The following is a 498,109-nucleotide window of genomic DNA, read 5'->3' as shown; positions in this document are numbered from 1 at the left end:
GTGCTGCCTTTCCTCAGCATCCTCATCCACCACAGATGAAATGGATACCTTGGCCACAGCATCTATAGAAAACCCACCCACACCAATCTGTACTTGCATGCCATCAGCCATCCTCATCCAGCACAGAAGCACTCTGTTTTACAGACATTGGTGCATCGTGCAAGAATGATAACAGGTGCTGATAACCTGCCCCTTGAGCTGAGCCACCCACGCAAGGTCTTCAGGGACATTGGCTATAACGTCCATCATATAAATGAAGCTATTTCAAGCAAGACACAATAAGATCACTGAGCCATTCTGTGGCTCTGTGTCTGGTAAGATAAGCCACCTGCTGAATCTTCAGGCCCCCATTGAAAATCCGTCAATTACTGAGCCCAGTTAAAGACATAGGCGGTCTCAGAACACCTGTTGTCTACAAGATACATTGCGAGTGTGGCCAGTCTTATGTTGGACAAACACTATTGACTGTGGAACAACAAAAGAAGGAGCCTGGGAGGTCTTACAGCATACACTACCCCAAGAAATCTGCTTTAGGTGAGCATGCTTCAGAAAATGGACACCAGATAAAATTTGACAAAACATCCATTGTGGCTCACACTATGGCTTCTGGGATTGTGTAATTAAAGAAGCCATTGAAATAAAAATCACCAATAACACCTGCAGCAAAGCACACCGTGGGATCCAGCAATCATGCAGGTGAAGCAGGTGCATTGAACGCAGAGTCAACATATGGCAATGCTATGGGCACCAGTGACATCACAGCTGGGAGCTAGTGTATATAATGTGCATACAAGCAGCCACTGACAGTCATACCATTTGACAATGGCCAAGGAGTGTTTGGCCAAAGGCTCGTGTAATTTAAATCATTTGACATGGCTGGAAATGAGAGAATTTTTTATTCTATCCACTACTGAGTAATGTAACATATTCTTCGGGAAATAATACATAACAAGATATTGTTAAATGTGTAAGGGAAGCAGTTAAGGAAGTTTTAGGAGTATTACAGAGCAACTCATGAATTCGAAAGAGAAATTAATGCTAAAATGAGAACATTGAGAAACTGGTACAGGAAAAGAAGAGAGCATACAATATATTGTTAATGTCAGAGAGCAAATAAAACAGGAATGAATATGTAAAATATAGAAAAAGGTGAAGAGAGCAGTCAGGAATACAAAGAATGAAGTGTGGGATGATAGATGTAGACACATTGATCAGTGTACTGGAGGGGGCCAAGCAATGAACCATGGAGAGCTCAGAAATCTCTATGATGCAAAAGAATAGAAGTGATTCCATTTGCCTTAATTCCACAGGAAAAATGGAGGAAACATTATGAGAATCTGTTTACAAAACGCTATCCAGAATTCTTTGTAAAAGTTGACAACAATTTATCTCAGATGCATTCTACGAAGAAAATGAAATAATTATGGCTGCAGAAAGGATGAGCTTCATGTCCAAATGGATTGCCCATCAAATTGTTCAAAAGTGGACCATATAAACTTCTGGAATGAATGACATATGTTTTCAACTGCTTCCTAAGGGAGGAAGAATTGCCAGAGGAATGGAAAGCAGCATACATATCCAACAGACATAAAAAGGGTGTAAAGAAAAATATAAATGCTCAAACTATAGGGGAGTAAGTGTAACATATTCAGTCTCTAGATATGTAGATATGGGAATACAATAAGAGGAGAGAACTGAATCGCAGGTTTTGGACAAAGAAGAAAAAATGAGTTCTGTCCCAGAAGATCATGTGCAGACAATATGTTTGGCCTAAAACATCTCATTGAAAAAAGACTGACCAGAAGTGGCCCATATGATCTTAAGGAATCCTGTGATAACAACCCCCCCCAGTAAATTGTGTACTGCAATGTTAGAGAATGGAGTGAGTAATTTATATGTTAATTCGAGTAGCACAACTTGTAGAATAAAAGTAGATACAAAAATATTTGGAGAGATTCCACTGTGACAAAAGGACTATGACGATGATGCACAATAGGACCTACATTATTTAAAATATGAGGTCTGTTCATAAAATTCTGGAACTTGGTCCTCAAAAGTTTTCCACTCTTACCTTTTACTTGTGCATGGTCTCCTTCAAAATACCCTGTTCCATGACTGATTCACCGCTCCCAACGCTGTTTCCACTTCTGGAAGCTGTCTTGGTAAGCCACTTGCTGGATTGTGTGAAGTGCCATCCACAAATTTTCTTTTATCTCATCTACCATTACAAATCTTCGTCCTTTTAAAGGGATTTCCAACTTTGGAAATAAAAACAGTAGTCTGCAGGGGCCAAGTCTGAGAAGTATGGAGAATGAGGCAGCACAGTGATTCAGCTTTTTGTGCAATAGTCATGCACCAATAGGGATGAATGCATGGGTGCATTATTGTGATGTAAGAGCCATAAACTGTCGTGGCAAATTTCAGACTGTTTCCTTCTAACATTTCCTCGCAGGCATCGCAACACGTCCCATTAGTACCACCGATTAGCAGTTTGTCCTTGTGGCAGAAATTCATGATGAACCAATCCTTCAAAGTAAAAAAACAAAAAAAAACTATCAGCATGGCTTTGACATTTGACATGAGCCGATGAACTGTTTTTGGTCTTGGAGAACCTTCCCCGGCCCATTGTGAAGTTCAAACCTTTGTCTCAACACCGTAACCGTAGACCAACGTCTCATCACCAGTTAAGATTCTCTTAAGGAACATCTCATTGTCATTTGTGTGATCCAAAAGCTCTTCACAGATTGCAGTGTGAATGTCTTTCTGATCTTGATTTGTGAGCCTTGGGACAAACTTGGCAACAACACGATGCATTCCAAGATCCTGTGTCAGGGTTTTATGACATGATCCAACTGAAATGCTACATTCTTCTTCAATCTCTGGAACAGTCAATCTTCAATTGGCATGCACAGTTTCGTTGACATTCCTGACATGAGTGTGGTCGGTAGACATTGCAGGGCGTCCTGAATTAACCTCAGTCTGATCATTTTTAAACCATGTGAACCATTCGTAGCACTGAGTATGGCTTAAGCACTCATCACCGTAGGCTTCATGCATCATTTGGTGTGTCTGTGTAATGGTTTTCTTGAGTTTCATGCAAAATTTAATGCAGACGCATTGCTCCTTTAACTCTGCCATCTCAAAATTCGCAAACTGTGCGACACAATGTTCTACTCAATACAGCACTGAAAAATAACTAACAAACATACAACAATGACACTTCTGGCCAGTACACATTAAACACAGGTGTGTGCAGGGATGCAAACTGCATTTTGCTGCAGCACACTGTTGGTGTGAAATTATGAATGGACAGACCTCGTATACTTTAATTCTACCTTAAGGTTATAGAAATATTCCTGTCATAGTACGGGTATGTGTGTAAATAATTAAAAGCTATTCACTTTGCATTTTGCTGATGAGGATGCCATGAAGTACATGGTTAGAAAGTTGTGGAGAAAATGTTGTAAATGGGGTGTAACCATGAATTTAGAGGAAATGGAATATTTTGTTACTGGCAGTGTGAGTCAAGACCTGACATTAGATTTTGACATAGTAAGGTCTGTGGACTCTTATAAATATTTGAGAGTCATTATGAACAAAGATAGATCCAATAAAAGTGAAATTAAGGACCACATTGGCCAAGGCAGACAAACAACCAATTAAATGAAGTTTTATAAGGCACACATGTTAGATCAGAAACATCGATTAGGATATTTAAAACTATCATGGTAAGTATAATAACATAATATGGAGCAGAAACATGGGAAATAACTGATAGATGGGGATGAGATTTTGGAAGTGTTGCTGTAGGTTGACACTATGGAATAAAAATTAAAATGAAGGTATACATAAGAGGATGGACCTGGGCACCATTATCACAAATACAATCGAAGAAAAACAACTGAAATGCTGCAGGTGTGTGTGCCATTTGGGTGAGGATGGAATGGATTGCAACTAATAGAAGATGAAAACACCCAAAGCAACACAAAAAGAGGGAGTCAGAAGAGTTACTTTAGAGAGGAATTTACAAAGAGAAAATTGGAAAGATGAGAGGCTTTGGAAGCTAAGATAAGAGAAACAATTATAATACTGTATCAAATCCCAGTTAAAAGTAATAGTTTTCACCTGTTTCACAATACAAGGGATGTAAGTCACATACAGCTGGATGTAAATCCCAGTGCCACATTTGTGAGAAGTTTCAACAAAAATTTGCAATAAATATGTGGCAAGCACACTGGGTGATTTCTCAATATGCTAGTATCTTCTTTCACATTAACCCAGAAGATGGTCTAATCTTCAGCTGTTCTGCACATCCCCCCTACTAACCTCCAACAGCCAATAAGATTTATTCTCTTTTCGAGCACCTAGTTGTGAGTTACACCAGACAGCAATAACTGCTCTCCTCCAGTCTGCACTGTTGCTTTGCTTCAGCAGCAATAAAATTTCATTCATAGAGCATTCTTATTATTCTTTGCAGCTAAATTATCATAGATATTTTATGGTAGAAGTGTTTGTTAATCACACCAGTGCAATCTGTAAATAAGTCTGTCAGGTGAAATGTGAAATACTTCATGGTCAGGCAAGGGGAATTATTTTGTGTGTCTTTCAGATGTGAATCAGAATGTAGGCTTCCTGTTGTTAGCATTTTGAAGACATGAGAACAAACTACTGAAGCATGTGGTGATAGTACAAGAATTGTACAACAAATTTAAAAGGCAACCAACAAAGCTGTAGAAATGTTTGGAAAAGTTCAGATCACTTGAAAAGCAACCAAACCGCAAGAATACTGTAACACTAATGGATGATTTTGAGGAGGTCATCGCATAATGTTGTAAGAAGGATGCATGAGAAAATTGGCTTCTAAGTTAGTGCTTCTTGAATGTAAAGAATTTTAAAAGGCATATTTAAATGCGTTAAAAGTAACAATTGAAAAACTTTCTTGTGGAACCAAGTGACAAGGCTGCAGTAGAAAAACAGTCTTGTGGAAGGTGCATGAAATAACATACACTATACAGGGTGAGTCACCTAATGTTACCGTTGGATATATTTTGTAAACCACATCAAATACTGACGAATCGATTCCATAGACCGATCGTGAGGAGAGGGGCTAGTGTAATTGTTTAATACAAACCATACAAAAATGCACGGAAGTATGTTTTTTAACACAAACCTACATTTTTTTTAATGGAACTACGTTAGTTTTGTTAGCACATCTGAACATATAAACAAATACGTAATCAGTGCCGTTTGTTGCATTGTAAAATGTTAATTACATCCGGAGATATTGTAACCTAAAGTTGACGCTTGAAACCTCCGACATTCAGTTGCGTGTTGTAACAAACACGGGCCACGGTCGGCGAGCACCATCTGCAGGGACATGTTTACGATGACGACCGTGTTTATGAGTGTGGCTGTAGTGCACTGTTGTGGTTTGGCCTAGCTGTCGCAGTGTCCACATGTAGCGCTTGCTGCTATTGTTATTCTGCATTCGTCTCCGCACGCAGACCAACTGTAGTACACCGTGTTACCAGACGTCTGTGATAGTATAGTCTTGTAGGAACTGTGACCATGGTGTATTTGAACTCTGAAAAGGCGGAGATGATACTCATCTATGGCGAGTGTTGACGAAATGCAGCTGAAGCCTGCAGGGTGTATGCAGAACGGTACCCGGACAGAGAGCATTCAACATGCCGCACATTGCAAAACATCTACCGCCAACTGTATGCCACAGGTATGGTCGTAGCACGCAAACAGGTCCATAACAGGCCCGTCACACGAGAAGCGGGTGCAATTGGTGTGTTAGCTGCTATTGCCATGAACCCACACATGAGTACACGGGACATTGCGAGAGCCGGTGGACTGAGTCAAAGTAGTGTCATGCGCATACTGCATCGTCACCGTTTTCATCTGTTTCATGTGTCGCTACATCAGCAATTACATTGTGATGACTTTAATCATCGAGTGCAATTCTGTCAATGGGCATTAACAAAGAATGCGTTGCAGTTCTACCTGTTTACCGATGAAGCGGGTTTCACAAACCACGGGGCATTGTAGGCTTTGATCGTGTTTCTATGATGCAGGGATTAACATATGCAGAAGCAGTTTTTGCAGGATTGTTTACATTTATTGAAGTCAATGAGCAGAAAGAAGGGAGAGAGAGGAAAATGTTTACCAACTGCTGTAAATATAAATAGAAGCCTGCTCTGGTTGTCCAAAAAGTACTATCAATAATGCTAATTGCCAGAAACTACAGTATTTTGTCACTGTTGTGCATCTATGTCATCTCTAAAGAAGTCTTTATGAAACGCCCTGTATTTATTCAAAACAAATTGCTGCAATCATGTAATAAATAGAAAGCTCAGGAACTGTTAGAGATAACAGCTGTTATTATTGCCAAAACAATGTGGAGTAATCTAAAATTTCCAACTGAAGGGGGTTTCACCCAAAAATCAAAGGCTAGCTGTGACATCAAATTTTTAAACCTAAATTGGAAAAAAAAGTTAAATCCTCTGGGTTGTTCGGCCACATCATGTTTCTTCTGCGTGGTCGACATCTCGACCCCTTTGCTGGGATCTTCTGCAGGATCTTGTGGTGTTCACTGTCAAAGATGAGTGGCATGTTCTCTTATAAAAGGGGTTATGCTGAAAAAGTGTTGTTATTGAGTAAAATTCCTGTGGTTACCTTTGGTAGGCCATTGCCATTGGGTAGAAAGGGAGTTTTCCCATTCTTATTCTGAAAAAGTGGGGTTACTGAGTAAAATTCCTATGACTCCCATTGTCATTGGATAGAAAAGGCAGTTCCCCCATCCCTATGTTGATGAAGAGTTATAGGTTAAAATTATTTCTGTTACTACTGATGGGCCATCATCATTGAATAGAAATGAAACAAACAGAGCAAGAGAGGGGGAACGTTTATCAAAAATATTATTGTCCACAGAGTTGGTTTCTTGGACATTGTTTGTATTGCTCATATGCAACAGCCGTATATTCACTTTGTTGTAGGTGGGAAGCCACAAAACCAGAAGCTTATAGCCATCCTCTCTACTGCAGTTACATTCATTCTCAGACATCTCAGTTACTTTGCAGACTTTTCTTTTATAAATATTGGATTCCTTGGCAAGCACTCATACATTGTTGAAATCAATTTCATGGCTGAAGTTCTCCTGATGTTCTACCACTGCAGATTTCACACTTAGTTGTAACTGCATGTGGCATTCATGTTCCTTAATACATTATTTTACAGTCTTTCCCCTTTTGCCTGTATACATTCTGCCACAGGTATCTTGTCGTAGACCCCCACTGTCCCCCTCCCCTCCCCATAGTATGGAGGTAATCAAGTGTATCCATTTTGTGTCAGAAAAGGTCTTGAATTTTGTTTTGCCTGAAAAATAGATGTATTTACACCATTTTCCAAAGAATTCCCCTGTTGTGGCCAGTAACCCCAGAAACAAATGGTGAACTGACAGTGAGAAAGCAGTTTCCCATCCTTTCTATTAGTGTAATTAATATTTATTTCAAAAGCCTTGTGTATGGACAAACTGTCATAGCCTTTGGCTTTCGTTGTTGCCAATGGTAGTCACAGGAATTTTACCTAATAAATCCACTTCTTCAGCACAAGTGAGGGAAACCCCCCTACCCTTTTATAAGAGAACATAACAGTTGTCTTTGATAGTGTACAATTAACTATGAACACCACAAGAACCTGAAGAAGTTCCCAGCAGAGGGGTCGAAACATTGATCTTGTAGAAGAAATATGATGTGGCCTCATAGCCCATCAGTGACAACCACCATGCTACTCTGCAAATAAATATTTATATCAAAAATGTTTGTTGCAAAATATTCCCTCGTGTTCAGCAATAATCTATGTACTTTGTTTAGTTCTGCACACTGGGACTGCAGCTGAGTAAAATAAATTGTGGCATTTTACTAAGCTGCTATGCTTGAAAAGTGTGAACACTGTCTGGTAACCTCATTTACTGTATCTTTTGCAAATCATTTGTATAATAGCTAATTAAGCATGGACATGATTAAAACAGTCCATTAGTCCTGTTAATGACTAGCATTAGTGTTATAACATACTCACTCTATATGTGGTGCAAACATCTGACATAACTTAACCTATATACACAAAGTTACATATGTAGCACAAATCTCAGGTGGTAGCTAAACCTCAGATCAGAGAGAAGACAACTCACTCAATATGTGTTTACCCCAGCCTTCTCTGCCATTTATGGGGATTGCCAGAAATTTTCTATTGGTCTTGTGTGTCCATTTGATTTAATTTTATAACTGTAATTAACTAATTGATTGCAGTCCCCTGTAAACACAAATTTAACAACTCATCTATTATTTGGATTAATTATTAAATTAAAGATTCCTCTTTACAGATTATACACTACTATTAACATTTCTGTGGAAATTTAAAGTCATATCATGGACTAGAACTCTAATTCTGGACCCCTATCTTTCTGAGAAATGTTAAATGTAACATATTCTTCACACCAAAAAAAATGAAAAACATTATCTCACCAACACTAACAATCTTCAGGTTACTAGACAAACTCTTCACTATTTGCTTTCTCTCAGAAGTGCTAGTCCAGCAAAATAGCAGGAGAACCTCTTTGGGCTTGGAAGGTAAAGAAGGAAACGAGTTACACATCAAAACTTTGAGGCAGTCAATAAGTGTGCATGGATAGCATAATTGGTAGAAAACACTGTGGGAAAAGGCATGGGTTCCAGCTTCAAGTCCTGGTTTAGTACACAATTTTAATTTATCACTAAAATGTTAACTTTTAAATCATTTTTGTGATACCAGATTAGAATGTTTTAGATAACTATGCAATCGTGCATGTGTTGTAAGTTTAGGTCCATTGATTGTCAACTTTTCATCACATACATATAAAATTAAATTTGCTCACTGGACGCAACAGATGATATCAAATACAAGTATGAAGATATAAACTGCATCCAATAAAAAACCGTTATGTGTTCTCATATTGAATACCTGCACCAACTGTGTTAGTTTTCTCAAATAAGATTTAGGACTAAAATTTACTATGCTTCTAACTCCAATCTTTTGTAATTTATGGTAACTAGTGTCATACAGCTGTCATAACTTGATCACATTATCACCATTATCAACTACATTATTTACATTTTGTGTAAATTCAGTAATGTTAGGCTCATTACTTATGTCGAGTTTGTATCCATCTTAAAAATGGCATAATGTGATTTATTCAACAATAAAGCTAATCTTGTAGTTATTTATTGCCCATTCAATCGTTTCCAAGTGTACAGACAATACTGACCTAGGATGACAGTTGTTTAAATAAAACACAGAAGCATTTTTGAAAACTGCTTCATATTTGAAAATTTTTAGTAGATAAGAACAACATCCAGTCATTAATAATTCATTGATAAGGAAGGCCAAGAGTTCAATTAGGTAGTAAATAAGCACTTACCTTTTATGTGTGCAAGAGGCACTTTGTGTATTCCGCTGAATGGTTTGTGTTTCTGAAACTACATTATACAGTCTCAAGCGTTGTAACTGAAGAAAGTTCTGAAACTCTTGAAGCTTTTATGGCTACTTCTTTATGTCATACTTTTTGATAATCATCTCAAATTCTTCAATAAACTATTTTTTAAATATTTCTGGCTTTTGGCAGCACAAGTGATGACAAAATTCAGCTTACAGCATTGTTAGCGGACTGGAATTGAAGTCAGAAATAACCTCAAAATGAGAGGTTATTTGTACCCACAGCAGAATCAGTGGGAGAATGGTCTGTAGGCACTGACACTGTGTGTGCATATAGCCTCCAACCACAGTCCCAATTCCAACCTGCTATCTGAAATCAAGCCCCTCATGTGGGCATATGTGAGAAAAACAAGCCATCAGCTGTTCACCAAGGAACCTAAGAATAAAGCCAACAGGTAGCAATCCAAGCTTATTTGCATCACTGATGATATCACTTTCTTCACCCTCGATCTACATCTACATGCTCCTCAAGCTACTGTATGGTGCAGATTGGAGGGTACCTTGTACCAGTACTACTCATTCCCTTTCCTGTTCCACTCACAAAAGGAGCAAAGGAAAAATGACTATCTATAACCTCAATATGAGTCATCATTGCTCTCATTTTATCTTTGTGGTCCTTACATGAAATGTATGTTTGCGGCAACAGAATGATCTGCAGTCAGCCTCCAATGCTGGTTCTCTAGTTTACTTTGTTTGTGACTTTTGGGTTTAATTCAGAAGTTTTTTTCAATGTTTTTTCCTGTACTGATATAACCTTTGACATTTTTAGGGAGATAAAATTCTTGTTTGTTTGACTTGTTTCTGTAACATCTTGAATTTAGATATGAAGTTTCATATGTTACTTGTAACCCATTTTTACCTTCATCATTAGTTTTCAGTGATTCCATATTATTTTGCTGCAATATCTCATATAATCTGCTGTGTTTATAATAAATTATTATGAGCAACATATTACATGATACACATTCATATTGACTGCTCTGATTTTGTGTGTGACATTATAATTGAACATGCATGCACTTACACTATATTGCTGTATAATACAAAGTTGTGTTTTCATTGTATGGACACTTGGATGACATCAGTAGTTTCAGTTTTGACAGAGAACTATATAATAATCAATATATAATTTTACTCAAGTGTTCTGAACCATAAACACATTTTACAGTCTTTGTAGAACTAAATTTAAAATTCATCAGAAATTTTGACATGTGTACAGTTTCTATATACAAGATTTTATTTGGACTCATTACATTAGACAATACTAACTACAATTAAACAGCAGTTTTAAAATTTTGTTTTCAGGCTTGGAAATTAAAATTACAACTTAGTGACAACAATGAAGTAAATTCATATTTACAGTGTTGGCACATACATTTTAAATTTATTTAAAAAATAGGTCTTGGCTACTACATTATATCAATTATATTCAATTCATTATTCTTTGGTCTTTTCTTCCTCTTCTTTTTCTTGTAGTCTGTGTCCAGTGGCTCCAGTCGAAGCTGCTCCTGCACTGATAAATTTACTATTCCTCTTGGACGGCTCCCTACAATGGAATCAAGATAGTCCTCTGTGAAGACAAAACTTTACTTTTTTGTGAAATTTGTGTGCAATATTTTTTGTGGATTGTTAACATACAGCATGTTTTAAATTTTATAATAGTTTCAGCCATCTTAAAGCATTTCTAAGATTATGTTTTATCAGTAATGAAACGTGGGCACTACCAATATTTCTAATACTTGCAAAATGGTTGCAGTAGTCATATTTTACAGCTAAATTAAAGTGTTCATGTTAGTAAGTCTTTGAAGTCTTGCGCAGTTAATTTATGTTGCGATGGGAGCTAGATTCAGTAGTCTGTTTTCAGTGTAAATTTTATATTAAATAGATAGAAGTATTACACACTTATTATCTCACCCATTTTTTCACTGGTATTAGTTGAAAAGTCAAGATGAAATATTTATTATGTTAATAAGTTCTAAAACATTATGAGAGGACTGAGTGATAAAGAATTCTACAGATGTTGTACAGACACTTTTTTAATTATATGGAAATGAATTGCATTTTTAATGCCTTTGCTGCTTGTGCCATAACAGCGCACATTATCATTCAATTTGACTTAGTAAACAGGATTTTGATGAAACAATATGTATTGAAAGATATGTTGCTCCTCATTGAGCCAATACAGCAAACCCTTGCACTCAGCTGAGTGAAAATATCAAGCATTTAAACTCAAAATTTTGAGAAATTCTGACAAAGTTTATGCATTTATTTTATTCTGGCATGTTAGACCCTCAGCTACTTCAGGGCTTCTCAGTATCATCACTTGCATCTGAGTCAATACTAAACTAGGCGATAAAGTTTCCCTCAACATCTAATCTGCCCACCCACTACCAACATGTGTTTGTAGATTTTTGCATTATGTGAAGTATTTAAATACATTCAGTATTGTAAGATTATAATAGGATACTGAGCTACCTCAAATGTGCAAGAGATAGTACCACAATTTGGCCTTTCCCATGTCTTTATATTGAAAAGTTCTAGATGCTACATACTCTAGGTACCGTAGCAAAGACAGTGCCTAGAGGAAGTTTTTATTCCTGCAGTCAAGGAAGTGTCTAGCAGCAGGGCTAAGTCTGCAGTGATGTGTGCCTTTTAAGAAGTACACACGTGTTCTGACAAATATTCAGCAGGTCTTCTAATATCATTAAATTAGACAAACAAAGATAATGATATATGTGTCACTGATAAAAATTTCCTTGTCAAGGGTCCCAACTCTAAAACACAAGAAATAAGTGAAACAGTAATGAACTTCATATACAAAAGACTGAATTCCAGTGGTTTTAGGCTAGTGATAATTGAGCTATCCAGTGAGTGCAAGTGCAGTCATTCTGAAAAAGTGTTGTATAAATCCAGGGTCACCACACAGATAGGGAGTACAGCATAGTTTCTGTTTAGAAGAGTGAAAAAGAAAACATAAGGAAGGAAGTGCTTGTATAAAGACAAAAATCCAACATAGACACAGGAACAGAGCATGGATTACAGAATGGAAGGAAGCCACAGTAATAAATTGTATGTGATAGTGGAATCGTTTGTGAGAAATACTAGCAATAAATGAGAAAAGATAACCTCTCACAGTGCTGGCACAATGTAGTGATCTGTGTATGTGTGTGTCCATAGGCTCTGAAGAATAATGTAGACTTGTAAGTTAAGTTATTGTTTTCAAGGTCCTATTTCTGTGCCTTTCCACTGGTCAATTCAAACATACAAAAAGTTTGAAACAAATATTATGATCCTAAGTCTTTCAAAAGCAACTTTATCCACTTTTAGGCGGTGAAAAATAACCTGAAAGTCTCAGAAACAGACATTAATGTTTGAATATTGACACCATTCATACAAAATTCATAGACTAATGGATCCACAGGCAGTGGATTCCTTTTAACCTAGGACCTAAGCGACCTCTCCTAGCTTTCTAATTTTGCCCAGCTAATTTTTCTTTCATGCTTGAAGAAGGAACATATTGTTCCAAAAGCTAGTAGAATTACTTTCTATTTTTTGTGTTTGTATAGGTAGTACTGGAAGTTGTATGTCATGATGGTTAGCTCTCGGCAGTCTTACTCTCTCTCTGTAATTTTTATAAAAGGTAAACTATAGCTGAAGATGATAATACCTTTGGCTGTTGAAAGTTGATGACTGAATGTTAAAACTGAACAGCATACGCTTATAATAGTGAATCACAAGTGGAACAATTTTGTCCAAATTTGTGATGTATGCCGGGCTTGACCAGAAATGAAAGTGAGGAAAGCAGGAGCTCCAGATGCCAAAGCATATAGAAAAAATTGAATTTTTGGTGTGGGTCAGGCGAGGTATGTGTCATTTATGGTAGCATAGTTTCTAGGCAGCAATTGGCGGAGAGGAAATGGTACAGAACTGTAATCTGGGGGCTGTGGGGTGGAGTCCCCACTTGGAAACTTTTTCTTTATCTTCAGTTTTTACATGACATATATTACAAATAAATTGAAATAATGGCAAATATTTTATTTATTAATATTTCCATAAAATGTATGAAAAGGAAAGGCAAAGGCAAATTTCGGAGTCCAAATAAATTTACAGGAAGGTATTGTAAGACATACATGAGAATTTCTTGTATAAAATTAAATACTGCTTTTGCTTTACAGTTGATGGTATACGCATGCTGGGGTGATATTCATCATAAAACTGGGTCGGGGGGTAATAATTTTGTTGACACCTTGCACTCATTATAAACACTGCATATTTACAATTTCATGGTTGTTTTAAAGTTTCTACATGTTACTTGGCCAAGAGCTAACAAGCAAATAAGCTCCAAAGCCACAGATAGCATTGTTACCTGCACCGGGTACCTACTGTTCACATGCAACTGGTGAGGGGTTCTCGACGGCCAAAATGAAACTAACAGTGTATAAAGTTATGTACACATTAATTACAACCCCTTTTTGCCAAGTTATTAGCAGAGCCCTCATAGGTGCTGCAAGTATAAGCCTTACTTCCGAATTTATTTGATATCCAAAATTTTCCTTTGCCTTTTCTTTTCAAACTTTTTATGAAATTTTTACTAAGTACAATTATTGAACATCTTTCGGTTTATGTGCAGTATAAGTAAAGTAAAAATTGAAAATAAAAAAGGTTTCTGCATAGGGGCTCAACCCCATGACCCTCGGACTATCATTCTGTACACTTTCCACTTCGCCAACCACTGCCTGGAAAATATGCTAATGTAAATGCCTCGTGACTCACTCAACCTGTGCCAAAAAGTGCTATTTTTTCTAAACACTTTGCCATCTGGAGCTCCCACTTCTATCACTTTCATTTGTGGTCAAGTAATGCAGATACCATAAATTAAAAAAAAAAAAAAAGGCAGTGATGAGGAGTACACCTTGTCATCCTCATTCACATACTGTTTTCTGAGGAAAAACCCTTCAGAACGTGAAACATGTTAAAATATACATTGCTGCAGTGATGCTGCTATGACGAAATGTTTCTCCAGATGATATTAATATTTTACTAATAATAAAGCTAGTTGGGTTATTTAATGTTTATCACACACACTTGTTTTAGCATATTTATACTAGAAAATTCTAAACTTGGTGTTTTACATAATCAGTAAAGAAGCTGCTGCTTTACAATGTGCTGCAGCTTTTCTGGATATATGTTGATGAGCTGGTGTTCATCTACTATGCGGGGTGGTCATAAAAGTTTAATTATCACCTTCAAAAAAATAAAGTTAAATGATTATTTTTTTGTTTGTTTGTCTGCAGTTTCACTAGAGGAACTGTAACAAAACAGCACAGACTGTTGATAAAGTCAAGGTGGACTGTGCCAATTTGTGCTACAGTATTGTGATGTGGGGATTTCAGTGTGTACCAGGGCTGCAGATATGTACCAGGAAACAGATGAAAAATTAATTATGTAACTCTATTTTTCAAGGTGATAATTAAATACACACAACAATTATGTGGGTATACTGATTAATAATGATCATGGCATCCTCTGTGGTAAAATATTCTGAAAGTAAAACAGTCCCACATTCAGATCTCCAGATGGGGACTACTAGGGAGAATACATCAGAAGGAAAAAATATCTAGCCTTCTCCAGACTGGCATGCTGATGGCATACCTTAATGTTATTGGTACATTAAGGAACTTAAAAAGAGAAATCGAGAGGTTGAAGTTAGGTATAGTGGGAATTTGGGAGTTAGTGAAATGCAGTGTAAAAAAGAATCTGTTTCTGATCAAATGAGTATAAGGTTATCAAAACTAAGTCAAATAAGGGTCATTCAGGAGCATAACTAATAATGAACAATGAAATGGGAAGGCAGCATTATTAATAATAACAGCATAGTGAATGGATTATCATAACCAAGAAAAACATAAATCCACAACATACTACAGCAGTACAGGTGTACACACATACAATAATTTCAGTATTCCTAACAGAAACACGAGAAAAAGATTTGACAGCTAAAGGGAAATGGAAGAAAAATGAAAAATATAAATACTCAGTGAGGAATGGGATCATGTAGAACATAAAATTCAGCTGATTACAATCTCTCACTGGACTTTTCAGAGTTCCTCGCAATCTAATGTTTTCATAAAACTATTCATTTTACCTTGGATGGTAATAAATAAATATACACTAGAGGATTCAAGACATTAGACAAAAATCAAATTATGTTACCATGAATTACCACTCATTTATTATACTAATATCCATTATGAACTTGAGGTTATTTAATCAATGTTACTCAGACACAGAAGTGATCATTAAAACTGACATGCCATAACCTGATGACAATTTGTGCACATCTTAAGTAATGCAATTAGTAATCCCTCTTCTCAGCACTACATTAGCTTAGCGTAAGAAACAGTATTTGTCCACAAGTTCAAAGTAAATTAAGAATATCCATTCTAAACATCTTTTTAGAAAACAGAAAGTAATTTAGAGCATAAACTAGTAACCTGGTGACTTAGAATATCCATTATAGTATTGTACTCAACTACACGAGCTGCTCCCTCATTACTGTGAAATATACAATTCTTCATCTGCAGCTACATACATATCCCACAAGCGACCATATGGTGTGTGGCAGAGGGTGCCCTGTACCACAACTAGCCATAAGTAATTCTGGTATCACAGCGAACATGTTAACGACACAACTATAGGTATTAGATTAGCCATTGATTACTGGGAACATTAATGATTACTTACACCATTCTATGTTCTGCACTTACTAAAATTTATAACTTACAATAAATCTTCTCACAAACAAAGCCAAAGGAATTGTACATCTTCAAAATTATTTAACTTTATTCTCAGTTTTACAAAAAAGTCTTGTAATATAGTAAGTTTCCTTGAAAAAACACACTAAGTAATTACAGCTTGTGATACTCTTACAAGTCACTTTTATGGTCCAGGTGGGCACTGACAGACAATATAATGTTTCTCTGTGTGGAACATTTATGGGGCAGCATTTTCCATCAGAACAGAGCTCACTATAGCAACTGACTACAGTAATAATAGTTTTTATTCATCTATATGTTTGTCACATATGTACTTATTTTGCATTCAGAACAACTTTGAACAAAAAGTGCTCTTCCACAGCACAGTGAGAAACATGCAGTATAGGTAAGGGGAATGTTTAACAGAATATCACTTCATTTTCAGTTTTGTTCCAGTATTATTTCAAGCACATCCATATTAAAAGTACTAAAATAAAATGTGAGGCAATCACCAAAAATTATAAACAACAGAGTACGAAAATCTGGTCACAAATATGGACAATATTTAGCAAACACTAAACATAATTTTGCACTGCTGCATTGTGCATCTGTGTCATGTGTATTCAATCATTTTTGTGAGTACATTCTACATCACCTCACTACATGTGAACAGAAGTTGTGTAAGGTCTGAGTGTGTTACTAACACAATGTACTTAATCAAGTCTGTGGAAGCGAAAGCAGTGCATAACTATCTGACAGGTAAAATGGACTCATTTGTAATGTTTATAAGAGTAAAGTGAAACATCCAATTGTCAAAATATATCCCCAACTTTCAGAGCTGCTTTGATACCAAGAATATCTCTATATCCCAACATTAGATATCTGCCTGATTTGCTCAAGCATGAGGCACATTTCAAACCCAAGTCATGTGTCCAACATGAAACTACACAGACCATTTCTGTTATCTGGTTTATAGCAGTTGCTTAAATCCACTAAGATCTCGTTGTATTCCCAATCAGATCCTCATTGTAATTAATTACAGTTTGTTATTCTTATCTGGTCCTTTCATTACAATGTTGTATTCTTCTATTTGTTTTATCAGTAAATACTTTTTGTATCTCTTTCTAAAAGTACTTCACCATCTTCATTGTAACTTTTTTCGCTCTCATAAAGCTACATTTTATCTTATAGCTCTGCTATCTGTGTGCAGGTTCAGTAAGCCACATTAAAAATATAGTTATCTAGCTTATAAATCAATCAATGTGTCAACTCACACCTCCATTTTCCCTTTCAGTTCATTTATCCCTAAAAAAAGTAGCTACAAGCTCCATAAACAAAATAGCACCTCGGGCTGGCTGCTTCTTTATATATTCTTTATTTATCATGCCACAAATAACAAGTGTAGAATAAATTGCACACATCTTTCAAATGTTAACATTTTGTACAAAGTCCATGAATTGCTTTAATATCTGTCTCATTAAATTCTAAGAATATTTACACATTTCTACATAATTCATTTTCAAAGGTATGAAAATAAATTCTGTATACTGATGGAATTTCTTCACACAATATGAGCAATGAGTTTCAAACAAATAAAATTAGAGCCATTCAAAATACAAAAATAAATTTTCAACTATTTTTTTATGTCGCGTGTGTGTCCCACTTCACTAGTGGTTATTCCACCAGACCATGAATTATTTAATGATGTATTCCCTTTCACAGGTGAAAGAAATGAAAGGTCACCCACCGAAGAATGCAAACAACTTTTGCTGAGATTCAAGTTTGAAATGCCATTCACCTCACTTGCCTGGTTAGCTTTGCGTTTATTTTTGTAACCTGCAATAGAAAGCAAAATTTATATTTGCTACAGAATTTGAATTTCAGTTTTATTTATAAATTTTGTCCAAGTCATTTAAATGCATTAGATAATAAGTGATGGATGAGGAGAGAATTATAATGTAGAAATGTAATAAATAAATATGCAGTTTTTATGGAAACCCTGAGACATGCTTCAAAGATGAAAAAAATTATTTTAGCATAATGATTTTGATTTGTTTTTGGAATAAACAATGTTAGTGACCACTATCAGACCAAAGCCTGGAAAAAGGGGAAAAAAGGAGGGGGGGGGGGGGGGGGAGGTGATATTACCACCTTGAAATGGGACTACATCAGTGTCAGGTAAAAGAAGCAGAATATGTACTCTAGTCAATAGATGACTTTGGATAGGATATGCATCACCCTCCAAACTTCCAGCTATGTGGAAATAATTGGATAATATATGCTTACTCTATTTACAGTACTGGAGATTTGCAGTACGGACAGAGCTTCCGTAGTGGAACTGAGAAATATAATTATGATGATGAAGGGAGATGAAGTGTCATTGAAAGTAGTCTGCAATCATTTATGAAAAAGAGCAAATGAGACACATTTATAGACAACAACAAAGATGCAACAGATGTACGAGAGGAAATAAAAGGTGATATGAGGATTGAATGAAGACGTCAAAGTTTTGAAGAAAATGTATATCAAACCAAGAGATGGTAGAATTCACTGATATCCACTGAAAATATGACAGTTAATTCCTTTCTAGAAATTTTTATATGTCAGTTGGATATCAGTCTTCTTAGATGGATAACACCAGCAAATGTTAACAGAATTGAAACTTCCTAGCAGATTGAAACTGTGTGCCGGGCTGTGACTCGAACTCGGGACCTTTGCCTTTCACGGGCAAGTGCTCGCAAAAGGCAAAGTCCCGAGTTTGAGTCTCGGCCCGGCACTCAGTTTTAATCTGCTAGGAAGTTTCATATCAGCGCACACTCCACTGCAGAGTGAAAATCTCATTCTATTAACAGAATTTATGGAATATATGATAAGTTAAAGACAAGACAACCCTGTACCTAGAATAAAAGGTTTGAGAGAATGAGAAAAATATGTTACAGGCATCTGTAAAACATTGATAAGTACATTTACAATTAAAACATTTCACAGTATGCAATATGTGCTACAAAAAATATTGCCAGCTCTGACAAACAGTGAAAATTGTGTGGCATCTTACCAAGCAAGAAACAAATTAAAAACACACTTCAAAATAAATTGTTGATATTTCCATAAGTTACAAAATTCTGTTATATTTTCATCATGGGAACATACAGCCAGCGAGCACTCTACTTGGCAAAGTATCTTGTGCAAAGCATGCAAATATTGGTAACCTAACATTTGTTCAATGTAATAAAGTGACAAAAATAGACACTGACAAGTATTAACCCTCAGCTTCTGTGGTAATCATTATATACCAGTAGGTGAAACAAAAGCAAAGAAAAGTTATGTGAACACACAAAATATTCTTGGCCATCTTTTCAAAGATTACCTACACCAAAATCATCAGGAGCAGCTGACTGCCATAACTGCTAGTGTAGTGGTCTTTTATAACACATTGTCATCCTATGATTGGTTGACATCCATGTGATGATGTACTACCACATTGTATTGATGTCTCCAGTGGGAGGATGCTAGGGGTACCACTACTCCGTTTGTACTCTACACAGTTTTGTGAATTTCTTGTAATCTTTCAATGTTGTGACCTTGCTTCTGTGCAACATTAAAGTTAGAGCTTTTTTCTCATGTAAAGTAATTGTTTGTCCATTATGACCCCGATGGCTCCTTTGATAACAGAGTCCTAGTGAGAAGATGCGTGGACATGATTTTTTTATCAGTCATAATTTTATGTTTATTTGTGAGACTGTACAGATGGTCTGAGTGACATAGTATTTTCTTCCATAGTAATAAAGAATGTTACAAATTCCAGGGATCCAGGGAACAAGACTATCCTTTAACTGTGGACACCATTAGCTTCTTGAGTATTTAGAAAATATGTCTTAATGTCTTGACTGCCCAGGACCCTACCTACTGTACTATATGTAGACCTGCAGAAAGGAACATATCTGCATTTTGTTTCTTACAGTGTGCCAACTTCATTTCTTGATCATCATAACTGTTCATCAGATCATATGTTCCTGTGCTACACACAGAGCTTGCAACAGTCAGTCCATAAGAGAGTGGTTTTATAATGTTACTTAAAATCCGTCTTGATTGCAAATTTTTTTTTATTCATAAAAATAAAAAAAATAAAAAATAATTGCAATCAAGACGGATTTTAAGTAACATTATAAAATCACTGATTGCTGTTATCCCATAAGACATTATGTCTATTTTTGCAAAGAGTGGTTTTAAATACACTGATACAAAAAGCTGCTGATTGTTTCTGACAAAAAGCACTTGTATTCTGTGATTAAACATCTGAAGCACATGTTCCAAAAGAATGGCTATATGGATCAACACATCAAATGACACTCTATAACAAACAAAAAAAGAAAGACATTTAACAATCATGAGATAACCCACATGTTGTGTTCCTTGTTTTCTTTGAAGTTACATAGAGTAAAATAGGTATGGTCCTAGGTAAAGTGCACTTCATGCAGAAAATTGGTGGCACATTAAAAATAGAAATTAGAAAAAGTCAGAAGTTGCAGATCACAGTCCCACAAATAAATGTTAAATTATATTTGATGAAACACTCATCTTAATCTATCTGACATCAAAGAAGCTGTATGGATCACAATCTGTGACAGTAGCTTCAACAGGAACAGTGACTATAACCTTGGTGATGCATGGAGGCAGGCTCTCAGTGTTGAGAGACTAGAGAGAAGTGCCAACACAAGTGATGATGCCACTGGCATCCCTCTACTGCAGACAACCTCACATTCTCTGGCAGCTCGATGTCACATAGATGTAGCTTAACTAATCATAATCACTACTGATTATAAAATGGCACAATAGCAGCAGCAATCCTGACAAAGCTCATGGAGGTAATAGCTGATACACAAAGTTTTTACTTTCATTAAACATAGAATATTTTAATAAATTGGTCCTTCTTTGACCTATCTTTTTCCCAATCATTGTTTGGTTTTATACATGAATGCAAACTCTCCTGGCATATACTGCTGACAATACTTCTTGGGTTGGCTTCACACACACACACAACAGGCTGGGAAGCACTACAAATTATACTGTAGTGTTCTAAAGAGCGTGATTTTAAAAAATCCAAGAGCATATTTATTAAATCTAATATTAACAATTCAAATAATAAAATAAAAATGGTTTGGATGGTGGTCAAAAGGAAGACAGGAAAAATTAAGGAAGGTACAGACAGTATCGACTCCCATAACGGGAGCATGGTATATGAAGGTGATACTGTTGCTAATATCTTCGACAAGCATTTTTTGACAGTAGCAGATCAAATTGGCTGTAAAGGGTCTAGAGCTGAAGCCATGAGTCTTGTGCAAAAAACAGTGCAGAACAAAATTAGTCAGATGCATGTACCCTATATTACAACCAAAGAGATTGAGAAGGAACTAAGAAAATGAAAAATAAAAATTCCATTGGTGTGGATAACATATCTATCAAAATACTGAAGTGCTGCTGCAAATTTATTCTTGAAATTCTCTGTCACATATTTAATGAGTCCATAAACCAAGGTACTGTCCCTAATAGACTCAAATATGCAATTGTGAAACTGATGTTTGAAAAAGGTGATGAAGCTGATGTTTCCAACTACCAGCCAATTTCATTGTTAACAAGTCTCTAAAAAACTAGGGAAACTAATGTTCAAGAGAATCATGGATCATCGAATAAAAATAAAATCCTTAATAAAAATCAGTGTGGATATCAAAAGGGTACTTCAGCTGAACACACCATTTTCTCATTTGTCAACCAACTCCTTGAATCCATAAACAACAAAATATCACCTGTTGGAAACGTCTGTTGATGATGATGATGATGTTTAGTTTGTGGGATGCTCAACTGTGCAGTCATCAGTGCCAGTACAAAGTCCCAGTTTTCACACAGTTCAATTTTTCACATTCCAATCTGACCACTGTCATGAATGATGATGATGATGATGATGATGATGATATGATGAGGACAACACAAACACCCAGTCCCCAGGCAGAGAAAATTCCCAACCCGGCCGGGAATTGAACCCAGGTCCCTGTGATCCAAAGGCAGCAATGCTAGCGACTAGACCATGAGCTGCGGACAGAATCTTTTGTGATCTGTCTAAAACATTCAACTGTAGGATGAGAACTATGGATTAAATGGTAAAGTAAGGATGTTTCTCAAGTCATATCTAGATGACAGAAAGCAGAAGGTAGTATTGAACAATTCTGCAATGCCACCTACCTGCTCTGACTGGGACACAGTAAAATGTGGAGTGCCACAGGGCTCAGTGATCAATGATCTGCCATGCTGTATGACACAAAAATCACACTTCTCCATTTGCTGTTGACACAACCATTATGATTGACAAAACACCCAACTGCACCAACTGCAGTCTAGAGAACACTGTGACCACTGTATTCAGAGAAGCTCTAGAATGGTTCACTTCAAATGGTCTGTTACTCATTTTTAAAAAGACTCAATTCATTCAGTTTCAAACAGCAAATAAAACCAGGAAAATATTTAAATAAAATGTGATGACAGAGAAGTATTGAGAGTTGAGTCTTCCAAATTTCTGGAATTACACATAAACAACAGTCTAAATTGGTCAGTTCACATCAACAACCTATGTTAAAGACGGAATTCAGCAGCATTTGCCATTCGCTAAATTTCATCTGCTTGTGACTTGGAAACGATTAAAGCTGCATACGTAGGATATTTCCATTCACTTTGACATATGGAATCATATTGTGGGGTAACCAGTCATGAGTAAGCAAAGTCTTTATTGCATGGAAGAGAGTCATCAGAATTACGGCTAAAGCACACCCCAGATGCTCTTGCAGAAATTTATTCAAACAGCTCAGGATCCTCACCATGCCACCTCACTACATATTTCAGTAATGTGCTTTCTGAACAATAATTATACTGTTTACCAAATAAACAGTGAATATCATGATCATGATACAAGAAGTAAACATGATCTTCACAAAAGAAATCTCAGAATGGTGCGGAAAGAAGTACATTATTCAAGCATAAAAGTATACAATAAACTTCCATTTCATGTTAAATCAGTCATTTGAGATATGACCAAATTCAAAAAACAGCTGAAACTTTATCTTTTGAATTCTTTACAGCAATTTTTTGACAGTGTGTAAAAATTAGTAGAATGTGTTTAATTGTAAGCATTCCTATAAGAACTGACTATATAGCACTGGCATATCAATTGATGACAGAATGCTTTTAATATGTATTAGAATGTAAGACTTATAATTTGTTTGTGTAATCATTATTACTGTTATAATCTGTGTTGTTGTTTGAACACTTGAACATCATATATCTGTTTGTATATTATTTAGTTTGTAAGCCTCATGACCATTTAGATATGGTTATTACTGTAATAACCTGACACGTTCTTCATCGTAGTGACACACTTGCATCAAGGATGTATGGAACACAAAAATAATTAAGTAAATAGAAGTGCAGCAGATTCTTATTTTAAGGCAGTGGCTTCTTTTATGATTATCTAAGACAATAAACTGCTGTCTTTTCAAATGTAAACAAACAATGACAAGTGCCTCTGTTAAGCAAAATAATACATCAGTTTTTAACGACAATTACATATTAACAATCTACAGCAGCAGTTCATCATAGCCTATCTGTGATAGTGACCAAATGCTTATAGTTGTTTCACATGGTGGAATATGTAGAGCCAAGTATGTAAATTAAATGAATGAAGGAATGAATGAATGAATTTAGTAACACCACTTTGTTTTTCTTTGTAACAATATGGGGAAAAACTACAGAAAAATGCAGAAAGTTTAATTTGACTTTGAATGTAATACAGAATAGTGGCAATATAGTGGAAAGAGAGAGGGCTGACTGCAAGTCTGTATTTGGATCAGATGGCAAGGGTGCAAATAGGAAATGAGACCTTGGAAGACAGCAATATCAGGACTGGTGTCTCTCGTTGATACTATTTAATATTTATTTTGAGGAAATAATGAAAAGTTGTTTGGTTGGGAAAAGATGCATCAAGATAGATGGATGGAAAATAGAATGCATAAGATACACAGGTGACATGGTGAGTCTTTCAGAAAATGGAGAAATGCTGACTAAAATACTAAATGAACTGAATGAACATAGTATAAAAATAAACAAGAAGAAAATAAAAGTCATGGTTACAGGCTTAAAGAAAAGAAGAGTGAGGTATAAGTTATATGATAGCACTCAATTATTTAGGAGTTGGAGTACGGCAGATATTCATTGTGAACAGGACATCAAAGTCAGGCACTGCTGAAAGAGGCATTTCAAAAGCGAAAAAACTCTTAGCTAATGGTTTGTACACATAATTAAGAAAGCAATTAGTGAAATACCTGATATGGAGCATGGTCATTTACAAAGCAAAAACGTGCTCATTGAGAAAGCAAGATAAGAAATGAAGCTTGTGAAGTGTGGATATGGCACAGAATGGAGATCAGCTGGATTGATAGTCTGGAATGAGGAGTACTGAGAAGAGTTGGACAAGATCAAGCATGGGGGGAGGGGGGGGGGGCTATGAAGCCTAAACCTGGTGATGATTGAATATGATATCATCATTGATCGTGATTGAATATGATATCATCAATAATGAAGAGAGCACAAAGAATAGATCCTAATGACACAAGGCTTCTTTACTTAACTCACTAGAAACTAAGGAAATGAAGGCTTTGCACATTTTGAAACTTCATGCTAGATTAAAATGGTGTGCCATACTTAGAGTCAAAACCAGAATTTTGCCTCTCTCACATGATGCATTTGCCAAATGGACTGTCCTGGATAGAAGAGTCAGTAAGAGCAATTCCCATGGAAAGCAAGGACATGGGTTCAAGATTTAATCTGCCACAAAGTTTCAAAACAACAGACACTCCACTGCAGAGTAGAAGGATTCTGGATACACACATATTACCTCTGTGCCAAACTATTAGTCTAGAAACAAGAGGTAAAAAATGTCAACAATTTTATATTCTGTAGAAAACTCATAAAGAATTTATTGTTTTACGTTGAAGGAACGATAATGTCAGAGAAACAAATATTTCAGCAGAATTGTGGAAATTAGCAACACTGTACAGAGTATCTTTTCTATGAGTTACCAGACAAATTTCTGTGGTGTTTCTGAAGATACTTTCAGTATTGTCCTTGTGATGCATATGTGGAGTCTGTGCACACAGAAACTGTTTCTGTGGTATTTTTTGTGAGTGCTAGTGTACATAAAATATTATTTTTGCTCCAGTTAAAACCAAAGTATTGTCTAAAATACAATTCTATTCATTAAGTAAATAGAGAAATTTAAGGATATTTATTGAAGGTGACAGAAAAAAATAAATAATTCAGTGCAGATTCTGTGTTGTCTTCACAGTCCTATCAAGCGGCAGTCTTATTCAGTGTCACCCATTATAGGGGGATAGAGAGGGCTCAAGCCTCCCCCCCACCCCCACCCCCACCCAAAAAAAAATCGCAGTTGTTGGCATTGTCATTGCCAAGTGTCTAATCAATACATAAAGCAGTGTGTGTGTTTGTGGGGAGGGGGGTGGGGTGTTATAATCTCAGATATGGGGAAAAACATGTTTTTTCAGTCCATGCTGTATAGGGTTCCCTGCACAACAGATGAGTTGTGTGAGAATAGCATTGGCCTATCTTATTGTCCTACTCTGCAGGGCAGTTCACACGTCAGAGCTGTGGAACAGTTTTCCAGCCCCATATGTGTAAGCTGACCTGCACGGTAGGTGTGTTGTGTTAGAGTAGTATCGACCTGGATTGCATGGCAGCCCACACGTCAGGGACAACCAATGAGTTTTCAAGCCCCTGACATGTAGGCTGCCCAGCATGACATGCACGTGTTGGGAGTAGTACTGGCATGCTTCGTGAACCTGTTGTGCAGCAACTGCACATGTGGATGGGGATGACAGGGGAAAGGTTGGGATGGATAAGGGAGAGTAGGGAAGACAAGATGGACAGAGAAAGGAAGTGGAGAACTAGATGGACACAGAGAGATGGGAGAATAGTAGTAGATGGACAGAGATGTTAAAGAAGAGAAGATGGACAGAGTGTGGAGAAGGGTATCAACAGAGAGATGGGGGAAGGAGAGGATGGCCAGACAAAGGTGGAGGAGGAGATGATGGGCAGAAGGGATGTGTGAGAGGAGGAGACAGAAAAGAGGGGGGGGGGGGGGGGGGGTAGGAGATGACTTACACACATGAAGCCATGGGGAAAAGCCTAAAATAAACCTTATCCATGTACATATTACCACCACTGCACTTCATTCTACATCTACATCTCCATGAATACTCTGCATTTCACAGCAAAGTACCTGGCAAAGTGTTCATCAAACCACCTTCAGGCTATTTCTCTCTCTTGCACTCTTGAACAGAGCACAGTAAAAATGAAGATTATGTCTTTCCATGAGAGCTCTGATTTCTCTTATTTTATTATGCTGATCATTTCTCCTTATGTAGGTTGGCATCAATAAAATACTTTCACATTCAGAGTAGAAAGTTGGTGACTGAAATTTTGTGAAAATATATTGCCACAATGAAAAACAGCATTGTCTTAGTGATTGCCACCTCAACTTGCTTATCATATCTGTGATTCTCTCTCCCCTATTTCATGATAATACAAATCAAGCCACTGCCCTTTGAACTTTTTCAATGTCCTCCATCAATCCTACTGGTGAGGATACCATTCCACACAGTAACTCTCTAGCAGGGGATGGAAAAGCATAGGGTAGGCAGTCTCTTTAGTAGACCTATTGCACAGTCTAACTGTTCTGTCAATAAAACACAGTCTTTGGTTTGCCTCCCCACAACATTATCTATTTGATCATTCCAATTTAAGGTGATTGTTATTGTAATTCCTAGGCACTTAGGTGAATTAAAAGCCTTTATACTTGTATTATTTATCATGTAATCAAAATTTAGCAGATTCCATTTAGCACTCATTTGGATGGCCCCTCATCTTTCATTATTTAGTCAAAATTGCTGCTTTACCATACAGATATCTTAGCTAAGTAATTTTGCAATTGGTTTTGCTTTTCTGATGAGTTTACTAGATGGTAAGTTACAGCATCATTTACAAATAATTTAGAAGGGATGCTTAGATTATCTCCTAAATCAGTTATGTAGGTTAGGAACAGCAGAGTCCTATAACACTTCTCAGGGGAATGCCACATGGTACTTGTGTTATTGGATGACTTTTGTTGATTATTATGAACTGTGACCTTTCTGACAGGAAATCATGGATCCAGTTGCACAATTGAGACTATATCCCATGTGCAGACAATACTATTAGAAGTCTCTGTTGAGGAACGGTCTCAAAAGCCTTCTGGAAATCTAGAAATATGGAATCAATCTGAGATCTCCTGTCCATGTGAATACAGAGCTAGTTGTGTTCCACAAGAATGATATTTTATGATCTGTGGTGACTATTTGTCAATAGATCATTTTGTTCAAAGTAATTCATAATTTTCGAACACAGTATGTGTTCCAAAATCCTACTGGAAATCAACATCAGTTATAAGGATCTGTAATTCAGTGGATTATTCTGATTTCCTTTCTTGAGTATTAGTGTGACATGGGCAACTTTCCAATCTTTAGGTACAAATCTCTTGTTAAGCAAATGGTTACACATGATTGCTAAGTATGGAACTATTGTATTGGCATACTCTCAAAAGAACCTAATTGGTGTACAATCTGGGCCATAGGACTTGCCTTTATTAGATGATTCAAACTGCTTCATATTCAAATACACTCCTGGAAACTGAAATAAGAACACGGTGAATTCATTGTCCCAGGAAGGGGAAACTTTATTGACACATTCCTGGGGTCAGATACATCACATGATCACACTGACAGAACCACAGGCACATAGACACAGGCAACAGAGCATGCACAATGTCGGCACTAGTACAGTGTATATCCACCTTTCGCAGCAATGCAGGCTGCTATTCTCCCATGGAGACGATCGTAGAGATGCTGGATGTAGTCCTGTGGAACGGCTTGCCATGCCATTTCCACCTGGCGCCTCAGTTGGACCAGCGTTCGTGCTGGACGTGCAGACCGCGTGAGACGACGCTTCATCCAGTCCCAAACATGCTCAATGGGGGACAGATCCGGAGATCTTGCTGGCCAGGGTAGTTGACTTACACCTTCTAGAGCACGTTGGGTGGCACGGGATACATGCGGACGTGCATTGTCCTGTTGGAACAGCAAGTTCCCTTGCTGGTCTAGGAATGGTAGAACGATGGGTTCGATGACGGTTTGGATGTACCGTGCACTATTCAGTGTCCCCTCGACGATCACCAGTGGTGTACGGCCAGTGTAGGAGATCGCTCCCCACACCATGATGCCGGGTGTTGGCCCTGTGTGCCTCGGTCGTATGCAGTCCTGATTGTGGCGCTCACCTGCACGGCGCCAAACACGCAGACGACCATCATTGGCACCAAGGCAGAAGCGACTCTCATCGCTGAAGACGACACGTCTCCATTCGTCCCTCCATTCACGCCTGTCGCGACACCACTGGAGGCGGGCTGCATGATGTTGGGGCGTGAGCGAAAGATGGCCTAACGGTGTGCGGGACCGTAGCCCAGCTTCATGGAGACGGTTGCGAATGGTCCTCGCCGATACCCCAGGAGCAACAGTGTCCCTAATTTGCTGGGAAGTGGCGGTGCGGTCCCCTACGGCACTGCGTAGGATCCTACGGTCTTGGCGTGCATCCGTGCGTCGCTGCGGTCCGGTCCCAGGTCAACGGGCACGTGCACCTTCCGCCGACCACTGGCGACAACATCGATGTACTGTGGAGACCTCACACCCCACGTGTTGAGCAATTCGGCGGTACGTCCACCCGGGTTCCGCATGCCCACTATACGCCCTCGCTCAAAGTCCGTCAACTGCACATACGGTTCACGTCCACGCTGTCGCGGCATGCTACCAGTGTTAAAGACTGCGATGGAGCTCCGTATGCCACGGCAAACTGGCTGACACTGACGGCGGCGGTGCACAAATGCTGCGCAGCTAGCGCCATTCGACGGCCAACACCGCGGTTCCTGGTGTGTCCGCTGTGCCATGCGTGTGGTCATTGCTTGTACAGCCCTCTCGCAGTGTCCGGAGCAAGTATGGTGGGTCTGACACACTGGCGTCAATGTGTTCTTTTTTCCATTTCCAGGAGTGTACATCAAAGGGCAATACAGAACAGATTTGACAGCTACCTTGGGGAAGTGTTTCACCATTGACAGGAGCATAAATTTCAAGATGATGTGCTAACCAACACAAAACCAGAAAAGAATCACAGTTTTAAATACATATCTGCAAATTGACATTCAAATGCCAACAACTTTTGTTACACAAATTCATCATTTGAACATTCCTGTGGCTGCTGCACTTACCTGATACAGATCACCATTCATAGACTCTCTGAATGTGAATGTGTAACATGAACAGAGATTTTCAGAATACAATAATACTCCTGTCAAAGCAGTTTTCATTTATCCCAATTTAAAAAAATACATATAACTAAAGCTACTCTTTTCAAAACTATGAAGGGACTATTTTTTTATGGCACTGTACATCTTGAAGCAGAAGTGGAAAACAGAATTTTGTGTGCTTTAAGGAGAAGTAAGGAGTGTGATGTAAAAATTTAGTAACCCGTTTTAGGCTCTGCAGAATTATATGACATTTCCACTAACAAAATGTACTGCTGACAAAACATTTAACACCCACAGGCATTTGAACATGTGGCAGAGAAGCACAATTAGTGAAAAGCATATTTAAAATATGTGCTTATTAATTTGTCACAGAGAGATGATAAAAGATTGTAATGGGGCATACTTTGGGAAGATGTGGGGAAGCAGCCCTCTTCTGGAGGTGAGTGGAAGTGTAGACAATTCAGGTGGCCAGTCAGTTGCCAAAACTCGTTATTAACAATTACACATGAACGTAGTGTAATGCACCTGTGGCAAGCAGACAACAGGTGGTAAGCAGTGTTCCTCAGATGCAAGCATGCCGGCACGGATGTGCCTGCAGTGTGAGACAGCACGGTAGGACAGCGATGGGGCAAATGGTTGACAAGGCTAGGCAAGCTAACTCAGAAGAATTATGCAGCTGATGAACACAGAACTACAGGCTGGATAGCAGCTATGGTTGGTGGTGGTGCCCAAGGGTGCGAAACTGCCTGGAACTAACTGCATGGCCCGGACCAAGAGGCACGGCAGACTTCTGGCTGCCTGAGCTGAGGCAGTCAGATGACAGTTGTTGGTTCACAGTCCAATGATGGCAGCTGGAGTTGCCACAGATGTTCGATGACAACTGACTCTGTCTTTCAATGACTGGGGTCCTGCTGTTTTCATGTGGCAGTGTGTCAAACAACAGAAGCTACCTGAAAACTGTTCCATTCCCAGGACAATGGCATGCAAGAACATTGGTACCAGAGTGGTGGTGTCTGCCAAATTGCTGTATTGGCAGAGGTGTTGTCTGGCTAGCAGGCTGCGACTGTGGCCTGATTATGATTCTGGGCTGCTTTTCATACTGCTAAAGTTCTATATCACTACATTTCCTCTCTGCTTAGATTAATCCAGACTACTCGATTACTGCTTAAGAGAGTGGCTGCAGCAGAGATGCTGATCTGTCCAGCATTGTTTCTATACTTTACATTCATCTGCATGAATTCAGAGTAAACACTTATTGCTTAACTTCTCCCCTTTGCATGTCTTTTTTTCCTTTTTATATCATGCTCTACACACGATATCACTCTTAGGATGCTCAAATGTGGAGTTTCTAGGTCCCTTGTTTTGTTTTCACCACTTTGCTTTACTCAGTGGGGTTGAGTCACTGGTCATGACATGACTACTATGGATCTGCAGGTTAAAGGAAGGTAAAGATTGGATTTGGGCAACTCTGCATCTGAGGTGGCAGTACACAGTACTTACTATCATCAGAATTATGCAGGCAGCCAATGTGCTGGATCCTATGGTGATGAATCGGCGGCAGTGTTGGGTTCAATATTTTTTCACATGATCATTCAGATGTTCCATCATTGAGCAACTGCTTTGTGCTGCTTTCATCTGATCCAGGGAAGCCACTTAAGTAGATTAGGTTTTCCTCAGGCAGGATCTCAAATGGTAGGTCTAGCAGGTAGATTGATAAGTAGTTGGTGTTTAGTGTTGTGGTTCTGGTGATTGTGGGGGGCAATTGGAAAGTAGGCCCTGAGACATTGCATCATGTACCATTTATCAACAATTCCTTCCCCTGCAGTTTTATTTGCTGTGTGTTGCCAAAATGACCTCGTTCATAGTGGGTACAAATGATAACTACCAATTTTGGTACTGAGAATAGCCTTAGATTTTGGAAGAAATCAGTTCCACTTGTAATAACCTTATTGGGCACTCTGTCGCAGGCTTCTCAGAGTGAAACAGTGTGTACTCGTGAGACTCAGGAACTCTGTGTATTCTTTTTGTGAGGTAGACAGATTTGCCTAGCTCAGCACTGCAGTAACTCTGCAATCGAGAGTAGTACTTCCTCAGATCTCCCATCACCTTAAATGACTAGACTGACTTAGAAAATGTCCATCATAATGAATCCTTAAATCTAGAGCTAAACACCAAAATGTATCACAAACAAACATACTCAGTCTCATTAACTGGCAATATACTTCTTGTTGCAAGTCTACTGATCTACTTCTACACAAACTAAATAACTTACTTAGCACAACAGTACATGTACTGCACCATATAACATTGGTATTTCCTTTCAAAATTAAATTAGACATGCTAAGGTTCTACTAACATTGTGAATCAATTTTCACCTGAAAATTCTCTTAACCTATTACCTAAACAAAAATGTTTCCTGTGAGCTTCTCTCATAAAAGCAATGCAAGCATTAGCATAGCAACAATATATACTAACAAATATCCCTGATAACTAATTATAAAACACAAAAATTAGTTCCCCAGGTCACTTCGTGGTCTTAGGCATACAGCTGTGTTGGGCCAGCTGTTGGCACATACTGCTTCACTTGCTTAGTTTTACCTTTCTTTCTCATCTTTTCTCCTTTCTAATGGGATTTGCTGATGACTCACCTTGGCTTTTTGAGTGCAAGGAATACAGTTCTTTACACAAAGCGCTACATCTTGTATCCCCATTGGTCACAATAATTTTCCACAATGCAGCAATCTGTGGCACATCATCCACGATGCCCTGCTAATATGTAATCATGAGCCTGCCTCAGTATGTCATATATCAAGCTTGTTGGCATAACTATGTGTCACCCACATCATGTTTGCTTGTACAGCGCCCCATTGAGTTGTGCTTACCTTGTGAACTGCTGACAAACTGGGTTGGGAGCATGAGCTCTGTGGCATTCTTCCACACTTACTCCAATACACTCTATGGAGTCCACCAACAGAATATCACAGCTATGTGTATTCTATACTGAAATCCCTGTTAAATTCCTCTTCCTCCTGTACCTGTAGCTATTGGTGCACCTTTTGATAGCCTCACCTCTTCCAAACCAAAATTGTCTCCACTGTCTGGCACTACACATCTTCCATCAACTTCGCATATAAAAAATAAAGTATGTTGTATGAAAAATCGTTGATCCAATTCCTCTTTCTATAGCAACAACTCTACTACATACAAAGTATTAATTGGTAGATCATCTACTACATTTATTCAGAGTGGCCTTCCTGAACTTTTTGGTATTGTATCTCACAAGCTGAGTCTAACAGACCATGTATGCAGTTTAATTGGCTTATCCAATGTCTCACGTGTTTGTTGTGACAGTTCAGTTCTTTCAGCAGTAATATCAAGATGGAACGATGTTCCACCCAGCTCCACTGTGCTCAACTGTAGATCAGCTTTGATGTGATGTTTAACTAGGAAGTCTAGCTCAAGAATGATGCAACTTATGCATACACTAGGGAGAACATCCACACACACCCTGACATCCCCCCCCCCCCCCCAATTCAGAAACCCAACAATGCCAAACCAAATGAGTGAAGACCATTACCACCGTCACTGCTTAGTATACAATGTGAGGGGTTCAAATTCATGGTGCCAAACACAATCTGGCTAGCCGTAGATATCTATGATCCTGTATCCACCAAGAACTTACAAAAACTGAGCTGAGGCAGTCAGATGGCCTGAAGATGGTGGATGTGGCTGCATCATAAATTCAGTAACGACTGTCATGGTCTATGCATCATAGTATGGTCCAACTGTACCAATGATGATGGACTACACTTGGTGGTTTAAATACACCACTGGCCATTAAAATTGCTACACCAAGAAGAAATGCAGATGATAAACGGTATTCATAGGACAAATATATTATACTATAACTGACATGTGATTACATTTTCAATTTGAGTGTATAGATCCTGAGAAATCAGTACCCAGAACAACCACCTCTGGCCGTAATAACGGCCTTTATACGCCTGGGCATTGAGTCAAACAAAGCTTGGATGGCGTGTACAGGTACAGCTGCCCATGCAGCTTCAACACGATACCACATTTCATCAAGAGTAGTGACTGGTGTATTGTGATGAGCCAGTTGCTCGGCCACCATTGACCAGACATTTACAGTTGCTGAGAGATCTGGAGAATGTGCTGGCCAGGGTAGCAGTCGAACATTTTCTGTATGCAGAAAGGCCCATACAGGACCTGCAACATGCGGTCGTGCATTATCCTCCTGAAATGTAGGGTTTCGCAGGAATCGAATGAAGGGTAGAGCCACGGGTCGTAACACATCTGAAATGTAACGTCCACTGTTCAAAGTGCTGTCAATGCGAACAAGAGGTGATCGAGACGTGTAAGCAATGGCACCCCATACAATCATGCCGGGTGATACGCCAGTATGGCGATGACGAATACTCACTTCCACTGTGCGTTCACTGCAATGTTGCCAAATACGGATGCAACCATCATGATGCTGTAAACAGAGACCGGATTCATCCGAAAAAATGACGTTTTGCCATTCGTGCACCCAGGTTCGTCGTTGAGTACATCATCTCTGGCACTCCTGTCTGTGATGCAGCATCAAGGGTAACCACAGCCACGGTCTCCGAGCTGATAGTCGATGACGCTGCAAACGTCGTCGAAATGTTCATGCAGATGTTGGTTGTCTTGCAAACGTCCCCATCTGTTGACTCAGGGATCGAGACATGGCTGCACGATCCGTTACAGCCATGCAGATAAGATGCCTGTCATCTCGACTGCTAGTGATATGAGGCCATTGGGATCCAGCATGGTGTTCCGTGTTACCCTCCTGAACCCACCAATTCCATATTCTGCTAACAGTCATTGGATCTCTACCAACGCGAGCAACAATGTCATGATACGATAAACCGCAATCGCAGTAGGCTACAATTCGACCTTTATCAAAGTCGGAAACGTGATGGTACGCATTTCTCCTCCTTACACGAGGAATCACAACAGCATTTCACCAGGCAACACTGGTAAACTGCTGTTTGTGTATGAGAAATCGGTTGGAAACTTTCCTCATGTCAGCACGTTGTAGGTGTCGCCACCGGCGCCAACCTTGGGTGAATGCTCTGAAAAGCTAATCATTTGCATATCACAGCATCTTCTTCCTGTCGGTTAAATTTAGCGTCTGTAGCATGTTATCTTCATGGTGCAGCAATTTTGATGGCCACTAGTGTATCACTGCCCAGGGCTAAGTTTCGTGGAAGTGCTGTGTTTCCATCTTACTTGGAAACATAAAAGTCTTGACTGAGTCAAGAACAATTCATAGGCAACCCTCATCACCTCCACCTCCCCTTGCACCTCAAATGTAATCATATTAATCACTTGGGTGCCCCTGGTCCTACTCAGTCTTTGCAGGAAGTAGCATACATAAATACCACTGAACTAAATGTTGCATCAATATAACTTGAGATTATTCTGTTTGTTGGGTACATAAAAGTAAAATTTAGTTTTTAGTGTAGTGCGTGAATAATGTATGCCAAGTGTAGAGAATTCTTTATAGCAGAATTTGGTCACTTTTGTTATCATGGTCTTCTGTTGCGTCAAAGATAATTACAACCTGGTATAGAAGACTGGTAACTACTGTATATGTTTTATCACAAAGGAAAATAAGAAGGTGGACAACAAAAGAAATTATTTGTACATAACTTGTTTGCTAGAAATAGTAGTCATCAATGCGAATGCAAAAAGATGGGTAAGCATTGGGCACAGTTGCTTTATTACCACGAAGAGTTTAAGGAAAGACTTTATCTGAAAACAGTGTTAGACACGAAATGATTGCAGATCAGAGGCATAATAACCTATATCAAATGTTAGACGCTGAAGATGGCACTGACTGAACAGTGTAATGACACATTGCACGTGTACAAAAATAGTAAAAACAACAATTCATTGTGTAAACAGTGTATAAAGCGTGTTATGAAAGGAATCTTATGTGTAAAGTGCAACTATTGGCGTCATGAAAAGTGCACTAGAGTGAACCTAAAATTCGTAAGTGACGATCTGCCATGGTCTTGCTCTGATTGTTTGCAACTGTGAAACAGCCGAACTTGTAAGAGATAATAGATAAATAAACTGCATACTCAGTGTTAAATACTGAAGCATGTACCTTTCCTACAATGAAGGCTTTTAATTGTTCATACATTCTATTTAAATCCTTGAAGATATTTCTTGAGCTTGGAATCTACTGCATATCAAAAGTGCGTCAGTCAGTGTACAAACTATATGTAAAATAAATCTATAGTCAGTAGCAACATAACAGTCTCCAGAGTGAATTTGATTTTCAATGCTTTATTGGGCATGGTCATGTTGAATGAGGAACACACTTGCCTTTCTCTGACAAAATAGTAGTCCAATTTACCAATGTTGGAAGGATCTGCAGTTTAATATGTAACAAAATGATGATGTTGAGTGGCTTGTTTCACATACACAGAAAACATTCAGAGATAACAGCAAATGACAGAAAAAAAATCCTGATAAACAGGGAATATAGCCCTTTCCATTTAAATTTTTAACCTATCACTTAACCAACAGAGCTATTAAACTACATGATAAATAGTGTGAAAACAAAAATAGAAAAAAAGAGTGAGATGCATTAAACTCTGCATAAAAATAACAAAACAGCGATAAAAGAAAATTTAAAAGCTTATAAATTCTAAAAATTGTTTACTACTTTGATGGGAAGTGAGAAGTATATCAGACAATAAATTACATAACTTAGTCAATATTTTAAATGAATGTTTGTAGAACAACCCACATTTATGAACAGAAGACCTAGCACTATTATTGGGACAGTTGGCAAAGCCTGGCAGGCCCAATTCATGAACCATCATTACTTTGAAGTTATGGAAATTCAAAATTTGAATCAAAATGCATATTACTCCTCAAATTATGGTCTGTAATCTTCAATGAAACAGGGTGCCTTCGAGCAGAATGTCTTGGTGGTTGTTCAACTGCTGCTCTTATCAGCTACACATTTTCTAGTGTTCTGATGGATCTGCATTGGCCATGTGTATCTCTTCTTTGTGTACTACCATTTTCCTCAAACTGCCATACCCAGAAGTGCATCATGTTCACATTAGGAACAGCATTGTTGTGCTGTTGCCAAAAAGCTCTTTGTGTAATGATCACAGATTGATCATTTTCAAAATATGCATGCATGACAAAGCCCAATGTGCTCTGGTCCAAACCACATTGGCTACTGAAACAGGGTCACTGATGGAACAAAAGGAGACCATGTGCAACTTCCTACCCCAGCACTGATCAAGCAGTTATCCCTCAAAACTGCTTAGTCAGTTCTACCGCAGCTTGTATGTGTGGTTGCACTGAAACACAAATTTATTTATTTTTTATTTATCTGTCAGGTTCCGTGGGACCATGCAAGACAATGCTACTTGATCATGGAATAAGGCAGTACATAGTTTACAAGACTGATAAGAAAATTTATAAACCAATTTGAGAGAGTGTATGTATAAATAACACGTTACAGAGAAAAATTCTTAACTACTATGAGGAACTTCTGTACAGAAAAGGAGTAGTGTGCCATAAGGAAACCTTCAACTTGGATCTGAATACTTGAGGTTAATTGCTCAATTGTTTCAGTTATCTTGCAAGTCTATTGAAAATAAAACCTGCTGAATAGCACAAATCTTTCTGTACAGAGCTTAAGGAAGTATTATCCAAGTGCATATCTTTCTTTGTCTAGTGTACAATGAATGAATGTTGTAGTTTCTTCTGAATAAATACATGTTTTCAACAACAACAAGTCCCTTGATGCAATCTGTATACAGGGACAGCAGATTACAATTTTGAGACACCTGAACAAGAGCCAAAATGAAGTTCGTGGACTGACACCATGGATCAGTCAGACAACCCTTTTCTGGGCCTTGAATATTCTTGGTGAGTGCCTCAGAATATGACATCATATGAGATAATAGAGCGAAGGTAAATAGAGTAAACAAGTATTTGTGTTTCAGCATCAGAGACAGTGGAGATCATTCTTATAGTGAAGAGAGCAGCATTTAGCTTCACCAACTGATCTTGAACATGATACTTCCAAGAAACTCTTCCATCAACCCTCAGTTCTAACAATTTAAAATGGTCAACTTCACTGACTGTTTGACCAACTTTGGACACTAAAATTTCTCTTTTACAAGAGTTCCATGCCATAAACTGTAAGCATTACAATTTTTTTATTTATTTCTGTTCTCTGGAAGCCACATGCTGTTACTGACTACTCTGTTAGTTACATCATTTATATTATATCCCATGTCTTTCACAATAATGCTTGTGTTATCCGCAAACAGAAATTTTTTTGAGTCATCATTGATATACAGGGTGAACCGTAACTCAACAGACTAACTTTCAATGGTTGTTTAAAGACACATTCTGAGTATTTTGCTACAAGGGACCAATGGTCTCCAGCAGTTCATTACTGATTTATTGGTTTTCATTTAGTTTTTAAATCCAGTTATCTTTCTATCTGTACTGCACTGAAAATAGCACACAACAGTGCAGATGTCAACAGCATGTGATGTGTGTTTTGTTTCTTTTCACTCACGGTACATGTTGTTGACACCAGTAGTACCCATTTTATACTTTGTCTTCAACCCTGCATTCAGTATTATTCAATTCTGCTTGGGTTTGTTTTTCTAGCAGTGGTAGTTATGCATTAACAGTGATATACATCTTAACTTTAGTATCTTGTATGTAGGTACCATTTAGTTAGACGTGTATATATTGAAAACTGTATGATAGTAGCCATCAGTAAAAGAAACCATTTACTTACTGTAGAGGTGTGTGTTCGAAAACTGATGATTCAGTATTTAACTTAAATTCTGTTGTTTGCATAAAACTTATAACACAAAATTCACTGTGGGTCATATGACAGATGATAGATTAACACTACTGACTAACAGTTTTGCTATTCCATTCATGAAATAAGCATCACAAAATTTATGCTTGATGTGTCTACAAACACAGTAATTATTTACAAGTTGTTTGCACAACCCCCACATGAGATCTGTTTGGGTGGCAGTATGATGTTTCCATCCTGATGACAGGCTCCTGAAATTGTATGTTTGTCCAAAGTCTTTATCCCATTATCTACCATTTAGTTTTTTAGTTAACCTCTCAGTTTAATAAGTCAAATGAATCACTAGTAGTTTTGCTAAGTTTAGAATGTGAAATTATACAAGTTGCATTGCTAGTTGGCAAAAAATTATAATTTGTTATGATCTATGAAACAAATACAATAAGGATGTCTTCAGCTGAGGTAGTGGCAGTGTTTGGTGTTTTTTTTTTTACTTTTAGGCAGACACAAATGCATCCATGTCTTTCCACATGAAAGAGTGATTGCATAGCTCAAGTGAGATGACGTTGATGCTTATATTCATCCTTATGCTGGTACAACAGGTGACCGTTTAAGCATGAAACACAAAAATGCTCACCTACATAGAGCTCATTTTCTGCATGAATATCCTGAACAGCAAACAATTCATCCAATTTAGTGAACAGCTTACTGCAGCATGGATGAGAGTAACTATCACCACCTGATGATGATGAACAGCTGTTTCAATGAAGCATTGTAGGACACACAATGTTATCCCACTGCAAACCTGAGAAGTGTATTCGCATACTGTCTGCAGTTCAGGTCAGGAGACGCACTGAGTGTGGCTGAGCATCACTCTCTCTCTCTCTCTCTCTTTTATGAAATCATCACCTGTTGTATTAGCATAGTTGTGGTGGTTGCTGTTGTCACTGCAGCAGCTTGCTACTACCACCCACTGACATCAAGTGGTTGTTTCAATGAAATATTGTAGGACTTGCACAAAGTTATCCAGTGCCAAACCCAAGAAGTGTATTTGCAACAGATCTGTCAGGGAAGCCTCAAAAGTCACATCTGCAAATAGTGTGTCTAGTACCCTCACTGTATGATGGTGTTTTCACATTTTACTTATGCCTTTGCATGTGCTCAACACTTAAATTAAGTTTAATCATGTTTGACACATTGTTTTTCAATTTACAAAATTAAATGTAAGAATCTGTTGTGGAGTGTTGAGGGAAAACATAAAAGGAATGAGAGTGACATACACAAATAACACAGTCAAAAACATGTTATAAGGAAATTCAAAATAATAGTGATACACACATCTGTGAGGAGACCAACCCTTTTAAAGCATGTCCAACTGCTGCGCGTCATGCACCTGCAAAATTTGACAGTTTTGTCACTAACTTGGACAAAATCAGTTAAGTGTTTACTGGTTCAGCTGTCTTGCAGTACACATGCTACCAATCTATTTATACTCTGCTGCTTTACTCGGAAGTGGTGAAAAGAATAGAATGTGGTTTAATGATCAGAATTTTTAAAAAGTGTTCCATGCCTTCACTGTCAAACGAAAGTGTCCATTTGGATTATAACATGACATCTGTAAAAGTTTTAATGTCTGTTGGTGTTAAGAAAGAAGGTACCAAGCAGTTTGTCAACTGTATAATTTGTAAGGATATGAAATGGAATGATCACACAGGCTCAATGGTAGGTAAAGTGGGTGGCAGACTTCAGGTCGTTGGTAGAATACTCGGGAGTCATTCCACATCAAATCAACACACTTATTTTACCTCACCCTCTTAGATTTTGCTGAAAGTTGGTATACTTATAGTGGGCACTGAGACTAACAAAAATACCAAATTTCAATTTTTTGTCTCAAACCGTTTCTGAAATATGGCTATGTAAACTTTTCAAAAACCAGCCAAAAATGTGTGAATGGACTTTTTTTAAATTGTCCTAGGAGCTGCCCTAATTGAGCTAGAGAACTGGGAAAGGTGTCATTTTGTAGCATTTTCCATGCTCTTTCAAGGGATGTACAACAAAACATAGCTTCTAATTAATAACCTTTTTCAAAATGGTAATTAATATTTTGACTTAATTTTTTTTACAAAAAGTACATAATTGAAAATTTTCAAAATATTTCCATAACTACTTCATACTATTGTAAATCACAAGGCAAAATATAAATCTGGGATGATGATGGGTTAATTGTTAAAAAAAAACTATTCTGGACTTTTGTTTTTCACTAACGGCCCTAGTTTGACCAAATTGACGTTTAACAAACAGGAATTTCTTTGAAATATACTGAAAGGTAAGTAAAAAAGTATTAGAAATATCAAAACATCACCTTATTAAACCAAAACTAATCAGCATATTTTATAATTAAGTTGATTGCTTATTTTAATTTCATACAACTTCACTAACAATATATTAACCGATATAACAAAAACAAGAAATTGAGCATTTAACTACAGACTGAAATAAAGTATGAATAAGTACAAGTATTTACATAATAGTTCTGGTCCATGATGTTTGAAATGGAACTATTAAACAAATTAAATACGTAATGTTTGTTTTTGAGTAACAGGTACATAGCAAAAATTTAACAGAATAGGTACTAACAATAATTTTGAAACAACTTTCTATAAAATATACATTAACACTAACCTGAGACAAAAATTAAGTTTTGAGTTGAAAGCAGTTTCCCAATAAATTGTCTTGGAACTTCACATACTACATTTTAATAAAGCTGACTGGGTTTGGTTTACATCACTTTCATTATGAATGTATGTTCTCCCTGTCAGAGTAAATGGATTCACTTTTGTGAGAACATCCACAACTGACACCCACAGGACATCAGCATGTGCAGGATAAGAGAATGACTTAGCTGGTCCACATGGATGAAGAAAAGTTATTTTCACTTCATCAAGTTCTTCGTTTTTTTCTAAAATGTACCCAAGCCACCAGTTTCTGCCATATACAGTGGTGACATAGCCTGATACATCTTGTAACTTCAGTTTGTCTGGTGATGTAGATACTTCCCTCTCTCAACCCTGCATATCACCTGAGAAGTATTTGACTATTAATTTTGATGTAGTGTTGGGAATGAAAGCGTGAAATTTCTGTGTTCCTTTGATTGTCAATGCCTCTTCAAGTTGGCTTTTTAAGAATATTTTGGAAGCAGCATAGTCTTCTTGAGTGGAATATGCAAAATCAACATTTGTGATATTATCTACTGCCCACTCAAATAGATCTCGTGCGGTTTGGATCTGATTTTGGTATGGCCTTTGCAAACTTGCACGAGCTGCCAGTCTCTTTACTGCACCCCCTACTCCATCACAAGGCCCTTTCCCATGTGCTGTGGCTGAAAAGTGCCACTCAGCTTTTATGTTGAAGTCTTCCTCATGAAGGCAAAGGTTCAGGAAGTTTTTCTTATTTGTATACTGAGTGGCAGAACTATCAGAATAATAGTATATCTTTTTTGGAATCTCTTGAAATTTATTTGTTAGATATGAAATTAGCTTCTTTTGAAAGGTGTAAACCACAGCTGTATTGTGCTCCATGCAATCAGAAACAATGACAAAGCTCATACGCTCAATTTTGTCTTCCTGTTTGTAATATATAACAAAAGGATGAATGGTAATCTGTTGTCTTGTCCAGTGGAAACTCTGAGCTTCATCCTGTAGAACTATACTATAATTTTCTGAAAAATCACATATGACAACAAATTCAGATTCCATAAGGTTTTCTCTTGTGGAGTTAAGGGATGTTCGTTGTTGCTTGGAAATGAAGTCATGTCGAATCAAAGTCGACATCTTACTACAAAATAAATCTATGAATTCTTCAGAAGTTTTCTAAACAATTTCCAGATTACATCGGTCAACTGACATCCACTGTCGGAACTGAACTTGTTCAATTAAGTTTTCATGAAAAGAGTCTTTTAAAATTTTATGTATGCCAGTTTCTCCTGGGCAGTATTCACAGTTTCCCATGTTGCAATCAACTGATGATGGGTTGCAAAGCATTTTTGCAATGCACTGCTTATAATTGTTTAAGCTGCTGTTTGTTACTGTATTTAGTTTGGCATTTTCTATCATTAATTTTATGTTTTGGTGAGTTGTGCGCCCGCAGACAGTGTGTATGCCACTCCAGCCAGCTAATACACAATGTTTTGGTCTCAACTCAGCAAATTTAGAGAAACCTATTTTTATGTTAGGAAACTTGTCTTTAAAATGTTTGTAAGCTTCTTTAAGGTTACACAAAATAAGTCTTTTTGATATTTTTGTTTTATTTCCACTTGTTTCTGTAATTGTCACACAATCTTTAATACCTGGCATTGCCCTGCTAACTTCATCATTTTCATAAAATGTGTGGTGTCACCGCCAGACACCACACTTGCTAGGTGGTAGCTTTAAATCGGCCGCGGTTCATTAGTACATGTCGGACCCGCGTGTCGCCACTGTGTGATCGCAGACCGAGCGCCACCACAAGGCAGGTCTCGAGATACGGGATAGCTCTCGCCCCAGATGTACGGACGACTTTGCTAGCGACTACACTGACGAAGCCTCGCTCCTTTGCCGAGCAGATAGTTAGAATAGCCTTCAGCTAAGTCAATGGCTACGACCTAGCAAGGCGCCATTAGTAACATTGCATGTATCTAAAGAGTCTCACTTGTATCGCCACAATCTCCAGATGTACCAAAAGGATGGATTAAAGTTAAGTATTACAGAAGCTACGTACTTTTCTTTATAGCAATCATTACGTATCCTGTTTCAGACCTCACGCACCCTCTTTGGCTTAGTGCGTGCCTGTCGGCTTCCTCTCATTGTGTCTAGGCTGTCTTGTCTAGACACAACAAAATGAATGTACAGTTTTGACAGTTTCTGTTGGTGAACACTTCCCTGGTTTTGGGTTTGGACCTTCCATGAATCCTCTCTCTTTCAAAATTTTTTTGGACTGCCGAACAATGTAATTAGGAGCATTAAATTCCCTCATTATTTTCCCGACACTCCACTTTTCAGGTAAACTTGTAAGAATCACTAGCTTTTTTGCTCTACTTACAGAATTTTTAAAGTTTCTTTTGAGATTTTCAAGAACGGATTCATCAGTATCAGTATCTGACGAAGTTTCAGGAGTAACAAAAAGTTTACATGTCATTGATGAGATTTTCTTCACTTCTGATGCCTAGATGTTAGTTTTCTCTTGTCAATTGGGGACTCACCTAGTTCTTGAAGTGTTGTGTTAAATGTTTTAACAGCTCCTGAAGTTGGAGTGAAGTCAGGGTCTTGGTCTCGGATGATTGTCTCTGATCCAGAAGATTCTTCTTCAGCACTTTCATCACTGATGGGCTCTGGTGTATTTTTCAATTTGGTTACATCTTTCCTACATTTATCACAAATCTTAGCACCACTTGGTATTTGAGGAAATAATTTGGGCATCCATGTTGTGACATTTCTCAGTTTTTTTCTGTCTCTAATAAAATGATTTGACTTCTTCAATGGATTACAACACTGCACGCTTACAGCACTGCACTTTTTACTTGGTTCCATATTTATACAAAAACCACTTATAAACTGCCCTTCAATGTATAGATTTACTTGAAAATGAACTATTAAATATAATAGATACAGACTGGTCAACACAGAGGTAACAATTGATTTGCACTAAAACCACAGTGGACAATAATGCTGTTGGCACACATAGCCTTAGAAGGTAACAATGCAGACTACATCATTTCAACAATGGCTCCAGTCTCTGAATTATTGTAGAGACATCAAGCCCTATGTATACGGTCCTCTACTGATGTACTACCTTAAAGGTCAGTTTGGTCAAACTAGGGCTGTTAGTGAAAAACAAGAGTCCGGAATAATTTTTTTTTAACAATGAACCCATCATCATCCCAAATTTGTATTTTGCCATGTGATTTACAACAGTATGAAGTAGTTATGGAAATATTTTGAAAATTTTCAATTATGTACTTTTTCCAGAATGAGATTTTCACTGTGCAGCGGAGTGTGCGCTGATATGAAACTTCCTGGCAGATTAAAACTGTGTGCCTGACCGAGACTCGAACTCGGGACCTTTGCCTTTCGCGGGCAAGTGCTCTACCATCTGAGCTACCGAAGCACGACTCACGCCCGGTACTCACAGCTTTACTTCTGCCAGTTTCTCGTCTCCTACCTTCCAAACTTTACAGAAGCTCTCCTGCGAACCTTGCAGAACTAGCACTCCTGAAAGAAAGGATATAGCGGAGACATGGCTTAGCCACAGCCTGGGGGATGTTTCCAGAATGAGATTTTCACTCTGCAGCGGAGTGTGCGCTGATATGAAACTTCCTGGCGGATTAAAACTGTGTGCTCGACCGAGACTCGAACTCGGGACCTTTGCCTTGGTTTGGAAGGTAGGAGACGAGAAACTGGCAGAAGTAAAGCTGTGAGTACCGGGCGTGAGTCGTGCTTTGGTAGCTCAGATGGTAGAGCACTTGCCCGCGAAAGGCAAAGGTCCCGAGTTCGAGTCTCGGTCGGGCACACAGTTTTAATCTGCCAGCAAGTTTCATATCAGCGCACATTCCACTGCAGAGTGAAAATCTCATTCTGGAAACATCCCCCAGGCTGTGGCTAAGCCATGTCTCTGCTATATCCTTTCTTTCAGGAGTGCTAGTTCTGCAAGGTTCGCAGGAGAGCTTCTGTAAAGTTTGGAAGGTAGGAGACAAGAAACTGGCAGAAGTAAAGCTGTGAGTACCGGGCGTGAATCGTGCTTCGGTAGCTCAGATAGTAGAGCACTTGCCCGCGAAAGGCAAAGGTCCCGTGTTCGAGTCTTGGTCGGGCACACAGTTTTAATCTGCCAGGAAGTTTCATATGTACTTTTTGTAAAAAAATTAAATCAAAATATTAATTACCATTTTGAAAAAAGGTTATTAATTAGAAGCTATGTTTTTTGTCTATCACTGGAAAGAGCATGAAAAATGCTGCAAAATGACACCTTTCGCAGTTCTCTAGCTCAATTAGGGCAGCTCCTATGGCAATTTAAAAAAAGTCCGCTCACACATTTTTGGCCAGTTTTTGAAAAGTTTACATGACCATATTTCAGGAATGGTTTGAGGTAAAAAATTGAAATTTGGTGTTTTTCTTAGTTTCAGCACCCACTATAAGTATACCAACTTCCAGCAAAATCTAAGATGGTGAGGTAAAATTTTTATTTAAAGTGTGTTGATTTGACATGGAATGACTCACGAGGGAAATGTAGTCAATCTACAAAAGAGACTGCTTACAAATTGCTTGTGTCATCAACCCTAAGAATGTTGTTCATGTGTGTGGGACCTGTTTCAAATAGGACTGACAGGGGATATTGAGCATATACAGAGAAGGATAGCATTAATGGTGACAGGTTTGTTTGACCTGTGGGAGTCACAGAGATGCTAAAAAAACTGAACTGATAGACACATGAACATAGATGCAAATTACTTATGGATGTAGATGTGGAAGACTGTATGGTCTGTGACAGGCATAATCAAACACACTATTTCCCCCTACATCAAACCATTGCACTGCGCTTGGTAATTCAGACTGGAATTGGAAAATATAAATGACAGCAACAAAAGTATGCTCAATATTTTCAAAGAAAAACTTCCCAGTATGAATGTACTCACGGGTATACGTGAGGAAATGGTGGTGCAGACAGTTGGATGATACACTGAGGGATCCACTGTACAGGAACAACAGAAGTGGCATAGTGGTTAAGGCAACGGTCTCATATTCTGAAGAAGTGGAGTCTAAATCCTAATCAGGCAATCCATAGTTACGTTTCCTGTGGTTCGCAAAAATCAGGTTACACAAATGCCAGGATATTTAATTTAACAAAATTCCAAGTAATATTAGTCTCGATTTTACTCCAATTTAAGGTTGTTATCTAGTTCTAGTGACGTTAAATTTGAAAATGGATACGACTTAAGATGGCGGCAAGTAGAAGTGCAACGTTCCTTAGTCCACGTAAAAACCCTAATTAGGCGATGAAAAGTGTGGAAAATGCGAATAATTGTTGAAAACCGGCATCAGGTGTATGAAATGTAAACATCCTTTCCATATTCGATGTGCTAGAATTGATCCATCAGTGAAAGAAAGCAACGAATTCATGACAGGTGGGAACTGTATTAAAAGCTGCCTCAGAAACACGGGTAAAATAACAAACACGAATAATTGTGCCTGTAAGTGCGAATTTTCAGCATTAGTTGAAAACTTAATAAGATAAATTCAGTGTCTAAAGGCTGAGGTTTCTCTACTAAATAAAAAGGGGAACGAAATAGATCAACAGTGCCTGCTCGACAACTGTAGTCCTAAATTAAAAACAAAAGAAATCTTTTCGGCCGTTATTACTAAAAGCAAGTATCAGATTATTGATGAAATAGTGGAACATATAGCATTTAAATATGTGCAAACAAAGAGCAACAATCCGAAATGCAAAAGAAAAAAACAACAAAAACTGCTCGTTACGTTCAAAAAACAAGCCCTAACCTCGTGTGCTAACCAAAGTGAACGTAAACAAACTGTCTCAGAAAACGACAGTGAAACCTGTAAAGCGAGGTGAACCAGAAACACAAGAAGGGACGGATTCTAATATATGGAGACAACCATGGTCGTGGAATAGCGTAAAACATCGCAAGTATCCAGAACGACTTTGCAGCTGTGGCCCACATTCAACCTAGAACACCTCTTTCTGCTGTGGTGAAGCCGTGTGTGCAATATAGTGAGTCTTTTTCATCAAATTATTGTGTCGTAATCATAGGAGGTACCGTACAAATGATGTACCAAAAAATGAAGCGAATGACGCTATAAGGCACATGAAAGTGGCAGTGGTAAGCTGATTAACAATAAAGTAATTATCGTTAATATTCCACAGAGACACGATCTAATGGAACAATCAATAGTGAACTTGGAAGTGCACAAGACGAATGATAGGCTGAAAACAATATGTAATAAATTTCACAATGTGTCCCTGGTTAATGCCAGCAATCTAGAAAGAGACCTGCATACAACTCACGGTATGCACATGAATAAAAGAGGCAAAAAGACTGTCAGCAAATTAACCGTCGAGGAAATTAGATGAAATTCTCCACAAAGCGGTGTAAATCAGTGCTTTGCCATGTAATGGCTCAACCCACCAAATCAGAATCTGCCACACAAAGAGCTACTGCAGGCAAGCCTGGAAACGTGTAAAGCCTCCTGGACATTTTGACAGCCCTAAATCATCCTGTATAGTCCAGCAGGAGAAACTCAGACTTAATGTAATACACCAGAATTTTGGTAATCTTAAAAACAAGCACAATGATCCGGATATTATTACATGCCTTGATATTTTAGTCATAACTGAACACTGGTACACAGAAGACCAAATTAGCATTAGTCAACCACTCTCCATGAAATTTTGTTGTGCCTTTAGTAGGAAAAACAAGGCTGGGGGTGGCCTAGTAATCTTCACTGTTAAAGCAAGTAATTTCAGTGTCATTGATGTAAGTACATTCTGCGTAGAAGGAATCACAGAATTTGCTGCAATAAATTTAAAATGGGGTAGAGAAAATGTAGCAATTATCGGTGTGTATAGGCCACCTGGGGCATGCACGGGTACATTTTTCAAAAATCTATCTGACTTGCTGATAAATATAGACAGTGCATTTCCTAGGTTAAATGGTCATGTAAATACTATAACAACAGGGGATATAAATATAGGCTTATTAACCATTGATAGAACACCAAAAAGCTACATCTCTTACTCAATGAATTCAATCTGACGCCACTTACCCCTGAGCTAATTAGAGAGACTGGCAACAGCAAAACCTGTCTGGATAATATAATAACAAACAACAGCAAAACTTGTCTGGATAATATAATAACAACATGACCCATCTTTCCTACAGTACAGTTCTTCTAAAACTAGCCATCTCTGATCACCATGCAGTACAGCTTCAATTGGAGGCAAATGAGATATTCTTTGCTGCTAAAAAGAAACTATATGTAAGCAAAAGAATTATGTATAATGATAACATCAATAGACTGAACTGCATGTTAGCACACGTACCGTGGTTTGAGAATGATAGGTTTTCCTGCTATTGCTTTGCTGCTGACTTCTACTATTGTTTTGATGCCACATGCCCAGTTGTAGCCACAAAAGTTAAATAAACTAAAAATATAAACAAAAGTATCTGGATAAATAATGATGTCATTGAAGCAAGGGAAAATTAAAATTGTTCTATAGTGCAATAGTAGACAAAATCTCAAGCTAAAGGAGGCCTTCAAAACTTATCAAGAATACTATAAAGGATTATTAATAAAGACCAGGAGCAGCTACATTGCAAACAACCATCAGGCGTCACACAGTATTACTTCTGGTGTCTGGGGAGTGATAAACAGTTTTAGAACAGACAGACACAAATGCTGTATGGACTTTAATATTGACCACAATGGGATGATAGTAAAAGATCAACTTGAAATTGCTTATTTATTCAATGAATATTTTTCTTCAGTAGGGGAAGCTATCAATGACAAACATAATAACCTGCAGTATAATTTTAAAGGCAATCCATCTAAGCATAGGATATATCTAGCCCCCACAAATTGCAAAGAAATAATTAACATCATGAGCTTTGTAAAATCTTACAGTTCTGCAGGGCATGATGGCCTCAGTATTAATGTATTAAAAGTGTGCAGAGAAAGTGTGTCTGTACCTCTGTCTGTAGCAGTAAATAATATAATAGAGTCAGGCACCTTCCCAGACAGACTAAAAATAGCTCAGGTAACACCAATCTTTAAGAAAGGAGACAAACTTAAAATTTAAAAGTACAGACCCATCTCAATACTTCCAGTCTTTTCCAAAATAGCTGAAAAAGTATTATACAGCAGAATTATAAACTTACTCCAGATGCACAACCTAATGTTTGCAAATCAAAATGGATCCTTAAAATGTAAATCAACCAGCACAGTAGCTGTTCATTTAATTGAAGAGATAATAAGTGGAATCGAGAACAGGCAACATGTTGCAGGTACATACCTCGATCATGAGAGGGCTTTTGACAGTGTGAACATCACAATCCTATTAGAAAAGGTATGGAATATTGGTATCAGGGGCACTGCTCATGACCTAATAAAATCTTATATGAGTAACCGAAAACAGTTTGTACTGCTTAAAGCTGAAAGTGGTGTTCACAAATCTAAAATAACTAATATAAAATATCTAATGTAAAATATGGAGTGCCCCAGGGCTCAGTATTGGTTCCTCTTCTGTTTTTGATTTATGTAAGTGACATAAGATATTGCAACTCAGAGTTCCAAAATTGTTCTGTATGTGGATGATACATCCATTGTTTGTAAAAGGGAATCATTTAATGAACTAGAAACACACTGTAATATCGTGACAAATGAAATTGTACAGAACTTTAATGAAAGCCACTTAAATGTAAGCAGTCGTCTCATGGAGTTTAACAACAGTAGTTTTAATGATGAAATGAAACTATACATAGGCAATGAATTAGTAAAAAGAAAATTTAGTGTAAAATTTCTCAGTTTAACAATTCAAAGCAATCTGAAGTGGGACACACATGTTGACACCCTAGCATATAAGTTGTCTAAGAATATATTTGCAGTTAATATGATTAGCAAGTTCTGCAAAGACACTGTTGTCCCTAAGGACTGCATACCATGCTCTATTTTACTCTCACCTAAATTATGGAATAGAAATATGGGGAGCAACAATCAAAGCAAATCTAAATAAGCTATTGCTACTTCAGAAAAGGGCTATAAAAATCATCTGTGACGCAAAATATAAGCAATCATGCTGTGGCTTGTTTCCAAAAACTAGTGTACTAACCGCAGTAAACGTGTGCATTCTAAAAGCCATTTTACTTGTTAAAAGACTGCAACCCAACATTTGCTCCAATTTTTATCAGCACAATAGCAGAAATAAAAAAAAATTATATTAGCATCCACAGTACAGCACTCTATGAAAAGGGTCCGCAATATGCAGGTATAAAGATAGCCAATGCACTGCCCAGTAAAGTTATGACCCTACCCACAGTGAAGCTTATATTTTGAGCTAAAGAAATTCCTGTTACAAAATCCAATTTACACATTAGGAGAATACCATATTTATCATATTTTCAGGATGAAAAGTCAGAGGAGGAGAAGGTGACTGACATGGCTCATACTCTACCAATTATCAGTGTCTGCAAAGTAGTTTCCAACATTCTGCATATGTCATACTTCTGTGGTTGAGGAGATTCTCTATAATACCAAGCAAACTTTCTGCACAACATATCAGTAGTGGACCTGATGTTTAATTGGTATAGTATTCTCGTGAAGCATTTGGAACACAACGGCTTGCTTGAATTTAAAACAGTTATTGTGTTGTTCTAGCTTTAGTAAAATATGGTATCTATTAAACTGAGTATAAAGAATGGAAAAATAAAAAAAGTTGGCTTTTAAGTTTAATAATGGAACTTGTTAGTTATATAATTTAGAAATTATTTCAGTTACCACGAAAAAAATGGGATAAAAACATTTCATCTAATTTTAAACTGACTTTTTAATTGTAAGACGTTGTGTAACTGAATAGGTTGTAGGGTACATGTGAAGGAAATTCTCGAGTGAGTAGTTAAACTGTAGAAAATCAACAATGAAAGCAGTTGAAAATTGATGAATATGGTCAAACTTCCTATGCATGCAACTGAAAATGAAAACACTATAACGAAATTTTGCTAGCCTTTAACGTAGCAAATTATCTCAAAGTATAATCTAACTTTATTGACTTCAAGGTATTGCTCATAACCACACAGTCACAATTATCTCGCATGTCTCATTTGTGGACCCATGCTTGCTGGAACATTTTTGTTTCTATAGTTGTATATTTTCAACCATGCAATTATTTTCTACTATGTATGATATACCACATATACAGATTTTTTACATCCGCACCTCTGGCACCCCTCGCAGCTCGGTGCCCCATGTGGTTGCTTGTGTCAGTTGGGCCTTAAACTGGCCCTGCCTACCAGTATGAAAGGAGGGGAATATTGTCTTGTCAGTTGAGAAGCAGTAACAGCAGAATGAGTCAGTCAGGAGAGCTCAGTGTCTTCAAATGTGGGCTACTCATTGTATATCACCTGAGGAACAATCCATCAGGAACATTTCAACCTTTCTAAAACTACCTGACTCAACAGTTGGTGAAGGTGACTGTGAAGTGGAAATGTGAAAGAATGACCACAACTAAACCCAGACCAGGCAGACCTCATGTAGTGACAGACAGGGACAGTTGAGCATTGTGGATGGTGGTTGTAAAAAATCACATGACATCATCAGAAGAAATCGCTCGTAAGTTCCAAAGTATTACCAGCAGTTCAGCTAGCACAATGGCTGTGCACAAAGAGTTAAAAAGAATGTAGTATGATGGTTGAGCAGCTCCTCATAAGCCAGACATAACTGTAGTCAGTGGCAAACGACATTTGAGGTGAGTTAAGAAGCAATGCCACTGGACAGTGGATGACTGGAAATGAGTTATTTGGAGTGATGAATCATACTATACTGTGTGGAAATCTGATAGAAGTGTTTGTGCTTGGTGAATGCCTGGCGAATGTTATCTGCCATCATGTGTAGTGCCAGTACTAAAGTACAGAGGAGGTAATGTTGCAGTATGGGGATGTTTTTCATGATTAGGTTGTGGTCGCCTTATTGCTCATAAAAAACACTAAATGTGGATGGGTATAACAACATTTTACAGCAATGTGTGCAGCATCCAGAAGAGCAACACTTCGACCTGAACCTAATGGAACACCTTTGGGATCAGTTAGAACATCGATTTCGCCCCAGACCCCAGCAGCCAACATCACTACTGTCTCTGGTTTCTTCCCCTTGAGGAAGAATGGGCCGCCATTCCTCCATAGATTAGATTAGATTTTTTTAGACTAGATTAGATTAGATTAATACTAGTTCCATGGATCATGAATACGATATTTCGTAATGATGATAGAGAACCAGATATTTCGTAATGATGATAGAGAACCAGAAACCTCATTGAAAGTGTCCCCAGCAGAGTTCAAGCCATCATAAATGCGAAGGGGTCATAACCCATATTAATGTTCGCTAATAGGTGCCGGCTACTTTAGGTTAGATATAAGTGGTGCACTAACAATGTATTTTCTATCTAATGTGTTGTGATTTTATGTACTGTGCTATACGTGTACATTCACATACAATCGCTGACACGAACATGCTGTGGTTAACAGTGTTGACTTCCTAGCTTTGGTACCCTCGACTGCAGGACAGCAATTTCTACAGGAACTCAGAAAATTATGTAGTGGAAGATTTTTGGCTAGTGATGCTGCAGCTATGTCAGTGATGGAGTGACGTGGTGACTGAGCACATTTAGAGCTAACTTTTTGTGCTGCTACAAGTAGAATGAATAAGTCCTGAGCATATAACATCAACAACAAGCCTCCACACACGAGTATACTGCTTCGCTGCTTTCATGCTGTTGTACATTTATCTGAAGCATCGACAGAAGGTAATGGAATGTTCATGAACTATAGTCCAACATCAGTTTAAGGAATTTAGATTTTGTTGTAAATAACCCTTTTGTTTTCATATGTTTGTGTTTGGCAGTAAATGAAAATACTTCTGTTTTGTTGAGCAGAGGGGAAACAAAGCCCTCAGCTTAACAACCCGCAAGAAGAGTCTTGCAGCCGCATCAAAACTTCAGGATTTGGCCTTATATAAGCTGTAATTTAGGCTACATTAAACACACTATTTTTAAATGATGACTGACAGACAACCTCAGCTGCCGACAGCTGTTGTTGATATTCCTCGATGTGGACAGCTGAAAATGTGTGCCCCGACCGGGACCCGAACCCGGCATCTCCTGCTTACATGGAAGACGCTCTATCCATCTGAGCCACCGAGGACACAGATGAATAGCGCGACTGCAGGGACTTCTCCCTTGCACGCTACCCGCGAGACTCACATTCCCAACTGTCCACAATTGTATATCAACAACACCTGTCGGCAGCTGAGGTTGTCAGTCAGTCATCCTTTATTCCAGGGACAGGCTGCACGGTCATCAACAGTAACTGTTCTTTCGAGAACAAGTTACTGTCTTCGTATACACACTATTTTTGTCTGCGTAGCGCAATACATAGAGTGCGAAAGTATGAAGCTAAGATTTGAGGCTTGAGTTTTGTTCGATCATACCATTTTTTTCTGGTACTTATCGCGTTTCAGTTTAATGCTTTGTGCATATGAAAAATTCTAACTTGCACCGTGTTTCGGAATCCACTTTCGTGCATAGGTCCCCTACAAGAGGTTAGTACACCTATACACAGGAGAACAAAAAAGGAGGTTAATGTTTACCGTTTACTCTACGATCACGGCATTAGGGATGCTCCATACGCTAGCACTGAACAAGGATGGAGGAAGGACACCGGGTGCAACCTTTCCAAAGGAGCCACCGTGACATTGGTCCTGAGCGAAAAAGTCAAACGACGAGGGACCAGAATCTACATAGTGAGAGGCGGATTTCGGGCTCGCTTCTCTTGAATGTGTCTTAAACCACTGCTCTGCTGCGTAGGAAAAGAACCACCTGAAAGATGTATAAAGAGGGGACAGTTAATATTTGTACGGAGGGTAATGGCACACCATCTTCTGCAGAACCCTGACTACAGAAGCGCTAATGTACCCAAACCAATCTTCAGATTTATGACTGCTTCACAGTTTATATCATTCAAACAATCGTACGTACTTCACAGCATACCGCAACAGTGTGGTAGAGTCAAATTCTTCCATTTTGTGTTTAGGCAGTCACTCTCAAAAGCATTAAAACCACCAAATTTGAATATTCCTCAGTTAGACGAAGCCATGCTCATAGAAACTACAGATCTATCTTCCGCCACTTATGGGGAGTTACAGATCTATGTAGCACAAAGCATTTAACATGCAGAAATGTCGTAAATACTGCTTCGTTGTTCGTTGCGTGTCACCTTCCAGACAGTGGGCGTTGCCATAGCATGGCTTCCCGCGCAGAATGCTGTCGAAACGGCGTGACGTCATTCGGAAGGAAGCGAGAAGCGGGAGGCGAGAATGCTAGACGTGCATTGAAATGTGAAATGTGTACTGTGTTTTACTCATCACATAACGTACACATTTCAGAACATATGTCTGATGTACAGGAGATATGTCAACGTTACAATTTGCTTATCTGAAATTTTGTTATACTTACAATAATACTTTGGGAAGAATCTACTTATTTAAAATTTATCAAACTTACAGTATTTACATCTACTATAACTATCATAAATTTTTATTCCATTTTAGGGATCCAGCTCAAAGTATCACTTCATCCTTCATGAAATCTTCCACAGAGTAGTAGCATCGCTCAATTAGAAAATCACGTAACTTGCTTTTTAAAATACTTATCTTCATATTCATTATGTCACACCGTTTTATTGTGTTGTGAATTTTCATGGCTGTACACTGAGGAGTCTGAGCACGTAGTTTTAAGCGATGTGAGGTGAGCATAAATTTTTTTTATGCCTTGTGTTGTATGAGTGTCCAAAATGATTTTTTTTAACAGATCAGCTCTGCTGCGTAGGAAAGGAACCACCTCAAAGATGTATAAAGAGGGGACAGTTATTATTTTTAAGACTTTAAATAATGGTCGACATGATGCCCTCGGCTGTGCAGTGCACATATTGCGAACGATTCTTTTTTTGCAACTTTAACATTCGTGTAACGTTCCCTGAGTCCACCAAAAACTTATGCCATATCGAATAACAGATTCAAAGTAGCTATAGTATGCTATTTTCCTGGTGTCAAGACCGATGACCACGCTGTCTGGTCTCCTTCCCCAAAACAACCAACCAACCTGGTGTCCATATCAGTGGCACAGGCTAAAATTTCCATTGGAAATGCAAGACTGTTTAATTTATTTGCTAGATATTCTATACAAGAATTCAACTGGAAGTTCTGTCTAAGTTTATTCCCAGGAACCTGACTGAGTCAAGTTATTCCATTTTTTGATTGTTGTGAGTGATACAGATTCTTTGGTTTTTGACTGTTTGGTTTTAAAACCCATCATGTGGGTTTTTGAAATGTTTAGCCACTTAGATTGAACCATGTTTCCAAGTTACTCTTAACGTATTCATGACACTCTGTGGTATATTGCCAGAATTTTCATTTTTAATTAGGACAGAAGTATCATCTGCAAACAAGGTTAAATAAGTACGGTATTTATATTGAGAGGCAAGTCATTTACATAGAACAGGAATAAAACTGGTCCAAGAATTGAGCCTTGAGAAACACCTTGTGATACAGTTTTCCATTCTGAGAAGTAATCTGCTCCATTTGACGTGATTACTACCCTTTGTATCGTCTGCAAGAGATATGATTCAAACCATTTCAAAGCAATATTCCTTATTCCATACCTGTTGAGTTTGAAAGCACGAGAGCATGGTTTACAGAGTCAAATACTTTTGTAAGATCACAGAGTATTCCTGCAACCTTAGCTTTCCTATCTAGTGATGAGGTAATTTTTTCAGTAAACTCATTTTTCGCATCTACTGCCTTTTGCCTTGTTGGAAGCCAAATTGGTTATGTGAATTTATATTATTCTGTGTGATGAAGCTTTGTATCTGTAAAGCAGCAATTTTTTCAAATATTTTTGATAAGACAGGGAGTATAGAAGTGGGGCGACAGTTTCCCATATCATATTTTGAACCTTTTTTAAACAGTGGTTTTACTTCAGTATATTTCAAGAGATTAGGAAAGGAACCTTCCTTAAAGGATTTGTTTATTATGAGAGAGAGAGAGAGAGAGGATGAGCTATTATGTTGTAAGCGTTTTTAATTGCTTTGGTGGGTATCCCATCCCAGCCAGCAGAGTTTTTGTCTTTTAAAGAGAGTATGACATTTTCAACAAATTTGTTGAGACTGTGTTGAATTTTTTAAGATACTCACTGGTATTTCCGTTTAATCCCAAACTATTTACTTTCTGCTCATAATTTGCTATGTCTAAATCTGATTTTGCTACATTTATGAAGTGCTCATTGAAGCACTCAGATATTTGAGCTGGATTTACAACAGATTTTTCCTTACGTCTGATTTTTGAAATGTCTCGTTTGTGATTTTGGACACCTAATTCAGACTTAACTACAGACCATACTGCCCTTGTTTTATTCTTCTACCCTAGAATGAATCTGTTATTTGCCATTTGTTTTGAAGCTTTCACAACTTTTTTAAAAATAGTTTTGTAATTCCTAACATATTTTACGAAATCAGGATCTTTCTTGTACTTCAGCTGATTGTGTAGTTTCCTTTTCCTTTCACTGGAAATATTTATTCCTGGTGTGATCGATGTTATCTTACTTGGTGTTTTGTTGCAATATGATCTTGGTGGGAAAGTTTCATTAAATACTTCAAGAAACTCTTTAAGAATGTACTGAAGTTTTCATTTGTTGAGTCACCATCCCCAAAACGCCACTTAGTTTCTCGTAGAATATTTCAATGTTTCAATATATTATGTTTATCAGTTTTTGGCAGTGAGACAAACAAGGCTGAGTGATCAGAAAGTCCTAAGTGTAGACAGAATTTATGTCCATCATCAGAGTCGTCATTTGTTACAATGTTGTCAATGCATGTTGCTGAGTGAATATTTTCTCTGATGAACACCGAAAAATTTAGTTTAAAACCAGACTTTTTAATTGTATCAATAAATTTTGTTGATTCTTTATTGTCATTTCCAGTGTTTATATTAAAATCAGCAGCTATTACAATTTTCTTCTTCTTTTCTTTCTTTAGTTTATGTTTACTGGAATTTAGAGAGGAATGGTGTGACTAAAGACCTTTCTGGAATTGTATAAATTGAAACGATTAACATATTAAGGTCTTTAAGCTATACGTGACAGCTTTCGAATATACAATCTTCATTTAAACAATTAAAATGTGTTTTCACTTCATACCTTATAGAAGAGTCCAGGAGTATGCAGCAACCTCTGTGAGATTTTCTCTCCCTGCAATAGCTGTTTGCAACGTTGAACATTTCAATTTTATTTAAAATATTTATTGTATCAGAGCTAAGACAGTGTTCATTTAAACAAATAATTTTATGTTTTTATGTTCTGAGAGAAGAATTTGTAACTCATCAAGCTCGTAGCTTAGGCTGCTGGAAGATTTCGAATTTAAGCCATTTATATTCCAGTGCATCAAATAAGAATTTTCGCTTGTTTTAATGGTGTTAAGCATTCGTTTTCGTAAACACTCTTTAGCAGTTTTCTTTTCAACTAATAGGCATTTTTCTTTTACTTCCCCTCCAGTAAATATTAGTTTCCCTTATTTTTAGTGATTTTACAGAGATCCATAAACATTTTGCTGAAGGTCATCGATCCCAGTCTGTTTAGATGCAATCCATCCTTGGCTAGACATTCCTTGCCCAAAAACTTATATGAGTTTATAAATATAGCACCTAGTCTGTCGCCGGCCGCGGTGGCCGTGCGGTTCTAGGCGCTTCAGTCCGGAACCGCGGGACTGCTACGGTCGCAGGTTCGAATCCTGCCTCGGCCATGGATGTGTGTGATGTCCTTAGGTTAGTTAGGTTTAAGTAGTTCTAAGTTCTAGGGGACTGATGACCTAAGATGTTAAGTCCCATGGTGCTCAGAGCCATTTGAACCATTTTTGAACCCAGTCTGTCAATACTCATTAATTCTGCCATTGATTCGATCGATATAACTGTCACCCAACAAACTCCTGTTTATTATTCTGCTGATCACTATCCTGGAAACAGGCTAAATTTTTCTGGCTGATCGGATTAAATTTTTTGATTCGTTTATAATTTCCTCTTCGCTATATCCTCGGAGGGAATTCGTCCCAACATGGATGAAACCGGCTTTGTAATTTTTGTTCGCTTCTTTTTCGATGTTCTCTCTTGAATTTCCTGTCCGGACTTCAGCTTCACAGGTAGGCACTACGACATTTTTCAACATGGAATCGCCAATTACGAGAAATTCATTTTCAGCTACACTTGTAATACGATGACGTCTTTTATTCTCGATCTTTTCACTTGTCCATTTATACGTAGTATTTATGCCTAGTGAGTCTGCACTTTGTTCTAATTCACGTGAAGTGATACGCTCGTCTTGCAGTGAGTTCATATTTATATCCCTCCGCAAATGGCGAACTTCCTTGTCTGCAGCGATAATTTTTTGGGATTTGTGTGAGTCACAGTTTTCTTCGCGAATCCACATATTCATTGCTAGGCGGCAATACTTCTGATCGTCGTTTTATTGCTTCACAGGACGCCTCATTACCGTTTGTGGAACACAGCTCCTATCACTTCGCATCCGCAGATTCTCATCGTTTCTGGCGATGTAGTCTCCGTAGTCACAGTCTTTTAGGCGCATAAGCTCGCTGTTTTCGTTCTGTAACGTTAACAAGTCATCTTTGAGGGATTCAATTTCTTTTTGCGGCATTTGAATAACAGTTTCTTTTGCATTCACTTCAATTTGGAGATCACATAAACAAGTCTGTAAACAATCCTGGCAGCACCACAAAAAAATCATCATTTATGAATTTTTAATAATGCACGCAAATTCTCAAATCCCTTCGATGAAATTAATAGAATGCAGTTGCTTATCAGTTATTCTTCTTGCTGGTAGAATTTTAGTACTACGAGCAAAATTAGAAATTATTGTGCTATTGCTGAATGCAAAAGTGTTTCATATAAAACTGCGGATGTCGCTTACCGTCGATTTCGTAAAGATAAGAGAACTGCAGCGCAAATGAGTGTCACGTGTAAAAGAACTGACCTGTTAGTGCGAATAATACAAGGATTTATTGAGATCATTTCCGTTCCGAAGATAATGAACGGGAATGAGCTGTCGCGGTTTCCTTTGACAGATAATTAAAGGGTTAGTTTTTGCATTCCAAATTGGCATTGAGATGCATCCAAGGTTGTCACAAGCACCAGCATGGAAAACGTACATATAACTGCCAGATATCCACCCCCTTTAGAAACACGTTTCTATGTGCTGTCGTATTAGGAATTATTCGCGCATATATATATATATATATATATATATATATATATATATATATATATATATAGAGAGAGAGAGAGAGAGAGAGAGAGAGATCGCCAATGTGAAAAGAGAAGAGTACGCTGTCTGCTTTAGAAGCTTTATCTCCGAAGAAAATTAAATTCGAACAGTCGACCACCACAGATGTAGTTCTTGACGTAGACGTTACTACTAAATACGAAACAGACAGATCAAAAATTGAGATACAACTGCTGAGGAGAGAAAACTACGCACTGAAAAGAAGTAACAGGGTCCTGTAAGCCAAGTATTCGAAATACGTTATGGAAGTAAATATATGTGCGTCTTCTACATCCACACGACTACTATACATTTCGCAATTAAGTGCCCAGCAGAGGGTTCATCGAACCAACTTCAAGCTATTTCTCTATCATTGCAAACACAAACAGCGCGCGTGAATAACAAAATTTAAATCTATGCGTGCGAGCTCTGGTGTCTCTTATTTTATTACGACGATCATTTCTCCCTACGTAGGTGGGCACCAAAATAAATAAATTAATAAATAAATAATCGCTTTCGAAGGAGAAAGATGGTGATTAAAATTTCATGAAAAGATTCTAACGCAACGAAGAACGTCTTTGTTTTAATGATTGCCATCCTAATTCGCGTGTCATATTCGTGGCACTCTCTCCCCTATTTCGCGATAATACAAAACGAGCTGCCCTTCCTTGAACATTTTCGATGTCCGCCGTCAATCCTATCTGATGCGGATCGCACACCACACAGCAATACTCCAGAACAGGACGTACAAGCGTAGTGCATGCAGTCTCCCTCAGTAGACCTGTTGCATTTCCTAGGCGTTCCGCCAATATAACGCAGTGTTTGGTACGTTTTACTGACAACATTATTATGTGATCGTTGCACTTGAAGTTGGGTAACGGCCTTACCGCAGTGGATACACCGGTTCCCGTAAGATCACCGATGTTAAGCGCTGTCGGGCGTGGTCGGCACTTGGGTGGGTGACAATCCAGGCCGCCATGCGCTGTTGCCATTTTTTTCGAGGTGCACTCAGCCTCGTGATGCCAATTGAGGAGCTACTCGACCGAATAGTAGCGGCTTCGGTCAAGAATCCCATCATAACGACCGGGAGAGCGGTGTGCTGACCCCACGCCCCTCCTATCCGCATCCTCCACTGACGATGACACGGTGGTCGGATGGTCCCGGTAGGCCACTCGTGGCCTGAAGACGGAGTGCTTTTTTGAGTGAGTGACTTTAATCCCTAAATATTTAGCTGATTTTACAGCCTTTAGATTTGTGTAATTTTATCGTGTAACCTAAATTTAGCGGGTCCCTTTTAGTATTGATGTGAATGACTTCACATTCTCATTATTTAGAGTCAATTGCCAGTTTTCTTCAGCAATAAAACAACGAATTAGACAGTGTTTCGCACCAAGTCAGATTCTGTCTTACATTGACAGTTCCTTGGGTTCAGTCTTAGAGAAACTACTTCTCGTTTCAGATCGCATCACCAGTAGTGACTGCATCCCCGTAATCTCCAGAGGAGAGCTCACTTCTCCTTCAATTGACAGGTTCAATAAAATAGATGAGTTTGAAGTGATGTTTTGCAGTTTTCATGGGCAACATGTTGCTACGCGTTGTCCGCAGCTCGTGGTCGTGCGGTAGCGTTCTCGCTTCCCACGCCCGGGTTCCCGGGTTCGATTCCTGGCGGGGTCAGGGATTTTCTCTGCCTCGTGATGACTGGGTGTTGTGTGCTGTCCTTAGGTTCGTTAGGGTTAAGTAGTTCTAAGTTCTAGGGGACTGATGACCTCAGATGTTAAGTCCCATAGTGCTCAGAGCCATTTGCTACGCGTTACAGAGTGATGCAAAAGATAAGTTCTACAATAACGTCAAAGTTTCCTGAAATGCGTCACAAAGGGGATTCTCTCTACGTTAGGCGAAGTACGTTCATTAAAACAAGGCATCTGAATAAACAAGATAAAACAGGAAACATAAAAAAAAACTTGCCGTGAAGAAAAATCTTCAGTGGGATGTCTCGTGAACTTTCTGATATACGGTGAGTATTTATGAACGCAGTAAGATGTTCTAAACATACAAGTGTTTATTTAATAATTTTAGATTGAAGTCATGTTTAATAATGGGCAGCAGCACTTTACAACATACAGTTCACGAGACTGGTGTTAAAACGTTTACGGATCGCGGAGACAGTATTCCAAGGCCCACGAGTGGGAGCCCCGAACAGTATTGCCACTGACGTCATATGCTTTAGCCAGTAACAGCGCGATTCCCAGGAATGGCCTACCTGATTGTTTCTAGCTACCTTGGGGAGTTGCAGCAAAAGTTTTCGACCCCGATGCTGAAAATCGAACCGTGCATATGTAACTACGCTGACCACACGACGGACCCGGGCGGGCTCTGAAATCAATAACGAACCTATACCACAACCCTTTCCTGGGGGTGCTGCATGTAGCTGTCTGACTTAAATACTACGGTAATCGTAAACAGTGTTGTGTATACTCCTTCATTTGACTAGAAACGTAACAATGTCTACCTAAAAAAGAAGTGTAGTGTTTAATACAGGTTTTCAAGGCAAGCTTTGTGAACGTTAAAAGTGCTGTTTTTGTGAGTGATTAACAGCCATCTATTGCATGTCATAAGATTATTTATGTTTCGTCAGAGAATTACGTATTTTGTTTAGTTCTGAAATTAAATAAGTCTCAGTCGTTGTTTTTTGAATGCAGGGGACAGAAATGTACTGTTTTTCGCAGCGCCTTTTCTGTGAGAACATTATGTCTTGGCTTTTCTTATCCTGGTATAAAAGTAATTCTTCGACAACATAAATGTTCTAGTCACGTGTTTTTAGGGGACTGATTTCAATTATTTGCTTAAGAATCCCATCTTATCTTTTGATTCCCTGCAAGGAACTTAATTAGTAGCATTTCCCTTTTCTCTCGGAAAACGTATCGGTAATCTAAAAAAATTCCTGTTCGTTAAGCTGAATTTGGCTTAGTCAATGAGATAAGTGTGTGAAATGTAGAGTTGTGGCTTTGCTTCTTACACTGTTATTATATTGACTATGCAGTGAGATCCAAACCATAGCGGCAAGTCACTGGATAAAGTTAGCCGTATCCTGCTGATAAAAACAAATAATTTTCGGAAGAATTTCAGTACAGCACGTTTGTGAACCGTAGTCATTGACTTTGGAACACATACAACAGACATTCACAACTACAAATTCTGTTACTCTTATTTAAGCGCAACGGTACGTCTTTGGCATTTTCAGACTTCACCCAATGATCATGTCTTACACTTACTGGACAATGTTTTCAGAATACATTATTCACGCATTGAAACCTATCTTTCTCACTCGTATAGCCGTTTCTTTTCTGAAAAAAAAAATTTCAGCTGCCACAGTTTCGCCTCCATTTAGCGAAGAAAATTGTATTTGAATTAACCATCTGAAAATATATTTACAGACGAAAGAACATCTGTATAGTCAAAAGGAATCCAGGCTCTTGCTTATGGAAGGCAGAGATTAAAACTGATGTTTTTGCACTAACGAGGCTATTTTGATAAAAATACATGAACCAACTAGATCATGATGGGACGTTTGCTACTGGGTACCTCAATTCGTAGTTTTTTCATCTCTCAAAGAATAATCGTTTCTATAAGATATTCCCCAAAGTCCGTCGACAGAAATACAGGTTCTTAGGATACGAAATGAAGGTGTCCTCCAGTGCCGAGGAAGAGCCTATCAATAGAGAAAGGGAGTGGCTCGAACGTTCCTGTTCAGTATTATTTACACAAGACATGCGGAATACCTTCAGATTCTTTGTCGATTATGTGGTTAACAGTTCCATATCTGTCACTGAGTAATCTGCAGGTAGAATACAGGCCGGCAACCTGGGGCTGCTGTCTTTGCTTCAGGGCCAACTAATTTGTGAAGCAACCAAGCTACTTTCGAAATTTAGGTACATATTGTTCTGTCATATTCTTCGAGCATGACCTAACGACATCGCCTACGAATATACGATATTAATTGTTCGGATGTTCATGGTTAACAATGAACGTATTGACTTGAAGCTCTTAATGAGCACGAGGATAAGAAACGCTAGTTTTAGAATAATTTTTGAAATTATGTTCTCCATTTTTGAGTTACATAGATCGTGTACAGCTGCAGTTACAAATAGCTATACAGGGTGTCCATAAATAATATATACACTCTTTGAAACTGAATCTTTCTTCAGTTAATAAGATTACGGCCGCAAGGCTGCCGAAGGTCACAGTAGAGGTTCAGGCCTGAGTAGAGTTGCGCTATACCAAAACTACGATTTGGACGTTGTAGTACCATACATAAACGAGGTAGTAAATGGTAGGATTACAGGTGGTACTGATAGATTTGGTAGAGAAACAAACCTAAATGAAAGTGAGAAGGAGAAACTGGGAGTCGACGACTTCTCTTTGATTTTTGTTTGTTTTATACGTAATTAGCACCGTACATCGTTCAGTGTTAGTCCATTGCGTATTCTCTAGCCTTACAAAATACACTGAAGAGCCAAAGAAAGTGGTACACCTGCCTAATATCGTGTAGGGCCCCCGCGAGCACGAAAAAGTGCCGCAACACGATGTGGCATGGACTCGACTAATGTCTGAAGTAATGCTGGAGGGAACTGACACCACGAATACTGTAGGGCTGTCCATAAATACGTAAGATCAAATGGTGCAAATGAGTCTGAGCACTATGGGACTTAACATCTGAGGTCATCAGTCCCCTAGAACTTAGAACTACTTAAACCTAACTAACCTAAGGACATCACACACATCCATGCCCGAGGCAGGATTCGAACCTGCAACCGTGGCGGTGACGCACTTCCAGACTGAAGCGCCTAGAATCGCTGGGCCACATCGGCCGGCAAATACGTAAGAGTACGAGGGGTTGGGGATCTCTTCTGAACAGCACATTGCAGGGCATCCAAGATATGCTCAATAATGTTCATGTTTGGGGAGTTTGGTTTTTAAACTCAGAAGGGTGTTTCTGGAGCCACTCTGTAGCACTTCTGGACGTGTGGGGTGTCGCATTGTCCTGCTGTAACTGCCCAAGTCCGTCGGAGTGCACAATGGACATGAATGGATGCAGGCGATCAGACAGGATGCTTACGTAAGTGTCACCTGTCAGAGTCGTACGTAGACGTTTGAGGGGTCCCATATCACTCCAACTGACATGCAGGGTCTATGGATTCATGAGCTTGTCTCCATACCCGTACACGTCCATCCGCTCAATACAATTTGAAACGAGACTCGTTCGACCAGGCAACATGCTTCCAATAATCAACAGTCCAATGTCGGTGTTAACGGACCCAGGCAAGGCGTAAAGCTTTGTGTCATGCAGTCATCTAGGGTACACGAGTGGGCCTTCGGCTCCGAAAGCCCATATCGACGAAGTTTCATTGAATGGTTCGCACGCTGACGCTTGTTGATGGCCCAGCACTGAAATCTGCAGCAATTTGCGGAAGGGTTGTACTTCTGTCACGCTGAACGATTCTCTTCAGTCGTCGTTGGTCCAGTTCTTGCAAGATCTTTTTTCGGCCGCAGCGATGTCGGAGATTTGAAGTTCCCCCTGAATCCTGATATTCACGGTACACTCGTGAAATGGTCGTACGGGAATATCCCCACTTCATCGCTAACTTGGAGATGCTGTGTCCCATCACCCGTGCGCCGACTATAACACCACGTTCAAACTCACTTAAATCTTGATAACCAGCAATTGTAGCAGCAGTAACCGACCTAACAACTGCGCGAGACACTTGTTGTCTTATATAGGCATTGCCGACAGCAGTGCCGTATTCTACCTGTTTACATATCTCTGTATTTGAATACACATGCCTATACCAGGCTCTTTGGTGCTTCAGTGTATAAATTGCATTTTATAAAAAATGGTTCAAATGGCTCTGAGCGCTATGGAACTTAACATCTAGGGTCATCAGTCCTCTAGAACTTAGAACTACTTAAACCTAATGAATCTAAAGACATCACACACATCCCATCCATGCCCGAGGCAGGTTTCGAACCGGCGACCGTAGCAGTCGCGCGGCTCCGGACTGAAGCGCCTAGAACCGCTCAGCCACCGCGGCCGGCTGCATTTTATAAGTAATAAAAATTAATTGATCGCGTAACGTGTATGATCTTATGTAACAAAAGCGATTACTTTTGATGCAAGTACTGTTTACAGGCACAAACATAAGAAAACGATATTATTGCTGTTTTTGTTTTTACTCAATAGAACGCTCTTCATTATGATCAAAGTCAAGAGTTTCATGTTAATACTGATAAGTGCGAAAGTGGTTTATGAATAACAGGAGCATGTTTTATATAAGTTCTACGAAGTGTTGAAGTGAAGTTTGACATGTTTTCGTTTTGCGTTTTTTTTAATTTCACCTTTCTTTTTTGCGTTATCTAGCGCTATATGATAAATCTGTATGTTGTCTTTATTTTTACTATAACATTCTTCTGCTTCAAGTTGCAAATCAACAATTTCCAAACAAAACTTGAATTAAATATTGACGGTTTCAATTTTGCAATAAATGCTGTTTTTTTAAGTAACAGGCAAGAGGATAAGCATGTAGAACAAAAATGTTCCGCAGGTTACACGGTTTTTTATATAGCCTCACTCAGTTTCTAGACCGTTCACTGCTTCCGGTTCTAATGGTTCAAATGGCTCTGAGCACTATGGGACTTAACATCTATGATCATCAGTCCCCTAGAACTTAGAACTACTTAAACCTAACTAACCTAAGGACAGCACACAACACCCAGTCATCACGAGGCAGAGAAAATCCCTGACCCCGCCGGGAATCGAACCCGGGCGTGGGAAGTGAGAACGCTACCGCTCTTCCGGTTGCTTGGGGAATTTAGTAAAACTCTGATCTCTTACACAGACAGAGCGATTGAAATGAGGTAATGACCGATAGGTATCCAAAACGCCTAATATACTTGAAACGTGTTACGATCTTAACTGACCAAAGCCACTAGAACTATTATAGCCTAAGCTTACTGGTGATAGTCTACGGTAGTTTTACAACGTTCGACTCAATTTAGACGGCGAACAAGATATTTTACCCGACTTACTCAAGAAATTCAAATTAATGAACAATTCTGCATTTTATTACGAGCTGAACAGAGTGTAGCGTGTGGCCGCCGGTAGGCACACGGCGTCAGATGTGAACGAACCTCTGCTGTGTCTGACGGCGGTCTCGCAGCAGTCAACGTGTTACAGCAGACAGAAATAATTTTTTTGTGGGTAATAATTCAGAAGGCAGTGAAAAACTTAGCAGCGTTTCTATTTGTTGCAGGACTGGAAATAAATATAGAGTTTTAGTTTGAAGAACGGAAGGGGGACCAAAGTGTTACTGGAAAACGGAGAGTGTAAGTGAGGTTCGATGACGTTGGAAATTTGTATTTGGAAAACCACCATTTCGTCAGTTGACACATACAAGAATATGAGGCAAATTAGAAAGAAAATGTAATGGTTCACGATGTGATGAAGGAACGTAGCTGAATCCCTGAAAAAGTCTGTGAGGCAATGCTGTCGTGTGACTGGGTTCAGCAAGACCAACGTTGACAGAATTTTTCGTACTCACTTGGGACGCTGCCCCACGATCTGAACACCGATGATTCCAACAGCCGAAGTGGATTGTGTGAGTGGTTTATCAACTTGTGTGAAGAAGATGAACGTTTCAAATATCGAATTCTTTGGTCGGATGAAGCTACTTTTAAACTTGACGGAACAATTAACGGCCAGAATTCCGTGTACTGGGCTAATGAAAATCCATAAATATCTGAAGAAAGGTATGTTAATCTACCAAGAGTATCAGTTTGGTGAGGTGTGTCGTCTACAGTGTTAATCGGGCCGTACTTTTTTTGAAGAGTCTGTCAGATGTGTTCATAGCTAGTAGTAATAGTAGTAGTAGTAGCAGTAGTAGTAGTCGTGATGGTGGTTGTATACTTTTGTAGATCTCTTTAACAAGGATACTGGATGTGTCTTGAAATTACAATTTAAGAACAACAAGCTTAGAGTAATTCGCATATAGCTACGTTTACATTCTTATAATTCCAATGCGACAAGGATGAGCCAGGTAATCGGCCGTGGGGTTACAGTAGGAGCCATCGCAGTATTTACCTGAAGTAATGTAGGGAAACCACGGAAAACCTAAGTCAGGATGGCTGGATGAAAACTGGAGGCTCCACCCTCCCGAATACAAGGACACTGTTTAAAACAGTTCTGCCTCATTCGGTTTATCTCTAGTGTACAAAGCTGCTTTACAAATAAGTTATTTAATAATATAAAACGTTAATGCTACACTGTTCATTAATTTCTCATTCCCAGTCACTGCAAACACTATACAAACATCGTTTTATAACACGACGCACACTGTTAGCTAACGTCAGGACCATTTCGTTTACCGCAACGTCACATTTGCTAGCACGAAAAGGTAATTCAGCATCCCTCTGTAAAGAGTGCGTGTTGAGCTCAGAATGAGGATAAGGTGTTAGTATAATACACTGCATAACTTTGAAAGTGGGTTTGACCAGAGACGTTTCCCCCAGAAAGGTTGCACATGATAATTCTAGGTCTTAAAGACATTTTTGACAGAGTAGATTACTTTGCATATGATGTGGCGCCATCTCACTTTCAGCTTGATGTGAAGAAATTTCTGAATTGCACATCCCCTTCGAGATGGTTAGGACGAAGAAGAAATGCTGTGGAGTATCCAGATCGATTACCGGAATAACCCCTTTAGGCTTCCATCTTTGGAGTACTATCAAGAGCGCAGACAAAAAATTGAAGAGAACAACTTGAGCAAGTTCGTGATGATGCTGTTCCATTACATTTGATATGTTCCTTCGTTCTAAACCGTTTTCGACGATGCATTGAAATGGAAGGTGGTCATTTTGAACACATACCAACCTAAGTATACACCTTAATGTATACAATACTAAAACCTTTTCATTTATATGCACTTTATTTATAGAGACATTGCGGGACACCTTGTAATACAGCAAGCAAGAGCGTAGGTAATCTGTATACAGGGAAAGAAGCATTACATTGTACAATTAAGCTGAAATATACCTGCAGTAGCGCACTTTACGTTCTCTTCTATCTGTTTACCTTTCAGCAACGAAGACGAAGTAAACGCTCCAGAATTAGAATCAAGAAAAATTACAGACTTGAGAAACTTTGAAGTCAATATCCTCGGTATAGTGAAACAACTTAAACCACTTAATAAAGGTAAGTCTCCCGGTTTAGATTGTAGACCAATTAGGTTTTTTTCAGAGTATGCTGATATAATAGCTCCATACTTGGCAACCATACACAACCGCCCTCTCAACGAAAAATCCATACCTAAAGACTAGAAAATTGCGCACATCACATCAATTCCACTGAATTACTGACGTCGATTCGCGGTAGGATTTTGGAATACATACTACATTAGAAAATTACGAACTGCCTCTAACTAAACGATCTGCTTGCACATAGTCAGAACGGATTAAAAAAATATAAATCTTGTGAAAAACAACTAGCTCTCTATTCACACGAAGTCATTAGCACTACCGACAGGGGATCTCAGATTAATTCCATATTTCTAGATATCCAAAAGGCTGTGGACACCGTTCCTCACAAGCTGCTTCTAATCAAATTACGTGCCAATTGAGTATCGTCTCAGTTGTGCGACTGGATTCGTAATTTCCTGACAGAAAGGTCACAGTTCTAAGTAACTGATAGAAAGTCATCGAGAAAAGGTGAAGTGATATCTGGCGTCCCCCAAGGAAGTGTTACAGGTCCCCTGCTGTTCTTAAACTATGTAAACGATTTTGGAGACAGTCTGAGCAGCCCACTTAGGCTGTTTGTCGATGATGCTGTCGTTTACCGCCTAGCAAACTCATCAGAAGATCAAAACCAATTGCATAATGATTTAGGCAAGATGTCTGCATGGTGTGAAAAGCGAGAATTGACTCTAAATAATGAAAAGTGTGAGGTCATCCATACGAGTACTAAAAGGGATCCGTTAAATTTCGGTTACACGATAAATCACACAAATTCAAATGTTGTAAGTTCAACAAAATACGTAGGGATTACAATTACGACCAACTTAAATTGGGAAGATCACATGGAAAATGTTGTGGGGAAGGTGAACGAAAGACGCCGCTTTATTGACAGAACACTTGGAAGATGCGACAGATCTACTAAAGAGACTACTTACACTACGCTTGTCCGTCCTCTTCTCGAGTATTGCTGCGCGATATGGGATCCATATCAGACAGGATTGACGAAGTATATCGAAAAAGTTCAAAGAAGGGCAGCTCGTTTTTTTATTACCACAAAATAGGGATGAGAATTTCACGGATATGATACATGAGTTGGGATGGCAATCTTTAAAACGAAGGCGTTTTTCGTTGCGATAAGATCATTTAACGAAATTTTAATGATCAGCTTTCTCCTCCAAGTGCGAAACTGTTTTGTTGACGCCCACCAACAAACGGAGGCAAGAGCATTATAATAAAATAAGAGAAATTTTGGAAATTTGTGGTAAGTTCCTATGGGACAGAACTGCTGAGGTCTTCGGTCCCTAGGCTTAGGGGGAGCTGCGTGAACCGTGGCAAGACGCCCTAGACCCCGCGGCTAACCCGCGTGGCATAAGAGAAATCCGAGCTCGCAAGGAAAGATTTAAGTGTTCGTTTTTCCGGTACGCTGTTCGAGAGTGGAACGGTAGACTAGTAGCCTGAAGATGCTGAAATCTCTGCCAGGCTCTTAAGTATGAACTGCAGAGTATTCATGTAGTTGTAGATGAATATTCATTTATTATCTATTGGTACCCGAAATTTCTACAGAAGTATTTTAATACCTTTGTCGACCACACTAAATACACTCCTGGAAATGGAAAAAAGAACACATTGACACCGGTGTGTCAGACCCACCATACTTGCTCCGGACACTGCGAGAGGGCTGTACAAGCAATGATCACACGCACGGCACAGCGGACACACCAGGAACCGCGGTGTTGGCCGTCGAATGGCGCTAGCTGCGCAGCATTTGTGCACCGCCGCCGTCAGTGTCAGCCAGTTTGCCGTGGCATACGGAGCTCCATCGCAGTCTTTAACACTGGTAGCATGCCGCGACAGCGTGGACGTGAACCGTATGTGCAGTTGACGGACTTTGAGCGAGGGCGGGCGTGAGGTCTCCACAGTACATCGATGTTGTCGCCAGTGGTCGGCGGAAGGTGCACGTGCCCGTCGACCAGGGACCGGACCGCAGCGTCGCACGGATGCACGCCAAGACCGTAGGATCCTACGCAGTGCCGTAGGGGACCGCACCGCCACTTCCCAGCAAATTAGGGACACTGTTGCTCCTGGGGTATCGGCGAGGACCATTCGCAACCGTCTCCATGAAGCTGGGCTACGGTCCCGCACACCGTTAGGCCGTCTTCCGTTCACGCCCCAACATCGTGCAGCCCGCCTCCAGTGGTGTCGCGACAGGCGTGAATGGAGGGACGAATGGAGACGTGTCGTCTTCAGCGATGAGAGTCGCTTCTGCCTTGGTGCCAATGATGGTCGTATGCGTGTTTGGCGCCGTGCAGGTGAGCGCCACAATCAGGACTGCATACGACCGAGGTACACAGGGCCAACACCCGGCATCATGGTGTGGGGAGCGATCTCCTACACTGGCCGTACACCACTGGTGATCGTCGAGGGGACACTGAATAGTGCACGGTACATCCAAACTGTCATCGAACCCATCGTTCTACCATTCCTAGACCGGCAAGGGAACTTCCTGTTCCAACAGGACAATGCACGTCCGCATGTATCCCGTGCCACCCAACGTGCTCTAGAAGGTGTAAGTCAACTACCCTGGCCAGCAAGATCTCCGGATCTGTCCCCCATTGAGCATGTTTGGGACTGGATGAAGCGTCGTCTCACGCGGTCTGCACGTCCAGCACGAACGCTGGTCCAACTGAGGCGCCAGGTGGAAAGGGCATGGCAAGCCGTTCCACAGGACTACATCCAGCATCTCTACGATCGTCTCCATGGGAGAATAGCAGCCTGCATTGCTGCGAAAGGTGGATATACACTGTACTAGTGCCGACATGGTGCATGCTCTGTTGCCTGTGTCTATGAGCCTGTGGTTCTGTCAGTGTGATCATGTGATGTATCTGACCCCAGGAATGTGTCAATAAAGTTTCCCCTTCCTGGGACAATGAATTCACGGTGTTCTTATTTCAATTTCCAGGAGTGTAATTAGCCAACAGCGTGTTTCTATTGCACTGGGACTAGCAATGCGCATTGTCGCCACTAGAAGACAAGATAGTACACTGTACAGACGGAGGACTGCCAAATTACAAACGAAGCGGGATATCGTTTAGGTTTTCCATGATTTCCCTGGGATGGTTTCTTCGAAAGGGCACAGCCACTTTCCTTCTCCATCCTTCCCTAATCCGAGCTTGTGCTCCGTCTCTAATGACCTCATTGTCGACGGAACGTTAAACACTAATCTCGTCGTCCTCCTCCCAAATTACAATCCGCATGCAATCAGGCGGCGAAACTAATGGGCGACCAATTAATTTCCTGTCCGCCTCGGTAGCTGCGCGGTCAGCGCAGCAAACTGTTAACTGGAGTGGCGCGGGTTCGATTCGGAGATTATTTCCCTACTAGGGGACTGAATGTTGTGTTTTCCTTACGTTCTCGTCATAATTGACATTCCACTACTGAGATGACTGTATGAGCCTGTCCCGAAAGCCAATTAAAAAAAAAAAAAAAAAACCTATTTTCCGGCAGTTCGCCATAGAGAGAAAGGCTGCTTCAGCAAGCTGTGCGAAGTGCAAATGTAGTTGCAGGGATAGTGGCAGCATTGTAGCGACAGGTACCATAAAAACACTGAAAACATCACACAAATGGTGGCAACGTTATAGGTTTGGCGTCGAAAGAGATTAACCGTCAAATACCATAGTGTAGACAACATGGTAAGATATTGATAAAACTTTGTTATTGAGTGAAAGAAGAAAACTTAGGTTTAAGTCATTAGAGACGAAGCACAAGCTCGAGTTGTGGAAGGGAATAGACCGCATCCATTTCTAAGGAAACACCCACATGTACCTGAAAAATTTAGGGCAATCATGTGAAACCAAAAGTTAAATGGCCAACTGGCGATTTGAGCCACTGTCCTCCCGAATGCGAGTCCAGCGTCTTACCACTTCGCCAACTCGCAGTTACGTTCAAAGTTCGAACAGATTTCAAAAATAAAAAATGGATATGTCATTTTAGTACAGAACAATTAAAGTTAGTGCAGAGTGTGATTGCGTTGCGGAGCTATTCGAAGCAGTGTATGATGATGTTAACCAAGATGTGTATGAGCTCTATAAGAAATGGATGCAGTTCTTATTGTAACAGAGAGAGCATCCATAATATGCTCAGTGGAATTCAGGTTGAGGCATTGAGTTGCCGTTCAGTGTGCTGAATTTTCTTGCTGTGTCGTAGTAAAAGCGTGTGGCATTGTTTGTTGCGGATCCCTCAGGGGTTGTTGAGCCACGCAATTATTGGAAAAGCTTCCGTCCCTTGCGCACAGTGGCTTCCTTCTCCAGCGAAATGCCAGGGTTGTACCGTTCGTGCACCTACCCACCCCAGGTAGCTGTGATAAGTTCGTGTAGAATTTATTGTCATGATTGTGTTGTTGGTGACGATGAGTGAGGAGGTAGGGGGTGAGACCTAGTGCCGACACAAAGCCTGTTCTCCTCGAACGGAACCCAACCTCACGTCGAACCTGAAGTCCCCATCCGACGGAGCAAGGACGCACATACCCGGGAGCAAGGGGGCACCGCCCCCCTCCTCCCCCCCTTTCACTAGCTCTTAGGGAAAGGAAAAAAATGCAGTGTAGTCAGGTGTTTTTCTTTGAAGAAAAATTTTAAAAGTCGGTATTACACAGGTTTTTAACAGCATAGGAACTGGAACTTTTTCATGGTTACTTACAAGTCAGCATACGATATTTCCTGGCAGATTTAAACTGTGTGCCGAATCGAGACTAGAAACTCGGGACCTTAGCCTTTAGTGGGAAAGTGCTTGGAAGGTAGGAGACGAGGTACTGGCAGAACTGAGCTGTGAGTAGGAGTCGCGAGTCGTGCTTGGGTACATCAGTCGGTAGAGCACTTGCCCGCGAAAGGTAAAGGTCCCGAGTTCGAGTCTCGATCCGGCACACAGTTTTAAGCTGCCAGGAAGTTTCAAATCAGCGCACACTCCGCTGCAGAATGAATATCTGATTCAAGTCGGCATTCGTCTTCCAAAGTATTAAAATTACTGCAGACTCCCAGGTCTAACCCTCCGCCCGCCTTCTCCCGTACAAACTATCATATGGATGCCCTTGCGACGGAGAGGTTCTCAACAGCAACATTTTAATTATTTTTATTTTCGTATTTATTTATTCATTATTCACAATTGTAGCCTATTATCTGAAAAGCTAAAATAGGCCATACAACTCATATTTTTGCGTCTAATAAAAAGAGTATATAATAATTATTTCTGCTTGGTAATTACAAATACTGCAAAGAAAAAAGTCCTAATAGCACAAAACAACCTAATACTACAACAAAGAAACATAAAAAGGGAAAAAACCTACTTTCTACCACTACAAAACTACTATTAACCCCTAAACTAATTACTTAACTACCGTTGTTACTGTTTGTACTACTGCTTCTGTGAGTAAAATCGGTAACTTGTTTTTGTTCATTCATTACGGCACATCAAAACTGTAGAAGGTCGTTTCCTCTACTGTGTCCGCGTTCCAACTACCCCGGTCAACAGCCATTGCCTGCTGGATTCCTTGGGCGTAAGGGAACACGTCAGCAGCATTTTCACTGTGACGATCGATTCCACGATTCAGTGCAACTTCTTAGAATCTACAGTTCCGAAATCACGCGCACCAACTCCTTGAATTGTCTTGAAAACTGTTTTGTTTAGTGTTCGGTGACCTCAGTTGCCTTCCCTCCATCTGTACAGAATGTTGCGATTCTGGAATGGCAGCGTGCTGACATGTGGTTCTATGCTTACTGAACAGTGTCTCGTGGACACGCCAGCATGCTGCTATCCCGCATGTAACGCTGTGGAGAGGCGCAAAAAGTCTGGTGATCAAGAACTGTATTCCATCACCTCTGCTCCCCTTGCCGGACAAATACTGGCAATGTAATTTTCGTTCACCATCAGGTTTCGAACCTGATACCTTCGAGGCATGGCCTAGTACTGGTTAACGCGCTCTGCTACTTTTTTCATGTGTTTTTGGGTTTATTAACTGTTAATGTGTTACTATCTTGCAAAACGTATAGGGTTTCAAGCGTGTGTCGTTACTGTATTGTAAGTTGGCTATTTTAGCTCAAATTTTTGCCAACATTGTGGCCATCAGTAGCCCTTGGGATTGACTGTTTGTGTTGTAGAGCGTTACTTTCTTGTAGGACGAAATGATCAACTACTGTACGGATATTAAGATGCATATAAGCTTCTTTCTTTTCCCTAGCGTTTATCCCAACTAAAACAGGGTCCGCTTTTTCAAGATTTGACAAATTTTATTTTTTTATTTAACTTCCTGGCTGGAAGCCCTTCCTGACATCACAGTCGTCAAGGTAACCTAAGGGAGGGAAATGTTGTGTGCCATCCTTCTGTGAATCACGTAAATTTTGTTCTGTGTTTTATCGTTTTTTAAGTGTTTGCATTCGTATTACTGGAGGAGGAATTTGGGGACCAGCTCAGAATTTGCCTATACGGACGTGAAAATCGCCTAAAACCCACACTCAGGCTGGCCAGTGTACCAGCCTATGATCCTTAATCCACTGTTTGGATTCGATCCGGGTTTGGCTACCCACCCTGTCTCGTAAGCCCGCTTGCTGCATGTTAAACCATCATGACACGGGACGAGGCATCTAACGTTGACGTCACGAGGAGAGGAAATCCAGCTCACGAGACATAGCACCGTCTGCTCATGGGACGGGCTGGTTAACGTGATTTTGCGCTCTCCTGTGGCGGTTGTGGGCTTTATTTGGCTCGCAATCCACACAGTTTGTTTACGAAAATGGATGTGTATGTAGCCCGCATCTCGTGGTCGTGCGGTAGCGTTCTCGCTTCCCACTCCCGGGTTCCCGGGTTCGATTCCCGGCGGGGTCAGGGATTTTCTCTGCCTCGTGATTGCTGTGTGTTGTGTGCTGTCCTTAGGTTAGTTAGGTTTAAGTAGTTCTAAGTTCTAGGGGACTTACGACCACAGCAATTGAGTCCCATAGTGCTCAGAGCCATTTGAACCATTTTTGATGTGTATGTAATTTCTACATTTGCTCTGTTAAAACGTACATTCCTTCGCTTGTCCATACGTTAATCATGTTGTTCTGTCTGTAGTATACATAAATAAAAGCTTCAGTATCCATGACCGTGTAATAAGACAAAAAAGAAAGTCAGCAAGGACATCAGCTTATATAAGTTCATAACATCGAACAGATTCCTGACAGAGAGTGCACTTATATTTACATAACCTCAAATATTACAGAAAATATTTCCATTAACTTAATAGGAAAGTGTCATAAACTTTTAGAAAACACGAAGGTGAAAAACAGTCATGATACAGCAGGATGTGGACCCACTGTCGACTTTTTTGTAATGTGGTGCCTCGACCAACTATGCTACACTGAAATTCTGCAATGGGTAGCCTTGTATTTCACATTACAGTCTTCCAAAGGCTTTAATCGTTGATATGTTATTAAGTGACATGCAGTAATAAGAAATACTATCAAGAACGAAATGTTTCCGATAAATCTTCATTATGCCATTGCCTTAAAATGGCGTACTTTCGTAACATGCGAGTTATAACACTAAATACTAAAATTCTTTAACCACCAATATGATGTTTCCCGTCATTTTATTACAGCAAATCGTGCCAACACGTCATGTTTTCGATAGATTACATGCGCTGGTGCTTAGAAGCAGCATATATTCGAGGGTGTAAATTATAACATAAAACCCACCAAATGTGGGCTGCAGCTGAACATGACAAATACAATATGACATTTCGCAAGTTTTGCTAGTGGTGAAGAACACGTTCTTGCTTCTTGGTTTTACTTTACGTGGCACGTTGCCGAAATATCGCAGAACATATTTTGTATTTTGTGTGACAAAATGGATCCTCAACGTGCAACAGTGACACCATAAAACTCGTAGAGTCTCACGTCAACGTTAGCTAACAGAGGCCCATGAAGGCTCACGAGAAAGACAGGCCATGGCGTGTACATCACAGCACGTGAAACTGCAGACTTTTGAGTGCCAGCAGATGTCTCTGGCGGGGAGTGAGTAACTATTTCAGACGAGTTTAATAAATCTTGACTGCGTGTTTAAATGCATGCAAGCTCTCGACAGCACACGACAAAGTTAAGACTTTTAGTGGATACCTTTTTAATTACATATTGATTTCCCGAGGGCCCTGCGCGGAAACGAGTGTTTCCGAAGTGTAGTGGATAGGACGACTAGTGTGACGTCACAAGTTCGTTGCACATCCTGCATTTCTCGAGGGCTCCGTCGCTAACTCGTCCTGTGTGACGACAGCTTTATGTTATACGAGCAGGTCTAGGATGTATATACGCTTCAACGACGTCATTTCCATAGAACTATACACTCACATTTCGATAATAAAGCACACTGAGTGTCCATATAAAGGAGCTGCCCATTTCGAACGCACCCTTTCACTCATGGTTCATGTTTGATGGACTTCTCGCCTAATGAGAGTACGTATACTGTCACTTTGCAAGGTAAACTGGAATTCTTCTGCCAAGATAATGGTTCTCCACGGTCCGAAAACGCTGACTGCTGCAACGAATGGTGAGCCATAAACAAGTGGATGGTTGTGTTGCAGCATACCTTCATAACAATCTTAATCGCAGAATATTCGATAGTATTATTTTTTTCAGCAATGGCAGTCCGTGGTTGGGTTGGAGACATGATATACACTGAAGAGCCAAAGACACTAGTACACGTGCCTAATATCTCGTAGGCCCCCCCCCCCCCCCCGAGCATGCAGAAATGCCGCAACGACGTGGTATGCCTTCGGCTAATGTCAGCGGTAGTGCTGGAGGGAATTTACGGCATGAATCCTGCAGGGATGTCTATAAATCCGCAAGAGTACGAGGGGGCGGAGATCTCTTCTGAACAGTACGTTGCAAGGCATCCCAGATATACTCAATAATGTTCATATCTGGGGAGTTCGGTGGCCAGCGGAAGTGTATAGAGTGAGAAGACTGTTCCTGGAGCCACTCTGTAGCAATTCTGGACATGTGGGGTGTAGCATTATCCTTCTGGAATTGCCCAAGTCCGTCGGAGTGCACAATGGACATGTGTGGATGCAGGGGATCAAATGGTTCAAATGACTCTGAGCACTATGGGACTAAACTGCTGAGGTCATCAGTCCCCGAGAACTTAGAACTACTTAAACCTAATTAGCCTAAGTACACCACACACATCCATGCCCGAGGCAGGATTCGAACCTGCGACCGTAGCGGTCGCGCGGTTCCAGACTGTAGCGCCTAGAACCGCTCGGCCACACCGGCCGGCGCAGGGGATCAGATCGGATGCTTACGTACGTGTCACCTCTCAAAGAGTCGTATCTAGACGTATCAGTGGTCCCATATCACTCCAACTGCACACGCCCCACACCATTACAGAGCCTCCACCAGCTTGAACAGCCCCCTGCTGACATGCAGGGTGCAAGAATTCATGAGCTTGTCTTCATACCCGTACACGTCCATCCGCTCAATACAACTGGAAACGAGACTCGTCCAACCAGGCAACATGTTTCCAGTCATCAACAGTCCAATGTCGGTGTTGTCGGGCCCAGGCCAGGCGTAAAGCTGTGTGCCGTGCAGTCATCGAGGGTACGCGAGTGGGCCTTCGGCTCCAAAAGCCCACATCAATGATGTTTCGTTGAATGGTTCGCGCCGGCCGCTGTGGCCGAGCGGTTCTAGGCGCATCAATCCGGAACCGCGCTGCTACGGTCGCAGGTTCGAATCCTGCCTCGCGCATGGATGTGTGTGATGTCCTTAGGTTAGTTAGGTTTAAGTAGTTCAAAGTTCTAGGGGACTGATGACCTCAGATGTTAAGTCCCATAGTGCTTAGAGCCATTTTTGAATGGTTTGCACGCTGACACTTGTTGATGGTCCAGCACTGAAATCTGCAGCAATTTGCGGAAGAGTTGTACTTCTGTCACGACGAACAATTATCTTCAGTCGTCGTTGGTCGCGTTCTTGGAGGATTTTGTTCCGGCCGCAGCGATGTCGGAGATTTGATGTTTTACCGGATTCCTGATATTCACGGCACACTCGTGAAATGGTCATATGGGAGAATCCTCGCTTCATCGCTACCTCGGAGATGCTGTGTCCCATAGCTTGTGGCCGACTATAGCACTTAAATCTCGATAAGCTGCCATTGTAGCAGCAGTAGCCGGTCTAATAACTGTGCATGCCTATACCAGTTTCTTTGGCGCTTCAGTGTGTAACATGATTATTGTTCTCCAGTTCATGTCATAGTTATTGCCTGGCTAAGCGTTCTGGATGCTGAACTATTACTCAGAAATTGTTTCCACATTTTAGAAATCACAATAGGACGAATATTTAACCACTCAGTCATCTAACTTTGTGTTTGGACTGCCGGCCGGTGTGGGCCAGCGGTTCTAGGCGCTTCAGTCTGGAACCGCGCTACTGCAACGGTCGCAGGTTAGAATCCTGCCTCGGGCATGGATGTGTGTGATATCCTTAGGTTACCGGAAGCGGCTACGAGGGTAGCGGAGTACGTGTGGAGTGCACATGGGGGTTTTTTAGGTTAGAGAATTCCCTCCCTAGGCCCGACAAGACGCCTCCAGAGACGCGGCAAGGTAGGAGTAGACAAAATGCAACAGGGAATAACAATATTAATGTTCTAATAGTAAACTGCAGGAGCGTCTATAGAAAGGTCCCAGAACTGCTCTCATTAATAAACGGTCACAACGCCCGTATAGTACTAGAGACAGAAAGTTGGCTGAAACCAGACGTAAACAGTAATGAAATCCTAAACTCAGATTGGAATGTATACCGCAGAGACAGGCTGGACAGTGAAGGGGAGGCGTGTTTATAGCGATAAGAAGTGCAATAGTATCGAAGGAAATTGACGGAGATCCGAAATGTGAAATGATTTGGGTGAAGGTCACGGTTAAAGCAGGCTCAGACATGGTAATTGGATGTCTCTATAGGCCCCCTGGCTCAGCAGCTGTTGTGGCTGAGCACCTGAAGGATAATTTGAAAAATATTTCGAGTAGATTTCCCCACCATGTTATAGTTCTGGGTGGAGATTTTAATTTGCCGGATATAGACTGGGAGACTCAAACGTTCATAACGGGTGGCAGGGACAAAGAATCCAGTGAAATTTTTTTAAGTGCTTTATCTGAAAACTACCTTGAGCAGTTAAACAGAGAACCGACTCGTGGCGATAACATATTAGACCTTCTGGTGACAAACAAACCCGAACTATTTGAAACAGTTAACGCAGAACAGGGAATCAGCGATCATAAAGCGGTTACGGCATTGATGATTTCAGCCGTAAATAGAAATATTAAAAAGGGTAGGAAGATTTTTCTGTTTAGCAAAAGTGACAAAAAGCAGATTTCAGGGTACCTGATGGCTCAACACAAAAGTTTTGTCTCAAGTACAGATAGTGTTGAGGATCAGTGGACAAAGTTCAAAACCATCGTACATTATGCGTTAGATGAGTATGTGCCAAGCAAGATCGTAAGAGATGGAAAAGAGCCACCGTGGTACAACAACCGAGTTAGAAAACTGGGAAAGCAAAGGGAACTTCACAGCAAACATAAACATAGCCAAAGCCTTGCAGACAACCAAAAATTACGCGAAGCGAAATGTAGTGTGAGGAGGGCTATGCGAGAGGCGTTCAATGAATTCGAAAGTAAAGTTCTATGTGCTGACTTGGCAGAAAATCCTAAGAAATTTTGGTCTTATGTCAAAGCGGTAGGTGGATCAAAACAAAATGTCCAGACACTCTGTGACCAAAATGGTACTGAAACAGAGGATGACAGACTAAAGGCCGAAATACTAAATGTCTTTTTCCAAAGTTGTTTCACAGAGGAAGACTGCACTGTAGTTCCTTCTCTAGATTGTCGCACAGATGACAAAATGGTAGATATCGAAATAGACGACAGAGGGATAGAGAAACAATTAAAATCGCTCAAAAGAGGAAAGGCCTCTGGACCTGATGGGATACCAGTTCGACTTTACACAGAGTACGTGAAGGAACTTGCCCCCCCCCCCCCCCCCCCTTCTTGCAGCGGTGTACCGTAGGTCTCTAGAAGAGCGTAGCGTTCCAAAGGATTGGAAAAGGGCACAGGTCATCCCCGTTTTCAAGAAGGGACGTCGAACAGGCGTGCAGAACTATAGACCTATATCTCCAACGTCGATCAGTTGTAGAATTTTGGAACACGTATTATGTTCGAGTATAATGACTTTTCTGGAGACTAGAAATCTACTCTGTAGGAATCAGCATGGGTTTCGAAAAAGAAGGTCATGTGAAACCCAGCTCGCGCTATTCGTCCACGAGACTCAGAGGGCCATAGACACGGGTTCACAGCTAGCTGCCGTGTTTCTTGACTTCCGCAAGGCGTTCGATACAGTTCCCCACAGTCGTTTAATGAACAAAGTAAGAGCATATGGACTATCAGACCAATTGTGTTATTGGATTGAGGAGTTCCTAGATAACAGAACGCAGCATGTTATTCTCAATGGAGAGAAGTCTTCCGAAGTAAGAGTGATATCGGGTGTGCCGCAGGGGAGTGTCATAGGACCGTTACTATTCACAATATACATAAATGACCTGGTGGATGACATCGGAAGTTCACTGAGGCATTTTGCAGATGATGCTGTGGTGTATCGAGAGGTTGTAACAATGGAAAATTGTACTGAAATGCAGGAGGATCTACAGCGAATTGACGCATGGTGCAGGGAATGGCAATTGAATCTCAATGTAAACAAGTGTAATGTGCTGCGAATACATAGAAAGATAGATCCCTTATCATTTAGCTACAAAATAGCAGGTCAGCAACTGGAAGCAGTTAATTCCATAAATTATCTGGGAGTACGCATTAGGAGTGATTTAAAATGGAATGATCATATAAACTGATCGTCGGTAAAGCAGATGGCAGACTGAGATTCATTGGAAGAATCCTAAGGAAATGCAATCCGAAAACAAAGAAGTAGGTTACAGTACGCTTGTTCGCCCACTGCTTGAATACTGCTCAGCAGTGTGGGATCCGTACCAGATAGGGTTGATAGAAGAGATAGAGAAGATCGAACGGAGAGCAGCGCGCTTCGTTACAGGATCATTTAGTAATCGCGAAAGCGTTTCGGAGATGATAGATAAACTCCAGTGGAAGACTCTGCATGAGAGACGCTCAGTAGCTCGGTACGGGCTTTTGTTAAAGTTTCGAGAACATACCTTCACCGAAGAGTCAAGCAGTATATTGCTCCCTCCTAAGTATATCTCGCGAAGAGACCATGAGGATAAAATCAGAGAGATTAGAGCCCACACAGACGCATACCGACAATCCTTCTTTCCACGAACAATACGAGACTGGAATAGAAGGGAGAACCGATAGAGGTACTCAAGGTACCCTCCGCCACACACCGTCAGGTGGCTTGCGGAGTATGGATGTAAATGTAGATGTAGATGTAGTAATGTTTAAATAGTTCTAAGTCTAGGGGACTGATGACCTCAGATGTTAAGTCACATAGTGCTCAGAGCCATTTGAACCATTTGTGTTTGGACTACCTCTAAATCTTTATGTTAGGGTGTGACCCCGACGACCGGAAAAGGAAACACATTTCGCCAGACAATGACGCTCTAGACGTCTTTAAGAGAAGTAATTATTATCTCGAAGAAAAGTAATTAATTTTTTGTTTGTTTGCAGGTACGTGGCTGCAGCCCAGATAGATGCACCGAAATAACGTAGTTCGCCGCTGGAAGAGCTAAAGCAAAATGAGGCAGCTCATTGATCAAGTGAAGTATCGTGCAGTAGTTTGTTTTCTGCATCTGAAGGCGAAAATAGCTGCAACAAACCATGCTGACTTGGTGAAACTGTACGGTAACAATGCACCATCATGTAACAATGGTTATTTTGCGCATATCCTTCCACTGCGATCAAAGAAGTCTGAATGACAAAGAACGAAATGGTAGAACATAGCTCTGTGAAGAACTGGAACCGTAAGAGAAATGAAAGCCCTGGTGCTCGAAGACCGGCGTAAGACAGTCGAGGTAATGTTGGAGAAAGCTGCCCCATGAACCACAGACATTGTCGAGGCGGGCTGGCTAGTGTGCATCGACGATACAGATAGGATCACCATGGGTACAACCATAACGTAGGCGTATCTGTGGAGAGGCAAGACAAACTTGTGGTTCCTGAAGAGGGGTAGCAGCCTTTTACTAATAGTAAGGCCAACATTCTGAATGATCGACTGGTCTGGCCTTGTAACATCAGACAAAATGGCCTTGCCGTGCTGTTGCTGCGAATGCTGAAAGCTAGGGAAACTACAGCCATTATGCTTCCCGAGGACATTCAGCTCTGCTGCATGGTGAAATGATGATGGCATCCTTTTGGGTAAAATATTCCAGAGGTAAAATAGTCCCCCATCCCGATCTCCAGGCGGGGACTATCCAGAAGAATGTTGTCATCAGGAAAAATAAAACTGGCGTTCTACGGATGGAAGCGTGGAATTACATATCTTAATGCGGTAGGTAAGTCAGAAAATTTAAAAAGGGAACGGATATGTTGAAGTTAGATATAGTGGGAACTAGTGAAGTTCGGTGGCACAATGAACAAAATGGTTCAAATGGCTCTGAGCACTATGGGACTTAACATCTGAGGTCATCAGTCCCCTAGAATTTAGAACTACTTAAACCTAACCAACTTAAGTACATCACACACATCCATGCCCGAGGCAGGATTCGAACCTGCGACCGTAGCAGTCGCTCGGTTCCCGACTGAATTGCCTAGAACCGCTCGACCACAACGGCCGGCGCAGAATGAACAGGACTTCTGCTCAGGTGAGTGCAGGTTTATAAACAGAGGTAATGCATGGGTAGAGCTAATAATAAATGAGAAAATGAGAATGGTGGTAAGCTGCCATAAGTAGCATAGTGAAAGCATTATCGGAGCCAAGATACACACAAAGTCAACACCCACTACAGTAGTACGAGTTTATATGCCAAATAGCTTCGAAGATGATGAAGGGAGTGAAAAATGTGTTATGAAATTATAGAAATTGCTTAGGTAGTTAAGGATGAGAAAAATTTAATTGTGAAGGGTGACTGGAATTTCGTAGTAGGAAGAGCAACAGAAGTAGAAATAGTAGGAGAATATGGACTGGAGGAAATGAAAGAAAGAGGAATCTGCCCGGTCGCATTTTACGCAGAGCATAATCATCGATAAGTCTTGGTTTAAGGATCATGAAAGAGGTTGCATATGCGGAAGAGACCTGGCGTCACTGGAAAGATGCAGATTGATTATATAATGGTCATACAGAAATTTCGGAACGAAATTTTAAACTGTAAGATATTTCCAGGGGCAGATGTGGACTCTGACTATGAACTGTAGATTAAAACTGAAGAATTTCGCAAAAAAGATGGGAAATTAAGGAGATGGGTCCAGGACAAGTTCAAAGAACCAGAGGTTGCTGACAGTTTCAAAGCGGGCATTATACGATGATTGGCTGAAATGGGGGAAAGGAATACAGTAAGACACGAATGGGTAGCTTTGAGAATTCAAATAATAAAGGCAGCAGAGGATCAAATAAGTACAAATACAAGGTCTAGTAGAAATCAAATGGCTCTGAGCACTATGCGACGTAACTTCTGGGGTCATCAGTCGCCTAGAATTTAGAACTAATTAAACCTAACTAACCTAAGGACATCACACACATCCATGCTCGAGGCAGGATTCGAACCTGCGACCGTAGCGATCGCTCGGCTCCAGACTGTTGCGCCTAAAACCGCACGCCCACTCCGGCCGGCCTACTAGAAATCCTTGGATATTACAAGGAATACTGATGATGAAAGAAGAAAATACAAAAATGCGCCAAATGAAGTAGGCAAAAGAGAATTTAGACGTAAAAAAATTGAGATTGACAGAAAGTGTAAAATAGCTAAGCAGGAATGGCTAGAGAATAGCTAGGCCACGTATAGCTAGGAGAATGATAGATATCACCTGCAGGAAGGTTAAAGAGACCTTTGGAGAAAAGAAAAGTAGCTGTATTAATATCGGAAGAGTAAACCAGTACTAGTCAAAGAAGGGAAAGCTGAAAGGTGGAAGGAATGCATAGAGGAGCTGTACAAGGGAAATGAACTTTAAGATAACATTATAAAAAGGGAAGAGAAGCTTACAGATGAAGATGAGATGGGAGATACGATACTACGAGAGGCTTTGATAGCGCACTGAAATACCTAAGACGAAACAAGGTTCCTGGAATAGACATTTCCTCAGAACTACTGATAGCCTTGGGAGAACCAGCCGTGACAAAACTATTCCATCTGGTGTGCATCATATGTGAGACAGGCGAAATACCTTCAGGATTCAAGAAGAATGTAGTAACTCCACTTTCAAAGAAACCAGGTGCTGGCAAGTGTAAATATTACCGAACTATCAGTTTAATAAAGCATGGTGACAAAAATGGCCGGCCAGAGTGGCCGAGCGGTTCTAGGTGCTTCAGTCTAGAACCGCACGACCGCTACGGTCGCAGGTTCGAATCCTCCCTTGGGCATGGATGTGTGTGATGTCCTTAGGTTAGTTAGGTTTAAGTAGTCCTAAGTTCTAGGGACTGATGACCTCAGAAGTTAAGTCCCATAGTACTCAGAGCCATTTGAACCACTTGACAAAGATGCTGAAGCAAATTATTTACAGAAGAATGGAAAAACTGGTAGAAGCCGACCTCTAAGAAGATCAGGTTGCATTCCGGAGAAATGAAGGATCACGCGAGGCAATACTGACCCTATAATTTCTCTTAGAAGATAGGACAAGGAAATGTAAACCTGCGTCTATGGTATTTGTAGATTTAGAGAAAGCTTTTGACAATATTGACTGGAACGCACTCTTTGAAATTCTGAACGTAGCAGGGGTAAAATACACAGCAGTTTTAAGAATCGAAGGTTATGAAAGTGGCTGGGAAAGGAGTGATACATGTTTGTAGGCTATCGCCGAGTTTATTCAACCTGTGATAGGAGGGCACAAGACGGAAATTAACAAAAGCGAAACAAGAGTAGCCGGCCGGTGTGGCCGAGCGGTTCTATGCGTTTCAGTCTGGAACCGCGCGACTGCTACGGTGGCAGGTTCGAATCCTGCCACTGATATGGGTGTGTGTGATGTCCGTAGGTTAGATAGGTTTAAGTAGTTCTAAGTTCTAGGGCACTGATGACCTCAGATGTTAAGTCCCATAGCGCTCAGAGCCATTTGAACCATTTGAAACAAGAGTATTGGAACGTAGTCGAATTAAATCAGGCGATGCTGTGAAAATTAGATTAGGAAATGAAGCAGTAAAAGTAATAGATGAGTTTTGATATTTGTGCAGTAAAATAACTGATGATGGTAGAAGCAGAGAGGATATAAAATGTAGACTGGTAATGACAAAAAAAGCGTTTCTGAAAAACAGAACTTTTTTAACGCCAAATATAAATTTAAGTAATAGGATGTCTTCCTGAAGGCATTTTTCTGGAGTGCAGCCTTGTGCCAAAGTGAAACTCGTATGATAAGCAGTCCAGACAAGAAGGTAATCGAAGATTTTGGAATATGGTACGACGGAAGAATGCTGAAGATTAGATGGGTCGATCACGTAACTAATGAGGAAGAACTGAATGGAATTAGGGAGAAAAGAAATTTGTGACACAACTTGACTAAAAGAAGAAATCAGTCGATAGGACACAGTCTGAAACATCAAGAAATCGTCAATTCATTATTGGTGGGAAGTGTTGGGGGTAAAGACTGGAGAGGGAAATCAAGAGATGAGTACAGTACGAAGGTTCACATGGATGGGGGTTGCAGTATTTATTCGAAGATCAAGAGGCTTGCACAGGATAGAGTAGTGTGGACAGCCGCATCAAACCAGTCTTCGGAGTGAAGACTACAGCAATAATGGAAAAAGTGAAGATCAATTTAGAACCAGTTTCCAACATGTTTCACTACATTTTGATCATAAGAAAGGTAGTCGTCCGCTGAGTTCCGCGGCTGCTCACACTCATTCCAAAAGCTCGCCGACTGTAGGCGGCATCAGGAATTTTGCAGTAGTGTCAGGCCAGTCGAGAAGATTCTTTAGCCACCTAATCTCCACGGACGAGCGCTGGATAGACGCTATGACTACGAGGTAAAAGAGAAAAGCAGGTAGTGAAAAATGTGGATTCACCAGCGTCGAAAGAGGCGAAGATCGTACCACCATCGCGCAAGGTGATGCTGAATATTTTTTGGGATTGTCATGGTGTGTTGCTAACAGATTATGCTCTTAACGGGCAAACCATCACAAGGATATACTATCAAAATCTGTTGAAGAGGGTTCTGGAGGCCGTCAAGACGAAGTATCATGTGTAATAGTAGGAGGGAGTGCTTTCGCTCCACGACAGTGCCTCATCATTCTGCAGAGCACACAGTCTTACGTGCCGCTTTTTTTTTTTTTTTTTTTTTTTTTTGGGCGTGTTAGACTTTTACCTCAACCTCCAGATTCTCCTTACATGGCACCATGTGTCCCAATAACTTATTCCGCTTGACTCGTATAAAGAAATAATTGTGTGGCAGGCATTTCAGGGACTATGTCGAACTGATTGTCGAGGTGGAACGTTTCCTAAACAGCCACAATGCAGACTTGTACAACCAAGATATCTGCGGAGCGGACATGTAGACAAGAACTAATACCATCAACAAGTTTCATGGTCACAGGTTAACTTTTGTGGTAATAGTTGAATCATCTACATCTGCATGGATATTCTGCAAATCACATTTCTATTACTCCAATCTCGTATAGCGCGCGGAAAGAACGAACACCTATATCATTCTGTACGAGCTCTGATTTCCCTTATTTTATCGTGGTGATCGTTCCTCCCTATGTGGGTCGGTGTCAACAAAATATTTTCGCATTCGGAGGAGAAAGTTGGTGATTGGAATTTCGTGAGAAGATTTCGTCACAACGAAAAACGCATTTCTTTTGATGATGTCCAGCCCAAACCCTGTATCACTTCTGTGACAGTCTCTCCCATATTTCGCGATAATACAAAAACTGCTGCCTTTCTTTGAACTTTTTCGATGTACTCCGTCAGTCCCATCTAGTAAGGATCCCACACCGCGCAGCAGTATTCTTAAAGAGGACGGACAAGTGTAGTGTAGGCAGTCTCTTTGGTAGGTCTGTTACATTTTCTAAGTGTCCTGCCAATAAAACGCAGTCTTTGGTTAGCCTTCCCCACAAAATTTTCTATGTGTTCCTTCCAATTTAAGTTGTTCGTAATTGTAATACATAGGTATTTAGTTGAATTTACGGCTTTTAGATTAGACTGATTTCTTGCGTAACCGAAGTTTAACGAGTTCCTTTTAGCACTCATGTGGATGATCTCACACTTTTCTTTTTTTTTGGTCAACTGCCACTTTTAGAACCATTCAGATATCTTTTCTAAATCGTTTTGCAGTTTGTTTTGATCTTCTGATGACTTTATTAGTCGATAAACGACAGCGTCATCTGAAAACAACCGAAGACGGCTAATCAGATTGTCTCCCAAATCGTTTATACTGATAGATCACTACCCATCGCATTGCACGTGCAAGAGGGACCTCAGGCTTGCTATTGGTCTGCGGGTGACCTACAGTACACAGCTGAAAAACTAGAGATCAATGGAGGAACCATTGAACTTCAAGAGTGTTTGGGATCCGTACCAGATCGGTTTAAAGGAGAACATCGACGCAGTTCAGAGGCGGACTGCTAGATTTATTACCGATAGGTTCGAACAACAAGTAGGTATTACGGAGATGCTTCGTTGTTTTCGAGGAGCACTGGTGAGAAGGTTTGGAGAACCGACATTTGAGGCTGACTGCAGAATGCCTCTTCTGCCACCAACGTACATTTCACCTAAGGACAACGAAGATAAGATTAGAGATATTGGCGTTCGTACGGAGGCATATAGATTGTTGTTTTTCCTTCGCTCTGTTTGCCAGTGGAAGAGGAAAGCGAATGACTGGTAGTGGTAAAGGGTACCCTCCGTCCCGCACCATACGGAGACTTACGGAGTATGTATGTAGATGTAGAAGATCCGCATCTACTTCCATATTGTGAAAAACACTGTGAAGTGCGTAGAATAGGACACTTCCCATTCTCTCGGTTATTAGGGCTTATTCCCAGATTCACGTATGGAATGCAGAAAGAATGATAGCTTAAACGCCTCTATGTGCTCTTTAATTAGTTTCATCTTGTACTCGCAATCCGTACGGAATACGTATGTCGTAGGAGTTGTAGTATACTCCTAGATACATCAATTAAAGCTGGTGCTTGAAACTTTGTATGTAGGCTTTCTCGGGATTGTTCGCGTCTATCTTCCAGTCTGCCAAAGGTCCTAGCGGACATAATGATTTGTAAAAGCGCAGATTTTGAAAGAAATATCAGCAAACAGTTACACTTGAATTTCTCAGAAGAAGAATTTTTTGCAAAATGTGTGATTTTAGTGTGGGAAAAGAGGCCTTATTCAAGAGTAAAGAAATTTGCTAGCATATAATCAGATTGGTGGCTGAAAAGTCCAAGCTGTACATGCCCTGAGTAAATTTTTTTCCAGAAACTTGGAAATTCTGCTACTGAGGGACACCATGGTCTGTATCTGATGTGAGAGACTTGACTTCATCTGGAAGAGTACTCAACACTAAGTGATGACAATAGTCGTAGTACTTGCTGACTGACCCCAGGTCTACTAAAACATAACAACTGCCTCGTGCAAACGCTGCCTGTTCCTCCATACAATGCCCGCATCTCGTGGTCGTGCGGTAGCGTTCTCGCTTCCCACGCCCGGGTTCCCGGGTTCGATTCCCGGCGGGGTCAGGGATTTTCTCTGCCTCGTGATGGCTGGGTGTTGTGTGCTGTCCTTAGGTTAGTTAGGTTTAAGTAGTTCTAAGTTCTAGGGGACTTATGACCACAGCAGTTGAGTCCCATAGTGCTCAGAGCCATTTGAACCATTTTGAACCTCCATACAATGTAAAATTCATGGTGGCCTGATGTCGTCAACAAACCGATCGCTGTTGATACTGAAATGCGTTAACATACCTAAGTTAAAGTCTGTCAGTGAATGTTCCATTTGTCTCAAAGTCGTAATATTTTACGCGCGGGAAAGTCACCCTAATATTGTTATTAACAGAGTGGACATTGTATTTTTCAAAAGTTTGGTTTGTAATACAAAGGTGCTGCTTTTTTGGTTCAAGCGCTTCAGAATAAGGTAGTAATTAACTTAGTAAAGAATCACCTCCATCATCATCTGTGGTTCAAAACGAACGATTTTTATGGACATAAAATCAACTGTAAAGTACCTTCATTCAAAATGTTCAAATGTGTGTGAAATCTTATGAGACTTAACTGCTAAGGTCATCAGTCCGTATGCTTACACACTACTTAACCTAAAGTATCCTAAGGACAAACACACACACCCATACCCGATGGAGGACTCGAACCTCCTCCGGGACCAGCAGCACAGTCCATGACTGCAGCGCATGAGACCGCTCGGCTAATCCCGCGCGGCGTACCTTCATTACATTTATGCAGCTGGCGCACCTGATTTTTTATTCTACACTTAAATGAATTACTCAGATTAGTATATCTAATTGCTATTTTAAATAACAAATGTAATTAATGTAAATTATCTCTCCAAGATGGGTAAGGGTAATAAATCTATGACCACACAAATAGCTTGTCTAGTGTGAGTAACTGAAAGCATACCACAAAAGTTTCTTCAGTTTCCTTAAATCAATTAAAGCAAATGCCAGGAAGGTTCCTTTAAAAAATGCACGACCGATTTGCTTCCCAATCCTTCTCCTGTCCGAGCTTTCATTCCGTCTCTAATGACCATATCGTTGTTGACCGTCAAACCCTAGTCATCTAACTATAGTAAGTATGGAGGAGCTGTGCGCGCTTCTGGAAAGTTCTTTGTACCTAGAAAACGGTAGCTACCGTTAAGTGTTTTCACTAAGCACATGCATATTAAACTATTTATGTGTAATAGTCTACAAGCATCTTGTCAGCCAGGAATTTTTTTCCCAAATGCGGAGAGAGGTGGCATACTAACGAATGTGACTACCCGTTATTGCAGTAAAGAAGTGGGAACTCACCTCTCCACGTATTGAACGCGTGGCTCGCCTCTTCTTTCACTCTGTTCAGACGCTCTGCAGCTCTCTTTGGCTTGAAATAGTCGGTTACAATACTCTGTTCGTCACTTCGATGGAACCTCTGAAAAATAAAAAACAGAAATTCGTTTGATATAAATCAATAATTACTAACAGGAGTTCACTTTCTTTGCAGTTGGAGTACGGACCATATGTTTCAAAGCTGCCTGATCATGCTAGCGACCGTGTAATCTTCAGGGATATGGTTACTGATAATGAGAATTATAACATACCTGAGAATTCACAGAGTAATTCTGACGATAAATTCATTGCAGTGGCAATTATAAAAGCAATACAATTTTCCAAAGTAAGATTTCCTTTCTATGGTTCTAAAGAGTAAGTTCACGTGAAATATTTCTTAAAATTGCGACAGATATTCACTCTAAAAGTTTAATGACGTTTGCGACTTTTCATTATTATTTTTAATTTTTAATTTTGTTTGTTGTTTTTGGAAATGTAGTGGTGACATTTCACTTTGAGACAGTTCAGCGGAAATGGTTTTTGGAAGTACATATCTCAATTGTCAGCTTAAGGCAGCAACAAGCAGATGATTTCTTATATTATTCAATAGAATTATCGGAAATATTTTAGACTGTATATAGAATAGTATAAAACAATTTTTGGCAACTAGGTATGTTACCAAATCTACCTTTATTTTCCGTAGATAAAGTGTGGAACAAAACATCACTGGATTATCAGAATCCAGCGAAATGTACAAATAGTGTCGAAAACGAAGTGACAACACCCGTTCATTTACGTATTGAGGGTGATATTCATCAGAATATATGCCCTCCGTGAGCGTTATCACGGTCTGCCAACACTTGTACCGTGGACCATAATAAGCCCACGGAGGTTAATCTGTCGTTTTGTTTCTATTTTTCAACAACCACGAGAGAAAGTTCTTGGAGAGTCTGTTGTGGGATGAATGCATCTGTCATGCATGTCCCATACGTGGTCAATGGAGTAGAGATTGAAAATAACAGCTGTCCATTCCATCACTTGAACTTTCGGTCGGACTACATCCATGGTGACACCCGTTAGAGGTTCCCTGACACAATCATGCTTGAGTTCACACCAAAACTAAGTCATATTAAAGGCTTTTGGACTCGGCGATTGAATTTATTGCAACTAGTAATCCTAAGAATTTACCACTGCCAATCTCTTCTAACTTTTTATCGTCATAATTTAGAGAGATACTGGGAGGAAATCTGTTATAAGTTGTGAACTGCACGTGGTCTGTCTTTTCAAAGTTTAATCATAATGGGCAAGGAAAATCAATTAATGTCCATGAAAATTTCATTAATTGCTCCTTCTAAAACTATACTTGATTTGCTATTTGTTACAATTTGTGTATCTGCAAACAAAACGAACTTGACATCGAGGAATGTTACAAATGAAAGTTCTTTAATATACACAAGAAAAGTAAGGACCCACGATAGAACCTTGTGGGACAACACGTGTAATTAGTTTCTGTTACGCAATTCTACTTCCATCGCACATGCTTCCATATGCTGCTCCAAGCGAAATTTATTAGTGTTTATGTTCTTAAATGTTTGGCAGTTCCTCAAGAATGTTGCACCCTTCCTTTCTCCGTTTCTGCTCTACACAAGTGAGATTCTAACCTAAGTCCTGTAACACTTAACATATCTATGCCATTGGTCACATGATAAGAAAGACAGATTGTCAAGTAGGAGTGATGACTGTAATTTATCAAGTCAATACTCATAAGAAGTTCATTAAATTTAATCTTTGGTCCCCGAATGTTCTGATGCAATAAGGATACCTGGTATTTTACACTGATTGAAATATAAATGAAGGGAAATAAAATTTCTGTTTCTTCCTGTCCTCCTCACAATAAAAGGATGTGACACCCGTAACTCATGGCAGAGTTTACTGACAGAACCAACAAGAACCACACTAGACCCACAATAAGCATTCTTTCCAAATCCAAATTGACTCTCTTGACAGAAGAGTTGAAACGAGGTCGATCATAGGGCCTAAGAACAGATGAATTCGGCACTGGTATGTCTCGATACTGACGCTATCTTTACCAGGCAACACTCTGTACTCTACCGCATCAAGCACTATTGCCTGGTCCACCCACTAAACCGCGGTATCTTGTTTTCTCAGAATTGGGGATACTAAATACTGCTTCCCACTACAATTATAACAATATGTCTATATTATATCAATAGTGCAGTTCATAGAATCAATACTAGATGTAAGCATAATTCACATAAAGATTTAAAGTCACTTACTTTGACACAGAAAGGTGTCTATTATTCAGGAACACACATTTTCAATAACTTGTCAGCAGACATAAAAAGTTTAGCTACTTATAGAGTTTAGTTTAAGAAGAGCCTAGAGAAGTTATTGGTGGTCATCTTCTTCCACTCCACTGACGAATTTCTTAGTAGACCCAACTGACAGAAGTACTATTTATAATACCAGGTGATTGTAATTAAAGTGTACCTATTCACGGAGGTGCAGTATGGGCTCTAATTATCGCTTGACATCGACACTTGTTAGATATACTAATGCGTTAATGCGGAACCGATTTACACTAGAGAAAACATTAGTTCCATTTGTGGCTACCATATGCTAATCTGGCGCTACACACTGTTTGCATGACGGTATGACATCCACGCTGCCATTTGACAAGCCATAACGTGAGTGAACAATACAGGGTGGTCCATTGATCGTGACCGGGCCAAATATCTGACGAAATAAGCGTCAAACGAAAAAACTACAAAGAACGAAACTTGTCTAGCTTGAAGGGGGAAACCAGATGGCGCTGTGTTTGGCTCGCTAGATAGCGCTGCCATAGGTCAAACGGATATCAACTGCGTTTTTTAAAAATAGGAACCCCCATTTTTTATTACATATTCGTGTAGTACGTAAAGAAATATGAATGTTTTAGTTAGACCACATTTATCGCTTTGTGATAGATGGCGCTGTAATAGTCACAAACATATGGCTCACTATTTTAGACGAACAGGTGGTAACAGGTAGGTTTTTTAAATTAAAATACAGAACGTAGGTACGTTTGAACATTTTATTTCGGTAGTTCCAATGTGATACATGTACGTTTGTGAACTCATCATTTCTGAGAACGTATGCTGTTATAGCGTGATTACCTGTAAATACCACATTAATGCAATAAATGCTCAAAATGATGTCCGTCAACCTCAATGCATTTGGCAATACATGTAACGACATTCCTCTCAACACCGTGTAGTTCGCCTTCCGTAATGTTCGCACATGCATTGACAATGCGCTGACGCATGTTGTCAGGCGTTGTCGGTGGATCACGATAGCAAATATCCTTCATCTTTCCCCGCAGAAAGAAATCCGGAGACGTCAGATCCGGTGAACGTGCGGGCCATGGGATGGTGCTTCGACGACCAATCCACCTGTCATGGAATATGCTATTCAATACCGCTTCAACCGGACGCGAGCTATGTGCCCGACATTCATCATGTTGGAAGTACATCATCATTCTGCCATGCAGTGAAACATCTTGTAGTAACATTGGTAGAACATTACGTAGGAAATCAGCATACATTGCACCATTTAGATTGCCATCGATAAAATGGGGGCCTATTATCCTTCCTCCCATAATGCTGCATCATACATTAACCCGCAAAGGTCGCTGATGTTCCACTTGTCGCAGCCATCGTGGATTTTCCGTTGCCCAATAGTGCATATTATGCCGGTTTACGTTACCACTGTTGGTGAATGACGCTTCGTCGCTAAACAGAACGCGTGCAAAAAATCTGTCATCGTCCCGTAATTTCTCTTGGACCCAGTGGCAGAACTGTACATGACGTTCAAGTCGTCGCCATGCAGAGGCAGGGGAAACCGTCCGTAATTGAGACACAACGGCGCAGAGAGAACAGCTGACACCTCTGCTACAATTTGACGTGATTTCTGGCTTTAAATACTCCTGTTTCAGACATCTCGTCCTCAGCGTTTACATAACCGATCCCGACGGAATGACAGTCTCGTTAGTTACTGGCGACCCGTGATGTGCTGCCTTTTCGAAGACTTCAGCTAAGAGACAGCAGCCTTCACCGATCCACGCTGCCGTTACTGATGGGTCACAGCCGTGACTGATCGAAGACGCGGGCATACTGGGCCTTTCTCTGGTGAAGGGTCAAACAAACTGACTGCAAGCTTCCATCTTCTACTTGCTGGGTGGGCAACTGAGTGTCGCATACAGGGCTGTACGTGTACCGTCTTCCTGGTGATACACTGTGTGTGCCGAGGGAGCCCTGCGCTTCCGACTTCGCAACAACCGTCGTCCGGAAGATGATGTGGTCAGATCTAAGGGCGCATCCTTCTGATGATGCTATGGTGCATGGTAAGATGTCGAAGTTGAGTGACTGTAGGAACGTACAGGTAGGAAAGATGAATGGTCGACTTCGGTTTATTGGGAGAATTTTAGGAAAGTGTAGTTCGCCTGTAAAGGAGACCACATGTAGGTGGCTGGTATGATCTATTCTTGAATACTGCTCGAGTGTTTGGGATCTGTACCAGGTTGGATTGAAGGAAGATATCGAAGCAATTCAGAGGCGGACAGCGAGATTTGTGACTGGTAGGGTCGAACAACACGTAAGTGTTACAGAGATGCTTCGGAAACTCAAATTGGAATCCCTGGAGGAAAGGCGACGTTCTAATAAGAGAACCGGCATTTGAAGCTGACTGTCGAACGATTCTACTGCCGCCAACATACATTGCGCGTAAGGACCACGAAGATAAGACACGAGAAATTAGGGCTCATACGGAGGCATATAGATGGTCGTTTTTCCCTTGCTCTATTTGCGAGTGGAATAGGAAAGGAAATGACTCATAGTGGTTCAGGGTACCCTCCTCCGAGCACCCTACGGTGGCTTGTGGAGCATTTACACTACTGGCCATTAAAATTGCTACACCATGAAGATGACGCGCTAGAGATGCGCTGTGATATGCAAATGATTAGCTTTTCAGAGCATTCACACAAGGTTGGCGCCGGTGGCGACACCTACAACGTGCTGACATGAGGAAAGTTTCCAACCGATTTCTCATACACAAACAGCAGTTGACCGGCGTTGCCTGGTGAAACGTTGTTGTGATACCTCCTGTAAGGAGGAGAAATGCGTACCATCACGTTTCCGACTTTGATACAGGTCGCATTGTAGCCTATCGCGATTGCGGTTTATCGTATCGCGACATTGCTGCTCGCGTTGGTCGAGACCCAATGACTGTTAGCAGAATATGGAATCGGTGGGTTCAGGAGGGTAATACGGAACGCCGTGCTGGATCCCAACGGCCTCGTATCACTAGCAGTCGAGATGACAGGCATCTTATCCGCATGGCTGTAACGGATCGTGCTGACACGTCTCGATCCCTGAGTCAACAGATGGGGACGTTTGCAAGACAACAACGATCTGCACGAACAGATCGACGACATTTGCTGCAGCATGGACTATCAGCTCAGAGACCGTGGCTGCGGTTACCCTTGACGCAACATCACAGACAGGGGCGCCTGCAATGGTGTAATCAACGACGAACCTGAGTGCACGAATGGCAAAACGTCATTTTTTCGGATGAATCCAGGTTCTGTTTACAGCATCACGATGGTCGCATCCGTGTTTGGCGACATCGCGGTGAACGCACATTGGAAGCGTGTATTCGTCATCGCCATACTGTCGTATCACCCGGCGTGATGGTATGGGGTGCTATTGGTTACACGTCTCGGTCACCTCTTGTTCGCATTGACGGCACTTTGAACAGTGGACGTTACATTTCAGATGTGTTACGACCCGTGGCTCTACTCTTCATTCGATCCCTGCGAAACCCTACACTTCAGCAGGATAATGCACGACCGAATGTTGCAGGTCCTGTACGGGCCTTTCTGGATACAGAAAATGTTCGACTGCTGCCCTGGCCAGCACATTCTCCAGATCTCTCACCAATTGAAAACGTCTGGTCAATGGTGGCCGAGCAACTGGCTCGTCACAACACGCCAGTCACTACTCTTGATGAAATGTGGTATCGTGTTGAAGCTGCATGGGTAGCTGTACCTGTACATACCATCCAAGCTCTGTTTGACTCAATGCCCAGGCGTATGAAGGCCGTTATTACGGCCAGAGGTGGTTGTTCTGGGTACTGATTTCTCAGGATCTATTCACCCAAATTGCGTGAAAATGTAATCAGATGTCAGTTCTAGTATAACATATTTGTCCAATGAATACTCGTTTATCATCTGCATTTCTTCTTGGTGTAGCACTTTTAATGGCCATTGGTATATGTGGATGTACAGCCTCCAGAGTGCTTGAGGCACATCCTATTCAAAGAGTTGCTTCCGCCGGCCTCCTCGCAGGCCCCCTCTACTGCACCCTGTGGAGGCAGCGTGCCTGATCTGCTGCAAGCTGCGTCAGCTGCCGGAGATGTGTGTCCAGCATTCCACGCCGGCGCCTGAGAGAGCTGCCCGGCCCGTTTCACACACGCCGGTGAAGAAAAACAAACGGTTCTAAGCACTATGGGACTTAACATCTGAGGTCATCAGTCCCCTAGACTTAGAACTACTTAAACCTAACTAACCTAATGACATCACACACATCAATGCCCGAGGCAGGATTCGAACCTGCGACCGTAGCAGTAGCGCGGTTCCAGACTGAAGCGCCTAGAACCGCTCGTCACAGCGGCCGGCGTCGTCGGTGAAGACATTATTCATTTTAGCAGTCACGTTAATAAAATTTACAGGTACCGCTGTTTCAATGATGACTTTGGGCGTAAGACTGGATCACTCATCAGCCCTCGGAGCTTACAAGGAACCCCTTGAATGGGAGGTCGCAAGTTCCGTCTTTAGTAAGACTGAAAGTTCAAAATGATTGGAAAAGTGCATAGGTAGTTCCAGTTTTCAAAAAGGGTCGTCGAGCAGACGCGAAAAACTATAGGCCTATATCTCTGACATCGATCTGTTGTAGAATATTAGAACATGTTTTTTGCTGGCGTATCATGTCATTTCTGGAAACCCAGAATCTACTCTGTAGGAATCAACATGGATTCCGGAAACAGCGATCGTGTGAGACCCAACTCGCTTTATTTGTTCATGAGACCCAGAAAATATTAGATACAGGCTCCCAGGTAGATGCCATTTTCCTTGACTTCCGGAAGGCGTTCGATACAGTTCCGCACTGTCGCCTGATAAACAAAGTAAGAGCCTACGGAATATCAGACCAGCTGTGAGTTTGGGTTTAAGAGTTTTTAGCAAACAGAACACAGCATGTTGTTCTCAATGGAGAGACCTCTACAGACGTTAAAGTAACCTCTGGCGTGCTCAGGGGAGTGTTATGGGACCATTGATTTACACAATATATATAAATGACCTAGTAGATAGTGTCGGAAGTTCCATGCGGCTTTTCGCGGATGATGCTGTAGTATACAGAGAAGTTGCAGCATTAGAAAATTGCAGCGAAATGCAGAAAGATCTGCAGCGGATAGGCACTTGTTGCAGCGAGTGGCAACTGACCCTTAACATAGACAAATGTAATGTATTGCGAATACATAGAAAGAAGGATCCTTTATTGTATGATTATATGATAGCAGAACAAACACTGGTAGCAGTTACTTCTGTGAAATATCTGGGAGTATGCGTACGGAACGATTTGAAGTGGAATGATCATATAAAATTAATTGTTGGTAGGGCGGGTACCAGGTTGAGATTCATTGGGAGAGTCCTTAGAAAATGTAGTCCATCAACAAAGGAGGTGGCTTACAAAATACTCGTTCGAGCTATACTTGAGCGTTGCTCATCAGTGTGGGATCCGTACCAGGTCGGGTTGACAGAGGAGATAGAGAAGATCCAAAGAAGAGCGGCGCGTTTCGTCACATGGTTATTTGGTACGCGTGATCGCGTTACGGAGATGTTTAGCAAACTCAAGTGGCAGACTCTGCAAGAGAGGCGCTCTGCATGGCGGTGTAGCTTGCTGTCCAGGTTTCGAGAGGGTGCGTTTCTGGATGAGGTATCAAATATATTGCTTCCCCCTGCTTATACCTCCCGAGGAGATCACCAATGTAAAATTAGAGAGATTCGAGTGCGCACGGAGGCTTTCCGGCAGTCGTTCTTCCCGCGAACCATACGCGACTGGAACAGGAAAGGGAGGTAATGCAGTGGCACGTAAAGTTCCCTCCGCCACACACCGTTGGGTGGCTTGCGGAGTATAAATGTAGATGTAGACCGCTAGAAAGTGTTGTGTTAACAGTTGCGACAGGAAAAATATTTGCTGCTAGTGATATACCGTGTGCATCAGGAGGGCGACAGAAAATGAGTGTGCGGGAGGTGCAGAGATCAAAGTTCTATGGGATGCATGTATTACACTTCACAAAATAGACATCGATTCACGAAATGTTCGAAACAAACCATTAACTTGTACCATAAACACCGAATGAAAAATGGCGCGCCATAGTCATCGCAAAGGCTCGAACTATCCCGGTCGAAGGCAAACTCCTTGGGAATCACAAACCTTGCAGGACGTGCAACTAGGTATCCCCTATTACTGCATATAGAATCACATTAGCGTAACGGTGTAATGAAATCTGATGGAATGTGATGGCATGCAAACGAATACGAAACAGTCTGTCGTGGAGCTTTTCGTGAAACTGACTATCCTTTAAGGTGTAGCTGCAGATAGTGCGATAATATGTTTTATAGGCACAGGAAAACAAACATCCTGATGTTGAATTTGTCCGGTAGTTCCAATTGGTATGAATTGCAACGTCACACACTTTTCAGGACGGATAGTTTGCCCTAAAGGAGCGTGATTTTTATGCACGAAACAGGAATCAAGCAAAAGCAAGGCATTTTTGACCAGCTATTGGCCAAAAGCTGTGCTCAGACTTTAGCTGTAGTTCTCCTAAGACCATTTTCCCACTCTTGCTTAGTGTGACGTAAATATTCCCTACTGCCCTTGGAAGATCACACACACGAGAAAGAATCATAGGGGGCAAAGCACCCCCAACTTTCCGTGGCACAATAAATAAGTTTCCATCCAATTTACTATCCAGATTAACAGTCGGCATAATTGTATACGAGTGCGTTAAGGCATTGATGTTAGTTGATGTTGACAAAACTCTCTCGGTACCTCTGATTATCGGGGTTCCTTTCATATGCATTTCCTCTTCAAATTCCTATTGGTCGTATTTGAAAACAAATTCCCTAATGAGCGATGGGATAAGTTTATTTATCTCATTTACAAATTTTCGGGCCGATTCTGCAGTTTTCTGTGCATCGTCAAGTTACGTTTTATTTGAAATTTCGCTGTCTTACGTCTTCCAATACTGTAGCACTGTTTGAAGTTATGCAACCATCCATAGCTTCCCTTGAAATCACTTTAATCTATGTCGCACGCAATTTGATGTGCATAACGTAGTAGGTCACTATCATGCACATCCTGTAGATTGTATCGAGCATCTTTGAAACGCGCAAACACCAGTTTTTGTAACAAGTGCGCCTTGTCCTCCCTTGAATATCTGTAGCTTTTCTTATGTACTACAGGGTCATATTGCTCTGGACTTATTCGTAATCTGTTGACAATTGTTTCTTTAATGTGCTGTGGATGATCTTCCATGTACGTAATTATGTTTAGTAGCTGCTCCTTGGACAACAATTGTTCTTTACTACGTTTCACTGGAGACGGGATTTCTGGCTCCTTGTCCGACAAGGATGATGAACTACATCGGTCGAGACCTGTTTCAGTACCACTTTCACTTGTTAAGCTCGTATCGTCATCGTTGTATACGACACCATACATTCCACTAACTCATCTTGCAGAAACCCTAATACTTCATCTGCCACTTCCTTTTCACTCTGCGAAATTCCTTGGGTTCCTTTCTGACGAAATGTCAACTTCGGCAACTGTTGTTGTAGATATAATGCAATGTTTGCTTCGTTTACCAGCCGGCCGTTGTGACCGAGCGGTTCTAGGCGTTTTAGTCCGGAACCGCGCGACTGCTACAGTCGCAGGTTCGAACCCTGCCTCGGGCATAGATGTGTGTGATGTCCTTACGTTAGTTAGGTTTAAGTAGTTCTAAGTTCTAGGGGACTGATGACCTCAGATGTTAAGTCCCGTAGTGCTCAGAGCCATTTGAAATTCGTTTACCGTTGCTCTTGCTCTGCTTTGTATCAACACCATCAGCACTGTAACACTGATGTGAGTTACTCGTCGACTAAGCAGTTCAAATACGCTCCGTAGCCTCATGCTGTGCTCACGATTGGATACCTCCAGTCCCACCCCCTGTTGCCATTAGCAGCCAATATTGTGGTTGCATGGGAGAAAATATGTGGGGCGTCGAATGCCGTAAAAATCATTAACCTTTTGATACGTCACACTCAGCCTTATAGCGTCACTGCCTCTCGTGTCCAACCTCGACGCCGACTGACCTCTTCACCTGAGAGGTGACCTATCTCAGAAGCGGGAGGGTGAAATCCAGTGCCGGCACATAGCCTACTCATCGCGAAGAATACCCGAGGCGCCGCAGAGAATAATGTTCCCATCTGATGGGTCGATCACTAATAATAGTGTTACATACCTTCACTCTATGAGACACTGCGCTGATGTTTTTGAATTTAAACCAGGAATTCGGCCTAGAGTGTTATCATGAACTGTACAGTACCACCTCTTCTCCCCTCACCGGCCAAATACCGGCTATCAAAATTTATTTATCACGAGTGTTCAAAGTGAACTAGCCTGGGTCATGGAGTTCCACTATGGAGGCTGGATGATTCAATTTCCTACACGCCCCGGAGGAGGAAGAATTAAGATTGACATTTGAATTACATCCAGGAGAAATGGGGTTCAAATTCTCTTCGGATAATCTGAATTTAGGTTTTCAATGATTTTCCTGAATCAGCTACAGTGGCTGTCAGGCGGACTCTTCAGCAAGGCCACGCTCACTTCGTCCCGCATCCCTATCCAGTCCAAGCTAGTATCGGGTAACTAAGGACCTCTATGTCAACAGAACGTTCAACTCTGACCTTACGTGTGAGAATCAATAATAGGCACTGCCACGCGAATCCATAAGACAACAAGAGCTAGTGCGCTGGAGACAATGAGTGTTAAACTCTCCTTCAGAATCACTAACATGGCAGATTGTCATACGATTCAAATCGTGTAGTTTGAATGGGGACGAACAGTAAGCATTCGTGCATATGGTAATTTGTTGTCATATTGTGGAGCTGCAAGCTGTGTGGCAAGTAATGTCATTACAGTTATGTTGACGACAACGAAATAAAACGATCAGAAATAATCAAGTCTTGAATGGACCACTTAATTTGACGACCTGCTATGAAATTAATTATAAATAGCATAATTATTAGTGACATTTGCGTCTCAAGTTAGCCACGATTTTGTGCTGGGAATGGCTGTTAAGAAATACGATGTTTTAATTATTCATGTGAATTTAATAATCTCTGTGATGTGCCATGTCACAAACGGATAGAGATGCGACCAGGAGATATCTGTTCGGAAAGAGCAAACTGGAGCAGTCCAACTGCAGTTCCCTCCATGAGACGAACGAGAATATTTTAATTCAACAGGACTTCCATTTGCATCGAGCTGTTATGTAAACAATTATTTTTTTCAGTGTTGTATTGTTGTAAGAGAGGAAGAGGCATTATTTGCATTTTTAATTCAGTACCTGCCATAGACCAGATTCAGATGGGAAACACTTTGGGTGGCAGGTACTCCGCTCAACCTCTCCTCTAAAAGCGCTTCGTCCTTCGAGGTCGATGGTGAACAGATATCAAGTCATTATGTTGTATTAATTTCAGGAATAAGATAGAGATAATGTAGTCCTAATATAATGCTTGAAATAGCTTCATTTATTTTGTTTCATGACAAAAAGTGGCAGTATCAAAGTAGGGAGACACTTTTGTTTTGTCCATTTTATTAAATAACTTAAGCGGCGAGAGATTTAGGAAAGATGATGGGGTTCGAAATCTGGAAGTGGCTTATTACGCTATGTTATTTTATCCATGTTGGATTTCGCCGACTGTTGATACTCTATGTCATGACTAGAATTTTCTGTACAAATAGTGATTAGTGTCCGGATTTTAACGAACATATGGTGTATTCCTTATCAGAACATAATATCACCTTAAAAATCACACGAATTTCTTGAAAGACTTAAACACTAATTTCGAATAAATAAATCCAGCAGAGTTCATAATTTCTTTCAAAGGGGAACTAGAGTCAGCGGATACAGAATTAATAGCTGCGAGAGCTAAACGGTAGCAGTACCTAGCCTAGCTGACAGATAGTTCAGGTTTTCCGGCATTTCCGTGACGCTCTCCTGTGAGTCAAACAAACCCGTGACCATTCCTGCCGCCCATCTCCATACGCTTCCAATACACTGTGTTATTCCTATTTTGTATGAATCCCACACGTATGAGCAATATAAGATCGATCGAATGAATGTTTCGTAACAGTCTCCCTAGAGTAGCCTAAACAATGATGAGCAGTTAGAGCCATGCGAGCGTTCGTGTTGCCAGACGAATGGACAAGTTTAGCGTGTCATACGACTTGGAGGAGCGTTACATGTTCATTTTATACTGGGCCAGATCGTGGATGCTCCACCTCTTAGGCAATTCATCATGATAACTGTAGCAACGAATAGACGGACCACGTTGTACCAAATTAGTCGTAAATTCAACGCTGAACAACATCAACTGGTCACAGAGACGCCATCCAGAGTCATTTCCTTCTTGCAGAGTACAGGATACGCCGCATTACAAGGTTATCTCTGCTCACTGCGCGTCTAATAAATGCAGGAACACCGCAGTAGAACGCTCGATGCATGGAACAACGTCGCTTGAATTGTTAAGGCACGATACCCGCTGATAGCAGGGAGTAAGAAGGTTGAAAACTACATGTAGCAATGCATGACGCTCATTAACAGGGGATGGTTCAGGAAATTGGTCGACGTATTCTCGTGTAAGAGATGTTTACTCGAGGTGAAATTATGCTCATCCACTGGAAACTGGGTGGGTATATTTCACACCATCAACTATGCCAATGATCAATTTTGCACAGTCAGCCACACATGCAGGGAGCGTGAGTGGGACCATGACGTCATTTTCCCATCGGTTGATGCAAGAGGCCTCCAAATTGCGGTGCTGGCCAGTATGACAGTGGGTAGCATCGCAAGAGCGTCACGTGAATGTCCACGCATTTGATAGCAGGTTGCCCAGCTGCACGAGTTCGAGAGCGGCCTGGCGCATCGTGAAGCTGCGGGAGGCTGGGAGGTCCTATCATCGTATGCGTGCCACACCAGTTGCACGGACACCACCATTGCCCGTTGTTGGCGGGATTGAATGCAGGAAGGCTTGCATGCACAACTTGTAGGATCTGGAGGTCTGACACGCACCACGAGGAGGAGTTCCGGCGCTGTCGGCACGAGAGGCGTTCTCGTAGTGCGGAGTGTCCCGACGTCATGCTCGTTTGTAATGACCGTCTGCCATGTGTGATGAGATCCAATGGCAATGATAGGGGCCATTCAGTCTTATATGTATCATCGCGTAAGTTCTGTAGGCGCCCCGGTGGTCCCGGTCGCCTACGGTGGACTGGAGGCCGAGCGGTGACCTCTCCAGTTGTCAGGATGCTAGGAAATGACTGTGGACGCGTCAGAAACGCCAAAGAAACATTATCAATTCATAACACCTTTATTCCTGCCGAGTACAATGTGGCTTGGTGATATCAACGACCTTCCCTGAGTCCGCGCTGACTCGTAGCAATGACAACAGCTCCGGGCCGCACAGTCTTGCTAGCGTAGTCCCGCGTGCTGTGACGTAGCGAAGGAATGTCCTTACTTCGTACTTCGGCCGCGCGTGGCTGGTGGCGCTCGATTGGCTCAAATGGCTCTGAGCACTATGGGACTCAACTGCTGAGGTCATTAGACCCCTAGAACTTAGAACTAGTTAAACCTAACTAACCTAAGGACATCACAAACATCCATGCCCGAGGCAGGATTCGAACCTGCGACCGTAGCGGTCTTGCGGTTCCAGACTGCAGCGCCTTTAACCGCACGGCCACTTCGGCCGGCTGGTGGCGCTCGGCTGGCCGGCTGGCTTGGCTATGGACGGCAAGCCGCTGCACGTAGGAGGCTCCGGGTTAGAGTCCCAGCGCTGTCAGCACGAGAGGCGTTCTCGTAGTGCGGAGTGTACTCTATCCCACTCTGTCCTGACGTTATGCTCGTTTGTAATGAACGCATTCGTTCCACTTATACTGCTGATTCATCTGTCGTACTCGCCCCTTAGGTGTTCTTGCGACAGAGTTACGTGTTGTTACGGCAGACTTACGCGAAGTTGTGAAATGCAGTACAGCTGACGCTATACCTCTGTCTTGCACTCTACGAAAGTCTCTGTCTAACACAAACACGCGTGCTAAGCAATTATCTCTAGCCTGTTGTGTGTAACCAGGCCATTGCCCCTGCGTGGCGACGCATTCCGATATATGTGCAATCCTCCTACCTCTTGGCTAACCTACTGCCTCAGGAAACGAAACTTTGACAATATTCCACGTTTCCAACTCTTTACTATTCCGCGACACTACAGTTCTAATACTATTGGCAGATGGCTGCATGTTGCAGGGATCGCTGCACGCCGACCGTTACGATGCCTTCCACTCACACCCTCGCAGCGTCGCCTCCGACTCTCCTGGTGTCGGCAACGACGGACATGGAGTCCTGCAGTCTGATAGTGGGTCATATTTAGTGACCAGTTCTGCTTTCGCCTTGGAGGCGACGAGCACTGGGTGTATCTCTGGACGCACAGTGGAGAGCTTCTTGAAGAGCGGTTTGTGGTCTCCCATCATAAGCCCGCGAGCCTGGCGTGGTGTGGGAAACTATATCCTATGGCACCCATTCACTGTTAGTGTTCCTAACGGTCTCCGTGGCAGTCACATGATACCTGAATGGGATCCTGCATCCGGTGGCTCTTCAGTTTTTGGACGCCCACGCCCATGCGCTATTTCAACAGGATGATACTCATCGTCATACCGCTGCCACCTCCAGAGTCTGCCTTGTAGCTGTGGATACTTTGCCATGGCCAGTGGCATCACCTGATCTCTCCCTGATCAAGAATGTGTGGGGTCCCACGGAGCGTATCATCAGGACTCCCTCTCCATCCACCAATCTGCGAGAACTGCGTCCTCAGATGCAAGCAGCATGGGATGGAGGAATATCAGAGGACTACATGCGAGACCTGTTCAACTCCATGACGCGATGTCTGCAATCTTGTATTCACAACCATGTAGACCCGACGCCATACTTTCACTGAGGTGACAAACGTCATTGGATAGAGATATGCACATATACAGATGGTGGTAGTATCGTGTACAAAAGGTATAAAACGGCAGTGCATAGGTGGAGCTTTCATTTGCACTCAGGTAATTCCTGTGAAAAGATTTCCGACGTGATTATAGCTGCAAGGCGGGAATGAACAGACTTTGAACGCGGAATGGTAGTTGGAGCTAGATGCATGGGACATTCTGTGGTGTCACCGCCAGACACCACACTTGCTAGGTGGTAGCCTTTAAATCGGCCGCGGTCCATTAGTATACGTCGGACCCGCCTGTCGCCACTGTCAGTGATTGCAGACCGAGCGCCGCCACACGGCAGGTCTAGAGAGACGTCCTAGCACTCGCCCCAGTTGTACAGCAGACTTTGCCAGATATGGATCAATGACAAATACGCTCTCATTTGCCGAGACGATAGTTAGCATAGCCTTCAGCTACGTCATTTGCTACGACCTAGCAAGGCGCCATTACCAGTTTATATTGAGATTGTTATTAATGTATCAACAAGAGCGATATTCTCCAATTATGGATTAAAGTTAAGTATTACATCAACTACGTACTTTATTTGATACTATAAATTCCCTTAACTGTTCCAGACCTCACGCCAGTCTGCGTGAGCTTAACGCGTGCCTTTCGGCATCCTCGCATAGTGACTTGGCTGTCTTGCCAAGTCACAACACATTCCATTTCGGAATTCAATATTCTGATATCCACAGTGTCAAGAGTATTCCGAAAATACCACATTTTAAGGCATTACCTCTCACCACGGACAACGGAATCGCCGAGCGCCTTCACTTAAAGACCGAGAGCAGTCGTGTTTGCGTAGAGTTGTTAATGCTAACAGATAACCAATACTGCGTGAGATAACTGCAGAAGTTAATATGGGACGTACGACGAACGTATCCGTTAGGACAGCGTGGCGAAATTTGGCGTCAATGGGATATTACAGCAGACGACAGGCTCTAGTGTCTTTGCTAACAGTACGACATCGCCTGCAGCGCCTCTCCTGGGCTCGTGACAACATCTATTGGACTCTAGAAGTCTGGAAAACGTGGTCTGATCAGATGCGTCCCGATTTCACTTGGTAAGAGCTGATGGTGGGGTTCAACTATGGCGCAGACACCACTCAAGTTGTCAACAAGGCATTGTGCAAGCTAGTGGTTAGTGTGGGCTGTGTTTACATGCAACTGATTGGGTCTACTGGTCCAACTGAACCGATACTTAATTGGAAATGGTTATGTTTGGCGATTTGGAGACTATTTGCAGCCATTCATGGTTGGTTCAAATGGCTCTGAGCACTGTGGGACTTAACTTCTGAGGTCATCAGTCCCCTATAACTTAGAACTACTTATACCTAACTAACCTAAGGACATCACACACATCCATGCCCGAGGCAGGATTCGAACCTGCGACTGTAGCGGTCGCGCGGTTCCAGACTGTAGCGCCTAGAACCGCTCGGGCAGCCTTTCATGGATTTCATTTTTGTGGGGAACAATGCACCATTTCACTGGGCCACAGTTGTTCGCGAGTGGTTTGAAGAACATTCTGGACAATGAGAGAGAATGATTTGGCTACACAGATAGCCCGAAATGAATCCCAACGAACTTTTGTGAGACATAATCGAGAGATCAGTTAGAGCACAAAATCCTGCATGGGCAACACTTTCGCAATTATAGATAGCTACAGAGGCAACATGAGTCAGTATTTCTGCAGGAGCTTGCAACGACTTGCTCAGTCCATGCCACGTAGCGTTGCGAACTACACCGGGCAAAAGCAGGTCCGGCACGATATTGGGAGGTATCCCATGACTTTTATGACCTCAGCGTATACGTACGATTTTTAGTCAGTTAGAACAATAAATGTTGGTCTTTCAAAATTGAAAATGTAATCATTTGGTACGTGTAGCTTCACCTACCTGCCTGCCAACGATGATCAAAATCCGCCTTGTCCTCTGGATGCAGCTTTTTTTATGACGATCAGTGTAATTGCTCACGAGTGTATATTTTGAAACCTGAGTCGCATCAAACACACATAGAACACTGTCATACGCGTCCCTCGCAGTAGATGCTAGCATTTCGGATTATTTGGTACATACAAATACGTAGCATAAAGAGAGGAATGGGCAACATGACTAATGAGATTCTGAACAGACTCGTGTAGACTGAATCCCAAACAGATGGACACTGTACATTACTGTCTGCATTGGACATATTACTCACTGATCTGTTTATGCGTATAATATAATGACAGTTCTTGTCATCACTGATACTATTTCAGATGTAGCTACCTATTTTTTTTTTTTTTTTTTTTTTTTTTTTGTAATAGAGTGCCTGTCCATAGTAGGGAACTTATGCGACCATAAAAATAAGGGACAGGAAGACTAGTGTTTAACGTCCCGTCAACCACTGTATTTTGAAAGGCATCATGCTGTCATTTACCTCAAGCAATTTATGGAAAGTGTATAAAACAGTTCTGGATGACCAGATAGAGATTTTAGTACTATGGGAACCAAATACATGTCCACTGTAATAACCGCTGCGCCCCTTTGTTCAGGCTTGAAAACGGAGTCGAAATATTAGTTACTTGCTCATATATTCCTGATATCATATTACCTAGGTTAAAAAATTTTGTAATACAATACATGGTCATTCATTAGTAGTGTTAGTACCTGTCATACGACATATTTCTTGCTTGTGTGAAACAGATAGAAACATGTTTAGTGTTTTTTCACACGCTTTTTGAACATCTGACAAAAATGTGGTTTTCTTAGAGCACAGCCATACCTCGGGACACAATTTCTCTTATTTCTACCAAGTATACTGAAGAGCCAAAGAAAGTGGTACACCTGCCAAATATCGTGTTGGACCCCCGCGAGCACGCAGAAGTGCCGCAACACGACGTGACACGGACTTGATTAATGTCTGGAGGGAACTGACGCCATGAATCCTGCAGGGCTGTCCATAAATCCGTAAGTGTACGAGGGGGTGGGGACCTCTTCTGAACAGCACCTTGCAAGGCATCCCAGATATGCTCAATAATGTTCATGTCTGTGGAGTTTGGTGGCCAGCGGAAGTTTAGACTTAGAAAAGTGTTCCTGGAGCCACTCTGTATCAATTCTGGACGTGTGGGGTGTCGTATTATCCTGCTGGAATTTCCCACGTCCGTCGGAATGCATAATGGACATGAATGGATTCAGGTGACCGGACAGGCTCTGAGCACTATGGGACTCAACTGCTGAGGTCATTAGTCCCCTAGAACTTAGAACTAGTTACACCTAACTAACCTAAGGACATCACAAACATCCATGCCCGAGGCAGGATTCGAACCTGCGACCGTAGCGGTCTTGCGGTTCCAGACTGCAGCGCCTTTAACCGCACGGCCACTTCGGCCGGCTTGACCGGACAGGATGCTTACGTACATGTCACCTGACTCAGTCGTATCTGACGTATCAGGGGTCCCATACCGCTCCTACTGCCCACGCCCCACACCATTACAGAGCCTCCACCAGCTTGAACAGTCCCCTGCTGATATGCGGGATCCATGGATTCATGTGGTTGTCTCCATACCCGTACTAGTGCATCCGCTCGATACAATTTGAAACGAGACTCGTCCGAGCAGGAAACATGTTTCCAGTCATCAACAGTCCAATGTCGGTGTTGACGGGCACAGGCGAGGCGTAAAGCTATGTGTCGTGCAGTCATCAAGGGTACACGAGTGTGTCTTCGGCTCCTAAAGCCCATATCGATGATGTTTCTTTGAATGGTTCGCACACTGAGACTTGCTGATGGTCAAGCATTGAAATGTTCAGCAATTTGCGGAAGGGTTTCACTTGTCATGTTGAAGGGTACTCTTCAGTCGTCGTTGGTCCCGTTCTTGCAGGATCTTTTTCCGGCCGCAGCGATGTCAGAGATCTGATGTTTTATCGGATTCCTGATATTCACGGTACACTCGTGAAATGGTCGTACGGGAAAATCCCCACTTCATCGTTACCTCGGAGATTCTGCGCCCCGTCGCTCGTGTGCTGACTAGAACACAACGTTCAAACTCACTTAACTCTTGATAACCTGCCATTGTAGCAACAGTAACCGATATAACCACTGGGCCAGACACTTGTTGTCTTATTTTGGCGTTGCCGACCGCAGCGCCGTATGCCTGTTTACATATATCAGTATTTGAATACGCACGCCTATACCAGTTGCTTTGGCACTTCAGTGTAATTTGTGTTTAGACTTTTAAGCTGTTATAGTGCGACGTACCTGCAAGACAACCTTGTTGTCCGGCTCGACGAACTCGGGCGACCTGGTGAGGATGGGAGGCGACGTGGAGTGGCTGGACTCGTTGGCCGTGGAGCTGCCTCTGGACGAGCCGCTGGGCGACCACGCCGCCGACGACGTCCGCAGGCTGATGCCGTTCGGCTGCAGACCTGTCACCAACATATCTCAGTCTGACGCTCTCACTCTCAGTACTGACGAGACGAACGCTACTGATATATATTATTCGACAAAGCTGCGGAGCTGGCAGTAGTGGTGTAAGTGGGCTGTTTAGGTTTTTATGTTGGTAACGTCACGTAGCGCTCTGTATGAAAATCACTGGCTGTGCTGTGTGCAGTCTGTGGATGGTTGACATTGTTGGAATATTCGCTATTGTAGTGTTGAGCAGTTGGATGTGAACAGCGTGTAGCGTTGCGCAGTTGCAGGTGAGCCGCCAGCAGTGGTGGATGTGGGGAGAGAGATGGCAGAAATCTGGACGTGTGTCCGTCAGAAAATCTTTAATTTAGCTGGCAGTATTGGCGCTCGCTGTATTGCAGTAGTTCGAGTAACGAAGATTTTTGTGAGGTAAGTGATTCATGAAAGGTATAGGTTATTGTTAGTCACGGCCACTCCTTTGTAGGGATTATTGAAAGTCAGATTACGTTGCGCTAGTATTATTGTGTATCAGTTTAGTGTTGATCAGAATAAGTATAGAGAGAAATGTCTGAGTACGTTCAGTTTTGTTCAGCTGTTTAAAAATCGAATAACGTGGAAGTTTTTTTTCCTTTATTGTATTTCAATTCCCCATCGGGGCAGCAGCATATGCGCTGCTCTTCAGCCGAAAGACATAGAACAAACAATAGAAGACATTTAAAAATATACAAAGGAGAAAATGTGGTGAACATAGATATAAAAAAGGGGGAACAACATGGAAGGCAATAGACAAAAAAGGGGCGACTGTAAAATGGAGATAAAAACCGGAAAAAAGTAGCGCACACAGAAAACCACACACTGGGACAGTTAAAAGAACACAAGGCACAGTATGATCAGAGCATAAAAGTATCGACGGATGGCGTAGCACATAACAAACACTGACAGTAAACCTCAAGGCAGCACGCAATTAAAATCACACCTCTTGACGCACAGGAGAAACAGCACTAAACACAACACTGATGTGGCACACTGACGGCGATCAAAACGGCGCAAGCAGATCAGGGAGACCAGAAGAAGGGCGGGAGGGAGGGAGGGGAAGAGAGGGGGGGAGATGGCGGGGGGCGCGCTGAAGAGGGCCAGGTAGGGAGGGATGTGGGGAGGAAAGAGGCAAGGATGGGGTGCCGGGTCTCAGTGGGGGGGGGGGGGGAGAAGGAGCAAAATCCGCTCTGGGAGAAGGAGGGGAGAGGAAAAAGGAGGCCCTGGGGAGGGGGGGGGGGACAAGGCCAGGTTATAGTTCAAAATGGTTCAAATGGCTCTGAGCACTATGGGACTCAACTGCTGAGGTCATTAGTCCCCTAGAACTTAGAACTAGTTAAACCGAACTAACCTAAGGACATCACAAACATCCATGCCCGAGGCAGGATTTGAACCTGTGACCGTAGTGGTCTTGCGGTTCCAGACTGCAGCGCCTTTAACCGCACGGCCACTCCGGCCGGCCCAGGTTATAGGTGGAAGGAAGGGTAGATGTCACGGCATCCGGGAGGGGGAGGCGCTGGAAATTGCCCTGATGAAGGAGATGGAGGGTGTGGAGGTGGAGAGAGGGGGGGATACAGCGATAGAGGCGCTGCAATGGGCAGGGGGTAGAGAGGAAGGAAGAAACGAGAGGGTGGGGGGGATCAAGCCTGTGGACAATGTAAAGGATGCGGAGATGTTGGAGGAACAGGAGGAGGTGGGGGAAAGGGATGAGTTCATACAGGAGCCGCATGGGGGAAGGAAGGCAGATACGGAAAGCAAGGCGGAGCGCATGGTGTTCGAGGATTTGGAGGGCCTTGTAATAGCGGGAGGGTGCGGAGATTCAGGCAACGCTGGCATAACAGAGGATAGGACGGATGAGGGATTTGTAGGTGTGGAGGATGGCAGAAGGATGCAATCCCCATGTCCGGCCAGACAGGAGTTTCAGAAGACGGAGGCGGGAATGGTCTTTCTGCTGGATGGTCTGGAGGTGAGGGGCCCAGGTGAGGTGTCGGTCGAGGGTGAGGCCAAGGTATCTCAGGTTAGGGGCGAGCTGGATGGGACGACCATAAAGGGTGAGGTAGAAATCATGGAGACGAAAGGAGCAGGTGGTGCGGCTTATGATGATTGCCTGGGTTTTGGAGGGGTTGAGATGGAGAAACCACTGGTTACACCAAGTGGTGAACTGGTTAAGGTGGGTTTGGAGGGTATGTTGGGACTGTTGAAGGGTAGGATAGAGAGCCAGGAAGGCAATGTCATCAGCATACTAGAGAAGGTGGATAGGTCGTGGTGGCTTGGGCATATCAGCCGTATACAAGAGATAAAGGAGAGGGGAGAGTATAGAGCCCTGAGGGATGCCAGCAGTGGGATAAAAGATACGGGAGTTGGTGTTGTGGAGGGTGACATAGGAAGGATGGTGCAAGAGGAAGGAGGAGACCAGATGGACAAAATTGATAGGCAGGGCGTAGGTTTCGAGTTTAAAGAGGAGACCGGGATGCCATACACAGTCATAGGCATTTTGGAGGTCAAGGGAAACAAAAATGGCAGAGCGACGGGAGTTGAGCTGGAGGGACAGAAGGTGAACGAGGTTAAGGAGTTGGTCTTCAGCGGAGAAGGAGGGTCGGAAGCCACACTGCGTAAGGGGGAGGAGGTGGTGTTGAGTAAGGTGCTGATGGATATGGTGGGAGAGGATGGATTCGAAGACCTTACTGAAGACGGAGGTGAGGCAGATGGGACGATAGGAAGAGGCGGCAGAAGGGGGTTTGTTGGGTTTGAGGACTAAGAGGACACGGGAGGTCTTCCACAGGTCAGGGTAGAAGCCAGTAGAGAGGATGACGTTATAGAGATGGGCGAGGACAGTCAGGAAGGGATAGGGGCTTTCTCGAAGGTGGTGGTAGGTGACACAGTTGTGACCAGGGGCTGTGTTGCATTTAGACCAGAGGATAAGTTTAATGTCTTGTGCTGTGATGGGAGTGTTTATGTCGGAGGGGGGCAACTGTCCCAAGTACTGGAGACTAGGAGCAAGTGGAGCGACCGAGGTGTCGACACGTTCCATGACGCTGGGGAAAAGAGAATAATCGAAGTGGGGATCATCTGGGATGGAGAAGACCTCAGAAAGGTGGGAAGCGAAATGGTTGGCCTTACTGAGGTTGTCAGGAAGGGGTAGTGGGGAGCAGAAAGGGAACCAGTAAGATGATGGAAGACAGACCAGTACGTAGAAGTTTACCAGCACATTCATTTATAATTTTCCAAAGGGGACGTTTCAATGGGAACAAACTTGGTCACGTGAAAAGGCACAGCCACTTTCGAGTTCCAGCGCTCTTAACTAACAGTCCAAGTAGAGATAGCGTTCGCGGAAAATGCCTTCTACGTCTAAAAATTAATGCCTCTGTATTTTTTATTCTGTTCTCAGTATCAGCTGGGGTTTTAAATGTCACGCATATTACTCTGTCGGCTTTCCTGCTTCGCTGATGCAAGTTGCAATCCTCTACCGTTAGAGGAATCGGAATTGCAGCGTGTAAAATGGCGATATGTAACGTAACTATGTCGATGAGTGAGAAACAGCGTACTGTCATCAAGTTTCTAACTGCAGAAAGCGTGCCTCCAATTGAAAACCATAGAAGAATGAAAGCTGTGAATCGTGATTATTGTATCGACATCAGTATTGTGTGACGTTGGGTTGTTCGTGCTCGTAATGATGGAAACGGTGGTGCTAACCTCAATATGTATGACAGAGCTCGGAGTGGACAACAGCGTAAGGCAGCCGACGAAAGTAATCAGAGTCGTGTTAATGAATTCATCACAGAAAATCATCGGGTAACACACTCTCAGTAAGTGTGGGTATCACGAGGACATCTTTACACATTTGCGGCACAGAAAGCTTTGTGCACTTTGGGTGCCTCGAATGCCCACTCTGATATGAAACAGAAGATATTCGACATCTGTCAGTAACTTCTTTAGCGTCTTGAGGGTGAAGGTGATGGGTTCCTTAACAACATTGTGATAGGTGATGAAAGCTACGTTCGCCATTTTGCTCCCAAAAACAAGATAGCAAACTTAACAAACACCTTCGAGGACTTCACTTTGATAGTTATGAAGGGATGCAAACAGAGGTGACGTTGCGGCTCCATAAAGAAAGTCAAACATTCTACAGTGACGGTATCAACAAACCGGTGTTTCGGTGGGAAAATTGTGTTCGTCGCCAGGGTGGTTATGCTGAAAAATAAATATGTAGACATGATGGATAAATATGCAGAATTTTAATAAGGTTTTTTTTAAAAAAAACTTTACGAGCTTTTGCATAAAAAAATTGGGAGGCATTACTTTTCGGCACGTCCTTGTACATCCATACTGTGAAAACCATTGCAACGTGCATGGCAGATGGTACATCCCCTTGTGCCAGTTACTAGGACTTCTTTCCGTTTCATACACCAACAGCCTTGCCGCAGTGGTAACACCAGTTCCCGTCAGATCACCAAAGTTAAACGCTGTCGGGCTTGGCTGGCATTTGTATGGATCACCGTCCGGGCCTGCCGAGTACTGTCAGCAAGTGGGGTGCACTCAGCCCTTGTGAGCCCAATTGAGGATCTATTCGTTTGAGAGGTAGCGGCACCGGTCACGAACACTGACAACAGCCAGGAGAGCGGTGTGCTGTCTACATGCCCCTCTGTATCTACATACAATGGTGTCTCAGGGCTGAGGATGACACGGTGGCCAGTTGGTACTGTTGGGCCTCCAAGTCCTGTTCAGACGATTTCGTTTTCCGTTTCATACACCTATGCAATGCGGAAGGAACGATTGCTAGAACGCCTCTGTGCGGCCTGCAATTAGTCTAATCTTGCCCCACGATCCCTAAGGGAGCAGTACACAGGGAATTGAAGTATAGCTGTTCATTCATCACTTAAAGCTGGTTCTTGAAACTTTGTAAGTAGGTTCTCTTCGGACAGTGTGCATCTATCTTCAGCGACTACCAGTTTAATTTCTTCAGCATCACCGTGACTCTTCCATGGGTCAAACAAACTTGTGACCTTTCTTGATGCTCTTCTTTGTGTACGTTCAAATTCCCCGTTAGTCTTATTTGGTAAGGCCCCCATATTCTTGAGCAATATTCTAGAATGGGTCGCATGAGTGTTTTGTAAAGGATCTCTTTTGCAGACTGGTTTGCATTTCTCTAGAATTCTAGCAACGAAGCTGCTTTACTGGAGCCCATGTGATCGGTCCACTTAACATCCCTACAGATTATTACACTCAGGTATTTGGATTAGTTGACCAATTCGAATTATGTCTCATTGATATTGCAGTCACAGGGTACTACGTGTTTTCGTTTTGTGAACAGCACAATTTTACATTTCTGAACATTTAAGGTAAGTGGCCATTTTGAAATCTTGTCATCATCCTACTGAATATTTGTGTAACTTTTCTCAGAGGGTACTTCATTATAGATAACCGCACCATCTGCAAAAAGTTTGAAGCTGCATTTAATATCGTCCTCAAGCTTATGAATATACAACTTGAACGGGAAGGGTTTTCGCACACCTCCCTGAGACATACCTGAACTTATTTCTACTTCTATCAATAACTCTCCATCCAAGATAACTTGATACGTCCTGCCTATCAATAAATTGTCAAACCAGTGACAAATTTCGTTTGCTACACCATACGATCGTCCTTTCAATAATAATGCACAGCTCTCCCCAATTGAGAACTTTTGGAGCATTATGGGCAGGACTTTCGAACCATCTCGGGATTCTGACGATCTAACGCGCCAGCTGGACAGAATTTGGCACGTCATCCCTCAAGAGGATATCCAGCAACTCTATCAATAAACGCCATGCATAAGGGAGAGAAGTGGACCAACGAGTTATTGACTTTCTCAATTTGTGAAATTCTTTCTCTTGAAAAAAGCATCCAATTTTTGTGAAACTGTTATCATTTGTTTGCCAATATGTGTACATCATATCTACCGATTTCCGTCCCATTCGGACAATTCCTCCTTGGTCCATTGTCTTTTTTCTGTCTTAGAGTGTATAATCACCTGTAATGCGGCCATATCAATACGTGGAATTATGCGTTATCTTTGGTTGAAAGTAAATAGCGCAATGTGCATGTAGTATGTGGTTAACATAGTGCTACATGAAGCATAATCGGAGAGAAAAACAGGTCCCCATTACCTGTTGGAGGCAGTCTGGTCCGCGTGATGACGAGGTCAGGTAACTTCCATTGCTCCGTGTCTTCGTTCCACGATGCTTCCTTTTTTATTGCTTCCAAATCACTGTCAACAAAGAAGTACTCTATTATTCTCACTGAACGAGACAGTCCAGTATTCCGCACGGTTCATTTGAAAAAAAGCCAATTTTAAAGGACGTACTGCACTCAAAGAAAAATCATTATGGGAAACTTTTCATTATCTTTACAGTCATATTATTTTGGGTTATACGGATGCGGATATGTAAAAGGAAACAGTTCAGCAATGGCATAAGTAATATACACCAGAGAAAATAATATTGCACAATGTAAAACTGAATAATACGAAGTGCTAATTGCACACCTGCTGTTTTTAAACTTAGGAAATTGTAAGTCGCTTGGAAGTGAAGGAGCAGTGTACGGATTACACCTACCCGGTGCAGTCTGGGACTCACAGTCGCCGATGTTCTAATCTAGAACCAAGATCGAAGTGCGTATCCAAACAATGACTGTTTATCTCTGCACACGAATAGTGCAGTTATCAGGATGCGTCCAATAGGTGTTTATTCGTTGTGATCATTTAGTCAGTTATTAACATGTGTAATCTCGAGGAAATGATTGCTCGGCGAATGCACTATCCATCAAACGTCTTCGGAGACTCCTCTGTAATGCAGAATTGACCGCCAGATGCCACGAAAGACGGACCTTCAAGTAGAAAAGGAGGTGGGAAGTATTTTGTTGTTAATAGAGAAGCAACGACAGCAGAATGGCTACGTCAGCAGAGCTCTGTAATTTCGAACATGGCCTAATCATTGGATGTCACTGAATAATTAACCGAAAAATTGGTTCAAATGGCTCTGAGCACTATGGGACATAACATCTGAGGTCATCAGTCCCCTAGAACTTAGAACTACTTAAACCACCTAACCTAAGGACATCACACACATCCATGCCCGAGGCAGGATTCGAAACTGCGACCGTAACGGTCGCGCGATTCCAGCCTGAAGCGCCTAGAACCGCTCGGCCACTAATTAACCGTGCGACATAGGGCAGTGATTAGTACACTGGACTAGCATTCGGGAAGAAGACGGTTCAAAACCCAATCTGGCCATTGAGTTTTGGGTTTTCCGTGATTTTTCCTAAATCGCTACAAGTTAAATGCTGAGATGGTTCGCTTGAAAATGGCACGGCTGATATCCTTCTCCATCCGTTAGTAACTGGAGGTTTTGCTCCGTCTCTAATGATCACGCTGCCGACGGGATGTTAAACTCAAATCTTCCTTCCCTCCTTCCTGAGTAACAAATACATCAGGGTCACTTCAACTACACTCCTGGAAATGGAAAAAAGAACACATTGACACCGGTGTGTCAGACCCACCATACTTGCTCCGGACACTGCGAGAGGGCTGTACAAGCAATGATCGCACGCACGACACAGCGGACACACCAGGAACCGCGGTGTTGGCCGTCGAATGGCGCTAGCTGCGCAGCATTTGTGCACCGCCGCCGTCAGTGTCAGCCAGTTTGCCGTGGCATACGGAGCTCCATCGCAGTCTTTAACACTGGTAGCATGCCGCGACAGCGTGGACGTGAACCGTATGTGCAGTTGACGGACTTTGAGCGAGGGCGTATAGTGGGCATGCGGGAGGCTGGGTGGACGTACCGCTGAATTGCTCAACACGTGGGGCGTGAGGTCTCCACAGTACATCGATGTTGTCGCCAGTGGTCGGCGGAAGGTGCACGTGCCCGTCGACCTGAGACCGGACCGCAGCGACGCACGGATGCACGCCAAGACCGTAGGATCCTACGCAGTGCCGTAGGGGACCGCACCGCCACTTCCCAGCAAATTAGGGACACTGTTGCTCCTGGGGTATCGGCGAGGACCATTCGCAACCGTCTCCATGAAGCTGGGCTACGGTCCCGCACACCGTTAGGCCGTCTTCCGCTCACGCCCCAACATCGTGCAGCCCGCCTCCAGTGGTGTCGCGACAGGCGTGAATGGAGGGACGAATGGAGACGTGTCGTCTTCAGCGATGAGAGTCGCTTCTGCCTTGGTGCCAATGATGGTCGTATGCGTGTTTGGCGCCGTGCAGGTGAGCGCCACAATCAGGACTGCATACGACCGAGGCACACAGGGCCAACACCCGGCATCATGGTGTGGGGAGCGATCTCCTACACTGGCCGTACACCACTGGTGATCGTCGAGGGGACACTGAATAGTGCACAGTACATCCAAACCGTCATCGAACCCATCGTTCTACCATTCCTAGACCGGCAAGGGAACTTGCTGTTCCAACAGGACAATGCACGTCCGCATGTATCCCGTGCCACCCAACGTGCTCTAGAAGGTGTAAGTCAACTACCCTGGCCAGCAAGATCTCCGGATCTGTCCCCCATTGAGCATGTTTGGGACTGGATGAAGCGTCGTCTCACGCGGTCTGCACGTCCAGCACGAACGCTGGTCCAACTGAGGCGCCAGGTGGAAATGGCATGGCAAGCCGTTCCACAGGACTACATCCAGCATCTCTACGATCGTCTCCATGGGAGAATAGCAGCCTGCATTGCTGCGAAAGGTGGATATACTCTGTACTAGCGCCGACATTGTGCATGCTCTGTTGCCTGTGTCTATGTGCCTGTGGTTCTGTCAGTGTGATCATGTGATGTATCTGACCCCAGGAATGTGTCAATAAAGTTTCCCCTTCCTGGGACAATGAATTCACGGTGTTCTTATTTCAATTTCCAGGAGTGTATTATAGAGCTGTCCAAGTAGACTGTTGGTATTGTGATTGTGAAGTGCAAACGCAAAGGAACAACCACAGCTAAACCAAAACTATGCATACCTCATGTATTGAAGCACAGGAACCTCGAGCATTGAGGAGAGCGATTGGTCAAAGTTAAACGACCCTTGAGGTGGTGTAAAGAGAGACGATACTGGACATCGGATGAACAGAAACGAGTCATTTGGAGTGATTAATCACGCTACACTCTGTGGCAGTCTGATGGAAGGATTTGGGTTGGGCGAATGCTTGGAGAACTTTACTTGAAGTGATGTACAGTCCAAATATGTACACCATTGGCCATTAAAATTGGTACACCACGAAGATGACGTGCTACAGACGCGAAATTTAACCGACAGGAAGAAGGTGCTGTGATACGCAAATGATTAGCTTTTCAGAGCATTCGCACAACGTTGGCGCCGGTGGCGACACCTACAACGTGCTGACATGAGGAAAGTTTCCAACCGATTTCTCATACACAAACAACAGTTGACGGGCGTTGCTTGGTGAAACGTTGTTGTGATGCCTCGTGCAAGGAGGAGAAATGCGTACCATCACGTTTCCGACTTTGATACAGGTCGCATTGTAGCCTATCGCGATTGCGGTTTATCGTATCGCGACATTCCTGCTCGCGTTGATCGAGATCCAATGACTGTTAGCAGAATATGGAATCGGTGGGTTCAGGAGGGTAATACGGAACGCCGTGCTGTATCCCAACGGCCTCGTATCACTAGCAGTCGAGATGACAGGCATCTTATCCGCATGGCTGTAACGGATCGTGCAGCCACGTCTCGGTCCCTGAGTCAACAGATGGGGACGTTTGCAAGACAACAACAATCTGCACGAACAGTTCGACGGCATTTGCTGCAGCATGGACTATCAGCTCGGAGACCGTGGCTGCCGTTACCCTTGACGCAACATCGCAGACAGGAGCGCCTGCAATGGTGTAATCAACGACGAACCTGGGTGCACGAATGGCAAAACGTCATTTTTTCGGATGAATCCAGGTTCTGTTTACAGCATCACGATGGTCGCATCCGTGTTTGGCGCCATCGCGGTGAACGCACATTGGAAGCGTGTATTCGTCATCGCCATACTGGCGTATCACCCGGCGTGATGGTATGGGGTGCCATTGGTTACACGTCTCGGTCACCTCTTGTTCACATTGACGGCACTTTGAACAGTGGACGTTATATTTCAGATGTGTTACGACCCGTGGCTCTACACTGCGAAACCCCACATTTCAGGAGGATAATGCACGACCGCATGTTGCAGGTCCTGTACGAGCCTTTCTGGATGCAGAAAATGTTCGACTGCTGCCCTGGCCAGCGTATTCTCCAGATCTCTCACCAATTGAAAACGTCTGGTCAATGGTGACAGAGCAACTGGCTCATCACAATACGCCAGTCACTACTCTTGATGAACTGTGATATAATGTTGAAGCTGCGTGGGCAACTGTACCTGTACACCCCAACCAAGCTCTGTCTGACTGAATGCCCAGGCGTATCAAGGCCGTTGTTACGGCCAGAAGTGGTTGTTCTGGGTAGATTTCTCAGGATCTATGCACCCAAATTGCGTGAAAATGTAATCACATGTCAGTTCTAGTATAATATATTTGTCCAATTAAAACCCGTTTATCATCTGCATTTCTTCTTGGTGTAGCAATTTTAATGGCCAGTAGTGTAAGTACAGAGGAGGTAGATTTACGGTACGGGAGTGTTTTTCGTGGTTAGGATGTGGTCTGCTTATTCGAATTAAGAAAATGCTAAATGTGGAAGGATATGAGGTCATTTTACAGCCTTGTGTGCTGCGTATAGTTGAAGAACAGTTTATAGATGATGAGTGTTTGTATCAGCAGGACCATCCATCCTCCCATAAAGCATCATCTGTGAGGCAACGGTTTGTTGCCTATAAGATCTCTGAAGTGGCCTGTTCCGTCGCGAATCCCGTCCTGAACCCAATGGAACAGCACTGGGATAAGTTAGAACTTCGACTTCGCTCCAGACCCCAGGGTCCAATATCACTATCTTCTCTGGTTTCGGATCGTGAGGAAGATTGGGCTGCCATTCCTCCACAGACATCCAGACAGCTCATGGGAAGTGTCGCCAGCAGAGATAGCGCCATCATCAAGGCGAAGGAGGGATACCCTATATTAATGGTCACTAACAGGTGTGCTAGTATTTTTCATCGGATAATCTAGGCCAGCATTTGTGACGCTCCCGGTAAATGGTGGGTCGCACAAGTGACAACGCACGGCTTCCGGTGCCACAGCAAAACCTCCAGCACCATTCCGTATCGTTAAAATCACAACTACTTTATGCAAAACCCGGTTTGGTCTGTGCAGTATTTCGCATTGCATGCTGAGGACGAGTAGGCGTACTCACATGCTTTCACCACTGGGCCAGTAATTTAGTCAAGTGGTGAGCGATTTAGCAGCTCTGCTTAATGAGGAAACGACAAGTGGGCGAGCTACGATCTTACATTGTGTAGCTGGTGGTCAACTGTCGACTGATTTAGAACGTGGTCTGCAAGGTTCTTTGGCGAACGAGGGCAAATGAAACAATATATGCTGTAGCGAAGCTTATCCTGTAAGAGGTGGGACTCTCAGAGTTTATCCAGTCGTACAGGGACAGCTGTTTTCATGGTTGCGAAAAAGTATTTTAACTTTGTGGATAGATGTTGTTCCTCTCGCCAGAGCTATCGATTAAGCCATTAACTACCAAATATTTTTCTTCAATCTACATTTATTTGTGAGTTGCCTGATTGATATAGAGACTGGGAAAAGGAAAGTAAAATGAAAAAAAGGAAATAACCTTGAAATAAACGCTATGTTTTAGTCGATCTCTAAATGGGGGCCATGGCACATGCTACTCTCTTTCTACATTTTCCTTTATTTTCTGTCAGACAACAAAGCATACAATACGGAGTCCCACAATGTACACAGAGTACTGCTTCTTTGCATTTTCCTTGCAAATTCCACATTTTATTTGCTTCCCCAATGTCGTACGTTCGATCACGTATCCAGTTCCGGAAGTCCTGAATTCATATGAAAAACGTGAAGTGGATGCCATTGGGTATGATGGAATGACGGATCAGAAGCAATGAATGATTGAGCAACATATACCTTTGCCACCATCCTTCTGAATTGGAGCAGTGAAACAGGAGGCAGTAGATAATGTGGACGTTGACCAATACTAGATCTATTACGTAGGCGAACAATGGAAATTGCCATTTCTTACCTCGAATTCTCAACTGTTACTTCTGTACATTCCAGTCCAATTTGTCCACTGATTACATATGCCTGTTGTAGTCTGCCATCGTTCATGGCTGTTTATTTTTTGATTCTCAGCTTTGCTCCATCTCTTTACTTGACTTACTGCATGCACTGTCTCGTGGTTTGACAAGAATTTTGCACAATTGTTATCTTTCCGCATTACTGCTATTATCTTTGTGTTCTTTTCAAATCTAGTCATATGCTCTTCTTTGTTTCTTTTTCGTGCTGTTCTCACTTTCTATGGTACAATTACTCATCTGGTTCATTCAGGCAGTTCCATTTGCCATTCTCTCATTTCTGAGAACTCATTCATCAAAAACAAATTAGTGAAAAAGTTGTCAAAATAGTTTTTGTGAAGTTCAGGAGATTGCAGAACAGAAATCACATCCAGTAAAACGGATTAGCCAAGTCTAAAAACTGAAACATCACTTGAATCCTTAACGGACTGACATAAGATGACAGTAACTGCTTCGGGAACGGCAGATAGCCCACTGTTTGAATCCGAGTCTCACTGGTTTCCCTAGAATGAATATTTTTAGATAATGCTGTCCATAATGTCGAACCATTTGCTCATAAATGCTCAGACCACCCGAAAAAATTTTAAATTTCCTGAAATTATTATCCGGCAAGTCCATCAAGGGACGAATTTTGAAAAGTCATCCATTTTGTCACTTGGAATTCTGTTCAGATGAAGACACATCGAAATGAAGGTGGCACTTGACATCTAAACACCTGTTTCGGCTCATACACCTTCCATCAAAGTCCTCATCCTAATTCCAATATAACTGTTCCTGTGGGGGACCATGGTATCCAGTGAAGAGCAGTACACTTTAGAACTGTTTTATGCATTCATTGAATAACTCAAAGCTATGGTTATTCTCCTGTGCAGGATATCGGACGGTTTCACAAACAATCAGTGCCAGTATTTGTACATCAAAAAATTCTACAAAGCACTCAGCTACAGATTTTCCTTTTCTGCTGCTACTAAATTGCGTTTGCGCTGTTCAGTTTCTGCTAGATCGGAGTAGGTTTTACTGTAAGTTGCATCTTCTGTTGTACAACTAGAAGTAATATTAGCTTTCATTTTCTTGTTGTAATGGACTGCGTTTTCTTCGTCCTTCCTTTCTTCAGTAGTATGAACTTCCACAGTATCCGGCATATCATCTGGAAGAGTGAAACTTCCTGGCATATTAAAACTGTGTGCCGGACCGAGACGCGAACTCGGGACCTTTGCCTTTCGCGGCAAGTGCTCTACCAACTGAGCTACCCAAGCACGACTCACGCCCCGTCCTCACAGCTTTACTTCCGCCAGTACCTCGTCTCCTACCTTCCAAACTTTACAGAAGCTTTCTTGCGAACCTTGCAGGACTAGCACTCCTGAAAGAAAAGATATTGCGGAGACATGGCTTAGCCACAGCCTGGGGGATGTTTCCAGAATGAGATTTTCACTCTGCAGCGGAGTGTGCACTGATATGAAACTTCCTGGTAGATTAAAACTGTGTGCCGCACCGAGACTCGAACTTGGGACCTTTGCCTTTCGCGGGCAAGCGCTCTACCATCTAAGCTACCCAAGCACGAGTTCAAGTCTCGGTCCGACACACAGTTTTAATCTGCCACGAAGTTTCACATCAGCGCACACTCCGCTGCAGAGTGAAAATCTCAATCTGGAAGAGTATTTTCGTTTATATCATCACAGTCAGACATATGTGCGCGATGTGGAAAGAGCTCGACAATGCCAATGGTCTGATTTACTTCACCCTGATCAGAAGAAGCAATGAAATTGGAGTCATTTAGAACTTCTTGAATTTCCATTGCAGGAAGTGCTTTATAGTGACTTATTGTGCCTGGGGGAAAAGAATAACAAAATGATTTAGTCGGAACCTCCAAAGAGTTCCAAATGGGAATCGAAATTCACAGAGCCGTCATGGGAAAATAAAAGGCCTGGAAAGAAAAACAATCGATGAACATCATCTAAAACCAAATTTGCTGGAATTTGTTTACGCAGCAATATAACTTACACTGTTTTGGAAATGTTCAACTTTGCAACTCTGAAAATTTTACCTCTTCACACAAATAATGACTAACAATCAATGCACAAGCTTGACAAGGATCTAGACAATGAAAGATAGTAATTGCTGCCAACGCAATCATACAAAATTTCCGTTAGAAAGACAAATCCCGAAATGGGAATCTTGGCAGTTAAGGGGTCGACCTAAGAGGAAAATCGTGTGCATCATCTGTCTGTGAATCGTGTAAGCCTCTGTCTGTATTTGTACCGTATTTTCTGTGGTGGAGATAGGGGGACTACACCAGCATTTGGCTAAACGAGCGTGGAATACTGCCAAAAAGCCACACTCAATCTGGACGGTCTACCAGACCAACTGTCGTTAATGTGCTGCGTAGATTCGATCTGGATCCGGTTCGCCCCCTTTCTTGCCCGTCGAGTTATTCTACAGGTGAAAAATGGGTTTGAAAAAAAAATGGACAAGGATGAGAAGAAGTCGCGCTCCGACAGTTCCGTACAAATTTAATTGTGGCTGTAGACAACAAAAATAATTTCGTGTGGCTCAGCGCTCTGGTGAAAGTTTTTCTGGGGGCCGACAATTCGGTGACTATCGTGTCCCTATACTACACCAGTTGTCCAACCAGGCAAAAGGGCCCTACAGTTTAACACGGAATCCGAACCACGTGTTGTTCTGGCGACTCATCACATTTTTGAGAGGTGAAAGCTAGATAGAACGAAGACTGAAAAGTTCGTGGTCCGATCGAAATTTTATTCCTCGACCTCTCGGTTTCCAGTCTTGCGCTTCACCGTTTTTTTTGGTCTCATTTTGTTCGTTGCATTTGTTTGGGGCGGACGTCCCATGACACCCATTCAAGTTCATCGTTGATCCATTCACTCAGTTTATTTATTTATTTATTACAGAGGCAGCTAACCTTACCGCTAAACCAACAGGCCCAACATGTATGTAGATAGATTATCTATAGGTTTGATGAGTGAGTTCGCGAGTATCAAAATATGTAACATATATGGCCGTATCTTTCGAATGCATTGATTTGGAAGATCCAATTTCTTTCATCGCTAAGGGCTGTAGACTTCAGTATTTGACATAATTTTCAACTTCATACCTGTACCCGTTCCTGCGAAAAAGATGTCTTCATAGACAGACGGACGCACGGACAACAAATGGTAAAAATATTTTTTAACGTGATACAGTTACAAATTAACATTTTTCGGATTTTTTTCATTTACTTGTACTCTGAAACCTTGCTTCTTGCGAAAGTTTATGATTCTAGGTCAACAGGAAGAACCCTATAGGTTTTGAGGAGTGGGTTTGCGAGAATCAAAATTCGTGACGTAAATGGTCGTATCTTTTGATTGCACTGACTTAGAAGCATAAATTTTTCATAATGCCAAGGGACCGTAGACCTTAGTATCTGACATACAGTTCAACTTGATACCTATATCCTGAGAAAAGGGGTCTTAACATTCGGACATACCAATCCGTATCATATAAGGGTTCCGTTTTTACCGACTGAGGTACGGAATCCTAAAAAGAAGAAATGGGCACGAAAATGGATTGATCTAAGTGATTTGCAAAGAGCATGGAGCCCCCAGTATTCTCCTTACAGAACTAGTTGTTAAAGACCCAGAAGAATGCCGGCAAGTTGCTTGAATTTTCTAATAGAAAAAGTTTGAGGTAAAATCCAGCGTACTGATTCTCATGTGAGAACCACATGAAAAATTACAGACTGTGTTGACTTGGATGTAGTTTAAGGACTTTGGCACACTTCTTTCGAGCAGGGAAGCCAACTCTTTCAGTATTCATAACCTGGTGCCTTTAATTACCTGCTCTTGAAACCACAGTATTCCTTTCGCCTTTTCCAAATCGTTGATTTCTGCTGCCTTGGCTCTTTTATTTTTTCACGGGCGACATTTCATGTTCCACAAGCACTCCTGTTATACGTCAGCATTAACCAAATTGACTCCAAAATACCGTGGCACTGATCCACGAGAATAAGATGACCGAAGAAAAGAGAGCACAACAAACACGGACAACTACTGTGTTCTACGGATGGCGTCCATATCAGTACAATGATGCTCCAGTGATGTTTGAGTTCGGGTGGGGGGAAGCTACTTGACCGACTACTACACATGGAGTGAAATAATTTTGTGATTGACGTTTCAGCATGTCTAGGGGCCAAACATCAGCCAGCCACAGCTCCACACGGTTGCTGTATTGCCTACTTTGCACGAAAATTAATTGTAACCATCACATCACACGTCTGTTTACTAAATCACTCGCCACCTGAGTAAATTACTAGCCTAGTGTGAAGCAGCGCATAGCGCTCTGTTTACTTTTTCAATATTTTGTGAGCATTGATGTATCTGAAATTAGTTTGTTGTTGTTGTTTATAGCCTTATAAAAAACGAGATTCATTTACCTGTAGGCTTCTGAGGTGAAAAGAGAGTGTGGAAGCCTGTTCTTTGTGTTTAGTATGAAATCTAGATGAACCAAAGACCATTTTTGATTACAATATATTTTATTACATAAGTCACTTTTCTACAATTTTTGCTCTTAAAAAACAAACTGTAGCGCGGTAACAGGCAGAGAATTTCACACAGTTTTTTAAATGATATATAAATAAAACGAGTGAAAATACAATTTGGAACTGCTTGAGATAAATACTTTACTTTTTAGTGACTACATTTTTGTGTGCTCTCACATCGCTCCCCCCTCAGTGTGGGTGTCACTCAGTGATGTCTGAGAACTTTGCAGAAAATTTCAACAAATGACTCGATCTTGCAACTTTCTGGGACACTTGGAAACACTTCGTGTAATGCCCAGGTGGGAGGTGATTCGACGGATTTGAATGATTTTTGTCATCAGGAGGGAAACAGGCTGGCTGCAGTCGATCAGTAGAAATGCTGATTAATTTATCTTTAATCTAGGTGGTGAACTTTGTATAAACGTTGAACCACTTCATAAGAACCTTCATATAGTAGTCTGAGGCCACTGTCTAACTCGTCAATTTCAACAAGCACGTGACTTGTACTTTTTATATCCTTGTGGATGAAACGAGTTTTCTTTGGCGTTGTGAGAATACTCTGTAAGTTTCAGATCATTCATCCCTTTCATTTCGATGACTTAAGCTGAAAGGTCAATATCCATTGAGATATGAGGTTCCTGGAGAATTCTCCAGGTGGTTTCAGTGTATGATTTTTGATAACACATTTGGGATGCGGCAGTTTATAGTCAGTTGCAATGAAAAAAAATTAACGTTGATCGCAAAACAGAAGATAATTTATTAGTGCCCGGTTTCAATCTATACAGATCATTTTCAGGCAACAAGGCATTTCCTTCTGCGTTGAGCGGAGCTGACCTGTATGCCAGAAGGCACATTTATAATGAGGACTTGACGGATCACTGAAGCAGAAGCCTCGTGGTCTGAAGATTGTCTGTATCGATTGAAACCGGTCACCATTAACAAATTATCTTTTATTTTGCAAAAAAACTTATTTTTTTCATTATAGTTTCAGTGAAGTACCATACAACATTGCTGCTGTTGTAGTACTGATTTCATTCCAGAAAGTACAACGAAATATTGTGGGTAATATAGCACTCCATATAGTTGTGGCATAGGCTCCTATGGCACTCTTCAGTGTACAGGGAAACCTTTCAATTTTTCCATTAGTGTGTTAGTGTTATGCAGTAGGTCTAGTCAATTTACAGCTACAAATCTTTGCTAAGGCTTGCCGTATGCCAGTTAGAAACAGCATTCTTTGATCTATTACTGTATGTTGTGATGTTCCTAATTGGTAACTCAGGAATTAAAAAATTCTTTTGCTACAGTCTCTGGTAAACTTGTCGAAACAATTTAAACAACGAGTAAAATCCATCGGAGAGTGATGGAAGAACCACTAGGTCAATATGTACCACCTCTAAACGTTCATCGACAATGGGGAATTTTCCAATAGATGATACAGTAAGCGTTGTTATTTTTCTCTTCTGGCATTCTATACATACCTTAGTCCTTTGTTGTACATGCTTCAAGTTTCGCCAGACAAATGTGAATGATATGAATTTTACTGACGACTTCACACTTGGATGAGCCATGATGTGATAATGCTTAAAAAATGTGTTCCTAAATTGGTTGGGAATATGTGGACAAACGATTCCAGTTGATATGTCACACCACAGTCTTAATCAATTAGGGGTTTAAAACTGTTTAGATGTTTAGTGAAACGCTGCAACTTGATTTGAGATTTTGAAGTTCTTCATCTTCTCTTGTGAAATAACTATTTCATCATAGTCTATAATTTCTAATTCTTCTAGCCGGCCGGAGTGGCCGAGCGGTTCTAGTCGCTACAGTCTGGAACCGAGCGACCGCTACGGTCGCAGGTTGGAATCCTGCCTCGGGCATGGATGTGTGTGATGTCCTTAGGTTAGTTAGGTTTAATTAGTTCTAAGTTATAGGCGACTGATAACCTCAGAAGTTAAGTCGCATAGTCCTCAGAGCCATTCTAATTCTTCTAACCTTTATGGATGACTAACCACTATATTTCCTGAGCCAGGCACATAACGCAAATCAGTTGCGAATTGGAAATATACTGGCGATAACGGAGTTGCAACGGTGAAGCCTTCTCATTGTTCTGTGTAAATGTACATTTGAAATACTTTGTTACTAAATGAATATTGAGAAATTCCCTGTCAAAAGTTAGGTAATTCTTCTGACCAACGGAAAATTTCTTTGAAATTAAACGAACAGGCTTCCAAATTCCACCTTGAATGTGCTGCAAGGCTGCTACTCAACGAAGTATGATGCAGCCACAAACAATGCAATTTCATGCTCCACACTTGGGAATGTTAGTAATCCAGCTTGCGCCAGATTTTCATAGTATTTTTCAAATAACTCTGTTGTTTCTGGAGTTATTTCACTGTACCTTTTGTCATTTTTCGTACTTTCCTTCAGATAGTAACTTACAAGTGTTTGGTTTTGTGCAGCTTGTTCTAGATGATAGCAATAGAAGTTGACCATGCCAAGAAATTCTCGCAACTGTTTCACTGTTTCTGGACGAGATGTCATTAAGCTCTGCAAGTCTGGTTTGGTGCCTTCTGGCACAGCGATTTGTCCCAAAAAGCTTATTTTCTGAGTGACCAAACATAGGCTTTCTAACATTAATCCTCAGACTATATTTATCAAGACGTTTGAAAGGTTTTGTTAGACGTTTCAAGGGGTCTCCTTCTGAGCTAGACAAAGTCAGACTGGCATCTCCTTAGGCGAAACAGACACGTAATCCTTGCAGTACCTCATTGATAAACCTCGGATGGTTCTAGGTGCATTCCTTAATCCGAATGGTGTCAAATTAAATTCCTAAAGGCCGATTGGAGTGAAAGTTGTCGTTTTTGGTTTATTTTCTTTTGCAAGTGGGATTTGATAACACTCTCTCAAGAGACATACCTTCAAAAATATTTTCTCTGCATGAAGGATTAAATTGACTCATCTGTTCGGTTTAGCTCCAAGTAACTAAATATGACGCGCCACTTGCGTTCATATGGACATGAACATTTATTTATACCGAAGAGAAAAAGATCACATGAGTTATACAAAGAAATTTTACTACATAATTCCAATTAGCGGGCCGTGACATCCTTCACAATCTGGACAACCTCCAACGGTATAGCCAGTTGGATTGGCCAGGTAATCTCTCTTCACTCTGGATCGAGGATACGTTCGATAAACTCCGTTTCACCCAATTTATAAGTCCTTTATCCTCACTATTTTCCACATCTGTTGTGTCAAGTCGTCTTCTTGGAAAAGGAGGATACCGCCGATTCTGATCACCTGGCTTTTACCGACGTTCTGAACTGACGAAAAACGGGTAGCAGTAAGCAGTTCTTTCTCCAGGGATTCCAGAAGTCTTATGTCAGTTTCTGCTGGAGCTTTGCTAAGTCAGTTGACGCTGAGGGCTTGGTACCTCGCGGTAAGATAGGAAGCTTTCCCCTACCAGGAATTACGCCGGCGTGAGCGCTGCGTAATCTGAGAGGTAAGACTCGAAGTGAGTGCGGCTTCGATGCTTACAAGAACAGTTTGAAGTCTCTCCTCGTCCAGACTGCTTCGTCAGAGTATCGTTTTACCAGACCAACCATTCTTTCCCACCAGCATCCCCACCAAGCCTCACATGGGGCGATTAACTTCCTGGTGCCAGGGTTTGCTCGTATCCACCCTTGCTAGGGTCATGGAGGAGTCAGTCCAAAGCATTGCATTGCCAATATCACAGCTGGTAGCATTGCAGCAATAACGCCAGTCTCGTACCCAACAGTGTATAATGGGCAGTCAAATCAAAACGAGACTGATGGACAAAAAGTAAGTAAACTGTTAATACATTTATCCAACTGGGAGATTAGATGAACAGTGAGTGCCTTCATGGGAGCATGTTGGTGGTTGGCTGCAGACCTGTGATTGTACCCAGGTGTGCGCTTCTTCGCCGAATAGATACTGCAGCATGGGACGCGCTCAGCCAGTGTCATAATGTTGGCAAGCAACAGTCACACTCGTGGCAGTGAGACGTTACAATCTTAATGTTACCAAGAAGACGCCAAACACACACATACACACCCACGCAAACGCAATTCACACACACATGACTAATTTAAACTAATATATCTCTTTCCTAAAATGCATTTCAATGCATCCGATTTAGTTTTACGGAGAATGCCTACGACCATATTTCTGACTATGAATCAACCCGTTGCAAACTGTGCTCGGCCAACGACAAAAAATGGTTCAAATGGCTCTGAGCACTATGGGACTTAACATCTGAGGTCATCACTCCCCTAGAACTTAGAACTACTTAAACCTAACTAACCTAAGGACATCACACACATCCATGCCCGAGACAGGATTCGAACCTGCGACCGCAGTGGTCGCGCGGTTCCAGACTGTAGCGCCTAGAACCGCTCGGCCACCCCGGCCGGCGGCCAACGACATATAGTGGCTACGCACCTTCAGTTACTTGTGCCGTAGTTGTAAGAATAGTACGACCCGACATTGCGAGTAATTAGTGTTTACCATTTTATCATGATTTTACTCTACGTTGCTATTTATGGCTAGATGTTAGTTACTATTCACGATATAGCGGAGATGCTGTGTCATAGATAGGCACAACAAAAGACTGTCACAAATGTAGCTTTCGGCCAGGAAGGCCATCGTCAAAATTAGACGACAAACACACACATACATAAACACTCACGCAAACGCAACTCACACACACATGACTGCCAGTTATATATTAGTTTAAATTATAAACGGTAGCTGCAAATAAATGTCTGAGAAATATGCAGTGCAATAAAGTTAATTCACAGGAGCAAGTCAAAGGATAAAGAGTGCCACAGGAAGAGCGGACATGCCGAAAATGGATCTGAAAACTAGCGGCTGGCGCAGGGACACGACAGAATGCAAATGGACAAAATGAAATACAACTAATAAAAGCTGTAAAGCTTAAATTAAAGTATAATAATGAAATGTCATTTAAAATTATAGGAGCTAGTTACTAGTGGCTGTCTGTGACATGTACAGTGCATAATTAAACTAATTCAAATCAGAATATGAAAACACGATAAAAAGGCTGCGGGCACAGCAGGCTCGCGGAATTCAATACAAGCAAACGTGGGCAGCACAGGGCCGGGGAGAAACAGAGCTTCACCAGTATAGAAGACCTACAGATTTTACTTTATGTGACGATGACATTAAAGGCTATATATTTTATTTGCTTACTCTGTTAACTTAATGAAGACAGGTATGTTTGCTAACCTGCCAGACTATGTATATTACGATACTGCTTGTAATAGTTGGTAGCCTACTATTACGTACAGTTTTTTCATAAAAATGCAGGTTTTTTAAAATTTTAGATCAATCTGAAGATGATCACGATGATTGAAACCGGTAACTGAAAAATAAACATTTGCGATTAGAGATTGTTGTGGTATTTAATAAATTCCATAATACTGGATCACTGTCACCTCCGTACTGACTATGTCAGCCCTCATCATCAAAAATAGGTACTAAAGTTATATAGTTTTTAAAAGTGCACATAAAATACTTATTTCAATATTTAAAACCACAAACATAATCGTTATTTTACGATTAACTGTATATTGGACAATTTTCTTGACGTTTTAAATTAAAATTAATTGTTAAGGGGCTCTGCAACAGCGATAGAGAGGTTACTAGAAAAACAGAGCATATGGCGGACAGATGCAAAATACGGAGCGTTAGTCACGCCGGTGGACGCTATTGGAATTATAGACGCTACGGTGCTGGCCCTTACAACTGCAACTTCGTGAAGGAGGTATACGACAAATTTTAAACTGGCGAGAACTGTACAACATGCTCGGATACGCAAGTGATTAGCATTTCATGGCAACTGCACAAAGAAATAGGAGTAAGGCCATATGGATTACGTACAAAACGAAACATTGCGCACCAGCTTTCTCATTCACAAATTTTATTTGATCTTTGGTTGTTTGTGAGAAGCTCGTATTATGATTAATGTAAGAAGGAGGAATGTCTACAAGCATGTGTCGGAATTCGGCATCGGCAGGACTCTGGCCTATCGAAACTACGGTTTATAGTCCCGGGATACTGCTGCTGCTGCTGCTCTAGATGCCGCGACCATCACGAGAATACAGCGCGTATCATAATTAATGGAATAAACACATACAGCTGAAAGAACACAGTTGAGGCATCATGTCACGGATTGCGTGGCCCCTCCCGCCGGAGGTTCGAGTCCTCCCTCGGGCATGGATGTGTGTATGTGTGTGTTGTTCTTAGCATAAGTTAGTTTAAGTAGTGTGTAAGTTTAGGGACCGATGACCTCAGGAGTTTGGTCCCTTAGGAATTCACACACATTTGAACATTTTTGAAAAAAAACTTTCGATGAACATGGGCTCTAAAACGCATACATTAAGAGCTATGAGCACTTCTTCATCTTCGATACTGAAAAATAAATCTCTTGTACTGCAAGCTCTCTACATTCCATATCTTGCGAAGTGGTAGAATGGACCAAAACAAAAAAAGTCCAGTAAACATAGGATCTAAAACGCATACCTTAAGAGCTATAAGCACTTGTTCATCTTCACTACTATGAAACACGTCTCTTCTAGTGAACAAGTACTCTTAGATCTTAAGGTAAACACTTTAGAACCATATTTAACAGACTTTTTTTTCTTGTATTGGTCCATACTGCCTCCTCCAAAAATATGGAAAGCAAAGAGATTGCAGTGGGAGATATTTGTTTCACAGTATCGAAGACAGTCAAGTTCTCATAGCTCTTAAGGTTTGCGTTTTAGCACTCCAGGTTAACTGAGACTTTTTTGCTTCTAGTATCGTGTACTGTCAACTGTATGCGCTTACGCCATTGATTATGGTACACCACGTATGAAAGCAGTAGGTTCAGGAGGGTCATACTGTACGCCATTCAGGATCCTAACGGGCCCACGCGGCTAGCGCCCGAGTGGATGGACATATTTTTCTCTCACCCATGCTGGTCGTACAGCAACGTCATGTACTTTGAACCAGGAAATTACTTGTTTGTAGCAAGACAAGTATCCACGCGGACGGTGCGACACTTCTGGAGCACCACGGATTTTTAGCGTGGCGACCATTCTCGTGTCTTCAAATGGTTCAAATGGCTCTGAGCACTATGGGACTTAACATCTGAGGTCATCAGTCCCCTAGACTTTGAACTACTTAAACCTAACTAACCTAAGGACATCACACACATCCATGCCCGAGGCAGGATTCGAACCTGCGACCGTAGCGGTCGCGCGGTTCCTGACTGAAGCGCCTAGAACCGCTCGGCCACCCCGGCCGGCACTCGTGTCTTGCCTGGACGCGACAACAGATGGCGAGGTGCCGATACCGTTGCGTCCAGTGACAGTAATTGACAAGGAAGTGGCATCACGTCGTGTCTCCATAGGGGAACCAGAGGAGACTGCAAGGAGAACGAACGTTTACAGGTTTGCATTCCTCATCTCCATACAAGTCCAGTAGCTAGCGTGATAGTATGGAGTTTTACGCAACAGATTATACGAACAGCAGGCGTTATATTTCTGACGTGTTAAGGCCGGTAGCTGTATCCTTTCTTGGAAGTCTCGATGGCATTATCTTTCAACAAGATAACGCAAGAACGCATGTTTTCAGCGCTGTTCTGACCTAGGTCGATACAGCTGTTGTTCGACCGTTTCTTTGGCCAGCATAATCTCCAGGTGTCTCTTTGTAAACGTATGGTTAACGGTTGCTGAGAGACAAGAATGCCACCGCTCGCCAGTCGCTACGACTGATGAAGACTGGCATAGAGTTAAAGCAGCATGGAGTGACGTACAAGAATTAGTCAATGAAGGTGAGTTCGAGTCGGAGCCCGGCCGTGCAGAGCCATTTTTGCAACCAGAGATGACAGCTCTGTGTACTAAATTTCGCACACTGAATATTCACAAATCGCATACAAATTTAATAACGTCTTTTTCCTACTATACGTTAGACGCACAATAAGGAAAATATCATTGTTTGCTATCCTTCCTGATACTGAATTTGTAAGGACCAGCTGCGTAAATAAACGACAAAATAGGCGGGAGAAGGGCAGTTAATTGTGTTAAGAAAGACGGCGATGAGAGAAGATCTGCTGTTGGATGTAAAAGGAACGGCCTTGACTCGTTTAGCAGTTCGGATACATACCAACCCATATTTCATGATTTAAGAGTTGGACGTGTTTAAAGTATCGCCGGGAAATAGTTCTTAGAGTGTGTAGATCTAAGGTTGAGGAGAATAGGTGATAAAGATGAAGAACAGAAGGTTACTGATGGTGACAGTACATTTTCATGTCACTGATTATACTTAATGCAAATGAAAATTGAGTAAAACAAATAACACTGTTTTGCTTGTACGGTAGTGTATCAACAGCTATTTATTTCTCCTGGCGTTGTCCTATTACTGCACTGTCCGTACTTCAGAAGCGTCTGCTCATTGTATCTGGTACGCAACGACCAAAGAACGCCGTCATAAATTAAGCGGAGAATTTAGAGTACGCTATGTGTACGCGAATCGTGTAAACTACGTTTCTGTACAGAACTATCCTCGTATTATGTTTCTGAGATGGAGATGAGTTGCCAGTCGTGCAGTCACCTGAGCTGGTCTGGGGAACAGCCTGGAACCTACGCCCGGGCTAGCTGGCGTACTAGACCAACGATCAATAGTTCAATCCGGGCCCGACTCTCTCCCCTGTCACGCTCCACGTGTGCTGCTACACGCATTCGAGGCAACTAGCGAGATCAAATCGACACTGTGAATTATTTAACGGGTACCTGAAGCCAACATGGATCAATACATAACAGAATCTTTTCAGTCAGTGACTACACGGGCCGTGTCGAAAATAGTAGGCAGTTCCTTTGTATTGGATTTCTAATGCAAACATAAGAAGAAACGTTAGTTCTAGTGTGGTTTCAGAAATGCATAGTTCACAAGCAAGGACACAATCGACTATGGTTACCGTCTCTTTTGCACGTGAGTTTCAATACTAGACACTACACGTGGCGTATCTAAAACGATGAACAGCATTTACATGTTGGATTGCATACGCAGAAATGAGAATAAATGTTAATATCAATATGGGTTTGGAAAGTCTTATTTACGAAGCTAATGAATTGTTGAAACAGTTGTACTGCTGTTGGCGCTAAGTTGGCGAGGCTTGAAATGCAATGGAGACATGCCGTTTCTGTCAGGGAAGATAACCAGAAAGTCGGTGTTAGGATACAAAACATTCGTTAAAAAGCAAAACGTTTTGTTTCATAGATTTATGAATTGTAGACCTCTGAGTGGAAAAAAGTTTTGCGATACATTCCACACAACTACGCTAGACAGTGAAACTTCGCGAACCACTGCCTGGGAGACCACGACCAATGAACAGTACGATATTCGGCTGGAGAGAACAGCACACTGGTACATTTGAATGGGTTAAACATTAAATTACACATGTTAATCTTAGAGACATCTACATACATTCTCCGCAAGCCACCGTATGGTGCGCGGCGGAGGGTACTCTCTACTACTACTAGGCATTTCCTTTTCTGTTCCACTCTCAAATAGGGCAAGGGGAAAACGACTATCTACATACCTCCGTACGAGCCCTAATCTCTTCATTGTCCTTAAGCGAAATGTAAGTTGGTGGCAGTAGAATCGCTCAGCAGTCAGCCTGGAATGCCGGTTCTCCAAAATTATCTTCGCAGTGCTCCCCGTAACGTACGTCGCCTTCCCTCCAGGGATTCCCTTTTGAGTTCCCGAAGCATCTCCGTAATACTTGCGGCTTGTTCAAACTCCCGGTAACAAATCCAGCATCCCACCTCTGAGTAGCTTAGATGTCTTCCTTTAATCCGATCTGTTGCGAATACCAAACACTTGAATATTACTCAACAATTGGTCGTACTTATATACTATTTATGGTCCCCTTTACAGATGAACCGCACTTTCGCAAAACTCTCCAAATAACCCGAAGTCGACCATTCACCTTCCCTATTACTGTCTTTACAAGCTCAATTTTATACTGCCTTGCAACGTTACCCCTAGATATTTAATCGACGTGACGGTGTGAAGCAGAACACTGCTAATACCTTATTCGAACCTTATGGGTTTGTTTTTCCTTCTCATCTGCATTAACTTGTATTTTTTCTACATTTAGAGCTAGCTGCCATTCATCACACCAATTAGAAATTTTTTTCTAAATCATCTTGTATCCTCCTAGAGTCACTCAACGACGAAACCTTCCCCTACATCACGGCATTATCAGCAAACAGCTGCAAACTCCTGCTTCCCCGTCCACCAGATAATTTAAGTATATGGAAAATAACAGTGGTCCTATAACATTTCCCTGGGGCACTCCTGACGATACTCTTGTCTCTGGTGAACACTAATAGTCGAGGACAACATACTGGGTTTTGTTAATTAAGAAGTTTTCAAGCCACTCACGTACCTGAGAACTTATTCCGCATGCTTGTACCTTCCTTAACAGTCGGCAGTGTGGCATCGTGTCAAATGCTTTATGTAAATCTAGAAATATCGAATCCGCCTGTTGCCCTTCATCCATGGGTCGCAAGATCTCATGTAAGAAAAGGGCAAGCTTTCTAAAACCATGCTGATTTGTGGACAAAAGCTTTTTCCATTCAAGGAAATTTATTATATTCAAACTTCTAATATGTTCAAGGATCCTGCAGCAAACCGATGTTAAAGATATTGGTCTGTAATTTTGTGGGTCTGTTCGTTTACCCTTCTTATATCCAGGAGTCACCTGCGCTTTTTTCCAGTCGCTTGGGACTTTGGCCTGGGAGAGATTCGCGATAAATGCAAGCTAAGTAAGGGACCAATGCTGTACAGTACCCTTTGTAAAAACGGCTTGGGATTCCATCAGTACCTGGCGATTTATTTTCTTTCAATTCCTTTAGTTGTTTCTCTAAACCAGCAATGCTTATTACTATCTCCTCCATGCGGGAGTCTGTGCGCTGGTCAAACTACAGTATGTTTGTACGATTCTCCTGCGTGAACAATTCCTTAAATGTGATACTTAAAACTTCGGCTTTACTTTTGCTACCGTCTACTGCCACACTAAACTGGTCAACAAGTGATTGAGTAGAAGCCTTAGACCCACTTAGCGATGTTACGTAGGACCAGAATTTTCTCGGGTTCTTGACAAGATATATTGCCAAGCTATGATGGTGGTAGTTGTAAGCTTCGCGCACCGACCTTTTTACAGACGCACGAGTTTCTATTAACTTTTCCTGTCGTCATTTGTGCGTACTCTTTTAAACCGAGAGTGCAACAGTCTTACCTTCCTCACCCTTTTTCGAATTTCGTTGTTAAACCACGGTGGGTCTCAAAAATGGCTCTGAGCACTATGGGACTCAACTGCTAAGGTCATTAGTCCCCTAGAACTTAGAACTAGTTTAACCTAACTAACCTAAGGACATCACAAACATCCATGCCCGAGGCAGGATTCGAACCTGCGACCGTTGCGGTCTTGCGGTTCCAGACTGCAGCGCCTTTAACCGCACGGCCACTTCGGCCGGCCACGGTGGGTCTTTTCCGTCCTTAATCCACTTATTCGTTACGTACTTCTGCAGAGTATGATTTACATTCCGTGTAAACTTTGCTCATAATTCCTCCACGTCCATCGTACTGGAATTAGATGATACCAATACATTGTCTAAGTGAGATGCTAACAACTGTCTATCTGTTCTTTTTAGCAGAAATATTCTCCTAGCCTTCTAGACTGATTTAATAACGTTAGTAACCAAAGCCGCTTTGATGGCATCATGGTCACTAATCCCTGGCTCTACGCTGACACCGTCCAGGCCTGTTTGTAGCTACGATGTCTAAAATATTTCCCTTGCGTGTGGACTGTCGAACTAGCTGCTCAAGACAGTTTTCGGAAGATGTGCTCAAAAAAACTTCGCAAGACTGTCTGTTTGTATTCCCTGCAATGAATCCATAGACATCCCAGTGCATACTTGATAGGTTAAAGTCACCTCCAGCTAATATTGTATGATCTGGGTATTTCTGCACTGTCAATGACTCTAAAATAGTCACAACGGAATCGGGTGGGTTGTAAAAACATCCAACAATTAAGCTGATTTCACCTAGACCTGTTATAGCGACCAGATAACATTACTGTCACACTCAAATTCGACCTCAATAGTGAATTGAAACATGATAGACAAAACTAATGCAAAGATTCTTTGGCTGAACAAGGAACGTAAAATAGGATCGCAAAAACAGTACTAAGTGAGCTAGATTATCACTAACCTTAATTCAAAGGAATTCTGATGGCGAGACTGTTTCGCTTAGCAGCCTACGGCGTTTGGTACAACGCTATATCAACAAATTAATTTTAGTTGAGTTCTGTTCATAACGTAATGCAAACCATCTCTGCCGACAATATTCTGATGTTAGTTAGTAATACGTAAATAAAATTATTATACCAGTTGGGTAATAAGTAAAATGTGATTTAATGAAGGAGAAATATATCCAGTGTATTCATCTAACGTCATAAAAAACAATTTCTTATTACTTCCGGTGCTGCACAAATATGTGCTCACAATATTTCACAGTATTAGCATTTTCAGCTCAAAACTGCTAACGTTTAAGTTTCCCTGAAACACCGCACAGTGCGGCTTCGGGGTCCGTGAAAGTGCGGGACCCGTTGCATATGTTGCATAGACAACCCGCCTCTGTATCTAATTAAAGATGTTCTGTGATACAACAATGCTTCGAATTATCTAATTTCATACCAGGCATCTACGAGTATCACTAGAAATCTAAGAACGCCGTATTGGAAACACCGACTAGGTGTTGCTGGAAATGATTTGACATGGTCTTACTTCCACTCACAGAATTGGTCCTCTCTTTCAGAACTGGCACCTGAATGGTGAAGGTTACTATGACCTACTCATGGAATTAAATGTTGCCTACCATCGCAACCTGTCTCATCTCGTCATCTGAATCATGCCATCATTAACTAATTATCTGTTTTCTGCTTGCACCAGTCGGAAACTGATCTATTACATGCTCTATTTTATTTTTGAAGTAAGTTCTCTTAAGACAAATAGTTCTATCACCGATGCTTAGGGCAGGCTTTGTTGCACGGGACACATTTCCGCAAAACCTTGTCAGATTTTGTATTGTATGCATGTGTCAAGCAGCTTCTAATTATAGCTACGTCTTCTTGCGTAACGAAATGCTGGAATTAGAGTGAGCGTGACCGATATCGAGAGATGGAACCGCTTCGCCTGCCTTTGAACATGCGCCAATTCTTGTTGGACTCATTATAGATCGTTTTGCGTTATATCTTAGCGAGCGGATAAATACCGCATGCATCGATGCCTTTTGCCTTTGTAATGGAAAATACCAAGGCATTATCGTTTGTGTATGAATTGAATCAACCAGCGTCACAATTAAAAGCTGCTGAACAAGCTTTGTTTTCTCAGGAAATACTCATCATGCTTGGAACCAGATGATATCTCAGGGGAGCACGGTATTTATTTAAATGGTTCAAATGGCTCTGAGCACTATGGGACTTAACTTCTGAGGTCATCAGTCCCCTAGAACATAGAACTACTTAAACCTAACTAACCTAAGGACATCACACACATCCATGCCCGAGGCAGGATTCGAACCTGCGACCGTAGCGGTCGCGCGGTTCCAGACTGTAGCGCCTAGAACCACACGACCACCCCGGCCGGCGATATTTCTTCACACGACCTTTACGACTTGGGGATGTGCTGCAGAGACACTCCAGGTAACTTGAAACTGAACGTATCATTTGGATTGAACTGTCGTGCATACGGAATTCTTCATTAGCATAGACTATACACTATTGACAATCGGGTGGCTGGTAGCCTGAACTACAGGTGAGATCGACCGTGATTGTACCTCACGGTGTACTCGACCCACTGAGATTAAGTTATTCACACCTTCTTAAGTTAGAACCACTGTCCATGGTAGATGATACTTTCATCCAACTGAATTTCATTCACTTCTTTCATGATGGAAAAAAGTTTGAGGCCACAATCGTAGAGAGATCTGATTTTCGAGGACTTAGTTTATGACAGAATTAAGTTGCGCCTAGGCGTTTGTTAGCGGACAAAACTCGCATTTTAGTTGCTATTATTTTCATGGTTCTTTAAATATTTAAGGAAGAGTGGCCCACATACGGAAAACAGGCCGTGATTTTCTTTTAGCCTCCTTTGTTTGCAGGCTGTGATTAAGGCGGTGCTCCAAGCAATGTTTCATTGCTCTATTAGCTGCGATATCCGTTCCTTTTAAGTAATGGCAGTTAAGTGGACCTCTCCAGACTGAACGCTGTCGGTTTTGAGGCTGACCCCGCTCTAACTGTGAAGCACACACACTGTCTGTCAGGTATGATGAGAGATTTACACATAAAAAATTGTCAATCCATGTGTTCCAAAGGTTATTTGGCTAAATACTGTGCGCTTTTACCGAGGCCATCACGTAGTTACCATCATGCAGCTACTAATCCGAGAAGAGCCATATGTTTTCTCCCCATCTTCACGTCACAGTGCCTCCATATTAAAGTGATGTACTTGGAATGAGCAATTGTACATAATGTTGGTTAGTAAAATTAGTAATGTATCCAGCAGAAATTAGCACATTGCTGGCCGCCGACATTTCCTCCGCTTCACTCCACTTAGATTTGCCACTCTGTAGCATATTCCGTAGTTTTGTGTGTCCCTGATAAATCCATTTATGACCCATGTCTACACTCCGAAACCCACGTTATGGTGTGTAGCGAAGCTCATTTAGTGTCCCTCTGCCACTTTCCTGCTTTCCTATTTTAATCGCGATTTCTACGCCCCCAAACGGCTGTTGGTAAGCCTCTGGGAGAGCTCGAATCACAAATTTTATCTTCAAAGTCTTCTCGTGAGATACGTGTAACAACAGGCTGTATATTGGTTAATTCTTCTGGCAACGTATGCTCTCGGAATTTTAACAACAAGCCACACCGTAATGCACAACGCCACTCTTCTAGCATCTGTCACTGCACATGGAAGAGTATTTACTCCGTGGTACTTTCGCTCATACTAAGCGAACCCATCACTGAACATGAAGCTCTTCTTTGGATCCTATTCTATCAAGAATAGTTGGTAAGGGTCTCAGAATGAGGAGAAATGCTTAATTATCGGCCGAACGAGTGTTTTGTAAGCTACTTCCTTTGTGGGTGGGCGTCACTACCTAAAAATTCTTCCAATGAATCTCAGTCTGGCATCTGTTTTCTCAGTGATTAGTTTTCTGTGGTTGTGGTCTTTCCACATTAAATAGCCAGTACACATACTTCTAGATATTTAATGGATGTTATTGTTTCCACTGAATGTTAAAAATCGCGTAATCAAATGATAACGGGTATTTCCAAAAATTCATGGGCAATGCATTATGTTGAGAGTCAACTGCCAATCACTGCACCAAGCGTCTATGCTCTTCAGGTTTTTCAACACTCCGCTACAAATTTATAATGTTGAGTCTTTGCTGTATATAAGAGCATTGCCCGCAAACAGCCCCATGGTGGTTCAAACGTTATTCACCAGGTTATTTATATTTATTGAAATAGTAGTGGTCTAGTAATATTGCCTTCAGACACTGACAAAGTTTTCACGTTTTAAAATTTCTCCCCGTTGAGAAAAATATCCTGTGTTCTACTTGAGGCATTCAATAAGTAATGCAACACATTTTTTTCTCACCGAATTTCGGTTGAAAACTTGCGGAATTTGTTGTGGGTCATCGCGGAATGTTCTCACTTCAGCAGCTGTAATTTCATGAAGTTCGGGTTAAGCGGTGCGCTATACTTAGCCTTCAAAATGACTGCTGTAACGGTGGTAAGTTCCAAGCAGAGAGCTGTCCTTGAGTTTCTTTTGGCGGAAAACCAGAGCATCGTAGATATTCGTAAGCGCATGCAGAATATATACGGACACCTGGCAGTGAACAAAAGCACGACGAATCGTTTGGCAAAGCGTCTGTCACCATCGCAACGCTCGCGCAAAAACGTCCTATTGACCGTGTGCCGATCGGCCGCAAACAGCCGTTACTGCTGCAATGTCGGAGCGTGCGGACACTCTCATTAGAGGTGATCAACGGATCTGATCACAATCACACACCTCACTCCTCAGCTGGACGTCTGTGTTAGTAGTGGTGGAACAGTCGTCCACCAGCTGAGGTACTCAAAGGGGCGTTCCCACTGGATTCCTCGCCGCCTAGCAGATCATAAAGAACAATAAAGGACCATCTGTGCGGAACTGCTTGCACTTTACGAGGCTGATCGTGACAATTTTCTGTCGAACATCGGTGAAACATGGGTTCACCGATTAGTACCGGAAACAAAACGCCAACCCATGGAATGACGTCACACTACTTCTCCTCCTCAGCCGGTAAAGTGATGGAGATGGTCTTCTGGGACTCTCAAGGTGTTATTCTGTTTGATATTCTCCCTTGTGGTGCAAAGATCAACTCTGAAGTGTATTATGCCACCATCAGGAAATTGAGTGAATGACTTCAGTGTGTTCATCACCACAAAAATGTAAACGAGCTTCTCCTTCTCCATGACAACGAAAGGTCTCACACAAGTCCGCGCGCCCGAGAGGAGCGCAAAAATCTTCAGTGGACTGTTTTTACTCATCCATTCTACAACCCGGATCTCGGGCCTTCAGATTTCCAACTGTCTGGCACAATAAAGGATGCACTCTGCGCGTAGCAGTACGAGGAAGATGGGGAGATTCAGCAAGACGTTAGCTCCGACGTAAGCCAGTAGAGTGCTACCATGAGAGCATTCAGGCTCTCCAACTAAGGTGGCGTAAGGTCGTCGCAATGGATCCATCCTGCTGAAAAATAGAGTTTTTGTAGCGAGAAGAGTGGGGAATAAATTGGCGTACTGGTATCTTGAGAAACATCCGCCAGGTTAGCCGAGAGCGCTAACGCGCTGCTTCCTGGACTCGGGTAGGCGCGGCGGATTAACGACGAGGGCCTGTGTGCCGACCAGCCTGGATGTGGTTTTTAGGTGGTTTTCCACATCCCGCTAGGAGAATACCGGGCTGGTCCCCACGTTCCGCCTCAGTTACGCGCGTCGCAGACATTTGACACATGTTCGCACTTTTTCACGATTTACACTAGACGCAGACAGATGGGGTACACTGATTCTGTCCCAGGGGGATGCGGGGTGGCGGCAGGAAGGGCATCCGGCCACCCCTTCAAATTAACATGCCAAATCCGATTTAACCACGCCGACCTTGCGCAAATTGCGGGACAAAGGCGCAAGTGAAAGAAAGAAAGAACGACTGGTACACTGAGAAAACCAACATGTTTTAGAAAACAATATGTTGCATTACTTGTTGAACGCCCCTGGTACAAGGGGCACGCTCCAACATTGCAGGAATCACTGCGGCCGGTCAACACGCAGGAGATCGGACAGGTTGACGCAAACTTGATGCCCTGATGTCAGACGGTTCGCCCAACGACTCACCGTGCCAGGACTCCGTAGACATTCTGCAAGCGCCTATGAATATTTGCGATGCTCTGGTTTTCGTCCAAACGACACAAACGCACCTCCTTTACAGAAGTCATTTTGAAGGCTACGTATAGCGCCACCACCTGCCGGAACTTCATGAAACTATAGGGCCTGAAGCAAGAATATTCCACGATATCCAACAACAAATTCCACATTTTTCAACCGAAACTGGCCGTGAAAAAAATGTGTTGCGTTACTAACTGAACCACCCTCGTACGTATGCTCATTTCTGTTTATATGACGACAGTAAAGATCTGTGTGGAACGCCTTCCATATTTCAAGGAACGCGACATCAACCTAGAAACCTGTATCTTCTGTCTTCTGGATTTCGTGGACGAACGGTGTGAGACGGTTAACACACGATCGTTTTCTGTGGGATCCATGTTTCACAGTTTAGTGTTTCCGACGTTTGGTGCAATACACAAAACACTGATTTGATACAGTAATTTGTATTATTTGAAAATTAAAAAGTTCATCTAAGAAGCAATAAATAAATAACCAGAACATCAAGTAAAAAGCACAGCCTTAACAGATATTTTCTTACCTATAGTTGCACTCCTTTCTTAATGTTGGCACTATTTTCTCGGTTATTTGCTGATACAGTTTCAATTCGCGGCTAAGTTTCCTTATTGTTTCAAGGTAGTCAGTTCTTTCTTTTTGAAATTCGCCTTGCAGGTCGGAGTTCTCACATTCCAGCTCTCTTATCTGTAATAGAAAACAAACATATTGACTTTGCACTATTTTACAAAAAAAAATACGGATTGTAAGACTTCCTCTTTGAAATAAATAAAAGCACAAATATTGATATTTAAAGCTTTTACTTCTTCTAAATGAGACCAAACGATTTCAGATATGTCATCTTGCTTAGCAGAATGCGTATACCCACATGAATTCTATATATTTTCCTATAATATCCGTGTTACATAACTCAAAAAATAGAAAACGTGCCGGCTTGTTTCAGCACGATAGAGTAATATACTAAAATAGAACAACAGTTATTTTAATTATGTAAACGAACTCACTGCACTTCTAACAAAAAAGGTGAGCACCCAGAAGATGTCGTCGAATGTCAATGTAACTTCCTACACGCACACATCATCGGCCGGTATGTACAAAGTGTGCAACTTTGCTTCCGCCGTTTTTTCCCCAACATTTGAGGCTTTAATGAAACAAATTGGTTACCCATGTATCATTCAAAGTAAAAAAATGGTTCAAATGGTTCTGAGCACTATGGGACTCAACATCTGAGGTCATCAGTCCCTTAGAACTTACAACTACTTAAACCTAACTAACCTAAGGACATCACATACATCCATGCCCGAGGCAGGATTCGAACCTGCGACCGTAGCGGTCGCGCGGCTCCAGACTGAAGCGCCTAGAACCGCTCAGCCACACTGGCCGGCCATTCAAAGTATTTTCCATCGCTGGCCACTACTTTGTCCCACCTTTCGGGCAGTGTACGAATCCCGCCTCGAAAAAACTGTTCATCTTTTGAAGCGATCCACGAATCGATCCAATTTGTGACTTCATCATGAGATCGGAAGTATTGGTCAGCCAGGCCATTCAAATGGTTCAAATGGCTCTGAGCACTATGGGACTCAACTGCTGTGGTCATAAGTCCCCTAGAACTTAGAACTACTTAAACCTAACTAACCTAAGTACATCACACACATCCATGCCCGGGGCAGGATTCGAACCTGCGACCGTAGCAGTCGCACGGTTCCGGACTGCGCGCCTAGAACCGCGAGACCACCGCGGCCGGCCCAGGCCATTCGCCATTGATCTAAACAGGTGATAGTCAGAGGGAGCAATGTCTGGAGAATACGGCGAGTGGGTTAGGACTTCCCATTTTAACGTTTCCAAGTCCCACTTTATCGTGCCTCTCGCTGTATTGCGGCCGTTTGTCTTTTAATGCTCTGCTCAAACGCATTAATTGCATTCGATAACGAGCACCTGTGATTGTTTCACTTGGTTTTAACACCTCATAGTAGACGACACCGAGCTGGTCCCACCAAATGCAGAGCATGATCTTGAAGCCGTGAATATTCGGTTTGGTCATCGAAGTGGAAGCATAGCTGGGATATCCCTATAATTTTTTGCGTTTAGGGTTATCGTAATAAACCCATTTTTCGTCCTCTGTCACAATGCGATGCAGAAATCCCTTCCGTTTTGGCTTCTGAAGCAACTGTTCACAAACACACAAACGCCGTTCAACGTCTCTTGGTTTCAGCTCACACAGGACCCAAGTTCCTTCTATCTGAATCATGCCCATAGCCTTGAGACGTTTTGAAATGGCTTGCTGTGTCACTCCCACTAAACGTGCCAATTCTTCTTGAGTTTGACGCCAGTCTTCACTCAGCAATGTCACCAATTCCGCATCTTCGAAAACATTCTCTCTTCCACCACTATGCCAGTCTACGACGTTAAAATCACTATTCTTGAAGCGTTGAAACCACTCACGACACGTTCTTTCACCAATAGCGTCCTTACCATACGTACTTGAGAGCATTCGATGAGACTCAGCCGCTCTTTTCTTCATACTGAAACAAAACAGTAACATCTCCCGCAAATGACGAGAATTAGGCTCTTAAACTGACATTTTCAATCAAGAACAACTTTATGATGTAGACACAAATCGACTAAAGTTTGAATGAGGTTATGTTGAGCGAGGTCCAAGCTAACTGTCCTACATCTGCGATCTGTTTCTTTCGACCGCTACTTATCGTTGTCGCCACCTATCGGCAATCGGCGGACGCAAAGTTGTACTCCCTATAAGTAATGGAGTCCCAGTTCTCTGTGACACACTGAACGGCCACCAGAGTGAACTGGTGTTGTTCGTGTCTAGTTGCTATCAGGCCTGGTAGAGCGTAGTACGAGCGTGAACAGCGCCAGATGTTGAGTGATCATTGACAGACACAGGTATGCGCGTACGTGTATGAAGCAGCGTTATCAGCAACTGGCAGAGTTGGAAAGGAGCCTCAATGTGGACCTCCATTTTGCTGGCTGGCCGGAAGCCACCGTGCGGTGCGTGGCGGAGGGTACTCTGTACCACTATTTCTCATTTCCTTTCCTGTTCCACTCGCAGACAGAGCGAGGGAAAAACGACTATCTATATGCCTCCGTCTTTCTTTCTTTCACTGGTGCCATGTCCCGCGCTGACGCAGGGTGGGCATTGTTAGGAACGGATTTGGCAAGGTTAGTATAAAGGTGTGGCCGGATGCCCTTCCTGCCGCCACCCCGTACCCCCCGGGACGGAATTAGTGTACCCCTGCTGGCTGCGTCTAGCGTAATTCATGGAATAGTGCGAACTTGGTCAGATGTCTGCGAGTCGTGTAACTGAGGCGGGACGTGGGGACCCGTCCGGGATTCACCTAGCGGAATGTGGAAAACCGCCTAAAAACCACATCCAGGCTGGCCGGCACACCGGCCGACGTCGGTAATCCGCCGGGAGGATTCGATCCGGGGCTGGTGCGCCTATCCGAGTCCAGCAAGCACTGCATTAGCGCTCTCGGCTAACCTGGCGGGTTATCTATATGCCTACGTATGAGCCCTAATTTCTCGTATCTTGCCTTCACGGTCCTTACGCGGAATGTATATTGGAGGCAGTAGAATCGTTCGGCAGTCAGCTTCAAATGCCGGTTCTCTAAATTTTCGCAATAGCGTTTCTCGAAAAGAACGTCGCAATATCCAGATTTATGGGGCATTCGGATGTGACACTGGCATGGGAATTGGATGGCAGCCATACTCGTCGTCAAAGTTCCGGTCCATAAGATCTGACCACAAGGGTTGTGCAGCAAGCACGTCGTCACTCCATCACATCTGGACCTGCCCTCCGACAACGGTTAATGGATTCTCTGCAATATTCAGTGTTATCCCGCACCATTAGATGGAGAATAGCAGCTGCCGGAGTGGGAAATTACTGTTCCAGGCGAATTCTGCCGTTTACACAGCAACACAAACGTCTATGTTTGGAGTGGTACGAAGGCCAGGAAACAAGGACTGCTGATGAATGGCGTATTGTGTTCAGCGATGAATCACGGTTCTGCACTACCGCAGATGACCATCTTCGGTAAGTATAGTGCCTACCTAAGGAGAGATCCCATCGTTCCAATGTTTTGGAGAGGCACAGCGTTGTTACTCTTGACAACATGCTGCGGAGAGCCATCGGGCATAACGTCATGTGATGGCTAGTAGTGACTGAGGGAACTCTGACGTCCTTCGGCATCATCATGTGTTACCTCTCATGCGACAATATCGTGGTGCCATTTTTCAACTGGGCTATCCCAGTCTCTGTGAACTGTGATGCTGAGGGCCACGTGGGTCAGCGAGATCCAAAAAATGGTTCAAATGGCTTTGAGCACTATGGGACTCAACTTCTGAGGTCATCAGTCCCCTAGAACTTAGAACTACTTAAACCTAACTAACCTAAGGACATCACACACATCCATGCCCGAGGCAGGATTCGAACCTGCGACCGTAGCGGTCACGCGGTTCCAGACTGTAGCGCCTAGAACTGCTCGGCCACTCCGGCCGGCTCAGCGAGATCCACAGGTCTGTCTTCGATAGATGATGTATGGAACCAGCAGTTACAACAGTTGTTGGCCAGAATGAGATTTTCACTCTGCAGCGGAGTGTGCGCTGACATGAAACGTCCTGGCAGATTAAAACTGTGTGCCCGACCGAGACTCGAACTCGGGACCTTTGCCTTTCGCGGGCAAGTGCTCTACCACTTGTTGCCCGCGAAAGGCAAAGGTCCCGAGTTCGAGTCTCGGTCGGGCACACAGTTTTAATCTGCCAGGACGTTTCAGTTGTTGGCCAGTTTGCCTCAGGAGGAGATGCAGCAGCTTTATGAAACCCTTCCCAACGGAATTCAGCATGCATCCATGCCAGAAGTGGTGTTACGTCATACCGAGAAGTGAGGCCATATTGCCAAGTTTTATGTGAATGTGATTCGATTTTGTAGTCACTGAAATAACATCACGTACCCTGCCAACTCGTGAAATTCCACTTCGTTTCCTCCTCCCCTTCTAGGTGCTTTACTTTTTTTGTCTGGCTGTGTATATTAGTTTTTATGGATCTCCTTTCTACTACATAGGATCGCAATGATAACAGACTACAAATTTATTAATTGTGTCTTACATCAGAGCTGATATGATCAACTTTATGAAATTTTCTGAACTAGCTAACAAAATGACCCGTTAGATGGACATAAAAAAATAGACACATAGAACAATCGTTTTGTTGAGTAGTGATACTTCGTATTTCTGTGCCAAACATGACGCTTTTCAATTTGAAAATGAAACTATATCAATTTAACAGGAAGTCCACACTAACCTTCATTTTGTACTTCTTCAGCAATTCTGTTTTTGTACGGAGCTCTTGGTCTATATCATCATAAACCTGCAACAATAAGAATTAATCGGTTTACATTTTACTCATTATTGTCTCTAAAACAAGTTAGAAATTTAATCATATGGTTGAAGGCCATTTGCAGAAGGTGTTCATACAAGTTAATCAGATTAAAGTGTACAAGCTCTCATCTTTCCGATGAAGAAGAAAATTCTGAAATGGTGGAACGTAAGAATTTGGAAAATATTTCTGTTAGATTACATAGCAGTGAGAGGATATTTACTTTAGTTATCACAACTTATACTAACGTTGGAAACACATCCTCAGCTTTTGACAGGTATTTATCTCCAGATACACAAAAGAAAAGTTTTATTAATGAAACATTAGTTAATTCATCACTAATGAAACATTATTTGGGCAGATGTGCTGAAAGACGTAATGCAGTCTTTTCCTCAGATGATTATTCGTCAAAAAATGGAAAGCAAGTTTAGGATTTAACGTCCCGTCGGCATCGAACTCATCAGAGACGGAGGAAAAGAGCCACGCGGAAACGTGAAGGGGCACGTACAGCACAAAAGCGTACAGGCCGACCTCGTCTCTTGATTGACAGAGACCGCCGATAGTTGAAGAGGGTCGTGATGTGTAATAGGCAGACATCTATCCAGAACATCACACAGGAATTCCAAACTGCATCAGGATCCACTGCAAGTACTATGACAGACAGGAGGTGAGAAAACTTGGATATGAGCGGCTGCTCATAAGCCACACATGACGCCAGTAAATGCCAAACGACGCTTCGCTTGGTGTAAGGAGCGTAAACACTGGACGATTGAACAGTGGAAAAACGTTGTGTGGAGTGACGAATCACGGTACACAATGTGCCGATCCGACGGCGGGGTGTGGGTATGACGAATGCCCGGTGAACGTCATCTGCCAGCGTGTGTAGTGCCAACAGTAAAATTAGGAGGCGGTGGTGTTATGGTGTGGTCGTGTTTTTCATGGAGGGGGCTTGTACCCCTTGTTGTTTTGCGTGGCACTATCACAGCACAGCCCTACACTGATTTTTTAAGCACCTTCATACTTCCCACTGTTGAAGAGCAACTCGGGGATGGCTATTGCATCTTTCAACACGATCGAGCACATGTTCATAATGCACGGCTTGTGGTGGAGTTATTATACGACAATAACATCCCTGTAATGGGCTGGCCTACACCGAGTCCTGACCTTAATGCTATAGAATATATTTGAGATATTTGGGAACGCCGACTTCGTGCCAGGCCTCAACGACCGACATCGATACCTCTCTTCAATGCAGTACTCCGTGAAGAATGGGCTGCCATTCCCCAAGAAGTCTACCAGCACGTGATTGAACGTATGCCTACGAGAGTGGAAGCTGTCGTCAAGGCTAACGGTGGGCCGACACCATATTGAATTCCAGCATTACAGATGGAGGGCACCACAAACTTGTAAGTCATTTTCAGTCGGGTGTCCGGATACTTTTGATCACATAATGTACTTCCTCGTATCTAATGATCTCTCTGGCGAAGGGACATTAAGCGGTATGAAAACAGAAGTTGCTCTTCTTATCTTGCAGGTTATACGTGGGTAGACACAGTTGTAACACAAAGCTTGCGCAGTTACCTGGTTAACAAGGAAAGACAATGTCTTCAATGCGTTTGCAGTAATCAAAAATAAAACAAAACTTTATTAAAGAACAGCGTCAAATGTCTTAGGATACCGCCACATGAACGCGCCATAGGCGAACTGTGCATTCCGTTCAGCTGATCTTGCAAGTCATTTACCGTTTCTAATAGAATTACGTCCTCGTCGGGAAACCTCGTAAGTTTTTATTTCTTCTCTCTGATCTTTAAGTCTCCTTCCCAGATTTTTCTTTTGTTTTCTTTACTGTTTCCATTTGACTCATCTTCGTACATATACACACAAAATGTATGCCAGTCAAGTGATGTCATTTTATATAAGAATGTTTCCAAAAATGTTTTTGTATTTGTTTTAGTTATATTAAAGTTCACAGCAGGCTGCTGAAGTAAGCTTTGCAGAGTGATTGAAGTCGGTAAATGACAAATGAGGAAAGAGATGTATGTGGGATGGTATGCAAATGTATCTGTATGTATTTCGAGGGAAAGGTAGAATAATATTGCGATACAACTACGGTTTAATCTTGTTTCGATATATATTCTGCATTTTTTGTCGTTTAAAGTGTCAAATACCATGTGTTAAAATAATTAAAGAACAATAAATACTTCTTCTACTGCCAGTAATATTACTAGTATTACAACTACTGTGTACCTTCCGATATATGCTCTGCGATGGCTTGAGGCACGTGTAGATGTAGTATCTTTTTCAAGCAATGAAATGGAGCTGTTATTGATAATGCCATTCACAACGAGATATAAATTCTTAATGTATCTGTGAGCGTTTACAAGTAGAAATACTCTGCGAATAACTAATAAAATAACTGACAATAAAGTTTAACACTAATTTACTAAGGTTAAATGATTGTTTAAAACTACGTCAGTAGATAAAATCAGTGGTTAGAAAGACGTAAGCTGCGCGAGAGGTCCGTACGATAGTGTGTTAAAATGAATGGTACCAGTTCCTGAATTTGTCAGTCGGCACAGACATTCGATCAGGGGACGTGTGGTCACGCAACCACACCTGTTACTGGCGGGCCAATCACCTATCGATCCACTGCATAAAGTTTAGCTGCGCTTGAACCGGGCAACCGTAGCAGACTAACTGATTATCCTACGTTCGCCGTGAGTACGTCGGCTACATAAAATGCAGGTAGAAAACTAGTGTGACAGCGCAGTTCTTACTTCTCTTACGTTATTGACTCTGCGTGTACTATTACCTGTAATATCAGATTATTGGCAAATGATGCAGTTACCTATGAGGACAATTTATATGATAAAAACTGTATTCACAATAAAATGAATGCCCCTAGGTGCATACAGGCCTTGATATAAGTCAACGAGGGAAGTTGAAACTGTGTGCCCCGACCGGGACTCGAACCCGAGATCTCCTGCTTAAATGGCAGACGCTCTATCCATCTGAGCCACCGAGGACGCAGAGGATAAGGCGACTGCAGGGACTTATCTCTGGCACGCCTCCTGTGAGACCCACATTCACAACTTATTGTCCCGCACTATATTCGTAGTGCCCCTGCCCATTATACTCATTACTCGTGGCTTTACTGCCGATTCCCGTAAGAGATCGGACATTGTTTGTGCATCTGCACAGAAGAAGATGGTCAAATGACCGGTGAGCCTTATATATATATATATATATATATATATATATATATATATATATATATATATGAAGATGGTATCTGTTCTTTCGGACATGTCCGGAAGAAAAGATACCATCTTCATATATTCATATAAAAACTGTGTTGTTGTCCAGTCGGATCATAACAAAATATTTACCTCTTACGAAGATAGGCAGATAGCTCTTAACGTAAAGAAATTTGAACTTAAGGATTTCACAAAATGTCAAAACGTGGTAGCTTTTTACTGAACAGTTAATAACATACAGTCGAGGAAAGTCGTCACCCACAAATATCTGAGAGTAACAAATCATGGGGATAGGAACGGAGATGGATCACAAGGACTCAATTGTAGGTAAAGAAAATGGATGGAACAGATTTATTGTTAAGGTACCGGGGAACTTCAGTTCATCTAGCGGAGAGATTGCTTTAACCCGCAAACTACAGTACGGTGCGTGACGAAGGATACCTTGTACCACTGCTAATCACTTCAGTTTATCTAGCGTAGAGATTGCACTACATCTACATCCGCTTACATACCCCGCAACTTGTACCACCACTAGTCAGTTCCTTTCCTGTTCCAGTCGCAGTAGAACGAAGGAAAAATGACTATCTACATGTCTCCGTACGGTCCCTGATTTCACTTATCTTCGTGGTCCTAAAAGCGAAATGTACGTTGTCGCCAGTAGAATCGTTCTGCAGTCAGCTTCAAATACCGGTCCTCTAGATTTTCTCAATAGTATTCCTCGAATAGAATGTCACCTTACCTCCAAGGATTCCCATTTGAGTTCCAGAAGTACATCCGTAACACTTGAGTGTTGTTCGAACCTACCAGTAACAAATCTAGCAGCCCGCTGCTAAAAAGCTTCGATATCATCCTTAAATCAGACCTGGCAAGAACCCCAAGCACTCTAGCAGTGTGTTCTATACGCGGTCTTCTATGCAGATGAACCACACTTTCCTAAACTCCCAATAAGCCAGAGTCGACCATTCCCCGTCCCTCCTATCGTACTGAAGTGCTCTTTCCATTTCATATCGCTTTGCAACGTTGCACCCAGATACACTACTAGCCATTAAAATTGCTACACCACGAAGATAACGTGCTACAGACGCTAAATTTCACCGACAGGAAGAAGATGCTGTGATATGCAAATGATTAGCTTTTCAGACCATTCACACAAGGGTGGCGCCGGTGGCGACACCTACAACGTGCTCACATGAGGAAAGTTTCCAACCGATTTCTCAGTCACAAGCAGCAGTTGACCGGCGTTGCCTGGTGAAACGTTGTTGTGATGCCTCGTGTAAGGATGAGAAATGCGTACCATCACCTTTCCGACTTTCATAAAGGTCGGATTGTAGCCTATCGCGATTACGGTTTATCGTATCGCGACATTGCTGCTCGCGTTGGTCGAGATCCAATGACTGTTACCAGAATATGAAATCGGTGGGTTCAGGAGGGTAATACGGAACCCCGTAATGGATCCCAACGACCTCGTATCACTAACAGTCGAGATGACAGCCATCTTTTCCGCACGGCTGTAACGGATAAATGGTCCAAATGGCTCTGAGCACTATGGGACTTAACATCTGTGGTCATCAGTCCCCTAGAACTTAGAACTACTTAAACCTAACTAACATAAGGACACCACACACATCCATGCCCGAGGCAGGATTAGAACCTGCGACCGTAGCAGTCGCGCGGTTCCGGACTGAGCGCCTAGAACCGCTAGACCACCGCGACCGGCTGTAACGGATCGTGCAGCCACGTCTCGATCCCTGAGTCAACAGATGGGGACGTTTGCAAGACAACAACCATCTGCACGAACAATTCGACGACGTTTGCAGCAGCATGGACTATCAGCTCGGAGACCATGGCTGCGCTTACCATTGATGCTGTATCACAGACAGGAGCGCCTGCGATGGTGTACTCAACGACGAAACTGGGTGCACGAATGGCAAAACATCATTTTTTCGGATGAATCCAGGTTCTGTTAACAGCATCACGATGGTCGCATCCGTGTTTGGCGACATCGCGGTGAACGCACATTGGAAGCGTGTATTGGTCATCGCCATACTGGCGTATCACCCGGCGTGATGGTATGGGGTGTCATTGGTTACACGTCTCGGTCACCTCTTGTTCGCATTGACGGTACTTTGAACAGTGGACGTTACATTTCAGATGTGTTACGACCCATGGCTCTACCCTTCATTCGATCCCTGCGAAACCCTACATTTCAGCAGGATAATGCGTGTTGCAGGTCCTGTACGGACCTTTCTGGATACAGAAATTGTTCGACTGCTGCCCTGGCCAGCACATTCTCCAGATCTCTCACCAATTGAAAACGTCTGGTCAATGGTGGCCGAGCAACTGGCTCGTCACAATACACCAGTCACTACTCTTGATGAACTGTGGTATCGTGTTGAAGCTGCATATGTAGCTGTACCTGTACACGCCATCCAAGCTGTGTTTGACTCAATGCCCAGGCGGATCAAGGCCGTTATTACTGCCAGAGGTGGTTGTTCTGGGTAGTGATTTCTCAGGATCTATGCACCCAAATTGCGTGAAAATGTAATCAGTTCTAGCATAATATATTTGTCCAATGAATACTCGTTTATCATCTGCATTTCTTCTTGGTGTAGCAATTTTAATGGCCAGTAGTGTATCTAATCTATGTGACTGTATCACGCAGTAAACATTGTGGTATTGTTTTTCCTACTCATCTACATATCTTATATTTCTCCATATTTAAGGTAAGCTGCGATTCACCAACTAGAAATTTTGTCTAAGGCGTCTTGCATTCTCCTGCATACTTCTGCAGTATGCTTGATCCGCATCAGATAGAACTGGCAGTGGATAACGAGTACATAGAACAAAACACAACACGAGTGGCCAGAGTCGTATTTGCCTTAGTGGGCTGTGTAACAGAAATTCTGAGATATCACAACTGGCATACACTCTGAAGAAAAGACCCCTAGTACGACGCGAGAACCTGCTTAAAAAGCTGTGAGAATTGGTTTTCATTAATGGTTGCATTTACATTGTTTAACTCATTAAGATCGCTCCGAAGGTGAAATAAAGATAACATTTGACCAACACCGTGCCGCACAGGTGCGGGCCGAGTAGCTGATGTTCAAACCCTTGAATGGAACGGGAAGAAATGTTGCAGTACAGTGTAATGTAATGAAGCGTCTAGCGCACACTGGGTACTGAGTTACACACCTTGAGCATGAGCCCGTCGTCGTCGCTGACCTTGGACAGGACCTGTGCGAGGGCTCTGAGGCGACGCTCGGACGCGCGCTTCTTCCGCAGCCGCTTCTCCTTCAGTTCCTCGTCGTTGGCGCACTCACCGCCTATCATGCTCTTCTGCAGCCTTTCTAACCTACAACAGAAACATACTCACTTTTCTAGAAACGAGACCCGAATGCTGCCCTGGAACTGGAACAAGAGCTAGGCTGAACTTAAATTTACCAATAAAGATTAAATATAAAATTCAAAATACGAGGGTCATTCCAAAAGAAATGCACACTATTTTTGTAAAAATACAGCTTTCACTCTGCATGTGTGAAAGTCTTACAGTGTGTAGATACATCCTTTCCGCTTGTTTTCAAACTTAGTTCAACCTGTTCCCGTGAGTGGCGCTGTCACAGCATGTCTTCAAGATGGCTGCCACACTTGACGTTCGTCAGAAGCAACGTGCTGTCATAGAATTCCTGTGCTGTGGAAACGAGACAGTCGGAAACATCCACAAGATGTTGAAAAAGGTGTATGGAGATGCTGCTGTCGATCGCAGTACATTTAGTCGATGGGCAAGCAGGTTACGTGATGAAAGCGGGCACAGCAATATTGAGGATTGTCCTTACAGCGAAAGGCCTCGTACTGCACACACTCCAGACAATGTGCAGATTGTTAAAGAATTGGTGACTGCTGACAGTGAACGAATTGTCACGCTACGTTGGGATAGGGGAAGGAAGTGTTTGCAGAATACTGAAAGTGTTGGCGTTAAAAAAGGTTTGTTCCAGGTGGGTTCCTAAGATGTTGACAGTGGCTCACAAAGAAACAAGAAAAACGGTATGCAGCGAACTTTTGGAACAGTACGACAATGGTGGAGATGAATTTCTTGGAAGAATTGTGAAAGGTGATGAAACATGCAAATTCACCCAAGAAAAAAAATTCAAAACCACACCTGCTGGAAAAGTTATGGCTACGGTGTTTTTCGATTCCGAAGGACTCCTGCTTGTGGACATAATGCCAAGTGGAACCACCATAAATTGTGATGCATATGTGACGACACTGAAGAAACTTCAAGCTCGACTGAGTCGTGTTCGACCACATCGGCAAAAGAAGAATGTTTCGCTGTTGCACGACAATGCACTGCCATATGTCAGTCAAAAAACCATGGAAGCGATCACAAAACTCGGATGGACAACACTGAAACACACGCCTTACAGTCCTGACCTGGCTCCATGTGACTATCATCTCTTTGGGAAACTGGAAGACTCTCTTAGTGGAACAAGGTTTGATGATAATGACTCCCTTGTGCACGCTGCCAAACAGTGGCTCCAACAGGTTGGTCCAGAATTTTACCGTGCGGGTGTACAGGCGCTGGTTTCAAGGTGGCCTAAGGCAGTTGAGAGGGATGGAAATTATGTGGAGAAATGAAAATATTGTTCCTAAAGGATCTATCTACACACCGTAAAACTTTCAAACGTGTAGAATGAAATATGGATTTTTTTTAAAAAAATAGTGAGCATTTCTTTTGGTGTCTCCCTCGTCTCATTCTCTACCGAGAAATAAAACTGTACAATAACCTGCTGAAGGATGAGATTACTAAAACGAAATTACCTAAAACGATGTTAAAAAGTACCTGTTAAGCAACACGCTCTACACGATGAAGGATTATTTTGTTAACACTAAGTAGGGGCTTGGTAAGAAATGTAACATCATCATTATTGTACAGTTCTAGTTTCCCAGGGACTGTTAATGAGCCTCTTCCACTTCTTTCAGTCCACGTAAGCTCACCAGAAAAAATAGAAATCACCTCCTTAAAACAGCACATTGGTCGCTTAAGAGCGCTGTAGACGGTGCAAAACTGGTACTAGGCGCTCATATGGCCCTCCAATACCGACTTAAGTCATTGCAATGATGTGGTCTGTATGTGTCAGTCGGTTGTATGGAATCAGAGCTGTAAGGTGGGCCGACGTGGAGATGTGACTGAATGGCAGATAGGAGTTATTGTGTTCGGCGTGTCCATGGCCACGCCGAGGATGAAGTTGTCAGATTTGTTGGTTCATCAACGCACGGTGCAGCGTGGCTACAAGGAATGGTGTATTACTCGCAACCATGCAAGACGGCGTAAGAACAGTAACCGGTTAACGATTTTATCTGACAGGAACCGGAGACGAGTGTCACATGCAACAATCGGTTTCAATCCCGACAGGAATTATTCAAATTTTGGATTTTCAGCTTTTGTATTTTTTCTATCTTTGCAGTTACAATTATGCAAAAACACTGTTTTTTCTCTTGTTACCCAAACATGTTTCGACACCTTTGTGCCATCATCAGAGGGTTTTGTTTATTGAAATTCGTAAGAAGTGAACCTATTTTAGATTGTAGCTGATCTAACAAAGTGATTGTACATTATAAGGTTTTGCGGAGCCATCTGTATGGCGTCCTATACTGATAGCTTGTCATTTGCAACACAGATAATGTAAATGTGAGTTTTATCAGGGAGTTAACACAGCCCTTGATTTAAAAAGAAACGTGATTTTGGTTCAAATGGGTGTGAAATCCTAAGGGACCAAACTGCCGAGGTCATCGGTCCCTAGACTTACACACTACTTAAACTAACGTAAACTAACTTATACTAAAAACAACAAACACAGACCCATGCCCGAGGGCGGACTCGAACCTCCCGCGCATTCCGTGACACGGCGCCCAAGACCTCGCGGCCTCTCCGTGGGGCGTGATTTTGGTGTGGCAAAATGTTTTGCGTATATATTTGTTATTACTCACGTTTTATTGTGGCTGATCCTTCTTATTTTGCGTTCTGAGGGCACTGCACGCACATGTTAATGTACTTTGTGTAATGTCGGGCCGCGCGGGATTAGCCGAGCGGTCTCATGCGCTGCAGTCATGGACTGTGCGGCTGGTCCCGGCGGAGGTTCGAGTTCTCCCTCGGGCATGGGTGTGTGTGTATGACCCTAGGATAATTTAGGTTAAGTAGTGCGTAACCTTAGGGACTGATGACCTTAGCAGTTAAGTCCCATAAGATCTCACACACATTTCAACATTTTTTTGTAATTTCGGTTTTACGAACGCCTTTTCACTCCGCAAAACGCGGTGAGCACTATGTTGTTGTGAGTTCTAACCCCGTCGGCGTTCATTTGTCCCCGAGAGAGAGTTCGGCGCTGAATTTGAATTTTGTTTACTTTTATCTCTCTTTTTCCGTGTGTGAGTGTGTGTGTTTGTGTGTCAACTAGAGTAGCAACAGATTTAAAAATTCACATTTACATCATTGGTTTGTAGAAGACAAGCTTTCACTGCAGGACAGCATGGTTTTCCAAATTTAATCGGGCTGTTCTTGTAGGCTCCAACCTTATTAAATGTCCTTACCACCGTACTCTGGACGTGCTGATGCTGTCTAAATGGGATGCCAGCTTTCTTTCTCACCTCTTCGTTCCTTAATACATTCATCTTTGTCTTCTGGGTGGTAGATCTAAGGAATTTCATTTCTGATGCATGGAGTGTCGATGTTACTCTCTTTGTGAGAGTGTATGCCTTCCATATGAAATAGCTGTCGAACAGCAATCATTTCACTGGTTTTGGAATCATGACGTCCAATAAAAGGATTCTCACTTGTTTTTAGAATTCCGAACCCTTCTTCACTCTGCTGTTAATCTCCTGTAGAATCAAATTATACGTGGAGATTATGCTTCCGACGCACGGGAAGGCGTCTCCACACTCTGGCTAGTGCTCTCCTAGTTTATCACTTTCAGGATGCCCCTCTTTGTTAACTGCCATCACCACTGCCTTGGTATCGGTGGTGTGGAGGTTGTATTCCTGGAACAGGGATTTCCACACGTTGAAAATCTGCTCTGAAAGTCCTTTTCTCTTTCAAGTTTACCAAAACTTTTCTTGAGTTTCTTTATTATATCATTTGTAACAGTGATGAACAGTAGTGGCGGCAGTGTACTTTGTTACTGAACTCCACAATTAGTCTGAAACCATGAAGATCGTCCCTCTCCAATTTGTATACATAACAGTTTCACACAGTGTTTTTTGTTTTCTTCTCTGGAAAATTTTACTTCCAAAGCTGTGTAATATAATACTGAAGGCTTATGTTCTTTCTGAGCTCAACATCACACTCATTATAGAGAGCTGCTAACTCATTAAGTACTGTCCAATCAGTATTATTCCACCCAGATTTTTCTCTAGCAGGTTGCGTACCGATTTTAACAGAACTATAAAAATGGTTCAAATGGCTCTGAGCACTATGGGACTTAACATCTGTGGCCATCAGTCCCCTAGAACTTAGAACTACTTAAACCTAACTAACCTAAGGACAACACACACATCCATGCCCGAGGCAGGATTCGAACCTGCGACCGTAGCAGTCGCGCGGCTCCGGACTGAGCGCCTAGAACCGCGAGACCACCGCGGCCGCCAACAGAACTATACTAATCATGGGTAAGAGAGGTGTGAGGAAAATCATTCCGCTGCTTAGCGTTTTTGACTGGAGTGTTTGTTCCATCTACTTAGAGTGCTATGTATAAATTCGAATTGAAACTTTAAAAATTCAGATACTGTTGCTCGATGTCGTCAACGGCATAACCGCAGTGGTAACACCGGTTCCAGTCAGATACCGAACTTAAGCGCTGTCGGTCTTCGTTAGCACTTGGATGGTTCACCGTCCATGTATGAAGAGCGCTGTTGGCAAGCGGGGTGCACTCAGCCCTTGTGAGGCCAATTGAGGAGCTACTTGAGAGACAAGTATCTGTTCCGGTCACGAAAACTAACAACGGGTGGGAGAGCGGTGGCTGACCACATGCCCCTCCATATACGCATCAAGTGACACCTATCGGCTGAGAATGACACGGCGGCTGGTCGATACCGCTGGGCTTTCCGAAGCCTGAGCGAACGGACTTGCTCGATGTCGCTGCTACACCTGGCTATTGCAGTCTGTGGAGCGTGAAAATTTTCAGAACTCCGACATCGATTGTTCTGTGAGTTCACTTGCTCCGACAAATGCAGTCATGCTTCATCATTAAAATAGAGCATTTCAGGATCAGCCTCTCCGCCGTGCACAGAATGCAATAGCCCCTTGCGGTACTGACGTCGGGCAACATCATCTAAATTGGTCTTCCGATGCACTATCGTTAAATGATAATTAATTGAAACCCTCAGATGCCGACAGGTGTTGTTGATATGCCTCGATGGGGACAGCTGAAAATGTGTGCCCCGACCGGGATCTCCTGCTTACATGGCAGACGCTCTATCCATCTGAGCCACCGAGGAAACAAAGGAATAACGCGACTAATTCCTTACACGCTTCCCGTGGGACCCACATTCACAACTGTCCACAATCTACATACGTTGTGTGATGTGCCGACACAGTGTGGTTTGAGGGGACCGCAATGCACGCTATAAGCTCACGAAGGATGGAGTGAGGTCTGAAACAGGATACGTAATGAATGCTATAAAGAAAAGTAAGTAGCTTCTGGAATACTTAACTTTAATCCATCCTTGTGGTACATCTGGAGATTGTGGCGATAAAAGTGAGACTCTTTAGATACAAGCTATCTAAGGCTAATGGCGCCTTGCTAGGTCGTAGCCATTGAATTAGCTGAAGGCTATTCTAACTATCTGCTCTGCAAATGAGCGAGGCTTCGTCAGTGTGCATCGCTAGCTGCGTCGTCCGTACAACTGGGGCGAGTGCTAGTACGTCTCTCTCGACCTGCCGTGTGGTGGCGCTCGGTCTGCTATCACTGAAAGTGGCGACACGCGGGTCCGACATGTACTAATGGGCCGCGGCCGATTTAAAGCTACCATCTAGCAAGTGTGGTGTCTGGCGGTGACACCACATTATGTACCTAATAGATATCGTTACTTTGCGAAGTTTCAATTTGAGATGGTGCACAGCATTGTGAGTAGGTGCTACTGGCACATCCGTCTAAAGCGCTAAATGACAAAGATACACTCTAAGACAAAAAAAAAAGACGCGCCACGAAGGAAATATCCTAATGGGACAGAGAACGGTAGATGTGACGTACATGTACAGACAAACAAATGATTACAACTTCAGAAAAATTGGACGGTTTATTCAAGAGAAAGATCTTCACAATTTGAGCAAGTCAATAACGCGTTGGTTCACCTCTTCCTCTTATGCAAGCAGTTATTCGGATTGCCATTGATTGACAGAGTTGTTGGATGTCCTCCTGAAGTATGTCGTGCCAAATTCTATCCAACTGGTAATAAACAAAAGTAAGAAATATGACTACATCTTAATATGGTATCAAATGTACAAGTCTTAATTTTGGTAACAGGTTATAAATAAAGTATGCACGCGATAGTGTACTTCGCGTGGTTATTACCTTTGAAGAACTTCCTGGTGTGCTGCATTCAGCTTCATTTTAGTCCTGTAAAAGGAGAACGTGAAATTAATGCTTCCCATAATCAACGTATCTTGTCTGCGTTTTGTGGGATGTTTTATGTCGTCTTTATACATTGTCCTAAAGCAGATAACACAATCACAAAGAACTGACGTACACAACTTATAACTAGACAGTTGAAAGTTACATCTCGCATGAAACCTTGAGCCTTAGTATTACTGAAACTCTCTCCAAAATAAAATGCCCAAAAAACGTTTTGTACTGTTCTCGTACCTTGCACAATCTGTATGTGTATGTGTGAGTGCGTGCTTTTTTTTAACAGGAACCTCTTCCGCAACACTCTTTTTACCATGTGAGTCATTATGTTTATAAAAATTGCAAACTTCAGGAAGAATGTTACGAATCACACCAAAGTCGGAGGATGTATAGAACAGTGACCCATGACAAGTGATTAAGATTGTAGAGAGATGGCGTGCACGCAGGCCCAGCAGCGTCCTTTCTTGTATGTCCGGACAGGTTACTTGTTAAGCCACGCTTAGGCGGCGCAGAGCCGTCAAACGAAGTGAAAACATGCAAGCAAGTTTCAGTATGTCATGTCGACGTAAAACTGCGCAGAGTGAGTTCGAACGGGGCAGAGTGGTTGGTCTCCAGGAAACGGATTGGTTGTACAAGTCACCGTGTTTTGACAGCGATGCGAGTCAGGAACCAATAGACAGAAAAGGGTTGTACATCGCGAAGGGCGGATACCCGATTATATGGCCGTAGCCGACAGAACAGTTTCGTCCACAGCGTTGACGCGTCGTTGAAGTACTGCAATGGGTTTAGACATGTCTCCGTCGATGGTTCGATGCTTTCTCCTGAGGCTTGTGCTGGTGGCACGCATGCCATTGCGCCGGCTTCATCAACGCCTCAGACTGCTATGGGCACATGAACGTCATCACCGTGCTGAGGCAATACATACTGTTTCCGGACAAGTCACGCGTCAACTTACCCTACACTGATGGTAGCGTACGTGTTAGACGCTACCGTGGTGACTGGCAGACTGCACTGTTGAGCAGCATAGCTGACAAATGCTAAGTGTGATGAATTGGGAGGCAGGGCAATCTGAACAGCAGTCGCTGCATCAGGGACGTCTTAGAGTCCGAGGCACTGGCCTCACGTGCTATACTTCAGCAGGACAATGCCTGGCCACATGTTACGAGGAATGTGCAAGCATTATTCAAATATCTACGGGTACCATTGCTTCTCTGGACTGCACGTTCACCTTGCATATCACCCATGGAACAGTCCGGGATATGATCCTCCTGCAACCACTGTCGATGCTATGTGGACGCGCCTACATTGCGGGTGGCGGTATGTTCCCAAGCTTCATGCCTTCTTTGATTCCATGTTACGATATCTGAAGGCTCTGACTCCAGCACACGGAGGCTTCGCACCGCAGAGTATCCTCAAGGTAGTTCCAATCATTTGTATGTCATGTCCCTCATCTGTGGAACAAATTTCATTGTAAATACTTGTCTTCTTCTGGATCTTGCAATTTTTACAAACCCCAGTGTACGTCCACTTGTATAATTCAAGTAAAAGTAGATCTGCGGTTCAGTAGATTGCGCTGTTTCTTCAACTGTGAGCAAGACTGTACGGATTGTGTACACTGTTCTGTCTGCCAAAATGATTAGAATGTTCATTTCAAGCTTAGCTCGTTTTCGCATTGTCACTTTAGGGGAAGAAGTGTTGTCAGAATGGGACGTTACTCGCCGAATTGACGTAAGTCATAAAGATGTAATTTGAACATGCAACATTGAAAATCTGCCTCGCAGTGGTCGCCCACGTCGGAAACACCAGCTGAGGGCCGTGATCTACAAATTATGTCTCATAACTGCCCCAGCATGACCCAACAGAACTGCGGATTGCATTTTTGGAGGCAACTGAGAGGGCTCCGTCGACCCAGACAGTATACAACCGTCTCCACACTCTAGGAGTCATTATGAACAACAGCATGAGGAGACATTACTGTGAAGTGCGAAGAAGGTGGGTAAGGGAATATCTGCAATTCAGCTTTGATCAGTGACAACGGGTTCTCTATATTGGCAAAAGCAGAATTTGCCTGAAGCCTAATGATCATCGTAGAAGTAAGTGGAGGCATCTATGTACGAATGCACGTGTCATACATTCAGTCCCACGGACTCAGCAGGGCAGAGGGTAAGTCATGGTTTGGACAGCGTCATGTACATATCTTGGACAGCTCTCATCGCTATCGAGCGTAATGTGTGGGTTGTGCAATATCAGCCAGCCTACTGTCGAGCCTTATAGTAACCAACCAAATGAAATGACCTGTCATATCTGCTAGCATGAACCAACACGCTTGGGAACCAACACTGCCTTGTCTCAGTAACTCTCCTTACATACTGGGCCACCTCAGGAGGTCTGCCGTCGAAATGTGGGGCAGGCATGGACAGTAACATCTCGACATCTTTGCGGACACCTTATCAAAGACAAACTATGTCACAAGGCATGGGGTAGAACAACAGAGCACTGAATGTAAACAAGCGGCAGATTTTGCTTTCAAAACTGTGAAGTTTCGTACGCTTTGAACAGGCTGTCTTTATTCCGTTTTATCTTCTGGTTTCTCTTTCACAGTGCAGTTAGGTATTTGGTTTCGTAGAGCTTATTCTCTCATTTCCTGCTTCCCATAAATCTAATCTCACTCACATTCGCAGATGTGTTGGTGCTGAAAACTTTTTTGAACAATTTGTATTTAAGAATTTAATATGAGCCGAATTCGAGTACAGATAAAACAAAGAAACGCATTACTACAATTCACACATTTGCGTTCACACCCAGTAGGCCACTGGTCGGTCCAGAATACGGGTAAATTTATGCCATTTTTACTATTTTATTTTCCTGTTTCACTCGCTGAAAGCCTGTAATCTTACCTGTCGTTTGTTAGTCTTCCATCTTTATGGGAAAGTTAAGTTAGAAAGAGTATTGCATATGTTTGTTTTACAGACTAAACAGACTAGTTGAAAAATAATAGCTACTGGATTCGTTCAGCCTCGACGCGCCACAGTTCCAATATTTATTTTATTTTCAGTTTTGTGTTTCGATTTTTTAACTCATTTCACGTGTAAAAAATTATCCATCGCAATATATACAACGAAAGCCCCTGTGGCATTTGTTGATGCTGGTTCTTCTGGTACTGTTATTACCCCCCTCCCCCCCTTCCCCCCCTTCTCTCCCCCCCCCCCCCCCCCCGTTTCCCGTCTACATAAGCAAATGATGAGCGTCCAGAACGTCTGTTGGTATGATTACTATTACATGAAATTTCTCTGTTTTTCCAATTATGGTTGTTTCGCGAGAGGTACGTGGGAGGAAGCAGCATGTCAGCCAACTGTTCTTGGAATTTTAGCATGAAACTCCTCCGTTACGCACAAAAGTCCCTGGTAGCGCCTGCCAGTGGACTGACAGGCACCTCCATCACGCTCTTGCGCTTCCGAAACGAACCGGTGACTAGTAGTGCAGCTCTGCTGTCAGTCTTTCTAAATTCTCTGTTAACCCTACCTTTTAAGGGCCACAAACTGACCAAAGATGTTCATTTACCGATCGAAAGAGGTATTTGTAAGTTACTTCTTTAGCACGTAGAGAACTTTTCCATAAAATTCTACCAATGATTCTCTGCATGACATGTAAGCAAGTTTATTTGGTCCTTCCACTTTTATGTCGCTCTGGACAGAAGATCAAAAATATTTTAGGTCGTTACTATTTACAATGACTTATCGCTAATAGTGTAATCGAACAATAATTAATTTTTCCGCCTATTTGTGCGCAGTGCGTTACAGCCGGCCGGTGTGGCAGAGCGGTTCTAGGTGCTACAGTCTGGAACCGTGCGACCGCTACGGACGGAGGTTCGAATCTTGCCTCGGGCATGGATGTGTGTGATGTCCTTAGGTTAGTTAGGTTTAAGTAGTTTTAAGTTCTAGGGGACTGATGACCTTAGAAGTTAAGTCCCATAGTGCTCAGAGCCATTTGAACCATTTTGAGTGCGTTACAGTTTCAGTATCCGATCAAAAGCATACGGACACCACTATATAATGCGGTACTGACTAGTGGATGTTATGAGAAGCTGACCCGCCAAAATAAAAAATGGTCCAAATGGCTCTAAGCACTATGGGACTCAACATCTGACACGCCCGGGTTCCCGGGTTCGATTCCCGGCGGGGTCAGGGATTTTCTCTGCCTCGTGATGACTGGGTGTTGTGTGATGTCCTTAGGTTAGTTAGGTTTAAGTAGTTCTAAGTTCTAGGGGACTGATGACCATAGATGTTATGTCCCATAGTGCTCAGAGCCATTTGAACCATTTGATTTTGAACTTAACATCTGAGGTCATCAGTCCCCTAGACTTAGAACTACTTAAACCTAACTGACGTAAGGACATTACACACATCCACGCCCGAGGTAGGATTCAAACCTGCGACCACCCGCCAATATAAAAGGAGGCGAGGAATATTACGCTGTCAATAGAAAAGCAGTAACAGGAGGCACGGTCGGTCAGTAGAGCTCAGTGACTTCGAACGTGGCCTAGTTACCAATCGAGCGAGGGAAGATGATCGTCTATATACCTCTATGCGCAACCTAATCAAATGTTCCTTTACTAAGGAACGCACAGATGTAAGGAATCAATCAGCGAAATTTAACCCCTTCTAAGGCTCACAAAGTCGACTGTAGGTGATGTTATTGTAAAGTGGAAACGCGTAGGAACAACCACGGCTGAACCCAGAACACGCAGATGCTATGTACTGACGGATAGGGACCAAAGAGCATTGACAAGAGTGGTTGTAGAAAATCGCACGAAATCGGCAGAAGGAATCACTCTTTAGTTCCAAAGTGCTGTCAGCAGTCCAGCTAGCAAAATACAATGCGTAGGGAGTTATAAAAATGAGGTTCAGTGGTAGAACAGCTCCTCAGAGGTCGTACATTTCTGTAGTCAATGCTAAGCAGTGGATGCAGACCATTCTTGGCCTCGATGCATTGAGGACCTTCCTGCACTGAAGAGCCAAAGACACTGGTATACCTGCCTAATATTGTGTAGGGCTACCGAGGGCACGCAGACGTGCCACAACACGACGTGGCATGGATTCGACTAATGTCTGAAGTAGTGCTGGAGGGGACTGACACCATGAATCCTGTAGGGCTGTCCATAAATCCGTAAGAGTACGTGGGGGTGGAGATCGCCTCTGAACAGCACGCTGCAAGGCATCCCAGATATGCTCAATAATGTTCATGTCTGGGGAGTTTGGTGACCAGTGGAATTGTTTAAACTCTGAAGAGTGTTCCTGGAGCCACTCTGTAACAATGCTAGACGTATGGGGTGTTGCATTGTCCTGCTGGAATTGCCCAAGTGCGTAGAAATGCACAATAGACATGGTTGGATGCAGGTAATCAGACAGGATGCTTACGTACGTGTCACCCGTCAGAGACATATCTAGACGTCTCACGGGTCGCGTATCACTCCAACTGCACACGACCCACACCATTACAGAGCCTCCACCAACTTGAACAGCCCCTGTTGACATGCAAGGTCCATGGATTGATGAGATTGTCTCCATAACCGTACACGTCCATCCGCTCGATACAATTTGAAACGAGACTCGTTCGACCAGGCAACATGTTTCCAGTAATCAATAGCCCAATGTCGGCGTTGACTGTCCCAGGCGAGGCGTAAAGCTTTGTCTAGTGCAGTCATCAAGGATACACGAGTGGGCCTTCGGCTCCGAAAGCCCATATCAATGATGATTCGTTGAATGGTTCGCACATTGACACTTGTTGATGGCCGAGCATTGAAATCTGCAGCAACCTGGGGAAGGGTTGCAGTTCTATCACGTTGAACGGTTCTCTTCAGTCGTCGTTGGTCCCGTTCTTGCAGGATCTTTTTCCAGTCGCAGCGATGTCGGAGATTTGATATTTTACCGGATTCCTGATATTCATGGTACACTCGTGAAATGGACATACGGAAAAATCCCCACTTCATCGCTACCTCGGAGGTGCTGTGTCCTATAGCTCGTGCGCCGACTATAATACCAAGTTCAAACTCATTTAAATCTTGATAATCTGCCATTGTAGCAGCGGTAACTGATCTAAAAACTGCGCCAGACACTTGTTGTCTTATATAGGCGTTGCCAACCGCAGCGCCATATTCTACCTGTTTACATATTTCTGTATTTGAATGCGCATGCCTATACCAGTTTATTTGACGCTTCTGTGTATTTGGAGGACTGGAGTCAAGAACTTCACGTCTTGGTGCTCCTTTTGAATAAGGGCACCAAATGCCCGAAACCGGTAAAGAAATTAAATTTATTTTGTGCAACTGGTTGCTTATTACTTCATTGTATTATACACTCCTGGAAATGGAAAAAAGAACACATTGACACCGGTGTGTCAGACCCACCATACTTGCTCCGGACACTGCGAGAGGGCTGTACAAGCAATGATCACACGCACGGCACAGCGGACACACCAGGAACCGCGGTGTTGGCCGTCGAATGGCGCTAGCTGCGCAGCATTTGTGCACCGCCGCCGTCAGTGTCAGCCAGTTTGCCGTGGCATACGGAGCTCCATCGCAGTCTTTAACACTGGTAGCATGCCGCGACAGCGTGGACGTGAACCGTATGTGCAGTTGACGGACTTTGAGCGAGGGCGTATAGTGGGCATGCGGGAGGCCGGGTGGACGTAACGCCGAATTGCTCAACACGTGGGGCGTGAGGTCTCCACAGTACATCGATGTTGTCGCCAGTGGTCGGCGGAAGGTGCACGTGCCCGTCGACCTGGGACCGGACCGCAGCGACGCACGGATGCACGCCAAGACCGTAGGATCCTACGCAGTGCCGTAGGGGACCGCACTGCCACTTCCCAGCAAATTAGGGACACTGTTGCTCCTGGGGTATCGGCGAGGACCATTCGCAACCGTCTCCATGAAGCTGGGGTACGGTCCCGCACACCGTTAGGCCGTCTTCCGCTCACGCCCCAACATCGTGCAGCCCGCCTCCAGTGGTGTCGCGACAGGCGTGAATGGAGGGACGAATGGAGACGTGTCATCTTCAGCGATGAGAGTCGCTTCTGCCTTGGTGCCAATGATGGTCGTATGCGTGTTTGGCGCCGTGCAGGTGAGCGCCACAATCAGGACTGCATACGACCGAGGCACACAGGGCCAACACCCGGCATCATGGTGTGGGGAGCGATCTCCTACACTAGCCGTACACCACTGGTGATCGTCGAGGGGACACTGAATAGTGCACGATACATCCAAACCGTCATCGAACCGATCGTTCTACCATTCCTAGACCGGCAAGGGAACTTGCTGTTCCAACAGGACAATGCACGTCCGCATGTATCCCGTGCCACCCAACGTGCTCTAGAAGGTGTAAGTCAACTACCTTGGCCAACAAGATCTCCGGATCTGTCCCCCATTGAGCATGTTTGGGACTGGATGAAGCGTCGTCTCACGCGGTCTGCACGTCCAGCACGAACGCTGGTCCAACTGAGGCGCCAGGTGGAAATGGCATGGCAAGCCGTTCCACAGGACTACATCCAGCATCTCTACGATCGTCTCCATGGGAGAATAGCAGCCTGCATTGCTGCGAAAGGTGGATATACACTGTACTAGTGCCGACATTGTGCATGCTCTGTTGCCTGTGTCTATGTGCCTGTGGTTCTGTCAGTGTGATCATGTGATGTATCTGACCCCAGGAATGTGTCAATAAAGTTTCCCCTTCCTGGGACAATGAATTCACGGTGTTCTTATTTCAATTTCCAGGAGTGTATTATAAGGAGTGGATTTGGAATGTTGATTCACGTTACACTCTGTGGCAATCAGACGGAAGAATTTGGGTTGTGCGAATGCCTGGAGAATGATATAGGGGTGTTTATCGTGGTTAGGGTGTGATACGCTATTGCACTTAAGAAAATTCTAAATGCGGGAGGGTATGAACATATTTTACAGTTCATAGACGATGATTGTATCAACATGACCATGCACCCTGTCAGGAAGCAGCGTCAGTAAGGCATTGGTTTGTGGCCTATAAGATTACTGAAATGGGGTGGTCTGCCCCGAGTACCGTCCTGATGTTAGAGACTTTCGGGATGATGGAGGGGGATAAATGTATCAATTCGAGCTAGTGGTCTCTGTGTCGGAAACGACCGAGTCAAAAGTCATAAGAAGAAATCGTTCTGATGCTTCTGATACTGGAATACTTGTACCGGTGTTGTTGTTGCTAAGACTGTACGGTAGGCAACTTTCTGAGGTGGTAGTATGGACCAAAACAAGAAAAAATATCCAGTAAATGTGGATTCTAAAATGCATACCTTAAGAGCTATGGGCACTTGCTCACAATAACAGAGATAAATAAGTGCTCATATTTCTTAAGGTATGCATTTTAGGGCCCATATTTACTGTACTTTTTATTGTTTTGGTCAATACTACATCTTCTAAAATATGAGATCAAAGAGCTTGCTGCAGAAGAGATGTGTTTCACACTATCGAAGATGTATAAGTGTCCATAGCTAATAAGTTACTCATTTTAAGGCTCATGCTTCTAGAATTTTTTTCCTTGTATTGGTTCATACTATCACGTCTGGAAGTTGTATATCCTACAGTACTAGCAACAACAGTACCGGGACATGTATTCCGCTATCAGAGTGATTTTCGCTTATAACTTTCCACACAGTCGTTTCCGGGCCAGGGTTCCTTACCTCAAATTGATACATTTACACCGTTCTCCATCATCCTTGAAAGTTTATAACATTCTCACGAAATCACCCTGTACGTGAAAATTATTCGCACCGTCACAGTTTTTGCTGTCGCGCTTTAGTAAGGACCTTTTCTTAAGTTTTTAGAATGTCTAGAAAAACGGAGTCTATCATCGGACCTGCAACTCCAATTTATAGACTGAGTGTTGAAAAGAGCGGAATTTGTTTGACGTGAGCAGTATTTGCTCGATCCTTGCTTGTTCCTCGTGAAGACTGAATCGAATCTGTGTGTTTTCACTTACTTTGTAATCAGAATCGTCATTTTTTTTGTAATCACAAAGTCATTATTTTAAGAGCGGATACAACAGTATGCAAATTCCAAGGCTTGATTACAGCAAGCAGTGTCAAATGGATGCAAGTTGCAACAGTTATGCAGAGACGAAGATGTCTGCACAAGATAGACTAGTATAAAAAGCTGCATGAAACCAGTCTTCAGACAGAAGACCAAAACAACACGCAAATACTGCGCGGCTTTCGGCAACTACTACTACAGAGTTGTATCAGAATTTGCACGGAATCCTTCCGATCATGGTCGTTTGTCACGTTGTGCTCACCAATAATGCCGACCTGGCGCTCTTACTGCGCAGATGTGTGTCTGCTTCTCTACAGAGGTCAGCGGTACAAATGTGCGCATGACATACTGTCTTCCGCTGACTCAACTACAACCACGCCTGCGTGTGCTGCATGTTTATCTCCGTACTGCTTGGCCGCCTAATGGATCCATGCGCTCCTAGACGACTGTGGCCTTAAAAGATCTTGTTTGGAGTCCTCGTTAAGGAAAGAAAGAGTACAGAAAAATTACAGAGTATGAACGAGAACGTTCAGGGATGTTGAAAACGCTACTTTACTGGATAGGAGAGACTCTCAAATCCGATCCTGCATGTTGCGATGATAAACTAAGAGACAGCAATAAACGCATTCCTTATACGATATGAGCCAAGCGATATTCCTTTCTGTATTTGCGTTCCAAGATGATGACAACGTTCAAAGTGAGGCAAAAAAGACATATGATGTAGGTAATAGAAAATTATAACTTCTGAGGAGAGCCGCAGAAGACGCATGACGTTCAGTAAATACCTCGTGTAAGAGACGGAAAAAGAAAAAGAGGTCTGGTTACGACAGAAACGTGAAGTGAAAAAAAGGAGAGAACGGCACCGAGAAGTAAATCACCTGGACTTCAAATGCAACAACTCTAAAATACTACGCATGCCACAAGGTGAAAACGGTGAAACAGTTACTCTCAAAGAAGTAACAGTTGACGAGGGGAAGAATTATGACGAAGAATTTTGCAAAACTAGAAACCACCCTGAAACGATGGTGACAGAAGAAGAACGTTGATTGACAGATGAAGACAAAGGCCTTGAATTTCTGACGGAAGAAATATAGGCAGAACTTAATGAGATGGAAAGAAAGTGAACAGCAGTGGCGAAGGATGGCATTTCTATGGGAATGAACAGAGGGCTAGAAGAAAGGAAAGGGGAGCTACTGTACATATGCAACAATATTAATGTGAAGGAATAATAGCTTGATCTTTCACCGACATCGTGAAGAGCCCAGTCCCAAAGAAAAGTAATGCTAAAAATGCTGCAGCAACAGAACTTTCAGTTTGATCTCATGTGCTCAAAATGCCGCTTAAGGATCTTTAGCTGGCATCTACAGTCAAGTAGAAGGAGAGCTGTACGAAGATCAGTTTAGATTCAGAAAAAGGAAACGGGCAAGCGATGCAACTAAAATATTAAGGAGAAATGTCCAAAAATATTTTGAGGAATGCAAACTTGTGTACCTTGATATTTAATATTCGTGGATGGAGAAAAAGCATATGACAGTGTAAAATGGACAAAGCTTACGGAGATTTCACTAAATACTGGAGTGAAATGGCAAAAAAAGGACTTTTAACCATTTTATATAAGACACAATGAAAAAATAAGACTTTGAGAAAAAATAACGGAGACAATTGAAATTGGCAGAGATGTAAAACAAAGTTAGGCTTACTGTTTGCCGCTAACATTATTCTTTATTTATGTGAAAGAAATAATGAATAACTGTCTTCAGGAAGAAGGAGACGTATTGGTAGATGGAAGCATGATCAGGTTTATACAGTTTACTGGAAATGTGGGATTATTAGCTGAAGCTGAGAATGCAATCAGTAATAGATTCATCGAACAATTGTGAAGAACGTGGTAAAAAGATAAAATTTAAGAAGACGATGACAGTGATGATTGCCATGGAAGAAGGGATCATGAATGTTGGGTCTGGAAGAGAAATGGTAAAACAGGAAGACAATTTCAAGTTTTTACTATGCAGAAGAAGAAATGAGTAGCAATGGTAAAGGAAACAACAGGGTAATGTAATTTTTTTGTGAACCAAATAGAAAAATGTAAGTGAAGTGGTTCGTGTGGAGTGTAAACTTACTTGGTAGGGAACGCAAACACTGCTAAGACGCAATTTTTTTGAAAATGTGGGCGTGGAGGAAGGTAGAAACTGTGATGTGGGAAGACCAAAAGCCGAGGCGTATTAAAAGGGTGAATGAAGTGAGGACAGTGAAAAGTAGGAAAAGCAGTAGCGTGGGGAATTTGACGAAAATGGAGAGGGTAATGAAGGGTGCCTTAGAACAAACTGTGAGTGGACGAAACGGACAGAAAAGATGATAGCTAATAGATGACATCAGGCTCAGCGTGACAGAATGCAAAACTAAAATGTTGGCGGAGAATAGGAAATATTAGAAAATTCTGAGGTTGCAGGAAAAGAACTACGCTCAGCGTAAATCCCCTGATGGTATGCTGTATACTCACAAAAAGGCGCTACTTTGTAATTGCACTAATAAGCTTCTGTTTACCCACTGCACGGAAGTGTCCGTCCAAATATACCCTGTGATCAAAAAGTCAGTATAAATTTGAAAACGTAATAAACCACGGAATAATGTAGATAGAGAGGTAAAAAGTGACACACATTCTTGGAATGACATGGGGTTTTCTTAGAACAAAAAAAGAAAACACCCCATATTGCTACACGCGTGAAAGATCTCTTGCGCGAGTCGTTTGGTGATGATCGTGTGTTCAGCCGCCACTTTCGTCATGCTTGGCCTCCCAGGTCCCCAGACCTCAGGCCGTGTGATTACTGGCTTTGGGGTTACCTGAAGTCAAAAGTGTATCGTGATCGACCGACATCTCTAAGGATGCTGAAAGACAACACCCGACGCCAATGCCTCACCATAACTCCGGACATGCTTTACAGTGCTGTTCACAACATTATTCCTCGACTACAGCTATTGTCGAGGAATGATGGTGGACATATTGAGCATTTCCTGTAAAGAACATCATCTTTGCTTTGTCTTGCTTTGTTATACTAATTATTGCTATTCTGATCAGATGAAGCGTCATCTGTCGGACATTTTTTGAACGTTTGTATTTTTTTGGTTCTAATAAAACCCCATGTTATGCCAAGCATGTGTGTCAATTTGTACCTCTCTATCTACATTATTCCGTGATTTATTCAGTTTTCAAATTTATACTGACTGTTTGATCACCCGGTATGTATAGTGTCTCCTCATGAGTTTTCCGGTACACATCAGAGCAGCGACAATGCCGAGAAATTAGTACAGTTTAAGTATTTACTTTCGTAAATCCGAAGGATTATTTTCATATTTTACCATGGTAATAGATGATAGTGAACCTGTTTCGATATAAAACAAAGAGAGAGAAAAAATTGTGACGAGGTTAATAGTGCAACCTCATGTGCTATTTTAATAAATCAGCGTTCCGTAGCTTAGTGTGAGGAAGGGAATTATATGTAGATTCATTCATTCATTCATCAAAACGCCTTTGTTTTTCTTTACTTAACTGCGGCTGTAAATTTAACTCTTTTTCGTTGTATCTTCTGTCGTATGCCGTACTTTGGTGATTAATTTTCATATTTTAGCTTAGAAGGCTAACGTGGGAATAGACGTCTGCCAATTCACTTGATTCCTTCCAATGAAACAATGAAGTTAGCGTACGAGATACGGTATAATGAATCGGTTTTCTATTTTTACCTGTGAAAAGGAGCGAATCCTTTGTTGCAACGTGGTAACTATATGTTAATCGTCGTTTTTTAGGGTTCTGTACCTCGATCGGAAAAAGGAAAGCCTTAAAGGTCACTTTCTCGTCCGTTTGTCTGCATGTCTATCTGTCTGTCTGTCTCTGTTCGACAGTTAAGATCCCTTTTTGTCATGAACTGGTAGTGGCATAAAGTTGAAATGAATGTCACATACATGAAATTTTGCAAAAAGCAAGGTTTCACAGTACAAGTAAAGTAATAAATCCGCAATTTTTGATTATCTGTAATTATATCACATAAAAAAGTATTTTTTGCCATTTGTTGTCCGTCAGTCTGTCCGTCGGCGTGTTAAGACCCCTTTTTCTCAGGAACAGGTAGAGGTATGAAGTTGAAATTGACGTGGAATACTAAGGTTTAAGGTGCCTTTGGGGGTATAAATAATTTAATCTTCTAAGTCATAGCAGTCAAAAGACGCTGCCATTAACTCACATATTTTGATACTCGAGAACCCACTCATCAAAATCTATAGATGAGCTACCTATACATGCATGTAGGGCGTGGTAATGTAGCGGTAAGCCGCGTGCCTGGAAACCGGAAGTAGCGGAATCGAATTTCGATCGGACCACCCGTTTTTCAGTCTTAATTTTAACCTAGCCTTCACCTCATAACGATATGACCAGTCGCCAGAAACGACACGTGGTTCGGATTCCACGTTGAACTGTAGCTCTGCTTTCTCCAGTTGGATAACTGGGGGAGGTTAGGGACACGCAAGTCGCCGAAGTGGCGTCCAGTTAAAATACTTGCACCAGGCTATTGAGCCACACAAAGAAACTTTAGATTCGTACGTCAGCAGAGCGCTTACACCAAACAGGTGAAACTGATTTGCTGTTCGCTGCTGTTAACTTTCTTAACTAATGCAGACCGGTAAGTGTAGACATTCGAGGAAACAGAACATCAGTAAAAGTCAGTCAAATGCCTTGCAGTCTGTGCTTTCAGAGATAAAATTTTCGGTATGACGAAACAAATTAGACATATCCAGCGATAATAATATCAAATTATCTGTTCAAAAGCCACATCAAACCAAAATTGGTACTGAAGTTCTCGAGAATCAGTACCAAGGTCCTCATAGGCAGGAGATAAAAATCTGATGTCGTACTCTGAAGTCACATAGGGCATTTTCAGCGCTTTCGGCGAGCGTAGGAGTATTTATGGGACACAAACTGGCACTCAGACTTTTTTATTTCCTGTCTATGATGACAATGGTATTGACGTCGAAAGTTCTTTAAAGAGTCTTATGCACTGAGAATTTTGTATTAATGGCTGCCGCAGCGAAAAGGGCATAACCACATCCAGTGGTTATGTCACCATATAAAACTGAAGAAGACGTACAATTAGTTGTACATAGGGTAATTTTTTGGGAGAATTTTTGAAGTGTAACGCAACTGCAAACATCTGCTTATAATAATTCCATGCGGATTATTCTGTACTTGAGTGTTTAGGACCTCCACAAAGTTAACATGAAGGAAAAAGTCGAAGCAATTCAGAAAGGGTATGTTGAATCAATAATAGGCTTGTTTGCGACGTACGAGAATGTTATTTGAATTCTAAGGAAATTAAAATGGATATTTTTGCGAGAACGGCGATGATCATTCCACGAAACAGAGGCCCAGTAAGTATCTGGTAACTGCGTTGTGTATTTCAACGAAAGCGCATAAGGTCAAGAGTGGAGAGACGAAGACGCGTGTGGGGGTTACAGACATTTTGCCCTCGTTCAGTACGTGAACTGAACAGGAAGTGGAAGTCTAATGACGATGCGAAGTATTCCTTTCTACATGTGATACATAGTCGATTGCGGAGTTTACATCTTGTAGATATGAAAGCAAAGTAGACGCGGACATATTTGGAAAAAAGATGTAGAAGCAGCATGTCATATTAATTTTGCACAAATATTATTCCAATCTGAAGCAATGTTTCTGACTGAATTTTCATTAAATACAAACGCAATAGTAGTCACAAAGAAAGTTACCCGATTGAGGCTTCCAGTTTTCCACTCTCATCTGAGACTCCATTTGATGGAAAGGCTGCATCGTACTTCTCCTGTAACAAAACGCTGATCAATAACACGCAATGAAATTGTTTGAAATGTATAGCAGGTTGAGATTCGTGTTACTCCGAAACAGCTCTTGCAACTTGTCAAACACAGCGGTAATAGAAAAAAATCTGCTACAATAGAACAATTTCATAGCACATAATAATTTATAAATGGTTATTGTGCAAAAAATAAAAAGGAAATGGGTAATGCTCTATTGAAAGCTTTCTCACAGGAGACGTGAGGCCTGTGAAGCCGCGTTTAAGAGATGTGACCTTGTAAACGTTCGCTGGCGCTGCAAAGTGTTTCCTATATTGTATTGTATTGTATGTTAACCGGGGACCTAGAAACGACGGAGAGGCTCCGTCCCCGCCGCAGCCGCAGCCGCAGTGGTCCACAACCCCACGACGACTACCGCAGTCCACTTTACCCCTCCGCCGCCCCACACCGAACCCAGGGTTATTGTGCGGTTCGGCCCCCGGTGGACCCACCAGGGAACGTCTCACACCAGACGAGTGTAATCCCCATGTTTGCGTGGTAGAGTAATGGTGGTGTACGCGTACGTGGAGAACGTGTTTGCACAGCAATCGCCGACATAGTGTAACTGAGGCGGAATAAGGGGAACCAGCCCGCATTCGCCAAAGCAGATGGAAAACCGCCTAAAAACCATCCACAGACTGGCCGGCTCACCGGACCTCGACAGCAGTCCGCCGGACGGATTCGTGCCGGGGACCAGGCGCTCCTTCCCGCCTGGAAAGCCGTGCGTTAGACCGCACGGCCAACCGAGCGGGCTTGTTTTCTATATTACTCATTCATCTATCTTCAATTACTCAATTTATTATAGTAACGTGCACATATATTTTATATTTAATTTGTGGATAGTAATATTGATCATACTACCATTTTTTACACAGTGAAAAAAAGTATAAAGCTGCGTTTGAAACAGATTCCGGTACTGATTTCAGCATTTAAGCACGCACCATGCTATAGAGGTGTCACGTATTTTTCACATACATTTCCTAAACAGAAAACTATGTGTAATAATTATTTAGAATTTAACTAGTTGCTCAGAGTAAGAGTGTTAAACAAAAGTTAAAGGCAGTGCCAGCCTCACCTGTCGGTTGATCTTGTCCAGCTGCTGCTCGTAATGCTTCTTGAGGGCGTGCATGTCTGCCTGCAGCTTGCAGTTATTCACGTGCTCTGCCTCGTATTCCCTCCTCATCTCTTCCATCTGCTTCTCATACTCCAGCCTCAGCTTCTCTCTCTCCTGTTCCACAAGGCTGCCTGCAGAGAATAGCATTTGTCTTTTAAAGTGCACTATTTACCACACACAGATGTGAAAGACAGACACAGAATACATAAAAGTACCATCTACATCCACATCTACATTTACATGGTTACTCTGCAATTCACACTTAAGTGCCTGGCAGAGGGTTCATCGAAGCATTTTCATACTACTTCTCTACCATTCCACTCTCGAATGGCGCGTGGGAAAAAGGAACACCTAATCTTTCCGTTCGAGCTCTGATTTCACTTGTTTTATTATGATGATAATTTCTCCCTACGTAGGTGGGTGCCAACAAAATATTTTCGCATTCGGAAGAGAAAGTTGGTGACTGAAATTTCGTAAATAGATCTCGCCGCAAAGAAAACCGCCTTTGTTTCAGTGACTGCCACCCCAACTCGCTTATCATATCAGTGACACTCTCACCCCTATTGCGCGATAACACAAAACGAGCTGCCCTTCTTTGCACTTTTTCGATGTCCTCCGTCAATCCCACGTGATAAGGAACCCATACCGTGCAGCAATATTCCAGCAGAGGACGGACAAGTGTAATGTAGGCTGTATCTTTAGTGGGTTTGTCGCATCTTCTAAGTGTTCTGCCAACAAAGAGCAGTCTTTGTTTCGCCTTCCCCACAGTATTATCTATGTGCTCTTTCCAATTTAAGTTGCTCGTAATTATAATTCCTAGGTATTTAGTCGAACTGACAGCCCTTAGATTTGTGCGATTTATCGTATACCCAAAATTTATCGGATTTCTTTTAGTACCCATGTGGATGACCTCGCACTTTTCTTTGTTTAGTGCCTGTCCACCAGATAATTTATGTATATGGAAAATAACAGTGGTCCTATCACACTTCCCTGGGGCACTCCTGACGATACCCTTGTCTCTGGTGAACACTCATCGTCGAGGACAACATACTGAGTTTTGTTACTTAAGAAGTTTTCGAGCCACTCACATACCTGGGAACTCGTTCCGCATGCTTGCACCTCCCTTAACAGTCGGCAGTGTGGCATCGTATCAAATGCTTTATGTAAATCTAGAAATATCGAATCCGCCTGTTGCCCTTCATACATGGTTCGCAAGATCTCATGTAAGAAAAGGGCAAGCTTTCTAAAACCATGCTGATTTGTGGACAAAAGCTTTTTCCATTCAAGGAAATTTACTATATTCAAACTTCTAATATGTTCAAGGATCCTGCAGCAAACCGATGTTAAAAATATTGGTCTGTAATTTTGTGGGTCTGTTCGTTTACCCTTCTTATATCCAGGAGTCACCTGCGCTTTTTTCCAGTCGCTTGGGACTTTTGCCTGGGAGAGATTCGAGATAAATGCAAGCTAAGTAAGAGACCAATGCTGTACAGCACTGTTTGTAAAAACGAATTGGGATTCCATCAGTACCTGGCGATTTATTTGCTTTCATTTCTTTCAGTTGTTTCTCTGCTAATTTCCACTTTTCGCACCATACAGAAATTCTCTCTAAATCATTTTGTAATTGGAATTGATCGTGTGATGGTTTTACTAGACGGTAAATTACAGCGTCATCTGCAAACAATCTAAGGAGGCTGCTCAGATTATCACCTAGATCATTTATATAAATGTACGCATGCAAAAACTCAGCGGTTGGAAAAAAATATGGAAACACTAAAAATACAACACATTACCGTGCCTACTAAGGTGTAGGAAACCCACTGACATTCAAAGCAACTTCCAGTCGTCTCCGAATGCATAAATACAGGTCCTGTATGGTTTTCAAGGTAATCTTATACCATTCTTCCTGCAAAATGGTGGCAAGTTCAGGTAACAATGGCAGAAGAAAATAGCGATCACACAGCCGTCTCTCCAAAGCAGACCACAAAAGCTCAATAATATTGAGATCTGGTGGTTGTGGTGGGCACGGTAGATGCTACAATTCGTGTCGTGCTCAAAAAACCAGTTCTGGGCGATGCGAGCTGTGTGAGTCTGTGGCTTGTCGTCTTGGAACACAGTCTCACCATTGGGGAACAAGCATTGTACCATGAGATAAACTTGATCATCCTCAATGATCACATAATCCTTGGCACTACTGCCATCTTGCAGAGTAACCATAGGACCCATGGAATACCACGATATGGCTGCCCAAAAAATCATCGCACACCCAGCTTCTTCCCCTCTTAGGGATAAAACACCGCCAACATTTGGAAACAGTATGAAAAAAGACTCATCCACCCAAATGACTTTCTTCCATTCTCCACAGTCCAGGTTTTATGGCTTCGGCACCACATTTTCCTGTTACGGGCATTTGTATCACTCATAGTGATTTTCGATTCCAGCAGTTACGGAAGCACCCATCATACGGCCGCCAACGATTTGCCCACGTTAGAATTCACTTACCTCCACCGTAATACAATCACAGCTACACAGGACTCTGTAGTGGCCACGACTGACATTTCAAACGTTTTGAGGAGATTATACAAGTGCCGTTGGTGGTCAAATACAACATCACAACCTGCAGGCTTGACTAGTATCTGCATTTATGTTCAAGTACTCATTTCTCACCGTGTTTCGATATTGTTATCCTTATAAATCTTCCTACAATACAGTCGAGACGCAGTCTGCACCAGCTTAAGCTTTCGTGGCCAATACAATGGAAGGAATAGGAGGGAGGGATCCAAGGAGACACAAACTTTGAAATCTAGAAGAAATGTGAAAGGCTCATGGTGTTTCAGGTAAGACCGCAGTGTCCTGTGGTGTCGCAAAGGTCTGCGCGACAATACATGCCAACGAAAAAATAATTTTGTTACTTTTTGTTAAGTAAAAGCTTAACCCCATGGTGTTGTAGACACTGAATTCGTATATTTACCTCAGTTTCTAGTGTCACGATGTCATAAACAAGAACATTAGCAAATCACGTGCAATTGGAATGAAAAGTATTTTTCCAGTGTGAACATATGTTTCATTGGGGGGAAAAGCACTTTTTTATTTCATTGGAATTGTGTGTCCACTGGTTTGTATTTCCTTCCTCTCTTCCCCCTAAAGCGTCTTGTATAGCTTTTTCCGAGAGGTATAGTCTATTGTACGTTTCGGTGAAGTGCCTAACAGCAGCCTCCCACCATGTCGTTATTCGAATGACCGTGATAGCGTGTTTCCATCACTTTGATGCCGTGTTGAAAGCACTCACTTTGTTAGTTACTGACACGACCCAGATTTTTAAGGGAAATTCTAAGTAACTGTTCCAAAAGCGAATCTTGAGGCTCGTCAAACAGCCTATCTACAACAGAAATGTAGTATGGATCTTTTTGCTACCTAAGAACAATGAAACCTAAGCTCATTTGTCACTTACAGTGACTTTTTATTCAAACTTGGAATTGAATATCATTTTCCGAGTTTCAGGTTCAACAAAAACAATATCTTTCCCTTTCATTTCTGATAATAATAAATTTTTCAAATGGCTCTAAGCACTATGGAACTTAACATCTGAGGTCATCAGTCCCTAGACTTAGAACTACTTAAACCTAACTAACCTAAGGACATCACACACATCCATGCCCGAGGCAGGATCCGAACCTGCGACTGTAGCAGCAGCGCGGTTCCGGACTGAAGGGCCTAGAACTGCTCGGCCACGGCGGCCGGCTATAATAATAAAGAAGAACGAAATAGCTTATTATAATATTTACAACATATACTAATCGGTTAACTACTTTCAGTATAATAATAACTTCAGATTATTAACACCTGCAAGTGCACATTAATATGATGTGTCACCACCACCCTTCGTTTTTATGACGACTTGAACTCTTCTGGGGACACTTTCAATGAGATGTCTCAATGTCTGTGGAACAATGGCAGAACATTCTTTCTCAAAAGCCGAAACCAGACAAGGTAGTTATGTTGGACACCAGGATCTGGAGTGAAGGTGACGTTGTAACTCAACCCAAAAGTGTTCCATTGGTTGCAGGTGAGGATTCTGGCCAGACCAGGTCACTTCAGGGATGTTAGTATCCACAAACCACCGCCCCACAGTAGCTGCTTTATGACAGCGTGTTGAAAGCTCTCACTTTGTTAGTTACCGACACGACTCAAATATTCAAGGAAAATTCTAGTTAACTGTTAAAAAAAGCAAGTCTTGAGGCTCGTCAAACAAAAAAATGGCTCTGAGCACTATGGGACTTAACTTCTGAAGTCATCAGGCCCCTAGAACTTAGAACTACTTAAACCTAACTAACCTAAGGGCATCACACACATCCATGCCCGAGGCAGGATTCCAACCTGCTACCGTAGCGGTTGCGCGGCTCCAGACTGTAGCGCCTAGAACCGCTCGGCCACCCCGGCCGGCCCTCGTCAAACAGCCTAACTTCTTAAACTGTTCTGCTACAAATCGTCTTCGAACTATTCCTCTGCTGCGTGTTGTAAAATATGTTCATATCCTTCCGCATTTCTGATTTTCTTAAGTGCAGTTAGGGGGCCACACCCCAACCACGACAATTACACCCATATTGGAACACAATTTCCTCCGTAGTTCACTATTTTGCACTACACAAGATGTTAGTTGAATTCTCCAGGTCTTCGCCAAATTCAAATCCATCCACCGGAATTTCACAGAGAATATCGTGATTCATCATTCCAAATCACTCATTTCAAGTCATCCACTGTCTTTACACCACCTCAAGCGTCGCTTAGCTGTGACTACAGAAATGTGTGGTTTATGAGGAGATCTTCGACCATGATATGCCATGCTTTTTCACTCCCAACGCACAGCCATTATGCTGGCTGGACTGCCGGTAGCAGTTTGGAATTCACGAGTGATTCCTTCCGCTGATCTCATGTGATCTTTTACAACCACTCTCCGTAACGTTCGACGGACCCTTGTCAGTCAGTACATGGAGTCTGGCTGGTCTTGGTTTAGTTGTGGTTGTTCATTCGCATCTCAAATTCACAATAATATCACATACGGTCGACTTTGGTAGCTTTAGAAGGGTCTAAATGTCCCTGAGGACATGTTACTCAGGTGACATCCAATGACTAGGCCACGTTCGAAGCCACAGACCTCTCCTAACCGACCTTTCTACTGTTACTACTTGTCTACTGACAACGCAATACTCCCTGGCTCGTTTTAAACTGGCAATTCTGCCCCTCGTGACATCTAGTGGTCCATTTCGCATTGAGAAGCGGTGCTCGGATACTTTTGATCGGATAGTGTATGAAACATCTATCACCAAAATCGTAAAAATTCCCGTTGTATAGTTGTTGTTGTGGTCTTCAGTTCAGAGACTGGTTTGATGCACCTCTCCATGCTACTCTACCCTGTGCAAGCTTCTTCATCTCCCAGTACCTACTGCAACCTATATCCTTCTGAATCTGTTTAGTGTATTCATCTCTTGGTCTCCCTCTACGATTTTTACCCTCCACGCTGCTCTCCGGTACTACATTGGTGATCCCTTGATGCCTCAGAATATGTCCTACCAACCGATCCCTTCTTCTAGTCAACTTGTGCCACAGATTTCTCTACTCCCAAATTCTATTCAGTACCTCCTCATTAGTTATGTAATCTACCCATCTAATCTTCAGCATTCTTCTGTAGCACCACATTTCGAAAGCTTCTATTCTCTTCTTGTCTAAACTATTTATCGTCCACGTTTCACTTCCATACATGGCTACACTCCATACAAATACTTTCAGAAACGACTTCCTGACACTTAAATCTATACTCGATGTTAACAAATTTCTCTTCTTCAGAAACGCTTTCCTTGCCATTGCCAGTCTACATTTTATATCCTCTCTACTTCGACCATCATCAGTTATTTTGCTCCCCAAATAGCAAAACTCATTTACTACTTTAAGCATCTCATTTCCTAATCTAATTCCCTCAGCATCACCCAATTTAATTCGACTACATTCCATTATCCTCATTTTGCTTTTGTTGATGTTCATCTTATATCCTCCTTTCAAGAGACTGTCCATTCCGTTCAATTGTTGTTCCAGGTCCTTTGCTGTCTCTGACAAAATTACAGTGTCATCGGCGAACCTCAAAGTTTTTATTTCTTCTCCATGGATTTTAATTCCTACTCCGTATTTTTCTTTTGTTTCCTTTACTGCTTGCTGAATATACAGATTGAATAACCTCACTCCCTTCCCAACAACTGCTTCCCTTTCATGTCCATCGACTCTTATAACTGCCATCTGGTTTTTGTACAAATTGTAAATAGCCTTTCGCTCCCTGTATTTTACCCCTGCCACCCTCAGAATTTGAAAGAGTATTCCAGTGAACATTGTCAAAAGCTTTCTCTAAGTCTACAAATGCTAGAAACGTAGGTTTGCCTTTACTTAATCTATTTTCTAATATGGTATCGGCTATTAATTTTAAAAAATAGTGGGTAGTACGGCCTTTTTTGCCATCGTATTAGGAACAGCACATTAAAAACTACTAGAATAAGCCAAATTGGATTAAAAAAATTGTTTCATCGTTCGCTTGTGCAGTCCTACAGTCTGATGTTTGTGTTTTTATACTTTGAAATTTAAATAAGTGTGAAATTACAGTGAAATGAATACCCCTAGCTGCATACAGGTGTTGATACGGTGACAGTTGAAAATTTGTGTCCCGGCCGGGACTCGAACCCGGGATCTCCTGCTTACATGGCAGACGCTCTATCCATCCTTCTTTTTTTTTTTTTATCGGTGGGTTTGGTCGTTGCGGACGTCACATGACATCCGTTAAAGTTCGTTTGTTGATCCTTCAAATGGCTCTGAGCGCTATGGGATGTTGATCCTTCCACTCAGTTTTTTATTACAGAGGCCAACCATCTCTCTGACCGAACACGCTGAGCTACCGTGCCGGCTTCCATCCATCTCAGCCACCAAGGACACAGAGGATAGTGTGTGATGTCCTTAGGTTAGTTAGGTTTAAGTAGTTCTAGGTTCTAGGGGACTGATGACCACAGATGTTAAGTCCCATAGTGCTCCGAGCCATTTGAACCATTTGAACACCTCCCGTGACACCCACATTCGCAGCTTATTGTCCCACACTATATTCATAGTGCCCCTGTCCATTTTACTCATTACTCGCGGCTTTCCTGCCGGCTCCCCTAAGAGTTCCGGATAGAAGAAGATGGTCAAATGGCCGGTGAGCCTTAACTATATATAGATGAAGATGGTATCTGTTCTTTTGAACATGTCCGAATGAACAGATACCATCTTCACATATGTATTTAAGTAAGTGTGTTGTATAGGTGCCGGCCACGGTGGCCGAGCGGTTCTAGGCGCTTCAGTCAGGAACCGCGCGACTGCTACGGTCGCAGGTTCAAATCCCGCCTCGGGCATGGATATGTGTGATGTCTTTAGGTTAGTTAGGTTTACGTCGTTCTAAGTTCTAGGGGACTGATGACCTCAGATGTTGAGTCCCATAGTGCTCAGAGCCATTTGAACCTTTTTTTTTGTTGTTAGGTACTGCAAGCGACGTCAACGCCCTAACGAACTGACCGATAATGATCGAACAGATTGCGCATTTTCGCTTCATAGCTTGCTTGCAGAAGGCATTCTACTCTTGTTTCTATCTCAGTTGTTCCACAAAGAAACAAAGAATATGAATACCATTCAACTTACTTCTATAAGTAGATTTCCTGTTTGTTTGAGTTGGTTCATTGTTTTATTATTACCTTAATATCTAGCTACTGAATGCCACTCATATTTTGAAATATGAGCAAGTCTAAGGTTATCCTCACACGCGATAGGATAGTGTTAGTCGCCGAGGAACTTGTCGAGCTTCTTAACGCCACAACGTGCAATTTTACACAACAGAGCATTCCGAGGCGTGAAGGCTGACTAAGCAAGTGGTCAAACACATTGCTTGCGTCAGTACTCATCCGATAACTGTCTTGACAGATCGTTGGGTAGAGCGAAAGTATGAATGGACTGCTTACCAACTCGCATGCACACAGTGAGGTCAGTCGATGCACTTACTGTCTGCATCTCTCTAGAATACATTACGAGTCACCTGACGATTGACGGATTATTAAATGACAAAATAGTTTTTTGTGCTCTGCTGGCACGTGATTCGAACGCGAACTGGTTGTGTTGATCCTAGGTTCTGGGATTTAGAAACATGCTGACCCGCGCCGAGATATCTGTGAGAATAGCTCTGCCAAGATTCAGCGCTGTTTACGTGTCTTGCAAAACCCTTCGAGCCTCGCAGGCCTGTGTGCCAAGGGTATGGTTGTCGGAGGCCCTGCTAACACGTGCGAGTTCCCAGGACGTTCGTATTCCGGTCCGGGTGAAAGCGTATCCATGAAATGCATTCGTAAATTACTGATACGGTACCACAACAGCTATACATTTTACTGGAACCATATGAAAATTTCTGCCGGAGCGGGATTCAAAACTGGATTTTCCGCTTGTCGTGTGTGGTTGCCTTAGCCACCTCTGTTATCCGAACACTCTTCCAGAACCTTCCCAACTCTCCATAAGTCCCAGTATCTGCTCCCCATAGTACTTTCACAGTTATGTGGTTCCCGCATGAAGAGAGACTTGTTTATTTTTCTCGTCACTTTGCCTGGACTTTGATTTGAAATATGTTAGTGAAGTATCTGTATCTCATAATATCTCTATAGTTCGATGTTATGATCTTTCGGATATGCCTTCATATGTTTCCAGTAAATTGTATAACTGTTGTGGTACCGTATTCATAGTTTACTAATACGTTTCATGCTTTAATATCGCTATCCTTTTATATTAGATTAGATTTAGTTTTCGTCCCATAGACCCAAAAAATGAGATGATTCTCGTGGGTAGGAACATGTCAGAAAGTATGACATAAAAACATAAAACATTTGAATACAATACTTACTACCCTGATCATTTGTCAGGAGATAGTCGAAAATGAGTCAATACAATGCAGTAAACTGGGACAGCTAATATTTACACACCGCTGGGTGGCTTGCGGAGTATAAATGTAGATGTAGATGTAGAATTTACACACTGTCAGGGTGAAACACTGTTATCCACTATTAATAACTTTATCATACGCAAAATACCTAATCTTGACTGTCGTGACCAACTGTTGTCAAAACTAAAATCTAACAGATATTTTTACTTAAGCTGACTTAACAGTCTCTGTTAAGATATTCATCTATGGAGTAGAAGGAGTTGCCTATCAAAAAGTCTTTAAAACTCTGTTTAAACCGTGCTTTACCTGAAACCGAGTTCTTAATGGTTGCTGGCAATTTATTAATAATGTGTGTTCCTGAATATTGGACCCTTTTTTGGACCAAGGTAAGTGATTTTAGGCCTTTCTGTAGATTTTTCTTATTACTAGTATTGATACTGTGTACTGAGCTATTGGTTGGAAATAGAGATGTATTACTTGCAACAAGTTTCATTAAGGAATAAATATACTGAGAAGCAGTGGTTAGAATACAAAGTTCGTTGAACAGGTTTCTACAAGATGGTCTTGAATTTACACCACAAACGATTCTTATCACACATTTTTGCACCCTAAAAACTATTGCTCGGTTTGATGAGTTGCCCCAGAATGTGATCCCATACGACATAATAGAATGAATGTAAGAAAAGTATGCAAGTTTTTTTTTATATTTATATCTCCTACACCTGACATAATTCTCACGGCAAATACAGACTTGTTTAGGCGCTTAAGCAATTCTGTGGGATGCCCTTCCCAACTGAATTTATTATCGAGTTGTAATCCCAGAAATTTAACACTGTCAACCTCTTCGATCTGCATGTCTTCGTACGTTATACTAATGCTGGAAGGAAATCTCTTACAGGTTCTGAACTGCATACAGTGGGTCTTCTCAAAATTTAATGACAACGAATTAGCTTTAAATGACTTAGTAATGTCAGTGAAAATTTGATTAGCAACTATTTCTAAATCTGTACTTGACTTGCTACTTATTGTAATGTTTGTATCATCTGCAAACAAAACAAACTTAGCATCTGGCAATGTAACAGATGAGAGGTCATTAATATACACAAGAAAAAGCAATAGACCCAAAATGGAACTTTGAGAAGCACCACATGTAATTAATTCCCAGTCAGATGAAGACTGACTGCTTACTGCACAGGTATTTCGCAACGATACCCTTTGTTTCCTGTTAGATAGATAAGACTCAAACTACTTCGCAGCATTGCCGGTGACACCATAATACTCTAATTTACTTAGGAGAATGCTGTGGTTCACACAGTCAAAGGCTTTTGACAGGTCACAGAAAATGCCAGTAGCTTGTAATTTATAATCTAATGAATTAAGTACATTCTCACTGTAAGTGTAAATAGCTTTCTCTATATCAGAACCCTTCAGAAATCCAAACTGTGACTTGGATCGCCAGCAATGCTTGTTCGGATATGTATGCATATCCGAAGGAACATTGCATCGAACTGTACAGACTCTGTCATAAACAGACACTGCACAAATGTATTAAAGCATATTGGCGGCAGCAGAACCAGGCAATGACCTTAAGCAATGGGGCACGCGCAGCTATTTCTGTATCCGCTCCTAGCTACAGGAAGTTTGCTTAACTAAAATCTGACACATACATTCCATATACTCCACTTCTTTTTATCCACCAACAATAAATTTAAAATCCTTACGATCTGAGGATTGGTTAACGGACTTTGAAGAGAAGTCAAATAACATCAAATGGGATATAGTAATCAGTAATACGGTAAAAACATATTATTACAACGAGGAGCTGTGTTTCATTATGGAGGAACAGATCAAGGAGGAAATTTGAATGTAGGTTTCATTGTGAACTAGAAGAGCAAAAAGAATTTTACTGGCATCGAAGGACTCTCAAACGGAATAGCAAGACTTATTTTGGAAGTAAACATAATATAATTAGTGTAAATTATTCAAGTTCATGCTCCAATTTTCTGCCATTCTCATGAGAAGCTATAAGATCTAGCGTAATAGTTACAGGAATTGCTAAATGACATCAAATGTCGTTACGAGACGAGAATAGGTGGTTTTTAATACAAACGTAGGAGTTCTCGGTATGAAATGTAGGGTACAATAGTGGAAATGACAGAGTTAATACATTAATAGAATTTGCCTAGTAGAACGATATAGTTTACCCCTCTGTATTATTGCTGAAGAAGCAAATTGACTTGGTCAAATAAAAATCAACTTGATTATATTTTATGAAATAGCTAAGAAAGTGGACGGAGTGTGACGGTCTTAAATCACTTTGTTATTTCGTGTGATCTCAAGCCAGTTAGATGCAGAGTGAGAACGGATACATAGCTGTAAGGAAACAACCTACTTAGGCAGGAAATCGGAAATGTAGGTGAGACTGTTCACGAATATGAGAAATAATAGATTAAATTAAGCCTTAATTCCAGAATATTACAAACTGGACATTATATTCTACGTAGACGAAAGGCCAATTATATGAGAAAGGTACTTATGTAAACAGCAAAAGATACTGCACTTGTGAAGAAAGCAAAAGGAAGAAATTCTCAAATGGAATGCTATTAATATTAAATAAAAGTAGAGAACTTTAAATAAATGATAGTAGGAATATTATACAATATCCTAAATTAAAGAGAACTATTCGGTAATGTCTTCCAGAGAGGATCTGAGGAAAGACAATGAAAATTTGTTAAGGTAAACAATTGAAGACATGCCCGGAAATACGGGATAACCCTCGAACGTAAAAACTTAGAGATAAGTGTTGTCATCTGTTGCTGGGTACAGGAAGTATCAAAACTGACATTGGTCTCACACCTAAATATCTTAATATGATATTTAGAGGTGAGGACAGAAACATATGGCAACACTTACCTCTAAGCTTTTACATTTGAGGGTTAGTTCGTTTTTCCGCGCATATCTTCAGTTGAAAACAACAGGTATCTGAGGTAAAGAAAACAAAAACTTATATTGGGTAAACACCAAATTCCCTTAGTTAAGGTGTCAGAAGGTACAGTAACGAACATAAGAGAGAAAACTGTACAAACATTAAGATAGTTTCAGAAACACAGATAATAACGGACAAGTCGTTTCTCGGGTAAAGACAGATGATCTGCACAAATCCATTCGACGCACGAAGAAAGGAAAGGCTCCTAGCGATGATGGAGTTCCAATGAAAATGGTTAAAACTAGAGCAAAGTAACACAAAGGGAGGTTACAAAAATTCCTCAGAACTTAAACAATGTGTTAATTATTCTACTTCATACAAAAAGAGACAGACAAGACATAAAACTGAAGACCTATCAGACTTTCCACCGTAATGTGCAAGATATGAACTAAAATTATCACCATCCGCACAGAAGGGAATTTAGATTTGAAACTGGCAAATGAACAGTACAATAAACAATATTATGGAACGGAGCAGTATCAATTACTACTTTGTCTGAGATTCGCAGATTCTGAAAAGTTTTTGACTCAGTTTCAAGAAAGTTTGTACTAGTAGCCCTTGAGTAAAAAGGCATTGATTTAACATAATTATGTTGGTATTCTGAACGAGGTATCAGCCAGGAAAATATATTCCATAACATCAAAAATAATCTCAGAAATCCTATAAGAAGGTCCTTAAACTGGCGAAAGCTTGAAGGTATATGTGAACAAAGGTGAATCACTTTCGTGTTGCTGATGGTGTTGTATTTATGGTTCAAATGGCTCTGAGCACTATGGGACTTAACATCTATGGTCATCAGTCCCCTAGAACTTAGAACTACTTAAACCTAACTAACCTAAGGACATCACACAACACCCAGTCATCACGAGGCAGAGAAAATCCCTGACCCCGCCGGGAATTGAACCCGGGAACCCGGGCAGGGGAAGCGAGAACGCTACCGCACGACCACGAGCTGGGGACTTGTATTTATGTTCCTGGTGCAGATATACTACAACAACTAACGGAAGAAGTTTGAAAGTAAGCCTGATAATGAAATGTAATACGACTACAATAATGTATAATCAACACTTCGAAGAAAAACTTGCACAAATTAACATTATGCCACAGACACAGCGAACGATTTTTTAAAAATTTTAGGGCAGCTGAAGAGACTGACTGGATGGAGAGCATAAGAATAGAAAGAAAAGTAAAACTTGTCAGCCATGCTTTTGGTAAACTAAATAGGAATTTGAAAGCTAACTTTCAATGTGATTCGAAAAGGAAACTCAGTGTGTCTGAACAGCTTGGAGTTACGGCAGCGTGACGCAGACTTTTCATGCGACAATTTTTAAAAACTGGAGCGTTGTGCAGCGAGCAATGGAGGGTTGCAGTAGAGGCATTAGGGAAAAAAAAAACAAAATAAAAACGAAATAGATCGGGAAACAAACATCGAATGAAAAACGTAATTATACACTACTGGTCATTAAAATTGCTACACCACGAAGATGACGTGCAACAGACTCGAAATTTAACCGACAGGAAGAAGATGCTGTGATATGCAAATGATTAGCTTTTCAGAGCATTTGCACAAGGTTGGCGCCGGTGGCGACACCTACAACGTGCTGACATGCCGAAAGTTTCCAACCGACTTCTCGGCGTTGCCTCGTGAAACGTTGTTGTGATGCCTCGTGTAAGGAGGAGAAATGCGTACCATCACGTTTCCGACTTTGATGAAGGTCGGATTGTAGCCTATCGCGATTGCGGTTTATCGTATCGCGACATAGCTGCTCGCGTTGGTCGAGACCCAATGACTGTTAGCAGAATATGAAATCGGTGGGTTCAGGAGGGTAATACGGAACGCCGTGCTGGATCCCAACGGCCTCGTATCACTAGCAGTCGAGATGACAGGCATCTTATCCGCATGGCTGTAACGTATCGTGCAGCCACGTCTCGATCCCTGAGTCAACAGATGGGGACGTTTGCAAGACAACAACCATCTGCACGAACAGTTCGACGACGTTTGCAGCAGCATGGACTATCAGCTCGGAGACCATGGCTGCGGTTACCCTTGACGCTGCATCACAAAAAGGAGCGCCTGGGATGGTGTACTCTACGACGAACCTGGGTGCACGAATGGCAAAACGTCATTTTTTCGGATGAATCCAGGTTTTGTTTACAGCATCGTGATGGTCGCATCCGTGTTTGGCGACATCGCGGTGAACGCACATTGGAAGTGTGTATTCGTCATCGCCATACTGGCGTATCACCCGGCGTAATGGTATGGGGTGCCAATGGTTACACGTCTCGATCACCTGTTGTTCGCATTGACGGCGCTTTGAACAGTGGACGTTACATTTCAGATGTGTTACGACCCGTGGCTCTTCCCTTCATTCGATCCCTGCGAAACCCTACATTTCAGCAGGATAATGCACGACCGCATGTTGCAGGTCCTGTACGGGCCTTTCTGGCTACAGAAAATGTTCAACTGCTGCCCTGGTCAGCACATTCTCCAGATCTCTCACCAATTGGAAACGTCTGGTCAATGGCGGTCGAGCAACTGGCTCGTCACAATACGCCAGTCACTACTCTTGATGAACTGTGGTATCGTGTTGAAGCTGCATGGGCAGCTGTACCTGTATACGCTATCCAAGCTCTGTTTGACTCAATGCCCAGGCGTATGAAGGCCGTTATTACGGCCAGAGGTGGTTGTTCTGGGTACTGATTTCTCAGGATCTATGCACCCAAATTGCGTGGAAATGTAATTACATGTCAGTTGTAGTATAATATATTTGTCCAATGAATACCCGTTTATCATTTGCATTTTTTCTTGGTGTAGCAATTTTAATGGTCAGTAGTGTAGCTATAATGATAGTTAAACGCTGAGCGGGACATGAAGCCAGCGAAAGGATTAAGTAGGACGGAAAAAATAAAATTGGTTCAGAAAGTATTTGATGCACTTTAAGATAGGCAATCCACAGCCGGGGCAGGTTATGTTAGTTGAGTTGCCTATCTTAGAATACATGAAATAAAGTGAGGTTACAATTAAAATTTCGTTGTGTGAGAGAGTCCAACGGAAACGAGTTATCGTAGGACAATGAAACACTGTGGAAACTTTTTTAAGGACATTCGGAAGAGAAATAACGAATAAACCATTGAAAGATACATATTTTAATTTTCACATGAGAGGGTAACATTTGTTAATTGAGTACCACGTTTAAGTTCCAGATTACAAACGTTGCTCAATGTGACGACGAACTGCATCTACGACAGCCTGCAACCGCACTAGAGATATCATTTCACAACTGTTCACAGCACTTTCCGGTCGGTGGACCATGGAACGTTCAGCTGTCGAGACACACTGCTTGAGGATCGCACAGGGCGTCCAGCACTCTCAACCATGGCAACAGTAACGTCTTCAACAAGTTGTGGCGCAAATGGCCTCCTGCCTCTCCCAGGAGAAATTCTCAGATCGGCACTTAATTCGAAGTTACGAATCATGTTATTCAGCCCCGGCGCGGAAAGAGCCTCTCCGTATTCCTTCAATGCGTCGATACTCGCGAAGAGGAGCAGCACTACTGCCACTGTTTTGATGAAGCGGCTTCACAAGTAAGGCCCTGGTCACCTTGGCCAAATCCATGTTGAGTGTCTGCAGCTGTAGTGCACACTGACGCCTGTGTTTCAGCACTATGTCGCCGCACCAGTGCCGGCGCCCAACAAGTCATGACACTAACATTAATACGAGGGCAGTTCAATAAGTAATGCAACACATTTTTGTTCTGAAACAGGGGTTGTTTTATTCAGCATTGAAATACACCAGGTTATTCCCCAATCTTTTAGCTACACAACACTATTTTTCAACGTAATCTCCATTCAATGCTACGGCCTTACGCCACCTTGAAATGAGGGCCTGTATGCCTGCACGGTACCATTCCACTGGTCGATGTCGGAGCCAACGTCGTACTGCATCAATAACTTCTTCATCATCCGCGTAGTGCCTCCCACGGATTGCGTCCTTCATTGGGCCAAACATATGGAAATCCGACGGTGCGAGATCGGGGCTGTAGGGTGCATGAGGAAGAACAGTCCACTGAAGTTTTGTGAGCTCCTCTCGGGTGCGAAGACTTGTGTGAGGTCTTGCGTTGTCATGAAGAAGGAGAAGTTCGTTCAGATTTTTGTGCCTACGGACACGCTGAAGTCATTTCTTCAATTTCTGAAGAGTAGCACAATACACTTCAGAGTTGATCGTTTGACCATGGGGAAGGACATCGAACAGAATAACCCCTTCAGTGTCCCAGAAGACTGTAACCATGACTTTACCGGCTGAGGGTATGGCTTTAAACTTTTTCTTGGTAGGAAAGTGGGTGTGGCGCCACTCCATTGATTGCCGTTTTGTTTCAGGTTCGAAGTGATGAACCCATGTTTCATCGCCTGTAACAATCTTTGACAAGAAATTGTCACCCTCAGCCACATGACGAGCAAGCAATTCCGCACAGATGGTTCTCCTTTGCTCTTTATGGTGTTCGGTTAGACAACGAGGGACCCAGCGGGAACAACCCTTTGAATATCCCAACTGGTGAACAATTGTGACAGCACTACTAACAGAGATGTCAAGTTGAGCACTGAGTTGTTTGATGGTGATCCGTCGATCATCTCGAACGAGTGTGTTCGCACGCTCCGCCATTGCAGGAGTCACAGCTGTGCACGGCCAGCCCGCACGCGGGAGATCAGACAGTCTTGCTTGACCTTGCGGCGATGATGACACACGCTTTGCCCAACGACTCACCGTGCTTTTGTCCACTGCCAGATCACCGTAGACATTCTGCAAGCGCCTATGAATATCTGAGATGCCCTGGTTTTCCGCCAAAAGAAACTCGATCACTGCCCGTTGTTTGCAACGCACATCCGTTACAGACGCCATTTTAACAGCTCCGTACAGCGCTGCCACCTGTCGGAAGTCAATGAAACTATACGAGACGAAGCGGGAATGTTTGAAATATTCCACAAGAAATTTCCTGTTTTTTCAACCAAAATTGGCCGAGAAAAAAAATGTGTTGCATTACTTATTGAACTGCCCTCGTAACAACTAAAATACTGCAGCGCACAGTGTGAACATCGTACCTATACAGGTTTGTACCCATAAAGTAAACAGTTTTTCGTCTACAGAGGCTCAAGTAGCCAAAGTCTAATTATAGCCACTCTGTACTTTCTGCACCACTTTTATTTTGCCCATACTATAGAGGGACCAAACAGGCTCTATACTGGATTCAAAGATGTAAGAACGAACCGAGAGACACTCAAATGGAAGATGCGCAGATGACAGTAGAAAGTATGCGGGAGCAGCATAAATGCGTATCAGTAGCGAATGTAATGCACGGCCGGCCGGAGTGGCCGAGCAGTTCTAGTCGCTACAGTCTGGAACCGCGCGACCGCTACGGTCGCAGGTTCGAATCCTGCCTCGGGCATGGATGTGTGTGGTGTCCTTAGGTTAGTTAGGTTTAAGTAGTTCTAAGTTCCAGGGGAGTGATGACCTCAGAAGTTAAGTCCCATAGTGCTCAGAGCCATTTGAACCATTTTGTAATGCACGGGAAAGTCCAGTGGAACCTTGTATCCAGCACCGAAAGAGGCTACGATAAAGGTGTGTACTTGATGTAGGCAAGTGGTTCTCTGTTGCAGGCGGTAGCTTGATGCAAGAGGTTAGACAGCAAGGGGTAACAAACAATTTCTCGACTTCTAGTTTAAAATGGCGTACATACAGTGTCCACAGAAGGCGTGCGGCGGCGGAGGTCGACGACAGGAAGAAAGGAAGATTATGGTGTAACGTCCCGTCGACATCGAGGTCATTAGAAACGGATACGTCGGCGATCCAGATCGGGACGGCAGGCGAGAAGGCGCCGCTATCAGCGCTTCCGTCAGTACGGCATAGTGGCGACCTTGCTAGCGGTGTATCCACTGAAGCACCAAAGAAACTGTTACAGGCATGCGTATTCAAATGCAGAGATATGTAAACAGGCAGAATACCGCGCTGTTGCCGGCAACGCCTATACAAGACAACAAGTGTCTGGCGCAGTTGTTAGGTCGGTTACTGCTGCTACAATGGCAGGTTGTCAAGATTTAAGTGAGTTTGAACGTGATGTTACACTCGGCGCACGAGCGATGGGCACAGAGCATCTTAGAGGTAGTGATTAAGTGGGGTTTTTCCAGTACGACCATTTCACAAGTGTACAGTGAATATCAGGAATCCGGTAAAACATCAAATCTCCGACATAGCTGCGGCCGGAAAAAGATCCTGCAAGAACAAGACCAACGATGACTAAAGAGAATCGTTCAACGTGACAGAAGTGCAACCCTTATGCAGATTGCTGCAGATTTCAATGCTCGGCGTTCAACAAGTTTCAGTGTGCGAACCACTCAACGAAACATGATCGATATGGGCTTTCGGAGCCGAAGGCCCACTCGTGTACCCTTGATGACTGCGCAACACAAAGCTTTACGCCTCACCTGGGCCCGTCAACACCACCATTGGATTGTTGATGAGTGGAAATATGTTTCCTGGTCGGACGAGTTCAAATTGTATCGAGTGGATGGACGTGTGTGGATATGGAGACAACCTCATGAATCCTGCGTGTCATCAGGGGACTGTTCAAGCTGGTGGAGGCTCTGTAACGGTGTGGAGTGTGTGCAGTTGGAGTGATATGGACCCCTGATACGTCTAGTTATGACTCTGACAGGTGACACTTACGTAAGCATCCTGTCTGATCACCTGCATCCATTCATGTCCATTGTGCATCCCGACGAACTTGGGCTATTCCAGAAGGACAATGCGACACACCACACGTCCAGAATTGCTACACTACGTTCACACAATAAAGTACCAAAATATACGCTTGTGCACACATGCAAATTCACGAGCAAGTTATCAGGTTCGCTTTAGTATCAACATTTGGTGGAGAATTGTGAGTAACAGACTATTAGAGTCATAAAATTTACTTGACACGTCAGTAAGTGCTATTAATGAACAAGTTCTGCACAAAGAATTGTACTCACTATTGGAAAACGTTACCCTAGCAGAGACACAAGGGACACGGTTTGTGCCGGCCGGGGTGGCCGAGCGGTTCTAGGCGCTACAGTCTGGAACCGCGCGACCGCTACGGTCGCAGGTTCGAATCCTGCCTCGGGCATGGATGTGTGTGATGTCCTTAGGTTAGTTAGGTTTAAGTAGTTCTAAGTTCTAGGGGACTGATGACCTCAGATGGTTCAAATGGCTCTGAGCACTATGGGACTCAACATCTTAGGTCATAAGTCCCCTAGAACTTAGAACTACTTAAACCTAACTAACCTAAGGACATCACACACACCCATGCCCGAGGCAGGATTCGAACCTGCGACCGTAGCAGTCCCGCGGTTCCCGACTGCAGCGCCAGAACCGCTAGACCACCGCGGCCGGCTGACCTCAGATGTTAAGTCCCATAGTGCTCAGAGCCATTTGAACCATTTGACACGGTTTGTGTACAGCGGGACACCACTCTATTTTCTACTGCACTTATGACAACATTTAATCCAAGTGTTATGTGAGTGATGGGTTAGTCGAGGAGGTATAGTAGCATGGCTTTCACTTGACCTTAATCCCTTAGATTTCAGGCCATGCAGCCATTTATGGCTTTTACGACGGGCCTATCTTATTTGAGCGTATCCCATGGAAATGTCCCAATTTACGGTAACCATTTGTGTCTGCACGAGTTCGTGATTCTTTGAGGAAGAGGAAGAAAAAGAATTGTGTTTAATGTCCCATCAGTGACGAGATCAATAGAGATGGAGCTCAACTTCCGATTGGTTAAATGATGGGGACGGAAACATCCCAGCATTTGCCTTGAACAATTTACGGAAACCATGGAATACGAAAATATGGAAGGCTGAGTGAGGATTTGAACCGCCAGTCCCCTGAATGCAGTCCAACCGTCCACTATTGCACCACCTCACTCTCGTTGTGGAAGAGAGTTGCAGAATGTGTTAACAGTTGTTGGGAATCACATGGGACACCCACGTAGTGTTAATAGAAATATTGCTATCCGACAACGAGGTGGCCCATATCTCAACATATTTCTAGTTTTCACGAATAGTATCTTTCATGCTTTTTTTTACTGCTGTAGAGAGCAAGCGAGAGCGAGAGCGAGAGAGAGAGAGAGAGAGAGAGAGAGAGAGAGAGAGATCCAGATGGTACAGCAGAGAGGGAGACTGAGACAGAGTTTAGCATCTGTTCTACATTGTAGTTAAGGGAGAAATTTTGCTATTTGAGGTCTGGAGATAGGTAGAAAGATTCTCAGCGCTATATACACCTAAAATAAACCAGTGCTTCATGAATCAATTGTATACATCCTTTGGTAGACATTCAGAAAGCTCAAGAGACTATTACCCGATATATTTCCGAAAATTGAAGACATCTCTCCCCTGGTGCTAGAGTGATATTTTGATAGTATACTGTAAACAACCATTAGTCTAAAGGTGTTGCTAAATGTGTACTTTATTACGGACTTATTTAATTATACAGGTTGTCCCAGGAATGTTGCGACAAAGTTCGAGGAGTTGTAGAGGGTGTCTTGAGGAACAAAAGAGGATAGGAACTCGTGTCCGGAAAGTCATCCAACGACGCTACAGAGCGTTGAAGCTATAAGCGCTGTCGCCTGCCACTAGGCAGCAAACGTAAACTTGTACACTATCGGATCGTAGGCGGAACGTCTCGCATTGTTGTTTGTTCTTCAGTGATCACGACTGATTCCCACAATCGTCAGTGTAGACAGGCCTTGACTCCCATGAACGCTATGTTCTGTTGCATTGAAAGATGACGGTTTCGGATACGGGTTTACATCTGCAGTTCATATGTCGCCTGTGCACAGAAAAAGACTGTAATTGTAGAAGGTTCCAGAAGAAAAATGAACTGCTGATGGAAATTCGTATCCAAAACCGTCATCCACCAAGGCAACAGACATCGTATTCATAGGTGATAAGACCTTTCTACCCAGCGACTAGCTCCACCTACTCCACTGGCGATTGTAGCAATCAGTCGAGATCACTCCATAACAAACAACAGTGCGAGACGTCCTGCCTACGTTCCGTCAGCGTAAAATGTGACGTTTGCTGCCGGAAGGGTTGACTAGTGGCAGACGCTGGGGCCTATAATTTCGACGTTCTGTAGCGTCGTTGGGCGTCATTTCCGGACACGGCTTCCTTGCCACGATTTGTTCCTCAAGACGTTCTTTATATCTCCTCGAAGTTTGTCTCAACTTTCCAGGGACACCTTGTATACGCCAATACCACTGCAAAAAATTGGAACTTTTTCATTGTGGCCCTAAATATTAGGAAGTATCGAGGCAAAAAAGGCGTTGCAGTGCAAAACTGTGTTGAGTGAGTTGCACTGGTACAAGAAAGTATCAAATAGCTTTTTGCGGTGATGAAGCAAGAGGGAGTACTTACCTTTGTCCGAGACTGATGTTGATTCCAGCATTTGCTTCAGTTTCCGTATTTCCTCTTGATACTCTCGCAGTAGTGTGTCCTTGGGATCCTCATTTATGCGTGGTTTATTTTTTATATTTTTTGCTCTGTTCACGTACCGTAATGTGCTCAGTGTTTCGTCGTAGTTGTTATCAGCAGGAGATATGCAACCTACCATAAGAGTTTTCGTGTTGCCTCCTAAGGAATCCTACGAAAAATGTTGAAATTATGAGAATACGTTTTTATAGTGATTTACGTGAATGGATATAAATACTCCTTACACTATGTTTCCTGTGCTTTTACATACTACAACATTGTTTATGAAGGTTATAACTTAACATCTTGCTGAAAAGTCAATATTAGAAACGGAACATAAGGACAGGCTGGAGAAGGATGGAGACGGAAAAAGTCCATCCCCATGTTAGAAGACTCATCCCTGTGTTCACCCTCTAACGACTTTCGAAAAAGATGGAAAACTCGCATCAAGATGATCGGACGGCGATCTGAACGTCATCTTTCCCAGTAGAAGTCCGGTTATCGATCACTGCATCTTCTCGTTTGTGCTGTTATGCTAGTTCTCTTATGGGATGAATACCATTAAATCTATTTCTAATTTGCATTGATAGTGACACTTCCTTCAGCCTGGGACACAGCGGCAGCCCTACTTATAAGGACTCCGCTAACCAGCAAAATCACGTTGAAGATATGCTGTCATGTTGACGAGGATTTTGAGAATCATGTATCGTTCAACTATATCCTAAAGCGGCGCCATAGGATATCACGCCTGACGATATAGGTGGCCATATCATTCACTGAAACTCCTCCAAATAATTTGGAAATTGAAGCACGAAAGATTTTTGGCAGGGTGACCTGTGGCACTTTCATCTTGGGCAATACCATCGCTAGCAGGAGACGTGGAGTGCATGTGGCCTTCTACATAACTATGAAGGGTTCAGTTTCGCCAGAGAACCCAAGCTTCACAAAGCAAACAAAATACATCCATTCCCATTAGAAACAATCATTACATTGCACGCTGCCTTACTGACATCAAGGATCATTTCCATCACGGTGTCTCATATCGAGATAGATCTTGATTCATCGGGTCAATTTTCTGCTCATTTTGGGCTGAATGAATGTGTTCAAACATAGGCGTTAGTTCAGATGGTGTGCTCTTGCGATGACTGATACACGGCTAACACCTCACGTTCAGAGTGTTGGGTCGTTCTTCAAAACCATTATCCGGTCTCCCGTAAATCCACAATTCAATCTCGCTGAAATTCAGTCAATTGCGCAACAGACCATTGCGGCAAGGAAAATGGAGATGTTATGGGCTCGACGTTTTCATGCTAATTACGCGTTTCCTACCCTGTATTCAGAATGGTGTTTTGACCGTCACCTGTCAAAACCCCACTCGAATATGTCACGTCTTTAAAGATGTCCATTTTTCATATGCGTTATTTTTCTTAGGTCTTAAATCCTTTTACACTACTCAGGCGAACCTGACTGGTCTGTCCTTTTACACTGCTCAGGTGAACCTGAATGGTCTGAAGTAGTTACTCACAAGTTCATTTTAAATGTCATCTGAACACACCAAGTTTCACCGAAGCCAATTATAAGGTAGTAGTTTTTTTCTGAATAATTAATTATTTACATTTTTATTAAACATTCGATATAAATAAAAATATTCTAAAATTTGTTTACGCTCTTCACTTGAGTCGACGTCGAAAGAGAAAGTTACGAAATTTAGATGCACACCTTCTGGAGGAGTACCACTGTGATCTCACCAAAAACACAGTAGTTAACATGAACATCACCTCTGGTCACAATCTGCTCGGTGGAAGACGCAGAAAATTCTTTTGGAAATTTGTGGTAAATTCCTGTGGGATCAAATTGCTGAGGCCATGGGTCCCTAGGCTTACACACTACTTAATCTAACTCCAACTAACTTAAACGCGAACCATGGCAAAGCGCCCTTGGCCACGCGGCTACCCCGCGCGGCGAAGACGCAGAGCGAAAATTACTTCTGCAGTATTAAACGAAGAATGGAGCTCGTTATTTCAGAATCCAAAGCTCACAAACACGTTTCATCGTCTGATATTTTGCACAAAACACTTCCCGGCCTCCTTTTAAGTTTGTTGAGCGAGTAATAATAGTACGCTTGTTGCTGCTGGTCACAATACGTCTGCTTTAACTGCAACTACGTCGGAGAGAACAAACAGATGAATGAACACTACAGTACAGGGTGAGGAAACTAAGAACGAAAACTTAGCCAAAACTAGTAAATATAACTAGATGCGGTTCGCGCTAAGTTATAGCGGACAATGTCGCAAATATTATCATGCACTTTGTAACGTTTATAGCTGCCAAATTATGACACCACCTTCGTTATTTCTTCTTTTTTTCTTAAATGGAACTATATACAGGGTGATTTAGAAAATACTTTTACAAAATTTGGAGACATATTCCTTATACTAAAACAAGAAAGATTATTTGTATAAATATATGTCCGAAAATTCTTCGTTTTCGAATTATTAATGAAAGTTAAGGTTCAATGGCTTTCTGGCTGCAAGCCAAAAACTTCGATACACTCATTCAAATAAGGCTTTGATGCATTGTGTCCATTTTATCCTAGATGTCGATGTGGTGCTATGGAGATTTGTTTATAGTTGTCAATAGTCTGTCTTCAACGTTTCAAATGTGTACATGTTCTGAGTTAACTGAAAGTGTTCCTTTCGACCATGACAGGATATTCATTTAGTGAACAGTATTTCATTCAGGCTAGACATCAGCATGTGTTTAAGATTAATATGTTGGGTACAATTGTAGGTGAAAATGGTTCAAATGGCTCTGAGCACTATGGGACTTAACTTCTAAGGTCATCAGTCCCCTAGAACTTAGAACTACGTAAACCTAACTAACCTAAGGACATCACACACATCCATGCCCGAGGCAGGATTCGAACCTGCGATCGTAGCGATCGCGCGGTTCCAGACTGTGGCGCCTTTAACCGCTTGGCCACCACTGCCGGCAATTGTAGGTGAGTGACTGAAGGGTCCGCTTGTTCTCCCAGCACGTATCACACGTGCTGTCTACAGGAACTTCATTCAGAACACACTCCTAGGTAATTTGAAGTCATTTTGGCTATTTTTTCGACCGTGAGTGTCCCAAGAAATATGTACAGGTTTTTAACTACCGCTGCCAATCACAAAATTTGCTAACTACTGTATTATTTATTTATTGTGCGACATGTTTCGAGGGAATACCACATCATCAGGCTACATGGCATTACAAAATCAATTTCACAATAAGATCATATAGATGTTAAACAGTCTTTTCATAAATGCTGTGGTTATCCTTTGGAAGAAGAGAAAACCTAGTAAGAGGCGATGTCACTTTGTAAGCTGGACTGATGTTTGCGTGACAATGTTTTGTAACAGTCACTCACTTTGTTCTTATTCCGTGTTTAACATTTGTATGGCGTGTTTAACATCTGTATGATGTTATTGTGAAATTGTTTCTTTTTGCCTTATAGCCTGATGATGTATTCCCTCGAAACATGTCACACAATAAATAAATAATACATTAGTTAACAAATTTTGTGACTGGTAGCAGTAATTAGAAACCTTTACATACAACACTCCAAGATGCACTAGAAGATATATCCCTGAAAATAATTCGAAACATGTGGTTTATGCAATATGCCAAACCCTACCTTCGCCCGCAAGGTTGACGGGCCTCACCCCAACTGTGAACGTTTGAAGCATTAGCCATCTAACCAGCTCGGGATTTTGACGATCAAACGCGCCAGTTGAACAAAATTTGGCACAATATCCCTCAAGCGGACATCCAACAACACTATCAATCAATGCCAAGCTGAATAACTTCTTGCACAAGGGCCAGAGGTGGAGCAACGCGTTATTGACTTGCTCAGTTTGTGTAGCTCTTTCCCTTGAATAAATAATCCAATTTTTCTGACATTTTAATCATTTGTTTTCTGTACGTATACATCGCACTTACTGATTTCCGTCACATTCACATAATTCCTTCGTGGTGCGATTTTTGCGTGTAAGTGGAGAAAAACAATTAAGTGTGGAGACGTTTACAGGAGAGAATCAAGTTTTTGTACAGTACATTTGACTGCCTCCAATAGATAACGCTTAATTGTATCGTTATATTATTTTAAATCGACTGCAGACGAACCCACGAGGTAAGCAGTTAGCCACCTCTGTAGAAACTCTTATTACAGCCAATGAGAGCTTTTAGTGCGAGGAACACCAAGTACAAATCAGAGTGGTACGCTGCAACGACCAGATCGACGCCAGCTCAGGGTACAGTACGAATGAGTGCTTGATCCAAACAGCAGCATTCTGTCTGATGTGCGCCAGAGTAAGTCTGTAGGGGCATCAGTGGTAGGACAGATTGTAGGCCAATCGTGGAGGTAACTTGAAAAGTGCCATCAATAAATCTTTATCCGCGACATTTGACTGGTGGCAACAGTTCTTGCCCGAGTTTAGATCCTGACACAGCAACCTTGACACTATTACCCGTAGAAAGCTCAGTGCCAGCAACAGAAGCGCTGTCTCCAAATAGCAGTTAACGCCCACCTACTGTTTTCTCCCAAACATAAATCAGAGACTGGGAATAAAACACATGAATCTCTCAAGAGACCTGACACACTTCTTGACTGGTCATGGACCTTACGCCTCCTCTGGCATAGAAATAGTGGAAGATAAACCTCCGAATGTGTCTGTGGTGAAGATGGCACGCCAGAACATACTATATGAGGATGTCCACTGTATACCGATGTTGCTGATATCAAGGAGATAATGTGTTGCGAGACAACATGGCAGATTCTGGAGAGTACTGCCCGCGCCATTTCATGAAAAGCGTGGGTAACGTGGTACATTAACAATCAACTCCCGCCTACTGCAACACGGGAGATTTCAACTGAAGATAGAGAAGCACCGCAGCGAAGAGAGCTGAGGTGAACAGCTACGGCCGGCCGCTGTGGGCGAGCGGTTCTAGACTCTTCAGTCCGGAACCGCGCTGCTGCTACGGTCGCAGCTTCGAATCCTGCCTCGGGCATGGATGTGTGTGATGTCCTTAGGTTAGTTAGGTTTAAGTAGTTCTAAGTTCTAGCCGACTGATGACCTCAGATGTTAAGTCCCATGGTGCTTGGAGCCATTCGAACAGCTACGGGGGACGAATAGCCAAATCCGCACGCGTGGCGACCGTAACAACAGTGGGAACGCAGCCTTGTGCTGTGTCTCGCCACTCAAGGAACTAGAACCGTGTAGCATGTGGCTACACTTCTCACCGGCGACAACGATACTCCCTCGCTCTAGGGTAGTTGGCCCCTGCGACTGGGGAGTCGACAGACATTGGGAGAAGGAGATGCGATCATAACACCCTCCCCAGCGCCCAAGATACCGGCACAGCGCGCCTACCGACAGGAGGGCGATGGAGTGGATTATGGAATGTAGCAGACAAAAACTAGTGTTACTATTGTTTATAATCTGTTTCAGTTAGTTGTAGTGTTTACTAGTGACATATAGGAGAGAAGCAAGTTGTAAGGCAATAATAGTGTTAGTCATAGGTATGGTATAGGTATACCTTAATAATACCAGACATAATTACGGTGGCGGAAAATACAAGGTGCATCTGAAAGGTTCGGGGAATGGTCTCAGAAAATCAGGAAACAAGAGTTACAAGCAAAATAACTGTACTGACCGTTAAAGTAATCATCATTAGCTACAACACACTTCTAATATCGGTTGTAAAAATGTTTTAAACTATCAGCAAACGCTTCCTATGGGCTCCCTCGAAGCACCGTGGTCACGCGTTGCTTTACATCCACATTATTACAGGAGATGAGACCTGATGCTACCAATACAATCCGGAGACCAAGCGACGGTGGATGGCATGCTGTTCATCGTCTTTCCCGAGTCTCAAAAAAAGTCGGCTGACAAAATCCAGGATTAGGACGATGTAGATCGCCTTTTTCGACAGCAATGGTTTGATCCCTAATGGTTTTCTACCCGAGGGAGGCGGGGAAGACGATGAACACCATGCAGTTGACTGTCGATTGGTCCTCGAAAAGTACTGGTAGCCTCAGGTCTCATCTCCTGTGATGATATACACTCCTGGAAATTGAAATAGGAACACCGTGAATTCATTGTCCCAGGAAGGGGAAACTTTATTGACACATTCCTGGGGTCAGATACATCACATGATCACACTGACAGAACCACAGGCACATAGACACAGGCAACAGAGCATGCACAATGTCGGCACTAGTACAGTGTATATCCACCTTTCGCAGCAATGCAGGCTGCTATTCTCCCATGGAGACGATCGTAGAGATGCTGGATGTAGTCCTGTGGAACGGCTTGCCATGCCATTTCCACCTGGCGCCTCAGTTGGACCAGCGTTCGTGCTGGACGTGCAGACCGCGTGAGACGACGCTTCATCCAGTCCCAAACATGCTCAATGGGGGACAGATCCGGAGATCTTGCTGGCCAGGGTAGTTGACTTACACCTTCTAGAGCACGTTGGGTGGCACGGGATACATGCGGACGTGCATTGTCCTGTTGGAACAGCAAGTTCCCTTGCCGGTCTAGGAATGGTAGAACGATGGGTTCGATGACGGTTTGGATGTACCGTGCACTATTCAGTGTCCCCTCGACGATCACCAGTGGTGTACGGCCAGTGTAGGAGATCGCTCCCCACACCATGATGCCGGGTGTTGGCCCTGTGTGCCTCGGTCGTATGCAGTCCTGATTGTGGCGCTCACCTGCACGGCGCCAAACACGCATACGACCATCATTGGCACCAAGGCAGAAGCGACTCTCATCGCTGAAGACGACACGTCTCCATTCGTCCCTCCATTCACGCCTGTCGCGACACCACTGGATGCGGGCTGCACGATGTTGGGGCGTGAGCGGAAGACGGTCTAACGGTGTGCGGGACCGTAGCCCAGCTTCATGGAGACGGTTGCGAATGGTCCTCACCGATACCCCAGGAGCAACAGTGTCCCTAATTTGCTGGGAAGTGGCGGTGCGGTCCCCTACGGCACTGCGTAGGATCCTACGGTCTTGGCGTGCATCCGTGCGTCGCTGCGGTCCGGTCCCAGGTCGACGGGCACGTGCACCTTCCGCCGACCACTGGCGACAACATCGATGTACTGTGGAGACCTCGCGCCCCATGTGTTGAGCAATTCGGCGGTACGTCCACCCGGCCTCCCGCATGCCCACTATACGCCCTCGCTCGAAGTCCGTCAACTGCACATACGGTTCACGTCCACGCTGTCGCGGCATGCTACCAGTGTTAAAGACTGCGATGGAGCTCCGTATGCCACGGCAAACTGGCTGACACTGACGGCAGCGGCGCACAAATGCTGCGCAGCTAGCGCCATTCGACGGCCAACACCGCGGTTCCTGGTGTGTCCGCTGTGCCGTGCGTGTGATCATTGCTTGTACAGCCCTCTCGCAGTGTCCGGAGCAAGTATGGTGGGTCTGACACACCGGTGTCAATGTGTTCTTTTTTCCATTTCCAGGAGTGTAGATATCCAGCAAAGCGTGGCCACGGCGCGTCGAGCGATCCACAGGAAGCATTTGCTAACAATTTTTGTTGTACCTAATGAAGATTACGCTGAGGCCAGTAACGGTATTTTGTTTGTAACTCTTGTTTCGTTTATTTTCCGAGACCATTGACTGAACCTTTCAGATGCACCTTGTAGTACTGTGTTGGACGTAATATATCATTAGTTGACGATGTATAGAAAAAAAATTGCTGTTGGCAGTAATTATTTGCGTGAGAATTAATACAGCTTGTGTTTAAATTATAGGCAACAGGCTACACTGTAATAAATAAAATAAATACGTAAATATGAGCAGTCAAATATATGGACAGTTGCATAGTCGATTCTCAGTCGAGAAAGATGGTGTGTTAAGAACACGCCAAGCGACTGGACACCCGGGGACTGGCTATTACTTATAAAAAATGTTATTTCAATATTTGTTGTTTTCTTCAATATTGAAATATGATGAATTAAATATGCTGACACGAATGAGATTCGAATGTGTATTATGCTGCTATGTGCCATATGTACAGTTTCGAACTAGGTTCGTGTTCGATGGCAATGGTTTTGAACGACGCTGAATGAAGCAGCGTTGTGATTCACTGATGATTGTCTAGCAAAATTCAATGGCTTAAATTGACAGTTATGGAGTTAGGTGAACATTGCTCGATCTTTAAAGGTTAAATAAATAACTGTATTGGTGAGAGACCTAAATGGGCGATGTAGTTTTGTTGCTACATTTGTGGTAACCTACACAGTAGTAACGGAGGTGGTTCATGTAGGTCAAACCATATATGACAATAGGTGACACTCAAGATAAAATTTTGGGGCATCATGCACTCTAAATAGTAAGTAGAAAAGGTCGCGGGATTTTACATTGTAGTCAGAACCACTCGTTTTTATGTCCACGGCAACAGTGGTTGAGAAGCGATTTGGAAGGCTCTGTTACATTCACAATGTATTACCATTATTCGTTCAAGTTCGCCTTACCAGGTTATCAAATGTACAGTCAGTCTGGTATTTTATTCTGAGCATGATTGCAGGTCCACCGCAGTTTCCACGTTCGAGTATGTATGCATTGCGTATGATAAAATGTGCCTCTTTATCTTCATTCAAGATCATGTCCAGAACAACGAGTTAGATAGAAACGCATTTCATCCGAGAACATCGCCCTGGATACGGGTTCCAAGGCATTAAATAAATATACACAGTATTCGTTCGAAATAAAATCGTCAAACGCAACCAAAAATATCTGTGATAATATTACTGTCGTGTTTTCACAAAGCGTGAAACTTTAATCAGTGGCAGCATTTTTGTGCAGGCCGCACATCTGCTCACAGTTTTATACAGAAGTCGATTTTGTTGTCAGTCTAAAAGAGTGAATTACCTGCGAAGGACAAAACACTTTAACGGTATATCGCAGTTTAACTGAACATCGCTGCACTGTTCTAGGAGATGCCATGGTTCCAATAACAGTCTAACTACCCTATTTTACGTTTCCTGTGGATTCCCTACTGAACGCCTCAGGTATATGTTTAACGTGTTCCCACTGTAAAGGAAATAGTGAGCGGTTCACAGACCCGTGACTATTCCGAATATGAAATCCGCCTCCAATGATATCATGTTATCTTCTGATTTTGAGAACACAGAGAATGTGCAGAGGAGAACTGTGGGTGTGTTTAATCGACTGGTAACGTCACAGCAACGCTTAACAATCTCCATTGTGAGGCAATATAGAAAAGGCGTTGTGCATCATGCTCAAGATGAGGAGAGCCTGTAACCCAATAAGGGCCAAGAAGGGGGTGGTGACAGCTGTGGAGACTACTCAAACCATCCTCATTTAAATATTCCACGGTTTCCCAAAAACAATAAAGATGGCTCAGATGTACAGGACACGGCCGATTTTCTTCCCTATACTTTCACAATCTGAACTTTTGCTCCATCTGTCATTACCTCGTCGTCAAAGAAACGTTAAGTCCTAATCTTTGCTCTTTCCTTTCCTCTATCTTACATTTCAATGACCAAGAGGGAAAAATGGGAGAAATTCGGACATATACTAAGGTCTTACACTGAAGGGCCAAAGAAATTGGTATATGCATGCGTATTCAAATACAGAGACATGAAATCAGGCAGAGTGCGGCACTGCCGTCAGCAACGCCTGTACAAAAGAGCAAGTGTCTGGCGCAGTTGTGAGATCGGCTACTGCTGCTACAATGGCAGGTTATCACGATTTAAATGAGTTTGAACGTGATGTTATAGCCGGCGCACGAGCAATGGGCACAATGCATCTTCGAGATAGCGATCAGTTGGGGATTTTTCCATACGTCCCATACGACCATTTCACAAGTGTACAGTGAATATCAGGAATCCGGTAAAACATAAAATCTTCGACATTTTTGAGGCCGGAAAAAGATCTTGCAAAAATGGGACCAACGACACCTGAAGAGAATCGTTCAGCGTGACAGAAGTACAACCCTTCCACAAATTGCTACAGATTTCAATGCTGGGCCATCAACAATGTCAGCGTGCGAACCATTCAATGAAACATTATCAATATGGGATTTCGGAACCGAAGGCCCACTCGTGTACCTTTGATGACTCCATGACACAAAGCTTTACGCCTCGGCTGGGCCCACCCACACCAACATTGGACTGTTAATGACTGGAAACATGTTGCCTGGTCGGACGAGTTTAGTTTCACATTGTATTGAGTGGGTGGGCGTGTACGAGTATCGAGACAACCTTATGAATCCATGGGCATTGGATATCAACAGGGGACTGTTCAAGCTGGTGGAGGCTGTGTAAGGGTATGGAGAGTGTGCAGTTGGAGTGATATGGGACCCCTGATACGTTTAGATACGACTCTGACATGTGATACTACGGTAACATCCTGTCTGATCACCTGCATCCATTAATGTTCATTGTGCATTCTGATAGACTTGGGCAATTCCAGCATGACAATGCGACACCCAACACGTCCAGAATTGCTGCAGAGTGGCTCGAGGAACACTCTTCTGAGTTTAAACACTTCTGCTGGTCACCAAACTCCCAAAAATTAACATTATTGAGCATATCTGGGATGTCTTGCAATGTGCTCTTCAGAAGCGATCTCCACCCGCTCGTACTCTTGCGGATTTATGGACAGCCCTGCAGGATTCATGGTCTCAGTTCCCTCCAACACTACTTCAAGCATTATTGCAATCCATCCCACGTCGTGTTGCGGCACTTCCGCGTGCTCGCCGGGTCCCTACACGATATTAGGCAGATTTACTAGTTTCTTTGGGTCTTTCAGTGTATTTCTTCACGCACAATACACACTGCACGCTATATGGTACCTTGTCAAGTACATATACCATATCGTAAAAAGTATCAGGCCACTCCTGTGTACAGCGGGACTGACCTCTACATGTCACGAGAGGCTGATCCGCCTGGAGATTGGAAATTTGTGGTAAGGACTATGGGACCAAACTGCTAAGGTCATCGGTCCCTAGACTTACGCACTACACTTTTTGGACCGATGGATATTGTTGTTAAAATTAAGCAGGGAGGAATAAGATGGGCAGGACATGTATAGATAATGCCAGAAACACGGGGTGTCAAGAAAGTTTTCATGGGAAAACCTGACGGGAGAAGGAGAAAACGTAGGCACAGAAAAAGGTGGCTGAACGATATGGAAGAAGATCTAAAGGCGATTGGAATAAGAAACTCGAGACGGAAGGCGATCGACAGAGAATAACGGAGGCAGGTGATACAGGAGGTCAAGGTTCTTCAAAGACTGTAGAGCCAATCAAGAAGAAGAAGAAGGAAAAAAGAAGAAGAAGAAGTGGTCACCTCATTGCGCTTAAGAAAACGCTAAATGGGGAAGGATATGAACACATTTTATAGCATTGTGTACAGTACAATAGAGATTAGTTCTGGGACATAATTGTTTGTGTGAGCATGAAAACGCACCCTGTCAAAAAGCAGACAATGGTTCGTGGACAACAACATTCCTGAAATGGACTGGCCCGCTCAGTGTCCCAACCTGAACCCAATGGAATACGTTTGGGATGAATTAAAACGTCGACTTTTCTCCGCACCCCAGCGTCGAATACCACTACCTTTTCTGGTTTCGACTCTTGAGGAAGAATGAGCTCCCATTTCTCCAAAGACATTCGGACACCTCACTGAAAGTGTTCCCGGCAGAGTTTAACCGGTCATAAAGCGAACGGTGGACACATCCCGTATTAATACCCACTGATAGATGTCCAGATTCTTTTGATCAAATAGTGTACATATGAACATGCAGAGCGACCATTTATTGAGCTGTATCAATGAATGAAAACTTCTCTAGACTGCCTGTGGTCAACGACTCATTCGTATCAGTACTAGTAATATATCACGTGCACTAAATAGCAGGAGTATGTTTGTATTTTACATTCTCAGACGGAATACGGGTAACTCTTAATCTTATTCGATCATAGACAAAACTGACTGTAATGGTCGATAACTAAATAAGGCGTTAATTCAAAAGGTGTGGCCCGTAACATTATGATAACGGCGCTGGTCTGTTTTGAGCTAAAGCGTCTAAAATACACTGTCGCTAATAAGCTCATAGACCAATTATCCGAGGTACAGAGAATTCCTTTACAGTTATTTTTTAAACTTATAACCTCTAACTTCCAAAAGACAGTCTTAGGTCTCTAATAATGAAAGTCACCTTCCGCTCTGCATGTTTAATAATCCATTCCACCACCGTCTCCCTACATAACTGTCCTCCTTCCAGTGGTTACTGGACCGCTGTTGTGGTCGATACTCGAACAGGGTAAGCGTGCCCCTCTGGCCCAGATCTGCTGTCAGAGGGCCACTGCACTTCTAACAAGTACCACATAAATATGTTGTTTCGTTTGCATTTACCTATTTCAATCAACTATACAACTTAACTCAGACTGAGTTTATTATGCTTGTCAACAGCCAAATCACTAAAAATAGAACCATTTGCCCATTTGAACTTTCTGCTATTTCCAGTTTTCTAAGTCCACACATAATAAGCATTCATTCATCTTGGTCTTAGCAATTACTCTTCACTGTCTTCACAGATTGAGAGCTTTGACAATAGTCTTAAATGAAACAGCTTATACTAGTAATTTTTTTGGTAATTAAGGAAAGTCACGCTAGATCAGGCTCGTAAAAGAAATTTGTAAATAGCTGGATACATTATCGAGTTTGAGTCGTGGCGGCTTTCTCTCAGTGTATCGATATTACTGTTCTTATGATTTTTGTGTAACATGTTGCCGTTGGAGCGGATCCCCCCTGGTGTGGCGGCTCTGAGCGTGGTGGCCGGTTTGCTGGGCTGTATGAACTGAGAAACAAAGCTGTAACGAGCTTTCCGTGGGGCCTCTTCGCCGTGGCGTTAGCTGCTGGCGGGCGACCTATGTTGGGGTCACGTTACCCCGTATAAGTTACTGAGTACCGACGTGGCTTGTGCTGTGATGTATCAGAAAGGCACCGAGTTGTCACGGCAGTGTTCGCTGTCATTTTGGTCTGTCTTCCTCCTGTTTGTTTGGGGACGAACTCCCGTGTCCCCAGTGTGTTCGAATGGCAATGAGATTCCAAGATCTGGTACACATTTTAGACTGATTCATTGGCTAATATTATAATTTGTTTTATGTGTTAACTTTGTGTATCAGTGGTGCTTGTGAACCCCTAGCCAGTGTAAAGCGCCGTGTTCCAGAAGAAAGCTTATTTGGAAGGTTGGCGGCGTGCATTAGTATACGAGTTACCTGTTCTTGTCCGCCTCCCATTAATTCCTTTGATTTTTAAAGTAAATGATTGGTCATGTAATTTTCAACTGGAGTCGCAGCGAAATGTTTAGTATTGCTAGCTACCACGGATGTTTAATTGTTCATGTCATAATGTGTGTACGTTTTGCTATTTTGCTGGACTACATTTAATTTGCTTTTGTTGTTCTGGTTTCCATGAAGCTAATGCTAAAGGCCTATGCTGTCTAAGAGATTATATAGTGTGCCTGTGATATTTAAGGTTCTCAGATAAATTTTATTCTGTTCCAGGACGCATTTGATCCCTCCGAACCCGTATGGACTAATGTGTTTACGGATAAGCTTTGAATGTCATGCGAGTGTCCTTTTGCCTGCTTTAATGGTTTGCCAAATAAAAAATTCTGATATTACTATTTTATTGCTGAAATATTTTTTTAAAAATATTTGTAGCTGGTTTTTAAATCTTTTGGTTGTCATAGTTTTTGGTAAAAGCCTGTGAACTGGAATTCTAATTAAGATTATTTGTGCTCAAGGGAACTGTCATTAATAACCTTTTGTACCCCATTACTGGTACGTGTTACCCAGGAGAGGGCCCCACTTATTCACTCCCGTCGGCTTGCTTTGGCGGGTGTTTACGTCATTTGGAGTGCATACACTCGCCAGCTCTCGCCGCTGTGTCTTTCTCGCAGTTTCCTGTAATCGCAGCCCACTACATAGTGTTCCCCCGTTCAAGTTAAGCTCATACTAGAAATAATTCCGACTTTGTATTCGTTACCTTGTGACCATCACCTCAAGCAAATTTTGACGTGCGTTAGGATCCCTAAGACATACCTTAGTCTGTTGTAACTTAATTATTCTTGTGTTATTCGAAAATGTGTTAAATCTTCAATTGATGTGTGTTTCTGGCCCAAAATTATCTTGCTTAGACATTGTCCTTAAATTGTTATTCATTGTTTTAAGCATGGTTTTAATTTTTTATCAGTCAAATTTCAGTCATGTTTTATTTTCACAATTTGGTAATTGAGACCCGTCTGATCTGTTCTGGTACTGTTTTTTAGATTTACGTCTGCCTTTATTACGACTTTACCCTTATTATTCCGTTTCTTACGTAGGGCGTGACTTGCCTTGAAATGGAAATGAGCGTTTGGCGTCATTGGCCGTGAGGCCCCTTACGGCCTTACGGGGCAGGTCCGGCCGCCTTGGTGCAGGTCTTATTACATTCGACGCCACATTGGGCGACCTGCTCGCCGGATGGGGATGAAATGATGATGAAGATGACACAGCACCCAGTCCCTGAGCAGAGTAAAACCCCGACCCAGCCTGGAATCGGACCCGGGCCCCTTAGGACGGCATTATTCAGGTATCGGCGCGGACGTGACTTGCCTTAAAGACTATTAAGTAACCTTGGGTTAAAATTAACTTAAAATTTTCTGTAAATTATTTAAACTGGCACTGAATTTTAAAAGAGCCTCATTGCTTGGGCTTTTAATTAATTAAAAACAATGGCTTAATTGGCTACTGTGTGATTGAAACTGTGTAAAATAAATTTGTGTTCTACCTGTGAATGAAGTGTGTAAAATCCCCACTGGCCCAGCCCTTTCCGGTTTCCCTGCATGGCTGAATTAAGAGGCCGTAATTAGCACGTTTCAGTTTTATTAAGAGGAGAGCTACAGTTATCGCCATCGCGGTCGTTATAGACGGAAGACTAGCTCTGCAGTCCAAGTATAAGAGCACGACGACATCCCAGGTTTCACCAGAAGGAATGTATGGCTACCAACACAAATCTCAACTATATTACGAGAACAACGATTTAAATCTCTCTCCTCCCCCATGCGAGCTCAGTATCTTCAATAGAGCGTCATCTCGATTCCTAGTTGTTGGTTAGCATATGACCATTGAGAACATCTTTCATAAATATCATCGATGAGAGCATTTTATGATACAAGACACTTGCATTCGAAATGGTTCTTGGCCCAACGTTACGCAGTTCAAGTCAGTGAATTATTTTTAATCATACACATATCAAGCGAACATCAGTATGATCCGAATAGTTCCTCAGCTTAGTAAACGATAGAATAGAAAGCAGACGATGAATTTTCTGCAGTTTCTAAGACAATATTTAACTCTGATTAGATTTTACATACATATATGAAAGAACACATGCATATGTTTGCTGATCGATAGGATTGCAGAGAATTGCTGTACAACTATGAAGTGGACGCGTCATGGGGGCTCAGCTCTTTTTAATACGGTCAAGAAAACTGTTAAAAAATTGCATCATCCTCGTGACTTGAATAGTTTGTGTTGCTTTTTATCGGTAATCTCTTTCTCAATATCCTTTTGACCACAGAAAATCACTGCGTACAGCCACCTGTCTAATGGATGATACGTAAGCCTTCATTTTCAGTGAGTTTCAGTGGGACTGTGACTCCAATTTGTCAACGAGAAAATGCGGCTTGTGCAGCCTATTCGTTTCAAGCTTACGCATATTGACACTTTACGGCAAAAAGGTTGTCTACACGGAAAGCTGCCCGCCTAAATGGTTCAAATGACTCTAAGCACTATGGGACTTAACTTCTAAGGTCATCAGTCCCCTAGAACTTAGAACTACTTAAACCTAACTGACCTAAGGACATCACACACACATCCATGCCCGAGGCAGGATTCGAACCTGCGACCGTAGCGGTCGCGCGGTTCCAGACTGTAGCGCCTAGAACCGCTCGGCCACTCCGGCCGGCGCTGCCCGCTTATTTGGAATACACTACAGAGGTGCCATTCCAACGTTCAACCACTGTCATGAGGTACGAAACATTTTAAATCTGTCTCGTAATGGTTGCCCGCGCTGAAAAACGCTATCTGATGACCACTGGCTAAATATTAAAAGGTCGAAGGTAGTCCGAGGCGAATGAACAGAACTGCACGCTGAATTTTTTGAAGAGCTGTGTTGGTACAGACGACCTCCCACGACCAATTTCGTTCCTACGCGTCCGTAACGAGCAACAGTACAAAGTCCTGTGATGTATGAGGGAGTTGGGGAAGGGAACGCCTCAAATAGAACTTGGATCAATGGCGTCGGAATCTCTTTACCTGTGAGTGCAGGATATCTCTTAACACTGAAGATTGTTGTAGAAGAGTGTGGAGGTGGCAGATACCATTGCACTCCTCAGGCATGCAGTCCTATGGGCTGAGAGGGAGATGGATGAGTCACGTGTCGTGCCTGTATCATGAACAGATGTCGGACGCCTCTCATCTCTATCGAAGATAATTTGAAGGCTGTTGAGTACTGTGGCAAGATCCTTCAACCTGTTGCAACGATGAATTCGTTTTTCATGACGATGATGAATAGGTACATGGCACCCACCTCGTCTACACCACACTCCAGGAGGCAGGAATCAAAATAACGGAACGGCCTGGGGTATTTGCTGACAGGAATCAGATTGAGAATACTTGGGACCAGATGAAAATCGCAACGCCTCGTCGCAGGGTCCCTCCTCCCTCACTGAATGACTTCAGGAGTGCCGCCGTTGAAGACTGTGACAGATTTGAGCACCAGTGCCTCGACCACCTGGTACAGGTCATCGAAAGCAGGTTTCAAGTATGTTACAGTGCACACGATGGAGAAATAGAGTAATGAATGAAAGTAAAATCTTCTAGCCTGTTAGACCGCATTGTGTTTCTTTTCAGTTTCTTCTACACGCTCGATGTTTCGACACCTCTCCTGGGATCTTCATCAGGATCCTCTGGTGTTCACAGTTAACTGAAAAGTATCAAAGACCAATGACGTGTTCACTTATAAAAGGAAGTTTTCTCGCGCTTCCGCTGAAGACTTTGGCTTATTGGGTAAAATTCTTCAGGCTGTTATTGGTGGGCTGTCGTCATTGGGTAGAGAACGAAACAGGCAGAGCAAGAGATAGGGAATGTTTATTGAAATATTATTGTTGTCCTACAGCAGAGATGGCATTCTGGCCGTTTTTGTATTCCTCGCGCGCCGTTGATGCGTATTTATTTCCCTGATGGTGGAAAACTAAGAAGCTGGAAGCCAATAGCTCTACTGAAGTTAACATTCGTTCTTGGTAGTCTTAAAACGCCTCTCGGACTTCCTTCTATAATTGTTGGTTTCCTTGGCCAGTTACGGTAAATGACTGTTACCCTGCTGCAGATTTTGATTTCACTATCGTGCAAAGATGTCCACTGCTTTTATTTTGGATATTATTTTGATATTATACCACAATGAATGTTTTTTTTAGTTAGTAAGGCTTATTCTTTCCCTTCCTGCTCCCCCTGAATCTAAGCTTGCCTACACACGTTTGCAGATATGCGTATGGTGCAAGGCATTTTTTGAATAGCTTAGTTGGTCGCAGCGTCAGTACGAAACCTCGCAGAGCAGTTCCAACCTTCCTGAAGATCTCATCCTTCCTTAAGTTCTTCAACTCAGCACTTCGTAACATCAAGTGGGAACGTGGTGATAGCCCTTGGATGACGGTGGCCGGGTGGACGACATTTAATGACAAGCATGAGTGGCGTTTCCAGTAGTCCGTGATCGATTAATAGAACATCATCACATCGAGTATATTCATGGAATAAATTCACTAAGTACCAATTTAGAAGCTGTCCTCATCAGATACAAACAGTATTAAATCTAGCTAAGGAAGTCCACAACATTTACCCAGTACATTTACCCTACTCATGGGCTGCAAAAATGACAAAAGGAAGTAAGCTGAACAAGCCATGTCTATCTCATTTAGTCAAATGGAAGGGGACTGATTTTGAGATGTAGTAGATAATGCGCAAAGTAACGACGAAATGATCATATCCAACTGTTCACGGTTAGCAAACAGACGGAAAGCACTTCGTGTCTCAGCAGTCCCAGGGCCGCCCACGGCGTGTCAAACTTGACGCGAGCCGCGTGCGCGCCACAGCTAAGCCTGTCTAGGCTTCGCTCGTTGCTTCCAGGAAGTACTCGGCGCAGCGCGACATTTCCTTTAGAACTGCGGTGCGGCATTTTCCGCTCGGCAGAACAATCTTCGTTTCGGCAGAATCGTATTTCAGTGCTGTTTACCCTCCACTAGTTGTTCTATTTGTTCGTGGTATGAAGGACGTTCACAGGTCCTGTGGATGTTTGCTCAAAACGAAGCTGTCTAGCGATCTGTCGCAACAAGCCTTTAAAGATGATATGGAATTACAGAAGAGAGGGACGAGAATTCTGAATATCTACTACGCAGACGCATAAGCGAGAGAGAGGTGCTGCAAAATTGCTATGAAACGATGTTACAATATTAGCAGAAAGAATTTAAAGATTTAGTTGACAATGAAAGAGCAAAAAATTACAACGATCGATAGACGGGAGTCATTGTCCAGAATATCAAGAAAAACCTTGTACAAAATCTGCAGACATGCGGCATGTGAAAAAATTGGTGGTATGAATAGTAAAATTTCTGAACCGCACGCATTATTCCACTGTCAGTTGCAACAGTTTTCAATGTAACTCAACGAAGAGTATGGAGATTTTCCCCAATCGTCCTCAGTTGTTTGGTTTGTGGGGCGCTCAACTACGAGGTCATCAGCGCCCGTGCAAGGTCCCAATTTTTACGCAGTCCAGTCTAGACACTGTCACAAATAATGATGAGGAGGATGAAGCCAGCCGGTGTGGCCGAGCGGTTCTAGGCGCTTCAGTCGGGAACCGCGCGACCGTTACGGTCGCAGGTTCGAATCCTGCATCGGGCATGGATGTGTGTGATGTCCTTAGGTTAGTTAGGTTTAAGTAGTTCTAAGTTCTAGGGGACTGATGACCTCAGATGTTAAGTCCCATAGTGCTCAGAGCCATTTGAACCATTTGCAGGAGGATGAAATGATGAGGACAACACAAACACCCAGTCCGCAGGCAGAGAAAATCCGCAACCCCGCCGGGAATCGAACCCGGGACCCCGTGATCTAGAGGCAGCAACGCTAGTTACTTTTTTTTAAATCTCATTTTTGTTCGTTTTTGTTCGTTGCCTCTGCTCGGGGCGGAAGTTGCAAGACACCCGTTTCAGTTCGTCGTTAATCCATTCACTCAGTTTTTTTATTACAGAGTGCAGCTAACCCTCTGACCGAACACGCTGAGTTACCGTGCCGGCTTCATTCTCAGACAAAGTATAGCATCTCGTGTTTCTTTACCCTGTCTAAACCCTAAATGGTCTTCCTCAGTAGATGCATGGATAATATGATTAAAAAACATAAATATCTCATATAGCGTGTGGGCATATATATATATAAGGGGAGCACGGAATGAGAGACTAAGCCTTGTGAAACGAAAGTAAGGTAGCTTGAATGTGAGATAAAAACAAAACAATAAACAAAATAAAGGCCCTCTGATCAAAAACGCACGTCTTTGAAATAAAAGTCTGTGACGGGTAACATGCAATAACGTGTTGTTCCCCCTTGTGTGTTGCAGTATGCTTATATCCTCCTTGGAATGCTGTCCTCAAGCCTGTTCCGTTCTACAACGGCGGCTCTACTAAAGTAACCGAGTGTGTGAGACGGTTCCCTGTGAAAATGAACTGCAAGTCTTAGTTGGTCTCAAGCATGTGCAGTCGCTCTCATATCAACAGATATCAGCAACAGCGCAGGTCATTTCATTCGTTTGATGCCTGCCTGTTGGGCGAAGCTGTTTACGAAGAGTAAGAGGTATGCTCGTTCATCGTCGTCTTGAAACAGGAGCCCATCGCCGAAATATGAAGTTCTGGGCTTGACAGTAGGTTTGCGGATCCGGTCTCATACTGCAGAATCCTCAGATTACCCCCGACAGCACTGAAAAGCGTCCGACATCGGTATATGATACTAGCCCATAACATGACAGACCCACCTCTCTAAAGCTCCCTTGGGACTGCACATCTCAGACGTGCATTAGTACCTGTCTGCCTCCGTGACGATCATCAGAGGCTAGGCGAATCCTGCACTCGCTGGTGAACAGAACCCGATGATAACGATTCAGTTTCCTCTGCTAATGTTTCCCTGTCCACCTTCTTCACGCATCACGATGGTAGGGAGTTTCTGCTGTTGTTCTTCATGGATGTGTACATTCCAAATCGACCGTATGGAGAAGATTGTGTATCGTCTAGACCGACAGAGGTTTTCCAGTTGCCTCCTACAGGCAGCATGCAGTTCTGTTGCATCCTTTTCGAGGTACCAATTCGCCATAATTTGTAGGTAGTTTGGTTGGGAAACACTGCAACATCCTCCGCACAGTCTTGATCTTCGATAGCGTGATTTTCACATCTTTGGTGACCTGAAGAAAGACATGCGTGGACGTCGGTTTCAGTAGAACAAGGAAGTCCAAAAGTGGGTGCGGTTGTGGATCCGTCAGCGGTCGACCGCGTTCTACGAGACACGAAGTGATTGTCTCGTCTCCCAGTGGGAAAAATGTCTTAGCGCTTGTGGTGACTGCTTTTGAATGGAACCATTCCATGGTTCCGTTGCGGTAGTTTTTTCAGTTTTCATTTGACGGCCCCTTATATTTGATGGTATAATGTACAATCGTCCGCCTCGGTAACTGATTGGTCAGCGCAGATGGTTGTCTTGCGGAGGACCCGGGTCTGATTCCCGGAACTGCCAAGGATTTTTCCTTGGTGGGAGGGCTGATACGGGATGCATTCAGCATCGTGATGCCAATTGAGGAACTACTTGAGTGAGTATAAGCGGCTCTACGGTCTGGAAAGTCCGGAAAACGACCGGGAGAGCGGCGTGATGACTGCATGCCCCAGCATACCGCATTCGCATGACGCCGCAAGCAGAGGATCACACGGGGGCCGGTAGAGTTCCCTTGAGCCTTCACGGCCTGGACGAGGACCTCTTTTTATAATGCACAATCTGCTTCGTGTTTTAAAAGAGAGTGAAACCTATAATGAGCCGGCGTTGTGTCCGAGCGGTTCTAGGCGCTTCAGTCCGGGACCGCGCTGCTGCTACAGCCGCAGGTTCGAATCTTGCCTCGGGCATGGATGTGTTCAAATGGTTCAAATGGCTCTGAGCACTATGCGACTCAACTGCTGAGGTCATCAGTCGCCTAGAACTTAGAACTAATTAAACCTAACTAACCTAAGGACAGCACACAACACCCAGCCATCACGAGGCAGAGAAAATCCCTGACCCCGCCGGGAATCGAACCCGGGAACCCGGGCGTGGGAAGCGAGAGCGCTACCGCACGACCACGAGATGCGGGCGGCATGGATGTGTGTAATGTCCTTAGGTTAGTTAGGTTTAAGTAGTTCTAAGTCTATGGGACTGATGACCTCAGACGTTAAGTCCCATAGTGCTTAGAGACATTTGAACCATTTTTTTTGAAACCTATAATGTTTATAAAATTTGTATTGACAATTTGGAAGAGGTACTTTCTCGAATAGGTGTCATTCAGTGTGAGATTACTGAGCAATTACTGGAAGACGGTCGCGCGGGATTAGCCGAGTGGTCTGAGGCGCTGCAGTCATGGACTGTGCGGCTGGTCCCGGCGGAGGTTCGAGTCCTCCCTCGGGCGTGGGTGTGTGTGTTTGTCCTTAGGATAATTTAGGTTAAGTAGTGTGTAAGCTTAGGGAATGATGACCTTAGCAGTTAAGTCCCATAAGATTTCACACACATTTCAGCATTTGCACTGGAGGACGCTAACTGTTGAGCAAATTGAAAAATTGTAGTGATGAGTTAATTTAAAATTTCGGAATTCGTTTCAACAAGCAAAAAGACTTAAGGAAAAGAAAAGCGCGAAGTATGGCCAAGATTAGTATCGTAATAATAATCCGTCCAGAAGAGGAAGCGATGGGAAGGGAATCGTAGGGGAGGATCATTGTTTGCGAATGGGTAAATTCCACAATTTTTCAACTACGGGAAATGCGCAACCAGCAGCTTTCAGCAAACAATTTGAAGGAGTGCTGCCCAGTTACTGGAATGACAGATAAAATTTTGAATGTATAACGATGACGCTCGAGGGAGAACTATTTGATGAAATAAAATTTCTAGCTGTTAGTGATGGAGGGCCGTACGGCAAAAGAGAATAATGAATTACGCCAACTTGTACGACATCTCCACCGTTCCTCCACGAAAGAAAAGAAAACGCGCCGCTGAGCGCTGGAATACAATGCTAGAAATATGATACAGTCATAATGATATGACAAAGTAAACTGCAAGTGTATCAGTGTTTACTGTATTGTTGGTGTATTGAGTGCAAAATGACTTGTAATGCTTGCCGAGTCTCGGGGCAGTTGAATGAACTGCTAATAAACGGTATACACGGTAACGCCTTTGCAGATGATACTCAGCTGACCCATTAAGCGGCTTCGGGCCAAGGACGGTCAGCAGGTAGTGTAAGCAATGAAGTGGTGACACTACCACTGGGGCAACGCACGCTAAAGCCGTCTGTACACGGGACGAGGCGGCTAACGTTGACTTGCTATGCTGAGGATTGTACTCCGATCGTCTATTGTTCAAGTGTTCAAGTGTGTGTGAAATCTTATGGGACTTAACTACTCAGGTCATCAGTCCCTAAGCTTACACACTACTTAACCTAAAGTATCATAAGGACAAACACACACACCCATGCTCGAGGGAGGACTCGAACCTCCGCCGGGACCAGCCGCACAGTCCATGACTGCAGCGCCCCAGACCGCTCGGCTAATCCCGCGCGGCGTCTATTGTTATTGACATTTAATTATAACAGCTCCTTACAACAGGGATTCGTTTTCATGAATCTTAAATGGATAGTTGCCTTAAAACGGCTTACTATCATATCACGTAAGTTACAATACGAAAATAACTAAGCCGGCCGCGGTGGCAGCGCGGTTCTAGGCGCGTCAGCCCGGAACCGCGCTGCTGCTACGGTCGCAGGTTCGAATCCTGCCTCGGGCATGGATGCGTGTGATGTCCTTAGGTTAGTTAGGTTTAAGTAGTTCTAAGTTCTAGGGGACTGATGACCTAAGATGTTAAGTCCCATAATGCTCAGAGCCATTTTTGAAAATAACTAAATATGAAAATTCCTTAACCAACAATATGACGTTTCCCGTCATTTAATGACAAAAAATCGTACCAATAACGATTCTTCCTCCAGACATTAAACGGGCTGGTGTTTAGAAACAGCATATTTTCATAGGGTGTAACGTATAACATAAAACCCATCGAATGCGGGTATCTGCTGAACACGACAAATACAGTATGGCGGCCCTCTTTCTGCTTGTGATTTAGGGAGCGTTTTTACTTCCTATTGGTTCTACTTTACGTGGCACATTGCCGAAATGTCACAGGATTTATTTTGTGTTTCATGTGACGAAATGGCTTCTCAACGAGAAATAGCAGTAAGTGACGCCACAGGACTCGTAGAGTGCCAGGTCAACGACAGCTAACTCGTCCCGTGTGCCAACGCCTTAAGCTTTACGAATAGATAAGACAACCAGAATATGACAACTGGCGTAACAAAGCAATTCAAGTGATGTGGAACACCAGTAGGACGAATAGTTAAGTAATGTATTGTACGTAAATGTGACAGTAGTTTGAAATGAAGGGTGATTTGTTTATTTTTATATTCAAGTATTGAGTACATTTTTGCAGTAAAATAACATGGTTAGTAATCTTCGCGATCAGGATTTCAAGCGTTAGGCATTTGCCTATTGCGATACTCATCCAGTACTGGTTAGCAATAATAAGTAACAATGTTTAGTATGTAGGGTGCCAAAGACAGATGCTTGAGAAGCACCTGATTAATAATAATAAGTTAGCAGACAGCGTGTGCCGCGAAAGAGAATGAATGTAAACAGGACCGTTATTACCATTAGGCAAGACTAGGCGGCCCCCTAGGACAGCAAAATTTTAGGGCTGGCAAAGCGCGGAAAAAGTTAACTTCAAATTAAACAGCAATTGATGCTAAGTTTGGTTGCACCAGTATATTCAGTTAAGCTGTAGTTTAAAATGTTCTGTACGCCTATTTGAATTATTATAAAATATTTCAAAAATTGAGGATAGAAAATAAGAAGCTGAGGATGTTCGTTGTCCTCAATGAGTTTTAAACGAATTGGCGACAAAGCATTAAAGTTCAGTACTGTCCCCAGAAAAGGAGGACGTCTGTTAACCTAAGTTGAATAATCATTGAAAGTGTTGTTGTGAAGTTGGATGTTGGTGCTGGCGGGCGGGGTTGGGGTAGAAGTAGGGTGGGGTTGTCAGAGAAACCGATGGTAGTAAACAAGAGGGGGCTCATTTTTCAGTTCTCGCCTAGGGCGACAAAATACCTAGCAACGATCCTGAATGCCAAGTCCGTCGGATATCACCTTCTGGTTTGTTATGGTCAGTTGAAAATAACCAGTTAAGAGATGAATGTAGAACGCACAAGGCGGCAGTTCAGTTTTTCAGAGCAAGGTAGCACTGAAACAATCCGGTATCAAAGGGAAGTTGCCTTCAGTTTCCGGAAACATATCGAATAACCAATTTTCGGAACTATATCAAGTGAGGTGAACCACGCACCTTGGCGAGATGGGGAGGCTTGGATGCCTCATCGAAACAGATAGTCGTACCGCAGCTTCAACCATAACAGAGCGTTTTCGGTGGATGGGCCAGACAAACATATTGTTTCTGAAGAGGACCAGTACCCTTTTTAGTAGTTACAGGGGCAATAGTCTTGGTGTCTGACTGATCTGGGTATGTAACATGAACCAATATACTGTAGCCTTGCTGTGCTGGTACTGCGAACTGCTGAAAGCAAGAGGAAATTAAACCGTTATTTTTCCTAAGGGAATGCAGCTCTATCACGTGGTTAAATGATGGCGGCATCCTCTCGAGCAAAATATTCCAGAGATAAAATAGCCCAGGAAAAACAAAACTGGCGTTCTAAGGGGCAGAGTTTGGAATTTTAGCTCTCTTAATAGATACATTAGAAATTTTAAAAATGGGAATGGATAGGTTCAAGTTAGACATCAGTGAAGTTCAGTGGCAGTAGGAATAGGACTTCCGGTCAGGTGAGTACGGAGTTATAAACACAAAACCACAGAGGGGTTATACAGGGCCGCGCGGGATTAGCCGAGCGGTCTTAGGCGCTGGAGTCATGGACTGTGCGGCTAGTTCGAGTCCTCCCTCGGGCATGGGTGTGTGTGTTTGCCCCTAGGATAATTTAGGTTAAGTAGTGTGTAAGCTTAGGGACTGATGACCTTAGCAGTTGAGTCCCATAAGATTTCACACACATTTTTTTGGTAATGCAGGAGTAGGTCTAATAATGAGTGAATAAGAAAACAGTAATGCGGGTAATCCACTATGAACAAAACAGTGAACACATTATCGTAGCCAAGATAGATACGAAGCCAACACCCACGACATTAATACCAGTGTATATGCAGCACCGCAGATGATGAAGAAATTGAAAGAATGTGTGATGAGATAAAGGAAATTATTTACTTAGTTAAGAGAGAGGCAAATTTAATTGTTATGAAGGCTATAAGTCGATAGAATGGAAAGGAAGAAAAAATGGTTCAAATGGCTCTGAGCACTATGGGACTTAACATCTTAGGTCATCAGTCCCCTAGAACTTAGAACTACTTAAACCTAACTAACCTAAGGACATCACACACATCCATGCCCGAGACAGGATTCGAACCTGCGACCGTAGCGGTCGCGCGGTTCCAGACTGAAGCGCCTAGAACCGCGGAAAGGAAGAGAATGAAAATTAATAGGAGTGTATGGACTGTCGGAAAGGAATGAAAGAGGAAGCCGCCAGTTTGAGGTATGGATCTTGGTCCGGAAACGACGAAGTCGAACGTCATAAGTGAAAATCGTTCTGATGCCTCTGACAGTAGAACTCTTCTGCTGCAGTCTCTTTGCTTTCCATATTTTGAGAGGAGGTAGTATGGACCAAAACCAGAAATAATTGTTTGGTAAACATGGGCTCTAAAATGCATACCTTAAGAGCTATGAGCAGTTGTTCAGTAAAAGAGATGGGTTTCATAAAAGCAAATGTGTACAGGTATACTGTTTAATTATTTGTAAAACCCTCCGCTATTTGAGTCTTCGCAATCGACTTTACCACGTGAGGAATCAACGAGGTCAATGTTGAAAGTGGATGTACCTTAGGTAGATGAGGTCGCTAGCCGTGTGAGATGGCATCATCATACATGTGGAGCAAGGTCAACCACAAGCGCAGCAGCTGTTTAAGCCCCAAGATAGCAGCCTAAGCACACTCGATGTCTTCTAGCGAGAGTTCAGTGTGATGTTCAGAAATTATTGTGTTTTTGTGATGTATCTGAATGAGGAAGGATGACCAGGGAAGTTGAATATGTATACGACATATCTGTGTTAATATCACAGACAATGCAGATTCGCATCAACAGTGTTACCCAACATCATCCACAAAATTCGCTAAGCAGAACATTTGATGAGCAGAAGACAATATAGGTGGAAAATACTAGACATTTCATTGAGCACTATGTCCGAGGGAACGTTATTTCGTGCTAACAGTTTGATACGGATTCCAAGCGACACTCAGTGGAGCTCACTGGCTCCCTCATGTCAAAATATCGTGGATCAAGACAATGCTGATCACGTTTTCCGACAGTAACGCAATGATCCATCGAGAATCAGTTCTGAGGGTCAAATCATTAACGCCTTCTTTAATGACAGAGGGTTAGAACCATTGTTACAACGCACGCGGCGTGCTCTATCATAGCCATCAAGGACTGGAAAGTGTAGTTTAATGCATAACGCCCGGTTGTAAACTCTGATTCGTGTGCGCAACTGTTTAGCTAAGCGCTGCGTAACTGTTCTCGAATATCTCTCCGGATTTGCCCCTCAAGATATTTTTTATTCCCTTATCTCAAAGAATTCCTGTTGCAGAAGGCCACGATTTATTCTATGAGTCCAGGAAGCTAAACAGCTCGAAATCAAGAGGAGTCTTCGGCCACATGGCGCTCATTTAGGTTGTCTGTAGTCGAAACGGTGGGTAGCCACCACTAGTTCCACACCCCGTCTCGGGATGTAATACAATTAGCACAAAATTATTTTGAATTTAACAACAAAATCTATGCCCAAGTAGATGGAGTAGGCATGAGTAATAGTGCAGCAGGCACATTAGCCGATATTTTCCTAAATTCTCTGGAAGAGATATTCTTTAACTCAGATTGACCTACTCTCAACCAAATCGTATATTATTTTAGGCATGTAGGTGATACCGTCACGTTGGTAGATGTCAGTCACACAGATATCGAAAATATCCACCAAAAACTCAACCAACTGCACCCTAATTTTTGGATTGTTTGGGGGAAGAGACCAAACAGCGAGCCCGCATCTCGTGGTCGTGCGGTAGCGTTCTCGCTTCCCACGCCCGGGTTCCCGGGTTCGATTCCCGGCGGGGTCAGGGATTTTCTCTGCCTCGTGATGGCTGGGTGTTGTGTGCTGTCCTTAGGTTAGTTAGGTTTAAGTAGTTCTAAGTTCTAGGGGACTTATGACCACAGCAGTTGAGTCCCATAGTGCTCAGAGCCATTTGAACCAAACAGCGAGGTCATCGGTCTCATCGGATTAGGGAAGGACGGGGAAGGAAGTCGGCCGTGCCCTTTCAAAGGAACCATCCCGGCATTTGCCTGGAGCGATTTAGGGAAATCACGAAAAACCTAAATCAGGATGGCCGGACGCGGGATTGAACCGTCGTCCTCCCGAATGCGAGTCCAGCTGCACCCTAAAATTAAATTTACTATGGAAACTGAGAAAGACAATACCATTAACTATCTAAAACTCACAATTGGCAAAAACAATAATCGTCATACATTTGATATTTATCGCTCTCTCTAGCGTGTTCTTTGTATCTCACGTTAAAACTTCTTCATGTTTGGCCTATGTAAAAACTATTTCAGCTGCCACATGTGATTTTATAAATGCCTGGGTTATCATATTTTGATGTTCTAGAGGTGGCGGAACGTTATTATAAATGCCAATTTCTGTCACCAAATGGTTCATGAACTAGCATTTTTCCATTCAGTGATTAATAGATTAAATAACCTCCCATTAGAAAAGACAGATTTCAAAAATAACTTAACACACTTCGTTATATAGCCTACACAAACGATTTTGACCCCAACATAATCACAAAATTATATTACATGTGGAAAACAGCAAAGCAGAACACAATACATAGAGAGACATGCCTAACTCGAGAAACATCAGCGACACAGAAAATAAGATACGTACCAGCAGTCTACCTTGGTAGAATCTACAACAGAATTAATGCACTTTTTAAAGCCACAAATATTCAACTAGCCTTTCGAACCAATAACAACCTTTCAATAAAATTACGTTCCGCCACCACTATAATGTCGACATATTATAACCCAGGCATTTATAAAACCACATGTGGCAGCTGTAATAGCTTTTACATTGGCCAAACAGGAAGAAATTTTAACGTGAGATATAAAGAACACGCAAGAGAGAACGAATATAATCAATCGAACTTCTTTCTACATCTGAAAAATCAAAATCACACTGCTGATACGATCGAAAATGCACTACAGATTCTGCACAGAATACCAAAAGGTTTTGGAATGAACATTCTTGAGGAATTAGAAATTTATACGTACACGATAAAATACCCACAAGAAATATTAAAGTACTACCTTAAAAACTTTATTGAACTTTTAGAACACGAAAATGGATAAATCGGAAGTAACATATGAAACAACCAAAGACAATCGTAACAAATTTTAAGAAATAAAATAATATCGCTGTTCATCTGCACAATCGTTGTAAACATACTGCGTCGTAAGAGTGGAACTGTCAAACTGCTGTCACGTTCAACATCTTGACATCATTTACGATCTTATTAAAGCACTGACAGTTACAAAATAGTCCACTAACGGCGCAATATGGACGTCACATCAGTCTAGACGTGAGTACAAGACACCTACTTTAACATGAATGACATTGGCATCCATACGTGTTCTCACCAAAATTGTAATTGCAGGTACTTGAAAATGGCAATTAAGCCGAAATAGTCTGTCGTAAATAAAGATTACTTATTATAAGCAGCTATTTGGTGTATATACTCTAATAATCATGTCGTTATCAGACATACGTTACACTGCTGGCCCTAAACGATGAAAAATTGTAGAACAGAAAAATGATCCTGTTGAAGGATCGGATCCTCCGAAGAGGATCACTTCCAGCAACCTGACAGCAATGGGAACTGTGATCCCCAGAGTTTAACGAGTTACTACAGAGGAGCTTACTGATATCTTACCTCTACAGCACATACGTGTTGCTGCCAGTGTAAGCCCGTTACCATCATACCAGACAACATGAAGGGTGAATGTTACGCCAATTCCCCATGGGCTTAGTCGTGGTCCCAAAGGGACCTTGGATCCTAACAACACTGACGCCTCTGACTAGTGCTCCACTATTTACCCATAGTATTTCTAATTCTCATAATGAATTACCTTTTATAAAGGAGTAAAATGCAAGACCGTGAGTGATATGCTAATAATCAACATATGCAGTAGCCAGCCGCATTCCAAATTATTGTGTCTTAGGAAGACAATGAATGACTTTCCCACAACCACTGTTAGAATATTTTTATTCAACTGACCATTTCCAAGATCTTAGATCTCATTCTCTAATGTTTTCTTCAACATTTTGTCGTATAGCCTCATCACAGTGATACACTGCGTTACTTTGAGTCTAATTTTTAGCTGTATGGCCAATTACCTACGACTAATCTGAGAATGAGGTTTAGAATCTCGATACTGCTTATGAGAATAAAAATATTCCAGTAGAAGCTATGGACTTCATTGACTTCCTGAATTATTTCAAGCGTGGACTCAAGCAGGTATCGTCAAGATGAACAAAATCTTATTTTTCTTTACCTTGCAGAATGCCATCATACTACAAGCATACACAAAAATCAAAAGTTGAGCCACTGAAGAGTTATATAGCTCTTAACTGACCAGTATTCTTCATGGAAAATACTTAAGGTCATATGCTGGTCAGAAAAGTTTGAATGCATGCATTCACATTTTATGGCTCATGACATGTCACATGCATCAGCCAGTTCAAAAGTCTGTAACCTGTAAGTAATATACATCATGGAATACGAAGTCTCTAACCTGTAATTAACATTGGAACCTTATATCTTTCAAATGGCATGACAGTTGTAGATGGTTTTGAAAAATACATGACACAGAGCTGTATTTTATTCATTTATTGTTACTACCACTTTCGGTCATAAGCCATCATCTTGGTATCTGTATCAACGCAAAGAAAGAAACCAACTACAGAAACAATAAAAAACACACATCGTAGTACGCTACAGACACCAAGATGATGGTTTATGACGAAATCGGTAGTGATAGGAAATAAATACAATACAGCTGTGTGTCATGCGTTTTTCAAAACATATTACGTTTTTGATAGCCGCATGAAGAAAATGTTTGATCTTTTACCCAGCACAGGACAACAGGTGGTCTTTCTGTATCAACGTACTACGATCTGTATTTTTTGTTGTTTCCGTAGCTGTAGATGTCTTTGCTAAAGAGAGTACTCGGTGTAAATGTAAGAACGTCCTTCTACTCGGATTAGTGCAGAGTGTCTAAGTCTCAAAATAAACAACCGCATTTGGCGTCGCTATAATTATCTCCCAACGTGTGTGTAACGAGCGCCAGAAATGAGAATCACCGAGAGTGGGCTGTGAGAAAGTTTAAACATGTACTTTTGTTCTCTAAACATCCACATTTGTTGAATAAAATAGTCAATACCAATCACATAAGCACATAAGCAGCCCAACGATATCTTGGGAATTTAGACATACATAATTTTTAATGTTTCTCAGAGCGATTTATACTCTTTTGCGCTAAAAAACTAATACAATTTATTTAGAGATGTTGGTGGAGGGTGGTGCTCCCTTAATAGTTTAAAGAATACAAATGAGAATGCCAGAAAAATATTCAAATTCAGTAATTGCGGAAACCAGAGAAGACAATATTTCATTCTCATGTTCTTCAAATTACTATTTCACATTCCTGCTCTACGAGTATGGTCGTTAACTACATAGAAGATGCAGTTCTCTTCTGGGAACTGTTCCTTCTCAATTGAATGAAAATGATCACCTAGAATGGTTTCATAGACCTTAACAGCAGTCTGCCGGCCGCGGTGGTCTCGCGGTTCTAGGCGCTCAGTCCGGAACCGCGCGACTGCTACGGTCGCAGGTTCGAATCCTGGTTCAAATGGTTCAAATGGCTCTGAGCACTATGGGACTTAACATCTGTGGTCATCAGTCCCCTAGAACTTAGAACTACTTAAACCTAACTAACCTAAGGACATCACACACATCCATGCCCGAGGCAGGATTCGAACCTGCGACCGCAGCAGTCGCGCGGTTCCGGACTGAGCGCCTGAACCGCTAGACCGGCTCGAATCCTGCCTCGGGCATGGGTGTGTGTGATGTCCTTAGGTTAGTTAGGTTTAAGTAGTTCTAAGTTATAGGGGACTGATGACCACAGATGTTAAGTGCCATAGTGGGAGGAGGAGGATATTAGTGTTTAACGTCCCGTCGACAACGAGGTCATTAGAGACGGAGCGCAAGCTCGGGTGAGGGAAGGATGGGGAAGGAAATCGGCCGTGCCCTTTCAAAGGAACCATCCCTGCATTTGCCTGAAGCGATTTAGGGAAACCACGGAAAACCTAAATCAGGATGGCCGGAGACGGGACTGAACCGTCGTCCTCCGGAATGCGAGTCCAGTGTGCTAACCACTGCGCCACCTCGCTCGGTAAGTGCCATAGTGCTCAGAGCCATTTTTTAACAGCAGTCTGCTTTTTAGTGCGATCGTAGGACCAACATCAATCTACAATATGATCACTCATAACATTACACAAACTCCGCAGCTGAAAGAAAAGTCTGGACTGTACGTATCTCCTGGCGTTCTTCATATGTCAGAAGGAAAATAAAGGAAGATAGGTATTTAACGTCCCATTGATGAGGTGGTCATCAGAGACGTTGCACAACTTCGGGCTGGGTGTGAGGGGAGCGTTTCTCAAATAAATCACGCTGGCGTTTGGCCCCAAAACGTAAATCTGGATGGTCAGATGGAGATTTCTGTACGTAAATACATCGTATTGTTTACATTCACTGGATTACAACAGGTATGGGAACACCGTCACTCAGTTTACGTCCCACTGTTCCTTCCCACTGAGACGTAAACAAATCTTATTTCAGGTAACACTCCTCTTTAATGTCCTCCTGTCTCAACCTATACGCTTAGTTTTAATTCCAATATTGTGCCAGCAGAAGGTTTTTTCCCCCTGAGCTCTGTAGACTTTCGTTACACTAGATACAGTGTATCTAGATGTTGTTGTTATGGTTGTTGTTACTGCTGTTGCTGTCGTCCTCAGTCCGAAAACTGGTTTGATGTCTCCATTCTAGTATATCTTGTGGAAGTCTCTTCATTTCTGTATAACTACGACAATCAACATCCATTTGATTGTGCTTATTGTAATCAAGCTATGGTCGCCCTCTACAATTTTTGTCACTTTCACTTCCCTCCATTACCAGACCAAATAGTCCTCTTTCTTTTCTTTCCAGCTCGATTCAGTACCTCTTCATTGGTTATCCTATCTTTATCTTTAACATTCAGCATTCTTCTGAAACATATTTCAAAAGGTTCTGTTCTCTTCCTGTCTGTCTGACAGAATCAAAATATCATTGGCAAATCTTAACGTTTTCATTTCTTTTCGTTCGCCTTCAATTGCCATTATTAAACTTTCCTTAGCTTCCTTTACTGCTTGTGTTCGAAACACTTCCAGAAGTGATGTAGCCCAAGGGGAAAAGCCACTGTGTTACGAGTAAGCGAGAAAATAGATTCCAAAACCGATGCGTTGATGTCAGGGTGCTAACATTTTTGTTTCCGCCAAAGATTCTACACATGATACACGCATCGTTTCAACTCCACCTCCAGCGGTTTCAAATGTACAGATCAGTTGGCTGATCAGATTAGAAGCAACAAGATCGTAGAACTTCATAGCTAGCTTTTCAATTTCCCTCTGTAACTCAAATAAACTTACAGTTATAAGAGTTAAGTAAATAACGGAGATTCCATGGTCTCACCACCGCGGCTGAACGCCGTGCAGTATATTTTTTTTTTCAGTCGCACCACAAAAACTCATAAATTACATTGAAGCTGTGTTTTCTAGGCAATATACATAATGAAGAAAAGAAGTTGCTGTTTATTTACTGACTGACTAGTTTCGCGCTTTGCCCCTTTCCACAAGCCACTTATTACAGAGACAAAATGTGTTATAACTGTATGTGCGCAACGTGTATAATAAAGGTATCAGTGATAAAATTGTTGAGACGGTAACTACTTACGTATTTGTATTTAGGATATGATTGATGTGGACAGTTCTATTTATGTCCTCAAATTTAAATGCGTGTCATATCTGTGTTAAAAGATGTCACAGATGTAGTTGCAGCTGATAGTATTGTATTAATGTGTATGAATGATATATATTTTTTTCCTTAAGTGCGGTACCTTCATTATCCAGTCTGATGTGATCCACGTGACAACGATATTTTACACGCAATGGAGAATTTGTTCTTAGTGGATTACTCTGAGTGTGTATATAAGACGTAATAATAAAATTCTTTGCATCAACATCTGTCAAAATTACGATACCACCTACTATAAATAAGCCGGCGTGACACACAGTGTAATCCAATAAGAACAAATTCTCCATCGTGTGTCAAAGATCGTTATCACTTGAATCACATCAAGGCGGATAATAAAGGTACCAGAATTAAGAAAAAGTATATATTATGCCTATACATTGACATAAAACTGTGAAATGTAACTACATCTGTGACATCTTTTAAAGCAGGTATGATATATACACTCCTGGAAATTGAAATAAGAACACCGTGAATTCATTGTCCCAGGAAGGGGAAACTTTATTGACACATTCCTGGGGTCAGATACATCACATGATCACACTGACAGAACCACAGGCACATAGACACAGGCAACAGAGCATGCACAATGTCGGCACTAGTACAGTGTATATCCACCTCTCGCAGCAATGCAGGCTGCTATTCTCCCATGGAGACGATCGTAGAGATGCTGGATGTAGTCCTGTGGAACGGCTTGCCATGCCATTTCCACCTGGCGCCTCAGTTGGACCAGCGTTCGTGCTGGACGTGCAGACCGCGTGAGACGACGCTTCATCCAGTCCCAAACATGCTCAATGGGGGACAGATCCGGAGATCTTGCTGGCCAGGGTAGTTGACTTACACCTTCTAGAGCACGTTGGGTGGCACGGGATACATGCGGACATGCATTGTCCTGTTGGAACAGCAAGTTCCCTTGCCGGTCTAGGAATGGTAGAACGATGGGTTCGATGACGGTTTGGATGTACCGTGCACTATTCAGTGTCCCCTCGACGATCACCAGTGGTGTACGGCCAGTGTAGGAGATCGCTCCCCACACCATGATGCCGGGTGTTGGCCCTGTGTGCCTCGGTCGTATCCAGTCCTGATTGTGGTGCTCACCTGCACGGCGCCAAACATGCATACGACCATCATTGGCACCAAGGCAGAAGCGACTCTCATCGCTGAAGACGACACGTCTCCATTCGTCCCTCCATTCACGCCTGTCGCGACACCACTGGAGGCGGGCTGCACGATGTTGGGGCGTGAGCGGAAGACGGCCTAGCGGTGTGCGGGACCGTAGCCCAGCTTCATGGAGACGGTTGCGAATGGTCCTCGCCGATACCCCAGGAGCAACAGTGTCCCTAATTTGTTGGGAAGTGGCGGTGCGGTCCCCTACGGCACTGCGTAGGATCCTACGGTCTTGGCGTGCATCCGTGCGTCGCTGCGGTCCGGTCCCAGGTCGACGGGCACGTGCACCTTCCGCCGACCACTGGCGACAACATCGATGTACTGTGGAGACCTCACGCCCCACGTGTTGAGCAATTCGGCGGTACGTCCACCCGGCCTCCCGCATGCCCACTGTACGCCCTCGCTCAAAGTCCGTCAACTGCACATACGGTTCACGTCCACGCTGTCGCGGCATGCTACCAGTGTTAAAGACTGCGATGGAGCTCCGTATGCCACGGCAAACTGGCTGACACTGACGGCGGCGGTGCACAAATGCTGCGCAGCTAGCGCCATTCGACGGCCAACACCGCGGTTCCTGGTGTGTCCGCTGTGCCGTGCGTGTGATCATTGCTTGTACAGCCCTCTCGCAGTGTCCGGAGCAAGTATGGTGGGTCTGACACACCGGTGTCAATGTGTTCTTTTTTCCATTTCCAGGAGTGTATTTAAGTGCGATGACATAAACAAAACTGTAGACACCTACCATATCCTAAATACAAATACATAAGTGCTTAAAATAATTGTATCACTGATTCTTTTATTATCCACAGTCTACACATACACTCATAACAAATTTTGTTCTCTGTAATAGGCGGCTCGTGAAAATGAGCGAGGCCCGAAACTAGTCAGCCAGTAAATAAACAGCAGTTTTGGTGTTATAATGTCTTTGCTTCAACGTCTGAGAGGTGCGAGACGCAACGTACTGGAAACTATCATAGATATAATACAATGTTTGGAATAAAGGAGAACTATTAGCGATTATTCTAGACATAGAAGTAACAGGTTTCGTATCCTGAAAAATCATTTCTCAAGATAGCATTACAATGATTTCCAACAGAGAAAGGAGCACCTGACAACACCTATCAAGAGTTTTGTTATTATCTAAAATCATTACGACACTTGGCTTCAGGGAAATAGAAAACGTAAGTTTTTAAACTTTTAGTGCTACTCTGGAAATCTTCGAAGTCACAAGTGCATAAGACTACGCACATTGAACAGATGAACATGTTTAAAACATTTAAGCTACGGCAGCGGACCCAACAGTTGTGACTCAGTATACTGTTGCTAATATCAGCTGGCCACTTTGTCTTAGGGGCAGTAAACGGCAGTTAGTTCTAGGTGACGATCGGATTTCAACCAGCACAAAACCTGCAATCAAATAACTTAAGCAACGCATGAAGGTTGCTTCGGTATGTCACATCGCACGTAGCCTCATAGATGAAAATTCTTTATATGATGTGGTGACAGCAAGCAACAAAGTAATTTTTAGAAATTTTCATAATGAAATTTGCCACACTGAAGTAATGGCTACTTCTCATATATTTTAACATTCAAAATCATTTTCAGTTTCTCTCAGAGATATGATAATTACCTTTGAACTATAAAACCGATTGAAAAAGACGTGATCATAGACGTCGTATGTTCCATCGCCTGAGATTATTAACAAACGTTAACGTTGCTTACGTTAAAGTGACTCTGTTGTATAAAAAGATGTATTAATCGAAAAACTGATTGCATGTAATCATAAAGTCTTAGCAACTGCTCTTCACCAGAGAGAAACCTCGCTTACTTGGAGTAATCTCGTAAGCTTGGAGTCCCGGTACGGAATATGCGTTGACTTTCCATCGACTAATGCTGATATCACATGACCAAGAGCTGTTAGCGAGAGATTAATTTTGATTGCTTCTTTAAGTCGGTCTCCAGCAGCCCCTTAAACAGATAACAGCGCATGGATGGAATATGAGTTAAATATAAAATCACCACAGAAATAGCTAATAAAACTTGTTGCTGGCTCACCTGTTTTTGATTGTCTTTCACTTCCAGCTAAATCGACCAGATTTAACTTTCCTTTCCGCACTTTGTTGACAGGGAGGTCACATTCCAATGCACTCACTGGCATCATTTCCAACTGGATACTAAATATGGAATGCGATCGCGACGAATCGGCGTTCATGAGCGTAGCGCCCGTGGCGCGGTTCTTCCAGCCCCTCGCCATCAGCTGCTCGCTCTCAGAAACGCTCTGAACAGGATGCAACGACAGATCTGCAAGTTCAAAACCTTACGATATGTTAACAGTTCTACTTATTTAGTTACAGAAGTAGCCAATATTAACAGTAACCTCAGACATATTCCAGATGATGCTGTTATCTATAATGAAGAATTATCTGAAAAAAGTTGAACAAATATCCGGTCAGATGTTGTCAAAATTTAAAAGTGTTGCAAAAACAGCAACTTGTTTTAAATGTTAATAAATGAGAAATTATGCACTCAACAAAGCGCAAAAACATAGTATTATACAGGGTGTTACAAAAAGGTACGGCCAAACTTTCAGGAAACATTCCTCACACACAAATAAAGAAAAGATGCTATGTGGACATGTGTCCGGAAACGCTTAATTTCCATGTTAGAGCTCATTTTAGTTTCGTCAGTATGTACTGTACTTCCTCGATTCACCGCCAGTTGGCCCAATTGAAGGAAGGTAAAGTTGACTTCAGTGCTTGTGTTGACATGCGACTCATTGCTCTACAGTACTAGCATCAAGCACATCAGCACGTAGCATCAACTGGTTAGTGTTCATCACGAACGTGGTTTTGCAGTCAGTGCAATGTTTACAAATGCGGAGTTGGCAGATGCCCATTTGATGTATGGATTAGCACGGAGCAATAGCCGTGGCGCGATACGTTTGTATCGAGACAGATTTCCAGAACGAAGGTGTCCTGACAGGAAGACGTTCGAAGCAATTGATCGGCGTCTTAGGGAGCAGGGAAAATTCCAGCCTATGACTCGCGACTGGGGAAGACCTACAACGACGAGGACACCTGCAATGGACGAGGCAATTCTTCGTGCAGTTGACGATAACCCTAATGTCAGCGTCAGAGAAGTTGCTGCTGTACAAGGAAACGTTGACCACGTCACTGTATGGAGAGTGCTACGGTTGATCGAGTTGTTTCCGTATCATGTACAGCGTGTGCAGGCACTATCAGCAGCTGATTGGCCTCCACGGGTACACTTCTGCGAATGGTTCATCCAACAGTGTGTCAATCCTCATTTCAGTGCAAATGTTCTCTTTACGGATGAGGCTTCATTCCAACGTGATAAAATTGTAAATTTTTACAATCAACATGTGTGGGCTGACGAGAATCCGCACGCAATTGTGCAATAACGTCATCAACACAGATTTTCTGTGAACGTTTGGGCAGGCATTGTTGGTGATGTCTTGATTGGGCCCCATGTTCTTCCACCTACGCTCAATGGAGCACGTTATCATGATTTCATACGGGATACTCTACCTGTGCTGCTAGAACATGCGCCTTTACATGTACGACACAACATGTGGTTCATGCACGATGGAGCTCCTGCACATTTCAGTCGAAGTGTTCGTACGCTTCTCAACAACAGATTCGGTGACCGATGGATTGGTAGAGGCGGACCAATTCCGTGGCCTCCACGCTCTCCTGACCTCAACCCTCTTGACTTTCATTTATGAGGGCATTTGAAAGCTCTTGTCAACGCAACCCCGGTACCAAATGTAGAGACTCTTCGTGCTCGTATTGTGGACGGCTGTGATACAGTACGCCATTCTCCAGGGCTGCACCAGCGCATCAGGGATTCCATGCGACGGAGGGTGGATGCATGTATCCTCACTAATGGAGGACATTTTGAACATTTCCTGTAACAGTGTTTGAAGTCACGCTGGTACGTTCTGTTGCTGTGTGTTTCCATTCCATGATTAATGTGATTTGAAGAGAAGTAATAAAATGAGCTCTAACATGGAAATTAAGCGTTTCCGGACACATGTCCACATAACATATTTTATTTCTTTGTGTGTGAGGAATGTTTCCTGAAAGTTTGGCCGTACCTTTTTGTAACACCCTGTATAACTACAATGTCAATGAGTCACAATTGAAATAAGTCAACGCATACAAACAGGTGGGTGTAACAATTTGTAGGGATATAAAATGGAATAATCACATAGGTTCATTCGTAGGTAAAACAGGTGGCAGACTTTGAGTGATTGGTAGGAAATTCGGTGACACACACAACATCTAGTCTGTATTCAAGCTCTATCCATGCTCGGTGCAACATATCCGCATCAACTGTGGCAATGACACCAACGATTCGGTTCCTCAAATCATATATATGGTTGAAAGGCGTTTGGTAGATTCTGTCCTTAACATTCCGCCACAGAAAGAAGTCCATTGGCGTAACGTAAGGCGACCTAGGAGGCCAGGGAACTGGATCGCCCCTGCCAAGCCAGCGATCTGGAAACACCTCGTCTAAAACATTTCGCACAGTCTGAGCTTAACACGGTGCACGGTCGCTCTAGGGATATGCAGCTCCTGTGACTCCCTCTGAACAGACCTGTGTGGTGGACGTTGAAACGCCAACCGTATCCGTTCTGTGCCGGCTTCTGTTGTTCCAAGTCGTCCAGTATGAAACTTCACATCAAGGCTTCCTGTACCACCTGCATGTCGACGTCCGCGATGGTGGTTACTTCCTGTACGTGTTTGGAAGTTCCTCTGAACCTGCGTGCCCAATTTAGTCTGAAAAAGCCATACTACACACTGAGCCTTTTCTTGAACCGTTGTCATTGTGCTTTACTCACAACAACCGGGACCGCACACAAACATAACTTTGTGACTTTCTCACGTAAGCCAAACATGGTGTGAATATCCTAATTAGTTTGGGTGCTATAACGCATTGAAGTTGTAGCGTACATTTTGAGGCATTCTTTGTTTGTGACGTACGGTATTAATATGAGCTTCTTTAAGTGTCCGCGTGGGTAAATTTTTTGCCCCAAAATTCCAGGTTTATACATTGAAATGAAAGGTACATTCAAATCGGTTAAGGATCATCAGGTCGGAAAGCTAAATAAGCGGATCTGGCAGATTATCGGTTAGAGTATGTAGACAGAGACAAAAGGCGCAGTTCCGAGGTAGGTCGTAAAGTTTTCTGGAATGGCGACAGATACGGCCGATCATCGGCACGCCGTAACAAACTCCATGGAGCGCACCAGCGTGACGCTGAACTGTTCGGTAAACAGACAATGCTAATCGTTTGTTCACACCTGCTGCAAGCACTGGCGCAGTATCCGCATACGTAACGCCAAACATAAGTCTCAGGATAGCTGAAAATCCGTCGATACTCAAACCTCAACCTTGACATGCAATTATAATTGTTTCCGTAATGAAACCCCCTCAGTAACGAAAATCAATGAATAGACGTCCTTGCTAGTTTCCGTCGATAGAAGCCCACAAAGGTGGCACCGACATCTAAAATAGCTTAACTATTGTCCTGTGATTTGCTGACTACCTCAAAGCAGCGGAATATTAATTCTCCGGCATTCATTATCAGTGTGACATTACAGTACACGGATGACACTAATAAAGGAACTTATGCTGTTAGTCGCCGCGCGGGGTAGCCACGCGGTCTGTTGCGCCTTGCCACGGTTCGCGCGGCTCCCCCCGTCGGAGGTTGGAGTCCTCCCTCGGGCATGGGTGTTGTCCTTAGCGCAAGTTAAAGTTAGATTAAGTAGTGTGTAAGCCTAGGGACGATGACCACAGTAGTTTGGCCCCATAGAAACTTACCACAAAATTTCCAAAAATTTATTCAGCTAGTCCATTCCTCTTGCGATTCACGACGTCGCAAATATTATTTTCCTCAGGTCACACGAAATTGTGTTGTAATTTTTTTTTATTATAATCAACGGTGCATATGATATATTTTTAAAAATTCTACATGAGTGTGAACCCCGACCAAGTGAATTTAATCAGTGTCGTATTTGCGGCTTTCTTGGATACTGGATTACGCGTAGCAATCGCCAGAAGAGGGCATACACATTCGTATACCTAGTGCATCTGTAGCATATGTTCTGTCTGTATGCCGTGTAGCGTTTTCTGTTGTTAGGAATAAGTACGGAACAATAGGAAGATAGAGCGTGAAATCTGCTGTCGAAATTCAGCCTATTCCTTGGAGATAAGGTATGGCCATCCAACTTTAAGTTTTCTGTGATTTCCCTAAAACGATTAAGGGGAATACCGCTATGGCTCCTTTGAAAAGGACACGGCTGATTTCCTTCCTCATCCTTGTCCAGTCCGAACTTGTGTTCCGCCTCTAATTACCCCCACGTCAACGGAACGATAAACCCTTATCTCTCTTCTTTCCTTTCTCCTACTGATTGAAGGCATGTGACAATTTTAATTGCCGGTCGGTGTGGCCGAGCGGTTCGAGGCGCTTGAGTCTGGAACCGCGCGACCGCTAAGGTCGTAGGTTCGAATCCTGCCTCGGGCATGGATGTCTGTGATGTCCTTAGGTTAGTTAGGTTTAAGTAGCTCTAAGTTCTAGGTGACTGATGACCTCAGATGTGAAGTCCCATAGTGCTCAGAGCCATTTGAACCATTTTTGAACAGTTTTAATTGTGATCCCTCCGTCGGATAGTAATGTTAAGTTCTGCTGACCCCTTGGCTCTATCCAACGGAATAGGCAACGTGTCGGCATCAGGTTTCATCCGCTCGCCCCGTGTCATCACCAACAGTACAAACAAGACTCTACATGCCAAAAGCAAACATCAGAGGCACATTAAAGACTCAACACTCACGCTTAGCAAAGGAAAGGGGAACAATGTGAGCCAATAAAGAATAGCATTTCGATTTCAGTGCCTCTACCGTTAGCGTATATTTCAGCCCCCAATATCATACCAAAGTTACTAATTCATTTAAGAGAGAAAGAGAATGAGAAACTACATTACCCTGGGAAATTAACCACATGCCACCTCCCCACTCTTCATGTTACTGTTCAGCAATGAGGACGGGAAACATAAGGTAATTTGGGGATCAAGATCGCATCGACGATGAGATCATTAAAAACGGAGTAAATGATTGGATGAAGAAGGATGGGAAAGGAAAGCGGCAGCAAACTTTTCACGGGAACCATCCCAGAATTTCAAATAACTTCCGGGAATTCAGCCAGGTAACACTTTCAGCGGCCGCCTATATTTCGGTGGGAGAACACCCCGCCATTTTTAAGGCAAACTGCAACGGACAGGCGGCGTACATGCAAATTTAAAACCTCGGTTCTCGGACTGAAGCAGGAGAGATAACACACGCACTGAACACTAGTGGCACCAAAGATTACCAAAGTCAGAACTATCGATAGTGAGACTACGAATTCGTAGGTGAGGTAGCACTGACTCTGTCTCTCTGTTTTTTGACAGGGGAGAGAGCCGGATTCCAAACAGAGTTTAAACAGAAACCTCCATCCCTGTTAACGAGATTGCTCGCTACTTTAATCTCAACTGCCTCCTTAATAACACTGCCCCAATAGCTGGACGTGCATCCCAATATCTGGACGTGCATGCCAATATCTCGGTGTTATTATATAACATGGGGTGACCAGTATCTAAGCAATGTTCGGCAATAGCAGATCTACTTGGCTGCTGTAATCGTGTGTGCCGTTTATGCTCAGTACATCGGTCCTCCACGGTCCTGATAGTTTTACCAATATATGCCATGCCGCAGCTACAAGGAATACGATATACACCCGCCTTACGCAGACCAAGATCATCCTTAACAGAACTCAAAAGCGCTCTAATTTTAGATGGAGGTCGGAAAACACATTTCACATCGTATTTCCGTAAAATACGACCGATCTTGTTGGAAGTGTTTCCTACGTAAGGCAAAAAGGCAGTATACTGGATACTGGTCACCCCATGTTATACAATAACACCGAGATATTGGCATGCACGTCCAGCTACTGGGACAGTGTTATTAAGGAGGCAGTTGAGATTAAAGTAGCGAGCAACCTCGTTAACAGGGATGGAGGTTTCTGTTTAAACTCTGTTTGGAATCCGGCTCTCTCCCTTGTCAAAAAACAGGACAGAGTCAATGCTACCTCACCTACGAATTCGTAGTCTCACTATCGATAGTTCTGACTTTGGTCATCTTTGGTGGCACTAGTGTTCAGTGTGTGTGTTATCTTTCGTGCTTCAGTCCGAGAACCGAGGTTTTAAATTTGCATGTACGCCGCCTGTCCGTTGCAGTTTGCCTTGAAAATGGCGGGGTGTTCTCCCGCCGAAATATCGGCTGTCGCTGAAAGTGTTACCTGGCTGAATTCGCGGAAGTTATTTCAAAGTTGTATACGCCAGGAGAAACTCAGGTCTCACATCCCGGAATTCGCCTTAGTATGAGGCCGTGCTGGAAAGTAATGCTTCTGAATTTTTTAATGGGAAAACTTTTAAGGCTTTTTAAATAAAACAAACATTATTAACATTGTGCATGTTTATCCTTCATATCTATTATTTGCAGCCCTCTCCCGCTAGAGGTCTCTGAATTGTGGCGGTGTGTAACGTAATTATGTCGGTGCTTGAGAAACAGCGCGCTGAAGTCGAGTTCGTCCACGCATTGAGCACCCTTTCCTTCAGCATGACAGTGTCAGAGCACACACGAGCGCTGCGACATCTGCAACAGTCCGACGACTTGGGTTCACTGACACCGATCAACCCACATACGGTCTCGACTTGGCTCCATCCGGTCTTCATCTGTTGCCAAAACTTAAAGAACACCTTCGAGGACTTCACTTTGATAGAGATAAAAAAATGAAATGTCGTGTGGCTAGGGCCTCCCGTAGGGTAGACCGTTCACCTGGTGCAGGTCTTTCGAGTTGACGCCACTTCGGCGACCTGCGCGTCGGTGAGGATGAAATGATGATGATTTGGACAACACAAAGCCCAGTCCCTGAGCGGAGAAAATCTCCGACCCTGCCGGGAATCGAACCCGGGCCCTTAGGATTGACAGTCTGTCACGCTGACCACTTATTTTTTTTTATGTCAGGGGGCAGAGTGGGCAGGGGTCGTACTTGGAGGCCTGGCAGGGGTCGTACTTGGAGGCCTGGCCACGGTGTCCCCGTCTCCTGACAGGATAAGGGAGAGGCAGCAGGAAGGAAACATTGATATTGTAATTTTTTTTAGTAACAATAATATTTTATTTATTCATTTAATTTTAATGTCCCAAAAGAAAAATCATATATAAAAAGAAGGGAAATAAATATAGGGCCGAAGTGACATACCACTCAGCTACCGGGGGCGGACACTTTGATAGAGATGAAGAGGTGCAAGCAGAGACGAGGTTGTGTTTCCGTCGACAAAGTCAAACATTCTACAGTGACAGTATCAACAAACTGTCCTCTCGTTGGGAGAAATGTTTTCGTCGCCAGGCTGACTATGTTGAGATATAAATATGTAGAGATGAAGAATAAAGATGTAGAATGTGAATAAATTTTGTTTTATTTAAAAGGATCTTTAAGAATATTTACTTAAAAATTCGGAGGCATTACTTTTCAGCACGTCCTCGTATATTTTGAGACAGTGTAAATATGGGTGGATGGCACTAGCGTTAAGGATTCTTATGCGTTTTGCACATTTAGGAAAACAAAACTAAAAACTCAGAACTAGACATAAGCTAGCCCTCATCGATGTCCATTCTATGGCGTCCTATGGATCACTTTAGTAGGATTTAGAGCTCGGAGCATTTAACTATGTAGGAAATAAATGTTGCAGTAACTGTGATCGAAGCTCGATATCTTGACTTCCCACACAATTTTCTGAGACCAGAAATGAGTTGACTTGAAAATGGTTGTTGCCATAACTACACCTCTCGTTTTTGTATCTGCTTTGACGGACATACACAGTTGAACGAAAACATTATGACTGATGTCCACTACGAGACTGAATGCCGCCTAGTGAAGTTGCAGTCACGGGAAGCGGAAAGGAACCTATATAAGAAACTTCCTGGGAGATTAATACTGTCTGGTTCTAGGCGCGCAGTCCGGAACCGTGCGACTGCTACGGTCGCAGGTTCGAATCCTGCCTCGGGCATGGATGTGTGTGATGTCCTTAAGTTAGTTAGGTTTAAGTAGTTCTAAGTTCTAGGGGACTGATGACCACAGATGTTAAGTCCCATAGTGCTCAGAGCCATTTTTGAACTAACCCCCAGGATGACCTTAAAAGTTAAGTCCCATAGTGCTCAGAGCCATTTGAACCGGACTGAAACTCGAACTCAGGACTTTTTAATTTTCGCCGGCAAGTGCTCTATCGACTGAGAAACCCAGTCACGACTCACGAAGATTCCCCACAGCTTTGCTTCCTCCAGTACTTCGTGTCCTACCTTCCAAACTTCATACAAGCTCTCCTGCGAAACCTGCAAGACTAGCACTCCTGGAAGAAAAGATATTGTAGAGACATGGATTAGTTACAGCTGAAGGATGTTTTCGAAATGAAATTTTCACTCGACAGCGGAGTGTGAGCTGATATGAAACTTCCTGGAAGATTAAAACTGTGTGCCGAACCGAGACATTTAACAATTCTGGCATTCGTGTGAAATGATTAAGAGAACCAAAGAATAATCTGAAACGTAATGGCTGGAAGGAGATTTGAATGCACTTCCACGTGAATATGAGATCGCTTTCTTAACGACTGCTCTTTCTTCGTATTTAGAACTTACTTTCACTTTTCTGCAAGGATTTGAATTCCGCAGTTGTTTAGTGTTGTGGCAAAGCTGTTCATTGACGTGATATGAATATCTTTAAGGGGAGGTTTACTATCTTTTGGTTCAAAAAATTGATGTTTTTTTAAATTGCATTTTTGGATCCATGAAAGTGTTTAGAATCCACCCCTGAAACGGTTTTTCCGAATACGGAACGGAAATGTTTGTTATTCGCGGTTGAATAAAAAACTTCGCCTGCCTGAAATCAGCCTTTATCACGCACCAGTTTTTTTTTTTTCTTTCGGAGGACGAGTGCTTGGGAGGAAACACACAAAATTCAAATGAAAGTTTGAACGCGTGTGTTTGGAAGTTAGCCTCCAAGCATTTCCATTCTGGTGCGAAGACTGCGACTTTCCTGGCAGTGAGCACCTTCAACGAAGGGTATATTCAGCAATTCTGAAGACCATGACAACGATTGAGGTCACCCTGGGACTCTATTCGACGCAGTTCGCCAAGCATTCGGACGACCACCGGATTCAAGCGGCCAAAAACCGCTTGTCACCGGCCGTACGAGCGGCTCTGGAGCAGCGCATGATGGCCCAGATCGAGCAGAACGCCCTCTATGCGGAAGAGGAAGGACTAGTTTAAGGACCCGGAATAGCAGATTGAACGTAAGTTGCATAATATTGCATTTATATGTAGTCTAAACTTCAAACGCGTTTTTCTCGAAATGACTTTTTTTTATCGCGCGGTATGGTAACTTCAAAGCTACTGAACCGATTGGCACGATTCTTTCTTTCCGACGAAGCTAACTAAATTGTCTAGGAGTTGTGCCACTTTTATTCCGATCCATCAACTATAAATATTTTTACTTGGCAAACGAAGTAGAAAAATCGATGAAAAAACCCTATTTCTTTTCAAAGGGCCGCCATTTTGTTTCTTATGGTCCAAATAACTTAAGCGAGGTACAACTCCTAAAGAATCTTATATACTTCGCTAGCGTCAACTCAATTTTGATTTCAGACGAGCCGGCTGACCTGTGACATACCGCGCGTGGAGGTCTACATCGAAATTTTGTTTCGTTCCGACGGCACTTCCTCCTTTGCTCTTCGATATTTCCGGTCGAAAAAATTCCTGTTTATAGAGGAAATATCAATAAACACTTTGACCAAATTTGACATTGATACCTATAACAGATCCCGAGAAAAAAATTCTCAAATAACATGCTTTTTTCGGGCCAACCCTTAACGTTGTTGGTGGGAGTCTATAGCTGACTGTTTTAATTGGTAAACAGTGATTCTGCCACATTAAGAACTTACCTTGGACGTAAAGACCCTTATCTGAGTGCTCTTTTAATTCGAGTTTCCGTTTTACTTCGTTTCCCAACAGGTCTCTTATCTCTTCATTATAAATTTCCAAAAATGACGCCAGTACAAGATATTTGGTTCCTTCGGATACAGATATAGCTTCAAACAGATGCTCAAATGATTTTGGAATTATCCCACGTTGCGACGGTGGTTCGCAGATACCTTGCATTGTAAAACTTTTTCCACATCCAGTCTGACCGTAAGCAAATATTGTGCTGTTATAGCCTTCCAGCACTCCCTGCGTGAATCAGAACAGTGAATGTTAGTTCTGGCGTGGGGTCTTCATATTACATTATTTGTAAACAAGTTAATAATTATCATTCTGAAGAAACGTGTACATTCTTATTAAGAGAGAAAAACGAAGACTAAATGATGATCACATCGATTTAGAATATTTTAGGCATTAGTAATGACAGATAAGGTTTAATCGTTACTGTTCCATCATAAACAAAGGTAAATGGTTCAATTTTTACTTACACGTTTTTTATTAATTACTTGTTACTAATTAATGTAGACTTACGCTATTAACTACAATGATTTAACTATAATCGACGGATTAAAGGCAGTGTATTGATATAAAAGTTGCTTGTCATCAGCAGCTAGTTCATAGAAATAGAATTATTCCTCTTTCTTCACAAAAGATCTAGCAAATAATCACAGTGCTCTAGTGTTTGTGTGGAGAATAACATTTTTTTGAATGTAAGTTTATTTCAGTTGTAAATTACTGTTTGTAGACTCAAGCTTTAAAAAAATAGTGGTCGTGAATGATTCTTCTAATCGAATAGAAATGAAGCATTTCACGGCTATGATGGAAACAAAGGATCAGTTGTTTCGTTAATAGTTGCTGTACCTCTTGAAACCAATATCTCTGCCTTTATAAGGAAATCAAACAGGTATGACAGAAAAGTAAATGTTATTATTTCCTTGTACATAAAAGACAAGAAGAAAATAACACAAAATGATTGGTTTTGAAAGATGGGAAAACTAGTGTTAGAACGCACCGAAATAAACAACATCATCATGTCTACCTATGTATCTCAAGGAAATAAATTTTCGTTATAAATCATAATTAAATATTATGTCGATAAAAATAATTAATCCTAATAAACCTGAAGGTCTTGAGAAATAAAAACTTACCTCTACTAAAGGATAGACTGCTTCATTGTACAACTCTTCTGTTGTTGAATTAACGTCGTACACCCCATCGAAGGTAAACGTTTTTGGTGGAGCGAAGTTGTCATCAGGGTTAATAAGTTTGCATTCGGCCTGAGAGTTGTCCATAGACACTACGTTCTGCAAATGAAAACAAAAATTGCTTAAATTCGAGATTTCGTAAGTATTAGTGGTACGCAACGAAGTCACGCCAGTATTATGCGGCCAGTGCAGTAAGAACATCGTGGAAACGAACTGAAACTGATAATCACTTAAAGTACACAGTTGCTTTTGCATGTTGCTTAAATGTTAAACAAGTAACATCCTCATGAAACCAAATTTGTTATGATACACTAGAATGACAGATTTGAGTGAGTGTCTATAAAATGACAGTTCTTTCGTAACAGGAAGCAAAGAGCTTTGAAAACAGTTCTAATAGGTATGAAACACATTCGTATATATACCTCACATTACAGGGAAATTATCACTCAAAAGGTCACTATTTTTCTATTTTATTTGACTCATTCGTAATATCGATTTGGAACCTTGTTTTTTTCCTATTTTATGCACACCACTTGTTTTTTAATCACAAGCTTTCAGTGATCTCACTGATGTTGCCACTTTCTTATATAGTTTTTTTTCTTTAAGTTTGTTGTCTTGATTATAACAGTAACTTTTACGATTATTAAAGGCCTCTGAGACTATCCCCAGCCGGAGATCCGATTGGATCCATCGTAGATACACATCTAGCAGACCTTACTTACCAGACAGTCTCTTCAGGTAGTCCTTGTGTTTTCTATAATTACTAACGCAGCGGTGACGCTTTAGTTTTTAATGACATCGCACAGATGAATGCGGAACATTATTAGTGGAAGTATTATACAGTGAGATAAGTTATGTTGGTAGCTTCCCCGTGCTTTACACATTGCAGAAAACGAGCCAGATCGATGATTGTCATCTTCGCCTGTTTGTATTTGTTCTATAGTTGTGCTGACTTTAACTTTATTAAGTACTAAAAGTCCTGCTATCTACTGTCAGGGTAGTTGCATAAAGTCCGACGTGGGTATTTCATTTCCTCGATGCCATCCACATCTGAGAGGCACTCCCCTACGTGCCACCAGGAGAGGCTACCGATGGAAGAAAATCTAGCAAAACCCCACACGGAAACAGTGTCTGTATTCCTACTGAACTGTGTTTGCAGGTAGAAGGAGCCGGAAAGTAGCTACCTCCTGCAAAACGCTCGCTTTTCTAACAAGGGAAGCATACACCCATCATGCGAGCGACTTTCCCCATGTTACTTAGACGTAACAAATGTTGCTCTAGTAAGATACGCTTCTCAGGCGTTTTCGAGAAATCAAGCTTCAAAGTTCTACGAGAGCGCCCACAGGTAGCGCCGTTCAACAGAGCGACCGGCTAAGGCTACTACTTTTTTGTAGTCTTCAACCGAACATTTGTATAGCTACAATGAGCAATATTTCCCCGGAAATAAACAGTAATAATAATGATAATCATTGTAGTACACTCGTGGTGAGATATAATAAGGAATCGTGATGAGATGAGTATCTATTTGTTGATAAATTCATGCGGATATCGCAAATACAGTATACGTTATTTTATCCATGTTGCATCTCGTGAACTCCGCGACCGTTAAGGATTGTTGATGAAGAACGCACTTAGCCTCAAATACTTGTAAAAAATCTTAATTTCAATGCTACAACCGGTTGCATGCTATCATGTCCATCTTCAGATTGCTAATGTTTCCGATGGCATCAAGGCTTTCGTCAGCAGCATGTCGTCCGCTCCTGCACAGCACAAGAATGTTTGAATATTTAGCGCTCTTAAAATATGGTTTCAATAGCAAAAACACGCTAATGTGGCCCGTATTTGTTAGATATAAGGTGAAACAATCGTGTAGACTTGCATTTGTTTCCGTGGATGGCGCTTAGTCTTGCTATGGGTCTTAATGCTTTTCCAGGGGAATGTACAGGGTTATTACAAAAGATTGAAGCGATTTCACAGCTCTACAATAACTTTATTATTTGAGATATTTTCACAATGCTTTGCACACACATACAAAAACTCAAAAAGTTTTTTTAGGCATTCACAAATGTTCGATATGTGCCCCTTTAGTGATTCGGCAGACATCAAGCCGATAATCAAGTTCCTCCCACACTCGGCGCAGCATGTCCCCATCAATGAGTTCGAAAGCATCGTTGATGCGAGCTCGCAGTTCTGGCACGTTTCTTGGTAGAGGAGGTTTAAACACTGAATCTTTCAAATAACACCACAGAAAGAAATCGCATGGGGTTAAGTCGGGAGAGCGTGGAGACCATGACATGAATTGCTGATCATGATCTCCACCACTACCGATCCATCGGTTTTCCAATCTCTTGTTTAAGAAATGCCGAACATCATGACGGAAGTGCGGTGGAGCACCATCCTGTTGAAAGATGAAGTCGACGCTGTCGGTCTCCAGTTGTGGCATGAGCCAATTTTCCAGCATGTCCAGATACACGTGTCCTGCAACGTTTTTTTCGCAGAAGAAAAAGGGGCCGTAAACTTTAAACCGTGAGATTGCACAAAACACGTTAACTTTTGGTGAATTGCGAATTTGCTGCACGAATGCGTGAGGATTCTCTACCGCCCAGATTCGCACATTGTGTCTGTTCACTTCACCATTAAGAAAAAATGTTGCTTCATCAATGAAAACAAGTTTCGCACTGAACGCATCCCCTTCCATGAGCTGTTGCAACCGCGCCGAAAATTCAAAGCGTTTGACTTTGTCATCGGGTGTCAGGGCTTGTAGCAATTGTAAACGGTAAGCCTTCTGCTTTAGCCTTTTCCGTAAGATTTTCCAAACCGTCGGCTGTGGTACGTTTAGCTCCCTGCTAGCTTTATTCGTGGTCTTCCGCGGGCTACGCGTGAAACTTGCCCGCACGCGTTCAACCGTTTCTTCGCTCACTGCAGGCCGACCCGTTGATTTCCCCTTACAGAGGCATCCAGAAGCTTTAAACTGCGCATACCATCGCCGAATGGAGTTAGCAGTTGGTGGATCTTTGTTGAACTTCGTCCTGAAGTGTCGTTGCACTGTTATGACTGACTGATGTGAGTGCATTTCAAGCACGACATACGCTTTCTCGGCTCCTGTCGCCATTTTGTCTCACTGCGCTCTCGAGCGCTCTGGCGGCAGAAACCTAAAGTGCGCCATCAGCCGAACAAAACTTTATGAGTTTTTCTACGTATCTGTAGTGTGTCGTGACCATATGTCAATGAATGGAGCTACAGTGAATTTATGAAATCGCTTCAATCATTTGTAATAGCCCTGTATAAGCTGTTGTAGTGTAAACAGCACACGTATTTCGAATAACTCACTCGGACACACAGACATTTCATAATATTCTTCATGTCAGTTTGAGCTTCACTCACGTGCTTTACATTTGATGTCTCTGTTTACACTGCAAAGAACAACCAGTAAGCAAATATATCATTCATTTCCTATCAAGCAAAGATCTAAACTAGACAAATGAAATGTGTAGGAGGTTCAACACGTCAGTAACAGAAACAGGCCTTTACTCTAAGAGTAAACTTACTATTTAGGGACTATAGGACTAGTTGTTTTAAGGAGGATTTTGTAATATTTTAAAGAAACCATTTTCTTCAAGATGTCTGAAGATCTGTTTATTATTCGAACATTAAACTCTCATACACGCTGTCATTATGTGTGTAACCGTTGCACACTGTAATTGGAGATCGATTGCAGAGGTTTCCACACTTCTGATATAGAAATTAAGGTGGACATTTCAACGTCTTCGGCTTAAATTTTTTGAAGCAATATTTCGTTATCATCGCAAGTAAAGAAGTCTTCCTTGAAATCTCTATTTTTTAAGGTTCCTCTACCTATGGGCTGATGAAAAGATGTATAAAATCTAAAAACTGCAACTCACTAAGTTCTAGATGTGGGAACTCCAGCCGGCCGGAGTGGCCAAGCGGTTCTAGGCGCTACAGTCTGGAACCGCACGACCGCTACGGTCGCAGGTTCGAATCCTGCCTCGGGCATGGATGTGTGTGATGTCCTTAGATTAGTTAGGTTTAAGTAGTTCTAAGTTCTAGTTGACTGATGACCTCAGAAGAAGGCCAATAGTGCTCAGAGCCATTTGAACCATTTTTTGGGAACTCCAAACAGCTCCCCCCCCCCTCTCTCACTCTCTCTACCACTTTTGATACGCACAGCTCTCAGAAAATTACTGCTGACAATGATAACGATCAGCTGACAAATTCTTTTACGTCGCGCCGTCCATCAAGGAATGATTTGAGATGCAGAAGGAGACAGAAAGCCCTAGAAGCCATATTAGGTAATTTAACCAAAGTTTGTGGTGGCTATGTTGCAGTCCGGTTTATCGTAGATCTGGACACCCTTCATAAGTACGCCAAAATGTTTATTTTTACTTGTTCTATTAATCCCAGAAATTTCACAGTCCATGTACACTACCGTAAAACTTCGTACGTTAACATTAAAAAAGAAACCAAATAATTAATTTCATACACGCCAAAAGTTTATGTACTGTTCTTCTTTATACACTCCTGGAAATTGAAATAAGAACACCGTGAATTCATTGTCCCAGGAAGGGGAAACTTTATTGACACATTCCTGGGGTCAGATACATCACATGATCACACTGACAGAACCACAGGCACATAGACACTGGCAACAGAGCATGCACAATGTCGGCACTAGTACAGTGTATATCCACCTTTCGCAGCAATGCAGGCTGCTATTCTCCCACGGAGACGATCGTAGAGATGCTGGATGTAGTCCTGTGGAACGGCTTGCCATTCCATTCCCACCTGGCGCCTCAGTTGGACCAGCGTTCGTGCTGGACGTGCAGACCGCGTGAGACGACGCTTCATCCAGTCCCAAACATGCTCAATGGGGGACAGATCCGGAGATCTTGCTGGCCAGGGTAGTTGACTTACACCTTCTAGAGCACGTTGGGTGGCACGGGATACATGCGGACGTGCATTGTCCTGTTGGAACAGCAAGTTCCCTTGCCGGTCTAGGAATAGTAGAACGATGGGTTCGATGACGGTTTGGATGTACCGTGCACTATTCAGTGTCCCCTCGACGATCACCAGTGGTGTACGGCCAGTGTAGGAGATCGCTCCCCACACCATGATGCCGGGTGTTGGCCCTGTGTGCCTCGGTCGTATGCAGTCCTGATTGTGGCGCTCACCTGCACGGCGCCAAACACGCATACGACCATCATTGGCACCAAGGCAGAAGCGACTCTCATCGCTGAAGACGACACGTCTCCATTCGTCCCTCCATTCACGCCTGTCGCGACACCACTGGAGGCGGGCTGCACGATGTTGGGGCGTGAGCGGAAGACGGCCTAACGGTGTGCGGGACCGTAGCCCAGCTTCATGGAGACGGTTGCGAATGGTCCTCACCGATACCCCAGGAGCAACAGTGTCCCTAATTTGCTGGGAAGTGGCGGTGCGGTCCCCTACGGCACTGCGTAGGATCCTACGGTCTTGGCGTGCATCCGTGCGTCGCTGCGGTCCGGTCCGAGGTCGACGGGCACGTGCACCTTCCGCCGACCACTGGCGACAACATCGATGTACCGTGGAGACCTCACGCCCCACGTGTTGAGCAATTCGGCGGTACGTCCACCCGGCCTCCCGCATGCCCACTATACGCCCTCGCTCAAAGTCCGTCAACTGCACATACGGTTCACGTCCACGCTGTCGCGGCATGCTACCAGTGTTAAAGACTGCGATGGAGCTCCGTATGCCACGGCAAACTGGCTGACACTGACGGTGGCGGTGCACAAATGCTGCGCAGCTAGCGCCATTCGACGGCCAACACCGCGGTTCCTGGTGTGTCCGCTGTGCCGTGCGTGTGATCATTGCTTGTACAGCCCTCTCGCAGTGTCCGGAGCAAGTATGGTGGGTCTGACACACCGATGTCAATGTGTTCTTTTTTCCATTTCCAGGAGTGTATATACCTGTCACTAAACGTAAAGAGCACACAAGAAGAGGCTAATTGTGATCTCTTTTCGACTGAAACAATAAACTTTGCGTGGTAGGTACGTAAAATAGTCGTTGCTCTGCCGTGTTACAGCTGACCAACCGAAAAGTACAGCTGCAAAGACAACGATGCATTTTGGAATTTCTTGGCGTGCACCTAGACCGTGATGCCTGTCTTACTCTTCTGCCTTCTTTCTCCTCAGAGATGACTAATAATGGCTGTGAAAGGATACCCTTAAAATTCCACTTTTCACTTCCATGATTATGCGAGCAACTGTGTTTCTTACAATGAGAACGTGGCACAATGCTGCACTCATCGCTTCCACTGACTTTGTAAATCACTATGTAGGACAGTGTCACAGAACCACGAGTATTCATAGTCGCAGTGTGATGTGAATGTGAAATTTGCGCTGTCCAAGTTATAACGAATTCACTTCTAGTTTGTCTTTACATAAAGGCAGATTAAGATTGCAGAGAGATGGCGAGCACGTTGGCCCAGCAGCGCTCTCTTGACGGGACACGTTACTCTTAATCACCGCTTCAGTCCGTCCTGAGCCGCCAACGGAAGTGAAAACGGTCAAGCGAATGCTGTTGTGCCTCGTCGACGTTAAAGGGCATAATGTCACCATGTGAATGAGTATGAATGGGGCAGAATGATAGAAGCCACTCCGTCTATAGGCCAAAAGTGGCCCATCGGGACCATCCGACCGACGTGTCATCCTCAGGGGAGGATGCGGATAGGAGGGGCATGGGGTCAGCACACCGCTCTCCCGGTCGTTATGATGTTATTCTTGACGAAGCCGCTACTATTCGGTCGAGTAGCTCCTCTATTGGCATCACAAGGCTGAGTGCACCCCGAAAAATGGCAACAGCGCATGGCGGAATGGATGGCCACCCATCCAAGTGCCGGTTACGCCCGACAGCGCTTAACTTCGGTGATCTCACGGGAACCGGTGTATCCAATGCGGCAAGGCAGTGATTTGCAGCTCCGTGACATTGCAGCTCGAACAGCACAGGCTGCTACGACAGTGACGCTGATGTGGTACCTGACCACACAATGTTCAATTGGTTCAAATGGCCCTGAGCACAATGGGACTTAACTTATGAGGTCATCAGTCTTCCAGAACTTAGAACTACTTAAACCTAACTAACCTAAGGACATCACACACATCCATGCCCGAGGCAGGATTCGAACCTGCGACCGTAGCGGTCGCGTAATTCCAGACTGTAGCGCCTAGAACCGCTCGGCCACTCCGGCCGGCTCCAGACAATGTGAACCCAGCCGTAGCCTACGACGCAGCGTGTGTTGACCGTCAACTTGTCCGCACGACTGTAACCGACAGAACTATTTAGTCCACAATGGTGACTCGATGTTGGAGCACTGCAGCAGGTGTCGACGTGTCTACATCTACGATTCACCGCCGTCTGCTGAGGACCGGACTGGTGCCATGCATGCCGTTGTGTCTACTTCCACTGACCAGTAACCACCTACATTCCAGCCTACCATGGGCGTGTGTACGCCGTCATTGGCGTGCTGAGCGACAAAATGTAGTGTTTTCGGACGAATCGCGCTCCAACTTATCGTTCAGTGATGGCCGCGTACGTGTTAGACGCTACAGTGGTGAACGCAGTCAGGAAGAATGCATTGTGAGCGACACATTGGACCAAGTGCCTAGTGAGATGGTTTGCGCCGCCACAGTCTGTAACTTTTGATCCCGCCTCGTAGATATTGAAGGCAACCTGAGCAGCAACAGTGACATCAGGGAGGTTTTAGACATCGAGAAAAGGGCAAAGCCCAGCCACTTGTGGCGAGGTATTTTCAAGATTTCTTCGAAGAAAGTTGTGTAAGACTGAGATCCTGGCTTACCGTTCACCTGGCTGGTCCTATTTGATTCTGTATCATGACGTCTGCAGTTTCTGATTGCAGCAAGTGGCCGCCTTACACCGTCCACAATACTCATGGCAAAGTGCATGTACAGTTCTGTAATTATATTCCTCTATGTATTGTCATGTTCCTAATCCATACATATTACAAAAATATACGTACTCTATGTACATATACGTACGTCTATACGTACACATATATGTTTTACATTTCCTCCTAAACCACTGGACTGGAGTCAACCAAACTTGGTACATATAACACTTATTGTCTGGAAAGAAACACTGTGGAGATAAGAACCACTTACACTGAAGAGCCAAAGAACCTGGTACAACTGCCTAATATCACACAGAGCCGCGCGAGCACGCAGAAGTGCCGCAATACGACGTCGCATGGACTCGACTAATGACGGAAGTAATGCTGCAGGAAACTGACACCATGAACCCTGCAGTACTGTCCACAAATCCGTAAGAGTACGAGGGGGAGGATATCCCTTCTGAACAGCACGTTGTAGTGCATCCCAGATATGCTCAATAATGTTCATGTCTGGGGAGTTTGGTGGCCAGTGGAATTGTTTAAACTCGGAAGAGTGTTCCTGGAGCCACTCTGTAGCAATTATGGACGATCGAGTGTCGCATTGTCCTGCTGGAATTTCCCAAGTCCGTCGGAATGCACAATGGACATGGATGGATGCAGATGCTTAAGTACGCGTCACCTGTCAGAGTCGTATCTAGACGTATCAGGGGTCCCATATCACTCCACCAGCCTGAACAGTCCCCTGTTGACATGCAGGGTCCATGGATTCATCAGGCTGTCTCCATACCCGTACGCTTTCACCCCCTCAACACAATATGACAGGAGACTCGTCCGACCAAGGAACGTGTTTCCAGTCATCAACGGTCCAATGTCAGTGTGGGCGGACCCAGGCGAGGCGTAAAGCTTTGTGTCGTGCAGTCATCAGGGGTACAGGAGTGAGCCTTCGGCTCCGAAAGCCCATATTGATGATGTTCCGTTAAATGGTTCGCATGCTGACACTTGTTGATAGCCCAGCATTGAAATCTGCGGCAATCTGCGGAAGAGCTGCACTTCCGTCACGTTGAACGATTCTCTTCGGTCGGCGTTGGTCCTGTTCTTGCAGGATCTTCTTCCGACTGCAGCGGTGTCGGAGATTTGATGTTTTACCGGATTCCTAAATTCACGGTACTCTCGTGAGATGGTCATACGGGTAAATCCCCACTTCAGCGCTACCTCTGACATGGTATGTCCCATCGCTCGTGCGTCTACTATAACACCACGTTCAGACTCACTTAAATCTTGATAACTTGCGTTGTAGCAGCAGTAACAGATCTAACAACTGCGCCAGACTCTTGTTTTCTTGTATAGGCGTTGTTGACGGCAGTGCCATACTCTGCCTGTTTGCATGTCTCTGTATTTGAATACGCATGCATATACCAGTTTCTTTGGCGCTTCAGTGTAAAACCTATGAAAGGGGTGGTGGCGGAGGGTGGAAAAGCAGCTTAGCCCACAACGCGTGAATATCATTGTTTAGTCATCTAGATTTGAGAATGAGAGCACTTAGTGAGTTGCAACAAACTTTACACATAATTTCAAACCTTTAAAACCTTTTTATCGCTGACAAACTCACCAAAATGAAGAAAGAAAAAAAGCTTATCGTTTACTACATTTGCGCTGTTCATACGGTGAAACAGCTGTTTGAAGTATGACGTTTTAGTTTATTACTTCTTTACTAATAGCTGTATCCGCGGCATATTTTTCAGACAGTATTCACATATGCCACTGAATGTACCAGCAAAATTGTATCACAGTACGACACATAGTTCAGGAGATACGAGGTCATAAACATGGAGCTACATGAAAATGATACCGCAGGGCGAATTTAACTAGAGGTACAGGTGAAATATGCGTACAAATACGTGTGGAATATGTTAAATATATGTGAATGATGTTTGACATGTGTGTACATAGGCAAGGCCATGGGTAAAATTCTCATCCTAAATTAATGAACGATTTCAACCAAATTTGGTACACATATTAGTTACAATCTTGAAAGAAATACTGTGGGCTAAGAACCAACAGCCTCCTATTGCGGTGGGGATGATAACGTGGAGAGAGAGGGAGAAGGAGGATATGAACAGACAGAGAGGGGAAGGAGGAGATGGGCACAGTAACAGGGAGGAGCAGACAGACAGAGAGAGGGGGAGGGGAAATGGACAGAGAGAGGGGAGAGGAGTAGATGGACAGAGAAAGGGAAGAGGAAGAGATGGGCTGAGACAGGGGGAAGCAGAGACAGACAGAGAGATGGCAAGGAGGAGATGGAAAGAGAGAGGGGGAAAAAGAAATGTCAGAGGAAGATAAGAGGAGCAGATGGACAGAGAGAAGGGAGAGGAGGAGATGGACAGAGAGAAGGGTGGGAGGAGATGGAAAGAGAATGGGGTTCAGGAGGTGGACAGTGAGAGAGGGTAAAGGAGGAGATGTACAGAGAGAAAGAGAGAGAGAGAGAGAGAGAGAGAGAGAGAGGAGGAGATGGACAGAGGGAGAAGGAACAGCTGAAAAGTCGGAGGAGGAGCAGGAGCAGATCGACAGAGAGATGGTAGGAGGAGATGAATAGAGAGAAGGGGAGGAGGATATGGAATGAGAATGGGGGCTGAGGAGATGGACAGAGAGAAAGGGTGAAGGAGGAGATGGACAGATATTGGATGAAGGAGGAGATGGACAGAGAGTGGGGGATGGATGAGATGGAATAGTAGAAGATTCGAATACACACATACTCAGACAATACTGGGTACTCAGCTAGTCTGAAGAATAAATTTCATTATCAACTTCTTTGTGGTGTTGCAATTTTCGCGAGCAGTAGTGTATATGTATTTAATCTGTGACACTATTGATGATAATCCGTACATCGAATGTAGTAGGTCGCCTTGGTGCTATTTGAGGGGTGTGAGCAATATGCCAGGGCCAGATTTCATACTCGCCCTTCCTTACAGCTCAGAGGAAGGCAATAGCAAATCAGATTCATTAGGAGAGCAGGGTGCATGCCCCCACCCCACCCCTCCCCGCCACTCTCATCAGTGAATGCGGTATTGATGTGGGCTTATTTTTTCATTTATGTTGGTGATACACTTCACTTGTCAGACCTGTGAAGAGCCTTATGAGATAAACCAAATTTTAATCCAAATAAAATATGCAAATTAAAGTCAGATGGAGGACTCAGAACCGCAACACACCCATTATAAACGCCAAAAAAATATATTCATACTAGCTGAATACCCAGTGTTGCACGGATAAGTCTTCTACTAGTCCATCCCATCCTTGTCCCTACCTGTTTCCATCTTCTCCTCCATCTCTCTCCTTCCATCTCCTCCACTCTCTCTACCTGTCCACCTCCTCCACACCCCCACCATCTTTCTCTCTTAACCAGCCCCTCTCTCTGTCCATCTCTTGCCTCCCCTCTCTCAGTCCTCCTGCCCCTCTCCCCTCTGTCCACCTGCTCCTTACCCATCTGTCGATCGCCTCTTTCCCCCTCTAATTCCATCTTCTCCTTCCAACTCTCTTTGTCCATCTCTTCTTCCCCCTGTCTCTGTCCTTCTTCTTCTCTGCCCTCCTTCTCTGTCCATTTCCTCCTCCCCTCTCCATGTCATGTCCCACTCTTTCCTTTCTCTGTTCACCTCCTTCTCCCTCTATCTGTGTCCATCTCTTCCTTCCCCCACTCTGCCTGTCAGCCTCCTCTCCCCGTGCTCTCTTCGCATTATCACCATCACCCCAATATCAGACTGGTGGTTCTTACCTCAACAGTATTTCTTTCCAAATCGTAACTAATATGTGTACCACATTTGGTTGAAATCATTACAAGGGTTTAGGATGAGCTTTTTATCCGTGGCTTTGTCCACGAACATACATGTCAAATATATTCACATACATTTAACATATTTAACATGTGTCTGCACACATATTTCACTTTTATTTCTAGCGTGTCTCACCCTGCAGTTTCATTTTCACGCAACTCAGTGCATATGACGTCGTATCTCTTGAACTATACGTCGTACAGTGATACAATTTTGCAGACGCATCGAGTGGTATATGTGACTACCATTCGCAATTTTTTAGTTTTTTTGCGAATAGAGTTACTAGTAAAGACGCAATACATTATAACGCCATGCATGACGCCACAGTTTTTCACACATCTCGATATTTGACGTCATGTCTCCTGAGCTATGCGTCGTTCAATGATATATTTTTGTAGGTACATTCAACAAAATATGTGAATACTAACTGCGAAATCTGCTGCTTATAGAGTTATTAGTAAAAAAGTAATAAATTAAAGCGTCTTGCATGATGTGGCAGTTTTTCACGCATCTCAGTGTTTATGACGTCATATTTTCTGAACTATCTGTAGTACAATGACAAAAATTTGCTGGTACATTCAGTGGTATACGTGAACACTGTCAGCAAAATGTGTTTGGAATACAGTTGGTAGTAAAGAGGTAACAAATTAAAACGTCGTGGTTTCTGCGGCAGTTTTACAGCATGAACATCGAAAATGCGGTAAGCGACGAACTTTTTACCTTTCATCATTTTGTGAGGGTTTCTACGACAAAAAGTTTCTTACAGGTTAAAAATTATGTGTAAAGTTTGTTACAAGACATTAAGACATTCTCAAATTATGGATAAGGGTATTCGCGTGTCGTGGGCTACGTTGCTTGTTTTACCCCTGACCCCACCCCCACCCCTTTGATAAGTAGTTGGTTCTTACCTCCATACCGATTCTTTGCAGACAGTACGTGATATGTGTACCAAGTTTAGTCTAAATCTGTCCAGTGGTTTAGAAACAGATATGCAACATACATACATGCAAATATACGTACATCCATATTTTTAATATGTATGGATTCAGTTTGGGAGTCATCAGATGACAGTCTGAGATTCATTATGAGAATCCTGAGAATGCACACTACATCTAAGAAGAGATCCGTTATAGATCTCTTTATAAGTGGCGTGTGCTATTCATCTCTCTGGAACCCTTCCAAATTGCTGTTACGAAAGAGACAAGGACGACATAAAGAAGCGCTGGACGATGCGTCACACATCTGATTGAGTCAAGGCGCAGCAACACTCAGCAAGCTACTGAGGGAGTCTCTACAGGAAAGTCATTGTGCACCACGCTTTCCAGGACGGGTCAAGGAACATATTGCTCTCTCGCACAGACTTATCCCACGATATCCATTACTATAGTGTTATAGGCACAACGGACTCATACGCAAACTAAGCGAAGCTGGTTTCCCAGACGGACTCGTACGTCTCATACACTCATATCTCACGAACAGATGTTTCAACACTAACGTGCAGGATAAACAATCAACACAACACGGTATCCAAGCTGGAGTACCCCAAGGAAGCATTCTGGGGCCCATCTTGTTTAACCTGTACATTAATGACTACCCAGCGACACGAAACACGACGTTAGCCGTCTACGCGGATGACACAGCCATCCTCGCGCAAGACTGGAAACCGTCGAACATCAACTCACGAATACAGACAGCACTCAGAACAGCTGAGCCTTGGCTGGAGCGATGGCGTATTAAAGTAAACGTCGACAAGTGCGAAGCAGTTCTGTTCACACGCAGACCGAAACTACTGCGCAAACACCAACACTGTAGACCGATAACACTACATACACGCCCAATACGTTTCCGAGAGAAAGTCAGATACCTTGGTGTCTGGCTGGACCGGAAACTTACATGGGGGGACCACATCGAATACGTTGCCAACCGAGAGCACGCGAGGTTCCAACAGCTCTACCCAATGCTCAACAGGGAAAGCACACTGAATAGGAGGGTGTCGAGGTCCTTATACACTACACTGATTAGACCTCTGATGACGTACGCAGCTCCCGTCTGGGGATATGCAGCTCCCACACGACTGCGCCGCCTGCAGATCATACAGAACAAAGTGCTACGAATCATTAGCAATGCTCCACGCTACACACGCACCGTGGATCTTCACCATGAATACCGCCTTGATACCCTCAAGGAAGTATTCAAGAAACACGCTACACGACTATACAGGAACTCGAGACACTCGAACAATCCTTTCATCCTCACTCTGGGAAACTACGATCACAACCACAGGTGGAAACACAAGCGACCAAAGACACTGCTAGCTAGGGCATAACCACCTATGGTAAACTAACATACGCAAACAGCGACAAACGTCGGTAAGCCCCTGCATATCAGCAATACTGACTGGCAACTACCAGCTGCTATTAGAGCCGACCAACAGGCCACAGCAGGGACACCGACGAGCTCGCCCACAGACGCACGAACAATCTCCCAACACTCCCTCACACTGTGCCTCCGGTATATGACCTTTCGGACACAAGACCGATAACAAACATAACTGTTGCAGGTTGCAGGACGCTGAACGAGGACTCTGTACCAGCACCCAGCGCCAGCCGCCGAGCAGCACAAACGCACAACGTCAAGGTATCGACATGCATGATACCCACTACTAACAAAGCCTATCCTTGCACAACCTATCGCAGGCAGCAAGACAACCGCTACTGCTCTTGCCGCCCGACCTAACTTTCGCAGAGGTTTTTTTCCCTTGGCTCTTGCCTTGGCACTTTTTTTCCTCTGCCCTTCAAACCGCTACCCTTCGTCAGATTTCGACCAATCTATCTCCAGATGAGCGCGTATTAATGGTTAATCCTAACCAGACGTACGCAAACATCGCAGTACCCACATCCTGCGACACCTCACTTTAGTGAATACTAACCCTTATGCAGAGATGGCAGTAGACCTTTTTGTGTTGGCCATCATGCCGGTGTGGGCGTGGAGGGGCTCCACCTCTTGTTTTTTTTAACTATAGTGTTAGTTTAATTTGGGCCCAGACAGGCGACAGCCGTTCTTCCGGTACATGAAACAGCAAGGGGTTAATATTATCCTGCGAGTTTGTAAAGGTAATTATACACTGAAGAGCCAAAGAAACTGGTACACCTGCCAAATATCGTGTACGGGCCCCGTGAGATCGCAGAGGTGCCACAACACGACGAGGCATGACTCGACTAATGTCTGAAGTAGTGCTACAGGGAACTGACACCATGAATCCAGCAGGGTTGTCCATAAATCCGTAAGAGTACGAGAGGTTGAGATCTCTTATGAACAGCACTTTGCAATGCATCACAGATATGCTCGATAATGATAATGTCTGGGGAGTCTGGTGGCCAGCTGAATTGTTTAAACTCGTAAGAGTGTTCCTGGAGCCACTATGTAGCAATTCTGGACGTGTAGGGTGTCGCATTGTCCTGCTGGAATTGCCCAAGACCGTCGGAATGCACAATGGACATGAATGGATGTAGGTGATCAGACAGGATTCTTACATAGGTGTCACCTGTCACAGTCGTATCTAGACGTGTCAGGGGTCCCACATCACTCCAACTGCACACACCCCACACCGTTACAGAGCCTCCACCAGCCTGAATAGTCCCCTGTTGACATGCAGGGTCCATGGATTCATCAGGCTGTCTCCAAACCCGTCCGCGTTCACCCCCTCGGCACAATTTGAAACGATACTCGTCCGAACAAGGAACATGTTTCCAGTCATCAACGGTCCAATGTCGGTGTTGACGGGCCCAGGCAAGACGTACAGCTTTGTGTCGTGCAGTCATCAAGGGTACAGGAGTGAGCCTTCGGCTCCGAAAGCCTATATCGATGATGTTTCGTTGAATGGTTCGCACGCTGACACTTGTTGATGGCCCAGCACTGAAATCTGCAGCAATTTGCGGAAGGGTTGCACTTCTGTCATGCTGAACGATTCTCTTCAGTCGTCGTTGGTCCCGTTCTTGCACGATCTTTTTCCTGCAGCAGCGATGTCGGAGATTTGATATTTTAGTGAATTCCTGATACTCACGGTACAGTCGTGAAATGGTCATACTGGAAATTCCCCACCTCATCACTACCTCGAAGATGTGGCGTCCTATCGCTTGTGCGCCTACTATAACACCACAGTCAAACTCACTTAAATCTTGATAACATATCATTGTAGCAGCAGTAACTAATCTAACAACTGGGCCAGACACTTGTCTTATAGCCGGCCGGTGTGGCCGAGCGGTTCTAGGCGCTACAGTCTGGAACCGCGCGTCCGCTACGATCGCAGGTTCGAATCCTGCCTCGGGCATGGATGTGCGTGATGTCCTTAGGTTGGTTAGGTTTAAGTAGTTCTAAGTTCTATGGGACTGATGACCTTAGAGGTTAAGCCCATAGTGCTCAGAGATATTTGAGCCATTTGAACTTGTCTTATATAGGCTTTGCCGACCGCAGCGTCATATTCTCCCTGTTTACATATCTCTGTATTTGAATATGCATGACTGTACCAGTTTCTTTGGAGCTTCAATGTGTAAGGAAGTTACCGGCAAATTAGAGGTTATTTAGGTGTAATAGCACTGAGCTGCGAAAAAGATCGTTCCCGATGGATTCCACACAGTCTAATCGAATCTGAAAAACACATCCATCACAACTGGCGTAAGGAAATACTCAAAAAATTCTACCGAAGAATTCTAAAATCTGTATACAACATGAGACGAAACTTGGATATATTTGTAGGAACAGGAAACTAAACAGCAAATGTTCCTCTCTTGCATTTATCAAAAAATTTCTGACCTCTAAAACATATCTGTTTGTTTCAGATGTCTTTGTGCAAAGGTAATCAAGCACCCCCCCCCCCCCCCCCGTTTCTTGTCTTCCTTTAAATACGTCAAAGGAACTCCCCAGAATAACAGTCGCACTATACTGTGCATGGAATCCCACCCTTTCGGCTTGCTTCGATATTTACTTACAAGTGACACGCTACGATACGTCCAACTGTTTTAAAATATCTATTTGCCATTATGGAGCAATAATAAAGAATAATCCTAGATACAAGGAAGCCTCTATTTTTGTGATGAGACATGGTTGCCCAATACCATATGGCCTACTCGTTATTTTACCATCCTTCAACCATTTTCCATAGGTGCTCACGACAATAGTATGCTAACAGGAGACCAGCTTAACGGTTTCAGAGATTCTTGTTTCTAGCCTCAGTGCTACAACAATGGGCCTTTTGCAAAACCTATTTTATCAGTGGATTTCCGCATTAGTGACCACCCATTCGCCTCTCTTCCACTTACGTTCTTCCCTTACTGAATCACGTGTCCGCAAAGCCAACAGGAGGCATCCAACCTCGCGGTGGATAGTGGTCATACTATTTTGATTCATCAGTGTACTTCCAGTTGGTCACAAACTCTGATAAAATAATGATATGAAAGCTTCCATTACTTCTGTGAGATATTGACTACTGTGGAGAGCACTCACAATCTTTAGTAGATTACGCCTGTCGCTATTCCATCATGGCGACCACATATCATCTGGAATGTGGTCCTGCACCATCGGCCTATCAGGTTAGCAACGGGCGTGTTTATGGGGAGAAGCGAATTGAGCCGGCCGGAGTGGCCGTGCGGTTCCGGGCGCTACAGTCGGGAGCCGAGCGACCGCTACGGTCGCAGGTTCGAATCCTGCCTCGGGCATGGATGTGTGTGATGTCCTTAGGTTAGTTAGGTTTAATTAGTTCTCAGTTCTAGGCGACTGATGACCTCAGAAGTTAAGTCGCATAGTACTCAGAGCCATTTGAACCATTTGAAGCGAATTGATAGACTACCTCAATAGTTATTTTTTTAAACATAGCGGGTTGTTGTTTAAGATTTAAGTGAAATTGTTTCAAGTAATCTGGATTGTTATCCTTTTGTTTGTTAAGACAACGGCTTTGAAGGGCGCGGGAGATTATTTTGTAGATTGAAGGGGTGCTACCGCATTAATAGCTAGTACAATGAAGCGGATCTTCTGCGGGATGAGTGGAGCAAAAGCTCTTCTCCGGGCAAAAATTTTCGCAGTTTTCAAACGTTGCGGGATTACCGGACGCTTGCGGAAATCTGAAACACAGTACTGAGTATTGCTTCTATACATACTTTCGAATTCTAACAATTTCCTGGTCGATATTGATAAATTTGACATATGTTTGTCGTCATCATCGCGGGTGGATATTACGAACTCCGACAATAGTGAAAAGCATGTTCAGCCAAAAAATAAGGAACCCGAGAATGTGTTTTCTGCGTTTCTGTAGCACTTCAGCAAGAAATGCCAAGAAATCATCGGGCAGGTCATACCATGAAGGATGGAAAAACACATTTCCTTGGATTTATTACGATAAAGAGAATTGGACAAAGTGTCCTGTAGTGTGTATAAAAAAAGCTTTTGATTCCAGTATAGTTCTTCCGTCGGCAACTGCTACTTCTACAGACAGGGATTCGCGTATTGCATTTGTTCGAAATGGATTTGCCCGGTGGCAAAAGGCAGTTAAACGTTTCAGAGTTCATGAAAAATATTCACTTCACCGTTCGTCCGTGACTGCTCCGGCAACTACGAAACAAGGTGCCAATGTGTCATCCCTTATCTCAGCACATAAATTAGAAGGTATGAAAAATGCACGCAAAGCGATTTGAAACATAATAACGCCCCTCCACTTTTTAAGTCAGCAAGGAATAGCAATTCGTGGTCACACCGATGAATCATCAAATATTCATCAGTTGCTGCTGCTTAGAGCAGATGATGTTCCTGACTTGAAATCTTGGCTGCAGCGAACTTAATATAAGTAGGTATCTCACGATAAATTGAATGAAATTGTCTCGTTACTGCCCAGCGATGTGCAGCAGAACATTGTGAAATCTATTAAGGAGGCAGTATACTTTTCTCTTATTGTAGATGGGACTTCCGACGTATCAGTGCAGGAATCCATATGTTTCAGATATGTCAATAAAAATCTTCAAGTTGAAGAAGTTTTTATGGGATTCGAAGAAGTAGCTTCAACAAGTTCTAGGAGTTGAAGTCGTTCAGGACGTCATAAGATGATTATCCATCGACATAAAATACTGTCGTGGTCAATGTTACGATTGCGCGAGCAGTGTCACTGTACATTTAACAGGATTAGAAAGTATGGGTACTCAGTTGCAACCGAGAGCTATATTTGTTCTTTGTTCGGTGCATAATTTTAATGTGCCAATAAAAGATGCGATTCAAGGAATTAGTTACGTGCGAGACTTTCTGGTGATTCTTCGTGAATTAATATCATTTTAAGACATTCGCCAAAGAGGCTACCGGTGTTTCAATCCCTACAAAAAGACAACAAAGATGATATTGTAAAAAATGTTCACAGACTGAATTTGCGACCATTCTGTCCTACGAGGCAATGTGTCAGGGTACAAGCACTAAAATCGTTGGAAAGTAATTATGACGTTCTCTTGAAATTATTGGAAGATCTGTCAGAAGAAAAAGTGAAGTCGGTGGGAAGGCTAGTGGATTCAGATTTCTTATTTCCCTGAAAATGTAGACTTCAGTTTTCTGTAGAATTGAGGAACTTCATTCTTCTTTTCAGAGGAAATCATTGTCACACCGAGAAATCAAAACATTGGCGAAAATCTTGTCTGCAAGTTTAGGTTCACAAAGGAATATATTTCTTGAGTTGTGGAATGAAACCATTAGGAAATCGGAGCAACTTAACAGTGATGAACCAGTTTTGCCTATAAAAAGGAAGATGCCAAAACGCTATGTATCAAACGCCGGAGGAAACGTACAGACAAATATTTTTTGAAATAATTGGTGTGGCTGTGGATTCGCAAAATCGTAGATTTGTGTGAAATCTTCTGGGACTTAACTGCTAAGGTCATCAGTCCGTAGATTTGACTCAAAGGTTCTGGAACCTATTTCACAACCTGAAGCTTTTGTTATCGGTCAAATTGATGCTAATCGAATCCTGCAGTTCTATGGGGCAGACAACCTAATATTGCATAGGGACATGTTTCTAGATGTGTGCAAGAAGGAAGAAAAAAGGAATTGGGCAAACTGTCAGGCATTATATACACTGTAAGTAAAGAAAACAGTGCTCCCATACGTGAAATGCTCACAGAATTTGTGAAGTTTGTTCGGATCGTTTTAATTATACCTGTTCCTTCTTAGAAAAAAGGAATTGGCCAAATTGTCAGGAATTATAAATACTGTAAGTAGAGAAAACAGTGCTCCCATGCATGAAATGCTCACAGAACTTGTGAAGTTTGTTCGGATCGTTTTAACTATACCTGTTCCTTCTTGTACCTCTGGGCGGTAGTTTCAGCGCTTAAACAATTGAGAACGTGTTTGTGGTCAACAATGACAAAAAAGATTGCATGAGTTGGCAATTTTGCATATTGATAAAAAAATGACTAAAATTTTTGATATTACCAAAATTGTACACAAATTCGTATGTGCAAATGACCTAAGAAGGAAATTGTTTTGTACTGAAAGTTAATATTATTTGGTACGTAAAGTGAGTTATTTTGTAATTCTGTTCACAAATAAATCTTTGCATAGTTCTTTCCCGAATAACTTAAAACTAACTGATTTATGAAGATTTTTCATTTTAATTTGTATGAACGTGTTATTTTCTTTCAATCCACAGTATCGAAAGTGATCTATTGATACCAATGAAATAATCAATACCCTCCAACACAGAAAGTACGCCGCATGGTCCGGTTTCACGAGAAGTCAAAGTGAATACAGTAAGATTTTGTAAGTACAAATCAATCGAACAACAGATACAACTATAGGACTATGCATCTTTATATTCATTGTAAATCACTGTAATGCGTTTAATTTTTAATAACTTTTATCAGTATAAATAATTTTTGTTTAATGCTTGGAATATAGTAAACGAATGATCTCTATGTTTACATTTCATGCGATTTTACAACACATTCCATTAAATTTCTATTTCTGCCTGCTGTAAGGGAAGTTACTTCAGTTAATGATAGGTTATACATTTTATGTTCAGGGCTCAGGATTTTTATTGTTGCAAGCGGGCCCGTATCGCGTACATAACGCCTCTGGGTCGGTGGGTTCGTCCTAGTACTTTTGAACCCGAATTTGATCTCATTTCTGTTGCTTTTAGGTCAGCTATGTTACCGATTGAGCTAGGGCAGCCTCAGTGTTTGCTTATAATATCGGTATATTTTACTTTATCACAGCACAGACCTTAATGACACAGACAGTGTCCATAAAAGATTATAAATGAAAGGTAATCGTTTTAAAAGATATCGACATTCCCCCATTGACATGCACCCGCAGAAATTTTAGGAAATCAGCGCCCTTGGTTCGTGGAGCACTTTCAAGAAAAATGACCGTTTTTTTTGTTTTTTGTTTTTGTTAAGCTGGACATGTTCCGCAAATTGTTTTAGAGGATTGACGAGCAGTTAATTTTAAATGGTACACAATATGACCAAAAGTATCTGGACAACTATTAGTGGACATTTATATGGGGTGTGTCCACCCTTAGCCTTTATGATGGCTTGAATTGTGGTAGGGCCGCTTTTAATGAGGTGTCTGGATCTGAGGAGGAGTGAGAGCCAATTCTCCTTCAAGAGCCGAAACCAGAGAAGATAGTGACGTTCGACGCTGGGGTCTGGAGGAAGTGAAGTTCTAACTCATTCCAAAGTTGTCCCATTGCGTTCCGGTCAGTTCATTTCAGGAATGTTATTGTCCACAAACCACTGTCTCACAGATGCTGCTCTCTGACAGGGTACATTATCGTGCTGATACAAACAATCATCGTCTCCCCACTGTTCCTCTGCTATGCACAGTGTTGTAAAATGTGTTCATATCCTTCGGTATTTTGCGTTTTCTTAAGCACAAGAAGGAGACACACCCTACCCAAGAAAAACACCTCCACACCGTAACACCACCTCTTCGGTAATTGACAGTTGGCAGGAAACGTTCTCCAGACATTCGCCAAACCCAAACGCTTGCATCGGATTGCCATAGGATATAGCGTGATTCATCACTTCAGATCACTCGCTTCATGCATCTACTACTTAGTGGCGTCACTCTTTACACCACCTCAATAGTCGCTTACACTGACCATAGAAATGTGGGGCTGCCTTAACATTGTACCCCATTATTTTTAACTTTCTATGCAGAGTCACTGTGCTATCTGGACTGTTGGTAGTACTTTGGAACTCACGATCGATTCCTTCCACTGATTTCATGCGATTTTTACAACCACCCTCCGCAGTGCTCGACGGTCCCTGTCCGTCATTACATAAGTTCTGCCTGATCTAGTTTTAGCTCTGGTTGTTCCTTCACAGTCACATCATCAACAGTCGACTTCGGCAGCTTTAGAAGGATTGAGATGTTTCTGATGGAGTTTTGTACTCGGGTCACATCCAATAATTAGCCCACGTTCGAAGTCGCTGAGCTCTCCTGATCGATCCATTCTGCGGTCACTGTTTCTCTGCTGAAAAGACAATACTCCCTGCCTCCTATACTGGTGAGTCCACCTCCCGTGATATGTAGTGGTCAATTCATTATTACATATGTGTATCCAGATACTTTTAATTAGATGCAGAGAGGCAGTTCTGAGGTTGCTTTTGACAATGGAAGTAAGATGAAGAAGAACCTAGACACTTTATAGGATTTTTCGACCTGGGAAAAGCGTTACACAATGTAAAATGAGGCAAGATGTTCGAAATTCTGAGAAAAATGAGGGTAAGCTATAAAGAAAGACGAGTAATATACAATACGTACAAGAACGAAGAGGGAACAAAAAGAGTGGAAGACTAAGGATGATATGCTCCGATTAAAAAAGGGGTAAGACGGTGCAATATTTCTGGCTTTGCAGCTATCACATTCAGGTACAAGAAGCTCTTCTAGAGCAGTTGAGAAGGCAGAAGTGGCAAGATGACGTAATGTGGTATGAGGTACCGATGACAGATGGTTTGTTCGGTACGGGTATCGTGAAAAAGACCGTACAAATTGTGGTCCTTCTCCGCGATTGGCTGCTGCATTGGTAAGTTGCGCGCCAAAACGGTAATCTTCAGTGACAGCGTATTTACTTGTATTTCATATTTAAAGTATCTCTCAATAGCGTGCTATCATTCAATTATTTCACAAGTATTAATAACCAGCAGAATAATTAACAACCGCTAAACGAAAAGGCAGACGAAGCACTTCGGTGACCTTTGGATCACGCCTAACTTGGATGGCGGGCGAAGTGGTTCGACTGTAAGATCAGGGCTGATTGGGAAACTGGGGAGGACAAACACGTTGCCTGTCTCGTTCGGTGTTAGTTATGAATGTATAGTTATTTGGAACACTCAGTTGAGAACAGTGTGACAGTAATTACGAAAATACGCAGTTCATTAATATGTTGAAGAATAGAAATCATTAGTGACTCTAAAGTGGAATATAATGTGCACTTTCTCATGTTTTGCCAATAAAAAACGAGTGGCATACCGTATAAACAAAGTGATTGGAAATTCTAAAATTTCTAAAATAACAGTTGCTCGCTGAGCGTTTCTTACAGCCTCAAGATTACGGATTCACGACGTACGTGCTGTTTTCTGCGCAGGGACAACTATAGAAGACTGCAGCCTGGTGAACATTTATTAGAACTTATGCATTCCACTTAGAGCGCTGGAAGGAAATAGGCATCTCACGTCTACTGAAACTTTAGTACAAATGAGATCAGTGACACGTCATCTGTGGTAACACAGAGGAGGTACGAAGGAGAGAAATATTTTTGAGGGAAAGGGGTTTTTCATACGCACGTATATCACACTCCCTCTCTCCCTTTTCCTCTCTCTTTTTCAACTAGCCGTAAAAGGAATGTAGTCTTTCGCCCCCTCTGCACAGTCTATACATCGAAGGAGCAATGACGGAAATAAAAGAAAGGTTCAAGAGTGGGATTAAAGTTCAAGGTGAAACAATTTCAATGATACGATTCGCTGAGGACACAGTGAAAGTGAAGAAGAATTACAGGATCTCTTGAATGGAATGAACAGTCTAATGAGTACAGAATACGGACTGAGAGTAAATCGAAGTAAGATGAAAGTAATGAGAAGTAGCAGAAATGAGAATACCTAGAAACATAAGATCTGGTGAGCACGAAGCGGAAGAAGTTAAGTAAATCTGTTACCTAAGCAGCTAAATAAGCTATGACGGACATAGCAAGGAGGACATAAAAATCAGACTGGCAATGTCAAAAAGGGCATTCCTGGCCAAGGTAAGTCGACCAGTGGGCCTTAGTTTGAGGTAGAAATTTCTGAGAATGTAAGTTTGGAGCACAGCATTGTATGACAGTGAAACATGGACTGAGGGAAAACCGGAAGAGAAGAGAATCGAAGCATTTGAGATGTGATGTTACAGAATAATGCTAAAAAGTAGGTGTGCTAATAAGGTAAGCAATGAGGAGGTTCTCCGCAGAAACAGCGAGGAAAGTAATAAACGGAAAACACTGACCAGAAGAGGGATAAGATGACAGGACACCTGCTGTGACATCAGGTAATAACTTCCATGTGATTGGAGGGAGCTGTAGAGGGTGAAAACTGTAGAGGAAGTCAGAGATTGTAATACATCCAGCAAATAATTGCGGACGTGTAGGTTGCAAGTGCTACTCTGAGATGAAGAGGTTGGCACAGGAGAGGAATTCGTGGCGGGCGATATCAAATCAGTCAGAAGACTGATGACTCGAAATAGGTGTATAATGGAGTTTGCTTGCCACAAGTCAACAATGAAATCCTATCAGACACCAAAACGTGGCATCATTCTTCATCACGATAATGCCTGCTATCACAAAATTGATTATCTGTCGTTGGAAAACGTGGGATTAACATCTCATTCCCCGTGACCGTCCGATCATTGCCCAACGACCTCTTATTGCTTCCTTATGTCAAACAAAACTGCGCGGTCAGTGACGTCCATAACAATAAAGAAATTCCAAAACCATGTTTCTCCGGTACCAATGTCGGAATTGAAAAAAATGTTTTCAGAACTGCTTCAAACGCCTGCGAAAATGTATGAATTTTCAAGGTAAATGATTTGAGAACCAATAAAATTATTTGTGCCAAAATTGTTTTGCATTTGTTGTTTTTGAAAAGTTGCTGTCGTAGCACCCAACCTCTTTTTATGTAGAAGTGTTATTTTTTGAACTGTTATACAAGCTAACTTTTGATTAATATTGTAGACACGGTCTGGCACCATGGATATTAGATGATGAGCGAAACTGAAAGCTACAGTCTTGTGCTCTATTAATGAAACCACGGGCCAACGCACTACAGAAGAAGTAACATTTGCATGAGGGAACCTGCCGTGTGACTACGCTTGCGTGCGGAAGAAACGGATAAGATGCGAGATAATGAGTGCGGTTGTCATGTCGACGGTTAATGCAATGACAGTTCGTGTCCTGGGGACTTCCGTCCTTCCGGCATTGTCATGAAAGCTTAACGGGCCAGGTAGCCACCATCGCTGCGGATCTATACCAGGTTTTGTGGCTCGTGCTGATGCACACGCGCGTTGGGTAACGAGTTTCCGATTAACGTCCTGCTGTCAGGAACGTATTACACGCATCCGGTGTTTGCAAACACAAGCTGATGGATTTCATAAAGAAATTCGTATTTCTACTTGTTATACAATATCCCAAATTCATCTATCTGGTTTCCTGTATGGCTGCCATTTGGTATCTAAGTCGCTGTCAATGAAATTGTACACAGTGATGCTGAAAATATAGACCACAGTCGATCTGAAGCGTATAAATGTCAGAATTGGTAATTCATTTCCCTTAATTACGAGTACGATGCAATTAAGAAGCCATTTTTCGTCGTTGATCTCGTCATTGGGTCTGGGCAGACGTCCAATGACACCCCTTCAAGTTCATCGTCGAAACTTTCACTCACAAGGGAACATTCCCAAGTGTCTTGATGAAACTCGGCGGGTGTGTAGAGAGGCCAGAAATAATGCGATACGTATTTTTTGTTCATGCCCAGTTTCATTTTTAAGGCGTAAAACACACCTCGAAAGGTAATTTGGCATATGAAGTTTGGAGGGTATATCTTCGAAACGATGATATGTAAAAAACGTTTCTCATACAAAAGTTGATATGTAACTCTCGTTTTTGAAAACTATACAATCGAATTTTGTAATAATTTGTAATTCTGCTAAATAGCCAACCACCATTAATTAATTTTAGAAATGAAAACTTCTGTTACAACATAAATTAAAGAAGCTTTCAGGCTACATACATCCATGTGTAATAAAGCTAGTTTCTGAAATACCATTTTTGGACAATAAGCTGTACACAATTTGCTGTCGAAGTATTTTCGATATACTTAATTAAAATATCTAAACATTCATTATTAATTTAGTCATTTATTTTTCTTAGATTTACTTTCTGTTTTCAATTGGTAATTTACGTTTTACATACTTTTTTGTTTTCTTTTTAGTTTACGGTGTCACAAACTTGTCTTTTGTTACTAGAAAATAACAGCTCATTATTGTGATACAAAATCATTACAGTAACGATAATCTGTACATAAATGCTTAAAACTTAACATTTTCTTATACCACGCACGTAAAATGAACGAAATTTCTTCACGTAGCATACACGACAGAGAACGCAATATAAAACAAAATTCAGTTGCATTTCAAATTGTCATAGGTGACCCTCTAAATATCCTGATTTGTTTCAGGCATATTTAAGTACGATGATGAGCATTGGCGAAGAGAATTGATTAAGTATTAGTGACTGCAACTTGATTATATCGTTTCTCAGGTGGAGATGGGCTTCAGAATCATCCAACAGAACTAGATCTGAAACTCTTTTCAAAAAGTTCTACCAACGTCGAAAGCTGTATACATCTGATGACGGAACGTGTGCCATCGAGCCCTTGGGATGACCATATGAACACGTTCCGTGTCCTCATGTAGGACGCTCTGTACGATTCTTTCACATTGACAGCCACAAAAATCTAAGAATAATACAGTTTTTTCTCCCTCACTGGGAAATAAAACATGTTTCAAATATCTTTTGATCTGGTCAGCCGTTTGTTTACCAGATTTAGATGCTGTCACAATGACACTTGGGGCTTCAAAAAGAGATTCTCACATCCTCGGTCCAAATTCAGCATTAGTTTCTTTCAAAACTCTAAAATGTGGGTGGTCAGTGTGAAAAAACCGGTTCATCATTATACCTGAGGACAAGGATCTTATTCATCTGGGGATCCCAAGGGGCTCGACGGCAGACGTACCGTCGTGGGACATATACAGCTTTCGATGTTGGAAGAACTTTGTGTGAAGATTTTCAGATCTAGTTCTGTTGAATGATTGTGATATCAATCTCCACTTGAGAAACAATATAATCAAGCTGCAGTCACTAGTAGGTAATCAGTTCTCCTCGGCAAGGCATACAAATCTACTGAAATATGTCTGAGTCAAATCAGGATATGTAGAGGATCACCTGCGACAGTTTAAAAACCTACTGAATTTTGTTTCATACTGTGTTCTTTATTGTGTATATTATGTGAAGAAATTTCATTCATTTTATGTGCATGATATAAAAAAAAAGGTTTTAACGTTGTGTTAAGCATCTATTGACAGATTATCATTATTATAATGATTTCCAATCATAATAATGAGTTATTAATTTCAGCTAACAAAATACACGTATGTGACATAGCGAACTAAAAAACTTAAAATACCAATTGAAAACATAAAGTAAATCTAAGAAAAATAAATTACCAGACTAATAATGAATGTTTAGGTATTTTGATTATGTATGTTGAATATACTCCAACGGGACATTGTGTGCAGCTTATTTTGCAAAAAATGGTATTTCGAAACCAGCTTTCTTACACATAGAAGTATGTAGCTTGAAAGCTTCTTTAATTTACGTTGTAACAAAAGCTTTAATTTTTAAGATTAATTAATAGTGGAGTTATATTTTGCAAAACTTCCAGTTATTACAAAATTCGATTATAAAGTTTTCAAGAACGTTAATTACATATCAACTTTTCATGAGTAACATTGTTTGTATATTATCGTTTCGAAGATATTCCCTCCAAACTTAATATACCAAACTACCTTTCGAAATGTGTTTTAACCCTTAAAAGTGAAACTGGACGTGAACAAAAAATACATATTGGGCTATTTTGCACCCTCTACACAATCATGAAGTTCTATCAAGATCGTTTATTGACACTTGGGAATGTTCCCTTGTCAGTTTCTTTTTTTTTATTTATTATTACAAAGGGCAGCCAGTCTCTGGCCGGACACACTGAGCTACCGTGCCGGCAGCACCAGACCACCAGGTACAATAGTTTAGAGATGAGGTCAATATACAACGAAGCTCTTTCGGTTTTAGGTTTCTTATGTTTGGTGGTCGGTAGTATACCGTTCAGAAGGTCTCCGTCTGAAACTCGTGGAAAATGTTTGGAAATTGCGTTAACAAGCGAAATGTGTGTGTGTGTGTGTGTGTGTGTGTGTGTGTGTGTGTGTGTGTGTGTGTGTGTGTGCGTGTGCGTCTGTCTGTGTGTCTGGCAATGAGATAAGCAGTGTGCCGTATTGCTCCTCAAAGACAAGCAGGTAGAGTTTTACGTCTACTCAGATCCAACGAAAATAGGAAAATTTGAGACTATATCTGAATTTCCCCTATTACGGTATTTCTATCTCCAGAGAAAAAAGAAACATAAAAATAATTCAGAATAATAATGCCCAACGCCTACAGCACGTCAAGCAGTTTCATAATGTTACATTGTCCTAAAAAACGTTTTACTTACTTGGTATGTGTAAACACTACATAGACAATATATTGACAAGGAACTCATTTTCACGAAAAAACACGTATCTCCAATATCAGTGCCCCGTTTACCGTAATTTGATGATTCGAAAGTTTCAGTAATGGCGTGGAAGTGGAAGCTGCCACTTGTTCACCCGTCTAGAACCAAAAGATGTTTCGTTTAAGTGATGAGTAATAACTGAATAAATGAAAGGGAAAAAATTCTACTTTTTATTCAGAAACGGTGAACAAAACATCCCCCACATATGATGTCAGGTCAACTTTTTCATCCAAAACAGGCTCAGTTCTCCTGGAAACCGATGCAAATATATGCATAATGATGGACAATTGGATTCTGTTGCACGCAAAGAAAGACACTCTCCATCCACTGAAACATGGTGTTTCCCCACTGCAGATCAGGATGGTTCGGTAATATTCAAATCCGGCGATTGTGGAGGAAGCGAAGTGTCATTTTATTTTAATACTTATTAAATCAGTCTAGAACAATTCTAAGGACTACATTATAGTATTGACATTATAGTATTGGAAGACGCAAATCTTTCGCCATTAAATAAATATGTAGATTAAAATAATATCGTAGATCTAACCATATACCTTTCTTTAAGCGTGCCCACAGAACTCACTTGAAACCATTATGCAACCACTCAAGGCAAATCGGAAAGTCCATCTTGCTCCACAGAGGGGAAAGACTGTATTGTACACTTCCTCTGGTGTTCTCCACATGTGAACACAGCCTACGGTAACGTGTAAAAGTAAACTCATGTGACCACAGTTTGTTTCTGTTAGTCAGCAGTCCAGTTTTCGTGTTTCTTGGATCAGCGAAGTCTTTCTTTTGCATACACACAGCTGGCAGCCCCGCCTACACCAGACGAGATGTATGGGGCGGTGACCTCGTAAAAATAAGTTATTTAACTTTTAATAACATTCATATTGTTTAAGAGTGCATCTAAAACACGTATATTATTGTCTCTCATAAACATTCTTATGGCGGTTTCAATTTTTTTTTCTTTTTTTTTGCGTATTATTCCAAGAAACACGAAAGTTCATTTTCTGTGAACCTTGTTCTCATCTGGGTGAGGTGATAAACCATATAGGAGCACTGCGTAAAGACTTCACAAAGAAAGATCATGTGCTTGAACTGGGTGGGTCGGACAATAGTATTGAAGTGAATTCTATCACTACTATAAACACTGACGTGGCAAAGATCGCGTCGGCTATAAGGCATTCCAGTGTGAGTTTTTTGGCCTTATTTTAAGTCTGCTTTCATGGGTGTTACTTTGGGATTTGAATGGTTGCTTGTACCTATTGTAGGGTCTCAAGTTGAGCACTTTTTATTCGTTTCGTCAGAGGGTGGGATTACATTAAGAATGGACCCAACGTCAGCATTAAATGGCTTGAAAGCGGGCTCGAATAACAGAAAAAAACGTAAGGGTAAAATATAAATTGTTATAAATGTCACAGAAGCAATTTTTTTTATCCAGAGAGAATAAAAATTTAGTTTAAAGACGGGTTAGGATTAAAGCAAATATTGTGGTTTAGAATGGAACCAAACTACGTAATTATTGTATAATTCAGCTAGAAAACCAGTTATTTGTTGAAAATTGTCATCATAAATTTTCCCATTCAGTTTTAAGTCGACCCATTTATTATAATCGGGAGTCAAACGAAAGCGAGACAGATAGAAAAAAGTAAGCAAACTGTTTATTATTTCAAAAGTAAGCCCCATTACTTCAAAATGGCTTTGAGCACTATGGGACTTAACGTCTGAGGTCATTAGTCCCCTAGAACTTAGAACTACTTAAACCTAACTAACCTAAGGACATCACACACATCCATGCCCGAGGCAGGATTCGAACCTGCGATCGTAGCGGTCGCGCGGTTCCAGACTGAAGCGCCTAGAGCCGCTCGGCAACTCCGGCCGGCCCCCATAACTGTTAATACATTTATCCCACTGTGAGACAAGAACTATGTGGAAAAGTGTTTGCGGTTGCCTACGGAATCATGATTGTAGCCAGGCGTGCATCTCTTCGTCAGAAAAAAATCAGCGGTCACAAATGTCTTTCCTCATTGACCCAAAAATATGGAAATCGCGTGAGGAGAGATCGGGACTGTATGGAGGATGTGTGAGGGCTTCCCAGCGAAACTTCTGGGTGGGCCCACATGTTGCCAAGGTTGTTTTTACGACGCTGCGGGAGTTTCGCTGGGAAGCCCTTAGACATCTTCCTGTTAGGGGCATTTGCATCACTGATGAGTGGTTTTGGAATTGCAGCTCTCCCTGCGATTCCATGCTTATGAAACCTTTTTCGTGTTGTTTTGGTGCAGACAGGATTCACGAACGCAACATTCAGTTGTGCATTGACTTTTTCAGTTGCCGTTTTCTTCTTCTTTTTCGTCACAATCATCTTCATGACCGTCTGTCACGATCAATCAACACACATTTTCGTCGGTGTTGTGACTTACAAGGGGGGGCCACGACGTTTGGAACGCGAATTTACTGCAAACTTCGTACACTCGTAGTACTTCATTAGGACAACAAAATGTGTAAGCAGTAGCGCGTACTTCTCAAGCGTTATTGAGAAAATCGCAAGATAATTAGGGTCGTCAAATATATACATGTGCGTGGCCATTTTTACCCTGAAGCGGCGGCAGCTGAGTGGTCCGAAATGTCGCCAAGTGGATGACGACCATCACCGCTTAACTTGTATCGCGGTGGAGGACGTCTGGCTCCTAGGAAGACAGATGGTGGCTTGCTACCTCCGTGTGACCCCGCAACATATTACCCCTGCTTCCTTCTTACATCCGGAGAGCGACTACTTTCCGGTGACTAAATCACAGTCAATCATCTGGGTCAAAGGTTGGACGATCGCGTACCTCTATGGGGATGCTGCCAAGTCGCGACTTGACTTTTGGTATTTCTTGCATCAAGCCCACAATGAGGTTCATAGATGGTCACACTATCGGAAAGCCTTTGCCAACTATTTTCAGGCAGTCTTCCTTGACCCCCCACGCAGTTGGGATGTGCCGGGTGCAGTCGGTGTGCACATTGACAGCTGATAATGAACCTCACGCTTCCCTCACCACTCAATATGTAATGCACATACTATACGATGAAATGATCTACATGTTCCTTTTAACAGAGTGATCTTTATTGAAAATAAATCAATAAATAATCAAAAAAACAACATCCCTGTTCCTTTAAATTTGTGATTTGTTTTAAAATAATTTTTTTTTCAGAGGATCATTTCATTTAGTGTTTGTGAACTGCCTAATTTTGTACCCAAATAGAATAGCAATAAATGAATGTTTAAAAAAAAGGGTCGGTAGAGCATTAGCCAAAAAAAAAAAAAGTGGTTAGCATTCAAGACCCGTAATCGCTGGATCGAGTTCCGTTCGTCTGTTTTTTTTTTTCCTTCAACACAGTCATTTTCTTTACTACTTATATTACAGTTGATATAATGGGAAAAACACGTGTAATCCGATTAACTTTTATTAAATTTACAATGTTATTTGGCAGTCTACTAATTTTTATTATCATAAATAATGTATTATTCATAACTATCGACTAGTAAACGACCAAACGCATAAAGTGATACTGAAAATGTATGCTTGTCCGTGTCTTCAAAACTGTTCGTATTTAATCGAAAGAAAACGAGAAATTGCTTCTCGGAAGACGCTATTAAAATCCACTCGATAATGCATAACCAATTATCAGCGCCGATTTTTAAGGAAATACTGCGTTATGCATGGTTTGCTTCCAAATTATCGTCTGAAAGAGAGGTTTTTGCAAATGTTAACGAGGTTTATTTTTCCACGGAAAAACTCAAAAGACCTTGCCTATGCGGAAACATAGAATTTATTCAATGCAGCTGGTGCCGTTTAACTTTGTTTTCCATATTTTTATGAAAAATACCATCCTGCAACTTGTACTCGTAATGTCGAAAGCGACGATTAATTGCACATCTTTCGAAAGCCATCTGTGCCGGTCAAAAATTGGAGGTAACAAGTCGTTTCGGGCTCCTTCCAGGTATAAGGTATTTCTCAAATCACGGAGCATACATTTTCAGTATCACTTTATACGTTTGGTCGTTTACTAGTCGATAGTTATGAATAATACATTATTTGTGATAATAAAAATTAGTAAACTGCCAAATAACATTGTAAATTAAATAAAAATTCATCCGATTACATGTATTTTTTCCATTATATCAATTGTAATATAAGTAGTAAAGAAAATGACTGTGTTGAAAATAAAAAAAAACAGACGAACGGAACTCGATCCAGCGATTACGGGGCTTGAACGCTAACCACTCGGCTGCCGCCGCTTCATGGTAAAACTGGCCACGCACATGTATATATTTGACGACCGAAATTATCTCGCGATTTTCTCAATAACGTTTCAGAAGTACGCGCTACTGCTTACACATTTTGTTGTCTTAATGGAGTATTACGAGAGTACGGAGTTTGCAGTAAATCCGCGTTCCAAACGTCGTGGCCTCCCCTTGTTAGTGGATGATGTTTCCCTGCTTTCCCTCTTATGCGGTATAAATCTTCGATACGGTGCCTCTTGAAACACCAAACACTTGAGCTATCTTGGTTACGAAACATCCACCATACGAGCACATACAATTTGCCCACGTTCTAATTGACTTAGCTCCGACCCAAAGCACTCACAACTACACAAAACACTGCTCTGACCAGGACTGACACTTGCAACGTGTTCAAAATATTACACAGGTGCTGTTCGTTGTCAAATACAACAGCGCAACGTGCGGCCTTGGCTAGCATCTTCATTTATGTTCAAGCATGCATTTCCATGTTATTTTTTTACTCCTGTACCTTTGTTAGCTTTAATATATCTTGTTACAAGCTGGAGTTGTGCTGCGTTTAATTTATACGCTCGGAAAGGTTCCAGCTATGTAATCTGTTGTTTCTCTTTACCTCACGCGTCAGCGATTCTCTGTAGTCTGACGTCCATCCGAGCTAGTCGTAAAAGAGTGGACTCGCTTTCGGGAGGGCGGCGGGTCAAATTCCCATCTGAAGATCTAGCTTTACATTTCCCGTGTTTTCCCTAAATCGCTTGAGGTGAATTTATGGATGGTTCCTTCGGAAACGCCTCGGCCATGAGGAGAGATCGGGACTGTATTGAGGATGTGTGAGGGTATCCTTCCACAGTTCGAGCTTGTGGTAGGTACCTAACGACCTCGTTGTGGACAGAATGTAAAAATCATAATCTTCCTTAACATTCCTCATATAACGCAATCTCTTTCATTACATACTGAAAAAACATCACTCTTTCCCGTCTCAGTGAGCTAACTCTAAATATAGATAAATGTAAATTAATGCAGATGAATAGTAAAAAGAACCCCATAATGTTTGAATACTCCATTAGTAGTGTAGCGCTTGACACAGTCACGTCGATTAAATATTTGGGCGTAACATTGCAGAGCGATATGAAGTGGGACAAGCATGTAATGGCAGTTGTGGGGAAGGCGGATAGTCGTCTTCGGTTTATTGGTAGAATTTTGGGAAGATGTGGTTCATCTGTCAAGGAGACCGCTTATAAACACTAATACGACCTATTCTTGAGTACTGCTCGAGCGTTTGGGATCCCTATCACGTCAGATTGAGGGAGGACATAGAAGCAGTTCAGAGGCGGGCTGCTAGATTTCTTACTGGTAGGTTTGATCATCACGCGAGTGTTGCGGAAATGCTTCAGGAACTCGGGTGGGAGTCTCTAGAGGAAAGGAGGCGTTCTTTTCGTGAATCGCTACTGAGGAAATTTAGAGAACCAGCATTTGAGGCTGACTTCGGTACAATTTTACTGCCGCCGACTTAAATTTCGCGGAAAGGCCACAAAGATAAGATAAGAGAGATTAGGGCTCGTACAGAGGCATATAGGCAGTCATTTTTCCCTCGTTCTGTTTGGGAGTGGAACAGGGAGAGAACATGCTAGTTGTGGTACGAGGTACCCTCCGCCACGCACCGTATGGTGGATTGCGGAGTATGTACGTAGATGTAGAAATTCTGGTCCTGTTGATTTTATGCAGCTCTCCACGCCACTCTGTCCTGTGCAAGCCTCTTCATCTCTGAATAATTGCTACAATGTATATCCATTTGAACCTGCTTAATTTATTCATGTGTAGCTCTCACTCTACAATTTTTGCTCCTCACGTTCCCCTCCAACACGAATTTGACGAATCCTTAATGTCTCAGGACGTGTAGTATAAACCGATCCCTTCTTTTAGTCAAGTTAGGCCATAAATTTCTGTATTGCCCAGTTCGATTCTATATTTCGTCGTAAGTCATTCTAACTATCCATCTACTCTTGAGCATCCGTCTGCAGCATCACATTTCAAAAGCTTCTATTCTGTAAGTGTATATCCGGCCGAAGCGACAGCTGTGCCACGTGACTAGGTGCAGTCAGATTCTAGTACAAAGTATTACGCGTTCTTACCTTGCAGTGCAAGTGACGAAAGCGACCGCAGACAATGTCTTAGCGTGTGACCGTGGGAGCTCCATTACACTTGAAGCAGGAAATGTCAAAACGCTCGAGTGCCATTTTTTCACGAAACAGCTGTTGTGTTCTTGGTACTCTATTATATGTCGCTCGACTTATTCCATGTGACAAATCATGGAACAAAGGTTTCAAAGATTCATTACTACAAAGCAACCGCCCGGATATCCGTGCGTGTTAAAGCGCCACTTCCGGGACTGGGTGTTGCGTCGGCACCCGATCGAACCTGCCCACCAGGAAGGGCATCATTCTAAAAGGGTGTAGGACGAAGACAGGAAGGTATACCTAGAAACAATCGGTATTGTAGTCGTAAATCGTCGTAGCTGTGTTGGAAAAGAACCAGAGCTCCAGTCGCTAATGGAAAGCACTGAAGCTCAAATCGTTACGGAAACGGACTAAAGCCGGAAGTAACTTCGGCCGACATTTTTACAAAGGACCAAACCGTGTTCAGAAAGGACAGATTAAATACAGTTGGTGGTGGAGTGGTTATTGCTGTCTGAAGTAGTTTACCTTGTAATGAAATTAAAGTAGATAGTTCCTGTGAGCTAGTATGGGTAGAGGTTAAACTTGACAACCGGAATAGATTAATGATTGGTCCCTTTTACCGGCTCTCCGACTCGGATGACACAGTTGCTTAACAGTTCAAACAAAACGTGAGTCTCAATTCTAATAGGTACCCCATTCATACCAGTATAATTGGTGGTGACTTAAATCTACCCTCTATATGTTGGCGAAAATAAATGTTTAAAGGCGGTGGTAGGTACAAAACGTCGTCCGAAATCCTTCTGAACGTGTTGTCAGAAAATTGTTTTTAACAATTAGTACAGGAGCCCACTCAAAGTGTAAATGGTTGAGAAACCATACTTAACCTATTTGCAACAAATGGTATGAGCAAATACGGGGCATCATAACGAATACAGGGACTAGTGACCACAAGGTGGTTGTAGCAAGACTAAATACCGTAAAATTAAAACACACCAAAAATAAACGCAAAATTCGTCTATTTAAAAATGCAGATAAAGTTTAACTTGACACCCTCCTAAGAGACAGTCTCCACTCCGTTCAATCTGACTATGTGAGCTTATACAACATGTGGTTTAAATTCAGAGAAATATTGTCGGCGACACTTGAGCGATATGTACCAAATAACCTAATAAGAGATGGTTCTGATCCCCAATGGTACACAAAAATGGTCAGAACACTGTTGCAGAAGCAACTAAAACAGCATGCCAAATTTCAAAGAACGTAAAACCCCCAAGATTGGAAAAGTTATACTGATGATCGAAACCCAGCGCGAATTTCAGTGCAACATGCTTTTAATGGATTCCACAACTAAACTCAGACTCGAAATCTGACAGAGCCCAAAGACATTTTCGTCGTATGTAAAGTACACTAGCGGAAGGACTCAATCAGTACCCCCACTGCGTGATAACAGTGGTGATACTAAGGGTGTCAGCGCCACTAAAGCAGAGTTACTGAACATACACTACTGGAAATGGAAAAAAGAACACATTGACACCGGTGTGTCAGACCCACCATACTTGCTCCGGACACTGCGACAGGGCTGTACAAGCAATGATCACACGCACGGCACAGCGGACACACCAGGAACCGCGGTGTTGGCCGTCGAATGGCGCTAGCTGCGCAGCATTTGTGCACCGCCGCCGTCAGTGGCAGCCAGTTTGCCGTGGCATACGGAGCTCCATCGCAGTCTTTAACACTGGTAGCATGCCGCGACAGCGTGGACGTGAACCGTATGTGCAGTTAACGGACTTTGAGCGAGGGCGTATAGTGGGCATGCGGGAGGCCGGGTGGACGTACCGCCGAACTGCTCAACACGTGGGGCGTGAGGTCTCCACAGTACATCGATGTTGTCGCCAGTGGTCGGCGGAAGGTGCACGTGCCCGTCGACCTGGGACCGGACCGCAGCGACGCACGGATGCACGCCAAGACCGTAGGATCCTACGCAGTGCCGTAGGGGACCGCACCGCCACTTCCCAGCAAATTAGGGACACTGTTGCTCCTGGGGTATCGGCGAGGACCATTCGCAACCGTCTCCATGAAGCTGGGCTACGGTCCCGCACACCGTTAGGCCGTCTTCCGCTCACGCCCCAACATCGTGCAGCCCGCCTCCAGTGGTGTCGCGACAGGCGTGAATGGAGGGACGAATGGAGATGTGTCGTCTTCAGCGATGAGAGTCGCTTCTGCCTTGGTGCCAATGATGGTCGTATGCGTGTTTGGCGCCGTGCAGGTGAGCGCCACAATCAGGACTGCATACGACCGAGGTACACAGGGCCAACACCCGGCATCATGGTGTGGGGAGCGATCTCCTACACTGGCCGTACACCACTGGTGATCGTCGAGGGGACACTGAATAGTGCACGGTACATCCAAACCGTCATCGAACCCATCGTTCTACCATTCCTAGACCGGCAAGGGAACTTGCTGTTCCAACAGGACAATGCACGTCCGCACGTATCCCGTGCCACCCAACGTGCTCTAGAAGGTGTAAGTCAACTACGTCAACTACCCTGGCCAGCAAGATCTCCGGATCTGTCCCCCATTGAGCATGTTTGGGACTGGATGAAGCGTCGTCTCACGCGGTCTGCACGTCCAGCACGAACGCTGGTCCAACAGAGGCGCCAGGTGGAAATGGCATGGCAAGCCGTTCCACAGGACTACATCCAGCATCTCTACGATCGTCTCCATGGGAGAATAGCAGCCTGCATTGCTGCGAAAGGTGGATATACACTGTACTAGTGCCGACATTGTGCATGCTCTGTTGCCTGTGTCTATGTGCCTGTGGTTCTGTCAGTGTGATCACGTGATGTATCTGACCCCAGGAATGTGTCAATAAAGTTTCCCCTTCCTGGGACAATGAATTCACGGTGTTCTTATTTCAATTTCCAGGAGTGTAGTTTCCCGAAATTCCTTCACTAAAGAAGAGGAAGTAAATATTCTTGAACTCGAATCAAGAATCACTGCCAACATGAGTAACTTAGAAGTAGATGTCAGTAGCTAAAGACTAGAATGTTGTACAGTCAGGCCAACACCTGAGAAAGGAAATAGAAATAATCTACTGGATTATGGACCCATATCGCTAACGTCGATTTGCAGCAGGATTTTGGAACATATGCTGTGTTCGAACATTAGGGGTTACCTAGAAGAAAACGATTTGTTGAAAAACAGCCAACACGGATTCAGAAAACATCGTTCTTGTGAAACACAACTAGCTCTTTGTTCTCACGAAGTAATGAGTGATGTCGACAGGGGATGTCAAATTTATTCTACATTTTTAAATTTCCAGAAGGCTGTTGACACGGTTCCTCACAATCGACTTCCAATCAAACTGCGTGCCTATGGATCATCGTCTCAGTTGTGCGACCGGATTTGTGACTCCCTGTCAGAAAGGTCACAGCCCGCAGTAACTGACGGAAAATCGTCGAGTAAAACGACAGTAATATTGGTGTTCCCCAAGGAAGTGTTACAGGCCCTCTCCTGCTCTTGGTCTACATAAGTGATATAGGAGAAAATCTGAGCAGCCCTCTTAGATTGTTTGCAGACGATGCTGTCATTTACCGTGCTATAAAGTCATCAGATGATAGAAACAAATTGCAAAGTCGATTTAGACAAGATATCTGTATGGTGAGAAAAGTAGCAATTGACTCTAAGTAATGAAAAGTGTGAAGTCATCCACATGAGTACAAAAATGAATCCTCTAAATTTCGGTTACGTGTTTATAACACACAAATCTAAAAGCTGTAAACTCGACAAAATACTTAGTGATTACAATTAAGAATAAAGAGCACATAGATAATGTTGTGGGGAGAGCAAACCAAAGACTGCCATTTATTGGCAGAACATTTAGAAAATGCAACAGGACTATGAAAGAGACTGCTTACACTACGCTTGTCCGCCGTCTTCTGGAGTATTGCCATACAGTGTGGGATCTGCGTCAAACAGGATTGACGGAGGACATCGAAAAAGTTCAGATTTGGGCAGCTCGTTTTGTATTATAGGGAAATAGAGGAGAGAGTGCCTTGGATATGATACATGACTTGGGGTGGCAGTCATTACAGCAAAGACGATTTTCGTTGCGGCAGGATCTTCACACGAAATTGCTAACAACAACTTTTTCTGCAGAGTGTGAAAACATTTTGTTGGCGCCCACCTATATAGGGGAGAATGATCATCATGATAAAATATGAGAGATCAGAGTTCGCACGGGAAAATTTATGTGTTCGTTTTTCCCCACGCGCTTTTCGAGAGTGGAACGGTAGAGAAACAGCTTGAAGATGGTTCGATGACCCCACTGCCAGGCGCTTAATGGTGAATTACAAAGTAATCATGTAGATGTAGATGTGATGGAGATGTGGATGTAGATTTCGTGTTAACGACGAGGCTCGGCGTGCCGATCAGCCTGGATGTGGTGTTTCCCACATCCTCATAGGTGAATACCGCGCTGGTACTCAAGTCCCGCCCCAGTTACACGGTTCATAATCATTAAGAAAACTTTCGCTCGCTTCCACATAAATAACGCTACACGGAGTCAATTGATGTACATATATTCCGTCAGTGGGGGAACCAGCTAGCGAAAGGAAGGCATCCGGCCACTCTTAAATTAACCGTGCCAAATCCGTTACTAACAATGCCGACCCTTCGCCAGACAAAGGCACAAGAAAAAGAATAAGATTCATTATTAGATAGTGCATGGTCAAAGTGCCAAGCGGCGCTGCGCTCTAAAGTTGCAGCTATCATGCGTTATTTACGAGGGCTATTCAGAAAGTAAGGTCATATCGGTCGCGAAATGGAAACCACTGTGAAAACAGTTACTACACCTTAGAACTATTTCCCTACATAGTTGCTACTCCAACATAGACATGTCTCGGGGCGTTGTACCAATTTTCCAATACTCTCATCATAGAAGGTAGCTGCTTGTGCTTTCCGACAATTCTCTGCGCTGGTCTGCAGCTCGCTGACTGTCCCAAATTGTTGTCTTCACAGCCAGAGGTTCATGCGAGCAGAGGTGAAACTCGGCGGAAGGGGGGGGGGGCAACTACGCATGCATTATAGGTGTGCGGCCGAGAATTGTCATGAAAAAGAAGACGTGTGACTGTTATGTTATTTGGGCTACACACAACATCAGACGAAATCCCTCATGAGGCCCTCATACGTGAGTAGTATATGTACACTGATTCTGAACCAAAGAGCACATATTTAAAAAATTCTCAGATTTAAAACCACGATTTTAGTTTCGCTGGTTCCCCCATTTTAAAATTTACTATATCAGTGTAAGAAATTTTCATTTACTCAAAAAATTTAAAAAAAACTAATAATTTTTTTTTTATAAACTAGTTCTCTGAGATTTGTTTATCTATATTCGCAGACCAAATTTTCATTTCCTTAAAAAGTAAAAATTTAATAAATTTTTTCTTTGTAAATAAGTTCGCCAACATTGAGTGATTTTTATATATTTGAAAAATAAAAACAATAATAAAATTTTCTACTTTGTCAAACCTCGTCTATTTAAATCAGCACTTGAAAATTAAAGATCTAATTTTTTCTATATAAATAAAAAAACTAAATGTAATCCAAAGCTGAGCTATTTAACAATCTAGAAAGCTATTGTAAAGAAAATCAAGGCTTGAGTTACACAGATTTAAAAAATTATTGTAAATACAATGGTTATTCAAATGTAACTAGACAAGATCTCTAAGAAACTATTGATTATTTTAATACGAAACAAATGAAGAGTAGAGAACTTCGATATAAAAGTATAAAAAAAGTTAGATCAATTTGGAAAAATAAAAATTTTAAAAATTATTCAAAATTAATAAAGTGAAATTAATCGATCTTAATCTAAATACTGTTGACACTATAATAATAATGATAACAAATGAAATAAAATATATTTAAAAGAAATTCATAAACTCTGCAAAACAAACAGATTAAAGGATTATAAAAAACTTAATAAATGACAATTAATCGATCTTATCAAAAAATCTGAGAGCAATGTTGCCAATAATGATAACAATTTGAATAAAAAAAACCTTTAAAAAGAACTTCATCAAATCTGTATGATAAAAAATCTAAAAAAAATATTCTAAACTTACTAAACAACGTTTAAACGATCTTAGAACTAGATCTTAGGATGATATTAATAATACTGATAATGAGAATTATTTTCCAATGGTTCTGATAGATAAATATCAAGAAATTAATCAAAAAAAATTAATGAAAAATTTTCTGGTTGCAATTTCCTAGATGAAGACAATTTATTTAAACGACATAAAATATTACTAGAAAAGTTTCTGCTTTTAAATCAAGAATAAATATTTATGAAATTTGCAATACTATTAATATGGTTGAACCAAAAGAACTTTTTAATCAAATTAAAGAAAAAGTTATCACCAAATTAAAGAATATTTTAATGCAAAGAAGAGTGATTAGCACTAATACGAAATTTTATTGTAATTTTAAAAAGAAGACGAAACAGAAGCATTTGCTTTTAAAACAAGTAATGAAGTTTTATTAAGAACAAGTAATGTAGAAAGTTATGATCAAAGATCGATAAATAAACTATTAACTGAAATGGAAGACATGCAAAGAAACAAAAGTGGATGGTTTTATTTTATACAAATAGTTTAGAATTAAATGTTAATAGAGACAATCCAATTTTTAGTTCTTCTTATATCGATTTAGTAAAGGAAATCTAAGACAAAAATGCTGTTATTAATGCAAAATTCACATACCAAAAATGTTCCTTTTATTCAATAAAATCAGCTTTATATCCAGCAAATGATCATATTGTAACAGCTAAAAATTATAAAAATATTGGATTAGAATTAGATGAAATTTTTGAAAAAAAGAAAATTAATTTTCCTGTTCAGTTAACAGATATTCCAAAATTTGAAAATAAGTCAAATATTTCAATCCATGTTCATGCATATGATGAAAAATTTTCTGTATGTCCTCTTTACCATACACAAAACATACAAGACAAAGATGTTAATAATTTCTTAATTTGAGATAAAAATAATTCAAATAAAATTGAGTAAAGGGCTTATGTAGATTACTTAGTTTAGAACCAACTATAAAAGAAACATTAAATTTATCTTCGTGATTGATGTTTAAGATACTTAAACACAAAATAAACTAAACAATTGTGCGATTAATTGTAAAGAACATAAAGAAATAAAAATAGATATGCCTGTAGAAGGTGAAAAACTGAATTTGAAAAATGTCATCACTCCTTATAAGCATCTTTTGGAAGTTTTGCAGATTTAGAATGTGTTTTAAAAGATATTAACACTTGTCAACCAAACCCTGAAAAAGTCTATATTAATAAATATCAAAAAATTACCAATTTCATTTAGTTGTTATGTTAATATTCTAACTGCGAATATAAAAAAACTTATATATACTGGTTATTTAGAATAATTTTTTATTTCATTTTTACCATTTTCACAAAAAAAAAATTTATTTAAGTTATTAATATGTTCTCTTACATTTTTATTTTGTGGATAGTCTTTTTGTTTCTTTTATACAATCAATAAAAAACACTTTTGAAGGTGTACTCTGCTTTGTTATTTGTATTTCTTTATGAATTTCTTCTTTTTGGCTGAACAATGGATAAATCATTTTATTTTCACTTTTCATATAAAAGAAATAAATTTATTAGAATCAAAAAAATAAAAGTATATTAACTTTTTTATATATAAATAAAGTCACTTTTAGATCTAAAAAATAAAAAACTTACATACAACGATAAAAAAGTTTTAACAGTTATTGATGTATATAACAATCCTTAGCATAAAGCAAAGATGTGACTAAACTTTTAGAATATAAAAGAAACCTTTAACACATAGATGGAGATGACAAAACAATTTTAGAAAACTAAAAATCATGAAATTTAGAGTGTCTAACTAGTAATGAAAAACACACAATGTCTGTTAGTGAATATAGGTTGTTTTCTTTAACATTAAAATAAAAAAAAGAAACAAAACAATTTAGAAAATGGGTTGCTCATGATGTTTTACTTTCAGTAAGAAAATATGATAAATATAAAATAAAGATTAATGTAAAACAACTCTATGAAAATCAAGTAAATCATTTAAAAGATCTGAATAAAATTGAGGATAAGTGCAGAAGAAAATCTGATGAAATATATGATACAACTGTAGAACTTTTTTGTGAAAGAAATGAGCAAATAAATAGTTCATTACCACATATTGTTACTCAAAGCTGATCGAATTCATGACCTACTTTTGTTCTTTTAAGATTATATGATAACAATTATAATTACTACATTATCCAAACACAATTTTAAACTTCTGAACAAAAAATAAATAATATTAGAAATAGATATCCAAACTGTGATGAATTTTAAAGAATTAATTTTCTACCAAATTCAGTAAATTTATATCAATGAAAGAAAGAAATTTTAAGAATTTTTGTTATCCAAATTATTGAATAATTATTCATTGTATAATTATATAACTAATCTAACATATGGTTCTTAGCATATAAAGCTACATTTCAAACCAATTTTTTCATGATTAAATTGTAAATAACATGCATAATGTTTTTATATACATCTAATAAACAATATTCGTTAAAACTGCCTGCTGCTAAATTCAGATTCAAAATTTTCAGTGAATTCCGACATTAAATCGTTTCGCTGACGTTTATTTGAATATCAGAATATATTCTTTCGTCTTTAATAAAACAATGAGCACAATGAATACTGTATTCAATAACAAACATGTTCAAATTTTCAATGAGTAAGTCCTTCTATATATAAAATTTTTTATTAACATTTTAGAAGAGTACATTATATTTGTTTACCCAATTCTTCTGTGTTTTATCAAAACCAAACAATGCATTATATGCTTTATTACCTCCCATTTTCCAAACTTTTTCAAAAAGTTAAACATCTGGATATCTTTGTTTCCAATAGTTTGTGTTCACAACAATTTCTGTTATTTCTTCACCGATTAAATTTTTCAATTTGTGTGTGACTGTATAAGAACGAATAAAATCTTCACTTTCAAATATTTCTTTTGTCTAATTTGCTGTGTATACTTTTTCGAAAATTCCTTTTGATTTACTTATTCCAATTTATCACCAATTTTATATTCTTTTTTAAAATTTTGTTTGTTTAATATTTTGGTTTGTTTTTATTGTTGAATGTTTTATGTTATCATATTCACGAACTATTTTCGCAACTGAATCAACTCATTTAGAATTTCCTTAAAGTCAAATTATTTCTACATTTTCTCTTTCAATATTATATTAAATTGTTCAACAACAGATGTTCTAAATTCACCAAAAGTTGAATAATGATTAATATTAAAGTATTCATTTTCCTTCATTCTTTATCATAAAAATGTTTTCCATTACCTCTTTGTAATTGTTTTGTTTTCTCGAGTCGTATATTTTGTCAAAGGAATCAATTACTTTTATTTGCTTTATGTTTTATTGGAATAGCCCACACAAATTTTGAAAAAACATCTAAAACAGTTAATAACTATTTATAACCTTTGTTTAGTTTTGAAATTGCCTTTAATTTTTCAAATTCCATTTCAACTAAATTAGCTTGCCATAAATAATCTAGTCCAAAAGAAATTACATTTTTTCTTTTAAAATTTTTCCTCATTCATTTATGTAATTCGTTAACAATTCCTTCACTAATATTTAATCCATTACCTATAAATTTTGTAAACAAATTTGCTGCTTTTGGTTTTTATGAATTGAGGTAAGACATTCAGCTCTTTGTTTTCCGTTCTTAGTTGCCACTCTATGAGGATTGTGTTTTTGTCAGTAAACAATTTGTATTTCAATATGCAGATGTGATCATGATTGTGCATTTATTTAGAATAAAATATAATTAAATTATTTTACAAATTATAATTAACTTTAGAGCAACTGGAAGAGTTTTAACAGAATTTTTTAATTTTGTAGTTAGGAATCTTAATTTGCATACTATTTTTATTATTTGGATATGAGGAGCTATTTTGCAAAAATCAGAATCATTAATTGTTAAATCTATGATTATATTTTCATCACAATTAACAACTTTTTTTAAGAATAAAATCATACTCATTAAAACTGCATAATTTTTATTCATCTTTGGTCATGAAAGAAAATTCAGTAATTTGTTTATCATATACTTTATCTTTAAGAATACTTAAATCGTTTAATTACTGAGTTAAATCTGCTTTTGAGAATAATTTGAAATAGCTTTCTCTATTTTCTTTTTTTTTAGTAATTAGTTAGATTAATTTTATCAAGATGATTAAAATCCGTTTTACTTACCCAATTATTCAACTGTGTTAAAATATTTTCAGTTATAGTAACAATATTCTTTAATTCATTAATTCCCTTCAGTCGAAAGGGCTAATGCATTGCTGCCTGGACTCGGGTAGCCACTCTGGCCCTGGATCAAATCTGCCCAGCGGATTAACGACGAGGGTACATGCGTCAGTCAGTCTGGATGTGGTTTCTAGGCTGTTTTCCACATCCCACTAGGTGAATACTGGGCTGATCCCCATATCCAGCCTCAGCTACATGATTCACAGACATTTGAAGACGTTCACACTATTTCATAGCTTACACTAGATGCAGACAGCTGAGGTACACTAATTTCTGTCCTGAGGAGTAGGGGGCTGCGACAGGAAGGGCATCTGGCCATCCTCTGACACTAACATTGCCAAATCCATAGTAACAAGTCCGACCCCACATTGAAGTGGGGAAAAGGGACTAAGAAAATGATGATGATTCTTTAATTCATTAACTACGTATTGTTTGTTCACAGCATCTTTTACTTCAGTTGGATCATTTATACTTACAATTCTTCAACCTTTAAAACGAATATAACAACTAGTTACATTAAAAATGGAATTGAATTCTTTCTGAAACTGTTAAAATGCATCATTTTTTTGAGAGTACTGATGACTGAATATCTTTAAATTTGTTGTAAGAACTGTAATGATGGCTTGATTTTTTTTCAATTCTGATGCCAATTTTGCCTGATTTTTTAGACCTCTTGTTGATAGAATATTTTTAATTTTTGATTGAAATTCTTTGATTTTTGATTGAAAATCTTCAAATTTTTGTAATTGATTCATTATTAATTTTTTGTTATAGTGATTGAAAATCTTTTATTTTTTTATATCGCTATTGAGTTTACCATATAACTTGTTTCCAAAAATGTCCATTTACTAAATTTAAAATATCATTTACATTACGATTCATACATAATAATTTTAAAACAAATGAACACTAATGACCACATATTATAGCATTAAAATTTTGTATCCTTTTGATGTTTTTTCCTAAATATTACCACCAAACAAATAAAAAATAACTTTTATATTATTCTTATAATAACAAATCCAATGAGTATCAACACGATCAGATTCACCTAAATTTACTGTTCCTCATTCTACATTGGATGGTTTATCAGGTAATTCATCAATCATAAAATACTAGGAAAATATATAATTTGTAATTGTTTAACTAGTTCTTCAATGTCAAAATTAGATAAAGCATTATTGAATTTTTAATTAGTTCTTAGAAATTTTTTATGCATCCACTTCATTTCTTTTCCATTGCTAAATTGTGCCTTTTTTGTTCCTCTAATTCTTTATCAGCCTTTTTCTTATTTTAATAACTGCATTTGGAATTGCTGCAGATCCACCAGTGAGTGAACAAATAGTAGCCAGATACAGTAGTGCAGCTAATTATAATGCTAAAAATCCGCCTTTGTGTTTTGTTTCTTTTTTGTTCATTAAATATTCAATACTTTTTTCACAACAGGAATATCTAATATAATAACTAAATTTACACCAATTGTTTACCCCTTTTCCTTTTATATGCATCAGTTAAAAACTTTACAATACTGTTTAATTCTTCATTATTCAAGTTAACTTCAATTGGTTTTGGATTTATTTCAATACTATTCAATACTAAAGTTATGCATTTATATAGATTAACAATTAATAAAGATTTTTTTATAATCTACATCTAATTTCATCAGTATTTAACTCAAGTCCTAGTTTTCGTTATCCATTCATTATTACTCTTACTGTAGTTGCAGCTAATGTATCACAAACTGAAGCAACTGAAGCGTACATTCCTTCTCTTGCAGCTAATTGAAGTTCATTTGCTCAATGTCTGGATTCTAACTTTTTATTATAATAATAAATGTTGTCATGTTGTGCATGCTGCATCTAATTTATTTATTCCTGGGTCACCATGTGCTAGTCTTTCATTTACTTTGTTCCCGGGGCCACACCAATTGTAACCAGGTAAATGCATTTCAAATGGTAAATTATTAATTGCATCATTATTTAAACTTTCTCAATATTCGCTTTCCCAAAATGTATGAGATAAATTATTCAAAATTCTATAAATATATGGAATTCCATTTGGCTTGTTAATTATAAAATGAAAAACTTATTACAAAACATTTTTGTTATTCCAACTTTTTCATTATAACAATTTATATTTCTAGCTAATTATTCACTATGGACAACTGTCAATCTATCAACTAATTCATGAACATCATTCATGCAAATATATTCGTTTGGTTTTTCTGTATATTTCTTTACTAAGCTCTTACCCTTTTTCTCAGGTGAACTTATTTCTGATTAATCTGAAGAATCTATAGTTGGCTTTCTTAAGTTTGCTTAACAGTCATCAACACTTTTATATCAGATATTTATATTTATTGCCTATATCTGATTTCATTTCTATTTTTATCAGAATACAATGCTCCTGTATTACGTATTTGCATATTTAGATAAATCAACATCATTTTTATGTTTTATTCATATCAGCCATAGTAAACTGTTTTTCATTTAAAAGATTCATTAATCCATCTGTTCCTACATATTCCTGTCCACCAACAACTAATATATCTCCATTGAATTCAACTGGTAATTTACCAACATAGAAGAGTTGGAACTTAAATATTGGCAACTATTTATTCAAAACAGATACAAAAGAGTTACATTTTTGCACCTATTATGTTCCTTCAAAGTAGTCACCAGCACTGTGTAGAACACATTGCCAGCCATTAGCAATTCCAATAAAAGAAACTTATAAAAATGTTTCACTAGTTCGTTTGAAATCAACTTTTTTAACTTCAAATAATATATCGAAAAATACTGAACTAGATAGTAATGAGGAAACAATAGAAATTCCTGTTGTCCAATATAGTTTGAAAAATTTATAACAATTTATTCAACTGAAAAAACCTAATATACACATTATAGAAGATAAAATTGCATCTATAATTATGTATAGCAAAAAGTACTCAGCTTATAAATCACAACATATAATTTTAATTCAAATTTTTTAATTCACAAACGCATAAAAAATTAGAAAACATAGATTTTCCAAAAATTGAAACATTTGGTCAAACTTTTTAATTTTTGAAAACAAAAATTTTCAAATTTTCAGAAATATCAATTTCAAATATATACATTTTTAATTTCAAAAAATTTGAAAATCTAAATTCTTTCTATATAAATAAAAGCAAAACAAAACGAGCATTAACATCTTTGATAATACTCTATTAAATGAGCATAACAGATACAGTAATTATTATGCAGAAGTGTTCACTAAATTATCAGAGCTGAAAAAACTAAACCTTACAACATTTCAAAGCCGAAATTTTGATAACTAGATATGAAGAAAAAGTTGTAATACTTTTAGATAACAGATATGAAATTACTCTTCCAGATCATTATACTAAAATCTTTTTAGAAGATGGTTAATTAGAAAAAATTTGGATTAAAATTTATTTATTGAGGTTAAAGACAAAATAAAGATCATTCCATTCATGTTACTGAATTTCCATAAATTTTAGAATTTTTTTGAAATTTAGTTTTGTGGATATTAAATTTTAATTGAATAAATTTGTTTCTTAATTAAATCAAAATTTCGTTTGTGGATATATAAATTTATAAATGGGGGAAACAGCGAAATTAAATTTTGGTTTTAATGCTGGGAATTTTTAAAAGAATATGTCTTTTGGTCAAGAATCGGTATACATGTACTACTTACATGGCGGAAGACACAATTGTTGTAGTCATCTTTTGTGCTCACTGTGCACTCAGAACTGAAAAGAGGAGTGTGATGCGATCAATGACGTGCTAAAGACACTGCCCAACACATCTGTGCAACGATTCATTGGATTTTCACTGTGGTTTTCATTTTGCGCCCGATCAGATCTTAATTTCAAAATAGTTGTCAAAGTTGATGCACAGAAGAATGGAAAACTGTCGTTGTATTCAAAAGAAGAGAGACCATGGCTGTTGTATGGGATGCCATACTTCATACGTATAACCAGCCATGTTTATCATTTACAAAACATAAAGATGTGTTGGCGGTGTCTCCATTTTTTCGTCAACACCACTGAGATTTCTACAATAAACTTTGCAACCTCTGACCCCAAGGATGGAGTTCTGTAAGAAACAGAAATCAATACAGAAATTTTTTCTTGATTTTAATTTTGTTCTTCTCTTGTAAAAATGTAAAAGATATGAAAAACGGTTTGAGTAGACCACATCTTACTAGTTAAAACATTATTGCTATATTTCTGTACTTCTATTATCACAAATTAAAAGTAGAGCCCCAGTATTAATGGCATTTGTAACAAAAACTTTCTTACTGGTATTTAGAACCAATCAGTCCCACAGTATAGCACCTAGGATCTTCCTTACAAATTATGTATTTCCTAATGTGTCTCATTATTTTTTGCAGTGATGAGGTGAGCACCATAATTCTCAGCTACTGAAATACCTTTTCAATTTGTTAGACAAAAATAATTTATGTAGAAGAAGAGCTGCATCGTTTTTTGATGCGACCTGCGACCGTAGCAGTAGCGCGGTCCCGGACTGAAGCGCCTAGAACCGCTCGGCCACAGCGGCCGGCAGATTAAGAGGGTTGCACAGATTAGACTAACATGGAGAGCTGAACAACACAAAACATGTCTTTGGGTAATACTTCCGTGCAGAGAGTCCGTGGTTGGGGTCCTCACATTCTAACATTCTGTGTGGTGTCTGTTTGCTCTATATCGTGTCTCCCTACCACTTTCGCGCAACCTCGCTCTGAGCGCGTTTTTTAGGGAATTGACTAGTTTGAACCTGGGACCTGTTGCTGGTAGGAGACGTCAGACCACACATGACATGTAGAGTTCGGAAGAGTTCAGTGAGACTAGCGATGATATAACCAAATACTTAATGATTTCAGCGTCAGCTCCACTGCACTTCCTGTAAAAGAATCTTAATGCTAACTAAATTTAGTGGAAGGGGTTCCAGGCTTTCCTATTTTTAGTTAGCTGGTAAAATAACGTCGAAAAAGCATTTAAGTTTACCATTAGAAATTTTATTCTACTCACAAAACATTGTTTATAAATTGCACTATTGATAAAAGGAAATGTTTTAATACAGGATGACAAAAACCAACTGCGTTCAACAAAAATGTGAACGAATATTCCCTGAGCGGGTTTCCAAGTTCTACAATGGATCAAAAGATGACCTATGCCATATCACATCTATAATCTAGGTTTAAATTAAGTTTCACAAGAGAGAAAACTATCAAAATGGTCTACAGTGACTCTCAATTATCTTTAATTACTTATCTAACTTGTCGAAAATTACAGTGGCTGATGTGGCTTCTCAATAACTATATAACAGAAAAATCATCGCGTTTCAGATTTTTACAAGTGGCAAATGTGAACACCATGAGCTTTAATTGACGATCGACACTAGTATTACGCAAAAAGCGGGTGTAACAGATGAGACTTCTGTAGTTCTGAGTGAAGCTTTATGCGCTGTTATGCGGCATCGCGTGCGTTCATTACCTTATCGGTGTTCGTCAGGGGGCGGTGGACAGCACAGCTCCGCTCACCTCGCCGTCTCGGAAGCAACTCTGTCCTAACTTCTCCTTACTACAATTTACCGAAGTTGGTTTAAAAAAACTATCTGGCTGTGTTTTCATCTGACCAATCAGGGTCTCAATGTTAACCTTAAGCTCCGCCTACAAAAATTCTGTCTATCCAATGAGAAACGTTATACGTTTCGTGGTGGGGCAATGTTTTTAAAGTTTGCAACGTAACAGAGACGCGAAAAAGTCTCACGCTAAAACTTGCAGCTGGTGTGGTCTTTTTAGTGTTATCGTAAGATCTATACTGTTCTTCTGGAGGGCTCTATCTTTTAACATGGGCTGGGGGGGGGGGGGGGGGTCCTGACGTAACAGAGACGCGAAAAAGTCTCACGCTAAAACTTGCGGCTGGGGTGTGGCCCTTTTTGTGTTATCGTAAGATCTATACTGTTCTTCTGGAGGGCTCTAGCTTTTAACATGGGCTGGGGGGGGGGGGGGGGGGTGGGTGGTCCTGACGTAACAGAGACGCGAAAAAGTCTCACGCTAAAACTTGCGGCTGGGTGGTCCTAGCGGTTAGCTGGCGACGTGGGTGTCCATCCCTTATCATAGGGCCTTCTCGCTTAACACGGTTCTGCTCTCGGCTTCTGTTCTCGTTTCTCCCCTCGGAACTGCGTCTGTCTCACGGTGGGAAAGTATGACATGCATTTAGGCATTCTTGTGTTAGTCTGTGGTATTCCACTTGCTCACTCGTTTATTCGGAGCTATGTGACATACTACTGGATTTGCTTATCATGTCAGGGTTTTCATGGAAGGTGTTGGATTTGCCTGACACCTTACAACATGATAAATGTATAGCACGTCGCAGGAGGTACAATCAGTATTCAAGGGTATGACAGGAATGACCAACCGAAGCAAAAATGTATAGTGAACTTGGGCTCTAAAATGCACACCTTAAGAAGTTATGAGCAGCTCTTCATCTTCAATACCGCGAAACAAATTTCTTGTACTGCAAGAGCTTTGCTTTCCATATTTTTGGAGGAGATAGTATGGACCAAACCTGGAAAAAATTGTGTGGTAAACACGGGCTCTATAATGCATAAATTAAGAGCTATGAGCAGTTGTTCAGTAGAAGAGATGTGTTTCACAGTAGCGATGATGAACAAGGGCTCGTAGCTCTTAATGTTTACCAGACATTTCTGCTTCGAGTGGTCGTTCCTGTCACATTCATGAATGCCGGCCGGTGTGGCCGTGCAGTTCTAAGCGCTTCAGTTTGCAAGCGCGTGACCGCTACGGTCGCAGGTACGAATCCTGCCTCGGGCATGGATGCGTGTGATGTCCTTAGGTTAGTTGGGTTTAATTAGTTGTAAGTTCTAGGTGACTGATGACCCGAGAAGTTAAGTCGCATAGTGCTCAGAGCCATTTGAACCATTTGAACATTCACGAATATTGACTATTCCTTGTGGGATACCCTGTATATTTCGCAATACTGAGTATTAAGCAATTATACGGACTATTTGAATTCAGTATTGACCGTTCGCGCAATATACTGGATAAGACAGCAGAGCTTTAAAAATTGTACAGTGTAAGGGTGATGCCGCGCAATACACGGCAGTACCTGCCGAAACAGAGAGTAGTTCAATTTCCTCCGAAACAGTTTCCGCAAAGAACCGAAAAAAGGAAATGACAAAGGATCAGAATCAGAAGTGTTGATATTTGTACTGTAACAGTTCTTAGTATTAACAAATAAGCTCACCTCAGCTGTCCAGTGAGCACATGTTTATTTTCATGCAACAGTTGTTACACCACAGACATAAGATCACGGAAGATTTCAACCAGTAATCAGTAAATTATTGTTTTATCCCATTCAAAACGGCTGTTACACTACGGAAACACATAGAAAACAGCACATGTACGCGATAAATTACACAGTTCATTTGTTAAATGTGTAATTAGTCTTTGTTGCGGTTTGCGAATCTATACTGCCTCGAATAAACCTCTGCTCCACTGAAATGTTCACGAGAGGCTTCCCGGACTTGTTTCAGCTGTTCTGCGTAATGTCTACTTGGTTACGCGAGGCAAGAAACTCAGCCGCGCGGGATTCGCCGAGTAGTCTGGGGCGCTGCAGTCATGGACTGTGCGGCTGGCCCCGGCGAAGGTTCGAGTCCTCCCTCGGGCATGGGTGTGTGTGTTCGTCCTTAGGATAATTAAGGTTCAATATTGCTTAAGCTTAGGGACTGTTGACCTTAGCAGTTAAGTCCCATAAGATTTCACACTCACACACAAGAAACTCAATCGCAATACACATGTGTTTCACATCGTCGAGCGCCGACGTGTTCGCCATTAATGCTAAGTTCTAACTGACGCTTCCAGAAAGTAAATATTGCACAATATAACTGTGCCGTTCGCAGCTTCGGATAATATTGGTCAGTATACTAATTCTAACTGAGGCTTCCAGAAAGTAAATATTGCACAATATTACTGTACCGTTCGCAGCCTTTGCTAATATTGGTCAGTATACTAGTTCTAACTGACGCTTCCAGAAATTAAATATTGCGCAATATTACTGTGCCTTTCGCAGCCTCGGATAATACTGGTCGGTATATTACGCGTGTGAGGATCGCTTCAAACTATTTACTAAAATTTGGCCCCCGTCTGCGAGAGACATCTTCAGAGATACAATTGGCCGCTACCACACTATATAAGCGAAAGAGCCAAAGAAATTGGTACACTTGTCTAATATTGTGTAGGGCCGCCGCGAGCATTCAGAAATGCCGCAACACGGCATGACATGGACTCTACTAATGTCTGAAATAGTGTTGGAGGCAATTGAGACCACGAATCCTGCACAAGAGTGTTCTTGGAGCCACTCTGTAGCAGTTCTGGATGTGTGGAGTGTCGCATTGTCCTGCTGGAATTGCCGAAGTCCGTCGGAATACACAATGCACATGAATGTTTGCAGATGATCAGACAGGATGCTTACGTACATGTCACCTGTCAGAGTCGTATCTAGACATATCAGGGGTCCCATATCACTCCATCTCCACACGGCCCACACCATTACAGAGAATCCCATCAGCTCGAGCAGTTCCTTGCTGAATTCTAGGGTCGAAGGATTCATGAAGTTGTCTCCATACCCGTACACGTCCATCCGCTCGATACAATTTGAAACGAGACTCGTCCGACCGAGCGACAAGTTCCAGTCATCAACAGTCCAATGTCGGAAGGGTTGCACTTCTGTCACGTTGAACGATTCTCTACAGTCGTCGTTGGTCGTGTTCTTGCAGGATCTTTCCAGGAGGCGAGGATGGCGGATTCCTGATATTCACGGTACACTCGTGAAATAGTCGTACGGGAAAATTCCCACTTCATCGCTACCCCGGAGACGCTGTGTCCCTTCAAATGGGTCTGAGCACCATGGGACTTAACTTCTAAGGTCATCAGTCCCATAGAACTTAGAACTACTTAAACCTAACCAACCTAAGGACATCACAAACATCCATGCCCGAGGCAGGATTCGAACCTGCAACCGTAGCAGTCGCGCGGTTCCGGACTGAAGCGCCTAGAACCGCTCGGCCACCGTGGCCGGCTGTGTCCCATCGCTCGTGCGCCGACTATAACACCACGTTGAAACTCAATTAAATCTTGATAACCTGCCATGGTAGCAGCTGTAACCGATATAACAACTGCGCCAAACACTTGTTGTCTTATATAGGCGTTGCCGACCGCAGCGCCGTATTTTGCCTGTTCACATGTCTCTGTATCTGAATACGCGTGCCTATACCAGTTTCTTTGGGCTTCGGTGTATAGCAGAGAGAGGAGGTAGGCGGCTGTGCAGCTGGCTTGCCCGGGCCGCGGCTGCGCCGTGTGGATGCGGGTGGCCGGGGGCCGCGAGTGTAGGCCAGGCACGCGGCCTGGGGTCAGTGGGACACAGGCTGGTCCCGGGGGCCAGCTCAGCCCCCTCCTTTCTCCAGCTCCGGAAGGACACCACGTAGGAGATCGCCGCACTGTAAGCAGCTCTGTGCCTCGCAAGAGAACATTCTCCCTCTCGTACGGCAAACAAAACAATGTCGAGTGCCATAAAACAAATATTGGCCCTGCAGGAAGACCTGCACATCACTGACGACTGCTGCGCTACCTCACTATTAATACTCAACGGAAATAAACGCCACGTATTAAGCATAAATGGTAGTAGATGTCAGTTACCGTTCGATTATTACACTATAAGCAATAAATTACTGTAAACAGTGATACAGTAGAACCTCGCTAATCCGTTCCCTAGGAGATCGGCAGCATAGTCGCAACGCAAAGGGGTCGGAATATCAGAGAAACACTTTTATAAACCCATAACATCACAATACACTACAGTAAAATTTTGATTTTCACCTCGAAATACGGTCTGAAGTATTGTTCCGTTATAAAACAGTAAATAAACGAAAAGAAATCGTCGATACACAAAAAAATAGTACACGAAAGTGTAATGTACAGTAGTGCCAGTACCGTTTAATAAGTCAGTATCACACGGTAAGATGATGTTTCTATGAGTGAAAGCCCGTACGCACCGCATTATAGTGCTGCAGTGACACACAACTGCATCATTTTGTGCAGGAAGAGTTCTTATATGGAAGAAGCATTTTATAGTTCAAGCCAGATTCATGGATATTATACACTAGATCAAAAATCAGCTTAAACTCTTTAGCTACATTTTCAAATTTCGGAACAATTTCACTGGCAGCTGTTTCATCTCCATCTACATCTACATCTACATGATTACTCTGCAATTCACATTTAAGTGCTTGGCAGAGGGTTCGTCGAACCACAATCATACTATCTCTCTACCATTCCACTCCCGAACAGCGCGCGGGGAAAACGAACAACTAAACCTTTCTGTTCGAGCTCTGATTTCTCTTATTTTATTTTGATGATCATTCCTACCTATGTAGGTTGGGCTCAACAAAATATTTTCGCATTCGGAAGAGAAAGTTGGTGACTGAAATTTCGTAAGTAGATCTCGCCGCGACGAAAAACGTCTTTGCTTTAATGACTTCCATCCCAACTCGCGTATCATATCTGCCACACTCTCTCCCCTACTACGTGATAATACAAAACGAGCTGCCCTTTTTTGCACCCTTTCGATGTCCTCCGTCAATGCCACCTGGTAAGGATCCCACACCGCGCAGCAATATTCTAACAGAGGACGAACGAGTGTAGTGTAAGCTGTCTCTTTAGTGGACTTGTTGCATCTTCTAAGAGTCCTGCCAATGAAACGCAACCTTTGGCTCGCCTTCCCCACAATATTATCTATGTGGTCTTTCCAACTGAATTTGTTCGTAATTTTAACACCCAGGTACTTAATTGAATTGACAGCCTTGAGAATTGTACTATTTATCGAGTAATCGAATTCCAACGGATTTCGTTTGGAACTCATGTGGATCACCTCACACTCTTCGTTATTTAGCGTCAACTGCCTCCTGCCACACCATACAGCAATCTTTTCTAAATCGCTTTGCAACTGATACTGGTCTTCGGATGACCTTACTAGACCGTAAATTACAGCATCATCTGCGAACAACCTAAGATAACTGCCCAGATTGTCACTCAGGTCATTTATATAGATCAGGAACAGCAGAGGTCCCAGGACGCTTCCCTGGGGAACAGCTGATTTCACTTCAGTTTTACTCGATGATTTGCCGTCTATTACTACGAACTGCGACCTTCCTGACAGGAAATTACGAACCCAGTCGCACAACTGAGACGATACCCCATAGGCCCGCAGCTTGATTAGAAGTCGCTTGTGAGGAACGATGTCAAAAGCTTTCCGGAAATCTAGAAATACCGAATCAATTTGAGATCCCCTGTCGATAGCGGCCATTACTTCGTGCGTTGCACGAGAACGATGTTTTCTGAAACCATGCTGATTACGTATGAATAGATCGTTCCCTTCGAGATGATTCATAATGTTGGAATACAGTATGTGCTCCAAAACCCTACTGCAAACCGACGTCAATGATATAGGTCTGTAGTTCGATGGATTACTCCTACTACCCTTCTTAAACACTGGTGCGACCTGCGCAATTTTCCGGTCTGTAGGTACAGATCTATCGGTGAGCGAGCGGTTGTATATGATTGCTAAGTAGGGAGCTATTGTATCAGCGTAATCTGAAAGGAACCTAATCAGTATACAATCTGGACCTGAAGACTCGCCCGTATCAAGCGATTTGAGTTGCTTCGCAGCCCCTAGGGTATCTACATCTACACATCTACATCAATACTCCGCGAGCCACCTTACGGTGTGTGGCGGAGGGTACTTATTGTACCACTATCTGATCCCCCCTTCCCTGTTCCATTCACGAATTGTGCGTGGGAAGAACGACTGCTTGTAAGTCTCCGTATTTGCTCTAATTTCTCGGATCTTTTCGTTGTGATCATTACGTGAGATATATGTGGGCGGTAGTAATATGTTGCCCATCTCTTCCCGGAATGTGCTCTCTCGTAATTTCGATAATAAACCTCTCCGTATTGCGTAACGCCTTTCTTGAAGTGTCCGCCACTGGAGCTTGTTCAGCATCTCCGTAACGCTCTCGCGCTGACTAAATGTCCCCATGACGAATCGCGCTGCTTTTCGCTGGATCATGTCTATCTCTTCTATTAATCCAACCTGGTAAGGGTCCCATACTGATGAGCAATACTCAAGAATCGGACGAACAAGCGTTTTGTAAGCTACTTCTTTCGTGGATGAGTCACATTTTCTTAGAATTCTTCCTATGAATCTCAACCTGGCGCCTGCTTTTCCCACTATTTGTTTTATGTGATCATTCCACTTCAGATCGCTCCGGATAGTAACTCCTAAGTATTTTACGGTCGTTACCGCTTCCAATGATTTACCACCTATGGCATAATCGTACTGGAATGGATTTCTGCCCCTATGTATGCGCATTATATTACATTTATCTACGTTTAGGGAAAGCTGCCAGCTGTCGCACCATGCATTAATCCTCTGCAGGTCCTCCTGGAGTACGTACGAGTCTTCTGATGTTGCTACTTTCTTGTAGACAACCGTGTCATCTGCAAATAGCCTCACGGAGCTACCGATGTTGTCAACTAAGTCATTTATGTATATTGTAAACAATAAAGGTCCTATCACGCTTCCCTGCGGTACTCCCGAAATTACCTCTACATCTGCAGATTTTGAACCGTTAAGAATGACATGTTGTGTTCTTTCTTCTAGGAAATCCTGAATCCAATCACAAACCTGGTCCGATATTCCGTAAGCTCGTATTTTTTTCACTAAACGTAAGTGCGGAACCGTATCAAATGCCTTCCTGAAGTCCAGGAATACGGCATCAATCTGCTCGCCAGTGTCTACGGCACTGTGAATTTCTTGGGCAAATAGGGCGAGCTGAGTTTCACATGATCTCTGTTTGCGGAATCCATGTTGGTTATGATGAAGGAGATTTGTATTATCTAAGAACGTCATAATACGAGAACACAAAACATGTTCCATTATTCTACAACAGATTGACGTAAGCGAAATAGGCCTATAATTATTCGCATCTGATTTATGACCCTTCTTGAAAATGGGAACGACCTGCGCTTTCTTCCAGTCGCTAGGTACTTTACGTTCTTCCAGCGATCTACGATAAATTGCTGATAGAAAGGGGGCAAGTTCTTTAGCATAATCACTGTAGAATCTTAAGGGTATCTCGTCTGGTCCGGATGCTTTTCCGCTACTAAGTGATAGCAGTTGTTTTTCAATTCCGATATCGTTTATTTCAATATTTTCCATTTTGGCGTCCGTGCGACGGCTGAAGTCAGGGACCGTGTTACGATTTTCCGCAGTGAAACAGTTTCGGAACACTGAATTCAGTATTTCTGCCTTTCTTCGGTCGTCCTCTGTTTCGGTGCCATCGTGGTCAACGAGTGACTGAATAGGGGATTTAGATCCGCTTATCGATTTTACATATGACCAAAACTTTTTAGGGTTCTTGTTTAGATTGTTTGCCAATGTTTTATGTTCGAATTCGTTGAATGCTTCTCTCATTGCTCTCTTTACGCTCTTTTTCGCTTCGTTCAGCTTTTCCTTATCAGCTATGATTCGACTACTCTTAAACCTATGATGAAGCTTTTTTTGTTTCCGTAGTACCTTTCGTACATGATTGTTATACCACGGTGGATCTTTCCCCTCGCTTTGGACCTTAGTCGGTACGAACTTATCTAAGGCGTACTGGACGATGTTTCTGAATTTTTTCCATTTTTGTTCCACATCCTCTTCCTCAGAAATGAACGTTTGATGGTGGTCACTCAGATATTCTGCGATTTGTGGCCTATCACTCTTGTTAAGCAAATATATTTTCCTTCCTTTCTTGGCATTTCTTATTACACTTGTAGTCATTGATGCAACCACTGACTTATGATCACTGATACCCTCTTCTACATTCACGGAGTCGAAAAGTTCCGGTCTATTTGTTGCTATGAGTTCTACTTCTAAGAAACTCATGCTAGCAGCTGTTCGTGTTTTAAATTCTGGAATATTCCATTCGTCTTCCCTGGTGAAGGAATTTCGGAAAACTGTGTTCAATAACTCCGCTTTAGCGGTACAGTCGTCGGTAACAGTACCATCGGCACTGCGCAGTGAAGGTATTGACTGCGTCTTGCCGCTTGTGTACTTTACATGCGACCAGAATTTCTTCGGATTTTCTACCAAATTTCGAGGCAATGTTTCGTTGTGGAACCTATTAAAGGCATCTCGCTTTGAAGTCCGTGCCAAATTTCGCGCGTCTGTAAATTCTAAGCCAATCTTCGGGATTTCGCGTTCTTGTGAACTTCGCATGCTTTTTCCGTTGCCTATGCAACAGCGTTCAGACCTGTTTTGTTTCGTCAGCAGACAGCTTCTCGCTGGAAATGGTTATATTTTAGAATCTCGTGCAGCTTTTTCCACCGTTGAGGCCAACTTTCACTCGCTGTAAACACTTCATTTTCATTGTCTCCGTCTAATTTTTCATAGAAAAAACAGTGCCTTTTCTTTTATGACTGATCCAGACAACAGAGTACCTTTTCGTCTCTCCTGTTCAAATCACACCCACAAAGCATTACCTAGAATTTCACTTTTAAGCTTCTTCAAAGTCCTGCGTTTTCAATTATTTCTCATCATCAATTATCATTGTATGACTTTCAAGAGTTCTATCTCTTCTCCAGTCTTTAACATTATTATGCCAACCCTACCTCGCCGGCCGGAGTGGCTTAGCGGTTCTAGGCGCTACACTCTGGAGTCGCGCGACCGCTATGGTCGCAGGTTCGAATCCTGTGATGTCCTTAGGTTAGTTAGGTTTAAGTAGTTCTAAGTTCTAGGGGACTGATGACCTCAGAAGTTAAGTCCCATAGTGCTCAGAGCCATTTGAACCATTTTTGAACCAACTCTACTTCACTTGCAATGTTTTAAAGATACTCGCCTTTGTCTTACCTTTCATGCACTTTAAATTTCTCCGCTAAGACAGCGTTGCACGTTTACGTTTAGTTGACGCCATAATTTAGTTTTATGTAAGAAGAACACTGTCAGTAATTTATAATTCAAATGCGCGCTCAATAACACTTATTGCTCGAGTTAGAAACAAATTATTTCGTACTAAAACTCATCGAACTCCCGCGCCTATCATCGGTAAGTTACTTACTGATCCATATCGCAGACGCTGAGTCATCGACAATTGCAAAGAAATACCGAAAGTGGCATGGCCGGACTGCGCGGGGACACAGACTATCCGATGTCGGATTAGCGAGGTTCTACCGTATCTGTAAAACACCTAAGGGAACGCCCATTAATCGCGTGAAGTGGGGGAACCGCTCTTCCTCGCACGTGGGGTTTATCCTATAATTTTTAAATAATTAAATTTATTTCATATGTTCATGTTTTTGCTTCATACCACTAAAAATACCTATAAGATTGCTCAGAATTAATTTTATAAAACAAAATGTGTACGTTATAAAAATGGATATTCTATGAATGTTCTCTGTCATTTGGCACTTTCAACACAATTAATTAAGCTCGTTATAGTGCACCTTAAACGTAGTTACCATTTTCGCATCCACTTTCACAGAAAAAATTTAATACGTAGAGTTGGAAAGTGTATTGAACAGTGTTTTTAACACGTTATTAAAAACAGTTTATCTTAAATACGGCACCCTGATAAGTATTCGGACGGACAGACAAACAGACAGACAGACGGAAAAAAAAAATCCGCGAAAATGGTCTTAACTGTTATGATGGGTCCCTAAAGAATTTACCTTTTATTGATATATACATTAAATGTGATTGAACTTTATCTACTTTGTACACGAGAGACAACGTTCTTTGTGATTTCCGTTGAATTGAATGATTACGAATCTTTTCAATCTCTTGATTTACGAGTATATGATCACTAAGAGAATTCTGGACTGTGAACTTCAGCTTACCTTCCTTCGACAGACGATTAAGTTCTCGGTATGCCGCTTAACATACGCACTTAACATGGTATGACCGCATAAAACTAGATGTATATCACGTACTCTTATAATAAAAAAATAACTGAATACTGCGTGCATAAACAGACGAGCCCTACTTTGAATCTAATGCTCTACTTAGCACCTCACAACATGGGTTCATGTCCACCTTTTCTCCACCCAAAGCAGTTCAGAGCTTGGTACCAAAAATATAAAATCGGTTTGAAGATAAAGAGATATTCTGTGTAACACTATTGGACCTAAGGAAAGCATTTAATATGGTCCCCAAAAATATTCTTCTCTGATAATTCCACCACTGTGGAGTGCAGTATCACTTTTACAAAACGAAATAGTCAGTGAAATAATCAAATGTCAGATTATCTACCGCCTACGAAATGTATACCTCACGAATCTGCTCATGGACCTTTCCTATTCATTATTTATATAAATGATTGATTCACAGATGTGCCTCGCGGGCAGATGACACAACACTGATCACATGTGATACCAACCTTGAAATCGCGTAACACAGTGTGGAGGTATATGTAGTACAGAAAAATGACAGAAAAACTGAAGACATCATATCCTGTCCGAATTCTTACACCCCTGACAGTAAAACAGTCGAAGTCTTAGGATTTCACGTGGATCAAAAACTCACTTGGGATACCTACACAGGGGAATTATACGACAGACCAGCAGTTATCATCCGTCTGCTACACAAGCTGAGGAGCAGTGTCAGTAAACAGCTCCTATTATACGCATATTTCACACAAGCCCACTATCATCTGAGTTATGGATTTCTACTAAGGGGTGTTCAAATAGCAAAAGGAAGCTATCAGGTACAGTTCAGGACCTAGCTCACATGAATAATGTAGGGTTTATTTCAATCATCTTAATGTAATCGTCATGACAGTTCCTAGTCTGTACATCTATAACTGCCTTGTCTTTATTAAAGGAAACCTAAATATGAGCTAAGGAGGTCGATCGATTCTTGAGTATTTCTCGTTATTCTGGGACTATTAGCAGGCTGGGTTATTAGAAGAAACACAATATCCAACAAAGAGCGACTAGTTTCGTCGCCGGGTCGCGTAGTAAGCACCACAACTTTATGGAAGTGCTAAACGAACTCCAGTGGCAGACTCTACGAAAGAGGCGTTGCGCATCTAGAAGTGGTTTACTGTTGAAATTCCGAGAGCATACGCTCCAGTAACAAAATGGTAATATATTACTTTCTCCCGCATACATATCGCAAAATGACCACAGTGAGATAGCCGCCCGCGGTGGCCGAGCGGTTCTAGGCGCTTCAGTCCGGAACCGCGCTGCTCCTAGGTCGCAGGTTCGAATCTTGCCTCGGGCATGGATGTGTGTGATGTCCTTAGGTTAGTTAGGTTTAAGTAGTTCTAAGTTCTAGGGGACTAATGACCTCAGATTTTAAGTCCCATAGTGCTTAGAGCCATTTGAACCACAGTGAGATAAACAGAGAAATTAGAGCTCATACAGAGGTTTACCGACAATCGCTGTTCCCACACAGTATTCGCGAGTGGAAAAAGGAAAGTGTGCAGTAAGAGAGGTAATGTAAGTATTCTCCGTCACCAGGTGGCTTGCAGAGTATGGACGTAGATGGATATCTGAGCCTAGAAATTTTTTTGGCCGGTTGTGAGACAGTCGAACGTAGCAAATAAACAAGGGGCGTTTAATAAGTAATGCAATACATGTTTTTCTGAAGGCAGGTTGGTTTTATTCAGGATTCCATTACACCATATTATTCCCTACTCTTTTGGATAGAAAACTCTGTTTTTCAGCCTAATCTCTGTTCAGTGCGACGGCCTTACGCCACCTGACTGGGAAGGCCTGTATCCACATGGCAACACTCTACTTGTCAATGTCGGAGCCAACGTCTTGCCGCATCAATAACCTCCACATCGCCCACGTACTGCTTCCAGCGGAGTGCGTCCGTTATTGGGCCATGTAAATGGAAGTCGGGAGGTGCGAGGTCCTGGCTGTTGGACGGATGAGGAAGAACAGTCCAATAACGTTTTGTGGACGAATGTGTCAGCGCTATCAACAGAGACGTCCAGTTGAGAAGCGAGGTGGTTGATTGTATTCCGTCGATCACCTCGAATAATAGTCAGCACGTTCCAACAATCCAGGAGTCACGGCTATGTGCGGCTGGGCGGCACGTGGGAGATCGGAGAGGTTTGTGCGACCTTGCGATGATGACAGACGCCTCGCTCAACGACTCACCGTGCTTTTGTTCACTGTCAGGTCTCCGTAGATATTCTGCCAGTGCCTATGAATATCTGCGATGCTCTGTTTTTGCGCCAAGATAAAGTCAAAGCCAGCTCTCTGCTTGGAAAGCACCTATGTTAGAGACGCCATTTTGAAGGTTACGTATAGCGCCGCCAGCTATCGGAACTTCATGAAACTATAGGAGCTGAAGCGGGGATATTCCTCGATGTCCCATAACGAATTCTACATTTTTGCAACTGAAATTAGCCGAGAAAAAAGTGTTGCATTACTTAACGATCACCGCTCGTATTACACTCGTATGAAAGTCTTGCTATCAGGCTGGATGGACTTGGTTATACGAAATTTTTCATGAAAGGCGTATTTTAAAAAATTGTTCAAATGGCTCTGAGTACTATGGGACGTAACTTCTGAGGTCATCAGTCCCCTAGAACTTAGAACTACTTAAACCTAACGAACCCAAGGACATCACACACATCTATGCCCGAGGCAGGATTCGAACCTGCGACCGTAGCGGTCGCGCGGTTCCGAACTGTAGTGCCTAGAACCGCTCGGCCACCCCGGCCGGCAAAGGCGTGTTTTAGCAACTTCGCAAAAGATTATCCGTAGGGTGTTCGCCCCCGGTAGCTGAATGGTCAGCGTGACAGAATGTCAATCTCAAGGGCCCGGGTTCCATTCCCGGCTGGGTCGGGTGTTGTGTTGTCCCATTCATCATCCTTTCATTCCCATAGACGCGCCAGTCGCCGAAGTAGCGTTAAATCGAAAGACTTGCACCCGGCGAACGGTCTACCCGACGGGAGGCCCTAGTCACACGACGTTTATTTATTTATTCGTAGGCTAGGCACATGGTTGACTTCGGTTTATTTGGAGAGTTCTGAGAAACTGTACCGCATCGCTAAACGAGACTGCAAATAGAACGCTTGTGAAATTCCATTCTCGAGTATTTGGGATCCCCACCAGGCAGGATTAAACGGGTACATCGTTATTCATGAGTATCTCAAGGCTTACAGAAGACGACTGCACGGAATCTATAAAGCAAACAGAAAATACACATACAGTTGATAGAGCATCTCTTCAAGTTTTTAACGCACGTTACAGGCGATGAATACGGGCGCCGTTTGTGACACGACAAACGTCCATACATCACTGAAGTCGCAGACACGAATATGCTGGGAAGGCGCTACACAGCACGCTTTGGAAATCAGTTCATTAGGATGCCTATCTGCAGGCGCGAGTTAGAATTTTTTTGGAGATTTGTGGTAAGTTCCTGTGGGACCAAACTGCGGGCGTCATTGGTCCCTATGCTTACACACTACTTAATCTAACTTAAACTAACTTACGCTAAGGACAACACACACAACCATGCTCGAGGGAGGACTCGAACCTCCGACGGAGGCACCCGCGCGAACCGTGACAAGGCGCCCAAGACCGCGCGGCTACCACGCGTGGCCGCGAGTTAGACTGATGGTACACTACACAGCAGATGATTTATTTACATGTTCTCATGTACTGTCACGCCTGATTCCTAGTGCAGCTATGCCACGGCGGGTATTATGAATCGAGAGAGATGCTCTATCCATTTTCTATATGTTTCTATATTTTCTATCTGTTTTCTATATGTCTTGTGGTTTTCACGTAGTCGTCTTCCGAAATCCCGGACTTACGAGTAACCCTGTACATCGAAGCAATTCAGAGGCGCAGCTAGACGTGTTGATGCGAAACCTTAGAGGAAAGAAGACGGTCTTTTCGCGAAACGGTTTTCAGCAAGATTAGACAGCTAGTAGCATTACTGACAGAGGGCAGAACGCTCCTGCTACCTCCAATCATCTTCTCTCGTTAGGAAAAAACAAGAGAAAGTAACGATCACACAAGGGCGTGAGTGAAACCGTCTATAAGTTCGACCAAACACATATACTCACCATGCTTTCTTTATGACTATTTTTTCATTCTGTGACTATCGTTCCTGTAATAGCATCACAGTCTTTAAGTGCTCTCTCATAAACGACGCCCTGGAAGAGACAATTTCTGCGTCTAGCCAGGATGTCTAAAATACGCTGCATGACGAAAAAAAATGAAGCATCCAGAAGAAATGGTCGGATGTCAATGTAACTTTGTAAATGTATACACCATTGGCGGGTATTTAAATAATTAGGTTCGCAGTTCGCCGCGAGAGGCAGAACGGTTCAAATGGCTCTGAGCACTATGGGACCTAACTTCTGAGGTCACCAGTCCCCTAGAACTTAGAACTACTTAAAAACACACCTTACCACAGTTATCACGGCGTTGCGGGGGCGAAAAGTAATTATAACTGCCGACATAAATGCTAAATCCCCCCTATGGTACAGTGGCACAAGAGACCCAAACGGTGAGAAGGCAGAAGAGGCCATCATGGCCTTGCAGCTAGTGGTGGTAAATAAGCCTGGAAACCCTCCGACATATGTGGCGGGAGGTGGCCAAGGCACAAACATCGATGTGACCTTGGCTACGCCTAACGCGGCGCACCTAATTCAGCAGTGGGAAGTGGTAGAGAACGCCACCACTAGTGACCACAATCTCATTACTTTCAGTGTGGGAGACAGGGAGAGCTGCTGGACCATGGGGTGGGAGGTGCAATACAATTACAAAAGAGCCGACTGGGAGAAACTAGCTAGGGAGTGCGACATTCCTGCACTACCAGAAGGTGACGGACACCTGGACTATGACATAGACAACAGAGCTGAGGAACTGATGACGACAATAACTCGAGCGGTGAAGGCTGCTGTACCTACTAGGAGGAAGGCCATAGCGGCCTCTCCGTCACCATGGTCAGCTGAACTAGAGGAGATGCGCCGGTCTGTCAGAAGGCTCAGGAGGCACTACCAGCGCAGTGTCGTCTGGCTAGAAAGACAAAGACGGCTGCAACTATACCGGGAAGCGAAAGAAAACTTCCACAGACGCCTACGTGAGGTAAGATCTGAAAGTTGGGAACACTTTGTTCTAAACCAACTTGCTCTAGACCCTTGGGGAGTTCCCTACAAGCTTGTCCGGGAAAAAATCCGCTCTCCGATGGAGCTCTCAACCGTCAGGCGTGGGGATGGGATGACGGAGTCTTGGCAGGAAACTGCTGAGGTCCTTCTCCAGTCCCTGCTGCCTGATGACACAGCGGATGGAGAAACAGACGAACAACAGCAGCTGCGGGAGAACTATAACAGCAATGAATATGGAAACAACACGGCAGTCTGCCGCGCAGGGTTAGCCGAGCGGTCTAAGGCGCTGCAGTCATGGACTGTGCGGCTGGTCCCGGCGGGGGTTCGAGTCCTCCCTCGGGCATGGGTGTGTGAGTTTGTCCTTAGGATAATTTAGGTTAAGTAGTGTGTAAGCTTAGGGACTGATGACCTTAGCAGTTAAGTCCCATAAGATTTCACACACACACAACACGGCAGTCTACCCCTTCTCTGAAGAGGAGGTAGCTGCCCATATAAAATCCCTGAAGATAGGGAAAGCTCCCGGGCCAGATGGCATTGTGGCGGAGGTGGTGCAGTTTCTGGCTCCCCAGATAGTCGCCCCTCTAACTCATCTTTATAACGAATGTCTTAGGCAACAAAAGTTCCCTCGAATTTGGAAGAGGGCAAATGTAGTGATTATTAAGAAAGGAGCTGACAAGGACCCAGCAGAAACAAAATCCTACCGCCCAGTCTGCCTGCTTGATCTGCTTGGGAAGGTTCTGGAGAGACTGCTGGCTGACAGACTGGCTGCGCACCGAGTGCTGTGCGGGATGAGCAGCAGACAATTCGGCTTCAGGCCTGGGCGATCAGCATCTGATGCAATCGCCCTGGCGGCTGAGGTCTGTGGCTCTACCCCGTACAAGTACGTTGTTGGCATCATGGTGGACATAAGTGGCGCCTTCGACAACCTGTGGTGGCCTTCGCTCTTCTCCTGTTTACGGGAGAAGGAGTGTCCAGGGCCGCTATATGGGTGTCTGAGGAGCTATTGTGAGGATCGGGAGGTCTGGCTATCATCCCCTAGCACAAGGGTAACAAAAATAATCACCAAGGGATGTCCCCAGGGCTCCGTACTAGGTCCCTGGGATATCCACATGGAACCTCTATTAGACACACTACAGCAAAGTGATGATGTGCTAGAGGTGATAGCCTACGCCGATGACCTCCTCCTACTGGTTGGCGGCCGAAGCCGAGAAGACATAGAGCCTAAAACAGAACGTGCAATGGGAACACTACAACTTTGGTGCCGAAAAACTAAGATGACAATTTCACCAACTAAGTCAACATATCTCCTTCTAAAGGGACAGCTAGTCAGGAATCCAACAGTTAGGATAGAGGGCTCACCAGTTCTCAGGCGACGTGAGACTCGATACCTGGGCATCATCACTGATGAGAGGTGGTCATTTGGCAGACACATTGAAACCGTAACACAAAGAGCCTTACAAGTACTCAACAACCTCATCTCCATTGGACATAAACGTTTCCACCTCCCACCACATCTTATCAAACTATATCATAACAGCATACTCACCTCCATAGTGGGTTACGGTTCTGGAGTCTGGGCACATAGGCTCACGAGGGTGGTGCCCGCCATGACAGTGAGAAGAGTACAAAGAAACATGATTATGAGATCAATGGGGGCTTACAGAACCACACCGGGGGGAGCCCTATTAGTCATAATGGGACTCTGCCCCTTAGATATCAAAATTCGAGAGCAGGCTGCTTGGTACTGGGCAAAAAAGGGGAACGTGGATAAAATAGAAGAAATTCTAGGGAGTAGGATTGAAAATAAAGTTGAGATCAGGTTAAGAGGGGATCAGCTGTGGCAACATTCATGGGAAAACGAAGAAACAGGGCGCAGAACCTTTAACTTCTTACCAGATGTCAGGGAAAGAATGAAAATGACGTATTTCGAACCAACTAGGGGACTGATTCACCTTCTCACTGGCCATGGACCCTATCCGACATACTTATGTCGATTTGGAAGAAAGGCGACACCCGCGTGTGACTGTGGTGTTCCGGAGGGTACTCCTGACCATGTAGTCTACGAGTGCCCCCTTTTCAATGATGTGGCCTCTGTGTTACGAGACCAACTACCCCACAATGACACATTCAGACTGTTGAGACAACGCGACACTTTTCAGACTATCAACGAACTGGCAAACGCGGTATCACAGAAAGTCTTAAGGGACTACCTGCGAGAACCGAACTAGCACCTTACTAAGACACTTTAAATACCGATGAAGTCTAGTACCCTATTCCCAAACCGCCTGAGCGCGGAAAGGCCGACTTCTTCAGTCTAGAATCCGCCGCGCTCGGGATTAGGGGGAGTGGGGTGCACTTATACACCGAATTAGACAACGCACCCAGTCTTGACCCTCGGATAAGTTTAGTTGTAGAACCTAGTGTATAGACTCTAATTATAGGAACCTGCAGCGACTAACACCATGGCCTGCCCAGTGTCAGGGGCACGCTCATTGGGGTTAGCTCAATGAGCAAGGCCTTATAGTAGGTTTATATTTCCAGCTGACACATTTGTAACGCTGCAGGCTATAGTGACTAGTCCATAGTTAGTAGGTTACCACTTAGTACTTAAGAACATATTACTATGCCCATTGTAGTTCTCATATAGTGCTCTAACTAACTAGTTACTAAGTTATACGTAGAATAGCTGCAATAAAATGAATAAATGTATATGTATTACGGCCCACTAATCACATAAGGTAGTGGGCTACAATGTATGATTAATATGCATTTGGAAACCTAACTAACCTAAGGACATCACACACATCCATGCGCGAGGCAGGATTCGAACCTGCAACCGTAGCGGTCGCGCGATTCCAGACTGAAGTGCCTATAAACGCTCGGCCACACCGGGCCGGCAGCAGAACGGTCGACGGGACGTTAAACCCTAATATTCTTTCCTTCCTCTCTCTGCTCTCTCTGGCCTAGATGCATGCACTGATTCGATTGGGAAGATTGTCATAAAGCCGTTAGTCGTGTCCTCAGGCAAGCTCGTACTTAATGTTTACCTGGCCGACATCGAGGTCATTACACCATCCTACTTTACAGAGCAGACAAGACCCCGAACCCCAAGTTCTGTGAAGAGTCATGGACGTCCAACCATTTATCGCCTAGTGGTGGTTTCACAGTCCTTCTACCTCTTTCCGTAGGTGCTCACAACAGGAGCTCGTGAACATTTGACCAGCTTCGCCGTTTTCGAGGTATTCGTTCACAGGATCTGCGTATAATAACCTGCTCTTTGTCAGTTGCTTATCTCAACGAATTTCCCCTTTTGCAGCCCATATGTTCGCTAGGGTGGTCCCTCGTCCGTGTATGCTCCGCTTACATACGTTTGTTACTGCGTTACGTGCCCGCAACGCCATCAGTTGGCATCCAACGTCGCGGTGGGCAGTGTCATAATGTTTTGGCTCATCAGTCTATATCTTACGGACAGCCGGCCACGGCGGCCGAGCGGTTCTACGTGTATCAGTTCGGAACCGCGCGACTGCTACGGTCGCAGGTTGGAATCCTGCCTCGGGCATGGATGTGTGTGATGTCAAATGGTTCAAATGGCTCTGAGCACTATGGGACTTAACTTCTGAGGTCATCAGTCCCCTAGAACTCAGAACTACTTAAACCTAACTAATCTACGGACATCACACACATCCATGCCCGAGGCAGGATTCGAACCTGCGACCTTAGCGGTCGCGCAGCTCCAGACTGTAGCGCCTAGAACCGCTCGGCCACGCGGCCGGCATTGTGATGTCTTTGGGTTAGTTATGTTTAAGTAGTTCTAAGTTCTAGGGGACTGATGACCTCAGATGTTAAGTCTCATAGTGCTCAGAACCATTTGAACCATTTTCTTACGGACACAAGAATTATCTGCCATTACTCCATCGACATTTCACTGAAAGTGTCTCCAGCAGAGTTTACTACTTACTAAATACATCTGAAGTGTGGTGTTGCAGTTTTATTCAAACTGTAAATTCTTTTGCTAATCAGTGCATCTTCGTGGACTTTGTGATGGGATGTCTAGTACAGATAGGTGCGGTAACTTTTATTTATGACGGCTTCAAGATTACTTAATGCTCTGCTACGTGACTGTTTGCCAGTAACTTCAAACAACTTGTATACTACAAAAGAGCTGTAGAATTGCACGAAATTACACCTCTTTTCTGCTAAATCTGTTGGAGCTGTCACTCGGCAGGTCCCATACAAGTCTACAACATACAAAATGTACCACCACGCTCAGTATGGAAAACGGCAGCACATCAGCTAAATAAGTAGATAGTGATTTTAATTTGCGCTCGGTCGTTAAAATGGCTGGCCAGGCAGCGGCGCGTGGCACTGCGTTCGCTTTATTGGCCTCGTTGGCCTGTAAATATTGTCACGATCGATCCGAGCTACCTAATTACTCACCCATCACACTGCAGTTACGCGCAGCAGTATTTTCTGTACTATCCAGACGAGAACACCGCTTAAAACGACTTCATAGCCCTTTTACCTTCATTTAACACCCTTTCTTTACCGATAAGTTCCTTTAACAATATTTGTTCATTGTGAGAACAGAAATACAACTGGAGCTGTTTCCTAAACAGGACGGAAATTTTTTGCAAAATGACGCAACCGAGTATCTGTTTCCTGTTTTAAAATGAGAACGCTTCCACCTATGAAATGAAACCATAGAGTACTGCGTCTAAGCTAGTATTGAGCGATATTATAACACCGGCCGTGTCATTAGTTCGAAACGGAATATTACGATCGAGTCTCATGAGAGTTCTTGAGTGTAGTATGCCCATGCCAGCTGGATAGCCATATCGTGTGGATGGCTTTGATGCTTGCTTGTGCAATGTGTCTGTGTTGTTAACGGGAAACAAACCGGCGCTTTCCATTTACACCGAGCGTCGCGTGAAAGACGTGATGAGCAGTATTTGTTTGGACTAACTCCAGCTACACATTCCAAAAACGAAATTGCAAACATCTGCCGAAACACCAGAGAAAATTTGCCTGGCGATTCTTACGAGGGACTCTCTGTATAGTTCGACCAATTTGTTGGGTCTTGCTTTTTGTAAAAGAAATTATTTCCAGTCATGTGGGGCCTGTACCTCCTTCCGGGGAGGGCTGATAATTTTGTGTGGGCTGTTAATAAAAGGAAGTTTATAGAACTTCCATAAACCCGTGTCTACACCATCACTTCCAGGAGCTTCTAGCTTTTTCATTTCCTTGTGCTTCCTTTAATTTCTTGTAAGCTGAGTTCTTCAGAACTGGGTCAGCGATAAAATATTCATTATTTTCTTCATGAGAGCTATCTACTGTTGGAGTATTCGGTAGTTTCTTTACGTATTGTTTCCATATGTTAGAAGTTTCACTTCCTTATTTTACCAATATGGCATATGGTCTTTTACGAATGGTCCAAACTTTTTTATAGTGGTGGTACAAAACTGTTCGATTCCATACAGTTACTAGATTATGGAAATAATATTTTCAAAAACACCTGTGACTGATCATTTTGCGATCATCGAAGACTAACGAACCGAGTCCAGACGAGAAATAACAGCTCTAAATAATCACACTGCGTTCACCTAATTTGACTGTCATCTCAGCACGGAAGTAAATGACACGCTAGACATCCGCGTATTCCATTTACGCCAGTTTGCTGTTCTCTATGTATCGGGACTCATCACTCAATAAAACCACTTTCCTCTGCTCCAGAAATCAGTTATACAGACTGTATGGCTATTTTAGAAAGGAGTGAGTAGAGGATAATGAAACAGGTAAATAATGCTAATAAACATAGACCCGGAAATCAAAGGTTTCCCCGGTACGATGTATGCATAACTAGTCATGCCGATATTACCGCACTGTTAATATCTAACGCTACGTTCATTTCGAAATACCACAAGTGAGGCGTTAATTGGAAACAGAGAAACTGCCCTCTTTTGATTTTATCATCATAACGGATACCTAAGTATGGGTAAATAGCGTTTCGACGACAAATGTATCGGTCGTGTCTTGCCTATATCATGGTCTTCCACAACCTACGACTTCGACCCGTTGGAGTTTTTTTGTATTTGGATATTTAAAAACTTTGGCTCAATCAATCGATGTTGGTAACGTCGATTAATTCCAGCAACGCATTGTGGATGGCTTTCAGTGCACGGACACGCCTAGCATTTTTGAAAATGCAGGGGCATCAATGAGGAGACATGCTGAAGCTTGGCTTCACATGAACAGGGGTTATGTGGTCCACTTGTTTAATAATATTGCCTTCAAGTATATATCTGCAGTTTGTATCCTCGGGGACTCAGTTACAAAGTGCTCATGTAACCTGTCGTAATTTGTCGTGTCGGGGAAACCCAGGGCCGGCCAGAAATTCTGCACGCGTGCGGTGCTCCTGCACATGTGCAACTTCCGGGTCACAGCGTGCACGCTGCAGCCGTCAGCGTTCATGTAGTGCATGTTTCTACGCAGAGATGTCGCTTTATCCACTTGCTGGGATACTCTGTACCGGCGCATTCTAGTGCTCTTTCCACAGCTTGCAAGCCAACCATGGGAAGGTATTTCGCGTGTTAAACATTTAAAATACTGTCACAGTCTACTCATTGAGACATCTACTTTTATGTTAACAGTTTAACCCAGTAAGACATGTAATACAGTTAACAACTGTGGGTTTTTATTAAGCAAGCTTGACTGACGGCAGGTAAATACGCGTAATGTTTTTGAGCTAGTATTTAAGAAAGAGAGCACTTAGCGACTTCCAACGAACCTTATTCATGATTTCAAATAACATTAAACTAATGCAAGGTTTCCTATAACTAATTCTCGGTGCCCTCAGTTACACCCACATAATTTCTGTCTCACTGACCTCTGAACATAATGATAACCGCAGACCTCTCGATGATCACCTGTTATTTCAATAGCATTATTGCTATATCTTTCGTCAGTTCCGTCTGAAATCTCCGTAATAACCGACAGTTGATGAATGTTATGTTTTATCGACTTCAGCTGAGCGTAGCCCTTCACACATTAAAAAAAGAAAAAAAACCTAAATGTAAGTATACATTGAAACAATCGGTTTAATGACCAATTTTCCTCTTGCTTGTACCACATAAACAGGGAAGTGGAGCCGCCGCCGTTCATTTAGGACACATGTCTAATAACAGATGCCGCTGTCGCTCCCTGTCGCACACGTGCGCACATGTGCAGCACTTCCGCACGTCTGCACACTGTGCACCGTGGTTTCCGGACCTGTGTTAATTAGTATTATTTGCTTCCTTCATTGTCCTCTACTCCTCCCCCGCCCCCTTTCGTTTGTACTCGAAACAAGCGCCCTTACAGTTGTATGCGACATCTTGCATTCGTTCTGGTGATCTGTGACCTCTGGACAGCTGCGCGGCCATGAGAACGGAAATGTACCGCCTCTTAAGAAGTCTGTCTGTGCCTGACCTCTCTGGTTGAGCAGTAATGAATATTCTCTACGGTTCATAGTAGGCACCGGTTGGTTATAATTAATGCACAGCTAGTCGCGGAGGTCCAGTGTGGACTGTAATTATCGTACATCAGAGAAACTTGATAGATATTCTAATGCTGTTAATGCGGAACCAATTTACACTGAAAAAAGTTAGTTCCAGTTTCGGTCACCAGGTGCAAATCTGACGCTGTACAGCATATAGCCGACATCTACGGCGCTCATATTGAAACAATTGTGCAAGCGGCGGTTATTAATAAAATCAATATTATGTCTTTCTCACTTTTTTCTGCACATCTCCTGTTAGTAATCCACTACATATGGAAATATTTACATACGCGTTTCGTGTATACACAGAGCCAGATTTGCACGTGGTGGCTAAATTGGAACCAATTTTTTTCCAGTGTTCTTCGGTTCCGCGTTAACGCATTAGAATATCTACCAAGTTTCTCTGCCGTACGATAGTTACAGCCCACACTACACCTCTGTGAGTAGCTGCAAATTAACTATAACCATCCGGTACTGTTGGCGACTGGACTGCACAGTAGCCTTACAATTTGGTGGTCGCCTACCGTTAATTTATTAGGCCTACTAAGGCTTCGACACAATTTAGCGTTTCCCTGCCTGTTTCACAATATCTTCGTTGACTAAAATTGTGGCCGCGTGCAACCATGTGAAATCTTTCTGACACAAAAACCTAGAGAGGACGCCTAGAATTACGCCCTATTTGACCTTACGCATTTGTCACCTTGGAAATAATTGACAAGCTGCAAGACAATGATGTTAACACATTGCGTCTACTTCTGTTTAATTCCGAATGCATAGCCGGGCGTCACATAGTGGGATGTCCAGAGCCTATTGAGCTCAAATTCTATGACACCTTACCAAGCAGTCTTTTCCCAAAACTAGCACAAACACAAATTATAAGTGAGGTTCAATTCAGTTGCTTGTAGAGCTCTGTGATGTTTTCCTTAAAATTACATGCTCTGTATCTAAAAGGATTCGTTCTTTATGAGAACACAACTTAATAATTATTTAAACAACCGGTTACAATTTTCTATGCTCTTTCATGTTTGTGGGATAAAGTATAGCACTTTCATTGAAAAGAAGAACTAATTTTCGTCCTCATTTTTTTGGTCATAAACATACTCCTGGAATAACAGAGTATTCATCATAAAGTTCTGAGTATACGCCTTTTTACGCAATATATAGAAGAATTCCTTTCGTTTGTAAGCTATTTGCTTACCAAACGAGGTTTTCAACATTTATCTTCATACATGTGGTACATTATTTGTTTGCTACACAGTACATTTCATAAAAATTTATATTTTTGAGAAAGCGTCGTGTTAACAAAATGTCTGACTATTCATATATGCTTAGTTGTGTGCGCATTTGTAGAGAGGGTGGATGAAGTGGAGAATATTTTCCAGAGGAGTGTACAAAATTGCTGGACAACAATTTGCTAGATCACTGTCTGCTTCCTGACGAATTACATACGTGCTCCAGCACGTCTTCGCGGAAAAGCAAAGTCATGCGATAAGTCGCTTAGCTGTCCCGAAAAGTGGCTCTATATGTAGACTGTGGCATTAGACAATTATTTTGTAAGGACTTACTTTACAGCGTAGGTCTAGTTCTCTTCTGTTCATGGGGCGGCAGCGAACCACCACTCTCACGCATTCTGCCATAGCCGACACCATGAATCGCCTGTGACAACAGAATGAGTCCATATTAGAATACAAAATATAACATCGTATTTCCATAGTTCCACTCTATGCAACAAGATATTAAATAACTCTTTCGCCAGTTTTGACAACAACTATTATGAAATAATCTCTCCGAGACAAAAATTGTATTTTCAGTAACATTGTTTATGACTTGTTAAGAATTACATTGTAAAATAGCTAAGCAAGAGTATTCACAGTCTGAAGCAATTTAGTAGCGATTGTTATTTTCAGCGAATATTATCGTTAAATGTAGTTAATAATAGAAAGCTACTACATTTTTTCCTTGGGAAATAGCAGCAAATGTTCTAAAGTCTCCGATTTTCGTCATTCTGTATACTGGGATTTTTACGAATTTTACGACTCTTTCCCGTAATTTAGCTCCTCGCCTATGAAGTGGGTAATTTATGAATTCAGATGTTTGAAACACATGATCACCATGAAAAGAGTAGCATTTATTTACCGACATTTTCTAAAGTTGATAAACATCGCTTAATACGTTTTAACTTATTTAACGGAAGGATTCTTACGTACGTCCTTCTACTATCACAAAATAGCAGTTCTTGTTATCGCTAACCAGTTGTCGAAGACAGACGGGCGAAAAAGTGTTAAGTGAGCTGAACGAGCTATTGCGTAGTTGAGTGGCCCCCTGCTGACCTCTGGTGCTGCTGCACTAACCTTCCACACTGGAACGCGCATGTCCAGTCGCCAATCAATCAATGTCCAGTTACGAAACTATCACGAGTCTAGAGCTGCTACAAGATGTCAGACTTAAGTCACGCAACCGGTTGCTCTTGCTAATAAATTCATCTGTTGCCATAACAAAAACTCTCTAAAGTCCATTTTACGTCCTTTTAATGGATGGGACGTTCACATTAATAAAGGTCACAAGTTTATTATGATTAAATTTTGTTTTTGTGTTGATTAAGGTGATAGAGATTTCAAGAGTTATATTTAATGTGCTATTTTATTGCGGTTATGGGAGCTTCTAATGGTGTGTGAACAATTGCCGTTATATTATAATGCTGAACGTTGCATAAGTATTTTTAGGGAAGAATAGGAAATACCTGTAGTCAGACATCTCACGAACGGGTTTAAATTTAACAAACATACGGTCAACAGTCTGGAGAAAAGCTTAAAATGAGAATGGTGATGAAGAATTATATCAAATTTTCGAAGGAAGAATATTTTACGTGGTAGAGAATCAGCAGTTAAATGAACTGAATATTACATGTTGTTGACGCCAGAACCAGTGACCGAATACGAAAAATGAGTACGTACAGAATTTCAGAATACGCGTATCAACAGCTAACGCCTACAGCTATTTATCGATGTGGATGAGAGTACTATTTTTAGCCAATGCAGATACGCAATTATACCAAGTAGTCATAATTATAGTGTAGCTACTCACAGAGCTCCAGTACGGGCTGTAATTATCGCATGGGAGCGAAACTTTACACTAGAACTTCGTAGGCATTACTTTTCATCACGCCCTCGTAGAACGTCTTTTCCATTTAGCCATCGTTTCTGCGATGACTTGAAAGTAATTATTTGGTACCAGTGCCTCTCTTCTATCATGTTTTCAAATTACGGTGAGTGTAGCTGCCAATAACTTGTAACATGCAGTAGCAACTTCCACGATCAACAGCCAATTAGGTTGTCATAATTTATGTCTGGAGCACTTCGATACGTTAACAGCGGTCAATATTTGAATAAAATAACAGTTTGTGAACGAACTTTCTCCAAACTACAAACAGGAAAATTTTATATGGAACACACCTTTGACCATGAGTCTTTCTGTACGTCATTCCACTGTCGCAAACTTTCGACGAGCGAGAAACAAAATGTAGCGTTGAATAAACAATATTTTGTAATAATTGCAAGTGCCAAAAAATCAGATACCATCTTCATGTCTCAAAAAATTCGCGTGTTTGGAGAAAGCAGATCTTAACGTAGATTCTGTGTATTACAATTCCCTTGATGGTTTCGCAAATCTTTCTATGGGAAGGTCAACTTGACTTAAAGCTTCTCATGACATAGGCCTAACATATCCGTGCCGGCCGCGGTGGTCTAGCGGTTCTGGCGCTGCAGTCCGGAACCGCGGGACTGCTACGGTCGCAGGTTCGAATCCTGCCTCGGGCATGGGTGTGTGTGATGTCCTTCGGTTAGTTAGGTTTAAGTAGTTCTAAGTTCTAGGGGACTTATGACCTAAGATGTTGAGTCCCATAGTGCTCAGAGCCATTTGAACTAACATATCCGTGTACACTGCTGCAGTCTGTAAGTGTACGGAGAATGGTTTACGACAGCATTTGTTTTCTTTCTCAAGGAGGCTGAGAGATATAACTGTTTATATTCCTGTATCTTTTCACTTATTTCACTGAATGTATCATTATGACTGTATGTATTAATGGTGTAGCGTAGGATATCGGAGTCACCTTTGAAAGAAAACTGTCAAAATTTTAGAAAGGGTGAAGCCGTTCTTCTCGTTTCAGTTCGTTGTCCATGTTGTTTCTCGTATGTCTGTAAAATACTGGAACTGTGGTAATCAGTGTGATTATTAGTAGTATAATCAGTTACTTTTTTACGTTTTATTACATTCTTACGAAATCTTTTGAGGAGAAATCTTGCTATTTTAAGGTGTATAGTAATTTATTTTGCATTCAGCTTGCATTGCTTATGTGTGTGGTGTTTCAAGTTGTTTACATTTGTCTCGATTAGAAAATTATTAACACTTTTTGTTATTTAATATTATTGTGCTTCTTAGCTGGGAAGTTTTTCTATGAGCGCTTGCACTGTAGCCAAGAAACACTCTCCATAAGCCGAGAACACGTTCACACACAACAGATTCGTTGACAATTGTGTGTAAACATCTCATATATCATAAGATCTGTTTTTATGTCAAAGACTGCATAATGTATAACACCGAGTTCAGTGTGTATTTGTTGCTGAACCGTGAGCCTGCTTTTAGCTGTGGTTTGCTATAGCATTTGTCTTTGTCATACGCTTTGATGCTTTTATTGCATCTTTTTCATACACAATAGGCTGAAGGCAGGTTCTCACCGTAAAACCACTAACAATATTTGACGTGCATCCCAAATAATGCGGGATTGGTTTCCCACAACACAGATAATTGCTTAGGTACTAAAAATTTCTAAAAAAAAAAAAAATATGAATGTAAAATGCATAAAGAATCTTCCTAAGCAGATCTGCATTAGTCAACAAAAGGTTGTCAGTATAACACACACAACAATCACAAGTTCAGTGAATTCTTCTACGTTTTCAAGACTGCTTTCGGCCATGGGTGATTTTAGAGAACGTGCTGACGCAGGCATTTGATATGTGGCTTGCGCTGCGCAGCTCTTTCTGTAACGGATGTGCTGTCTGATGCGAGCGGACGGCAGCGGCAGTTGACATCGTCTCTGCTGACAGGTGAAATTCCGTAAGCTGCTTATCTTACAGCGAGGTCCACCGGCCAGCCAGCCAGATAGGGCTTCGGGCGGCGAGCGATGCCGGCTGGCCCCGGGCTTACCGCTCGCTCGCGGCCCGGCCAGATTAAGACCTAAGCTGCTGAATCTAACCGTCGTCATGTATCCACTGAATATGAGAGCATTAAGGACGTATAAAAACCTGTACAACCACTGACGAGATTGTGGGAACAGTGATCACTGATTGAAGGTACGCGCGCTCGCTGACATCGCAAGGATCCCGATAGGCCGTGTCCAGGTCATTTTACATGATTTTTTGTGCATTACAGTGCTTTTCACTTTATGGGTCCCACGTATGCTAACCAAAGATTGAAAATACAGTCTAAGACAAACGACTTACCACGAAGGAATTATCCAAATGGGACTGAAATCGGTATATGTGATGTACATATATAGTCAAACAAATGATTACAGTTTTAGAAAAACTGGATGATTTATTCAAGAGAAAGAGATTCACAAATTGGGCAGGTCAATAACGCGTTGGTCTACCTCTGGTCCTTATGCAAGGAGTTACTCGGTTTGGTATTGATTGACAGATTTGTTGGATGTCCTCCTGCGGGATACCGTGTCAGAATCTGTCCAATTGGCACGATAGCTCGTCAAAATCCAGAGCTGGCTGGAAATGTAACACTTACAGCGCCTCTCGGTGTTGAAAAAACAAAAATAGGTCCCAAATTAGCTCCCATGTCCTTAAAATATCAATTCAGAAAATGAGCCAAGTCCCTCCACAAGTAGTAATTACGAAAAATAAATAAAAAACAAATAGAGGGAAATATCTACTATAGAAAGCAAAAAAAAGAAAAGGAAAATTTAATTATAAATTTTAGAAACATGGGAAGGGGGAAAAACAGTAGAAAATATTAAAATATTAGTTATTCCAATACGTAAGAAAATCAATATTATAGTCATAGAACGTAGGTCCGGGACACCAAAGATAGTGTTTATTAAAGTATAAATAGCCATACGTTGTAATTACGATACTCCAGTCTCTAGTCTGTTCTAGTTTGGAAGTTATTTAGGACGTACAGCTTTAGAGAACAACAATTGGGACCTTATTAAACGGGGATCAAGAATAGATCGTGACGAGATTGTTTTGGAGGATTGTCAATTCAAGACTTTAATTTGGACATTTATCAGATTAGATAAACGGAAACGTGAATAGTAATCTCTTTGGCTTTAATGTCAATTCGTGTGAATATTTAAACGCTTTACTGAATTGAGAATTTTAACCGGATTCGGACTTTGAATTGTGATAGTGGGAAACTTTAACTTGACGCGACTAGTGATCATAGTTGATGACAGTTGGCGGATATTAAATAGAAATAACTTATTTATCGAAAGTGACAGGATATTATATACAATCTCTGATGCTAGCGGGAATCCTACTTAGACATCTAATTAAAGAACTTCTTTGAATGAGGTCGTATGAGTGAACCTATTTATTAATAATTCTTCTCAATAAACTGACGTTGTTAATTTGAAACATAATACAAGTCTTGAACATTAAGCCGGCCGTTGTGACCAAGCGGTTCTAGGCGCTGCAGTCTGGAACCACGCGACCGCTACGGTCGCAGGTTCGAATCCTGCCTCGGGCATGGATGTGTGTGGTGTCCTTAGGTTAGTTAGGTTTAAGTAGTTCTAAGTTGTAGGGGACTGATGACCTCACATGTTAAGTCCCATAGTGCTCAGAGCCATTTTTCTTTAACATTAATTTAACTTAGATTAATAAACGTTAAGGTTACGTGATCTATGCCAGGAACAAACTAGCGATTCGTAACTAAAACAATTGTACGAAAGGTTAAAGTATCGCCGTCCGTAAACATTGGTAGTAAAGCTACTAAAGATTTTTTCTCTCAGAGTTGGGAAGACTATACGTGCAGTGCCTCACGTTTAAAAAAAAATGGCTCTGAGCACTATGGGACTTAACATCTGAGGTCGTCAGTCCCCTCGAACTTAGAACTACTTAAACCTAACTAAACTAAGGACACCACACACATCCATGCCCGAGGCAGGATTTGAACCTGCGACCGTAGCGGTCGCGCGGTTCCAGACTGACCCACGTTTAACATTGGGTTTTAAAAGTAATGAAACTGATACTTAGCGGGGACAATATTAAATAAAAGTAAAACCCTTCAATGACAGTCAATGTGTAAAAAATGAAATCAAACTTTCACCTATTAGACGAAAAAGCGAAAACAGAAAAAGGGCTGCTACAGAAAGCCCTACCCATGAAGTTCCAAATGGTCTCAATTGGGAAGATATCCAGTGACCTTGCCGGACAAGATAGGGTTTGGCAAACACGAAGACAAGCAGTGAAAACTCTCACCATGTGCAGGTGGGAATTATCTTGCTAAAATGTTAGCTCAGGATGACTTGCTATGAAGGGCAACAAAACGGGGCGTAGAATATCGACGACTACCGCTGTGCTGTAAGGGTGCAGCGGTTGACAACCGAATGTGTCCTGCTATGAAAAGAAATGGAATACCAGGCCATCACTAATGGTCGTCGGGCAGTATAGTCATCCTGGTATCCCACTACTGTCCGGGGGGTCTCTAGAAATGTCTTCACCTAGGAATTTCATTGACTGGAGAAGAAATGAGCGCTGATGACTGGATCCCTTCCCAACTGAGGACGTTTGGAACATTGTGGGAAGTGTTCTCCAATAATCTCGAGATTATGACGATCTAATGTGCCAACTTCACAGAATTTGGCACGACGTCCCTCCCTCCGGAGGACATCCAACAACTCTATGCTTTTAATAATTTCCACAACGAAATTCTGTCTCGAAACCTGGCAGAAAACCCAAAGAGATTCTGGTCATACGTAAAGCACACCATTGACAAGACGCATTCAATACCTCCACTGCACGATAGCAACGGTGACGTCACTGATGACAGTGCAACTAAAGCAGAGTTGATAATTAAATGGACACCCTATCTGCAAAGAGGCGTTGATATACTTCATTGGGGACATGTTGAAAATGTGTGCCCCGACCGGGACTCGAACCCGGGATCTACTGCTTACATGGCAGACGCTCTATCCATCTGAGCCACCGAGAGCACAGAGAGGGGTGCGCCTGCAGGGACTTATCCCTTGCACGCGCCCCGTGAGACCCACATTCCCAACATGTCCACACCACTACATTCGTAGTGCGCCTAATAGATCATCTCAACACAGCACGTAGAGCTCAGCGGTTAGCCCGCTGTGCAAAGCAGGAAAGGTGGCAGATCTGGCGACAGACAGTGCTGATGCAGGTACAAGTGTTTTGGAGCATACCGCTCAACGCAGTTTATTGGAAATATGGTTCATCAACAAACGACCCCTTAGTGTTCCCATGTTGGCCTAGTTAAGATTGCAGTGAGCATAGTAACAAGTGGAACAGTGGAAACGTGTTGCCTTATTGGATGAATCAAGTTTGTTGTTATATCAAGTCCTGTCCAAACACTCCATCATCCAAGCGAACGGCTGCCCGAGACAAGCACCGCGCCCCGGACGCTGGTCAGCGAGGGCAGTATTATCCTATGATGAAATTCACATGGGCCTCCATAACACGTGTGACCATTACAGCTGTGGACTACGTGAACATGTCTGCGGACCACTTTAACCCTTCATGCTCAGATTCATTTAGTAAACGCGGAAGCGTTACGGAGATACTCAGTCAACTCCAGTGGCAAACACTGCAAGACAGGCACCCTGCATCACGGTTTACTGTCAAAATTCCGAGAGCGCACGGTCCTAGAACAGTCAGCCTGTGTGTTGCTTCCTTCTACGTATATCTCGCGAAAAGACCATGAATGTAAAATTAGAGATATTTTACTTCACACGGAAGTTTACCAGCAATCGTTCTTCCCACAGACCATGAATGAAAAATTATAGATATTTTATTTCACACGGAAGTTTACCAGCAATCGTTCTTCCCACAGACCATTCGCTAGTGGAACAGGAAACGGGGGAGGTTACACTTGTTGTCCTGGTTGTTGTCATGGTTTCTTTTAGTTCATATGACTACAATGAGAGATATTTGTAAGACTTAAATAACAGGGTCATATGACACTCCGTCAGCCATAGTATATATAAACTACTGGCCATTAAAACTGCTACACCAAGAAGAAATGCAGATGATAAACGAGTATTCATTGGACAAATATATTATACTAGAACTGACATGTGATTACATATTCACGCAATTTGGGAGCATAGATCCTCAGAAATAACTACCCAGAACAACCACCTCTGGCCGTAATAGCGGCCTTGATGCGCCTGGGCATTGAGTCAAACAGAGCTTGGATGGCGTGTACAGGTACAGCTGCCCATGCAGCTTCAACACGATACCACAGTTCATCAAGAGTAGTGACTGGCGTATTGTGACGAGCCAGTTGCTCGTCCACCATTGACCAGACGTTTTCAATTGGTGAGAGATCTGGAGAATGTGCTGGCCAGGGCAGCAGTCGAACATTTTCTGTATCCAGAAAGGCCCGTACAGGACTTGCAACATGCGGTCGTGCATTATCCCGCTGAAATGTAGGGTTTCGCAGGGATCGAATAAAGGGTAGAGCCACGGGTCGTAACACATATGAAATGTAACGTCCACTGTTCAAAGTGCCGTTAATGCGAACAAGAGGTGACCGAGACGTGTAACCAATGGCACCCCATACCATCACGCCGGATGATACGCCAGTATGACGATGACGAATAAACGCTTCCAATGTGCGTTCACCGCGATGTCGCCAAAGACGGATGCGACCATCATGATGCTGTAAACAGAACCTGGATTCATCCGAAAAAATGACGTTTTGCCATTCGTGCACCCAGGTTCGTCGTTGAGTACACCATCGCAGGCGCTCCTGTTTGTGATGCAGCGTCAAGGGTAACCGCAGCCATGGTCTCCGAGCTGATAGTCGACGCTGCTGCAAACGTCGTCGAACTGTTCGTGCAGATGGTTGTTGTCTTGTCTTGCACCGCGCGACCGCTACGGTCGCAGGTTCGAATCCTGCCTCGGGCATGGATGTGTGTGATGTCCTTAGGTTAGTTAGGTTTAAGTAGTTCTAAGCTCTAGGGGACTGATGACCACAGATGTTAAGTCCCATAGTGCTCGGAGCCATTTGAACCATTTGTTGTCTTGCAAACGTCCCCATCTGTTAACTCAGGGATCTAGACGTTACTGCACGATCCGTTACAGCCATACGGATAAGATGCCTGTCATCTCGACTGCTAGTGATACGAGGCCGTTGGGATACAGCACGGCGTTCCGTATTACCCTCCTGAACCCACCGATTCCATATTCTGCTAACAGTCATTGGGTCTCGATCAACGCGAGCAGCACTGTCGCGATACGATAAACCGCAATCACGATAGGCTACAATTCGACCTTTATCAAAGTCGGAAACGTGATGGTACGCATTTCTTCTCCTTACACGAGGCATCACAACAACGTTTCACCCGGAAACGCCGGTCAACTGCTGTTTGTGTATGAGAAATCGGTTGGAAACTTTCCTCATGTCAGCACGTTGTAAGTGTCGCCACCGGCGCCAACCTTGTGTGAATGCTCTGAAAAGCTAATCATTTGCATATCACAGCATCTTCTTCCTGTCGGTTAAATTTGGCGTCTGTAGCACGTCATCTACGTGGTGTAGCAATTTTAATGGCCAGTAGTGTGTACTAGTAAAAATAAAAATAAAAAATAAAACGCACAGTAACAGCTATCTTGCATGAATGAAGTTCTGTTCGAATATTATGCATACTTCCTGGTGTGAAAATAAATGTTAAAGGAAATGAAAGATTTTGTGCTGATCCGTGCTTCCACAGACAATGATAACTTCAAAGACCAAACTGAAACATTTGAATAAGTAAACGCATTATTTTTCAGTTTTTCACACTATGTTATTCGCAACAGAGACAAGCCCAGATGTTGCCCCTTCATGTCAAACTCATGCACGTTAAGTTTTCCCTTAACGAACACCATTGTTGGCGCCACCTCTCCACTTCGTGATGTTCAGAGATTTCATTTATGTCACTTCCCAATTCCCTCACGCATCTGCTGTTCTTCTTGCAGACTAGAAGACTATCAGCGGACCCAAGGAAAAATCTGTTTTCGTCAATGAACAAAACTTCGAGCTTAACATCCCTCTAACTGCTCCTCTTTCTACATTGATGGAGCATGGTTGCACGGGGATGAGGTATGAGAGAAGGCGTATCAGGGGCATTCCTTTCGTAACCAAACTTTCAGCAAACATTTCCTATGGGTCTAGCAATATTCTCGTTTCGGTATTGTGCTTCAGTCTTCGTGCGCTTAACAATGGTTTGCTCCTTAACTGCTGTGCTCGAGGAGTTAATCTGTTTGCCTCTGCCATCGGAAAGAGAACAATGAGTGTGTACAGCAAAAACAGCAGTACTCCATGTCAAACTTGCTGGAATAAAGAGAAAATCCGTATGGCATTATTGAATAGGTAACTTCGAGGGTTTTTTCAGCCACCTAACCGGAAAGGAATATCTTCCTTCGCTCAGAACGGTTCCTTTCAAACCGGTGTATTTCAGTTGTGCCTTAAATGTATCTGTTGAGGGGGGTGACTGTAATAGTTATGTGAGTAGAGTGGTGTCGTACGTCTGTTGTCTTACGATTAGAGAAGGGAGAGGATGAAACCTGATACCGGCACGTAGGCTGAGTCTCGAATAACAACAAGGGGATCGCCGTGCTAAATGTCTCCTTCGCTTGACGTATCACCACCAACAGTATCGTATGCTCTCGCTTCAAGAGACATCGCCTTGAAATTTGGAATTTGACTCAAGCCATTGGTGCTAAATCTACTGATTGGAGACTTCCCTTTGTCAACGAAATACTTTTAGGGACAATTTCTGCAACCAAAAGGATTCGAATCGACCACGTCCGAATCGAACACTACCTCAAGGGCGTGCTTTAGTGATAACGTCTACAGAGGTGAGTAAATTGTTGAAAAATTGCCTGGACCACACTCCACTAAGATTCAATTAATTCCACAAATCATGTTCATCGGTATCATTCTGCCACGTGTACAGATTTTACTAATCCTGTTCGGTGATCGAAACAAAGATCCATCCTTTCAGCAATTCATATGCTGTTACAGCGCTTTTACGCTATAAACGTTGTTCTTACACCGTCCCCGGTATGGCGCTTTGAATTATTCCCTTTAATTCCATTCGTCGATCTCCCATCTACATCTACATGACTACTCTGCAATTCACATTTAAGTGCTTGGCAGAGGGTTCGTCGAACCACAATCATACTATCTCTCTACCATTCCACTCCCGAACAGCGCGCGGGAAAAACGAACAACTAAACCTTTCTGTTCGAGCTCTGATTTCTCTTATTTTATTTTGATGATCATTCCTACCTATGTAGGTTGGGCTCAACAAAATATTTTCGCATTCGGAAGAGAAAGTTGGTGACTGAAATTTCGTAAATAGATCTCGCCGCGTCGAAAAACGTCTTTGCTGTAATGACTTCCATCCCAATTCGCGTATCATATCTGCCACACTCTCTCCCCTACTACGTGATAATACAAAACGAGCTGCCCTTTTTTTGCACCCTTTCGATGTCCTCCGTCAATCCCACCTGGTAAGGATCCCACACCGCGCAGCAATATTCTAACAGAGGACGAACGAGTGTAGTGTAAGCTGTCTCTTTAGTGGACTTGTTGCATCTTCTAAGTGTCCTGCCAATGAAACGCAACCTTTGGCTCGCCTTCCCCACAATATTATCTATGTGGTCTTTCCAACTGAAGTTGTTCGTAATTTTAACACCCAGGTACTTAGTTGAATTGACAGCCTTGAGAATTGTACTATTTATCGAGTAATCGAATTTCAAGGGATTTCTTTTGGAACTCATGTGGATCACCTCACACTTTTCATTATTTAGCGTCAACTGCCTCCTGCCACACCATACAGCAATCTTTTCTAAATCGCTTTGCAACTGATACTGGTCTTCGGATGACCTTACTAGACGGTAAATTACAGCATCATCTGCGAACAACCTAAGAGAACTGCTGAGATTGTCACCCAGGTCATTTATATAGATCAGGAACAGCAGAGGTCCCAGGACGCTTCCCTGGGGAACACCTGATATCACTTCAGTTTTACTCGATGATTTGCCGGCTATTACTACGAACCGACCTTCCTGACAGGAAATCACGAATCCAGTCGCATGCTAATATGATATTCCTACGTCACGTCTATACTGATGCTTTTTATTCTCAATTTTCTACAAGTGCAGAAATGATCGATAAACGCCATTTCATCACAAGAAAGCCGCGATTCATAGCTTGTAGGGCACTCTCAAAACTTTGACAATATGTCATCAGCGTTGAGGCAAAGATGATGCTGTATTAGTGTGGCCTATCCACTGCAAATCGCGTAAATATCGCAAAATTAGATTAATTCACATAACAAAGCGATAAAGAAGTTATATTTTCTGTACATCGTACATGAAAGGAAATGAAAAGAAAGCAAGGGAGACCGGGAATAGGTGCCTTTCGCTGTGGCTTTTGGGGTATATAGATAAATGATATATGTCTATACAAATGGCCCATGGCGTCTGCTCATCTGATTTATCTTTACCTGAATCATTTTCAAACAAATCGCAACACTGAATTCTTTGTAATGTAACCGTTAGTGATTAGAGGATGAACGAAACCACCCGCAGCCGACAATAGCAGGGAGCATTTCATCTCAAGAAACATATCCACGCGCTGTGTGGTACCAAAAAAAAACCAGCTCGGTAGCTAAAGAAAGAAGAAGTAGACAAAGATATCGTCAGAGAAGTGTGATATGACTGCTATTATTCTCTGTATTCATGAATGATTTGACGGACAGGGCGAGCAGCAATCCGCAGCTGTTAGCTGATAATGCTGTGGTATACTGGAGGTGGCGTCGTTGAGTGACTGTAGGACGATGCATGATAACTTGGACAAAATTTCTTGGTGGAGTGAGCCGGCCACTGTGGCCGAGAGGTTCTAGGCGCTTCAGTCCGGAAACGCGCTGCTGCTACGGTCGCAGGTTCGAATCCTGCCTCGGGCATGGATGTGTGTGGTGTCCTTAGGTTAGTTAGGTTTAAGTAGTTCTAAGTTCTAGGGGACTGATGACCTCAGATGTTGAGTCCCATAGTGCTCAGAGCCATTTGAACCATTTGCAGCGCCCTAGACCGCTCGGCTAATCCCGCGCGGCTTGACACAGTCACGTCGGTGAAATATCATGGTGTAACGTTGGAAAGCGATATGAAATCAGACGAGCACATAAGGACGTTAGTGGGGAAGGCGAATGGTCGACTTCGGTTTATTGGGAGAATTTTGGGAAAGTATGGTTCATCTGTAAAGGAGACCGAGTACAGAATACTAGAGCGGCCCATCATTGAGTATAACTAGAACGTTAGCGATCGCCATCAGGACGGATTCAAGGAAGACATCGAAGAAGTTCAGAGGTGGGCCGCTAGATTTGTTACTGGTAGGTTCGATCAACATGCGAGTATTAAGGAGATACTTTGTGGAATCAAATAGGAACCCCTGGAGGAAGGACGACATTCTTTTCGCGGAACACTATTGGGAAATGTGAAAGAACTGACATTTGAAGCTGACTGCAAGGCGATCCTACTGCCGCCAACGTACATTTCGTGAGGGGATCATACAAAAAAAAAATAGAAATGAAGACTCGTTCGGAAGCGTATAGACAGTCGTTTGTACCTCGCTGTTTGCGAGTGGAAGAGGAAGGGAAATGATTAGCCGTCGTACACGGTACCCTCCGACACGCACAGTCCGGTGGCTTGCGGAGTATCTATGCAGATGTAGCTGTAAACGAGAAGAATAGAGTTTATTGCCCGTTGACAAGGAGGGCGCTAGAGACGCAGCTGTGCAGCCTGGGCTGTGGAGGAGAACGCCCACGTCCTTTCCAAATGAACGTTTGCAGCATTTCCCTTCAGCGATAATCGGAAACGATGGAAAACCAAAACCAGGATGACCTGACGGACATCGAAACTTCCGTCCTTTCAAATACAGGTCCTGTGACAGAGCCAGCACGTTCGTTTTCGATGTCTGAACTTACGTTATGCGTCCCCCAGGCCATATTCGGATTACGAATTTCACCCTGCACATCGGGACTTATACAGAATAAAAGTGCCCTAATTTTGCGACGCAAAAGTGTGACTATTTCAGCATGGTAATGAAACTGTAATGACATATTCTCCCTGAATTTTCGTTACTGGTTTAACTACTCGCAAGGTTACTGCAAGGACCTCGGTTAGTCGGAAACAAAATAGCTGGTATCAAGGCCTTCGTGACTGCCGGCTCTATTCCTGACTGCGCAGAACCTCGGCAGCTATCAAGTGACGCCGTCGACACGAAGACTTGTTCTCCGTCATTGGGAAATGAACACCTGTTTATGACCAATGACTACGAGTAGAAACGTCTCCCAGAGGGAACATTGCGCACTGCATGTCTGTCTAAATGTCAAAATGTCTTCCCACACGATGGACAGTTCCTGTATGAGAATTCTCAAATCCCATCTCCGAACGTAGCATGAAACAGCGACCTATTGAGGCGCAGTTCCTCCATGAAAAGAGGGCGAGGTTACGAGTACAAGCCACTGCTGGAGAGAATCTCAAAACCGACATGATGCTAATTTAGTGTTTGTTGAGTCAGGGTGCAGAACTAATGTTAATAAATCACTTTCTGCATAATTCAAATGTCAAGTTAATGAGCTGATTCAGGTTCTAAAAAAATGCTGAAGTATTCTATGTATCGGTACTGAGAATGTTACGTCGCCAGTGGTAAAAAGTGTGATAATTTTCCCACAACATGTTTCGGGATTACATTATCCCATCATCAAGTGCTTAAAGTTTGTATGCCATAATGGGATAACGTCGTCCCGAAACACATTGTGATAAAATTAACACACAATTGACAACCGATGTCGTAACATTCTCAGTACCGATTCAATAGACATTTGTACAACAGATATTCTACGTATCGGCAGGTGGATTTTTGTTAGCTGTTAAAGGGAAGGATATCTACGTGTACTTATTCTTTGTAAATGCATGTGAGAAATGCTAAATTGTGTGATTGCCTTTAATGACAAGACAACTACGCTATTTCTGTGAGACAGCTTGATTTTTACGATGATGGTGATACACTTGGGATTGCTCTTTGATGCGTACGTCGCTCTTTATCCACCTTCAGTCCTTAGCTTAGATTTTCTGAATTAAAAGTTTATATTAGTTGTAAATGCATTGTTCTGGTACAAAATAAGACTTAAACTATAAATTGAAAGAAAAATTAGCGTCATCAAGCAAAATTTTAGGTCATGTTCAATGTGATTACTATTGATAATAAATGAAAAACACAATATTGTTTATCTTTTGCAATTTGTTCCCTGAGGTATATCGAAATAGGAATTGGATGTAGCATATATCCTACATAAACACTGAGGAAGTTATAGATCAGCAAGAACTCTAATCGTTTCAGGACCCTTTTTTCCAATATCGAAGAACTACAAACAAGCAAATCTTACGAATGCTCAACCCGTCTCCATATCCGAGACGGGAAAATCTAGCTGCCCTTGCAATAGGTGTATACAGAGGTATCAACTTGTATTGAAGCACTTCAGTTTCTCAAATGTAAACGAAAATTTCATTTAATACCAATACCCCTGGTTCGAGTAAAGCAAGAAAATGTGAGAAATACGTCTCGGAAGTACGTTTAATATAAGATATTATACATACACCAAAAAAAGTTTTGCTTCACCTCGGTTCCCAGTACTCCTGAAGATAGACGTTGACTGTGGATATTGTATCACAGACATAGACCCTTTGACTGTTCAGAGATATCACTAAACCCCCTCAAAGATGTAAACAACCATGCGTGAGCAGTGCCTATTAGACGGAAGGGGTCCGACAGGCGATCAGTTCCAGTCATTCCACCAGACAGGAGGTACACAGCTAGTGTTGTCTGTAGTTCAACCATGCCTAGACGGTCAATACCGCGGTTCGATCGCGTCTGCATTGTTACTTTGTGCCAGGAAGGGCTCTCAACATGGTGAAGTGTCCAGGCGTTTCGGAGTGAACCAAAGCGATGTTGTTCAGACATGGAGGAGATACAGAGAGACAGGAACTCTCGATGACATGCCCCGCTCAGGCCGCCCAAGGGCTACTACTGCAGTCGATGACCGCTACCTACGGGTTATGGCTCGGAGGAACCCTGGCAACGACGGCACCATGTTGAATACTGCTTCTCGTGCAGCCACAGGATGTGTTACGACTCAAACTGTGCGCAATAGGCTGTATAATGCGTAACGTCACTCCCTACGTCCATGGCGAGGTCCATCTTCGCAACCACGACACCATACAGAGCGGTACAGGTGGGCGCAACAACAAGCCGAATGGATCGCTCAGGATTGGCATCACGTTCTCTTCCCCGATGAGTGTCCCATACGGTTTCAACCAGACAATCGTCGGAGAGGTATTTTGAGGCTACCCGGTCAGGCTGAACGCCTTAGACACACTGTCCAGCGAGTGCAGCAAGGTGGAGGTTCCCTGCTGTTTTGGGGTGGCATTATGTGGGGCCGACGTACGCCGCTGGCGGTCATGGAAGGCGCCGTAACGGCTGTACGATACGTGAATGCTATCCTCCGACCGATAGTGCAACCATATCGGCAGCGTATTGGCGAGGAATTCGTCTTCATGAACGACAGTTCGCGCCCCCATTGTGCACATCTTATGAATGACTTGCTTCAGGATAACGACACCGCCCGACTAGAGTGGCCAGCACGTTCTCCAGACATGAATCCTATCGAACACGCCTGGAATAGATTGAAAAGGGCTATTTACGGACGACGTGACCCACTAACCACTCTGAGGGATCTACGCAGAATCGCCGTGGAGGAATGGGACAATCTGGACCAACAGTGCCTTGATGAACTTGTGGATAGTATACCACGACGAATACAGGCGTGCATCAAGAGGACGTGCTACTGGGTATTAGAGGTACTGGTGTGTAAAATAATCTGGACCACCACCTCTGCAGGTCTCGCTGTATGTTGGTACAACATGCAATGTGTGGTTTTTATGAGCAATAAAAAAGGCGGAAGTGATGTTTATGTTGATCACTATTCCAATTTTCTGTACAGGTTCCCGAACTCTCGGAACCGAGGTGATGCAAAACTTTTTTTGATGTGTGTAATAGACTTAGGACGTAATCCAACATGATACAAATAACTGTAACAATAATATTGTTGTTGCTGTTGTGGTTTTCAATTCGAAGAATGCTTTGATACGGCTCTCCACGCTACTGTATCCCGTGCAAGCCTCTCCATGTCCGAATAACTATTGCAACCCTCATTCATTTGAACCTGCTTATTATACTCGTCTCTTGATCTCCCTCTGAAATTTTTACTCCCCACACTTCCCTCCAATACTAAACTGACGATTCCTTTACGTATCAGAATGTGCCCTATCAACCATTCCTTTGTTTAGTGAAGTTTGTTTAGTGAAGTTATGTCACAAATTTCTTTCTCGCCAGTCCCATCGAGTACCTCATTAGTTACGAGATCTACCCAACTGTTCTTCCGCATTCTTCTGTAGCAACACATTTCAAACGCTTCTATTCTCTCCTTTTCGGAACCGCTTACCGTCCACGTTTCATTTCAGTACAAGACTACACTTAGACACAACAAACACTCATTCCTCCGCAAAAAGGGAAAAGCCCTCTTGTTGGAATGAGAAATCTGACAATGTAGTTCAATCTCGACATGATGCATACAACAATTGGAACAGCAATAAGACAGAAAACAACTGCTAAACATTCCTGATAGTGAGGTAACAGACAACCAAATGAATACGAAAGACCAAAATGAAATACGAAAAGGATTTGAAATCGATAAAGACTTTGAAGGAAGCAGCACACGAAATTTCTATAAAAACTTCAAAACTAAGTTCATAGGATATCAGTCACTATGTCTCTACTTCAGGAAAAAAACGGTCAGCAAGCTCTAAACAATCAAGAAACCCGTAAGGAACTTGTCAGATATTTCGAAGAACTACCTAACGGCCGGCTGCGGTGGTCTAGCGGTTCTAGGCGCTCAGTCCGGAACCGCGCGACTGCTACGGTCGCAGGTTCGAATCCTGCCTCGCGCATGGATGTGTGTGATGTCCTTAGGTTAGTTAGGTTTAAGTAGTTCTAAGTTCTAGGGAACTGATGACCACAGATGTTAAGTCCCATAGTGCTCAGAGCCATTTTTGAACTACCTAACTGCCGTGAACTAACACAAAGACTCCCACCACGAGAACGTGAGGACGCTAATCCAAGTTCATTACCGCCAGATGAAAAAGAAATAGCCAGAAGATCAAAAGATTCAAAAACATTAAAGAATCGGAAGAAGATGGAATTTGGTAAACAAAACAAATTCCAGAAGACTGGAAAATTGCGTTAATTCGTCCGTTTCGCAAGAAGAAAGACAGAACACATGTAAATAACTACAGGGGAATCTCACTAATATCAGTTGCACACGGAATTATATCTCCGTGTCTTCTCGCTAGAGCACGAAACAACTTGAACCATAAGTTGGAGGACGTCAGGCAGGAGTCAGACCTGGTCGTTCGTGTCCAGAACAAATCCTGAATCTAAGGCTAATCCTCAGAAATCATAGAATTTGTAGCAAACATTTAGTCTGTACATTTCTTGATTTCAGAGAAAACCTACAATATGACTCAGTTGACCGCGAATAACTCTTCCAAGTAGTAGAAGAACTAAGTCTAGATTTGAAAACTCTTGCAATCATAAAACACTCCCTGATAAAGTCAAAAGTTAAATTTATAGGCGAACTCTTAGATCCTATCGAAATAAAAACGGGAATAAGACAAGGAGATGGGCTCTCTATTACTTTTCAGCTGTTTCCTTGAGATACAAGAATGGCGCATACAGAAACTAATCCTCAAAATTGACCAACCAATCACGCCAGGCAGAGGAACGTTATCCATAGATTGCCTAGCACTTGCAGACTATTTAGCACATTAACCGTGACATTTCGTCAGCCCAAAATCCGAATGAACTCTTGAACGAAATTAAAGAAAAAGTCGATTTCCAGGTATCTTTTTAAAAGACAGAGTACTTGATCTGCAACAAAGAAACACCAAAGCTCATGGAGATAAAATATGGCAAAAGTAAATGAGTTCCTGAATTCAAATATATCAGTGAAACCATTCAGGAACATGGAATCTAAACAAAAGCAAACGAAATTAGATGCCAAAAGATGGAAACCGCATATGCACATACACAAAATATAAGAAAAAGAAATGTATTTCCAGGTACACATAACTGAGATATTACAATACAGTAATTAAACCAGAATGTCTCTGTGGATCAGAAACACTTATTGTGAACAGGAGAACAATGAGGAAAAGGAACGCAAAATCGTAAGAAAAATTGTAGGCCGAAAACTTGTAGACGAACGATATCGACTTAGAAGCAGTCAGTAAATCAAACAATACACATACATCCATAATGACATTAGAAAACGCGGGGTAAGATTCTGTGGACACATCAAAAGAATGAACCCAGGTATACTTAAAAAACAAATAGTTGATTTTTTGATAATAGGTTCAAATGGCTCTGAGCACTATGGGACTTAACATCTGTGGTCATCAGTCCCCTAGAACTTAGAACTACTTAAACCTAACCAACCTAAGGACATCAGACACATCCATGCACGAGGCAGGATTCGAACCTGCGACCGTAGCAGTCGCGCAGTTCCGGACTGAGGGCCTAGAACCGCTACACCACCGCGGCCGGCTTTTGATAATAGGAGCAAAGGGAAAACGGATACGATGAAATGGGTTGGCGCGATCAAAACTGACCTGAAATTAGTAATAATTACTCCAGATGATGTCCAAGACCGTGAAATCTTCAGGTCTAAAATTCAAAAACGGCAAGTTGACCAAGAGGAAAAACCAGAGAAGAAGACTGGAATAACATGGTCTGAAACGAGGAAGGAAGCCCGCAGGAAAAGAATGAAAGAAATATGAGCGCAAAGGAAGGTAAATTCCCACCTCTAAATACTTTGCATAATCGTAATGGGCTCATTGGCAAAATAATTGTAATAATATAACAGTCGAGGAGAACAGATGACATTCCAAATGTCCCTGCATGTCTTATTGAGACACAGCTTACGAAACTCCTGATGATGACCCAGTCTCTGAATAGGTGCCTTAAAATCTCTTTAGTTCTGTTATAGAGAAATGGCCCTTCTGCTGGTACGAGCTGTTAACTATCCTTTTCTTTAGTTTCTCTACGAAGCAGTGCACCTTAAGAGGCGTTAACGTGAAACTGTATTTAATGGCCTTTTGAACATCAGAACAGAGTTTGCTAGTACGAAGTCCATCCTGACTAATTATTATTACGCTGCCCGCCTCGATAGCTGAGTGGACGGAATGTCATGCTAAGGGCCTGGGTTCGATTCCTGGCTGGGTCGGAGATTTTCTCCGCCCAGGGACTGGGTGTTGTGTTGTCTTCATCATCATCATCTCATCCCCATCGACACGCAAGACGTCGAAGTGGCGTCAACTCAAAAGACTTTCACCAGGCGACCGGTCTACCCGACGGGAGTCCTTAGTCACACGACATTTCGTTTCATTATTGCGCTATGAAATAGAAATAACGCGAATCTTTGTATTCGTGGCTCTTATTTAAAGTCCACGCTCTATTGCCCAATTTCTTTGATTTTCACAAAAATTAAGAGAGCAAGAATTGGATTATTTACAAGCAGAAACAGCTCAACTTGCGGAGGATAACGCGACCATTGCGTATAATAATCTGAATTCAACAGCAGCTGCCATCATCACACTTCAGACACAGTTACCACTCAGTCACAGAGGCATAACATTAAAATTACCAGGAATTCTGGCCACGGTCTCGGGTATTCTTGCAATCTGGTTTCGAACGTTATCTCGTAAATAAATGAACTTGGCTGCACCAAAGAAGAAGAAAGAATTAATGCGTTACGCCAGTGTCAGTATTTCCATAAGTATAGCAACGTAGTTTTTCGAGGCATAATTCTTGAATACATGCTTCACGGAGTTCTTGCTGCGTCATATTTATCAGTCTCGAGCTTTCGACGACTTCCTCCATCATTATCACGAGGTTAATTTTATTTGGGCGTTAGGTACTTTAATTGGTCGAATTACGTCATGGAGACATCACGAACTCACGAAACGTCCATATGTTACAAGAAATTATGTCGATGTCTATGACTGAAGAACATCGGTAGCGATGCTGATTTCGTAAGACGGTGGATGTGTCAACTGATTTCTCTGTTGCCTTTCAGCATCAAGCGCTCTTTTCCAAGTAACACTAAAGGTGTAGCCACTGTCCCGGTTAAAGGGACAGTATTTTCATTTCATCTAACATAATCATGCGTTTGTTCATGAGCCTGTGTTTGGCAACAACAGATATGTCGAAATTGCGATATTTAATGTGGCGCGTCGGTGTTCTGTGCAGCATTCTGAAACCGTCGCCCAATGTAAATGCTACTACACTCCTGGAAATTGAAATAAGAACACCGTGAATTCATTGTCCCAGGAAGGGGAAACTTTATTGAAACATTCCTGGGGTCAGATACATCACATGATCACACTGACAGAACCACAGGCACATAGACACAGGCAACAGAGCATGCACAATGTCGGCACTAGTACAGTGTATATCCACCTTTCGCAGCAGTGCAGGCTGCTATTCTCCCATGGAGACGATCGTAGAGATGCTGGATGTAGTCCTGTGGAACGGCTTGCCATGCCATTTCCACCTGGCGCCTCAGTTGGACCAGCGTTCGTGCTGGACGTGCAGACCGCGTGAGACGACGCTTCATCCAGTCCCAAACATGCTCAATGGGGGACAGATCCGGAGATCTTGCTGGCCAGGGTAGTTGACTTACACCTTCTAGAGCACGTTGGGTGGCACGGGATACATGCGGACGTGCATTGTCCTGTTGGAACAGCAAGTTCCCTTGCCGGTCTAGGAATGGTAGAACGATGGGTTCGATGACGGTTTGGATGTACCGTGCACTATTCAGTGTCCCCTCGACGATCACCAGTGGTGTACGGCCAGTGTAGGAGATCGCTCCCCACACCATGATGCCGGGTGTTGGCCCTGTGTGCCTCGGTCGTATGCAGTCCTGATTGTGGCGCTCACCTGCACGGCGCCAAACACGCATACGACCATCATTGGCACCAAGGCAGAAGCGACTCTCATCGCTGAAGACGACACGTCTCCATTCGTCCCTCCATTCACGCCTGTCGCGACACCACTGGAGGCGGGCTGCACGATGTTGGGGCGTGAGCGGAAGACGGCCTAACGGTGTGCGGGACCGTAGCCCAGCTTCATGGAGACGGTTGCGAATGGTCCTCGCCGATACCCCAGGAGCAACAGTGTCCCTAATTTGCTGGGAAGTGGCGGTGCGGTCCTCTACGGCACTGCGTAGGATCCTACGGTCTTGGCGTGCATCCGTGCGTCGCTGCGGTCCGGTCCCAGGTCGACGGGCACGTGCACCTTCCGCCGACCACTGGCGACAACATCGATGTACTGTGGAGACCTCACGCCCCACGTGTTGAGCAATTCGGCGGTACGTCCACCCGGCCTCCCGCATGCCCACTATACGCCTTCGCTCAAAGTCCGTCAACTGCACATACGGTTCACGTCCACGCTGTCGCGGCATGCTACCAGTGTTAAAGACTGCGATGGAGCTCCGTATGCCACGGCAAACTGGCTGACACTGACGGCGGCGGTGCACAAATGCTGCGCAGCTAGCGCCATTCGACGGCCAACACCGCGGTTCCTGGTGTGTTCGCTGTGCCGTGTGTGTGATCATTGCTTGTACAGCCCTCTCGCAGTGTCCGGAGCAAGTATGGTGGGTCTGACACACCGGTGTCAATGTGTTCTTTTTTCCATTTCCAGGAGTGTACATTCACAGTTACGATGTGTTTCTCGGGTTGGTGAGCAGCAAGTTAGCTGTCGGCACTATGTCGTACGCGTTCATATTTTTCTAATGTTATCCTTGTGATCGTTACACCTGACATAAACTGGAGGAAGTAATGTTTCTTGACTCGTGGTGGTAGGTCCGTGGGCTCTTTGGAGTTCGCGAGTAAGGATCTCCGCAATGCATAGAGTATTTCTTGGCCAGCAAGTTGCCTTTGGAATTAGTTTCTCTCCAATGATAAGATAAAACTGAGACCTTTCCCCGTTCTCCTGGCAGTCCGACCGAGAACTCATTTACCAGATGCGACTACAATATTCTGCAGATTGTCATAATTCGCATTCCGCATGAGGATCTTGGTTACTGTTATCACCCTCACCGAAAGCAGACAACACAGACCGCTCCGTTATACATTCGTATTCAAAACTACGTTCAAAATATGCCGATAAACTTAGAGCATGGGTTCTCAGAATTTAAACAACGTGAAATTTCGTGATGCGTAATTCCCTCTTTGTAGCGTTTACCTCTGGAACTGGTTGAGCACCTCTCTAGTGTTTCTGCGCGTACGAAACGAACATTTCGCGAAACGCACAGCCCTTTTTTGATTCTTTTCTAGGCCTATCTCAGTATTAATCCTATAAATCCTATGTTGTAAGTGTTCCAACTCTCGACAATCGGTCGAACAAGAATTCTGTAAGCCACTTTCTCCGTGAAAGAATTATATTCCCAATGATTCACCACTAATCTTGTAAACAACAATGGGCCCTTCTTTCTATTTAGGCGCTATACATGTTTTGCATGCTGAGGGTCAACTGCCAATCCCTGTACCAAGCCTTCATCCGCTTCATGTATGCTAAGATTTGATTTTAATTTTCTGGCGTTGTGACTTTCGTATAAAGTATTCACGAATAGCGTCACCGCTGCGTCGACGCTATCCACTAAGTCATTCCTACATATTGTGAACGGTAACGTTAATATAGCACTCAGCTGCAGTACGCCCGAAGCTTCTTTCATATCTCGTTATTTCTACCAGTTAAGAATTATGTGAGGAATGCAATTACGAAAGAAGTATTAATTCCTTCACAAATTTGGACTCATTTACAGTACATTTTTATTTTGATCACCATGTACCAGATCGAAAATGTATCGAACGCTTCCAGATGTCATGAAATCGTGCCAACATCTACTGCTTATGTATCTGAGTAGCAGCAGCATAGCACGTAGAGGAACTGTAGGATACTGGGTTTTGTCTTTTGTGCAACATTTTATGTGGTTACAGTTACTGCTGTTTGTATTTTGTGTAGATTATCTAGCCACCCGACCGAGGCGGCGGAATAAGGAAGGAAGGAAGATTGGGATTTAACGTCCCGTCGACAACGGGGTCATTAATGACGGAGCACAAGCTCGGATGGTTTTCAAGGGTGGCCCTTTCAAAGGAACCGTCCCAGATTTTTCCTCGAGCGGTTTAGGGATATCATGGAAAGCCTTAATCTGGATGACCGGACAGCGATTCGAACAGTCGTCCTTCCGAACGCGAGTCCAGTGGGCTAACCACTGCGCCACCTTGCTCAGTTACAGTGGTAAGACACTGGACTAGTATGCGGGAGAACAGTGGTTCATATCCGTGTCCGAATATCCAGATTCAGGTTTTCCATGGTTACCCTGTATCGTTTAAGGCGAATACCGGCATGGTTCCTTTGAAAGAGCATGGCTGATTTCCTTCCCCATCCCTTCCCAACCCGTGACTCTGCCCGTCTTTAATGACCACGACGTAGACGGAAAGTTAAACCACAATGTACTAAAGACGGTGTCGTTTGCTTTTCTTAAGTTGTTAGGGCTTAAATCTAGTCGGTTTATTAACAGCAGCCGCGCTGAGTAGAGTACGCTGAGGTACAGTTAGTGATTTTTGAATTTTGTTTACTGACTGCGCGAGTAACTGTCATCTGACAGCCCTTCAAAAGTATGGCATCCATATAGTATGTAATATGTTTCAGTCGAAGAGTATAGTATGGGCACGAACTGTGAACGCTGTAATCGAAAGCGAGTTAAGCTGTTCTCTCTCCGCTCACACATTCAGGCTGTGTTGGACCGATCACGCAGTATGGGGTCTCTGAAAACGAGCGCCACTATATGGCGCCGGCCGTTGTGATCCAAGCGACGTGCAGAGTCTCCAAAGCGTCCACCGATCGGTCCACTGCTGTGATTAGTCCGGATACAATCCACATAATGGATCACCTAGCATTCGTCTTCGAGTGGGAGCTCGATTGGAGGTATGTCAGGCAGCAGAGATAACTTTCCAGGAACTGGTGAAAGGGGCTCATCAATCTCTTGTCTCGCAAACAGGTTTCAGGCACTGTATGTGGCTGAATATGATCTTGAGCTACCTGCGGTTGTCTGTCCTTCTTCGGAGGTTACCTCTCAGCTTGCAAGTTCCAACTCGCGGAGTGGAAGAATTCCAGCGGGCGCACTGTGTGCATACGAGGAGGAGACGGCCAAGATGTGGAATTTGATGTGTTGGTAAATGTGCCAACACCTTGTAGATAAAGGAGGCCGAAAGGCACGCTATCTAACGCAGACGGGCGTGAATTCTGGAACAGGATAAGTAGTGAATTCTAATAAGAAAAGTATGCAGCTCCTCGAATACTTAACTTTTAATTCTTGTTGTATACATCATTCTTCTTGCTGAGACATTTCATACGATAACTATCAAACTATGTAAGGCTAATGGCGCCTTGCTAGGTCGTAGCCATGGACTTAGCTGAAGGCTATTCTAACTGTCTCTCGGCAAATGAGAGAAAGGCTTCGTCAGTGTAGTCGCTAGCAAAGTCGTCGTACAACTGGGGCGAGAGCTATCCCGTATCTCGAGACCTGCCTTGTGGTGGCGCTCGGTCTGCGATCACACAGTGGCGACACGCGGGTCCGACATGTACTAAATGGACCGCGGCCGATTTAAGCTACCACCTAGCAAGTGTGGTGTCTGGCGGTGACACCACAGAATTGGTCTCTTCTGGATGTCATGAAGAGTACAGGGTGTAGGTACTTAGCTGATGCCAACGAAATACACTTCCTGCCGAAAAAGTGAAGCACCCAGACAACATTGGCGGGTGTCAATATAACTTCGTACTCGTACACACAGTTGACAGGTATGTAAATGATGAGAGTTGCAACTTTCTGTAACAGGTAGAAGTGTTCAAATGTGTGTGAATTCGTAACGGACCAAACTGCTAAGGTCATCGGTCCCTAGGCTTACACACTACTGAAACTAACTTATACTAAGAACAACACTCATACCCATGCCCTCTTCAAATGTGTGTGAATTTCTAAGGGACCAAACTGCAGAGATCATCGGTCCCTAGACTTAGACACTAGTTAAACTAACTTATGCTAAGAACAACACGTCCATGCCCGAGGGAGGACTCGAACCTTCGGGAGGAGGGGCCGCGCAATCTGTGACGTGACGTCCCAAACCGTGCGGCCACTCCGCGGGGCGTAACAGATAGAGCGACCATCAGAGTGCATTGGCGTTGTTCTCCTGTAGTGTTGTTACCAGGGCTGGTATGGTATATAACGGGAGTGAACAACGTCAGACGTTGAGTTATCACTGTGAAGGACACGGAGATGCTGCACACTTATGCAATACTTCATGATCAGCACCTGGCAGAATTTAAAAGTACGCTACTGGCCATTAAAATTGCTACACCAAGAAGAAATTCAGATGATAAATGGGTATTCATTGGACAAATATATTATACTAGAACTGACATGTGATTACATTTTCACGCAGTTTGGGTGTATAGATCCTGAGAAATCGGTACCCAAAACAACCACCTCTGGCCGTAATAACGGCATTGATACGCCTGGGCATTGATTCAGACACAGCTTGGATGGCGTGTACAGGTACAGCTGCCCATGCAGCTTCAACACGATACCACAGTTCATCAAGAGTAGTGACTAGCGTATTGTGACGAGCCAGTTGCTCGGCCACCATTGACCAAACGTTTTCAATTGGTGAGAGATCTGGAGAATGTCCTGGTCAGGGCAGCAGTCGAACATTTTCTGTATCCAGAAAGGCCCGTACAGGACCTGCAACATGTGATCGTGCATTATCCTGCTGAAATGTAGGGTTTCGCAGGGATCGAATGAAGGGTAGAGCCACGGGTCGTAACACATCCGAAATGTAACGTCCACTGTTCAAAGTGCCGTCAATGCGAACAAGAGGTGACCGTGACGCGAAACCAATGGCACCCCATACCATCACGCCGGATGATACGCCAGTATGGCGATGACGAATACTCGCTTCCAATGTGCGTTCACCGCGATGTCGCCAAACACGGATGCGACCATCATGATGCTGTAAACAGAACCTGGATTCATCCGAAAAAATGACGTTTTGCCATTCGTGCACCCAGGTTCGTCGTTGAGTACACCATCACAGGCGCTCCTGTCTGTGATGCAGCGTCAAGGGTAACCGCAGCCATAGTCTCCGAGCTGATATTCCATGCTGGTGCAAACGTCGTCGAACTGTTCGTGCAGATAGTTGATGTCTTGCAAATGTCCGCATCTGTTGACCCAGGGATCGAGACGAGGCTGCACGATCCGTTACAGCCATGCGGATAAGATGCCTGTCATCTCGACTGCTAGTGATACGAGGCCGTTGGGATACAGCACAGCGTTCCGTATTACCCTCCTGAACCCACCGATTCCATATTCTGCTAACAATCATTGGATCTCGACCAACGCGAGCAGCACTGTCGCGGTAAGACAAACCGCAATCGCGATAGGCTACAATCCGACCTTTATCAAAGTCGGAAACGTGATGGTACGCATTTCTCCTGCTTACACGAGGCATCACAACAACGTTTCACCCGGAAACGCCGGTCAACTGCTGTTTGTGTATGAGAAATCGGTTGGAAACTTTCCTCATGTCAGCACGTTGTAAGTGTCGCCACCGGCGCCAACCTTGTGTGAATGCTATGAAAAACTAATCATTTGCATATCACGGCATCTTCTTCCTGTCTGTTAAATTTCGCGTCTGTAGCACGTCATCTTCGTGGTGTAGCAATTTTAATGGCCAGTAGTGTAGCTTCGTTGTGGTTTGCTGGTCGAATCGTGCACTATCCAGATTTATGGGGTATTGGTATGGCTAGTGGCCCGATATTGGATTGTATGTGAAATTAAGGACAGAGATTCTTGTCGTCAAAATTCTGGTAAAAACGTCTGACCACCATAATGAAGGACCTCCATATTGAGCACCAAACACATCGTAACCCCTTCATATGTACTCCTGCCATCCGAGAACAAGTAATGGACTCCCCGAAACTTTCTGAGTCATTCTGCACCATCAGTCGGCGATAAGCAGCAGCCGGGCTATGGAATAATCGTCCCATTGTTAGGTTGCCCTTAACACGACAACACAATCGGCTGCCTTTGGAGATGTGTCGCGACCTGGATACATGAACTGCTCATGAATGGCGTTGCATGGTGATTAGCGATAAATCACAGTTCCTACTACCCCAGATGATTATCGGCGGCTATTATGGCGATGACCTGGGGCCATGGTGTTGGGAACCATCGGGTAATATTTCCGCTCATGGTAAAGGATGAGGGAACTTTTCATGGTACAACGACACTTCACGTGCTTCCTGCGCTTCATGTGTCACTTCTCGTGCGACAGAATCATGGTGCCATTTATCAACATTGCTCGTCCACACATGACATGTTTCTCCATGAAATGTCTGCGTGATATTCAGGTACTCCCGCGGCCAGAAAGACCCCCAGCTCTGTACTCGATAGAACATCGGTGGGACGAATTCGGACTTCGTCCTAGTGCCAGTGTCCAGCAAATCAAGGACCAGTTACAACAGTTATTGGCAACTCGCCTCAGGAGAAAATACAGCAGCTTTTGACATCCTTCCCAACCGATTAAGTGCATGCATTCAAGCTAATGAGAGTGTCATGTCATGCTGATATGTGGTCTCATACTGGCAAGTTCTTTATAAAAATAGATCGATTTTGTAATCGCCTAAATAATATCACATAGCTTCTCAACCCTTGAAGTTTCATTTCCGTTTCCTCCTTCCATTCTGAGTGCTTACTGTTTCTTTCATTTCTTTCTTTTTTTTCCAAGCAGTGTATATCGCCTCGAATCGGAAGAGACTCTTCCTGCCCTCCGGAGGCTATCTGATTTAGTGAAGACTGCAGGTCTTGCTTGCAAGCTCGAGGCAGAGCTAACCGTCCAAATCACTGTTGATAGCATCGACTGGTACAGAGCCGAGTGGAGGATTCGACTCTAAAAAAAAAAAAAAAAAAAAAAAAAAAAAAAAAAAAAAAAAAAAAATGGTTCAAATGGCTCTGAGCACTATGGGACTTAACTGCTGATGTCATCAGTCCCCTAGAACTTAGAACTACTTAAACCTAACGACATCACACACATCCATGCCCGAGGCAGGATTCGAACCTGCGACCGTACCGGTCGCGCGGTTCCAGACTGTAGCGCCTAGGCCCGCTCGGCCACTCTGGCCGGCTTCGACTCTCAAGCTCGGACGTTTCTGTGATACTGTGGGTTGCAAATTCCTCAATGTGCGTCACAGGGTGAAACGAGTCTGGATCCACTAAATAGGACAGCAGTCTACTACACACGGGAGACGGCTATACTAACAGCGGAGTCTGTGTGATGAAGTGGACTGGAGTGTTTTTTGTGCGACGATTCTCGCAAAAGTTGATATAGGGAACAGTGTGAAATGGAACAGATTAATACCACAGTTGTCGGCTGTCGTAACTGTCGTGAAAAAAGCAGAGCTCCATGTTCTCATAGAAAGCACTGAAGCAGAAATCGTTATGGATATTGAAAGCTAACTAAACCGTAACTGTCGTAAAAAAAACAGAGCTCCATGTTCTCATAGAAAGCACTGAAGCAGAAATCGTTATAGATATTGAAAGCTAACTAAACCCAGAGATAAGTGGAGCGGAAATGTTATCTAAGGACGTAAAGGATAGATCAAATTCAGACGGTGGTGGCGTGTATACCACTGTTAGAAATGATATGTCTTGTAGCTAAATTGAAGTTCCGTGAGTTAATAAGGGTGCAATTTATACACGATGACTGGAACAAATTAATAATTGAAAACTTTTTACAGAGTATCGAAATTAAGTACTGATTTAAATGTGAGGTGCTTTTTAATTATCTCCACAACGAAATTCGGTCACGAAATGTGGCAAAAACTACAATAAATTTTGGCCTTATGCAAAGCATATGGGTGGTACGAAAAAATCAATAGCTTCAATGTATGAAAGCAATTGTAGTATTTCAGACTCTGAAGAAGAGTTATTGAACAAGATTTTACGAAATATTCATCCAGTGTTTCATAATGACAGCATTCAGCGACGTCCAATAAACTTTAAACATAATTTCAAACATTTTCTAAACTTTTTCTCGCTTACATGCTTAGAGTCAAACAATTAGCACATTAACTCATTTGTTAAGTAATCAGATGTTTGAAGCTGTTTTATGCACGGGAGTTCGATCCTTTAAAGAATCGAGGGTTCACTGGTGTCCCCTAAAGGAACTGCTTACACAACGCTTGATCGTCGTCTTCTAGAGTACACTGTCTGATCAAAAGCATCAATAAACCTATAAGCGGGCATTAACATAGGGTGTGTCCACATTCAACTCTATGGTGACTCAAACTCTGGTGAGTTCACATTCAATGACGTGTCTGAATGTCTGGAGAAGCGGCAGACCATTCTTCCTCGAGAGCCGAAACCAGACAAGACAGTAATTTTCGACACTGAGATATGGAGCGAAGTTGACGCTCTAACTTTACCAAAAAGTATTCCATTGGGTTCAAGTAAGTAGTCTGGGTAGGTCAGTCCATTTCGGGAATGTTGTTGTCCATAAATCATTGCTTCACAGATGCTGTTATGCAACAGGGTGCACTGTTATGCTGATACAATCATCGTCCCTGAACTGTTCCTCTATTGTACGCAGAAGACAATGATGCAAATGTGTTCATATTCTTCCGCATTTAGCGTTCCCTCAAGCGCACTAAGGACACCACACCCTAACCACGAAAAACATTTCCATAACGTAGTACCATCTCCTCTGTACTTCGCTGTGGCACTACTCATGTGGCAGGTAACGATCTCCGACATTGGCCAAACTCAAACCCTTCCATCGAAACGCTACAGGGTATAGTGTAATTCATCACTCCGAATAACTCGTTTCTAATCACCCACTGTCCGGTGGTGTCCCTCTTTACACCACCTCAGTCGTATCGTAACACATACTACACAAATGTGCGGCTTATGAGGAGCTATATGAATATTGTACCACATTCTTTTAACTCTCTTCACACAGGCGCCTTGCCCCCTTTCCCCCTCCCAACACCCCCCCCCCCCCCCCCCCCCCCCCGCCCGTCGGAGGTTCGGTCCGAATCCTTCCTCGGGATTGGGTGTGTGTATAGTTCTTATAGTTCTTAGCGCTAAGTTAGATTATGTAGTCTGTAAGCCTAGGGGCCGATGACTACAGCAGTTTTATCCCATGGGAACTTACCACCAATTTCCAATTTTCCACACAGTCATTGTGGTAGCTAGGCTTCTGGTGGAACCTTGGAACGCACCATAGATTTTTTTCGCTGATTTAATGCGATTTTTTACAACCACTCTCCGCAGTACTCGTCGATCCCTGTCCGTCAGTACATAAGCTGGTCTTCGTTTATCTGTGATTGTTACTTCGCATCTCCACTCCACAATCGCATCACCAGCAGTCGACGTGGACCATTCTAGAAGGGTTGAAATGTCCCTGATGAATAACGTAATACTCGCCGTCTCCTTTTATACGGGCGAGTTTACCTCTCGGGTCGTCCAGTAGCCAGTTCCAGATTACATGGGGAAGAAAGGAAACTTTTGATCAGTTAGTGTATAGCTGCGCGGTATTGGAATCCTGCCAAGTAGGGCTGATAGAAGACATCGAGGAAGTTCAAGGAAGGGCGACCTCTTTTCTTGTCACAATATACGGGAGAAAGTGCCAAAACAACTAGGAATGACAATGAAATTTAAATCCACAACTTCTCCCCCGAATTCCAAAATATTTTTTTGTCTCCCAGTTACATCAAGTAGAAAAGACATCGTGATAAAATAAGATAAATCAGACCCGCAAGAAAAGATTTTTAGTGTTCATTTTTTCCACACGCTATTTGAGAGAGGAACAATAGAGATGTAGGTTGATGGTTCAAATGGCTCTAAGCGCTATGGGACTTAACATCTGAGGTCATCAATCCTCTAGACTTAGAACTACTTAAACCCAACTAACCTAACGACATCACACACATCCTTGCCCGAGGCAGGATTCGAACTTGCGACCGTAGCAGCAGCGCTGTTCCGGACTGAAGCGCCTAGAACCCCTCGGCCACAGCGGCCGGCAGATGTAGGTTGAAAGTGATGTGTTGGGCCCTCTGCCAAAGACTTAAGCATGAATTGCGGAATATTCATGTAGCTGTAGATGGAAATCAAGAATGAATAGAGCGAGCAGAGTTTCACAGGATGGTCTTTTATAGAATCCACCTCGATTCTTGCAGGGAAGATCTTCGGTCTCGGAGAAGATCACAAAACGCGAACATAAAAAATGTTCCATAATTGTATAGTAGACTGCCGTTAGTAATAGAGCCGTGCATTTATTCCTCTCTTTTCACGACTCTGCATGAAAACGTGAATGGCGTACGCCTTTATTCAATAACTTGCAAAGCTTCGTTGCTCCAGCGCCCTCTGATAAACTGCTGCTATAAGGAATGTGAGCTCTAAAGTATACTGTTTACCGAAAAGTATAGTACTTCATCAGGTCTAGTCATTTTTCCTCTGTTGTGCGATTTTAGATCATTTTCTGTTCCACAATTACTTGTCTCACTATACATCACTTCGGCGCTCGTTGTAACGACTGGATGGATTAACAATTACAATATGATGCAACCTCTTTAGAATTATTCGTTAGATCCCTAGATGAATTCTAGTTATAAATTCAAATTCATTTAACATCTCTCGCGCTGCTTTCCCTATGCCCATTTTGGCTTTTTCAGATATTTGTATCAACACGGCAGTGACTGCATTGAAATCTGTAATGATGTTCTCTTTGTGTTTCTAACAGTTTCCTAACACGGTTGTACTACGGAGAATATTCTTCATCCCTCGCAACTTAACCTGCCACATATCTGTCTAAAACGTATTGCACAAAATTCTTGAATTTTGATCACTCATACTAGAGATGAATATTTGATTTTGACTGCCCAAGTAATCTGCGATCTGTCTCTTAGGGCAGTAACTGAGTCGAAACATTCGGGTCTGTTTGTCGTCGGGGCATCTGAGATGTTACTCTCGCGTATCGGTTATCTAATTAACTGTTCAAGTTCATTTTTGGACAAGACCTTTTTGTTTAATATCCCTTACACCTGTTCTATTCATATGACCTATTTTATAGTCGATTGATTGAAATTTACCTCGATTTCCCTACCAACATCAGAAAATATACTTGTGACACTCCCCGAGCTTTAGCTGAATCGTTCTGCCAATCCTGAGAAAAGTGATCTACAAAATCATCCCGTTACGATATTTTAGATACCTTTGCCTATGTTATTCCGTGTTTGGAATCTATAATAACCTCGTCAGATAAGACCTAGTTCTTTATGTAAATAAATATGTCACCACTATTGGCCACATATTTCACTCCGTATTTCTGCTATTCGTGTCTGGTTTCAGGCGGCTTTCTGTTATCGTACTAAATGAGCTTTCTTACCATTAATAAGTGAGACTAGTTCTGGAACTTTACCATCAACGCTCTTGCAGTTACCTAACACCACATTAACAATTTCACAATGTACCCTGCTTGACGCGGCTGATCTTTTATTATCTCTGGGTTAGAAATGTAATTGATCATAGAGTCTATGTAGTTTCTGTAGCGGACATAAGGACATGTATGTGACACGTGTAACAAAACATCCTTGATGCTGTTGGTAGGTAACTGTCAAATTTTAGAAACTAATACACACCGTTACGTGACATTTCTACCTCTATTCATATTGTATGTCGATATGTAAGTGTGCCTCGAAACGAAAGATTAATTTTGCAATAGAACGCCGGCCGGAGTGGCCGAGCGGTTCTAGGCGCTTCAGCCTGGAACCACGCGACCGCTACGGACGCAGGTTCGAATCCTGCCTCGGGCATGGATGTGTGTGATGTTCTTAGGTTAGCTAGATTTAAGTAGTTCTAAGTTCTAGGGGACTGATGACCTCAGATGTTAAGTCCCATAGTTCTCAGAGCCATTTGAGCCATTTGTAATAGAACACCATTAATGCAGTATCAAGAGCATTTAGAATGACTGACAAATCAGTAAGATGGAAATTACCACCTTTAGATCTGAACTGCAGGCAATAAGGTGCTACCACGATGCTGTGACTTTCATCAACAACTTGATACCCAATGTGTAAGTACTCTAGCACTCACATGTTCAGTACACATTTAGCTTGTGGAGATAATTAAAGTGAGTGCTCGGTAGACATTACTTGGCGTGCTACTGCCTCATATTGCCTCGAACTGACACTTTCCACGTGCTAATCAGTAATGAAAGTATCAGTGACATTCATTTAAGTTGGTGGACTATGGATACCTCACAGAATGGTAGGGATTGATGTGATAAGGATCGGAAAGTTCATAAACTCTTCCCAACCATACAGGGAGGGCTGAAACTGCAAAACTGATAATCTAAATGAAGTGCGGTTCACTTGCTGACTAGACGAGGTACAAATCAGGAGCATCTCTTCAAAATCAACCACCAATGGGGAGGGTTGTATCACGATTCGTCAGATCTTGTTGCAATCCAATGGCAGCTATGCAACTAAAGCAGATCACATACGTTAACCTGATTTACCTTAAATAAATTGTTAAACATCCAGAGGTGAGTGAATTTAAGATGGCATGACGGATGCCATTTCTGATTTGTTATATATTGAACATACCTTTAGTCATCATGGCAGCCTGTGAAATAGTCTCCTTGTCATTTCCGTATCTAGTGTTTATGGGAGCTAGAGTATGAGTAACGATATGATTAGTGAAGCGTAATTTAGAGCAACGCCAGAGGATACGTATCGCACTGGCATCGCACTTAGACTGCATCGCTGCTGTTTCCAGTGCCACTGCGTTAGACAAGTGAGCTGTGAACAGCCGTAGACAGCGCAGCAGCTAGCATTTGAGCGTTTATTCTAACGCTTGGCAGCAGCTTAAACCGTATAATTTTAATGTATTGAAACAGTTTTATTCATTTAGTAATTGTATAGAATATTGTGGTTTCATTGTGCTCTCTCATAACGGAATTGACATCAGAAAGCTTGCCGAAATCCCACTCATTTGACAGATTATACATGTTACAGTAATTCTAATTTCTACAACCAATTTAGTCACTAATATAAATCGAGGAGCAAGCCCTTACTGGCGTATGAGTAGACATGAAGTCCTTTCCAGGAACGTCATATAACCGACAGAGTGATAAAGTGATGCTTTTGATTGTGTTTCCTCCCCGTGAGATCAATATTTCTTTTCAGTTTTCATTAAATATATAGTTTTCCGTGTAGACTTTAATCTGTGTGGTTGCGCTCGACTCAGAGGTAAGTGGTCCGAATCATAGTAGTGGGAGAAGTTTTCCTGCAGTAAATTGCACATTTCTTCGCAGTGTCTCATGAAGTGAGGACTTGTGATACTGTCGATGGTGGTCCGTCTGTTTTTTTTCTTTATCGTTATTTTGAAACCTGTATTACAGGCAGGCCTGCAGCAGCATACGACGCCGCTCTTTGGCCGCAGAGAAACACAAATATACAAATGAAGACATTTAGAGAAAAAACATGGTGGACATATAAACGGAGACAAACACTTTTTAAAATACAAGGTGCCATTCACGGGCGTAGAGTCCAAGATAAAATTGTTCAGACACTTGGACACAGACAGAGACGAAAATGGTCACACGTGAACGTAGGTGCACAAAACGAAAAACACTGAACCACTTAAGCACGAAACGACGGCACACACAGAACACGAGGCATTGATCTCTGGCGCGCAAATGTTCACTAACCGTGTACGAGTCCGGGGACCTGCCAAGAGAGGAGGAGGGGGGTGGGAGAGGGAGAGGGGAGAGCAGATGCCATGGGCAGGGGAGATAGGGGGAAGGGAGGAAGGGGGAGGGGAAGCCCGGGGGAAGAGGGGTGGAGGGAGGGGACGGGGGGAAAGGAAAGAGAAGGGAGGGAGGGTGCCTAAAGGAAAGGACACAGGAAGTGGGGGGGAGGATCAAAGTTGATAGGAGGGGTAGATGGAGGGGAGGAGGACATCATCAGGGAGGGGGAGCTGGCGGAAGCCACCTTGGGAGAGGGTAAGGTGGTGGATAGATGGAGACCGGGTGGGACGTGGGAATACAGGCGCGGCAGCGGGCGGGGGTGGGAGAGGATTGGTGAGACAAGCGGATGAGGAAGATCGAGTTTGTGGGAGGTGTACAGGATCCGTATCCTTTCAAGGAAGAGGAGGAGGTGGGGGAAGGGGATGAGATCATACAGGATCCGCGTGGGGGAGGGGAGACGGATGCGATAGGCGAAGCGGAGAGCATGACGTTCAAGGATTTGGAGGGATTTATAAAAGGTAGGGGGGGGCGGAGATCCAGGCCGGATGGGCGTAACAAAGGATAGGGCGGATGAGGGATTTATAGGTGTGAAGGATGGTGGAGGGGTCCAGATCCCACGTACGGCCGGAAAGGAGCTTGAGGAGACGGAGTCAGGAGCATGCCTTGGCTTGGATTGTCCGGAGATGGGGAGTCCAGGAGAGGCGACGGTCGAGGGTGACGCCAAGGTACTTAAGGGTGGGAGTGAGGGCGATAGGACGGCCATAGATGGTGACATAGAAATCAAGGAGGCGGAAGGAAGGGGTGGTTTTGCCTACAATGATCGCCTGGGTTTTGGTGGTCCGTCTGTCAGATGGAGAGTTATGTCTGGCCATCGTTTTTCTGCTATTCGAGAGGAGTAGGTTCTGTGCCGGCTCCAAGTTTTTTTTTTTTTTTTTTTTCTTCATCTCTCTTCATCAGACATTACAAGCATAACACACAGTATACAGGTTGGTCCATTGATCGTTAGAGGGCCAAATATCTCACGAAATAAGCGTCAAACGAAAAAACTACAAACAACGAAACTTGTTTAGCTTGAAGGGGGAAACCAGATGGCGCTATGGTTGTCCCGCTAGATGGTGCTTCCATAGGTCAAACGGATATCAACTGCGTTTTTTAAAATAGCAACCCCCATTTTTTATTACATATTCGTGTAGTACGTAAGAAAATATGAATGTTTTGGTTGGACCACTTTTTTCGCTTTGTGGCAGATGGCGCTGTAACAGTGAAAAACATATGGCTCACAATTTTAGACGAACAGTTGGTAACAGGTAGGTTTTTTAAATTAAAATACAGAACGTAGGTATGTTTGAACATTTTATTTCGGTTGTTCCAATGTGATACATGTACCTTTGTGAACTAACCATTTCTGAGAACGCATGCTGTTACAGCGTGATTACCTGTAAATACCACATTAATGCAATAAATGCTCAAAATGATGTCCGTCACCCTCAATGCATTTGGCAATACGTGTAACGACATTTCTCTCAACAGCCAGTAGTTCGCCTTCCGTAATGTTCGCACATGCATTGACAATGCGCTGACGCATGTTGTCAGGCGTTGTCGGTGGATCACGATAGCAAATATCCTTCAACTTTCCCCACAGAAAGAAATCCGAGGACGTCAGATCCGGTGAACGTGGGGGCCATGGTATGGTGCTTCGACGACCAATCCACCTGTCATGAAATATGCTATTCAATACCCCTTCAACCGCACGCAAGCTATGTGCCGGACATCCATCATGTTGGAAGTACATCGCCATTCTGTCAAGCAGTGAAACATCTTGTAGTAACATCGGTAGAACATAACGTAGGAAGTCAGCATACATTGCACCATTTAAATTGCGAACGATAAAATGGGAGCCAATTATCCTTCCTCCCATAATGCCTAACCATACATTAACCCGCCAGGGTCGCTGATGTTCCACTTGTCGCAGCCATTGTGGATTTACCGTTGCCCAATAGTGCATATTACGCCGGTTTACGTTACCGCTGTTGGTGAATGACGCTTCGTCGCTAAATAGAACGCGTGCAAAAAATCTGTCATCGTCCCGTAATTTCTCTTATGCCCAGTGGCAGAACTGTACACGACGTTCAAAGTCGTCCCCATGCAATTCCTGGTTGCATAGAAATATGGTGCGGGTGCAGTCGATGTTGATGTAGCATTCTCAACACCGACGTTTTTCAGATTCCTGATTCTCGCGCAATTTGTCGGCTACAGATGTGCGGATTAGCCGCGACAGCAGCTAAAACACCTACTTTGGCATCATCATTTGTTGCAGGTCGTGGTTGACGTTTCAAATGTGGCTTAACACTTCCTGTTTCCTTAAATAACGTAACTATACGGAGAACGGTCCGGACACTTGGATGATGTCTTCCAGGTTACCGAGCAGCATATATAGCACACGCTCGTTGGGCATTTTGATCACAATAGCCATACATCAACACGATATCGACCTTTTCCGCAATTGGTAAACGCTCCATTTTAACACGGATAATGTATCACGAAGCAAATACCGACCGCACTGTCGGAATGTTACGTTATACCACGTACTTATACAGGGCTATTACAAATGATTGAAGCGATTTCATAAATTCACTGTAGCTCCATTCATTGACATGTGGTCACGACACACTACAGATACGTAGAAAAACTCATAAAGTTTTGTTCGGCTGAAGCCGCACTTCAGGTTTCTGCCGCCAGAGCGCTCGAGAGCGCAGTGAGACAAAATGGCGATAGGAGCCGAGAAAGCGTATGTCGTGCTTGAAATGCACTCACATCAGTCAGTCATAACAGTGCAACGATACTTCAGGACGAAGTTCAACAAAGATCCACCAACTGCTAACTCCATTCGGCGATGGTATGCGCAGTTTAAAGCTTCTGGATGCCTCTGTAAGGGGAAATCAACGGGTCGGCCAGCAGTGAGCGAAGAAACGGTTGAACGCGTGCGGGCAAGTTTCACGCGTAGCCCGCGGAAGTCGACGAATAAAGCAAGCAGGGAGCTAAACGTACCATAGCCGACGGTTTGGAAAATCTTACGGAAAAGGCTAAAGCAGAAGCCTTACCATTTACAATTGCTACAAGCCCTGACACCCGATGACAAAGTCAAACGCTTTGAATTTTCGGCGCAGTTGCAACAGCTCACGGAAGAGGATGCGTTCAGTCCGAAAGATGTTTTCAGTGATGAAGCAACATTTTTTCTTAACGGTGAAGTGAACAGACACAATGTGCGAATCTGGGCGGTAGAAAATCCTCACGCATTCGTGCAGCAAATTCGCAATTCACCAAAAGTTAACGTGTTTTGTGGAATCTCACGGTTTAAAGTTTACGGCCCCTTTTTCTTCTGCGAAAAAAAACGTTACAGGACACGTGTATCTGGACATGCTGGAAAATTGGCTCATGCCACAACTGGAGACCGACAGCGCCGACTTCATCTTTCAACAGGATGGTGCTCCACCGTACTTCCATCATGATGTTCGGCATTTCTTAAACAGGAGATTGGAAAACCGATGGATCGGTCGTGGTGGAGATCATGATCAGCAATTCATGTCATGGCCTCCACGCTCTCCCGACTTAACCCCATGCGATTTATTTCTGTGGGGTTATGTGAAAGATTCAGTGTTTAAACCTCCTCTACCAAGAAACGTGCCAGAACTGCGAGCTCGCATCAACGATGCTTTTGAACTCATTGATGGGGACATGCTGCGCCGGCTGTGGGAGGAACTTGATTATCGGCTTGATGTCTGCTGAATCACTAAAGGGGCACATATCGAACATTTGTGAATGCCTAAAAAAACTTTTTGAGTTTTTGTATGTGTGTGCAAAGCATTGTGAAAATATCTCAAATAATAAAGTTATTGTAGAGCTGTGAAATCGCTTCAATCATTTGTAATAACCCTGTACGTTTGTGACTATTACAGCGCCATCTATCACAAAGCGAAAATAGTGGTCCAATTAAAACATTCATATTTCTTTTCGTACTACACGAATATGTAATAAAAATGGGGGCTCCTATTTTAAAAAAACGTAGTTGATATCCGTTTAACCTATGGCAGCGCCATCTAGCGGGCCAACCATAGCGCCATCTGGTTTCCCCCTTCAAGCTAGACGAGTTTCGTTCTTTGTTGTTTTTTCGTTTGATGCTTATTTCGTGAGATATTTGGCCCGGTCACTATCAATGGACCACCCTGTATACACACTCATCGCTGTCACCTACACTCACCTGCTACACTTAAGACAAAAATAATCATACAGCGCGTGGAAAGCGGGCATCGTGCGCGTATTCGTATTTAAGTTTCATCACCCGTTGTGATCTTGCATTTAGATTTGGAATTTCCTCTGTTAATTTTTATCATTTCCTTTCAGCAACTGACTCTATTCTGTTTTTTAGCTTCGGACAAATCAAGCGGAATCCATCCAGATATTTTCCACAGATAAAAGTTCATTTGATTCAAGTTAGTTTCTTGTGAAAAGGAGAAAACATGTAATATTTTACGGCAACCGAGCTGAATCTGTACAGTAATGGCTAACTCGAGTGAAGTAATGAAACCGTGTCAGTACAGGGTGTTGTAGCTGAACTAAAGACATTGTAAGAACATTTTCTATGAACTAAAGGCATTATAAATTCAGAATTTGATACAAACTGTTTTTGATTTCAAGAGACCTTTATCGACATTTTTAAGAGTTTACTGACTTAATCACGTGGAGCAGTGAGAATAGAAGTTTGGTACGTCACGTGTCACTTAAACACACGGTTCACAACTTCATAAATGTGATACGTGTACTTTGTGAGTAAACCTACCTGCCCATGTTGTTTAATTTAAGATTACGATGCCAAAATAATGGGACAGCGATCTGAAGAACTCAATTTTAGGAACCAGCTTTTAATATACATACACAAGCTTCACGGAATTCATCACTGATGGAAGTATGAACACGACGAGCTTCAACAAACAAATTGTAAACAGTCTTTTCTGGAGGTGACCAAGTACCAAACAGTTGTACGTAGCGAGTTGAGGCACTGTTGATGAGATAGGCCTTTACGAAAATCGTAAAAGTTGACCAAAGACAACCTATACGAAAAGTTTTAATTTTTCCACAACTATATTCTCTTAATCGCTCATTGCAGACTTACTTCTCGCCCTATTCCTGAGCAGTCACTGGTTTACTAGTAACAAATGTTACATTTTAAAAGCAAAAGTTATGTCACAGTTCAATAGCGCTATTTAGCGTCGTTTGTAAAAACTTAAAAGAGGAATCCCATATAAACTAATCGGTTGGCAAACTGGCATATCTTGTCCATGGGTCCTCCAAAATACTCCAGAAATACACTGAGAAGGCAAAAGTCATGAGATAGCGGTATGCACATATACAGATGGCGGTAGTATCGCGCACACAAGGTATAAAAGGGCAGTACGTTGGTGGAGGTGCCATCTCCATTCAGGTGACTCATGTGAAAAGGTTTCCGATGTGACTATGGCCGAAGCCGGCCGGAGTGGCCGTGCGGTTCTAGGCGCTACAGTCTGGAACCGAGCGACCGCTACGGTCGCAGGTTCGAATCCTGCCTCGGGCATGGTTGTCTGTGTTGTCCTTAGGTTAGTTGGGTTTAATTATTCCTAAGTTCTAGGCGATTGATCACCTCAGAAGTAAGTCGCATAGTGCTCAGAGCCATTTGAACCAACCATTTTTGACTATGGCCACACGACAGAAATTAACAGACTTTGAATGCGGAATGATAGGTGGAGCTAGATGCATGGAAATCGTTAGGGAATTCAGTATTTCGAGATCCAAAGTATCAAAAATGTACCGAGAATGTGAAATTTTCATGCATTACCTCTCACCACGGACAACACGGTGGCCGACGGCCTCCACTTAAGGACCGAGAGCAGCGGCGTTTGTGTAGTTGTCAGTTGTAACAGACAAGCAACACTGCTTGCAGTAATCAATGTGGGATGTACGACGATCGTATCCGTGCGGCGAGACTTGACGTTAATGGGTTATGGCAGCAGACGACCGTTGCGAGTGCCTTTGCTAAAAGCACGACTTCGCCTGCAGCTCCTCTCTTGGGGACGTGACTATATCGGTTGGGCCCAAGGCGACTCGAAAACCGTGGCGTGGTCAGATAAGTCCCGATATCAATTGGTAATAGCTGAAGGTAGGGTTCGAGTGTGGCGGAGATACCACGAAGTAATGGCCCAAGTTGTCAACAAGGCACTGTGCAAGCTTGTGGTGGCTTCATAATGGTGTTGGCTGTGTTCGCATGTAGTGGACTGGGTCCTCTGCTCCAAATGAACCGATCATTGACTGGAAATGGTTATGTTCGGCTACATGGAGAGAATTTTCAGCCAATCATGGACTTCACGTTCCCAAATAACGATGGAATTTTTATAGATGACAATGCGCCATGTTACCGAGCCACAGGTGTTCGTAAATGGTTCGAAAGATATTCTGGACAATACGAGGGAATGATTTGGCCTCCCAGATCGCCCGATATGATTCCCATGGAACATTCATGGGATTTAATCGAGAGGTCAGTTCACGCACAAAGTCCTGCACTGGCAACACTTTCGCAGTCATGGACGGCTACAGAGGGAACATGACTCAACATTTCAGCAGGAGACTTCAATGCCACTATGCCGGGCAAAAGGCGGTCCGACACGATATTAGGAGGTTTCCCACGACGTTTGTCACCTCAGTGTACACTGCCTGAAAAGAAAAAAATGAAGCACCTAGAAAGGAAGGAGGAAACGAAATGAAACTCCACGTATTGAGTGAGTATTCGATGGTATTTCAATGATAACAAAATCGAGTAATATTTACAAGATTCTTGGCTGCATGAGCACACCTACTACTATGACATTGCACTCCCTCTGGCCAGGATGCATGTACTGATCCAGATGGGGAGAGTGACAGAGGGACGTCGTGTCCTCTCCTGTGGCAGGCTGGTCCACAACTGTTATAACTGGTCACGGATATCCTACATAAAGGCTATGAGACGACGTTGACGCCCGAGATGGTCCCACACATGTTCTGTTGGTGACAGATCTGTGGATATTTCTGGCAGCTAGAGTACCTCAACATCACGCAGACAGTTCATACAGACACATTCCATGTGTGGACGAGCATTGTCCAGTTGAAAAATGATACCACGGTACTGTTGCATGAGAGGTAGCAAACATCTACATCTACATTTATACTCCGCAAGCCACCCAACCGTGTGTGGCGGAGGACACTTTACGTGCCACTGTCATTACCTCCCTTTCCTGTTCCAGTCGCGTATGGTTCGCAGGAAGAACAACTGCCGGAAAGCCTCCGTGCGCGCTCGAATCTCTCTAATTTTACATTCGTGATCTCCTCAGGAGGTAGGAGGTATAAGTAGGGGGAAGCAATATATTAGATACCTCATCCAGAAACGCACCCTCTCGAAATCTGGAGAGCAAGCTACACCGCGATGCAGAGCGCCTCTCTTGCAGAGTCTGCCACTTGAGTTTGCTAAACATCTCCGTAACGCTATCACGGTTACCAAATAACCCTGTGACGAAACGCGCCGCTCTTCTTTGGGTCTTCTCTATTTTCTCTGTCAACCCAACCTGGTACGGATTCCACACTGATGAGCAATACTCAAGTATAGGTGCAACGAGTGTTTTGTAAGCCACCTCCTTCGTTGATGGACTACATTTTCTAAGGACTCTCCCAATGAATCTCAACCTGGCACCCGCCTTACCAACAATTAATTTTATATGATCATTCCATTTCAAATGAAATACGCATACTCCCAGATATTTTACAGAAGTAACTGCTACCAGTGTTTGTTCCGCTATCATATAATCATACAATAAAGGATCCTTCTTTCTATGTATTCGCAATACATTACATTTGTCTATGTTAAGGGTCAGTTGCCACTCCCTGCACCAAGTGCCTATCCGCCGCAGATCTCCCTGCATCTCGCTGCAATCCTCCAATGCTGCAACTTCTGTATACTACAGCATCATCCGCGAAAAGCCGCATGGAACTTCCGACACTATGTACTAGGTCATTTACATATATTTTGAAAAGCAATGGTCCCATAACACTCCCCTGTGGCACGCCAGAGGTTACTTTAACGTCTGTAGACGTCTCTCCATTGAGAACAACATGCTGTGTTCTGTTTGCTAAAAACTCTTCAATCCAGCCACACAGCTGGTCTGATATTCCGTAGGCTCTTACTTTGTTTATCAGTGCGGAACTGTATCGAACGCCTTCCGGAAGTCAAGGAAAATGGCATCTACCTGGGAGCCTGTATCTAATATTTTCTGGGTCTCATGAACAAATAAAGCGAGTTGGGTCCCACACGACCGCCGTTTCCGGAATCCATGTTGATTCCTACAGAGTAGATTCTGGGTTTCCAGAAATGACATGATACGCGAGCAAAAAACAAGTTCTAAAATTCTACAGCAGATCGATGTCAGAGATATAGGCCTATAGTTTTGCACATCTGCTCGACGACCCTTCTTGAAAATTGGGACTACCTGTGCTCTTTTCCAATCATTTGGAACCTTCCGTTCCTCTAGAGACTTGCGGTACACGGCTGTTAGAAGGGGGGCAAGTTCTTTCACGTACTCTGTGTAGAATCGAATTGGTATCCCAATGCACAGGATGTCCCTGACGTACCGTTGTTCAGTCAGAGTTCCCACAATCAGTACCAGCCATGACCTGAACTCGCACCCCCACCATGACACCAGGAGTAACAGCACTGTGCCCCTCCAAAACATTGGAGGAATGGTTATCGATTCATCGCTAAACACAAATTGACGCCATTTATCAACACCCTGTGATTTTGGGTGACGGTACCACTTCGAGCGCAGCCATACGGTTGTGGTGTTAACGACAGCCGACGCATGGAATGGTAATTCTCCAGTCTGGTATCTACTAGTCTCCGACCAATGGTGTGGGATGACACAGAATTAGTTCTGGTAACGGCAGATGCGAAGGGATCACGACGCACTTGGTCAATAGTTCGTAGATTATCTCTTGTGCCCACCCTCTAGTTCCGATGCAGTCCAGCGTCGGGACAGTCACATCCGAATGCTCCACAAATCTGGATGTTGCGTGATTCGACTAGCCGGTGACATGGAGACCCACAATGATGCCACTTTCAAACTGTGCCAGCTGTTGATAACGCTGGCTCACACGAGTTCGAGGCTTCTCCCTGTCGTTCACAGTGATCACTCAACCTTTAGCGCTGTTCACGCCTCTTCCATACCCAATGAGGCCTGGTAACAGCACTAAACATGAACACCACTAGTGGAGTTTGGTGGTCGCCTACCTGTCACAGAGAATTGCAGCTCTAATAGGTTATACAGGGTGAAGCGAAATTCGCGCACTAGGGGTTCGCAGCGCGACTCCTCACATGCTAGCGATAAAAAAATGTCTGTCACAAAATTTCGTCCGGCGAGTACATCTGGCAGAAAAAGGTCGTTAAAGAGTGGCAATCTGGCAACACTGTAACCACATGTATAGTAACTACCTCTGTCAAGACAGCTTACTTGCACTATACAGTTAGTGCAATGGACAGTGTTTTGGGTTAGCATGCAGGAAGTCGAGGGTTCGATCCTGGGTTCAAGTATTTGTTTTTTATTTCGTAAATGTAGACCAGGTGGTACAGTATCCGGCATCTTAAGCGTCAACAGCGATTGCAGCGTGTCCTCTGGAAAACATTTGCACTTACATACTAAAATCGCAGAAATGGAAGATTGGTCAGCTTTGAAAGAAGCCCTTTCCACGTCGTGGGCTCAAATTTATTCACACCACTTCATCTACTAGATGTGAAACCTGTTTTCTTTGTACCTTCCTCTAATGTTCACATAGATTAGTACCAACTATTATTCTTGCCTCGTTCAGGTACATTATATATCGTTAGGGCCCTACGTTGCCAGTAGGACTAGTAACATGCTTTGCAAATAATGTCCAAACTCGGTTACTATTTCTATGTGTTATCACCATGGTCCCATTAATTGTTTCAACTATTTGCCGGCCGGAATGGCCTAGCGGTTCTAGAGGCTACATTCTGGAACCGCGCGGCCGCTACGGTCGCAGGTTCGAATCCTGCCTCGGGCATGGATGTGTGTGATGTCCTTAGGTTAGTTAGGTTTAAGTAGTTCTAAGTTCTAGGGGACTGATGACCTCAGAACTCAAGTCCCATAGTGCTCAGAGCCATTTCAACCATTTTTTTAACTATTTCTTTTTTCCAGAATGAGATTTTCACTCTGCAGAGGAGTGTGCGCTGATATGAAACTTCCTGGCAGATTAAAACTGTGTGCCCGACCGAGACTCGAACTCGGGACCTTTGCCTTTCGCGGGCAAGTTTGGAAGGTAGGAGACGAGGTACTGGCAGAAGTAAAAGCTGTGAGTACCGGGCGTGAGTCGTGCTTCGGTAGCTCAGATGGTAGAGCACTTGCCCGCGAAAGGCAAAGGTCCCGAGTTCGAGTCTCGGTCGGGCACACAGTTTTAATCTGCCAGGAAGTTTCATATCAGCGCACACTCCGCTGCAGAGTGAAAATCTCATTCTGGAAACGTCCCCCCAGGCTGTGGCTAAGCCATGTCTCCGCAATATCCTTTCTTTCAGGAGTGCTAGTTCTGCAAGGTTCACAGGAGAGCTTCTGTAAAGTTTGGAAGGTAGGAGACGAGGTACTGGCAGAAGTAAAAGCTGTGAGTACCGGGCGTGAGTCGTGCTTCGGTAGCTCAGATGGTAGAGCACTTGCCCGCGAAAGGCAAAGGTCCCGAGTTCGAGTCTCGGTCGGGCACACAGTTTTAATCTGCCAGGAAGTTTCATATCAGCGCACACTCCGCTGCAGAGTGAAAATCTCATTCTGGAAACGTCCCCCCAGGCTGTGGCTAAGCCATGTCTCCGCAATATCCTTTCTTTCAGGAGTGCTAGTTCTGCAAGGTTCACAGGAGAGCTTCTGTAAAGTTTGGAAGGTAGGAGACGAGGTACTGGCAGAAGTAAAAGCTGTGAGTACCGGGCGTGAGTCGTGCTTCGGTAGCTCAGATGATGTTAGCAGCCCTCTGTAATAAAAAAACTGAGCTAATCCATCAACAACGAACTTTAACGGATGTCTTGCGACGTCCGCCCCGAGCAGATGCAACGAACAAAAGCGAACAAAACGAAATTAGAAAAAAAAAAAAAAAGATGGTAGAGCACTTGCCCGCGAAAGGCAAAGGTCCCGAGTTCGAGTCTCGGTCGGGCACACAGTTTTAATCTGCCAGGAAGTTTCATATCAGCGCACATTCCGCTGCAGAGTGAAAATCTCATTCTGGAAACGTCCCCCCAGGCTGTGGCTAAGCCATGTCTCCGCAATATCCTTTCTTTCAGGAGTGCTAGTTCTGCAAGGTTCGCAGGAGAGCTTCTGTAAAGTTTGGAAGGTAGGAGACGAGGTACTGGCAGAAGTAAAAGCTGTGAGTACCGGGCGTGAGTCGTGCTTCGGTAGCTCAGATGGCAGAGCACTTGCCCGCGAAAGGCAAAGGTCCCGAGTTCGAGTCTCGGTCGGGCACACAGTTTTAATCTGCCAGGAAGTTTTGTTTCTTTTTTGTCTAACCACGTATCTGTTGTGTTCAGCATTACAAAATGTTGTAAATTTATGATACATGTGACATAAGAAATGGTATAAATTTCAGTATGTAATGTCAGAATTAAATTAGCAAATAAAAAAAAAAATGCACCCCAACCCAGGATCGAACCCTCGACTTCCTGCATGCTAACCCAAAACATTGTCCATTGCACTAACTGTACAGTGCAAATAAGCCCTCTTGACATAGGTACTTACTATACATGTGGCTATAGTGTTGCCAGATTGCCACTCTTTAACGCCCTTTTTCTGCCAGATGTACTCGCAGGACGAAATTTTGACAGACATTTTTTTATCGCTAGCATGTGAGGAGTCGCGCTGCGAAGCCCGAGTGCGCGAATTTCGCTTCACCCTGTATAGCCGCCGACTGTGTGTACGTGCGTGAAATAATATTGACATCCGACCAAATCTTTTGTGTGTTTCATTTCTTTTGTTAGACCATATACGTCGAGGTGGTGATGCAACAAAGCCTCTGTTGAGTCCCTTAACCTGCGTTATTGCAACTCAATTTATTATTTCTTTTAAGACACACTAGACAGAAAAATGAGGAGAATTCCTCCCGCACTCTGTTTTGGCGGACTGACTAATATTTCAGTGTAGTGCAAGAGGGACACACTGCCACCATGTCGACTCCTTCAGTCGTCACAGATAATCAATAAATCAATATCTGTGTTTCTTTATTCAAGAGGTGTTTATGTGGCATCGTGAGACTGGGTGTGGCAGTTTTACAAACATCCAAGGAAATCTAGGAGAATGCAAAAACATGCTCTGAACTGGAAGAAATAGCTGCACTAATTGATTTATTACAAGAAGTATCTTATAAATACCCTTATTACGATCTGCATTTCGTAAACTAGGTCAAGGACTAAAAGGTTATCCAAGAAGGAGGTGGACACACGATACCAAAGACAACCAAAATTTCCGAACTGATGGGCAATACGTTGTCTATGGAGGTATGGAGGACACTGTCCATAAAATGATCAGCATTTGAAAACAATTGATAATAAATGTAACCAAAACTGCACGCTTTTAATGGGTGACTACACAAATTCTTGCCTTCCATATCCTGGTTGTTAAAATATGGTACCAATTAAAGTTTGGCGTCGAACAGATATTAGTTTTGAGCAAAGCTACAGCGATACCAGCTGGATGGTTCCATTCATATGACGGCCATTGAGCACAGAAACGTCATCGTGCTCTTTGCTGGAAGCTAAAAATGTGACTGTAACAAAAAATATTACATGCACTGCATCCTTATTCACCGACGTTTGGTCTCATGTTCCGAATATTAACATGCTACGCCATGATTCCTACGTCCGCAATCTGCTACGGTCGCAGGTTCGAATCCTGCCTCGGGCATGGATGTGTGTGATGTAGTTAGGTTTAAGTAGTTCTACGTTCTAGGGGACTGAGGACCTCAGAAGTTAAGTTCCATAGTGCTCAGAGTCATTTGAGCTTCTGATTTTTAATATGGGTGTTTCAGTGCACTCCTACGAGAAACATCCGGTTTGCAATAGGGAATGTTTGTTCTTCATTGAGGGAAAATGATACAGGAGGTTAACTGCATTAGTTTGTATTCTGATGACACAACAGACGAATAGGTATGTTGTTTTTAAAGTGTGTCTGTGTGTATTTTTAGTGTGTGTGTGAGTTTTTTAAGAGAATGGTTTATTTCAATTCTAGTGAAAGCTTTTAATGTTCCTTAAGATTTTAGAGCTAAGCACCGTTGTCGTATGTTCATGCAACAATATCGTCACCATCAAAGATAGTTTTGCGCTTTCACATACCCACCAAAATGAAAGTGACTCTACTTATGTATCTTCGGTAAAAATAAGAAAGTTACTTAATTTAAAGTTATTTACTTAATACTGTATTTGGCGTATACGAAATTGTTTCTTTGGTCCTTACTGTTCTATATTTTTGTGTGGTGTACTCTGTTCCTTCAGACGCGTATTTAAAGCTGTTTACATGTTGAGGCGAAAAGACAACTCTCCCCCAACGTCAAAATAGTGTATATGTATCCATTTAGCGTCACAGACCAGTTCAATATTTCTGTAAGATGCGTAAGACCCTCTTACTCCACCGACTGAAATTTCTGCAACTTGGTGGAAGTAAGCGACTAAAAAGAATTACACTTATGGACATAAGTTAAGAAGTCTTAGAGATAAAAAGACAAGTCAGCCATTCGGACAATAACGGGACTATATTTTGAGGGGACAAATGGAAACAGGTGGTGTAAAGGGTGAACTAGAACTGCATCCACAAACTTTCAGATGTTGCCCATGGTTACCTACTGAGTATTTTGGTATAACAAACACACTATTGCCACCGGCTCGTTACAGAGAAATAATGTAATTGTGATAGCACTCCGTCGTCAGGCCACGCGTGGCCTACCGGGACCATCCGACCGCCGTGTCATCCTCAGTGGAGGATGCGGATAGGAGGGGCGTGGGGTCAGCACACGTCTCTCCCGGTCGTTATGATGGTATTCTTGACCGAAGCCGCTACTATTCGGTCGAGTAGCTCCTCAATTGGCATCACGAGGCTGAGTGCACCCCGAAAAATGGCAACAGCGCATGGCGGCCTAGATGGTCACCCATACAAGTGCCGACCACGCCCGACAAAGCTGAACTTCGGTGAGCTCACGGGAACCGGTGTATCCACTGCGGCAAGGCCGTTGCCTAATTGTGATACCCACGTCAAAAAAGTTTTGCATCACCTCGGTTCCGAGAGTTCCCGAACCTGTACAGCAAATTGGAATAGAGATCAGCATAAACATCATTTCCGCCCTTTTTATTGCTCATGAAAACCACACATTGCATGTTGTACCACAATACAACGAGACCTTCAGAGGTGGTGGTCCAGATTGCTGTACACACCGGTACCTCTTATTAGAGGTAGCACGTCCTCTTGCATTGATGCATGCCTGTATTCGTCGCGGCATACTATCCACAAGTTCATCAAGGCACTATTGGTCCAGATTGTACCACTCCTTAACGGCGATTCGGCGTAGATCCCTCATAGTCGTTGGTGGGTCACGTCGTCCATAAACAGCCATTTTCAATCTATTCGAGGTATGTTCGATAGGGTTCATGTCTGGAGAACATACTGGCTAGTCGAGCGATGTCGTTATCCTGAAGGAAATAATTCACAAGATGTGCGCGATGAGGGTGCGAATTGTCGTCCACGAAGACGAATGCCTCGCCAATATGCTGCCAATATGGTTGCACTGTCGGTCGGAGTATGGCATTCACGTAACGTACAGCCGTTATGGCGCCTCCCATGACCACCAGCAGCGTACGTCAGCCCCAAAACAGCAGGGAACCTCCACCTTGCTGCACTCGCTGGATAGTGTGTCTAAGGCATTCAGCCTGACCGGGTTGACTCCAAACACCTCTCCGACGATTGTCTAGTTGAAGCCATATGCGACGCTCATCGGTGAAGAGAGCGTGATGCTAATCCTCAGCGGTCCATTCGGCACGTTTATTGGGCCAATCGATTACCGCGCTGTATGGTGTCGTGGTCGCAAAGACGGACCTCGCCATGGACGTCGGGAGTGAAGTTGCGCATCATGCAGCCTATTGCCCACAGATTGAGTCGTAACACGACGTCCTGTGCTTGCACGAAAAGCATTATTCAACATGGTAGCGTTCCTCCGAGCCATAATCCGTAGGTAGCGGTCATCTACTGCATGGGCCGCCTGAGCGAGGCATGTCATCGATAGTTATTGTCTCTCTGTATCTCTACCATGTCCGAAAAACATCGCTTTGGTTCACTCCGAGACGCCTGGACACTTCTCTCGTTGAGAGCGCTTCCTGGCACAAAGTAACAAAAAAATGGTTCAAATGGCTCTGAGCACTATGGGACTCAACTTCTGAGGTCATTAGTCCCCTAGAACTTAGAACTAGTTAAACCTAACTAACCTAAGGACATCACACACATCCATGCCCGAGGCAGGATTCGACCCTGCGACCGTAGCGGTATGCGGTTCTAGACTGTAGGGCCTAGAACCGCTCGGCCACCCGACCGGCTAGGGTTCTGGTTCTTTCCATTTATGGTGGGCCAGAACGAGAGTGATTAGCGTGTCTGCTCTTCGTGAGGGCAGAGTTCTTTGAATATACACTGAAGCGCTAAAGAAACTGGTATAGGCATGCGTATTCAAATACTGAAAGCTGGCTAAAACCGGAGATAAGGACAGCCGAAATCTTTACGAAGAACCTAATGGTGTTCCGAAAGGCTATGCTAAACACGGTTGGCGGTGGCGTGTTTTTTGCTGTTAGAAGTAGTTTATCTTGTCGCGAAATTCAAGTAGATAGTTCCTGTGACTTAGAATGGGCAGAGGTCATTGTTGGCAACCGGAATAAAATAATAATTGGATCCTTTTACCGATCTCCCAATTCAGATGATACAATTGCTGAAAGGATCAGAGAAAAATTGAGTTTGATTTCAAACGCGTACCCGACTCATTAGATTATAGTTGGTGGTGACTTTAATTTACCCAAAATATTTTGACGACAATACACGTTTAATTCCGGAGGTACGCATAAAACATCATCCGATATTATGCTAATCGCATTCTCTGAAAATTATTTCGAGCAGTTACTTCATGAACCCGCACGAGTAATAAACGGTTGTGAAAACACACTAGACCTCTTAGCAATAAATAATTCTGAGTTTATAACGAACATCAAAACGGATACAGGGATTAGCGAACACAGGGTTGTCGTAGCGACCTTGAATATAGTAACCACAAATCCTCCAAAAATGAGCGAAAAATACACCTATTGAAAAAAGCGGATAAAAATCACTTGACGCCTTACTGAGAGACAATCTTTACTCCTTACAAATTAACAATGTAAGTGTAGATCAGATGTGGCTTGAATTCAAATAAATATTGTCGGTAGCAATTGAGAGACTTATACCAAATAAATTAACAAACGACGGAGGTGATTGTCCTTGGTACACAAAACGGGTCAGAACGCTGTTGCAGAAACAACGAAACAAGCATGCCGAATTTAAACAGACCCAAATCCCAAGATTGGCGATCTTTTACATAAGCTCGAAATTCAGCGCAGACTTCAGTGCGAGATGCTTATAATAGTTTCCACAATGAAACTTTGTCTCGAAACCTGGCAGAATATCCAAAGAGATTCTGGTCGAATGTGAAATATGCTGGCGGCAAAACACTATCAATGCCTTCTCTGCGCAGTAGCAATGAAGATACTATGGAAGGCACTGCTACCAAAGCAGAGTTACTAAACACATCCTTCAAAAATGCCTTCACAAAAGATGACGTAAATATTCCGGAATTAGAATCAAGAACAGCTGCCAACATGAGTAACGTAGAAGTAAATTTCCTCGGAGTAGTAACACAACTTAAATCACTGAATAAAAACAAGTCTTCTGGTCCAGACTGTATACCAATTAGGTTCCTTTCAGAGTTTGTTGATGCAATAGCTCCATGCTTAACAACCATATACAACCGTTCGCTCGATGAAATATCCTACCCAAAGATTGTAAAGTTGCACAGGTTACACCAATATTCAAGAAAGGTAGTAGGAGTAATCCACTAAATTGCAGGCCCATAGTATTAACGTCGATATGCAGCAGGATTTTGAAACATGTATTGTGTTCGAACATTATGAATTACCTGGAAGAAAAGGGTCTACTGACACACAGTCAACATAGACTTAGAAAACATGGTTCTTCTGAAACACAACTAGCTCTTTACACGCATGAAGTGTTCAGTGCTATTGACAAGGGATTTCAGATTGATTCCGTATTTTTGGATTTCCGGAAGGCTTTTGACACTGTACCACACAAGCAGCTTGTAGTGAAATTGCGTGCTTATGGAATATCATCTCAGTTATGTGACTGGATTCGTGATTTCCTGTCAGAGAGGTCACAGTTCGTAGTAATTGACGGAAAGTCATCGAGTAAAATAGAAGTGATTTCTGGCGTTCCTCAAGGTAATGTTATAGACCCTGCGCTGTTCCTTATCTATATTAACGATTTGGGAGACAATCTGAGCAGCCGTCCTAGGATGTTTACAGATGACGCTGTCATTTGTCGACTAATAAAGTCATCAGAAGCTCAATCAAATTGAAAAACTATTTGCAAAAGATATCTGTATGGTGCGAAAATTGGCAATTCACTCTAAATAACGAAACGTGTGAGTTCATCCACGAGAGTGCTAAAAGAAATTCGTTAAACTTCGGTTACATGATAAATCAGTCAAATCTAAAGGGCGTTAATTGAACTAAATACCTAGGAACTACAATTACGAGCAACTTAAACTGGAAATAACCTACAGAAAATGTTGTGGGGAAGGCTAACCAAAGACTGCGTTTCATTGTAAGAACACTTAGAAAATGTAACATATCAACTAAGGAGACTGCCTACACTACGCTTGTCCGTCCTCTTTTAGAATACTGCTGCGTGGTGTGGGATGCTTACCATACAGGATTGACGGAGTACATCGAAAAAGTTCAAAGAAGGCAGCACGTTTTGTACCATCGCGAAATAGGGGAGAGAGTGTCACTGAAATGATACAGGATTCGGGGTGGAATTTTTCGTTGCGACGGGATCTTCTCACGAAATTCCAATCACCAACTTTCTCCTCCGAATGCGAAAATATTTTTTTGACACCGAGCTACATAGGGAGAAACGATCACCATGATAAAATAAGGGAAATCAGGGCTAGTACGGAAAGATACATGTGTTCGTTCTTCCCGCGCGCTAGACGAGATTGGAATGATAGAGAATTGTGAAGGTGGTTCGGTGAACTCTCTGCCAGGCACTTAAATGTGATTTGCAGAGTATCCATGTAGATGTAGATGTCAATGTAGATGTAGATATGTAAACAGGCAAAATACGACCCGACGGTCGCCAACGACCATCTAAGACAATAAGTGTCTGGCGCAGTTGTTAGATCGGTTGCCGCTGCTACAGTGGCAGGGTATCAAGATTTAAGTGAATCTGAACGTGGTGTTATAGTTGGTGCACAAGCGGTGGGATACAGCATCTCCGAGGTAGCGATGAAGTGGGGATTTTCCCGTATGACCATTTCACGAGTGTACCGTGAATATCAGGAATCCGGTAAAAGTCAGATCTCCGACATCGCTGCGGCCTGAAAAAGATCCCGCAACAAAGGGACCAACGACGACTGAAGAGAATCGTTCAACGTGGCAGAAGTGCAACCCTTCCTCAAATTGCTGCAGATTTCAATGCTGGGCCATCAGCAAATGTCAGCGTGCGAACCATTCAACGAAACACTATCGATATGGGCTTTCTGAGCCGAAGACCCACTCGTTTACACATGATGACCGCAGAACATTAAGCATTACGGCTTGCCTGGGCCCGTCAACACCGACAATGGACTGTTGGTAACTGGAAACATGTTGCCTGGTCGGACGAGTCTCGTTTTAAATTGTATCGAGCGGATGGACGTGTACGGGTATGGAGACAACCTAATGAATCCATGAACCCTTCATGTCCGTAGGGGATTGTACAAGCCGGTGTAAGTACTGTAATAGGGTGGGGCGTGTGCAGTTGGAGTGATGTGGGTCCCCTGATAAGGTTAGATACGACTCTGACAAGTGACACGTAAATAAGCATCCTGTCTGATCACCTGCATCCATTCATATCCATTGTGCATTCTGACGGACCTGGGAAATTCCAGCAGGACAATGCGACACCCCACACGTCCAGAATTGCTACAGAGTGGCTCCAGGAACACTCTTCTGGCCACCCGACTCCCCGGACATGAACGTTATTGAGCATATCTGGAACGCATAGCTACGTGCTGTTCAGAAGAGATCTCCGCCACGTCTTGCTCTTACCGATTTATGGATAGCCCTGCAGGATTCATGGTGTCAGAACCCTTCAGCGCTACTTCAAACATTATTCGAGTCCATGACACGTCGTGTTGCGGCACTTCTGCGTGCTCGAGGGGGCCCTACACGATATTTATTACCCAGGTGTACTCGTTTCTTTGGCTCTTCAGTGTAGTTCTGACTGCACGTTTGTTCGTTCAGCATACAGAAGTCGAGTGGCAGGGAATCACAACTGCCAAAGAATCGAACTTGCATAATATTACACGTGGCTGGATAAAATAATTAGCGCATTAAATAAATTGGATTAGCTTTACTGAAATGAAATTAACGGATGGTGGGGGTGAAATCAATGGAGATGCTATTAAATGAAATTAAATCAACAAAAGCCGATCAGAGGTCCGCAACGTAGTGAATATATCGTGAACAATGAAAATTTTCATTGAATGTGGGTCAACAGGTGTGATAAGTTGTATAAAGTACACTCCTGGAAATTGAAATAAGAACACCGTGAATTCATTGTCCCAGGAAGGGGAAACTTTATTGACACATTCCTGGGGTCAGATACATCACATGATCACACTGACAGAACCACAGGCACATAGACACAGGCAACAGAGCATGCACAATGTCGGCACTAGTACAGTGTATATCCACCTTTCGCAGCAATGCAGGCTGCTATTCTCCCATGGAGACGATCGTAGAGATGCTGGATGTAGTCCTGTGGAACGGCTTGCCATGCCATTTCCACCTGGCGCCTCAGTTGGACCAGCGTTCGTGCTGGACGTGCAGACCGCGTGAGACGACGCTTCATCCAGTCCCAAACATGCTCAATGGGGGACAGATCCGGAGATCTTGCTGGCCAGGGTAGTTGACTTACACCTTCTAGAGCACGTTGGGTGGCACGGGATACATGCGGACTTGCATTGTCCTGTTGGAACAGCAAGTTCCCTTGCCGGTCTAGGAATGGTAGAACGATGGGTTCGATGACGGTTTGGATGTACCGTGCACTATTCAGTGTCCCCTCGACGATCACCAGTGGTGTACGGCCAGTGTAGGAGATCGCTCCCCACACCGTGATGCCGGGTGTTGGCCCTGTGTGCCTCGGTCGTATGCAGTCCTGATTGTGGCGCTCGCCTGCACGGCGCCAAACACGCATACGACCATCATTGGCACCAAGGCAGAAGCGACTCTCATCGCTGAAGACGACACGTCTCCATTCGTCCCTCCATTCACGCCTGTCGCGACACCACTGGAGGCGGGCTGCACGATGTTGGGGCGTGAGCGGAAGACGGCCTAACGGTGTGCGGGACCGTAGCCCAGCTTCATGGAGACGGTTGCGAATGGTCCTCGCCGATACCCCAGGAGCAACAGTGTCCCTAATTTGCTGGGAAGTGGCGGTGCGGTCCCCTACGGCACTGCGTAGGATCCTACGGTCTTGGCGTGCATCGGTGCGTCGCTGCGGTCCGGTCCCAGGTCGACGGGCACGTGCACCTTCCGCCGACCACTGGCGACAACATCGATGTACTGTGGAGACCTCACGCCCCACGTGTTGAGCAATTCGGCGGTACGTCCACCCGGCCTCCCGCATGCCCACTATACGCCCTCGCTCAAAGTCCGTCAACTGCACATACGGTTCACGTCCACGCTGTCGCGACATGCTATCAGTGTTAAAGACTGCGATGGAGCTCCGTATGCCACGGCAAACTGGCTGACACTGACGGCGGCGGTGCACAAATGCTGCGCAGCTAGCGCCATTCGACGGCCAACACCGCGGTTCCTGGTGTGTCCGCTGTGCCGTGCGTGTGATCATTGCTTGTACAGCCCTCTCGCAGTGTCCGGAGCAAGTATGGTGGGTCTGACACACCGGTGTCAATGTGTTCTTTTTTCCATTTCCAGGAGTGTATTTGAGACCGCCTGTGGCTGTCACTTTTTCTTTATTAGTTGTACTGTTGTACAATTTCAGCCTTAAACCGTTTCCAGGAATCTGTAAAAATATTCGGTGATGGTACATTTGCCTACTAGTCTCTGTAAGAAAAATGACAACTGCATACGTTATCAAATCATTTAAATACTGACAATTTGTGTTAGACCGGGACTCAAACTCTGATCTCCTCTGCATTTCGCAGGCAGCCACATTAACCACTGGATTACCTGAAGACGCCTCAGGCTGATAAAGCAGTGATTTAAAAACTCGAGCAAAATTACAGATAACTTGGCAGTGTGAGCGCACTTGTCTGTCTGACGTTACATCCCCTCTGACCTGGATGTGTGTACTGATTCGGTTGGGTAGGATATCATAAAGCTGTTGTATCCTCTTCTGAGGCAAACTGGCCCACAACTGTTGTAACTGCCCCTTGAAATCCTAGATATAGGCACTGGGATGGAGTTGACGTCCGACCTGATCCCATATACTCCTATGTTCTACCTGGGACTCACCATCACGCTGACAGTTAGCAGACACACGTGTCCTGTGTGGAAGAGCAATGTCCTGTTAAAAAATATCACCGTGATACTGTCGCAAGAGAGATAGCACATGGTGGTGCAGGAAGTCCGTAACTTACCGTTGTGCCGTCAGAGTTCAAAAAAATGGTTCAAATGGCTCTGAGCACTATGGGACTTAACTTCTAAGGTCATCAGTCCCCTAGAACTTAGAACTACTTAAACCTAACTAACCTGAGGACATCACACACATCCATGCCCGAGGCAGGATTCGAACCTGCGACCGTAGCGGTCGCGCGGTTCCAGACTGTAGCACATAGAGCCGGCCGGAGTGGCCATGCGGTTCTAGGCGCTACAGTCTGGAACCGAGCGGCCGCTACGGTTGCAGGTTCGAATTCTGCCTCGGGCATGGATGTGTGTGATGTCCTTAGGTTAGTTATGTTTAATTAGTTCTAAGTTCTAGGCGACTGATGACCTCAGAAGTTAAGTCGCATAGTGCTCAGAGCCATTTGAACCATTTGTAGCGCCTAGAACCGCTCGGCCACTCCGGCCGGCCGTCAGAGTTCCCTCGATCACTACCAGCGGTGGCCTGAAGTCATACCCGATGGCGCCCACACCATGACACCTCCAGGCCTCTCCAAAGCATCGTACGGATGAGATCTCTCCCCAAGAAGCCGCCATATTCGCCGACATCGGCCGTCCGTGGTAGTGCAGAACCGCAATTCATCTCTGAACAAAACGCGATGTCATTCACCATCAGTTCGGTTCCCGGTCACGGTACCAATCCAGACGCAGCCGTTTATGTTGCATGGTTAACGGCAGTCTACGCATGGGATGGTAATTCCCTAGTACGACTGCTGGTGGTCTCCGACCAACAGTGCGGGATGACTCAGAACGTTAGAGGAAGTCTATTTATTACTTGTTCTGAGATTTCAGGCACCGAGCGAGATGGCGCAGTGGTTCGCACAATGAACTCGTATGCGGGAGGACGACAGTTCAAAACCGTGTCCGGCCATCCAAATTTAGGTTTTCCTTGGTTCCTTAAACTGCTCAAGTCGCAAGTGCTTGGATGGTTCGTTTGAAAGGGTACAGCTGATTTTCTTGCCCATCCTTGAAACATTGCAAGCTTGTGCTCTATGTCTAATGACCATGATGTCGACGGGACGTTAAACCATACTCTTCCTTCCTTCGGATGGCAGGCACAGATGTGAACGGATCACGACGTGTTTGGCACATAATATGGTGATCCTGTCTTGTGGAGGTCAGACGTAGTCGACCTGAATCTTCATAATGACTACGCCTGCCCTCACGGTCGCGTGCAATAGCACATGGGCCACTGTCACATCAGAATGTCTCACAAATATTGATATTGTACGATTCGACTAGCCGACCAAATAGAGACCTACAAAGAATTCCCTTCCAAACTCTGTTAGATGCTGATAACGCTGTCTAACATGCGTACGCGGCATCTCCATGTGCTTCACAGCGACACTCAACATCTGACGTTGTACACGCCCCTTACATATTTACAAATTGTATTGTCCTTTTTATACCTATATTTACATTGGGCTCCCAAATTCTGTTTTCATAGACTGATTGCCCAATACCATGTCTGGTTATTTGTGTAACCACAGTCCGCCTGCTTAGCTGGGCGGTGCCGGTACGGTAGCTCAGCTTGTTCAGTCAGAGGGCTGATTGTCCTCTGTAATAAAAAAAACTTAGTAAAGGAATCAACGATCAACTTTAACGCACGGCATGTGACGTACGCACAGACCAAACGCAACGAACTATACTGAACAAAATTAGAAAAAAAGAAAAAAAAGGTGGTAACGTGCTCGCCTCCCATGCAAGCGGGCGCGAGTTCGATTCCTGGCCGGTTAGGAGATTTTCTCCGCTCAGGGACCGGTTGTTGTGTTGTCCTCATCATTTCATCCTCATCACCTTACGCGCAAGTCGCCCAACATGGCATCGACTGAAATAAGACTTGCACTTGGCGGCCGAACTTCCCCAAATGGTGCCTGCCGGCCAACGGTGCCATACACTCATTTCTTTTTTTTTTTGTGTGTGTAAACACTTCATTATCGATTCTGGAAATGTGGTCCTAGCGGCCGAAACCTCTCTTCTGCAGTAGAGAGAAGGTATATTCGACTGAGAAAGTATTTATTCATTTCCATTGTTTAATTGAAGAGAGGCTCATTTTATCTTTAGCAGTGGAGGATGCAAGAGAGTCCGGACGCCGGCTACAGCGGGGCCCTGAAGACTCACCGCAGCTTCTGTCACTAAGTTAACTATTCATTGTACTAAAAGCTACTACGTTACTAATTATTTTACAGGAGTGAACAGCCCTGGCTTCGTACGGGTAGCACTGACAAGGGAAACTCCCTATCACACTCCCCTCGTATTTAGTGGTAAGACGACTCAGTGGATAGCCCGTCAAAAACTGAACACAGATCAACAGGAAGAACGTGTACTGAAGTGTGAAAAAAAGCAAAACAGGAACAGTGGACGGTCGAAGCTCAACAAGTACAACATCAAGCCAAATGGAAGAACCACGGCGTCGTGGTAAAGTGGTCCCATTGTTGGATTGCAAAGAGGATGAGCCGGGGTCAAAACTCCGGTGTACCATTTCTTTATTTATTTTTTCACCACAATATGAACTATCCGTCTGGTCATTGAAATGTTTGTTCTCTTCTGTAGTTGCTTGGTTGGTTTGTGGGATTAAAGGGACCAGACTGCTACGGTCATCGGTCCCTCTTCTGTAGTCTTGGCAGTTCTCATACTATACATTGGTTATAGAATATGAGTCATGTGGTAAGAATAAATTGCTGTCGCAAGTACAGGGCTATTACAAATGATTGAAGCGATTTCATAAATTCACTGTAGCTCCATTCATTGACATATGGTCACCACACACTACAGATACGTAGAAAAACTCATAAAGTTTTGTTCGGCTGAAGCCGTACTTCAGGTTTCTGCCGCCAGAGCGCTCGAGAGCGCAGTGAGACAAAATGGCGACAGGAGCCGAGAAAGCATATGTCGTGCTTGAAATGCACTCACATCAGTCAGTCATAACAGTGCAACGACACTTCAGGACGAAGTTCAACAAAGATCCACCAACTGCTAACTCCATTCGGCGATGGTATGCGCAGTTTAAAGCTTCTGGATGCCTCTGTAAGGGGAAATCAACGGGTCGGCCTGCAGTGACCGAAGAAATGGTTGAACGCGTGCGGGCAAGTTTCACGCTTAGCCCGCGGAAGTCCACGAATAAAGCTAGCAGGGAGCTAAACGTACCACAGCCGACGGTTTGGAAAATCTTACGGAAAAGGCTAAAGCAGAAGCCTTACCGTTTACAATTGCTACAAGCCCTGACACCCGATGACAAAGTCAAACGCTTTGAATTTTCGGCGCGGTTGCAACAGCTCATGGAAGAGGATGCGTTCAGTGCGAAACTTGTTTTCAGTGATGAAGCAACATTTTTTCTTAATGGTGAAGTGAACAGACACAATGTGCGAATCTGGGCGGTAGAGAATCCTCACGCATTCGTGCAGCAAATTCGCAATTCACCAAAAGTTAACGTGTTTTGTGCAATCTCACGGTTTAAAGTTTACTGCCCCTTTTTCTTCTGCGAAAAAAACGTGTATCTGGACATGCTGGAAAATTGGCTCATGCCACAACTGGAGACCGACAGCGCCGACTTCATCTTTCAACAGGATGGTGCTCCACCGCACTTCCATCATGATGTTCTGCATTTCTTAAACAGGAGATTGGAAAACCGATGGATCGGTCGTGGTGGAGATCATGATCAGCAATTCATGTCATGGCCTCCACGCTCTCCCGTCTTAACCCCATGCGATTTCTTTCTGTGGGGTCATGTGAAAGATTCAGTGTTTAAACCTCCTCTACCAAGAAACGTGCCAGAACTGCAAGCTAACATAAACGACGCTTTCGATCTCATTGATGCGGACATGCTGCGCCGAGTGTGGGAGGAACTTGATTATCGGCTTGATGTCTGCCAAATCACTAAAGGGGCACATATCGAACATTTGTGAATGCCTAAAAAAACTTTTTGAGTTTTTGTATGTGTGTGCAAAACATTGTGAAAATATCTCAAATAATAAAGTTATTGTAGAGCTGTGAAATCGCTTCAATCATTTGTAATAACCCTGTAAATGTGATGAATAGTGAGAGCAGGCGAGATACTAAACAGACGTCTCATGAAAATGAAAGCAACAAATAAACTGGTTTGAACTATGTTACAACCAAGGAATTCAATAGTCAAAACTTCCAAAACTGAATGCAATTTGAAAAACGTATATCTCGACAGAGCACAGAGAAACTGTGTGATTGTGAAACTGTTGCCTTCATTTGTTGCAGCTTATGTGACAAACTATTATGCTTTCATCATTTCCTTAGAAGGGATCACAGTCACATTCATACGAACAGCTAAATCGGACAAGGAGGCATATCTCACTCACTCACCAGGCCTACAAATTAGGTGCGCCGATAAGAGATTCCTATCATATGACACGCGTACTGTGACTAATGTCGTGTATGACACACCGAACGTATTTTCCGATGGAGGATTCGGCTGACTTGTCACCTTGTTATCAAACGTTTGCGGTTACCATTCGAAAGCCACTTCCTTCCGGCTGCTAATAGAGTAGTTGTGCAGAGTCAACACTTTTTCTAGGTGCCTACCTCACACATCGCTGTTGCAAACGGATGTTACACCACGACACAGACACAAATTTGAATACAGAGAACAGCGGAAAAAGAATTGACACGAGGGAGCGTTGAACACGGCTAGTCCACTTTGCAGTCCTACACCGTGACCACTTTCTTAAAAATCTCATTTTGTTCGTTATTGTTCACTGTATTCGTCCACGGCGGACGCCCCGTGACACCCAGTCAGGTTCATTGTTGATCCATGAACTCAGTTTTATTATTATTATTTTTGTTTGTTTGTTTGTTTGTTGTATACTGTTCGTTGAATATGTTCGTGGCGGACGTCCGATGACACCCGTGCAGGTTGTTCGCTGATCCGTTCACTCAGTTTTTTTATTGCAGAGGGTAGCTAAACCCTCTGACCGAACACGAAAAACGGTTCAAATGGCTCTGAGCACTATGGGACTTCATATCTGAGGTCATCAGTCCCCTAGAACTTAGAACTACTTAAACCTAACTAACCTAAGGACATTACACACATCCACGCCCGAGGCAGGATTCGAACCTGCGACCGTAGCGGTCGCGCGGTTCCAGACTGAAGCGCCTAGAACCGCTCGGCCACAACCGGCAACCGAACACGCTGAGCTACCGTACCGGCGTTAACCACGACGCCATGGCTAGTCTAGACTGCTCTATGTTATACTTCTTGTGCTTGGACCGTTCAGTGGTTCTGTTTTGCTTTTTTTTTTTTGTCACAATTTGGTACACCACCTTCCTGTTTTCATACTAGACCTGTGTAGAGTTTATCACGGGCTGTCCACTGGGCTCTTTTACCACTAAATCTGGAGGGGGGGGGGGGGGGGAGAAATTGGGAGTTTCTCTTATAAGTATCTACGGCCGCGGACGACTTGTATGGCGTAGCGACGATTTTGTTTAAGGGTCACTACGTAGAGTTACGCGTAATAAATTAGTGAACAACGTCAGGTAAGTGAATATGTTCACTTTCGTGACGTTGTTCACTGATGAACAAGTGCTCCTCAAGTATGCATTTCAGAGCCCATGTTTATTGGACTTTTTTTCTTTGTTTTAGCCCATTCTACTACCTCTGCAAATAAATATTTTCACTTACCCAACGTTGTTCACAGATTTTTATCCGCAACTCTACGCAGTGCCCCTTAAAATTAAACGATCCAAGCAGTACACTCCAATTGCTGGCGTACTGCAGCGTCTGAAGGCGTAATTGCACTGCCCGACCGCGACCCGCTAACAATGCGAACCTCGCATCAAAGGCGTCGCGGCCGCTCATTTGTCCACGGGGCGGTCTGCCGGTCTGCCAGTGCGTCGCGAGTATCAAAATCCATACAGTAGTTTTTGCGAGTAGCTTTCACATACAGACAGAAAAGCGCGTCGTGGGAATGTAATTCATCATATTTCAGCCAATTTGCGACAAATATTTATAAATTATATACAAGAAGCTTCCTCGTGAATCAGTGTGTCTATTAGTGAAAACGTTATCAAAAATTTCTACAGTAGTTCCAGGGATTAACCTTCATATACAGGCAGAAAAAGGCGGTGGGGACTTTAAATAACAAGCACTGTAGAAGTGGAATGTATGTATGCAGGTTGTTCTGAAATTCACGTTACAAACTTCTAGGTATTGTAGAGGGGAGTGAATACGTAATATTTTGAATAGGAACCCATGTCCGGAAACGTCATCCAACGACGCTACAGAGTGTCAAAGTAATAGGCGCCGGTGCGTATAAATGTATGTATATACGGGGTAATTCCGTGATGACGTTACAAACTTTCTAGGTTGATGGAGAGGGACAAATGTATCAAATTGAGGTTGATACAGGAAATGTACGAGTCGGAAGTTATAAGCGGAAACCGTTCTGATATCTCTGACAGTGCAATACATATACTGGTACTGTTGTTGCTAGGAATGTAGGGTATGCACCTTAGAAGGTGGTAGCACAGACGAAAACAAGAAAAAAATGTCTAGTAATTGTGGGCTGTAACATCCATGCCTTATGAGCTATGAGCACTTGTTCAATAGAGGAGATGTGTTGCACAGTCGGCCGGAGTGGCCGTGCGGTTCTAGGCGCTACAGTTTGGAACCGGGAGACCGCTACGGTCGCAGGTTCGAATCCTGCCTCGGGCATGGATGTGTGTGATGTCCTTAGGTTAGTTAGGTTCAAGTAGTTCTAAGTTCTAGGGGACTGATGACCTGCGATCTTAAGTCCCATAGTGCTCAGTGCCATTTGAACCATTTTTTTTTTTTTTTTTTTTGCCTACCCTCCAATCTTAGCAACAATTGTACCAGTACATGTGTTCCACCGTCAGAGGTATGAGAACGGTTTTCGCTTATAAATTTCGACACGTATGTTTCCGGTACAGAGACCATTACCTCGAGTTGATACATTTATCCTCCTCCATCACCCTAGAAAATGTGTAACATCATCATGTTATTACCCCGGCACCTGTAACTTTGACAATCTGTAGCCTCTTGGACGACGTTTCCGGACATGGGTATTCAAAATATTGTACTCACTACCTCTACATGTCGCAAATGTTTGTAACGGAAAATTCCCAACAACCTGTATATGAAACTTCCTGGCAGATTACAACTGTGTACCCGACCGAGACTCGAACTCGGGACCTCTGCCTTTCGCGGGCAAGTGCTCTACCAACTGAGCACCGAAGCACGACTCATGGCCGGTACTCACAGCTTTACTTCTGCCAGTACCTCGCCTCCTACCTTCCAAACTTTACAGAAGCTCTCCTGCGAACCTTGCAGAACTATCACTCCTGAAAGAAAGGATATTGCGGAGACATGGCTTAGCCACAGCCTGGGGGATGTTTCCAGAATGAGATTTTCACTCTGCAGCGGAGTGTGCGCTGATATGAAACTTCCTGGCAAATTAAAACTGTGTGCCGGACCGAGACTTGAACTCGGAACCTTTGCCTTTCGCGGGCAAGCGCTCTACCAACTGAGCTACCCAGGTTCGCAGAAGAGCGTCTGCAAAGGTTGGAAGGTAGGAGGCGAGGTACTGGCAGAAGTAAAGCTGTGAGTACCGGCCGTGAGTCGTGCTTCGGTAGCTCAGTTGGTAGAGCACTTGCCCGCGAAAGGCAAAGGTCCCGAGTTCCAGTCTCGGTCGGGCACACAGTTTTAATCTGCCAGGAAGTTTCATATCAGCGCACACTCCGCTGCAGAGTGAAAATCTCATTCTGCAGACTGTATATGTTTAGATTATTTCGTGTGGCTCTGTGTGCTGGTGTGTTTCCATTGGACGTCACTTCTGCGAATTACTTCTCCCTAGTCAGTTCTCCAACAGGGAAAAGAGCGACCTGCAGTTAAACGTGGAATCTGAAACACGCTTCGTTTATGGCGCTATGATTCGATCCGAGGATACGTCCGTTAACAAGCACGCACATTCCTACTTTTTTGTGTTCAACACCGTGACCACTCCTTTTTTTGTCCAATGCCTTTCCTCTTAACCACTTCTACTGCTGCTCACGGAGGTTCAGTGTGAGCTGTAATTATCGTATGGCAGCGGAACTTGGTAGATTTGCTAATGCGTTAGTACGGAACCGATTTACGCTGGAAAAAATGATTTACAGTTTTGGCCACCAGGTGCAAATCTGGCGCTGTACACTGTTTGTATGACGTTATGAGACTGCCGCTCTCGTCTGACAAGCCTTATATTGAGTAACCAGAATGGTTATCGAAAGAGAGACCGTGCGCTGTTCGTGAAACTGTTTTATGTGGCCAGCCGGAGTGGCCGAGCGGTTCTAGGTGCTTCAGTCTGGAACCACGCGACCTCTACGGTCGCAGGTTCCAATCCTGCCTCGGGCATGGATGTGTGTGATGCCCTTAGGTTAGTTAGGTTTAAGTAGTTCTAAGTCAAGGGTACTGATGACCTCAGCTGTTAAGTACCATAGTGCTCAGAGCCATTTTTTGTTTTATGTGAATGGAAGCAATTACAGTGCTGCATTGACAGAGTAGCATCGACTGTACGGTCTGAGGAGAGGCCTGACGTCACTAAATGATTTAAAGAAGATGATAATGAAACTCGAAAACACGGATAAGCTTGGTATGCCAACTGGAAAAGGAAGTCGAGTTGTCACGATGGAAATTATTGACGAAGTTATTGTTGCTATAACTGACTATGCAGCACGTGCCCTAGACAGTGATAGTGTCACGAGAATTGTTCATTCCATGGTCAACAGTATGGCAAGTTTTGCAGGCTGTATTGCACTGGTACCCGTAGGCGCTACAGTCTGGAGCCGAGCGACCGCTACGGTCGCAGGTTCGAATCTTGCCTCGGGTATGAATGTGTGTGATGTCGTTAGGTTAGTTAGGTTTAAGTAGTTTCAAGTTCTAGGGGACTGATGACCTCAGAAGTTAAGTCCCATAGCGCTCAGAGCCATTTGAACCATCTTTTATTGTGGACCCTCCTACTCCGTGTGAGTTCACGAACACACACAAACAAAACATACTCTCTCTTCACTATAAACATTACGAAAGTATTGAGAACCGCAGCCGCGTGGTTTGAGGCGTCATGTCACGGAATGCGCGGCCCCTTCCGCCGGAGGTTCGAGTCCTCCCTCGGGCATGGGTGTGTGTGTTGTTCTTAGCATATATTAGTTTAAGTAGTGTGTAAGTCTAGGGACCCTTAGGAATTCACACACATTTGACCATTTGAGAACCGTAGTTCACTGTACAGACGAAATCGAAAAATTGGTTTACAGATACCGTTTGCGTAAAGCAGCTGACGCTCTGAAAACTTATATTTGATCGAGCTAGGAAAATCGATTTAGGTCGAACATGTAAAGACGGCAGCGAATAATTGTTCCGCAAATTCGACTTCCGCAAGTCATGTCGCATATCAACGTACTGTTAAACTTCGTGACATACTGGTGGCCGAAAGAATGCAACAACATCGCCAGAGCAGAGCACGGTTGGCCTCCGAAAGGTGTTTGTCCAACAACGGGAGATGCTGTTGCAATCATTTCGGATTGGCAGATCTACAGAAAATACTGTTGTTGTGTATCCTGTATTGACATGCGGGGTATTGGCGTTTTGCATACTATCGGCCGAGTCTGGCCATGCACGTAATGGGGTTTTCCTCCTACCTGTCTCACTATATCACAATGTTGCTAACGAACCATTCAGAGCGCACTATATCGCAGTTGATGTTGTTTCATGGTCGTCGAAGATACCTTGCACTACGGAAACGAGAGCATTTTCCGCATCAGTATGGGTTTACAAAAAGACGGTCGTGTGAAACCCAGCTCGCGCTATTCCTCCACGAGACTCTGAGGGCCATAGACACGGGTTCTCAGGTAGATGCCGTGTTTCTTGACTTCTGCAAGGCGTTCGATACAGTTCCCCACAGTCGTTTAATGAACAAAGTAAGAGCATATGGACTATCAGACCAATTGTATGATTGGATTGAAGAGTTCCTAGATAACCGAACGCAGCATGTTATTCTCAATGAAGAGAGGTCTTCCGAAGTAAGAGTGATTTCAGGTGTGCCGCAGGGGAGTGTCATAGGACCGTTGCTATTCACAATATATATAAATGACCTTGTGGATGACATCGGAAGTTCACTGAGGCATTTTGCAGATGATGCTGTGGTGTATCGAGAGGTTGTAACAACGGAAAATTGTACTGAAATGCAGGAGGATCTGCAGCGAATTGACGCATAGGGCAGGGAATGGTAATTGAATCTCAATGTAGACAAGTGTAATGTGCTGCGAATACATAGAAAGATAGATCCCTTATCATTTAGCTACAAAATAGCAGGTCAGCAACTGGAAGCAGTTAATTCTATAAATTATCTGGGAGTACGCGTTAGGAGTGATTTAAAATGGAATGATCACATAAAGTTGATCGTCGGTAAAGCAGATGCCAGACTGAGATTCATTGGAATAATCCTAAGGAAATGCAATCCGAAAACAAAGGAAGTAGGTTACAGTATGCTTGTTCGCCCACTGCTTGAATACTGCTCAGCAGTGTGGGATCCGTACCAGATAGGGTTGATAGAAGAGATAGAGAAGATCCAACGGAGAGCAGCGCGCTTCGTTACAGGATCATTTAGTAATCGCGAAAGCGTTACGGAGATGGTAGATAAACTCCAGTGGAAGACTCTGCAGGAGAGACGCTCAGTAGCTCGGTACGGGCTTTTGTTAAAGTTTCGAGAACATACCATCACCGAAGAGTCCAGCAGTATATTGCTCCCTCCTACGTATATCTCGCGAAGAGACCATGAGGATAAAATCAGAGAGATTACAGCCCTTACAGAAGCATACCGACAATCCTTCTTTCCACGAACAATATGAGACTGGAATAGAAGGGAGAACCGATAGAGGTACTCAGGGTACCCTCCGTCCCACACCGTTAGGTGGCTTGCGGAGCATGGATGTACATCTACATCTACATCTACATCTACATTGATACTCCGCAAGCCACCCAACGGTGTGTGGCGGAGGGCACTTTACGTGCCACTGTCATTACCTCCCTTTCCTGTTCCAATCGCGTATGGTTCGCGGGAAGAACGACTGTCTGAAAGCCTCCGTGCGCGCTCTAATCTCTCTAATTTTACATTCGTGATCTCCTCGGGAGGTATAAGTAGGGGGAAGCAATATATTCGATACCTCATCCAGAAACGCACCCTCTCGAAACCTGGCGAGCAAGCTACACCGCGATGCAGAGCGCCTCTCTTGCAGAGTCTGCCACTTGAGTCTATTAAACATCTCCGTAACGCTATCACGGTTACCAAATAACACTGTGACGAAACGCGCCGCTCTTCTTTGGATCTTCTCTATCTCCTCCGTCAGACCGATCTGGTACGGATCCCACGCTGATGAGCAATACTCAAGTATAGGTCGGATGAGTGTTTTGTAAGCCACCTCCTTTGTTGATGGACTACATTTTCTAAGCACTCTCCCAATGAATCTCAACCTGGTACCCGCCTTACCAACAATTAATTTTATATGATCATTCCACTTCAAATCGTTCCGCACGCATACTCCCAGATATTTTACAGAAGTAACTGCTACCAGTGTTTGTTCCGCTATCATATAATCATACAATAAAGGATCCTTCTTTCTATGTATTCGCAATACATTACATTTGTCTATGTTAAGGGTCAGTTGCCACTCCCTGCACCAAGTGCCTATCCGCTGCAGATCTTCCTGCATTTCGCTACAATTTTCTAATGCTGCAACTTCTCTGTATACTACAGCATCATCCGCGAAAAGCCGCATGGAACTTCCGACACTATCTACTAGGTCATTTATATATATTGTGAAAAGCAATGGTCCCATAACACTCCCCTGTGGCACGCCAGAGGTTACTTTAACGTCTGTAGACGTCTCTCCTTTGATAACAACATGCTGTGTTCTGTTTGCTAAAAACTCTTCAATCCAGCCACACAGCTGGTCTGATATTCCGTAGGCTATTACTTTGTTTATCAGGCGACAGTGCGGAACTGTATCGAACGTCTTCCGGAAGTCAAGAAAAATAGCATCTACCTGGGAGCCTGTATCTAATATTTTCTGGGTCTCATGAACAAATAAAGCGAGTTGGGTCTCACATGTAGATGGATGTAGATAAATTCACAAAACCGAAAAATGCCTAGTTTTCCAAGCATCCTTTATTACGAGCTACGACAGACTGAGGTACAAAAAAAAGCCATTTGGGCCAGCATAAGACTAGTTGATAGAACCGCGTGTCAATTCAGAAAAGAATAACGTCCTTCCTTAACAATGGCAAAAAAAAATCTAAAGAAATAGTTCACGGATTTGTATCAATATTTGTAGCAAAACACTGTGCTCACATCTGTTGTTGGTTTGAGAAGCAGCAGGAAAGACTATTTATGTGCTGGCTTGTTGCCACTCTTGCAAGCGATCAAGCCATTTTCAGATCAAAGAGGAATTGGAGATAACGGAGTTTGCGTAGTGAGCTGATTAACGTAAAGGAGTTGGGGGTGGACCAAAATGCAGTAATAGTCGTACGCCAGGAGTGTGGCACCATCTCACAGGGACAGAGGGAGGGAGGGAGGGAGGGAGAGAGAGAGAGAGAGAGAGAGAGAGAGAGAGAGAAGAGTAAGAGACAGAGAAAGTCTGAGAGTAAGAGTCCTTAATTCAACAGTTACCAGAGACTGAACATTTACATGAAGTCCAGTGAGTAATATGACCCTACATGATGCGTTCCTACTCTCTTCAGCGAGCCGTTAAGTTCTTCACACACATCGAATGGTTCATCTCCGTGATCGAGCTTTTCAAACCGCGCTTTGAGGCTGTATTTAGTTGGAAGTAATACTAGTAACGAAAAGTAGTCTAATCAGCTGTCTTTGTTCATCAAATGTAACGTATAGTTGCTAATCAATAGAATGTGTGCCAACTTCCTGAGTTGAATACAAAGTCTCGATATGAAGTCTAGCACAAACGTAACGCATAACTTAACCTACAGTCATGCAATCGCACACATAAACAATCAACAATCACACACACACACACACACACACACACACACACACACACACACACACACACACACACAAACGCGCGTGTTCGCACGCATGCACACATTCACATATGTGCATCCATACACATACATATTACAGTCCCCCACAGTCTACTTGGGCGTGATACACAATGCCCAAGTTCCATGCTTTGAGATATTCGGATATATCTGAGGCGCTGAAACTATGTTTTGCAGCGATACTCGAACCCAGATATTTGAAAGCTTCATAGTGTAACATAATACCAGCAGAAAACACGTTATTCCCAAAATGAAATGAAAGGAAACAATAGACACAAGTTTAACGAAAAAAGAAGCTTAGATTTTATCGTTTTTTTCAAGGATGTAGTGATTCTAGACGGAGGTAAATCAGTTGTAGGGAGCGGCCCTGATGTATGTAAGAAATCATCCAAGCATTCGTCTCGGTTGATTTAAGGAAAACACGGTAAACCACATTCGGAACGTCTAGCAAGGTCTCAAATCCATTTCTCTGGAAAAAGCATCAGTATTTTAATTTACGTGTCACGACAAACATTCAGAGTTCAGCGGCGTACCTCATTTTGTTTGAATTTAACTCATGATAGCTAGACATTTGAATCACTTTAAATTCTTAGTCTTAGTTGCTAAATTACGCGAATAATGAAATTTTTCGGAGGACTGAACTGTGTGCCACAGCGGAATTCGAAACCTCTCCTTTGCTTTTCGTGAGCAATGCTCCTCAAAGTGAGTAACGTGATCTGAAAATTTGGACTTCTAGAGCCATATAGGAACAAAACACTCGGACCCTAAAGGAACGTAAAGCGCTTTTCAAATTCCGCGAAATTGCTCGCTCCGCTTGTTTCGAAACGCCAAAGCTTGCTACAGCTGATTTGGCGCCGGCGACCTTGCTCTGCAACGTCGCGTGGCCACCTTGCTTCATTAAGATGCGGAGCTGACCCTGAGGGTCGTGAGTCGTACCCAAAGATCCGACTGCGGCCTTGCCACAGTTTAGCAGCTGTTACAGAAAATAACGCTTCTGCTATACACTTGCTACGTAAATCTTTCCTTGACTTTAGAGCTTGCGTACAAGTACACCATCTAATGCGCCAAAACAGATGACTATGTGATTTCGAATTGACGGCGATATATGTATCTGAATTAATCATTATTTTGCCATGTCGTAGTTACATCAGAGACATTTAAAATATAAATATCACTATCCACCTGACATGTGCTACTTGTGGCATTGTGAGATATCGTATATAATCAGGAAATCGTATACCTGTTAACAAAATAGTGTGATGTGCGATTTTAGTCAAACGATTGTGCTTTAACAAAACATAGCATTTATAACGCGTGAAGGAAGCAGTGAAACAGAAATGCTGTAGCATGGAGTAATTTTATGAAATAGATACATCCCCGCCAGTTCCGTACCAAAAAGTCGGGTATCAAACTCACCTGAGACGATGTTTCTTTTTCAAGGGAAATTTGTACTGTATAGTTATGTTACAATGTTATTGGTCTGCTGTCAGGAACATCTTTGTTACTAAATGCATCTCTGTAAGCTTCCGAGGAGAATAATTGGCACAGTCAGACTTCGGCGAACATGATCCTTTCCAGCGGCTAGCGAGCGTTCAAATCGTCGACGGCGTGCGCTGTTTTAGCCGCCTTTGAATAACCGTCTGGAATGTAGCTGTCACTGCGCATGCGCGTATCGATCCCCAGAGACGTTGCGACAACAGTTCCGCTGGCGAATTACGGATGCATTTCACTTTACATTTCCGCACAGACTTTTTTATACATACTTGATTTCACATGTTAAAAACTAGTTAACATATCATGTTGTTATTCCTCTTCTAAGGATATTACGTAAATTATTTTGTTGCTGACAAGAGCGGGGAAATTACACTTGCGCAGAAGTTCTACCGTTGATCGATTTCAAGTTGACAGGCAATGACCTTGACAAACTAAGGCTACGTTTCCACTGTATGCGTAAATATGCCACAGATCGTTGCACGTTGTGCGTCATATTGCGCGACAACAGCGCGTCCTTTGCTGACGATGTCGTCCGATGAAATCAGAGTGTGCTAGACGAAGAAACTTCACACAGATGTAGCAACATAGTCATCAAAAACTGATATTAACTATACTCACTTTGTAAGGCCTTCCTTGAATAAGGGAAAGCTTCGTATTTTCAATTTCAAGTAACTTCTCATCATAATTCATCTTCTGAATCTTACTTCTGTACGGGCGCTTGAAACTTTTTTTTTGCATTGTAAGTGTTGCCTGGGTTTCATATTGTGACGCTAGTCTCTGAATATCATCTATATTCTTCTAAATTATCTCCATCATTGGTAAAATGCTCTTCACTACGACAGGTTTCATTCGAGTCAATCTCGTTATTCCATATACCTTCGTCATCAGAAGCAAAGCTTTCCGTTTCATCGTTAATGCTGCGTTGAATGTTGTCTGGACTGATGTGTTCTTCAGGAAGAACATCTGAGTGAAGAAAGGCTACTGTCTAGTATCTTTGACAGTTATACTGTCGTTACAGTGTAAAATGTATTACTTTTCTGCAGAACAGGCCGGCCGGTGTGGCCGAGCGGTTCTAGGTGCTTCAGTCTGGAACCGTGCGACCGCTACGGTCGCAGGTTTGAATCCTGCCTCGGGCATGGATGTGTGTAATGTCCATAGGTTAGTTAGGTTTTAGTAGTTCTAAGTTCTGGGGGACTGATGACATCGACGGCCGCGGTGGTCTAGCGGTTCTAGGCGCTCAGTCCGGAACCGCGCGACTGCTACGGTCGCAGGTTCGAATCCTACCTCGGGCATGGATGTGTGTGATGTCCTTAGGTTAGTTAGGTTTAAGTAGTTCTAAGTTCTAGGGGACTGATGACCACAGATGTTAAGTCCCATAGTGCTCAGAGCCATTTGAACCATTTTGAACCACTGATGACATCAGCTGTTAAGTCCCATAGTGCTCAGAGCCATTTGAACCATTTCTACACAACATAGAGATAAACAAAGAAGGCTCTGCAGAGTTTTAACAATATCAACTGAAAAAAAATGATCCGTACAGACATTTACAGCTCGCTGCTGTGGAGTCAGGCAAGAGAGAAAAACGTCCAACATTATCTGTCGAGAATTGTATTTAACAAATACTTAAAATTGTACTCCCAAGTCTCAGGTGTTTGTCAGTTTACTGTATTATTAAATGATACCGACACCATTTATATATATATATATATATATATATATATATATATATATATATATATATATATGATACTGTAAAATGAAACTTATTTATCGATTCGTGAAATAAAATACTGCAACGAGTCACCGTAGAGGACATTAGCAATGTTTTTACGAGACTGTTAATTCTCCCATTAGCTCAAATTACGTAAGTAGATCCATTATGTAAACGTATCTTCTAATTAAAGATAAAATCCTATTTTAATTGTCTTCATTTTTGTTATTACAAAATTCCTTCGATATTTTAAGGTTTAGAAACGAATGGAATTTAACATGAACTGGCCAGATTCCTTCAGAAAAGGTCTAAGAAACTACTTGGCGATGAAACTCCAGCCGGCCGCTGTGACCGAGTGGTTCTAGGCGCTTCAGTCTGGAACCGCGCTGCTGCTACGGTCGCAGGTTCGAATCCTGCGTCGGGCATGGATGTGTGTGATGTCCTTACATTAGTTAGGTTTAAGTAGTTCTAAGTCTAGGGGGCTGATGACCTCAGATGTTAAGACTCATAGTGCTTAGAGGCATTTGAACCATGAAACTCCACCCGCATATTCGTTTTCAGGTTTGGCGTGTGACACCAGCACGCCTCCACTCCTGCTTTAGTTAGTTTTTACTTAGTGCAGTTTACAGGGCAAGAGATATCGCAAGATTCAAACTGATTTGTAGCTTGTGCTTCGTCGCTTGACATTGCAAGACAACCGACGACCGTTTCGTCCGCCACTGCTCTGCGCGTGATAAATCGTGCAACGCTTTGTCGCGGGTTTACGCACCTAGTGGGCACTAGGCCTAAACGTAACCAGAAAACGATAAGGTCACACTCTATGCCTGTAACACAACACAACAATAAGCTCATGCCTTCTTATGCAGCAGCAGTAACATTCGAATGTATACAGGGTGGTTCATTGATCGTTAGCAGGCCAACTATCTCACGAAATAAGCGTCAAACGAAAAAACTACAAACAACGAAACTTGTTTAGCTTGAAGGGGGAAACCAGATGGCGCTATGGCTGGCCCGCTAGATGGCGCTACCATAGGTCAAACGGATATCTGTGTTTTATTTAATAGGAACCCCCATTTTTTATTACATATTCGTGTAGTACATAAAGAAATATGAATGTTTTGGTTCGACCACTTTTTTCGCTTTGTGATAGATGGCGCTGTAATAGTCACAAACATATGGCTCACACTTTTAGACAAACAGTTGGTAACAGGTAGGTTTTTTAAATTAAAATACAGAACTTAGGTATGTCTGAACATTTTATTTCGGTTGTTCCAATGTGATACATGTACATTTGTGAACTAACCATTTGTGAGAACGCATGCTGTTACAGCGTGATTACCTGTAAATACCACATTAATGCAATAAATGCTCAAAATGATGTCCGTCAACCTCAGTGCATTTGGCAATACGTGTAACGACATTCCTCTCAACAGCGAGTAGTTCGCCTTCCGTAATGTTCGCACATGCATTGACAATGTGCTGACGCATGTTGTCAGGCGTTGTCGGTGGATCACGATAGCAAATATCCTTCAGTTTTCCACACAAAAAGAACGTCAGATTTGGTGAACGTGCTTCGACGACCAATCCACCTGACATGAAATATGCTATTCAATACCCCTTCAACCGCACACGAGCTATGTGCCGGACATCCATCATGTTGGAAGTACATCGCCATTCTGTCATGCAGTGAAACGTCTTGTAGGAACATCGGTCGAACATTACGTAGGAAATCAGCATACATTGCACCATTGAGATTGCCATCGAAGAAATGGGGGCCAATTATCCTTCCTCCCATAATGCCGCTCGATACATTAACCCGCCAAGGTCGCTGATATTCCACTTGTCGCAGCCATTGTAGATTTTCCGTTGCCCAGTAGTGCATATCATGCCGATTTACGTTACCGCTATTGGTGAATGACGCTTCGTCGCTAAATAGAACGCGTGCAAAAAATCTATCATCGTCCCGTAATTTTTCTTGGACCCAGTGGCAGAAATGTACACGACGTTCAAAGTCATCGCAATGGAAGTCCTGGTGCATAGAAACACAGTATGGGTGCAATCGAGGTTGATGTAGCATTCTCAACACCGACGTTTCTGAGATTCCCGATTCTCGCGCAATTTGTCTGCTACTGATGTGCGGATTAGCCGCGACAGCAGCTACAACACCTACTTGTATATCATCATTTGTTGCAGGTCGTGGCTGACGTTTCACATGTGGCTGAAGCATACATAGCACACGCCCGTTGGGCATTTTGATCACAATAGCCATACATCAACACGAAATCGACCTTTTCCGCAATTGGTAAACGGTCCATTTTAACACGGGTAATATATCTCGAAGCAAATACCGTCCGCACTGGCGTAATGTTACGTGATACCACGTACTTATACGTTTTTAACTATTACAGCGCCATCTATCACAAAGCGAAAAAAGTGGTCCAACTAAAACATTCATATTTCTTTACGTACTACACGAATATGTAAACGCAGTGATATCCGTTTGACCTATGGCAGTGCCATCTAGCGGGCCAACTCAGGCGCCATCTGGTTTCCCCATTCAAGCTAGACGAGTTTCGTTCTTTGTAGTTTTTTTGTTTGATGCTTATTTCGTGAGATATTTGGCCCGGTCACTATCAATGGACCACCCTGTATACTTCTAGGGTCCCGCCAATCTTTTCTCGTTGTAAGCTATTCCTTTGAGTCGTGCTGTCGAAATGGAGATAAAAGTTTGGCTTTATAGTCCCATTCGCATAGCAATGACTAGTGGCAGAAGAATAGCACATCTGGACGAAGCTGAGCGACGAAATCGTCCGCAGTCTTCTTGAAGAAAATTTCTCAGCATTCGTCTGTAGCGACATACAGAACGTTCGAAACGCTTACGCTCAAAAGTATATAGATGGTAAGGGATCCTTAACTGAACGTTTTGAGATAATGTCAAGAACTGAATATTTCAGTGAGTACGTCGGCTTGAATAAGCAATTCGTGAACCAGAATGAGATTTTCACTCTGCAGCGGAGTGTGCGCTGATATGAAACTTCCTGGCAGATTAAAACTGTGTGCCCGACCGAGACTCGAACTCGGGACCTTTGCCTTTCGCGGGCAAGTGCTCTACTTGCCCGCGAAAGGCAAAGGTCCCGAGTTCGAGTCTCGGTCGGGCACACAGTTTTAATCTGCCAGGAAGTTTCAAGCAATTCGTGTTTCAAGGCACAAAGGAATTAATGACGTTAGCTGCCTAGAAACAATGATTCAAATCAATGGGGAAAGTTCAAAATTTGTCCTGATCCAAATGGTCTCCTGCTTGCTAGGTTGATGTGTTGACCACTGCGCCATCCAGACATAGCGGCCAGCGTCACTGCATGCGCTACCCCAGCATGCTTCCCATTAGACCCAAATTCTCAACTTATCCACATTTCGCCAATTTTCGTAAGAGTTCCAGCTTGGTGTTCATCCGCACTGAAGTGATCATTGGCTGTGCTCGCCTTCGGACTTGCTCGAAAGAACAGACACCACATGTATAGGCAACTCGTGTTTCTCAACAGTTTTATCTCTCTGCATCAACGTCGCTGGTGCTGCCTTCATCAACAATACACAGTGGTCTGTAAAGAGTCATGGTGCATTTTGTTTTCCTATGAGGTTGTTTTGTATTGTATTGTATGTTAACCGGGGACCTAGAAACGACGGAGAGGCTCCGTCCCCGCCGCAGCTGCAGTGGTCCACAATCCCACGACGACTACCGTAGTCCACTTCACCCCTCCGCCGCCCCACACCGAACCCATGGTTATGGTGCGGTTCGGCCCGCGATGGACCCCCCGGGGAACATCTCACACCAGACGAGTGTAACCCCTATGTTTGCGTGGTAGAATAATGGTGGCGTACGCGTACGTGGAGAACTTGTCTGCGCAGCAATCGCCGACATAGTGTAACTGAGGAGGAATAAGGGGAACCAGCCCGCATTCGCCCAGGCAGATGGAAAACCGCCTAAAAACCATCCACAGACTGGCCGGTTCTCCGGACCTCGACACAACTCCGCTGGGCGTATTCGTGCCGGGGACCAGGTGCTCCTTCCCGCCCGGAAAGCCGTGCGTTAGACTGCACGGCGAACCGGGCGGGCCAGTCCAATGAGGTTACATTTGTACCTCTGCATCAAGATACATATTCCACAAACCACCTCATGATGTTCTGTCGAGGGTACCCTGTACCACTACTAGTCATTTCATTTCCTGTTCCACTCGCAAATAAAGCAAGGGAAAAACTACTGCCTGTATGCCTCCGCACGATACCTGATTTCTTTCATCTTTTCTTAATAGTCCTTACGCGGCAGTAGAATCGTTCTGCAGTCAGCTTCAAATGCATGTTCTCTGAATTTTCTCGATAGTGTTCCTCGAAAAGAACGTTGCCTTTCCTCTAGGGAATTAGTCGTTTGCGCATAAAATCTCAAAAGAAATTGCAGACGAAGTATTCGGTAGGGTCCTTGTTGCCTCTCTCATTGTGCAACAAAAAATCTATGCACCATTGTAATGAAAGTTTGAGACTGATGGTCGTCATTCTGAACAGTTTTTGCAAGCTTAAAATATATCTGTAAGGTTGCGTATGTCAACAAAAAATTAGTCCCTTATTTCGAAATACTCAGTTTAATATCCTCCATCATTTCCTCTAGATATTTGTATAAAGGAGGCGTACGTTTTGGGCTTAACAAAAACCCTGGCAATTCAATAAACTATGGATAACCTAGTTAACAGTACTCATATTACTTGCGTAAATAACATTTAAGTTTATATGCCTTGATGCCTGATGATGAACACTAGTGTCTGGAAACGCCTCCCTAATAAATTAATTTTATAGGATTAATAATATTTAATCTTATTATAACAAAATGGTTCAAATGGCTCTGAGCACTATGGGACTTAACTTCTGAGGTCATCAGTCCCCTAGAACATAGAACTACTTAAACCTAACTAACCTAAGGACATCACACACATCCATGCCCGAGGCAGGATTCGAACCTGCGACCGTAGCGGTCGCCCGGTTCCAGACTGGAGCGCCTAGAACCGCTCGGCCACCCCGGCCGGCAAACTTATTATAACACTGTCTCGTAAAACCTGTCTGACAATATGCCTAAAGATTAAGCCAGAAACAATAGTATCATTCATTCCAGAAATAAGTTAATAATGACTGCAGATATTTTTGGTAGGCGAAATGGTAAATCACATTTCACAAGAGCAAAAGCACACGTCACTTTCACACAACCGGTGACTAATTCCAGGGTAGTCCCGTAGTTTGCAACATTTGCAGTGAAAAGGACGTACTGTTGATTAGGATTTATAATCACTGCACAACAGTCGAGTTCAGTACTCAGTATTTAAAATTAGATTGTTACTCGAGTATCCAGTCCACGAGCCAGAGTGCTCGTATAGGTGGGTGAGGTTAGTATTCTGTATATGCAGTGAATGGATTGGATGAAATTTTGGACAGGGACATACAACAAGGAGAAAACAATCTAGGGACCTGCGGATCGTGACTTCCCCTTCCAAAAATCGAATTGCATCTAACAATATATCGTGTTTTATTTAACATACCTTAACGGAGTATGCTATGAAGATAAGTGCTGACTCTGCTATGTCATCACTCCACCTACAGTACCTGTCACACATCACCCCGAAACGACGAATGTCATTTGCTGTAACCAGAGCACATCGGCGGTATTATTATTTTTACCTAGTTCAAAACGTGGTTACAGAAGAGACATGACGTTACTTTCGTATTACAGTATCATGTTACATTATTTCATTGAACATATTCTGTAGGTTGTCAGACTATGCGCTTAAGGATATATAAATGTAAACATATGTATACACATCATAGACGCTTTTTCTGTCAGAATAAGCCGATGGGAAGTATGGAGAGACATCGAACGAGCGGATTTGAAGAGGCCTATAGGTCTGAAAACTGTGTCAGAAGTATTTCACAGGATACACCAAAAAAGAAGGAAGGGAGGTTAGTGTTTAACGTCCTCTCGTCAACGAGATCATTAGGGAGAGAGTACAAGCTCGGATTAGGAAAGGAAATCGAGCAGACCCTTCGAAAATCATCACCAGGCATTTAGATGGAGTGACATACTGAAATCATGGAAAATCTGAATCTTCATGGTCGAACGCGGATTTAAATCAGCGTCCTTCTGAATGCGAGTCCTGTGTGTTAACCACTGCGCCACCTCGCTCGGTGAATCATATGCACTAAATATTATGAGAACTGCTGCATCAAGACCGAAAGATGTGACTAAAATGAACTATATACCATGCTCGTATCATGCTAACACACAAATAATAAGGATAACAAAACTGTGCCTTGTTTCTTTCTTTCAGAACTCGCCGTGATGATCTATTACACTCAGGATATCCAACATTCGTGCCATTGAATCAAAGAGTATCTAGGTATTTCTGTCTACACGCGAGTCCACAGCTCATTAACTGTGGTCGCTGCAGAACCATACTGAAAAGTTTGCCGAACAACCATAACACATGCATCTTCAATGGATAACATACCAGAAGAATGTGTAAGTCAGGGTAGTAGTGGTACTATTCGTTCTTCGAAGAACACTTGCAAGTTTCTCACCACATATGGGCAGGTATTGTCCTCTTGAAATATGTCTCATAGGCCTGCGTGAAGGAGAAATAGTACCTTGATCTCTAAATCTTCCCCAATGCAGCAGTTACTGTTCAACCTGCCCTCAATATACAGCGGTCGAAATTCATGCATTCTTGTACACTGAAGGGCCAAAGAAAGTGGTACAGCTGCCTAATATAGTGTAGAGTCCCCGTGAGCACGCAGAAGTGCCGCAAAGCGACGTGCCGTGGACTCGACTAATGTCTGAAGTACTGCTGGAGAGAAATGACACCATGAATCCTACAGGCTGTCCGTAAATCCGTAAGAGATTGTCCTGCTTGAATTGCTCAAGTCCATCGGAATGCACAATGGACTTGAATGGATCAGGTGATCAGGTAAGATGCTTACGTATGTGTCACCTGTCAGAGTCGTATCTTGACGTATCAGGAGTCCCACTCCAACTGCACACGCCCCACACCATTACAGAGCCTCCAGAAACTTGAACAGTCCCCTGCTGTCATGCAGGGTACATGGATTCATGAGACTGTCTCCATACCCGTACACGTCCACCCGCGCGATTCAATTTGAAACGAGACTCTTCCGATCAGCCAGCATGTTTCCAGTTATCAAAAGTCCAATGTCGGTGTTGACGGTCCCAGGCGAGGCGTAAAGCTTTGTGTCGTGCAAGGGTACTCTCCTGCGAACCATGCAGAACTAGCACTCCTGAAAGAAAGGATATTGCGGAGACATGGCTTAGCCACAGCCTGGGGGATGATTCCAGAATGAGATTTTCACTCTGCAGCGGAGTGTGCGCTGATATGAAACTTCCTGGCAAATTAAAACTGTGTGCCGGACCGAGACTTGAACTCGGGACCTTTGCCTTTCGCGGGCAAGCGCTCTACCATCTGAGCTACCCAGGTTCGCAGGAGAGCTTCTGTAAAGTTTGGAAGGTAGGAGACGAGGTACTGGCGGAAGTAAAGCTGTGAGGACGGGGCGTGAGTCGTACTTGGGTAGCTCAGTTGGTAGAGCACTTGCCCGCGAAAGGCAAAGGTCCCGAGTTCGAGTCTCGGTCCGGCACACAGTTTTAATTTGTCAGGAAGTTTCATATCAGCGCACACTCCGCTGCAGGGTGAAAATCTCATTCTGTTATTGAGTTGTTTGACTGATGGAGCTGCTAAGTGCTATACCACCTACTGCACTCCCCTGACTTTAGCCCTCGTTAAATTCAACTCGATTTCTAAACTGAAGGAAACGCTTCAAGGCATTCGCTTCAGAACTGCTACAAATACGTCGAGCAATAGACCGCGCCGCTCGAACTGTCAACACAACTGGCGCTGCTAAGAGTATCCTACGACTTCCACATCACTGGCAAAGGGTTATACACAATTCTGGTGACTACTTTGAAGATCAGTAAAACTTTGAAACACGTATCTATTTTGTACGAGCTGTAAATAAATAGTTGCCACTATTAAAGTTCCAACCCTCGCATTAAATGAAAAGGACCACTGGATTATAAAGCGTGCTGTACAAACCAGTCGTCAATCATCCTCGTCAGTTATACGGAAGACTTCCCTTACAGTTCGAGCACATAGTTTTAGCAACAAAAATATCTGTCAAGAAGTGCAGAATTCACTTCTCATGGTCGTGCTACAGACTAGGCGCCACTAATCCCAAGGAGAACTGCAAGGCGACGTTTAGAATGGTTTAAATGGCACTGTCATTGGTCTGTAGAGCTGTAGAAGAAGGTTTTCAATGGAGTGGTGAGTCTTGGTACAGTGACAGATGCAAGCGAACTGTATTTACCTCAGTGCGACGTGGCGACAGTGGAATTCGCTGGAAGTGGTATGAAAGTCTGCCACTACCTTTTCTTGCTTGGTATTGGACGATTAGTTTTCATTGATGACAAAACATACATAGGAATTTTGTACAACATTTAAGAAATTGCCCCTTGATCATGTTGTGCCGCCGGCCGTGGTGGCCGAGCGGTTCTAGGCGCTTCAGTCTGGGACCGCAAGACCGCTACGGTCGCAGGTTCGAATCCTGCCTCGGGCATGGATGTTTGTGATGTCCTTAGGTTAGTTAGGTTTACCTAGTTCTAAGTTCTAGGGGACTAATGACCTCAGCAGTTGAGTCCCATAGTGCTCAGAGCCATTTGAACCATTTTTTAAGAAATTGCCCCTTGATCATATTGTGCCGCCGGCCGTGGTGGCCGAGCGGTTCTAGGCGCTTCAGTCTGGGACCGCGCGACCGCTACGGTCGCAGGTTCGAATCCTGCCTCGGACATGGATGTGTGTGATGTCCTTAGGTTAGTTAGGTTTAAGTAGTTCTAAGTTCTAGGGGACTGATGACCTCAGAAGTTAAGTCCCATAGTGCTCAGAGCCATTTGAACCATACTTGCATCGAACGGTAGCGAATGTTAGAAGAATTTTCTAATCTGATCGTGGTAAGCCTTGTAAAATCATGTTTTACGTGTTGCCCTTCTAATACCCTGTCTCTTAGTTGCTCCATACACTCATTTAGTTTTCTGCCATTTCAACGATCTTTTAGAGTTAATGGATGGACTTACGTATTGTTCTTTTATGAGCTGCAGTTTTCAACAGACGTTAAGTGAAACACATATCAACACCAAGCAATAAAATAGCAACCTATCGGCACACTGCTAAAATAAATGACAAATTATTGTTGAACTCGTGAAAGAAAATTTCACAATATCGCACGACTCTCCGTGGCATCACATAAAGGAGCCTGCTTTTAAAACATATTATATTACAACATTTAAAAGAAAATAGCCTTGATGTAGTTAAAAAATACAACTAAAAGTATTGTGTCTATTGAGTCTTGTACCGTAGGGAAGCAAGGGAGAGGATGTTGTTATGGCTGGCCGGCATCCTCCTTCTACAACACAAATGCACACATGGAGTAATAGAGTTCTTTATTTACATGAACTTGAAGTATTTACTTGTCTTGAATAGAGTGCACGTGTTGTGGTACAAACTCATCAGTAATAGTCCTCTTGTGGACAATATCGGTAATCTTGCTATTACAAACTTTAGTCTGACTGTTGGTCCCGCTGTAATCACTAATCTGGGCGTTATGCACAGCCGTAGCCTGTTACGCGAACTGAGCCCCCTCAGCGAAGATGCTGACAGACGCCAAACAGGAGTGAGAGTTAGTGACTGCCCTCCGGTCAGCTGCGGCGGACTAAATACATGCTGTCAAGAGGGTGTTGGATGCGTGTTGTTTGCGGGTGTGTCTCTGGCCTCTCACGGTGATTGGCGCGCTCGATCCAGCGCCTATTAATCGATCTTCGCTGCATCTTTGCCTGCTGGCGTGATCGCGACAGCTTACGCCAGCATAGTGTCGATCAATACCGACCAATATGTAGATCATATAAAACCACAAATAGTGAAGAAGACAAATAATGACGAATTGAATTTTATAACATTGCAACCTTGAAAATTTTATCGTTTCTGTTAGCAACCGATACAGCCAGATGTTAAACATCCACGGAAGAATAAGATGAGAATTATCAGATGAATAAGGTGGAAAAACAGAAGGGAAATTATCCCTTTCTTAAAATAATATAATTCTTTGACGAAAGACATTGAAACCCACATCTACATTGGCATCTACATGATTCCTCTGCAATTCACAGTTAAGTGGCTGGCACCTTCAAGCTGTTTCTCTGCAGTTCGACTCTCGAACAACACGCAGGAAAAACGAACACTTAAACCTTTCCGGCCGAGCTTTGATATCCCTTATTTTGTGATGACCATTCTCTCCTTGTATGTGGACACCAAGAAATAGTTTCACACTCTGAATAGAAATTTGGTGATTGAAATATCACGAGAAGATCCTGGTGCAACGAAAAACGCCTTTGTTTTAATGATTACCAACCCAGTTCATGTATCATATCCATAGCATACTCTCTCCCCTGCCTCGCGATGACAAAAAACCAACTGCCCTTCTTTGGACTTCTTCGATGTCCTCCGTCAATCGTATCTGACGCGAGTCCCACGCCGCTCAGCAGTACTCCAGAAGAGGGCGGACAAGCGTAATCTAAGCAGTCTCTTTAGTAGACCTGTTGTATTTTCTAAGTGTTCCGGAAATAAATCGCGTTCTTTGATTTGCTGTCCCCAAAAAGTTCGTTCCAGCTACAGTTGTTCGTTCTTGTAATCCCTGATATTTAGCTGAATTTACTGCCTTCAGAGATTTGTGATTTATCATGTAACTGAAATTTGGCGGATTCTTTTTATTACTCATGCGGAAGACTTCACATTTTTTTCATTATTTAGAGTCAATTGTCACTTTTCACACCATACAGACATCTTCTCTAATTCGTTTTGCAAATGGTTTTGATCATCTAATGACTTTACAAGAAGGTAAATGACAACATCATCTGCAAACTATATAAGAGGACTGTTCAGATTATCTCCTAAATCGTTTATGTAGACCAGGAACTGCAGAGGGCCTGTAACACCTCCATGGGGAACGTCAGGTATTAATTTTCTTTTACTCGATGACTTTCCGACAATAACTCCGAATTAAGACCTTTCTGGCAGGAAATCACGAATCAAGTCGCACAACTGAGACGATACTCCATAGGCAAGCAATTTGATTAGAAGTCGCTAGTGAGGAATGGAGTCAAAACCTTCTGAAAATAATTTTAAAAAATGGAATCAATTTTACATCCTCCGTCGGTAGCGCTCATAATTTCGTGAGAATAAAGAACTAGTTGAGCTTTACAAGACTGATATTTTCTGAAGCCATGCTGGCTGCTTATCAACAAATCGTTTTCTTCGAGGTAATTCATAACATCCGTATACAGTATATGATCCAAAACCCTACTGCTACTCGACGTTAATGATACGGGTCTATAATTCAACGGATTACTTCTATTTTCTGTCTTGGTTATGTGTGTGATTTGTGCAACTTTCCAGTTATTAAGTACGTATCTTTCGACGAGCTGCTTGTTGTATATGATTGCTAAGAATGGAGCTAATGTACCAGCATACTTTGAAAGGTACGTGCCTGGTATACAGTCCGGACCGGAGGCCTTGCCTTTATTAAGTTATTTAAACTGCTTCGTTACACTGAGGATATCTACTTCTAAGTTAACCATGTTGGCAGTTGTTCATGATTCGAATTCGGGAATATTTACTTCGTCCCTCTTCGGTGAAGTAATTCCGGAAAACTGCGTTTAGTAATTCCGCTTTAGTGGCACTGTCATCAGTAACACCGCTCAGTGAAGTTACTGATGGTGTCTTGCCGCTGGTGCACTTAACAAAGGACTAGAATCTCCTTGGGTTTTCTGCCAGATTTAGCGACTCAGTTTCGTTGTGGAAAACATTCAAAGCATGTTGCATTGAAGTTCGCCCTAAATTTCGAGCTTCTGTCAAACTTCGCCAATCTTGGGGGTTTGCTTTATTTTATATTTGGCTCTGAACACTATGGGACTTAACATCTATGGTCATCAGTCCCCTAGAACTTAGAATTACTTAAACCTAACTAACCTAAGGACATCACACAACACCCAGTCATCACGAGGCAGAGAAAATCCTTGACCCCGTTATTTTATATTTGGCATGCCTCGTTGGTTGCTTCTACAACGGTGTTTTGACCTGTTTTGTGTACCATGGAAGCAGTACGATCTCTTATTAATTTATTTGGTATATACCTCTCTATTGTCGTCGGTACTATTTCTTCGAATCTAAGCCAGAGCTGGTCAACGCTCACATAGTCAGATTGGAAGGAGTTAAGACTGTCTCTGAGGAAGACGTCAGCGAATTTTTTATCTGTCTTTTTAGATAGACGTATTTTGCGTTTATTTTTGGTGGGTTTCTGTGTTATGGTATTCAGTCTTCCTACAACCTTGTGGTCGTTAATTCCTGTATCTGTCATAATGCTCCCAATTTGCTCAGGATTATTTGTTGCTAGTAGGTCAAGTATGTTTTCGCAAACATTTACACTTCGGGTAGCCTCCTGAGCTAATTGTTCAAAATAATTTCCTGAGAATTCATTCAGTACAATTGCGGACGACATTAGTCCTACCACCGACTTTAAACATGTATTTTCGCCATCATATCGAGGGTAGTTAAAAGTCACGTTCAACTATAATCAAATGAGTGGGGTACCTATTTGAGATGAGACCCAAGTTTCCTTTGAACTGTTCAGCAACTGTATCATCTGAGTCGTGGGGTCAGTAAAAGAACTAATTATTAATTTATTCCCGTTGTCAAGCATAACTTCTACCCATACTGACTCACAGGAACTATCTACTTCAGTTTCACTAAACTACTCCTGATAGAAATAGACACTCCATCACCAATTGTTTTAATCTATCCTTTCTGAACACGGTTGAGCCCTTAAAACTTCAGCTGAACACATTTCCGGATTTAGCCAGCTTTCCGTACGTATAACATGGCTACGACAGTTTACAACTACAATAGCGATTTTTACTACGTCTACCTTCCTGTGTTTACATTCCACCCTTTTAGTCTGATGCCCTTTCTGTAATTTCCCGAGATCCCCTAACCTAAACCCCTAAAATCATCATGTCGGTTTGTCCTTCGCATCTTAGCAGCATACGTTGAGAAACCTCAGCGATCATCGTAAATCTAAAGACCGACGTGTGGAATGGGAGCTGGGTTGGACCAGAAATAGCAGGCAAGCTGGCTCTTTGCGCCAGAGCTTCGTTCCTGCTTCGCAAAGAAGGAAGATAAATGTTTAATGTGCCACCGATGACGAGAGAATTAAAAACGGCCCACGAACTCGAATTTGGGAAAGGTAGAGAAGAACATATCCCAACATTTGCCTTTATCGATTTCGAGAAATCACGGAAATGACGAGTGGGAGATTTGAACCGTTGTCGTCCGGAATGCAAGTGTAGTGTCTGAACTCCGATTCCCCTTCGGTTCTCTGCAGAGGACGGTAAGCCGTTAAACGGCGACTAATCATTCGCTATAGAAGGCACTCCCTAATTGCGCTGACAGCTTTCCAACGTGGGACGGGTGGTGATTAAAGGGTCTACTCACGTCCAGACCAGGTCATGCTTCTACGTCAGGTTCGAAGTCCACTGAGAAGAGAGCCAGACAAGAGGCTCTAAGCTGCTGCTGTCATTGTCATCTGATGCCACGCAGCTCCATGTTTCCTCCTGTCTTGTTCCAGTCTCCCTAGTGTTCTTTAATTCATGTTTTCCCCTGCAGATTCCTTCATTGTGACATTGCCGCAACATAAGTGTATCGCTACTAACTGTCTCGAATACGGTCCCGCTGACAAATTTTCTATTATGTTTCAGCAATAACTTCTTCAAAAATTATTCCAAACCATTGTGGAAGGGTGCTACAGCAATCCTTTTCGAAATATTTCAGAAGAAACAGTGTTAGTTACGAAATTATTTAATATCAATGACGCGTTTCACCCTTTTGGGGCATCATCAGGTTGTGTAAAGGCAGCTGGATATGTACCCCATCTATCATAAAGTGATCCATATAAAAATTAAATTCACGCAACAGTCATAAAAACAATATAAAATGCAAGGTGGACATTTAACATAGCATCTACGTGATGCTCATACCTCGTTAATTTGTAAGCGTGGCCCTATTTTGTACACCTATGGCAGGGTCAGCTGGTGTGTTCAAGGTCCACCTTGCATTTTATAAGTTTTTATGGCGGTTGGATTACATATCCAGTTAATGATGCGGCCATTTCCATTCTATATGGCTTTATAACGGATAGGCTACATATCCAGCCGGCCGCTGGTGGCCGAGCGGTTCTGGCGCTACAGTCTGGATCCGCGCGACCGCTACGGTCGCAGGTTCGAATCCTGCCTCGGGCATGGCTGTGTGTGTTGTCCTTAGGTTAGTTAGGTTTAAGTAGTTCTAAGTTCTAGGGGACTTGTGACCTCAGCAGTTGAGTCCCGTAGTGCTCAGAGCCATTTTTTTGAACATATCCAGCTACTTTTACACAATCTGATGATGCCCCAAAAGGGAGAAACGCGTCATTGATATTAAATAATTTCCCATTCAACACAGTTTTTATTGTGAAGTAACTTTTTCATCCATAAATCTTTGGTCTTTCTCTGTAAAGAAAACATTTTATTTTATGTAAGCCACTCTTGAAAAGAAAGGCAGTGCTTCTTAATTACGCGAAACATTAAAGGCATCTTCCAAGAAACGGAAGAGAAGCATAGTCACCTACATTCGTCACGCAAGATAATGTCGAGGTCATGTGGTAAGGGGTGGTCTCTCAAGTTTACTGCGATCGATGCTACGTTCGTGCTAACAACATGTAAATGAATTTCTCTGTAACTATGCCGCCCGTCAAAGTTCGTACGGGGAACTGCATTCTACGTATTTTTAAACATGCTTATCTGCGTAGTAAACGTGCCGTAAATTTTCTAAATTACGATGGAACACTGCTTTTTTTCTCCTATTCCATTCGATTTCTGCCAATATTTTATGATTTCATTCCGTTAGTTGTACTCTACGGCCAGGGTCACTACAGTAATTACATCAAGCAATACAGCAGTGATAGACGAAGAACACGAATACTCATATAAGAGCACATTACAGTAGCAAATTAATAAGTAATTTCCACTCAGTTTGACATAAATTAGTAATCAGGGTGTCCCATTTATCTTGAAAATTCAAAATAACTTGTTGCCCAGAAGTAAAATGAAAAATGTTTGAAGCACATGTTGTTACGCAGTTGACATTGTAGTCAGACAACCGAGGTAATTGTCGGAATGACCGGTGCAAATTTTTCTTGGGACCGAGAGAGGTAATGCAATAGTACACTGGACTTGCATTCGGGAGAACGACAGTTCAAATCCACGTCTGAACATCCTGGTTTAAATTCTCCATGATTTACCTAAATCGTTCCAAGCAAATGCCGGGATGGTCCCTTTGAAAGGGGAAAGCCGATTTCCTTCTCTATCCTTGAAACAGTCCGAGCTTGTGCTCCGTCTCTAATGACTTCGACCTCGATGCTGACGACACGTTAAGTACTAATCTCGCTTCCTTTTTCCTTGTGCATCCGTTTGTTTACCGTCAATTCTAGCAAGTGGACGAGTTACATACATGTGTGTGCTAGTACTGGAGAGTCAAAGTTAGTTTTGTGTTACGTTTTTAATAACGTCATGATGGACAGCTGTCGAGGAGAGGAAGTGGATTATCGAATGAAATATAGGTTGTTATTATAAAAAAACGTAATGCCGTTCATATCTCTGTAACGAATAAAATTACAAGGAAGAAAATCATGCAGGTTAATGTCCGCCTGGTAGCTAAACAACATTTGCTTGGTACGTTTTTTCTGGACAGAAAGGTATTTGGGGTAGTCAAGATAAGTAGTACACCCCGTAGGACACACACCGTTTAACATAAAATACACTAGCGACATTAGTTCCATTAGCAGTAGATCTTCATTTCTGTCTTGTTACAGCCGAAATTCGACTTTGTCTAAAAGAAGTAAGCGTAGAAATGTAGTTATATTTTAGAGTACCGACATGAATCGTCTCTGAACTATGGCTATCGTTAACAGATTAATCATGAACATTCACAGTTCATTCCTTGAGGCATGACTAAGTGGAGATTTCGATGTGGTAGTATTTTAGATAAGACTGACAGCTATTTTAAAAAAATCTTTGTGATTAGAGCAGTAAAACGCACAAAGCTACTATTTTTAGACTAAATCGAAAGCGCTATGGAGGGAACTGTGTGTACTGTATTACTGAAACACTTCTGGAACAAGAAACGGAGCTCTGGGTAATGAAATATCTTTTAATTCAGTGTAGCGTATCCTAACTGTCAATATTTACACTTCGCTTTGGTCGGTAATTCAAACACTTCTTTGAAAGTGGCTGTATCGTACACTGTGGCTTAAATCCATGGATGCATAAATACTTTCAGTTACAGAACAGAAACAAAACTGTGTTTCATTACATTTAGTGTTTCCCAGGGAGTTATTTGTTTCTTGTTTATGACTAAATACCATTCCACCCGTTTTAAATAAAAAATGGAGTGTTTAGAGCGAATTAAACTAATTAAAAATCTCGGTTATCTCAGATATACGTTAATAAGCATTAAAATAAGATAATTTACAGTGAAAATGATACTTTCAAGGATATTAATGAAACTAAAGCAACTGGTAACTGAACGAGAATCCAAATATTACACTATTTCTTTAACAAGGTCTGAGCAGGCACAGGGGGGAGGGGTTTATTAGTGATTGGGAGCTCCAGTGTTAGCGGGTGATAGAGTCCCTTAGGGAAATAACGGAAAGGTCGGGGAAGAAGGCCAGTGTTCACTCTGTCTGCTTGCCGGGATCTCATCCGAGATGTGGAGGAGGCGCTGCCGGCGGCGACAGAGAGCACTGGGTGTACCCGACTGCAAATTGTTGCTCATGTCGGCACCAATGACTCCTGCCGTCTGGGTTAGAAGGTCATCCTCAGTTCATACAGGCGGAGTTGGTGAAGACGGAAAGCCTCGCTCGTGGGGAGGAATCTGAGTTAACTATTTGTAGCGTCGTTCCCAGAACCGATAGCGGTCCTCTGGTTTGGAGCCGAGTGGAAGGCTTAAACCAGAGGCTCAGACGATTCTGCGGAGATCTGTGGTGCAAATTTCTCGACCTCCCCAATCGGGTGGAGAAATGTAGGGTCCCCCTGAATAGGTCAGGCGTGCACTACACGCAGGAAGCGGGAACAAGAGTAGCGGAGTACGTGTGGAGTGCACATGTGGGTTTTTTAGGTTACAGAATTCCCTCCCTAGACCCGACAAGACGCCTCCTCAGATGCGACAAGGTAGCAGTAGGCAAAACGCAACAGGGAATGACGATATTAATGTGGTAATAGCAAACTGCAGGAGCGTCTATAGAAAGGTCCCAGGACTGTTCTCATTAATAAACGGTCCCAATGCCCACATAGTACTAGGGACGGAAAGTTGGCTGAAACCTGATGTAAACAGTAATGAAATTCTAAACTCAGATTGGAATGTATACCGCAGGGAAGACGTGTTTATAGCGATAAAAAGTGCAATAGTATCGAAGGAAATTGACGGAGATCCGAAATGTGAAATAAAATGTGATGTAATTTGGATGAAGGTCACGCTTAAAGCAGGCTCAAACATGGTAATTGGATGTCTCTATAGGTCCCCTGGCTCAGCAGCTGTTGTGGCAGAACACCTGAAGGAAAATTTGGAAAATGTTTCGAGTAGATTTCCCGACCATGTTATAGTTTTGGGTGTAGATTTTAATTTACCAGATATAGAGTGGGAGACTCAAACGTTTATAACGGGTGGCAGGGACAAAGAATCCAGTGAAATCTTTTTAAGTGCATTATCTGAAAACTACCTTGATCAATTAAACAGAGAATCGACTCGTGGTGATAACATATTAGACCTTCTGTTGACAAACAGACCCGAACTATTTGAAACAGTTAACGCAGAACAGTGAATCAGCGATCATAAAGCGGTTACTGCATCGATGATTTCAGCCGTAAATAGAAATATTAAAAAAGGTAGGAAGATTTTTCTGTTTAGTACAAGTGACAAAAAGCAGATTTCCGAATACTTGACGGCTCAACACAAAAGTTTTATCTCAAGTACAGATAGTGTTGAGGATCAGTGGACAAAGTTCAATACCGTCGTACAATATGCATTAGATGAGTATGTGCCAAGCAAGATCGTAAGAGATGGAAAAGAGCCACCGTGGTACAACAACCGAGTTAGAAAACAGCTATGGAAGCACAGAGAACTTCACAGCAAACATAAACATAGCCAATGCCTTGCAGACAAACAAAAATTTCGCGAAGCGAAGCGTAGTGTGAGGAGGGCTATGCGAGAGGCGTTAGACGAATTCGAAAGTAAAGTTCTATGTACTGACTTGGCAGAAAATCCTAAGAAATTTTGGTCTTATGTCAAAGCGGTAGGTGGATCAATACAAAATGTCCAGACACTGTGACCAAAATGGAACTGAAACATAGGATGACAGACTAAAGGCCGAAATACTAAATGTCTTTTTTAAAAGCTGTTTCACGGAGGAAAACTGCACTGTAGTTCTTCTCTAGATTGTCGCACAGATGACAAAATGGTAGGTATCGAAATAGATGACAGAGGGATAGAAAAACAATTAAAATCGCTCAAAACAGGATAGGCCGCTGAACCTGATGGGTAACCAGTTCGATTTTACACGGAGTACGCGAAGGAACTTGCCCCCCCCCCCCCCCTTTCTTGCAGCGGTGTACCGTAGGTCTCTAGAAGAGCGTAGCGTTCCAAAGGATTGGAAAAGGGCACAGGTCATCCCGGTTTTCAAGAAGGGACGTCGAACAGATGTGCAGAATTATAGACCTATATCTCTATCGTCGATCAGTTGTAGAATTTTGGAACACGTATTATGTTCAAGTATAATGACTTTTTTGGAGACAAGAAATCTACTCTGTAGGAATCAGCATCGGTTTCGAAAAAGACGATCGTGTAAAACCCAGCTCGCGCTATTCGTCCACGAGACTCAGAGGGCCATAGACACGGGTTCTCAGGTATATGCCGTGATTCTTGACTTCCGCTAGGCGTTCGATATACTTCCCCACAGTCGTTTAATGAAGAAAGTAAGAGCATATGGACTATCAGACCAATTGTGTGATTGGATTGAAGAGTTCCAAAATAACAGAACGCAGCATGTCATTCTCAATGGAGAGAAGCCTTCCGAAGTAAGAGTGATTTTAGGTGTGCCGCAGGGGAGTGTCGTAGGACCGTTGCTATTTACAATATACATAAATGACCTTGTGGATAACATCGGAAGTTCACTGAGGCTTTTTGCGGATGATGCTGTAGTATATCGAGAGGTTGTAACAATGGAAAATTGTACGGAAATGCAGGAGGATCTGCAACGAATTGACGCATGATGCAGGGAATGGCAAATATAAAATTAATCGTCGGTAAATCGGATGACAGACTGAGATTCATTGGAAGAATCCTAAGGAAATGCAATCCAAAAACAAAGGAAGAAGGTTACAGTACACTTGTTCGCCCACTGCTTGAATACTGCTCACCGATGTGGGATCCGTACCAGATGGGGTTGATAGAAGAGATAGAGAAGATCCAACGGAGAACAGCGCGCTTCGTTACAGGATCACTTAGTAATCGCGAATGCGTTATGGAGATGATAGATATACTCCAGTGGAAGACTCTGCAAGAGAGACGCTCAGTATCTCGGCACGGGCTTTTGTTGAAGTTTCGAGAACATACCTTCACCGAGGAGTCAACCAGTATATTGCTCCCTCCTACGTATATCTTGCGAAGAGACCATGAGGATAAAATCAGAGAGATTAGGGCCCACGCAGAGGCATACAGACAATCTTTCTTTCCACGAACAATACGAGACTGGAATAGAAGGGAGAACCGATAGAGGTACTCAAGGTACCCTCCGCCACACACCGTCAGGTGTCTCACGGAGTATGGATGTAGATGTAGATGCAGAACAGCCTAGGCTTGTTAAGATAGCAAGAATTTAAATAAACATAATATTACAAAATTGTTAAGGTTTTCGAAGCCACTTGTTGATAAACCGCCTACTGGCTTCTGTCTCGGGTTCTTAGGCCGACGTTTGTCATTGTCAAAGCTTCACCCTCCATTGCTGGTGGTGGACTGGAGCCGAGATCGTAGCCGCAAATACATATAATCTGCGGCCGCGAGCTCTACTGCAGTCCACCACTAGCAGTAGAGGGTGAAGCTTTGACAACGCAAGCTACTCGTGCTGGAGAAACATCAGAAAAATCATGGAACAAATGTCGATTGAAGAACCCGAGACAGAATCCAACAGGCAGTCCCTTGAATATAATATTCATTACTTCTTTAGAAAACGTTTGCATTATTTGATTGAAAATGTCGTGGACTATAATTACGTCATTTATGTATCTGATCCTTTTACACACATTCATAAGTAAGTCCGAGAAATTTTCCATAAACAGAAAACAGCAGCAGGTTGTATTACAGCTGCTCTTTTTTCAGTGTTCCAGAATGGAAACTTTACAGGCTCCGTAATATGGAATTTTGACGTTTTTCGATATTCAACGGAGACTTCCGCTGTCCGTTCCAAAGTCAAGTGTGAAGAATCCGTCTTTTTTTATTTGTAACAAATGATGTTAAGAATTACAGAATACACTAGAAATTAACTGCTGCGCTTACACTAGCATCAACTCTGGAGATATGTAGCCTTTTAATTGTTCCACTGTGAATTTTCGAGCGAGCAGCGCCTTTTCACACCCCGTATGTGATTGAAGGAATTTCGAGGAGAAAATGATGTAAGGATGTTGACTACCTAGCAACAGAAGATACATGGCATACAGAAATTGTAGTTTGTGCAAATTAGGAAAAAATGAGTTTGTGGGTAAACGTTAGCCACATTTCTGTCAATTTGCATATAGTGGTCCTTCAAGTGGGCATTTATACGACGTTTGGGTATCGAAAATGCCAGCGACAGGAAGGAATATTGTTTTAATACGGTAATGTGAAGTTTATGAAATAGCAAACATTTTCTCTTATGGTATACATCTGACTATGCCAGTTGTCGATAAGTTTCAGCTGCTAAGAAGCCTGTCGCAAGCGCAGTTCTACACTGCCGTTTGTGAAAACTGCAACACCGAGAAGGAATTGGTTCGAATGGTTCTGGGCACTATGCGACTTAACTTCTGAGGTCATCAGTCGCCTAGAACTTAGAACTAATTAAACCTAACTAAGGACACCACACACATCCATGCCCGAGGCAGGGTTCGAACGTGCGACCGTAGTGGTCGCTCGGTTCCAGACTGTAGCGCCTAGAACCGCACGGCCACTCCGGCCGGCGAGAAGGAATTACTCGAGTAGCGCAACACTAGATGGAAGTGGCTACGGGTGTGCAAGCAATACGTGATACGTTTTGTAGCGAGACGGGGACACGTAGGCCGAGCAGAGCCCTCTCGTGTCTGTCCGACAGAGTCGGTGTTGCGCCTAGTGTAGTCCGTGCAGAGCTGTCACACAAGGTGGAAACAATACAGTGAGTACCAGCATGCCTCGTCGACGTCAAAGGGAGCCATATCGGCATGTGAGCGACTTCGAACGGGGCAGAATGATCTGTCTCCGGGAAACGGGGTTGTCTTACCGTGACATTTCGGCTCGCACAGGGCATGCTGCTACGACAGTCATGCGTAAGTGGAAGCAGTGGATAGAGGAAGGTCGTACGTAGCGATGAGCAGGAACTGGACAACGGAACATGACCACAGCACGGGATGACCGTCATCTTGTCTGCATGGCCATCACGGACCGTACAGCGTCATCCACAGTGTTGGCTCGTCGCTGGAGCACTGCAACAGGTGTGAACTTGTCTGCATCGACGGTTCATCGCCGTCTGCTGCAAGTTGCACTGGGCGCACGCGTGCCATTACGTAGGCTTCCATTGTCCAGAAATCACAAGCTCCTCCGACTGCAATGGGCACGTGAACACCGTCACTGGGGTGCTGAGTGGCAACATGTAATCTTTTCGGATGAGCCCCGCTTCAACGCGTCCTACAGTGATGGGCGCATACGTGTCCGGCGGTACCGTGGTGAGCGCAACCTGGAGGGCTGCATTGTGGAGCGGCATAGCGGACAAACACCACGTGAGATGGTTTGGGGCGCCATTGGTTACAACAACCGATCTCGCCTCGTACGTATTGCGGGAATTTTGAACAGCAACCGGTGCCTAACGGAGGTTGTGGAGGCTAAGGTACTCCTCCTGCTTCAGGCATCTCCACAGGCCACATATTGCGAGGAATGTACAGGCTTTCTTTCAAGAACGACGGGTACCATTGCTTCCCTGGCCTGCACGTACGCCAGAATGTCGCCCAACGAACATGTCTGGGATATGGTTGGTCATCACCTGGTGCGTCACGGTCCTCCAGTAACTGGTGTCACGGATTTGTGGGCTCGGATACAAACTGCGTGGAGGGAAATCCCTCAGGAACGTATTCAGAACCTTATTGATTCTATGCTGCCGCGTATAGCATCTCTAATTGCAGGGCATGGTGGCCACACTACATACTGAATAGTAGGGCTCAAAGGGAAGTTCGTATGGTCATCTTGTCAGCACAATTCGATCTTCGGAGACGCTACGTATTATCGCGGTGATCTCCAGATACATTAAAAATAAATAAAACACAATTTTTTGTATTTACGAAATGTAGTCCACTTTAAACGATTTTAAACCTTATTGAATTGCGAAAGTGCGTGTTTCATACATTTAGCCCGCTGCTGCGGAAACGAGTGTCGCAAATGAGTTCTGGATTAGATCCTGGTGCCCTTACCGTTGCTATACTCGTGTTTTGAGCCAAACCCTCCACTGAGATGCGATTCATCATGTGCATTATAACTGCATTAAATTATTCCCCAGAATGCCCAGCATGTTTTTCCGACGAATAACCTAAGTTCTCACAATTTTTTGTTTGTCTGAAGACACTAACGCCCGCAGAAATTGAATTTAGTGATTTGGGTTGGCAACGCAGACACCTTTCTCCACTTGCAATAGAATAAGTTCCGTTTAATTACACATGGAATCAAAACATGATGTACTGTGCATGCATTGCTCTGGCTCTGTTGCACTGAACCACTATCTTTAATCTGCGTTCAAGGAAGTTTCAGGCTCGAATATTGATATACACTATGCTGACAAAAGTCAATAAAACAGCGATATGCACATCTACAGATGGCGGTAGTATCGGGTACACAAGGCTTAAAAGGGAAGTACGTTGACGGAGGTGATTCAGGTGAAGAGGCTTCCGACGTGATTAGGACCGCGCGACGGGAATTAACAGATTCTGAACACGGATTGGGATATTCGAATTCCGAAACCGTTAGGGTATTCAATATTCCGAGATCTACAGTGTCATGAATGTGGCGAGAATACCAAATTTCAGGCATTTCTTCTCATCACGGACAACGCAGTGGCCGATGGCCTTCACTTAACGACTGAGAGCAGTCGCGTTTGCGTAACAACAAGCAACACTGCACGAAATAACCGCTGAAATCAATGTGGGCCCTACGACGAACGTGTCCATTAGGTCAGTGCGGCGAAATGTGGCGTCAGTGGACTACGGCAGCAGTCGATCGAAGCGAGTGGTTCGGCTAAAAGCATTACATCGGCTGCACCGTCTCCCCTGAGCTCGTGACTATATCGGTTGGACCCTAGATACCCGGAGAACCGTGGCTTGGTCATTTTTAAGTTGGTAAGAGCTGATGGTACGGTTGAAGTGTGGCGCAGACCCCACGAAGCCATGGTCCCAAGTTGTCAACAATGGTGTGAGCTGTATTTACATGCTATTGATTGGGTCCTCTGGTACAACTGAACGGATGATTGGCTGAAATGTCTAGCTACTTGGGGACCACTTGCAGCCATTGATGGACTTCATGTTCCCAAACAACGATGAAGTTTTTATGGATGACAGCCGGCCGCTGTGACCGAGCGGTTCTAGGCGCTTCGGTTCGGGCCCGCGCTGCTGCTGCGGTCGCAGGTTCGAATCCTGCCTCGGGCATGGATGTGTGTGATGTCCTTAGATTAGGTTTAAGTAGTTCTAAGTCTAGGGGACTGATGACCTCAGATGTTAAGTCCCACAGTGCTTAGAGCCATTTGAACCACTTTATGGATGACAATGCGCCCCGTCACGGGGCCACAAATGTTCGCCATCGGTTTGAAGGACATTGTGGACATTCGAGCGAATGATTTGTCCACCCAGATCGTCCGAGATGATCCCGTCGAACATGTATGGGACGTAATCGAGAGGTCGGTTCGTGCACAAAATCCTGCAACGGCAACACTTTCGCAATTGTGGACGGCTATAGGGGCAACATGGACATTGCGGACATTCGAGCGAATGATTTGTCCACCCAGATCGTCCGAGATGATCCCGTCGGACATGTATGGGACGTAATAGAGAGGTCGGTTCGTGCACAAAATCGTGCTACGGCAACACTTTCGCAATTGTGGACGGCTATAGGGGCAACATGGCTCAATATTTATGCCGGGGGCTTCCATCGAATTCTTGAGTCCACGCCACATCGAATTTGCTGCACTACGCCGTGAAAACTTTTAATGAAAATTCAGCCAACAACCTTTTGCTCACAATGTCAAATATGTTGTTGTCTCACACTGGCATAGGGATGGTTCCTTTTAAACAGAAACTACCGATTTCCTCCCGCATCCATGTCCAACTAGAGTTAATGGCGTCGTTATCGGAGGGACATTAAATCCTAATTTTACTTTCTATCTAGTAGCAATCGATCGGGCGGAAAAGACAAGGCACTAGATACGTATTTAGCAGGAACGGAATTCTAAATCCCCTCCGACCAGTCTGAGTTAGGTGTACTGTCACTTCCCCAGATGAAATCAGATGAATGCTGGGGCGAATCTTTAAACATTGCAGGGCTGACATACATCATAAATTCATAGAACCGAGAATCTAGACAATTTTTGCCTGTTATAGATATCGATACTGGCAAGATATCGGTCCCAGGAATTGCAAGACCGTATCAAAATTTCTACAGTAGTTCCTGAGACTTTCCAGGACAACAAAAAGCAGGGAGCAGTGGACTTCAGATTATGTATGTAGAGAGAGAAGATTTAATACAATATTTTTTATTTACTTACTAAAACACGACTGCAACTTACTTGTTACTTTTCCATGCAGTAATATTTTTCTATTACGCTTCTGACTGATGATGAATGCAATGTAAGTTCTAATGGTAAAAAATATTGTTTATGTGATATAATTACAATTAAACAATTGTCGAATTTTTCCCCTCTATTTTTACTATGAAACCTTACTTCTCCCAAAATTTCATGATTCTAGGTCAAGGGGAAGTACCCTATAGGATATGATGAGTGAGTTTGGGTCTATCAAACTATGGGACACAAACGGCCGTATCTTTTGTGTTACCTGAGAACATTAATTTTTTTACAACACCAAGGGACTATAGACCATAGTATGTGAAATAGATTTCAACCTGATACGCCTATCCGTTCCTGAGAAAAAGGGGGTTTTAACAGACGGCCAGACAGACGGACGGATAAAAAAGAAAAAAAATTAATGTGATATAATTACAAATCAACAATTTTCGAATTTCTTTCCTTTACTTGTACTATGAGATGTTGCTTCTTGCCAAATTTAGTGAGTTTAGGTCAACGGGATGGACCCTAGAGGTTTTGATGAGCGAATTTGCGAGTGACATAAATAGCTGTAACTTTTAATTTTACTGACTTAGAACTTTAAATATATTACACCGCTAATGGACTGTAGACACTAGTACGTGACATAAATTTCCGTTCAATAAATCAACTTTTTTTCTGAGGAAAAGGGGTTTTAACAGACGGACAGACAGATGGATAAAAAAGAGAAAAAAGTGTTTTTATGTGATGTAATTACAAATTAACAATTTTTGAATTTCTCCCTTTACTTGTACTATGAAGCCTTGCTTCTGGCCAAATTTCATGATTCTAGGTCAACGTGAAGTACCATATAGGTTATGATGAGTGAAATGCGAGTATCAAAATATGTGACTTAAATAGCTGTATCTTTTGATTTCATATATAATTACAAATTAACAATTTTTGAATTCCTTCCTTTACTTGTACTATGAAACCTTGCTTCTGACCAAATTTCATGATTCTGGGTCAACGTGAAGTAACCGTTCCCCCTAGTACGTGACATAAATTTCAACTTGATAAGCCTGCCCGTTCTGAAAAGAAGGATTATTAACAGTCGGACGGACAGACAGAAACCCAAACCGACGGGCAACAAAACGATCCTATAAGAGTCCCGTTCTTACCAACTGAGGTACGGAATCTTAAAAATCAACACGTGTTTCCCGAATAGGATTTCGGAAGGACTGCAGAATAAAGTAAAGTTGAATCACAAGATATTTAGCATACAACAGTTTCCAAACATGAAATTATAACAGTTTAAAACCTCCGAAACACATAAAAAAAAGTGAAGAAATTGATAATAAAGTTTACAACAACGAAACAGTTGATAGGATATTTGGTTGCCCCTAGCTGTCAGACATGCTTGACAAACAACATTAACGACGTCTTTTTTGCAAAGTTTCCCTTTCAGTTTCCCGAGCGTCTCTGTTACACGTTCGCATAGGCCATAACGATCTGTTACTCTCCTAGCACCAGGTCACTGAAGTTGTTCGATATCTGATGTCCCGCCTGCTTAATGCTGACTCCAAAAGCTGGATCAGTACTCTAGAAGTGGTCGCACTAGCTACTTGTATGCGATCTCTATTTACGATGCACTGCAGTTCCCCAGAAAACATCCAATAAATCTAAGTCCTCCCCACTACTGCCTCATCCAATTTCACATCTCTTTTTAAATATTTTCTTAAATACACTGACTGCAAAAAAAAAAAAAAAAACTCTAAGAAGGGGTTGCGACATTAACGAAAGTTGGTAGGCGCGTTTCTACATCTAAAAGATGATGTCTGTTCAAATTTCGCTGTAGTCGCATAAGAGGGACGCTAGTAGCGCTACTATGAGGATGCAAATCAGGTTTGATTTAAATTCACGCTGTAACGGTCGTGACCGTTAGTTACCTTTAAGATTGGAAATGGAGAGTTTATGTTAGTCAAGAAAGCCTTTAAGGCGACAAAGACGCCATTATAAATACCTCACCGAGTTTGGAAGAGGTGCTGTAATAGGACAATGAGAAATTGGATGTTTCTCCTCCGATATTGCAGAAAGACTTGGTAGGAATGTAGCCACTGTACATGATTGCAGACAGCGGTGGTCGCGAGAATGTACGATCGAAAGAAGAGCGGGCTCCGGATGGGCACGCGCCACAACAGAGAGGGAAGACCATCGTGTTTGGCGTGTGGCTCTGACGCATCGTCCTGCATCTGCAGTAATTGACACCACAGTGACACAACGAACTGTTACAAATCGGTTACTTCAAGGACAGCTCCGAGCCAGACGCCCTGTAGCGTGCATTCCACTGATCCCAAACCACCACTATTTAAGACTTCAGTGTTGTCATGCAACAGCTCTTTGGAGGGTGGGGTGAAGGTCCGTTGTGTTTTCTGATGAAATCTGATTCTGCCTCGGTGTCCGTGAAGGCCCTGTGTTGGTTAGAAGGAAGCCAGTTGAGGACCTGTAAACAGCCTCTGTGTGTGTGTGTTTATGCGTGCGTGTGTGTGTGTGTGTGTGTGTGCTAGATACATTGGACCTACACCTGGAGTTATGGTCTGGGGTGCGATTACGTATGACAGCAGGAGCAATCTCATAGTTGTTCCATGCACCCTGAAAGCAAAATTGTAAGTCAATCTGGTGATTCGACCTGTTGTGCCGCCATTCACCAACAGAATTCCAACAGGTGTTTTCCAATAGGAAATACTGCTGTTGTAACCCAACGTGCTCTACAGAGCGTCGACATGTTGCCCTGGCCTGTTCGATCACCAGATCTGTCTTCCATCGAGCACATATGAGACATTATCGGACGACTACTTCAACGTCGTCCACAAACAACATTAAACGTCCCTGTATTGATCTACCAAGTGTAACAGGGAAGGAGCTCCATCCCACAAACTGAGGCTGAGCGGTTCTAGGCACTTCAGTCCGGAACCGCGCTGCTGCTACGGTCGCTGGTTTGAATCCTGCCTCTGGCATGGATGTGTGTGATGTCCTTAGGTTAGTTAGGTTTAAGTAGTTCTCAGTCTAGGGGACTGATGACCTCAGATGCTAAGTCCCATTGTGCTTAGAGCCATTTGAACCATTTTGAACATGTTTTTCTGCAGTTCGCGTTGCTTTCCAAGAAATACACTTCACTAGTGGTCATCCTCCAACACCCTGTACGTATCATGCATTCTGTCAGAACCTTAATGGGCCGAAGAGGTATCTGGAGGAATCTGTACGTTGGTTCATACAGGTGGCGTTGGTGAACTGATTGCTGGTGTGGGCGGAAACTGCCTCAGCGATTATTATTTGCAACATTTACCAACCTACAGGCAGGCCACTTGTTTATGTTGAACTGGCCACATTAATCCAACGACTTTCACCTCTTTTCTCTTGTTTAAGAACTTCAATACACACCACCACCAGTGGGGGAGAACCGCTTAATCTGGTAGAGGCCTTCTAATTGACCACAGACCATGATCTGTGCCTGCTCATTGATGGTTCCCTAACCCATTTCAGTGCCGCCCATTGCACCTTTCAGCTATCGATCTAATATCTCTTCCCCTCATCTTGTAGCTTCACTACACTCGTCACTACACGATGACCTTTGTGACAGTAAACACTTTCCAGTTATCCTGTCGTTTCCTTGCCACCGCCAGACACACCGGCTATCATGTTGGGCACTTCACAGAGCCAACTATCCCTTGCATGCCTCTGCTATTACATTTGCCGCCTCTTTGTTGGATTGTATTGATTAGGTTGTGCAAGGAGTCTCAGACGTGATCATCCACGCCGCTGCAACTGCTGTTCCTCTTTCTACATGTTCCCCGTACCGTCGACCTGTGCTCTGATGGATCAGGGACATTGCAATAGCTATTCAGGATCGCCGAAGGGCCCTACAGTGATTCAAACGACATCCTACACAGAACAACCTTATCATTTATAAGTGACTTCATGCTAAGTCTCGCTATTTAATCAAACGCAGTAAGAAGGAATTCTTGGAGCGCTGCGACTCTTCTCTGGGGACCTGTGCCTCTTCATCTCAGGTGTGAGCCAAGCTCCATGGTCTCATGGGCCTCCAATAGTCAACAGACGTTCCAGGTGTGGTCCTACAGGGTGATCTTTGTACTGATTCATTGGTTCTTACGGAACATCTTGAGATCCACTTTGCGACAGCGTCAGCATTCTCTTCCTATCAGGTTACCTCTATACTGCAGAAGCAACAAGCTGAAATATTCCCTTATGTTTTAGTCCACACCAAGCTGAATCCTATAACGGACACTTCACTGACTGGGAACAACTTCAGGCTCTTACCTCGCTCCATGACATCACCTCAAGCCCTGCTTCAATTCACAGTCAGGTGATCCAGTGCCTAAATGTTCCCAAAAGGCAACACCTCTTCAGGATCTTCAACTGTTTTTGGGTCCAAGGTGCCTTCCTCTTGCAATGCAGAAAAAGCATAGTAGTCCCTATCCTTAACACAGCCAAAAATCCGAAGTCTCTCGATAGTTACCGTCCGATTAGCCTGACTAAGGTGCTCTTTAAGCTGCTTGAAAAGATAGTTGCCCAAATATTATGCTGGGTTCTCGAGACACGGGGCGTTTTGTCCGCCTATCAGTGTGATTTCCAGGAGGGACGATCCGTAACCGACCACCTGCTTAGGTCGGAAACAGCAGTCCAACAGGCTTTTTCTGAACGCCAACACCCTTTCACAGTCCTTTTTGATCTTCATAAGGCTTGCTGTCATCACATTTTAGTCACCCTCCACGACTGTGGCTTTCGAGGCCCCCTACGGATTTTTATTCGTTAGTTTTTATCCCAACAGTTGTTCCAGATTAGAATCAGCACTTCACTCAGCTCCCTTCAGGTCCAAGTGAACAGTGTTCCACAGGCCTCTGTGTTGAGTGTCACTCTTTTCCTCATCACCATTAATGGGATGGTGTCCTCTGCTGGGCCACTAGTCAACCTGTGTTGTATGTCGATGATTTTTTGCACCTGGTACAGCGCCCACTTTGCAGCGGGTTGCTCTGGCTCATCGTTATTTCTGTGAATGAAGAAGGCCCCCAACCCATATTCCGATGCGTGCTGGGAGGAGACGCTGCTTGAGCTCCGTGAGCTCCTTTTTACACGCTGTAGGCCATATGACTGCCACTCCTTTGTTACACAAGTTATGTAATGGATGAACCACCTGGGATTCAATGGGAATAAATTTTCTGTAATATTTAATTTTCCCGGAGAAGCCTAGTGCTGCTCTAGGTTTACTGGCCAGGGAATTGATTCAGTTACTTTGAAGTGTTTGTTCATTGGCAAAATACATTTGTGACAAGTGATGTGGCCTAAGTACTTCAGTGAAGGCTGAAAAACTTTATATCTGCTGAGTCTGTGCCTTAATCCTACATCCGGCAAAACGATAAAGAGTGACTTCAGTCTTGCTAAATGCTGTGGAAATTCCCATTACGATGATGTCATCCAAATAGTTTATGCAACCAGGCACATTGTGAATTAGCTGTTCCCAAAACCTCTGTAAAATTGCAGGGGCATTGGGAACCCTCCAGACAAACTGCTTAGAATGATGTAAACCGTGCATTGTGTTGACTACTAAAATCTTCTGAGAACTGTTATCTAAAGAAAGCTGTAAGTATGCTCAGCGAAGTCAACAACGGAGAACAAGTATCCGCCTGCCGGCTTTGCATATGGTTCACCAAGCCTCAAGGTTGGGTACATGTCCACTTGAGATTGAGTATTCAATGTGACCTTGAAATCCCAGCAAAGCCTGAGTTTCTGGGATGGTTTCTTGTCAGTAACCATGGGTGTTGTCCGCTGGCTCGACGAAATAGTTTCGATCACATCCAGCTCCGGCAGCCTGCGTAATTCGTCCTTGACCTGATCACAAAGTGCCAGTGGAACCTGCCTGGACGAAAAATCGAGATCGTGCTGTAGCTTTTAGCAAAATATGAGCTTCGAAATTCTTCTTCTTTCCCAGACCAGATGAAAAATGCCGAGGAATACTGTCCAGAGCTCTTCCAGTTATTGGCAAGGTACATTCTCTGATATGCATCGTTGATGAAGAATCCAAAAGACGTAAATGTGTCCGAACCAAAAAGCTTTTCCTTGTTAGCACTGGTTACAACTGAGAAAGTTATTTCCCTTGTCATATTTTTGTAAGTGGCTTCTGTGCTAAACTGATCTTTAAACAGAACTTATTGCTAGTTGTAACTGACCAACCGTTTAGCTGACAGATTAGAACAAATGCCCCTAACTGCAAATTCGTTTGAAAATTTACGAGACTTGCGGCGACACCCGAATCAACTTGAACGTTTATTGATTTGCCAGCTGCTTGGAGTGAAATGAGTAGTTTATTGGACGATCTTCCATTGACTGATTGGTCAAAACCGATAACATTTACTTCCGTTTGATCTTACGATCATGAGGATGAAATGGAGGCCTACAAACGGATGCGAGTTGACCATGTTTCGAGGATTTAGTACAATCTGTCCACCTGCCGGACAATCTTCTCTATCATGCTTCTGAAAACAGTCCAGGCAGGAAGGAATTGATAGCTAAATCTGGAGCATCTGCCCAAGAGCTCATCAGTACGTTTTTGACTTTCCATATGTTGAGCCATCAGCTGCTCCATGACTGAAGATAGTTCGTCCATGGTGAGTGGAAAGAAGGAAAAACACGTGCTGTTCGTTGTTCAAAGTACAGAGAACCATGGTCCTCAAGCAGTAGTGGAGCCTCTGGTCTCAGCCGCAAATATGCAGCTAGCAAGCCTTAGCTGAGCACAAGAAGCCACGACTGTGACATGCCGACATGATGAATTGCTCATGCGGCAAGCACAGAGTATCACTCTGGTAGCACAGCAGATGGTGAAAGCTAGTGATCTACCACAGATACAGTAGGCCCTTCCGTCTGCACTTCCTTACTTCTTCTATTTTCCTTGTGTGGTCAATCGCGAGTTGGACAATCTTAGCACATCTGCACCTTCCAGTACATGGTAAGTTTATCAGTTCATGTACGCAGTCGGCCAGCTCTTTTTAAAACTGCCAGTGGAGACATTCCTGTTGAACCATGCGGTAGCTAATTCATTACTTCCTGAAACTGACTTAAGAATATGTCCCAACTGACTTTTTCGTAATATATTCAGCTTGGTGTAACGATGATTGATAACTTGAAATGAATAGGGGCTTCACCTACTGATATTTAAGGAGGGTTTGCCACCAGTGTGACTAAAATTACAGTCTGTTATCAGAGGTAACTTTCTCAAGGTGCTCTACTTCCTTTAGGAAATGACTATCGAATGCTGTAACTGTGGTTTTTGCTGTTGCGTTACCCAAAGGGGCAAGAGTAAAAAATTTGGAAACATACTCTGCGGCTATAAAGGCAGACGGTAATCTTTGTGTGGTCCGCAGTAATGGTCCAAAACAATCAACTGCCAAAAAGTCACAAAGTTTTTTCAGAACAACTGGAAAGAGGGATGCCTTTTGTGAGATAGTAGGTGGTTTCGCCTTCTGCACACTTTACAGGTGGCAAGTACTTTCTTAATATGTTTTTCCATGTTATAAAAATAGGCGGATTCTCGCAATTTTTAAAACATTTCCGTGAACTAAAATGACAAACACTCAGATATTCATACCATATTAACTTCTTTGTCAACTCGTCCAGGATACATACTACCCAGTTTGCATCTCCAGGACTTTCCCTGTGGAACAAAACGTTATTCTTTATCATACAGAAATTCAGAGCGCTACTTGTCTCTTGTTTCCTAATTTTGATGTGGGGTCTTTGCTTCGCTCTTGCACAAGATTTTGTAGAACTGCACCTATGTAATTTCCGAGTGCTAATCAACGAATGTGCATTAAACTGTAATGTTTCTTATTTAATCCCTCTTTGATTCCTTGTGTGAGTCCAATGGGAGCATAGTACAGTACATCAGCCACTAAATTTTTTAGACCCAGCACGAAGATGATTTTGAGTTGAAGTTCTTGTATTAATCATCTGTGAGTTAGTTTTGCTGACATTAAAAATTGCAGTGACTTGTGATCTGAATGCATCTCAGTTATATTACCAAAAATGAAGTGCCTAGACTTGGTAAAGAGGGCGAGCTTGGTAAACGAATAATTTTTCTCCACTTTATTAAAGACTCAGCTTGGGAATGCGGTTGTTTATGGACGTATTGCCCCAGGATGCTAACATCTCTGAAAGAAAGTCGCACCTAAAATGGATTGGGAACTGACCAATGAGAAACAGGATTCCTTGTCCAGATCAGGATGAAATAATATCAGAGCCAACAATAGTGCTCTTTTTATTTCCTCAAATTATTTCTGTGCATCCTCACTCCACTTCCATACTGTCTTTTCCCCTACCAGACTACAAAAATTTGGTGACGTTAAGTTTTTAGTTTTACTAAATGAAAAGCGCCAGTTTGGTTTTGTTCTACAATATTATTTTTATTGTTAACCGGTTTTCGGCTTACAAGACCATCTTCAGACATCTACTGAGTGTTATCACCAAAGAAGTTAAGATGTTTGCAAACAATATTAGAAGAGAAGTAACACGTGTAGACTGAAGTAGAAACATACAGTAAGCACCATATTTGACAGTGTGGTGGTAATGCAATGAAAAAGTAAAAATTGAACAGTACATAAATAACAATGCAGTAGACAGGAAAACCTTTAACACAAAATAGGAATTGTATGCCTACATAACAGATTCTATTAATAAACAACACTAATAAAATAAAATAAAATTAGAACTAGACAAGGCTACATCAGGAGGTATGAAACATGGAGAGTGATACACAAACCAATTAAAAGAAGAGACAATTATCAATGTAACTACGAATACATAAGGAACTTAAGCAATATCAATAACATAAACAGAAATAAATAAATGCAGGAAAATGAGGCGTTTGAGGGAACCTACAGTAAATGTAATCTTTGAGAGTGTGGTGGTACTGCATTTTAACATTAATATTATAATCAAAACAGTGGCTGTGTAACAGTTTGCATTAAATAAATGAACGAAGTAAAATACGAACGATATTTGATGAGACACTTAAAAGGGGTGTTAAACATGGACATTAATGCAAGTACCAGTTAAAAGAAAGCCTTAACTATTGAAACTGCAGTCTACATAGAATACAAAGACAATTTTCAGTTTTATGAACCCTTTTTATACATTTATAAGGCTGGGAAAACCTTGCACCTTTCATTGTATGCAGGATACAGTGAGCTCCCAAACTGTCTGAAATTCTTCCAGGTCTGGACGAATTCCCTTGGACAAGACAACATAACCTAAAAAGTTTAAGTCTTTCCTCCAAACTTTAATTTACTTAGATTCACAGTGATGTCGTGCACGTGAAATGTTTTCCAACAACGTATCTACCGTTTGGTTGTGTGCTGCCCATGATTTTTATGCTGTGAGGATGTTGTCAACTTAGAAAGTGACATTTTTAGGCTATTACTCAGCTACTGCAATGCTGATGTTCGAATAAATGGCAATGCATACATGTTCAAACTTAATAGTAGCTTCTTAAATTGATAACACTTTCCGTAACACAGAAATACTGTGAACTCCTGGTATGAGGGGTACAATTCTACTTGCCGGTAACTTCCATCAGGTCGACTGATGTCCTCACCTTAACTCCATGAAATCGTTGGAGTAACTAATCTAAAGTCTCTGGTCAGTGTGTCTCCATTTCAAAAATGCTCTTAATCTGTCTTGAGTCTAGGATTAGCCCGACTGCTCTGTACTTTTTTGGTACACAAAGCCATGGGCTGTTATGCGACCACACTGTTGGCTCTTGAGTGCCTTATTTTAAAATCAATTGAATTTCAGCTTCAACTCCATCTTTGTACACCTGCAATTTTGGATATGGCCACACAAAGAACATTCGATGCTGCTTCATGTGGAACTACTTTAGAAAATTCTTCATCATCCCTGGTAATTCATAAAATACAATTCTGCTTGCTTTCAGTATCCCATCTAACTCTTTTCACTCGTGCCTCAGTTCTATATGACATACCTTTTCGTCAATCATATCAGCTAACTCCCTTTCTTTGTCGTCCTCGCAGTGCAAACACATTGCAGTATATAAGTCTCTCCTTGCCCATACACCTGAGTCTTCTACTGTTCCAAGTGACGCAGTCACAAAATCATCTTTATTCATACAGTCATCAAAGGTCAGAGTGACTACACGTCTACCAACATTTAACTAGGTCCAAATTTCTCTCACATCAAGGACCCAATAATGACTCAAAAGTCTAGGCCATGGATCGCCTCAACAGTTAATGAGGAGATTATTAGGAAATTGGCATTAAGCGAGTGTGATTGACTCATGAAATCTAACCACATTTGCTGTCAGATTTCCAAGATATTTTCATAGACTGAACCCTTAACCTTAGTCTTCCGCACTGGTAAGACAAGCCATGCTCTGTTCACATGAACACATCTTCCCTGATAGCTGACACCTAGCTACCATAGTCTAGAATATATTGAATATTAACACTATTTACATCTAAATTTACTATGGGACACTTATTGGCATTTATTTCTTCATTTTATTCAAAAGGTGTCGTCGTCGTCGACGTCGTTGTCGTCGTCGTCGCCCCTTCCCCTCCCCGCCCGCCCTCATGCTGTCAAAACCTATATACAAAATCTTTGACCCTTCATTTCTCTCTCCAGTATCACTCTCATGATTTACTGCAATCTCTAATAGTCAGTTCCTTTGATTCTTAGCCTCCCCCACTTTACGTTCATTGTTGTGGGTATCAGCTGATCGGAATTTCACGATGCATGGAGGAGACTCATTATTCAATGATTGCACGTTCTCGTTAAAACATCGCCAATCATTGTAGTCCTGACGTTGAACGCACAAAACCACATGTGTGATTCCTGTCCCATCTTCAGGTATTCCTGTTTCGTGGATAATTAGACCACCAATTTCTCTGCTCATAGCTTTCTGCATTTTGATGAGAATCGCCTCCCGATCGTCTCACATAGTCCTGTTTCCTGAATTTTGGTCGTAACCTAATTCTTACAACAACCTTTGGCGTGAGTATACATGCTGCATGTTCCTTCCAACTATCATGGTCTCCCCTCACAACCAATTAGGCAACTTCGCCAGACAAATTTCACTTAACTCTGGCAGATCATATGATGCATCTAAGTACTTGTTGCACTTTACCATTTCTTTAAAGTTTGTGACAGAGTTGCGGTGATCTGTATCACTGTAATTTCCCATCATGAGGATGCTTATTTGCAACCTATCTTGGATACTCTTATTAACCTTAATTCATTTAAAAAAGCTTTCTGGAACTAATCGTTGCCCTTTCATTACCCTAATCATTACCTAGTTGACATTTGCATCCCCACTGCTGCTTCCTCTCGTGGATGACTATAAATGAACTTCATCTTGAGCAACAGTCTCCATGAAAGTCGAAGAGTATTTTAAAACTGATCGACTCACATCCAAGAGTTTGTTCATTCACGGCATCTGGAAATAAAGAGTACTTCTGTACCGATACGAAATACGCCTACACTTATCGTCGTCGATTTTGATGCTTTCATACTGTGAAATTAGTGCTGCAAGTCACAGAGATCAGCGCACAGTGTACAACCTGCCTTCAAGATCGCCCAAATCTTCCGACTTCATCCTTTTGTGCTGCCGGCCTAAGTGGCCGTGCGGTTCTAGGCGCTGCAGTCTGGAACCGCGTGACCACTACCGTCGCAGATTCGAATCCTGCCAGAACATTTTATTCAACTCGAGTGACATATTAAACAAAGGCAGCTTGAAAAGTCGGCCATGGATGAGCACAGCGTGGAAAACGGACACAAAATACTGTTTGAAAATGCAAGAGTCTTGGCTCATGCCTCAACATACTGGGATTCCATTATAAAAGAGGCGGCTGGGATTAGAATGAACAGTAACAATTTTAACAGAGACCAGGAGTACATACTTAGTAGGGCGTCGGGACGGGCTCTGGATTTTGAAAGGAAGCAACGACACATGCTTGACGTTTGTAGGTAGGCGGAGCGGTAGCTTCAACCGTGACGCCGGATCCTCGCGCCACCTGACGTCACTCGGTCCCAAGGCGGGCAGGAGCTGCTATGAGCTGCCCAACTCACCTTCCACGCACACGTCGTTTTGGCCCTCTTTGACTGGTGCCAGAGGCAACACTCGTGGCTGTATAAGCAGAAAACCGTACCAGCCCCAGCAGTCACTCGTTTTACTCCTGACGATGAAGGCAGAGAAAGCCATCAAACGCTCGATAATTTTATTCAAATTGACGTGGTTTGAAAACCCGGAAATATTTTTGTGGTGTGCGTACTGTAAGACCTTCGGTACACACACCATCAGATTATTTTACTTGTCGCTCTAGCGAAGTAGACGAGTGTCAGCAATATGTCTCGTGGTCTTATCGTGGCGTGTTTATTTTCTGCCGTTAGGTCAGACGATAGAAATGTCACTTGCACGCTTAGAGTAGCAGATTGACTGTGACCAACTTTAAACAGAACCTGACTAATTTTCACACACATTTATTATAATAATAATAATCATAAACCTTACTTAACTTGATTCTGGATGCTATTTACAATTGACAATCAGAAGTTCCTTTGGTCTTGGTACGTTAATCTTATTCTCACATATCTCTGATACTTGACAAAGTGTCTATACATTTCTCTTCATGGCTATGTACAGGAATATGATAATCATATTAGGCGCAGACTGAAACTTGACTATAGACTGGTACAGACTATTGTAGACTAATGCAGACTAATGCAGACTTACTAATTGGAGGTCTGTACACTCTTTATAATACCTCGAGCGTTTAGGTATCACTGCGCGAGTGCGATCCGCGAGGAGAAAAGGTTCTACGTTAGCCGCAATCTCATTGGCTGCGTTACATATTAATACGCGGATTGGCGGAAGCAGAATTTGGTCTGTCTCTAAGACAGCGCCATCTCGTAGTGCGGAGATGGACGAGCGCTGCGCCTGCGTTGTTGTGCTTAGCGGGGCGCGCTCTAGTGGGAAAGTTGTGTATGCGCTGACTACACGGAACTATGAACACAATAATTTTATTCAAATGCGTTGTGTCTAAGACAGCTACCTCAGGAGAACGAGCAATTGGATAAATCATAGTGTTTTGTATCCAGGAGTGTTGTGCACATAAGCGAATTAGGCAGTGAGCAGGTAGTGTCCATTGGGATAGATAATTTTGGGGGCCATGGATGTGGACTTGTTTATGGGATTGATTATAGTGGTAGACCATTTGGAAGTAACAAATTCAGAACCTAAACTTAAACAAGCGGCCAGTTCAGTTACATTGTGGGAGAAGGTAGGTCACTTGAAAGGAGCAGATCAGTTAGCAATGGAGGAGTTGTTAGAGTCTGAGGACCATGGACCATTGCCAGTGACCTCAGTAACACTGCATAGACCCCCCAAAGGGGAATGAGCTGCCTGTTTATCATAAACCATACTGTGTGCATCATCACCTACAAGTGATGATGAAGAAGTTTATTAATCAGTAGTTACAAGATGGTATTATTGGGGAAAGTATCAGTCCCCGAGGAACACTGATGGTGATTGTCCCGAAGAAAGATACAGAAGGGGCAAAACCATAGTGGTTTTGTTGTGATTATTGACATCTTTATAAGTGTCTGGTTACAGATGCTTGTCCAATCGTAAATATAACGGGAACTTCGGATGATCTGGGGAAGTACAGATAGTTTTCTACCATAGATCTGTGGAGTTGTTGTCATCAGCTAGAAGCACCACCAGAACGTTAGACAAAAGCACCATTTTTGGTTACATTTCTGACATTATAATAGCGGTGTATGCAGTTCCTGTTGAAAATTTCTCCAGCTATATTTCATTGCCTTTTGGATGGAGTTTTCCAAGGGTTGAAAACTAGGCTGAGTATGGTATATTTAGATGAGATAATTGTCTTTGTGTAGGATATCGAAGAGCATATGTTACAACTAATGGAAGTGTTTAAGCGGTTGCATGTGGAACACCTAATACTCACTACAGAGCAATTACACTTTACACTGGGAGAAGTACAATATTTAACGCATGCAGTTAGTTGTGAGGGAGTCAATATGGACCCTGGGATAATAAAAGTCATACAGGATTTTTCGACACCACAGATGGAGAACGAGCTGCAACATTCTTAAGATGTAACGAATTATTATCGAAAGTTTGTACCGAAATTTGCAGAGATAGCACGACCACCTACTGAAGAAAAGAGTGAAGCTTCACTGGTGATTGTAGTGTGAAGATGCATTCCGTAAACTGAGAGAATTGTTAAAAACTGGACCAGTATAGGTTTTCACAAATTATGAAAATGAATACATATTGTCACATAATGTTAGCAGTTGTGCACTTGGTTGTGTACTGAGCCAAGATGTGGAGAGGGCAGAACATTTGATTGTGTATGCATCTTGACAGTTGAGTGTAGCAGATAAAAGGTGCTTCACGGCCAATTAGGAAATGTTGGAGTAACGAACTTTCTATGTCATTTACATGGAAGGAAATTCAAGATCATAGCAGATCATGCAGCATTAAATGGCTATTAGCTTTAAGAGACCAATCTAGCAGGTTAATATGCTGGGCACTAAAACTCAGTGAATTGAATTTTGAAGGGATTTATCAACATGGCAAGGAATACAGAAATGCAGATGACCTCAGTCAGAAGGTTTGTTTGTTACAAAGAGTGGGCAACATTTCTGCAGAATGGCAGAAATCGCAAGCTCAGGATGATAACTACAAGCTATTTGCAAATCAACCAGAATTCATTGTAAACAATGGACTACTGTGTAAGGAAGAAAAACGTGGACCTCATGTTGTAGTGCCAGCCACAATGTTGGAGAAAGTACTCAGACAAGTACAATATCATATGTTAGCAGATCATGGAGCTGTAGAACCATGGGATGATATACTGGTGGCAAACACAGAAAAAGGATGTGTCAGAATATGTATGCATGCAGTGAGCTGAGTTACATCACCAATGTATTTCATTGCAGAGATTGCCAGAAGCGAGCAAACAGTTTGTGATAACGGGATGGGACCTATTGGGCCATTTAGGGCAAATGCCAACAGGTAATCGTTATGTACACTCCTGGAAATTGAAATAAGAACACCGTGAATTCATTGTCCCAGGAAGGGGAAACTTTATTGACACATTCCTGGGGTCAGATACATCACATGATCACACTGACAGAACCACAGGCACATAGACACAGGCAACAGAACATGCACAATGTCGGCACTAGTACAGTGTATATCCACCTTTCGCAGCAATGCAGGCTGCTATTCTCCCATGGAGACGATCGTAGAGATGCTGGATGTAGTCCTGTGGAGCGGCTTGCCATGCCATTTCCACCTGGCGCCTCAGTTGGACCAGCGTTCGTGCTGGACGTGCAGACCGCGTGAGACGACGCTTCATCCAGTCCCAAACATGCTCAATGGGGGACAGATCCGGAAATCTTGCTGGCCAGGGTAGTTGACTTACACCTTCTAGAGCACGTTGGGTGGCACGGGATACATGCGGACGTGCATTGTCCTGTTGGAACAGCAAGTTCCCTTGCCGGTCTAGGAATGGTAGAACGATGGGTTCGATGACGGTTTGGATGTACCGTGCACTATTCAGTGTCCCCTCGACGATCACCAGTGGTGTACGGCCAGTGTAGGAGATCGCTCCCCACACCATGATGCCGGGTGTTGGCCCTGTGTGCCTCAGTCGTATGCAGTCCTGATTGTGGCGCTCACCTGCACGGCGCCAGACACGCATACGACCATCATTGGCACCAAGGCAGAAGCGACTCTCATCGCTGAAGACGACACGTCTCCATTCGTCCCTCCATTCACGCCTGTCGCGACACCACTGGAGGCGGGCTGCACGATGTTGGGGCGTGAGCGGAAGACGGCCTAACGGTGTGCGGGACCGTAGCCCAGCTTCATGGAGACGGTTGCGAATGGTCCTCGCCGATACCCCAGGAGCAACAGTGTCCCTAATTTGCTGGGAAGTGGCGGTGCGGTCCCCTACGGCACTGCGTAGGATCCTACGGTCTTGGCGTGCATCCGTGCGTCGCTGCGGTCCGGTCCCAGGTCGACGGGCACGTGCACCTTCCGTCGACCACTGGCGACAACATCGATGTACTGTGGAGACCTCACGCCCCACGTGTTGAGCAATTCGGCGGTACGTCCACCCGGCCTCCCGCATGCCCACTATACGCCCTCGCTCAAAGTCCGTCAACTGCACATACGGTTCACGTCCACGCTGTCGCGGCATGCTACCAGTGTTAAAGACTGCGATGGAGCTCCGTATGCCACGGCAAACTGCCTGACACTGACGGCGGCGGTGCACAAACGCTGCGCAGCTAGCGCCATTCGACGGCCAACACCGCGGTTCCTGGTGTGTCCGCTGTGCCGTGCGTGTGATCATTGCTTGTACAGCCCTCTCGCAGTGTCCGGAGCAAGTATGGTGGGTCTGACACACCGGTGTCAATGTGTTCTTTTTTCCATTTCCAGGAGTGTATTAACAATAATAGATCGGTTCTCATGCTATGTGAAGATGATAGCTATCAAAAATCAGCAGCTACCTACGGTAGCACAAGGAATTGACAAAAATTGGTTGTTAAAATTCGGAACTTCAGAACTATTGATTACCTAACAAGGTACTAACTTCATGTCATAACTAATAAAACAACTGTGCCGTTTATTACAAATTTTTGAACAAGTGCTTTACACCTGCAAGCAAATGGCAGAATAGAATGGGTGCACAAAAAAGCAGAAAATATGTTAACTCGCATTGTCAACAGTCACCATACCAGCTGGGATACACTATTACCTCACGCCCTCGCAACATACAATTAAAAAATCCATGAGTGTACGGGTCTGTCACCATACGAGGCGTTATGTGCACAGGAGATGTCATCACCATTTGAGATACTGAAACCCGGAATGCGAAAGGACAGTGAATCAGTACAAAAGTTCGTGCAAACATTACAGATGGTATGGTTCGAACTGCAGAGAGAAAATACAAGAGCCTTAGAATGGCAAGACTGAATGGAGCAATGAAATGCCAGGTGACCTACATACTGTGTGGGATTAAGGCTGATGTTGACAAGCTCTTATACCCCAAACAGGAAGACTAAAAAGTTTTATAGTCATTATTAGGATTCGAATGAAGTAGTGGAGATGTCCTCCTGGTAAATGTGATATTACAACAACCTATGCGGACAACAGTCATCTATTCTGGGTGTATTCGACCCTTTCAGCTTTACCACATTACTGGTATCAGTCCCAATAAAAGTGGGAGGTGGTAAGAAAGAAAAAATGGCACATCAGGTTGATTAAGCCACTCCCATACAATCTATGGGTACTCTGCTGTAGGCCTTAAGATCCAGAGTTAGGCCAGTATAAAGAGGAGAGAATGCTTGGAAATTCCCTGCCATACATAACATCCCGACAGAAATGCCCACAAAGAGCATTGCCAGCCACAGAACGAACATGTTATTTAAAAATTTAGGCTTTTATTAAGTGAATTTTTTTTACATACCATCTCGTGTACCACTGTAATAAGAATATGTGAAGCAAATGATGTACAAATGCTAAATGTTTTTGATTTACATGTATATGTATTTTGCTTGAAAGTATATCAAAGTCTTGGAGTGTACTGTGGCTATGCCAATGTATTGTCACTGACTGACTGCCAGCCACGCGATGTTGACAGATGACAAGATTTAATATGTGGATGATTTTCATTCTTGTGATACGTTAACACTTAATTAGGGGATATTATGTGCGTTGTTTAACTGAAGTGATTCTGGTGTCTTGTTAGTGTGGTAAATTTTTATGTTTGCTTTCGTTTTACAATGATCTTCAAATGACAAGAGATGGTGTTTGTTTATTTTGTTGTATGGATGCAGTGTAAGTAAAGTATGACTATGAGTATTTTCTGATTTATTACTGTAGACACAGCTGTGGCAACAGCATTTTTTCTTTTGAATATTGTGAGTGTGGGGGAAAATGATTCTTTACAAAGTTTATTGAGGAATGAATTGTGTTTTTACTACTTCCAGATAGAAGTATCACACTGGATATACTTGATGTATGACGCAGTCATAGCTATCACTGCTTGCTACAAGCAAGGCTGCACAAGGGTGGCATAGAGCTTAGAGGTGTGGGGCAGTAGGTTACTGTTGAACATAGGCAACAGTGCGACATCTTGGGGCTGACTTTTCATCTTCCTGTTGCAATAGCAGAGGCTTACACTCTTGAACCTAACATATCCTCTGTTGAATATGCCTGACAGTACCCAACCTACTTTAATAATACCCTTGACACCACCAAGATAAATTCCCTCAACAGGCTAACAGCAGCACAGAATGGGCGCTTTAGTTACAGAACAATTGTTCCACCACATTCAACAGCACTGCAACATAAACCAGCGTCACATCATGGTAACAGGACTCTCAGTATCAGAAACCTTCTTAATCTTAGTCACCAATTGTGTTGCCTATGTTCATTATCAGTGGAGAACTATCTGTCCTTCTGAACTTCCACTCCAATATCTGTCACTCCAGTGGGTTGTCCACCAAGTGTGAAGTGAGTACACTGCTCCAAAAGACTTTATGCCATGATTAGTGACTCTGATTAAGAAGAATAGAGGACAACCTGTACACAGTAGGTGTGGGAAGGTAGAGACACAAATACAAGTAATACAATACCATCATGTAATTGTAAGAAATTCACAGGTTCAGCAGCAGTTTAGAATTTGGAGGACTGACTTCTTTCCTAAAGGGGAGTCATTATTATGTCATTGGCCTCAGTGTGAGATGCCAGCAGGGGAAGTGGGCTGCCAGTTACGGAACTCTAGTGGCAGGCCCTGTAATACTGCTACCTCAGCACAAGCAGGCTGCCTTGTGATGGCTCAGGTACTCCATGCAAATGTCTGGGCAGTGCTTTTCAGGCATATGTGCCAGGAAGTGGTGTTTCTGGCACACCAACGCCACCCAGACAAATACACTCCTGGAAATGGAAAAAAGAACACATTGACACCGGTGTGTCAGACCCACCATACTTGCTCCGGACACTGCGAGAGGGCTGTACAAGCAATGATCACACGCACGGCACAGCGGACACACCAGGAACTGCGGTGTTGGCCGTCGAATGGCGCTAGCTGCGCAGCATTTGTGCACCGCCGCCGTCAGTGTCAGCCAGTTTGCCGTGGCATACGGAGCTCCATCGCAGTCTTTAACACTGGTAGCATGCCGCGACAGCGTGGACGTGAACCGTATGTGCAGTTGACGGACTTTGAGCGAGGGCGTATAGTGGGCATGCGGGAGGCCGGGTGGACGTACCGCCGAATTGCTCAACACGTGGGGCGTGAGGTCTCCACAGTACATCGATGTTGTCGCCAGTGGTCGGCGGAAGGTGCACGTGCCCGTCGACCTGGGACCGGACCGCAGCGACGCACGGATGCACGCCAAGACCGTAGGATCCTACGCAGTGCCGTAGGGGACCGCACCGCCACTTCCCAGCAAATTAGGGACACTGTTGCTCCTGGAGTATCGGCGAGGACCATTCGCAACCGTCTCCATGAAGCTGGGCTACGGTCCCGCACACCGTTAGGCCGTCTTCCGCTCACGCCCCAACATCGTGCAGCCCGCCTCCAGTGGTGTCGCGACAGGCGTGAATGGAGGGACGAAATGAGACGTGTCGTCTTCAGCGATGAGAGTCGCTTCTGCCTTGGTGCCAATGATGGTCGTATGCGTGTTTGGCGCCGTGCAGGTGAGCGCCACAATCAGGACTGCATACGACCGAGGCACACAGGGCCAACACCCGGCATCATGGTGTGGGGAGCGATCTCCTACACTGGCCGTACACCACTGGTGATCGTCGAGGGGACACTGAATAGTGCACGGTACATCCAAACCGTCATCGAACCCATCGTTCTACCATTCCTAGACCGGCAAGGGAACTTGCTGTTCCAACAGGACAATGCACGTCCGCATGTATCCCGTGCCACCCAACATGCTCTAGAAGGTGTAAGTCAACTACCCTGGCCAGCAAGATCTCCGGATCTGTCCCCCATTGAGCATGTTTGGGACTGGATGAAGCGTCGTCTCACGCGGTCTGCACGTCCAGCACGAACGCTGGTCCAACTGAGGCGCCAGGTGGAAATGGCATGGCAAGCCGTTCCACAGGACTACATCCAGCATCTCTACGATCGTCTCCATGGGAGAATAGCAGCCTGCATTGCTGCGAAAGGTGGATATACACTGTACTAGTGCCGACATTGTGCATGCTCTGTTGCCTGTGTCTATGTGCCTGTGGTTCTGTCAGTGTGATCATGTGATGTATCTGACCCCGGGAATGTGTCAATAAAGTTTCCCCTTCCTGGGACAATGAATTCACGGTGTTCTTATTTCAATTTCCAGGAGTGTATATCTGGGCTACCAGCCCAGCTGAAGACCGCTTGCAATGGAGACTTTTCTTATCACCTGACTTCTGACTTATCCTGTCTTGGCATTAGACAGGGCATCTGACGTGTCTACCACCATGCTGCTCTTCAACCTTGATCAAATTCTGATCAACCCTTGGTTCTGATGCCATCTCTGCATGAGATAGTGGCCTGTAAGGGCTGCATCTGCTATTAGACTTAATCACAGGCCTGTTAGCCTAATGCTCTTTGGCATCAAACTGGGACTAACCCAGAGGTTCTGTTCAGCACACACCAGCTTCTAGCACTCCACTGACTACGGAGATCATGGATTTGGCACAGGCCACATCGATTCCAGCTAGCTGTCTCCAGGGCTGCCTATCCACTGCTGAGTAGTATTATCATCACCTACTTCAGCCAAGCCACCCTGCGAGATGCTGCCAACATCGCATTCGATGCATATCACTACATCAGTGCTTCCTCACCATAACCACTAGCTTACTCTGTTGTATAGAATGTGTGGCCAACAACTGCTGTTTATTTTCTGGCTTTTCTGTAACCTGGACCTGGCATTACCCATTCTCTGAGGTCACCCATTCTTGACATCCTGACTCTAGGTGGCCATCCTGCTATTCTTGAATGACTAAATAGCAGTGTTCAAGCCAGACTACTACAATGTAAAAGGCATAGTTGTAGAGATTTTTCACTCATACATATAAAGTTCCAGAGAAACAGCAGAAGAATTTTTTAAAATATATTTTAGAGTTGCTTTCCCCTGGTACTGGTTCTATGGTACTGCTAGAGTTGGTGTAGTGGTTAGCACATTGGACCTGCATTCAAAGGACAATGGTTCAAATCCCTGGCCAGCTATCTATATTTAAGTATTCAATGATTTCTCTAAATCGCTTGGGTTGGATGCTAGAATGGTTCCTTTAATAGTGGCACAACTGATTTCCTTCCCCATCCTTTCCTAATCTAAGCTTATGCTCTGTCTCTAATGGCATTTTTCTTGAGAGGATGTTAAACTGTGGTCCTTCCTTCGTTCTATACTGCAGATCAATTACATTGGTCAACAAATAACTCTTATTATCTGTTACTAGAACAATATACACTGTTTCTGGAAGGTAATTTGTCCCTGAATACATATCTGATACCACAACTTCTGTAGGGGCCTCAGTTTTCATGTAACACTGGTTTTTCTATAACCTTATAGCAGCCTATGTATTACACACACACACATTATATATATATATATATATATATATATATATATATATATATATATATATATATATATATATATCTGTGTGTGTGTGTGTGTGTGTGTGTGTGTGTGCACTGACTCTCAAATATAAACGGCAAACGAATGTGTCATTGTACAAAGGACTCAAAGAAATTAATTGCATTAGAATAAAGAAAAGTAAGTAAATGTACCTGTAAATATTTCCTTCCCAATTTTCTGTGATATTTTGCTTCAGTAACGTTGCTTCATAAGGACCAGCAGTAGTTGGACAACATTGCCCTACACGATTTGCCTTCACAATACTTTTCCATTTGAGAACTGTCCTAGTGGAATCATTATCCATGTTCATCACCAGTGTACCGAGGTTATCTGCGAGAACACAAATTGATCATTCAAGAAATTATTTCTAGTGCAATGTGACTATAGTTCTCTTCCCTATGGTTACCTAAGAACTTATATTTAAGTTTCACTCGACAATGTGAGGAAGTATTCATCAGGCATTAATTACGTAATTTGTAAACCAATCAATATCCTTCCCTTATTTTTACTACACTGATCCTTGACAACCTCTCTCACAAATGCCTGAATTTATGTATAGGTTTATCCATAGCTCCCACAAAGTTTCTGATGAGCTCATTTCAATGTGCAGCGCAGGCAGACACACGTTAGAGATGTGTTATACATCTACATCTACATGACTACTCTGCAATTCACATTTAAGTGCTTGGCAGAGGGTTCATCGAACCACAATCATACTATCTCTCTACCATTCCACTCCCAAACAGTGCGTGGGAAAAATAAACACCTAAACCTTTCTGTTCGAGCTCTGATTTCTCTTATTTTATTTTGATGATCATTCCTACCTATGTAGGTTGGGCTCGACAAAATATATTCGCATTCGGAAGAGAAAGTTGGTGACTGAAATTTCGTAAATAGATCTCGCCGCGACGAAAAACGTCTTTGCTGTAATGACTTCCATCCCAATTCGCGTATCATATCTGCCACACTCTCCCCCTACTACGTGATAATACAAAACGAGCTGCCATTTTTTGCACCCTTTCAATGTCCTCCGTCAATCCCACCTGGTCAGGATCCCACACCGCGCAGCAATATTCTAACAGAGGGCGAACGAGTGTAGTGTAAGCTGTCTCTGTAGTGGACTTGTTGCATCTTCTAAGTGTCCTGCCAATGAAACGTAACCTTTGGCTTGCCTTCCCCACAATATTATCTATGTGGTCTTTCCAACTGAAGTTGTTCGTAATTTTAACACCCAGGTACTTAGTTGAATTGACAGCCTTGAGAATTGTACTATTTATCGAGTAATCGAATTCCAACGGATTTCTTTTGGAACTCATGTGGATCACCTCACACTTTTCATTATTTAGCGTCAACTGCCACCTGCCACACCATACAGCAATCTTTTCTAAATCGCTTTGCAACTGATACTGGTCTTCGGATGACTTTACTAGAAGGTAAATTACAGCATCATCTGCGAACAACCTAAGAGAGCTGCTCAGATTGTCACCCAGGTCATTTATATAGATCAGGAACAGCAGAGGTCCCAGGACGCTTCCCTGGGGAACACCTGATATCACTTCAGTTTTACTCGATGATTTGCCGTCTATTACTACGAACTGCGACCTTCCTGACAGGAAATCATGAATCCAGTCGCACAACTGAGACGATACCCCATAGGCCTGCAGCTTGATTAGAAGTCGCTTGTGAGGAACGGTGTCAAAAGCTTTCCAGAAATCTAGAAATACAGAATCAACTTGAGATCCCCTGTCGATAGCAGCCATTACTTCGTGTGAATAAAGAGCTAGCTGCTTTGCACAAGAATGATGTTTTCTGAAACCATGCTGATTACGTATCAATATATCGTTCCCTTCGAGGTGATTCATAATGTTGGAATACAGTATATGCTCCAAAACCCTACTGCAAACCGACGTCAATGATATAGGTCTGTAATTCGATGGATTACTCCTACTACCCTTCTTAAACACTGGTGCGACCTGCGCAATTTTCCAATCTGTAGGTACAGATCTATCGGTGAGCGAGCGGTTGTATATGAGTGCTAAGTAGGGAGCTATTGTATCAGCGTAGTCTGAAAGGAACCTAATCGGTATACAATCTGGACCTGAAGACTTGCCCGTATCAAGCGATTTGAGTTGCTTCTCAACCCCTAAGGTATCTACTTCTAAGAAACTCATGCTAGCAGCTGTTCGTGTTTCAAATTCTGGAATATTCCATTCAGCTTCCCTGGTGAAGGAATTTCGGAAAACTGCGTTCAATAACTCCGCTTTAGCGGCACAGTCGTCGGTAACAGTACCATCGGCACTGCGCAGCGAAGGTATTGACTGTGTCTTGCTGCTTGTGTACTTTACATACGACCAGAATTTCTTCGGATTTGCTACCAAATTAGTTTAGCACAACCTTCTTCCCAGGCAGTAATTCCTTCTGAGCAAGCCGTTTTTTTAAATAATAGTAAGTTTTTTTCTGTCTTTGCTGTCACATTCACACTGAAAGCAGCAGTACTTTCTGTACCACAGCTGCATACCAGGAGGAATTGCAGTTACCTATATCTCCACATTTATCCCATTTGTATTCATAATACTAGATAAGAGTGAGCTGCAGTTTGAAGTTCTCATATGTCTCCTTCAGATTAACCATATGAGAAACAGTAACAGAATGAAATTCTTGATCAGGAACAACTGAGAAACATATTTATAGAATAAAAAGTTCACTTCAGTTGCTGGCAACTGAAGCGAGTTGTTTATTTTATAAAAGAAGGGAATTCGTTACCATTGTGATATTGTGAAGAAGTACTGTTTTCAGACCAGTTTTACTCAAATATGTGAACAAGTGTTACTCATTTTCGCAGAAATTATGAGCAAGAGTCTCCATAATGGACTTAATATCATTACAAAAAAACATCTCACTTTCATTGCAGAAATATTCACAAAAAACAGCATGATAGTCATAATAAACACTCACTTTAATTCGCAGAGATGACGATTCAATCCTTGTAACCATAAAGGTAAAAGCTCAGCCTGTTGCTTTATCAAGTTTAAGTCAAAAATAAGATCGCTGAGATCCCCTTGAGACAAAAAGTGTGGCTCATTTGATTCACAGTGGCCTTGGAATGTTGGATCGGCATGCATATCTCCTTCACTGTCTTCTTTGAGTTCATCACCATATTCATCTTCACTGGCTGCCACATTCTGAGGACACACTGCTATCACAGTTCTTCATTCTGCTATATAGGTATTGTAGTATTCGTTAAATTAGGATTTTGTACAGTTTCCCTTGTTTTCAAAGCGATTCCATATTTTTTGTTGGGCAAAAGTCACCAAAATTTCGTAATGCATCTTTAAAAGAGGATCAAGTTTCCATTTTTGTGATTTCAAAGTTAACTCGCCACAGATATACGTTACAGAAAGAATGTGCGCTATTTACAAAGATATAATCAGCTTTCTTCTGAATTAAAGCATAAACAACAAACCTTCATGAAGAGTCATTTCCAACACTTTCCAGAACTTTCAATGCTGAGTCGTAAGTGGCAACATACAAAATGTGAAGATGAGTTTCAATATGCAACTAAAGTGAAGCCACAGCAAGTTGTACGACAACTGATACACCAGTGACATCATGTGCTGATGTTTCTACATGCATCTGTCAAAATTCCTGTGACACCATTTCCAATACAGTGAAAGATTGTTTGAACAGACATTGGTTCTGTCGTTCAGGTTATGGCATTACAATGAAGCCCAGAATCCAACAAGTAGAAGAGGAAGTATAAATGTGGGATCTGGAAATGGGTTTTGTTGCACAGGAATAACACAGGGGTATACATACATTTATAATTGAAGTAGCAGTCATAAGCGAAAATCCATTCGCAAACCACTTTACAAAAGTAAATTTTAAGTGATTGTTGAGATGCATATCGAGGTCTATTAAGAAAACATGATATGGACATTACAGATGCAGTGCTTGCTCGAGTGAAACTACAAGTGTCACTTCAAATTTGACATCTGGCAACTACCTGGCAGCTCTCCAGTATATACCACATTCCCAAAAGTTGGATGCTGAGCCCTTAAAGCTCATTTGGAAGCTAATATTTTCTCTTTTGCAATCGACATTACTTAACCAAGACGAAATATTAAAGCTACTCTAGGCTGAATATTGGAACTGTGTTTTCTAAAAGTGCACAAAAAGACATTGCAATCTAGGTGGTGATGGTATATTCATGGTCCTATATTAAAAGCGGCTTTCAAGCTGAAATCGTACCACCACCAGAGACCTTGTTACTTCCTTTCTAAAATTCGCTGAACAGGTGTTTAAGTGCACTTATGTTGCCAGTAGTTGAATCTGAATATACTGCCAATATTTCATTACTTCTCATCACTTATAGAATTAAGTGAGTTACTGTGCAGCTATAAATCACCTTTCATTAACTACTCAGTAATACTTACACAAGAATCTTATGCCTGCATCAGATAACAGAAGTATCATATAGCGGTACTTTCACAACATAAATAAACACTTTTCTATGTATAACTGCAGTGACAAAACCTAGATCTACCTGAAACCAGGAATACAGAAAGATGACATTGTATTTCTTTTAAAATACACACCATGTTGTCGTAGATTAGTCACATATAATTTGGAATAAAAACACAGACTTCATGTTGTTGGAGTTCCTTGGTGCTCTCACACAGAGTGAAATCTTATGCTACATCATTTTACTGTCATTATAGCTGTGTGCTTACCTTGCAGCATAAAATGATCAATTTCTTTTGTATTGACGAAGTACAGTATTACAATTATTTAAATTCAACTTCCACAAACTATCTCACTTGCATTTTCAATTAAATGTAGGAAATATTTTGTAACCATGCAAAAAATGAAGTGACAAGTATTTTAATACAACATATTTTGTTTATTACTATATGTTTGCTAAATATTTTTCAGAAATTAATATCGTCTGGTGCCAGCTGGACCTGCAGATGCACCACTCTTATAAGATTATACTACTTTGTCATGTTCACAGACATAGGCATTGTGATTCTCTATTTTATCTTTTGCAATAAGTAAATCACTACTGGAAAAGTGTTCCCAGATTCCATCCACAGTTTCCATCAATACTCAAAATCCTGCATTTCTAGCACTGATTTCAGAGTTTCTGCACACAAGATCATCCCTCATACAACACAATAAACTGTACAATTGTTGCTACTGACGTCTTCTTAGACATTTCAATTAGTTAAATTATTGACACATAAACCAAAACATAGCGATGGTGGTTCGAAATTCAGCCATAAGCTGGCAGTCGAAAGTCGCTAATTCTAGTATTACACTGTCATATTTCTTTGACAAAAATTTAATCAAAGATATGATCCAATATTCGTCACATTTGTTTGACAAAGATATTTGACATGGCACTAATCGGCGATGGAGGCAGAAAAGTGGCATCACAAAGTTAAAGCGACTTTAGTTTGTGTAACATGACTAAAAGTGGCGTCACTCAAGTGAAGTCAATTTTCTTGCAGTTCGAAACCCAGCTTGATTCTATGTCTTCAAGCATGACTCATCAGCAGTGCTGTCAAACCACCGCTATTTCTTGATAAAAAAAGGTTCTGTAGTCAAGATCGCATACATACTTCTTTATTTTCAACAACCAGTTTCGACACACTTCGCTGTCATCTTCTGGTTTTCAAAAAGTTTTGTTACACTACATTTTCATTGTGAGTTGAAGTCTCATGCCAGTCTGTGATTTTAGTAGATAAAATGTAGTACACTGTACAAATGATTGTCAGAAATGAAACATTTGCGATCAAAAAGCACCTCGCGCGCAATGGGCATGTCTGTATATGTAACGCTCACAGATCATTAACGAGTCTTTGAAATAGAACATGTAAAGCTAACGTAAACAGATGTGCTAATGTGAATGATGCTGTATACTTTGACTTTTAAGATTCGATATCGTCTGTGAGAGCTACATATGCAGACATCGTCATGTGCACAAGATGCTTTCTCATTGTAAATGTTTTATTTCTGACAAATATTTGTATAATATGCTACGTTTTATCCACTAGTATGGTAACTTGTCACAAGGTTCCAACTCACAATGAACACGTTTTGTAACAGAAATTTTTGAAGACCAGAAGATGACAGCAAAGTTTGTCAAAACCCGTTGTCGAAAACAAAGAAGTATTTAAGTGATCTTGGTTATAGAGAGCTTTTTATCACGTAAAACAGAACGCTCCTTCTCATCTGTCAACATGAGAGAATTTAATTACGTTTATTTCCCTGAAGTAGATTTCTGAACTGAGAGCCATGTGTGGTAATTCCTTGAACATATTTATATTATTTTTAACCATTGGATCTGCTGAACCTCTGAGTTAAGCCACAGAAGAGTGAGTAATTCGGAGCATTTTCAAATATTTCAATAGATGGAGTAAGGTGTCAGGAAGGAACTTGAACCCTACAGCCAAAGATAATTTCGTTTTCGAATTCAGCATTCACGATTTACCAAGGAACTCCATTCACATTTTTGGTAACAAAAATTTTGCAATGGGTGGTGCTTGATAAGAAATAAAGAACTGATTAATAAACCTGTCAATACCCAGTATCCCATAGTCTGTCTTTCGCATTTTTTTTCTTTTTAAGCTACTGAGGATCATTCTCATTGAGAACATTAGACAAAATTGTTAGTGATAAACTGATGCAAAGAGAAAACTAGGGAAATTCTCGTTCATTTAATTCTCATAAACAGTACAAAAATTTCCGCAGAGAAGCACGCAATGCAACCACTGTGGAAACTGCGATTGTTATTATATAGACCGCACTATCGACAATCGCAGCTATGCGCCAAAGTATATTGTTTATCTTTGAATTGAATGTCAAAGCATCGCAGGCAAAATTATCGGTATAGTGAACGATGGCTGAAAATTTGGGAAAACGACCATCGAAGGGTATTCTGAAAACCTCTTCAAGTTTTGAGAAGCCGGATGCACCGAAGAGGTAACTTTGCTTCTTTAGTTTATGGCAGAATTTCGTAGTGAAATCTTATGAAAGAAATATTACACAATGGTGCTTCCAAATGTATAGATTTTTATGTTGGTGTGTACGTGAGTTTCGAAAATGTAATACTTTTTTCAATGTTGTCATATTCTGCCTTTGACTTCTAAAGAAGCCTGCAGTGATGTAGACTAGAATATGTTGATAGTTTGTACTTTCCTGTTTCGACGTAAGTCGTAGATTTTCATTCGCCCAAAATTTTTGCTGTGACTTTTTTCCCGTGACCCACTAGAGCATCAAGGATTTAAAACATTGCATACATTTCTCTGAAATACGAAATAATTAACTTTCAGTACTCAAATAAAAGCAATGAATATAATGGAGCAACGTAGAGTTTTACGCATAGGTTTTGGGCGTAGTACGCAATGTCGTGAAAAGACGCCGGTCATTGTGCATTGCGTATCATTAACAACTTTCAATGTTTAGTTACGTTGGGAGTTCAGTCGTGAACTGAACTGTTTGTTTTCAATACACATTGTGTTTAAAAAAACAATGCTCGTGGCATGTATTGTGTACTACATTAAACATTGGTTAGTCCTAATACGTATTCGGTGTAGTTGTTTTCTTACTCGTTTTGTTTTCGCTGTTTTATTGGCAATTTGTATTAAATACATGTTTAGTATACTTTGTTAGTTCAGTAGCTGGACGTGGAAAACTTTGCTGCTTCCATGTTTGCTATTGCTTTACAACTAATAAAATAGTTGGTCTGTTACATTCTTGTCTTTTTTAATCAATTGCGAGGTATCAAGGGCTGTGTGTGTGTGTGTGTGTGTGTGTGTGTGTGTGTGTAAAAGACATTGTGTGCAACAGTTCCATAACTGCAGTAGTCTTCAAGACAAGATAGTATTCTGGTTAACACATTTTTCAACTGAATTATCAAGAAGTCTACGATTTCCTCATTAACAGAAATGAACATTACTGTAAATATTAGTTTTGTTTTTCATATTTTGTTGTTTCATTAGTTGTGATTTAAAGTTAACAATACTATACTAGTGACGACAGTCTGTTGCTTTCCTGATTTCGTTAGTGAGCTCTAGTTGTATGTCGCTGTTCTTTACTTAGAACAATTTGCTAACATTGTTGAATTTTATGAATATGATTAGTTTATTCATGCATGCCAGTTGAGTGCACTACATGCAGCTGTTACTTTTCTCTCTTCAGAAAATGGTGTTAGCAGAGTATTGTATGAGAAAGTTGAGTGGGTAATGAATTGTGTCCAATCATTCAGAGCGAGTTTTACATCTATGCGTGTACTCCGTAGCATGTAAAGGCCAGTTCTTATTTCCACTGACTTGAGGGGGAGGGGTGACTTCTTAGATGCTACTGTGAAAGGTGTTATGTCATTCTAATTTATTTGTGGAAGCAATAGATAGGGGTGCAATGATATCCATAATTTGTGTCCTGAAAACAAGTTCTTGGTGTTTTTGAAATATAAAGTACAAAACTCATTATTTTAATATTTCCAAATTCAGCTGTCCTTCTAGATATGTATTAGGTGTCGTGTTGTTCCAAATTTCAGATTTACTGCCGAGTTGTATTGCAGTACAGATGCTACAAATATTTTGTAAAGAATTCTTGTAAAAGTTGCAGTTACTGTATGTTGTACCAATAAATTGAAGCTTGTTGATCACTTGACCAACAAGTGAGCTTCATGATTATACTGGTGTCTCCTCACATTAGGGTTGCCAGATTAAATTGACGAACATATCAAACATTCCAAGGTGAAAGAATATGCTAATCAGAGTTCTGAGAGTGACTACAGTAAAACACTAAGAAGCCATAAAAATTTCAGTTATTGTTGCTATTTACAGCCTCCAATACATTTTTGTCTTTTTGGCAAAAGCTTTTTTTTTTCTTTTTTGTCAAACCACTTTTTAAGATAACCTTCAGCTTTTTTGTAAGCTATGAGAGCTGGGTTCTTGAATTTATTTTCCTCGGTTCCATTTGATTTTAACATATTTCTTGGTTCGCGTTTGCTCCAAAGAAACAATTGCTCCTGCATAATTCAATATCCTCTTCTAGTGTGACGAAAATATTACATAATTCTACAGGATTTATGTACTATTCTGATTCCAGACTTTTGATGCATTTGTGGACTTCATTTAATAAATCATGTACAAAATAAATGTAGCACTTTGGTAATCCACTTTCTTCATTACTAACAAAAGACCAAATCAGCTAATTGCACTCATTCTCACCCCCCTTGGTGAAAATGTATTTTGATCACTTTCCACCCAAGCAAAAGCATTTCACGGCCGGCAGTAAAGTTGCCCACCTAACTATAACAAAAGCAAAGCATTTTTTAAACACCTCCACTGTTTCAGCATTGATAGCAAAATTCATGGAAAACATTTGGCACAAGACTTTCAGTATTGAAAGATAATAATTTCATGCATTGTTTTGCTGCATTATGCAAGACATAACAATTGCAGCTAGCTTTAATGATTTTTTGCATCAGATTTTGTAACTTTTGAAGCACTGAGCAGGTACAGTTATAATGAGTAAATAAATTAGTGATATGAATGGAATTCTAAAAGTACCAGGCAATGTGTACATTCTAGCAAACACAGGGCTGAAGTACCGAACAGTTTGGTATATATATATATATATATATATATATATATATATCTAAAAACAAAGATGATGTGACTTACCGAACGAAACCGCTGGCAGGTCGATAGACACACAAACACACACAAAATTCTAGCTTTCGCAACAAACGGTTGCTTCGTCAGGAAAGAGGGAAGGAGAGGGAAAGACGAGAGGAAGTGGGTTTTAAGGGAGAGGGTAAGGAGTCATTCCAATCCCGGGAGCGGAAAGACTTACCTTAGGGGGGAAAAAGGACGGGTATACACACACACACACACACACACAGACATATTGGTCTTTAAATATGTCTGCTTGCGTCTGTATATGTGTGGATGGATATGTGTGTGTGCGTGCGCGCGCGTGTGTGTGTGTGTATATATATATATATATATATATATATATATATATATATATATACCTGGCAGTCCAGTCACACATACATCTCTGTGAAACATAACTAAACTCCTATTTGGCTTCAGTAATTATTTCAAAGTTGGTTTAGTACATTGCGAATTTGTGAATTCCAGAACTTCATATTTCTACATCAAGAGTAATTACTGATTGTTGCTCCAATCTGACATGCTTTGAGAATATGATTCCATCAGAGAACTTTCCTTCAGTGCTAATGCAGTGTGTGAAAAGACAGATTTCAAGTAATACTATTGATTCTTTACTTCGCGTAAGTGTCATTCAAATGTATATTCTTCAGCAGGCATTGAAGTAATCTTGAATCATTAAGTTTTGTATGTTAATGAAAACCAAATCTGCATCAAGAGACTAGGTACCACAATATCTTAATGTATTGTATTAGAACCAGTTGACTACATACATTTAAACTAAGTTGTTTCCCTAGATGTTTGCATTTTCTTGCTACTGTTTTGTTTTCATAGGAAACAGAAAGAGACAAAATGGGATGAAATGAATATAATAGCAACACTTCATCCACCTGACAAAGAGTATGGCCATATGAAGATCGAGGAACCCAAAACACCATTCAACTGGGTTGATGAAGATGCAATGGTAGATGAACTTGATGCGGCTGTACTCGCAGAGAAGTGAGTTGGTTTTAAATTCTGCTTGTGCATGTTTTTGAATGTAAAGGTATTTGTACTGTGTTCCATTTTTTATGTTTAACAGTTTTCTTTCTCCTTTGTGGTTTCTAATAGTGCATCAGGTGATTCTCGTAATACCAATGAAGTGTGAATGCATTGAGGCTGGAATTGTGCTTAGTTAAATCATTTTGTACTAAGAAAAGGGCTAACACCTTGTTTATGCCTTTTTGAGAGCAATATGAATTTAAAGAAAGTTTTGTGTGTTGCTTAAGTCATGTCACCTGGTTAAAACAACCTTTGATTTAAAACCATCCCTTTCTTACAGTTCTGGTGACCAAGTGGTCTACTTTAGTGCTATTTCTCAGAATTCCGCATTGCCTTTATCTCCGAATATGCACGGTCACATATTATGTCTTGATTAAAGACTTTCCTATATTATTGGCATTGCTTTGTCAGCATGGTGTAGTGTTATTTGAAGTGTTGTGGGCACTGGTGACTTTGCCTTTAGCACTCTAGAACACTTAAATATGAATGAACAGAACTGTTAAATCATCAGGGAAGACCTCACAAAAATAAAGCAAGACACATTTATCCACGTCTTGCAAACTATCAGAAAAGCAAACAGGTTTTTTATGTGGAATGTTGTAAAATTCTTCATTTTATCATTGGCAGAATTTTTAGGGCTCTATAATGAAAAATGTAGAGTTGGGAGTATATGTAAAATTATTTAAACACCTCAAATTTCTCGTCTTTCTAATAGAATACAAATGGTATGGTACTGTTGCTTGGAAAGTGGTTTTCTTCAAATAAGATTAAAGAGCAAAAAAATGTGGGAAGTGCCATATTGTTGGTGTACTGAGAAATAAATTGTTCAAAAATAATTTGCGCCACTAGCATATCTGTGGCCATGTGACTGCTTATATGCAGAGGGAGTGGGAAAAAACGAAAAGTTTTATTAAACTGAAAAAGTTAACTGTTTTAGGGTGTAAACAAAGCAGCAACAAAGCTGCAGTCACTGTGAAATTGCATATCTGTGAAATCAAAATCTACCAAGGGTAAAATTTAACAGTGTTGCTTTACACAGTTCATTGTAATATGCCTGGATACTCCTAGACATGCTGTCTACAGTGTGGCAGAGCTCGCTGCTACACACATTTGTCCCACTCGTTGGGAATAGGGAAGTGTCCAATTCCACCCATATGCTTTGACCTCAGCTGACCGTACCAAAACACCTATACCTACATACGAAAATAGGCATAGGTCATTTCCCTTAACCTGTATAGGTCAACTATAACTACTGACACAAAAGAGCCAACACCTACAACTACAAAAACAAAATCAAAACCACAACACCTCAAAAATTAAAAACTCAAACATCCCTACGTAAATTAAAATGCATTCAATACACAATACACAAAACATTACATCTAGAGGAAAAATAGACAAAAAAAATTACTTACCACCAACAAATTTTGGCCGGCCATCACACACACACACACACACACACACACACACACACACACACGACGCCATCAAACACAACCAACTCAAACTCCACGCCGCAATGACGTCACACACAACACCCATACATCAGGGGTCAAACCAGACAGGTGGAATCGGACACTTCAGTTTACCCCTACTCATTGATAGTGTAGCTCTGTCTTAATCTGGTGTGTGATTAGGATTTCTGCAACTCTGCATTGCAAGTTTGGTCTGAGACACGTTTAATTGGGGTAATGTCAGCAGGTTCTGCAAGCCATTCCATTTGGTTGATTCCTGCCTCCTGAAGGAAGGTGTTAATGAAGTTAGCAAAATGTGCTCATGCACTGCAGTCTTGAAAGCAAACCTGTTGGTTAGATCTTGAATGTAAGACTAGACAGCAGGTTGGTGGTTACTATCTCAATGTGGCACAAGCCTCCAGTAACCCTTGGCAGTGACGTGAAGTGTGACAGGGTTGCCGCAAGTTCTGGAAATCAGGGATCAGGAAATTTCAAATCTGTCCAGGAAATAGGGGAAATTTGGGGGGGGGGGGAGACTAAAAAATGTTTTCTGTCTCAGTGGACGAAATGGTTTGTTTACTAAGATGTTACGCATTTTCGCTGGCTGGGCGCAACTGCATGCGTGCGTTGCTTCCCTATGCCCTCGTTCCTACTGATTCTCCTCTTCCTGCCACTCCCCTCAGCTTGCAGTCAGTGCTGCCACCACTTCTTGCTGCTGGCCTAGCAGCTGCCGACAAGAGGCAGAGAGGCGCGAGGAGTTGTTTGTTTGAATCCGATTCTTAGAGATCGTTGACACTGTGGCGAGAGACGGTGGTGTGCACATTTGTGTCTGAGTGACTGTGTGAATGTGTGCATGCTGGTTTTATGACAAAGGCTATGGCTAAAAATTTAGTTGTGAGTATGATTGCCTTTTCTTTGTGCCTGTCTGCAGCTCAGCAATCCTCTTTGCAGTGGGTTGCTACCTATCCTCATTAATATTGATTTTCAGAGTATTCGTGCAACTTATCTGTGCGTGGATTGATCATCGCAGTCTCATTTCATCGACATGGTGTCTGCGACACGTGAATAGCTGGCCACATGAGTGGACTTCCATGATAGGCCTAAACCGCAGGCCATTTCTATGAGTATATCTAACGGATCGGGCCTGCTGATCTGAAGCCCATCATTTCCCACTAATGTGCAGACCCTGCCCGTCAGATCTAGTCTCACTGATCTGCCTGCAAGCCAGATCTGTTTGTGTGTGGCATAATGCAGCAGATTTTCGTGGTTTATCTGTTGACCGAGGACTGTAGTGCTCCTCGGCAGTCCAGAGGCCACAGGCAATGGACTTCAGTAATTGTGACTGTCTGACTGCTAGTAAATTGTACAGTGCGGTGTTGTGTAGACATTTTATTTATTCTTGTACATTTTGGCACTTCAAAAGTAGTTTACATATTAGAGAGTATGGACCATAAGAAGGAAAAAAATTGTGGCAGTCGCTGGCAGTTTGTACGCTATGTATTCAAGTATTTCTTGAAGGAAAAACCACACAGTACCTGTAAAATAATAGACATAACACAGTGGGTAATAACTGACAATAATGAACATAGTAGAACCAACGTTTTATTGGTGGTAACCTATAGTGTTGGTTTACACAACTCTTCCCTGCCTTATACACTTCTCTCACGAGGCCTAATTTTTCTGGGGTTATATCTGAAATCAGTGAAGGTATTTTAAATCTGTCTTGCAACTCCAAAGAAATGTGTATTTTTGTCACCAAATGTTTCACTTTATTGAAATAAAATAACATCTGTTGTCTTAATGAAGCATATATACCATTTGGCTTGCTTTCTCCATCTAAAAACAGTTCATTACAAAAGATGTTGATGTTAACACTTATGACTTTTGCTCACACATTTAGAAATACAGAAGTCCTTACATTTTTTTTGTCAACTTATGTCTGTGCGTACAGTTGAAATCTCAAAATTTGTGAGGGAAATACGCTAAAATTTGTCTGGAAATCAGGGAAATGTCATGGAATTTCACTTCAGGAAACTTTTGGCAACCCTGGTCAGAAATCTGTACATAATTTAGACCCAGAATGTGACTGACTCACCACCATACTGAATACGAGAGACTGCTTTCCTGAGATTTGTGGTGATACCTGTCCCCTCCACACACACCTAAGGTGATATTAAGGTATCAGACAAATCTTGTACATGAGAATGAAGAGAACAAATGATGCAGGCTATGTTTTAGGTGTTCACTTGCCCACTTTCTTCATCCACCAAAGTGCTGGTGGGGATGGAGAGGGGGGTGCTCACTATTATCTGTAATTGATGCATAGCGGCCAAACTCATCATGTGGAGATGGTTGTATAGTTTCGGGGTAGCCATAGTCCTCTCAGTTGCTCCAAAAGGACAGCATGCAGATCTGTTGCTTTCTCCTTGGAATGCTAAAGAGCTATAATTTGTAGTTAGCAGTCATTATCTAGTGATGTTCTCTGTGGGTGACACGGAATCCTAAATTTCATAGCATACACAACTCAGTTTGGGGAAAAAAGTGGACAAAGCATGTTCTTTTTCTGTAATCTTCATATACTTCCATGTTATGTACATAATTGGAATGCTTTTGCATAATTCCTAACCGACAGCTCACGAACTGCAAGAACTGTAAGATATATAGCTTGCTTTGAAATACTCATTGTCATAAACAGCTGCACCCAGAAGAACCTGACCGGTACACTGCAAACTGGGTGGTTATGTTGTACATCATCAGCTATGCTAATTATTAGTTTGCACAGTTGGCTGCTCACTCAAGGATCGCAGTTAGGCCACGATTTCAAGCCCATCAATTGATATAAAAGTGCCCCAAAGAGCTGTTCTGGCAAGTATGAAGTAGGGTGCATGACCTGGACATGCATGCACTTTGCACATGTGCAATGTTTGTTGATCAGGTGCCCAGCTGGAAGTGTTGGAGAGGGGCCACATTGTGGCCCCATGAGAGGTTGGGTGGTCCTATCATCATACTGCATACTACGCGAGTTGTGCGGACACCACCAGTGCCCATTGTTGGTGGCATTGGATACAGGAAATCATTTGTGCTGGACATGTAGGATTTAGATGCCCAACAACCACAAGGAATGAGCACCACAGAATTATCCGCTGCATTTGAGCAGATCCAACCACAACAATAAGGGCAAGTCAGTGGGATGATCTGCCTTCTTCTATACAACATACTGCAAGTGTTAGTACTGTTGGCAGGTGGTAGCTTGACAGGTGGCGCACTGCACACTGACCATTACGATGCCTGACACTCACACAGTGTTGCACCCGACTCACCTGCTGTTGGCAACGATGAACATGGGGCTTTTCAGAGTGCCACAAAGAGTAGTTTGTAGTCCCCCATTACATGTCCCACCAGACTGATGTGATGGTGATATCCTATGGTGCTTATTCACTTTTAGTATTCCTCATGGGCTCGGTGACAGCTGCACGGTACATGAATGATGTCCTGCAATTGGTAGCTCTGCTTTTCGTGAATACACTTACGCCCTATTTCTACCGGACAACTGTTATCCTCATACCGCTGCTACCTCCTGAGCATGCTGTGCAGCTATGGATACACTGCTACGGCCAGCCACATAACATGGTTGCTCCCCAGATAACAACTGTAGGTTCCGTGAAGCATGTCATCAGGACCCTCACCTCTGTGGGATCTGCTTGGTCAGGTGCAAGCGGCATGGGATGGAGTATTACAGGGGAAAATCTGATACCTTGACAATTCCATACCATGGCATCTGGACCCTTCCAGTCACAATAATGGGTGTCCAATGCCAGTTTAGCAAGTACATTTTGTGGCAGCGTAGCGTAGTACATGTTGGGCCCTCAAAGTTGAAAGTGTTATCATTTCATATGTGTGGAACCATCTGCACACAGTCCACCTCGTCCTTCTGGGAACAGCTTCTTTCCTGAGAATGAGTGTATGAAATAAATGTGCAGTGCATTGAAATGAATCTCTCATTGCCAAAAACTGAAGAATAACAGCAAACTGCTTCACAGGAATTGCTTTTCTGATTTTTTTTAACAAAAGGCTCCATCAAATAAACTATAATTACAAAATTGGGTGGCAACATCAAAGTTACTAGAAGTGGGACCTTCTTCCACATTTAGCATACACAGCATATCATTCATACCATCCAACCTGATGGCAATGTCTTTCTTTGCTGTACACAATTAAGTACACTATGTAAAATATTGGCAGCTTCATTGTTGCAGTCAGTGTGAATTAACATACAGAAATGTTTTGTCACTAGGATGGATGGGGAGATGATGATAAACATGTTGCAGACCTGTTCAGAAACAATAGTATGAACAGAAACATGTTTTTGGACTCGGAGTAAATGTGGATTAAGCTTGAAATGGCCTGTAAAGTGTTCATGGATCCAGTATTCTACACAAGCCACATTGTCTTGTTCACAATTGATGACTCTTTGGTCTACTTAATTGCACTGAAAATAGGGGTTTACTGTTACCTGCGTGACACAGGTGACTGTACATACAGGTACTAGTGACTTCCTGTGATCTAGTAGGTACTGAGAATTATTTAGATCAAAAAAATTGTCAAGCCACTGGTGCAAAACTTTGGAAAAGTTTCTAGAAAGTAGTGTCTGTTGTAAAATTGAGACCTGTGTCTTCCTTTCTTGCGTGGAAAAATACACGTGTAAAAGCAAATGGATCTTCTGAAGAATCCATTAATTTAAAAGAATGTTTTTCCGTTTTACCCATATAGGTATGCTTCATCATTATTTGCAGCAACTGTAAGTTTTGTCATTATATTAATTCACTGTCGTACCTTTTTTTGGTGACTTTGCCCTTAGCCATACCAAACACTTAAATTCTCATGCAGCTTTTCTCAGGTGCTGGGGTGCATGAAAGCAGCTGACTTGAATTCCAATATCTCAGCAGCTTTCGTCTTTGTTAAACTTCCGTTATTCTCCATTGATGATGATTGATTTTCTTTCCACATAGGGACATTCAAACTTTCATTTTATACTTGTTTTCGACATGTGTGCAGTATTGTGCATTCACTGTAGTTCTACCATTGCACGTTAATGCCAGTTAGGCAATAACTAGATTATTTTTCCACAAGAGAAACCACTTATCCCTTAATCTAAATGCCATAAACTTTTTAAGATAAAGCACATAACTGCAAATTGTCACGTACACTGACTGGACAGAAAAGACATATCCAGTGAGATGCTTGAATGTTTGGTGTTGGGGACACCTTATATTAGAACACATGGCAAATACGTTAAATCTTTTGCTGCTACAGAATTGCTCTGCAATCTGTGATGAGGGCGCCTTTTTGTTATGTCTGTACTGGTTGCCAAATGCTGGTGCCTGGTGTTCCGGCCAGTGTGAACTAATCTTTTTGAAAACTTTTAGGCGAAAACATTTGATTTTTGCACATCTTACACTTATTAAGAACTGAATTTCTTTTAGTTATCTGCCATACTTACTGTGCTTCATATTGTTGCAGTGAATGAAATGTAGATACGGTATCAGAATTACATTTAAAACATAGAGCAGAACATGTTATTTCATTCTCGAATTACTGAGTCGTATATCCGACAGATTGTTGCATGTGATGCGCCCATTCATATCCTTGTCCATCGCAAATTGTGGTCATATCAATTATCGCATCTCATAAATTATTCATGTTATCGAAACAAGGTTTTTCCAAACGATGGCATGCAATGAGGTACATTTGCACTGGACACTACGAGAGGGCAGTGCATGCATTGATCAAACATGCAGTGCTGTGGACACACCAGGAACTGCGTTATCAGCAGTGGAATGTTGCTAATTACGCAGTGGTTGGTCACTGCCAGTTTGCCGTGGCATACAGAGCTCTGTCTACAACATTGTTAGCATGCCACAACAGTGTGTACGTGAACCATTTGTGCAATTGACGGAGTGTGAACAAGGGCGTATAGTGGGCCTGTGGAAGGCTGGGCGGACATATACCAGAATTGTGCAACACATGGGTCATGAGGTCTCAACAGTGCATCGATGTTGTCACCAGTGATCAGCAGAAGGTGCACATTCCCATCGACCTGAGTCTGGACAGAGGCGATGCACAGCTGCACGCTAAGACCATCACATCCTACAAAATGCCGTATTGGACTGCACTGTCACTTCACAAAGACTTACGGACACTGTTGCTCCAGGGGTATCAGCGAGAACCATTCGCAACCATCTCCATGAAGCTGGGCTACAGTCCTGTGTACTGTCACAGCATCTTCTACTCACACCCCATGATCATTCAGCCAGCTTCCAGTGGTGTTGCGATAGGTGTTTATCGAAGGACGAATGGAGATATGTCGTCTTCAGTGATGGAATTGCTTCTGCCTTGGTGCCAATGAGGGTCGTACGCATGTGTGGCATTGCGCAGGTGAGTGCTAAAATCGGGTGTGTATATGACAGAGGCACAAAGGGCCATCACTCGGCATCAGGATATGGGGAACAATATCCTACAGTGGCTGTACCTCTCTTGTGATTGACGCAATGTTGAACAGTGCACGGTACATTCAAACCATCATGCTACTGTTTATGGACTGGCAAGGTGATGGGCTTCTCCAACAGGACAAGGCACATCCACATGTATCCCATGTCACCCAACATGCTCTTGAAGTTGTACATAAACTACCCTGGCCAGCACTATCTCCAGATCTGTCCCCCATTTAGCATGTTTGGGATTGGACAAAATGTTGTCTTGCGTGGTCTGCATGTATGGCATGAACTCTGGCACAGCTGGAGCACCAGGTGGAAACTGAATGGCAGTCCATTCTGCAAGAATACATTCAGCACCTCTAAGATTGTCTCCATGGAAGAATTGCAGCCTACATTGCTGCAGAAGGAGGGTATACACAGTACTAGCACTGACGTTGTGCATGCTCTGTTGACATACTCGTGTGTGGCTCTGTCTGAGTGATCATGTTGTACAGGGTGATTCAAAAATAATACCACAACTTTAAAAATGTGTATTTAATGAAAGAAACATAATATAACCTTCTGTTATACATCATTACAAAGAGTATTTAAGAAGGTTTTTTTCACTCAAAAACAAGTTCAGAGATGTTCAATATGGCCCCCTCCAGACACACGAGCAATATCAACCCGATATTCCAACTCGTTCCACACTCTCTGTAGCATATCAGGCGTAACAGTTTGGATAGCTGCTGTTATTTCTCGTTTCAAATCATCAATGGTGGCTGGGAGAGGTGGCCGAAACACCATATCCTTAACATACCCCCATAAGAAAAAATCGCAGGGGGTAAGATCAGGACTTCTTGGAGGCCAGTGATGAAGTGCTCTGTCACGGGTTGCCTGGCGGCCGATCCATCGCCTCGGATAGTTGACGTTCAGGTAGTTACAGACAGATAAGTGCCAATGTGGTGGCGCTCCATCCTGCTGAAATTGTGGAATTTGCAGCTCTCTGCTAGCTCTGCGAGTCGATTTTCCTGGGCTGCGAACAAATGCTTTCTGGATGCGTGCTACATTTTCATCACTCGTTCTCGGCCGTCCAGAACTTTTCCCTTTGGACAAACACCCATTCTCTGTAAACTGTTTATACCAACGTTTAATACACCACCTATCAGGAGGTTTAACACCATACTTTGTTCGAAATGCACGCTGAACAACTGTCGTCGATTCACTTCTGCCGTACTCAATAACACAAAAAGCTTTCTGTTGAGCGGTCGCCATCTTAGCATCAACTGACGCTGACGTCTAGTCAACAGCGCCTCAAGCGAACAAATGTACAACTAAATGAAACTTTATAGCTCCCTTAATTCGCCGACAGATAGTGCTTAGCTCTGCCTTTTGTCGTTGCAGAGTTTTAAATTCCTAAAGTTGTGGTATTCTTTTTGAATCACCCTGTATATGTCCTCAAGAATGTGGCAACAAAACTTCCCCCTGCGGAGGCGACGAATTAATAGTGTTCGGCTTTCATTTTCCAGGAGTGCATTTACCCAGCTGCAGCCCATCTACCTCCCTTGCATTTTCATAATAGCCATAATAAAATCTTAAACTCTGGTGTGTTTTCTAATTTATGTGTTTCTTTTCCTCCATTGCTCACTGGACAATCCTCAACTTTTTTAATGGTTTTCACATTAAGTCTGTCTTGCTTTCATGAGTCAAAACTGGCAGGACATGCTGATTCTAAGCTTTTGCTTTGAGACACATCAGAAGCACGGTTTTGAAACCTGTATTTAGTTTCAAGGATATTGTACTTTGCTTGTTCTGTGCTGTCCATCCAGTCACAGTTCTGAACAAGCAAACTTGTCAACTGATTCTAGGACTTCATTGCTAATGTATTCTGTTTCCATCTCAATTTATTGGTTAAGCATTGTAATTTTTGAAAGTCTCCTCAGGTTTGCTGCCGGAGCCTAAAATCAACTCAGTTCGATGTTTCGACGATCCAACTGGTCACCGTTTTCAGGAGAATGCTGCTTCTGCTGATGAGGCCCACTGAGAACTAATGCCAGGCTGCGAAACAACGTCCTATATAGGCCACCATACAGTACACGGCGCATGCACCGCCCATCACGGTTGCTGCCCCCAAGACGGGGAGGTGGCGCCGCCCTTAGTAGAACACTGGCGGCGGCGATATATTGCACTCGGGGCCGCACCGAAGAACGTTCTTTTTTGATGTGGGATAGTACAGGATTCCACTTCCTGCCAAGAGTAAACCCAATGTATCTGTTGATTAACTTATCCATCAACCTAATTTCAAGTGCCTCTTCATAGACACTGTTCCAAAAACCGGAAGTGTTGGCAACTATCTCAGTTTCGTCAAATTTCATACCATGTCCCTCATTTAAGCAATGTTTTGCTGCTACTGCTGATTTTTCCGTCTGGTGTAGCTTCATATGACAGCAATGTTCCACACACCTGTCATGAATTGTGTGAATCGAACGGCCAATGTAAGCATTCCCACATTGACACGGAATTTTGTATACTCCGGGTTTCCTAGGCCCCAAATCGTCTTTCACACAGCCAAGTAGTTCCCTAATCTTAGAAGGTGGAAGAGACACACTCTTAATATTAAAATTCCTTAAAATTCTTCCAGTCTTAAACAATATCCCTCCAGCATAAGGAAGAAGGGCCACCTACCTATGTTCCTCTTCATGCGCCTCCAGTGATGGTCCATACTCCATAGCCCGATGAATATGCTTCTCAGAGTATCCATTTTCCTTAAAAACAGCCATAAAATGTGCAAGTTCTTAGGTTAAGTTGTCTTAGTCAGAAATGGCATATGCTCTGCGTACCAAAGTCCTAAGGATGCCACTGCATTTGTGTGGTGGATGACAACTGGTAGAATGCAGATTCCGATCTGTGTGCATCAGCTTTTGGTGAACACTATGATCCAAAGTACCTTCTGGTTTTTTATAAACCATAATGTCTGAAAATGGAACCATTCCATCACTTTCAACCTTCATGGTAAATTTAATGTGGGGATGAAGACAGTTGAAGTGGTCCAAAACTCTTTTAAGAGCATCACGTCCATGGGGTCAGATGAAGAAGGTATCATCCACACATCTCCAGAAGCACATTGGTTGCAAAGCCGAAATCCTCAGTACCATATCCTCGAAGTCCTCCATAAATAAACTGGCAAATGTGGGTGATAAAGGACTGCCCATAGCCACCCCGTCGTTCTGTTAAAAAATATTGCCATTAAATAAAAAATTAGTGGATGTCAGCACATGATGACAAATCTTCACCAACTCATCATCCAGTTTTCCACTGATCAAACTAAGGGACTCTTCCAGAAGGACTCGTATAAACAGAGATACCGCGTCAAAACTCACTGATCTGAAGTACCCAGCCTCAAAGATTTGTCGCCCAATAAAATCCACTGAATTGGAGGTATGGTGTTCACACTTGCCAACATATGGACTGAGAAGAGATGATAAATATTTCGCTAGTTTATAAGTGGGTGCACTCAAATTACTAGCAATAGGGCATAGAGGAACCCCTTCCTTATGCAACTTCGGCAGACCATACAACCCAGACAGAACGCCAGCACCAGGATGAAGTTTCTTACATAAATCTTTTGACAACGGACTCCTTGTGCTTAATCCTTTTTGTGGGGCACTAGATAGACTCCTGTACGCCGGGTTGTAAATCCATTTTTAGGGCATAATCATCCAACGTTACTACAACCATGGCATTCCCCTTGTCAGTTGGTAAAACTACTACATCATCATCATTCCTAAGGGAACGAATGACTGCTCTGTCTCTGTGGAAGAGATGTTATCAATTTTGTATGATTTTTCTGGCCTGGCTTCAAACTTGCTCTAATAAGTTCTCTGATTAGTTGTTGAAGTTTTTGTGTTCTAGTGTCAAACAACACAGTGTCATCAGGAAAATGAAGGTGTGTTAGTTATGCCTTACTCCTAAGTTCTCCCAGTTCAAGGATCTCAAAACTTACTTTAAGATTACTTGGAATAGTTTTGGTGATATCGGCATCTTCTTATCTGACTCCTCTTTCCCTGTGCTCATGTATAGTTGTACCATTGATATATATATATATACTTCGGTTTATTAACATAGGTTGAGTAGATGGTTTGTTTCATAAGGGCTATCAGAAAAAAAATGTTGAAACTGTTCAACTCTTGCTTTGATAAGATTTTCCGTACTGGAAATAATGTTGGTCTTCATGATCATAAATTGTGACAATGAATGGATGTATGTATGTGTAATTTCAGAGCTCAGTCAGTCTCTTCAGGTGTCAGTTTTGTTGAGGGGGTACGATCGCTGGTAAAGCTGTTGAGAGGAAATCTCTTAAGAGCTTTACCTTGTACCTTTTGTACGTAATTGTACCACATTGCAAGAATGTTGTAGCAATTACTTCTTAATTTTTTTAAACAGAATAATGGTGCAAATTTTTGTCTAATGAAGTAACAACTGGCAAATAGCACATCACATGTTGGCAACAATTTATACTTGACAAATTACTTGATTTGTAGGTTTGGTTTCTCACAGTAATCTAAAAGGTTGACAGGGTGTATACACTCTGGGACATCCGGGGAAAACCCTGAAATTTTTCATTATATTGGACTTGAGTTAAATTTTTGTAATTTTGACTGGTAAGAAGTGATGAACAGCAAAATATGTCAAAGGCTTTAGGATGAAGACTATGGAATACTTAATAACAATAAACTGCTGCCAGCGAGTGTGACGTCACAACTGTTTACATAAAGTATGTTTGAGCAGTTGCCCACAGGCTCACTTGCGTGCGCAGTTGAGTTGCGTGTGGGTAGTACCTTCTCCCTCTTCCAATTACTTGACGTGTGGCTGTTAGCTGTATCAGCAGTAGCAACAAGCAGCCAGATGCTATCCAGAAAAACTTCTCTGACTCGCCCAAGCTGCCAAAGATTGCCGCATGTGCATAGCAGTCTGGGTTGTAGTGGGGAGGGGGTTAGTTTCCACGTAAGCAGCGTTCATGTTTAGTGATTTTGCTGTTTCGTGTTTGTTTATATGTTTCACATCAAATGAAATCAAAACAGGTGTATGTGGGTGAGAGTTTAAAGTGAATTAAAATACATTCACATAACTATGAAGGCTAACATATGTTGTTAGTTTTCTGGTTTTATTTTATTTCCATGGTTTTGTCAGTCAGTTGCTTTGCAGAACAATGAAGCTATTTTTGTCAGTTTGCTAAATAAGTGTGGCTTTTCACGCTATTGGCTAGTTTCAACCATTCACTGAATTTCAAGTGCACATTTTCATCTTCTGGAACATATGGCAGTATGCAATCATATACAACCGCTCACTTGATTAAAGGTCTGTTCCTAAAGACTTGAAAGAAGCACAGGTCACACCAATATTCAAGAAAGGAAATAGGAGTAACCCATTGAATTACAGTCCCATACCACTGACCTCAATTTGCAGTAGGATTTTGGAGCGTATGCTGTACTCTAACATTATGAATCACCTTGAAGAAAATAACTTGTTGATACATGACCAACACAGATTCAGAAAATATCATTCTTGTGCAACGCAGCTAGCTCTTTATTCCCAAGAAGTAGTGAGTGCTGTCAACAAGGGATCTCAGATCGATTCCATATTCCTAGATTTCCAGAAGGCTTTTGGTACCGTTTCTCACAAGCGACTATTAATCAAATTGCGTGCATATAGAGTATCGTGTCAGTTGTGTGGCTGGATTCGTGATTTCCTCTCAGAGAGGTCACAGTTTGTAGTGATAGACTGTAAATCGTCAAGAACAGAAGTGATATCTGGCATTCCCCAAGGTAGTGTCATAGGCCTTCTGCTGTTCCTGATTTACATAAATGATCTTGGTGATAATCTGAGTAGCCCCCTTAGATTGTTTGCAGATGACGCTGTAATTTACTGTCTAGTAAAATAATCGGACGATCAATTACAAAATGATGTAGAGAAAATTTCTGTATGGAGTGAAAAGTGGCAATTGGCACTAAACAAAGAAAAGCACGAGATCATCCATATGGGTACTAAAAGAAATCTGATAAATTTTGGGTATGTGGTAAATCGCACAAATCTAAGGGCTGTCAATTCGACTAAATACCTAGGAATTACAATTATGAGCAACTTAAATTGGAAAGACCACATAGATAATATTGTGAGGAAGGTGAAACAATGACTGCGCTTTGTTGGCAGAACACTTAGAAGGTGCGACAAACCCACTAAAGAGACAACCTACATTACACTTGTCCGTCGTCTGCTGGAATATTGCTGCGCGGTGTGGGATCGTTACCTGGTACGTTTGATGGAGGACATCAAAAAAGTACAAAGAAGGGCAGCTCGTTTCATATTATTGCACAGTAGGGGTGAGTGTATCACTATGATACGCGAGTTGGGTTGGCAGTCAGTGAAACAAAGGTTGTTTTCTTTGCGGCAAGATCTATTTAAGAAATTTGTCACCAACTTTCTCTTCCGAATGGGAAAATATTTTGTTGACACCCACCTACGTAGGGAGAAATGATCACCATAATAAGAGAAATCAGAGCTCAAATGGAAAGATTTAGGTGTTCCTTTTTCCCACGCGCCATTTGAGAGTGAAATGGTAAAGTAGTAGTATGAAAATGGTTCAATGAACAGTCTGCCAGGCACTTAAGTGTGAATTGCAGAGTAACGATGTAGATGTAGATAAAGAACCAAACATGAGATAATACAGTACTGGTACTTCAAGAAAATTTGTGTCCCTGAAACTGCAATGAAATCTTAATATCAGGTTGAGGCCTACTTCATTGTGAATCTGGACATATGAATGTGCTCTTTAAGCCAAATTATCCATTTTAGCATGGTGTACGAAATTCTGATGATGTTTTTTTTTTTCTTTTTTCTTTTATGTTTTTCTGTTTCTTTTATGATGTCATGTAAGATCTCTTAATACTATATGTGTATGAACATATGGGCTTCTTAAATCATCGTAGCTGCCCATGCACAGTAAGGCCTGTTTTCTGGCCCTCTCTAGCAACTGCTGAAACGAAGCCATTTCTAACAGGTCGCGGGAAAATATTGTGAATGGTGCTTTGAAAACCATTAGTTTCAAAGTAAGTTTCCTTTTACGCAAGATGTATTAAGTTACATTTGCGAATATGCAAAGAATTTCTTAAATCGCAGAGCATTTGATTCTCATTTAAAACTTAAAACATTGTGGACTAGGCACTTAGAAGAATTTTGAGCCCAGAAGACCAGAAATTGTCATTATTTAAAACCTTATTGGCACATTTGTGTGATGTATCTTAAAGTGCAACACATGAAAAAAAGACCGATATTATATGTGAAAGCTTAGCTTTTCTTGTAGCTTGTTAATCCTCAAGACCAATATTGTATGTGAAAGGTTAACTTTCCGTGTAGCTGCACTGTGTGTATTAATTTAAATCATTAACTTTTTGTATTTGTGTGTTCACTCTAATTAACAGTGATGTTGTTATTGGCTGACTGTCATGTGTCCTATGCTCTAAATATCTGCTGTCATTGGCTGGCAAGGTCACGTGACAGGAGCTATGACTGGCTTACAAAAGTGAGTTTCAATCTTGATTTCAGTGCTTCAAAAACTAACGTGATGTTTTGAACCTGTACTATCGTAATACAAATACAAAAATATGCAGTGTATCATAATATAAAAATATGCAGTGTAAATGTTGCTACACATCAAAGCTTTCCAAAACTTTTATTCTTGCCGAGTTTTTTTTGTTCTCTGAAGTTCCACACTGGTGTATAAAACATTTATCATTCAAAGGATTGATATTTTTACAGCTCCAAGGGAAAGTATACTGTCACATATCATGGAAAAAATATATATATATATATATATATATATATATATATATATATATATATATATATATATATATATATAGTGAGAAGTAGTGAAGAATGTGGTAGAATTCATCAACTTTGAGTAATAACGCTAACAAGCACCATTAAAAAGTATATATATTGTATATACACTCCTGGAAACTGAAATAAGAACACCGTGAATTCATTGTCCCAGGAAGGGGAAACTTTATTGACACATTCCTGGGGTCAGATACATCACATGATCACACTGACAGAACCACAGGCACATACACAGGCAACAGAGCATGCACAATGTCGGCACTAGTACAGTGTATATCCACCTTTCGCAGCAATGCAGGCTGCTATTCTCCCATGGAGACGATCGTAGAGATGCTGGATGTAGTCCTGTGGAACGGCTTGCCATGCCATTTCCACCTGGCGCCTCAGTTGGACCAGCGTTGGTGCTGGACGTGCAGACCGCGTGAGACGACGCTTCATCCAGTCCCAAACATGCTCAATGGGGAACAGATCCGGAGATCTTGCTGGCCAGGGTAGTTGACTTACACCTTCTAGAGCACGTTGGGTGGCACGGGATACATGCGGACGTGCATTGTCCTGTTGGAACAGCAAGTTCCCTTGCCGGTCTAGGAATGCTAGAACGATGGGTTCGATGACGGTTTGGATGTAACGTGCACTATTCAGTGTCCCCTCGACGATCACCAGTGGTGTACGGCCAGTGTAGGAGATCGCTCCCCACACCATGATGCCGGGTGTTGGCCCTGTGTGCCTCGGTCGTATGCAGTCCTGATTGTGGCGCTCACCTGCACGGCGCCAAACACGCATACGACCATCATTGGCACCAAGGCAGAAGCGACTCTCATCGCTGAAGACGACACGTCTCCATTTGTCCCTCCATTCACGCCTGTCGCGACACCACTGGAGGCGGGCTGCACGATGTTGGGGCGTGAGCGGAAGACGGCCTAACGGTGTGCGGGACCGTAGCCCAGCTTCATGGAGACGGTTGCGAATGGTCCTCGCCGATACCCCAGGAGCAACAGTGTCCCTAATTTGCTGGGAAGTGGCGGTGCGGTCCCCTACGGCACTGCGTAGGATCCTACGGTCTTGGCGTGCATCCGTGCGTCGCTGCGGTCCGGTCCCAGGTCGACGGGCACGTGCACCTTCCGCCGACCACTGGCGACAACATCGATGTACTGTGGAGACCTCACGCCCCACGTGTTGAGCAATTCGGCGGTACGTCCACCCGGCCTCCCGCATGCCCACTATACGCCCTCGCTCAAAGTCCGTCAACTGCACATACGGTTCACGTCCACGCTGTCGCGGCATGCTACCAGTGTTAAAGACTGCGATGGAGCTCCGTATGCCACGGCAAACTGGCTGACACTGACGGCGGCGGTGCACAAATGCTGCGCAGCTAGCGCCATTCGACGGCCAACACCGCGGTTCCTGGTGTGTCCGCTGTGCCGTGCGTGTGATCATTGCTTGTACAGCCCTCTCGCAGTGTCCGGAGCAAGTATGGTGGGTCTGACACACCGGTGTCAATGTGTTCTTTTTTCCATTTCCAGGAGTGTATTTCGTACAATAATGCGTATTTTAACCATGAAAGTAATGGGACCCTCATGGGAATACAGGACTTTTGGGTGGGCATTTTCGTGTTCTTAATGTTGTCAAAAGCACTAAAAACTTGAGAATTTGAGCCCAGAGTAGGGACATTAATATAAATACAGAATGCATTATGTATAAAGTGCCACGATAAATTTGTTGGCTCGATATGTAGTGGCATTTCATCACAACAAAACAATCACATTTCAACCTAACGTAAACCTTGGTTTACACTACAGAGCAGTCAGTCACCTGAACTTTTACATCAAAATTAATAAATAAAATGTCATTGGTGCCATCACTGATAAAAGCAGATTGCCACTACCACTAACTTCACTATGCTCTGTTTCTTGTACTTCCTACCATTTACCTTCATAGTTGTAATGTTGCATATTCTCAGTAATTGAGCGTATGTCTACATTCATTAATTTTGATCTTATTTCCACAGAATTCGACTTGAGGCAACAAAGCCACCAAAAAGCATTGAAGAAGATTCAGAAAGCGAAGAAGATAGTGAAGATGAAACTGATGAAATGAAAGGTAATACTTGACAAAGCACTTTTCGATACTACAAGAATTCAAAATGGATACATTGTGTTTTTGTAGTAATTGTATTTTGTGTGTTCCACTGTCAGTAGTTTGCCTGCTGGTAGTGTGCATGAAACAAGGAGGAAATACATATTCAGCAGTACAGTAATTCTAGTGCATTTGCTCAAATAAGTATATCCGTGATGGTATAAACAGATATATTTGACTGTGCCCAGGGTAAATTGACAGGATTTTTTGTGTAATTGGTTTCCTAATATTATATTTATATTCAATTTAAGGCATTGCATCAGATAGTTCCATGAACATTAATGATCAGTTCACTCAGAAAAGTGTATAAATTTGTTACTAATTTGCAAAGATTGTTTTCAGTGTGTAGTTCAAATTCTTCTAGGTTTTTAGTGGCATTTCATCATTATTGTGGTTTGAAGATTAAATTTCACTCTAGTCTCCTGGGCAGAAGAAAAAATGATGAATCAGGTTGCGGTCAACATATCCTGTGATTTTATGATGACTAGGTACCTGAAAAAATTAACATTTGGTACAAATACAAATATAGATTCAAATTCCGCCCCAGAATGCAAAAATGTGAAATTACTAGGGTGTGCTGAAAAGTAAGGCCTCCGAATTTTTTAATTTGAGAACTCTTTAGGCTTTTAAATTTAAAAAAAAAAAAACAACTTTCTTAATATTCTACACCTTTATCAAAATAGTCGCCAGGGCGACGAACACATTTGGCACAAAGAAATACCGGATTACTGATACCATCAGTGTAGAGTGGCTGACTTCACTAATGAAGCCACAACCTTACCTCTGCTTGCACTGCTTCATCACTGTCAAAGAAAAGTCCTCGAAGGTGTTCTTTAAGTTTTGGAAACAGATGAAAATTGAATTGGGCCAAGTCAGGACTGTATGGAGGATGATCGATGAAAGTGAACCCAAGGCACCAGATTGTTGCAGTTGTCGTGGCACTAATGTGTGGTCTGGCAGTGTTGTGCCGAAGGAGAGGATGCTCCATGTGTAGGACACACTCTTTGAATTTGTGTTTTCAATTTTTTATTTTTTTTTTTTTTTGGGGGGGGGGGGGGTGGTTGTCATGCAGTGACATAGTTACATACCACCTTGTTACCCACTTAAATTCAGAGTCCTCTTGTGTTAGAGGATTGCTACTTGTCAGTGAAGCAGGAAAGTCAACAGAGTAATATGCATGCCTTGTAATACCTCAGCCGATATTGAAAAGTGAATAAAAAAACTATGAGGCATTACTTTCTAACATGCCCTCGTACCTAATAAATGCTATTTGATTGTGAATTGTATCCAGATGAACTATTTTTGTCAGAGTGTGTGAAATATGTTTTTCTGCATAAACATGGTGTCCCAGGAGGAATGGTTAATATTCAGGAATATGTCAGGAATGATCCGAAGCAAAACAGTCTAGTAAACATGGGCTCTACCTCTTCTACTAAAAACGTGCTCATAGCTCTTCATGCATTTTAGACCCATGTGTACTAGACTTTTTGCTCGAAATGATGATTTCTGCCATATCACTGATATTTACCAATATCAGCGATATTGAGCAATCTTCAGTCACTGGTATTTGCACATCATCTCAACAAATTAGGCAAGAAAATGTGCTTAATAACATACTTGTAAAATAAAAAGCTGCATGAATGCGGCGACGTATTTGTGTGCTCAGTACTCTAGTGTCAATCCAATTGTCTGTGGTTCAGATGGTGCTATAAAACACACACGGCATAGGGCAATACAGGACTCAGCTGCAGACTTAACGTCTTGGAACAAAGAAATGTATAGTTCGCCTGCTAGCTAAAATTCGAAAGTTGGTACAGTCTGGACACTTTTGGGTTCTGGATGTTTTGAACTGTGGTTGCATCAAATACCAGTAGAGGTTGGGTCTGAACTACAAAGTTCAACACTGCTGACCTCAACAAGCAATAGTGTAGTAGCAGTTACTGATAGCTGAGTATTGTACATTGGTGGTTGTTTTCTTATTTTGAAATGATTCTATCATGGACTTCGATTACAATCTTCATCACACCAGAAGGGGTCGGTGAGCCCTATGACCTTTCGGCAGTTCGGCTATTGCAGTAACACACAATATGTGTGTAAGGTGGCTGCCCTGCAGGAGGGAGGCACAGCTTCTTTCCCCCCACTGCCCCTCTGGTGGTCCTAATGCTAGTTTATTTACACTTGGGGCTGGCAGCCAGTTTATAGGATCTAATACAGTGATGGGAAAACAAAACCTGTCAACATATTTCAACAGTGTCAAAATCTTCCCCTAACTTATGAATAGTTACTTTCGATTCTACTTCTATGCTAAATACCTTATCAATTCTTCCTGTAGCGATGTCAGTTGTGGGTCTGCCGCTATTAATGCCAATGAAAGATTGAAATCAATATTCTGCAAAGTTTGTAATCATTGAAGTGGGTGGGAAAAGAAAAATGTGGAGGAACACCTTAAATCAGCAAAGATTATGTTCACCAGTGGGAAAAGACTGCTGGTTCTCAACAAACTATCATTTGTTCAAAGCATAAATAGAGCCAAAAGAAGAAAACAAGCAATGATAATTTCAGAAAAAAATTGTTGAAGTTTTGGCAAAACCAAATATTCCAGTCAAAAAGCGCTAAGGCTTCATCTTCAGGCATGTAGCATGGCAACCTTTTAAGTTTGGATGTCTCATCATTTACAGACAAAACATTTTACGTGTGAATTTTGCCAAAAGAAGATGCTCCAGTTTTCAGGTCCCAAGTAGTGCTACTGTTATTGACACTGTGGATAGCTGATAATTTTGTCTTTGAGTAGATAAAATGTTTCAGTAATACATAGTAAGAATGGTACTCCAGTTTTGAGTGTGGTTTTTGCAAACATTAGCCCAGAATTAATTTGCTTGTGTCAACTTAGTGCAGGGTAATTTAGATCAAAGACCAAAATGAGAAATTGTTTGTACAAGATTTACTAAATGATTTGCACAGTTTGGATTGGTTATCTTAAGAGATACAGTTCAACAATCAAAATTTTGAAAATGTTTTTTGGTGGGAAGATATAACCTGCAGTTTCTGCTAGTTGGAGTAGGAAGTTGAGGTCATTAAAGCATAGGATTTTTTGGTTGATGTATTCCCAGTCCACTTGAAGTAGACATAAAATTCCAGATTCAGGTACAACCAGTGATGGATGTAGTGGAGAAGAACTGATTGGTCCATTGGCAGACATTACAAGTGACATTGATGTATGGAATAAAATTTCTCCAGATAATCTGTTGTTGTTTTGTTTTTATTTTTTTATTTAAAATCTGAAAGATGGGATTGAAATGTGCCTTACAATGAGAGGCCAGACCAAGTATCACCAATTTTGATAGGCTTCAGCATACTGTATGGGATTACTTGAAAGAAACTCCTGTGAAAGGCTTTAGGTTGCTGTTCTTCTGTTTATGAAAAGTAACAGGGGTCAAAAATTGCTATAGGATCCATTTTGACTTCAATGAAATCATTAGATCGCTCATAAATAAGAAAATTCTAGTTATATGTATCAGGTCCACAACCTGTTAGTGTCAGTGATTGTTGAATGGTAGTAATTTCGATCTGTTGCAGATAGATTTGCTAATTGGGGCTGTTGCGAAGTAGTGCAAGCCTTGCATTCACATGTCAGCTTCCATGCCCATGGATTGTGAATCACTTTTTATGCATTACTATTAACTTCTTGGCAGGGGAATGAAAGTAGTTGTGAAATCTATGTTTATCATTAAAAAAAAAACTTCTGAACAAGGAAAAAAATCAGTGTATATCCATATGAACATTGATAACGTTTGTTGATCCCCATTGCAGACTGGATTTTGTGTGGATTTCTGAATTTCTCACAAAATATATTATCATGTTTTAGGGAATATCAAGATGGGAGCTATAAAGCATGACATACTTATTGGTAATCTCTCATCACCCTCCCACCCCTACCTCTCTCTCTCTCTCTCTCTCTCTCTCTCTTTCTCTCTCTCTCTTATTTGGGAGGATGACTGTTCAATCCTGCGACTGGCCATCCTGCTTTAGGTTTTCCGTGATTTCCCTAAATAGCTCCAGGAAAATGCCGGGATGGTTCCTTTGAAAGGGCACGGCCTGCTTCCTTCCCCGTCCTTCCCTTATTCAATGAGACTGATGACCTTGCAGTTTGGTCTCTTCCCCCAAACAACCCAACCCAACCCTCTCTCTCATTATCTTAGATCCCGTGTCAGGGCAAGCCTTCTCAGTGCATCAAATGGTACTCACTATTGGAGGGAAAACAGATAAATCCTCTACACCAAACACAGTTGATGACATGTCAACTTTGTGTGAACTCCTGGAACAGACCGCTAACTGTGCGTAAAGTTTGCACCCTTATGCTTGGTTATGCAGTTCTCTAAATGTTTCAAGAACTGTGCTGCAGTTTCATAATTTCTGAAGTTCTTAACTTGATGAGAGAAGAAAGTCACATGATTGGCAGAGGGATGTACACTTCTGCCAGAATGACTGGTTCTATAAACCTGCTGACTTGGGTTGTCCAGAAATATGGAATTATAGGTAACTATATCAATTTGCCCATTCAGTTTTCTGCTATTTCCCTATAAAGTGCTCCAGGCAAATATTGGGGTGGTTCCTTTGGAAGGGCACGGCCAATTTCTGTCCCATCCATGAAACAATCAGAGCTCATGCTCTCTAATGTCATTGTTCAGGGTGTATACGCCACGGGACAACCGGGAAATAAGGGAGAAACCCGGGAGTTTTTCATCTGGGATAAAACTGGGAATATTTAAGAATTCTGGGAATTTTTCATTGTTTCAGTTTTCAGTTAATTTTTCGTAATTTTTACTAGTAAGAACTGTCACTAACAAAGAATATTACTGTATCCAGTAACTGCAGGATAATACTGCAGCAATAATATATCAACGAGAGAGAAAACACACAAAATCAAAGTTGCAAAGGAAATGCGCCATTTACAGCAACAAAACACAGTGCACACACAAGCGTCTGCCAACAACAAAGTGTGTCAAAGGTTCTAGGACAAAGACTATGCAGTACTTCATAACAACAAACTCTTTCTGATGAGTGTGACGCCACAACTGTTTACATTAGGTTAGTTTGAGCAATTGCCAGCAGACTGAGGTGCAGTTGAGTCTCCTATGAGTGGTAACTTCTCCCACTTCTGGCTACTTAGTGTGGCTGTTAGCTATGTTGACAGTAACAAGCAGCAGCCATATGCTACCAGGAAAAATTTTTGTCATACCAAAGCTGACAGATTCGCGCATGCGCAGAGCCGTGTGAGTTTTAGATGGGAGGGGTAGTCTCCACGTGGCCTGTGTTTACGTTTATTGATTTTCTGTTCCCTCTTAATTTACAGCTCTCATGTCAAATGAACACAAAACAGATATCTGTAGCAGGGAACTATCAAATGAATTAAAATACATTCACATAATTACAGAAGCCTAATATATGTTATTAATTTCAGTTTTCTTATTTCCACATTTTTGGCAATGGAGCATTAATCCCCTTGCAGGACAATGAAGTTATTTTTGTCGGTTTGCTAAAGAAATTTGGCTTTTATTAATCTTTTCTGCTGATGCATTCAATTTATGTGAAACAGTGTTTCATTCTGTATTCCCTGCTACTTTCAACTGTTTACTAAGTTTCAAGTGCACATTTTCATCTTCTGGCACATATGGCATTATGCCATAATGAAGAACAAAACATGAGAGATATTATTTCATGTTTTGTTCTTTATTATGGCATAATAGCAGTGGTGGTATTCCAAGAAAATTTACATCCCGAAAAAAACACTGAAAGCTTAATATCAGGTTGGAGTGTGCTTCATTGTGAATCTGGACATAAGAATGTGCACTTTAAGTCAAATTATGCATTTTCCTATGGTTTGCAAATTTCTGATGCTCTTGGCGTATCCTCTTGTTAAGATTACACATACAAGCATATGGGCTTCCTACGTCGTCATGGATGTGTACACACAGTAACGCCTATTTTCTGGCGCTCTCTAGCAACTGCTGTTTGTAACAGGTAGCAGGAAAACATTGCGAGTGGATGCTATGTGTGAGAATGTTCGATGAATTTCTTAAATCGCAGGGCATTTTATTCTCATTTAAAACTTAACACTGTGAGGACCAGCCACTTAAAAGAATTTTGTTAGCTTTTCTTGTAACAACACCATGTGTATTAATTTAAACCATTAACTTTTTCTATTTGTGTGTTCATGGTACTTAAGTGTTGTTGCTATTGGGTGACTACATCATGTGCCCTATGCTCTGAATACCTGGTATCATCGACTGGCGAGATCATGTGACGAGCTATGATTGGCTTACAAAATCGCATTGCAATCTCGATTTCAATGCTTCGGAAATGACGTGCTAGTTTTGGCGGAATTCAAATTTATACTTTCATAATACATGTTGCTGCACATCAAAGATCTTTCAAATTTTGTAAGTGCCAGAAAGTTCTAAGATGGTGTATAAAACCTTAACCATTGGAAAGGTTGATAATTTTTACAGTTCAGAGGGAAAGCATACTGTCACTTAACGTAGAAAAAGTGCATTTTCACCCGGAAAATTCGGGGGAAAACCCAGAAATTTTTTCCTTGTCCATATGTACACCTTTTTGTCGACAGGACGCTAAATCCACTCCTTCCTTCCTTCCTTTTTGTAAGTGGTAGTGATCAATCTGCAGAATTTCTCGTGCTAAGGAGTAAAAAAAAAAGTATGAAGTGATTCGAACCCATGCGCACAGAAGCAGTAAAGAACTGCATGCTAGCCTGATGATGCCATTTGGTCAGTGCCTCAGTTAGCAAGGGATTTCCACCTGAAGTACATCTGCAGTGGATCAGAATCGTTAATTATTTGAAATCTTGAAGCTTGTTAGATTGTGAACCTGATAATAAAAATAAAATTTCTGTGTTATTCAGTACTCTGATTCCATCTGCTCTGAAACATATTGTTACTCACGATCTTGGACCTTAGTTATTTTTAATGGGACTGTAACTACCTAAACATTTCCTCAGGTGTCACTCTATAGCAGTACCATATTGAAATTGGTGGTTCGCAAAGTCTGGCTCTTCTTGTTAGACAGTTTTGTCAGTACTATTCCAAAGAGTTCATGGCTTCATTAACTGAAGAAACAAATGTCTCTGTAAACCATGACATAGAAAAATGTGAATCAAAATAATAGGGCAGTCCTCTGACTGGAGGAATACACACATTTATAAAATTGTTGTTTCTGAAGTTTTGCTGTACATAGGCCCTTGATTTATTGCATCAGTATAACCTTAATGCTGTAAAAATTTTCATTTCATTATCAGGTTCTAAATAGAAAAGAATTAAGCTGTTATCAATGTCTCTGACAACTCAGTGCAGAATTAATGACTCCCACCCCAAAATACACTAGCTTTAGACCATTTCAGTATCCCTGTTAGTAGTAATCATTTTCAGGGCAGTACTCTTTTGTGGTAAATCGGTGACTTTGTGATGCAGGTGCCTATTTCCCAGTCAGTATATAAAAACAAATATGGTTTGAAACTTTATGAACTGTATGAAGCTAATTTGGCTTGTGAAATGAAACTCTGCTGTGGCAAGTCAGAGGAAAAGGCAGAGATCAGTAATGTATTTGATTTTTCTTTTAAAACTCCCAGGAACCAAGGGTGTGTGATATTTATGGATGATTTTAAGAATTTTAACAAACCTGTCATAGACTTGTAAAATGTTTGGGTCATTACATATCAGGAAGGTTAACTCAAAAATGTTAGTTTCTATTAAACTGAAGAAGTCTGTGACACCATGGGAAATAAATAACATTGCTGTTTCAGAATAGGAAGCCAAAGGGATGTTTCCTCTCTTTATAAGATGTTTCATACTGAAATGATAGTTCATTATAAAAAATCACAAAAATCTTTGAAACCCAATAGTCAGTGACATACCCAACATTGATAAGTCCGATCAAATGTTGTATTATTCACCTATTTGAAAAACTAATAGCACTTGTTCTGTATGTTATTGATATTTCTTCACAGAGTGTACGTACCTTCCACCTGAAAACAACTTCAACCTCTATGAAGTTTATATTTAAAATGGTCTTGGGAAATCGTTGGTCAAATGCGAACAGTAGACTGGATTAAGAAACCAACTTACCATACAGAAGAGGTGTTTGGCTGTGAATTAGCAATAATAAGAAATTCAGTGGTAGAAGAAAGTTTAGATATACCATTTTAATATTATTTTTTTGCCGGGACAGATAAAATAGTTATGTAGAAGCATTTTTTCCATCTACTAAGATACTCAAGGCATGTAAATTTTGAGCTTTTGTTAGTTTCTGTGTGTGATTTGTAGGTGCAGAAACACATTTAGAGTTACATATTAGTTACCACCAATGGTGAGATTGTGGAGTATGGCATAATTTTTAATTGCCAATTGATATGTTGAATTCTGTTGCCGGAGATGATGATGATGATGATGATGATGATGATGATGATGATGATGTGATTCATTAATATTTAATTAGATTTTACACTGTTCATTTCACATCTACATAAAAATACCTGAAGTGCCTCTAAAAGCATATGTCAGAACGGATGGCTTACAAAGGCACTGAAATACGAAAATAACTTTATTGGTACCCTCTTAGTACAAACATGATAAATATTTTCAGTGTGCAACCAGGAAAAAGCCAACAGTTGCTCTTATCTCTTACATGTATACTCACAAGCCAGTGTGCTGTGAATGACCGAGTGTAATCTTTACTAATAATAGGCATTGTCTATCCTATTCTACTAGCATATGGTGTAGAAGTAACTGTGTGTCACCCTATGCAAGATATGTCAAAGACAGCAGAATTGATGTACAGTATACGTCAAATATTGTTCATCTAAATTCATTCAATGTGGGCTTAAAAGAATTTTGCCTGGCTTTAAACTATTCCTATTTTATTTCACATCTTCAGACTGCTCCTATTTTATTTCACCAAGCATCTCAGACTTGTGTGTGAGCTATACTGATTTGTTAAAATCTTGACAGTGTGTCTGAATTCCTCTGATGCATCCTACCAGACCTACTTGATAAGGACTGAGCTTTATTATTGTTATTATTATTATTATTATTATTATTATTATTATTTCTGTTAGAGGTGCTACACGCTTTGAGAATCCTACCATGAAATCGAAGTCTTCCATTGGTCTTCCGTGGTACAGGTTTCGTGAATTCATTCTGTTTCGTGGTTTTGAGCAAGAATGTGTAATGGTGAACAGATGGTACTCACATTACAAAGAACAGCAGTTCAACTACCATCCAGCCATTGTGATTTAAGTTTTCCATAGTCTTCAATAACTTTACATACATGGATGGTTCCTTTGAGAGTAACAACCAAATTCTTTTCCATCTTAGCCAAAATTTGCATTTGTGCTCTATCTCTGATGACTTAGTTCCCAACATAATGTTAAATACTAATTATTCTTCTTTCTATTTCATGTAGTTTCCCATTTATTTAAACTTTATGGCAATATTCAGTAATAGAATTAGTGGCAAACTTCTTGGAACCTTTTGTATTCCTTTATTTATGAGCATTAGTATGTATTTACCCACATTTAAAGAGAACTGCCTGTAAGTACATCAATTGGAAATGCTATAGTCACTGCATCTCCGTATCATTCAGTGACTGATACTTTTCTGTAGACGATAGCATCCTCAGTGGACAATCTGAGAGTGCTAGTGACCCTATCCGATAAATTGTTTATTTGTATTGAGAACATTAGAGCTGCTATTATCCGTACTTGCAGAATTTGATGATTCACCCAAGTTTATTTGCAAGATATTCTGCAGAGAAAAAAATGAGCTGTTGTTTCACAAGAGTGCTAGTTCCTGGACCCTTCATAATTTTTTTAGAAGAATCTTTTTATCAACCGGTATCATAATGTTAAATAGTTCAGAATATGTTTTACGATCTGTCAGCACACTGAAATTGTGGGTTTTGTAATTCTATTGATGCATTCATATACCAGTTTCATATTTTAGATTGTTGTACAGTGGAGCATAAATAGAGCTTTTGGATATCACATCACGTGTACGAATATTTTTTTTATCATCGCTAAGAACTCGTATGTTATTGTGGACAATCATTCAGTTATTGTTTTATGAATTTCAGTTCACTATTGTATTCACAAAGTTAATATATATTTTCTTGCGTTACAGCCAAGCGTGTGGCATTTGAAAGCAAACGAAAAGCTCACTACAATGAGTATTATGCTGTAAAGCTTGCTCGGAAGCTGATGGAGCAAGAGGAAGAGGTTGAAGAAGATGATTATTGTGAGCATGATGAAGCAGTAGAAATGGAGGAGGATGATAAACATGCACAACAAACGACTGAGAACAGTGCCAGTGCTTCAAATATGAACTGTGTCACAGTACCTGCAGCAACAGGACATTGCAGTTAAATCTTTCTGGATTGTGTTACTAACTGGATCTTATTTAAAACATTACAGACTGGTGTTCATCTGTGTCCATTAAGTTTAATTTATCAAAAGAAACAATACTTTTCCCCCTTCCCAAATGACAAAACTGATCAGTAAAAGTATAACATTGGTTTTTGACATTAATTGCTAAATGTGAATGCACAATTAAATGCAGCTAAAAATTTTAATATATATATATATGTATGTATGTATCAGATGTAAAAACCCTTCAGTATTTTGTCCAATATAGGGCATATATATGTGTGAGATTTGAAAAGTGGAAGCTGGAATTCTTTTAGAACTGAAATCTTTTTTTTTCCCGGTAGATTAATGCTTAAGTTTGTAACAAAACTGAGGTTACTTAGGAAAAAATTAGGGAAATTTGAAGTCTGAGGATTGGTGGGCTGTCACTTACCAGATGAACATGTGGCAGAGCTGATAAAAATCTACTGAAGAAATTGTTAGAAGGGTTTAGAGAGATGATGTTGAAGGTAGAATTATGGCTGAAAGGACAGTTTTTTGTTTAAAGACTTTTGAAAGAGTTATTCTCACATATGAGAATACACAAATAAAATGCCTTTATTTTCCTATGCAGTTATTTTTTTCCCCACACATATATGGCAGCATTGAAGTCTGTCAAGCTCTTTATTTTTATTTTACCTAGCAAATTAAAATTTGTATTTGGGTGCTATCTTTATATATAATAGCTTCAGTTCACTGGTCAGTGACAGTTTGCTCCTACCTTTGGACTGCAAGGAAGTTTTGTCAGTCGTGATTTGTGTCATATAGCATGTACCATTCCTAAGCTTCCCAGTGTGATAGATTTATTGCTAGTGCAAACAGTTATGTTCGTGATCTGTTTTCATAGGGATGAAATGCATCATGCTACATTCCTGTAACCACTGGTAAGAAATTTGTAAATACATTTCTTTATTATATTGTGGATATGTTGTAAGATGTTATTCTTAATTGTATAAAGTACTGAAATGCAAATTCTTATTTTTTCTGAAATATTTTGTTTCATATTTCTGATATATAAAAAAGATATTTCACCCTGACAAAGTTCCTTATTAATTGTGTACCCCCACCCCCTGAGTTGTGTAAGACACACATCATCCTGGGACTAGTTTGTCATCTATGCATTAAAATCGTTTCTTTGTAGTCCCATTGTTTGCAGAAAAGGTAGGTTTTTTTTTCCCCTCTCCTCATAGTGCAGGAGGCATATTTGTATGAACACCACTTGGATGCAGAACAAAAATTTAAACTGATGCTTGACTTTTCATGTTCATTTTCATGCAGTGTACTGTACTCAAAACACTGGTTATTCTCTTCAAACAAATACAATCCTACCCAACCTGTTTTTCACAATAAACATTACAGAAATCTTTAAAGTTAATAATTTCTTTGCAGATGTTAGCAACCAAAATGAAACATAGTTTATCCCTGCATTTTTGTTGTGAAATAAAATACTGATCTTTCTTAATGCGAACACATTGAGTGTAACACCATTGCACAGAGAAACTCAATGGTGAGTATTGTGCACACATTTCAGTCTGTAATAGTTCCATTGTAATGAGGAAAGGAACTCTGATGTATGTTATTGGTGATGAAGCTTTTAGGGAAGGTAGGAGAGTGAGTGCTCTGTGAGAACAGTGGGTGCAAGAACATCTAACTAGCATTGCTTTTATATTTGATTTGCTTAGCATGTAAAGTAATGGTGAATGTTATGCCATGAAGGAAATATTCAGTAATGCTACCTTCTTACCAAGATTAAAAGTTTATTACATTTTCTTTCATTTAAATAAAGAACTTGCACTTTAGGTTATTAATAATGGTGTTTACAGTGTTAGCTAACATCTTTAAGTTGTGACACTGAAAAGATGGCCATGGTCAGTGACACAGTTTATAAAATATGGAATTTCCATAGCTAATTTATTGTTTATATGCATAAATGTACACCAAGTTGGAGTGAGAAAAGAGCATTCCAATTTGCAGTTAGACAATTGATATGGCCTACTGCATGTATGTGTTGGAGAGTAGCCTTCCTCCACTTTTTTGAAGAAAGCAGATAATAGCAGACCTGTGGGAAAGATAGATTGAAGTACAAAAAAAATTTGTACTTTTTGTGGAAGTATTACAAGAAAATTTCACATTTGTGTGAATTATGTAGTACCAAAAGAGAGATCTCAAACATTTTGCAGTGTTAACTGGTGTTTTAATGTTGCTGTTTTCTAAGTCGTCAAGATGTTAATTAAAATGTAGTAAGAATACAAAGTTAATTTTTTTCTTCTGATATTTAAAAAAAATCTTATCAATGCTATTAAACCAAAACTTTGAGAGAAAAATTTTGAAAATGTAGCAATTCTTATGGCTTTTCCAGAACACTGCAACTTTTGTGACATGTGAAATCAAAATATGGGGTCCTTCACATGTCATTTGTTGCTGCAGTGAAAGGAAATAATGTGCATTGTGCTAGATAGTGTATTACATATTCATACATAAGCTCGCCAGATAAAATAAGTTGCCCCATTGGATACTTTGGAGAGTTGTAGTTTGCATATCACTGATACCAGTTAATCATGTGACTTTTCACATTGAAGTGTTATTTTTATGTGAATAGGTTATATGGAATTGGCACAATAAAATAGTGCAACATGGAGACGCGACGGAAAGGAGGTATTTTGGATGTTCCCACTGTGAATTAAGTTTCCTTATTTGTTGGTAAATCAACACCGCCAAATTTGACTACAAGGAGTGACGTTACCTAGCCATGTAACATAGCATAAGGACACTGGCCATAAAAAATCCTAATTGACAGGGTCTAGAGAAGAGAGTAACGCCATCTCAGTGACAATCTGATTCAAACCCAACAGGAATTGCTGCTTAAGTGTTAACAGGTCCGTCTTGGCTAGTTTCCAAGTGAACACTGTGAAGTATGTGTATGCAGACTGAAGTGATGAATGAAAATTTTTACCAAGGCTGGGATTCAAACCCAGGTCTCCTGCTCACTAGGCAGATGTGCTAACCACTACGCCACCCTGGCACAGTTGCTTTGCACAACTGCGTGGACAACCATAGCGTGTCTTCTTCCTCAATCCAAATTCCCATTCACTCCTCAGCCTACTTGGGTTTTACCTTAAACTCGAACAGCATTTCAGAGGCTCCTCCATCTGTATTAGAATAGCACAATGCCTACAGCATGCAATGAACATTTGAGTCTCATCATGGGTGTGTGTAATTGTGTGTGTACTTTCACTAGAGAAAGACAGAGCTCAAAAGATAGCAACACAAAACAGTATTTATACTATGTGCCACATGCCAGCTACAGGTGAGTGATTACCTTTTCTTTATTTTATGTACATACCTTGTAAAAGAACACTGGTCATAGCAGCATAGAGCTGCAAGCCATTAATGAGCCAAAGAAACTGGTTGCCAGGACATTGGTAGTGTGGTGCAGTGTCATAATTTTGTCTCATTTTAAATTATGCAAAGAGTTCAATGCACTGATGGCCCACTGAAGTGGTTAGTCTGTAGTGTGTAATTCATGTTACCAAGTACCACACAAGGATATAGAGAGTTGCAGACAGGTACAATGAAAAGACTGTTAAACATTTTAGCTTTCAGACAACAAAAAAGTTCTTCAGAAATAGAAAATGCACATAGTCTGGTTGCTTGTAAAACAGTTGGGCCACATACAGCCATGTGTGTACATTTTCTGTTTCTGAAAGAGGACTTTTTTGTCCAAAAGCTTAACTGTCTGGCAGTCTTTTCATTGTGCCTGTTTGCAACTCACTGCCTCCCATGTGATGAATAACACACAACCCTTTTCATACTATTCTTAGTCTTGTTTGATTCACATTGCGTCATGTTCTGGGTTGATTTTTGTACCACAGCTTAATCTTTTATTAGGTTATTGTGAACATGAGTTAGGAAGTTACTAGCAGACTTGGTGAGAGTTGTCCTGCAACCATGTTTACAGTGTTACTAGAAAAATTCTTCTGTACTGTACCACAGTTCCGCAATGGTGTGTACATGCTCTCGATATGCCACACTTAGCTGAGAGCTGTCTCCGCGTTATCCAATAAGTTTCTATGGTGTGTACATCAGCCCAGTTCTAATGAGTCTCATCAGTTGCCATGTTTCTCCTGCTCGCTAGGTAGATGCGTTAACCTCTATGCCACCCAGGCACAGTGGCTTTTAACAACTGCACAAACTACCCTAGCATGCCTCCCTCCTCAGTCCAAATGCCTGTGCACACAGCCCACTTGGTATTCACTATAAACTCAAACAGCATTACAGAGGCTCTTCAACTGTATTGGAATAGCACCTCGGCACTTACTGCATACGATGGACATTTGAGTCTCACTGTGAGTGTGTTTAATCTGTTGCCAGTGATGTTCAAGTTGTAGGATACTCTTAGCAGTGCCAGTTGTGTTGACAGAGTGGTGCGGTTTATTGCCCAACGAATTTTTAGCAGTTCTGAAACGATTGCCGTGAAGTGTTTCCTTCAGTTTAGAAATCGAGTTGAACTTACGAGGGCTTAAGTCAGGAGTGCAGTAGATTGTATAGAACTTAGCAGCCCCATCAGTCAAACAAATCAGTAACAGGTTGCACTGTACGTGCTTCAGCATTGTCCTGCAAAATGATCAGGTCCTGCAGAAAGTGTCATCATGTCTGTCTCTAAGCTGGTCGTAGGTTATGTTCAAAAAATGAACAGCATAGAGACAGAAGTGATGACACTTTCTGCAGGACCTGACCATCATTTTGCAGGACAATGCTCAAGCACATACAACTAGCACTGCTAAGAGTATTCTCCGACTTCCACACTGCTGGCAACGGGCTATGCTCAATGCTGGTGACTACTTTGAAGGTCAGTAAAACTTTGAAACACGTATTTTGTAGGAGCTGTAGATAAATAGTTGCCACTATTAAAGTTCCAACCCTCAAATGAGGCACTGAGAGCAAGAGTGGACTAACCCACATTTGTTGCCTTGTTAAGTTACTTGCATGAAATGATGCCTATGTGAAGTATAAAAACCCTACAAAACCACACATTTAAATTCTGTATGGTAAATGTAGATGAGGGGCCAATTACTACTTTTTGCGCTGAGCCTTTGTCACGTTTTCATGGAGCAATAATGGACTAAGATTCATTAGTCCACTGCTGCACCGACAGCAGTTCCCTAAACCAAATCCAGCGTTTGCTACATGCAGTCATGCCCAGTGTGATGCAACGATGTTGCCTTCTGTAGTAGTTGCTATCACAGTATTCACGTCACTCTGCATTGATTCACATCCTGGAATCATGTAGTACAGTTGTAGTGTGTTGGTTGGGTGATAGTTGTTGAAGTTACAATGATGGATGAAAACACACAACCTAAAACTATAGAGGAACAAATTACAAGGTATGTTGGTGTGTGTTATCGTATTGTGTAGCGATAATACGAAAATATTGAGTCCCGTATGTTTGACATTGAACTTCACAGATATGTTTCAATCGGAGGAGGGAGGTGGCGATCAAGAACGTGATAGAGAGCAGCTCGATGTTAACGATGGTTTGGAAATGTCCTCAGTACCAGGACCATTTGCATCATCATCCCTGATAATGTGAACAGTATGAAAGGCAAAAAGCATTTGAGGAATGTGAAAGATTGGAAACGGAATGTAAGAAATCAGACGAGCCAAAGGGGAAGAATATGTAAATGGTAAGGGCAAGATCACACCTCAAAAAGAATGCCGAATGGGACCATGTTCTTGGATGAAGCAATGCCACCTAAAGATAAATGCAGCCAGGCAGTGTAAAATATTTAATGATTATTAAGGATTGGCGAACTTAGATTTGCAATTGGTCTTTCTAATTAACAGTATCCGTTTTTGTCAAACATCATGAATGTATATAACATACCTTTCTCAACGGGAAAATAAAAGGCAATACATTTTGCCTGTTATTCATGGTAATGATGTGAAAGTGTGCAAACCATTTTTTTCAGCACACATTAGCAGTATATGCAGGTTGAATGGATAGAATATTGAATCAGAAATGTGTTAGCTTAACTGCTACACTTGACTGACGAGGACGATATGAATTTGCCAACAAAACACTGTCAGATAGAATAGCTGAAGTGTTTTGTTGACTAATTTCCAGCATATGGAAGTCACTATGCCATACACAAATTGAGTAGAAAGTATTTGGCACTTGATATAGTATCAGTATGTATTCATTATATTGCAAAGAAACAGTGAACCCAGTATTTGATCATATATTTCGTAAAACATTCAATGAACAGTTTCTTTCCATCCATCGTCGTCCTCATACCATTGCTTGGCAGTGCCCTCCAAGTAGAAAAATACGTTAGCCAAACACACGGTGTCATCCCATTTGTTAAATTTTGCTATACGCTCATATACCTTCAGCCACTTGTTTCGATCTTGTCCAGTGTCAACAGAGAACCCGGAAGGATGTCTCATGTGGTGGCACACAGTTGCTGGTTCAGATTCATGTAAGAAATGTGATTCTTTCTAGATCAAAATAGTGACCTTACCAAGTGACAGTTCATTCATCTTGCAGAAAGACAAACATTTGAGGATTGCTGTGTGTGCACGTAAAGGCTTGCAGAACGATACTTTGCTTGCTAAACCAAATGATAATGTTACAGTTATAACATTTGACCTGATGAAAACTTCGCTTACACCCGTATTGTCAACAGGGGTATGCTACTACAAAACGCAAATGTGGACCTATTGCCTCGGTATTCATAACGTAGGGAATGATGATGGTCACATGTTTCTTTGGAACAAGTTGATAGCATCTAGAGGTCCTCAGGAGATTGGCTCATATTTGTTGTACTATGTGAACCATTTTGTGAAATCTTCCTGGTTAATTATGTACTCGGATCAGTGTGGAGGTCAAAATAGGAATATTAAACTCTCACTTATGTGCCAGCAAATAGTTTCCAATTCTATTTACATAGTAAATGAAATTGATCACAAATTTGTAGTCAGTGGTCATTCATATTTACCTTGTGATCAAGATTTTGGCGTGATTGAAAAACAAAAGTATTTTAAAAATCTTTACATTCTAGAAAACTGGAATGAGATTATTGAGACTGCTGGGAAGAAAAAGCCTTTCAAATTAGTTAACATGGGTAAAGACTTTTTTCAACAAAAACGCTTGAAAGGAATATTACAAACTGCAAAATATCGGTTGATCAAACCAAAGTAGAGTGGTTCAGGATTCAGTGGCTACAATTTGTGGAAGAGTTGCCTTTTGATGTACTTTCTAAATATTCCAATGAAACACTTAATGTATTTAATAAAGTCGATGTGTCCAAAAAGACATCAACTCATAAGGAGTTAGAACGGCTGTATCCAGAAGGTAATGCAATGAGTGAACTGAAGAAGAAAGATTTACTGAGTCTACTGGACTCAAGTTCACCATGATTTTTATAAGAACCTGATGACAGCTGTTGGCAAGCCTGCAAATATGTTGCCTGTATCATATCTTGATGGGCAACGGCCTTGCCACAGTGGATACACCGGTTCCCGTGAGATCACCAAAGTTAAGCGCTGTTGGGCGTGGCCAGCGCTTGGATGGGTGACCATCCAGCCGCCATGCACTCAGCCTCGTGATGCCAATTGAGGAGCTACTCGACTGAATAGTAGTGGCTCTGGTCACAGGAAACCATCATAACGACAGGAAGAGCGGTGTGCTGACCACACGCCCCTCCTATCCGCATCCTCACCTGAGGATGATATGGCGGTCGGATGGTCCCGATGGGCCGCTTGCGGCCTGAAGACGGAGTGCTTTATCAGATCTTGATACTGAAGATTATGATGTGCAATAACAGTTTCTGGAAACCTTTGTGGTTGTTGTAATTGCATTATTTCATTACACCGTTTCTTAAAGCTTTTCAATGCTGTAAACAAACTATAGATCTTTTTCCTCTACAATAGTCTATAAAAAACAATAACTATATGTATTCTCACTATTTTGTAGCTATTTCAATGAACATGTTGTATTTCATTCCTCATTGTATTTGCTTGTTCATTTGTTTCATGTACATACTTTACTTTCTTTTCCAATGATGATGTTTTCATACTTGGATTGCAAAGTACACAATCTAAAATATGTTTGAATCCAAAAGTAAATGGAAATCCTTTTGTGAAAGAGGCTGTACACCTAGTGCAAAAGTGGACTAACCCACATAAAAATAGGGAAATTTAGAGGTCAAGATGCAATTTGGTTGTATAATCCACTTATGAGACCTGCAATACTGCTAGAAGCTAAAAGTTGTAGCGTACAATAACTGGGTAAAGAACAGAATATTGCCGCAGAAGAAGCTGAGAAGCACCGTGGTGTAGTGGATATGATACTAAGCTGTTGCAGCGAGGGTCGTGAGTTCAAAACTCACCTGGACTGTGCAATTTTAATTTCTATATTCGGTTTGAATACTTTCTAGAAGTATCTACAAATGGCAAGAATCATTGTAGCGGAATGTTCTATAGCTGTATACAGGGTGTTACAAAAAGGTACGGCCAAACTTTCAGGAAACATTCCTCACACACAAATAAAGAAAAGATGTTATGTGGACATGCGTCCGGAAACGCTTAATTTCCATGTTAGAGCTCATTTTAGTTTCGTCAGTATGTACTGTACTTCCTCGATTCACCGCCAGTTGGCCCAATTGAAGGAAGGTAATGTTGACTTCGGTGCTTGTGTTGACATGCGACTCATTGCTCTACAGTACTAGCATCAAGCACATCAGTACGTAGCATCAACAGGTTAGTGTTCATCACGAATGTGATTTTGCTGTCAGTGCAATGTTTACAAATGCGGAGTTGGCAGATGCCCATTTGATGTATGGATCAGCACGGGGCAATAGCCATGGCACAGTACATTTGTATTGAGACAGATTTCCAGAACGAAGGTGTCCCGACAGGAAGACGTTCGAAGCAATTGATCGGCGTCTTAGGGAGCACGGAAGATTCCAGCCTATGACTCGCGACTGGGGAAGACCTAGAACGACGAGGACACCTGCAATGGACGAGGCAATTCTTCATGCAGTCAGCATCAGAGAAGTTGCTGCCATACAAGGTAACGTTGACCATGTCACTGTATGGAGAGTGCTACGGGAGAACCAGTTGTTTCCGTACCATGTACAGCGTGTGCAGGCACTATCAGCAGCTGATTGGCCTCCACGGGTACACTTCTGCAAATGTTTCATCCAACAATGTGTCAATCCTCATTTCAGTGCAAATGTTCTCTTTACGGATGAGGCTTCATTCCAACGTGATCAAATTGTAAATTTTCGCAATCAACATGTGTGGGCTGACGAGAATACGCATGCAACCGTGCAATCACGTCATCAACACAGATTTTCTGTGAACGTTTGGGCAGGCATTGTTGGTGATGTCTTGATTGGGCCCCATGGTCTTCCACCTACGCTCAATGGAGCACGTTATCATGATTTCATACAGGATACTCTACCTGTGCTGCTAGAACATGTGCATTTACAAGTACAACACAACATGTGGTTCATGCACGATGGAGCTCGTGCACATTTCAGTCGAAGTGTTCGTATGCTTCTCAACAACAGATTCGGTGACCGATGGATTGGTAGAGGCGGACCAATGCCGTGGCCTCCACGCTCTCCTGACCTCAACCCTCTTGACTTTCATTTATGGGGGCATTTGAAAGCTCTTGTCTACGCAACCCGGTACCAAACGTAGAGACTCTTCGTGCTCATATTGTGGACGGCTGTGATACAATACGCCATTCTCCAGGGCTGCATCAGCGCATCAGGGATTCCATGCGACGGAGGGTGGGTGCATGTATCCTCGTTAACGGAGGACATTTTGAACATTTCCTGTAACAAATTGTTTGAAGTTACGCTGGTACGTTCTGTTGCTGTGTGTTTCCATTCCATGATTAATGTGATTTGAAGAGAAGTAATAAAATGAGCTCTAACATGGAAATTAAGCGTTTCCGGACACATGTCCACGTAACATCTTTTCTTTATTTGCGTGTGGGGAATGTTTCCTGAAAATCTGGCCATACCTTTTTGTAACACCCTGTATACCATGTGTGTTCTGGCCGGAGGCAGTTCACTTTGCGCTCCTGCATGTGCAAGTGCTGAATAAACCTTCGTTAAGTAAAGTTAGTTTTCGTCATTCATCTACTTACACCTTCATCTATGTGACAATATGTTTGCTAAATCCAGTATCTTTCTACCTTGATTATCACTGTTGAAGGAAGGTTGGGGTTAGTCCACTATTGCTCTCAGTGCCTCATATGCAGACTGAAGTGATGAATGAAAATTTCTACCAAGGCTGGGATTTGACACCATGTCTCCAACTAACTAAGCAGATGTGCAAACCACTGGGCCACCCTGGCACTAAAAATATGATTTTGTGGTACTGAATACAAGATCCAGGATAAGGTATCAACAGAGAGTAACAGGGGCCATATCATGTGTAATAGTGGGACTAATGTGATACTATCAGCACCAGGACACCCTGTTTCAGTCACATCTGTGTGTGTTATGTGGCCATTTTATGAAACATGAATCTCAATCTGTGCTACATGTGGGTGAGTCTGAATGACTATTGTGAAGAAGCAGCTTTTGTGGGAAACATCTGTGGCATGTCACATTTTAGTCATGTTGGTTGGTTGGTTTAAAAGAGGGGGAAGGGACCAAACTACAAGGCCATTGGTCCCTTGTTCCTAATAAAACAATGCCACAAGTGTGAGAATAAAACAGACGAGACATATAACACAAAATGGATAGAAAGGAAAAACCACAGGAACGAAGGAAAGGCAATGAACACTAAAAGGAACAAAAGAGGACAAGAAAACAACAGAGTGACACTAGAAACAGAAGACAGTAAGACAAGAAATCAGATTACAGTGGCTGGTCGACCACGAGAATAAAAAGGATAACCAGCCACTGTGCAGCACATTAAAACCTCCACCCTAAAAGCACTAGGGTGGAGGACACAGAGGGACACAAGACATGTGCTAAAACATAGATCAAATGATAAAACCCACCCTCACGAATAAAACGTAAAACTAAATCAGCCACTTGTCAGATAAAATGAGCGGCAACGAGACCTGTAATCCAAGATTTCGTCGCTGGGCAGTCAAAGTGGGACAGTGCACCAGAATATGGCCACTGTCAGCCGGGCACTGCACCATCACTGAGGCGCGTCTTCACGGTGCAGGAGGTAACTGTGGGTCGCCCAAGCATGGCCAATGTGGAGCCAGTAGAGGACAACTGATTCCCTGCAAGAGGCCCACATGGAAGACTTCCACACATTCATAGTCTTCGTAATGACACGCAGTTTGTTGTGTGTACTGTTATGCCAATCCATCTGCCAAAGCCGAAAAACCCTGTGGCGTAAGTCAGAATGCAGGTCAGGTTCAGAGATGCCCATCGTCAGAAGTGTAGCCCGTTTGGCAAGTTAGTTGTCTGGGATGCTGATGTGTCCTGGGTTCCACACAAACACCACTGAACAACGGGACTGGTCCAGGGCATAGATGGACTCGTGGAAGGACACCACCAAAGGATGTCGAGGGTAGCGCTGGTCGATAACTTGCAGGCTGCTCAAGGAGTCAGTACACAGAAGAACATGAGTGGATATACTGAAGTACATGAGATATCGCCACGAGCTCTGCTGTGAATACACTGCAGCCATCGGTCAAGGAATGCTGTTCAATATGGCCTCTGTGGGCAAAGGCAAAGCCAACATTACCATCAGCCATTAAGCCATTGGTGTAAACCAGTTCAGAGCCCAGGAACACTTCAAGAATCGAAAGGAAGTGACAGCAGAGAGCTGCACGGTTAAAGGAGTCCTTAGGGCCACACGAAAGGTCCACGCGAAGCTTCAGCCTGCAGCTATACCATGGAGGTGTATGTGAGTGGACCTCGAGGAGAGGTGGTAAAGGGAAGGACTCCAGTTCAGACAGAAGCGATTGCACACAAACCACAATTGTTAGCCCTGACCTGGTTCTCCAATGCAGGAGGTGAACCACCATGGTTGGGAAAAGACGACGGTAATTAGGATGTTCAGGAAAGCTATGAATGTGTGCAACATAACTGGCGAGCAGTTGTGCATGTCTAATCTTTAATGGAGGGACTCCACCGGTACGCTTATCACCGGACTCATCCGAAAAGCTCCTGTCACTAGTCGAACTCCGCAATGGTGCAATGGGTCGAGCCCAACACAATGCTGAGGGCGCCACCAAACCATAAATCACACTCCCATAGTCAAGGTGGGATTGAACAAGGTGTAGCAGCACTACTGTTTGGGATAGGAAAAGACAGTTTTGGTGCAATATTTCGGAGTGCACAAGTTACAGTCAGGCGCGGGCCTGTTTACAGTGAGTTACGCTCGCCAGCAGTTGCAAAGTAAAATAGACGCCACACAGGCATAGAGCCACCATAAAAAGTACACGCAGCGGTTTGCATGGCCCAAGTTACAGGCAGAAAGGGGCCACTGACCTACTTAGGTGTTATGAGTACGTGACTAGGAGTGGCGCGTTAGCAAAACAGAGGGGCACAGCTGCATATAAATAGGTGCCGGTTTTCTAATAAGGCATTCATGTGTGGCAGCTCTCCTGGATGGTGGGGTGTGTCGCACAACTGGCTACACACAGCAGCAGATGGGGTGCCAGCATTCCAGTCCCTGGAAGGTCACTGGTTCGACCCTCTGAGGCTGTTGCAGGGTCCGTGGGCAGCCAGCGACGGGCCACTCCACGGCTGGCTACCGATGGCAGTCGTCTTGGCTCCCAACATGCACTGGAGACATCCAGGGCGAGGGCCACAGATTCGGACGCTGGATCGCGGGCACTTGTTGTCGCTGCATTCTTAGTCACACCAGCGAGGTAGCGTGTCGCGGGTCGTCTTGCAGCGGGCAGTGC

At 42.5% G+C, this 498,109-nt stretch overlaps 2 protein-coding genes and 2 non-coding genes across 4 annotated transcripts; 1 reads left to right on the top strand and 3 right to left on the bottom strand.

Moving 5' to 3' along the window:
* Positions 1–17,820: 17,820 nt before the first annotated feature.
* LOC126471545 (osmotic avoidance abnormal protein 3) lies at positions 17,821–397,428 on the bottom strand. The gene is made up of 17 exons (XM_050099771.1): positions 397,262–397,428; positions 324,999–325,089; positions 249,185–249,340; positions 248,000–248,285; positions 238,000–238,245; positions 237,773–237,912; positions 201,012–201,237; positions 179,554–179,723; positions 178,377–178,447; positions 163,499–163,543; positions 157,128–157,287; positions 150,604–150,669; positions 145,814–145,974; positions 117,090–117,190; positions 110,761–110,927; positions 91,113–91,230; positions 17,821–18,125 (listed from the first exon to the last, which is right to left on the bottom strand). The coding sequence occupies exons 2-17, from the start codon at positions 325,080–325,082 to the stop codon at positions 17,923–17,925; spliced, it is 2,400 nt and encodes a 799-aa protein (XP_049955728.1). The 5' UTR covers positions 325,083–325,089; positions 397,262–397,428; the 3' UTR covers positions 17,821–17,922.
* Positions 331,577–331,651, bottom strand: Trnat-ugu (transfer RNA threonine (anticodon UGU)). The gene has a single exon. It is a non-coding gene; the product is annotated as a tRNA-Thr (tRNA).
* Positions 397,429–452,906: 55,478 nt separating the features above from the next.
* Positions 452,907–486,201, top strand: LOC126471544 (protein phosphatase inhibitor 2-like). The gene is made up of 4 exons (XM_050099770.1): positions 452,907–453,035; positions 456,572–456,736; positions 474,613–474,704; positions 484,931–486,201. Exons 1-4 carry the CDS (start codon positions 452,953–452,955, stop codon positions 485,170–485,172), a joined length of 582 nt encoding a protein of 193 aa, XP_049955727.1. The 5' UTR covers positions 452,907–452,952; the 3' UTR covers positions 485,173–486,201.
* Positions 486,202–488,161: 1,960 nt separating this feature from the next.
* Positions 488,162–488,233, bottom strand: Trnat-agu (transfer RNA threonine (anticodon AGU)). The gene has a single exon. It is a non-coding gene; the product is annotated as a tRNA-Thr (tRNA).
* Between the last annotated feature and the right edge of the window lie 9,876 nt (positions 488,234–498,109).

The sequence above is a fragment of the Schistocerca serialis genome, chromosome 3 (assembly GCF_023864345.2).
Source record: "Schistocerca serialis cubense isolate TAMUIC-IGC-003099 chromosome 3, iqSchSeri2.2, whole genome shotgun sequence".
NCBI classification, from domain to species: Eukaryota; Metazoa; Arthropoda; class Insecta; order Orthoptera; family Acrididae; genus Schistocerca; species Schistocerca serialis.
The sequence above is the reverse complement of the archived record's forward strand: the minus strand, read 5'-3'. Positions and strand labels throughout refer to the sequence as shown.

What these genes read in the sequence shown, in the direction of transcription:
- LOC126471545 (XM_050099771.1), bottom strand. Translation starts at nt 325,082, where the DNA reads ATGGTGTCGGCTATGGCAGAATGCGTGAGAGTGGTGGTTCGCTGCCGC. An exon ending in CAGTCTATCCTTTAGTAGAG is followed by an intron (nt 248,286 to 249,184) that starts GTAAGTTTTTAT and finishes TGATTCACGCAG; the next exon opens with GGAGTGCTGGAAGGCTATAA. An exon ending in AGAAAGGAGTGCAACTATAG is followed by an intron (nt 117,191 to 145,813) that starts GTAAGAAAATAT and finishes CTTTGTTGACAG; the next exon opens with TGATTTGGAAGCAATAAAAA.
- LOC126471544 (XM_050099770.1), top strand. Translation starts at nt 452,953, where the DNA reads ATGGCTGAAAATTTGGGAAAACGACCATCGAAGGGTATTCTGAAAACC. An exon ending in AAGCCGGATGCACCGAAGAG is followed by an intron (nt 453,036 to 456,571) that starts GTAACTTTGCTT and finishes TTGTTTTCATAG; the next exon opens with GAAACAGAAAGAGACAAAAT. An exon ending in GCGGCTGTACTCGCAGAGAA is followed by an intron (nt 456,737 to 474,612) that starts GTGAGTTGGTTT and finishes TTATTTCCACAG; the next exon opens with AATTCGACTTGAGGCAACAA.